This window comes from Typopeltis vanoorti, chromosome 17 (genome assembly GCF_054136105.1).
Source record: "Typopeltis vanoorti isolate ZY-2024b chromosome 17, IOZ_Tvanoo_1.0, whole genome shotgun sequence".
In the NCBI taxonomy this organism is placed as follows: Eukaryota; Metazoa; Arthropoda; class Arachnida; order Uropygi; family Thelyphonidae; genus Typopeltis; species Typopeltis vanoorti.
The window spans coordinates 42,948,076-43,524,791 of record NC_143565.1 but is presented as its reverse complement, the minus strand read 5'-3'; the positions used below and the strand labels follow the sequence as shown (position 1 = coordinate 43,524,791).

The window sequence follows — 576,716 nt, the reverse complement described above, 5'->3', positions numbered from 1 at the left end:
TACTGCAACTAGGTACATCATTGGGTGTGTGGGGGGGGACACGAATTAGGAAGGGCACATTTAAAAAAAAAAAAAAAAAAAAAAAAACAGGCGGAACATCAGAAATGAAACAGCAGAATAATAATAGAGGTGGGGGAGGGCACGGATCTCAATCGCAGGCTGCTGTCACCGGGTTTAACCCAGAGTGGTTTGTCACAATAAAGAGCCTTTAGCGTCCTCGTACGTAGCTCTTTATACCAAAGGGAAACAACCAAGCGAATGCTGCTTACTGCGGACTGCGCTATTCAACAGTTAAATCGATAGAAATGGATCGTTTGTGTCGAGCTCTGTCGTAAGCGCAGCGGGTTACAAACCGACCGTACTCGTCTTGAATGGTAATCGCATGCAGTGTAAGCTATCCCCGAAATTAGTTCTCGCGCTAGGAGAGAACTGAGTCTCGGAGATCGGAACAACTGTGGATCTCCGACGAAAGAAGATGGCCACCGGGTGATTCGTGAATGTTGTCACGTTTTTCCCCTTTTTTTCAGGGGGGGGTGTACTTTGAATTGCCTCTTTCTCTACTGTCACAAAGCTTCCCTATGTTCTATCGTAAATTTTATTTTTAACGTTTTCAGGTAAATCTATTTTTATTTTTTTAACTTCAACTACTACAGACTATAATATCCGAACTATTATATTATCAGATCAAAAGATAAATAGACAGATAAAATGATATTTTTTTCAAAAAAAAAGTGTAAATGATGACATTACTTTTTCCTACAATTATTTCATCGATGATTTCGGTAACACTACTACTCTTCTGCTAATTTGTTGACCACTTCAGGCCTCCAATAAACCAAAACGTTTTTTTACTGAAAGAAAAGTTTCCTGTTTGAACCCTAGAGCAGGATTGCTGTGTTATCAATCTTAGCCATGACAAGAAAGGTATTAGCTTATCCACATTTATGATCACCATAAAAATATCTTCCTCCTCCTACCATTCCAAACTCTCAATACTCATTGTCTCCTATGATTTTTTTTTCTTTAGAAAAGGATATTTACTCCTCTTCTTCCTTAGCTTTGTTGAACCTCTAAGGTTCTTTGGCACAAGTACCACTTCCTCCATTACTTTCTATCTTGAGCACTTTCAGGCATGCTATAATCCAGATTTCCATTTGAGTTGGATACTCACACTGGATTCCAGAAAGTCTTGTTGGCCTTTCTCTGATTGTTCTGAAGGTGCTCCAGAGATTAATTCATTTCTATATCACCTTTTTATTATTCTCCTGTTCTACTGATATTTATCTTGCAGTTGGAAAATTAGTTCATACTCAACCTGTTTCTAAAAAAAATTATGACAATTTTTACCATCCAATTAATGTCCACTTGCATTTTAGTTATTTCTAAAGTGGAGGAGCAATCCATTATCAGTTCAATTCTTACAGTAGTTGGAAAGTTCTCGACTAACAACTGATTTACAGGATTGATTCCATCACTCGATCAACGAGGAATCTTTTTATCCCTGTTACCTACCGTAGAACAAATACCGTTGAAAAAGTAGAGGATCTATCAAGCAGATGCCCTTATATCTCTATAAAGTTTTTGTCCCAGTCTTCTTCAACTGCCTTGCCCCACCATTATAGATTTCTTATAATGGTGGGGGATGGATCTTTATTCTCAGACTTTGCAAGTCGATGCTGGGGACCACATACTGTATTCCTTCATCCAGATACCACAACATTGCCTTATTTTTCTTACTTGGCAAACTGTGTAATACAAATTGAACCAGCCTTTCATAATACGTACGTCTATAGCATTAAATAATAATCAGTCCATTCTCTTTCATCATATCGTTTTCATCAGAAATGGCACTTATCAATGCCACTTCTGATGAAAACTGTCCTCTAAATCTGTTAAGCCACATGCAATGCTAGTCACTACCTTACAATTCTGCTGCAACCTAACAGAACAATTTTTCCCCTTCTTTTTCATTCATCCCCTCTCCTTTGAAACTGCCTCCCTTCGTATGTTTTTCAAATCAAACATTTTTGAATTCGATAACAAGTTTCTTCCTTTTCATCAGTTGTCTATCTACAAACTAATGCACTATATGGTGAGGAAACTGTTGTACTTTGGATCATCGTAAAAATAAACCTTAACAATAAAAAAAGCCTGATGCAAAAACTCAGCACAGGCTGAATTTGATCGAATATAGAAACTAGGAATATATGATTTTTCGCTAACACTTTGAAGTGTTTAGCTTCCTAGTAGTGAAAAATGATACAATTTACATTTATTATAAATAAGCCAAGAGTTCCCCCCCCCCCCGGACTCAGTCTAGAGCACGAAGAATCTTTATTGGACTTTTCAGTTGAAGGTGAGTTAGTCTCATACGGTGATGGCGGTAGGATTTTTCCTCCTGGAAACCCGGACTTGGAAAACAGGCAAACTGCCTACAAGAACACAGGCAAATGAGAGCCATAATACACTATGTAGTTGGATTAATTATTTTATCAGAGCATTAATTAGGTTTCAAAACAAGCCAAGTTTCTTGGCCTGGACATTGAGCGTAAACACGCAGGGGGAAAATAGAACAAATAAACCATACCTCACGAAAATTGGTATACCTACTTCTTATTTCTTATATTCATATTTTTGCTTTGGTTATCAGCAAAATATTAAGAAAAATTAAAACAAAATTTAAAAAATATCACTTAAGCCTTGTCACGAAGAACATCTTGGCGAATAGCAAGTGGTACACTGCGGCATACCACTGCAGGAGATGTTAGCACTACTTCAGTATAGCTTTTGCATCACTTAATGTTTTCCTTCAATGAACTTTTTTTACCTCCATAAGCATTAACGATGCCTTTTGGAGAACACCTGGGTTCGATTCTTGAATAGGGCGCGGAAAACTTTAAGGGTTATTCATCGGAAAATGAGTTAGCCAATCTCATGCATAAGGCGGTGGAGGGTGTTTTCCTGCCGCAACACAAAGCCAGAAAAACACACAGTTTACAGACAGAATACACTGGCTTCGTAGCTGCGTGGGCCGTAATCCCAAAACGACCACAAACATCACCATTAGAAAAAAGATGTTAACACTCGCTTCAATTGCAAATAATTTTAATTGATATCAGGATTAATTTCCCTTTACTCTATGTTACGCCATCGAAAATTTGATCCTTTAACAAATGAATAGAACGTCCAAATCCTATTTAGAAATTTTCCAAACAGTGCATAGCAGGGAAGGAGGAAATAGGAGAATAATTTCTCCCCCCCCCTACATCGCACTAGTTCATTCTTCCTATATTTGGGGTGTCGTCCTAGGAGAAATCATTTCTCAAGGTCTTCGATAAAAATGACCTTCCATATACCATAAAAAATTCCTGTCTGGGAGATATTTCACGAGTGACTAGCGTTCTGTTACTTTGTCTTAATTTTGCAACGCGGTTACTGAGTCTTCATTTCTAGAAAACTCATTTCTTTCCTGGAACCCCACGAAAATTCTGCTAGAGCTCGTTGTGTCGTCACGAAGCACTGTTTGCATTAATTCACGTGTTTCAACTGCCTTAATTTCTGATTAAGGAGTTTTACACACTTAAAATGCTTTGTTGTTTTTGAACGAACAACACGCTGACTTTCATCTAACAGCTGAAACAAATTTATGTGGCAACTTTTTGTACAGATTCCGCACGCACTAGTCATCTTTAGTGTTGATTTTACTAAACAAATAAAACAGTCTCGAAACTTTATGATTACATCCCGTATAATCCGTTCCTTTCGTCAATGAACTCATCTATAAATTAAATAAAGCTATTTTTAGTCTGTTTAGATCCGCACTCCACCATCCCTCTGTCAAATTTTATAATATTCCTCAAATGTTACATAACAAAGCAGCGATCCTCCCGTAAAGTTTCACAGAAAAGCAGAGTTTGCTATTTGATATCCTAGTTCAGATAAAATTCTAAATTTCAAAAAATAATAAACAATAAAATGTTTCATTTCCGAATGGTTGTAGACGGAGCTCCTTTAGTCCTAACTGTGTTTTGAAAATCGGAGGAAGCTGAACGTCACCCTTAGCCTTTATCAGTAACTGAGTTCGTGGCTGTTGATAATAGCATTGGGAAGAGAGGCTAATGAAGACATTTGCTGTCATCTCGCGATCCTAAATTTGTGCCAGAGATCGACTAACTTGGGAACCAGGTGGGATAAAAAAAGCCTAGAAAAAGGTACTCTAGTCGGCAACTACAATTGAATGGTAGTCTAGCATTGCGGTATATGAAGCATTGCACAAGACTACACAGGTACCCCTAATTAAATATGTATACATTTTTATTTAAATAATAAAAGTATTGTTATTAGTTATTAATACTATCATCATCATCATCATCATGTCAGCTTCCTAATCTATTATTATATAATACATTATTATATATATAATATAATAATATAATATTAATTTAATTTTATACTATTAAATTAATATTATATTATTATATTATATTATATATATAATAATGTATTATATAATAATAGATTATTAAATCAATTTTAAAATAACAATATATGCTAATAAACTATTAATAATTACTATATTGGTGTATTATAATTTATTAATCTCTGGTTAAATAGTCATTCACTGACTACCGTATGCTAGAAGTATCAGTCAGCTTATGCCTTGCAGTTCGTCACAGCTGCAAATACATCCTGATATGACGCATTCCACGTCTTTATTTTCCGCATGAACTATAATTACATAATTTATTTATTCTGTCTTGCAGCAACACGTCTGGGTTTCATTTTTCGGATTGCTTTTAGAAAAATGCATGTGACCTTGAAGCACATTACGGATAAAGCACAACGTGTCTCCAAGTTTACTATACAGTACTGAATGAATTTCTAAAAAAAAAAAAAGTCTTAATTGTATGCATCTTTATTGTAAATATAGTGCATAATCATCTTTCCTTTATCACTTTTATATTCCAATTTTTGTTCCGTTGATATCAGTGAACACTTTTAGAAAATTTTCAGTACTCATCTTTAATCTCTCATTCGGATTAGAAAGCCTTGACGTAAACGTTTGCGACAGCGTCCAATTCAGTTCAGTATTTTCACGATTCCAGTTAAATAATTAAAACTTAAACATACATAGTGTAATATTGGTTCGGTATACGAAGTACAAGGAAGCCTATACACTTCCTTTATTCCTTTTCATGGAATACACAGATGTCATACGTAAGCCTACTTGATATCCTACTTGACCAAATGGAGGGCGTATCCGTTCTTCAGACTGCGGGTTCGAATCCCAATGCGGCATGGATGTTTGCTTGTCTTTGTGTGAGATAAATTTCATCCATCAATATCAGACAACTGCCCTGCTTACTCGAGGTTTGAAGTGGCCTGAAAAGGTCCATGTTTGACCTGGAGAGTACAATTTCTAAATTATTAACCTTTGTCCCACCCATGGCACTAAAAATAAAATAAATTTACTTTCCATGGGATTCACATAAAATATATATAGTAATGGTATGGTAGTTGATTTTTTTTTTTTTTTTTGTTACATACTCTCCAATTTTCCCTCCCTCCGATTGCGAGTTTTCCTCACGCTAAGCCACTACTCAGGATCCATTAGATGACGAAATTGGTTATGCCCCCCCCCTCCCCAAGCATGCGAGAAATAGATTAAAAAAAAATAACAATAAATAACCCTTATCGTCATATATTGGACTCAAAACGATTTTTTGGTACATTAGATGTATTGCAACTGTGTTTATTAAACCTTCGCGATCTCTGTACGAAGAAAAAAGTTTTGAACTTTTGGTTTTGTATCTTCAACAGGCAAACAATGTATGACCGAGATCTGGCAACTGTTACGATTGTTTGGAGGGGGGGAAAAAGTTAGTCATGGAATAAATGGCTAGTTTAACATGGAAGTGTGTGCGTGTGATTCCTTAATGTAAATCTGAAGGTTATTTCGGTAATTACAGAATGACCTTGCAACAACCTTACGATTTACTGATAAGTAAAAAGATTTTCTTTCCTGCAATTTGGATTCAGTAAGAGTGCAATTATCTATAAGACAATTAATCCAGGATGTATTAAATGTAGATATACAGAGAATAGGCGCTGTTGGACATATCTGATATAAAACTTGTTTGTTCCCCGTGTAACGTTTTGTAAGTTTATTTCAAAATGCGTGAATTACTTAAAGGGACGAATCTATTGTGCAGCGGAAAAATGCATTCGCTCTTTGGTTAAAAACCTGGGTCGGAATCGTGTCAAGAATGGGACCAAGACTGAATGTTTTCAACTAATTCTGAGTTAGCCGTCGTCCCCAGATTGAACGGAATGTTCTCTCTGTTTTTTAGACAGAAGTAGAAGGATGAGTTCAGACAGCAACAAACAGAAATTTCAGTATAACTGGAACACCATCATGTTGACTCATTCATTTCTTCTTGTTCTTTTTCTTGGCAAGAAAGTGAAATGAACAGGAAATGTTTTACCTCGTTCTCGAACCCTTCCACCAAATATAAACAAATAACCCCCCGCAGGTGGGAGTAACATAATTGCAAAACAAGTCAAGGTCAAGGATTATCTGCTGTGAACAAGGATAGGAGACGAGCGGGACATTCTTTTGTCAAGAACCCATTATTTCCATATATGGGCAGTATTGAGGAATATCGTTTCATTCCAGGTGGAGGCATTTCACAATGTTTGTTTATTATAATAGTATTTACTAAAATCTGAAAGTGTAATAATGCAGAATTAAGATTACCAGCGCGTCATAATCTTCAAATTTCTTTTTAAATTTTCATATTTCGTATTTTGTCGGCAATTACATCCTACTTGGTCTATTCTTATTTCATCTTTGTATAGCACACATCCACACGCCTCCCCCCGCCCCCCCACACACAGAGAGAATGGTTGCAAAACCAGTAGCAAGTTAGCGTCGTGTGTATTGACAAGAGGTTAAAGGGAAAGTAGGAATCTTACTTAAATTAAGGGGATATTAAATCCCACATAGTTTTAAAACCGAATAAGAAACTCAAAGATTGGAATCAGAGAGTTTCTTGCCGAATATAATAAACTATATAAAGTATCGGCGACACTAGCGTTAGCAAATGCAAGTGATCCTAGTACGTAGTACAATACCGGGCAGCTCGTAGCAAAGGTGGTAAAGTTCTGATCGCTATTCTTAGGTATTTTCCATAATGTAAAAACACATTTCCTAGGAAATGTATGCTGTTATTACATTATGGAGGGAGGTCACTACCCAGACCGGTTTCAGCCTTTTTTGAGGCTTCATCAGTGAGTAGCTAGACCTAATACCAAAGTGTATAGCGAAAAGAACTTATGTACTCTGCGAACGAGTTTTCCAAACAGGTGCAACCATTAAGTTACTTAAGTATAAAGAGCTAATAAGCTTCATTTCGGCAATGAAAATTGCCGAAATGAAGTTTCCTACCGAAATGAATTTCGGTAGGAATCTTGATTTTTTTTTTGTTTTTTTTGTTTTGTTTGTTTCTTTGTTTTTGAACAGTTGGAAGTTGTGGTCCTTCAGAATATTCGGTAGGTGATGATCAGTGTTTGCGTATGCGATCCTTCAAATTATTTCGGGATTTTAGGCATTGACGAATAGTAAACCTCATCTTTCACAAACCCACGCAGAAAATTCCCGTGCAATTTGTAGCAACTGCAACACACACAAAACACTTTTTCTGGTTGAGTCAACATTTTACGAATGCATGGCATACTGCGATGGCATAAGTGAAATAATTTTCACTTTTGTTGTTGCAGTACTCCATGCATACGTAAACCATTGCACTTTTGGCCAAATTTAAGAAACTTGGATTTCCTTTTATTATTTCGTTTTAGGTTTACCATTTTTCTGATTATTCAGTTGGGAATATGACAGGGAACTCTCAGTTATGCATATAATAATAAAAATAATGTTTCCTTTTACGTAACTCAACTGTTCATAAAAGGTCGATTTCTCCACCCTCCCTGAAAGTCGGGTTTTCTCTCTTCCAAACAGATAAAACTGGTCAGAAGAACACACGTAATCAATGCACATGGTTTATTTATGTATGATCAGGGCTACCGGGAATTTGCAATTGGGCTGTCGTGCGATTGGACCAAAATATCTGTCATGGTATTTTTTTAAACATATCGAAGCGTAATTTTGGTTTCAGGGCATTTCGTCCAATGTAAATCTCGTCCAATCCTTAGATTTCGTCTATTACTTTTCTCGTCCGGTAGGACATTTTCTCCAATCCTATTTGTCCAATTCTTCATATTGGTCCAAGGACTAATTATTAACTAAATCATTAATAATAGTCAGTTGACACAAAAGAGAAGGGCGCAAGACAATATGCATGGTCCACCCTCACAGGTTAGGTTAGGTTAGTTAGTTGACACATTGGTTAGTCAGTTGGCACAGTAATAGTTTAGTCAGGACACAGCTGGCAATAATAGTCAGTTGACACAAAAGAGAAGGATGCAGGACAATATTCATGGTCCACCGTCACATTAGGTTAGGTTAGTCAGTTGGCATAGTAGTAGGTTAGTTAGTTGACACAGGTGACAATAATAGTCCGTTGACATCGATGGGACCAATTGAGATTGGACGAAATGTCCAACCGGACGAGTGTTCCGTTGGACAAACTTAGAAAAGGACAAAAAATCTTGGACCATCTGCCTTCAAATGGTAATTTTTATTCAGAAAATACGAAGTTAAATAAAAATGCTTCTGAAACGTGAGCAGCAAAATGCGGCAATGTTAAAAAAAAAAAAAAAAAGGTGTTATCTACTGATGGTAACACTCATTATGCAGGTGAACACAGTGGATTTGTTGCAGTGCTTAACATCGAGGCACCATGCCAAATGCATGTATGGTGTCAAGCGTATGTTTCGAAATTAATTATAAGTGAAATATTACGGACAATCTATGCATGAAATGTGCGTGGCGAATTCAGTAAACTGAAACATTTCGCTCTCAGAGAAGGCCGTTAGTGTGCAAAAGACACGGCTTTAACGACAATTTTTGGTAATTTCAATGTTATAGATGTATTTTATTGTAATATGCTACAAACATTTTATGAAATTTCAGAATCAATAAATTTTAAATATGCGTATGCGTGTCACCAAGTCTAGACTATATTTGGATTGTCTTTGGATTCTCTACATTCAAACTATTTGGATTCTGTCACTAGTTTTGAAACAATCGTAGTCGCTAAACTATTTTCGCAGACACTTTTGGGCACACATCTCCATTACGTAATATTTACAGTTGAATTCAGTCAACATTATAGAAGCCTATCCACAGACCAATCAAAATACATCCGAGAAATTATCTGAAATTTCAAGAAATTTTGAGAGTCTTCCAGCATCAAAATATACAACAATGAGAAACGAATCTTGGAAATTAGAAACGTCGATATGCTTGTTGAAGCATTTTAGAAATGGGTTCCGATAACATCCACCTAATTCCAAAAGAAACATAAAACGTGTACAATGTTACAATGGACAGAGTACGAACCTCATTTGTTTTAATGAAAAGTATTTAAAGCACCATAATTTTTACGAAGAATTGTCATATTTCGATCCCAAACATTCTGATAATATTCAAATTCGTCTCCAAACAAAATCCCCTTCTAAAATGGAGCGGTTTAACTTTTACTGATGATGCCGTCTTCGAAATACTGATAATGATGGCTGCGATGAAAGGCTATTAAAAATTGTCAGGCTTTAACTAAAATTAATTTGCACACATCGATATTCAGGAGCATTTTCAGCCTATAATTGTGCATTAACCATATCAACAACCCAAATATCCTGCGAGAGGTTTGTGTCTCAAAACTATAATACATTCTGAACAGTCGGTCATCAAGGATCACAACTTGAATTGTTCATATTAGTGGCACGCAAAAAATATTCAAGAAAATAAATAATGAGGGCATTCTTAATAAATTTATGTGAAAAGCATTTTTAAAATAAATACGAATTAATATTTATGTAGTAATGAAATAAAAATTTATTTCATACATTAATATTTATATTTATATAATAATATCGTGCGAAAAAGGCTTAGTAAAATAATAATAAGCATCCAAACCGATGTTTAGCAAATGGGAATAAGTTCACCTTTACTTAATTGGCTGGTAAGCACGTGCCAACGGAAATACACATTAGGCACGTCTATTCATCAGGAGGCTTTCCTGGTTGCCGAATTTCATCCTATCAAACGCTCACTCATTAGAGTACTGGAAATGAAGGAAGCAATCTTTGATGGTTCCATGAGTTCCATGCCACTAGACACAATATGTGTGGAAGATGTCTCCCAAGCAGTTATGTATTTATGAAAAATCCGCTTTATCCATGTCATTTCCAGCAGACAATCATCATCGGATGGTATTTCGTGAGTGATTTCTACATTACACGAGCGATTTCTCTCTTATTTGCTTTTCACAGACGAGGCGATGTTCGCTCGAGATGACATTTTCAATTATCACAACGACAACGATTATATGTGGGCCAATCAAAATCGTCAGGCAGTCATTCAGTCAGAACATCAGCATCAATTTTCCATCAACGTATGGGCAGGCATCTTTGGAAATAGATTAGTAGGACCATACGTTTTCTCAACTGGTTTTCTTTGTGTGACTGTGACTTCTTTCAAAACTTGCTGGAAGATATCTTCCATGATGTGCTCGATGACCTTTCCTTCGTGTCGATAAGAAACATGTCATTTAGCATAATGGAGCTGTTCCACACTTCGGTCTTGAGACCAGTTAGTACTCGATTCAAGGTTTCCTGAAATATGTATTGGTCGAGGTGGACCAATTACGTGGACCCATCCGTCACCAGATCTAAATCATTTTGGTTTTTATTTGTGAGACCATGTGAAATCACTGTTGCAATCTATCCTACGGCCATCAGACACTAGCCAGAAACTTTCGAAAACGTGAGATTGACAATGAAGAAACACTAAGTGATGCGTGATTGAACACTTACGGAGAGATGCATTCTTCATACAATGCTTCTTCCAGTTACCAAGGGATTTATGTTTATTTCTTGAAATGGCATCTTCTGTCTGCATCGCAGGTTGTCGGGATTTGCTCTGCAAAACACAGGGCTGGCTCTTTGAAATGCAAGACATGTTTATTGGGTTCAGAAACCTCTTTAATTTTGATTTGTGTGTAGAATACGCTTTTAAGCTGATGACAAAATATGGAATCACTCTGTATTCATAAAAAGGACTGGCTGGATTATGCCACCTCTTTTGATTTTTATCCATTCTCTAGTCATATTGTTGGTTTTTAAACTTATAATATAATTTGCATGCATAGGTGTATGTGTTTGCGAGTACCACCCACCCAAAGCTGTAAACTTGTATATTAGTACCGCTGAGCGAGCTAAAGCGAACTAAACATGAAACTTTTTTCAATCCATTTCGGGCTGCCATTAAACAGGGTCGCATACCGGCCAACGAAAGTTATCTCCCATCTAAAGACTTTCACAAACGTTTTAATTTTATTTTTAATATTCCTATATACAGTATATACTGCATTCACAGTCTAGTAGGTTTGGTATATATATTTCTGTGTAATTTGAACAAATCAATTTATCTCCTTTATTATTATTATTATTATTATTATTATTTTATTTTTGAAAATAGAAAATATAATACATTTCTTCGAATCGTCTGGCTGTTCCTGGTTTCCAAATTTTATTCAATGCGTTTAATAATCTCATATGTAAATCCAAATTATTATTTTAAATAATTTCCTAATTATACATTTATCGTTACAACTTCAGTTAATTCATCTTGTGTTATGATTTCTTGTTCGTTACTGTTATTTATTAAGTTAGAAGTTTTAAATCATCTTCCCACTTCCCATGAATTTTCATATTTTTTTTTTTTTTACTTATGATATTTACACTGCTTAGAAAGAAGTCAACGAACATCCCCATGGGCAAGGTGCATCGTGTAACGAGTCACATGTTTATAACCGGTATAAATTGGAGGAATATGATGCTCTGAAGTCAGAGCAACTGTGTCCTGGTGAAATCGCTGCGAGAAGAGAACGTATGGAGTTTGAAAGAGGCGTTGTTATAGGATGCCATGTTGTAGGCTTATCTGTTGGCAAAGTTTTGACAAATTGGGCCATCCCAAGTCAACAATCAGTGATACCATACTGAGATGGAAGTGCAGGGAGTCAGCTTCAAGTGCTACCCGCAGTGGACAACCCATCACACTCACCGAAGATTACCATAGGATGTTACGAAGGATAATATGTAAAACTGCCATTCTTCTGCCTCCATGCTGAATACGGAATTCCGCTCATTGACTGGAACACAAATCTGCACAAAAACATTCAACACCGAGACTCACAACGTGGGTTATCATAGTAGGGTAATGTTCCCACATTACCTAACCAACGTGCAGCCTCGTCTTCAGTGATGCGAAGAGTGTGGAAGCTTGGAAAGCTGTGTTATGGAGCGACGAATCACGCTACATCCTCTACCGAGCAGATGGACTGGTGTGGGTGTTGCGGATTCCCAATGAGCTGGCATCGTTCATCAGACATTCGCCAATCCGGGATTGGCCTCGGACCTCTGTTTGTGGTGCCACGAACACTAAACTTCGAGAGGTATCTGAATATTCTGGACAACGCAATGCATCTTACTTTGTGGCGTTTCTATGGGACTCACCATTGTCAGCAAAACAATGCACTGTGTCATAAAGGTGCTGCTGTAACTGCAGAGTTTGTGAACATGAACGTCGCCACACTTGACTGGCCTCCACAGAGCTCTGATCTCAACCCTATCGATGATCTGTGGGATGAAGTGGAGCGTCTGGTGAGGTCAAGGGACGTTCATCCCATTGATCACTATCTCACGCTTGTGGAAAATATGCCCGTGGGATTGCTGCCGTCATCGCTACGAAAGGAGGTCCTACATCTTATTAGGTTGGCTCCTCACATTGTGTGTTCGTTAATTCTTTCTAGACAGTGTATATGCAAGAATCTAATTACGTCTTTAACTTGGCAATTGATTTTCTTATAATTTAATTTGTTTCTTGTCGACTAAGAAGATAACCATTTTCTGTTTGCCTCATTTTTCTCATTTATTATTATTATTATTTTCTTTTTTTTCGTACCGATTTCTGATACCTCACTTCATCTGCAATGTCTCCTTCTCCCCAGGATGTTATCCGCTGCATTCTCTCTTGTGTTTTGCACCTGGATATTTTTATTTTCTTAATTTTTATTATTTGTTTGAATTCTAAAATTCTTCGGATTCTTGTTTATTTTTCTTTGGAGCGTATGCACGGAATATTGTTATGTTTCCTCTTCGTATTTTGTCCTGCCAGAACACCAACTAGCAGATGCGACTCGCTGGCCTCATCGTCTGAGTTACTTCGGCCATAACTTTTAGAGAATTTATTTATTTTTTACAAAGTCTCTACTGTTCTTTCGTTTCCATATTTATAGCCAATGATATTTTTTTTTACATTTTTTATATATCATCAGCATAGTTCCTGCTTTTGCTCTTTCGAGTTAGTTTGTTCCCCCCCCCCCCAGTTTTTAGCTGGTATTTTTATATCTCATTGCTTTAGTACTTTCTCTAATTCTTCATCTTTATGTGCTCTGATGTTAGTAGCTGACAAAATATTAGTTTTTTTTAACAATCCGTGTTGCATATTGAATGCTTTAGTCGTATGTTTTCCCGTTTTCCACTTGTGTGACACTTAAATGATACTTAAGAGTACTAAATAAGTTATTTTCACTTCGTTACCAGGTCCTGTCATCAGAGCAAATCTAATGACAGAAGTGCTCATTGTAGCCCACCTGGAATGTTGGACCAGCTATTCCGCTGAGAGACTGTCGTCATATCTTCGTTTGTTGAAGCAGGTGGGGTTGACATTTGGTTAGGAGACGCATTATGTTACACTCCACTAAACCTTAATAATTAACATGCGAATGGTACCCCCCGTATACAGTGAATAATTAGTTCCAAATTTTATAAACTTTGTCTGAAAATAAAGTATTTTTTTGTTTCCGACGTTTTGATAAATTGAATAGAAGTTACATTTATTAAGTACTGATAGCTAACAGCTATATCAACCATCGTATCCCTAATTTTTCTTCTACTTCCATATACACTGGTGTCCAAAAAGCTAAGGACCAACTACGTTTTTACCTGTATATGAAAACATTTTAATGATTACAGCCAAATGTGGACATAAATTTATTGCCAGCATACTAATAAATTATAGTACACAAAAATGTGTTATTAAATTCGTATAAATTAAATTGCAATACGTTTTTGGCAAAAGTTACCAATTTTCTAAGAACGTAGTTCAGGAATTCATGTACAGATACATGAATTCATAGATAACTATGCGGAGAGACATTTTAGTATGGAAAATGTCCGCCCCCGAACTGCGATGCAGCTTTCACAGCTGCATCGCAGTGTGGTACAGTTGTACAGTGCTTAGAACCAAGTGATTCAGGAGTTCTTGAGGCCAAACTGGCCCACTCCTCCTTCAAAACAAAGGATAAGGCCTTATTTGTTTTCTGGAGGGAAATTTCGAACAGCAGTGTGTTTCCCTATTGCGTCCCAAACGTGTTCTATGGGGATTGAGATCTGGGGAGCGTGCTGGCACTCGATTCGATTAATATCCTCGGTCTCCACTGCTCGTGTAGGATGTGGTGGGGCATTGTCATACAACGTCTTACCATGGTAAGACGTTGTGAGAGCTGCATCGCAGTTCGTGCTGGACATAATCCATACTTCTCCACATAGTTTTCTGTAAGCAATGCATTAATTCCTTAACTACGTCCTTAGGAAATGTGTAAGTTTTGCCAAAACGATACTGCAATTAAATTAGGCAATATAGGCCTACTTGTCGCAGACGTCTTTTCACAGTATCGTTTGTCGAGATAACCTCGTAGCTGTGCTTGAATACAGCCGACTTTCAAGCTGACATGCCGTGTTGCGTCGATTACGTTTTGCTGTTAAATACAAAAATCTGTTTTTATGCTCCGTGGTAGAGCGATGGTGACCACTTAGCAAACATCTGGAACACATTCCATTTGGTTGAAGCGCTGCCCAGAATCTGGATACAACGCTATGTGAGATTCCAAACTCTCTGCCACTATCAATAATTCTGAGGCCTTCTTCAAGGTTTCCGATAATTCTTCCTCTCATCTAGATGATGTCTTCGAGACATTACAAGACATCCAAGTTCATCTTTATTACTTCACGAAAAGAGTTTCTTTTAAACAAAATTCGCTTAGCGCAGCTTTTAGACTTCCAGTCTCTTGAGTGCTACGATGTGACCCCTTTGCGATTTGAAATTTTGAATCTGTACCCGCTTCAATAACGGGTACACATTTGTATAACAGTTATAAAAATTGCCACAAGCTGACTTGTCTGAATTTGCGAATTGTGGCAATTTGTATAACTAATAAATAGATAATATATATAATAAATTTATAACTAGTTTGTCCTTAGGTTTTAGACAGTAGTGTATTAGCAAAACTTAAAAAAGAAATAAGAAAATAACAAACATGCTTATCCAGAGATCTGAAATTATTCTTTCTTCATATGGAGGTTCAGGGGATTCCTATAGGAATAGGAATATAAATGAGGGTCTAAGGCAAGTCATTTTCAATTGAATATGATACTCTCTTCATATATCGAATACAGTTTATTGAACTTTTTTTCAGGTTATATTAATGCATGAAATGCTAGTGCGTAAAGGGTTTATGACAGTGCTAACTACTCCACTAAAGATTCCACAATTCTTCGTGTGTGAGATTGTTTGAAAAGAAAACCATAGAATATTTTTAGCTGTATATCTTCGTCTTTATATTATTTCTTATTTTTTAATGATTATTTTTTGTTCCGTTTTATTTGGTTATAGCTGTCAGCGTTCATCAGTGGGGTCATTTCGAAGGACATGAGAAAAATATGCCTAAATCATCTCTTTATTAATGTGAGAAGAAAAGGCGAGCTAGCAGTGTAACTAAAGAGCGCATCTTGGTGCTTCTTTCAGATATGACTCATAATTCTGGGAAAAACTCAAAAGTCACTAATGGGGTGAGCAAAAACCCGATGTATGTCGGTGAATCATTTAGCAGCGCTGACATGCCTATTGTGTTGCTAAATGTGACTCTGCGTGCGATTCACAAATTTAAATGTGTATCAGCTTTCCACTCGATATCTTCCGCTATACAAATTGCCACGAGCTGATTCATCTGAATTTGTGGTTGTAATCTTCAGAAATAGTGTTTGTCCTTAAGTTTTGGACACTAGCGTGTATACTAAGTAAAACCTTAAGATTATTCTTGTTTCAGTATCGTAGCAGTCTCATATCAGAAAGTTGTATTTTGCATAGGTAAACTCTTGGTCGGTATTGCCAGTCTGTCCTATAACCAACAGTTTCAAAACAGCTATCAGATCAGTTAAATCATAATCAAAAACACTAATAACAGGCGGGGTCGTGGGCAGAGTTCGTGTATTTTTAGTAGCGCAATCTTAAGAACGATTCGGATGGCGGGTTGGGTTCATATAAGCGCTTTGGTCAATTTCGAAGTTTTTAATTAAAGTTTTATTTGTGTTTGACTAACGTTGGCGCCATCTTTTCATTTAATAAATGCTTATGCTTAAATAAAAGATATTCACTCAGAAAATTGGTTAAACGAAGTTTAACACAAAAAAATTGAATTATATGCATTCCACTAACAGTTAAATAAATTCCCCTACTTTCATCAGTCGTCTCTACCACTTCAGAGCCAATGTTTGGTGTCCTGTATACAGGGGACACAAAAACATCGACAATGGCTACCTGAAAAGAGAAAATCTTTGCCTGTCCGACGAATAACGGCTCCAGTTGTTCCACGCTGACAGCAGGATCAACGTATAGCTACATCAACAAGAATCACCGGGCCCGCCAGGGCAACATTACAGGCTACCCATGGTTGTAGTGCGACAATGTGGAGACTGTTTTCTTAGTATATAACGTCTACCAACAAAAAAAAAAAAAAAAAAAACACTCTCCGCACGTCTGCAAGTTCTCCGATACTAGGCAAAGTCAGAATATCCTAGCCAACTCGCATGTTGTCGCCAAACGCACATCTTTCGAACATCTCCGTAGCGCAGCTGTGAGAAATACGCACAGAATTCCTGCGTTATGTAACTTTTAGCCTACCTACAGTTCTAGCAGTGATATTTTTTAAAAAACAACAACTGTGGGATGCGATTGAGTGTGTATATGAGTCAAAGCTCAGTGGCCTGTCTGTACGAAACGAGTAGAGAATTGTAAAAGTATTACAGTTTGCTTTTTTTTTTTATTTCAAGATATAATTATGTGGGTTCTTACACCGGAATTCTCACGAACTTATATATTTTGTTTAGATGGTTTAAACTACGAACATCAATAAAGAAAAAATAAATAAAGACCTCTAAAGTCTTCTCATTCTCGAGGGGGGGAGGGAGGAGAGTAGGCAATTCTCTTGGAATTTAGCTTTTGGAAATCGTTAGTCGGATGGTTGTCATCCTTAGTCATCACTGGTATTTATAAAATGCAGCAGACAATCGAGCCATCTTAATCCTAACTGGTATTATTGTCTTAAATAGTGAGTTTTGTGCTCAGATCTTCTGAGTTGGAGAGGAGATCATAATCATCATGCATATCAAGGATTTAGGCCTAGCATGGCCTGAACTCCGGCCTTAGAAGTCATCGTTGAATCGTTTAAGAGGACGTCCTGGTTTTCTTTTTCCTAATGGCTTGTACTTTAAGGCTTGTTTTGGTAATCTTTCTGTTTTCATTCTTTCAACGCGTTCCATCCATTTATGTTTATATTTTTTAATTTTTTCTATTACTGGTTCTTGGTTTAATTCTTTCATAATTTCTTCGTTTCTTTTGTGATTAAATAGGGTATACTTTGCAGTTTTTCTCATAAACTTCATTTCTGCTGTTGTTAATCTTCGTTTGTCTTTTTGTTTTATTGTCCAGCTTTCGCTTCCATACATTAAGACTGGTAGGGCTAATGTATTGTATACTTTTAGCCTGGTTTGTTTTTGAACTAGGTTTGGTTTAAATATAGAGTTAATTACACCTGTTATTTTTAAATATTTTGCAATTTTTACGTTTATATCTTTTTCATTTTCATATGTGATCGTATATCCTAGGTAGTTAAATCAATTTACCTGTTGTAAGATCTTGCTATCTAATTACTATTTTAGTTCTTGCTGGATCTTGTCCTTTAACACTTTCATTGCCAAGCTGAAAATTGGAATTTCGTGTGGTGGCCAAATATTTTTTATTTATTTTTTATTTAGTTAGCGACGTCCACGCGATAACGCGTGATCGGTCATTCGGTGAAAACTCGCATCGCGTGATCGCGCGATATCGTTCATTGCCAAGCTGAAAATTGGAATTTCGTGTGGTGGCCAAATTTTTTATATTTTTTTATTTAGTTAGCGACGTCCACGCGATAATACGTGATCGGCCGTTTGGTGAGAACTCGCATCGCGCGATATCGCGTGAATGGAAATGAACGTGTTAAAGGCCATAATTTTTGATTTTTCCGTCGATATTATCATACCATAATCTTTGACTATCTCATTTAGATCTAAAATGGCTTTCTGTAAGTTATCTTCAGAATTTATAATTATTATTTGGTCGTCGGCAAAGAGGAGAGTGTTTAAGTTTACTGTAGGAGAAAGTTTAATTCCTTGATGCAAATTTTTATTCCATTTTATTATTATTTCATTTAAGTAGATATTAAAAGGAGTTGCCGAGAGGGGACATCCCTGTCGGACCCCTTGGTTTATCTCTCTCGTATATGATAGCTCGTGATTTAATTTTATTTGTATTTGATTATTTTCATATATACTTGTGATAGCTTTTAGGATATTATTTGGTATTTGTCTTTCTTTTAATATGTTAAATAATATGTTTCTTTTAACTTTGTCAAATGTGTTTCTAAATTGTATTCTCTTCTTTTCTCTATTATTACTTTTAGGCCGGGTCTATATGTGATCGTCCTTTTCTAAATCCATTCTGTACTTCTAAAATAAAGTTTTCGGAATATTTCATTAGTTTGCTATTTAAGATTCTGCTATAAATTTTGTAACAGGAATTTAGTATACTTATACCTCTATAGTTTTTAGGGTCATCTCTATTACTACCCTTTTTAAAGATAGGAATCACAATTGCTTTTTTCCATTCTATTGGAGAGGAGATTAACAGTTTAAAGTTTTCGTAGGAAATATTATTGACAGACTCGTCAATAATGAACATCTTCAGTGTAATATTTTTTTAAAAATGTTTAATCGCCATACTCATGCTAGGCATCACAACCAGTAGCAACACTCTTTGATCCAAACGGTTTGATTTAAATTCTTGTGAGGGAACCTTAATTCTGAGGGCTTTTTAACTAATACGAATTAGTCAGTTTCATAAGCAAGTCGAAAAGGGTTTTTCTCGTGTCATCACACAATATGAAGGCTAGTAAAACCCATATATGCCTGTGGATGGATGAAAAATTCAGAAGACACTTGCCAACTTTGGATTTGAAAATTTGCGGATTGTGATTTTTAGGAACTGCGTAAGAAGAGATGTTGTTCCTAAGGATAGCAGTAGGAAGAATGAGGAAGAAATTTTTGAGTTCTGAGTAACTGTAGATGGATCGTGAACTGGTCGCTACAACGTCTTCAATTAAGAGGAGAATGAAGGAAGTTATCGATAACAATTCCGATGTATAGCAACCATGGAAACATCTACAGAAAATATCCACAGCTGAAACTAAGATGAGTGGAGTGGTGCTGAAAAGTAACAGATAGGAGGAAGTTTCGTCCCCTTAACTGGGGAGGGGATCATTGTAAGTTCCTGGTTCTCCTCCCCGTCCCTTTTAACACGTTACTCCGCTGATCAGAATCTTTATCAGTTTCCCAACTGTTGTTGATCGTTGTTTATCAGTCTCGCGCACTTTGAACCCACATTCTCTGCTGGTTGTAAATCCAATGATATTTTCCGAGGGCAGGAAATCTTATCAGCGTATGTTCATGTCCACGGATTCTTTAATTTACTTGTCTCAGCGGACAGTATTATCATTTTCGAACGTAAAATCTCGTCTGGTTGCCTGCAAGTTAACGGCAGCTGATATGCACCATCTTTTATTGAAGACTTGAATTTAGACAATAAGATGTGTACTTTTGACGTGGAAAATAAGGAATGAAAATGCACTGGGAGTTTTCCTGCAGCAGAAACTATGCAAAAGCATAACTAAATAACGCACGTTGCAAGGATCTGATTTCGAGGTAATAATACACCCGAGTACTAGACATGTGCATTAACTTTCTTCAACGGCTTCTTTGGTCAAAAGTTCCAACAACTGAACCTGCACCATCTTTAGAGTAACTCTTACCTCTCTAGCAGGTGTACACTATCGAAGCAATGCAAGTGATGTCAAGTTTCCTTTACCCGCAGTAAGATGATATTCGGGTCTTTGGGTTACAAAAGTCTTACCGCACCACCGAGTTGAATATTGCTGCAAACAGCAAGACTCCTCACATGTCGAAAATTATATTCTCTTAAGGTCTCTGCCACTTTCGAAGCGCAAGCGTTACTTTCATGTAGTAATGGATAGTTTAAAATGTTTAAAATATAAAGATAGTTTAAAATGAAAAAAGAGAAAAGATAATGAGACGTCTCTCTGGTCGAGTGGGAAGCTACTCCCTCTAGCCAGTAGGCAATGGGTTCGAATCACTATGTTTTTGAATGTCTTTTGGCGCAAGATGAATTTCATCGTTCAGTGAGGGTATGACCATCCACCACAACCATCATCCTGCTTTTTGCAGGCTGGAGTGATTTGGAAAAATTCCATTTTTGGTCTATAGAGTGGAGTTCCTGGGCTACCTGAGGCATAATGCTGGTCACTTGACTAATGTACTATAGTTTCTTAACTTTTCATCTGCGAGAGACACTGCGAAAATCAATAAAACAAAATAATGACAGCGTTATCTCCCAAAATTGAGAAAATTTTTCGTTTGAGAAAAGATTTCGTTTATGCAGAAGTTCTCCCAATTTTCTTGTGTTCCAAACAGAAAACAGTCTCATGAGTAACTTTGGTGTTTTTCCATCTGATCCTGTGACTGGAAGAGCATGCACCTGATCTTCCAGTTTGATCAAAATAACACAACCAAAGGAGCAAGGCACTCGCTTATATTAAGGGTTCACATTTATCCTCAAATCTGGAACGGAATCTAACCTTCAAATTGGACACAATGCTACTTGAAGGTTGCTTGAACGAAAGAACTTGACAATTCATCTGAGATGACTTGCCTGATAAAATATATGAATATAATAACACTTCGACCGAGCAGCAAAGTTTGTAGCCATGATGATGGGTTTTTTTTTACTCACTTCTAGTGCTAATATACGCCGTCAACCTTTTGTAGGCCATTCACGCTGTACCAAAATTATCTTTCTTTTGTTTACACAGTCTGTTAACAATGATTTCAGAACTTTTAATATTTTTTATCCTTATGAGTTTAAAAAATATTCTAGATGACAAATAACTATGGTAAAACTGTATTACAGAACTGATTTGCAGTCATATCATTAATCTAGTCTGTTTTTACTCAGAAACCTTACTGCATCTCTGTCAATAATTGCAAATGGTTTGTATTTTGAGTAAATAAACAGTGTTTTCATTTCGACTCCTTTAGAGCGATTTATTAAATAATTAGGATTTCTAGTTTCGTTTGAATTTCATACAACAATTAAACTCGAGTATGCAAAAATATTGTAAATGTTTCCAGTGGGAGGACGCGACACATGCAGGACGCATACAAAATGTGGATTATTAAATGTGGATCAAATCTCTCCAAAGACTTGGAGAGCACCCACTTATAAATATAATGGCATCATACTTTGTAATAATTCTCAAAATGTGGCAGTACTGCTTACAAAATTGGTGGTTTCAACATAGTGGACTGCATCAATTTAATGCATCTTCTACGAGACTTAAGAGACTATAAACTTCTTTGGGACAGCTGTCTGTATAAACAATGATTCTTGCAGCAGATGTAACGGTATTCAGACTTAACTAGTTAATTATTATCCCCACAATATTTAAATCTACTAATAAATAAAAAGGGCATTTTTTCAATATCTATCTGGATAATAGAGTTCTTATAAAGGATGTAGGAATATCGCCTGAAGTACCTCCTAAAGATGATTTACCATGGTCTGAAGCGACAGGTTATTCAAAGAAATTACAACGGTAATGGGCGATAATATTCCAGGATATCTATACGGACCCGAAGTGGTTTTTTTTTTTTCCTGTCTGCAGAATGCATTGCCCTTTACTGAAATAAGAAGTATCCAAAGATATTGTTTCGTGTCACAGTCTTAATAAAGGTATTTCCATGCGATATGAATGATATAAAAAACGAGTTCGATTCATATATGCTCCAGTATATTCCAGTGATTTCGGATGTCGAATTCCGGAAAAGCAAGAAACAAGGGCGACCAAAACTGGGTCACTTTTCTCCCAATGCCTTTCCAATTCCATTAATATCTTTTTTTTTTTTTTTTCCCCGTTTAGCATTCTTCTAGTTTATCTTTCAAAGTTTATGACAAAAGACGAACCCTCCTTTCTTATAAAAACCTAAGTGAGCTGAATGCGTTCCATTTGAACGAAGATTTAGCGATAATTAAGGTCAATTTAAACCAGGAGTTAATAGATTGTTATACATCGAGTGGTTTAGAAAGTTGATAAGTAAGTTGGTCATCATTTTTTCGCCATATTTCGATAGTGTGATCATGCACTTTTGTTATAATATGACAATTTTTTCTCGATATAATAATTACGCTACAGTATCAGATTTTATACTTGGTCATCCATGCATTGAATCAAATGGGGAAGAAATTAGATTTTCCAATATAAATGCTTAACTTCTTTTTCACGGTAAGTTAAATATAATGAAAGTAATATTTTAATCTTTCTTGTTATAGATATTCCTTGTTCCAAAAAATACCTGCTATATGCTTATGTGTGCTCTAACTTTTAACTTTTGAACAATCGCTGACATTGGTACTGTAGTGGGAGGTTAAATTTCAAGGAAAACTTAACGTCGAAGTCTACCAAGCATAGTTATAAGCAGTGTTGTTGACGTTCCTACCTGATTGGCCGAGTGTATCGCGTCAACGCTTTCCGGTCAATAGTCTGTGGGTTCTAATCCCACTTGAATGGATGTTTGTGCATGTTTTTAAATGGTAGACGATTTACACCAAGTGGCGTGAGGCCAACCACTCTCCTGTTTATTGGAGGTCAAGTGACTTGAAAAATTTCTACGTCTGTCTCTGGAGCAGGGTTTCCGCATCATCTAATCCTCTGGCTCAACCATGGCACTGATGTACTAGAGGTTTATAACTGTTCGTTGTTATTAACCAGGAGCCGAAAAGTTTGAAACGATATATGCAACAGAAAGAATTAGAAAATAGTCGACACGAATCAACGAGGATAAAGAAACAAACTTTGGATGAACTGCCCTTATTCTGCAGGAGTTTTTATATTCTTCTATTCAATCATTGCCTTATTATTGAATAGAAATTAATGATAACAGTACTTATTTCATCTTGCTTTAAAAATAGCGTATTTGGTTTCAAACACTGGATTTTTATGAAAACATAATGAAAATCCCTGAGATCCTTTATTTTATTTTATTCTTTACTTTATTTTATTTTAATTTTTTGTTTTTATTATCTCCACTTATGCCGTGGAATTATTTCGTGAGCTCTTCCTCAATGCATATCATACTCAAAGGAGTAAAAAGAAGAGTGGATGGGTCAAAATTATAAGCCAGTTACCGTAGATGTATTGAGATTGGCAGGGATTGCCCCTTAAAGTATAATGCAATTCCAGACTTTATTTGGGGGGGAGAAACTGATAACAATGCACAAATATTTAGAAAAGGACATATTCTTGGACTGAGGAAAAAAAAGTTTTATTAAAACATGTCAAGACATAACAGCATATTAACTATCATTTACTCTACAAAAATGCACACATCAATCGAATGTTTTGCATATTTCTAAAATCTTGGGAATATAACAAGGATTTGTATTTATGCTTCGTAGATCTGGAAAAGGCATTTGACAGGGTGCCAAGAGGAAAGCTCTTCAAAACGCTCCAGTTACATGGTGTCGACATTATATCGAGCAATACATAGTCTCTATTTAAGCTGTAAGTCAGCAGTCAGAATTGAAGGAGGTACAGGTAGGTTTGATGATGCAAGGTTTGATGTTTAATCAGGTGTGCGACAATGTTGCACATTATCTCCATTGTTATTCATTATCTGTATGGATCGCATTATAAGAAGGAAAGCAGTATTAAAACCTGATATCAAAATTGGAGAGTTAATCTCAGCTCTTTACTTTATGCGGACGATGTTATATTTCTAAATAAATCCGCTACAAGTCTGCAAGATTCCCTGACTAAATTGAATAACTATTGTAATAGATATGGTATGAAGGTCAGCAATAAAAAGACAAAGACAATGAAAATAGGCAGAATCGTTGAAAATGTCAACTGCGTTGTGAACGGAGAGCCTGTGGAACAAGTAAAACATTTCAGCTACTTAGGCATGATTTTTACTGAAGATGGTAAATTAAATATGGAAACAGACAACAGAATCAACAAAGCTGGTATGGTAGGAAGTGGTAGGAAGTCAACTGAATAAATTTATATGGAATAAGAGAGAAATTAGTCAAAACACTAAATTAGCTGTATACAAGGTTCAAACCAATTTTAACTTATTGATCTGAAAGCTGGGTTACAGGCTGCAGATATAAGAGTCCTCAAAAAGATTAGAGGCGTGAACAGATGGCATCAGTGGCAATATCACATTAAAAACGAGGATATTAGGAAAGAACTTGGCATTATTAGCATCCAGGAATGTATTAGCAGAGCTATTCTCAATTCCCCTCCTCCCTCCATTTCTCTCACTCTGTGAGAGAAAAACCACTTACCCCTTTCTTGACCAAGAACAAACTTAACTTCCATGGATGCCCCCTCCCCACCTTCCTTATAACAAAAATTGCACGACAATATCCTGTAACATCCATTCAAACGTTTATAGACCTCTATCATATCATCCCTCTTTCTCCTGTTAACCAGTCTGTAAACCGCATACTCGCAATCTGTCCTCATAATCTAAATCCCATAATCCGGATATAATATTATTAACTCTTCTTTGCACCCTTTCCACAGCTTTTTTTTTTATCCCCCTTGGAATCCTAGAGACCAAATTTGCGCATAGTAATCCAGGTGCGGTCTTATCAAAGCCTTATAAAGAGGCAAAATTACTTCCTTATCTTTACATGTCAAGGTTCGCTTCAACATCGCAATTTGCAACTTTTGCTATGCGCCCTTCTTCAAATTCCTCTTCACCATTTCGCCAAGCTCTCTAGCCTCATCAGTTTCTTGTAACACAATCCCGCTAATATAATATGCCGCTGGAAATCTCATTACACCAAAATGCGTTACTTTACCCTTACTAACTATTAAAGTGATAGCCACTTTCGTAAATTTCCAGCCTATTGAAATCATTTTGAATAGGCTGGACGAGGACAATGAAAATAGTCCGGATATGGACTATTTTCATTGTCTTAATGCTAGTCAACTATTTTCATTTTTATGTTTTTCTTCATTGGTTGAAACCTTTATTACTAGGTGTGATGGGCTAGGATTTTTTATTTATATTTTTTATATAATCTCGCACCCCTCCTCCGAAAACCAAACTTGGAACTATTTCAAGCCACTTAAGGACTTCAATAAGCAGGGAAGGTGGTCTTATGCTTGAGAATGACATTTTCATTTCCCACCTGAAGAAATATGTTTTTTGTATGTTTTTTACGTTTGCTTAAAAAGCGTTAAATGGTATATCAGTGTATTTTTCTTTAAATCTTTTGTAAATGTAATATGCCTCGTGTTCTTAATTAATTTTCCAATTCCAATTCTTACTTGGTTTCTGAGTGAACTGTTTTAAATTAAGAACATCAGGTTTACTAATAAAATCTTTAAACTGAAGATCGGGGGATCTTTTTAGATCCCAGACTTGAAAACTCCTGACAATTGTCGAGTCTTAATTACTCGTAAGCTTAGATCAAGAACAGTCAAATAACATTCATCTGGATTCTAGAATGATAATTCATTCTTACTAATTAGGCTAATTAGTGCTCCGCAGATTTGTCAAGCTGTATTAGAAACAAAATTAGGAAATGATTGCACATCTGAAAAGATTTATTTCATAATCGCATTCTTGTATAGTAACATCATTTCTTATCGCAATAATCTCACCTGCAGCTGTTTTTTATATCTTCCATGGGCGAAGTTTTGCCTAATTTTACTGCTGTTTGATGGTCCAGCTGAAAACCAATTTTGAAACTTTTTGAAAAATTTTAAATATCAGTCTTAAATACAAAATTCTTTAAATTCTATCCAGCCAAAGAGGAATTATTATTTTTATCATGGCGAATCATTTGGTCAAATTTCTCCAATATAAAGATCCCGATCGAAACGGGACACCCAAAACTGAATAACACATAATTTTAATCGACATCCTAATTCCTAAATTTTATTCAATGTCATCCAGACAAAGTGGAGTTATTGCTTTATATAATTGTAACCTCCTTTTACCTAATTTTACTTTTGCCAATGATACAGTTGAAAACAAAAAATTGGGGTGGCTCGATTTTTTTATGGGAATTCAAAACATCAAATTTCACGAAAAGTTATCTCGCTAGGAGTTTAATGTATAAACATCTAAATGATTATGAAATCTTGAGAAACGGTCCTAAAAAAGTAGATTATGAAAGACATTAATTGAAAATGATACAGAAAGTAAATAGAGAAGAAAAGGGGAAATTCCTTAACTTTGGAAAGATTATTATATCTTTTTGGTCTGAGGAGAAAGAATCCATAGCCCAGTCTGTAACGAAGATGCTCTTCGCTTCGAATCTTGTCTAGGATGTGAAGAACCTTAATAAGTTTTTTTTTTTCTCTTCTGCTTCTTTCATTGATGGTGAGTTAGCTATCGCATAGTAGTGGGAGGGTTTTTCCCCTCGGAAAGTCGGATTTTTTTTTTTGGTCCGCAGAACAGTAAAACTACCAAAACACACTCAACTCACAGATAAAAGTACATTGGCCACATAGCGTTACTTGCTTCGGCCTTAATCATAAATAACAACAGAAACAACTATAAACATAGTGTGTTTCGATATAGGCATCGTTTATTATGATGGAAACTGAACGTGCCAGCAGATTAGGTTGGGTTGGATTGTTTGGAATTTCGGCAGAAGCAACTAAGGCTGTGAGATCAGTTTAAATTGTGTGTATTCCCAGACCGGTTAACCTGTTTTGCGAAACCGAAACCCGAGTTTCAGAGGGGAAAACCCTTTCACTTCGTTATAAGACCGACTAACTCACTTTCAGTCAAAGTCCTGATAAAATTTCTCGCGTCCCTAGAGGAGATTCATAACCTTTCTAACTGAAGTGCATCATCATTGTCGACCTACCTACGAAGATTAGAACTTACAGTCGTTTTTGGCATAAGTACGGCAAACATTTATCATTTATATGAATGTAAGAAATTGGTATTTGTACAAGATCATTCGTATTCTTTTGCCTAATTATTTTACTACAAATTCCATGATTTAAATAATACTAGATGATTTCAAATCGACAGATTTCGGTAGGCATCAAGAATTTCAGTAATATGCAGCCTTGAACGAAGCCTTGAATGTCTTCTATCCCATCGAACCACATGGCCAGATTTCGCCACAGAAAATGGTCCGATGAAAATCAAAACTGAAATCCCTCGACGAATTTTAATGGAAATCCAATGTATACCAAATTCGAATTAAATCCGTCAAGCCAGAGCAGCGTTATTTATTATATGCATATAGACGAACAGAAAGTGAGAAAACGGACGAATAATTGCTATGCATTGGGAAAACGTACCAACTTGGAAGGTTTGTACATCCCCAAGACTAACAGAAAGGATCGCTCTTCCCAGTATATTATTTAATTTTGGAAATAAGTTTTGTAATGCTTCATGTAGTTAACATATTATTAAGCTTGGAAGAGATTGGATATGGCCATGTGTTCATTGCAAACTCATTAACATACGCACCATTTCTGGGACACAAAGAGACTTCTCTTTCGTCCTTCAGTACTCTCAGACCTGTACATCATTTCTCGTTTATATAATAACCTTCAGGCCTTCGGCATCTACTCCTGCAATTAATTAACACACCAAGAACGTGTTAGTTAAACTCTCAAATGTAAAGTACGCTACAATCACATGACCAACTGCTTAACCTTTAACGTGTTCGCTTCTCTTTTTCTCAGACTGGAGCAAAATCATTACACTGGACAAGTTTCAGTCTGACTCATGATGACTTCAACATCCTGCAATATCGGTTATACGAACAGCTCCCCCATGTACAATCGAATGTAGGGGTTGAAGATAGGCCGAAGATAATCGGGGGTTAGTAATTTGTCTCCTATTTCGATACTTCGCCAATGCAGATGATGTGGCGCATCAAATATCCCAGACAACGACTCCATTCCGTATTGATCATGGCTATGAGTGATTCACCGTAGAAGGTCGGACTTGAAACGACTTCTTTGATGCTTATCCCACGATAAACTCCCCAAGGTAAACACTCCATAAACAAGTACCCGTCAGACTAATTACTCTTCTGTCATTTGGCATTTCCTTTGGCATTGCAGAAGGGAGATTACTCGTCCTGCCCTCTGTTGTGATAAATTATGGTCACTGCTGTTGATTTAAAGCAGGGAAACCAGATAGCCAAAAGAAAGGATTGTCAGTGCGACCACTTTTTCTGGATTTGTCGTAGTAAATATGCCTTTGGAAACTGTATCTTGCCTAATTAGCATCTTTTGATTTTGCTTTTCATCTTCTCCAGTCTGCAGTACTCGCGCCGGTAAAACACACGCAAGAGAAAGAGAGAAAGAAAAAGAAAAACGAAAGCGTTGCCTGTAGAGACTGATACCGTATGGATTTACTGCGTCTGCAGTCAAATTCGTTGACAGCGCCCTCTGCGAAAGACCTTGATACTTAACTGTAATGTCAAGGTCAACCTCAGGCGAACGGCCTTCGTATAGAAAGATAAATCAATAGTTTTCCCTGCGTTGTCCGTTATTCAGGTGAGTTCTCGCTGGGATGTTTGTCGTAGTAATTGGACAAACACGTTCGGAGCGAGACTGCTATGGCAACATGCTTTTGAGAAGGGAGAATGCTGACTGGTTCCAGAACTACATGCTAATCAGATGTATGGTACGTTGTAACGGTCAGTACGAAAACACGTGACGTAAGAATGACGAATCATTTGTTTGCCCTTGGCAACGGTTTGTTTGAAACATTGAAAATTGTGTTTCTGTCGATGCTTTGGCAATGGAGAAGAATCGTGCATTATGTCGGCAGATTCTACCATGTCGCGATGGGCATCGTGTGAAACTGCATTTTCTGTTTGTAAATTTTTTTTTTCTCTCTCTCCCTCTCTCTCTCTCTCTCTCTCTCTCTCTCTCTGCTCCCTTCTCTCAGTTTCCAGTTTTTCCTTCTGTCTGTTTCCTCTTTTTTGATTGGAGATTTGCTTGTAATGAAAATCTCTCTTTCACGATTTAAAATAATCTGTGATCTTATCACCGAGTTGCTGACTGACTTGCCTACAAATAACGTACGAGCAATGAATAACTAGTGACTAATAGATCTAATACGGTTATAAGAAATAGCGCAATTTATATAACCATTTTCCGGTAAATACAGTATCTTCTTCTTATTATTTATTTATATTTTTTTTTTTGGCAAGGGCATCGTCGTCGGAAAGCCGTGGGTTTGAATCCCGTTTAGGAGGCAAAGAACTTTTATAAAAGTTTTAATTGAAGGTCAGTTTGCCTTTGCCTATACAGAAAGGGGAGTTTTTCATCCCACAAACCAGCCGAAGACACGTAATTACAGACAAAATTCATTGGTCTCATAGGCTTAGTTATTTTGGTTATAATCTCAATGGAAAAGGGTTGTTTTTCTATTTTAAATTATAGTCCGCGCGGTTAGCCGAATGGCTATGCGCTTCGCAACCATATGTCTGGGAAAGGAGTGTCCTGGGTTCGATTCCCGTTGCCGACGTGAGGATCTTTCTCAGACATAGCCAAGTTAGCCGATCTTGGGCGTGGGCAGCAGGGGGTTTTCCCTCAGCAGCTAAACCGGCCCCATGAACACACGCATCTACGGACATAGGGCTAGCCACCTTATTGTCGGGACGGGTACAGTTTAGAAGAGCCAAGGATAGCTCCGTAACAGGCCAGTAGGCCTAATACGTGAAGGGAAGAAGAAGAAATTAGGGTAACCACAAAATGATCCACATTGGGCCCCGCATTTACTAGGACCTGGACTGCCTGAGTGTATATAAACCTGATCATTTCTGAGTCTGTTTCTTCCTGAGGGAAATGCTCAGCATCCCCCCCCCTCGACTACATTTTTTTTTTTAATTTCCAGGCCTTTATTTTGGGATATCTTTCATTTACAAACAAAATGCTTTGTTTCATTTTTTTTTTTTTTTCTCTCCCACTCCTGGACTCCCCTCCACTCCACTTCTATTATTTCTACTCTGCCGACTGCTTTAATGGATCATCCGCTTAAAGCAAGGGCGGGGTGGCTCTGTTAACAGAACATACGGATGACCTGATTTAACATCTTGACGCTGATAAGATACTCATGACGAAAGTGAATGCATTACGATCTGCTAACTTGTTTCGCCTGGTTTGAAAGGTTCGTTCGGACTGTCAACTGTAGACACTGCTGCAATCAATAGCAAGCTCGATTTGCTCTCTGCATACGAAGGAAATAACCTAACCAGTTACCAGCAGATGGCAGCACATATGTTTAGTTTTCCATTCTCTCTCATTCTGCACAGTAGACGATATTCAAATCGAACGTATAGAAACAACAAACAGAAAAGTTTGCAGTACACTGGTATCCTATTATTTACGACGACTTCAAAAAAAAAATCCTATCGATTGACAGTATAATATACGGATAAAAAGGGCGCCGTGTTGTCGACCACCTTTATGGAGTACGCGTAGTTCGATGCGTCCATGTTGAGCGAAATGCGTCATAGTTGGATAGAAACCTCCGGGAAAACAAAAATGAATTTAATGGTGCGTGTTATCCGTTTCGATCTTCATTGTGCACTTCAGTAGTCACCTGCCAATACGGAGTTTGTTGCACACACACCTCGCAAGTGACCGACAGTAACCCTAACCATAACTCCGTACAAGGTGACTTTGTAAACCCACTCATGCTTAATCGGACTCTGGATCTACAGGTATTGCATCACGTGGAGACAGACGTGGAAGGATGATGTGGGAGGCCGGTGGTGTTTGTAATTAGTCACAAGACGGACGGTCACACTTCGATGGAGCGCTCGAAGGTGTTGTCATTATTAAAATGGGGTCATTTCGGTTATGAAATTGCAAGTTCGGCAATAAACGGGCGTGAGGGAAAGGTGGACACACACACACACGGTGACGGATGGGTGCTTTTTCTCTTGGGTTTCTTGGGTAAATGTTGTGAGAGCCTTGACATCCAGAGGCCAGTTGCACTGTAGATAGATAGATAGATAAAGATGAGGATGATAAAGAGGCATGGCAGATGAAGACGGTTGGTTGGGTGGTTCCTTTAGAATTACACCACAAGTCGGATAATGTGTTCTCCGATTAGTTTGCCTGGGATGAAGAATAAGGTTCTGGGACAAATAGCCCTGCTACCTTCGTACGAGATAGGCTATCGCATCTTAAGTTATAAAATTCGTATACAAATGTACCTTTTATTAAAAAATTCGATTTTACCGATTGACTGCGTTTGAGAAAGAACCAAGAGATTCAGTGGGGAAAAGATAACAAATGAAGAAAGGAATAGATAGGGAATGAGAGAGAAGGATAAGGCTCATTGAAATTACAAATAGTGTTCTTTTTTAAACTATAGTCGAAAGAACTAAGGCTGTGAAGTACGTGTGGAAAAAAAAATTCTCGGAGGAAAATCTACTGCCCCATATAAGATTCGCTAACTCACCTTTAAATTATAAAATAAAATAAAGATAAAATTTCTTTGTGTATTTTTTTAGAAGGGATACAAACTCAAATCATTCTAACCAACAAAAGGCATCATCGAGGCTTCTCGGTAACTTGTGCTCGGTTTGAAGAACCAGGGTTCGAGCCCCATTTATAAATGCTTTTCAACCGAGTCGAGTTAGTTTCGTAGGGAAGCGGTAGACTTCTCTTGCTATAAACAGAACTAGGTATTGGTTTTGTATGGATAAATATTTAAGTCCTTTCTTACTTTTTCAAGAAAAGGCCTTAAGTTTAAATACAGAGAGAGAGAAAAAAAAACAGGAAAGATTGTACATAGAGATTTGTGTGGTTTAGGATGGAAGAGAAACCAGGAAAAGCGATGAAGCGAAAGATTAATGTAGACACCCCATCCTCATTCAGTGATAAATTTATATCCTTGAAACTGATGATCTGAAGATAAAATAATGCCACCTCCAATTATTTCCTTGTAATTAGCCAGCACTCACCGTCTTTCTCGGTAATTCCCCTGCACAAAGGCTGATAAATGTTGAGGTAACTAAAATAAAAAATAAATAAAAGTACCAAGGGGATCGACATTCCTAAAAAAATACATTTGGTAATCTCTTTGATCTCTAACGATGTCATCATTATCCCCACAGTTGAACCAGAGCCACATTGGGCATGGGAACTGTAAATCATTTATCTTCTATCAAATTTTAGTTTAATGTAAATGCCACATTTCATCAAATACTATTCAATCAGAGCGAGTTCTGTGAGAATTTTAATCTTTCTTTGCTTAAAAAAAATACTTTAGAAACCATAATTGAAGCTGGAACAAATTATATTAAAAATCTCAGATATTAATTTCCAATTCAAATATACTGAATTTTATTAATATTTTACGAGAAATACACCCAAGTAGTCATTTTATTATCACCCATTTGCAATTTTTAATGTCTTCATTCTCAGCACGTTTTCACAAATATCAATGCTTTGATTGTGAAATCAAATTCCCATTTTTGTCACACCGAGTAGGAAACATACGAAAAGTAAAAATGAGTGGACATTTTTATAGAAGTGTGTGTGTGGGTACGTGCGTGCGTGATTGATATTGAGCGGCTGATGGTTTAGTCGATTTCCTCTTTCCGTGTTTTGTAGCGGTTCTCCCATCTCCTGTTGAGCTAATAGCAGAGGAACTACTCCATATTTCCGATTAGCCTTGCAGAAAATCTAACTATAATTGTGGGTTATTGGCCCCTACCTTCCAGCCGCCGATGGCGACACCTGGAAATGAACAGTTAATGCTTTCTCGTCACCATGGCCCTAAGCGGAAGTCGGGCCTTCTTCTAGTTGGCAATTCCTAGCAATTAGTTGCTTTCTGGCCACGAGAATAAGATGGGAGATTGATAAACGCGATAGCCAATGCATCGGACCCATCCAGCACGAAACTCGACAAACGCTACACGGCATCTATATCCATTAGGTGATGAGGGGGAACGTTGTTAATTAGCGAATACCATATTATCCACCGGGCAAGAGACTGTGATTGCTAAAAGGGGGGGGAGTGGGGGAGAGAGATGCTGTTGCAGCAGCCCGGTGGTCGTCTCAGTGATGCAATCAATCATAATGTGTCTTTTGTTGTACACGAATATACAGTTTATTTGTCGCAGTCGGCAAACAACAGAATAGAAAGTAGATTCTGCTAATGGATGGTGGTTCGCAGTATCTGCAGGGCTTGGGTGGTAGTCTGAGAATATGAGTTACCCCCCCCACCCTTATTTTATAATTTTGTCTTGATGTACAAGGAGATTAGTAACTAACTGCAAATCCTTTTCAAAAGTGTCATCTGTAAATCAAATACGTATGATAGAATAACAATATTTTAATGTGATTCTCGCCCACGAAAGTGTTGTATTACGGAAAAAAAAAAAAAAAAAAAAAAAAACCTCCTCTTCCCCTCAATGGTTGCGATAATATCAAATACGAACAATGAAAACTGACGGCATGTCTGACCTGTTGCAACCATTGATTTCATATCTCCACTCTTCTCGTCCCATTTCCTAATTCGCATAACATTAAATATTTGTTTTGCCTACTTTCTGGAAATCTCATCCCCACTAGAAGCACAGTAAACAAGCTGATAGCAAAAGGTTAAGCAATCACATACGTCATTGAAATCTGCTCACACCATCCTTTCCCAATATCATGTGTTCAATCAAAGCCTATTAAAATATTAACCAACTTGCATTTTGCAAGGTGCTCGGCGACTGTTCATAGCCTGTTATTACCGACAGGAAATGTGTTTGTAGAAATAACTCTCTTTCTCTCTCTCTCTCTCTATTTTTTTTTTTTTTTTAAATGGGCGTCACCAAGTCCGATTCAGAGGTAACTGTTGTGGCGTACTCCCTTATACGAGGCCCCTTGACCCCATTCCTAGTACCGTTGCGTGAGGAAATAGAGATAGTCAAGGGACGTGACGAGGGGGTGGATAAGGGGCGATATACGTACCTAAGAATCAATATATTAATGGTGACAGTGGAACATTATCGCAGCCATTTGCTGGCGGGGACAAGAATAATGGTTGTCGTGTTTTATTGCCTCTTTTTTTTTATTTCCTTCCCCCTAAGTCCCCTTCTATATACATGGCTGGGGGGAGGCGTTTCTGTTACCAATATTTTTAATGGGAAAAAGAACAGCTCTTAGTGGGGGGAAGGTATTAACGACTCACTCTAGAACATCCATACAAATATTTCTTTTTTGACGATTCTCAGAATGGGAGGGTGTACGCTGTATAAATTTTCACACAGCGACAGGTGAAATCTTCATTCGCATCCGCAGCGCCATCTGTCAAACAGCTCCTGAAATTCACACAGATTTATCAGAATTTGTATCCAGAGTAAAAAAAAAAAAAAAAAAAAAGTTATTGATACAGCTGTTTAATATGGGTTTGGCAACAGATTACTGAAAAAAAGAGGGAATTCAACTTGGAAAATTTTGATTCTTTTGTTTAGATATCGGTCACCCATTTCAACAACGAACCTCATTCCAAAATTCAGTTTAACGACCCTATTGAGCTAATATGAGTGGCAAACTGTAAAAATTTGGAAGTGAAAAATTGTCTTAATCGGGGTGATCATCTTCAAAGTGGAGTTCAGTCTTTGAAATAACAAGAAATCATTTTCCTACTATCTGCTTTAAACGAATTCATATTTTTAACATCACTACAAATTGAAAATCGAATTTTCTTGTCTAGAACGATTGCCTTGATATTTTCTTGTTTAGATCTCCGTCACCCATTTCTACATCGAACCTGTCAAACACTGCCTTATTAAAAGCAGACCATTTCCACAACCGTACCATTATCAATATGTCTTTGCTATTGCACAGAATTGAAGCACATAGAAATAAGTATATTAGAACCACTAGTTCCTAATAACAAATCAGTCTCCTTCATACTTCGAAGAATATGCAAACAAACTCATAAATATCAACCATGGTAGTGATCAGGAAAAAGATGACCTGGGAAGATTTGACTCCGCACCAATCTTAAAAATAAATGAATGGTAGTCTTGCCCAACATACGAGTAAGTTGCTAACCAACATGAAGGAGTTAAGCTTACAGGAAGTCAAGCAGCGTCCGAAGATCAAATCAAAATGCAAACTCAGTTTGAGTGTAAAGATAATACTGGGATTTAAATATTTTGAGACCTGGGTGACGTCACTACTGCGCTGAAGGCACAGTCAAAAGCATTCTTCTTAACTGACATCAAGAAGTGTTTTGGAAACGCAAGATTGAAAACAATACTAAAAGTGTACATATTATCTTTCTACATTATAATTGCCGAATGGTTAATTATCTTCACTGTTTGATTTACCTCGAAGTTTGATGGATTGCATAATTGGAGAATTCTTCACTGATTTTGCCCTTTCAGTCGTTTCCGACCGTAGGTGACTTTGTAGGCATTGTCCACATAATATTCCAGGTGAGATTTTTACAGGGTAGTTCACCATTGCTTTTCCCAACCCCCTAATTTTATCCGGGCTCAGGACCGGTATATGGCTGGGACGTATTCATGACTGTAATCCATTTACAGGCAAATCCGGGCTGGTTTGCCTGTTTTAGAGGACGAAAAACTCTAGTTTCCGGGTGAAAAAAAAAAAGAACCTTACCTCCGTATGAGACCGACTAACTCACCTTTCTTCGAAAGAGACCTCAGGGCAGGGCCGGTTCTACCGACGATGCAAGACGTGCATTTGCACGGGGCGACAAAGTTGGCATAAACTATACGAAAAATAAGGGAGAAGGGGTGGCAAAATATGCTACTGCATGGGGCGACAAAATTCCTAGGGACGGGCCTGAACCCAGGTCTTTTCGATCAAAGGGATTCGTCTATCCCAGGGGTCTTCAACCTTTCAGACAGTGCGGGCCGCATTAAAAATTTCAATGAAGCCCGCGGGCCACTAAGGTACACTGCAGTATTTAGAATTGTAAGACGCTTTCCAGATTCACAAGGAACGTTGTGCATTTGATACTTGGCATAAAATCCTATAAAAATAAACAAACTCAGCTTTAAGAACGTAGGTAGGAGTCGGGTTCATGATAAGTAAATACAATCAATACTTGAAAAAAGATAATTTAATGAAGAAAACATTAATTTTTTACAATGTCATTGGGCAACTTGGCAATGTTTTTCCTTGACCAGCTTGTTGATGTTGGCATCAATGTTGAAAGTCGCTATGCATGCGCAGAATATTCTCGAGATGTTGGTCCGTAATCTGAGTTCTTGTCTTGGACTTCACATGCTTCATTCTGGAGAAGAACTGCTCACATAAGTATGTACCTCTTAACAAAGTGCACGTCTTCAAAGCATGGCGGCGAAGATTAGGGAATGCGTCCTCAGAAATGCAGTCTTTGCATAAAATCCAATAAAATGTAAAATGTAAGTAAGGGCACGTTGAATAATTTTTCTCTCAAAGAAGAGTTTTTTGGAGTTCAAGCAGCTCCATTTGTACTGAGCCTGACATTTCGGCAGCATTGACACTGAATGCCATTGAAAATAAATCTAAAGAAGACTGTTGGTTACGAAAATCACTAAACGTCTCTTCGACCTCACTTCGCAACACGGCTAATTTTGTAGCGTATTCATCAAGAGACGAACAGTTAGACTCAGCGAGAAGCTGAAAATGAGTTAAGTCTTTTTTTTTGTGAGTTGTGCCTTCGAAACTTTGAGCTTAGTCACAAAAGCTTTGATGTGATCAGAGTGTGCACCAGTTGATCTTTGGATTGTAGCCGCGTATTTAGGTCATTCATATGCAACGAGATGTTGGTCACAAAGGCAAAATCTGTCATCCACTTCGGATCGTTAAATTCCGCAATCGGATACCCCTTGGTTTGCATGAACTGCTGCATTTCGCTCCTTAAGTCAAAGACTCTTTTAAGAACCTTCCCTCTGCTCAACCAACGCACATCACTATAATAAACTACATCGCCGTGATCCGCTTCGCACTCTTGGGTCAAAAACTCTTGGAATTGACGATGATTCAATCCCTAATAATGTTGACGACAGTCACAATAACTTTCATGACATTCTCAAATCCAATAGTTTTCGCACACAAATTCTCCTGTTGGATTAAACAGTGGTAATGGACGAAATCTTTTCCTTCTAATTCCGGTTCTTTCCGTAGCAGCGCAACAAACCCTTCATTCTCTCCCACTATAGCAGGGGCACCATCAGTTACCACACCCCTCGAGGTTGGTTAAGCTGAGGTCGAAACGCTGGTATCAGCTCATAGGAACCGCTAGCGCTAGCAGTTCTTCTATCACATTGAATTGTTGATCAATGCCACGGACAAAGATAGCTAATTGTGCTGTATCCTTCTCATCTGTGCTCTCATCTAAAGCAAGTGAATATGATGTAAATTCGGACGACCGCGTTTTTCAAGTTCCTTCAATGTCATTGGCAAATTCTTCGACACGTCGTGCTACAGTTACCCCAGACAAACTCGGTTTTTTAAACACTTCCTTATTATTTGGGCACAGAATATCACCAGCAGTGATGAGACACTCTTTCACAAAACTCGTCGTCCAAGACGGCTTTTGATTTTTTAGCAATTTTTTCAGCTATTACATAACTTACTTTGAAGCATGCCTCGCTCTCTTCCCTCTGCCTTTTAAACGTACCCTGTTGGCATTTTAAATCAATTTGGAGACGGTTCACTTTGTCCACACGAAGCCGCCCTTGAAGGTTATCGAAATTGGACGCATCCTTTGCCTCATAGTATCGTTTTATATTGTATTCTTTTAATACTGATACCGACTCACAACAAATTAAACACACTGGCTTATCGTCGATCGACAAAAGTACAAATTGGTCCACTTTTCATTAAAAACCCGACAAGAATCACTTGATTTACGCTTTTTACTCGTAGACGCCAGTGATGGAAGGTGAACCCAAAAAATGATCCGAAATAGCCGTGTAACGGTTATTATCCACTGAATATGGCTCACACTGATGAAAAAAGTATGGCAATACTTTTGGCATCACAATCACACTGTTCACGACTGACTGTGGATGAGATCCTCGTGTATTTATATGAAAATAACGAAGTATCGAGAACCTTCGAGATGTATCTGGAAGGCACTAGACAGCGCACGCGGACGAACTACTTCAGCCATCTACCTGCGACGTTCGTACTAGTACTTAAGCACCTCTTGACGCTGGTAGATGGCTGAAGAAACATGTCTATTTAATATTTATTTTTATAGGATTTTATGTAAAGTATCAAATGAACAGCGTTCCTTGTGAATCTGGAAAGCATCTTACAATTCTAAATACCGCAGTATAGCTTAGTGGCCCGCGGGCTTCATTGAAATTATTATTATTTTTTAATCGCGTTTTAATGTTCAGTAGTTATTTTTTCAAAATGGCCGGATGGCCATGGCGAAGAGCTCCGCGGGCCATGCGTTGAAGATCCTTGGTCTATACTGACTTAGCTACGGAGCTGTCTCGAGAATTCTTCTCCAGAGATAAAATAGTCTCCTTTCAAGCCACTTCAGGCCTCCAATAAGCAAGATGGAATTCTCACACAGTAGATAATGAAAATCATGTGGCATATGAAAAAATAGAAATATTGTTCACTATTCAGTCAGATTGTCTAAAGACTTGACGGTTTTAAGTGTGTGTGTGTGTGTGTGTGTGTGTGTGTGTGTGTGTGTGTGTGTGTGTGTGTGTGTGTGTGTGTGTGTGTGTGTGTGTGTGTGTGTGTGTGCAAAACAGACAGAGAAAAAAATCCATCTACCAATCATTGTCACTTCAATGAAGATAGACTGATGGTTTGCATGCAGGGCACAGAGGAATTCTCATTTTCCAGAAGGTGTCAAATATTTATTCTATCAAGAGAACCCTTTGCCAGATAGCTTTGGGATCTTTTCATCTACTGCAAGATTACAAACACTCATAGCATAGAGATTTTATCCCAAGGCCATAATCTAAGTGATATAACGCGTTCAAGGTAAGCAAGGATAATCTGAATAATGTTGTCTTCTTTGCGTGTTCCCCGCTGTTCTTATCTGTTATAGACAATGTTTAGCTCTGTGTAGACCATCGCCATTTCTAAACCAAACACGTATGACGAAGTGACGTCATGATGCGTTGTCAAGATGACGCAAGAGGCTGACAGTCTTTCTGCATGTGGTTACTACACATCTCCATTGCATAACAGGTTGCGTTGAACTGATGCAAGGGAAATTCGCAAGCGTGTACTCCATTGGTTGAGAAGAAGGGGAAATCATGTGTGAAGAATCTGAAGTGTATGATTTTATTTAATGTTAGCTAAACAATGTTATTCATTTATTATTATTATTATTATTATTTTGAGTGATATACTATAAACTAATGACAAACTCTGCTTTAATTAGAAATGATGTAACTCAGGCATCACAAATGTTAGTAATATGATGCAATAGTAATAGAAGGGAAGCACTCGGAAAAATTGATAAAGAAATAGCGCGATGTAAACTATCAGAAATTTCGGTTATCAAAACTGAAAATTTATTCAGAATTATAAAAGTCTAAAAAATATTAAAATAAAATGGAAACAGGGAATGAAATTGTTAATTTTGTACAAATAAAAGCAGATCCAAACGTGAAATGAATTCCATTGTATTGAAGCATCCAAAGCGGAACTGAATGTTGAAAGATCATATATTAAAATTCCAAAACTGACTTTTGCATTCATTGGACTAATTTCAAGTGGAGTGAGTCCATAATAAACACATGCAAAGTGGAGATATATTAAACATTCCAGGAGTTTCCTGCTAATGAAGTGGATTTTTTTGTTTTAAATTTAAAATCAAAGTTATTTAAAACTTTTCAGTTCGCGTTTGGAATTGTCCTAACTGTCTAAACCATCGAAGGGAGTGTCTGCATTTGAAATGGAGTTCCTTCCACTCTCTGGGATGAAAAATTCTCCACTACCGTATGAGACTGGCTAACTCACCTTATAAGGGATCTTTGTGTCATGGACACTATCCAGTTCTTTCCAACCAAAGGGCATCGTCGAAACCAAATGAGCCAAGAAGGCTGATATAAATATTACAGTTGAATTTGTTTAAAACTCCACTTCAGATATTTTGAAGTGGAATTTTTTATATATTTGAGATGGCCCTTTCTAAATAAATCGAAAATTACTAAACATCTGGATTGCAATCTTATGCTAAACAGTGAAGATTTCTTTAAAAATGTTTCTAAGCTAAACATCTGATTAAAGTCCGCTAAAACCTCCACTTAAGACTTCTTATTAAACAAACAGAATTTTTTGGAAGCATGAAGTGGATATTTTTATTTACACCTTGAAACAGAATCGATGCAAAACATTCAAAACGTTGCCATTGTATTCAAAAAGGTGAAACAGAGCGTGGAGTAGGGGGTTGTATCTAAATGACATAGAAATGGAAGAAAACAGAAGCTCATACAGATATATCTTCATAAGGGGACCCGTCTCAGAGACATAAACAGATGAGACGCATCATTACCTCGTGCAAGCAGAGTATTGTGGAAGCAGCTGACAGAGCTTGGATGTTAGCTCAAATTGTTCTTTATTAAAAAATGATCAAGGTTTGCCGACGATTGTTTCTGATTGAGCGGAAAATTGCCGTAGACTCGATAAGCCGTTTCGTGAACGCTGATTAATTATTCATAGTCCTCCCTCCCCCCACAACTCGCCTCTGCCTTCGCTGCTACCGATACAGTAGCTTGTACTGGGTGGTGATTCATCACATTATAATTGCTCGGCTCCCTGTCGTACCACACCTGCCGTACTCAATACCGGGGGAAGAGTTTGTTCAATACACGTATGTAGTAAATTGACTCCCCCCCCCTCAGACAAAGGGGCGTGACTGCAGAAGCCAATTTTTTTCCATCTCCGCACAAAGCTGGGTTAATATGAAAGTAGATGGTCCTTAGAATTTCATTAAGTACTTAAAGCCTTAGAAGTTGGCTGTCTCTGACTGCATCAGCTTCTGTTGTTAGCGATATCTGCCCGAAACCCAAAAACTTGTGTCTCACTAACAAATGTGGCTTCCTAGTGTTAAGCCAACTGTGTAGTCCATTGCCACCTTGCTTTTTTATAAGTATTATTACTGATGCGCGATTTCTTCCTATGCATCATTCACTTGAGACACTGTTGCCATGACTACGCAGTCATTTTCCACCTCGTTTGCAGAAACCTTTTAATAAGTAGTTGTTCATCTTGCAGGACATTTAGCCATTTTTTGGAGGTACAAAATAATTGGTTTGTGATGAGAATAGCACAAAGTGATTCCCTTGTTAATATTAAAGATGTCTATAAGATGTATAAAATAGACATCCCGATATATCTGTCTCTTTCATCTCATATAATTATTTTCACCTCTAAGCTTAACTAAATGAGCACAGAATAAAAGTAGACCAAATGCTATAATAGTATTAAATAGAACTTTTACTTATAGCTGCTAATCAAAACTTTTAGTACGAGTTCTTTAATGTTATGGTACCAAATTTTTGATTCGACACAACAACAGTAGACGATGCAAGCACAACAATAGAAGGCTACATACAAATATAATCCTGTGTGATCTCTTATTTTATAAGACCCGACTCAAAATTTAGAACTTGAGTTTGAAGTTACGGCCGAAGCAATTAAGGCTAAGAGGCTAGACAGTATTATGTGTGCTAATGTTATTGTGTTTTTCGGGTTGGTTTAGCTGTTTTGCGAAACCAGCAACTTATCGAAATTATATTATATTACAATAATTCCTTTCTTGTTGGATGGAATTTAAGGAAAAAAAAAAAGGGATTTAAGATGCACGCAAGATGCCATTGTGGTTCAGTTTTGATTTGGGAATCGAATAATTTTTATGAGCAAAATTTGGTAAAGGACAATAATAATCCAATAATTCCATATTGATTTTAATCAAATTTAGTATTAAAATTTTTTGTTATTTAAAGTTTCGTTTCAGTAGGACTGTTCTAATAGCAGAATGAAGCAAAACAAAATCATTTGTACAGTACATTTGTTCAATATCAGGAAAAAGTCAACTGTTGACATAACGAGCGTCAAAATACAAGATGCTACTACAACATAGCTTTTTTTTATAATTTATCTGTAGATAATTATTATAATTACCGTAAAGATAAGTGAGGACAGTAATTGTAATTATTACCTTCTCAATGTTTTTTTTTCAAAAAAAGTATTGAAAAAATTATTTAAATTTTTTTTTTTGTTACTGGCTTTTTACTTCGATATTTTTATTCTTGTAGTATTTTTTCCCACCGCTATCCACTCATCCGCTAAATAACATAATAATGTATATTGTGATTCTCTTATGATTTTACATTATATTTTACATTAACTCTAACCGTGATAACGTGTTAGAGTTAATGTAAAAATTGATAAATAAGACGTGGTCGCCAAATGGCGGGGATACATAGAGTTAGAGGAGGATCCCGTCTCCACTTGCCTTAAGACGATCCTGGTTGTGATTGATCACAAGTTCCCCAGCTCATAAAATTGACGATGCGTGTTTGTTTCAAATTGAATAGAGCCCAAGTCAACTTAAATGAAAGGGAAAAAAAATCAATGGTTTAAAAATAATTTCGAGAATTCACAGCAATAGAACCAAGAATCTGTGATGACTTATGTTTTGATCGAGCTACTTAGGAAACAAATTGACATATAGTGCTTCATATTAATAAATGCAAATAATTTTTTTTCCCAATTTTATAACCGAAAATAAGGCCAGAATCAAATATTCACAAATAAGCTTTCTAGAGAGTTTTTGGTGTGCAAAACGTAGAACTCCATGGAATGAGTGAAAAATTCTAGCAATAACGGAGTTTCTTTCTTTTTTTTTTTTTTAATTGAATAAATGGATATTTATTGAATGCTCTAACTTTGTTCGATCAATTTGCGAAAAAGCATCTTGCAAAATCAGCGATAATGACATGAACAGTCACCTGAAATACTTTGCAGTAATTCTAATCTGTACTCGAGGAGATAACAATAATCTGTGATCGGAGTAATGCTGACATGGTCAAACTAATTTTTTAGCACCGTATGTAGTTTCCTTCAATGATTTACCAGATAAGGATTTAGATCAGAACATAACCTCTGAAAGAAAAGTTTGCATTAAATGCCTGTTTGACAACCACTTCCAACATCTCTTACACCTCGAGATGTAATAAATTATATTTATAAATACAGAATCCCAAGCAACTTTCCGAATCTCGTCATTATCCTTCGAAAATTCTCAACTTTCTACTACTTGCGAACGGTGAATGTTTATGACTGCTTTTAAGTGGATGATTTTCACCACTTGGTGTGTGAGACGTCAGAGCATGAGACTCAATGCTTACGGCTCATGCTGGAGTTACACGCCATTCTATACATATATCTAGCTGTTACCTAGAATATAAGAGTGTAAAATAAATAAACAATACGAAATGGCCATTGCGAAGCATGGACAACCTTCAACATGAGTTGATTTGATATTGCATCCCTTAAAAGACACAACTCCGAAAAGTCTAGTCAACAGAATCCATAATGACAATTACCAGTGAAAGAAAAATATACGGATTCTTTCGAGATTGTTTCTTGAATGCTACGTCATTGCTGTTCAATTCTTATTTTAGTTTATTTTCCTACATTCCAAGACGTTTGATATCATATCATACCATCTTTGATAAATATATCCAGTTTTAAAAGTTGTATTTATTTATTGAACAATTGTAGGATCTCAAATGTATTACGTGAATCATATCAAAAGTTTTTTGCTCTCTTCGTTTACCTTTTATGGTCGATAAGAGGGTGTCGCGTCAGCAGACACCTCGTCAGTGGTAGTTAAGAGTTTCCCACGGAGTGGTTCTTTCAACCTAAGGAACAGATCGAAGTCTGAAAGACTAATGTGGGACTATATGTAGTGCAAGGAAGCACCTGTCCTCCATACTTTTCCTGAAGATCAGACGCTTCACGTAAATCATATGGTCTCGTGTTGTAATGCAAAACGAGGAACTAACCGACCTGAGTCAGATTTTTTCTCCATTCGAAGTCTTATTTTGCGGAACAAAAGCACAAGAAACAGAAATAGCACGTCGCTTTTATTCTGAGTCTGGCTTACAACTGACTTGAAACTTGGAAATTATGACAGTTTCCCATGGCCCAAACGTGCTCGGTATGAAGGCCTTTGGAAATAATCTTCATATTAAGAAATAGGACGATCACAGGATTAAATAGTGCATTTAACTTGTGCCAAATTAAAGTGGTATCGATTTATAAAATAAAATAACTAGGTGATAGAAAGCCTGGTTAGGATAGGAATTTAAATAATTCTCTCACCATCGTCGAGTGTTGAGCACATTCTTACCATCTGCTGGATAGAAAGCAATAAGTATGATTTGTATGGGCCCTTGTATATCGACGATATAAATTTTATTTATTTTTTTTTATTTATTTACAACTGCAAGGACTAGAAGTTGATAGTGCATGGGAGGTAGTTAAGAAGTGCTTGCATGAAGCAATGGCTGACTGTATACCTAGAGTCCGAATAATAAATCAAGTAGGGGTTAAATGGATGAATAACACCATTAAGCTTGAGCTGCAAAAAAAGAAACAACTATGGAGGGAATTTAAGGAGAAAGGTGACCGGCAGGCACATGAAAGGTATAAAGCGCAGGCCAGAAGGGTGACGAGTGTGGTAAGAAAAGCAAAAAAGGATTACGAAAGAACATTGGCCATGCAGGCTAAAGAGAATCCTAAACAGTTTTTTAGATATGTAGCAAGTAAAAGGGAAAATATACATGGCAGAATGATTTTAAAGAATGCCGATGGTAGGGAGGTAACTGAATCAGTTGAGATAGTTGAGTTACTGAGTGAGCACTTTGCAAGAATATATCATCCAGGTGGTGACATTGCAGAAACGAATAAACCAGTAGATTATACGGGAATTGTGGTGAATGAAGTGGAGGTGAGTAGTCTATTGCATAACCTCAATGTCAATACATCTGTGGGATTGGATGGTATACCAGCTCGTGTTGTACGAGAAGCAGCTAAAGAATTGTCTCATTTTGTTTAATTTGAGTCTCGGGTCTGGGTTAGTCCCGAGCGGGTGGAAAGAGGGGAAAATAGTTCCACTGCATAAAGGTGGTTCCAAGACTGCTGTTGTAAATTACCGACCGATTAACATATCAGGAATCATTGTCAAGGTCTTAGAGAAATTAGTCAAGAAAAGAATACAGGATTGGATAGATGAAAATGGGATATTGTATGGGGGACAACATGGTTTTGTGAAGGGTAGATCATGCCTCAGTAACTTGCTCACGTTTTATAACACAGTGACGGCTGAACTGGATAGGGGTAATGGGTTTACAGTGATACTACTGGACCTTGCCAAGACCTTTGATAGGATACCACATGGAACCCTAATCAGTAAACTGGAGCAGATGGGGATAGATATAGGGTTGGTGAGATGGATAGGAGGGTGGTTGAAGGAGAGATACCAGAGAGTGGTTTATTCAGGAGTGGAGTCTAAAAGACGTCTTGTGACTAGTGGAGTGCCGCAGGGTCCATGTTTTCTTGGACCACTGCTTTTCAATTTGTTCATCAATGATATTGGAAAGGATTTGACAGGAAGTGTTCACTTGTTTGTTGATGATGCAAAGTTGGGTAGAGCAATTGTGAGTGCACAGGATGTCAAAATTTTACAGGATGATTTGGACAGTTTGGAGGACTGGGCTAGGAAAAATGGATGTCAATTTAATGTGGCAAAGTGTAAGGTTATGCACTTTGGGGTGAAAAGAATAGCAGTAGTATATCGCATTGGTGGAACCGTACTCCAGGAGATTGATGAGGCCAGGGATTTGGGAGTGTTGGTGGATAGGGAGTTAAAGTTTAGGGGGCACATTGCAAAAGTGACTAAAACAGCTCACCAAATCATTTGGCTTCTGAAAAATACTTTAGCATGCAGAGACAAACAAGTTGTTGTTCCTCTGTATCGAGCCTTGATAAGACCCCATCTGGAATTCTGTGCCCAGTTATGGGCACCAGGGTTTCTTCGTGATGGGGAGGAAGTGGAGAGGGTCCAGAGACGAGTGACCGAGATGATAGCAGGTCTGTGGAATGAACCTTATGAGAATAGGTTGAAGATTTGTGGGTTGCAGAAATTGGACGATAGGCGAAGGAGGAGTGATATGATTGAGACATTCAAATTACTGAAGGGTTTTTATAAGATTGATCCAGAAGATATTTTTGAAAATACGACTGGTGGTGGGAGGACTAGGGGCCATGCATGGAAGCTGGGCAAGAGCGTGGTTGACAAGGGTGTTAGAGCTAGGTTTTTTACTTGGAGAGTGGTGAATGAGTGGAATAAGCTTCCAGAGTCTGTTGTGGGTGCTACGACCGTGAATGAGTTCAAGGCAAGGTATGATAGATACTGTGTGAATGTTGAATAGTTGTTCTTGACATGATGTTAGGGCCTCCCTCGATGAGTCTGTCGACTCCTTGGAGTTTCCCGGAACAATAATAATAATAATAATAATAATAAATCAAATAATCTTGTTTTAATATTTCGGATGTATAATTTACAATGAAATACAGTGTTTTATTTGACAATAAAATTATTATTAAATAATAGTATATCATAAATTTGATAACATACTTTATTTTAATATCTTTAGTTCATTATACCTTATTGATCCCGCCATAGCGCGCTTGAGTAGTCATCCAGTAAAAAAAACATCCCACTGGAAAGGAAGCATCTGATTCATCAGAGCTGTAAGTTCATCCTCCTGACGCCATTGCACATTTTTATTTCCTCACGAACAACAATAAAGCTCCTCTATAAAGAGATATGTTATGAGCTTTATTGGTGAAGTTCATTTTAGGAATTGCATGCGATCTTCAAGTAGTACAAATGCTGCTAAATATATTGGATATGTTTACTCAACTTCAAAAGTATTCATTGTTTGCCAATATATTTTTTTTTTATTTACTGTAAATATATTATATTTCTTTGTTAATCTCGTATTCCAGTTTTTATTTGATTTCAGCCTAGACTGGTTTAGATTTTGAATATCAAGATGTGCATCTTAGGAAGCCTTAAACATGTTTATCATAGCCAATTAATTCGCTCTCTATATTAACAAAACGAATGTTAATATAGGACGGTTAATCCGATGTTTTCAAATGCTTGTGTTCTCTGAACTTAGTGCTTGTGAGATGAAAAAAAAAATCCTAATTTCGGGGAGGAAAAATCCTGCCACCACCATCTTATGAGACTGGTCAGCATCCCTTCAATTGAAATCCTCTATAAAGGTTTTTTCACTTCCTAGATGGTCTTCGAACCAGGGCCTTTCTAATCATAGGGCTTTGTAGACATCGACTAAGCTACATACGTTGAACACACTATTCGCTAAAACTGTCAATGAGATTAAGATGTGAAATCCTAGGCCTTAAATTCATGCCAAATGAAACTCTGGTACGTTAAGTCAGATTAGACGAGGGGAGGGGGGAATAATTTTGAAAAAAATAACTATTTTTTTTTTTTTTTTTTTTTTTTTTTTTGTAATATGACATACGAGAGCAATAGGTATGAACTGTGTGCATTTTACTCTGAATTTCGCTTCGGAACTTCCCAGGGGATGTTGCATCCAGTTGCTCTATCATCTGCTCATCACTCTTCTCACTGCCTGTTTCCGGGTCATGTGGTGCAACCAACTAGGAAGTTTGGTTGCACCATTGGAAGTACAGTGCATGGTGTAACATGTGTAGGCACAAGAATTGAGTCAAAAGTAGCCGCAAGACCGCTATAAACCACCAGTGCTGATAATTTAAAACTACATATAGATGGTGATTATAATGCTTTATGACCATGAAATACAGAGTTTACGTTCTTGCTATTCAGTAGTCCAGAAACATGTGCGCAAAATTAGAAGAACAATGCTTGTCAGTCAGTATTGGGATTACATCTTAAATTCCACAAAGCAATGAAAGTTTACTTTATTTCGTGAGGGGCGGGAGGAGTTGAATAACCAATGCACTGTTTGACTATAGCTTTTCAGCACTTGCATTCACAAACGGAGACAGACGTATAGCAGACACCGAAATCTTTTTGTTTCATGATAGTGCACAAAGCTATAATAAGTCAAAACCTGTCAAATAATTTCTGAATGGTTAAACTGATAAGTTGGAACATTTTTCCGTCACTACACATATGATTCACTCCCCTAACGGAGATTAAATCCTATGTATAGTCTTATGTGCACGCTTCTGAGATGTATTTATGTGTCTCTTTGCATTTTACAAGTCATATCAAAATGCAAAACCATTCTCAAAATAACTGATCTGTATTTTACACCTACTGTAAGAAGAGAGCAAGACTGGTAATAATCTAAAGCCAGATCTTCGAAGATCACACCTAAGATTGTTTGCATGTGATCTAAACTAACGTTTGAATTTTTCAACAGAATTGTATGCACATGTATCTCCTTGTTGGACTGTTTGGTGAATACATTTGCGCTAGTTTACTACATGTTCAATAAATGTCTAAGTGCATATACGTATAATATAGGAGCGTATGAAAAGCACTTAATGCCCCTGCCATCTTGTAGCTGTTTACTATAATGTACATTATTCTTTAGTAAGTTAACGTACATAATATATGTACGTTAACTTACTGTCCTTAGCCTGACCCAACTAGGACAGACCAATAACGTTGAAGCTGTAGGGGAGGAAGGCCCACCAACTTCTAGCATAGAATTGACTCTCGACCCCATAAGAGTAAACTTTGTAAACTTCTCAGTTTACGAAACCAATTTCTGTGACGCAGATCAAAAAATGACTTCTTATATATACTAATGGTGTAAGGTTCTGCAAGCCAGAATTTCAAATAATAATAATAACTCTAACTTGTTTGCATTATTTCCTGAATAGCTCATGTGATAGAAAAGTAATGGGAAGCTTTCTCTTGGAATTGGGGATGTGTTGTGTCACTCCTCGAAGATTGTGACAAATCCCAGATGCGCCTATCGCTATCATTTGGGGGAGGCACATAATACTTCCTACTCTATGAGTGTAGTATAAAAAGACATGGTGGTGGAAAAAAAAAGCAAATATAACGGTGCATTAGAGTGACTATCTTGAGAACTGTGCTGTCCTATGATATCACTAATTCTTTCTTCGTTTTTTTTAAATTTTATTATTAATTAGATTAAAATTTAAGTGGTCATGTAAGCATTCACCAGCCTTCTCCGACTCTTCCGTTTTGGATGGAACCACTGGAAACGCAAAGGACATTTTTATTCAATACTTACGGTTAATTCTTGAGAACAGTTTATTGTTCGGAAATTTAAAAACTTACGATACAATTTCTCTTTTTATTGTCTAATGCGACTTAGACTAATTTGGCATTTTTCTTGGTTTAAATGTTCTAGAAATGTAGGAAGTCTTAAGACAGGGAATACGACTGTATAAAACCTCTATAAAAATAGTAATAACGACAAATTAATTCTAACTTTCGAGTATTACTAAAGTCACCATCAAACAAACAGTAGACATTTCATATGAAGGTGGAAGAGAGCTGATAATACACACGCGAGACTGCTATTCAGTTATGGTGATTAAAATTTAGAAATTTTTACCACCTTGCATTAATATAACTTTCGGCTACTGCAAATGAAGTGAACGAAGAGAGAATTTTGACTCTGGCATGATCTGCTCATCTCCCCCCCCCCCCCCCCCCCACACACACACGCACACCGAGACTGAAATCTGAATGCATAAGTTTTAGGACACGAACTAGTTAACTGCCAGAAAATGTTTTAAACATAAGAGCGACGTTATCATCAAGACTTTTTGACGACATATTGCATCTCTTTGTACAAGGAAGTGCTATTTCCAATGATAAATAACAAAGATGCACTACAAACATAAGCGATAACGATGTTTGTTTCCTCCCCTCTCATGCCCTCTTTTACTTCGTGTTTAAACAAAGTACGCTACATTTAGTGGGTTCAAACAGTTCCTACGATACCGCGTTCTACTTCCGTGTGCAGTCCGTAATCTCACACAGCAGTCAATGACCTCACAATAAGTGTAACAATAGTGGAAACTGAGATTGTTGTTGTATTCTTCACTTCTATTTATTAGTGGTTGCAATAGGTGACGTCATCATCACGTGCTCTTCCAGAATGGTCGAATGGGCTGTTTGCTGTTTATAAGAGAAATCACTGAAGTAAAGGATAAAAGAAGTTGTAATCATCTCTTTGCTTTTGTTTGATTTGTTTAACAACAAATATATTGCTGGGCAAGATTTTTTTTTTTTTGTATCTTTAAATTATCGTTCCATATTGACATAAGAGGATATTAAATCCAAATCATTAAATTTCTCTTTCCTTTCTTTAGATTCTCCAAAGATGTGCATTCAAATTCTTTATTTATTTATAAATTATTGATAAGCTGGTAGGCTCGACTAATCCCCTCATATAATAGCAACAATAGCAGAAATTATTGTGCCAGATGGCAGCACTGAAAAGGTACTGGTAGTGTGATGTGAAAAGTTTCTTGACAAAGGGCCTCTAATACTAGTGGAGTGATATCGGACTACTCGAACATTATTAACGATCAAGTATACCCTATCATGCTTACCGTTTATATATCTGATAAGAAATACAGCAGCATAACACATGTTACTAAGCACATAAAGTTTTTGGAATGGTTCCATGATCATGAGGTGATCTTACTATACCTCATCATCATCCTGCTGAGTCACTAGATCTAATTGAAATTGAACTGAAAATCTGTGTGATAAGGTGAAACGATCTATTCGCAATAGACTTTACCATGGTTCAATCACAGGCACCTCTAAATGCTAACGAGTTTATATGAGTTAATATATATACCCACGGAATCTTTTCGATACCTCCTAAAGTCCATATTTCGATGGATTGAGTGTTTTGGGGGGTTAAATTAGATGTATTTAATAAACTAGCCACTCAGTATATACTATATAAATAGAAAACAAGTATGTAATTAATATAAATTTATATTAATATGACATAAAATTATTTGAAATAAAAATAAAGTTTTATATTTATTTGTTTGATTTTTTTTTACTTGAAGAATTTTTAAAATACTTCATTAGATCTTGGATTCTTATGTTAGTTAATAGGAGCATTTAAGCTATCGATAGATTTCTTTCCTAGTCTATTAGATCCTTGTTTCCAGTCATGTCTTACCGTAGAGCATTTTTCTTTTTCTTTTGTAATTTCCTCCCATTAATACAAACCGGACCACTGTTAACATACAGCAGCACGTACCTTCAGGTCAAACACCCACAGAATTCCTTGTAAGTCTCAGTAAAAACAACGCCCAGTTCAAGAAGATTCCGTGGTCTTTGACAGCAAGCTCACTGCCAACACTCCAGAACCACCCACTATCACTTAAAGCTGATTGGATACTGGAAACTAGCAAATTACAAGAAATATTTGGGAATAGACTGAATTCGGATAAACTGATATTCGCACAAATAATTACCGTCAAAATTAGGCTTATAAATAAACTAGAAAACTTTAATGAATGTTGAAAAGGATGATGTAGTTAAAAACTAACAATAAGTACACTAACAGCGCACGCGAGTAAGCAAGTCGTGTCTCATTTCCATGCAATTGAAAATACAGTGTTCCAGAAATTACACAAACAGCCGTAGTTGGACTGTAAATTGGTGGAAAGAATCCATGTACACTTTTCATATTGGTTCGAAGTCTGTGGTTATGGCCGCTTATAACCAACAGTGTTTTCACATTTGTGAACGTAAAAAGGAATCACTGAGTGCCGGTATAATTTCTGTAATATAAAATAAATTCATTAATAAGAATTTTAACGCAGTTTATTCCCCAAAGGGAGTAGATGGAGCTCCTTTAGTCCTAACTTTTTGAAATTAGGGTGTGCAGACAGTCTTCACGAATAATGGACTCAAGAACTCAATGAACCAAGACTTTTCAGGAGAGGGAGAGAGACAGCGACAGACAACTGCCGTTATCTCGTATTAACTTCGCATTCGTATTACTGTCTGTAATAGAGTAAGTTATTTAACTATCTGTTGAGATAAGGGATTAAAAACCCGCGTTTCCTATTAAAAAAATTCCTGCAGTCGGAGACTAGAGTTGAACCTATAGCGGTCTAATTGAGTGTCATTGATAAAAAAAAAGTTTCTTTGCTTTACCACATGTTTTATGTATCAGATGATATATGCGATTTATATTTTATGATGTTATTTTGTATTTATGCAGCATTCAGTCACTATGTGAATGAAGACCTATTTACAAAAGTACGATTAACACGCTGAAAATAATTTTTTGATTGTACACCTTGGAGACCAACTGTCAGCCGACTCCGTAGCTGTTACTGATAGGACTGTCAACAATTTCATAGAACACACACACACACACACACACACACACACACACACACACACACACACACACACACACACACACACACACACACACACACACACACACACACACACACACACAGTGCGTCGTGGAAATTTTCTACTAATTTCTGGTAGAGAGTTGGTAGTATTAGCTCCATTCCTCTTTCAAACATTAGTATGCTTGTTCCACAAATGAAGAGATTCGTGTCCTAATCCAACCTTGTACTTCATTCCATAGGTGTTCAGATTGAGACTCCTTGTGGGCCACTGCAATGTTCCAATGGTACTTTCTTCAGACTGTGTAATTTTAATGATTGCCTTACTTTGTGACACGTTATCCCGAAAGCTTTAATGACGATTACCATAAGATGATTACAGCATACGATACATACACAATTCCCAGAACAGCAGTGTAGTAATTGATAGTCATGATTACAGTAAAAGTCATAGCCATGAAAAGCAACTCCCCACATCACTGCCACCTGTAAATACGTTCTGGAGACAACACAAACAGAACAATACTCAGGTACAAAGATTTCTCCTTACATCTTCCATATCTAAGTCCATCAGATGGAAGAATCTGCAACTTACTCGATGAGTACCGTAGTACTGACTTCCATTGTTTCACAGTCCAAATTCTAAACTCAATCCCAATCAATAGTATGCATCTTTTGTGGAATACTTAATTGTTTGCTACAGCACTAACATTTTCTACAAATGACATCTGACTGTCATTCTCCTTCCCCTCCCCGCCACTGATGTCGATTTTAATTCTTTCCATGTACTGATCGTTCGGCATACAAGACCAAAATGAGTGGCCATCTGCTATTAATCTCCTTTACAGGCCAAAGTTTATATGCATTTTCAGCTTTATATTTTCAACAAGCAATGTCATTTGAAAGCTCTGTATATTGTACGTATGGAGTACCCATTTCCTAATTTATTTATTTAGTCACAATACTAATTTCTCATACAGAGTGTAGTTAAGAAATAGTAGCTCTAAGCTATCTCGAGTAAAGTAGTCAGACAGTTGGTTATGTAAAATATATTATTTTCTCTCCGTGAGATAAAACGAAAAATACTTGGTCTGCCTTATAAACAGTCTTCAGAGTTTATGTGAGCCTTTTATTTTTGAATCTAGAACTTTAAATGGTAACATCACATTCCATAGTTACAACTGACCCTTTCATGTGTTAAATCCACTCTTCTGATGATGATTTAAGTTTCCATATAAATCATGATCTCTTTTGGCTACGTACTTGATTACAGATTGTTACTAGTTCTGTAACACATTCGTAGCATTAAGAATAATATTGCAGTCAGTTCAAGTGAAATATATAAAGTAACAATACTGCAATGATATAAAGCCGTGGTGATCGATGCGTTTCTGGAATTGGCGGCCTTGAGAACTTTTCTCCAAGAGATCTGTTGTTTTAAAACATTTCTGGTCTGACCATGAAGCGCCTGCTAAAAGGAAGAATTACGACAACAAACAGTAAGAGTAGTATGGCATGGGAAAAAAGGCAATAGCAACAGTAACAAAACATATTCTCAGTAGACATGAAAACAGTTGATCGTAGCATTGCTAATACCACAATCGATTTCTTTGATGTTCGGTGAATTATACTGTGTTATGATAACAACATAATTCGTTTGGGAATGCTTTAAGGTTTGGGCTGCAGCAGGGAAAGCAAAATAAGGACAGTCATCCTGAAAGAAACTATACGGAGTCGTAAAATGAACTACACCTTCCAAATAAATAAATAAATAAAATAAATAAATAAAAATAAGGGAAGGGTGAGTTCCAAATTAACTCTTTCCCCAGAACACTGCGATCCATGCTACGCTTAAAATGCTACGCCAATCCTCCCTTAAATGATTTCTACATCCTATAAACTAAAGGTCATACTAAATATGCGAAATCTTTTAATACAGAGAACCTTGAGTGATGATCAATACTATTGCTGTTTTGGCCTCATGAGCTAAGTTATTACAAGATTATTACAAGCTCATAATAAAACTAGAACTTGTTTCACTCAAAATACAAATTAACACGAATCCACATATTCATATTAATTCGGTAGGAAAAAACCAAATAAATTGAAAACAAAATATCATCACACAGCACACGAAAGAATGCAGTGTTAAAATGCATGCTAGAAAGATTGAAATTTTTTCGTTGTAGGATCCACTCAGTAATTGAACTATAGTTAAATTTATCAAGAAATAAGAAAAGGAAAGCTAGAAATTCAAATAAATTCATAAAAGTAACATTTAAAAATGAAACACTAAACTGGTCAAGTGGAATGGAGCTTGCGCTCTAACCGACAGGCAGTGTGGTCTCACTGCGTGTCGGTTAGAGCGCAAAGTTAGAATCTCACTGCGGGCGTGGATGTTTTTAAGCGGTAGATGAATTTCGTCTCCCACTGTACTACTTATTGTATCTGAAGTAATTTGAAAAAGTTCCATGTTGGGTCTTTAGAGGACAATTTCCGGATTATCTACCCCATTAGCGCACTTATAGTACTAATGCACGAGAGAATTGCGCCATTTTCGTGGAGAAATCACATTAAAAATATCTGTTTCATATGAATCAAATTACTCCATGGTTGTGCTTTCATTCATGACTCTTAATTCTTAGACTGTCGTCTCGATTTCATTTTCTATGTTCATATTTCAGTTTTCTACACAACCTTGTTTGTTCTTTTACATGTGTCTTGTAAATCCATTTACAAGACACATGCATTTCACCATTGTGGCCTTCTTTATCAACACCTGTATCCATCCTATTTAAGATCCTACAAAGGAACTGAAAAGTATATTGTGTACTGTAGATTTTGATCCTTTTATTTCGAGTTTATTTTATGTTTTGATTAAATTTCACTTACGGGAGATTTTGAATTTACTTTTTCATTTATAAATGTTACTTGATCTCAATATTATTATTTTTTAATGTGAGTAGAACAGAATAAATGCAACAAATGCAGTGTAATCGAGACGAATCGAACATTTTGCTAGTTTTAAAGGCATGTAAGAGAATACGGATGAAATTCTAGTAAAAAAAAAATGTTAAGCAGGGCGGATTTTTTTCACCCTATACGATAAAATGCAAGCAATGAAATAAATATTTTTTAAAGAAAATATATCAGCTCCTCCGGGAAGAATATTAAAACATTGGGGTCGCGCGTGTATTTCTTTCTCCTCAAAAATGTCCCTAAATTTAAATAAATTACGCAGTGACGTTAGTAACTCATTAAGGTTTCAGTCTACCAAGACTTCCGCACCAGTAAGCAATTCTAAAATACATGCAGCTGACACTTGAAGGAAGTATTTATTATTTTTGTTCTTATTTTCCTCCAGGCTTTTACAGTCTTCAAAAACATCTTAGTGTCGCTGCTATCATATATAGCACTAAACACAAAAAAGAAGACATTCGTAGTGTCGGGGTAGAATACTTTATAATCTACAGTATTTTTTAATTCATTACACTAATCCATAAACCTTACACTAATTCATAGATATCTGTGATATTACTATTATCAATGCCTGGCGTTTATTTTATTATTTTTTAGAGTTAAAAAAAAACAGTGGATTTTGTCGGCAATATTATTATTAATATTAGTTTTAATATAATAATATTAAATATTATTAATATTTAATATTAATATTATTTTAGCTACGCAGCATTCTACATTGACGGCGCTATCGCATTGACACAAATGCGGTGGTTGATAATAGCACAGTATTTGATTAGTAGAATGAATTTCCTTACTTCATCCATCGTAGTGACTAATGTAATTGTTACTGTTGTGTCATGCTTTTAATCATGCAGTACAAACGATTCTATCTTCAGTATAATAAACCTGTTGCTATTTGATAACCTATTTTGAATTTTCCAAAAGTGATACCTCTTAGAAAGACATTGCGTGAACAAATAATTCCGTTTAAATCAGACGTGAACAACGCCACTTTCCGTGTATATTATAAACTATATTCCAGACTTAATTAGTTTACGCCGAGCTGCACACTAACATCTAATTTCTGCACATTGTGTTAATAAAACAGTCAGCGAAAACCGTATATATGTTTGCGTATATCTGTAGAGATTTGGAAGGTGGCGTCGTGTCGTGATACAAACCATTACACACATTATTGCCTGGTTAGAGGATAATTCATTGTTTCCACTAGGAGTGAGTTTTGAGCATGCGCACAACTCGTCTCTCTTGGCGTATATAGTGAAATATGCCTGCGGTTAGCTGAATTCAACTGGGCATGAAATATTTTCCTATTTTGGTGCAATATATAATGAGCTAATAAGAAGTGGCAGTTACAATGGACATTTGTCTGATTTTATAAAAAATTACTTAGCTGAATATCTGTTTAAACACCCGTTAAATAATTTAATTTTACCAATAATAATAATAATAATAATAATAAAATAAATATAATCTGCATGAACTATATAATATATAATGATTATAAGGAAAATATTATACGACACGTTTTGTTAGCTTTGATTCCCCCCTTCCCACTGAGCAGTAATCAAAACTAATCATTTACCTTAAATCTATTAATTCAGGTAGAAATTACTGTTTTATATCTGGATGTTAAGTATTATGTAAACACTCAAACAGCATCATTGTAAATGTGCGTAGCTTAGGAAATAATGAAAATTACAGCCGTACAACAGTAGCGAGATCGATAGGCCATTTTGCACATGCAGCAAACACTGCAAAATGTAGAATGCGGAATTTACGGCCCATAAATTCGCACAAATAGAATGCGGAATTTATGGCCAATAAATTGGCCCATAGCTTAGGAATATATATATGTTAGTTGGCTATGTGCAGAATTTTTGATCGAAACGCTGTACTGTATGTGATGGTGTTTTGAAATAAGAATCTTTTTTTTTTTAAATCAATCTTAATCCAAACAGTGGCGCACCCAGATGGGGGGGGGGGGCTCCCCAAAGAAAAAGAAAAAAAAAAAACACTAGAAAATTTTCCTAATTAAAATTCATTTTTTTTTTTTAAATTTATGTTGTGTCGTGTCTTCTATTTCTATACTAGTTATGAATTAGCGATCATGGTAGATGCTCAGTCATAGGTCGTATGCGATGCGTATCGTGTATTCTCAAATCGCCTACTCAACTTCCCCCCTTCTCCTAAGATTAAATCCTGAGTACGCTACTGAATCCATATGAAGGTATAATGCGTTATGAAGATCCTTCTCATGTGCAAACTTTTTAATCCTCAAATAATCTTATTTCAAACTAATTTCCTTTTGTTGATATTTTTAACATTGAGCATAGGAAGGGATGTTTTAATTAAATTCAGGAAATTTAATTAAAAAACCTAATAGCTCCTTGATTTACAAAGTACAAAGGAAACCACTACTTCATGTTATTCCTTGTAACCTAGATTTGCTTCCTTTCTTGAAATATTAAGATGTGAAGCATTTAAATACAGTAATGGAAACGGATTGATACCACTGAGCCTTGTTGAAAGAGGGCCCTCTTTCCCCATGTATTGCGAGCTATGCGTGCCCTTTTACTAGGCCTCTAGGTTATATCTTTGAATATATCCCCCCCCCCCGGTAAAGTGTCAACTATATTGTACATTCCAAGTCAGAATATGAATAATACACGAAGTACTGCACAATACATTTCTTTAAAATAGCACCTTAGTGACAGTTTTATTACATATTTATTCCACCTTCAAAAATGAGAATCCTGAAATACGATATTTATACTGCATTTATGTAAATGAATACAATTTAAACTTACATACAGTAATACCCCGATTAACGCTCAGGATGCATTTAGAAGACAAAGCGCTAAACGAAACAGCGTTAAACGGGATCGTTTTAACACCATGTAAATAGGGATAGGGAAACACGCGACCAAGAATAAACAAGTTTTAGCTTAATTTTAAGTTATTTTTATATTAATTTGCAAAATATACATAACACATATACGCACACAGCAATGCGTACAGAAATACAAAGTTTATTTTTGTGCTGTCGAAGGTTCTGGCTTTTCTGAAATTCTTGATTTTTTTTACTGATGAAGCCGTCCAGTGTCATTTGTCGTTTTCTTTTTCTCTCATTCAGCAATTGTCGGAGGTTGCTTCTTTTATAAATCTATCCAACCAACCTCTGCTGGCTGCAAAGTTTTGGCTCGTATCCTCTCTTTGTTTTTGAATATGATTAAAAATACTTCTAGCTATTTCCATGATTATTGCCTGACTTAATGGCATGTTGTGTTAGGTTTCATCATCAATCCAAATAGAAAGACGTTTCTCCATTTCTTCGAAAACATTGCTTCTGGATCAGGTTACCTTTGTTACAGAAGACGTTGTGGTTGCTGAACACTTAATTTTCTCTTGTTTTTTAAAATCGTTCGTATAGTAGAAGTAGACAAATTTAAAGCGGCTTCAGTGTCAACTTCACGTTGACCTTTTTCTAATCGCTTCAGCACCTGCATTTATGTCGAGCAAAATGCTTTTTCATATCAATTTTGTTTTATCATCTTCACACCCACGCATTTTGAAATTGAAAAAATGACAGTAATGATTAATTTTAAATGAACAGAAAGAATTTTTGGTGATTATTTTAGTCAATAATATCGATGATTGCAGCGCACAAATAACGTTTTACGCAGCACTCCAAATCGTATTGATAGCGTGGACTGTTTCACTGCCAATGAACAATACACGATGTACGGGGAGTAGAAAATGCACGGGACAAACATACATGTAGGGTTCATCTGACAGTACAGATCTGGCACTATGCACTAGAGTTGAGATGATACCCACTTTCTGTGCTGGATAGTGATGTGAAAACGCATGCAGGTATCTATCCGTGTGTGTAGATTTTCTAAAGATGGAGATTTTTATGGAGTCAGATGTCTTGAAAAAATATTTTTCTAAAGATATCTTTGGAAAATCTACACACACACACGGATAGATACCTGCATGCGTCTTCACATCACTATCCAGCACAGAAAGTGGGTATCATCTCAACTCTAGCGCATCGTGCCAGATCTGTATCAGATGATGAAGAGCTAAAAAATGAACTACAACATCTAAAAAGAACCTTCACGAGTAATGGCTACTCTTCAGAAACTATCAACAAGCATCTATATCGCCACCATCAAAACAACTCAGAAACACAGGACAATCCCATAGGTTATATCTCCTTACCATACATCCGCTCGCTCTCCAAGAAACTACGAAGAATTTTAAGAAAGTTTAACATAAAAACGTACTTCTCTACTCTTGCCAAATTAAGATCAATTATAAGCAAACACAAACCAGCTCACAACTATCTACAGTTCCCAGGAGTGTACAAAATTATGTGCGACTGTGGTAAGTCATACTATGGCCCCGGCTGAGAAATCCATCCTCCTACGTCTCGAAGAACATCAGAGAGACATTGCCCACAAAAGAACTAGAGCAAGTGCTCTAGTTCTTTTGTGGGCAATGGGCAACTGGGCAACAACTTCAAAGCTTCATATATGCTACGACGAGGTAGAACGCCGCATAGTCGAGTCTAAGGAAATTGTTATGGACCCTCATCATATAAACCACATATGGGCAACCCCCTCCCCGCGGACCGGATCCGGTCCTCTACTTCTTTTGATCGGGCCCTAATCTATTTCAGCGAAGTTTGTCTAATTCATGGTGGGAGAAAACATGGTGTGTTCTACTAACTCGCATTAAGCTGACGTCATATGACTTGCGCAAAACACACTATGTTTTCTCCAACCAAGGTCTCTTTCTCACTTTGACTAGCGGCGTGTGTGAACGTGCTACAACGTGTCACTTCGGTACTTGCGTTGGTGTTGTGTTCTGTTCGGTGCCTGCGTTGATGTTGTGTTCTGTTCAGTGCCTGCGGTGTAGAAGACAGTTTTGTTTGACAGTTCTGAATATCGCTTTTAAATTTGGGACAATGTCAGGGGTTATTGCAAAAAAAAAGAAAAGTAGATGCAGAGAATCGTCAATTTCAAGACAACTGGAAGGAGGATTATTATTATTCTGTGTGCAAAATCGATTAAATTCACAAATGTTATGGAAGTTGTAGTAGGCAGTATTAACTTTATTAAGTCACGTGCACTTAATCACCGCCAATTTAAGGAGTATTTGGCAGACCTATTTTAGGATTATGAAGATGTGTCTTATTATTGTGAAGTGAGGTGGTTGAGTAAAGGTAAAATGTTACAACAATTTTATGATCTGAGACAAGACATTGCAGATTTTATGGACATAAAAGGAAACACAATTAGCCAAGTAAAAGATGATGAGTGGGTGTGTGATTTAGCATTCCTTGTAGATGTCACCGGATACCTAAACGAACTGAATCTTAAATTGCAAAAACAAGGACAATTGGTTCATGAACTGCATGGACATGTTAAAGCTTTTTGTAATAAACTAAGATTGTTGGAAAGTCAGATAAGAGCTAAAAATTGTTATCATTTTCCTACTCTAGCAAAGTATAAAAATATCCCTTATAATTGTTATGGAGATGAACTGAAGGCACTAATAGAGCAATTTGATACAAGGTTTGCCGACTTCAAAAACAAAGACTCCACATTCTCTATATTTGCTCGTCCGATGGATGCTGTTGTAAATAATGTGCTAGAAAACTTACGGATGAAACTTATTGAGCTTCAGGCGGATTTAGTGCTAAAATCATAATTTAATAATTGCTTTGACGGATTTTTATAAATTTTATTTGGTGGAAGAAAAATATACAAATTTACGGGCCTTTTCAAGAAAAATCATTTGTCTTTTCGGCAGCACATATATGTGTGAACAGTTTTTTTCGAGGATGAAATACAATAAATCAAGAATAACGTTATTCTTGATTTATTTCGACAAGAATAACGGACGAAAACCTCGAAAATTCTATGCGATTATCCTTAGTAATATTAACGTCAATATTGATAGTCTCGTAGTTGAAGTACAAGTCCAATCTTCACATTAAATTGTTATGTCGTTCATTATATTATAAAATTTATGTAGAACTTTATACCAAAGCATTATATTATAAATAAATTAAATATGAAGTAGCAACTTGTTTTAATTCATTTAATATTAATTTATTTTATTTAATGATTTGGTTCGGCCCTTGACTCGGAGACAGAATGATGATTTGGCCCCCGAACTAGGAAAGGTTTCATTTGCCTGATATAAACAGTAACCTTAGTTACAATATACCGGACTCATTCAACTCTGCTATCAGATTTTGGCGCACTCGTGAAGTCACACGCGCGCAGATGCCTAATAATAGAACGTTAACACGGACTGTAGCTCCAGTTCTAAGTTAACTGAAGTTTATAACAGTCGAATTTCAGCGACACAATGTTTCTTTATAGTGTTTTTTATTTGCTTTCTGTAGTTCTTAACGCCTGAAGAAGTCGGCCTTCCGACGAAACATGTTGCGTTGTGAATAAATTTAATTGTTTGTTCTAACTCTCCGAACTAAGTCAGTTTATAAAAATATGAACATATCCCAATTCCGAGTTAATATACCAGATAGTCATATTATATATATATATATATATATATTGTTGTAATTAGGATTGACTCGGGATGTATACATTTATAAAATTTTAATTTAACTGACTAGAACCCGAGAAAGTATAACAAAAACCTTTAATAAATCACGACTAATTTCATCGGTGTTCCGACTTCTTCAGGTGAGTAAGAAATAACATAAGACTTATAAAAATAACAAGGTAAAAAACATGGACTTTCCAGCTTAATAAAAAGAAGCAGAATAGTAGCAGTCATATTTGAATAGGTGACCGCGTGCTACTGTTGGCATGAGTTGAATGTGTGTGACAGCTAATTTTAGAGCGCCAGTACTGGATTACTGCACTATGAGAATCAGGCAAATTGTAGCTTAGATTCTTGTTCAAGTGTGAAGAGTCCAGAACTATTTCTTTGGATTCTATAATTCTTCTTTCAAATTCATTCTTTGCATATATATAAATTAGTAGTGCGTTCCCAATCAATTTGGTGTGGCCGTTCTTCAAGGTTAGAGTTTGCCGAGAAGAGGACATGACTGGAAACGGCGCTCGCTCGTGTTCTACTGTAGGAGATGTCACGTCTATGTTCCTTTAGACGAAGTGAAACAGATTTATCTGTCTGGCCAAAATAAGGTTGACCACAGTTGCACATTACTTTATAAACACCAGGAAACTGCAGTTGGTTGTGTTTTGGTTTTGGTCGACTCAGAAAAGAACGAAGTTTTGGCAGAGTAGTATAGTCGGTCTTTATGTTGAATTTTTTCAGAATCTTAGCTAGTTTTGGGGTAAGAGAGCTGATAAAAGGTAACTGTATATGAGTGATAGGGTTGGATTCATCTTCTTGTCGAGGTTGTTGGCGTGGTCTCAAATGTTTAGTGATGTTACGAGATGAATATCCATTATTTAAGAAGGTGTTTTTCAGGAAGTTAAGCTCTGTTTGAAGGTCTTCTTCTGTGGAAATGAGACATCTTGCTCGATGGGCGAGGGTGGAGATGATGCCCAGTTTCTGAGGAGGGAAGTGATGAGAAGAGCCATGCAAATATCTATAAGTATGGGTGGTTTTTCGAAAAATTGAAAATTTAAGACAGTCAGGTAATCTACTGATCTTTAGATCCAAGAACGCCGTTAATCTCTAATTCTGATGTGAATTTAATGTTCTGATGTTGATTATTTAAATGGTTTAGGAAGTTTGAAGTTCCTCTAAATCATAGCTATGGGCAGCCCTCTATCCCCAGTCTTAGCTAACATTTTTTTAGAAGAATTTTAAAAGAGAGCTATTTCTATAGCTACTTTAAAACCTAAACTGTGGTTACGCTACATTGATGACGTCTTCCTTATCTGGGAACATGGTTTAGAGGAACTTCAAAATTTCCTAAACCATTTAAATAATCAACATCAGAACATTAAATTCATCAGAACTAGAGATTAACCGCGTTCTCCCCTTCTTGGATCTAAAGATCAGTAGATTACCTGACTGTCTTAAATTTTCAATTTTCCGAAAAACCACCCACACTGATAGATGGCTCTTCTCATCACTTCCCTCCTCAGAAACTGGGCATCATCTCCACCTTTGCCCATCGAGCAAGATGTCTCACTTCCACAGACGAAGACCTTCTTCGTCTGTGGAAGTGAGAAACAGACAGAGCTTAACTTCCTGAAAAACACCTTCTTAAATAATGGATATTCATCTCGTAACATCACTTAACGTTTGAGACCACGCCAACAACCTCGACAAGAAGATGAATCCAACCCTATCACTCATATACAGTTACCATTTATCAGCTCTCTTACCCCAAACTATCTAGGATTATGAAGAAATTCAACATAAAGACCGACTATACTACTATGCCAAAACTTCGTTCTTTTCTGAGTCGACCAAAACCAAAACACAACCAACTACAGTTTCCTGGTGTTTATAAAGTTATGTGCGACTGTGGTCGACCTTATTTTGGCCAGACAGATAAATCTGTTTCACTTCGTCTAAAGGAACATAGACGTGACATCTCCTACAGTAGAACACGAGCGAGCGCCGTTTCCAGTCATGTCCTCTTCTTGGCAAACTCTAACCTTGAAGAACCGCCACACCAAATTGATTGGGAACGCACTACTAATTTATATATATGCAAAGAATGAATTTGAAAGAAGAATTATAGAATCCAAAGAAATAGTTCTGGACTCTTCACACTTGAACAAGAATCTAAGCTACATTTTGCCTGATTCTCATAGTGCAGTAATCCAGTACTGGCGCTCTAAAATTAGCTGTCACACACATTCAACTCATGCCAACAGTAGCACGCGGTCACCTATTCAAATATGACTGCTACTATTCTGCTTCTTTTTATTAAGCTGGAAAGTCCATGTTTTTTACCTTGTTATTTTTATAAGTCTTATGTTATTTCTTTCTTACCTGAAGAATTCGGATGTAACACTAATCAAACTAGTCGTGATTTATTAAAGGTTTTTGTTATACTTTCTCGGGTTCTAGTCAGTTAAATTTTAATTTTATATATATATATATATACTTATATATATATATACTTATATATGTGGATGGTCTTCAAAGTTCTCGGCCTAACAATGAAAAAACGAATTTATAATTTCAAAATTATTTTTGTTTTTCAACATTATCTCCCTTAAAACTAATACCTTTATTCCAGCGATGCTACAACGGCATTATCCCGTTCCTGTAATGGTTCTCAGTAAGATCCGCAAAATACCCCTGTACAGCTGCAATCACCTCTTGATTCGAAGGAAAACACTGACCAGCGAGGAAGAGTTTTAGTTTTGGGAAGAGACAGAAGTCTGAGGGAGCCAAATCTGGAGAACAGATTGGATGTTCCAACAATTCATAGTGCAGATCCCTCAATTTTCCCATTCCCAAAACACCTTTGTGGGCAGGTGCATTGTCCTGGTGAAAGATGATTTTTTTCTTCTGCAAACCAAGTCTCTTCTCACGAATTTTTTCGTCTAGTCTGGTTAAAAGATCGGAATAATATTCCTCGGTTATTTTGTTATCCTTTTCAAGATAATTAATAAACCAAATGCCTTTAACATCCCAAAACACCGATGCCATGACCTTTCCTGCTGATGGAACCGACTTTGTCTTCATTGGCGCTGAACAACCGGCTTCTGTCTACTGTTTTGACTGCTGTTTGGAATCTGGTGGGTAATGATGAATCCAAGTCTCATCCATAATAATAAATTGACGCACAAATCAGTTTTAGTCTTGTTAAAACGCTCCAAGCACTGTTCGGAGATTTCCATGCGAGTGCGTTTTTGAAGTGATCAAGTGCGGCACCCGTTTTGCGCCAAGCTTTTTCATTTGCAATTCTTCATGTAAAATACATCCTACACGTTCTTTTGAAATGCCTAGAGTCTCAGCAATTTCACTCACTTTGACTCACCGGTCATTCTAGTACCTTATCGTGCACTTGATCAATGATTACTGGTGTTGTTGCACTTTTTGGACGTCAGGCTGGTACGGTCACTTTAAAAGTCGGCAGCCCATTTCTTAATTGTCGAAAACGAAGGAGAAAAGTGCCCATAGACTTTTATGAACTTCGAATGAATTTCTTTTTCCTTTAAACCTTCTTTTACAAAGAATTTTATAATCGCACGATACTGAATTTTATCCATTTCAAGGGATAATACAGACAACACTTTTGCTCTAGATAGCAGTATAAAAGAAACTACTTAATGCAATGACTTGCAGTTTCACACGGATGCTTATGATAGATGTACAAACTTGGAAAAAATCTTGCCGATAGTGTTGCCATCTATGGTCGAGGCCGAGAACTTTTCAGTCCACCCTCGTATTGTACATCGATGTAGAAAAAAAAAAAATGAATAGGTATTATGAATTAGTCAAGTAAACAATGTTGAAGGTTTCTTATTATTTTGCACATAAGACACTAAAAATGTGGAATTCTTTAAGTATTAATATATTAGTTATTTTACAATTTATTATTATTATTATTATTATTATTATTATTATTATTTTACTCACATATTCGAAACCCAGCCAAAATAAGATATAATTCAAACAACAATTTGACTGGTAATACAGAACAATTTAAATTCTATCCAAAAATCTAAGAATAGTCCGCCAGGTAGCGTCGTAAAAGACTGTTCCAAGTAATGCTGTTTTTTGTAGGTCATATGGGGTCACTTCATTGATATTTAATTGCTGTAAATAGTTGGATAGCTTTTATGAAATTGCGCCAAGTGCACCGATAACTATTGGCATGACTTTGATGTGTTTACGCCACAACCGTCCAACTTCGATTGCCAGATCTCGATATTCAGTAATTTTTTCCAGTTTTTTTGTTGTTAGTGCTGTTATTACTGGGTGCAGCATTGTCAATAATCCAAACCTGTCGATGTTCGATAATTGTGATGTCAGGTCTATTGTGTTCCAAAGGCCGATCAGAGAATTTTTGCTGTTTCGTTTTCCACTACTGTCTCTATTTTACGTTGCCATCAGTTATCAGAAGTAGGAAAGCCATATTTTTGGCATACATGCCAATGAAATATTTTGACCACTTGATCATGGGGGTGTTCATAATCAGTTTGAGATATCTTTCTGTAGGCACTGATTGAATGTTCTACAGGCTCATCGTTTTGACCGCATAATCTTTATTTGCTGTTACTACTGTTATTCTCTATTTTTGCTTTGATTTCATTAGTTCGTAATGCCTGTTCTTGAGCGCCTAGAATAATTCCTTCTGTTTCACACACACACACACACACACACACACACACACACACACACACACACACACACACACACACACACACACACACACACACACACACATATATATACAGGGTGTTCGGGATAAATTTGACATATTTATAATTAATTATATTTTTCCGTAAGTTACATGTATTAACACACACTTCTTTTCATTTAAAAGTTTGGACCCTTCTTCATTCATATACAAGATGTCAGAAAGGATGGATAGCTGGAACCCACCTGAATCATGGAAGAGAATAACTTGTATCATGATGATTCGTGCCCGCCATCAAAATAAGGATATTACGACTGCTGCCCAATGCTCCCTGAATACAGTAAAAACAATCAGGCATGAACTAGAGACTTGCAATGGTGACTACGAGGATGTAGCAAGAAGAAAGATCCCTAGCAGACGATCTGATTGCGTTCGTACAGCAGAATTCCTCGCAAATCTGCAGGAACAGGTGTTGAAGAACCCTGGCATTGGAATTCGGGCTTTGTTCGTGGAGTTGCTAACTGTAGTCAAGCCCTGGATAACAAGGGTAGCCAATGGTAGGCCGTATGTATGGCAGCAGGATTCGGCCCCTTGCCACACCTCTGGGAAAAGTCAAAAATGGTTGTCTGAAAATTTCTACGACTTCACCAGTCCAAATGTTTGGCCTCCAAACTCCCCAGACCTTAACCCCATGGATTATTTTGTATGGGGCGCAGTTGAAAAAGACACCAATCGCACTTCCAGTAATACAAAAGCCCAGTTAATGGATAAAATTAAAACAGTTTTTGCGGCCCTTCCCAGGGAGACTGTAGCATCAGCTTGTTCGAGGTTCCGAAGCAGAATTGAAGCTGTGATCGATGCTAATGGTGGTTATTTTGAGTAAATCTTGTTGATAGTATTGTAATTAACTCTGCCTGTAATGTTTTTTTGTCAATTCATTAAATTTAATAGATACCAAGAAGATTTTCTTTTTCCTTACGAAACTGTCAAATTTATCCCGAACACCCTGTATATATATATATATATGTGTGTGTGAAATAGTTTGAAGCATTTACTCAGTGCTAGTGCTATTGTGTAACTTTTTAAACTAATTTCTTCTTCCACATTCTGTCTCACTTACATCAGACCCCATCCACTTATTCTCCTTGGTGGTACAACTGGTCAACATCACTTCGTGGATGTAATGCATGATGCATAAACATTCATTTTCTAGCTTTGCGTTCCAATTTGTCCAGTCTTATTTTGTCCTATCTGTTATGCCAGCTGTCGGATCACTGGTGTAAAATTTATGTAGCTCCAAAAAGTGAAATATTTTTACATAAATTTTACCAAGGTCAAGCCCAGTAAGAATTGTAACTTGTACTTATATGTTTGTTTAAATGTAAATAATCCCAATGGGAATTGTACTGTATATGCTCTCTGCCAAATAAGGGAATATGGTAGTATTAAGGCAATACCTTACCACTACTAAACAGTATATTTTTGGCTCTTTGTAAAGACCTCAAATTTTGTGTGTGTTCTACATGGAAACGCTCAAGGTCAGTGCTAGGTGGACGACAACTTCAAACTAATGTCCGCTGCCAGAACGAATACGATTTAGGGAGTGTTGGAGAAAATCAAAGGAAGGGTCAGTCTGAGAAAAGGATCAAGGGATTTCATCGACATGTTCGGGTGTCACATATCTTCGTGCAAAGATTCGCAAGTGACCGAATAAAAGTCGTTGGCGAAAAGATCACAAGATCGGTTCCAGAAAATTTTCATCAGTGATCCAGAGGTCGTCGGTCAGTCGGCAAGAAGTCGTTGGCAGTTATCCGTCAGATGTACGTCATCGGGAACGCGACTTCAGGAGAAATCGTGCCAGTGATCTAAAAGAAAGATGATGAGGAGCCGATCCACCAGGCAAAGCAGATATTTGATGACGAATTGACGAGTCTTCGCCGGGAGCTGTTAACCAGAGGGAAGAAATTGCTCCATTAGTCCAACGCACATGCAAGCATCCCACAAGCCGATAATCTAAGTGCGGCGAGTACAGCATCCCAGAAGCGTCAGTAAATCTATCGGCGGCATAAAGAGGGAGAGAAAAACATGACATGGAAGAAAAGGGAACAGAAGTCCAGTTCGAAGCCAAGCGCACAGTGGGTAGCAGCTAAAGTGAGTTGACCCGTTTGTTCAATTTTCTTAAGCTTTTAAGAGAACTTTTAACGGAAAAAACGCACGTAGAAAGATTATTTAATAGTATAATTTTCGCCTGTGTGTCACAGGCATCTTCAGTACATGAAGCTCAAATTAAACAATAACTGACAATTCCAAAAAGCGCCACCTAAGTAGCTGGTGTAAGATAACTAAAAAGGTCAATAACTTTCCTAAAAAAAAAAAAAAAAATTAATACAATAAAAAGTTAGGAAAGATTAGCTGATTTGTAAAGTACTATCTCCCATAAAGGGGATAGATGTAAGCTGTCGGATCTGTTTAAGTTAGGAGAATGAAGTAGAGTTTCACATGTTTCTTTATGAAGGCGTTCCATGAGAAACTGACTTTTGTGAAGAACTCTTGTCTTTCTCCATTGAACTCTGTGTCTAGTGAAGATGGCATGTTCAGAAAGTCCAGACTTTTCAGGTTTAACGTATTCAATATAAGATTGGTGTTCTTCTAGCCGAATAGAGGCAGATCTTCCCGTTTGTCCGAAATAAGATAATCCACAAGAGCATGGAATCTGGTAGACACCTGGATGATTAAGATGTGGAAGCTTGTCCTTAGGAGAAGTGAGAAAGGTGGAGATTTTTCTAAACGGTCGAAAGGCAACAAAAATATTCAGTGGTTTTAAAACTTTTGCTATACGTTCACTGATGCCTTGTACATAAGGGATAGTAATGCGCGTTATTTTCTCTGTGTTTGAAGAGGAAGACATATTAAAACTACTCAAAGTTCTTTTAATGAAGCAATTCTTATAGCCATTAGATAGAAAGGAAGAAATTATATATTGTAGTTCTTTCTGTAAAAGATCGTCTGAAGAACAAAAGGAGTGGGTCCGATGAACCAGTGTTTTAATAGTTCCTGCCTTTTGACTGGGATGGTGATGAGATTCCGCATGGATATAATGGCCTGTATGAGTCTTCTTTCTATAAACTGAGAAATGTAGGTTACCATCTGGTTGGCGAAGAATTAGAAGATCTAAAAAGGCTAACTGCTTATTTGATTCTACTTCTAGGGTAAACTTGATCCTAGGATGAAATGTTCTTACCTATAGAATATTCCCAGCATAGAAAGGAAGGAACAATTATGTGTAAAAGATATTGTCTATGTGTTCGAGGAATAAGAGTTAACAATTAAGTAATAAATACCATTACGCAGTATAAATGATTTATGTTATATTAAGAAAATTTGTTAAATATATGATATGATTTGTGTGAGGAAAATGCAGGAACTTAACTAATTTATTTATGCAGGTTTGAATTGAGATGTTTTTTTTTTTTCTATTACTGCAAATGCAGTGTAAATTTTTCTTATGTGAATTCAATTTTGTTTAAATATTAAATAAGTATCGCCCGATTCTTAATTATTTGATGCACTGTTCCGAAAAAATATTAGAGCCTATTAGCGGGAACCCAGGAGAAAGGATAGTAAAGGATAGATAGTAGACCACGGCTGCAGATACTAATTAAATTATGGATATTCCGAGAGTAAATGGGAAGCTACTGGACGCATTTTACACTTCTTGTTAATAGAAAGCGAACATCAGTGGCGCAGCTTTTAATCAAATAAATTTTCTGGTGTTCAAAGAATAAGAAGGCAGTTTAGCGTAAGGAGATATTAAAGATATACCAAAGAGTGATAAGGAAGAATAGAAGTACATAACAAAAGTTGCATTAAACATATAAATATATATGAGATTAAAGAGATATAAGGAAAGCGAATTAATTTATAAGAAAAAAGAGAGATATATACCGTAATAAGAACCATATATAACATAAAGAGATCCATAAAGAGAAATTAAAGAGTTATATAAATAATAAATATAATAGACCCCCCCCACTGTTTACACTGGTATAGACCAAGAATTCATTGCTCTAATTGTGTTTAATCCATTTAGTTTTGTTTTCGGAATAGTTCTAGCTCTTTTGGTCAGAGGCGTAGCACTTTGAACCTTTTGAACTTTTGCATTATTAGTTAATTCTTAAATACAGTCTGGAGAACTCATTTCCAAATATTGTAATACTACTGCGAATATTCCTCACGATTGCTGTAAGTGTTGCCAGTTGTGAGAGGAGTTTTTTTAAATAAAATTTATTAAGAATTACGTACATTACTATGAAATGGACTTCGCCAATGTCATCGACGATTTTGCTAACAGAAAAGCAAGAAAAATAACATTTTAGAATCTCCAAATTAAAGTTTCACTTTAAAAATAAACAGTGTTTCAATTTATTTTCCTATACGTCGTTTTGACGTTTTGTAGTATTTTTGGTGTGTATTGAGAGGGGGCGGCAAAAGCTTTAGCTACACCATTGGTTTTGGTGTATTCTGCTGCTACCTTTTTTTAAACTTTCGATTGGAGAATATCACTGGCTTCTAATATTCCTAGGTATTCATAGTGTTCGTTAGCTGAAATTGTTTTTATATATTTCTCGTGATCAAAATTAAAATTACTACTGTCATTAATTTTTCCTCGTTTAATAGATAAAATTGAGCATTTATCTAAACCAAATTCCATTTTGATATCCTGACTGAAAATACGAACTGTGTTCAGTAAAGAGTTTATTTGGTGGCCCAGTTTTCCATATAACTTCAAGTCATCCATATACAACAGATGGAAAATTTTAATATTATATTTAGGAATTTCATATCGAAGTTCTGATTTCTTCCAAATCGTAGACAAAGGTATCAAAGAAATGTCGAAGAGTAAATGACAAGGAATCAGCTTGGAAAATTCCACGTTTAATTGAAATACTCCAAATAGTTCGTTATTGACTATTAAAGTTGTTTTCCATTATTTCATAGCAGCAGCCAGAAACGAACGCATGTTTTTGCTAATTCCAAATATTTGTAGTCAGTTCAGGATCCAGGAATGCGGGAGGGAATCGAATGTTTTTTTGTAGTCTATCCATGCCATGTTTAAGTTCGTGTTTCGTCTTTTTGAATTTCTGAGATCATTTAGATTATTATTAAATAAATAAATTACTAATAGTTTTTGAGTTTAGCTATCACTGATGTGCGAACGGTGGGCACATCAGTGATAGTAACACACTCTTTATAAGTATGTTAGGGCTAAAGGAGCTCCACGTGTTCCCTTTAGGAATAAAAGGCATTACACAATTATTGCTATTTATTTATTTTTTATTTTGTTATATGACATCTCTGTGGATTTCGAGTAATCACGAAGGGAGGTCACTTTACACTTGGAGAAAAAAAAATTCATTTTTTTATTTATTAAATGTATATTAATATTATATGAATGCATATTTTCAGTAATAAACTATGAACTACAGAAAATTACATTAAGTTTTCTTTCTCTGAAGTAGACCCAAATAGACGAGATCCATGTTTCGAATGCTGTAACAAAGTAGCGCTATTTATCGGGAAAATTGTCAAAGCACATTAAGAATTCATTTTTCCTCAATGGTCACAAAAGTTTTCAGAAGTTTGATATTTTTATGTGTTGAGAGTTTATTTTTCACTTGGTTAGGCTATAATAAGTTTAGTTTAATCCTTTATCCAAGTGTGTGCAAACAAAGTTTGCGCCTGAAAGTATCTTCAGGACTGGGCTAAGATGGTGCAACACCAAGGCAACTCGTGGCAAAGGTGGAGAAAGCTATCATCACTCCTATCTCAGTATCTCCCATAATGCAAAGCACATCTCCTTGCGGATATGTGTAATGCTATGCATTAAGACAAGGGTCACTACCCAGACCGGTTTCGACCTTCATTGAGGTCGCGTCAGTGGGAGCCAAGTCCAGTAGTGGAAACACCAAGGCAGAAGCAATGAGAGGTCATCCCCAATAGGGGATGACCTCAATACGAGATCTCGATACGAGACCTCAATAAAGGTCGAAACCGGTCTGGGTAGTGGCCCTTGCCTTAATGCATAGCATTACACATATCCGCAAGGAGATGTGCTTTGCATTATGGGAGATACTGAGATAGGAGTGATGATAGCTTTCTCCACCTTTGCCACGAGTTTCCTTGGTGTTGCACCACCTTAGCCCAGTCCTGAAGATACTTCCAGGCGCAAACTTTGTTTGCTCACACTTGTATGAAGGATTAAACAAAACTTATTATATTTTTATGTTACAACTAAGACAACATGAGAAAAAAAATAAACTATTTTGCTCCATCTCTCCGCAAGCAACTCCATTCGCTTATCAAAGCAGAAGATCGAATTCCAGATCCAATCGAATCTCCAAAGTCGGTTAGCAGGCTACAGAACAGCGTGCACCCTCGCTAGTTGTCAACAATAAAGTGTGATCAAACTACTTGATGCTAGCAATCCTCAACCGATGTAAGATTCTTCTCGTCTTAGACGGGTTACCAACCTAGGCCATTCCATGTAATGGGCAAATATGCCATCCTCGGAACAACTTCTCATCAGTTATCGAGTTCGGTTTACAGTATAATGAGTGTGTGCTCAAATCGTCTTCCGAGACTTGGCAAAGTACCTCGGGATCGAATGGGAATGGTTATCCGGAACGGAATTGTCTTTTGAATGATGTTCCAGCCTTGAACTTTTTTCAACTAGTCAAATCCATTGCTCATCTTACAACATCCGGGTCTTTCGCTTTAGAGATGTTTCGGACTGCTTTGACAACCACACCCAAGTTCAAATTCGTAAAAGTATAAGTTCTGGAAAGTCATATTCTAAGGTACAATCCCCAGGACGAGACGTTTAGACTTGGAAAGATGTAGGTTTTTGAATTGTGTCTGGGACGCATCATCATCATCATGCCAATCAAGGATTTAGCCCTAGAGTGGCCTGCTCCAGCCTTAGAAATCATCGTTGAATCTCTTAAGAGGAAGTCCTGGTTTTCTTTTTCCTAATGGCTTGTACTTTAAGGCTTGTTTTGGTAATCTTTCTGTTTTCATTCTTTGAACATGCTCCATCCATTTGTGTTTATATTTTTTAATTTTTTTCTATTACTGATTCTTGGTTTAATTCTTTCATAATTTCTTCGTTTCTTTTGTGATCAAATAGGGTATACTTTGCAGTTTTTCTCATAAACTTCATTTCAGCTGTTATTAATCTTTGTTTGTCTTTTTATTCTCCACATTTCACTTCCATACATTAGGACTGGTAGGGCTAATGTATTGTATACTTTTAGTCTGGTTTGTTTTTGTAGTAGGTTTGGTTTAAATGAAGAGTTAATTGCGCCTGTTATATTTAAATATTTTGCAATTTTTACATTTATATCTTTTTCATTTTCATATGTGATCATAATCCTAGGTAGTTAAATGAATTCACCTGTTGTAAGATCTTGTTATCTATTACTATCTTAGTTCTTGCTGGATCCTGTCCTTTAACGCCATAGTTTTAGATTTTTCTGTTGATATTATCATACCGTAATCTTTGGCTATCTGATTTAGATTTAAAATAGCTTTCTGTAAGTTATCTTCAGAATTTGTAATTATTATTTGGTCGTCGGCAAAAAGAAGAGTGTTTAAGTTCACAGTAGGAGAAAGTTTAATACCTTGATAGAAAATTTTATTATTATTTCATTTAGGTAAATATTAAAAAGAGTTGCTGAGAGGCGACATCGCTGTCGGACCCCTTGGTTTATCTCTCTCGTATATGATAGCTCATGATTTAATCTAATTTGTATTTGATTATTTTCATATATACTTGTGATAGCTTTTAGGATATTATTTGGTATTTCTCTTTCTTTCAAAAAAAGTCTGGGACGCAATTAACCTTTATAAGAGTCTCAGCTGAAAGTGAATTAGGTGGATGTCATATGGAAGTGAAAGGGTTTTTTTACCTCCCCGAAACTCGAGTTTTTCATTCTGCAGAAACGGGAAATTAGCTAGAGAACAGTCGCCGCTAGCAGACAATCCAGTGACTGCATATTAGTTCGGCTGTAATTCAATCAGCGCAACCCAATTGATTCTGAACAGCAAGGAAATGATTGCTGATAAAATGGTGCATCTCATAATTGCATTCTTGTATGGCACAATTCATTATCACAACTGACCCAAGAGCCGTTTTTGGCCATATTATGTTCCGTACACATAATCCTCCCTCCTAATTTTGACATCAGAGCAGCGCAATTGAGACAAATTTTAATACTCAGCATAAGTAACGCAAGGAACTTTTCATCAAATAATCTCAAGTCAAAAATCGTAATGATACCTTCCTTTTTAATATGTGGCATTGTGTACGGGTCAGGTACACCAGATTTGAGATGCCTCCACATTTTTTTTTTTTTTTTACGAAAAAAAAAAACGATTCTAATAGATGATTATGATGCTTTTTGCGAGAGTACCTAAAATAAAGAAACAGAAATAAATATATCATTTTGCTTGCAAAACAGTCTCTTTAATAATTTATTACCACATAAAATAAAAATAAAGAAAACGTATATATATACACTTCTCTAATAGCTTCTTTTTTTTTATTTCCCGAAGGATGACGTAGGCCTAAGTTTTGTTTATCCCTAACATTTGGAAAAACTTACTTCGTTTCCACCCTTCACCATCGCAGACTCTGAGTTCGTTTTTTACCACTATGCTAAGCAATAAATAAAGTAACGAGAATACGGCAAACAACCACCGCTATCTCGTTTATAGCGATAGAGAAGTTTATAATCCGAACCATTTTTAATGTATGAATTTGGCGCTTCCGTTTTATCGTCGATTTTTATTTTTTATTTTTTTGAGTTGTCAAAGAAATCTAAGAAACCAGTTAAAAAGGCTTCTCTAGTGCTAGAGGAATTTTTCTGAGCGCTTATATCAGAACTTTCAATTGAAGGTAAGTTAGCCGATCTTATATGGAGTTAGCAGGACGTTTTCCTCATCCGGAAACTCGGGTTTTTCAGCCCGTAAACCCGGCAAAATCTTGAAAGAGGGTGGGATTAAGGAACTTATTATGTTTGCCCCCACTTCTCTTTTTCAGGGTTTCCCTAATAACAATTCAACATGTAGGAAAACAGTGCAATAAATGTTAGTTTTCAGATCTTAGACGGAGAAATTCTAGTTTCATAGTGTTGCCCAAAGCTGGTATTTTACAATTACTTGGGGAAGTCAAAATAATAGCGTATTTATTCACCTACTATTTAAGCGCGCCATTTCTCTTTCATTTTCCTCCCCATAGACCATTACCCGCAATGCTTGCTCCAGACATTCATACGCGATAATGTACTCTGTGTCAACACGAAGAATGAAGCCCATTGCGAAAGAGCAAAACCAGAACTGACGTATTCTCCCATTCTAAAATCCTTTGTTTAACAACTCATAAAATAGAACTCTACTGGATGGGTGAACGAGCCAGTCCTGTTTGGCTGCTAACCTTGTAGGTTCCGTGTCTGTGTCTTTCAAATGTCCTTGAAACAAGAAATGATTTTTTTTTCATGCATGAATTAACTCAGTTGGAAAGGTAAGGAATGGTTGAGGGGAAATAGTAAAATAATACTCGGGGCTACAAAAATAAACGGCATTTCAGAATTCTGTGAATGAATTTTTTTTTTTTTTTTTTTTTTTAAGCGGGCAAGAATTAAAACGATGCAGTAGGATAGCTTCGTTTTGGAGTTGTAATAAATATAATTACAGATTAACATAACAGTTAATATTAATCACTGGAGATGGAGTTGAAAACTAGATGGCGCTAACATGTGGTGGTATCTGATAGGTGCTTAAAAATAAGCAAACGACTGTGATGTATTTGGAATCACGTGGCTATTTTCAACAACAAAAAAAGTTACTGAATAGGAAATATCGCAGTGAGATTTTTAACGTAGCTGTTTATTTTATTTTTATTTCGATGAAATAATGAAACATGAATAAGGCTTTCACGGATATATAAACAGGATTTTTTTTTTTTTTTTAGAATATGTGAACTAAAGTATTGAAATATTCGACATGACAATATCAATCATCGGCAAACAACTCAATATATAGACACGGAATAATTTCCGCCATTGATAAAATATTATTTTTAGTTACATTATTTTTAAGTGCTGTTTAGAAAAAAAAAAAAACGATACAAATACAAACTGTATTTGACACACACACACACACACACACACACACAAAGTCTGAAATCAAGAGAATGAATTCTACAAATTACTATATTTATGGGAAGAAAACCGCAAACATAGGATGGTGTTAACTAGGGTTATTTTTGTCCTAGAGGAAACCAGCTGCTGTCCTAGTTACAATAGTTAATCATTAAAAGGTTGCGTCATATGCATATAGGTGGAGCACTGAATTAATTTTTTTTTTTTTTTTTGGTTAATAGTGTGCAACGGAATACACTGAATTGGAACAGGAAATGTGGAGTGAATTTATTTTAGGAAATTTGTGTTGCAAAGAAACGTAATTAAATTATAGGAAAGAGTGGATTTCTCTTAAGGCAAAAGGCCTTTTGAAGAGGCAGTAATATTTTAAAAAAGGAGTGACACATTTTATTTTGTTTATGTTAATTATTTTCAGATAAATGTAAACTTTTTTCTTCTTTAATGGTATTGTTTACATTGTATAATTTGGTGTATTCATATTATAGTTAATAAATAAAAATCCGTATCCTGTCTATAGTATTGGTGTACTATAGTTTTGCCGTTTATAGGTTTCATGAGTGGGAGACAAAAAAATATGAAAATTCGTCAAAGAAATTTAAATGAAAAGCAATGAAATAAAACCACTTTTATAGAATGAATTGACTCACTTTAAACTGTAATAATTTTTAAAATAATATAATGCTCAAAAAAGCTTGTGTATATTATATGAAATTACTGCTTATTTATTTTATTATTATTTTTTAACGACTGCAAAAATTGTCTTTATCTGTAAATGTGAAATCTGCTGCTATGCGTAGATGTCGAAGCTATTTATTAGACCATCTTCACGTATTAGACTGTTCATTTATAGGAGGTTACCATAGCAACAATTATTTCTTTGCTCAAGTCAGTTATTCGCATTAGTAATTAATAAAATATGAGAAAAACTAACACTCCTGTGAATTTCAATCTCCATCATAATCAAGATTATAAACCTTACACTAGCTGCACCGTCTCATCAAGCACGTACTTGTACTTAAAACACGTACATGCTTATCAATTTCCACGCACCGCTATCTGATGTTGACGTCATTTTTTGACGTCAATGGAATGATAGAGCTCGCGAAGTGACGCCTTAGGATTGTTTACTACAGAGGACCACTTTTGGGCACCCTTACACTAAAAGAATCAATATACCGTTCCACGAGTTGAATTTGTGTTTCGCGCGCCATCTTTTATTAAAATATAGAAAATAATTATTCAGAGCGACCATAATAACTCGTTCAAATAATTGTAGTTTGTGGAATAAAATAACTAATCAATAGAATTGACACCTAATTAAAAAAATTAAAAATTTGTGTTAGTTTAGAATTAATATTTATGTAGCCGAGAAATGAAAGAGAATTCAATTTTGATAAAAATCTAGCTATTATTATTTTAAAATAATATTAGTTATTTTTTATATAAATGCCAAATTTTGGGGTTTACATTTCCTTATAAAGTTTCTTTTTTTTTTTAATATCTTATTTAGTGACTATAAATAAATTATCAGCATTTTTAAAATTTTTGAATGCTTTAATTTTTTTTTAAATGTTTGATATGATATCATTGTAGAATATTCACTCTTTCTACCACAATCAGTCGTTCTCATCTCTTCCCGTCCCAAGAGCATGACATTATTCAACGATAAACTTTATAGCAACTGTATGCAATACACGTAACTCCCTTATCTTCACTTTTATGACATTCCCGGTTAAACAGTACCTGTTGGCTTGAAATTTTGTTATCTGAGGTTGAATATATAATAAGAAAATATTTTATGGGAATATGATTTCGATGTTTTTATGTAGAAAATCTATATGAAATCAAAGCTTCAAAGTAGTTAATTTAATTTGTACATTAAATCAAGAATTTAATAGTGGTAAATTCCGAGTTTTTTTATTTTTTTATTTTTTTTAAACAGCTTTGTTTACAAAAAAATTATTCATATTATCTTGGACACTTTCCATGATTAAAAAATGATTACATATTAATGAATTGATAACAAATTTCTTGAATGATGAGTCTAGTTATGATGTTCTGAGTGGACGTGTGTTTGCGACCCACAAGTAGTGGGTTCAGAGGATGGTTCATTATTTAGTGAGACTTCCATCCTGCTTATTGGAGCTATTAACTAAAAAAAGCATATCTGGTCGGGGTATAGAACAGGACTCCCCCGATTGTTTAATATTTAACCTTCACATATTCCGCTATAGGCTTTTTGAGTTTCTTGAACTGAATTATTAAAAAAAAAAAAAAAAAAAATTTTTCTGGTTACATTTGACAGAATTATTTTCCGAAATAGATTCCATTGGATTTAATTACAAATATCTTGAGAGATTTATAAAATACTTTATCGAAGACTGCTTAGTGAAGCGACTGCTATTATTGTGGACAGAATATGAGCGGATTGTATCTCGATAAACAACTTTCGCCCCTCCCCACTGGATTCAACGCTACAGCAAAGTGAAGATCTCTCGCTCTCCATCAGACCTATTCATCATCATCTCTTTCTTTCCACCACCGCATGGAGTCGAGTAGTTCTTTTATTTGTAAATCACAAAAGAATTTTCCCATAAACTTACCACCCTTCGCTCCTCAGAGGGCACGCACCCCTTTCTTTCCCCACACTAGCGGTCATTACCATGACCATTAAAAGGACACTGTACTTCAAAAGCTTTTTTTTCTTTTTTCTTTTCTTTTTTTTTTTTTTTTTTAAAGCGGGAAGTGCAACGTGGGAATGTTGAATGGACTGTTTGTTCCCTTAATCCTTTCCTTACTCACACCTGTCGGGTTTATCTACCAAGTAGAGAATAATCACCTTCTAGTCAGGCAAAGCACATCAACGTCAGCATTAAAAAATAATAATAATAAAAAAAAAACGTGTAGGCTATTCATTGTCAAGTGACCACATTTGAGTATGTCAACTCTAGACAGGAGTGCATCATTTTTAACAGTTATGCGCAATTTTAAAGTATTATCATGAGATTTGAATGTTTTTTTGTTTTTTTTAAATAAAAATAAAATCCAATTTTCCAATTTTTATGGTAATGCTGATATTCGAGTAAATTTATCCAGAACACATTTCGTATTGGTATAATACAGTTGGAAGCGTTGTTTTTAAATCTGTTAAGATAATGACCATGAAATACTTTCTAAATTACGACCTTGAAAAACAAAAGAAGGAAGCTAACAAAGGTGATTAGTAATTCCCTTTGCGATTTCATTTCGAAAATAAAGGATGACAGCAATTCATATGCGGACTTCCTCGTACAATTTTTACTGCCGTATTTTTTCATTGCTCCATCGCCTGACGGCTATAAGAATTAATTATATATATATATATATATATGTGTGTGTGTGTGTGTGTGTGTGTGTGTGTGTGTGTGTGAACTGTTTCTTGAAGTATAGCACATGAACAATTTTTCTTTCTGAGAGAAAGCGAATATTTTATTCAGTAGTAAATTCCGATTTTTATTTTATTTTATTACTAATAATTTTCATGGCTGAGACTTTTTTTTTTCTCGTTTGAATCCCTACATTTCGTACAATTTAAAAATACTCCGAAAGTGAAAATATTCATAATTAATTATTATGATTAATAATTCCATGTTTTTAGAGTAGAAAGAATGCCAAATAACATTTACCTCTAATCTTAGAAATGATTCTGTGAATACAAATACGTTTCTCAATTCCCTATTGGCTAGTGTCCCGCAGAATAGAATGAGTGCAGAATCTTGGGCATCCTACCCAAAATTCAGCACTATTTTCCTCTGTAAGGCCTTCTTGACGCCCAACACAGAGACAAGTTAGCCGTTGGATTAGATGTAACTCTCAAGGAATATATTTTAGGAAAAAATTTCTATCTCAATTCATCATTTGAGATAGAAAATGAAAAAGAAAGTCCCCTACTGCTTTCGGCTTTAGTTAATCGAATTCACCACTGATTCTACTTCTCTCTACCCATAGACAGTCGGTACTAACGACACTCTGTGGTTAAAAAAACGCAGGTTCATTCCCCATCGTAATGTGTCACAACACATTTAAAAGGACTTCTAACTGTAGGTGAATTCAACCAATCTCATGATTTTCTGTCCGAAATTGATTTTTTTTTTGTCTTTTTGAAAACAAACAACTTAACTGAAAAACAAACGCAGTTAACATACCAAAGATGGTGACATTATGGCCTATTTGCTTTCTGTAATTTGCTCCTTCTCTGTCAATTAGATGATCTTTCTATCTTATGTTTGTTTCTATAGATACCTGCATGGTATGTGTAGAAAAAAAAAGAACACCATAAAACCTTCATGGTGTAATCACTCCAGTTTCCGTTTAGTCTAGGCCAGTAGCGCACTCAGGGTTTAATCTTGGGGGGGGGGGGGGGGAGCGAGTTGAGTAGACGATTTAGATTAATAAGTAGTATAGAAATAGAAGACACGGCACAACATAAATAAAAGGAATTTTATTAATTAGGAAAAGATTTTTGTAAAATTTTGTAGTGTTTTTTTTTTTCCCTTTTTCTTTGGGGGCCAGGGCCCCTTGGTCCCCACACTGGGTGCGCCACTGGTCTAGGCTAATTCCAACCCACTCAATCGACTCCTTTTCCTCTTTCATCTCTTCTACCTGTATGAGCCTCCCACCTTCAGATTTCTTCAAGAATTAAAGACGGGTCTTCAAAAACCAATGCCCATAAGTTCCTTCTATATATTTCCATCCATACACTGTATGGGATTCATCTCGTGTATAGGATTCATATTAAAAATTATTACTACTATCCACATCTTAAAAAGAAACGTTAAACTGTCCTAAACTATTCTCCGTATACCTTTCTCTTGGTAATTTCTTTTCCGTAATAATCTCTGTGCCAGAATATTTGTTTCACCAATAGGCGCATTGCAAAGGAATTCGTTTTGCACTTCAGAAATACTTGGCAAAATTATCTTAGGTGAATAATGATTCATTTTTCACTGATGAATATTGTTTTGTGGAACAATTAAAACTATTTAGTTTGGTGTTCATAGATTTTGAAAAGCACCATTGATTCTCCATTTGTAACATTTAAAAGCCATCCCAAATGTCTATTCCTTTCGACCATTTCGTCCAAATTTAACTGCAAGATCATTCGAAAACCCTTGAAGCTCAGTCCTTAACAGATGCTACAGAAACAATAATGTGTCCTCATCCGTTGTTGCACCACAAAAGTGCGATTTGGTCAGAAATGTTTTTTTTAAATATATTAACAAAACAAAGTCAGTTTCGTCAGAACCGAATTGCAGTTTTTGGCTCCTGTTGGTTCTCTTTTGAAGGTTTCTACTTTAAAAATAAATAATTATGATACAGGAAATTAAGTCAATAAAATTGATTACTCTCGTTAATTATATATTAACAAATTAAAATTATATATCATTTAAAATAAGACAAGATGATTTTTGTTTAGCCGTATGGTAACATTTCTGAAAACACATAATGCTAACCAATCAACAGTTTCATCAAGTATCATTATGAGCTTTTCCGTTCAGAGCTAATCGATCTCTCATCCAAGCAAATTTCTTTTTCTTTCCTATTTCTGGAAACTTAATCTTTAACCCCACATACCTCACAAAAAATCTCCCATTGAATTCATACTCTTTCAGCTAACAAATGGGTTTTAAGATTTAGGATTACTGTATGGTAGCAGTCCCCCCCCCCCCCCGATGAGTTTGAAATCATCGGTAGTCATAAGCTAAGCTGTCGTTGATTTCTAAAGGTGAAACTGGCTGCCTGCCGATTTTCGAAAGTCATTTATGACTAAAAGACACATATATTGCCTTTGAAAATAATAATGCGTTAGATAATTTATTTTATTTTATTCTTTTAAACTTGCTAAACAAGTAGCTCAGTGCTTAAGTATGGTACTTAGTCTCAGACTTTGAAGCAGAAGGGGGAATTTTGAAAACAGTTGATATATCATGATCAGAGAGACGTTTTGATAGCAAGATTGTACATCTTTCTAGCGATGGATCGAAGGAGGAGGCATTCATTGCGATGTAGTTTATAAGGGGTTGAAGATAATTTCTCTTTATGGATCTTATGAAGGGAGAAAAGCACGATGATAAGTCAGGTTTGTCTTTGCAGGAGAACCATCTGGACGCAAGAGACATAAGTTTGGCGAGAAGTTGAGCAATGATTGTTATTATAGAGACAGAGCTCCAAATTAATGAATCCAGAGCTGTTATTTAGAGTCCTATCCAATGCCAAACAGTGTCGAAATATATGCCCTACATTGCCTTGAAGATCTATAAAGATTTAGCTGTCATTTAGTGATTGAGCAAGAAATAATAATGTGTGTATGTATATTTAGAGTTTTCTGAACACGAAGTTTATATCCGTTCTATTTGCTTCTATACTAGACAGCAAGCTTAATATTTTCGAGTAGCGATCTGAGGAAGATTACTTAGGGATACTCCAAAAAATATTAAGTTTGCTGTCTAGTCGTATGCAGTGGGTAAAGTGAAGATCATGCATTGTAGAAAAGTGTAACATGTTCGCAGTAGGCAACCATTCTAGACTTAACAAGAATAAAGACGATATAGAATGCTCAGACATTGCTAGAATTTGCCAATTTGAGCAATTTTCTTTGAGCATATCGTCTTTTTTAAAATCTTTCTTTCTGTGTGTGTGTGTATGAGAGAGAGAGAGAGAGAGAGAGAGAGAGAGGGTGCTATCTGATCATCTTCACAGCAATAACAGTGAAGATGATCAGATAGCAACTGATCATCTTCACTGTTATTGCTGATTCATGCATCGTGTATGGAACTCCGTTTATGAAAAGTTTGCAAATATGCAATCCCAAACATTCCAATATCTTATACGTTAGAACATATTTTTAGTAGCGTGAGGACTTCTTGTAAGTTTTTATTTTTTGCTTTGGAATTAATTGTAATTACAGCCAAAGCAACTATGATAACATAACAGTGCATTATGTCTGTTAAAAATGTATGATGTCCGGCCCGTTTGCTTTTTACGGGACGAAAAATCGGATATTCGGAAAGGAAAAAAATCTGCCACTAACGTACGTGACGGACTAATTCACCTTCAAATGAAAACTTGTAAAGGTTGGTTGTACCTTATACGAAAACATTAAGATCTATCCATCAACTGTTTCCTTATCCACATCACCAGCTTCATCACATGCATCCTGCTGCTCCAATTTATGTAACAGTTCCCTACGATATCTTGTCGGATGCCTTTGCAAAGTCTATCGGTATCGTCGTGTAGCCCTCCCACCCCTCCAATTCAGTCACTTCCCTGCCATCATAATTATTCTACAACAATCAATCTTCCTTTTACTTACCACATACCGAAATAACTCTTTGGGATCATCCTTGGCTTCTCTGCTTAATATTTATTCATATACAGGAACGCCTCAGACGTCGGTTTTTCTGGCCTCAGACAGAGGCCCCGCACTTTCAAATTTCTAAGAAAATTTGATAATAGAATTTCAGATATGTATTGATATGGGAAATAGTTTGGTATACAACTATACGTATTTAATGTTTTCAAATTATGTTTCATAAAATTATATGATTTTTCGATAAAAAAATTCTTTTTTTGCAAATATTTTGGCTTCTCAAGCCAAATAACTTCAAAAATAAATCACCCCCACGAATAACTTTTTCTCGAGGCCCCGCAAAACCTCCAGCCGGCCCTGCTCATATACAGGATGGTTCAAAATTCCACGTACAAATTTTGAGGGGAGGTGGAGGACATCCAAATCAACCATATTCACATAGAAAGCATGACCGGAAACGCCATCATAAGGTACTAACAAGGATACAAAGATACAGAAATAATACAAGGCAGTAAGTAGCGTAAATAACTTTATTAGGCGTAACTGAACAGTTCAACAGTAGTTGGATACATAATATGGTAAATGAGGTGCACGTCTGCCATCTCAGCGTTCGTAAAACGACATGTTCTTCGTACGACGTCGAAAGCTTGAATGAGGAAGCCCCAATTGCTCACCTGGAGCGCTGGAGAATAGCGCCACCTATCACTTTCTGGTGGCGTTTCCAGCCATGCTTTCCTATGTGAATATGGTTGATACTAAATAAGGAAACAAAAATATGTTAAATAAATCCTTGAGTTAATTTAATTTGAATAATGATTATTGGAGTATTTCCGAATTTTAGACGCTAGATTTTGAAATAAAATAAACTCAAATAAAGGAATATAAATGAATGAATTATAATATACATTTATATTTGAATAAGAATCCCAAATATAAATTCTGATTTGCATTTGTTACATCGAGATATAATCTCTGACATGTATGTGTAAACTGAACTGCGTATACATTAAAAGAACCAAACGCCATGCAGCCATTCACGTCTGTTACATGTCGCACGAGCTTCTTTCCTCTCGTCACCGTTGCACGTAAACAGGAAGGAGATTTCAACATCGTGTTCTCTCCATGCCACTAATTAGCGCCACTAGGAAATACGTCATCACGCGTACGTACTCTTGCGTGACTGCAACGCATATCATGTCAACTATCACAAAACCAAACGAACTGTGTTTGGTGAAAAGCAGAACTTTAATATTAGATTTGGATTTAAATGCTTTCTGGATTTTTAATTATTTCGATGATTACAATCATAATTTCTAATTCATGAATAAATGCATGCATATTTTTAAAGAATAAAATAAGATGTAACGAAGATAATAAAATAAATAATACGTAAAAATTCCAAGCGTAGACGGAAAAAAAAAAAAAAAAAAGCTGAGGTAGGTAGGTGTTCACGTTCCTATTAGTATAGAATGACCTTGAACGCACTTTTACCATCTGCCACACCATCTGTTGATGCCCTAGGCTAGACCGCCATCAAGCTGACGTGTTGCCCATGCACGCGTGTATTTAAGTGCGCGCATGGACTTACTGGAGGATCCTTGAAGGCGTGCCTCGTTTTTAATAGAAGAAACTCTTTCTAGAGGAGACGATTATGTAAGATTTTTTTTTTTAGCATTCAAAACACCTGGCTACAAGGAGTGAAAGAATAATAACGAAAGAGAATAGATTAGGACAGTTGATATAATAATAAGCATTCGGCGTTGGGGCGATCAAACGCTGGAGTCTGCAGATAAAGAAGGAAGAAGGAGGGGTAATTATAGGTGGCTCTGTTTATCCGCTGCTCATTAACAGGTACACTTCATCTACCGAACTGCCCAGAAACACGCAAAAAAATTAAAAAAGGAAGTACATATAAATATATGACTTCCGGCTTTTTTGAAAATTCCTATTTAGATGTAAAAAATGAAATTTTATGAAAGCAAAGGATATTTCTTATTAAATACTTCGATTTCCACCTTGACTGGAGAGTTGATTTTTATGACGTCCGGTTGGTTGTTAAAAGTTGATAATATGAAGTCCATTTTTCAAAAATTCTAAAGGAATGATATCAAATACCATTTGTATTACATGTACTATATAACATTGCTTTAAAAAAAAATTCAAGAATTAGTTTATCGATCTATCAGTTCCCAAGTTCGACAAAGCTACTAATAGTTAAGCTATCAGTAGCTAATTAAAAAACGCAGGTTTTTCGTTCCTAAAACTAGTAATATAGCTGGATGTTTTTTGCGCTCAAGGTTAATTAATCTTACCTTTCCAATTTGTGTCCGTGACAGAATACTAATTATGCCCCCCCCAATGGAAAAATATTCCTTAGTTTATTATTTTTATTTTCTTCGCCTGTTATTTTTTCAAAAAAAAAAAAAAAAAAATATATATATATATATATATATATATATATATATTAATACATAAAATACCAGAAAAGAAAATAATTTTTTTAACTTTATTTTTCTTTTAAACTACACTTCAGACTTTGCTACACCTTGGAGGACATGCAGTCCTAGTTATATTAAACGATTTATGTATTTTGTTTTTGAATTGGTTATCCAGCTTTTATTTTTATTTTTCTCGAGTTGTTCATTACGTGTAAGAGTGGATGTTTTTTTAATCCTTGGAGAGACCTAGAGTATCCCAAGAACCTGTTCTTTTATTCAGTGTCTTCCTACGGTATATATAACGAGTCACGACCTTCTTACGCTGTAAACCAGGGCTGTCCAAAACGCTGGCCGGATACGGCCCGGGGTGCGATTTTGTGCGGTGCGCCTGTGGGTTTTCATTTTCACGAGCAAAAAAAAATAAAATAACAATTTGAATTGAATGCGTCTTAGATATTTTAATTCTATCAATAATCTCGATGTTGGTAATTTTATTTGGTGCTTTTACATCACTATATACCCACGTGTTTTTCAAATATTAGACGTGTCAAAGAAGCGTTCTTACATTGTTTTGTTCTAACGCGCATGCTCTGGGCGCTCACGAGGAACGTGAGCGCGCAATTAGTGTTGTTCGTTTGTTCGGCTATCGAGTAATACAGTACTTTTCTTTCTTATGAAATTTTCGAAGTGCTTGCTAAACCTAACTAACGGTAGTACTCTCCAAGTAATTTAATATATGTACTGTATTTATTATTCTGGATTCGGATAAATCTTTTTTTTTTTTTTTTTTTTTTAATGCGGCCGTAAGATTACCTAACGTTGGACAGCCCTGCTGTAAACCAATTCCAACGCTTTTTTAGAATGCATCACCCTTCACTTCTCCATTTAGAAACCCCGCCATGTGCGAGCATTGTGGATCTTCCTAGCAATATTGATTTTCTTCTTTATTCAATAAGAGAAAGATAATTTACATGAATTCAATCACTTCCAAAATTCTAACTTCCCACACAAAACAACTCTTCAACTTTTATTTATTTTTATCGAAGGGTTCGTCAACCTATATTTTGTACTGTGGGTGGACTAAGGATTTTTTTTTTCATATTTTATCCTTTTTTGTATTTTTAATTTATTTTTTTACTTAGTCCGGGAAACCATGCTTTAGAAATCAAACATAGAAATTTTTAAAGCCATTTCAGGCCTCCAGGAAGCGGAGTAGTGCCAGCAGAAACAAACTGCAGCTTTTTCTCTCTTTTTTTTCTTTTTTATTTTATTTCCCCTGCGAATTCCAGTTACGAAAGGTTGTAAACACATCGTATTAGGTCATCCGTAAACGACCTAAGAATTAAAACTCCATAAACTGTTCTAGAAATCAAGTATGGTACTTTTTTTTTTTTTTTCCAATCAAGCAGGATTGAAACCATAACTTGTTGGTTAGTGAGAAGAACCGCTGTTTGCCGGCTTGGTTGGCCAAATGATCAACCAAACTGAAAATGTGTTTTAAATTTTCCATTAAAAAAAATGATTCCAGATATTTTTGATCAGCCATCGCCCATAGAATACTGAACAAACCATATTTTGTGAAAAATGAGCACTTTTTTTATTTATTTTTTAATGGTTCTCTCCATTTATTTCCATTCTTTTGTGCTGATACTAAAGTGTGCCCAAACACTGTCAGTTTCTCTATTCCTCATATAGATTTCCAAAAATATTACCCAACAGATCTCGTACGATTAATTCCCCTGCATTCTTCAAAACCTATGAAAAAACAGGAACAGCATTTAGTCACTAACCTATGCAGCACATACTTCAAACTTACTGAACCGGCTTTTCCTCTTCTTCAGTTGCTTCTTCTCCCTCTGCTCTACAGAGGGAGAAGTGTTTAGTTTCCCAGACTACAAGCACCTTCAGTTATTGGAGTTCAAATTCTGTAAGATTTACTCTCTTAATCTGTAAAACAAGCATATTAAAAAACCCACCACGTATTTACCTTCTTTTCAATTTCGGGTTGCTATCGTCAATCTTTATTAATTCTTAACAGGTCAATCAATTAATATTTATAACAGCAACATTATGTTTTATAAGTCACTTTGCCATAACTTGGTAGATTGTTAAGTTTCAGATTGACAGTTATATGCGATGGTGCTGCCATCACTCATATTCATTATTATTATTATTATAGAAAATTATAATTAAATGTTTAAAATAATATATAAATATGCTTAAATAAATAAACAAACTTAAAATTAAATATATAACTATATAAATTATATAAACATATATAATTAAAGTATATTTTGGATGAGAATCTATTTCACGTTTGTATTTTATAAATATTCTTCCTTAGCTGAAGATATGTTTCACTAATCATCATACAGGCAAAAGACAGAATAGCACATTCTCTCTGTAAATCAGCCCTAGCACATGCACAATTTATAATAGAATGTGCTGTAGATGGGGTTGAAGGATTATTGACGTTATGTGTAGGACTCAAACATTGCGTTCTCCTTGCCGGCACATGTAATAATAATAATAATAAATTTCAAGCAGGAGGTAAAAGTCCCAGTTTCCAATAGGGCCTAGCCCCCTTGGAAATTCAGGAGTCTATTACTCATTTTTTATTGCAGTGTAATGTGAAACGAATTAAAGAGTCATTTACCTTAGATTGAGCTATTACCAAAGATACAAGGATGACCATTCAGAGCGATAGAAACGGAACAGGGTAGCTCTACCTACGAATGTTTGCAGTCCTCTTCGAGTAATTCCTTAGGCCTGTATTCATAATATTGTGCAATCGTCCTGTTCTCTATGCTGCATCCAATCTCTTCATCTCCTAAAGTAAGAGGGCTTTCCAGATAGCTGCCCGTGACTTTCTTCCCATTTTCAAATGGGTTTAAAAAGTCGTACGCAGTCGTGGCTTCTGGAGATTACGGTGGGTGAAGAACACTTGTAGAGTGAGAGACCCTACACTGTTTAAACAGTTAGAAAACATATTTGCAGCAGGCAACATTTTTTAAACATAAAAGAACATTAACATGGCTTTCGAACGGACTCCTGTCTTTTTTTTTTTTTTTTTTTTTTTGAAGTTTAGAACTGGAATTTTTTTTTTCTTAAAGAAAAAAAAAACTGGTCAGAGGACACACACACGTTAACAAATGTTGCAGACTATGAAGGTAGGATTAATCACACGATCATTAAAGAAAACATTTCAAAAGACCAGTTTGATCATATTTCAGTAGTCGCGATGACATCCATCTGGGCATTTGATTTTCTGTTGAAAAAATTATCTAGGTTCGAATCCCGTGTAGGGTGTAAGGAATTTTATAGCCCGTCTCATACATAAGTATGAGAAACTCGGTTTATTTTTCCCAGAAAATATACAGAATGGCTGAAAAATTCAAGCAGTATTCTCATAATTTGAATTGCTTTCGTCATAATTACAGCAAGCCCACCTGATTTTCACGTAGAATTTAATGTGTGCAATTGTTCCTCTAAAGATAACGAACGCAATACTATCAAAAGTTAGCAGTAGAGGAGACCTCATCCATTATAACAGTCGCCTCAAAACGTTCAGTTGATAAGTCTGACAACGTCTGAGATATTCCATTAAGTATTTTCGAGATGAGTTCAAAAATATTGATAAACCTGGCAAAGACAAAGTTGTATATCAAATAATCGTTTGGAAACTGCCATTTGACTTTAAGGCAATAGTGTCAAACCAATGGATTACAAAGGATTTTTTTAATATTTTTTAAGTCAATCCCATCCAAAAAAAAGAATGTAAACCTCTGTCGCACCACAGGTTTATATTTTTTAAAAATCTACATAACTAATGTATATCGTATGCGAGTGTGTTAAAAGTTAAAAAATGTGTTAATGAGCAAGGTAAGATAATTTGGAAATTGTGTTGTAGGTATCTTTTGCGAGCCATTTGAGACCTTCGGTAAACAGGGTCTTACAGAGATGATATCGATCATTTGTACAAATCTCCTGTCTTCATCATAAAAGTGTGAGTTTTAGGAAAATTCATTTTTGATTAAAAACTATAGCGAACTTGATTTCTACTCATAGCAATAGATCCTAAGTGTTTAAGTTATTAGAAATAAATTAATACTTAGGATATATGATTACATGAAAATTCATCGAAAAGGCAATTCATCCAACGACAATTCGTCGAAAATGCAATTCATCGAAAAAACAATTCACCGAAAATTTTAAATTTTCGATAATGTTATGATAAAAGTGATCCATTTAGAACAAAAACGGAACCATGCATTCAGCTTCTTGTACTGGCAACTTCTACTAATTCCGCTAAGTCAGAGAGTTTTTGTAATACATAATTTGGACACGTGATTTCTTTGTCGCCCCGAATATAGCTGAACTGAAAACTGGAACGGTTCGACATTTTCTTGTAAAAGTTTGAAATAGCGAATCTGAGTAAAATTCATCCCACAATAATTGCGGTATTGAAGTCGCATATTACTACTAGCAACAATAATAATAATGAAGCCCGCATAGTTCAGTCGGTATAAACGAAGTCGTTTAGATAGAAAGTCCTGGGTAGTTGGAATCCAATTTACGACGCGCATAATTTTTATCACTCCTGTTCAGCTAAAGGTAAGTTAGCAAACATAATACGGAAATGGCAGAGCTTTTCCTCCCGGAAACAGGCAAATCAGTCCCTGGAACAACATGAAACAGTTATCGGACAAGAAAGACTATAAGAAACTATATTGTTCCATAATTTTGTCCTCTTAAAGTAGCATTGCTATCTTCCTATGCACGGTTCGGTTTTTGTTCTAAATCGATCAATTTTTCTCATAACATTTTCGAAAATTTAAACTTTTCAGTGAATTGTTTTTTCGATGAATTGCATTTTCGACGATCTGTCGTTCGTGCTATTTTCCTGAAGAAAGAAAATTTCAATGACCAAAGGAAGAGAAAAATCAAAAACATTAACGAGGTTAATAGGGAGGCCTGTTCTTGATTTAAATGAAATTGGATGCCCAAAACGTGAAAACATAACGTGTACTTTTAAATGCTTTTGGAAACATAACGAAAGATTCTGTGCTTTTAATAATTCTCAGAAGTATATATATTGGTTTCAAAAAAATAAATATGCAACCCTTAATTTTACTACAGTAATAAATTCCCAACGATCACCAAATGAAAAATTAACTTTCAGATGAGAGTCACATTGTTTTTTTTTTTAAAAAAAAATAAATGTAAGCATTAATTACTACAGAAATAATTTCCCACGGGAATCAAGAACTAAACACACGATTTCTGAACCTACTTCTCACCTACGTACAACAATTTGGCGACCAGATAAGAGAGATATCTTTAAGATAAGACTTAATGAGAAATCTACAGTGTTGGAAAATAAATTCGCATACATTTTATATATTTATTAATTTTGCTCAGTTATTCTGTTACAATATGAATTTTAAAAGTAAAATACAGAAAATAACCAATCAATTTGAAAAAAAAAATAATAATAATAATTTCACTTGTCAGAATTCCATAGTCTAACAGCAATCGGAATTCGAAACAGGAAATAACACTTACCCTAAACTAAATGGTGCATAGACTTTCCCACCAAGCTTGGGAAATCATAGCATGAGCAACAGTGGGAAAGAATTAATACAGAGAACCAATCGGATAGTAATCTAAATTAATTAGTCAACTAGCTTTTCTGGTTATTTACAGAAATATCTTTCAACTCCTATGTTTTGTGTGTTTTGTGGTGTGAATATATGTTAGCCACAGTAACCTATAATGAAAAAGTGAACTGCATTTTCAGACTTGTGTTTATGTTCTGTGAATATATGTTAATAATCAACAATTTGGAATATTCAGAAACCTAGATAGTACCAAGATGTTCCCATTCTGAAAAGAAATGTAAGTTAATTTTTTTTTTTTAACTTGAACATAACAATTGATAATTGTAATTTTAATAATCACTGCTGAATAGTTTTTTTTTTTCATAAGAATAATCATAGGGTATATATTAGAGTATCAATATGGATACATTAGCGACTTTTGATGTCTAATGTGTATGTGTGTGTGTGTTTGACAGTCACCAACATATAATTAAATTATTCAGAAAAGCTCGAAACACATCCGCCAATAGACTCTACTCTACTCTAAGAATTCCCACCCTTTAACAGGAAAGAAATACCCCAAAATGTATTGTAAAATTATTACAGCCATCTATAGAAGAAGAAAAAAAACGTATGTTTGAGTGCATTAGCATATATAATTAAATTATTCAAGAAACCTCGAAACACTGCCGCCATCACGACTCTACTCTACTTTTAGAATTTCCACCCTTTAACAGGAAAGAAATATCCCAAATGTATTGGAAAATTAGTACAGCCATCTATAGACAACCAAACATGACGACAATGACGGATGTGTGTCACCCTGGGAAAATTCCAAGATATCTTATCTCAAAAACATCGCCCACAATTCCATAGCCAAACCAAAACACCATGTGATATCACAGAGAGGCATATGTTCCCCAGAAATTTCCAAACACATAACGTCACGATTCTTATCTCTAAATATCACCAAACACACCTTGTGATGTCCCCGACAGACGAGGGCCCCACCGAAATTCCAAACTCTATAACAACAAACATTCACGTCACGATTCCTTATCTTATCTTGATCTTGATCTTGTCACCAGTGGCCGGTATACTACTTATGTTTTAATACTTTACATATTTTCTGAATTTAGGGGAGGCAAAGTAGTGCTTGCCTTGTGGCCACATATACTCTAACGATCCTGATCATGGTATGCAGTTATTGAAATTGCGAGGTGTCATAATTCACAAATAATTCGACCATCATCCTTCTTTTGCAGAGTTCTGGTAACATTAATATTTCAAAACTAATTTATAGAAAGAAAAAAACACACCAAAACGCACTGTTCTAATCGGAATGGAGAGCTGCAAACGAATACTCTCACACAAAACAAACCGTGAAATAATGCAAGGAAAATTCATAAAACCCATAAATAATTATTACGTGACACCTCCACGGAGTCCAAAGACTAATTGAGGGAAGCTCACAATCCACAGCTCTGTCTCCACTCAATCCACCAACTACAACAACGCCATCTACCACCCGCTACCGCCACTAATATTTTCACAGACAATCACAAACATCCATGCTCACGGCGGGATTCGAACGCGGCCTTTTGGCTGGAGAGCGGATACACTAGCCCAGAGCTTTCCAAACTGTGTGTCGGCTGCAGTGTGAAGGTGTGTCGCGCGAACGTAAAGCGTTAAACAGAATAATCGCTGAAAATTTCCACATCGGAAAAATCCATTTCGCAAAGTACCGGTACGACTTTTAGTTAGCGCCGTTAAAGAAGATATTTGGTCAACCGCTCGGAACCCCCCCCCCCCCCGAGTCTATATCGGCTTGCATGCAACCATCACCATCAGTTTAGTTTTCGTTGGGGTTTTCTACAGTTCATTCAAGTATGAGCGACAGCAAATGTAAACAGAAGCTAAATTGTGCTGAGCCGCACTAAGGAGTCCCAAAAATACTTTACTTTAAATAGAATGTAATTGCAAGATGTTTTACGTTCTAGAATTTAAATTTCACTTTCAAAATTATATATACAAACTATCTTTTAATTATTTTTAACCTTTAAGAATATTTCATATCAATATATTTCGATAGATAATGGACAATAAATGCAGCCGAATTTATCCCTGTGGTTTTATCACGTGGTAGTCGCTCGGTTTCATTATCGTTCGACCAATAAAAATAAAGCGCCCCACTTATTCATACAAATGTTATTATTGATGTTTATTCTAACTGAAACGTGAATAAACGAAGAGCTGGTGCTTTTATTTTATGTTTAGTTACTGTTAAAACTTTACAATAAATTCGCATAGTTTTATTGATCAAATTGGTGTTGAATTACCCGTAAAATAGATAAGTTTCTAATTAATAAAAGAAAAGCTGAAGGTGACGTTTGTGATAAACAAAATGTATCGACTATAGAGGAAAGCACGCAAGAATCAACTGTTGAACGGTCTGCATTAATACGGAAGAAGTGCAAAGGAAAATTTTCCATGCCTCGTTTATACAATAAAGATTATATGAAATTGGGGTTCACATTTTCTGGTAATGAAAACCATCCTTGTCCCCAGTGTTTAGTTTGTGGAGTGATACTTGCAAATGAAAGTATGGTACCAAACAAATTAAAGCGCCATTTTACATCAAAACAGAGTCGTCAGAAAAGCCAGTAGAATACTTTATTGAACTTTCAAAATCTATAAAGAAGCAGTCTACATCGTTCACCAAGAGAATGATGACATCAGAGAAAGCTCAAAAGGCCAGTTACTTGGTTGATCAAATAATTGCCAAAAGCAAGGAGCCACACACTATTGCCGAAATCCCTATAAAGGAATCTTGCTGTACTATTGTTCGAACAATGTTTGGGCCCGAATTTGAGATAGAAGTTAATAAAATCCCTTTGACAGATTACACGATTGGAAGACGTATTCAAAACATGTCTGCTGACATTAAGCTACAAATAAAAAATATTTTTCAAGACGATAATATGATTTTTACATTGCCGTTAGATGAATCAAGAGATGTCAGTGGGTTAACGCAATTACTCGATTTTATAAGTTTCATTCATACTAACGGAATTATTGAGCAATTCTTGTGTTGTCTAGAACTTCCAATGAAAACTAGAGGCGAAGATATATTTAAAACAGTAGATTGTTTCATGGAGAAAATTAATTTGCTATGGTTAAATTGTGTAGGAATATGCACAGATGGCGCTCCTTCAATGGTTGATTCAACAAAAGGTTTCACAGCTTTAGCAAAGAAAGAGAATGAAAATATTATAATTACTCATTGCTTTTCTCATCGCGAAGCACTAGTCGCGCAAACCATTGGTAAAGAATTAAAAAAGGTTATGGACAAAGCTGTTGAAATGGTCAATTACATTAAAAGTAGAACTCTTAAATCAAGATTATTTGCTAAAATTTGTGAAGATATGGGGGAAACATTTAAAAAACTTATACTACACTCAAGTTCGTTGGCTGTCAAGAGGTCGAGTGCTTTGTCGTGTATATGAATCGAGGGAAATGATGCTTAAACTTTTTTTGAGGAAAATCAACAAAATGAATTCTGCGATCTAATTCAAAACAAATTATGGTGCACAAAATTGGCATATCTTGCTGACATATTTGAACACTTGAATAAAATAAACACCAGTATGCAAGGAAAAGGAGAAAATATCTTAACAGCGGTGGATAAAATTTGTGCTATGAGAGACAAGATAGAAATTTGGAAAAGGAAAGTGAAAGAAGGAAATTTTGAAATGTTTTCCAAAACTGCTGACTGTGAACTAAAATGCGATATCAACTCGCTAATTGTCGACCATTTAACATTGCTCGGAGAGAAAATTTATCACTACTTCCCAAATATTGAAATACAAGACTATGATTGGATCAGAAATCCATTTTTTTCAACTGCAACGATTAACTTGTCACTTATTGAAGAAGAATTAGCTGAAATAAAAAATGATCGAAGTCTGTTAACGATGTATGAAGAGGATGATTTAGACAACTTTTGGATTGGTGTTTCAAAAATGTATCCAAAAATAGGTAAAAAAGCGTTAAAAATTATTTTGCAGTTTTCCACTACATACATGTGTAAAGTATCCTTTTTAACGATGGCAAACTCGAAGACATTGAAACGTGGAAGCTTAAGGATGCTTGATGACGAAATGCGAGTGTCTTTATCTACTATTCCACCAAATATTGAAAGGCTGTGTTCATCCCATGAAGCTCATATGTCTCATTAAAATTCTATTATTATATATTTCTTTCTTTTTATTCCTTATAACAATAACATTAATCTTGGAAATAAATATAAATATATTGTATATTTTTATTTTGTATATTTTATTATATATACAAATACAGTATGATCGAAAAAACTCAACAAGCGAGCTATGAAATCTGTTTTCCCTATATTAAATACATTGAAAAATTAAGAAGAGAGAATCATTTCAGCTCACTTGATGTGTTTTTTATTCGATCATACTGTATTATATATTTTTAATAAAAATGAAAGGTTTTCATGAGATAGGTTGTGTCGGGAAACAAGTTTAACCTCTGGTTTGCTAATAGACTGTGTCGTGCCCTCAAGACAAGAGTATAGTCTAACTATATCACGCAACCTTTAAAGGAGTTATATGATATTTGATCTTATCAAATATCAAAAGGAGTTGCTTGTTATAGTAATGATGGGATCAGTTTTAAAAGGAGTAAGTGATTAATCACTTACTATAAATAGTGAATTTTTATTAACCCGGTATCGGATGAACAGGAAGAGATTTTTAAATAAACTTTCTAAAAGTTATACAAAATATAATTGTAAAAGTATCTACTTAAACTACATCTGATATGGCCACGTGACCCATGAGAGGCACATCAGACTGAATTACTGTGCCGCGAAATTATGTTTGTGTAAAAAGTGTGTCACCAACATGAAAAGTTTGGAAAGCACTGCGCTAACCACTCAGCCAACCAGGGCGGCAAATTCAAACAAGTTTGAATTTGTTTTTACATTTTTATTTTGTTCTTTTCTAGGATTTATATCTTAGCAAGGTTTCTTTGTATCAAAAGTAGTTATGAGATTTAATTTCACTTATTTATTTGACATTAATTAATGAAGATACAAATCTTCGTTATGTGTGGCGGCCATCACGAAGTTCCGTGCACTGTCCGCTCTCCTGTAGTCGAACCAAACATTTTTATATACATATAAAGAAGACAGACGTTGAGTATTATCTCCATTTTGCTTTATTAACCCAATTCCCAGAGTTTGAGCAAGCCTTGCATTTTTCTCCAGATCAAATCTCTTTGTTGATAAATCGGATTACTTTAGTAGAAACCGTGTCAAAGCCTTTCCCTCAGAGTCATTCTTCCAACTTAATAAAGAGTTTGAGATCCGGGGCACTCATGCCAGACTGTACGAGTGGAGAGGTACTTGCCGCCCATACTTTTCCATAAGATTCAAAGACTTTACTCGAAGCACGTGACCTCGCATTTCCATGCAAAAGGCTCGAATATTTAGCTGGAGCCGGTAGCATATCCGAGTGGAGTCAGATTATCCCACCATTTTTAAAGTGTTACTTCGCGCAGCCAGAACAAACAACACACAAACAATTGAATGAACATTAAAACTATTAAAACTCCTAGCTTATCAAACATCTGTGGGATCGTGTGCAACGTAGCGTCCGCCAGTCGATGTCAGTGCAGAATACCTCTGAACACATTCCATGGTGTAGTGGAGTGCATGACAAGACGTGTACAAGAATAAATTAAAGATGCCAAGAAATTATATACTTGGTTTAATCCTTTATCCAAGTGTAAGCAAACAAAGTTTGCACCTGAAGTGTCTTCAGGACTGGAGCAACTTGTATATAGAGGCGAATGACTTCACATCATTTGCCTCAGTATCCCATAATGCAAAGCGCATCTCTTTGCAGACGTGTATAATACTACGTATTACACATGTGAAACTGGTCTGACAGTTTCACTGTAGTGAAGAGAAGTCTCCAAAAGCTCAGGCGATCCCCAGATCACCCTAAACTCAGCAGGTGCGAGCGATCCAAAGGATCAATTTGCTCAGCGGTGGTTCCACTCAGAGACCGGCAAAAACCAACACCCCAAGCAGAGCTCGCTTATATCTCAGGGAAATGGACAAAAATTGCCCATTTCCCTGAGATATAAGCCGCAAAACCGCATCAGTTAGACCCTGAAGTGATACCAAGGTTGAAGTAATGCAGAAGTCATATTTCCATATAAACAAATATACGAGTAGCCAAAAGGTGTCACACCTTATTATTAAAATACTCTGGATTAGAGAAAGATATTGGAAGTTTTCCCACTTGGTTATACTACAAACTAAAGATGCCAAGAAATTATATACTTGGTTTAATCCTTTATCCAAGTGTAAACTTGGATAAAGGCAAGTCGTATATAGCTTCTCTATACGAGTTGCCCAGTCCTGAAGTTGCAAACCCTGTTTGCTTATACTTGGGTAAAGGAAATAAACCAAGAATATATAATTTCTTGGCATCTTTAATTTATAGTATAACTAAGTGGAAAAACTTCCAACGTGTGCAAGCAGTTATCTCAGCCAATACGCTACTAGGTAAGTTGCCATGAAGTTTTGACTTACGAGCGTACGTTGGTTTAGGGGATTAAGGGATTAACATCTGAAACATGCAGTAACATATTCCTTCTAAACTCCACATGTTCGTTTAAGAAGTAGATTTTCACGCGTGTGTGTATGTTAGGAAGAAGCATTTCAGGATAAAAATTCTTACACAACTGTTGTAAATGTAGCAATTCAGAAATTCCGGTTTTTCACATTAAATGTATTAATGTGGCCATCTTAAAGAATGAAAATGCCATTGATAATCGGCATAATAAAAGCTGCAGGTGTTCTGTATTTTCCTTGACGAAATAAAAGCTTCTTTAATAGTGTAATTAATTACATACGAGGTAAAAGTTTAGAAGGAAATCTTAACATAAAAACGTGTGTCCTTGATTTTTATTTTCAGTTTGTCTTCAGATGTTACTTGTTTAATAAACTCAGCATGACGTATTTATCTCTGTGAACTTTGGCCTCCGACAATATCTCGGCATATTTCGTCATCTCTTGTGAGGGGAACCCCTTTCTCCTGATTTATTACAATATGTCATTTATTTTCTCTCATTTCTTTTTTTTTTCTCTCTCATAAAATCTATTTTACCCATCTTAATCGTATCATGTCTTTCGACAATTTTTTTTTTTTTTTTTTTTTTTTTTTTAATCCAGTCGATATCTGAGTCGTAAAATATCGGAATTAAAAGTTTTTAGGAAAATGGAGAACGTCTGCTTGGGTTTCATTTTATAAGGAAAATTATTTATCTAACTTTTATACAAATAAAGAATAGAGAAAATAAAGAAAAACATTTAGGGGAGAAAAAAATTACATCCAACGCGTTTATTATCTTTCCGCATATGCAATCCACTCGTTTACCAGATCACGCACGTGCTTTCTTGAAATTATGACGCAATCCGGTAGAAATCGACTGTTGTGGTCATTTCACTGGAACTTGTCAAAATACACGACCTCACAAGCATTCGCGTAACACGTGATCGTCTGTTGGATATTACTGTAAAAACGAGTGATTGTGCTAGTGTTGACTGCAATCCATAGAAGAAAAAAAAAATGGCGTCAGGAATCTCTTTAGTCGCTTACTATTTTCTACAAAAGTGTCTCATCTTGATTATTCTCTATAAGCTCTAAACATTTCATGTGTAGTCAATAACGTGCCAGACCTTTTTTTTGTTGTTGTTGTTTATTATACCCGGTGATTATATTATAATATATATATATCTTAATTTAAACCTTATTTGCTTACTAGGCCGTAATTCCAAAACAACTGAGACATTAAAGTCAACGAACAAGCATTTGCTTCTCTGATGAAGGCAATAATGGACGTGGATGTGCAAATGACAGATCCAGATTTTCAGTTGCTAGTTAAGCGAACTCAAGAAGATTGGATGATCTTGTAAGAGATTGTAATCTTACCAAAACACAAGCCGAAATCTTAAGGAGTAGACTGCAAGATTGGAACCTTCTCGAAAGACCGCGATGATCATCTCATTTCAAAAATCTCAACAAAACTTAGAATTCTTGTTATTTTTTATGAGCGATGAAGTATTTTCAACACTGAAATTAGAACAAAGTTCTAATTTAGTTTCCCTAGCTCTTCTATTAGAAGAGCTAGGGAAACATGATTCAGATGAATTGCATTCAAGGCCATGTTGCTACACACTGATAATAAACATCCCTCTGTTGCGAAGGAGTAATATGATAAATGTGGCTTTCTTTCATAAATACATTAACTGTGATTAATAGAGGTGGAATGTTTGCAAGGTCCTTCGAGTAACCGAGTTCTTTTAAGCCTGCGGAGGTCGCATCTGATCTGACAAATACATGCAAAATGTTTATTATAAATATTCTACACAATTCAGTGTATAGCTTGGAGGTCATGAGTAGCTGCGCATGCATATATTACGAGTGATATTCCACACTACTTATGCGGCCAGTCTTGGTTTAATACGTGTTATGTAAAGATTTGCGATATTTTATAGTAAATTGTATCTGAGAGATACCGCGACCTCCCATGTCAGTATAGTATTGGTTTAGTTTTTATCTTTTCTTTGTTTCTTTGTTCAATAATTTCTAGATTGTAACTGAAAATAAATAAACCATCATGTATTATATTTGCGGTGTTTTTTCTTTAAGTTTTATCGCATTTCAGCACATACTAGTAATGAAGGTATCTCTCAGATACACGCGACCTATGCTGCAATTTTTTCGACCGCGACTTCTGCTGGGTTAATGGGAATAAAGTTAGGCTTAGCCAAATATTGTTACTTTCTGTTTGAGGGATAATCCAGTTAAAGAGCATCATTAGGAGGTTTTAAAAAATGCCAATTCAACAGAGTTTAATGGTAGGGAAGATAGTGTTTTACATCTTCCCCATGGAGAAACTGAGGGGAAAAAAAATCTCACCGTCTTTCTTCATCAAAATCAGTTTGGTGCAAAAATTTCGATCAGGTTTTAAATATGATTGGTGATGGTTTCCGATATTTAAAAGGAAAAATTTCTGAAAAATAAGTGATGCACAAATCGCTGAATACATTCTTATTGGTCCATCAAATTTGCAAACTTGGGAATGACTGCGCTTCAGAAGACATCTGAGATGAAGCCATCCCTCACGCGAGAACGGTATTCGATGGCTGGACGGATTTGTGATGTGAGAATTAACAGCTAACCAGAGATAAAGTAACGCCTGGAGTGAAAAAACAAAACCTAATTTTTCGGATGCTGAGTAGGCGATATTTGTAACATGTTTATGCCAAGAGAAATTTGAGGTTACACTAATCTCAGTGAGAGAAATCATATCGTCTCCAGAGACGTGGGTGTTATCGAAAGTAAGAATGGGTGAGAGGGATTCATTTCTGCGAGAAATCAAATAAGATTGAGTTTTACTTATATCAAAATCAACAGGATCATCAGAACTCGATCTGTAGAATGGTTCAGATATTACAATTTAAGATTATGGCAGTAAATGTTCTAAATCGTTTGTTGATTTGTGTAGTGCAAGGTTTGTGAAATAAGGAAGAGAAAATACCTGATTCAGCTGGAGGGGGACGAAAGAAAAAAAAAAGAGAACGAGACAACAGTTTATTTCCCCTCCCCCTCAGTGCTTTAATAAGCGCTTCATTTTTTAGTATCAAGTTTTGTTACGTTTGTTTATTTACTTTTTCGACACTTTTAGCGACAGCTGGCTTTCAAATTCTTTTCAGTAATTTTGACCTAATCAAATTATGATAGGGATGTACAGGATACTATGACAGTACTAAGTATTAAGTTTACATCATTACTAACTTCCTATTGACGATTTTCCTCCAAATTAATGTGTTAATTATCGGAATTCCAGCGTCATATCTTGTATTTCGGTCTTCTATGGCACTTCTAATTACATTAATCACAATTCAGGATCTTTTTCCCATCGGGACTATACTTGCAAATTGCAAGAATGAAATTATTATTATTATTTGACACCTCCAGGGAGTCCAAAGACTCAGCGAGGGAGAGTGTGCCAACAGCATCGAACGATTGAACCCCTTCCAACTACTAACCGGGCTCAAACTTACTTAACTGAACCATTAGTAGCAGAGGCTCTACCAATCGACCAACCTTTGCCGGCAAATTAAAGTAGAGCTATTAAAAATATCAAGCCCACGTGACATCAAAACGTGGGATTATTATTAGGAAGAGTATGAAAATAAATACTGCGATTAACAGGTATTTAAACTGTTATAATTTGAATCTAATTATTAAAAGGCTGAAAATTAATCAAATCATTGAAATGCATACGTTTTTGTTGCCTATTTGAATATTACATAAACGAGATTTAATAATAAATCCATGCAAAATTATAGTATTTATTTTAACATTTATTTTATTTTGTTTTTACAGTTCGAGATTGAGCAATGCCAACATTTGCGAAATAAAAGTAATAAACAGCATACGAGCATAAACGTTTGTTAAATTAGCTTCGCGAGGCGAATACAACACGTGATTTCTAAACCGGAAGTAGGTTAACAAATATTTGTGCGTAAACTGGACCGAACCGGTTCTATCACATCTTTTTTATATTCTCAATATAGTGTTTAGAAATCATTTTAAATGAACATTAAAAGTCCTGAACACCAGATAGTAAAAAAATAATAATAAAATAAATAAATAAATACATGCTATTCATATACACGACAGGCGCTCGTCGTTATTTTGATCAGCTGAGCGATAACCAAATCAATCAGTAGTTTTTTTGTTTTTTTTAATTTTAATTTGCATTCTTTTTGTAATTGAATTCTTACGATTGCTTGCATGTGCGTAGTTACGCGGTGTGAGCCGTAGAAAAATTGGAAGCAAACCCAACCACATTATTAGCAACGTTTCGCTCAATGAGACAATTATTTGAAATTTCCGTACGTTTCTCATAATTCATTTTTTATTCAATATCATTGCATGTTACGACATCTGCTTTATATCAGGTCAATCAATTCACTGCATCGTCTGCTTGTAATCATTTATTTTTGCTGTGTTTTGTTTTCCGTTATATTTCTATTCCGGTTTGCGTCAATAAACTGAAATTTTCTCTTTTCTTATTCGTACGTAGTTCAGAAAAGTGACGAAACGTGTTGTTGTTTTCATTGGTTACATCAAAACACTGAATCCAATGAACTACTTAGGTAGAATTTTATTCCCAGCCTTATAGATAAAGCAACCAATCAAATTGCTGACTCATAATTTATTTATATTATGTGCACCACCCATTCGATAGATTTTTTCACCCTCTTGCAGGTTAAGTAATCGTGCTGCCATCTCTTGGGATGTAAGGAAAACATTTTATTATAAAATATTACTGTCGTAATTCAAAATTTGCTTTGCTGCAAGTCACTTAACTAAACATTGTATTGAACTACAATTTTCATAAAAAGTGAAATAATAATTTTTTTATTAAAATTATGATTACATATGATACATATATTACACTGTATACATTGATTACATATTTTTTAAATTTAACCTTTTTATTATTAAAATTATGATTACATATTGTAATTACATATTTACAACACATAGTTTTGTTTTTTTTTGTGTAACAATGAAATTCATACAAATTTTCCTTTTTTTTCGTATAATGTATTAATAATAGTTACTGGGGTTGGTAGTTTATAGTTGGGGTTGAATAACATTGCATTTTTATAGCATTTATACAATAACGATGAGTTATATATATTTAAAATTTTTGATTTTAATGTATTTAAATGCTGTAACTACAGCACTAAAATGTAATAAATGGATTTTTTTTATTCGTTTTTCCTTTTTGTTGATCTCGGTCGGGATGCAATTTTTCAGCATCCATCCTCCAAGATTTTTTATTAAGCTCATCTCAGGATGACACCGGTTAGTTATTATTGATTGGCTTGATTGCTGTGTTGGAAGTAGCCTGATGTTTGATAGGGGTGTGATATCCACTGCAGTAGGTTGAGAAATTCACACACACACGCACGCACGCACGCGATAATTTGGAATGTCATCATGCGTCGCTGAACTGGAAAGCCTGAACTATTATATTGTGTTTCATTAAGTTTATAAGGTGTTTAAGGTGAGTGTTTCTTGTTCATTCAACTATTTATCTTTTTTGTTGTTTGCAAGGTTTCTGTATTCAAAAGGTAGTTTATTTGGCATATCTGGGATGTAGAAGCTTCGAGTGTCTTTTCCGTAGTGATTATTGTATTTATATGTGATATAATTAGTTCTCTGAGGTCTTGTTATACGGTATGTATTTCTGACTGTCCTGTAGTTGGCATAGAAATAATGTTTTAGCAAGGCTGCATAGTGACATAAATGTTTAGCTGTCAGTGTTTTGTGTTCTACCATTGCAATGTTTATAAGGTCGTGATTTTCTCTTTGTTCCCAAAAGATCAGTTTTGTCATTTTGTACTGTAGCGACATTAATCTATTTAGTTTGTAGGGTGCACAGAAAGCATACGTTGTTATAGCGTATCTTAGTATATTTTGGCATAGTGCTTTGTATGTTAGTGTTTTAGGCGTATGGGAACTATGTCTTTTAACCTGTAGAGTTTGCCACTTATTGTTCTGAGTTTGTTGTGTAGATGGTTTATGTGGCTATTCTACACCCTCTGTCCAAAAAGAAACCGAACTTTTCGAAACTAGAAGAAACTAGTGGCGCTACCTGTTGTATCTTTTTGTTATCGAAAGCGGCAAACTTCATTAGTCTTGTGTCAACTGTTTATGACATTTGTTTCATTAGAAGTCGAGTTATAATGCCAAGAGTGACTGTGTTTTGACGAACGGTCGGGCGTCACGATATTCACGCCGTACGCGACGAATTCTCGCTATCAATCGCTTCAAAACTTCGAGATAAAACTCACCATTGACCGTTTGGCCAGGCGGAACAAATTCTTTGTGGATAATGCTCTTGGAATCGTAGAAACAAATCAGCATTGTCTTTACTTTTGACTTCTCCAAATGACTTTTTTTTTTGGATTCCCCTCTTCTGGTGGTCTCCATTCAGCACTCTGGCGCTTTGTTTAGGGCTCATACTTAAAACACTACGTTTCGTCACCAGTAACAATCTTTTCAAGGAAGTTTGAGTCCTTACGAGCGGTTTTAATGAAGTCTTTGCAATGTTCAAATCGATACATTTTTTGGTCGTCGGTCAACTTGTGGGAAAGAAATCGCGAATTCAATTTACGAAGGCCCACACTCTCGGTTAAAATGTTGTGCACAGTTGATTTTGGAATCCCCAATTCAGCTTCAATCATAACTCACCGACGATTCCGGTTTTTCTTTGATAAAATCACGCACTTTTTGGATGTTAACTTCGCTCATCCCAGTTTTTGGACGGGCCGGATTTTTCGTCCTCAAGCGTCTCACGACCACTTTGAAATCGCTTAAACCACTCTTAGACTTGAGTATAGGATGAGCATTCATCACCGTATACTTTTTGAAGCATTTGATGCGTTTCGGTAATACCAAGTTTAACAAAAAAGTCAATCGCAGCTCTCTTTGAAACTCATTTTCCGACCGTTCGTCAAAACACACTGTCACTCTTGGCACTACAACTCGGCTTCTAATGAAACAAATGTCATAGACAGTTGACACGACACTAATGAAGGTTGCCGCTTTCGACAACAAAAATATACAACAGATAGCGACAATAGTTTCTTCTATTTTCGAAAAGTTCGGTTTCTTTTTGGACAGAGGGTGTAGTTCACATCTGCTTCGAAGTAAATTCCAAGGTATCGTATTGTTCAGCATGAGTGATTGTAGTGGTTTTGCTGTTTTGTGTGTTTTTCATGTTGGAAAGTGGATGTTGGATGGTTATATATTTGTTATCAACGGTCGAGTCAGTGGATTTCTGAATATCATTAATTTTATCTTTTCTGAGTTTAGGTGTATGGAGGTTTTCGTGAACCAGTCTATGATCAGATTTATATCATGTTGCATATTTGTTTGGGCTATGCTTGCGTTATTATGGATGGATATTATTGCTGTATCGTCTGCGTACTGGAATATCTTACCTTTGAGTGGTAACTGATTAATATCGTGCGTGTAAATATTGAATAGAGTTGGGGAGAGTACAGCTCCCAAAATGTACTTTGCTGCAAATCACTTAACTAAAGATTTTATATTGAACACTACAATTTTTATAAAAAGTGAAATAATAATAATAATAATAATAATAATAATATCTTAGTTTCATAATATAAAATGAAATATATGAAAATGAAAATGAAAAATATTTTAACTATTGATTTACTATCTTAGTAAATCAATACTTAAAATATTTTTTTCGCTCAGTATATCGTAGGCATCCTCAGGATTAAAAATGGCATGAAAGTGCACCCATCAGTCATAGAAGGATTGTAATGCAGAAATGAATTCAAGGAGTTTAGTAGATCGGCACGATCTAATCATAACTGAAATTCTATCGAGAGATGTACTACTGCACGGTGTTTGGATTCCTAGAAAACGTGTTCCCATGAGCATGTAGACATTTATAACTTCTACTATATGTTAAAAAAAAAAAAAAAAAAACTTTAGTGAATGGCAAAAATACAAGGTGGCGAAACTGTGTAGGGGAGACTGTCTTTATCATTGCTAGGAAGCGTAAATATATTTGTGATTATTTTTTGCTAGTTTATTGATATGAATTACGCGCCGTGAATTAAGATTTTTCTTTTTAATCACAGAAGTCCCAATAGAAGAACTCTTTTTTTTTTTTTTTTTTGGGCGGGTTTTAAATCTGTTAAAATTGGCAAAACAAATGTTCTATTTACGGATGAAAATATGTTAACAGATCTTTCCTTAGACATAACGGTGAAAAATTCGATAATTTTTGGTTAAAAATTCATAGCGAATATGAGCCTTTAAGTGGATCCTACAAAGTTGCGATGACTGTTGAGAATCCACTTTGACTTAAGGGAGAACAGTCGTAGAATGTTGAGACGCGGCTTCGGAGTCAGCAATCAGTACAACCCTAAGAGAACATCGGAATAGAGTGAATTCGAAGCCTACCTTAAGACTGTCTCGAACATTGGTAATTTATATCGATGTGTGGTGTGATGTGGTTTTCGATTCAAGCTCATATTTTTCATTAACGTATGCTCATTTAGTGAGTCAATGTTTTTGACTGGCTTATTTCTAGAACAGTTACGCTGTTTCATCATTTGTAACATTACGTAATCATAGGCTTTCTTGATAAAAATATTCTGCACTTAACCGTCATTGTCACAGTTTGCTTTCCAAGTGATTTTTTTAATGAAAATTTTCATAAGGATTCTGTGAAGAAGAAATATTTTAATGTCGGGTTTTGCAGTTTTCAAAAATGTTACGAAACACTGATGGTATTAAAAATGATACCAGTAAAAAATACAGTGCGCGGCTCATGTTTAATAAAATTTTTAAATCTGTCGGTTTCTGAATTTTTATTATTATTATTAGTAGTAGTACTGCTACTACTACTATTATTACTACTATTATTACTACTACTACTGTCGTCTGTCTACTACTAGTATTAGTAGTAGACATTCGCTAAACAGTACTAAACTATGACCTAACAATCTACGCAAATGCCGTAAAACTGCCACTTATCAAAATTTCCAACGTTGCTCAAGAATCGTACGGAGTAACTGCGAAAGAGCCTCCATATCCCCGTCTAGGACGCGAACATCCTTTATCGGGACTTTTCAGCTGGAGGTGAGTTAGCCAGTCTCCTCATATACAGCTGGGAGGGGGGGGGGGGGAGTCGTCCAGAAATCAAACAAACCGACGAGTAGAACACACGTTTACGGACAAAAGACTACTTATGGGCATAGGGATAACTCTTTTGTTCGAATTACGGATATTAGATACTTGGAAGATTGGACGCTTAAGTGCAAACGACAACTCGAATTGCTTCGGCCATAACCGCAGCCAACTCTTTTATTAAAATTCGGAAATTGCCACACATCAATTTCATACACGCAAATACCATGCAAGATAATAATTTTCGTGACAAAAAATTATTACTGTGATTAATTGTAATACCAATCGTACGTTAATTATGCGAGTTATAATATGAATCAATCTTATCTGTACTGGATAATTAATAACGAAATATGGTATCGTTGCCTCAATTCCGTAGTATACGCGTGTAATTTATTTGAGCGAGAATAAAATGTTACGTTGATAAAATCATCATCATTATTATATCGCTTGATAACCAGCATTATTGTCAATTCCTAATACGTATCTTAAAGGGAGGTACAACATACTATGACAACACTACATCATAAAAAAATTACATTATTAAAAACTAGACACTTCTCCTTTGAATTATCTGTTATTTGCCAAGATTCCAACATCGTCAGATCTTATATTTTGGTCTTTTAAGTGCATCAGCTACATCAATTACTTTTCCTCTGGGCCTTTTATCTCCAATCCTTCCTGGAATTAAATCTGTTTTGCTAATATTTCCTCTCCCATTGTATTTAAGTGACCATACCACCTGAGATTAGTTCTGCTAATGCATTCCAGAATGCTAGCAATGTCAAGTTCTTTCCTAATATCCTCGTTTTTAATCTGATATTGCTATTGATGCCACCTGTTCATGCCCCCCCCCCCAATCTTTCTCAGGACTCATATCTGCGGTCTGTAGTCTCTGGTCAAGTGTTTTATTTCTAACTCAGCTCTCATCCTAGGTTAAAACTGGTTTGAACACTGTCTTGTATACAGCTAATTTAGTGTTACGGTTCTTATTCCATATAAATTTATTCCGTTGACTTCATACCACACCAGCTTTGTTGATTCTGTTGTCGTTTCCATATTTAATTTACTATTTTCACTAAAAATCGTGCCTAAGTAGCCAAAATGTTTTACATGAATGGAAAACGATAGGTTTTCCATTCATGATACAGTTGATGTTTTCTATGTTCCTGCCTATCTTCATAATTTTCGTTTTTTTATTGCTGATTTTCATACCAAATTTATTACAACAGTTATTCAATTTAGTCAGGGAATCTTACAGACTTGTACTTATTACATTCTTCTTATTATTATTATTTCATGATACCTTCAAGGAGTCCAAATACTTATCGAGGGAGAGCACCTACTCTACAACTCTTCGTCTCCACCATCTACAGCAACGCCATCTACTGCTCATCACCATCACTAGTATTTTTTTGTCTGCAAATTGATTGTCCTAAAGGCCGATTTGTCTTTATCTCCATGAAGAGCTGCATTTCCTTTATCAAGTGTGATCCATATAAATGATGAAAAGCAGTGGAGGTTACGTGCATCCTTGTCTCTCACCTCACTTGATCAAGCCATATTTCTGTACCTCCTTCAGTTTTACCTGCTGATTTACAACTCAGACTATATATCACTGCCATTCAAAATATATTGTTTCGTTTGTAAATATGAACTCCAGAAAATCTTCACGAAATCTTACAGGACAATCGGATGAAATTTTTAACCTCACATCTAACTCTCCGCGTGTTTTTAAATACTTTTAACAAAGACATGACATTTTATAATAAAAACATGAAAGATTAAGAACTGAGAATGAAATTACTCAATTCTGGTATCTAATTTGCGTATCCCAAGGGTTCACAGCTGATGGTAATAGAAAGAAGACCATATTAATAAAACAAAAACAATATAATGATGGTGATTGACATGATCACGCATCATGTTTTAAAGAGTTGACTGGAATAAAGAGAAACAAAGAAAAAAACAAAAATACCATTGAAAGGAATTAATTACACGAGCTTCAAAACAATTTAAATTTGATTTCATTGTTGATGACTATACTGCTTCCATCCAACAATACTGAGCATATACTGCTCAGTATTGTTGGATGGAAATGAGGATGTCTCGAATAATGACAATCCGTTTCATTCATCCTTATTATTATTATTATTATTATTATTATTATTATTATTATTATTATTATTACATTTCGTAACCGGATGGCTATCAAAAACACTGCACTATGAAACTTTTCCTGTTAAGTGAAGAAAACCGATGTTCTCTTGCATATTAATTAGTCGATGTATTCTCACTTCAGTTCTTCTTCTTCTTCTGCATCTTCTCCCACTTAAGTGGGGTCACTGTTGATGATGAGTCTCCTCCACATCCTCCTGTCTTGGACTGTCACCACATCCAAGTTCTTCATCCTCAAGTCCTCTTCTACCAGCTCCTTCCATCTCTTCTTTGGCCGCTCACGCTTCCGCCTTCCTTGCACATCCATTTGCATGACCCTTCTTCCCACATATTCGTCCTCCCTCCTCATCACATGACCAAACCATCTGAACCTTGCCTCTTGTATCTTCGCTCCTAAGTTTGTAACTTTCACCGTTCCCCTTACACAGTCATTTCTCAGACGATCCTTTCTGGTCACACCGCGCATCCACCTAAGCATTCTCATCTCTGCTATTTCCATCCTGCTGATGTTATTTTTCCTCAGGGCCACAGTTTCTATAGGATACGTCATAGCTGGCCTCACTACTGTCCTATAGATTTTGCCTTTCAGATTGATCGGCACCCTCTTATCGCATAACACTTCAGCCATCTCCCTCCAGTTCCTCCAACCCGCTTGTTTCCTGCATCCAACTTCCTTCTCAGCTCCTGTTGAACCTAAGTATCTAAAGACCCTCACCTTCCTAATGACATGTCCTTCCAGCTCCAGGTCTGTCTCCTGACTGCCGCCCACTGTGCAACACATATACCCTGTCTTACTTCTGCTCAGTCTCATACTTCTCTCTTCCAGTACTTTTCTCCATCTTTCCAGTTTAGTTCCCGCTTCTTCTCTTGAATCTGCACACAGCAAGATGCCATCTGCATATAACATTGTCCAAGGCGCATCTTCTCTCACCTCCTCCGTCACCACCTCCATCACAATGTTAAACAGAAACGGACTTAATGCTGACCCTTGATGCAAGCCAACTGTCACTGGAAAACTTTCTGTCTGTCCCACAGGTCCGAACACTTGTCTTCACATTTCTGTACATCTCCCGCACCAACCTGACATATTTCTCCGGCACCTTCTCCCTCAGACACCTCCAGACTTCTTGCCTTGGCACTCTATCGTATGCTTTCTCCAAATCAATAAATGCCAGATGTAGCTCCCGTTGTTTCTCTCGGAACTTTTCCATCATCTGCCGTAACCCAAAGATATCATCTGTTGTTGATCTACCAGGCATGAAGCCAAATTGTTCCTTTGCAATCTCCACCTCCTTCCTCAATCTTCCATCAAGAACCCTTTCTAGGATTTTCATTGTGTGGGACATCAACTTTATTCCTCTGTAATTTTTACAGTCTTGTGCATCCCCTTTACCCTTGTAGATGGGGACAAGAGTATTCTCACTTCAGTATTTAATTTAAATCATGAGCTTCAACGGTGTTTCAAATATACCATTTACAACTCCTTTGCTGAATGAAGTTTGGTCAAAATCGTACAGGAGAGGTGGGTGAAGAGCGATTCTTTATTGTTGGGTTTCGACACCTCTTCCGTTACTGACATCATCATCATCGTTCTAAGAGACAAGTCTTATCGTTATAAAAACGTTTTTTTTTTCCCAACTTTTCTCTTTAGAGGCTGATAGCTACTCTACTGGTTATTCTAGAGACCTCCAAGACTATATTTCGGTCCTCTTTTCCCGTATCTTACCTTCTAAAATGTTTACAATCCTTTTTTCCATCTCCCAAGCATTTCATCTTTCTTCCCCTGATTGTCTTCAATACTCGGTTTCTTTTATTTCACACAAGACCTCGTTGGTTTTCTTTCTCGCCAATTTACTCCTAGTAATACCCTCCAACAGCGCATTTCATATGCTTCTGCTCTTTTCCAATCTTCGCTCTATTACTTGGTTGTCTCACGATCAACTCTTACAACTACTACTACATGATTCTCCTGCACACGGTTAGCGAGTTCCTTGTTTCTGTTCGTGTAGAAAGTGCTGCCCTCTGTGAAATGAATTATACACTAATCCTTTAGTATTCTTCATTTTTCTTCATGATACGATGTTACTAATTATTTATTTTACTGTACCTTCTTCCTGATATTTTATTATATAGAATTCTGTCTGTTGATATTTTATATTAAATACTAAATGGTTATTTATTTCAAAAGTATATTACAGGAACAGAAAACTGGAGCGGCATTGTAAACTATAATTATTATAAAAGCAACAATTTTTCATTGTGTACACGTTAGATGAGATGAATATGATTATTTTTTTTTGTGGGTAAGAGGAGAATAACCTACTGACGTTTCGAAATTGTTAAATAAAAGAGTGCGTAGATGGATGACCCTCCAATCCATGCAGTTGTTTTCAGGTGGTTTAATCGCCCTCCCCCAACTACAAAGCAGATAAACAAACACAAAGAATGAAAACATAAAAGGAAATGTAAAAAAATTGGTTCCGAAATAAAAAGAAAATAATAATTTATTCATTTTACAATTCTTGGTTAATTTTATACTATTCCTAAGAATTTACGTTATTAAAAAAAATCTCACCAGAACGAAGTCTTCTCCCTTCTACGTGTTAGTCTTACTGGCCTGTTACAGAGCTATCTTAAGCCCTTCTAAGTCGTACCCGTCCCGAGGATAAGGTGACTTTGCCTCCCGGTATATTCAACGTCTGTAGCTGCCTGTGTCCACGGGGCCGGTTTGCCTGCTTGCGGGAGGAAAAACCTCAGATTAACTGGAGGATGGGGAACCCTGCTGTCCATACCCCAGACCGGCTAACTTGGCTATGTCTGAGAAAGATCCTTAAACTCCTCACGTCAGTGACGGGAATCGAACCCAGGACACTCCTACTAGGCTAACCGTGCGGACTAGAATGAAGTCATCGGCTAAAAATGGTTTAATGGGCACTTGATGGCATACATAATTACCAAAAATTTATCATATTTAACTAATCTGTTGAATTATCGCGATTATCTAATGTGCATTGTATCGAATATCTACATGTGCAGGATTTCTCATAAATGTGTCCATACTATGGCACATTTATGAGAAACTTCTGTTTTTTTTTTGTAATAGTACAAAAGATCTTCATTAGTCATATGATATGCTAATATAGACTCCATTTTCTCTTCTGTTCTTTTCCATATCATTAGCATCTTCCAACGTGCGCATTTCTCCGGATCGTCCTGGTTGTCCAACGTATATCGCATGAATAATGGATTTTATAAGAACTTTTCAAGTGAAGGTGAGTTCGCTTCCTCAAAAAAAGTTGATTTTTTTTTAAATAAAAAAAAAACCCTGCAAAACAGACAAAACCAGCCAGAGAAACACATGCTGTTGACAGACATACCAAACAGGAAGAACCGTTCTCTCAGAGCATTAAGATGAGATTTAATAATAATAACAAAAAACGTACTGTTCTTTTTATTATTATTTATTTATTCTCGTGCTTGGTTTTTATGGGTTCTTTTAGTAACTTTAAAGTAAGAATTACAAATTTACAGTTCCTAATATAGAGCAATTGCGACAAATAAACTCTGCCCTGTTTGTTGGATGACAAACAGGGCAGAGTGTTCACTAATTTCTTTAAATTAATCCGTACGATTAATACCTTTTAAGTTAACTGATTAATTTATTTTTGAATGATTCATATTGAACTCTGATATGACGCAAACATTTCATTGAACCACCATGTGCTAATGTGATTTAAGAAAAAAAAAAAAACGGAAATGAAAAGGTTCAACTTATTATTACTAAAATAGGAATATGTCGGTGCATTTCAACCAATGTGGAGGAACTCACACGGACTCCTCTTATGGCATTTTTTAAACTCTCTCTCTCTCTCTCTCTCTCTCACTCACACACAACATAAATTTGTAGAACGTAACTAGTGTCATGTATGGATTCATTTCAAGGCAACAGGTCCAAATGTTTATATGCCTGATCTGTGTCGATGTTGCCAGATCAACTGAGAGGCCACCTTCTGAAGTGAATCAACAGATGGCGCTGAAAATATTCTGATTCCACTAATGCTATTTTGATTTAGTTTAATATTTTTCCGTCTGGTCTCAAGGCTTTCGTTTTTTTAGGGCATATGAAAGTGTGAGACTCCGTAGCTCAGTCAGTATAGACAAAGCTGTTTGGTAGGAAAGACCCGGGTTTGATTCCTGCCAGTGACGTGAGGAGCCTTCTGGCCTCTTTCGACTAAAGGTGAGTTAATAGGTCTCGTACAGAGGTAGGGGTTTTTTCATCTAGAAACGCTGATTTTTCGTCCCTCAGAACAGGCAAACCGGCCCACAATCACTATAATTGTGGACGGACATAATCCGGTTCGGCTGTTTCAGAGACCAAACAACAAACTTTATTCAAGCCACTTCAGTCCTCCAAGTGGTGGTGGTCTCACACCGGGTGATAAAAATCATCTACCACCAAAATTTATTCATAGACATCCATGCTCACAGTGGGATTCAAACCTTACATCTTGGAGATCGCAGTTACAATGCAGCACCATCTGTTCATCCACCTAACTTTTTTTTGTCATCAAAAATCGATCAAATACGTGACAGAATTTCTTTTCCTTACACAAATGGTTACAATAAAAACAACAGAAGTTTGCCTATTTTTTTTTATCACTAAAGCTTTTAAAATAATCATTTATTCTGACTAGTTGAATAAGGTTGACCCGGTTGGCCGAGGTTAGCATATGCGCTCCCCAACTAACAGGCAGCGGTTCCGAATTCCGCTTGGGTAGTGATGCTTGTCTTTAATTGGGTGATGAATTTCATCGTCCGATGTGAGGCTACATCTGGCTTATTGGAGGCTTGAAGTAGCCCGAAACAGTTCAATGGTTGGTGTCTAGACCACGGTTTCCGGAATATGCAAAAATAAATGGGGATTTCTCAGGGACTCACATTGGTGAGTACGGGCATGACAAACCCAAGATACCCAAGCTAGACCTAATCTTACTTCATACAATATAATTTTGGTATATCATATTTGGAGACTAGTCTTCTACTCTTCTTTTCCTCTACTCTCTTACTTCTTACTCCTTCCCCCTCCCAGCGCTATTAGAGCAGTTCGAAGGCCGGGGAGGGGGGGGGGGGGGTGGAGCTCTTTTCTCTCAACCTATAGTTTCGTAGTTTCGACTATCTACTAAAAAAAGGCAAGTCTAGCTGCCTTAAGATGGCAGCCCCACCACTAAGACACCTATCGTCATGGTAGTAACTTCACATAGAGATACACACATCACTTTCAAGTCTCACCGAAATCTAAACCAAACAGAAAAGACTGGAAAATGTTAAGAAACTTTGGAAAAAGAAAAACGTGGTGAAATATGCAGTATGGAGCATTAGAAGCATAGCACATAAAGAAGAAGAATTAGATAAAATTTTAAATGACGAAAATATAGAAATTACAATTCTAACAGAAAAAAAAAAAGAAACTTAAAGGAACAAAAGAAGCAGCTAATTAAAATATCATATTTAGTGGAGTGGACAAACAAATACGTGCAAAAGCTGGTGTAATGATTTGGATCCATAAATCAATTAAAGCAAAAAACTCATTATGCATTCGGGAATGAAAGAATATAAGAAGTACGATTAAAATTAAATAAAGAAAATTTAACAGTTGTAGGAGTGTGTGCCCCTGAAGAAGGAAAGGAAAAAAAAAAAGAGAGAACTTTTACGAAGAGTTAAAAGGAATATATGAAAAATTAAATAAAACAGACCATATAATTATAGCGGAGATCTTAATGCCAGATGGAAATGAAAAAATTAATACTTTTTTTCGTTAATAACTTTAAAAATTTGGAGAACCAACAGTAAAGAAAAATGGAAAGCGACTCATTGATTATACAATATATAATAAGTTAAAAATAATGAATATATTCTACGAACATAAAAATAGGCATAAATGTACGTGGTGTGCAAGAGGAGAAAAATCAATAATAGACTACTTTATAGCAAATGAAAAAGCAGCAAACCTCTTCCTAGATGTTAGAGTTAGAAGAGGGCTAGAAATTGACACAGATCACTATTTATTACAGGCAAAACTAAGGTTTCCACCAAACTGTCTACAAAAAATACAAAAAAAATAAACAAACTAGAGAAAAAAAATCTAATTACAAAGTAAGACTACTAAATGATTCAAGTATAAGAAATTTATACCAACAGAGGATGAATAACTACTTGGAAAAAATACAAGAAAATCAAGACATTGAGAAAGAATGATGGAAGGTTTTTTCACTTGGTTGAACTATAAATTATATACTTGGTTTAATCCTTTATCCAAGTGTAAGCAAACAAAGTTTGCGCCTGAAGTATCTTCAGGGCTGGGGAACTCGTGGCAAAGGTGGACTGACTTCACATCACTTTCCTTAGTATCCCATAATGCAAAGCACATATCCTTATGGATAAGTATAATGCTATGAATTAAGGGAAGGGCCACTACCCAGACCGGTTTCGACCTTTATTGAGGTAGAATGGGAGTTCATGCCTTTCATCACTGGCCTCTTTAGATTTAAAAAAAAAAAAAAAAAAAAAAAAGTTGTGCTGAGAGTCAGCCTGATAGTGAGAGAGGAGAGGAAAGGTAGAGTGGATAGTAGTAGATAGTTAAAAGAGGCCTCAGTCGATCTACTTGGCCTGACTTAAATGCCAGCACCAAGCAGATCTCCGACATTATCTCCCTCCATCCGTTCTCCTCCGCGTTCTCCGGCCAGCCACCTCTTCAGATGTCTGGCCGATGAAAGAAGTGAAAAGACAAATGCAGGAAGACACACATAAATTGAAAATCAAAAGAACTAAGATTCACATAAACAGAAACGACAAAGGAGCTAGAATACACATAAACAGAACAACAAAAGTCGGTGAATTAACAGAAAAGTACTGCAAGAACGGGGGAAGAGCCTGGCCCTAGTGATGCAGCCCGCAAGGAGCTGCACCGCCTCGCTGTAAGCCTTCGCCGCTCGGGTTCTCAGGTCTGCCCCCTCCTATGTGGATTAAGCCTGAACATACAGAAACAGAACCAAGAAACTTAGAAGGGGCTTTTTTTTTTTATTATTTTTTTTTTTATGCCATATTTGCCCTGCTATCTCTTACCGCTTCCTCATAGTCTTTTACCACGTTTTCCATCACTGTGAGTACGTGTACTAACTCTTCATCATTAAGTTGCCATATTCTCTTCAAGCATTCATTCCATTCCGCTCGGTCGTAAGTGACTTTCCCAAACTTGAGCCATATTCTAAGACTCTCTAGCTCACCTTCACATTGCAAACCCACGTCTCCCTTTTCCTGTACTGCTGTGTGGACTTTGTTTTTTTACCTCGGGTTTATTCCTAAGATAGAATAGGATTCGTTTTGTTACATTCGAATATTCATATCGGGGGTCTTTTCTTTTTACCGGTTTTGTAATGGGGTGAGAAGAACCGGTGTTTGAATCTACTGGTAAAGTTCTTTTTTCAAATTCCTTCATTATCCCTGAGTATCTCTTTTCCAGATCTACTCGTGTCAGCGACTTCAATGTGTCGTTTTTCTTCCTCTGTTAAGTCCAGGTGACCGTCCAGTTGCTGGGGCTCGACCTTGGTTATATCTTTTACATAGAGTTCTCCCCATATGAGTCTATTGCTCCTCTTAAAGAACAAGAAAGTTGGCTCTCCTTTTGTGGTCATTATCTGAAATAGTTTTTCTGCCGTTTTAGGAGATCCCTTAAAGTTCTGCAGAATGACAGAGCCGTTTGGAGTCTTGCTTTTAACAGAGTCTGTTCCTTCCTTAATTTCTGGATTGTTTCCTTGCTCTCTGTCTTCTTCTTCTGATGAGGTTTCTTCCTCATTTTCTGAGTTGTTTCGCGATATTATCTCATTTCCTTCCTCATCCTCATCTGAACTTGAGGCTTCTATTTGGCTTTCAGTGTCCTGTTTATTTCGTTTCATTCCTCCTTCTTCTTCCGGCGTGATGGGTCGTTTAGTTGTACTGGTGTTGATTTCCATTTCCTCTGTTTCTGTGCTGTCTTTGTTGCCTTCCGATTTCTTAGTGTTCTGTTTCTTTTTCTTCCTAATTCTCCCTTCTGCGTTCCTCCCAGTTATTTCCCGATTTCCTAATGTAGTCGTTGCGGTAGCTGGCGGTTGGAGGGCTGGAAGCTCTTCTGGTTCAGTTGTTTGTGGTTCCTTTACTGTTTGGCTGGTAGCTCGAGTCCTGTGTTGTGAGCTTAGGAAGGGCTACTGCCGCAGGTGTTATGGCGCCTCCTGCTCTTTCTGCAAGGGTCCTATTAGGACAAATGTCTATTTTATGGGATATGTTCCCACATTTACGGCATGGTGACTCACATTGATTCAATGTGTGTTCTGTCGATAAGCAGTTGCGGCATGCGTTGTTTTTCGGGCAGTGAGCGCTAAGGTGACCCAAAGCGGTGCACCGAAAACATTGTTTTCTTACGCCTGGATAATTGACTATTACTCTTGCTGAGCCTAAAAAAATCAAGTTGGAGACCTCGGTTTTCATCTCGATTGAAATGCTCACTTCCCCTGATTTCCACTCTGGGATATCCGCGTCTTGTCCGATTGTTACGTTTCGGACAGTCCCCCACTTGGAGAAAATGGTTTTAATGATTTCCTCCCCTTTCTCTAGATATTCGAGTGGAAACCTGTCAATTTTTACGGATTTTAAAATACTTCCGACTAGGAAGGGTAGGTATTTTTTCCCTTCACATTCTACGCCTTTAAGGAGCGTTTCTCTTGTTTCTATGTTGTTTGTTACTATTTGGAATCTACCCCCCCCGTAAGGGGTAAGCCCGTAAATACTTTCTGCTTTGACTACTTTGAGAAGAGCTGTCACAAACGTCGCTTTGTCGATGTTTGGGTCAATTTCGATCCCGAGAGTACGAACTCTTGGCAAGAATTTCGACATTGTTTGAAAGCAAATACCTTATCAACGGAATAGCAAATTTTAGTCCCCGAAAGGAAATACCCTAAAACGGACCTGCACCGATTGGATCGAGGCCGCAAAAAATAAAAACCAACAAAAGAGAAACTAGAAGGGTTCTTACCAAACAATACTGGAATAGGAGCTCTCTCTCGGGATCTGGTAACTGGCAACTGGAATCCAAAAGAAGACTGGAACATGGAGCTTTCTCTCGGGGCCGTCTCTTCAGTGGGAGCCAGGCCCAGAGTTGATACCAAGGTTGAAGCAATGCAGAAGTCAAATCTCCATATATGAGTTGCCAAAAGGTGTCCAAGTGAAAAAACTTCCAACATCTTTCTCTAATCCAGACTAATTTAATAATAAGGTGAGACACCTTTTGGCAACTCGTATAGGTAAATATGACTTCTGCATTGCTTTAACCTTGGTATCACTTCTAGGTCTGGCTCCCACTGATGAGACCTCAATAAAGGTCGAAACCGGTCTGGGTAGTGGCTCTTCCCTTAATGCATAGCCTTATACATGTCCGCAAGGAGATGTGCTTTGCATTATGGGAGATACTAAGACAAGTGATGAGAGCTTGGTCCACCTTTGCCACGAGTTGCTCCAGTCCTGAAAATACTTAAGGCGCAAACTTTGTTTGCTTATACTTGGATAAAAGATTAAACCGAATATATAATTAATTGAGAAAGAATAGAATAATATAAAAGAAATTATCGCATCAGCAGTATATGAAAGTCTAGGAACACATCAAAAATATCATAAAAATAAACAAATTACCTATATGGGAGAATGAAATAAAAACAATAATTGAAAATAAAAAGCTGGCCTTTAAAAAATGTTAAGTAGTAAAAAACAAGAAGATATAATTGAATATAAAAAAAGACGAGCAATAGCCAAAAGAGAAACCAGAATGAGACACAGAGAATGCTGGGAAAACTTTGTATCATATCTAGAAAATGACATACACAAAATAAGACCCAATGCGTACAAAATACTAAAACACATGAATACAGATATAAAAGAAACTGCAAATATAAATTGTGAAAAAGATGTAAAAGAATTCTTGGATTACTTTACAGATCTTTGGACGGATAATACCGAAATCAAAATTAATTACACGAGAAACTTACAAAATACTTTAAACGATATAATAACAATGAAAGAATTAAAGGACAACCTAAATAAAATAAAAAATGGATAATCAGCTGGAGAAGATGGGATAAACTCCGAACTGCATAAATTTGATGGAAAAAGATTTCATCAAAGATTACTAAAATTTTAAAATAAAATATATACAAATGGACAAATATCAATAGAATGGAATACTCGTATGGTAATACCTGTATTTAAAACAGGGATAAAACAAAACCTGCTAACTACAGAGGTATTAGTTTATCGAATACATACTACAAAATATGTAGTAGAATACTTAATGAGAAACTAAAAATATGCAATGAAAAAATATTATTAGAATTTCAAAATGGATTTAGAAAAGGACGCTCTACATTGGATGCAAATTTCTGTTTAAAACTGCTTAAAGAAAAAAGAAGAGAATTTAATTTGGAAACTCGTCTTTTGTTTATAGATTACGAAAAAGCATTTGATAAAGTAAAAAGTTATATACTTTTTGATATATTACAAAGAATAAATATACCTAATATTTTACTACATGCAATATTGGATATCTCCAAAGATAATGAAATAAAAATAAAAATAAATGAAAAAATGTCTGAAAAACAATCTATGAACCAAGGAGTAAGACAGGGATGCCCTCTGTATCCAACACTCTTCAATATTTATATTAATTAAATATTATTAATACAGTGGAACTTTAAACAATCCAGGTACAGAAATTTCAGTAATAAGAAAATAAACACGCTATTATCTGCAGATGATCAGGTAATAATATCAGATAAGGAAGACAATTTACAAAGAGTAATATATTTAAACGTTATAGTGGAACAGTTTGGGAATGGAAATTTCCATAAATAATACTAAAACAATGGCATTTTGTGGACAAACTCCAGTTAGAAGCAAAATAGTTATTAATAATAAAATAATAGAACAGATAAATATTTTCAGTTCTCTTGGATGTGAAATATCACATGAAGGAGAAAAAGACATAAAATTAAAAACTTCAACATTTTTAGAGATTATAAGCCTGATAAATTGAACACTCAATCCAAATATAGTACAAAAAGAAACACGCTTGAAAATATACAATACTTTAGCAGTGCCCACATTATTATATGGCAGAGAAATTTGGGCAATAAACAAACAAGATAAACAAGTAAAATGAGATTTATGAGAAGAACTGCAAAATACACATTATTAAATCAAAAAAGGAACGAAGACATTTTAAAAGAACTAAAACAAAATCAAAAGAAGAAAAACTAAACAGTTATAAACAAAAATGGATTGAGCATGTAAACCGAATGGCCAACACACGACATCCTAAACAAATACTAAAATATAAGCCAGTTGGAAAGAGAAGGCAGGATAGACCTCAAAAAAGGATATTGGATGGATAATGATACCTGAACAGACTAATATAGTCAATACCTACCCGTAATTAGCGTTATGATGATGTAAACATAAGTTAAAAAATAATATAAAATTTATTGATAAATTAAAAAAAATCCTTAGCCGAACTGCATTACTAATTTACTATACGTTCAGAGCCTTCGGTGGATGAAAGTCACATAAAAAAAAAAGAAGTGATTATTATAGTTTCCTGATGGGTATTGTTTGCGCAGATTCCTGTAAAAGAATACTGTACTACTATGTCTTTATGTGAGAATTTTGAGGAGGAAATTCCCCCCGAAGCTAAGTCGGCAACAACGATACCTTTTTGGTTGGAAAAACCTGGGTTCAAATTCCGTCTAGGGCGCGAATTATAAGATCTTTTCGACTGAAGGCGAGTTAGCCGATTTCATATGGGGATGAAGGGTTTCCTCCGAAAAAAAAAAAAAAAAAAGATTAGGAAAGTCAAGAATACTTCGCGAGTGACGAGTCTTAAAGGGTGGTGAAAGATCAATGATAATGATGATGATGATATTTTGAAAAAAATAAAAATAAAATAGTAAAAAACATAAAATTGAACGGTGAAACAAAAACCTACGAAAAGAGGTCACTGTCAAGCAACACATACGGTTCTTTTGTTTTTCTCCGTTAATCTCTCCCATCTGTGCAGAAGAATAACGTCTTGTTTGACTGCAAGATCGCAGTCCTCAGTCCAGCTTCTGGATTTGCTTCGCAATTTTTTCCTTCATTTTGAAACCTGAGATGAAATGGATTGTGATTCTGCCTACTCCTTTCTTTGTATATTTTATTATAAGGTGTGAAAGCTGGTTGTGATATTAAGATTCAAATAACTCGGGTAGAAAGAAATTAGCCTTAACTCTAAAACATTCACATCCTCGCCAAGCTGCTACTGCGCATTAAAACGACGCTGTTATCATGTCGAACTTCTTTTCAAAATATCACCCACTGCTATGTACTCGATAAAATGGTTCGGACTATTTCCGATTGATCAGTTCGGTAAATTTAACACCAACTTCAAATAAAAATAGCTTGTGAAGAATGTCTTAACAACCGCATCGTTTAAACACGTGTCGCTTGTTTAGCTATTCAAAGACTATTCTTCCAGCCTCTAAAAGACGTCTTTGTAACAACAAATCACTGAATCCCCAGGTACTACTTTTTAACTTTGAAAAATGCAGTCCACTTTAAACTAATTAATAAATATTGTAATTTCTGGGAAGACAATATGACTTCAGAGTCTTCGCAAGCCTTTCTTTGCATACCATAAACTGCCTTATATTCTTTATTAAACGTACAGCTAACATATTCTTCTTAAACGGAACTAATTTGACTCAATTGCCTTACGATTTAACGACTTGTATTGTAATCCTTATCATTCAAGGGCTTTAGTGTCGTTAAGATACTCATTTCATGATATCCACGAGACATTCTTTGAAAATTTGCCATCAGAAAAAGTCTTTGAGCTCTTAAGATTCTTTTGTTAACAATAATGCTTGTTGAAGAATAGTATCAGCTTCATTATTCTGTCGGTAGAAAAGAGTGTAATGATCAGGCAGTCTTTCAAATTTCTGTCAACTAATCTTCAGATTAATTGCCATGGCGTGCATAAATTCTGCTACCGTTTTAGATTATGAGCATGGTTGGTTTACGAATGAAAATATGTACTCAGCAAATGAAATAGGTTTTGAGTTTATAGCTAAAAAGAAAGCTTTTTTTCTTTATAAAACGTCTTCTCAATTTTTCAGGTTTTTATTACACCTTATGTTAAACTTATTCATTTATTGAACACAAGATCCAAATACGATGCATGAAAGTATATTTAAAAGCCATGCTATTAATTAAAAACATGGTACAATAAATATTAGTTTCGCTATGTTAATATTGATCCAACAAACTGATATTTACTTACATAATATTTGAATACAACTGCTCAACTCCTAGATTCAGTACACAAAGTATGTAATGCATTAAGCAGACGACACGTTTTTCCCTTATTCCTCTTAACTGACCTTAGCGCATGCGCTAAGTTTGGTATATTTAGTTGTTGGCGTAATGCCAACATAAAAAATAAAAATAAATACAAATAAAACTAAAAAAATATAAAGATAGACATTAAAATTATGGAACGTTATGAATTCTTATTGCAAAATATATAGAAGGATATTCAATTAAAAAAAAAACATTAACAAATATTCTAAAGCGCAGAATTGTTATAGATCCGTATGTTGTCTCGTATAGATCCACATTTCAATTTAAAATTAATAACAGAAGAGTAGAAAAACATGCATAACATTTATTGATTTTGAAAAAAAAGCATTCGATAAGGTAAAAAGGAACATTTCATTAAACACGTTCTAAGGAAATAAATACTAAATGGCATTCCAAAAGCTATTATACGTATATAATGAAATACAAATGCGATTGAACTTTAAATATATATTTAAATGAAATAATAAGAAAATGAAATAGAAACGAATCCATCAGGGTATGTAATTTTAGACGCATTCCATTTTGCTGCTGATGACCAGATGATAATTACAGATTTTGAAAGTCACCTTCGAAAAGCTTGTCTCGACCTCAACACTATTTCAGACAATAATATATAATGTTCGAGTTAGAGACCGCGAGATGGCGGTAGTTGACTACCATACTTTCGATCATAAAACACATTAAGAAATAATGAAAGAATAAACCAGAGACCAGAATAGAGAAAATAAAGAAATATAAACCATATAAGTTCTTTAGACCAGGTCGTCCATTGAAGAGACTTGCCGATGCTTTCTGAGGTTACAACAGACCCAAATCTTTGAAATGCATGATGATGGTGATAATAATGAACATAGAATTATGACAAAACTGTGAATATATTAAATAAACCCCTAAGTGATAAATCGCACTGTTCTTCATTAAAATTGAAATACGGGAAAATATTTTAATAGGGAACCAGCATACTAGATTTAATCAAAATTCATGAACTGGTAGAGATAAAACTACGCTACTCGATTTGACGGGCACATGCGATGTATCCACGAGTTCGCCGTCTACTCACTTGTGTCAGAAAGACCCCATAAATATAGCAAAAGAAAAAAAATAAATAAAATAAATCACGCTGTGAAACAAGATAAGGAAACGTTTTAGCCAACATTTCGCGTGTGATAAACTCGTTAGTTACAACTTCCTGAAGTGGACTGACAATGATGCGCTGTTTGTATACATTTGCCGAAAGTTTCAGACCTTTCTGGAGACGAACGGGACAGCGAAGGCAACGCTAGCGTTTGCGATACTAAGCATGATTAACAGAGCAATTTAATAAAATTGAGCTTCAAGTTTGAAATTGGAATTCCGTGAACTGATAGACAGTGGTAGTTGCATTTAAAAAAGAGAGAAATATTATATTATTTCTCTCTTTAATTACAAGTTTATGAATTTGTAACTCAGCTGGAATTAAATGTTTTGAAAAATATCTCATTGGCAGACAAAATCAGGTCAAAGTGCTCTTTATATTATGCGAAATATATATATATATATATATGCCGGCCTGGTTGGCCGAGTGGTTAGCGTATCCGCTCTCCAGCCAATAGGCTGTTCATCATCATCATCATATATATATATATATATATATATATATATATATATATATTTCCTCTAATATAAACGAATACGATCAGCTGCTGATATTGACCATCATCGGTCGTATTCGTTTATGATTAGAGGAAAGATGGTAGCGGGCAGTTCAGTGGACACAGTGCCTATAGAAATACCTATAAAATAGACATAAGATAGTAACAGAGCGTTAGAGGTCATCGATCAATTAAGCGAATTGCACGCTTCTGAATACAATCAAGCGTTCTGTGAGAGGCCTCAAATGAGCCATCCCAAATGTAGTAACAGTATTCTAAGGTTGGGCGGATTTTAGCCTTATAAAGTATAAACAGTTGGGTAGGAAAGAAGTACTGCTTTGAACGAGAAAGTACACCAAGGTTTTTTTTTTAGGGGGGGGGGGGTTAATGTGCTTGTGCCAAGAAGAGAAAACTGATCCTGGTTGGCGAGAAGAATATTGTCAAAAGAAAAGAAGCATGTCTATGTTTTTCTTCCTGGAAATGAAACAGAATTACGTTTTGGTGACATTAAAATTCATCAGGTTATCCTCGCTGCACTCGAGAATGGAAAGGAGGACGGCGTGTAAGGCATTGGTTTTAAAAAAAATCTTGAAGCGTGAATCACCTGAGCACTAAAAGGTTTTTAAATGAAAAAGAAACATGGAGAATGTCATCAGCAAAGCTGTAATAGGATTGAATGTTAGAGGAAGAAAAAATAATGATGTATAGGAGAAAAAGTGGAGGTGGCAGTATTGAGGTATATCAGCATTAATTGAAAAATCTGATGCCACCAGATCCCGCAGAACCCAGAGAGGAAGTTGGCAATCCATTCACAAAGGGAAGAAGGAATATTATAAGAGTGGCTTAGTGAGTAGGCCATACCCAATCAAATGCTTCGGAAATATCCAGAACCATCACTTGAGTTTCTCAGAACTTTTTCATAGTTTGCATTCAAAGGTGTGTGAGCTTGACTAGGAGATCGACTGTAGAATAACAGTGGCGGAATTCACATTGGTGGTCACTAAGTAGTCGGTGAGTCTCCAAGTAGTGACTCACTTAGCTGTTGATGACCTTTCCCCCCCATTATTTTTGAACATTATTTTTGAAAATGTTGAGGTCAGAGCAGTAGAGCGATAGTTTTGATTGCCTTTTATCTCCCTTTTTGGGAATAGGACAGATATAACTCCAGGCAGTGGGATATTCTGCAGCACATGCTTTTAGTATACCTGGAGGAATATCATCAGGACCGAAAGACCTTTTGATATCAAGGATACTGATTATTTTTCTGATATCCTTCTGGTGAAACTTCAGATGAGGTATACAAATCAGATGTCAGCCAAGTAACTGCATTCGCATCTTTTTTTGTAATTTATTTTTAAGAAATTTCTTTTTTTTTTAAATAGATAAACCAGTTCAGATGAGGTATACTGTTGACAGTTTGTAGAATGGTGGGAGGAGGTCTTCCTTGGTTTTACGTGTATATGAGAGTTGGCAAAAATGATGCTAAGAGGTCTCCTTTATCTCTTTAGGAGATGTCACCATTGTACCATCAGAATGCTTTTTTGCAGTTGTTACCAACTGGAGCCATTGGACATTGCTGAATTTTTTGGCTTGGACTGCCTTGGTACGAATGACTCAGAACCAGTGGTTGGATAACAGTCGAAGATTTGGAGTGGAGCGGAGAAAAAAAACCATTCACTCGACCGAGAATAATGGCTGTTATTAAATCAAAGCAGGTGTTAGGGTTAAATATAGGGAAGCAATAATCATTTATGTTTTATTTATTTTTTTTATTTTATTGTATTTATTTTTTATCAGCGCGGTTAGCCTAGTGGCTTTGCGCTTCGCAACCATATGCCCGGGGAAGGAGTGCCCCAAGTTCGATTCCCGTTGTAGACGTGAGGAATTTGAGGCTCTTCCTCAGCCATAGCCAAGTTAGCTGGTCTTGGGCGCGGTCAGTAGGGTTTTTCCGCCAGTTTATCTGGCGTTTTTCATCCCGCAAAACAGGCAAACCGGCCCCATGAACATACGCCTCTACAGTCAAAAATATATCCCTCCCAGCGGCAGACCAGGCGACGGGTCGGTTGGGAGTAGTACTAACAAGAAGTCGCATCTTAAGTAACACGCGGACCCTGCATGGGAAGCGGGAATAACGCGTAGAAGATTTATTTTTTATCAGACATTGGAAACGAGGTCATCCTCATCGGCGCTGCTGTGGTATCACAGGATTAGGTTAAGCCGAAATCCTGTTGTGGCTGTTCACCAACTACCAGAATTCCAGATAATCCCCATAATTTTCTCCAAACACTTTGGACCTTATTGGTTTTAAATCAATATTCGGCTTAGCCTAATATTGATTTACAACCATCCGTGGGTGGACATCTCATAAAGAAAGCTTTTTTATCTGAATTGTTTGCTATAAGAAATTGAATCATTGGACCGACCATGCTAAAATTTGTATGCCATCCTATTCGACGAAATAAAGTACAGAAAATTTAACATTCTCCTATAGGTGGCGACACTTCACAGACCGTTATGACAGTTCAAACATGCCCTTCCCTTTCTTTCTCTCTCTCTCTATATATCTATGTCCAAACCAGAGAAACAACGTGTTGTTGTGATCCCAGAATGTTAATCAAAAGATAGTTGTAGTTAGATGGCGCTCTACAAACAAGGAAAAAAAATGGTGATCACACTAGGCGACAAAATGGTGGTGCTAGCAGTTCATGCATGAGTAGAGTCATGTAAACGATATTATGTTGTTGGTCGGATGTCAACTTCATATTGCAGATGATGTTTGCTCTGCTTTGGGGACAGTCAAAAATTCATTTTGCTTGATTTCCTGCTTGTAATTTATATATTCCTCCATTTCCTTTAGCGACGTTCCGTTATAATCCCTTAATTGTATGTTTAATTTCGTAAACAAATAGAGACAGCCAGAATAACTGGAAAACAAATTAATGCATCGTTGCTCTGAAAAACTACATTACAGATATATAAAAACTACAACAACAAAAAAAAGTTTTTTTTTCTGATATCTGCTGATGATGGCACATGTAAGAAAAAAAAACGTTTTTTTTTTTTCTTCTCTTACATGTGTCATTACAGATAGCTCGTTTAAGGGGGAAAAAAGCATTCGTAAAAGATAAAAACAACTTGTTTTTAAACAAGGTGTTGTTTTATCTTTTAAGGAATGCATATTTGTTTTTAAACAAACAACACTGTTTTTGAAAACAATGGATTATGTTTGATAATGAAAATACGATTCGTTTATTATTATTATTATTATTATTATTAAGAGAGACCTCCAGGGAGTCTGGAACCCATCGAGGGAAGACATACTATTCGCACTATCTGTCATACCTGTTCTTGAATTCATTCACACTGCTTGCACACACACAACATCCGACAGCCATCCCATCCGGTTTCACAAGTTAAACCGATCATATACAGAGATGCGAAAATTTTCCTCCTTGAAACTTGTGCTTTTATCCGCAAAGTAGGCAAAATGTCCAGAACAATATATTCAATTAACACGCATAATACACTGGCCTTAGCTGCTTATCCCGATTTTTAGGACTGCAATCTATGGCTCACAGCTAATCCAAAGTAAGGTCAATCCTTCCCCCTCACACTCTTAATTCAGCTTTAGGCGATCGTGTTTAAAGATATTGTTATTGATTAGCATATAATGTTAAGGAAGACAGCTAAGTACTGCAAAAGCAGGATTTGGAGTAAAATTCAGAAGCGGCTACTTAGCTGACATTATTGTTTTAATTATTGAGAATTGCAATTCACTCTGAAATTTCTCCAATAATAATAATAATAATAATAATAATAATAATAATAACGCTACTGTTGGTGACCTACAGCGTTTTTATAAAAGCTAATAAAAATAATCAGCTGATCCCGTGCGAAAAATTTCTCTCCAAGTCCAAAATCAAAACGTCCTATAGATGTCGCTGTATGCTTACATGAAGTAGAAATCAGTAGAGTAGTAGATAAGAAATGCAACGATGAAATTTGCTATTAACAGAGACCAACAACAAAAGTAGCAATGAACGAAATAACAATTGTAACAGGTAGAGGAAATAAATGCCATACTTTCAACATTGTATATGTCACAACAGAACTTTTTTCTTCTGCAAGGGCTGATCTATTTCTAAAAATTGCTACTCAAAAGTATGGGAACAGCATACTGAATTCTGTTACGCCAGCTATTAATTTTCTTCAATTGGTAGTGGTGAAGGCTCACAGAGCAGGCACCAGCTGCGGACACTAGCTACTCCCATTCTCCCTTGTAAATTAGAACTTTTCCCGTAATGCTCCGTTCAAAAATTCTGAAGAAAATATTGCGTATTTTGTTGCAAATTTATCCAGTTATTTCCATTATGACGTTTCTGAACGGGGCTGGATAATGTCGATAGGGTTGAAAGAAGAAATGGCTCTTGAAGTTTATACACAAATGTCAGCCAAGTAACCGCATTTGACGAGACTCTTTCACTTTCTCAGCACTTGACCCACATTATTCGCATCTTTTTTATTTATTTATTTTTAAAAAAAATCTATTTTTTTTTTAAATAGATAAACCAGTTCAGAATAGGGTGTTCTTAGATCTAGTGCTTCGGATTTGGCGAGCTCTTTTTTTTTTTTTTTTTGTATTTCTTGTCAAATAAAAGTGAAAGATTAGCAATATTAAGCTTGAGATTGAAGTAGATCGAATTAAGGTCCTGATGATTCATTATCCAGTATCTCCTACGTGAATATTATTCTTGAATTCCTGCTAACTGTTGCTCTTCGTATATCTTCGAATCATTGAGCACGAATAACTGTCCGAGTTTAATCAAGACTGACTCATTTTAATCAAGATCATAAAATGCCAAATTTCATCAAAATCTACATTAATAACAATCAGCAATATTAGGTGTACGATTTAAGCATATTGCTGTGTGTGTGTGTGTGTGTGTGTGTGTGTGTGTGTGTGTGTGTGTGTGTGTGTGTGTGTGTGTGTGTGTGTGTGTGTGTGTGTGTGTGTGTGTCAAAAGTATGAGTACCTACCCATACTTAAAATGAAACAACCCAGCCAAAAACGAAAAAAACAAATAATAGTAATAATAATAATAATAATATGTAAGAAAATAAAACAAGTAAAACAAATAAATATAATACGTAAAATAAATAAATTTAATTTAATTAAAAATTAACCAAGTTAAAAAAAATTACTCACATGTCGATGCCAATATTCCAATTATGTACTATAATAATTTTGATTTAGCATACTTTATTTATTTATTTGGTAATCACGCGAGATTTATTTCGACCAGAAACTTCTTTTTTTTTTTTTTTTTTTTTTTTTTTTTTTTTTTTTTTTTGTTTAGCCAAGTTACGTAGCATTCTAGACAGGATTTATAATTTTGGAAATGGGTTTTGAAAGGAAGGACAAACCAGTGGACTAAAACAAAACACGTGCATGTCATTCACATAAGAAGAGCATTGTTAAAAGAATACTTAAAAAAAAAATTAGATATTTATGCTGTATTATTTAAAGAAGTATTAGCTTCTCTAATAATACACAGCAAATATTTTGACGCCTTCCGACACAGAAGGAGACAGACTTCGCTTTATTCGTCGAGAGAACAAACAACTGCAAGCTAACTGTAATGAAAACAGATCTAGATCCACCGTAGCGACAGAATGGGAGGTCAAAGGAAACAACACATTTAAGGGGCGTCGTTGCAGAAAGTGATAATGGACCCTGCATTGATCTTCGGACCGACTAAGAGTCGTTCGGAGTCGTGAAATACGAGAGAAAGGAAAAGACGGGGTTCCTTATCGCCTGTTGGGCGGATGTATGGAAGAATGTGCCTAATGAAGATGGAGTCTGCAGTGGAAGAAATACTATTAGTGCACAAATCGTCAATATTATATTAAAGCAATTATAACGAATACTTTTCTAATTTCGAAATAGTTAATATTGTGTTAATATAAACAGAATAAAGAAATTTCCTCGTAGCGAAGTTCTTTGATAGCAAAATCTTTGACAAATGAAAAAGAAACATGCAGTATCGAAAAGTGTAAAAAAAAAAAAAAAAAAAAAAACTAACATCAAATTCATATTCCTTGCATTGGTACAGAAAAACCGGAAGTATACTAGTGGCTCTGATGCCTCCTGGAAGGAGTAAGTTTTCTGAAGATTCGACTGGTAATAAAATATTTACGAATTATTTTCGTATGTGCGTATATACATCCCAAATTTTTAATACATTCTTATCATCAGAGTTCGTTGAACTAATTTTCGGATAATCGGGATTTCGGATAATCGAAACTCTGTGATTTTTGATAAGGAACGAAACACGATTGCCAAGCCTAACTACTCAACTATCAGACAAGGAAAAAACTTGTACATTTCAGCTAATGAACGTCGTCTGCTAGAGAGAAAGAGAGACAGAAACTGCATTCCTAAACTTTGACTTTAAACACAGTTGCCTTTCTTGGATATCGTTGCGGTTCACAAAGCCTTCTCTTACTATTAGCCACAGTCGTCCTGAAGCACGTTACCATCGATTAAATCGATCGTATATACCATGAGAATGAAATGCGCATGCGCAAAAGTGTACCGATTTCTCTCGTTCCACGTTCTCTCTCCAACAATCGTCGGAGAGAGAGCCGCAGTACCGTAGAGTATTTTAACATTGTAATCCACAGCTGGTAGTAACCTGGAGTCGCGAGTTTTAGTTGAAATTGACATCCACAAGTGGAAGTATTGTTGTGTGACGTCATTAGTCTAGATTGATATTGTTTATTTCATCACGCGTAGTTTTCTGGTTGTGCACGCGTGTGTGTGATGATACCAAACGTACTGTGCCTTGAAATAGCTTAAATGTTATTCATTTCTCAGTGACAGAAACAAGGTTTTAGGCTTAGGATGTTATTTATGGAATTCTCTTTGCATTGAAAGTAACAATGGCAAATATTCTTTTGACGTCTGCTAGCCTACTCAATTACAATCATTTCAACCGACCGGCTTGTAGAATTTCTCAGGTATTTTCTCACATATAAATAGCTGTGATTTATCGTTGTTATACAAATGAAAGATTGATATTTTAATGTTCGACTACATCAGCTGTCTTTTAACGCCGTTATCGAAAATAGACGACAATTGAGGTCACCGGAAGAGACCGTAATTTCACTGAATAAATAAATAAAAGGAACACAGGAGTGTTGGAAGGAAATAATATGTACAGTGTAGCTATTCTTTCGGTGATATTTGACTTATCGCTGCTTGGGACTTACTAAGGAATCTTCTAGTAGCAGAATAAAGTGTTGATCGAAACAAAGATGGCCGATGAGAACAGCGGCGTGGAGAGAGAACAGTACGGACTTAGAGTTGCGTCGAACGGTAGGGACGGATCCCGTTCGCCCATCAAAGCGATGTCGAACTCGTACCTTAATGATGAACCTCAAGTCGAAGAGATCATCCACAAGGTAAGATTAGACCGAAATCAGGCCCGATTACTTTGCTGTTTAGAAGGAGGAGGTTGAAGGATGCGGGGGGGGCATGCATCAGTGATGTTTATTTCCGTATGTGTGGAACTTTATAAAATTTCTTTAGACGCAAAACTGTGTCCCAAACTCTCTCCCCCTCTTTTTTTTTTTTTTTTGTTTCTGGGCCAAATACGGCCCGCACGAAGTTTCTATAATTCCTTTTTTTTTTTTTTTTTTTTGTAAATATTTGATCGAGAATGCAATTATTTGCATCGGGTAGTTTGCAATCGGAATTGAATTCAAACCTACACATCTATTCAAGCCTACAAATGCAAATCTGACTCTACTATCTAAGAATATAATAATTAATTAAAATGTAATCATCCAAATTCGTCAAAAAAGCTTTATGGACTGTAGTAAGAATCTTAGTAATTGTAGAGATAGATATTAACGCAAATAATAATAATAATTTGAAATAAAACGTCTAAATGAAACTTAATTTGTATATTTGAAATTTATTTCATTGAAACTAGCAAATAGCAGATTTAAGTTGAAAATGGAAAATACAGTCGAATGTAAACAAATAAAATTATTGCAATGATATACAATGCCGCTATTTTTGTCCAGCTTGCAATAGCACCACTTGATGAAAATAATTGGTTTCCATATCTATATATATTTAGGATATGTCTTTAATATATTAGTATCCTCAATTTTTATTTGTTTATTTTATTTTTATTTTTTCTATAAGTGTACCGGATGATGTACTCCTTGTATTTTCCAATGATGCTAATACTGATGTATTAGTATAAGTCTGTTGACACTTGTTCCATTAGTTAAAGCACAAAATGAGTAGCCCAACATGTACTGAACTTCTTTTCACTTAAATAAGACTGGAAACTCCAGGGGTTAACCAAAATATACAGGAAATACTGCTGTAGTTTCCGCTGGCGGGCCAAATACGATCTGCACAGTGGCCCGGACATATCACCGCTTTCGTAGTCGGAATGCACATAGAAAGAAAGAACACACACACACACACACACACATACACACACTCTCTCTCTCTCTCTCTCTCTCTCTCTTTAGGGGTATAAAAATGCCGGTTTACCAAAATGGAAAACTTTGTTACGTTTGGATTAAGTCACCTTCGACTGTCTGTAAAAGCCCTTAGAAATATTTTTCTAAAAATCAGGGATTAGAACCCAGATCTTGTCAACCGAAATACAAAAGGAACTTCATCCTAACGAGTTAGAACAGAGACAAGGAAAAATGCTTTATAGGAAAAAAAAAAAAAGGACAAATTTAATATCGAGACTGACTTCTCTTTTCTGTTTTGTAAGTATAAATAGTTCTCCTTCCTTCTTTCTTTACTCTTTAATAATGCAAATAGACAATGGAAAGTAATTTGCATAAGTAATTTTTTTTTAAATCTTCCAAAAGGCATGAATAGGTGTCATCTTGTGAGCTCTTCATTAAAATGATCGATCCTTAAGGTGGAATGATGGAAAGGAGAAGATTGATAGAAAAGGGCTCAGCGTGCACATAAGACGATACAAACATGTAACAGTAACGTTTTTGCCGCACTTTTTTTTTTATCTCTAGTTATTTTGGTTTGTGTTTGAAGTGTTCATCAGTTATCATAGCTTGTGGATGTGTTCTTTGTGCACGTGTCAACTGTCTAAAAATTTTTTTCGTTAGCAATTTTTTCCCCCCCAAAACGTGGTAAGCTATCCTGTTGTCATTTTTCTGCTTACAATACATTAGTAGGTCCTTAAAGTGGGCGTGTTTTTGGTTCAGATTAGGAAACGGATTATAACAGTGTTTTGTACAATAGTGTCCCCCTACGCGGTTTCATCAGATGAATTTCGCAAAATGCGAATTCAACAGCTGTTTTTCGCATTTTGCGAAATGTATCTGATGTTGTGAGTCATGACTACCCGATATTTCAGTAAACTAACTAGGAGTTATTAAATTTTGCATATAGAATAACTTTGCTTTGGCTAAACTTGTCGAGTGGTCATGATTTTTTTTTTTGATTTTTTTAATCGGGACATTTTTAATGTAAAATTAAGCCAAAACAAATCGTACGTGAACTACCTATGCTCAAAACAGTCCAAATTTGATTGTTGTGATAATGGATGACCTCGCTGTGTTTGAAGAAGCAGAGGGAATGCTGTTCAATGTACGATCAAGTGGTGCTTAGGAAAAATCCGGTTTTTCGGAGTCTGTTTTTTTTATTGTGTCGTCTTGTATGTAGTGCCCGAATGCCATGTAAGTCTGCACTCTCCGTAACACATCAGCTTCACTTCGTACCATAGTTGAAGGTCCTCATCCCTTATACTAGATTTAATAATTCCAAGATTGTGAAGGATTGAAAAAAAAAAAAAAAAGCATTAGAAGTTTGAGATTATTCCTTCTTCTGGCTTCATCTCAAACTTGTCATGCTTTTCACACCAACGATGTAATTTCTCTGAATACTGCCGTCGAACAGGGGTTCAAAAACGAGACTTCGGCATCGCTTTGCTCTAATTCGCACTTTATTTTATCATTATTATTATTTTTTTTTTTATATATAGAAACTGGCTGAATCTTATACGGTGGGTAGACAGAAAGCGACCTCTAGTGTTAGTTGCAAAACTTGGAATACTTAAAAAAAAAAAAAAAACAGAACTAATCGAGAGAGATTACTCTCTGAGAGAAATGGAAGCGTAGGCGTCCGTAGATTTTGTTAACCACCAAGAGACACCATCGATCTATAAGTAAGCTGTTTATCCTCCCCGAAAATTACTTCGTCTCTCATCCCGTTGTCCTTAATTCCTTTGATTGCGGCGGATTCTCGGAAAGTAGAGTCGCTGATGTGTTTCTTCATTTTCTTTTCTCCTGCCGTGCACGTGTGTGTGTTAGGTATTTCCGCTTTCCGATGTTGACAGATACTCCCGTTGAAAACAGAATCAACATTTACGCCCCAGCCGGTTGCAATTCTGCAACATCCGCTCATTTCAAAAAACGTCCTAACCCTACGATTAATCCCATCTCCGGCGGTTAGCAAACTCAACGGGGAAACCAGCTCAACCTAAATAACTAAAAATCAACCTATAAAGGAACGGCGACGTTTCGAAAAGTATTTCATAACCTTCTTGATATTCGTAGAATCGGATGTCCCCGAAATCATGCTAAAAGAAGTATATTCTCAACAATTCTTTTTCATATCACTAACAACAGCGTATTGCAAATAGAGTTAATTAAGTCTACGCTTGGTTAGAACTGCAAAGGCGAAAATAAGATGGCGTCCGGTAGAACTACATTAGCTTTTGAACAAGCAGCCTCATTAAAAAGACGGCAATTCTTGTCATGCACACCTCACTGATTCTACTCATTAGTACCGAGACAATCATCTCCAGGGAGTTTTAAAATAGAAGGTTAACGTCCTAAGCCCTTTTCTTGAATAATATTGAAGTGCACAGAAAAAGACACTTCTCTTTTATTCCTTCGCTATTTTTTTCATTCTGGTAATTGTTATTTATTTGTTCACGTGGGAGCGGCGTGTTTGTATAAAAAGTAGGTGCTATCCTGTTTGCAAAACAGCACGCATTAGCTGTTACGTGTCAGCACATATCAAATCTAGCCACGAGGACGATCCAAGTGGCGTGTTATACGTAGCCTACATTGTCTTTTGTCTGTTACATCACATGTCAATAATGCAGTGTTTGCTGTTTGTTATGCAGAATGCGATCTGTGGTCTATTCGAGTCATACCGTACCATATGGTGTTTTCTTTCTCAACTTTGCCATTATTAAAAGAACTGTAATTATATTGATGTAAGAATTGTTGGGATAAGAAATGACGTCACAATAATAAAATTTTTCCAGTTGGCATATTTATTAATTGTTTGCATTTACGATCGCAATTTTATCAGTGAATGTGTTCGTTGTATAATATTAAAACTGGTTCTTTACTTGCTTAAAACTTGATTACTTTGTGCTTCCTTTCACCAGTAAGATCGTCAAATCTACGGGATTCTGTCGTTTTTTATCGATTACTTTATGGAGACGAAAACTTCCACTTTTCACTCTATGCACGATTTTACGCTAAGTCCTCTATTTTGCTGTTAGCAGTTGTGGATCTCGGCCAAGTTTTTTAATACACTGTAGTGTGCTGAAGGTTATCTGCCGGTCTCTTTATTTTTGATGTTCTAGTGAAAACTTAGAGTACATTTTGTCACAAAGCAGGAACTTTGCTGTCAAAATTTTTGAAGGTCTTATAAAATTAACTAGGTGATCATCTTTGTGTTTGAAATCTTTTGCTAGATCTCTCCCTTTGAAACTACTGTCTGAAATTATTTTTCGTCCCCTTTATCATAAAGAGTTGTTGATAAGGTCAAAGGTCATCGTTATTGTTCATCCATTGAGCATTAGTTGGCTTATACAGTCAGGTTATTTTCTGAAGCTTTATCAGGATAAAGGGATAACTACAAATCTTACCGAAGGAGTCCTAAAAGATGAAAAAAAGGTTAAAGGTCGAAGACTTAATATAGACCAACGAATCTGTTTTGATAGCATCAATCTGCGCTTTGCTTTCTCTTATATATATATTAGGATTACCAAGTAATTTTATAAACTTGGTTATTTTACTCCTAATCCCAAGTAAGCAAACAGTTAAGTCTGCGTCTGAACGTAGTTCAAGTCTATAGGTGGTGCAACACCAGGGAGACTCATTGTAAAGGTGGGTAAAGCTCTGTTCACTATTCTTGGTATTTTTCATTATTCCCAAGGTAAAAAAACTTATTTACACACACACACATATATATATATATATATATATATATACACACACACACACACACAAACAAACAAACAACACAAATGCTGTTTTGTTGGATTTTGCTTTTGTATATAAACTTATCAGCCAAGAAAACGTGAGCTCTAGAAGAGGTAGAGATTTGGACATCAAAAGCGTCAATCAGAGTAACAGGATTTGATATTAATTGAAAGAATTAACTCCCATATTTTAAAAATATGCAGAAACGATGATAACTTCATAGTACAATACAATAATTTTCATCTTTAGACCAGTGTTAAGGATAATATTTATTTATTTATTTTTAATTTAAATTTTATTTTATTTTCTCTTATGTTTTATTAGCAAATTACGCAAAACAAAATTATGCGCAGAATACACATCCCCAAAAAAGCTCTTCATTCGACTGTTGCGAAAGGAATGACGTCACAACACAACAATGCTATAAAGTGCGAAACGCACTTTACGACGTTCTAATAATAATTTCCTTCCAATTTCGCCCAGCGGAAATTTAATGAACTATTTTATGAATCCATGGACTGCAAAATGACAAAAAGATTATTATATTTGCGATGTACATACAAAGATCTTAGCACGTTCCTCAATTACATAGGATATAAAAGCCCATCTAAAGTGGTTACAAATAGTTGAAGTCTGCGAAGGTCGTCCGTACCTGTACTATCGATTAAATAAGATCGTCGAGTGTAGCGTTAGGTGAGAACTGCAGGAGGCGGGCATGAATACCCCGCATGCAGTTTGACGTCACCACACCTGGTTCCCGTTATTTACGCTTTCTGTTTTCCGATTGATGTCGAGGTGAAACAAGAAAATATTCTATTTCCGATGATCGCATCGTCTATTGCTCTTTCCGAACGAACTGCTGCGAGGAATGGATAATACTTGGGGATGTTTCCTTCTTCCTCCCACTGTGATATCTAAACACAGAATTGAATGCAAACCGAAAAAAAAAAAAAAAAAGAAGGAAGGTATCGCACTGCAACAGCCTGTGATGAAATGGCTGAAAAGTCACTAACGATACATACTGCAATTGACTGGTTGTCATGGTAACGAACAGACGACTTTGGAAATTTAAGGTTAATTAGGTTTTTAGCATATTTTGCTATAGCGAAAGTGGATGAATGATAAACTATTTTTAGAAAACATACTCGGGACCTTTTGACCTTTTCTAAACCCAGTTTCAGCCTTCATTTTTTTATTGGATACGTATTCTTAATATGCTTCATTTCCTTGGCATAGCACGACGAAAAGCAGCAAACGAAACAAGATGCTGGCTTGATTGCGATAGTAACTATGGCAACGCGGTATCACTCTAGTAACATATGCTTCGGTAAATATTTTTGGTGCTTCTGTAGAAGGCTTTTTCCCCCTTATCTGAAGCGTTAGTTTAAAGAGGGGGGGGGGAGTATATGGGAGGTGACAGGGAGAGACGGAAGTATATGTACGTCAAATGCATCGAATTCGGAGTGTCTCCCGAATGTGATGTATGTCGTAGACTACCGTCATTATCTGACGGATATAACGCAATATCCGTTTTATATTTTATTTTAGTTTTTTTTTTTTTTTTTTTAATAATCAATAGGAAGTACAGACATCTCACCAAATTCAGGAGATGAGACGTCCTGGAGGGACTACTCGATGTTAATATTTTGCCATGGGAGTAACTGCGTGGTGTGGAATTTAGAGACGACAAACATAATTTTAAGTAATCAATGTGTATATACTAATGCTACCCCCTCCCCACACACTGACTCGCTCGATAAAGATTCCATCTGTCTGTACAAATGGTATTCTACTAAATGTTTTGTTGTTTTTCTCAACTGCCAGCTGTTCACATTTGGTACTTATTCTTTGTTTGTTGCCATGGTGACCATCTTCGTCTGCATTCCACGTTGGAAACCTATTACTAACTTTACTAGACGGTCTTTTCTTTTGTCTTAAATAGTCTGAGTTGGTGGTAGCATGCTGCATGGGGGGGGGGGGGTTGCAATCGGTAGTATTCAGTAAGAAAAAAAAAAAGAATTCGAGTGTAGTTATAATGACCTACTGCTGTAAAGTCTAAAGAAAAAGTACGCGAACAGTAATGATCTTGAAGATTTTTGTAAAGAGAACGCAATCAATTTGTCTGTGTTGTGACGTCTTGGTGTTCTTTCTGTAACAGTCTGTGAAATGAAAGAGACGTTTGAAGTTTCTTTTGAGAACGAAGATGTCTGGGTTTACATTTTGATTTCCTTTTTTTTATTTTTGTCGTATCATTCAAGTGTTCTTTTAAAAATCCTCTTCCTTGTCTCCGGTGACGTCTTACTAAATCTATCCGAATGTAGCAACGCACTAGTCAGAGTGTGTTGACAGAAAATTTTGTAAAAATGTTACTGTGATAGATTTATTTCTATTACTGCGTTTGTACTTTTTACGTCTTCGAAATGTCAGAAAGAAAGAAAACGAATCTAGGTTATAGCTAAAAGAAAATACAGAAAATCTATACGTCTAAACATTTTCGGTCTCGTACATCGAACAACTATTAAGTTTCTTTTCGTTTATTTATTATTATTTTATTATTTATTATTTTATTATTATTTTCTTTTACCCTCACTGATGTGTCTTGTCATTACGATATTCTGTGTAACTTTATATTGTGTCGATATTATTTTATATAAATCTCGAGTGTGCCGCATCAAAAATTTGTTTGCCTTTTCTTAGCATAATGTTTCATGTCTTCATTACTGCACATGATTCTTAAAATCTCAAATTCCATTTACGTTCAGTAATCCTGAATGGTCTCGGTACGTTCTGCCTCTGGCTCTGGACTACATCTACACCATTCTCCACTTCCTGTTTACCGGAGTTATTAGCAGAGCATGCCAAAGAAGAGGCAAATGGATTATGAGCCTTAGGGACAATCCGAGTTAGGGAGAAATTTCCCATTTATGACATACTCAATATTCATCTCAAGACGGCGCAACTCATAATACTTATTGGTGAGCACACCACTGCTGACGGACTACGTAAATTACTTGTCAGCTTAAGTTAAATTCTCTGTCGCGGCTTCAAATTAACTAACGGTTCGATAAAGACAACAATAACATCTGACCCCCCCCTCGTTAGTGTAAACACTTGTTGAGTAATTATCTGGTTTATCATCGATGGATGGTACAGTAATAATATTTTTAAGACTTAATAATCTGAAGGAATAGCAAACAGAAGGTGGAGCAAGCTCTACTCACTTCGTAGAGTCAGATGTTAAGCTGATAATAAAAAGATTTTTTGTATAATCCAATAACTATTAGAGTTGGCTTAACCACAGGCAGGATCGACCAGGATCAAAGAGCAGCACAGTCCATAACGACGTACAATTATTGGGGTTTCCCTTCTGTTCTACCTTAGCAAGCGCAATGGGTCGGGGGACCTGTCAAATCAGACAAGTTTCGAACTTGTCTTCCTACCCTTCCGGTGGGATCGATTCGAGGAACTGTTTCAAGAGTCTTTGTTTTCTCTTTTTTTTCTTCAACTGAAGATGAGTTAACTGGTCTCATAAGAGGTGGTACGTCTCGAAAACAACCAATCTGGTCAGAAGAACACACGCATTTAAACACATATAATACTCTCGCCTCACTGCCTTAGTTGCTTCGGCTGTAATTCGAACGAAACGAAACCAAATCACCTGCGGACTCTATCTTAATTTATGATCGCCTTGTTTCTCGAGGATATCCATGTGGTTATTTGGATATCAAAATAATACACTGATGATGTCTGGGTTTTACAGATCTACAGTGGCGAATTCTCCATGTTTGCTGCGCAAGCTCATTAATTGAGAAAGAATTAATATTTATTTGTTAATAAATGCATGCATTTATAAGCATTCCATTTAGACTTTTATTTTTGTAGACAGAAGACGTCTTAGGCTTGCGCGGCAATAATTGAGCTTTGCGTTGTGTATCGAAGGCCGATGCTTGCTCGTCTAGTCAAAGCTACCTTGGCTTGCTCGGTTGTAGGAGCTTGCAGGTCCTCGCTACAGCACTGTGATTGCATAGCCATTTCCGCTCCCTTCACGTCGTCTTAAACACAAGGCCATACGCAGTCAAAGTAACTCTAGCCAGTGGGCTTCAGCCAGCCTTTACAAGCGTGCGTGTTGCTTGGGAAAATTAAGTTACAACCAACTTTTTATGACGATGTTATTGACCAGTTCATAAAGAAGAACCGTAGGGTAGAATTTGTATTCAAGTAGCTACATTGAAAAAGATAGAATATCATTTGTAAAATAAATGTCGTATTTGTATGATTAAATGTACATAAATTTCTAAAGATATAGTTTTAAATGGTCAGTAATTCATTATTCCGCTAATCAGACTTCAATCACACATCTCACTCCCTGAATGATAAAAAGAGCAAGCGTGAATTTCAAGACGAGCATTCGCCTCTGCAGATCTAGGACTATTTCTGAGGCAATTATAATCCTCTGTAGAACTGCGGCTTGAAGGAGAAATGGAGAGAGAGAGAGAGAGAGAGAGTTCATAAAAACGCCACAGAAATATCTTCAGTACTAAAACCAGTATTCAGAGAAACTGCTTTTGAGTCGATCCAACAAAATGTGAGGATCAGATGTTAGGCAGTGCTGGTTGCTTGGATTGACGCACAAGGGATCTGATGAGTGATAATTTTTTTCCCCTAAACTGGATCAGCTGTAAAGCCTTTTACCAATGCTTTCGAAGTATAGTTGATGGGAAGCCGACTCCAAAATGAATTTCCTGCATGTCGACAATGCTCCACATGCACACACGAAAATCCACTTTACTGCGTTAAACACAAGACACGTTAACCATTACTCTTGCTTAGAGTTTTATTAGTATTTCTTCTATTTTAGACTAAAAAAATTTTTTTTTGAACATTTCTAATGATATCATTTTTATCTTTTTTACTACCAGTGAATACATACGAGCAAACTGGATATTATTATTATTTAAGGATTTTGAAGTTGTGTCGGATATTTAAATTCCGTTATGTTACCCTAATATAATTAATCTTGTTATGCAATTTTTTCCATTGGCTAATCGTAGAAGGGATGGATCCTTGTCTCGCTTTGCCCTTCTGTGGGCAAAGATCGTGTTTTTCAAACTACGAATCGCGACCCGTTAGTGGACCGGAAATCGTTTGCCTTCCAGAGGGAATTCGCTTGAAGGTCCCTTCGGCGTTGAGCAGGCGAATTTTTTTACAAAGTGTTAAATAAATATAGACATGCTAATTTAAATGTTTTCCATTAAATTTTAATTGTAAACTTAGTATTATCTTAATGATAATGTATAGTGTCTGCGGGTTAGGTTGTTTTTTCATTCCAGGCCTCTCCAATTTACAGTAATTGTCGCTACATGGACTCGAATTATGTCTGTACTGTATTTAGTGGTACAATAAAGCTAACTTGTTTTCTTGTATTTACGATACGGCATCTGTTGGGAGTGAATGTTTATCAGGGACATTTTCGTTCATCTTCAAAAGAAAGAAGTTGCTCTGGTGTTGTACTAGAGGTATTGTCGTCTGTGCTGGATCGAGATGTAAAATACTTTTTATTGTTGGTCGCAGTCAGAAATTTTTTTTAAATTTTCTAGACACTGTTTATTTGTTTGGCTTCCATTTATTATTTTTTTTTCTCCTAAGTTGCATGACGTCATAATCCCGCTGAAGCGTGGAGATTTTTTTTTTTTTTTTTTGAGTTTTCCATTGTTCTTCCACAATCTGGTAGTCCGTTCTCCCTCCCTCCCTCCCCTCTCATTCTGGTCTACTGTATATTACTTCCTTTTTTGGTATATTTCATTTTTATCTATTCGTATTCCTCCAATTGTTTGCAATTCCTTTATAATGCTTACAGACCTTTTATCTTAATTCTCAGTTATTTTATGCAACTTACATCTGAGGAAGCATTTTAGAGTATCATACAATGGCTATTCTTTCTTCAAAAGCTGTTTACTTCTTTAATTAACCTGGTTTTTGTCGTTCATTCATTCACTATTTTTGATTCGCACTACCCTTCTATTTTCATTATTTTTCATCTACCTTTATCATTCCTTATCTTCTAACAGTGCACTCTGTAATAAATAACATTATCTATTTTGACATGCGGGCTTATCCTGCCGGTTATTCTTCATTTATCAACTTAAGCCGTGAGACCCAAGGAGGAGCGATCTCAATTAAATTTTCATCCTGATCCCACTTATTTCCTATTTAAATAAGAACGGTCGATTAAGGGCGTGCTTACTACCGCTCTCTAAGAAACCTCCTTCTCACGTGACTTTTAATACTCTTAGACACGTGATGCTCTCTCAATGTGAGAAGTACGCAGTTTTATGATATTGTGCTACTTCCGCTGCATATGAAGAGAGAGAGAGAGAGAGAGAGAGAGAGAGCTTCCTAATCTATTTCATAATGTTTTGTTTAGTTGTTTTTTTCCCAACTTATGTAAATCTTTTTATTGGTGTTTAGAGCCTTGGCGCCAGAAGCTTTCACTAGACAACATAAAAAAATAAAACATTTCTTCAGATATTGTGCCGCTGACTGCTCTGCCACCTAGTGGACGCTAATAGAACTGAACGCAAACCCTTATTGTAATAGAAATATTATGAATCCGTTTTAACGAACAAATCTATCATTATCATTATTATAGATGTGTGTTTTAATTTATATACTAATAAAATTTGTTTCAATTATCAAAATTAAGAAGTTTTAAACCTTATGTATTTTTTAAAATTTTCGAAACGAATTAGAAGCGTAAAATAAAGACAAAAATTATATTCACACTTTTTTTTTAGATTATTACAAATTATGTAATATATTATATTAATTATAAAAATATAATTTTGTCAATAATTACATGAATCACCTGGCAATCATCAAAACGAGTGTCTCTGCTGGGCTTCGTTGTTCTCTTTCACTGAACTCCGTTATGTTCCGCATCTTCTTCGTAATTTTCTCGTAAATCAGAATATCGAGTGATGATGGAAAGCGGCTTAGCATGGGCTTTCTTGCCAATTAAACTTCAAACTGCAGAAGAGAGAAAGATAAAGGAATTTTACACGTAGAGAAAGGTCTTTGCATTTGGACATGCGTTAATTATCTTACTTCAAAAGTTATTCAAGGAATTAAGTGCTGAGGGCAAGGATTAAATGTACTCAGTGGGGTGGTTATCTATTTGTAAGGACGATTGTGGATAATGTTCGGCACGAGTGCATTCACCAGACGTACAAGGAACAGATTAATATTAGTAGCGAGCCATTTAGTTACGAAAGGCAAACGCACGCTAAATTTCATTTAATAATTCAAGCGTCATTTATTTCATAAAATCATCTGTATTAAAACAGTATATCTATTCTATATATATATATATAAAGATAAGCCGAAATTTGAAACGTTTTTTAAGTCACGTTTTTTGTCTCTTCATTGTTTTGAAACGTCCAACAATGTGTTTGCCTTCATGAGCCGGTTCTCCTTCATGTCTCGAGTTATCAGAATTGAAGGAGAACCGGCTTACCAGCTCGGAACTCGGGGGTTTGGGCGCCAGTGGGCTCCCTAGTACATATTAAATAAATCAGCTTTATTTAAAAATGCAGCGAAAATGTATTTTTAAAAATTTAATTTAACTTTCGTTCTGAATACGTCAACAGACTTTGGTCAAACGGATGTATTTTGCTTTGAAATAGTATTTATTTTTTAGCTTAGTTATCTTTTAAAATTATTATCTAGTCCTGATTTTTTTAATTTCGAAAACTGTCTCCCCTCCTGAAATTTTTGGGATTAATCTCGTTTTTCTTTCTCCCTCCCAAATCTACAGTTTTTTTTTATAGTAAAATTTATAGTAAAACAAAATTATATGTCTAGAATACATAAAAAAAAGATCAAAGTTCAATAAAAAAAGCATTCTAACTTTTAACATACTCGCCCCCCCCCACTAAAGTGCTATGATTCAATAAAATCCTTTGAATAATATATGTAGCAGCAGATATCACGAGAACTCTGGCGAATACCCAGGAAATATATCAACAAGAAAAATTCTACTGCCAACGATGTCTGTTTATTGTATATAAACAGTCATAAGGGTGCGCTGCTATCGCGATATGTTTGGTTACACGCATACGTTGTTCAGTTTTTCACCTTCAGTCAATCAAAGATAGCTGGCTCAAACTATGAATGATATTAAGTGGTATGTGGTGAAGAGAGTATGGTAGACGCCTGTCGCCATCTCGTGGTACTTAACACATTATTTCTTCTAAAATTCGACCATTTTTCATTGGCCGAACTATTTGAAATAATAATGATTCCTTCTTGTCTTGATGAAATTTAATATTTAGTATCACCATTTGCCAAAATACAATTGTGTCTACAATAAATATCCAAAGATGACTGCAGATTCAATTATTGGGACACGAATGCTATTGCTTCACGTATTTTTATGATCGTCATCGGAATAATAAATGATCGAGTAGGAATTTGAAATATTCCTGGAATATTTCCAAAATAGAGAAACATTCAATTAATTATTAGTGTTTTCTTCTCAGCATGCATTTTTTTTAAAAAAAAAATTTCAAAGAATTACAAGCAGTCATAGTTATTTATATTTATCATCTATCAACGATTAATTTATATGGACCTGTGGAAATGACGTTTGCATTCATAGCGCTGGCCCGCTCAAAGAAAGCCCTTCTCAGCTTGAATCTAGTCGCCGAATAGAGAAACTCTTCTAACCCTTTCTTCGACTTGTTCCCCAGTTAGTCGGTATCAGGCACGAGCAAGCAGATGTTTTCCTTCTGGAAACTCGGGTTTTTCTTCCCATAAACTCAAAAAAATCGACCATTGGACTGACATTATGTCAACAATATATACTGCGTTAGGGTTAGGGACCATGAGATGGTGACACTTGTCTGTCTCTCCACCAGATATCATTTATAATTAGTGATAGTCTTGGACCAGCTATTTGATTGGCTACTGGTGAAGATTCAACTGTTGCCTTAGTGCCCAAAGTTGACTGAAACGGCCTTACCTACACTACTAAGCTTGTGCCTTTTTTATTCCTTTTAGGGAATTCCCTAAATGGAATAAAAAACGTAGACTTTTAGGCGTAGTGGATTTATTTTTATTTTATTCATTTATATTTATTAATTATATTTTTATATAACTTAAATTTATCATTACACTTTTAAATTAAACATGTGTATATCTAAATATTAAGCAATTAGCTAATGAAATTAGTTTATAAGTTAAAAAATCATAATAAAACGTTTTGGAAACTGACTTTTTTATTGAAATGCCTAATTACTTCATAAATAAACTTTGACTTGTAGGTTTGAGAAAAATATTAAATTAAAATTGGAGTCCTCGGATCGCTGTAGATTAGGAACCGCTGATATGCCTACAAAGCAATTTTTGGAGATTTTCCATTTCGTCTTTGAAATGAACGTTGAGTAATACTTTTTTTTTCCTAATCGGATCCTGTTTATTTAAGTTAAGGGAATTACATCCCATATTGTTTCTTAGCCGAATAAGAAACTCAAAGAGTTTCATGCCGAATATAGAAACTATATAAAGTTCGGCGATTCCAAGCGTAAGCAAATACCTGGATACTGCAGCACCTGATCCCTTAGGTCAGGGTGGCCAACCTTTTATAATTCATGCGTCATTTTTTTTCATTTTTTAGTTAAGATGCGCCATAGAAACTTATACCTCTTTTCAGACCTTTTAAAATATGGTAATATGGATATATTTAACAGTTACGCATAAAATGATTTATTTTATATATGGTAATATAGACACTTTTAGCAGTTTTAAATAAAAGGATTTCATATAAAGACAAGATAAACATTAATTATTTTATTGAGACTTTTGAAATTGCATTTCTTTTCCTAAGTTTGTAATGTTTGGAGTTAAATCAGTTACAGAAAGCATCAAACAGTTTTCACATTTGAATCAGTCAGTCGTGACCGTAGTTTTTTTTAATCATTTTCATTGATGAAAATGCTTGTTTGCATCTGTATGTAGTTCCAAAACGACAGATATAACTCTGAGCAAATTTTCTCAGTTCTGCTAAATGTTCACAGGACAACGATCGCCAGAAATTAATTATATCTGAAGCATCTGGGAGTGATGGAAGTTCATTAAGTTTCATTTTCAATAAAGAATTGCTTTTGAGATCAATAAGTTCCATTTGTATGTTACTAGGCATCGTCAAGATTTTTTGTTCAGTAAGTGAAAAGGGATTTATAAATGCAAGTATGCAGTCTTCTTCTTCGGCAAAATCGCTAAAACGACTGTTGAAGGACTCTTGCAATAATCTGAGTTTCTCAGTATATTCTGTAAAGTTGCCATTATCTTCAACAGATTCACTATGTTCTTTTAAATGTGAGAATTTACTTAAATCTCCGTTTTCTAACCGGGAGATGAACAGTTTTAATTTCATTTTGAATGCACTGATGTCATTTACTAAGCTAGGAAACAATTTGTTCTTGCCCTGCAGTTTCAAATATAGATCATTGAGGTGGCTGGTAAAATCAACTAAAAATGCTAAATCAAATAGCCATTTCTCATCACACAACAGGGCTTTTTTCTCATGCAAGCTCATCCTTCTCTTCCAGAAAATTACGAACACTTTCTTTCAGCTTCCAAAATCTACTGAGAACTTGTCCTTTAGAAAGCCAGCGCATCTCACAATGAAGGATGAGATCACCATATTCCACATCTAGCAGTTCACAATGTTATCTGAATTCTCTTCTGTCTTGCTCTAATTTTATTCACACACTTTACAACTGGTATCATAGCATGCTTCAAGTTTAGAGTTTTTCCACGCAGAGATTCTTCATGTATAATACAGTGATACTTTAGTAGAGAACGACCTAAAAACCTTTCAAGTAAAGGTACAGTCCCAGAAACTCTACCTACCATTGACGGTGCTCCATCAGTGCAAACAGTGATGAACTTACTAGAATCTGGTTGTTGATTTTCTAGACATGACTTTACTTTGTCAAATATGTCTGACCCTCTGGATTTTCTATGAAGTGACTCAAGACCGATAAGTTCTTCAAAGATGTTAAAATTACCATCAATCCTTATTATAAAAATGCTTCATTGGGCTACATCACATATGTCAGCGGATTCGCCCAAGGCTAAAGAAAAGAAAGAACAAGCATGAAAATGGTCTTTCAATTGCTCAGCAACATCATGGGAAAGTTCTTCGATGCGTCTTGTAATTGTTTGCTTGGACAGAGCAATTTGTTTTACTTTTCTTTCAACATTCGTATCACCAAGACATTTTGCAAATTTTTCGAGACAGGGCTTAACAACTTCTCTCCATCAGAGAAAGGCTTGTGTTTTTTTAGCCAACACAAAGACAATTTCATAAGACGCGTCCAGCATTGCCACACGTTCACAACTTCGTTTCACAAATATATTTTGTCTCTTTTTTATTTCTTCCTTTTTCTTAACCACATATTCTTTCCGAAACTCAGACCCAGGAACTAACTTCAGTTTTTCTTCTAATTCAGCTTGATGTTTTCTATAGTGTCTGTTAAGATCATGTCTTCTATTATCTGAGAGAGAGTGCTTTCACAAACAATGCACAACGGTTTTCCTGAAGGACCCGCAATAAATAAGAACTCATTTTCCCACAGTTCATTAAACTGGCGCTTGCTATCACTGTCTGCTTTTTTCTGCTCATTTTCTTTTCCAAGTAATGGGTAACTGACTTTAAAAAAATATTTCAAAAAGTACAGCTTATTATTAAATAATTTATTTAAATTATTTTATCGTTTTAAACATTATGAACATTCAAAAACACTTCTACAAGTTTAAGATAAGATTCCTGTTTTCATGAAGGCCTAATACAGTTCTATAAGTTTAAAAACCACATATATATTTTTTTTTCATAGAGTGTTTTCGTCTCTCTCTCTTATAATATATTGTGTCCAATGAAATACGAGATCGCTTCCTGCCATAAAACAGTCGATCAGCTGGCAATCACACACACAACCAACCCAAACATCCTCATTACGCGAAAGCTTTGCTGATGATCAGTTAAATTTTAGGAATAAACCCACTATACGTAAATAAAAAGGAATGATATTATATTAAAAAAACATAAAAACACACACATACAAATATACCGAATAATTGCTGGTTTCAGTAATCAGCAAATTAGGGGAGCGGGCAAGAACTTGACATATGCGTTCAAAATGAAAAAATTTTTTTTTAAATCTACAGAACTATATTAAGCCTTCATGAAAACAGAATTGTTCACTCACATCGAATCAGAAGTTCATCGAACGTTACGACACGCGAGTCAGCAGTAAACTGATTGAGTAACTGGTGACGCATGTCAGCATTTGCCAGTGCCTGTTGCTTCAAGATCAAACAAGTATAATAAGTGCGCATTCTAGAATTCAGTGGTAGGTTAATTGTGTGTTTATACATATATATAAATCGTATACAAAAATGTTTTTAATTTTTCTCTGGGGTTCAGTGCGCCACTTCTAATCATGCAATGCGCCATAGGTTGGCCACCCCTGCCTTAGGTAGTGCAAGCTGAGGCAACTCATAGAAAGGATGGAGCAAGCTCCGATCACTATTCTTGATATTTACCCATAATGTGAACTTAGCTCCTAGAAGCTGTATTATTGTTCAACATTATGAGAGAAGGTCACTACCCAGACCAATTTCAACCTTTATTGAGGTCTCATCAGTGAGTAGGTAGACCTAGTTAATACCAGGTTTGGCGAACAGAACTTACATCCCTTCTATGAGAATTGCCAAGAAGGTGTCCTAATAAATTACTAATTATATGAAGCCTTTGGCTCTTCATATAATTAGGATCCTGTTTATTTTCGTGCATCGTCACGAGCTACTTCAAATCAGCTCATATGCTATATTTAAGGCTTCTGCTTTTTTAGAAAGTTAAAAAATAAATAAATGTGAAAAGCAATGCTAACATACACTTGGACAAAATTTAAACGCCGGGATGTATAAAAGAAGATATCCCAAGTAAATGTTATGGAGACTTTTGATAACAGTAAGTGGAATATCAAGTAGCTGTTCTTATGTATATAAAACAGAAAAGGGGACGACTTATAGCACAATTACTTGTCCTTACAAACATCTAAATAACATGTAAAGGGGATCTTCGTAGTAATGGGATATGAGACTGCACTTAAATGAAAGAGGTTAGGGGTTGTTAAGGGAACAAGAATGTGGATCTTTCATAGGATTTGTTCATCTCCCAGAGCTTCGAGAAACGTAAACAATTTAATGTTTCCATGACAACATTTTGAATAGAGGGATTGCTTAACCCACTGTTACCACTTATGTGAACCTAAATAGAACTTCTTAACAGTCACGTTGTCATGACTACTATAGAACAAAAGATTTATCTGTTAGTTGGCATTTTACAGCCTCTGCGGGTACTTTGATCGCGTTTTTGTGTTTGGGATAGAAACCTGCAAGGAAAGCTAAGCTACTCGAAATTCTTGCAAATCTCCCATTTTTTTTTTTTTTTTCTCTAAAAATAGAGGAGTTGAAAAGACATTTTATCGTCGAAGGACGATTGAAGGTCATCGCTACTAATTGATAGAAGTTTCTGGTTTGGCAATCTTCATTTGTTTATTCCGAATTCACGTATCGAATGTCTCCGTAAGTGAATAAAGAACTTCACTTACGTCCCAAAAAGCGTCAACGAAAGATATAATGCACATGAATTCTGTAATAATAATAATAATAATAATAATAATAATAATAATAATAAATAAGGTTAAAGCAAATCTAACCAGTCTTCATGATCGAATGGCAGAACAGTTTAATTATTTGTTGCAGTCAGGCTCAGTGGAGGACTGGATGATATCTGGGCGCACGTTTATCTTCATGAAAGATAAGGATAAGTGTGCGGACCCAAGTAACTATCGTCCAATAACATGCCTACCATCTTGAGCTGTTCACTGCAATCATAGCAAATTCCATATACCACTACTTTTTTTTTTTTTTCCGATTAAACAAAAAGACAATTTTCAAAAATCTAGAGGAACAAAAGACCAGATCCTTATTAATAAAGTGATTCTCAGAAACTCAAAAAGACGAAAAACTAACTTAAACATGGCATGGATAGACTAGAAGAAAGCATTCGATTCCCTGCCACACTCCTGGATCCTAAAATCACTACAAATATTTGGAATTAGCAAAAGCATGCGTTCGTTTCTGGCTGCTGCTATGAAAGCATGGAAAACAACTTTAATAGCGAATAACGAACTATTTGGAGTATTTCATTAAATGGAATTTTCCAAGCTGATTCCTTGTCATCATTGCTCTTCAACATTTCTTTGATACCTTTGTCTACGATTTTACGATTTTGAAGAAAACAAAACTTCGATATGAAATTCCTAAATGTAATACTAAAATTTCCCATCTATTGTATATGGATGACTTGAAGTTATATGGAAAATCGGCACAGAAAATGGACTCTATACAGAACACAGTTCGTATTTTCAGTGATGACATCAAAATGAAATTTGGTTTAGATAAATGCGTTATATTATCTATTAAACGAAGAAAAATTAATGACACTAGCAATTTTAATTTTGATCAAGAGAAATATATAAAAGCAATTTCAGCTGACGAACACTATAAATACCTACGAATATTAGAAGCCAGTGATATTCCCCACTCTAAAGTCAAAAACAGGCAGCATCAGAATACACCAAAAGAGTTAGAAATATTCTGAAAACAAAACTAAATGGATTAAACACAATTAGATCAATTAATTCTTGGGCTATACCAGTGATCCGATACACAGCTGGCATAATAGATTGGACAAAACAAGACTTGGACAAACTGGACCGCAAAACTAGAAACTAATGATCATGCATTACATCCACGAAGTGATGTTGAAGTTGTACCTGCCAAGGAGAATAGGTGGATGGAGTCTGCCAAGTGAGACAGACTATGGAAGGAGAAGAAGAAGTTACATCGACAACATCCCTGAGCCAATGCTTCACGCATTTACACAAGAGAGCCTTCTAAAAGCAACAGGAAACAAATCCGATTACAAAAAGGAACAGCAAAACTGATATGTGCGCTGGAAAAATAAACCCTTTCATGGCCAATTTCTTCGAGATACTGAGGACGAAATTGACGTGAACAAGATGTGGCAATGGTTACAATATGGATATATTAATAAAGAAGCAGAAGGATCTATTCTAGCATCCACTCAAGAACAGGCATTACGAACTAATGCAATCAAAGCAAAAATTTTGAACATCAATAATAACAGCAAATGCAGATTACGCGATCAGAAAGATGAGACTGTAGAACATCTAATCAGTGCCTGCAGCAAGATAGCTCAAGCTGATTAGAAATACCGCCATGATCAAGTGGCCAAAATAGTTCATTGGCATGTATGCAAAAAATATGGCTTTCCTACTTTCGATAACTGGTGGCAGCATAAAATAGAGACAGTATTGTAAAAACGAAACAGTAAAAATTCTCTGGGACTTAAGAATACAAACTGATCGTCATTTGGAACACAATAGACCTGACATCACAATTATCGAACATCGACAGGTTGGGATTATCGATATTGCAGCACCCAGTGATAACAACATTAACAACAAAGAACTGGAAACAATTACTAAATATCGAGATCTGGCAATCGAAGTTGGCCGACTGTGGCTTAAACATACCAAAGTCATCCCAATAGTTATCGGTGCACTTCGTGCATCTTCAAAGAAGTTGTCCAACTATTCACAGCAATTAAAAATCAATGAAGTGACCCCATGAATGACTTAAAAAAAAAAAAACAGCATTACTTGGAACAGTCCATATTTTACGACTCTGTCTAACGGACTATTCTTAGATTCTTGGGTAGAATCTGAATTATTCTGAATCACCAGTCAAATTTTTATTTATTTGATATCTTGTTTTAACTGTGTATCAACTATGTGAATAAAGTAATAATAATAATAATAATAATAATATATAAACATTCTTTCATTTGTACCTCATGACATTTATTTTTTTAAAATTAATATTTCCAGACTATTCTTGTCGGAGATAGTGGGGTAGGCAAGACGTCTTTGCTCGTACAGTTTGACCAAGGGAAGTTCCAAAGCGGGTCGTTTTCCGCTACAGTAGGAATTGGTTTCACGGTAAGAGGAATTTATTTTATTCTTCTTTCTGTGCTCGTGCATTTCATTGTCTTCTTTTATGGATTGTGAAGGTGACAGAGCATCGGTAACCCGTATTTACTTGTACACGATGTGTCAGTGTGCCGAGGATGACAAACAATCCACAACACAACCGACCGTCTCACGATTTTTTCTGCTCTGTTTTGCAAGGAGGTTTGTGGAGTTAAACTAAGACAAGCTGAATCGCTCTTTCACCACCACATTAAGAAAAAAAAATGAAAGAAAGAAAGAAAGAAAAAGTACATGCTAATTCTCTAAATCATTATTTAGTTGAATAATTTAAAAAAGACGAAAGTATAACGATATATATATATATATTTAACTATAGCAATCGAATCATCTTATTTATAATCAACGTTTGATGAATTTTGAGACCAGAGGCTGTTGGTCTCCCCGTGATGTGTTATATTTTGCAGAAAACTTGTACTGATAACCGAACATCCCCCCCCACCCACCCATTTATTGCTAAGTATAATACTCCAAACAGCAACAGTCGAGCCCAGGCACAACTGGGCCGTCCTGAAATATAGAATTGCATTTGCATTCATAGCCAACAACGAGCAATATGCACTACAGTACCATAAAATTATAAAAGAAAAAAAAATAAGTAAGTACATTTTGAAATATATATATTATGGCTTCTTTTCGAGTTTTCGTTTTCACCGTTTCTTTTAATATTTATATTTTTTCTTTACTGCAATCTGATTTTAAGCACTCTTCCAGCAATATCTATGTAATCTTTATATATATATATATATATATATATATATTAGCAGTATAAGTGAAATCATACAAATGTAGCATACAAAAGAAAGTATTAAAACATTTGATCAACAAACAGTAAAAAATAATGCAACAAAAATAAGTTTGATGGAAGCAAAGCAAATCTTTTAAAATAATATACAACAAGCAGCTTATGTGAAGTCTTAAAAAAAAAAAAAAGAGACCAATCGGTGATAAAAGGAAGAGATGGACGCCTCGGTGTTGATCAGAATCCTTTTAGCATCTACAAGATAAATCTAGAGGAAAAAAATTATAACTGATATAAAATCTTTTAGAAATAAAGCCACAAAATATGGGAAATATCTGTAAGAATTCCGGAAAAACGATTCCAAAGAATTCGAACAGGATTTTTATGGTACACAGAAAACAACTAATAGAAATATCAAGATTATAATACTCCAGATTTTATGTGCTTTATAAAGCACATAAAATCTGGAGACTTAAGACTGAAGTCTCCAGGTTTCAATTATAAGACTGAAGTAAATCATTTGATAATATTAAATTAGAAAATATTCTAACAGAAAAAAAAAATGGTAACAGCGTATCAAAGATATTTCTTGCAAATAACTGTTTAATAAGGTATTGTAAAAACTGGAATTACATAAAGTAATTCGATAAATCTACCACGGTTCGATATGAAACAATAACAAAATTAAAATATAAGAAGTTAAAACGAATAAAAATTGAAAATAATAATATAATAAGTCTGATGACCCAGTGATAGTATATACAGAAGATATGGGGGGGGGGTATTAGAGGTTCGATTCTAGTTACCAAGTACAGGAACTTTTTCTAGGCTTTTTTTCAGTCGCTTTTTGAATTATCCCGTTATCAGCACAAGCAAGTAGGGTTTTTTCCCCCTTTCTGGTCGATATTTTTGAGTTGAAAGGGGGAAAAAACCCTACTATCCGTGTCTATAGTCTAGTGTATACTAGTGTCTATCCGTCTAGCTTCACTGAGCGCCTAAGTTATCGATGAATCAAAGCTTTTCAGGAGAAAATAGAGAGAGAGATGCAGACAACTTTCACTACACTTCAAGCAACATCAGTTGTCTGCATCTCTCTCTCTATTTTCTCCTGAAAATCTTTGATTCATCGATAACTTAGGCGCTCAGTGAAGCTAGATGGATAGACACTAGCTGCTAAGAAATCTTCATAAAATTAGTTAGGGACAAAGCAGCTCAATATACTCCTTCTTTGGAATTAAAGCCATTAAAAGAAAATTTGAATACTTGTGAGTATGAGGTAGCCAATCATATGTAATATGTAACTTTGAAATAAATAGACGTATAATGACATATATATGATTTTAAATACTTAGAAACTCAGTTTAACTCAAAAGAATAGAAACAATTATGCAAAATAGCAGCTGCTTAAGTGCAAACACGATTTTTGGATGCTTAAACAGAACAAATAAGGATAAATAAAAATTTAAATATTGTAACTAAACAAAGATACGCAGTATATAAACGCATAAAAAGACTAGTTTTATTTATATATCCGGAAAAAAAAATTCATTAATTGTACGCGATGAATCCAGGATAAGCTGGATTCATTAATTCATCTTCTAATGCAGATGAATAATGTGAGCCTGATGAAATGAGTTGGTATTAAGGTATGCAGGAAGCACCGGACGTAGACGTTGGGGTATCTCTGGAATTGAGACGTTAAATTGTTCTTGGGATATCGTATTTCATTGTATAAAGCGTTTTTGAAGTTTCCCCAAGTGGATAGTGGTCGATGTGGCGAAAATATAGAAGATCAGAGAGGTTATGACAATTAAAAAAATCTGGTGGCCAAGAAAATGAAAGGAATGATAGCATTCTTTACCGTCGGAGTTCCAAATGTCAGCAATCAGTATTATTCATAGGTACATAGAGATTTGCAAGGTTCACCTCATCCTAGCCAACAGTGAACATTAGAGCACGTTGTCCATCTTCGATTAGTTGCTACACAGAACCTCTTTCCAAAGCTTGCTTAATATTACTACGTCCGCATAATTTTTACGAACAATAATGTAAAAAAAAAAAAAAAAAAGTAAATCAGAGTAGAAGAATAGCAAATGTGCAAGCTTTAAAACCTCCTTCACGAAAGGTCAAAACGTATAGCACCTTAATACCATTAATACTAATCTTGATACTTATCTCTAGATAAATCGTACTTATTCAGTCCACCTCCAGTAAGGTCACACCTGTCGCGGAAATCGTCTACCAGTTAAAGGCATTCATAAACAGCCCTTCCCGTATCGCGATTCAAATACGAAGTCTATGGTTTTAAAGCAGAGACGCAATGTTCATCCAGGATAAGCTGGATAAACGGGTAGCTCGATGGATTAACAGGCAATCGATAGATATCGAATGATGTACAAGTTTGGAATTCAAACGGGGGGGGGCAACTGTTGAGTGACTATTTCAGTGTGTGAAGAGATTGATATGTCACTTGTGAAGCATACTGAAATAAGTTCGCTTTGAGTTTCTTGAACCATCCAACATCAAGTGCGTATTCCGAATACGCAGACAACGTCATGCCAAACAACAGTTATTCATTAGAAGCCCAATCATTCCGTAAAGAGAGAAGAAAAGAAAAAGACTCTCGAAGCTACAATTGCAACCACGAGAACCTTTCCTATAGTCCAGTCTTGTTATCGCGGTTCCAGAATCATTAATCTCAATCTTTGTTAGAGACATCATCTATGCACGTTGTCGTTATCTGTTCCCAATTCAGAAAATAAAATGCAATTATTTTTGAATTGCATCTTTGTAGGTTGCCCTTTTAGGCATCCATCGAATTCTTGATGCTTTATGAATGAGAAAATTTGGCCTGAAAGACGAATGAGGATATTTTTTTAACCCCCCCTTCAGTCAGGCACAAAACGTTATGGACCCCACGTGAATAGCGATATACAACATGGATCCGTAGATGCTAGACTGACATTAATCTTGGACATTTTATAGATCGTTACTTTTTTTTTTTTATGTATTACGGAAACTAAATATGGAACTTTTTAAGCCATTTCAGGCCTCCAATAAGTGGTCTCATATCGGGCAATGAAATTCATCTGACACCTAAAGACAATCAAAAACATTCCTACCAACTATGGGAAGCAGATACGCTAACTACTGGGCTAACGAGGCCGAAACTGTTAGGAAGTTGTGAAAAAGATCTGTGGTGATTTTAAATTATCCCTCTAACAAGCTATTGGCAGATTTCATTGCTTCTTTAGGAAGCCATCTTTTTTTTTCTTTTTCAAATCTCGACAACAGGAAGTCCGTTTCTTAGTAATTAACAACTAACGGATTTCCTCTGGTACGTGCCTTTTCAACTCTGTGTTTCATGTTATTTAGCGCTTCAACGGTCACTGCGACCATCTTAATTTCGGATCTCTTTCTCTAGTGTTAACTCTGGCTTTCATTTCCTATAATTGATTGATTAGCGTAGGAAGATTTAACGCTTTGAGTCCCACACGGGAATGTGCAGCGCCATCTATTATTACAGCCAACTCATTATTGAATAAAATGTAATTTTGATTTGTCAGTTTCGCGTGTTTTAGTTGAAAAAATCGAGTTTCCCAAGGTCTGGAAGACAAGCTTTACTATGACGGGAATCGAACCATCTTTCTAACCAAAGAGATCGTCGCTGTCCCTTTGCTACGCTACGGATGGGTTTATTCTCGTATGCTGAACAGTTTCGATGGAATTACAGAAATAATTTTTGCTGGAATGAAGGAAGGTCCCTCCCCCCTCTCTCCCAACTTAAATCTTTGTCTTCAATTCAAACCCTGGCTTCCTAGCGAGGGCACCCACATACAGAGTATCACAAACTGTCTTGAAAAGCAAAATCCTTGTTTTCTTCGTTGGCCACCTACGCACAAGTTCACAAAAACGTTTACAAAATCAAACAAGAAAAAAAAAGCTAAACTGATTATTACAGAAGGGTTCAGTTTCTTGTAATCCATGTCAAAATTTATTTCTAAGTCATATAATAAGAACAACATTTTTGCATCTTATATTTTGTGCTTCATTCGTTCGACAGCGCATGCGTTGATGGTCATCTATACTCCAACTGTTACTGAAGGCTGAGCATGCATGTACGATCTACTTAGGAAATGCAATAAACGCGCACACACACACAGACAGACACGCGCGCGCTGTGCGCATACTTGTAAAGTTTAATTCTCCACAACGCCGATGTCATGTCGCTCACCAGGCAAAGGGCAACAGGAAAGAATGGTTGGTCCTCCCACCGCACAAAAGTCATGAGACCTGTACATTGTTTGCTTGCTCTGCTGCCGTATTGCGAAGACATCAAGCAGTCCTTTTCTTCCTAAGCCAGATGAAGAGGTCGTTCGACGTGGAACACTACGATGTTCAGTTCAAGGTAAGTTGCTATTCATCTGTTGCATGCATTAATTAAAAAAGTTACAGTGTCATCTTTAAACTTTTATGTGTAAGGGGAAAGAATGTCATTGTTATAACAGCAGACTGTACAACGATCATTAGCCTTTTTTTTTTGTTTTTCGCTAAGAATAAGAACTAATTTTTATAGAAAAACGAATAGTAACAAAGATCGGCAACAGTGGTATTGATATTCATCATAATGATAAAGAAATAGTGAATATTATTATAAATAGAATAGCCAATATGGTAGGCTTAGTGATACTCGTAATAACAACGCAGTGATAATGGCAGTCACTGTAGTGATATCCAGCAGTGATGGCAATAACAGTGATCATATGGTTGTTACAGAGAGGAATTTATTATACCAGACCATCAGTCCGTTAATATACAACAATTACATCAAAGGGGGTGGGGTGAAAGGTCATTAAAAACTATCTCTCTCGCCTTCTTGTTCTTAACAACATAATTTTATGTATATTATGCATACTTATATATTTTCTTTACCTTTTTTTGACAATGGAAGCATAAGAAGTCATAGGCAACACCTAAGGCAATGTTGCATTTGCTTTCTCTCAAAGTATATTTATTTATTTATTTATATCGCTCTCACACACGCGAGGCCACGAAGCCTATAGCAAATCAATGCTGTGTGTGGGCAGAAGTCGAGTGGAAAGTAATTTGATTAGATTCTTTTTGAAGAGCTAGAAGCTGTAGTCTTTGGAGAATATTTCATAGGAAGGCTGTTCCAAAGAACCGACGTAGATGGAATGAAAGATGAATGGGAGTAGCAGGTGTAGTAAGTCTAGTGAGTTCTTTGTATTCATTTTTTTTAATAATAATCATACACAACAAATGTTGCGGATATATAGTACAAATGTGCCTGAGGGAGAAGGGTATAACGAAGAAACCTTTTGCTTTTTCATTCTTGTGATTCCGGTTTTTTACTCATTTCGTTCATCAAGCTCTTTTCCATTTTCATTTGAAACTAATTCAGTTTCCCTTTGGGGGGGGGGGGAATAAAACCTGTTGAAGAAGCTTGTTGGCCCATCTCCTTTCAAGGAAATTTGAAAGGAGATGGGCCAACAAGCTTCTTACATAGAAATTAAATGACTGGGAATCGTCGCTGATGCCATACAATCTAGATGTAAAATACATTGATATATGAATGTCGGTTGGGAGTTATTACAAACATCAATAATAATCTTCAGATTTTTAACCTAAATCTTCATCAGGTTCGTGATTTCCGTCAACCAGTTTATCTCCAGATGATCAAATGCAGTTTCCAGTCATCTCAAAGAGGTTTCTCCGCATCGTTCCAGATCTGTTTGTATTACTTTCCCGAGATGTCTTCGGCGTCTCCTGAAAGGCTTTCTAAGACGCCCGCAACACAGGGGAAACCGACTACCGACACTGCAGGTTGTAGTTTACGCTCCCCGCAACTACTGGAATAACCATTTTGACCGCGTAGTTATTTCCGTAAACTGGCGACGGAAATTTACAGCTTACGCACATAATAAGGGTGTCCCAGAATTGCTGGTCCGTTGCAGTATTCGGAGAAACATCATTCCATATCCCTTAAGTTTGCTATCAAGCGTTTATTTAATAAGACAAAGTAGTTTTTGGCGCACATAGAAAACAAAAAAAGGGTGATGACCTTTTGACGTCTCACATATAATGCTGACACCCGCGAAACCTACCATCCGAGCACAACTTAACTTACTTAATTTGGTAGCAATCAGTAAACTTCCTTTAGCAAACAACCAGCTAAAAAAAAAAAAAAAAAAGAAAGAACATTTATTGACTATCTATCGGTCAACAGCGAAAACATAATCCGACTAATCTGCCGGTCTTATAAGCGAGCACAATCTACTGTTACCATGGAAACATAACGTCACATCTGTCTTAATTATACGAAACCATCTTATTAATAAAAAGTATAATATGTAATAATAATTTCTATCTAATACAAAAAATAAAGCATGGAATGGCGATACCCCATCCCGTTCTCTACTTGTATTGCCAAAAAAAGGCAAACTATCGCGCATTGATGTATATGTGATACAGAAATGGGAAAAAATTATCAAAAATTATGTCCGAAGTAAGTGAAAAAAAATTAAAACTCATAAACAAAAACAACAACACAAAAATGAAATTTATATTTTTCGAACGTGTTTCCATAACAACGAATCTTATCAGCATTCTCGTTGTATCCTCATGTTATTGGTTGATTTTTGGGTTCACGGCTAATACGGCCTAACAGCAATAGAGATCATTCAACAGGATTGCCTCTGGGCCTTTAAAAATACTTCTACAAGTCGAGATGGGATCGTAGTTCAACCCAGAAAGATCACGCACTATTCTGCAAGACGTGTACTTCTTAAGGATAACCCACGTCTTTCAATGGGAGAGGATAAATGTTACAATCCCTCTTCGTGATTTCTCGATGGATAATGGAAGACAGCTTAAAATAGTGTTGCTGTTATCGACTGACTGTGGTCGAAGAGGAGGAGGTTGCAGTTATAGCACACTTTCCTCCTCCTAACAAAAGGCTTTCCAGAAATGACCTACATTCACTGGGGATTTGGCAAGAATACGAGTCCATCATCATCATTATCATTCTGCTTGTGTGGGGGGTAAAAAAGGTTATTTCCCATAGGCTCGTTTCAAATGATAGTTCAGACCAGTTCAACCTACAGATGTACGAGGGTGGTCTGAAGAGTTCTCGGCCTCGACCATAGATGGCAACACTATCTGCAAGATTTTTTTCTTTTCTAAATTGATACATCTGTCATAAGCATCCATGTGAAACTGCAAGTCATTCTATCAAGTAGTTTGTTTTATACAGCTGTCTGAAGCAAACGTGTTGTCTGTAACCCTTGAAATGGATAAAATTGAGTATCGTGCGGTTAACGCCAAACGAAATTCATTCGAAGTTCATAAAAGTTTATGCGCACTCTTCTCCTTCGTTTTCGACAATTAAGAAATGGACTGCCGAGTTTAAACGTGGCCGTACCAGCCTTGAAGATGATCCACGTGAAGGACATCCAAAAAGTGTAACATCACCAGAAATCATTCATCGAGTGCACGATATGGTATTGGATGACCGGCGAGTCAAAGTGCGTGAAATTGCTGAGACTATAGGTATTTCAAAAGAACGTGTAGGATACATTTTGCATTTAGAATTGCAAATGAAAAAGCTTTGCTCAAGATGGGTGCCGCGCTTGCTCACAGCAGATCAAAAACGCACTCTCATGAAAATCTCTGAACAGTGCTTGGAGTGTTTTAACAAGAATAAAACTGATTTTGTGCGTCGATTTATTACTTTGTATGAGACTTGGACACACCAGAATCCAAACAGTGGACAGAAGCCGGTTGTTCAGCGTCAAAGTCGGTTCCATCAGCAGGAAAGGTCATGCATCAGTGTTTTGGGATGCTAAAGGCATTTTGTTTATTAATTATCTCGAAAAGGGTAAAACAATAACCGGGGAATATTATTCCGATCTTTTAACCAGATCAGACGAAAAAATTCGTGAAAAACGACCTAGTTTGCAGAAGAAAAAAATCATCTTTCATCAGGACAATGGGAAAATTAAGGGATCTGCACTATGAATTGCTGGAACATCCACCCTATTCCCCAGATTTGTCTGCCTCCGATTTCTATCTGTACACAAAACTAAAACTCTTCCTCGCTGGTCAGCGGTTTTCTTCGAATCAAGACGTGATTGCAGCTGTAGAGGGGTATTTTGCAGATCTTCCTGAGAACGACTACAGGGACAGGATAATGGCGGTGGAGCATCGCAGAAATAAATGTATTAGTCTTAAGGGATAGTATGTTGAAAGATAAAAATAATTTTGAAATTATAAATTCGTTTTTTCATCGTTAGGCGGAGAACGTTTCAGCTCATCCTCGTATATGTAGTTCGTCTGGTCTCATATTATAGGGAGAGAAAAAAAAACATGCTGTTGGCTCAGTAAAGGCTCAATAAAGTTCCTGCTAACACAGGCGGACAGGCGGGGTATGACTCTATAGTCTCTCTCTCTCTCTCTCTATATATATATATATATATATATTTTTTTTTTTTTTTTTTTTGTGTTATTTCCACAAGTACGTGAAATGCGAGAAGTAGATAGGCATAAACCTTGTTGACGTTGCATCGTAATGGTTGTGGTCGTGTAATGTTTAGGAGTGCTTTGAGAATGAAATCAACATGAAATCAAACAGTGTCCTCTCTGACAATCCTGCATTTCAAGCACGTTTTTCTGAAGCTCGGTGCTATTAAACTCCTAACTTTAATTGCTGCAAGGACTTGACTATGATGATGTGCTTTGTACACATACTGGCCAATGAATTAGAAATTTTATGTCTCGAAAGTTTCTAAAAGTTCTTTGAGACACTCGATCCGATGCTGTTACTTTTATACCTTAGCTGAATCAAGTGAGTGGGTGGCTGTGTTTTTCTAGTTTCTTTTGTCGATGTGCGCATGAGTGCTGGTCATGATAAGAAGACAAACATAGACTCGAGAGAATCGTTCGGTTCGCCTTTCTTGCAGGTGTTTTCGCAATACCTATACACTTGGCCTTGGAACCATCACGCAGAAATCTACGACTTAGAAAAAATAAAGAAATAAAAGATTTAAAAATGCAGAGGTCAGTGAAAAGAGAGACAGAGACAGACAGGATAGAGAGTGAGAGAGAAGTAGATGTAAAATTCATTTAAAAACAACCGCGGAAATCACTTCTAGATTAGAGCAGCAGTCGCATTTGCCACAGGATGGGCTTGTATAATTCACAACCGTAGCGTCACGTATTCCACCAATCTCGTCTTCGCTTTTAATGTCTCATCTGTGTCATCGAATTGGATGGTGTTAAGCATCTAAACTTCACACTATTGCATTACTAATCTAAGTTTTTTTTTTTTTTTTGCTTTCGTTTTTTTTCCCTTTCTTCTCCCATAGTGGCTAATGTCAGACATTTATTTGTTGTAATAGTATATATGCACATGTTGTACAACCGAACCCGAATTGATATACAGCTGATTTGTTTTATTAACCCTCATCGCCAGACAGATATCACATCCTGAGTCAAATTGTAAATAGTTGATGAGAAGCCCGCTTTTCCATCGTCCATAGACCGCATTTATTATTTTTGCTAAATTTGATTTTCATTTAGGTTACCATTTTAACTTTTCAATAAGCCGAATTTATTTTGTCAACAGGGTTTGTAGGTACATACTGCTAAAATAACTTCGTCTTTTCTGTATAATTAAAATAAATTTTAAGAGAATATTTTTACACTCACTTACAGTTTATCGTCAAATTAAACTTTTTTTTTTTATACAGGGTGGCCATAAATTAACTTTCCTTCTTTGGAAGTATCTCTAGCTAAAACTAATACACGGAATGAGACCACATTTTATATTGAGACTTTCGACGGCATGGGGAGATGAATTTCGCGAAAAAAAAGATTTAGTACCAAAAGTCGCCGATAGGGGAAATTTTGGCGCTGGCCGAGCCGAAAGCAGTCAAATATTTGCAGTAAACGCAAGTACGTGATAGCAGCGCCACCAGTTCCACTTAAAAAGGGATTGGGAACGTTCAGGCAGTTATTAGAATGACTGACGAATTGTGCTCAATATGCATCCTACCCTGTCTCAACGGGCTTTACTTGTTAAGTTATTTTACCTTAAACAGTGCAATGCCGTAGCTGCCCTTCGGGAATTTAGAAGATTTCATAACCAGGGGACCCTGATTCTGATGAATAAAACATTACTTCCTGTGAGTTCAATCACTACATTAATTTCTGTGTCTCTTGCAAGTTGTTGTTTTAGTTTAATTATTCTTATTATCATTGTAATGCACCACATATCCAGCTGGAATGAGTGACACGGCTGTCGCTTACACCATCGAAATGTTATTGTTCCATTTTATCTGTCTTTAATGTAATTATCCGCTTGTTTTCGGCTCCGCCAGCGCCAAAATTTCTCCTATCGGCGACTTATGGTACTAAATATTTTTTTCGCGGAAATCATCTTCCCATGCCTTTAAAAGTCTCAATATAAAATTAATCTCATTCCGTTTATTGGTTTTAGCTACAGATGCCTCCAAAGAGGGAAAGTTATTTTATGGCCTGTATTTTACTTAGACAAGGTGACTGGAGTTGGTGTGTGCAGAGTGATTACACCTGTGTATATATATGTATATAAACTTTTTTTGCTATATATATGTTTAAAAATACCAAGCAATTTTAAACCTGGTTTTACTCCATTTCCCAAGTAAGCAAACAGACAAACAAGTCAAGTTTGCGCTTGCAAGTGATGCAAGTCTAGCTGATCCTACAGGTAGTGCAAGACCAAGACAACTCGTGGTAAAGGTGGCATAAGCTCTGATCACTAATCTTAATATTTACCCTTAATGCCAAAACACATCTCCAAGGAGGGGATGTATGCTGTTTTGTATTAAAGGCAAAGGGCCATTACCCAGACCGGTTTCGACCTTTGTTGAGGTAGAATGGGAGTTCATATCTCATTATCATTGGCCTCTTTAGAGTCAAAAAAGTTGTGCTGAGAGCCAGCTTTGATAGTAAGAGAGGAGTAGAAAAGATAGAGTAGATAGTAGTAGGTAGTTAAAGAGGCCTCAGTCGATCTACTTGGCCTTACTCGAAAGTCAGTGCCAAGCAGATCTCTGACATTTCCTCCTCCATCCGTTCTTTTCAGCTTTCTCCGGTCAGTCACCTCTTCAGGTGTCTGTCCGAGGAAAGTGGGGAAAAACAAATGCAGGAGGACACACATAAATTAAAAAGCAAAGGAACTAAGACACGCAGAAACAACAAAGGAGCTAGAACACGCATAAACAGAACAAAAAAAAAAGTCGGTGAATTAACAGAAAAGTACTGCAAGAACGGGGGAAGAGCCTGGCCCTAGTGATGCAGCCCGCAAGGAGCCGCACCGCCTCGCTGTAAGCCTTCGCCACTCGGGTTCTCAGGTCTGCCCCCTCCTATGTGGATTAAGCGTGAACATACAGAAACAGAACCAAGAAACTTAGAAGGGGCTTTTTTTTTTTTTTTTAGATCCTATTTTCCCTGTTATTTTTTATCGCTACCTCATAGTCTTTTACCACGTTTTCCATCACTGTGAGTACGTGTACTGACTCTTCATCATTTAGTTTCCATATTCTCTTCAAGCTTTCATTTCATTTCGCTCGGTGGTAACTGACGTTCCCAAACTTTAGCCATATTTTAAGACTCTCTAGCTCACCTTCACATTGCAAAGCATCGTCTCCTTTTTCCTGTAAAGCTGTGTGGACTTTGTTTCTTATCTCGGGTTTATCCCTAAGATAGAATAGGATTCGTTTTGTTACATTCGAGTTCTCATATAGGGGTTCTTTTCCTTTTACCGGTTTTGTAATGGGGTGAGAAGAACCGGTGTTTGTATCTACTGGTAAAGTTCTTTTTCAAATTCCTTCATTATCCATGGGTATCTCTTTTCCAAATCTACTCGTGTCAGCGACTTCAATGTGTCGCATAAGTGTTGTTTTTCTTCCTCTGTTAAGTCCAGGTGACCGTCCAGTTGCTGGGGCTCGACCTTGGTTATATCTTTTACATAGAGTTCTCCCCATATGAGTCTATTGCTCCTCTTAAAGAACAAGAAAGTAGTTGGCTCTCCTTTTGTGGTCATTATCTGAAATAGTTTTTCTGCCGTTTTAAGAGATCCCTTAAAGTTCTTCAAAATGACAGAGCCGTTTGGGGTATTGCTTTTAACAAAGTCTGTTTCTTCCTTAGTTTCTGGATTGTTTTCTTGCTCTCTATCTTCTTCTTCTGATGAGGTTTCTTCCTCATTTTCTGTGTTGTTTCGCGTTATTATCTCATTTCCTTCCTCATCCTCATCTGAACTTGAGGCTTCTATTTGGCTTTCAGTGTCTGTTTATTTCGTTTCATTTCTCCTTCTTCTTCCGGCGCGATGGGTCGTTTTGTTGTACTGGTATTGATTTCCATTTCCTCTGTTTCTGTGCTGTCATTGTTGCCTTCCGATTCAATGGTGTAAGATTTCTTAGTGTTCCGTTTCTTTTTCTTCCTAATTTTCCCTTCTGCGTTCCTCCCAGTTATTGCCTGATTTCCTAATGTAGTCGTTGCGATAGCTGGTGGTTGGAGGGCTGGAAAGTCTTCTGATTCCGTTGTTTGTGGTTCGTTTACTGTTTGGCCGGTAGTTCGCGAGTCCTGTGATGTGAGTTTAGGACTGATTACTGGAATGGCTACTGCCGCAGGTGTTATGGAGCCTCCTGCTCTTTCTGCAAGTGTCCTGTTAGGACAAACGTCTATTCTATGAGAAGTGTTCCCACATTTGCGGCACGGTGACTCACATTTATCCAATATGTGTTCTGTTTATAAGCAGTTGCGGCATGTGTTGTTTTTCGGGCAGTGAGCGCTAAGGTGGCCCAAAGCGGTGCACCGAAAACATTGTTTTCTTACGCCTGGGTAGTTAATTATTACTCTTGCTGAGCCTAAAAAAATCAAGTTGGGGATTTCTGTTTTCATTTCAATTGAAATGCTCACTTCCCCTGATTTCCACTCTGGGATATCCGTGTCTTGTCCGATTGATACGTTTCGGACAATCCCCCACTTTGAGAAAATGGTTTTAATGCTTTCCTCCCCTTTCTCTAGATATTCGAGTGGAAACCTGTCAACTTTTACGGATTTTAAAATACTCCCTAAAATAAATGTAAAAAGTATTTTACCTTGGGTATACCCAAGGTAAAATATTTTCTACATTTATATCTCCTATAGAGATTTTTATTTAATAAGGTTAAAACACCTTATGGTAACTTGTTCTGGTAAAATACTTATAAGCTCTGCATTACTAAATCTTGGTATTTCCTGCCTGGCTCCCACTGATGAGACCTCAACAAAGGTCGAAACCGGTCCGGGTAATGGCCCTTTGCCTTTAATACAAAACAGCATACATCCCCTCCTTGGAGATGTGTTTTGGCATTAAGGGTAAATATTAAGATTAGTGATCAGAGCTTATGCCACCTTTACCACGAGTTGCCTTGGTCTTGCACTACCTGTAGGATCAGCTAGACTTGCATTACTTGCAAGCGCAAACTTGACTTGTTTGTCTGTTTGCTTACTTGGGAAATGGAGTAAAACCAGGTTTAAAATTGCTTGGTATTTTTAAACATTTTATACCCAAGGTAAAATACTTTCTATATATATATATATATATATATAAAACAAATCATTACGTTACAGATTATTAAAAAAAATAGGGGCATTATGAATACTCATAATTGCATCTCATTACCAAAATATGTAGCTTAGTTAGAAGTCTTTCATGTTCTTTTTTTTTTTTACTACTCACCGTGGCCTGTCATGGCCAAGTAACTTGGCATGTTTGAAATCTCATCATACATCTTATGATACGTTGGTAATTCTACCTGCATTTTCTCGGGTCTTTTCAAAAAAAAGGGCATCGTCGATATCGACTGCGCTGTGGAGGCTCATAAAATCTGTTGATTTTTGAAAAACAAATCCACAGATACGATAGTTAAATAGTCTAGTTACATTGAAGATTTAAATCTCATTCCGACCAGAATTTTTTAAATGTAAATCCCACCCAAGAAACCTACGCTTCGTTACTATAATAATATATTAACGTTACGTTAATATATTAGTAACGTGGGTTGTCTATAACTCACCCCTAGACACCAAAGTGGAATTTTTTGGTGCCGCTCCGGGTTTCCCAGGAAGCAGAGTAAATGATTTCTGGTGAACAATGAAGGGTGTCTACCACCTGAAGACATTCGCAAACTTCTCTGTTACAAGTGGGACACTAAAACATTCTGCCGACTAGGCGACAAGTTGGACAAGAGCGATTAATCCCTTCCAGTATTCTGAGGCGGGGGGGGGGGAGAACTGAGTTCTCTGCAAAGCATAAAACCATTCGGCGCAAAATGATTTGCAGGGGCATTATGAATGTCCCTAATTGTATCACACTACCAGAATATGTAGCCTAGTTAGAAGTCTGTCGTTGAGTGAAAGGTATCTCCCCCCACACACACCTTGTTTCTTTCTTTCTGTCTGTCTGTCTTTCCAGGACTGTCATCTAGTACTGAATTACTTAGTATTTAAAGATCTGGTTGGCCGAGTGAATGGTATCGTCGTCCCACAACCAACAGGCTGTAGGTTCAAATTCCCTCGTGTGCGTACGTGTGTGTGAATGTTTTACGAAAGTTATTAGGTGGTTAATGAATTATACTTACCAGTGGGAGGTTTTCATCTTGCTTATTGGAGGCCTGAAGTGGCTTGATCAAGTACCATGTTTGGTCTCTAGACCAAGGTTCTCAAATTAAGCGATTAATGTCGCTTAATGCTACCCACTGCAGAGTGAAGGAGGTTTTGGGTCTACTACTCCCGTGGTGATCCATACTGGGAGAGGATAATCACAAACATCCATGCCTACGCGGACGAACCCGCAGCCTCTTGGCTAGAGAGTGAATGATGCTGGTCCTAGCTGAGATAAGACGTGGGAGTTTTTTTTTGAGTAGTTTGAACGAAAAATGGTGAAACAGGAGTTGGTTAAGAAGAAAATAATGCATGAGGTTCTCAGTATTTCTCTAAACGAAATCAAAAGAGTAATCAATGATCATAATAATAAACCACTAAACTGCGTTAATAAACAGTTTAAAAGTGTTAGTGTAAAAAAAAAAAACAGTAGGTGGACGATAGAAACGCTGATTAGATCAAGAGTAATGTCATTTATTGTTCAGTCAGCTGAATCTGTAAGGCTTCTGTATGTTTTACAGGGCGGCCCATAAGTCACAAGTTTTGAAGGGATTCAAACATTTAATAACTTTTTTATTTATTATTTTTATTCGTCTTTGTTATGATGAAATAACAGAACGTGGAGTTTTTTCTTATTAGTCACGAAAAATCACATCACGTAAACGCCTTCTGCTTCACGTGGGTCCTTTCTACAGCATGCTCCACAACAGCTGCTAATGTTTCTGACTGCAGCTCCCTAATTTCTGCACGAAAGTTTTCCTTCAGCTGTTGGGTTGTCTGGGGCTTGTTCACATACACCATTACCTTCAGGTACCCCATACGGAAATAAACGCCGCCAGATCTAGGGAACGTGATGGCCAGTTCATTGCGGATCTTCGCGAAATTTTTCGCTCTTTGCGTTAGAATAATTGAATGATGATTTTGGGCGTATCTACACCTGTGTACAATTGATTGTGTTTTCAGGTTTTTTTTTTTTTTTGAGTGGGAGGGGACCCAAAGCCACCACATACAGCCTAGTAAAGTAGCTTGCAATGAAAATGTTCAGTCCAGAAATTTCCTCTTTTAAATATGGGATTTGAACCGTTTCCCCCCCCCCCCCCAAGAAAAATGGCTTATAGTGAAATCGCCGAGTCACAGAGGCATCCGAAGACGAGCCAAGCGGTGCTTATTTTATTTAACAAATTATTTCTTTCTCTGCGTGTATTTCTTTATACTGAATTTGATGAGCTGAGGCGTCTTTGAAGTCTTTCAGTGCAGTTAGCTCTTCATGAGTTGGGACAAAGTTTAAGAATATGTAATTTAATGCTAATACTATAATTCAAATAGTTCAAACTATATAATTTAAGGAACGTACTACTACTACTAATGTAAAAATCACCCAAATATGATAATCGCTTTCGTTTATGTAAAAATTCGCTGTTTTTATGTTTGTGTCCACTAACTTCACTTTTCATCTTCCCACAGGTGATGTTGATTGGCGACTCTGGTGTCGGCAAGACGTGTCTCTTAGTACGGTTCCGAGATGGCGCTTTTCTCTGTGGAGCTTACATATCGACTGTAGGGATCGATTTCAGGGTGAGAAGTGCCACCGTGCATTTACAACGAGACGCTTTTTTTGCTGTCTTAGCGAAGGTTCTTTACGTCCAACGGCCTGCACATTCAACGGACGGAATGACACGCGTTTGCTATTATGTATCAGCCGAAGTTAAGATGAACTCAAGCTGAAGAAAACTATCGGATCAATTAAAAAACGGAATACAATCCATTGGCTGCGCTAAAGCATTTGTAATCGCAGAATTTGTGATTTGGAGAGAGAAAGAGAGAGAGAGAGAGAGAGAGTGAAACTTTTAGCTTTTAGCAATAACAGATATTTAGATGAAATATCGAAAAAGAAAAGAAGGAAAAGCGGAATATACCCAAGATAATTCAAAAAGTATCCACAATGTATTTATTTAGATTCACATAACAACCACAGCTGCGGCATGTACTAAACTATTGCTTATATAGAGAGAATAGGGCTGTATTGGTGCTTAATTTCTCAACTTAGTCTGACTAGTTTTGACTATATTTGTTTGATTACGTCTGGTGTTACTACAAGAGCTTTTACATAGCTTGTAGTAAAAAAAAAAAAATAATAATAAATAAAAATAAATAAATAAAAAATAAAAATAAATAAAAGAGGTTCATTTATTTGTTTTGCTTGTCGTTTCTAAATATTGTGGATACTTTCTGACCCTTCGTCACAGTTTCACATTCAAAGTTACACACCGAAACTTTCTTCTAATAGTTTCTTTTAAATTTGATTTTTATCAGTCAACTGAATAAAATTCAGTTGAAGTGTGTAGTTTTCTTTGTGATTGTTGTTCAACTGATATTCGTAAGTTACCTAAATGATAATATTTTATCCAAATAAGTGTTGCCCTCTAGTGACAAAGGTGGACATGAAAAACTTGATTGGTTAACTGATTTTTCTTGCTCTGCTAATAACTAACAAACATTGTCATTTAAATCCAAGTGAAGCGAAGAAGCGAGATCTATGGTCAAGATTATATTTATATCTAAAATAGTGTCTTGGTGAAGTAATTTAGTAGTAGGTGTTGACACTCTCGAAGTCAGTAGTTGGCAATACGCTGTGTGTGTGTGTGTGTGTGTGTGTGTGTGTGTGTGTGTGTGTGTGTGTGTGTGTGTGTGTGTGTGTGTGTGTGTGTGTGTGTGTGTGTGCATCGCCATATTCCTGCTGCAGAGGAAAAAGGCTACCCATGTACCCTCCAAACACACTTCGGAATATTTATTGACAATTAAAAAAGTATTAAAATCATCATAATTTTAATAATAACAAAATGTTTTTCTGTTGTTTACTTATTTTAATTAAATTGTTGTATCTAGAGGGAGTGCTCGCTCTCGTCGCCTTCATCTAGCCATACCAGGGCTAATGCTAAGCTTTTGGCCATCGCGAGCAAGAAGGAAAAACCCGTTTGTTATAAAGTTTTTTTTAAAATTAAGATGCACTGTTCCAGCCTTTTCCATCACCATTGAAGGGGGGGATGTTCCTAAAATTATTAATTCAGTTCAAAAAAGAGAAGAGGCAGTATTTTTCTATCATGCAGGAGTTGAAATTCGGTTTCGCGTTTTTTTTTTTTTTTTTAATAGATATTTGTTGATGTACCCATCGACGAGCGGATAGTACTTTTGTTCTGTGACTATCAGGCTGCTGATTGAGAAATATTACTGTGGATCGTGGATGTTTCTGATTGTCTTAAGGGGTACTAGATGAATTTCATCATCTAGCGTGAGACCACTACCATCCTTATTATTGGACACTGAAGTGGCTTGAAAAGGTGTACCGTGTTCGACATATGGAGTGGTGTGTCCAGAATATCTAATCCTTAATCTATTAGATATATAAAAAAAAAAAAAAAAAAAAAAATGCTAGCCTCGCCGAACATTTCCGATTCATCTGAACATTTAACTTTCTTTATAGAATGCACTCGTTGATAATTACAGTTTGTGGATACTGTAATCGTATCTACTGCAGGGAAAAAATGGTACGTCTGGAGAATACAACTTCTAGACTTTTTTCCGCAAGCAGAATCCAGAGAGTTATCCGATCCTTGACCAGATATGTAGGACGTTTCTCCTAGAAGAAGCTCTAATTTTTGGTCTTATAATTCGGAAAAATCGACCGTATAACACACAGGACTAGGCACAAATGAATACTACAACTACTGTAGTTAGGGTTAGTATATAGCACGTCGTGAGAGGTAGAGACCTATTGATTTTCAAAGAGTTAGGTCTAAACAAATGTCGCCTTCCTCTTACTGTTTTTCTCTTCCAAACCTTCAATTTAGCGACCTCTTTTTCATATAGAATTGAAATTGCGTTATCATATTGCAATTCATACATAATGTAATTTGTGTGATTGTATTTGACTCACGCAAAATTGTTTTTTTTTTTTTTTCGTTTCAGAACAAGGTGGTGACCGTAGATGAAAGCAAAGTCAAATTACAGGTAAGCACTGTCTGCAGCTGTTGCCCTTCCCATTTCATTTGCATCACGAAACCGTGCAAGGTTCTCATCTTCCAGTTCCAGTACATTCAATTATTTAATTGCATGACAGTTAAATACTGTCATGCAATTAAATCATAAACTGTATTGTCTGCTAACAATGCGTGATTTTTATTCCTAACTAGCTCATGGTAATTTCTCACTGACATGTCAAAATAATATGTACACGGTGATAATCACTGTCGATTAATTTTTTACAATCTAATATTGAAATATGATTGATTCTTACCATTAATTCTTAATTTAATTAATGCATCGCTAATTCATTGCCATAATTAATGTAATATTTCATTAGATTAATCAGTGTGCGATTAATTAAAAAAAGTACCAGAAAGATTAAGCGCACACCGCGGGAAGTGAAGGCATTAAAAGCAACAGCCATGAAGGGGCTGTTGCTTTTAATGGCATTTGCTGTAATTAATTAATTTAATTCTAGCATTTTCTGGAATCTGTTTATCTCTATGAGCTCATTTCTGACAGGAAAATCAGAATTCACACGTTCTTATTTCGATACGCCTTGCTAAAATACCGCATATTTGAATTATTTTCTCTTTTCAATATCATATCAATGGGAGATACTGAGACAAGGAGTGATGAGAGCTTGGTCCACCTTTACTACGAGTTGCCTCAGTCCTGAAGATACTTCAGGCGCAAACTTTGTTTGCTTACACCTGGATAAAGGATTAAACTAAATTTATTATAGTCTAACCAAGTGCAAAATAAACTTCCAATATCAAAAGAATATTTGAGATGCGAGTTGGAGTCGAACCCAGAACATATCCAAGTACTTGTTTATTTCTTGTTTGAATGTAAGAACTTATTATTGACATGGAACTATCGCTTCCCAACTAACTTAATAAACATTAATTTCGATACGCTATTTCGACTTATAATCGATCTGAACAAAGTATAAAAGATATAGGTCCGTGTCATTAATAAATTGATTATTGATTGTATGGTATGATTTGAAATCACAGTAATGTTGATATTATTATCTGTGCACTTGATTAAGTTTCTGTATATGAAATTGATGTATAAAACTTGATGTACATGATTTCTTTTTTTTTCAATTTGACCTTGGGGTGTTTCAGAAAGTTATGAAAAATTACTTCATTAAAATTGTCCTTCATTATTTTGAGTGATAAACGGAATAAAGAAATAAAAAAGACATTTAAGCTGAAACGTATGGGTTTGGATATTAAGTTGGTGGAGTGGACTGGCAATGGGTTGTGTATGGAAGGGCAATATCGGGGAAAAGGAAAGTTACCAGTGGGGTTCCACAAGACTCTGTGCTGGGACCATTACTTTCCCACTTATATTAACGATACTTTCACTGGAATTCAGGGAGATATTCAGTTGTTTGCGGATGACGTGAAGCTGAGGAAGGCTTTTAAGTGTGATGTGACTTCAGGAGGATCTGAATAAGCTGGAGATGTGGGCAGATGAATGGCGATCATAGTTTAATGTTGCTAAATGTAAGGTTTTTAATTTTGCAAACTGCAAATGGAATATACACATACAGAGTACGCGGAAGAATGCTGGAAGAAGCTGAGGAAGCACAAGATCTTGGAGTTATGTTGGATCGAAATTTGAAATTTAAAGAACATGCTGTAGAAGTAATAAAGACACCTCACAGGATTGCTGTAATTTTAAGACGAACATTAATCAGCAGAGATAAAGTGGTAGTGATTCCAATGTATAAGGCCCTAATCAGGCCACAATTGGATAACTGTCTCAAATCTGGTCATCGGGATTTGTAGGGGGGGGGAATGAAGACACTTTGGAAAAGGTGCAAAGACGGTTGACGAAAATAATTTCAGGACTGTGAAATTATAGTTATGAGGATAGACTGAAGTCATGTCTGCAGAGTTTGGCTGAATATGATTGAGAAGGTTAAGCTCTTGAGAGGTATTTACAGGATGGATACGAGAGAGATTTTTCAGATAGTGGAAAATAAGGAAGGGGCAAGAACTAGATGCCATCCGTGGAAATTGTGCAAGGGAGTGGTGAATAAGAGGATGAGAATTTTTTATTTTATTTTATTTTTTTGCGTGCAGACTGGTGGGTAAGTGGAATGCATTGCCTGAATATGTTAGGAATGCTAAGAGTGTGAATGAGCTTAAGCTTCAGTATGATAGATATGTTGCAGGCAGGAGAGCTTTTCCGTTAGTCCGTGGACTTTTGTAATGTATGCATACTTATTTCACATTGTAATGTAATACGATGTATACTGCTTATATAATGTACAGTATGTACATTATTAATGGTATAAATATAAACCGCTTTCTTTCTCTGTCGATGAGTTTTTGACTGCAGGAGATTAATGTACTACTACTACTACTACTAATAATAATAATAATAAATCTTCTAACTGAATAGATGAAGCTTCTTTAGTTTTAACCAACTTTGTGAAGATTATTGGGCTCACTCTCTCTCTCTCTCTCTCCACCATTCAGCCATCACTGATAGTGAGTTCCAGCTATCGATGAAGCATAGCTTTCAAGGGAGGGGAGAGTGAGAGAGAGAGAGAGAGATTATAGTATACATGCACCTCTAGCTAGCCCTACACCCTAATAGGTATATATTATGTCTGAAATACTGAGTTAGCCCACACGGTAATTTATTTATTTATTTATTATTTTTTTTTTTACCAGCGGGATTAAAATGAGAAACTTTTTTCTTTTCTTTTCTTTTCTTTTTTTTTTTATTTATTTAGGAAAAGCGACTAGAGAACAGACACAAGTACGTATGATAAATACAAATTAGGTCTAAGTAAGCTAAGGGAATGCGCTTAACCTCTAGCAACGGTGAAATGTGAAGATAGTTGCCTATCGACTTCCAAAATGTTAGAACTAAAAGAATATCGGTTGCTATATTTGAGAAATGAAACAAGGTGTTAGAAAGATTTATTTGTATTTGTTATTATGCTAAGTAAAGCCATGAGACGACTCCATTATGTTACTTTGTTCAGCATATAAGATTAACCTGTTTTGTAGGACCTAGTATGATTCATTATTTTTTTAAAAAAATATTTTTTTGAAAACATTCCTGACCTTCCTGATGAGATTTAACAATATGATAATTCGGACACAATAAAACAGGATACTTTCCGCAGATCCAATAATTACAACATTTTTGAGACTATTTTTTAGTGAGATCTAGTATAAATTTCAGTCTCCGCTCAACGCTTTCTAAATACAGTATAATTTTGCATTTGGTTATTTTCAGCGACGTCATTTCTACTCTGCTGTTTACTGATTGTTTTGCGTTGTTCGAGAGCAGAGTGGACATGCAATTCCCCACTCTAATTTCCGTAAGGAAATCGATACAACATTGACAGACAACCTCATTTCTCCCTTGGGAATACACATCTTTCTAGAATACAAAAATCCGAACGTATCGCAATGATTTCAATGGAAATCTAGCAAAGTACAGTACGTACAAACAAACAAAATACAGTCGTCAGAACATGTTTACGTCATCGTTTACGAACATGCATTTCTTCATAGCTTGTGTTGCAAGGCCTGAAATGTTGACAGACTTACGGTAGTGTAATTAATAATAATAATAATAATAAATTTCAAACATTTAAAATAAATTCCTACCTATTTAAAAAAAATAAATTTAGACCTGTTCTAAATTTATATAATAATAATAATAACAATAATAATAAACATAGAACACTACGTATAAAAATATGATATAAATACTTACCCCGTCTACATGTACTATTAAATTTTATTAAAGATACAATTAAAGATTAAATATTCTTTGATCAAATTATTATTATTATCATTATTATTATGTTTGAACTAATTTAATTTCTTATTGATAATGGTAGGTTATTGAACAATTCGGCTTTAAGTTTAGTGTTTAACTTAAAGCACTTTGGGTTCTACGTATTTCATGCCTTGTTGTCTACTAAAGAAAACCAAAACATCTTACTTAATGTTCATATATTCATCATCATTTGTTTTAGGATTACTAGCAGTATATAAACCTATAAATATCTAAATGATAATATGTTCACTAGGGCATATTTATTCCACGTTGCACTATCCTTATATTTATTTAATTATCAGTGGCGGCTCGTGGCTTAAAATCGTGGGGATGCTACAACTTTCGAAAATTTTTATCAAAATTATGATAAAAATTAAACATGAAAAAATATTGTTTATTATCGATAAAATTATACAGTTTGGTATAATTCAGAATTACTTAAAAATAAATCCATTATCATAACCCCAATAATGTTCTAAAATAAAAACTATAACAAATGTTATGTCTTTAATTGTAATGTCCAAATATTTAAAGAGACGAGTAAACACGACAAGCACTACGAACACTCTACTACAGGCGTAAACTGCACATAAACAACAGTTGAACCGCGCGATGGACAGTGCCGTATTACGCTAATAGCTCTCATCTCACTATGACGTGCATATGCTTGCGCGCGTGGCAATATGAGACTGTGATAAACACAGTGCTGCTAGCGTCCTTCGCCCTCCTAAGTGCTACAAGATGGATTTTTATTATTTTTTATACAAAATAAGAGAATTGTATAGGATTGTTGATGACAAAATTAAATATTACAAGGAAGTATAAATAAATTAATAAATATATTTATATATCGAGAAAAATTGGGGGTGCTGCAGTTCCGCAGTGCCTATGCACGAACCTCCCCTGTTAATTATTTTATTTATTTATATGTCTCCCACCGCGAAAGGTTGTAAACCTATAGTTTAGTATTACTAGTCTTCTTCTTAAAATCTAATGGGAATATGATAATCATCAGCAATAATTACAAATGTATGGTAAGGATTCCATTAAAGTACATGAACTTAAACCATATACTCATGTAGTTTAAATTATTAACTAGAGAAATTAGACTGTATACTGTGGGGATTTCTGAGTCTTGGCTTAACGATGACGTTCATGATATCGAAGTGCATTGTGGGAATTATAGCGTTAGCTTACCAGAAACTGATTTAAACTATGATACATTGAAATCATACTGGAAGCAGAAATTTGAGACTGCATTGCATCATAATGCATGGAGTTTGTACAGTTAAAGATTGGAGCATGTTACCACAGTAATAAATATGGAACATGTGAATAATCAAATCCTAAAGAAATACGCTGTATAAAGAAAAGCTACGGAAAGAATATTGATCTGTTAAATAGGACAGATATAAATAAGTAATAACGTTAACAAAAGTTCGGCTTTTTTTTATGGGAATGGCACCCACTAAAAGCTGCTAACCTCTGATAAGTTAGTATTAGTGATTGGGGTAAGAATTAGATAATTCAATAGCCCTGCTGCAGAGATGAAATGGAACTTTTCAAGACACTTCAAGCCTTCAGTAAATAGAGTGATGGTCTCTCACCGGGTCTTCTACCACATGAGGACATTCGCAAACATCAAGCTCTGCGAGATGCGAACGCATCTTGATTGAAGAGCGGCGACGCTGTCTCCACTCGGCTGCAGTTGTGTTTAGTAGTTTATTGTTTAATATTTCAATAAATTTAGAGTACGATATGCCAATTTTAGTTTCTGTGCCTATCACTCTCCAAGACGCGATGTTTAAATTGTGTTTCAATACTGCAGTCAGCATAAAGGATGTCCTCTATTTTGCTATCACTTGCAGGTTTAATTTAATATCTGTTGTAAAGTGATTCGCAAGAGGTTGATTTAGTACTGTTGCTTGAATTTTGTTTCCTTTATATTCTAGACATGTTATTCCATCATCGAATCTCTTATCTGAATATTAACACGTTCTTTTAGGTCATGCTAATAAGCCGTATAATATATAGAAGTGCCGTTCCTCAAAATATCAATATTCATATCACCAATCATCGGTTGTTTGTTTTGAAATACGAATGAACAAATTAAGTTTACGAGGTTATTGTAATATGCCTGTTAATTACGTGTTCTTCTCCAGATTTGCATGTTTTAAGGGGTGGATAAACCACCAACGACAACTCATGCTCCTATCACCATCTCTTGATTCTAAATGCCAACTCTTATTAATATCTGAAACAGTATTAAATTTGTTGTTCATTTTATCTGAGTTGCTAGGTTAAAAACGTAATTTTTTCACAGAAAAACAGGTTACCCGCTTTGGTCAAACATCGACTAACCCACGAATCAGCTGAAATCAAAGAAAGGTCTAAAAATTTCCTCAAGGTGGCTATTAGAACGAAAGGTATTGCAGTCGTTCTTCTACATGTCAGCAGCCTAGTATTGTAGATCCAGAAACATTTCAATAAGATAACACAGGCACTTTTTATTTTTATGGATCGATATTTTAAACATGCCTGTGTAGCTAGTAGTAACTGCAACAAAAGATTGTTATAGGCTCGATTCTGCCTCTGACACTACAGGAAACTCTGTAGGTCTTTTGCCAGCTAGTTTTTGCATCATTCATTATTTGGTGCACCCAGGTAGGATTCCCACTCTTGGTTACTCGGGTTTAACTCTATGAAAACAATGCCAATTAAGCTTTAGGAACACAAGATAGTGGCAATTGTCTATCATATACTCTCACCCTGAGGTCTTCAAAATCATCTGTAGACACTAAGGTGACGAGTAGTGAGTCAGCTGGCTCCCTTTGGATTTCCAGAAGTCAATGCTAAAAAGCATTGCCTATTTCCTTTAGAGAATAAAAAAAAAGTGTTGGATAATTTTAAAAAATTAGCATGTGTAGAATTTCGAATAAGTGTGATTACTCCTGAAAATTTATTATATGCTTGACGTTGATAATATATTTTTAAAAAGCCTGTATGGTAAAAAGAATTTCATTCGTAACTTGTATTTCTGTTAAAATTAAGATATCCAGTTGATAGTTTGAGTTATCTTGAAGTAATTCTCTGTGTTCCATCTTATCTCCAATCCTCTTATATTAGTACAGAAGTTTTTCAGAATACACAAAGCGTCTGAAAATAAAGAGCTCTTTAAATCTACTAGATCATATATATAACGCCAGATAACCCTGGCGAGGTGGAACAGTTGCAGTAGCATCCTTGGCCTTGAGAAATCCCCAAATTAGAAAGATGAACAAAAGTAATTAAGCAGGACCCTCCTGATTATATCTTAATCCATTATTAAATGCATACTGCATATTTATGAGTAGGGATTCACCGCCATTATTTATGTCAGTTTTATCTCTTGCTGTTTTCCTCTGTACACTTGATTTGCCATATTTTCGAGGTCTTGTCTCATATGAAACTTGCTGAATATGTAAGTCTTACATTTCTTGGCTATATACATTAATTGTCCGTGCGGTTAGCCCAGTGGCTTTGCGCTTCGCAACCATATGCCTGGGGAAGGAGTGTCCTAGGTTCGATTTCTGTCGACGACGTGAGGAGCTTAAGGATCTTTCTCAGCCATAGCCAAGTTAGCCGGTCTTGGGCATGGACATCAGGGTTTTTTCTGCCAGTTTATCTTGGGTTTTTCATCCTTAAAGCAGGCAAACCGGGCCCGTGAATACACAGGCTACAGTCATACGGGAAGGAAGGCAATGGGAAACCACCTTGCATCATTATCTCCCTAGTAATGCAACCCTCTCAAAGAGAGGAAGCTACAGGATCAGAATACATTAATTGTTTCAGATTTTCATTACGCACTCATTTAAATATATTTTCCTGTTTTTAAAATGCTCATAGATATAATTAGTATTTGATGCTCTTGTATTCTGCCAGCTTTGCCTCTAATTGCCTTTCATTTGAATTGTATAATACTTATGGACTTTAAAGATACCAAGAAATTATATACTTGGTTTAATCCTTTATCCAAGTGTAAGCAAACAAATTTTGCGCCTGAAATATAATCAGGACTGGGACAGCTCGTATATAGATGCTAATGACTTCACATCACTTGCCTTAGTATTCCATAATGCAAAGCACATCTCCTTGTGAACATGTATAATGCTATGCATTATGGGAAAGGTGAAGTCATCAGTTTCTATATACTATTTTCAGAACTGGGCAACGCGTGTAAAGAAGCTAATGACTTGACATCGCTTGCCTTAGTATCCCATAATGCAAAGCAGATATCCTTATGGATATGTATAATGCTATGCATTATGGGAAGGGTCGCTACCCAGACCAGTTTCGACATTTATTGAGATCTCATCAGTGGAAGCCAGACTCAGAGGTGACTTATGGACTTTATTGATGATTATTATAAAATAATTATGGAAAATTTATTATATTCTTGATCTCCATAAAGTTAGTCTTTATTTTACATGAACTTTATTTTATATATATTTTCATGTGGTTCATGGAATACAAATAAATGTATTATTATTATTATTATTATTATTATTATCCAAGGACTCATTGTGGGAGAGCTCACTACCCCCACTGTCTCCCTTAATTAATCCTCCAACTACACGATACTACTACCATCAACAACACCATCTACCATCCTCCATCACCACTAGTATATATTTGTAAGGTGCATGTGTCCTCGTGGCTGATTTGCTGTATAATAAATTTAGTTTAATCCTTTATCCAAGTGTAAGCAAACAAAGTTTGTGCCTGAAGTATCTTCAGGACTGAGGCAACTTGTGGTAAAGGTGGACCAAGCTCTCATCACTCCTTGTCTTAGTATCTCCCATAATGCAAAGCACATCTCCTTGCAGAATAATGCTAAGCATTAAGGGAAGGGCCACTACCCAGCCATTTTCGACCTTTATTGAGGTCTTGTTAGTGGGAGCCAGTCCCATAATTGGTGATATTAAGGTGGAAGCAATGCAGAAGTCATATTTACCTATACGAGTTGCCAAAATGTGTTTCACCTTATTGTTAAATTACTCTGGATTTAGAGAAAATTGTTGGAAGTTTTTTTCCACTTAGTTAGACTATGCGGGATGAAAAATTCGAGTTTCTGTGAGCCCTGCTACCTTCATATGAGATCGGCTAACTCACCTTTAATTGAAAAAGTCCATATAAAGATTCCTCTCATCATGACGAGAATCAAACTCAATTCGTTTCCAATTGAAGGGTTCAATGTACTGTTGTTCTTCCATCTGCACTACTATCAAGGCAGAAATGGTTTGGTAAATTTGCTAGTCTTTTATTCCTCAAATGAAGTAGGTGAGTGATTTAGCTCTAACATTTTGAAAAATGGAGAATGCCACCCTCCATCTAGATGATAGTTGGCCTATCAATGATTTTAACTGGTATCCAGAATAGAATATATGAAAGACAACTGGTGCCACCACCACTTTGTGATTTCTAATATTATATACTACTTTCTGAAATACTACGAATTCTATGGTCGCTTTTCTTGTTTTGCGGGATTAAAAACCTGAGTTTCCCACGTTAACTTCCTGTCTACAAATCTGAGCTCTACAAAGATTTGGAGTTTCTGAATATGGCAATTCTAATACTCTCATAAGGTATCAGTTGCGATTATTTTCACATTTTCTCCTTAGCATGCAAAACCTGAATTACTTTTTTTTTATTTTAACAAGGTAGTACCTACCTACTGATTATTATTTATCACATTTAAAAATTGTTAACCCTTACTGGTCAGCTGTATATATCTTTTCTCCAAGCAAGATTATTATTAATATTACTACTATATTAATCATTTACTTAATTATTACTATAAAATTTATTATTAATACTACTACTCTACCTGTAGCTACTTGCAGTAGTGCCATCTACTGGATTAGTCTAGAAATCTTTTTGATCACATTTCATAGTCAGATTAAGCTCTTCAAGATTGAAGTTAAGCATGGTATGCTATCATTTTTGATAAGTGTCTATGACAATGAAAAAAGTAAACGAAAAGCAACTTGTTGAATATGGTATTCTTTAATATCACATTTTCTTTGATGTTGCTATTTGAATCTGTAAATTTTCGTTTATGGGTTCTAATCACAACACTTTGGTAATGTTAATTCTCCTTGTTCAGGCTTTTGAAGAAGTAACTGCTGTTCCTAAATTTGCCTTACTTTTTTTTTTTTTTAAATCAGATTTCAAGTAAATATTGCAATATAATACATTAGAAATAGCATTTCATTGCTTATGTAGTTTCATCACTGTAATATCTTTATTATAGATCTGGGACACAGCAGGCCAAGAAAGGTTCAGAAGTGTAACGCATGCATACTACAGGGATGCTCATGGTAAGATCACTTGAATGAATTATGAATAAACTTGCATTTTTTCCCCATGAATATTTCAGTGCATTTTTTTTACTTTATTTTAATGAGAGTTTATGTATATGGATATATATATATGCTGTGCAACAATTAGTCACCTCACCAGTGTAACTTAGTCATTTTTAAATTATTAAAAGCCATGTAGTAATGTCTTAGTAAGAGAGAGAACTCTATGCTGTTTAATTGTACCCACTATGCTCATTTCAATCCCAAATAATAGCTAAAAAAAAATTGATTAAGCAGTTTCAATCTGTCCTCACTATGGAATTTACTAAAAAACGAAAAAACCCATTCTCTTTTTCTTGATATCTCCAAAATTTCAAACTGACATAGAAGTCTTAGGAATAAGCTGCCATACTGTGACTTACATTTTGCAATTGGCTTCCAACATTTTATTATTATTATTATTATTATTCAGGCCTCCAAGGAGTCAAAAGACTCATCGAGGGAGGTCCTTCCTAAGACATAAATTCTGTAAAGACTCATCGAGGGGAGGTCCCCCCCTCAGAAACATAAAGTTTATCATACCACTCTTTAAACTCACTGACCGTTCTCGCATCCACCACTCCATCAGGCAATGCATTCCACGGCTCAACCACCCTCCACACAAAGAAACCACTCCTCACCCTCTTGCTCACAGTTTCCTTTCGTAACTTCCAGGGATGGCCTCTTGTCATCACTCCTTCCCGCTGATCAACCAAGCGAAAGAACTCCCCAGTGTCAACCCTGTAACCACCTCTCAACAGTTTAAAAGTCTCAACCATATCACCTCTCCTTCTTCTATCCACCAAACTCTGCAGTCCACATTCTCTCAGCCGATCCTCATAACTATCCTTGTACAGTCCTGAAACCATCTTTGTCATCCGTCTTTGTATCCTTTCCACAGTTAATTTATCCCCTTCAAATCCTGGGGACCAAATCTGAGAACAATAATCCAAGTGTGGTCTGATCAGAGACTTATACAATGGAATGATAACCCTCTTATCTCTGCAGGTCAGTGTCCTTCTCATAATAGCAGCAATCCTCTGTGTTACCTTCACCACCTTTGCAATATGTCCCCTAAACTTCAGGTTTCTATCAATCATCAACCCCAGATCTCTTGTCTCCCCTACTTCCTCCAGTATAACTCCTCCCATAGAGTATGCAGCATCCCATCGATGTTTCCCAAACCTCAAGACCTTACATTTTGCTGCATTAAACTGACACCCCCATTCATTTGCCCATCTATCTAGCTTATTTAAATCCTCTTGCAGGGCTACCACATCTGCGCTATTACTAATAATCCTTCCCAGCTTCGCATCATCCGCAAACAACTGAATATCCCCCTGCAATCCACTGGCTATGTCATTGATATAAAGGTTAAACAATATAGGTCCTAGTACTGAGCCCTGTGGGACCCCACTTGTAACCCTCTGCCTCCTGGAAACTGCTCCACCATACACAACTCTCTGATACCTATCAGACAGCCAATCCTGAATCCAGTTGACCAATCTGACATCCAGACCCATGTGCTGCAACTTAAATATCAGCTTATCATGTGGCACCCTGTCAAATGCCTTCGCCAAGTCTAAGAAAATTGCAGTATATGCCTTTCCCTCATCTAATGCTCTTGTAACTTTATTATAAAAGGCTAGCATATTGCTAAAACAAGAGCGTCCTTTCACAAATCCATGTTGATTCTCACAGATAACATTACCCTCATCTGCCCAATGCTGTACACGGTCCCTCACTACTTTCTCCAAGATCTTAACAACTACTGATGACACACAGACTGGCCTATAATTAGACACTTCCAGTCTGTTACCACCCTTATGCAATGGCACTATCTTACCTTCCTTCCATTCCCTGGGCACCTTTGCCAAAGCCAGACTTTCATTGAAAAGCCATGTTAAGGGTATTGTCAATTCCCTAGCACATTCTCTCAAAACTCGTGGCGAAATACCATCCAGTCCCACAGCTTTACTGACATCCAGAGTACTCAGTATCTGAAACACACTCTCCTCCTGTACCTCCGGACCTCGTACCAGTCCTATCCCTCTAGCATTAAAACTGACTCCTCTAGGATGAAATACTCCAATAAAGTGTTCATTGAACAATTCCACTATGTCCTCTGCATCAGTCACTCTATTCCCATTTTTATCCCACAATATCATTCTTCCACAGTCATTTCTCCTCCTACTGGCCACATAGCTAAAAAATTCCCTAGGATTTTCTTTGGATCTTAGGGCCAATCTCCTCTCATATTCCAGTTTCGCTTTCCTTACCACACGAGTCACTCTTCTGGCCTGTGTCTTATATTCCTCATGCATCTCTTCACCTATCTCCTTATATCTCTTCCATAGCCTCTTTTTCGCATGCAATTCCTGTTTAATATTGTTGGTCATCCACTTTACTCCAAATTGCGCCCTCTTCTTCACTCGTGGTATACAACTTACCATTGCTGATAACAAATATTCTTTCACAATTTCCCACGCACTGGTGATATCCCGGCCTTCCAATTCCTCCCTCCATGAAACTTCCAAAAGTTGACGTCTAAGACTATTATAATCACCTGCCTTATAATTCCACATAAGTTCCCGTCTCTTTGATACTCCTGCATGTCTATTCATTTTCCAAGTCAACACCATATGGTCACTCTCTCCAACTGGTGGGAGAGATGTCAACTCAGTTATTATCAACTCTTCTGATGCTATAACCAAATCCAAAATTTTTGAACCTCTTGTTCCCTCTGTTACATGTTGCCTAAGACATTTGTCCCTCAAAAATTCTAGAAATTCCATTCCCCTATTGTTACATGCATCTTCCTCTCTCCAATTTATACTACTGAAGTTAAAATCTCCCATAACAATCATTCTTCTTGCACTTGCCAAACTTAGCTGTCTAAACATCTCCTGGTCCCCATCCTCTGTGCTCCTGGGTCTGTAGCAACACCCCACTAAATATCCTGTCTTGCCTACCTCTACCTCACACCATACGCTCTCAAAATCATTTGTCTCACTTCCTTCCAAATTCTCCACTCTTAGAGGACATAGGTCATCACTTATCATGAGCAGCACCCCACCACCTCGCTTTCCCCTCCTATCCTGACGAAAAATGCTATACCCAGCGACTTCTATTCCTGTTTTTATATCCTCTTCTGTCAACCACGTCTCAGTGATCGCAATAATTTTTGGCCAGGCTGATGCTATCTGTGCCACCAATTCCTCTCCCTTATTCCGGATACTCCTGGCATTAGTATACAGCATATAAATGCCATTGTTTCTATACCCAGCATTATCCCTTCTAGACTCCACTGGGCTCAGTGTTACCTGACATTGTCTCCCTTCTCCCAAGTATCCATTCCCACAAGAGGCCACCCCTGCTATCATCCTCCCTGGGACACACTGACTCGTTCAGAACAGCAATCTCTCCAGATGCCTACGTCCTTCCTCATTCAAATGTAAACGGTCTCTCGCATACAACTCCTCTCTTTCCTCAAACGCACTCCAAGCATCCACATATACCAGTCCTCTCTTGTCACACATTCTCGCTATTATGCCATTCAATATCACCGCTCTTCTGCTCAGCTCATCATTATCATACCTAGGCAACACGCACACTATTTTTCCTCTCTCTGTCTTCTTCCGTACAGTCTCAAGCAAAAATCTCATATCTCTCGCTGCCCGACTTACATTACCACTCAAGTCATTCGTTCCTACCATCACAATCATCTCATCCACCCTTTCACCTCTCTTAATTGCCATAGCCACCCTTTCTATTGTTCCTCCTGGCAAACACTCCTCACGCATCCTATCTTGAACACCACGGATCATTGAGTCACCATACATTATACCTCTTACCATTCCCTCGCTCCTATTGTTTCCATTCTCTCCTCTTCTTTCATTCCCATACCTCTCTCTTCTACTGTTTCCATTCTCTCCTCTTCTAGCACTCCCATACATCTCTCTCATTCCCTCTCTCCTACTGTTTCCATTTTCTCCACTTCTAGCACTTCCATATCCCTCTCTCATTCTGTCTCTCCTACTACTGTTTCCATCCGCTCATCTTCTAGCATTCCCATACCTCTCTCTCATTCCATCTCTCCTACCGTTTCCATTCTCTCCTCTTCTAGCACTTCCATATCTCTCTCTCTCATTCCGTCTCTCCTACTGTTTCCATCCTCTCGTCTGCTAGCATTCCCATACCTTTCTCTCATTCCCTCTCTTCTACTGTTTCCATTCTCTCCTCTTCTAGCACCCCCATACCTCTCATTCATACTCCTTAAATTCTCTCTCTCTCCTACTCTGATTCGCCTTGCATTTATCTCTTCTATTCTCCTAATCTTATCTTTCATACTTCTGCTCTCATTCACTAGACATTCCACCTCCTCTTTCAACTCATCTATCTCCCTCTGCAGGTCAGTCACTCTTAATCTAAATTCACTCTCCCAAACAAAACCATCTCCTAAACTTCCACAGTCACTCACACCTTCCACACTATCAACTATTATTTTCTCATTCTCTCCTATCATACTACTTGTCTTCCTACATTCATTCTCCGTTCCTGGAGCAACAAAGTCGGATATCGATATATCTAATGTACTTATTTCCTCCAACTGCCTGCATTTTGCGCAAATACGCTCTCCACTCTCTTTAACAAGCCACATATGTAATTCCCGAGAAGCATACATGCCGCAAGTACCGCATGCCACAAAGTCCCTTATGATATTGCTAATAATAGAGTTCTTAAACGGCGGAGGACTTGGCGTTACGCCACTTGCGACTGCTGCTGAATCCACCATCATTCCTTACTGCCGAGTAGCGTAATCTTTAATAATTATTCAATTAATAAATAAGAGGGGAAAAAAGTACAAACATCAGAACATTTAAGTACTAAATATAAAATCTATAAAATATTATATATAAAATTTGGATTTATATATAAAATATAAATCCAAAAAACAACCACTGAAGTACACTCGTATTCAGAGAAACAATTTAGCACTCAAAAACGTAGAAAAACGGGGAAAAAAGCGGACTATTCACCGATTAAAAATCACTTTCTTCTGCACAGCTCAAATTCACCGCCACGTGCTACGGCGACGCTAGCGCCACTCCGCCATTTCTTTTGAAGATGGGTGGAATTTGATATTCTAATTTCATCTTTTTGGAGTATCAATGTAGGGAAAAAAGCCTTTTTTGTCTACTCATTTTCTGTATATCAGTGATCACTTTCATGATTAGAAATACCATGCAGGACTTTTTTTTTTGTGATATTTCTCCAGTGTTCTGTAAGTTCCTCAAGGATATGCAGAAATATAAACAAGTTTAAAGCTAGTCCTATAGAGTTTTCTATTAAAGAAGGAATGACAGCTTAAAATGAGAACCATTATTGATGGTGTTGCATTTTTAACAATCTTGGATCCTAGACCATCTTTTGATGGTGTTACAGTCCGTTATAAACTTAAATACAGCAGGAAATAAATTCCAGTGTTTTCATATTTTAGATCTTTTCTTCTGCATATGAATTTATGTTCCTCTCAAGTCAAGCATAGTGTTAGTAATCACAAATCACTGTCCAAAACAGAAATTCAACATGATTGGTAGCAATGAAGTTATTTCTGCTCTTTTCTTTCTTGAAATGTTCAAAATATTTTCATTCAGTCTGGGATTTATTTCCTTCTGTATTTAAGCTTATAACAAGAAAGAACAAGTTTCTTTCTTCAACTACCAGTTAACGATTCAAAATATTTCTACTCTTCCTTCCATAGAACATTAGGCCCAAATGTCACTTTGTCCCATTTTCCAAATTTACCCTATTCTCCTCTGGAAATTATCTCCATAAATTTATGTTTAGTATAAAATATTATAACTGTGATCACATTTCCTTGTATTGTTTTGCCTGAATGAATCATTTAAGAGTTATTATTGAAATGAATCTCACCCGAGTTAGTCTTCAGTGTGATATATGTAATTTTTGTGAAAGCTGACATTCTTTTCCAGATGATGCCTAATCTTGAATCTCCTCTTTTTGACCCTTTTTGACTTGCTGTGGGTTAAGATTTTCTTTCCTAATGTCTATTCATCTACTGTCTCTACTATTCTTCCAATTCGGAAAATTATTTGGAACTCTTTAACTGCCAGCCTTGTTGGCCTAGTGGTTAGCATATTCACTCTCCAGATTGTGCAGTTTGAATCCCATCGTGGGCATGGATGTTTGTGATTGTCTGTGAAAATACTAGTGGCAGTGGTGATGGTGGTGGCCAGTAGATGGTGTTGGTATAGATGATGATGATAGTTGCAGTTTGCTGTAGTTGGTGGATTGAGTGGTGGAGATGGAGAGTAGTAGAGTAGATGTCCTCCCTTGATAAGTCTTTGGACTCCTTGGAGGTGTCACGTAATAATAATAATAACAATAACTTCTTATCTGTGAAGCTTGATTTCATGCACTCTAAATTCCCTAATAGTAACGTCATATTCCTTGGCAAACTTCAATGTCTACAATTCTAACTGGCTCCACTGTTTCAAATTCCACTTATCAAGCTGGAAGAGAAGCAGAGATATTTACTTAAGTAAAAATTTGAAACAAATCATTCATCTCACAACCGGGATCTCTGAACATTCATTTCACACACTCTGGATCTTTTCTTAACCAGTTCTAGGTACATTGTTGAGGTGACTACTCATCTTGGTAATTCAGATGACAATCTCAACCAAGTGTCATCTCTTGCAGAATGTTTTCCCTTTCAGCTGTTTACAACCTTGTATGGTTTGCATCACAACAATTCCAAGTGAGAAGATCTTCATGACTTTTACTTCTCCTTTCCATGGTCAGACTATTGTTTCCATTCTTCAGATCCAGATACTTGTTGTGATCATGTTACAGACATTATCTATGCTGTAACGGTGGTTCTCATATCTCACTCTGTTCAGAATTTTTACCCTATATCCAAGCCATGCTTTCCAAAAACTGTGGTAGGGCAGTCCAAAGGAAAAAAAAAACAGCTTGTTGAGAGTGGTTGCATTTAAGCTCACAATACTTGCAAAACCATTATTAAAAAAAAGCTAAAAGCTAAGTCTGACTTGAATAAGATTAAATGTACAAAACTTGTCACCTGTGCAAATGGAAGTCGTACCTTCTGATTCCTTGCAAAAGCTGTAGGACATAATTTTTGCCCATCTGTGCTTTCATTTCATGCCATCTGAATGGTAGCATTGCAACATCACATTCTTCTCATTCTTCTCATCCAACTCCTACAATGATAAAAGCAAATCTCCTTCTTTACCTACAGCAGGCATACAATGCTTCCTATAGCTTTCTACCGTAAAGACATCAGAAAATATTGAAATCTGGATACCAAAAAAAAAAAAAAAAATAGTTTCTAGTCTTGATAGAATCCTACTAGTTATGCTCAAGAATGTGCAGCCAATTTCAAAAAAAAGGTGATTAGTATTTGCCATCCAACTATTGTCTTGTTTCTTTCACCTCAGTGTTGTCCAGCATAATGGAGAAGGTCATCAACAATCAACTTCTTCAATATCTGGAAAACTGTCAACTAATCAGTGACTACCAATATGGAATTCACCAATCAAGATCCACAGCAGATTTCGTGACCTACATCTCCCACCTCTGGACGCATGCCATGGAAAAGTTTGGAGGAACCTGTGCTATTGCACTTGACATTTCCAAGGCATTTGATAGAGTATCAAGGGCTTTTCATCAAATTCTCATCTTATAGCCTGCCTTCTTCCCTTTGTAACTGGATTGCTAGTTTTTTCTATCGAGTCATTCATTACATGTAACGATGGAAGGAATTCTCTCTTCAGATTTTCCTGAAGAGAGAATTCCTTCCATCATTAAGGTAGATGTTTCTCAAGGCTCTGTTATTAATATGAACAACCTTCTTCCTTTTATATATATAAATGATCTGCTCTCACTGACCTGAAACCCTATTCACAGTTTTGCTGATGATAGCACTCTCCACTCATCTGATTAATACAATAAACCTTGCAGTTCTTTGAGATGTTTATCTCAATCTTCAAAATCATCTACAATAAGTACTCAACACTGATATTCACAATATCCTGCAATGGGACAACAGCAATCTATTTATCTTCAGTGCTTCCAGAACACAAGTTATGCCTGTTTTCTTGCAAAAAAAAAACTTGCTTCTTCTCCATTTACTTTTGATTATGCTCAACAGTCAAGACTAGATCTCTCTTCTTGGACTGAGTCTTACTCCTATTCTTTCCTGGCATCTTCAGCTTCCAGAAAATTTGCCATACTTGGCCAGTTTCTTATTCTGTACAATTCTGAAATCTGCCCAGTTTTGGAATACTAATCTCACATTTGGGATAGTGCCCCCAAGCTTCTCTAAATAATTCTTGATGCTGTCCAGAAGAGAATGGTTTGGTTGATTGATGACCCTCTTCTTACAGATTCTCTTCAGTCATTGTCTCATAGACATTCAGTTTTTGCATTGTCTCTCTTCTACAGATATTTCCATGGTCACTGATCGGCAGAAGCAGCATCCATTATGCAACCACTCCATTTTTGCAAAACCTACACGAACATGAGCAGTAGCTGCCCAACATCCTTTTACAGTTGAATTACAGACTCACAAACCTGTTACTCCAAGTGATTTAGTATTTTAGTAATTTAGTGGATTGCAGGAGGATATTCAGTTATTTGTGGATAATATGAAGCTGGAAAGGGTTATTAGTAATAGTGCAGATGTGGTAGTCCTGCAAGAGGATTTGAATAAGCTAGACAGATGGGCAAATGAATGGGGGTGTCGGTTTAATGCAGCAAAATGTAAGGTCTTGAGGTTTGGGTCACTTCATACTCTGTTGGAGTATGAAGGAGTTGTACTGGAGGAAGTAGGGGAGACGAGAGATCTGGGGTTGATGATTGATAGAAACCTGAAATTCAGAGAACCTATTGTGAAGGTGGTGAAGGTAACAGAGAAGATTTCTGAAATACTGAGAAGGACGTTGACCTGCAGAGATAAAAGAGTTATCATTCCGTTGTATAAAACCCTGATCAGACCACACTTAGACTATTGTTCTCAGATTTGGTCCCCAGGATTTGAAGAGGATAAATTAACTGTGGAAAGGGTACAGAGGAGGATAACAAAGATGGTTTCAGGATTGTACAATGTTTGTTATGAGGATTGGCTGAGGGAGTGCGGACTGCAGAGTTTGGTAGAGAAGAAGGAGGAGGAGAGGTGATATGATTGAGACTTTTAAACTGTTGAGAGGTGGTTACAGGGTTGACACTGGGGAGTTCTTTTGCTTGGTTAAACAGTGGGAAGGAGTGATGACAAGGGGCTATCCCTGGAAGTTATAAAAGGAAGCTGTGATCAAGAGGGTGAGGAGTGGTTTTGTTTCTTTGCATGGAGGATGGTGGAACCGTGAAATGCATTGCCTGATAGAGTGGTGAGAGCGAAAACGGTCAATGAGTTTAAGGAGTGGTATGATAGACTTTGTGTTTCCTAGGAGAGACCTCTCGCGATGAGGCTTTTGACTCCACAGAGGCCTGAATAATAATAATACTAATTTTTAATTTTAACTGTTAATATTTGGTCCTTTTATACTAAGTAAGAGCCATTTTCTTTGGATTTTATACCAATAAAATCCAAATAAAATGGATTTTATTGGACCATTAATTGGACCATGATTCTTTATAAATATATGTATACAATCGTCTGCAAGTTTTGCCAGCTTAAATGTCACGCGTCATTTCAATTTTAATTAATTTTACTGTCGTTACTGCATTCCTTTTTAGCATTTAATGTTAATGTACCCATTTCTTGTCCTGAAGAAGCCAGACAGACTTAAGCTGGTGAAACTTGTAGATGATTGTATACATATATTTATAAAAAATCATGCTCCAATAAAATCCAAAGAAAATGTCTCTTACTTAATAATAATTTTTTTATTCTATCTACTTCAGTTCATTGGAACAGTCTTCCCCATGAAATATTTCCTGAGGACTACAATCTCCATCTTTTCAAGAATATGTGGAGATCTTTTCTTTAATTAAGAAAAGACTCCACTAGATTACTATATCTAGTAAACACTACATATAGTAATCTACCTTGGTAAATTACAAGGTAAATATAGTAATTACCTTGTCAATTCTCTAAATGAATTCCTAAAACAAAATTTAATATGTCATTTTTGATTTTTTAGAACACCAGTTATTATAGATCCTAATAATATCTGTTACTCTTTCAGCACTTCTGTTATTGTATGACGTTACAAACAAAACAAGCTTTGACAACACGAGGGTAAGTAGAAGTAATTGTTATTTTGCAGTATGGTGTCTTGTATTTCAAAATTTGCAGCTTGTCTCAAGCTATAAACTAATCATGCAGTTACTACTTCAGAGTGCTCATGTTATAGATATGTTCAGCAGTGGCTGAAAATATGTTTACTACCAGTGGCTGAAATACTGGTAGTAAAATTCCATGCTAAACAAAATGGAATCTATTAGTAACACACTACTAACAACACGTGGCAGGCTATAGGTAGGTATATAGTAAGATTTCTTGTGGAGATATTATCTGCATTCCAGTTTTGTCTGTTATCCTACAAATCCTGTGATATCGGCGAAGGTTGGAAGCTGAGTGACTTTGAACTGGAAATGATAGTAAGAGGCAGAGGAGCTAATTAAGAGTATCTTGTAAATTATTTTTCTGCTATGCTTGCCATGCATAACATTATCTTAGTTATATTAACAGTGGTATACAGAAAACAACTTATGATATGTATGTGATCAGAAATAGCCAGCTGATATCAGAGGCCAACAAAGTATCGACAGGTTCATAAAGTCCACTAGACATAAAACATTTGATCAAATTGCTGTTGTGTAGTACAACCAAGAAATGTGAGGAAATGTATCTGAATTCTTCTTTCATCTTTCATTAGATTATTGTTTTCCAAATGATTATAACAATGGATGGCAGTTAAGCATACCATTGCTGTCTAACAAAAACCATCATTGAATTGAGGAAGGCTGGAAAAAGTTGTTTGTATGGAATAATGAATCCTAGTTCCAATTATTTCATTCAGATACAAGAAGAAGGACATGGTAACAACACAAAGTCATGGATCAGCCCATTATGCTTTGCCATAGCAATATAAGATCATTGTGGTTGAGATTTGAGATGACTTGAGACCAGTCTATTATGTCTGCACATTCCTCTGACTGGTTTGTCTGTTTGCAAGATGAAAAATCTAGGTTTCAGGGGGGAAAAATCATTTCATACACATATGAGACTGGCTAACTCACCTTCAGTTGAAAAGCCATTATAAAGGTTCTCTGCATCCTGGAGATTGAACTGGTTATGATGGTAGAGAATTCTTCCCTGGTGCTATTTAAATCCTTTGATTTGTCTTAAAAATGAACACCTGCTTGAACATTGATACTCACTATGAGTATTGTTTACTCAGCATGCATGTGATGATGCTTCCAAACAGGATCATATACCATGTCACAAGGCTCTTATTTCATGAAGAAGTGTCTTCCAGGAATGTAATACTGACTTTACCTTAATGGAATGTACGACATTGTTGGATCTCATTTACTAATGAGCATCTTCTGGATGTGGTGAAATGAGTTGCTTTTGACAGGGACTCATTATCAGCAAATTTGAGGGAACTGCAGGAATTCATTATGTCTTCTTATGGTAGAATACTTATGTAATTGTATAATGTGTAATTATACTTCCAAGAACCTTGAGTCAATATTGAGACTGTTTGAAAGTTCCTGCAACATGGTATCAGTTGGATATCTGATAAACTACTCAATGTATGTCCACACTGATAACGTGTTTGTTCAACTGAAGGTGAGTTAACCAGTCCGAATTATAGTGGCAGAGTTTTTTCATCCCATAAAACAGACAAGCTACTCTGAAAAATTAGCAGACAGAAATATATTTAATGGATGGAGTGGGTCAAGCTCACCTTCTGAGATGAGCCTTCAGATTCCGGGGGGGGGCAAGTAAAACAATAATTTCTAGAATTTCTTGAAACATTTGTGTTTTTGAACTGGTTTTCAGTATCCAGGATTTTGAACTACAGTTTTCAATGACAGTATTCAAATTATTTTTGAGAAAAGAATGAATGATACTTATTTGATTGACCATTGGAGTTGCATTCATTATTTACATGAAACCAGAACTGGTAACATGTACGATAGTCACTTTAACAGTTATGCTAGCATTACTTATTCAATTTTAGCCACATGTGAAATAATGGTTATTTTTTACACTGGAGAAGCATCCCTGAGAATTTCAGTGATAATTCTGCAATGTCAATATCAGTGCAATATCAGCATTGATATTGCAATTGCTGATATGAAAGGAAGCAACATGAGAACAGAGATAGATGAACTGATGCTTAGGATATTATGAAATATTGGTGTACATGACACAAAATGAATTGGCAGTGACTAATCTGTTTAAGTTTCAGCCCTAGCATGATCTCAAGGCAATGGAAAGAGTGTAAAATAGTTTCGTTACATAAAGTAAGCTCCAAATTGAATTAGGGACTAGCACATCTGAGTTAAAGTTATGGAATTTGTTAAAAGCACAGTTCAAGAATGAGCCAATAGGAATATGATGTTCTCTTGTGGGGGAAGACCACGAAGAGTCTTTCTTGATTTAGTATTTTACTTGTACTCTATAATACAGTGACAGTTAAGTTGGATAAAGACTATACAGAGGGGATAATATTGCAAATGGGGATTGATAAAAAGAAGACTGATTGATGGATGGACAGATATTATTATGTGGTATCTACAAGGAGTACAAAGGCTGATTGAGGGATGGCACCTAATCTACAACTCTGTCTCCACTCAATCCACCAACTACATCAATGCCATCTACTGCCCACTACCACCACTAATATTTTTACAGACAATCACAAACATCCATGCCCATGGCGGGATTCGAACCTGCAGCCTTTTGGCTGAGTGGTCCGCATAGCTGCTCTCCAGCCAAAAGGCTGCAGGTTCGAATAGCAGAGTAAAATGTAGGTAATCAGCATCTTGCCATAGGACTATGTAGTTGGGCTGCTGTTTAATTTATAAATAAATTAAACAGTGAACAGGTTAATGAATTTCTAAATTAAATAATTACAAGCTGTGTATTACATTGATGGAATTGGGCTGTAGGAAATTAGTGGCTGTGGATTTGGGATTGTCATAAAACTGGAGGTTGAAGATCAGTGGGCATGTTAGAAAATATCTCAAAGGATCACATAAATGTCGAAGAACACTTTGACAAGTATGGCAAAAATAATAGCAAATGTGGAAAAACATTTTACATAAACTTTTTTTTTATTACAGACACTGAATTTTTGTTAATATCTCATGACCATTCTCAATATAGCTGAATATTTTAAAAAACAAAATAACAATAAAAACAAAAAAGCATGTGTTGCAAACATGAGTTTTTTACCAGCATAAGGTAAGCTAGAAAAGCTAATTGAAAAACTGATTGAATCAATGTGAAAAACTAATTAAGTTTAAACAAATAATTATAAAGATGAGGGTTATGTAGTAAAGTCAATTTCCAAAACTGGGAAGTGATTTTTACTAAATACGTGATTTTACTTTGAGGCAGTAATTCTGATTTAATTTGGGCTGATGAATCAGAACATAACACAAGTATTTTTATCTTTCTATTAAATCTTTCAATTAAAAATGCTTTTATACAATATGCAGTTGGTCAAAAAGAGAATTCAGGAATGGGTGGATAAGAAGATGATGCTCTATAAGAGACAGCATGGCTTTGTGAAGGTGTGAGTTGGATAAAGAAATGGCTACATGATGACACTGCTGGATTTTGCAAAGGCATTTGACAGGATAACCACATGGAACTCTTACACAAACTGCAACAAATGGGGGATGGATATGAAACTGGTGATATGGATAAAAGAGTGGCTGATGGAAAGATACCAAAAAGTAGTATATGGAATAGCAGAATCCAGGAGAAGGCAGGTGACTAGTGTGTTCCACAGCTCTGTGCTTGGACCACTGCTGTTTAATTTATTAAATAATATTGGAAATAATTTGAAGGGAGATATTCAGTTGTTTGCTGATGCTGCAAAGTTGTTTAATAGTTAATCAAGGTGATTTAGAGAGCTTGCGGATGATTTGAATAGGCTGACAGTAGGGACAAAACATAATGGATGTCAATTTAATGTGAAAAAGTGTAAAGTTATGCATTTTGGAATACAAAGATTACAAGTTGTGTATCACATTGAGGAAACTGTACTCCAGGAATTTGATGAAGCCAGGGATTTGGGGGTAATAGTAGATAGAGAGTTGAAGTTTAGAGGGCATATTGCTAAAGTAGCCAGGGATAGCCCACGGGATTACTTGGTTATTGAAGAACACACTAAGAGATAAGGGTTTTCATTCCTATTTATAAAGCCTTAATATGACCACATCTGGATTATTATGCTCAGGTCTGGTCACCTGGATTTCTTGGAATGAGGAAGTAGTGAAGAGGATCCTGAGGCAAGTGACCAAGATGGTGAGATGTCTATGGAATTCTCCTTATGAAGACTTGTGAATTGCAACAGTTGGTTGATAGGCAAAAGAGGAGGGGATATGATAGAAGCATTTAAGTTGCTTAAAAAGATTTTATAGGATTAATAGAAGGGAAATGTTTCAGCACTTGGCTGGAGAGTTTAGAACAAGATGTCATTTCTGGAAGTTGAGTAAGAGTGTGGTTAATGAGGGTGTGGGGACTAGATTTTTCACTTGGAGAGTGGTGAATGAGTTGAATTGGTTGCCTGAGTTAGTTGTAAGTATATGTTTTCAAGGAGAGGTATGACAGATATTGTGTTCATAATTTAGATTTCCCATGATGAAATTTAGGACTCCATGGAGGTGCCTGTTCTGTGGAATAATAATAATATCTTCCAAACACAGATTCACAAAGGACTCCGTGTCTGGAAGATATCACATGATCTACAAAACCTGATGTTTGATGCATTGAAAACAAGGGTAATCCTGGTGTTTCACTAATCATACCAGTCTGCCTATAATGGGAAAGATTACATGAGCAAAGAGCATAACATACTCTTGGATGGGATAGAGAACAGCTAATTGAAAAACTGATTGAATAAAAGTAAAAACTAATTAATTCATTAAAAAAAGTTAATATTTTTTGGAGAACATAAGAATACCACTAATTTGTAAACAGAAGTGAAGGAGATTTTAAAGTTTACATTATGCAGTAGCATGGATAGCTTTTCTGATAAACCTTTGATATAAGAAATATAAATTATAATATCCCTCCTCTGTTGAATGTGGATGGGATCATGATTAGATAGAAATGTCAGTTTAATGTGATGCATTTCTTGATGTAAGAAAGCTTGAGTGGAAAACATCAGGTGTGTGGATAATGAACCAATTTTGTTAATGCAGACTTCTGAGAAGGATATTTTGGTAATATTCATTACATTTTGGTAATGCATTCCATTCACTGACAGTTTTACATATAAAAAATCTACTCCTCACACCCCTCTTATTCTTATATAACTTCCAGGGATGGCCTCTTTTTTTCCCCTCTTGCCTTCTTCTCTTTTTTATAATCTCATCTCGATTAATCCAATAAAATTCTCTCACTAACTTAAACATCTTTATCATATCACCTATCCACAAAACTCTGCAATCCAAATTTCTTCAGCCTCTCTCCATATCCAACATTCCTGATATTGTCGTAGTCACTCATCTCTGGATTCTCTCCAATGTTTCCACATTATACTGAACACCAGGTGACCAAATTTGAGCACAGTAGTCCAATTGTAGTCTGATCAGTGCTTTATACAGTGATACACCACTTCCTTATCCCTACATGTTAGAATCACTAAGATGCGCAGTCTTTGCAACACTTGCAATATGCCCTCTAAACTTCAGTCTACTGTCAACCATCACTCCCAAATTTCAAATCTCATCCATTTCCTGCAGTACAGTACTGTCAATATAGTACAGAGTCTTATATTTCTGCACTTCAAAATGCAACACCTTGCACTTATTAATATTAAAACTACAATCCCACTCCTTTGTCCAAGTCAAAAGTCTATTCATATCTTCCTGAAGGTAATTAACTTTCAGGAAGAGAATTATAAGTAGCTACTGATGTAGTGCTACTTATAATTCTCTCCAGTTAGTCCACATGATATATCTACAAGCAAGATTAACAGCAGGGGCCCAAGAACAGAACCCCATATATTTCTTTATTATCTGTGAGCTGATATGGAAGGGGGGGAAGAGAGGGGGTTGTTTGACATTATGTGATGAGGGATCCCAAAAATATTACATTATTCATTATTATTCATTGACTTTCCTAAAACTTTGACTAAAAGAGATTACAGTTTGTTTTTCTTGATGTTTTTAAACATTCTTCCTATACTAATCAGTATTTACACACTTGGCTACTTCTTAATGCAAAACTGTTGATTAGATCTGTACAAAAACTTTTTTATGACATGTGATGCCTCTCCCTCCTTTTTGTAATATTTCAAGGATATGGAATTATGCAAGCATACCAAACTTAGAGATTTGACAAACGTTATGTCACGTACACAGCCTATCTAACTTTTCAAGTTGTCTGTCTGTATAATAAACAAATGTATAAAATATCAAATTAAGTATATAACATGTCATTGATGGATCCCTAAAATCTTTCTCTTTGGTAGGCCTGGCTTGGAGAAATTAATGAGTATGCTCAAGATGATGTAGCCATTATGCTTATAGGAAACAAAGCAGATTCAAGTGACAGACAGGTGGGATATGAAGATGGTGAACGATTAGCAAAGGTAAGTCTTGAAAATGAAATGTGAAATGATGATATGTGTACAAAATAAAATTATCTCATCATCAGGATATTACTTTTCAAAACAGAAGAAAATTCATCACACTGTACGATAGCTGAAAAGTATGAAAGACTGAAAGATTAGATCTGTGTAAAATAGGGTACTTGCATCTCTTGCATTATTTTTAGTATAAGTATTTGCTAATATGTACAACGTACATGATATCTTCTTTTATCATGTACATTTACTGGTATTTGCAAAGGTAATGTATTTATTATTTATTATTATTATTAGACTCCGTGGCTCATCCACAGAGTCTAAGGACTCATAAAGGAAGGATCTCTTCTGTGTTACTCAATCCTATATATATATCATATCTCTCTCTTTGAACACATTCGGTGTTGATGCACAGCATACAGCAGTAGCCAATTCCACCAATTTACTGTATACATCACCTGTTGTGAGACCATGTTGCTTACTGGAAGGCCAAAATAGCTTAAAAAAAATAATAATAAAAAATCATGTTTTATCTCTAGGGCAGAATTTCTAACCTATCCACAGTACAAGCTGGCTGTTAATTACAAATGGCAGAAGAAAGACCATAGAATGGGGATTAAATTATACTTGATGAGAAATTATATTCTTGTTTCTATTTTACCTAAATATGAAGAAACAAAAGATTGTGTATGAAATATAATATTATATCTTCATGACCAGATTCATAAAGCTGGCTTAGCATTAGGTTGCTCTAGTATCTTATTAATGCATGCTGTATTCCATTTTTCAGCATAAAGAAGTGGGAAGAGCACTACCAAGACCAGTATTGATCTTTTTGAGATTTCATCAGTAGAAGGATCCATGAATATACTGAGAGATAAGCCAATGACAGAAGTCATATTTCATTATATAAGTAGCAAAATAGTGTATCACTTCATTATTACAATATTCCAGATTAGAGAGAGAGAGAGTTGTAGTCAGTTTTTCATCAAATATTAACTTTTTATTTTTATAATAGAGTGACAACTGAGTTGGATAAAGGGAATTGAATAATATAAGCACGTAAACATAAGAAAGATATTTAATTAGCCAAATATTTTGGTCTGAAAATTGCAGATGACCATTTTCAGTGGCACTACAAGAACAGTTTTAAAAAATACAAGGTGGAATACTAACAATAGATCATTTAAAAATAGAACAAGCCGTGTGATGTTATATCACTAAGTATTAAAGGGAATATTTTTAAGCAGAGACATGACTGAAATAAAGATATTAATTACTAATATTAAATAACATAAAATTAATATCAATTAATGAGTTATCTGATAAGACTTTCCCAGATTTTTGATACAGATATACAGTCATTCCGATTCAGATTAGGACAATGGAGTAAGGCCTCTACGCTTTCCTTGAATAAACGTTCAAATTTATAGCGGGATCTATGTAAGAGGCGAGTTTTTGACCAAAGGATGTTGTGGTTAGTTTCTATCCCATGCTGAGCCAATCCAGATTTTTCAGGTTTGTTGTGATGAATGGAGGATTGATGCTCTTCGATTCTTTTATTCTTTTTTCAAGAGAGCGTCCAGTTTATCCAAAATAGGAGAGATCACAGTTGCAGGGAATTTGATAAACTCCAGGAAGAGACATAGTTGAGTGTTTGTCTTTAGGAGAAGGAAAATGGGAAGATAATTTGTTAATAGGTGAATGCGTAACTGTTAACTCATATTTCTTCAGAATTCTTGAGATAGGTTCTGAAATCCCGGAGATGTATGGAATTGGAACTCAACATATTGAATCTTTGTTGTTTAGTGGTGGATTATAAGGATTGAGAAAATGTTGTGTACTCTTTTCGGAAAAACCATTGAGTTTCATGTGTTGTTGGATAGTAGAAAGTTCTTTCTGTAGAAAATTAGAAGTAGAACAATTAGTTTTGGCTCTTCTGATTAGATATTTTATGATTCCTGTTTTTTGACAAGGATGATGGGCTGATTCTTTAAGAATAAATTGTTCTGCTTCTAATTTCTACAGAAAGAACTTTCTACTATTCAACAACACATGAAACTCAATGGTTTTTCTGAAAAGAGTACACAACATCTTCTTGATTCTTATAATCTACCACTAAACAACAAGGATTCAATATGTTGAGTTCCGATTCCATACATCTCCGGGATTTCAGAACCTATCTCAAGAATTCTGAAGAAATATGAGTTAACAGCTACGTATTCACCTATTAACAAATTATCTTCCCATTTTCCTTCTCCTAAAGACAAATGCTCAACTATGTCTCTTCCTGGAGTTTATCAAATTCCCTGCAACTGTGATCTCTCCTATTTTGGATAAACTGGACGCTCTCTTGAAAAAAGAATAAAAGAATTGAAGAGCATCAATCCTCCATTCATCTCAACAAACCTGAAAAATCTGGATTGGCTCAGCATGGGATAGAAACTAACCACAACATCCTTTGTTGTGGTTAGTTTCAAAAACTCGCCTCTTACATAGATCCCACTATAAATTTGGACGTTTATTCAAGGAAAGCGTAGAGGCCTTACTCCATTGTCCTAATCTGAATCGGAATGACTGTATATCTGTATCAAAAATCTGGGAAAGTCTTATCAGATAACTCATTAATTGATATTAATTTTATGTTATTTAATATTAGTAATTAATATCTTTATTTCAGTCATGTCTCTGCTTAAAAATATTCCCTTTAATACTTAGTGATATAACATCGCACGGCTTGTTCTATTTTTAAATGATCTATTGTTAGTATTCCACCTTGTATTTTTTAAAACTGTTCTTGTAGTGCCACTGAAAATGGTCATCTGCAATTTTCAGACCGAAATATTTGGCTAATTAAATATCTTTCTTATGTTTACATGCTTATATTATTCAATATTTATGTCACAAGTATCCTTAAAATATCGGATAAAGGGAATGATGATACTACACAATGAATTGCTAGATTTTACAGAGACATTTGACAGGATACTGTATGGAACTCTGTTAATGCAAATTGGAACAAATGAGGATGGATATGAAGGTGGCTGATGGGCAGAATACCAGAGTAGTGTATAGAGGAGCAGAATCTGGGAGAAAGCAGATCACTAGTAGTGTGCTGCAAAGCACACTACTAGTGATTGGACTACTGCTGTACATAAATGATACAGAAAATGATTTGAAGGGAAATATTCAGTTGTTGGCTGATGATGCTAAATTGGGTATTGTAATAGTTAATCAAGGGAAAAGAAGAATAATAATAATGAAAAGATTACAAGATGTGTATAACATTGAGGGAACTGTACTCCAGGATATTGATGAATCTAGGGATTTGACTAAACATACACATGTAACCACAGTAATAAGATTTTTTAATAAGTAAATATTTCGTCCTAAGTATCATAGGATATCGTCAGTACAGTTATGACGAAACTTAGGATGATACTTAGGATGAAATATTTACTTATTAAAATATCTTAATATCGTCAGTACAGTTAGGACGAAACTTAGGATGATACTTAGGATGAAATATTTACTTATTAAAAAATCTTATTACTGTGGTTATGTGTGTATGTTTAGTCATGAATGTTCCACAGGTTTCATTATACAACAAAATCTAGGGATTTGATGGATCAATGGACATATTGCTAAGGTGGCGAAGGTAGCTCATAGGATTGCTTGGTTATTGAAGAACACACTAACAAGTAGAGATAAGGAAGTTATTATTCCTCTATGTGAAGCCTTGATTTAACCATGTCTGTGGGTTTTTTGGAATGAAGAATAGTGGAGAGGATTCAGAGATTAGTAACCAGCATAATAAAACTTGTCTGTGGAATGCTTTCAATTAGTTTGAAGATTCATGGGTTGCTAAAGGTGGTTGATAGGCATTAAAGTGGAAAACTATTTGCAAAGGAAATATTTCAACACTAGGCTAGAGATGCCAAAACAAGGGGTCATCCTGGAAATCGAGTAAGGGTGTGGTTAGCAAGGATGTGAGAACTAGATTTTTTGCTTGGAGAGTGATGAAGGAATGGAATGAGTTGCCAGAATATGTTGTGAATACTTTTTTAGTCAGTGAGTTTTCATGCTTCTCCAAGATTAATAATCTCAGAGAAGCATGATGGATACTGTGTGGATAATGCGGGTCTCATGCAATGAGTTTTCAGACTTCATGGAGATTTCCATGCAATAACAATAATAATAATAAATGATGATTTACTTTACTTTCTAACAGGAAAAAAAAAAACTTGCTACAACATAAGATGGTAGACTTACCAGGAAAACTAAATTTTTGATTCTTTGGAAATATCAAAAGCACTAGTTTAAGTTTCCCTTAATCTTTCCATGATATGTATTTAGAGAAAGGAGTGAGTGACATATGCAAAATGATCCTCCATATGGATGAGAATATAATCAATGGTAGAGAAGGTCTACAGAGAATAGTGGGAGATCAGGGGGAGAACCAGAGGTCATCCCTGGAAACTGTATAAAGAGGGTATGAGTAGGGGAGTGAGAGGCAGGTTTTTTTCGTGCAGAGTTGTGAATGATTGGAATGCCTTGCCTGAGAGTGTGGTGTCTGCAAGGAGTTTGAGTGTGTTTAAGACACGGTATAATGAGATGTGTGTGATAAAAGGACCTCCCAGATGAGTCTTTGACTCCATGAGGTCTTGGGGTAATAATAACAATAATAATAATAATAATCTATACTGGTGATTGTCATTGAGATTGTCGACTTCACCCTTCCCCCCAATATTCTTATGTACACCAAGTACTATGCTTGCTCTGTATCATGAAACAGCTTTCAATAATAAAGATAGATTTTTCTTTTCCTTTTTGGAATAGGCTGGATATGAAATAACTTCCATGTTGCACAAGTAGATTGCTAGTGGAGATTTGATTTGAATCCTCTTTTAGTTCAAAGGATGATCCAAAACAGCAGTATTGAACTATTATCCAGTTTGTGTTTCAGGGATAGTGGTTAAGGTACAGTATGTTAGAGTTGAATACAAGACATTCCAACGTTTCCTACTTTTTGAACTTATCACAGATATGAAAACATGTATACACAAGAACAGGTTTATCGATAAATATGAAACTTGTAAAATACAACAGATATCAGATTGAGATCATCATCATCAGGGATAAAATAGCCAGATTCAAAAGGTAGAACCTACAATGGATTTTCCATCTTGGCAAGAGCTGTGAGCTAGATACAGCATCTGGCTAGTTAAAACTTGAATGGAGACATAATGCTGTTTAAAAAAAATTATAAAAAAAAACTCTTTAAAAAACTTTTTTACAGTTACTAAGAATTAGATTATTCCATACTTTTGATAATGTAGGATTGTTCTGATTTAGACTGGTTGCTGCAATAAAGCTTTAGAGCTTTCTCTAAATAAGTGTTTATATTTAACTTCTGTGGATTACTCAGACTTCTTGGTTTTCTTTTCTGTGCATCTGTTTGTCTAAAACACAAAAGATGGTATTCTGGATTGTAGCAATTGGTTCAATAGATATTAAAGATGTAGGGAGTTATATGAGAGATCAATTTTAGGATTCTCTGATACATTGAATCTTCTGGGGGGGGATTAAATCCCTTTAATTGCATGTTTGATTTAATACTGCCTAGTTTTTGTTCAAAGAGAAAAGTGGAGGAACAGACAAAGCAAACTATGGTGAGCAGAATATTGATTATACCTCTGTTTTTGGCTGGACAAAGGGGCAAGTTATGTTAACTATATCTGTTAGTTAAGGTTAGTTTTGGACTCCATGGAGATGCTGTAAAATAATAATAATAATAATAATAATAATATTCTTCTTGAGTCATTCGTCCTCCATCGTTGTTTAGGTCTACTCCTTACTTCTCCTGCCTAATGATTTCATCTCCACACTCTTCTTTCCACATAGCTTTTGTCTCGCTTTATAACATGACCAAAATGAATGGAGCAAAAAGAATGGAGCTTTGCCTTCCTAGATATGCTTCTCTTCTACCTCAGCAAAATACCTGAGGTAGGAGAGAAGGATATCTAGGAAGGCAAAGCTCAATTCTTTTCTTTTTTCATGTTGAAATTGATCTGGGAATGAATATTATGAATCTGTTTTAGAAAGGGAATCAGTGCATTTTATAGATGTAGCTAGATATTGCAAAAATATTGTCCCCCATAGTGGATCCAAAAAAAAGATGGCTGAGGATAAATGGACAAGAGCAGAGTATTCTTCTTATTGAGCTTCATTCCTGCTCAAGTGGGGTTACTGCAGCAGATCAACCTCCTCCATTCAGTTCTGCCTAAGGCCATAGTATATGGTGGAGTGGAGTTTAGGAGAATGATGGTGACTAGTGGAGTACCTCAGGATCTGGTACTAGGGCCACTACTGTTTAATTTGTATATCAATGACATAGGAAAAGATTTAAGAGGGGATATTCAGTTGTTTGCTGATGATGCAAAAATGAGGAAAGCAATAGTTGATAAAGGAGATGTAGATATCCTGCAGGATAATTTAAATAAATTGGCATTGTGGGAAGTGGATAATGATTGTCAATTTAATGTCACAAAATGTAAGGTTATGCACTTTAGGTTGAAAAGATTGCATATCGTGAATCATATACTGATGAGTATTGGTTTGCAGGAAATTGATGAAGCTAGGAACTTGGGGATAATGGTGGACAAAGAGTTAAAGTTCAGAGAGGATATTGAAAAAGTTGGTAAAATAGCACAATGAATTACTTGGATGTTGAAAAACACACTAGTAAGTAAAGATAAGGAAGTTATTATCCCTCTTTATAAGGCTATGATTTTGCGACACATCTTTACCACTGTGCATAGATTTGATCACCTGGGTTTCTTGAGGGAGAAGGAGGTGGTCGAAAGGATTCAGAGATGAGTGATGAAGATGGTGACAGGTTTGTGGAATACTCCCTGTAATGATAGGTTGAAGTTTGTGGGTTATAAAGTTTAGTTGATAGGCAGAAAAGAGGGGACATGATAGAAACTTTTAAGATATTAAAGGGATTTTATAAAATTGATGTAAGTGAAATTTTTCAATATATGCCAAATGGTCAGAGAACTAGGGCCATCCATAGAAGTTGTGTAAGAGTACACTTAGGGTTATGTGGAGAGTGGTGAGTGAGGGGAATGGATTACCAGAATTGGTTGTGAGTTCCCATTGGTGAATGGATTCAAGGAGAGGTATGCTAGGATTTTGTATGTATAATGGTTGATTTGGGTCTCTTGTGATGAGTTTTCGGACTCCATGGAGATGCTGTAAAATAATAATGATAATAATAATATTTTCCTTGAGTCATTCCTCCTCCATTGTTGTTTAGGTCTACCCCTTCTGCCAATGATTTCATCTCAACACTCTTCTTCTCACATAGCTTTTGTCTCGCTTTATAACATGGCTAAACCACCTCAGCCTTGATTCCTTAATCTTCCTAGATACTTGGGTTACCTTTATTGTGCCCTGGATCAGTGAGTTTTTGATCTTATCCAATCTTATTATACTGCTTGCAAGTCTCGGCATTCTCATTTCAACTATGTCTATTTTGTTCTCCCATCTTCTAACAGTCTCACTTCTATAAATCAGTTCTGGTCTTACTACCATTTTCTAGATCTTTCCTTTTAACTTGCTAGGCATTTTGTATCACACAAGATACCTGAAAGCTTCTTAAAGTTTATCCACCCTGATTGGATCCTCATATTGAGTTCTTAGATCATGTGTTCAGAGTGATGGATACCTGGAATCTAGACACTTGTGGCATGTTTATACCCTGTGACGTTATACTCCCTGCTGCTTCACTAGGAGATGCACCCTGTCTTATCTCTACTGATCCTCAAACCAGTATCTTCCAAAGCTTTCCTTTATTGTTCAAGTCTTTCTTCTGCTTCCTGCTCACACTTTATACAAATCACCTCATCATCAGCAAACATCGATTCAGTTCTTAGCTTCTCTTTCAACATATCCCAGAGCATGACAGATAAGAAGGGGCTCAAAGCTGACCCTTGATGAACTCCACTTTTACTAGGAATGCCTCAGTGGCTCCTGCTCCACATCTCACCCTTGATGTGCTACTGTCATACATTCTTGTACAAAATGTACATACTTTTCTGGGATCAGTTTCTCATGCCTCTCCATATCTCTTTTCTTGAAACTCTATCAAACGCCTTTTCCAAATCAGGAAAAGACCTTTGATAGTTCCATATTGCTCTTCCAGTACCTTGCTATGAGCTGCCTTAGAGCAAAGATGGTGCCAGTTGTTTCCCAGCCAGTCATAAACCCAAATTACTGTTCACTAATTGACACCAAGTCTTGCAGGCTCTTCTCAATTATCCTTTCCCATATCTTCATAGTGTGACTTGTGAGTTTAATTCCTTTGTAGTTACTACAGAACTGGATATCACCTTTGTTCTTATATGTTGGAACCAGCATACTCGCTCTCTGTCTCTCTCTCTTCCTCTGACATTTTCTCAGTTTCAATGATTCTATTAAAGGCATCCATTAATAGAGTTACATTCAGTTCACTTAGACATTTCCATACTTTTATGGAAATGCTACCAGGTCCAACTGCCTTCCCATTTTTCACCTTTCTATGCTATGTGCATTCGGTTCTTCCTAAGTATAGTACTGTCCTTTCTCTTGATCATTTCTGGCTTGGTATATATCTTTACTTTTCCATTCTTTATGTTTGGCTATCCTGAGGGCTTTTTTGACCCCTTCCTTGTTATTCAGACTTTCATACAGGTTAGAAAATAGGCTTCAGCTTTAGATCTTGCTACTGCTCTCTTTGCCTTTTTCTTTGCTTCTCTATATTCTGTTCTGCTATTCTCGTCACCTACTCTATTTCTCTTCTGCTTTGCCATTTTAATTTTTCTAAATACACTTTTGTACCTTATCATTCCACCACCATGTTTCCTTCTATCTTCCTGTTGTCTGGCCCAACACCTCTTTTCAAATATTACGGATGTTTTCTATTTTCTTTTCTCATTTTCCATTAGTTCATTTTCAGCAATTGTTGCTTGTACCTTTTTGACAAACTCTTCTCTAAAGTCATTTTCTCCTAGCTTTCACCATCTTGTTTTGATGATCCCTTTCACCTGCTTCTGTTTTACCCCTTTTATTTCCACTTGTCAGAGTCGGAGCCTGTGTTGTTCTGCCACTGCCTCTCCTGGTATTACCTTACAATTATTGATATTCTTCATATGTTCTCTTCCGCAGAGTATATAGTCCACCTGGGAGTGCACATCTCCCAACTGTAGATCTACCTGTGGTGTGGTGATGTTCTACAGAAGGTGTTCAGTATAGCAAGATTCCCTTTCCTTTCAAAATCAGTGATCTTATCACCCTCACTGTTCCTTGTGCTAACTGCATATCTCCTTTGTATTGTCTCTCTACATTGTTACTTTCTATGCTCTTTTTTCTTTTCTGTGCTTGTGGTGACCATTAAGGTCACCACAAGCACAGAAAATCTTTCCTACTTTGTAATTTAGTTATTATACATCAAGGTCTCTCCAAAAAGTTTCTTTTTCATCTTTCTTCCTCACCACTAAGGTGTATATGCACTGTAGATATTCTATCTGATATTCTATTCACTTCTAACACATTTTCTTTAAGTTTCTGATTGGTACAATTCCCACTCTATTCCACTGTCTGTTCATGCCATAATAAAATAACTTATATCCTCCTCCAGTCTCTCATGCTATTTGTCCTTTCTGTTTTTTTTCTTGCATACACATAGTATCATGAACCTTCTCTGCTGCATCAAATCTCCATCCTGTCGGCTTCTTCTTCCAGTTAGGGAACCCACATTCAGAGTTCCTATTCTAATTATGAATGTTACTATGTATACAGAGGCTTCATATCAATTACCTTATTATAACCAAAGTCAAAAAGAGTTTGGTTTCTTTCTTTCTCTCTCTCTCTCTCTCTCTCTCTCTCTCTCTCCCAAAATTCAATCCCAAATATCAGTTGTATTTTATTATCATATACCTCTTGTGTATACATGTTCTTGTTATTCATCTCTGTCAAAACTACTTATGAGAATTCAGTTTAATTTACTCAGGTTTGTTTGCCATTCAAATTTTACATTTTTAAATTTGAAAGGAAAAAATGAATTAAAAATTTTAAATTTATTATTATTATAATTATTATTAGTACTACTTTTATTAACTTACCTCCATGAAGCCAATAGGAAATTATAATCTTATTTAATCCTTTATCCAAGATACTTGCATAGGAAGTATCTTTACCATAATATCACTTGGCTACTACTAGATAGGCTACTTGTATATAAGGGACTTCACATCAATTGCCTCAGTATACCATAATGCAAAACACACTTCCTTTTGGATGCATATACTGTTATGCATTATGGGAGGGTCACTATCTGGACTGTAGCTCCCACTGATGAGATCTCAATAAAGATCAAAATGAATCTGGGTAGTGACCCTTGTCACAATGCATAGCAACATGTCTGAAAGGAAGTGTGTTTTGCATTATGAGATATAAGGTAATTGATATGAAGCCTCTGTATACAAGTAACCTGTGTGAAGATACTTCATGTGCAAACCTTGTTTGCTTATTGAATAAAGGATTAAACAAGAATATAATTTCTTGTCAAGTATAATTTGCTTTGTAATCAAGTGAAAAAAAACTTACAACTCTTTCTCTCATACAGAGTATTTTAATAATAAGTTGATATACCTATTATGCTGCTTGTATATAAAATATAGGACTTCTGCATTAATTCAACTTTGATATTTTTTTGGATCTGGATGAGACCTCAATAAAGGTTGAAACCATCCTTGGATAGTTATTCTTCATATAATACATAACAGTATACATGTGTAAAGGAAGTATGTATGCCTAGCATTATGGGATGCTACGGCAATTGATGTGAAATCAACAGTTTCTATATACAAATTGGCTAGTTGGGAAGATACTTCACATGCAAACTTTACTTACACTTGGATAAAGGATTATACAAGAATATACGAGTAATTTCTTGTCAAGTATAATTCACTTTGTAACCAAGGGAAACAACTGGTAAGAAGCCAACAGTTTCAATTTCACAAAGCATTATGACAGTGCATTATATTCTTCTGCCACTCCCCCCCCACACACACACACACTACAACAACAACAAAAACAAAAAAATGTACTCTTCACTTCCTTTCTCACTACGTTGTAATACAACTTTCAGGAATATTACAAAAAAAAAACCCAGATAACTACATATTCAGTATATGTACTGAACGGAGGTGTCGAAGTTCAGTACTTTTTTTTTTGCACCATACCGTATTATTCTTATCGTAAAAATGTATGTACATGAATAAATTTATGATTCTAGGGTTTTAATAATTTCAGGAATATGGAGTTGCTTTCATGGAAACCAGTGCAAAGACAGGCGTGAATGTAGAACTTGCATTCATGGCAGTGGCTAGGTAAGGCTGTCCTTTTTATGAGTGTCATATTTTAATTTTAATACATACGTGTTTCTATGAAATATCAGAATTTCTGAATAATGATAACCTAAATTGTATATTATCTGTTTCATGATGGAGGTAGGATGGATAATTATAACAAAACCAAACTGTGGGAAGGATTCTCTATCTTAGTTGGTATTGGCAGTGACCTTTATTATTTATATGGGCACTTCATAGAGTCAAAAAAACTCATCACAGGAGACCCACTCTATTCATTAACACAATACCTATCATACAACTCCTTAAACCTATTCATTGTTGGGGTGCTCACAACCACCTCTGGTAACCCATTCCACTCATTCACCACTCTCAAGAAAAGAACCTAGTCTGCATACACACTCTTAGACAGCTTCCAAGTGACCCTTGTTTTCCTCCTATTCCCCTTTGATTGGGAAAATCTGTGGTATGAATCTCTTGAATTCTAAGATTTAATTCAAAGAATGTTAGATGGGATTCATACATGTGGATCAGAAAACAAATTGTTTTCCTATCAATAAACTACACAAAGAATGCAGACTTTAACACAACATAGGGGATTATATATATAGGTTAAATGCCTTATTGTGACATAAGATTTCTATCATCATCATCAAGGACTCATTGAGGGAGGCTATACATTGCCCACACTCATTATCCTACTTTCTTTTCTTAAACTTGTTCACACTAGATGTACACACCACTTCAACAGGCAAGCTGTTCCACTTGCGGCTCTTATCATCCAATTCCTGAAAATTAGCCCCCAGGGATGGACAGGATATTATGATAGTACTGCATGAAAAAGTTACATCATTACTAACTTCCTGTCAACAATTTTCCTCCAAATTAATTTGTTATCTGTCAACATTCCTCACTCATCTAGCTTTCAACAAAACCTAGCTCTCATCCCTTTATTAATCACACACAAATTTAACTTCTACAGATATTCCTTTGTACACTCCCTACCTTCTGTATAATGAAAAATTTTTCAACTGATATCCTTACAGAATTTAATAGGGCTCCATCATATCACTTCTTTCTCCTATTTACCAGCATCTGCTATGCGTAGTTTCATTCAGCCCTCATAATCTATTCATAATCCCAATATTATCTTTGTAACTCTTCTTTTCTACAGTTTCTTCATCTCCTTGGAATCCATGACACCAAATTTGCACATAATAGTTCAGTTTGGCAATCATATGAAGGCCTTGTAAACAGGCAAAAAAACTTCCTTATCCCTAAATGTTCATTTCGACACTGCAATTGTCCTCTGACTTGTATTTGTAATTTTTACTATATCTGCCCTTTGAACTTCACTATCCTATCCACCATAACTCCAAGATTCCTAGTCTCATGAGTTTCTTCCAGCATAATCCTACTAATATAATATCCATTGGAAATCTCATTATGCCAAAGTGTATTACTATACATTTACTAACATTCAACTGATAGCCGTTATTATTTGCCCAAAGTTCCACCTTATTTAAATCATTCAGTATTTGCTATACATGTATCCCTGCTGGTTGGAGAGTGGACATTCTATCTTCTCTGCTAACCCAGGCTGATAGTCTTGTATTCCAATCCAATGTCCTCCAATTTATGCAACATCCTTTCATGTGGTATCCTATAAAATGCTTTATCCAAGTCTAACAGTATAATAGTATATCCATTCCCTTGGCTATAATATTATAAAATGTGAGTAAATTGGTCAGACATGATTTTCCTTTAGTAAACCCATGCTGTTCCTTGCAAAGTATATTTTGTTAACCCATTTCTGTATGCAAGTTTTCCAATTGCTCTAAAGTCTTCACCACCACTCCAGAGATATTGATTATTATTATTAACATCAGACCTCTATGGAATCAGAAATTCATTTCGGGAACTACACATTATCACACACTCTTCATCAAACCATGATACAAACACATTCAGTGTGACTGCATTCACAACACACTCACGCAATGCATTTTGTTTTCCAACCACTCTCAATGTAAAGTGCAAAGATAGATTGATCCATGAAAAGATAGGTCAGTAGTTAGACACATCAGTTTTTATTATTATCTCCAGACCTTCGTGGGTCAAAGATTCATTGTGTATCAAACACACAGCTCATCATGCCACGCCTTAAATACATTCACATTTTTCAGACACCACATTCCAATCGTTGACTACTCTCCATGCAAAAAACCTGCTTCTCACTCCTTTGCTCACAATCTCCTTATAAAGCTTTCAGGGATGACCTCTTCATACCATGTATGATCTCTTCTCCCACCATTCTATGAAAATCCTCTTCAACATTAATTGGATAAGAAGAATCCCTTGCCAGCTTATGTCTATCATATCATCCCTCCTCCACTTATCCACGACTCTGTAAATTGCATCTTCTTGAACTTCCTTCATACTCAACATTCCAGAGACCAGAAACTACCTTAGTCAATCGCCTCTGGACCCCCTCCTCCAATATCTCTTCATCCTTTTTTGAAAGCCAGGTGATCAAATTTGACCTAACAATTTTAGTAACGTGTCCACTAAATTTTGGATCCCTATCTACCATCACACTCAAATTTCTTATTCCTCCAACATATCCCCATCAAGTGTATAACTCTACACCCCATCTTTGTTTTCCAAATTTTAAATCCTCACACTTTGAACAGGCATAGGTTAAACAGCAATAGCCCTAAAACAGATCCACCCTAGTGACTTTCCTCTTCTGGGATATTGTTCCCCCCATATACATCTTGCTAATTCCAATTAGAGAGCCAGTCTCAGATCCAATGCACTACTCTAATATCCAATTCCATCTCATCTATTCTAATTTAACTATCGACTTATCATATGGCAATCTGTCAAAATCCTTTGTAAAATCTAAGCACACTACTGTGTATCCATCTCTCTCTTGTCTAATGCACCTGTCACTTTATTTTACTAAGTAAGCAGATTACTAAAACATGACCTTCCTTTAGAAAATCTGTACTGTCTATCAACGAGGATACAGAACTAGACTGATAACAGTGGTTATCAGCCCAGTTCTGGATCCTCATTCTCACTCTTTGCAACACCTGACACATAGATTGGCCTATAATTTAAAGCTTGAGTTCTCTCACCTCCGTTATGAAGCAGTACAGTCTTGCCTTGCTGCCACTTCTTTGGAACTTGATCCAATGTAAGGCTCATATTAAACAAATATGTCAAGGCAGATGTCAACTCCTTATCACATTCCCTCAAAATACATAATGATATATCAAGTCCCAGAATCTTATTAACATCAAGTTTGCTCAATTCCCCATGTACCTCTTGTTCACACACAGTCTGTCAATTCTCCCCCCCCCCCTCCATTGCTTTCAAACTCTGCATGGTCACATTCATAAGGATGAAATGTCTGTATGAAATGCTCATTTAATATCTCAACTATATCCTCTGCAGCAGTTATCTTTTTGCCATTTTCTTCAACTATTGTCATTCCATAATCATTCTTTTTTCTGCTGGCTATCTATCGAAAAAACTCCTTTTTTTTTTGGTTTTATTAGCTAACAACTGCTCATACTGCACCTTTGCTAACCTTACACACTGAGTCACTCTCCTTGTACTTCTTGCTCTTTGTACTCCTAGTGGAACTGATTTTTACCACTCATCTTTTGTTTCCTCCATAATGCCCTCTTGATCCATCTCTATACTCATCCATTTCACACACTTCATTTAACCTTCTGATCCTTGGAATACATTTAGACATTGCCTCTACTAGATAATTCTTGAATATCACCCAAGCTGCATTTCTGTCCTTTCCACCACCCAACTCCACATTCTATGCAATAGCTACAAGCTGTCTCATGAGCTTTTCATAATCACCAGCCTTGTAGTTCCACATATATACTTTCCTCACAGAAGTCCTCACATGGATGGCAACCACCACCCAGGTAATCACTTCATTGTCACTCTCATCAACCAGAGGAAGATTTGATGCCTCATTTATAATAATATCCTCTAATGAGATGATCAAATCCAAGACCCTCAATCCTTGTGTGCCCTCTGTTGCATACTACCTATGCAACAGAGGGCACACAAGGATTGAGGATTTACTGCAGACAGGACTATCATACATTCTTTCCATTTCTATGAGAACTTATCTGAGCTAAGACTCAAATTACACAAACATGTCAAGAGCCCAGCTAGTTTAGCTGAACATTCCTTTAGCATACATGCTGATATCCCATTTGTCCCTATTTCCCAATTCTTATCCAGGTTATGCAACAGCTCTAGAACCACTTTTCATGCAACTCTCACTCTCTTCATCAAATGTAGTGGTAGTACTGTGCACCATGTTACATACACCAGTTGTAACAAGTTTAATAGAGTTTAAGTGAGCATTCATTATTTGAACAATCACATCTGCTTCTGACACAATGGTACCATCTGCATTCAAAAAAGTTATTCTACCACATTCATTGCAGCATAATATATTTCATAACTCATCTCATCCTTATTCTCACAGTATTCCTTCCTGACCACACTTAGACTATTGTTCTCAGATCTGGTCCCCAGGATTTGAAGGGGATAAATTAACTGTGGAAAGGGTACAAAGGCGGATAACAAAGATGGTGTCGGGACTGTACAATGTTAGTTATGAGGATTGGCTGAGGGAGTGTGGACTGCAGAGTTTGGTGGATAGAAGGAGGAGGGGTGATATGATTGAGACTTTTAAACTGTTGAGAGGTGGTTACAGGGTTGACACTGGGGAGTTCTTTCGCTTGGTTGAACAGCGGGAAGAAGTCATGACAAGGGGCCATCCCTGGAAATTGCGAAAAGAAACTGTGAGAAAGAGGGTGAGGAGTGGTTTCTTTACATGAAGGGTGGTTGAACCATGGAATGCATTGCCTGATGGAGTGGTGAGAGTGAGAACGGTCAATGCATTTAAGGAGTGGTATGATAGACTTTGTGTTTCCTAGGAGGAACCTCCCTCGATGAGTCTTGATAGACTTGTGTTTATAGAAAGGTCCTCCCGTGATGAGTCTTTTGACTCCATGGAGGCCTGAATAATAATAATCATAATAACATTCAACTATTTAGGTTTACATGCTGGTTGGAATTCATTATAAGGTGTAATGGAATAAAAACAGCACAGATAAATAAATAAGCACATTTTTAATCAAGTCTATATTTTGTCTCAGTTACTGAAACAATAATTTTCAGTTAGGGAAACAATATTAATATTGTAAAAACACACAAAAATGCACAAAACAATAAGTCTAAAAGATTAGACTGAAAGCGTAAAATCCTATGAGGGATGCTCTCTGTGGGTATTGTTGTTTAACCTTAGCTGTTGGGTGGAAGAAACTCTTCTATCCATATCAAAAGTTTGTTCTCTAGGACCAATATCAAGTCTTGGAATACACTTTGGGAATGCTGGTATAAGGTATTATTGCAATATATTTGAAACAAAAATATTTAAATTGGGGAATGTTTTAAATCCTAAATGACCTTCCAAAATGTCATTCCAAGTAAAGGAACACAATTTTGTCACAGTTTCAGTGTTCGTTAAATATATCAATGAAGATATTAACCATGATTCAACACAAAGGTGGTAACCACAAAATATTTGGTATCCTCTTTCTATCCAATTTTTATGAGGGCACCAATTAATTTTGTTATGGTAGTGTATGTGACTAGGCATATTAAAATGTTTATAAATATTTCATTACAGTATTACATTTCAGTTGTTTTATTTGTACTGTTATATTTACAGAGATCTTCTGTACCGACAAAACAAGGAACCAGATGATACTAGCTTTAATGTTTCTGACTTTGTGAGGCAAGAGAGTCAGAAAAGTGACAGCAGCGGTGGAGGTTGTTGTAACAGTTAAGATAACATCTAATTTTAGTTTTCTGAGATTGACTGTATAAATCCTGGAAACAAGTGCACCTCTCTCTCTCTCTGTTGTCTGCCACTGGTAACAAAACATTTGGGATCATGGTGACCAAATCAAGGAAAAAATCAAGTACAAAACATTGACTAACAAATCCAGAGTTACCCTATCTTCAAGGGCAAAATAAAGTGGCTTCTGAAGAAGTAACGTGGTACAAAAATACTGTGAGGTTTGCAATATTGTTGTCAAAAGATTAATGTTTGATATAATAGTTGTTTCGAAAATATAATATATATATATATATATACTATATATAAATATATATAGTGTTGCCTGCTTATCTCAGCCTCCTTGTGCCGTTTATAGGTGGCGCTGTGGTGCTTCACATAAAAAAATTATTTCAAAGATAGGATCTTTTATTTTTGCATATTAAAAAAAAAATTGGTTTTCACATGTTTAAAAATTTTAGATTTGATTAATTGATTTAATGCCTTAATTTTTGTGGCCTTTCCCCTGAATGTCCAAGTTTTTCTCTGAAGAGATTTCACATTTAATTTGAAATGTCACTTATCTTTATTACAAATAGTGTATCGAGGGCTCCTATACATCAATTTGTCATTAAGTGAAAAATTCTATTGTAAAAAATATCTAATGCATCTATTCTTAAATAAGACGTGTGTTTGTGGTTGGAAGACAGTAAAATATCATTATAAAAATCCGTTAAATTATTTAAATAAATAATTCTATGAACAAAGAAAGGTGTACTGTTATTTTTTAATAACTATTTCCCATATGCATATGTCAGGATATTAATTTTTATTTATGAATCATAAATTTATAGCTACTGTTTTTTTTTTTTGTTAACATTGCTAACATCCCAATTTTTTCCTTAAATGTAATTCAGGACAGTAAACTACATATTCCAAGTGGACACACATGCACACAAACTGACTGCTGAACCTTCCCAACATAGAAACTTAAATTTTCAAACAGCCAACTAACAGGAAAATTATATTATACAGAGATAAGTTCAAATATACCTTTACTAATTAGATGAAACAGGTAGTGGTGTATATCTCATCCGAAAAACATAATGTGCATATTTGTGTTATATCAATGAATAAAGTTTGAATTTAGAAAAGTAATATTTGTTTCATAGTCTGCATTAATATTTAACATAGTAAATCTGAACTTGAGATGCAGGATTAATAAAATAATCTGAATTCAAACTGGATTTTCTTCTTGGGTCCCTACTGTTTAACTTATTTGTACTGAAATTTCATGTGGTTTGAGAGGAGATTTTCAGTTGTTGGCTGATGATGCAAAGTTGTGGAGAGTTATAATGAGTGATACTGAGCTCTCTTTCAGGAAGGTTTATACACTTTCATCTTGGATGAATGAGTGTGTTTGCAATTTTTATGTTAGTAAGCGTAAGATGATATTTGAGATCTTGAGGTGGTGATCAATAAAAATCTGAAGTTCAGAGCACATATTGCAAGTGTTGCAAAGACTACACAGCACATAGCTGCTATGAAGTAGCGATGTACTGTGTAGTCTTTGACATTGTATAAAGCATTGGTGAGACTACACAGGCTGTTGTACTCACATTTGGTCACCTAGTTTCTATTGTGATGTGAAAGCTTAGAGGATTCAGAGATGAGTAGCTAAGGCAATATCAGGACTCTATGTTAATTACAGGAGGGAGGTAGAAGGAATGTAAATTGCACAATTTAGTAGATAGGCAAAAAGAGTTCTGTTTAAAAGAGAGAGAGAGAGATGTCTAAGTTAGTGAGGAGATTTTACCAGACTAATAATTAGGTAATTATACATAGAGAAGATGAGAAAAGAGAATGAGAGCCCATTCCCATGGAGGGTGGTTGAACCATGGAATGCATTGCTTGATGGAGTGGTGACAGCAAGAACGGTCAATGAGTTTAAGGAGTAGTATGATAGACTTTGTGTTTCTCAGGGGGGGGGGACCCCTCGATGAGTCTTGATAGACTTTGTATTTCTTAGGAAGGACCTCCCAAGATGAGTCTTTTGACTCCATGGAGGCCTGACTAGTAATAATAATGATAATGTGGTGAAGAGTGGAGTGAGGAGAAGATTTTTACATGGAGAGTTTTGGATGAGTGGAATGCATTGCTTCAATGGACTGTGGATGCTAGGATCACAAATGAGTTTAAGGTTATCTGTATGACAGGTGTTCATCCTGTTGCTCAATGAGTGAGATCTCCCATAATGAGTGTTAACTCAAGGAGGGTTGTTATAGTATGAGCAAATAAAGCAATCTTAAATCAATGGTTTATTTTATATAATGGATTCAGTGTTCATGAATCCATTGTCATGAAAATTATATACTATTATCTTTTATTTTTATGCACATCTACTTTTCTTGAAACATTTGGACCATTATTTGACATGCTAACCAGATGGAAAACAAAGTAAACAGCATGCTCTTATTGTAGTTTGCTTATCTTGAAGAAGGAATAATAGTTTGGAGTCGGGAGAGGAGGAAATCACTTTCCTAAGACTAGCTAACTTAGTCAAACAAAAGGTAAACAAATTTCTCAAAGTAAGGAACAAGATTTAATAGGTCTGCATTGAGAATAACCCACTGGCAAATCAAGTTATTATTATTCTTAATTTTAAGTTACATATCTCCCTTTCCTTTGCTCTATTGAAAAGCCATTTCATCATGTTAAGTAATGCCATTTTTCTGAAATGTTAACTGAAAAATTTAAACAAATATATAAAACTGATGTCAGAATGGAAATGATTTTGTAAATATTTTCTAACTATGGATAAAATCACAATTTTTGTACACTGTGTAATTATGTTAAACACGACTGACATCATTTTTAAAATATGACATTATTGGTATCATTGTTTTCAGCCTCCATGTTTCTAAAAAGTTAAACAGCAGATTGCAAAAGTCATCCAGTTAAATACTCGGAAATCAATGAGTATGGGAAATGATATGCATATTATGCATTGCATAATATGCATATCAGGATTGCACAGTAGCATTAATAAATTTGCTGTCCACTTTTTTTTCTATGTTAATGACTAGGAGTATAATCAATGCATAATAATAATAATAAAATGTGCAAAGTGGGAGGTCAAACAAGAAAATATGGTATCTAAATTGTTATTTCTGCAAATGATTTTCAGTAATGTTACGAAGATGTATTATCGTTTATGAAAAACTAGGCGTGGTCAGGATGTGAAATTGGTGAAATCTACTTACATACTAACTCTTCAGTAAAGCTGCAAAAAAAAGTTCAAAATATGAATGAGATAAAATATCAGAGATATTTGTTTTAAAAGACTAAAGCAGGCAGATATGCAGCTGTCTTGTAAAGTTTTTCAGGAGTACAGTAAAGTCTCCCAGTATTGCATTAAAGGTATGCAAGCAAAACTGAAAAAAAAAAGCTGATGGCATCAAAGAGATTATTATTATTATTATGTGACACCTCCAGGGAGTCCAAAGACTCATCGAGGGAGAGCGTGGCAACAGCATCGAACGATTGAGTCCCGTCCAACTACTAACCGCGCTCAAACTTGCTTAAGCCATTAGTAGCAGAGGCTCTACCAATCGACCAACCTTTGCTGGCATGGTTGAGAGAGATAAAAGGAATGTGGTGTTGAAATCTGAAAGTGTAGTAGCTCTTTTAATATTGACAGGAGATCATAGTAAGGCAGAAAAAGTTTAAATCCTGTTTAAACTTTTTTTTTTTTTTTGAACAGAATGAAAAGAAACATGTTAAGCAATGCACTAAATGTGCATAACATTGTCTTTTTGTTTCCAGATTGAAATGAACTTATAACAGGCAAGCACACCATAAAGGCAAAATAAGAAATTCAAAAACAAAAATTTCTGTTTTAGTATTGCTTATTTTAAGATTTTTTTTGTATGTTGTATTTAGATGTTAACAAAATCATATTTGATATTAACTTTGCTACATTTTTGTTTTTACTTTATTATATGTAGTAAGGGCACGTATTGTTTTATGAAACTTTTGTTTCAGTTTAGTAAATATATTATTATTATTATTATTCAGAACCTGCATGGAGTCACAAGATTCATTGTGAGAGGCCCTTACTAGAAAACACAATCGAGCCTACCATTCTTCAAACTCATTCATTATTCGTGCTCTCACCACTTTATCAGGCAATGCATTCCATGATTCAGCACCCTCCATGCAAAGAAACCACTCCTCCCCCAACCTTTTGCAACTTTCAAGGATGGTCCTTTGTCCTCGCTCCACCTCCTAGTTCTGCCACATGAAAGAACTCCCCAATGTCAACCTTGAACTAACTCCCAACAGTTTAAATATCTCGATCATATTACTTCTCCTTCTATCTACCAAGTGTTCTTTCTACCACATGTTGTTGAAGACATTTGTCCCTCAAGAATTCCAAAAATTCCATTCTCTTACCACATGCTGTTCCTTAATCCCAATTAATACTGCTGTAGTTAAAATATCCTGTAACAATCATTCTTTTCACATTCACCAAGCGCAACTGCCTGAACATCTCCTGCTCCCCATTGTCTGTTCTTCTTGGCTTATAGCAACATCCCACTAAATATCCTGTCCTGCTCACCTTCACCTCAACTATATATTCTCATTCCATTCTCTTACCACATGCTGTTCCTTAATCCCAATTAATACTGCTGTAGTTAAAATATCCTCTAACAATCATTCTTTTCACATTCACCAAGCGCAACTGCCTGAACATCTCCTGCTCCCCATTGTCTGTTCTTCTTGGCTTATAGCAACATCCCACTAAATATCCTGTCCTGCTCACCTTCACCTCAACTATATATTCTCAAAACCATTATTATTATTATTATTACCCAAGACCCCATGGAGTCTAAGACTCATCTAGGAGGTCCTTTTAGCATACACACAGCTCATCATACTGTGCTTTAAACACACTCAAATTCTCTGCAGCCACCACACTCTCGGGCAAGGCATTCCAATTATTCAAAACTCTGCATGAAAAAACCTGCTTCTCACACCCTCTTTATACAGTTTCCAGGGATGACCTCTGGTTCTCCCCTGATATCCCACTATTTTCTGTAGAACCTCTCCAGCATTGATCCTATAACAACTCCTTAATAACTTGTAGGTCTCTATCATATTTCCCCTCTTCCTCCTGTCCACCAGACTCTGCAAGTTGCATCTTCTCAATCTTTTCTCATACTCGACATTCCAGAGGTTAGAAACTACCTTAGTCAGTACCTCTGAACCCTTTCCAACATCTCTTCATCCTTCTGAAAACCAGGTGACCAAATCTGTGCACAAAAGTCCATGTGGCCTAATCAAAGCCTTATACAATAGAACAAGAATCTCCCTACTTCTATAAGTCAGTGTCCTCTGCATCATTCCCAGAAGCCTTTGTGTTGTCTTCACAACTTTGGCTATGTGTCCTCTAAATTTCAGATCCTTATCCACTATCACCCCCAGATCTCTTAATTCCTCCACCTCCAACAATATATCCACACCGAGCATAAATTCTGCATCCCATTTTTGTTTTCCAAATTTTAAAACCTTAAATTTTGCAACATTGAACTCACATCCCCATTCCCCATCACTTAATTTATTCAAGTCTTCTTGTAAGGTCTCAACATCTTCTCCACTCTTCATGGTTCATCCCAACTTTGCATCATCTGCAAACAACTGAATATCTCCATCCAAATCTTCACCAATATCATTAATATACAAGTTAAACAGCAATGGCCCTAATACTGTGCTTTAAACACACTCAACTTGAGTGTGTTTAAATATAAATAATATTTATATTTAAATAATATAAATAATAACAATGAGTTGCGTTTCCATCCCTGAGGCACACCACTAGTGACTTTCCTTTTCCTGGATATTGCTCCCCCATACACCACTTGTCGATACCTATCAGATAGCCAGTCTCCAATCCAGTGCACCAATCTAATTCTCTCAGAGGGTGGTGCATGATTGGAATGGATTACCATTGGATGTTATGAGTGCAAGAAGTGTGAATGAATTCAAGAATAAGTATGATAGCTGCTGTATGTAGTATGTGGCTTCCCTCGATGAGTCTCTGACTCCCTGGAGGGTCTCTCTTAATAATAATAATAATAATATCCAACCCCATTCACTCCACTCTAGTTTGACTATCAACTTATCATGCGATAATCTATCAAAAGCCTTTCCGAAATCTAAGTATATTACTGTGTATCCTTCTCCTTTGTTCAAGGAAGCAGTCACCTTATTGTAATAAATAAGTAGATTACTAAAACATGACCTCCCTTTAGTAAATCCATGCTGTCCATGAAAGATAATACCATTGTTGTCAACCCAATTCCGGATCCTGGTTCTCACAAGCTTCTCCAACAACTTGACTACAACACCTGACACACAGATAGGCTTATAGTTTGATGCTTGAGTTCTATCACCTCCTTTATGAAGTGGCACAATATTGCCCTCCTTTCACTCCGTAAGAACTTGACCCTGTGCAAGACTCGTATTAAAAAAATATGTCAAGGCCGGCATCAACTCCCTGGCACATTCCTTCAGAATACATGGTGATTATCAAGTCCCACAGCCTTATTTACATCTAGTTTGCTCAACTCCCCATACACCTCTTGCTCATTTATAGTCAGTCTCTCTTCCCCATCATCAACTGCTTTCAATCTCTCCATGAAGTCACATTCACAAGATTGAAAGACTTTTACAAACTGCTCATTAAGTATCTCCACCACACCTGCAACAGCTGTCTTTATACCATTTTCTCCAATCAATGTCATCCTTCCATAATCATTCTTTCTTTTGCTGGCTACATATTGAAAGAACTCCTTAGGATTCTTTTTGGCTTCATTAGCTAACTGCTGTTTGTATCTCTCTTTAGCTACCCTCACCAACCAAGTCACCCTTGATTGCCCTCCAAATCCTCCACTCTGAGAGGACATCTCATCACTTATCAATACTCCACCATAGTGTTTGACCTTCCTATCCTGCTGAAAAATGCTATACCCTACTTCTATTCCTGTCAGTATATCATCTTCCATTAACCATGTCTCACTGATCCAAAATAATTTTTAAACACGTGTGTAGAGGCTTAAGTGCTGTGAGGACATCATGTTGGAGGCTTAATGGATTTTTTATATTCTTAATAATATTCTTGATAATTTTTAAACAGGCTGAGGCTATCAGTGCCACCAATTCATCTTCCTTTATTCTGGATACTCTTGGCATTATTATTATTCATTATAATTATTATTATCTATATTTATTATTATTCTCATAAGAGGCCACCCTGATAATTCTAGTTTCTCTGAACTAACACCAAGTGAGTGTGTTGACTCCATATGGACTTATGGAGAGAATAACATTCTCTCCAAAAGTCTCTATCCGTCCTCATCCAAATGCAGGCCATCTTTCACATATAGTTCTTTTCTGTCCTCAGCTGCACTCCAAGCATTCACATAATCCAAGCCTCTTTTTTGTCACATTCTGGCTATCAAATCATTGTTATGGATGATTTTCTCCTCAGCTCTGCATTAATCATATCTGAGTAATACAGTCGCTATCTTCTGCTGCACAACCGAGTGTTGTATGGTGACTCGTTATTAAGAAGAGTGATAGATGGGAGTTTAACTAAATCGTACTTACCGGGTGTGAAGTTTAAGGTTGTAAGTGAGAGTATTAGAGCGCAAAAACAGAGGGTGAAAGAATTGATAGTTGTGGCGTATACGAATGAATTGAAAGGAGATAAATTTTTTATGAGAGAGGACTTGAAAGTATTGTTAAAGGTAGCGAAAGAAAAGAATGACAGAGTTAGGATGGTGAGTCTGTTGCCACGGTATGACAGAGAGGAGTTTAGAAGGAGGGCCATAATTGAAAATGACTTTATGCACAGGTTATGCAGATGGTGTGGTGTGGAATGAGTTTGATGGGCGAAAGGATTTATATACAAGATGGATGGCCTGCATTTGAATGGATTTGGTGTGGAGGAAGACTGGAAAAAGTGATGCTGAATGAAGTGAAAATGGATGTGCAGAACCAGGGAAACTAGAACTACCAAGGAGGGGTGGGTGGATATGTGGACATCAGTGAGACAGTTGAGTGTAAGAATGTATATAATGTACCCGAGCCAGTAATAAGGACAAGAAATCGGAAAGGGATAGTTAGAATAACGCATCAAGATAGAGGGGGTGGGACAAAGGGACCTCTGCATTTCATGTATACTAATGCCAGGAGTATTAGGAACAAGAAGGAAGAATATTTGGCCTTGATTGGCTCTTCCTGGCCACAGGTTATTGGCATTAGTGAAACATGGCTAACAGAAGATGATATAGTTAGTGGGATAGAATGTGTAGGTTATAGTGTGTTTAGGAGGGACAGAGAATAAAATGGGGGGGGAGTGTTATTGATGATAGCTGATGAACTGCAGCCAAGGAGAATTGAAGTTGTATCGCAGGATAGTGAAAAGAGCTCGTTTGAGGGTATTTGGTGTGCGAGATTGAGACTGGTAGAACAAAATATACAGATAGGTGTTGCTATAGACCAGGTGATGGAATAGATGGTGGAGATAGTATGCATAAACAAATTGATGAAATGAGTGGAAGGAGGGTAATTATTTATGGGGGATTTCAACTATGGTAACATTAATTGGAAGGAGGAAAGGACACATGTGAGGAAGGAAATGGATTTTATTCAGTTATTAAGGGATAACTATCAGAGACAGCATGTAATTGAAAATACTAAGGGGTGTGAGAGTGCTTGAGACGGTAATAGCATCTGAGAATTTGACTGTAATGAATATGACCATGTTGCCACCTATTGGTGAGAGTGATCATAAGGTCTTGACCTGGGAGGGGTGGCTAAAGGTGTGGAATTTTCGATTAAGACAGGGTATATGTGGAATTACAGTGCTGGCAAGTATGACAAGCTTAGGAGATTGCTTGGATCAGTGCCATGGCATGTACAACTGCAAGGGCTGGATGTCGATAGGGCATGGGAAGTGGTCAAGGAGCATTTACAGGCGGTTATGGCTAATTGTATACCTAGGGTCTGAATAGTAAAACAAGTAGGGGTTAAATGGATGAATAACACCATTAAGCTTGAGCTGCAAAAAAAAAGAAACAACTGTGGAAGGAATTTAAAGAAAGAGGTGACCTGCAGGCACATGAACGATATAAAGTGCAGGCCAGAAGGGTAATGAGTGTGGTAAAAAAAGCAAAAGCGGATTATGAAAGGAAACTAGCTATGCAAACTAAAAAGAATCCCAAACAGTTCTTTCAATATGCTGCAAGCAACAAAAAAAAACAACTGTACACGGCAAAATGATTTTAAGGAATGACGATGGTAAGGTGGTCACTGAATCAGTTCGTATAGTGGAATTACTGAGCGAGCACTTTGCAAGAGTATATCATCCAGGTGGTGACACTGAAAAAAATGAAGGAACCATTAGTTTATACAGGAATTGTGATGATGAAGTGGAGGTGAATAGTCTATTACAGAACCTTAATGTGAATACATCTGTGGGATTGGATGGTATACCAGCACGGGTCTTACGTGAAGCAGCTAAAGAATTATCAGCGCCCTTGACCATGTTGTTTAATCTGAGTCTCGGGTCTGGTTTAGTCCTGAAGGTGTGGAAAGAGGGGAAAATAGTTCCACTGCATAAAGGAGGATCCAAGACTACTGTTGCAAATTACCGACTGATCAGCATATTAGGAGTCGTTGTCAAGGTCTTGGAGAAAGTAGTCAAGGGAAAAATACAGGAATGGATTGATGAAAATGAGATACCGTATATTGGGGGGGTGGGGACAGCATGGCTTTGTGAAGGGTAGATCATACCTCAGTAACTTGCTCAAGTTTTATAACACAGTGACAGCTGAATTGGATAAGGGTAATGGGCATACAATGCCCATTAATCCAATCCATAAACTACAACATATGGGAATGGATATAGGGTTGGTGAGATGGATAGGTGGGTGGTTGATGGAGAGATATCAGAGAGTAGTTTATTCAGGAATAGAGTCCAAAAGACGGCCTGTGACTAGTGGTGTGCCACAGGGTTCTGTTCTTGGACCACTGCTATTTAATTTGTTCATTAACGATATAAGGAAGGATCTAAGAGGAACAGTTCATTTGTTCACTGATGATGCAAAGTTGGGTGGGGCAATAGTGAATGCAAATGATGTCAAAATCTTTCAGGATGACTTGGATAGATTGGAGTTCTGGGCTAAGGAGAATGGATGTCAATTTAATGTGACAAAATATAAGGTTATGCATTTTGGTGTGAAAATATTAGCAGCAGTATACCACATTGGTGGAACTGTACTCCAGGAGATTGATGAGGCCAGGGACTTGACAGTGTTGGTGGATAGGGAGATGAAGTTTAGGGGGCACATTGCAAAAGTGGCTAAATCAGCTCATCGACTCACTTGGTTGTTGAAAAATACTTTGACAAGCAAGCTATCATACCTCTGTACCGAGCCTTGATAAGACCTCATCTCGACTAGTGTGCCCAGGTTTGGTCACCTAGGTTTCTTCTTGATGGGGAGGAGGTGGAGAGGATCCAGAGGCACGTGACCAAGATGATAGCAGGTCTATGGAATGAACCTTATGAGAACAGGTTGAAGATTTGTGGGTTGCAGAAATTAGTTGATAGGCGGAAAAGGGGAGATATGATTGAGATATACAAATTGCTAAAGGGTTTCTATAGGATTAATTCAGAGGATATTTTTGAGATCAGGACTGGTGGTGGGAGAACTAAGGGACACCTATGGGCACAGTAGTCTCTGGAAGCTGGGAAAGAGTGTGGTTAGCAAGGGTGTTAGAGCTGGGTTCTTTACTTTTAGAGTGGTAAATGAGTGGAATAAGCTGCCAGAGTCTGTTATGGGTGCTATGGCGGTGAGTGAGTTCAAGGCAAGGTGTGATAGATACTGTGAGAATGTCATATAGTTATGTGGACATGATGTTTAGGGCCTCCCTCGATGAGTCTAAGGACTCCCTGGAGTCGCCCGTAATAATAAACCTCAGATCTCTCGCCCTTGATTCACAATGCCTCTCATTTGTATCCACGACTACAATTATCTTATCCACTTCATCTCACTTACTTGCCATAGTCACACTGTCTATCATTCCTCTAAGCAAACACTCCTCTGGCAGCATTCTATTTTGCACTCCACAAATCATTGAATCTCCATATATCATAATTCTTACCACTCTGTTCATTCCTTGCTCACCTGCATCCCCCACTCTCTCCTCCCTTTGACACTTTTTTCCCTTACTGTCATCTTTCCATCCCTAGCTCTTGCACTATTTCACCTTCCTCATTCTCTCTCCCTTCCCCTGGTTCTTCTAATCTTTCCCTTTCTATTATTCCCATTACTCTCTCTCCTACTTTCATTCACTTCACATTCATTCTTTCCAGTCTCCTAATATCTTTTTTCATGCTTTTTAACCTCATTCCTCAAATGAACTGAGAGAAGTGGAACATATTACTCTCCCTCCCAATCAACAACATTTACAAAGCTATCTTCTAAACCTACTACACTCCCTAATTTTGTCATTTTTGCATGTTGCTCATCTTCCTCACCCTCAATCATTTTACTTGTTTGTTGGCACTCACTTGTTTCTGACATAACACTACCAAAATCTGTTATGCTAATTTTGAGATCACTAAGCTCTCCCCCATTTTTTACATTTTAAGCAGACATACATTCCCTTGGTCTCTTATCTGCCTGGATGTGAATATGCTGCAAATACCACATACCACAAAATTCCATAGTAAGCTGTGTAAAATGTGTGTACTGGGTTGCAATGTAAAAGGTATTTCTTATTTTGGGTCATGGTCAAAAAAATTAAAATAGCAAGTTCAATAATAATGGTCCCTAATCAGATATGTGGCACATGACTAGGGACCTTCCTCTTTTGGGATACGAGTCTCTCCCATACACAGTCTGTTGATAATACTGTATTTGCACAATGATGTAAAAAGCTATCTGACAACTGGATGCTTTCAGCTATGATCAGTTAATTTCAGCCAATTATGTAAAATTTGATCAATTTAAACCAAAATTGAGAGCCATATTAAATTTTAGCATGAATTCCAAATTTCTTAAAATCTATTCAACATTCAAAGTGACTGTTATAGTATTCATTTGGATGGACAAAGCCCATGCTATCGATGCAGATGTAGTGTTATGATGACACGTCAATTAATGAAGTGCTTTCTCAGTTAATGGTTTCAAGGAGAGGCATGATAAATATCGTGTTGATAGTTTGGGTGCCCTGCAGTGAGTCTTAGGACTCCATGGAAGTGCCTGTGCAATAATAATAATAATATAAAGATCATGATCTATAAGCACCACATTCAGTTGTAACTAAAATGTCACACAGAGAAGATCTTATAACGAGTTCATATTCAGTGTTAGTTGCAGTTATACCAAAACCAGACTGATGGTGATGATAACTGAAAATGAGCATTTGGGAACATGTCTGTTTTCTTCAGATAGGAGAACCTTGATTTGCCAGTAGTCCAGTGGGCACTATTATTATTATTCTGATTCAGGCCTCCATGGAGTCAAAACACTCATCGTGGGAGGTCCTTCCTAGAAAACACAAAGTCTATTATACCACTCCTTGACCATTCATGCTCTCACCACTCTATCAGGCAATGCATTCCACAGTTCAACCACTCTCCACGCAAAGAAATCACTCTTCACCCACTTGTTCACAGCTTCCTTTCATAACTTCCAGGGATGACTCCCTTGTCCTCACTCCTTGACTCTGTTCGACCAAGTGAAAGAACTCCCCCATGTCAACCCTGTAACTACCTCTCAACAGTTTAAAAGTCTCAATCATATCACCTCTCCTATCTACCAAACTCTGCAATCCATATTCCCTCAGTCGATCCTCATAACCAACACTGTATAGTTCTGAAACTATCTTTGTTATCTGCCTCTGCACCTTTTCCACGGTTAATTTATCCCTTTCAAATCCTGGGGACCAAATTTGAGAACAATATTCTAAGTGTGGTCTGATCAGGGTCTTTTACAATGGAATGATAACTCTTTTATCTCTGCAGGTCAGCGTTCCTTCTCAGTACTGCAGCAATCCTCTGGGTATCACCACCTTTGCAATATGTTCCCTGAATTTCAGGTTTCTCTCAATCATCACTCCCCCAGATCTCGTATCCTCTACTTTTTCCAGTATAGCTCCTCCAACAGCGTATGCTGCCTTCCATCGACGTATCCCAAACGTCAAGACTTTACATTTTATTTTGCTGCATTAAACTGACACCCCCATTCATTTGTCCATATGTCCAGTTTATTCAAATCCCTTTGCAGGGCTGCCACATCTGCACTATTACTAATAACCCTTCCTAGCTTCACATCATCTGCAAACAACTGAATATCCTCCCCTGAAATCCAGTGACAATACACGTCCCAGTACTGAGCCCCGTGGGACCCCACTTGTAACCTTCTGCCTCCTTGATATTGCACCACCATACACCACTCTCTAATACCTATCAGACAGCCAATCCTGAATCCAGTTGACTAACCTGACATCTAAACCCATGTGCTGTAACTTAAATATCAGCTTATCATGTGGTACCTTTCCCATAGCAAGACTCATTGAAAAGCTAGGTCAAGGGAGCTGTCAGTTCTTTAGCACATTTTCTCAAAACCTGTGGCAAAATTCCATTGAGTACCACAGCTTTATTGACATCCAAAGTACTCAGTATTTGAAACCTCTGAACCAATGTAAATATCTCCACCTCTGAGCTTCAAACCTGCTCTATCCCTCTAGCATTAAAACTTACTTCTCCAGGATGAAATAATGAAGAACTCCAATGAAGTGCTCATTGAACAACTCCACTATGTCCTCTGCATCAATCACTCTATTCCCATTTTTATCCCACAATGTCATTCTTCCACAATCATTTCTCCTCCAACTGGCCATATAGCTAAAAAATTCCCTAGCATTTTCTTTGGATCTTAGGGCCAATCTCTTCTCATATTCCAGTTTTGCCTTCTTTACCATACTAAGATAAGATGTCACTCTCCTGGCCTGAGACTTATATTCTTCATGCATCTGCTCTCCATCACTCTTCTTATATCTCTTCCATAACCTCTTTTTCACAGTTCCTGTTTGTCATCCACTTTACACCAAATTGTGTTCTCTTCTAACTCATGGAATACAGCTTACTATTGTCGCTAACAAATATTCCTTCACAATTTCCCAAGCACTAATGATATCTCACCCTTCCAATGTCTCCCTCCATGGAACTGCCCCAAGTTGATATCTAAGACTATTATAATCCCCTGCCTTATAATTCCACATATATTCCCTTCTATTTGATACTGCTGCATGTCTATTCATCTTCCAAGTCAAAATCACATGGTCACTCTCTCCAATTGGGGGAAGAGATGCTATCTCAGTTATAATCAGCTCTTCTGATGCTATGATCAAATCCAAAACTCTTTAACCTCATGTTCCTTCTAATACATGTTGCCTAAGACATTTGTCCCTCAAGAATTCCAGAAATTCCATTCCCTTATTACCACATGCATTTTCCTCTTTGCAGCTTATACTGCTGTAGTGAAAATCTCCCATAACAATCATTCTTCTTGCACTTACCAAGTGCAACTGCCTAAACATCTCCTACTCCCCACCCTCTGTGCTCCTTGGCTTGTAGCAACACCCCACTAAATATCATATCTTGCCCACCATATGCTTTCAAAACCATTAATGTCACTGCCCTCCAAAGCCTCCACTCTGAGAGGACATAGGTCATCAGTTATCATAAGCAGTACTCTACCATCGCGTTTCCCCTTCCTATCCTTTCGAAAAATGCTGTACCCTGCTACTTCTATTCCTGTTATTATATCATCTTTTGTCAACCACGTCTCAGATATCCCAATAATCTTCGGACAGGCTGATTCTATCAACGCCACCAATTCATCTCCTTTATTCTGGATATGCCTGGTATTAGTATAAAGCATAAAAATTCTTCTCCCAAGCACCTATTCCCACAAGAGACCACCTCTGCTACCATCCACCCTGGTAATACTATATGCAGGATTGAGTAGCATTTTTCCAACTGTAAAGCACAATGGTCAAAGTATGATGATGAGAGGATGTTTCTTATTGGAAACATCCTCTCATCATCATCATCTTATTCATCCACTAATTTTTACCAATACCATATTACCATGAAAAGAAAAGGGCCACACACACATATGCATTCTGAATATTGCTGTATTTATAGAATTTTATAGTAAAAGGTCATATCTAGTTCAGCAACACAGCATCCATGTAATGCCACAATGTGCTATATTTGGTTTGAGAATAACAACATGCTTCTAATGGGCAAGCCAGCATGGAGCTTTAACTCTAAACCTGGTTGAACACTTATGGAATGAAGTGTAAGGAACAGTCTCTGTAAGCAAATATCTGGCAAAACTCAAAACAGTCTTCATGAAGATTGCAAGTTAATTTCCCATGAAACTGGTCAGAAATACATGGAAGGTTTGTCATACAGACTAAATGCTGCAATCTAGTACAAACTAATAATAATATTACAAGAATAAATAAGCTTATTATTTCATATGTAAATATGCATTTGTAATAACCATTACTATGTCACAAGTGCCATTAAAAACTCATAATATATTATTACTTGACACCTCCAGGGAGTCCAAAGACTCATCGAGAGAGGGCATCTACTTTACAACTTTCTATCTCCACCACCCACAATCCAACTACAATGAATCACATCTACACCATCTACCACTGGTATTTTCACAGACAATCGCAAACATCCAAGCCCACGGCGGGATTCGAACCCGCAGCCTTTTGGCTGGAGAGTGGATACGCTAACCACTCGGCGAACCAGGTCAGCTATTGTACTTTGAATAGTATTTCTTGGGTATCCAGTATTTTTTTTTTTGACAATATAGTACAATTGTTTATGGATTGCTAAGAAAGATGCCTAAAACAAGTAAATTTACAATGAATCGAATGGGATCAGTATCACAACATGCTTCTTCAGTATTGTACTTCTTTTCACATAGCATTTTTCTTATTGCAATTAACAGTTCTTCTATTATCACTTCCAATTTTTTTTTTTTTTTTTTTTTTTTTACATTTGAAGACAACATAGAAAGTTAGTTGGAGTCCTTTTAGGATAATTTTGATAATTAGGATTTTGCTATGTGTTGTTCAAGGTGTTTGACAAGCCAGTATCAATCAGATATACAGTTGAAGGAATTCCATCAACAGGCTCCAAGGCTAGTAATATCACGTCTGTAACTGCAGGCATTTATTCAAAAGGTTTACCTGTTTGGAAGAGGTAAAACCTTGCTACCTCTATATGAAACTAAGATTATTTCTTAGTTGATAAGCCTCATAAAGTTGCCTCACATTTTACATGGATTTTTGAATTCAGGTCTTTCAATGAAGGAGATTTTGTATTGCGCTTGTGAGTGCACTATGGAGGTGCTTGGTTTGATATCAAGGATCTCTGTCTAAGATGGGTTGTCTGACTACATGTAGGACTGATAATAATAATAGTGTTTAAAATAAATAAATTTTTGTGATCCTTGACTGCTTATATAAACTTTGAGTGACTTTCATTTTGGCACTAATTCTGATTCTAACCAGTATATCTGCCAACACCCCTTGCACTTGTTTCATTTTTCACTGCTCCGCATATCTTGACCTACATTTCTCGAATACATTCAGTAGGATGTTTTCCTGAAGATGAAATTTCTCATGAGAAGTAGAGGTTGTAGTAATATAGCATTTCAAAACTTTGTATAAATGCCAAAGCAGAAAAGTACATTATGCTATGCTCATTCTTCAATGTTATAGACATAGGAATAAGTGAAATGTATAAAGGACCAATAAAAATCTATTCAGGAATCATGTGAAATTAAAAAACATTATGATGTAATTATCAATGAATAAATAATCCTACTAAAACTGCCAACTTTTTTGCCATCACAATAAATCACAGGATGCATATCGAGACAATAAATACAGAGCCAGTAAATTATACTTGTGTTATCATATGATGAAGTACTGATAAGACATAAGCTTATTATTGTTATCATTATTAACACCAGACCTCCATAGAGTCAAAAACTCATTGTAGGAGGTAAATACTATCACACATAAACATGTCTGCATTCACCACTCTCTCAGGATGCAGTAGTGAATGTCTGCTCACCAACCACTATCCATGTAAAGAATCTTCATCTCACTCATGCTTTCCTTATACAGTTTCCAGAAATGATCTCGTTTTATCCCTGTCTTAACAGTGGTCAGGCCAAGTCTACATTATTATGCACAGATTTGATACAATCATTATCTGGGAGATAAGGTAATACTATCAAAAGTCAGACAAGTGACTCAAATGCTCTGGAACTAGATATGGATAGATGAACAGAGAATGTGATTTTTAGAACTTGGAAGATAGGAAAGGAGAGAAAGAGAGACACTATGACTAAGCATTATAATTTGGCGAGAGGGCCTACCAGATGGATATAGGATAAATTTTGCACAAGAGAGTAGAAAAATAAGAAGTCATCCCTGAAAACTGTAGGTGGAGCAGCAAGTGAACAGAATGTATTGTTAGTATGGGTAATGACTGCACTAATGGTGGATGTGTTTAAAGCAAAGCCCAAGTACTGTAGTCTGTAAGGTATATATTGTAAGGACTTCCTACAAATGAGTCTTCTGACTGTATGGAGCCCCAAATAATACTATGCTTAGATTTACTTTTTTTCTGCTGATAAGATTAAGAACCTAATGACTGTTATTACTGTATAAAAGTAATGGATTACATTTAAATGGAATCTTTTCAGGTGTAAGTCCATCAACAGTCTCTCAAAATGTAAGTCACTTGGAGAGAGAGACTGTTGCTAGAAGAGAGTGTAATGATTTGAACAAGAATACAAAGGAAATAGGAGGTGATGGGAACAAGAGATCAGAGAAAGTAATGAGTGATGTGAAAAGCACATCACTCATTTTTAGTTGAAACTAAAATGCTCCTGAATGAATAGAGTAGTCTGAGAGAACAGGGAAACATGGAGATGGTCAGCACAGGAATGGGATGCAAGGACAAGGGAAGTAACTGAATCTGAGGAGATATATAAGGGAGATGAAATTTCTGCACTGACTGAGTTTATTAACCAAAAAAATTGTTAGAAAAAGTGAAACATGGATGAGGATAATACTTGATAATAAAATGGAATTACATAAGTACAGAATGGGCAAGAAGGGGGAGAGAGAGAGAGAGAGAGGGGGGGTGCTGCTAATAATTAATAATAGGAGAATTATGTCTATATAAGATGGAGATGCAAGTTAAAAAAAGTAGTTTTTGAGTATCGTTTCACAAGGGAGAAAGTATTATTTTTGAAATAATGGCGGTAGTTTTTGGGGCAGTGTGGTGTAAGTGGAGTGATAAATGCTCATTAAAACAACCTGTCTTATACAAACTTATACTGACGTCGCCACATCTACTCCAACACTTGATACTTCACTCATTCTTTTACTTCTAATCCCTCTATCTCCTGTCTAGGTGTTTCACAGCATCATTTACACTAGTTTACTAGTTATGATATACAGTACTAAAATGCTCATTAAATACTTCCAGTACTCACTCTACTACCATAACTAACCAATATCACCCTGCCATAATTATTTTTTCTCCTGCTTGCCACATAGAGGAAGAATATCCTTCTTTGATTTGGCTGCTCTGCTCTCATACTACACTTTCTTTCTTTACCATGTTTGTCATCTCTCTAGCCTGTCGTTTATATTCCTCATGCATCTGATCACTACTGGCAGTTCTCTACCTCCTTCATAATATCTTCTTCCATACTGCTTGTCTGGTTTCACTGTTCATTTGTCTCATTCCTACTCTATTTATTTCCATAACACTGTATATTGTTTCATTTAGTGTCTTAATTGAATGTTTCTTAATGCATGATACAGTACTATAAAATATTAGCATGTTAATATTTATTGACACTCATCATTTGAGGGTAATATACACTACATTAGTTAATCTACCATCTGTACAATGCTACCAATTAATAATATTCTTGTTTGCTAACTGTGTATTCTCTGGCTGATTTGCCTGTATGTGAGTTAAAAAGCCTATATTCCCAGGATAGTCAATCTCTTATAAGGATTATTTCACTTTCATATAACAATCCTCACATCATAACAAGAGTCAAACGTAGGTCTTTTCTAAGTGAAGGGTGCACTGTTTCATCATTATTCTAAATATGCTACAAAGATGCTATTTATTAAACAGTGGCTCTGTAGCATAAACTAAATGCAATAAGTATTTCAACCCTGGTTCTACATAGTATTTTTTTCTTCAGGAAAATTGACATGAAAATATCATATTCATATTGGAGGATGGATGAATATATGTATTTAAATGATATTTTTGTAAACTGGTTTAGTATGTATTAATTTAACAAAAAAAAGGGAGAGGGGGAAAGCAGTATGCATATTAATCAAAAAGGCACAAAGCAATCAAATGATTTTTATTCAGCATATGAAAAAAAAAAAATGCTCATTCTGCAATCAAAAAAAAAATCATTAAAAAATATATTATATCCAGCTTTATAGAAAGCAAAACATTAAAATACTGGCAAGCTTTTCTTTTTATTTAATATCTTTTGCATGCAAGATAAAACTTAAATTTTACTACAATCATGCAAATCTTTGAAACAAAGTTTTCTGGTCACACACAAAATTTTTTTCACTCAAGTTTCACTGTATAAAATGAGTAGAAAGCAAACAATCAAGAAAGTAAACAAAACAAGGAACAACACAATTACATTTACTATACATACAGCAAACAATTATTTACTTACACCTAAATAAATATGTATATACTTCTCAGTTGAGTCTTCTCTAACTTCAAATGTTATTCACATTTTAGGAAACTTTAAAAATAATAAAATGCTTAAAAAATAATAAAATGACCTTCGTGACTGACCTATACTATAATATTAGCAGATACAAATTACACTCATTAGCAAACTGACAGTACAGAATGCAGTCTGAAGATTTTCATTATACAAAAAATGAAAATGTCAAGCTAGGAAGCAAATACATCTATCTTACAGTAATTAAATGCATGCATAAATAGATAAGAGTTAATGTTATTTGATAATTGCAATCATGGTCATTATTTTCTGAAGATGGCTATGAATCCTTCATATGGCTGGAGGCATTCTTAGATTTTTAATCGATTCAGTATTATGACTGAATACATAACAACATTAATAAAGAGCTCATCCTACAGCTTAACAATTTATATCACAGACTGGAATAAATAAGGTTACCCTGACTGATCAGTGAAACAAATTATATCTAACAAAGAATTGTATAAACACTAGGAAAGAAAAGGAAACTTGGTGTAACACATCCTTTGAAGAGGGAATCAAGGGGGCAGATAGGTTTGAGTGCAACTTTAACCCTAAATAAAAGCACTTACTAGCCTTCATTTGAACCCATCCAGTCCTTGAAGGATGTGCTTCGCCAAATTTCCACTCCTGGTGTTACAAAATTCCTTGTCAATATAAGTCAGTTGTTAGCTAATTAAGGATATCTGCAGCTATGAGAAGAGAAGAACACAAAGATTCAACAAATATGAAATGAGTGGTTTGGATGGCTATGCATTAGAAGAGAAGAAAAAAGTATTAATGTTTAAGTAATCAGTTTCAACCATCCAAACCATGCCCAATTTTAATAAATAGGGATGCTCCAAGTCAGTTTGTCTTGAGATATGTCTGAACAGAAATATGTAATTGTGAAAGCTTCTTTAAACTTCATCTAAAGAGTGAGCATAGATCACTTTTTTGTTTTTGCTGTATTAAATGTAACTGTAATGTCCCAAAGATCACAGCAACATAATGAATAATGGTACTAAATTTAAATCATTCCAATTAGTGCGGATGTTAATATTATTAAGCTTTGGGACAAAAGACCTGACATGAGAGTCAATTTGTGTATAGTTAGTGAGTAGCACTAATGATAAAAAATGATAAATGATGTGGCAAAGTAATGTCTTGCCCTTTATTATCTTCCAGTTCAAATGCCTTACTTTTTAAATGATCCCCCTTAAATCATACAAACATGACCTGATAATTTCTGATATTTTAACTAACAATTAAAAATTAAAGCTCCTCAATAAGAAACAAAAACTTAATCCAGTTATTTTTTTCCCTCTCTTGTCTAGTGAATTATACCAGACAAGAAATTACATTCTTGTTTTAATCTTTGACCTAAGCATGAACAAATAAAAGTTTACACAAAGTATTTTGCAATTAGGCTACTTGTGTATAGAGGCTGTTGACTTCCCAATTGTCTCACATAATGCACAGCAGCAACTCTTTTTCAGATACGTATACTGATATGCATTATGGGATACTGAGGCTACTGATGTGAAGTCAATAAGTAGCCTAGTTGTGAAGAATTGTATAAACCTCATGCACAAATTTTTGTTTGTTCATGCTTTACTAAAGAATTAAAACAAGAATAAAATTTATTTATTAAAATATCTTTGTTTCTGTAATTGTTAAACTATTTTTTGCACAAGCATTTTCTACATGGATCAAATATATATATATTTTTTTTTTATACCAAATATTGCAATCTATTAGCATTTAAGTACATCTACATACAGAATGGATGCATTGAAAGGCATACAATCTGGAATTTACTATCTTCTGTTTCTATTTGAACTGTACATGAGAATAATTTCTTAATTTAAATATTCCATCACCCAAACTTTTACAATACAATATGAAGTAAACTGCTTTTGGAAATTTGCATTCTTAGTGCTCCTCTCAATCTACAAATTTTAAATTTCAAACAATGACAATGTGGATATACATTCTCTGTATATACACATTTTATTCTTGTATTCCAATCAAAAACAAGCACTCTTATTACTATCATGATCAGAAGTTCCTCTTTTCTTCAAACTAATACTTTAAAAGTTCAATTTTACAAAAGTAGCAAAGCTTATAAATGAAATATTTCATTTTTGTAAAAATTGAAAAATTTCTACTTTTAATTTGATAATTTAAAAGTAAATTTGATTTTACTTTTGCAAAATTAAATTTCACTTCTTTGCTGCACATTTTTAAAATATTTAAATATGGAATATTTTAAATTAAATATACACCCTATATATCAACTGCTGAAGTGATCTTTAATCATAATGATGAGTCTTGTGACTCCATGGGGGTCAGGAAAATAATAATCAACTGGCAAATTTTCTGTTACTTATCAAGTAAATACAGTGATTTATATATCAATATTGTCCCCACGAATTACAATTAAATATACCAAAATTTTTCAGAGAAACAAGTAACAGAAGGTCACACAAGAAGACTACAAACTGGAGCTTATAGTCTAATATGCCATCTGAGCACATTTGATGGTGGCCTTGGTTACTGGACAAATTCGGTTGTCCTGCAATATGAGTCTCGCATCTTGGAGGGTTTGATGCAGCCATACTTGTTTAACGTGGGAGTTAGTACAACTACTACTATAAAATGCACAGATGATTTGGATTCACAAATCTGAGCATCTTCTCAAGCAGCAGCAACAATAACTTCCCATTTCTGAGCATCCCTCATCTTGCAGAACATTAGTGCTTCAGTTAGATACCAAGATTAATGTCCAGAGGGCATCCTAGAATTCTAGTCGCTGCAATTCAGTTTTTATCATAACACTTGTAATCGCTCTTCTAAACAGATATTTTTAAACTTATTTTCTTAACAATGTTCACATGCTGTACATGACATACTGGAAGACTTAAAATTATTTATTTTCCTTAATCAAGTGCATGCTTGCTCATGAAACAAAACAAAAAAAAAAAAACAACCATGAATACTAATCAGCACTTTATACTCAGAGTACATAAATGTACTAAAATAAAATTCCTACAGAGAACTAGAACACATTATAAAAATTACATTTTTGCTTTATTCAAGATTCACATCTGAAAGTATTGAAATCTATTTGCATTTGCTATTTTGAAGCTGGGCAATTAACAATCAACAAAAATTATGAGAGGAAGAAATCCTCAGTTTATGTAAAATATCAATCTGGCCTAACTATGCCAAGAAGGGCATTTTACTAAGAAAATCAGATGGGATAAGAAAATCAGAAACCTATAATTACTAATGAACTAAAAATTTGAAAATGCCCAAATTTTAGCCAGAAGTTTTTTTTAATTTTCCTAATTTTTTTTTTTTTTTTTATATCTATGGTATTCACTTAAATCAACATATGATGATAAGATATTCTAACAAGCTATATCTGTTTTGGGATTAATAAATACATTTTCCCAGAAAAAACAATTGATATAAATTATGCTATTTATGAACTATTCAGTTCTGCATAATATGTCCTCTCCCCCCCCCCTCCAAAAAAACACCTTTAACAATTACATTCATCTTTAATAAGTGTAATGATCAAAGCATATCTTCTAGCCAATATAAATAGCCAGAATTTACAAATAAGAACAGTGACCTTCAAGTCTAACAAATATTAATATTACTGTCACACCTAAACTTTGTTAGCACATTTTTAATTTTTAGGGAGTAATGTGATATTTATATTTATTATTATTTTTTTTAACCTTGACATCAAAAATGCTTAATATCCCAAATTTCTTTTATATAAAAAATTGTTTACAGTCAAAACAACAAAACATAAAATAACATTTTTTTTGGCCAAACTCCTTGAAAAACCATGCTTTTTTGTTGTTGTCTAATTAATCAGTGTTTTTTTCTTATTAGTAAGTATTACAAGAATTATGATTTACATCGCAATGTGTAATCTTGTACTATAGGAGAAATGCACTATTTAGGAACATACAATAGTTCCAAATTGGAACCAGGTAAAATGAACTACCATAAGAGGAAAATAATGAAATGTACTAACAAAGTTCTGCTGCATTTACTAAAATTCTACAGCAATATTACACATAGTAAAAACCAAAGATAAAATAATTGAAATCAACTAAACTCATGACTAAACATAAGGTATCACAGCTTCAACTTCAAAAAAAGCAACAAAAAACCAAACTGTAGTACTACAAAATGACAATACTTTGTATCAAAGTTTAAGACTAGAAAAATTAATGAAATGTTAGCACAGAAACCTTATATACAAAACAATATCTCAACTAACAGTCTTTTGTCAATGTTTTCTAAGCTGATAACATTAAGTCTAACACAACCAATGAAATAAATTAACAGCACACGTGCTCAGTCATGGACTGTACTAAAAAAACTAGCCCTGTCTCCATTATAGAGCATACTGTAAATGGAAAGCATAGGCTGAAGACAACATGGCACAGTCTCAGTTTTCCAACTTGAAATATTTTTGATCTAGAAGTAACAAAAAAATACAATTTTGTGAAAATACTGACTGAGAAATATGATTCTTATTTAACATTAATAGAAAAAGTTTTTAATATGACTTGAGTTTTAAGGCACATAGTCTGAGCACCGTTTTCACATCTCATGTGGATACTGGAACTGTTTGTCCTGAACACCAAGCAAGAACCATAATAAAGGCACTTAATAGTTTTGTACACAGTTACATTTCTAACACACTATAATCCAACATTCTCAAAATCTCTTTCTGTGGAAGCACTTAACAACTATACCTGAGAAATGTGCAATTTAAGTTAAATGCAATTGGTCTTGCATTGTTCTTTTCATGTAATTAAAAAAGTAGATCACTTTTTTATTTTTATCTATTCAAGAATTCATCCAGAATAGAATAAAAAAACAATGTGCATCCCAGCGACTTCACCAGAGATACATCATTTTCTGTCCACACTAGTATAAGGAAAATAATACATGGATTGTGGCAGGTCCAGCTGCCACTGGCTGGCATGAAGTTCCACCAATTCTAAAAGAGTTTTTCGAATCTGAGAAGTTATGGATGGGCTCACAAAGGCATCTCGCATCAAAGCTACTAACTGATACATACGTTGAGGTGCATCCATTTCCAGCTGTTTCCCAATGGTTGTCAGCACAGAACTAAGGCATTGAATCTAAAAATAAGCCAAGAATAGTTAATAATAATCTAGAATTTGAATAATCAGGTAATAACCATTATATTATAATTTAGTCATAATTGCAAAATAATCAACACATTAGTGACAAAAAAAGAAACAAATTCTTTATAAGTTCATATCAATCAATAATAATCAATAACAGTTAAGTAGACTGAATTGCAATTATTTTTTATTAATCCTAGAATATTCTCATTAGTCTTCAATTTAAAAGTATATACAGAGGAAAGATAGCCATATATATATCCTATTTTACCAATTAGTTAAAGAATGAATAATGTTTAAAACGATTTAACATCTTCAGTTTTCAAAGTTTAACATAAGCTTTTATATTTATTTCATGTGAAAAATACAGAAACGTAAAAGCTTCTATGATCTTGTGATTTTTTTTAAAATAGATACTGCCAATTTTCTAAACGAATTATAAAATTTAATCCTCTAACTTAAACAGCAGTTATTATTATTATTGTTATCTGACTTCCATGGAGTCAAAGGACTCATCGTGAGAGGTCTAAAACTCTTTCATGCCAAATGATTGAACCATGCCTTGAACCCATTCACAGTTTCAGGCAATGCATTCCACTCACCAATCACTCTCCATGCAAAAAACCTGCTTCTCATGCCCTCTGCTCACACCCTCCTTATACATGGATGGCTTCTAGTTCTATGCACTCCATGAAATATCTTCTTCACATTAATCTGGGAACAATCCCTTACCAACTTACATGTCTCAATCATATCGCCTCTTCTTCTATTCACAAGGCTCTGTAAGTTGAATTCCCTTAATCTCTCCTTGTATCTAACATTCACTTAGCAAAGCAGGTACCCTCCTTCAATGAGTCTTTGAACTCCCTGGAGGTGTTACGTAATAATAATAATTTTATGGACTTTCTCCAATACATCATCACTCTGAAAAGCAGGCAACAAAGTAGTCCATATGTGGCCTGATCAAAGCCTTATCAGGAGAACCATAACCTCTTTGCTTTTGCATGCCAATGTTCTCTTCATTATTCCCATAATCCATTGGGATGATCTCATAATTTTAGTAAATATGACCTCTTAAATTTCAAGTGTCCACCTCGCAGATCTCTCATCTCCTCCACCTCCTTCAAATTTTTCCATTATTTGTATACTCTATATCCCCCAACCTTGCCTACCAAATTTCAAGTTATTATTCTTTATACAGGGGATGCATAAATGACCTGAACAGGCTCAACAATTGATTTATTATCACTAACAACAGACCTCCATGGATTCAAAAGATTCATCATGAAAGGTACTCCCCTGTTACACATAAACCTATCAAACTATGCTTTAAACTCATTCAATGTACGTGCATTCACCATAATGTCAGGCAATGCATTCCACTCACCAACAACTCTCCATGCAAAGTCTGCTCCTTATATCCCTGCTCACACTCTCCTTATACATGTTCCATGGATGTCCTCTTGTTTTACTTCTCCCCCCCCCTTCTCCCATTCTATAAAAAGTTTCTTCTACATTAACCTGATTATAATCCTTTACCAACTTAAAATGTCTCAATCATATCCTCTCTTTTCCTTATATCCACAAGGCTTTGCAAACTGCATTCCCTCAATCTCTCTCTCTCTCTTCATATTTCACATCCCAAAGATCAGTTACAATCTTACTCTGGTCCCCTTTTCGATATATCCTCCATAAAACCAAAGAGACAAAATCTGCACAATAATCCATAAGAGTCCTGATTAAGGTCTTATACAATGAAACTAGAACTTCTTTATTTGTGCACATTACGGTCCTCTCATCATAAATCTGAGCAAGTAAGAAACAATTGAAAAGTGGGAGAGTAAGGAAGGGGAGATTGAAATGGTGCTTATGAAGAAGTGGGCAGCATGAGTGTAGAAAATGAGAGAACAAGTGTGCAAGACAAACAGGGAAATAGGAAGACTCACGGTGAACAGAGGAACACAGCATGAAAAAGGGTAATGCTCCAAGAGGATATGAATGCATGAGTATACAAAAAAGGAAGGAGATGACCTAGGGAAAACAGTTGGATTTGAAGAAGGTTCGAATGGCTTGAGGAAAGTATGAAGTCACATCTAATAAGTGGTATCAGTGAAACTTGTTATAGATCCAGGAATGAACTGCTATGTTTGTATACGAATACTAGAAGTATCAGATCCATATATCTCCTCAGTCTCAACTAACCCCACACATCCTGATCCATTCCATTTCTATGCTGATTCACTACTACTAATACCATCTGCTCTCCCTATGCCATGTCTCCCTGTTCATCCCAAACTTTCCTCCTTTCTCTGTTGCATCCCCATTCCCTCTTTATCTCTCACTTCATTTCTCGCTCTCATTTATAAAGAAAATAAACTACCCATAGAAATTAAACTTATCTAATAGAAGGTAAAGAACAAGAAATTTTTGTTATTCTAGGAATTCAATGTATGTATGTATATATCATTTGTGGTTCTTACACATATCCAAGTGCTATTTTGTTTCTTGCCAGATCCTCTCTCTCATTACTAAAAATGCTTCCAACAGTATTTCCTATTCTCTCCATTAAATTTTCTAATATGCTGCCAATGGCAAAACTTCCACTTATTACTTAATACACATAGGTATGTAGTCCCTAAAGAAGAATCCACAGGTGTGTGTGTGTGTGTGGTGGGGATTCCATTAGGAGAAAGTAAGAAGCAGTAAATAGTTCCTCAATAAATGCACTTCGTTTAATCTAGTGATTGGGCCACAACAATTTGAAGGTACCCCATTCTGTTGATAAACAATATCCAGTTTCTCTTCAAGAAGTTGGGACTTTCTCTCTCTTAACATAGATTTGGTAATTTCATTAATTTTTTACATAGATAATAGGTCACAAGACCTATAGCACATTAGTGCAAAGTGTGGGTATAAAGGCATGACAAAAAAGAAATTTGCTGAAAGGTTTTTGAATAGCTGAAGGTGCTAGTCTTTGGGAAGTCAGAAGCGGTAGACAGAATGAAAGAAAGAAGAAGTTAGTTTGATAGTTTGAAGGCAGATGGTAAATGGATGTTGACCAGCAGCTGCTCTTGTTCTTAGTTTTGGAAGAAATGGAGGAACGATAGTAGCCAATTCAGCAGAGTAATGACCATGAAAGTACCTCTAGAAGAGGTACTTTCATGGTCATTACATTTCATGGTACATTATAACAAACTGAATGTCTATGAGAGTAGGACTCAAGTAATTCTGTGAGAGAAAGGTCATCAGTTGCTGACTGTCCTCTTCTGAAAGCATCAAATTATGCTGGTGAGGTTTTGAGTGCAACTACTATCCACATAACCCCAAATGTGTGAAATAACTTCATGATGGGCAGCTCGTATATAGAGGCTAATGACTTTGCATCACTTGCCTTAGTATCCCATAATGCAAAGAATATATCCTTACAGACATGTATAATACTATGCATTATGGGAAGGGTCACTGCCCAGACTGGTTTTGATCTCTATTGAAGTCTCATCAGTGGGATGATATCAGAAGATACCAAGGTTGAAGTAATGCAGAAATCATATTTCCATATACAAATAGCCAAAAGGTATCAATACTATAAATTAAAAATTCCAAGAAATTATATTCTTGGTTTAATCCTTTATCCAAGTGTAAACAAACAAAGCTTGCACATGAAGTAACTTCATAACTGGGTAATTTGTATATAGAAGCTAATGACTTCAATCACGTGCGAACTCCGTTTGCTTACACTTGGATAAAGGATTAAACCAAGAATATAATTTCTTAGCATCTATAATTTATATCAGAAATTTGATGATGATGTGTGTTATTGAAAGCAAGGGGAAAGTGAGATGATATTTCTTGTGGGATATTACACAGGTTGTGTTTTGCTAATTGGTAGTTTTTTGGTAAGAATAAACGACCACAAAATGTGATACACGAAACTAATTTGCTTTTTTGGACTATTTCTAATATGTTCAATTCATGTCATAAAAATTTTCACCTACTCAGCAGGGTGATAAAATGACATAACATTGCTTCATCACCATTGTAGTGCAGATTTTGGTCTACATTAAAATGGTCCATCTCACAATAACATTTATAACTTACCACTCTGTCCTTGAGCATAATGTTCTATATGAGTTTATGTTGATATGTTCTATAAGTTCTTATGGTTTATAGAGATGGGTAGAAAGATGTTTTCCTAGAATTAATTTTTGAGCTGCTCATGCAGACTATGAGCAGCTCAAACCATTCCATACCATTCTCAGAATGAATTCACACAGATTTTTATAAACTTTTTCCAAAAAAACTTTTGAACAGTGGTTATGAATTTAAAAAAAAAAAAAAAAAAATCAAACTCAAGCACACAGCATGATTTCTTGGGTTAAATCATCATCATTTTATAGCTTTGTAAAGGGTTGAGCTTCAAGTGATCATGATAGTGGTCATTTGAGGTTGAAATTGCCTTCTTTAAATATAACAATGGCAGTAGTTATGAGGTCAATCACATGGGCATCAACGGGTGTGACTAGGCGAGTGCCACAAAAATCAAGTGGCATTAACAATAGACTTTTCAAAAATGATTTCATGTTGTGAATGTAATATGTATGCATGGCAGAGTGTAAGAGATGTGGTTGTGGAGAGAGAGAGAGAATGAATGAGAGATAGCATGGATTTGTAGGAAAGCTAGTGAAACTGAGGGAGTGAGAGAATGCAAGAGTGTGGAAGCGAAAATTAGTGATAAGGGAGTGAAAGAAAGTATGAATGAAGAAACAGAAGTAAGGTGTGACAGAACGACAGGTAGTGAGACTGCAGGAGTGACAGAAAGTGAAATTGTCAGAATGTAGGATTTGGTGAAACAGTTATTGAAAATGAAAAATGAAATGACAAATATGATCTAATTCCATCTGGCAATGATCTAAGATCATTACTGGATGGAAGCACAGTGTGTTATGTGTGCAAGATATTAGAAGCAAGAGATGAAGTGAAAATTCAGGAGAGTGGTACTGAAGAGACAGAAGCGCTTGGCAGTGAAAACAGCAGTAATGTGAGAGATGACGAGAGAGAGAGAGCAGAATGCAAGAGGTAACAGGGAAATGAGGGGGACATGGCATAGGGCAGTGTTTCTCAAACTTCAGATATCTGCATACTGCTTCTTAAATTTTCATTATTACCAAGTACCCCTAATTAATTAATTTAAAAAAATAAACAAATTAATTTTAAAAAATTAATTAAAATTAATAAATTACATAATTTAAATTAATAATTAAAATTAAATATCTATTTTATTTGAATTTATATGTTCATGTAAACAAAAAATATGATTTATTTTTAAATTTTGGTTCTCTAGCTATGTCAGACGACACACTCATCAATTTCATTTGATCCAGATGTAATATCAACGTTTTCTTGTTGCTTACAGCTACTTGTATTTGCTATATTGCTCTTTTGGGGGTTTTATAAATCCAATCTTTAACCAATGATCCATACGTAAGAATTTGAAAGCTAAAAAAAAAATATTGTATTTACTCGAATATAACTCTAACTTTTTTCCCAAAATTAAAGCTAAAAAATCGTGTTGCACGATATGTGTGGGAATTTTCGGAAACTAAAGTTTTCAGAAAAAAACTGAAAATGGTGCGACTTACCAAGAAGCTCATATTCGCTATCACTACTTTTGGCATCGAGAACAGTTTCTTTGTGTGCATCGTCAAAGTCATCTACCCAAATAGCATCATCTTCATTCCCATTATTTCAAGCAAAAATTACCAGTAATTTACAAGGCTTGAGATACATAGAGCAGAGAAGAACTGCATATGATTGGTGCAGTATTAACAAAAGATCGCGCGAACCAAAGACAAATTAGCATTTCAACAGTTGAGTTGAAATGCTAATTCTCTTCAACCGAATTCCATAATATCTGAAACACATTCACTATACAGTATATTTCTTAGTTTTAACACGTTAATGACGGGTGGTATCAGCAAAACCATATGTTCCATATGGTTTTGGTTTTTCTTGGTCTATATAGCAGTTTCTGTTGGAGAGGGGATGTGATTCATTAGTTAGTGCTGTTTTATCCCGGTTGTCTCTAATTGCACTGTTTGTTGAAAAATATAATGATTCTTTTAATTATGCATAGCCGAAAATTGCCATGTACCCCTGGGGGTACGCGTACCACACTTTGAGAAACACTGGCATAGGGAGAGTGAATGTTGAAAATGGCAGTGAATGTGTGTATGAAGATGGAGTATATTACGACATGGGTGAGGAATTTGAGACTGGGCAGATATATGTGGTAAGCAGTGATTGGGTAGGTGTGGTGAAGAAATCACAACCAACAAGCAGATTGGATAGGACTGGTTATAGATCCAAAATGAATTACTGTGTTTGTTTACAAATGCAGAAGTATCAGAAATAAGGGCGATGGAATGGTTTCACTGATTGAGTTTATTCATCCCAAAATCATTGGAATAAGTGAAACATGGTTGAATGACGATGATATCGTAACAGGAATAGAAATGGAAGGATACAGTATTTTTTGTGAGGATAGAAAGGACATAAAGGGACAGAGAGTGCTGCTGCTGATGATAGCAGGGGAATTAAGTTCACATGAAAGGGGGAAAATAGTGGCAATGGCTATGAGGCAGTGTGGTGTAACGTGGAGGTTGAGAGGAAGACATATTTAGTTGGATGTTACTATAGGCCTGGGAATGTGGTGATGAAGACATGTATAATAACAACTTGGATTAATGAACAAAGGGAAATTATGATGGGTGATTTTAATTATGGCAGTATAGATTGAAATGAAGAGATAGCATTTGGGAATAAGGAAAATAAATTTCTTGAGTTCTTGACAGATAACTATTTCAGGCAACATGTAAAGGAGGGCACACGAGGACTGAGAGTTTTGGATCTGATCATATTGTCAGAGAATGTAATTGTAAGGTTTCACACTTTCTTTCAGTTGGTGAGAGTGATCATGAAGTGATCACCTGGGTTGTGGCTAGCCATATGCAGACGTTTGTGAGGAAAGGATATATGTGGAATTATAAGGTTGGTGATTATGACAAGCTTAGGAGACAGCTTGGAACTATAGAATGGAACAAGGAGTTGAGCAGTGTGGAAATAAACGCTGCTTGGGAACTGACAAAGAAATACATAACAGCATCAATGTGCGAATGAAGACCAAAGTGCTGAATAAGGTAGATGTAAAATGGATGAATGAGGAGCTGAAGCATGAAATCTGGAAGAAGGTACTTTGGAGGCAGTACAAGATGAATAATGGTAATAATCAGTTACATAAAGAGTATAAAAAACAAGCAGAAGAGTGATTCAGTTAGTAAGGAAAACAAAAGTGCAGTAAGAGCAGAAATTGGCAAATCAGGTGAAGAAAAATCCTAGAGAGTTTTTTTAGATATGTGGCAAAGTAGAAGGAAGAATGAGCATGGTAAGATGATGTTAATGGATGAAAATGGTAGAATGGTAACTGCTGCAGAAGACATTATTAAGGTATTCAGTGATCGATTTATAAAGGTGTTTCATCTGGATCAGGGTGGAATCATGAGGAATTTTAGTGTAAAGGACACAGGAGAAGATAGCTTAATTGTAGGTGAGCAGGAGGTATTTGAGAAAATAAATAACCCCTTGATATTAATAAATGGTAGGATTTGATGACATATCACCATGCCTCTTAAGGGAATTGGCAGTAGCACTGGCATGCCTGTTTAATAATAATCTTACAACAGCACAGGTTCCAAGGGAGTGGAAGGAGGGTAAAATTGTTCCACTGCATAAAGTGGTGATAAAGCTGTAGCTTCAAATTATAGGCCGATCTGTTATATCTGCAGTTGTGGTGAAGGTACTGGAGAAATAGGTGAGAAGTAGGACACAGAAATGAGCTGATAACAGCAGTATTCTCTGTGGTTATCAGCATGGATTTGTTAAAGGGAGGTCATGTTTTATTAACTTATGTATTATAACAAGGTGACAAATATCTTGCATAATACAGTGGTGTACTTGAATTTTGCAAAAGCTTCTGGCAGACTGCCATACAACAAACTGTTAAATAAATTGAAACAGATGGGAATGGATAACAGACTTCTGAGTTGGATCAGTGACTGGTTGTCAGATAGGTATCAGAAAGATGTATATGGGGTGCAGAATTCTCCTTTCAGAAGTTAAGTTTCACTGCTGTATCCCATTTAGATTTTAAATAATTGTGTCCTTGGTATATTCTTAGTGGTGCACTGGTTAGTATCCCTGCCTATCATGCAAGGGGAGGTCGATTCCCTGCAACGAATTTTTTTTTTTTTTTTAATGTTTGTGTGCAGTTAAGAAAAGGGTGGAGCTAAATTTTTCTCTCACAGAGCAGTGAGTGAGGGGAAACAATTTGCCTGTTGAAGTGGTGAGTACATCCAGTGTAAGTAAGTTTAAGAGAAATATCTATGTCCTTCCTTTGAATTCTCGACTCTCTGGAGATTGCTCATGATAATTATAATAATGTTGAAAATCTGTTCCAGAGAATTTTTTATAGCAAATAATTTAAACTGAAACACAGACTGTATTTATAAAACATTTTTTATTACCAAACACAAGAAAACGGCTTAAATAGTAAGGTTACAGGTTTTGTCTCCAGAGAGTCATGAAACTTCATGAATGTGAGCAAATATACTTTAAAGAAAAAGAGAATGAAAAAAACTACAATGTATGCATAAGACCAATACATCAAAACATATGAGATGCTTTTCTTTCATTTTTTTTAATAGGGAAAAAGAGCACCTCCTAGCGCAATTGGAAGAACGACGGTACGTTGCACCCTTCGATTAGAAAAGGCCTAAGTTTGATTCTCGTCATGACAGGAGGAATCTTTATATGGACATTTTTCAATCAAAGGTGAGTTAGCCGATCTCATATGGAGGTAGCAGAGTTTTTCTCCCAGAAACTCAGGTTTTTCATCCTGCACATACAGACAAATTGGCCCATCAGAACACACGCAATTTACAGACAAAAATTACTAGCTATGATGGTGGTAGTGGCAATGTACATAACACTGGTATGTATATTTGATCTTCAATGAGAGATGCTGAGCATATCTTCAGAAATGCTTTAGAAAATACTTCAGATGGAAACTTTGTTTGCTTACACTTGGATAACGGATTAAACCAAGTATATAATTTCTTGGTATCTTTAATTTACAGTATAACCAAGTGGGAAAACTTTCAACAACTAACTATCTCTAATCCAGAGTATTATAATAATAAGGTGTCACACCTTTTGGCAACTCTTATATATGAAAATATGACTTCTACATTACTTCAACGTGATTTACTAAATCCACCATATGGTTCACATTCACTGTCATAACACTGTAGGACGTGGCATCAAACACATCTTCATTCACAGATAATGAAATGAACAGTTATATTTGACTCTTAAGCCTCTGGAATTGGCACAAACAATGATCAGTATCATCTTTGTGTTCTGTTCTTAGCAGTTTTCTTGATTGCTGAAATCCTCGATCTCTTATTCTTAATGTTGGAATGAGCATACACTTCATCTATAGCAGTGATGCGATGCAAAAATCTCTCTAGCACTACAAAAACAGCTTTTGACAGTAGCTATAGATTTCTCACTAATATTAATAAACAGCTTTGAAAAAGTTATTATTATTTTTGTTGCATGAATGGTTGTTTGCCACACAAGAAAAATAAAAAGTTGATCCCACTTTTCTGGGTAGTGATCCCAGGAGATGAGTTTTGCATTATGGGATACTAAGGCAAGTGAAGTGAAGTCATACCACCTTTACCATGAGTTGCCCCAGTCCTGAAAATACTTCAGACAGAAACAAAGTTTCCATCTGAAGTATTTTCTAAAGCATTTCTGAAGATATGCTCAGCATCTCTTGTTGAAGATCAAATATATATACCAGTGTTATGTACATTTATTTCATTACAATTTTAAAATGAAGTTAACTATACCATTCCATGCATGGTGCATGCATCCAATGCACCATTCCATAGCTATCCTCTAATAAGAAGCAGAAATAAAAAAAAAAACTAGTGTTATTATGAGATGGAGCAGGTGGCAGATAGGGGAATGGCCATTAGAAATGGTGGTTAGTTGCGACCCAATAAGCAGTTCCGGACCAAAGCGGGCATGTCTGGAGGCCCTAAGATGGCAGCCTCATCACCAGACTAGGCTGCAGATGGTTGGTAACAAGCCCAGCTCACAAATTCTTATACTCACAAATTTCAAGAGAATAAAAACTGGACAGTCCAAACAGATAATGAAATAGAATTGGAAAAAAGAACTATTAACTGGATACAGATCAGAACAGTAAACATAAGAGGCATCAATCACAAGATCGAAGAAATACAAAAAGCCCTAACAGAAATGAAAATAGAAATAGCAGTAATTTCAGAAACAAAGAAAAAATCAAAAGGCTCTACAGAACTTACTACAGTTTAATACACAGTGGAGTACCCAACGAAAAATGAGCAGCTACAGGTATAGCCATGATCAGGAATAAATGTAAATACAAAACTGAATCATATAACTGGATCTCATATAAAAGGATTAATAATGGCTAGACTTAAATTAAATAAAAAATTTATAACAATCATAAGAATATATGAACCCGAAGAAGGAAAAAAAAAATCTGAAACAGAAGATTTCTATAAAAATTTCCAAAATATAATTCCAATAAACCAAATAAACAAAATTACTTAATCATTGCAGGTGATTTCAATGCTAGAATTGGATCAAATACATTTAAAGATTTAATAGGTAATCAAGGAGAAAACACCATAAATAATAATGGAAGAGAACTTAGGGAATTTGTGGCCTATAATATTTTGAAAATCACCAACAGCTTCTTTAAACATAAAGATATACACAAATATACATGGGAAGCCAGAGGATATAAAAGCATCACTGACTATATAATAGTGGGTGAAAAATTAAAGAAGATGGTAAGAAATTGCAGAGTATACAGAGGATGCAATATTGACTCAGACCATTATTTATTAATCAGTACTATTAAGATCCTGAACAAGAGAAACAGAAACAATAAACTACAATTCCTCTCTTTCCTCAAACGCACTCCAAGCATCCACATATACCAGTCCTCTCTTGTCACATATTCTCGCTATTATGCCATTCAATATCACCGCTCTTCTTCTCAGCTCATCATTATCATACCTAGGCAACACGCACACTATTTTTCCTCTCTCTGTCTTCTTCTGTACAGCCTCAAGCAAAATCTCATATCTCTCGCTGCCTGACTTACATTACCACTCAAGTCATTCGTTCCTACCATCACAATCATCTTTCTGTTGTTCCTCCTGGCAAACACTCCTCACGCATCCTATCTTGAATACCACGGATCATTGAGTCGCCATACATTATACCTCTTACCATTCCCTCTCTCCTATTGTTTCCATTCTCTCCTCTTCTTTCATTCCCATAGGTCTCTCTCATTCCCTCTCCTCTACTGCTATTCTCTCTTCTAGCATTCCCATACCTCTCTCTCCTACTGTTTCCATTCTCTCCTCTTCTAGCACTCCCATACATCTCTCTCATCCCCTCTCTCCTACTGTTTACATTTTCTCCACTTCTAGCACTTCCATATCCCTCTCTCATTCTGTCTCTCCTACAGTTTCCATCCTCTCGTCTTCTAGCATTCCCATAACTCTCTCTCATTCCATCTCTCCTCTTCTAGCACTTCCATATCTCTCTCTCATTCCGTCTCTCCTACTGTTTCCATCCTCTCATCTGCTAGCATTCCCATACCTCTCTCTCTCATTCCCTCTCTTCTACTGTTTCCATTCTCCTCTTCTAGCACCTCCATACCTCTCACTCATACTCCCTAAATTCTCTCTCTCCCCTACTCTGATTCGCCTTGCATTTATCTCTTCCATTCTCCTAATCTCATCTTTCATACTTCTGCTCTCATTCACAAGACATTCCACCTCCTCTTTCAGCTCATCTATCTCCCTCTGCAGGTCAGTCACTCTTAATCTAAATTCACTCTCCCAAACAAAACCATCTCCTAAACTTTCACACAGTCACTCACACCTTCCACACTATCAACTATTATTTTCTCATTCATATATATATTTTTTTCATTCTCTCCTATCACACTACTTGTCTTCCTACATGCATTCCCCGTTCCTGGAGCAACAAGGTCGGATATCGATATTTCTAATGCACTTATTTCCTCCAACTGCCTGCATTTTGCACATGTACGCTCTCTGTTGTATTATTTAATTATTGCAATCCAATGTGATTAAGGCACCAAATTTTTTTTGCCCATGGACTCAAACTTGTTAAGATGGCCCTGTATACATATGGAAAAAATTTCAAGAGAGTGGAGGAAAAACAAAATCATAGGAATTAAAAGAGGAAATAAAGAATTAACCAGCCTTTTGTATGCTGATTATCAAGTTATTTTTGCTAAAAGTGAAGACCAATTACAAAAAAAATCTACATGTATCAAACAAAACAATAGAACAGTATGACATGAAAATCTCAATAAATAAAACGAAATCAGTAGTATTTCAAGGTAAAGAAATTAAAAAATGCAAACTAGTCATCCGCAACAAAGTAATAGAACAAGTGAACAAATTTAAATATGTAGAAAATTACACAAGTCCCAATAAAGAAATTGACTTTGCATATAAAAAGCAAAAATTCCTAGAAGTCACTGGAACTTTGAACAGACACTTCAGTAAACAGATGTCTAGAACAACCCAAATAAAATTATATAAAACAATAACCAAACCAATTCTGAAATATGGCAGTGAAACATGGATGTGGAGGGGGGGGGGGGCAAACAAGATAAAAGACAAGTGGAAGCTGCAGAAATTAAGTGCCTAAGACCATTTGCAGGATATTAAAAAATATACAAGAAATGACAAAATAAAAAAGCAATTATCCATAATTAACATAACAGAAGACATCACAAACTATAGAGGGACACTGTCAAGAGGAAAACACAGGAGGAGATAGGCAGAAGACTTTAAACCCTTGCAAACATTATAGGCAAACAATTGCCTAATATGGGAAGCCAAGAAGATTATGAGATGGATAGTCCTTATTACAAGGGGAACCTTATTCCCCCACTCTTCCTAACAAATTATTATGATCATTAGAATACTTCATGGAGCCCAAGGACTCATCAACAGATGCCTCTTTTTAATCACTCATGCCTAAATACCTATCATATATTTCTCTTTGACTCTCGAGGGGGGGCCTGTAACCCCTAGAGAGCACGTCTCCTGGGTGGCAGATAGGGGAGCCCACATAATTTTAGAAGGAGACTTAAATGCAAGAACTGGAAACACGAAAATTAATAATAATACAGGAATACATGGAGAACATACTCTAAACAGGAATGGTAAAAAATTGATTGACTTTGTAGTTTATAATAAGCTAAAAATAATGAATTCCTTCTATAAACATAAAGACATACATAAATATACTTGGGCAGCAAGAGGATGGAAATCAATATTAGATCAATATTAGATCATTAAATGAAAAGACATTAAAATTTCACTAGATGTTAGAGTTCACAGAGGATATGAAATAAGCAGTGAACCACACTTCCTTGTTAAAATAAAATTAAGATTACCACCTCAATGGCTACAAGTAACAAGAACAGAAAGAAAATTTGAAACATTTGTTTATAAAAACTTGACTATTGAATGATACAAATGTACAATGGCTATATGAACAAAGAATTAAACAATATCTAGATAAAATAAAACAAAATGAAGAAAGAGAAATAGAATGGCTTAATATAAAAACGATACTAAATGCAATAGCAAATGCAAGCTTAGGAAAGACCAAAAATTTCAATAAAAGGAAAAAATCTGAAGATCTGGGATGATACAATCAAAGAAATAATCAAAATGAAAAAAGAAGCCTATCACAAATGGTTAAGCAGTAAAAGATTGGAAGATGAAATAGAATATAAAAGAATAAGAGCCATAGCTAAAAGAGAAGTCAGAAAAAGACAGAGAATCATGGAACAAATTTGTTTCTAATTTAGAACATGATTTATATAAAATAAGACCCAATGTATATAAGATTTTGAAACACTTAAATGCACCAAAGAAAACATAAAATTAAAACACCGAATTGAAATTAGAAGAATTTCTAAATTACTACACAGAATTGTAGACAGACAAATATTTTAAAAAAGACAACTGGGAAACAATTAACGAAAATGAAAAGGAAATAACTAAAGAAGAATTAGAAATCAGTCTGAAAGAAAAAAGAAACAGAAAATCACCTGGAGAAGATAAGCTAGGTTCAGAACTATATAAATATGCAGGAACAAGATTAAAAGAAAGACTTATTAGTTTTAAATAAAATTTATTCAACTGGTATCCCCCCAATAGAATGGAAAAAAGCAATTGTGATTCCTATCTTTAAAAAACGTAATAGAGATGACCCTAAAAACTATAGAGGTATCAGTATACTAAATTCCTGTTACAAAATATATAGCAGAATCTTAAATAGCAAACTAATGAAATATTCCTAAAACTTTATTTTAGAAGTACAGAATGGATTCAGAAAGGAAGATCATGTATAGACTCGGCCTTTTGCCTAAAATTAATAATAGAGAAAAGAAGAGAATACAATTTAGAAACACGTATTGCATTTATTGACTTTGAAAAAGCATTTGACAAATTTAAAAGAAACATTATTTAACATATTAAAAGAAAGACAAATACCAAATAATATCCTAAAAGCTATCACAAGTATATATGAAAATAATGAAATACAAATAAGATTAAATCACGAGCTATCATATACGAGAGAGATAAACCAAGGGGTCGGACAGGGATGTCCCCTCTCAGCAACTCTTTTTAATATCTACTTAAAAGAAATAATAACAAAATGGAGTAAAAATTTACATCAAGGAATTAAACTTTCACCTACAGTTAACTTAAACACTCTCCTCTTTGCAGCGACCAAATAATAATTACAAATTCTGAAGATAATAACTTACAGAAAGCTATTTTAAATCTAAATGAGATATCCAAAGATTATGGTATGATAATATCAACGAAAAAATCAAAAACTATGGCCTTTAAAGGACAAGATCCATCAAGAACTAAAATAGTAATAGATAACAAGATCTTAGAACAGGTGAATTCATTTAACTACCTAGGATGTATGATCACATATGAAAATAAAAAAGATATAAACATAATAATTGCAAAATATTTAAAAATAACAGGTGTAATTAACTGTATATTTAAATCTAACCTAGTTCAAAAACAAACCAGACTAAAAGTATACAATGCATTAGCCCTACCTCTCTTAATGTATGGAAGCAAAATCTGGGCAATAAAACAAAAAGATAAGCAAAGATTAACAACAGCAGAAATGAAGTTTATGAGAAAAACTGCAAAGTATACCCTATTTGATCACAAAAGAAACGAAGAAATTATGAGAGAATTAAACCAAGAACCAGTAATAGAAGAAATTAAAAAATATAAACATAAATGGAAGGAACATGTTCAAAGAATGAAAACAGAAAGATTACCAAAACAAGCCTTAAAGTACAAGTCATTAGGAAAAAGAAAACCAGGACGTCCTCTTAAACGATTCAACGATGACTTCTAAGATCGGAACAGGCCATGCTAGGCCTAAATCCTTGATACGCATGGTGATGATGATGATATTTCTCTTTGAATACATCACACACCCCATGAGAAGGATATGCCTAAATATCACATGCTTCCTTACCACACACTTGGTCAGATTCCAGGGATGACCCCAAGTTCCACCTCCACTCCATAAGTACGAAATCCTACTTGTATATCAAATATTTATCGAGGACAGCTATAAAACTGTCCTCATTTCAGCAAGCAAAAATTGTTTCAGTTTAGTGCACTGTCATAATGAAGAGCAGATCAACACAGTATAATATATACTGTGTTATATATTATATATATGTAATATATACTTTCAAGGAAGGTATTGTTCTTCTCTTTCTGAAATATATGTAAAATTGATCAAAAATATGAAAATAACATGAGGTACAGAAAATATTATTATAATATCAACATATACACACAGTATATACAGTACACAATATTATGATTCTAACAGAAGTAAATTAATAAGTGAATATTTTGGGGGTATTTTACCTCAGAAGCACTACTCAGTGATGGAGGCCTCAATAAAATTTGGCAGCATTCATACAGTAACATTAAAAGGGTAAGGGTCTGATCAGCAACAGGAGGCGATAAGTTTGCATTACCTGCACCTGATGATTTTACAGCAGATAAAAGTGTATTATGATGTTGACTTTTTAGTCTTAAATATAATTCTGTTAAGAAAAATACGTATGCAGTCCACCGTCTTGATCCTCCTCCTACCATGATTCCAACAGAACTGGAGGATGCTCCCAACGGTGCTCTCAATAACTTATCTCGTTCATTATACCATTCACGACAGGCATTCAGAAGACTTTCAAGGAAGGTATTGTTCTTCTCTTTCTGAAATATATGTAAAATTGATCAAAAATATGAAAATAACATGAGGTACAGAAAATATTATTATAATATCAAATTACCATACATTGTATCATACTAAGTATCAGTCATGTTATTTTTATCATCAAAGTATCATAATGGAAAAGAAAGCTACTGTGTAGCTTCAAAATGACTGTTGAAGTATTCTCATGCCTTATGGTTTTTAGTTTAGCTGGAATTACAGCCATGAGACAGAGTACTGTGTGTGTGTGTGCGCACGCGCGCACACATGTAGATGCATGTGTTCTACTCTGTTTTGTGGGTAGCTGATACGAACAGATTAATTATATGGGCAAATAACAATGAATGTTGACAAGCATAAGGTTATGTATTCTGGCGAGAAGGTAAAATAGACAAAGTATTATATTAATGGAAATTTATTGCAAATAGTCAATGAAGCTAGAGATATAGGGTTATTGTGGCCATTGAGTTAGTTTATAGGTCACACTGCTAAGGTGGTAAAGTAAATGCATCAGATAACTGTGCTTAAAGAAAACACTAACTTGTAAGAAAATAAGGAAGCCATCTTTCACTTTACAAGGCTTTGATAAAGACTACATGTGGACTAATGTGCATATATATGTGGAGAAAAAGTGTTTTTTAAAGAGCAAGATGGGATATTTAGTGGGATGTTGCTACAAACCAAGGAGCACAGAGGATGGGGGGACCAGGAGATGTTCAGACAGTTGAGCTTGGCAAGTGCAAGAAGAATGATTGTTATGGGAGATTTTAACTACAGCAGTATAAATTGCAGAGAGGAAAATGCATGTAGCAATAAGAGAATGGAATTTCTAGAATTCTTGAGGGACAAATGTCTTAGGTGACAAGTAATAGAGGGAACAATAGGTTCAAGAGTTTTGGATTTGGTCATAGCATCAGAAGAGTTGATAATAACTGAGATGACATCTCTCCCACCAGTTGGAGAGAGTGACAATGTGGTTTTGACTTGGAAGATGAATACACATGCAGGAGTATCAAAGAGACGGGAATGTATGTGGAATTATAAGGTAGGTGATTATAATAGTCTTAGACATTGACTTGGGGAAGTTTCATGGAGGGAGGAATTGGAAGGCTGGGATATCATTAGTGCTTGGGAAATTGTGAAGGAATATTTGTTAGCAGCAATAGTAAGCTGTATTCCACAAGTTAAGAAGAGGACACAATTTGGTGTAAAGTGGATGACAAACAATATTAAACAGGAACTACATGTGAAAAAGAGGCTATGGAAGAGAGATAAGGAGACAGGTGAAGAGCAGATGCATGAAGAATATAAGACTCAGGCCAGGAGAGTGACTAATATGATAAGGAAGGTGAAACTGGAATATGAGAAGAGATTGGCCCTAAGACCTAAAGAAAATCCTAGGGAATTTTTTAGCTATTATTATTATTTGTGACACCTCCAAGGAGTCCAAAGACTCATTGTGGCCAGTAGGAGAAGAAATGATTGTGGAAGAATGACATTGTGGGATAAAAATGGGAATAGAGTGACTGATCCAGAGCACATAGTGGAATTGTTCAATGAACATTTTATTGGTTTATTTCATCCTGGAAGAGTAAATTTTAATGCTAGAGGGATAGGGCAGGTTCGAGTTTTAGAGGTGCAGGAGGAGAGCGTGTTCCAAATATTGAGTAGTCTGGATGTCAGTAAAGCTGTGGGACTGGATGGTATTTCACCACGAGTTTTGAGAGAATGTGCTAAGGAACTGAAAGCTCCTTTGACCTGGCTTTTCAATGAAAGTCTGGCTATGGGAAAGGTAAGATAGTGCCATTGCATAAGGGCAGTAGCAGACTGGAAGTGTCTAATTATAGGCCAGTTTGTGTGTCATCAGTAGTTAAGATCTTGAAAAAATTAGTTAGTTACTGCATACAACATTGGGCAGATGAGGGGGCACTCTTGTTTTAATAATATGCTAGCTTTTATAATAAAGTTACAAGAGCAGTAGATGAGGAAAAGGCATATACTGCCATTTTCTTGGATTTAGGAAAAGCATTTGATAGGGTGCCACATGGTAAACTGATATTTAAGTTGCAGTACATGGGTTTGGATGTCAGGTTGGTCAACTAGATTCAGGATTGGCTGTCCAATAGGTATCAGAGAGTTGTGTATGGTGGGGCAGTTTCAAGGAAGCAGAGGGTTACAAGTGGGGTCCTAGAGGGCTCAGTACTAGGACCTATATTGTTTAACCTTTATATCAATGACATTGTCAGTGGACTGCATGGGGATATTCAGTTCTTTGCAGATAATGTGAAGCTGGAAAGGGTAATTAGTAATAGTGCAGATGTGGTAGTCCTGCAAGAAGATTTGAATAAGCTACACAGATGGGCAAATGAATGGGATGTTAGTTTAATGCAGCAAAATGTAAGGGTCTTGAGGTTTGGGACACATCGATAGGACGTTGCATACTCTATTGGAGGAGTTACACTGGAGGAAGTAGGGGAGATAATAGATCTGAGGTTGATGATTGATAGAAACCTGAAATTCAAGGGACATATTGCAAAGGTGGTGAAGGTAACACAGAGGATTGCTGCAATAATGAGAAGGACGCTGACCTGCAGAGATAAAAGAGTTATCATTCCGTTATATAAGACCCTGATCAGACCACACTTGAACTATTGTTCTCAGATTTGGTCCCCAGGATTTGAAGGGGATAAATTAACTGTTGAAAGGTTACAAAAGGTGGATAACAAAGACAGGACTGTACAACAGTTATTATCAGTTATGAGGATCGGCTGAGGGAATGTGGACTGCAGAGTTTGGCGGATAGAAGGAGAGGTGATATGATTGAGACTTTTAAACTGTTGAGAGGTGGTTACAGGGTTGACTTGGGGAATTCTTTCGTTTGGTTGAACAGCAGGAAGGAGTGATGACAAGGGGCCATCCCTGGAAGTTACAAAAGGAAACTGTGAGCAAGAGGGTGAGGAGTGGTTTCTTTGCATGGAGGGTGGCTAAACCGTGGAATGCATTGCCTGATAGAGTGGTGAGAGTGAAAACGGTCAATGAGTTTAAGGAGTGGTATGATAGACCTTGTGTTTCCTAGGAAGGACTTCTCTCGATGAGTCTTTTGACTCCTTGGAGGCCTGAATAATAATAATAAAGAAATTCATAGTCAATGCATAATCACCTGCATCTTCCTAATTTTCACAATACATCCTATGAAATGGAAGTTCATGTCTGCTGTACAGCAAGGTCCTTTATCTCCTTTACTTCTTGCAGTATGTAAGAAGTAGACAAAATAAAGTATCTTGCAATTAGCATATGGTCTTGTCAGTACAGGATCTTTTATCCTATACTGACAGAGCTATTGCTGCAAAAGACAGTTTCTGTATACTAAATAGAGGAAAAACACCAAATGTATAGTAAATAAATGATGCACACAGGATATAGCAAAAGGAAGTGGAAAAGAAGAGAAGACTAGCTGGTGTACTCAGAGAAGTATTGTAGATACAGCTTGATTATGACAGAAACAATACACAGTGACAGCATAAAATATTCTAAAATCTATTATATATCAAAAACAACTATAATTTTACCTCTATAATTGAGAAGCACAGTTGAGCTGCAGCCTCAGCATTCTGAACACCTTCCACAGCTTTACTGCATATAATTCTTACTAATTCCATTAACTGCCGAGATGTTAAGGAATTAGGATCTAGATATTAAAAAAAAAACTAAATAAAAACACTAATTAATTCCATAATAGCTAAAATAATAATTAGCAAAGTACTTCGACACATGTTCACAGATATTTAAAAATTTGTGAATGTTCGTATCTGACACTGTTCCCCTCTTTCCTGTTCTCCATGCAGTGCAAGTGATACCCTTCAAGGCCACGAGAAACATACTTAGAGACCCATAACCTCCTACATTTTGAGGGTATATCAGTTAAAACAGTGGTGTTGCAGGCTAGCAACTAGTTAGTGCACAAGCCTAAAACCTGTCTGAAGGCTTTATGGATGTCTGCAAAAAATTTTCCAAGGGGTGGGGGAGAAGCTTGGAGACAAATAATTACATCAACAAATTTATTTAATTATTTAAATAATACAATTAATTATTAATTAAAATAAAGTAATACATTCAAATTAATTATTAATTAAAATAAAGTAATACATTCAAATTAATTATTAATTAAAATAAAGTAATACATTCAAATTAATTATTAATTAAAATAAATTAATAAATTCAAAATTAATTAAAAAAATAAAAACTCCATATCATAGTTTTGTAAATCCTAAAAATTCTTCTCTTATATTTTTATTTTCATCAACAAATCTGATGTTAAGTGAAAGCAACTCTATCCCAGCAATATCTGCGGCTTTGTCAGCTAACATGCTTTCTCGTATTTCCATTTCACAAAGTTCTATTAGTTGATGTTCAGTTCTTACAGAAGTGTACCTGGCATTTGCAGGAGCTTTCATCAAACGATCTTTTAAAATTAAGTCTCCCGCTTCGATCCGAAATTGAAATAAATCACATAAATTTCCAGAATCACTCCTTCCCCCACCCCCGTAATGGCAAATCATGTGTGGTAGGAAATACAATGGCTGATAAAATAAAACCTAATTTAATTCTTTTGGACTCTATAGTTTTTTATATTGATTTATCAATTTGACAAATTATATCTTTTTCTGATGTTTGTGGATTGTTATAAAATTCTTTGCATCAATAGCAGCTTCTTTGTGCCATCGAGATGATGTGATTTCTGGCAGCTTGGTTAAAATCTTTAACCAAGGTGCATTTATAAAAATTCCATTTTCTATAAATGGAATTTTTATAAATGCACCTTGACAGCCCCGATGTACTTTTGGTACAAACAAAATGCACTTTTTGTAGTTTTGAATAACACAAGCATGGTGAGTATTACTCTAACCAAGCAAATCTAAACTGTCTCTTTCCAGAAGAATCTTTTTTGAAATCCTTGCTGGGAACGTAAGTATTAGAAAGGATTTCAATATCACATTCTAATAAATTATTTGATGAAACTGACTCGACAGAGTCATTTTGAATCGATTTTCAAGAAATCGGATCAACTTGTTTATCTGAAGGCCACTGGGATCTGCAGAAAATTTTCCAGAGGGGGAAGCAAAGGTTGGAGATAAATAATTGCATCAATAAATTTTTATTTAATTATTGCATTTTTTTTGTTATTTTTTTTACAAGTAGATTATAGAATTACATACACTTACCTTTTAAAAATGTATTTTTCTTTTTAAATTTGTTTCATTATAAATTTACAATTCACACTTCACTCTGTAACTCACTAGCAGTGGTGTAGTTAGAGCTTTTGCCATCCGAGGCAATCCCTGAGTTTGCTGCCCCTATCAACACACACCAAAAATACTTAAACAGTCAAAATGATGTATAGGGAAATAAATTAATTTGTCGATGACATTGGCAAAGTCCATTTCATAGCAATGTAGGTAATTCTTAATCAGTTTTATTTAGAAAAACTCCTATCACAACTAGCAACACTTACAACAGTTGTGAGGAAAATTCGCAGTAGTATTACAATATTTGGAAATGAGTTCTCGAGACTGTATTTTAGAATTAACTGCAAAAGTTCAAAAAGGTTCAAAGTGCCACCTGGTGTGGACCGCTCCCTCCGCCATCTATGCCTCTGCTCACTAGACACAGAGGGCAAACGGACTGGTTGCTGTTCCCAACAGTAATGAACTTTTTTTTCACAAATCAGAAAAAGATAGGGCTGTGGGGGCAGACCAGATACCTGGGGAAGTGTGGAAAAGTTTGGGCAGTGAGGGCGTGGATATGTTATGGGATCTGATGAGGAAAATAGCCCAACAGGAAAAGATACCAGAGGAATGGAGGAAAAGTATTCTCGTCCCAATCTACAAAGGAAGAGGAGATGTTCAAGACTGTGGCAACTATAGAGGGATCAAGCTGACGTCACATATTGAAGATATGGGAAATAGTAATTGAAGGGAGGATACGGCAGGAAACGAAAACTGGTGAGGAGTAGTTTAGATTTATGCCAGGAAGAGGGACAATGGATGCGATATTTGCGCTAAGGCGATTGATGGAGAAATATAGAGAGATGCAAGAGGAACTGCACATGATGTTTATAGACCTGGAAAAGGCATACGACAGAGTGGCCAGGCAGGAGGTATGGAGGTGTATGAGGAAGAAGGGGATGTTGGAGAAGTACGTGAGGTTGGTGAAGGAGATGTATGAGGGAACAGAAACTCGGGTCAGGTCTAGTGTCGGCAGAAGGGTTCCCCATTGTCGTAAGGCTATACCAAGGGTCAGTTTTGAGCCCCTACCTCTTTGACCTGGTCATGGATGTACTAGTGGAGGATGTCAAGAAGGAGACACCATGGAGCACGCTGTTTGCAGACGACACTGTTCTATGTGAATCATCCCGAGAGAAGCTTGAAAATACCCTGGAAGAGTGGAGAAAGGTATTGGAGGAGAGAGGCATGAAAATTAACCGGGGAAAGACTGAATATATGTCAACGGGGAGTGACGAGGATATGATCATACGACTTCAGGGTGAAAGGCTAATTTTAGGGAAGAAATTCAAGTACCTTGGGTCAGTCGTCGAGAGGAATGGTGACCTGGATGAGGAAATACAGCACTGAATAACATGCGGCTGGATGAACTGGAGGAAGATGAGCGGGGTCCTGTGCGACAAGAGAGAGTGAGTTGTAAGAGGAAAGGAAAGCTGTATAAGATGGTTGTGAGGCCGGTGATGCTTCATGGCGTGGAGACGTGGCCTATAACAAAGGCACAGGAGAGGAAGATGGAAGTAGTGGAGATGCAGATGTTGAGATGGATGAGTGGTGTGACAAAGGAGGACAGGATAAGGAATGACTACATCAGAGGGACGGTTAAGGTGTGACCAATTGGCAAGAAGATACAAGAAAGTAAGCTGAGGTGGTTTGGACATGTAGAGAGGAAAGGTGAGGAGTATGTTGATAAACGAGTGGAGTATATGGAGTGGGAGGGAAGGAGGAAAAAAGGCAGGCCCAAGCTCAGGTGTAGGGAGATAAGGTAACAGAGGATCTTAGGGAGAAAGGATGGAGAACTTGGAAGAGGAAGGTTAAAGATCAGTGCGCCGACCCCGTTTAACATGGGATAAAGCATAGTGAAAGAAGAAGAAGAAAAAGATAAACCCAAAACAGGAACATGTGTTTCATTGCTGCAATAGATGAAACACGTGTTCTATGATTATCCTGCCGAAGGCCACAACCGGCCAACACGTAATAAAATTTTAAGATGAACAAAGTGTCCCATGGTCAAGGGTGTAAGGTTACATATCTCAATAATCACTTTTCTCTCTCTTCTTCTCTTCCATTCATGGTGGGTTGAGTCCCTCAAAGATGAATTTTTGCCATTTCTTTCTGTCTGCTGTCTTTTTATGAAGTTCTATTATGGAGTTTAAGTGGGTGCTTGATTTTTAATGTTGTCAATCCATTTCTTTCTTGGTCTTCCTCTGCTGGGTTGTCCTTCAATTCTACCATTTAATAACATGTTTGGTAGTCTTTCTGGGTTCGTTCTTGAAACATGATCCAAACCAGCTTAGTTGACTCTTTTTTAGTGCTGTAATTATTGTTTCTTTAAAGTTAAGTTCTTCTCTGACTTTTTCATATGTTTTTCTTTCTGTCCAGTTGGTTCTATTGATTTTTCTTAGGCATTTCTTTTCAAAAGCATTGAGCTTATCCATTTCGTTTTTTCTTAAGATTCAGCATTCTGTGTCATAGAGTACTGTGGGAATTATCAGTGTTTTATATATCTTCAATTTGAATTCTTTGTTTAATCTTTTATTTTTCTACATTTTTTGTAGTCTGCCCATTGTTATCCATACATTATTGATTCTGTGTTTGATGGTTACGAAATAGTCTAGATCTTCAGGGTTCATTGATCCTAGGTAATTGAACTGCTTTACTTGTTCTATATTATTGTTTCCTATTTTTGTTTGGATTGCTTCCCTTTTTCTTCCTATTACCATTAGTTTTGTTTTACTAAAATTGATTTTCATATCATATTTGTTACTTGTTTGATGCAGCTTGGTCAGGATATTTTAAATTTTTCTTGGCTGTCTGTAGTGATAACTATGTCATCAGCATACTTTAAATGTGTTATATTTCATCCATTTACAGTTATGCCTTCACACATCCATAGTCCTTCGTCTACTACTACTTTTAGGTACAGGTTGAAATATGACAATGTGACAATGGACAGCCTTGCATGACTCCTTTTTTAATTGCTATTTGATCTGTTTCTATGATTTTGTAATTCACTATTGCCTGTGTTTCTGAGTGAATGGGGATGCGAGTTCAATGTTGCAAAATGTAAGGTTTTAAAATTTGGGAAACAAAGATGGGATGTAGAATCAGAGGCATAGCTAGAGGGGAGTGGAGGGGGTGGTCCGTCCCAGACGGCACTTTGAACATTTTTGAACTTTTGCAGTTTATTCTAAAATACAGTCTTGAGAACTCAGTTCCAAGTATTGTAACACTACTGCGAATTTTCCTCACAATTGCTGTAAGTGTTGCTAGTTGTGAGAGGAGTTTTTCTAAATAAAATTGATTAAGAATACCTACATTACTATGAAATAGACTTCGACAATGTCATCGACGATTTTGCACACAGAAAAGCAAGAAAAAATAACATTTAGAATGTTGAAATTAATTTTACTTCAATAATAAACATAGTGTTTTAATTTATTTCCCTATACGTCATTTTGACTTTTTGTAGTATTTTTGGTCTGTATTGAGAGGGGCGGCAAAAGCTCTAGCTACACCACTGTGTAGAATTTATGCATGGTGGGGATATATTGTTGGAGGTGGAGAAAACAAGAGATCTTGAGTTGATAGTGAATAAGGATCTGAAATTTAGGGGGAACATTGCCAAAATTATGAGGACAACACAAAGAATTCTGGGAATGATGTGAAGGACAGTGACTCGTAGAAGTACGGAGATTCTTGCTCCATTGTACAGGACTCTGAATAGGACACACATTAACTACTGTGCACAGATTTGGTCACCTGGTTTTCAAAAGGATGAAGAGAGATGTTGGAAAGGTTCCAGAGACGACTGACTAAAGTAGTTCCTGATCTCTGGAATGTCGAATATGAGGAAAGGTTGAGAAGATGCAATTTACAGAGTCAAGTGGATAGGAGGAATAAGGGTGATATGATAGAGACCTACAAGTTAGTAAGTGGTTGTTATAGGATCAATGTCGGAGAGGTTTTACAGAAAATGGTGGGAGATCAGGGGAGAACCAGAGGTCATCCCTGGAAGCTGTATAAGGAGGGTGTGAGAAGCAGGTTTTTTTTGAATGCAGAGTTGTGAATGATTGGAATGCCTTGCCTGAGAGTGTAGTGTCTGCAGAGAATTTGAGTGTGTTTAAGGCACGGTATGGTGAGCTGTGTGTATGACAAAAAGACCTAAATGAGTTTTTGACTCCACGGGGTCTTGTGATGATGATAATAATAATAATAATATGGCAGAATGATTTTAATGAATGCTGATGGTAGGAGAGGTAAATGAATCAGTCAAAATAGTAGAATTACTAAGCGAACACTTTGCAAGAGTATATCATCCGGGTGGTGATATTGCAGGAATGAGAGAGGCCAAGGCTTATATGGGAACTGAGGCAAATGAAATGAAGTGCATAGCATATTACAGAACCTTAATGTGAATACAGCTGTGGGATTGAATGGTATACCAGCTCGAGTTTTACGTGGAGCTGCAAGGGAATTGTCAGTGCCCTTGACCATATCGTTTAATCTAAGTCTCAGCTCTGGGTTAGTCCCAAGAGAGAGGAAAGAGGAGAAAATAGTTCCATTGCATAAAGGAGGCTCCAAGACTGATGTAATAAATTACAAACCGATCAGCATATCCTGGTTTTCCGAGTGGTTAGGGTGTATGCTCTCCAGCCAAAAGGCTGTGGGTTTGAATCTCACTGTAGGCATGGATGTTTGTGATTGTCTGTGAAAATATTAGTGGTGATGTTCAGCAGTAGATGGCGTTGATGTAGATGATGAAGATAGTTGCGGTTGGCGGATTGGTGGAGATGGAGAGTTGTAGAGTAGGTGCCCTCCCTCGATGAGTCTTTTGACTCCCTAGAAGTGTAACATAATAATATCAGGAGTTGTTGTCAAAACTTTGGAGAAGTTGGTTATGAACTAAATACAGGAATGGATAGATGAAAATGGGATACTGTATGGGGGAGCAATGTGGTTCGGTGAAAGATAGGTCATGCCTCAGTAACTAGCTCACATTTTATAATACAGTGACAGCCGAAGTGGATGAAGGTAATGGGTTTACAGTGATACTGCTAGACTTTGCAAAAGCCTTTGACAGGGTACCACATGGAATTCTAATGAGTAAACTGCAGCACATGAGGATGGATATATACCTCGGGGATGTATATATATATAAGCAGTAGCAGTCCAATAACAAAAGAACCCTGCAGCAACTGCTTAACTTGCACATTAATGATATAGTAAAGGATCTGAGAGGAACTGTTCAGTTGTTTGCCAATGATGCAAAATTGGGTAGAGCAGATGCTAATACAGATGATGTGAAATTTTTGCAGGATGATTTGGATAGATTGGCAGACTGGGCAAAGGACAATGGATGTTAGTTTAATGTGGCAAAGTGTAAGGTTATGCATTTTGGGTTGAAAAGATTACCACCTGTATACCATATTGGTGGATCTGTACTCCAGGAAACTGACGAAGCCAGAGACTTGGGAGTGTTAGTTGATAGGAAGTTAAAGTTTAGGGGGCACATAGTAAAAGTGGCTAAAGCAGCTCAGATTACTTGGTTACTGAAGAATACTTTGATGAGCAGAGATAAACAGGTTATTGCTCCTCTTTATCGAGCCTTGATAAGACTATCTTGACTACTGCACGCAGATCTGGGTGCCAGGGTTTCTTGGTGATGATGAGATGGAGAGGATCCAGAGGTGAGTGACCAAGATGGTAGCAGGGCTATGAAAAATATTACAAGAACAGGCTGAAGATTTGTAAGTTACAGAAACTGGTTGAGAGGCAGAAAAGGCTTGATGTGATTGATATACAAATTGATATGCTGATGATTGATACACAAAGGGGCCATATACAAATTACTGAGGGGGTTTTTACAAGATTTTAATTCAGAGGAAATTTTTCAGAACAGGTCTGGCGATGGAAGAACTAGGGGCCATCCATGGAAACTGAGTAAGAGTGTAGGCAGCAAGCGTGTTAGAACTACTAGGCTTTTTGCTTGGAGAGTAGTCAAGGAGTAGAATAGGTTGCCAGAGTCTGTGCATGCCATGACTATGAATGAGTTCAAAGCAAAAGTATGATAGATACTGTGCAAATGTTAGATAGTTCTTGACATGATGTTTACTCCCTCGATGAGTCTAAGGACACCTTGAAGTAGCTAATAATGATAATAATAATAATAGTGAGGTCATCTTCCTGGGGGACCTCAAAGTCCACAATTCCAACACCAATGACCAAGCTGAATGCGAGAAGCAGAAGTCTTTGCCATAAGTAATGACATCTACATCTACTGTAGATCTACTAACTTGAATTCCTGATAACCTGCTTCACTCTCTCCAGATATTCTGGACAGCTTTTTGACCAGTTCTCCTTCCAGATACACTGTAGAGATCACCCTTCCGCTCAGCAACTCTGACTACAATCATGTGTATGTCTCCTCTCATATAGAACATAGAATGCTCCTCTCCCCAACCATTCCCAACTTTGCATCTGGCACTACAAAGGAGCCAAATGGGATGACCTCTGGAATTTCTCCACCTCCTTTTCTTGGTCTGAATATTGTTTCTGCTCATGTGATCCTAAAACTTGCTGTGAACAAGTTACAGAAATTATTTTCATTGGCATGAAGACCATCTCCAATTCAAGACATAATCTTCATCTGCTTTCCAAGGCCTGGTTCAACCAAAAGTGTGTTAAAGCAGTCAAAGAAAAAAATTAAGATTACTGCAAGTGGCTCGCGTCAAGAACTCTAGTTTCATACTCTGACTACACCAAAGCATGCAACATATGCAAATCAGTCATCGGTAGATCCAATTCTGATTTCATAAAAGCCAGCAGCAAAAAAAAACTTGCCTCCTGTCCAAATAGAAGCCATGACTTCTGGTCTGTCACTTCTGCTCTCCTGTGCTTCCATCTCTCTCTTTCTCTCTTCCTGATGACGCCACTGTTACTTCACCCAAAGATAAAGCTGAACTCCTGGTATTACTATTTTCCTCAAACTCCTGCTTTGATGACCAAGGGAAATCATCTCCTACCATAGCAGAATACATGCACTGTATGCCTCCTTTAATCTACTATACATATCTGGTACTTATCCAAATGCATCAAAGCAATCTCATATTCATTCTATTCCTAAAAAGGAAGATGGAAGTCAACAATACAATAGAACTATCAGCCAAATGCCATCACTTCAGCCCTCTCCAAAATAACTGCCGATTCCACCATTCAAGATCCATAGCTGACCTCATAGCTTACGTCATCATCCACCACTGGAGACATGCTGTGGAAAGGTATGGAGAAACCTGTGCTGCTGCCTTTGAAAGTGTGTGGCATCATCACCTGCTTAACAAATTGGCAGGCAATGATGCCACACACATTCAAAGGCTTCGGAAGTCTGTGAGCCATGATAGATGGCTCCCTCTCTTCAAGTTTCACCATCAATGTTAGAGTGCCTCAAGGCTCTGTCCTATTACCTAATCTCTTTCTCTTGTTCATAAATGACCTGCTTGCAACAATCCCCACTAATCCTATCCAGAGCTTTGCTGATGACAGTACTCTACACCTGCTCATTTGACAAACCATGCAGTACTCTGACATCCCAGGCTACATACCATATACATCTAATGCCTTAAACATTGATCTACATACTATCCTTCAATGGGGAGAGGACAACCTTATCATGTTCAATGCCACCAAAATAGTATTGCCTTTTCTCTCATAAAAGAGATCTCAGCTCGCCTATCTTTATCCCTCATTAACACACAAATCACCAGACAATATCAGATCTCTCTGTTTGGACTAATGTTTACCTCCAGTCTCTCCTGGCATAAACACATCACATCAACAGCTTCCTCAGCATCCAAGAAACGGTATTCAATTTTGTTCAAAAGGCTATTTTATACCCCAAAACTATATACAAATCCTAAATCTGCCTATGCTTAGAATACTGCTCACGTTTGGGGTGGTGCACCTAAAATTTCCCTTTAAATCTTTGATGCTATCCAGAAGTAAGCAATTAGGCTTATTGATGATCCCTCTCTTAATTCACTTCAACCTCTATCTTACACATGCAGTGTTTCAGCACTGTGTTTATTCTACACAGTGCTGAAACACTGCATGGTTTGTCAACAATCACTGCTTCAGTGAATGCACTATCATTCCTTCACTTTCAGTTGCACCTGTTAATACAAGAGCAGCAGCTGCTCAGCATTCCTTTACTGTGCAACTGCAAACACACTGAGCCTGCTTCTCCTCTTCCTCTTTTATTCTGTCCACCTCTGTCCTCTGTAACAGCATTTCCTCATGAAATATTCCCAATTCCCAAACAATTACAACTCTTAAAAAAAAAAAAAAAAACTTCTCAGTCCTCATCTGCACTCCATATAAGGCATTTATATGCTTATAAGGTCTCTTGACCTCTCTTGTATGAGATTGATATATTATTATTATTATTAAGACAGACCTCTAGGGAGTCAGGAACTCATCAAGGGAGGTCACACTATTTGCACTATCAAATCTCCTTCTTGACAACATTCATTCTCAACTTCCATGGATGCCCTCACGTTCTTTCCCCCACCCTCCATAAAATGAAAAATTCCACCTACTGAAATTCTGTATAATCCTTTCAAAAGTTTGTAAGTCTCAATCATATCAGCCTCTTTCTCCTGTTTGCTAGTGTCTGCAACCTACAAATTCTCAATCTGTCTTCATAATCTATATTCCACAATCCTGATATCATTTTTGACACTATTCTTTACGCTTTCTCCACTGTATTAGAATCACCATGGAAACCAGCCCTACATGCAATAATCAAAGTGAGGTCTTATCAAGGCCTTGTAAAGAGCAAAAATGACTTCCTTATCTTTACATGTCAAGGTTCATTTCAGCATTGCCATTATTCCCTGAGTTGTATTTATAATTTCTGCAATATGATCCGTGAACTTCAACTTCCTGTCTAGTAAAACTCCAAGATCCCTAGCCTCATCAATTTCTTCAAGCATAATCCCACCAATATAATACGAACTGCATATCTAATCACACCAAAGCGCATGATTTTACATTTATTAACATTGAAATGACAGTCATTTTCACATGCTTACAATTCGAGCCTCTTCAAATCATTCTTCAAGTGGTGTATATCAGTAGCACTCCTAATTACCCTATCTCTCTTTGCATCATCAGCAAATAGCTGTATGTCAGATGTCAAATCCTTCCCAATGTCATTAATGTACAGATTGAATAACAATGGACCAAGGACTGATCCTCAAGGCACACCACTGGTTACCTTGAATCTTGTAGATCCCCCCCCCTACATATACCACTTTTGATATCTGCCAGTCAGCCATCCTCTTATCTATGCCAATAGTTTATAATCCAATTCCATATTCTGCAATTTATGCAACAGTCTTCCATGCTGTATTCTGTCAAAAGCCTTGGCAAAATCCAAAAGTATCAAGGTGTATTCATTCCCCTTGTCTAACTCAATAGTAACATTATTATAGAATGTGAGCAAGTTGCTAAAACATGACTTTGCCTTAGTAAACCCATGCTGTTCACTGCAAAGTAGAGATTCACATTTCTGAATTTCAACCCATTTCTGAATGCGAGCCCTGACCAACTTTTCCAAAATCTTCACCACCACTCCTGAGGTACTGATTGGTCGACAGTTGGATACATCGGTCTTTGCACCACCCTTATGCAATGGGATTACCTTACATTCTTTCCATTCCTGTGGATTCTTCCCTGTTCTGAGACTCAAATTATATAGCCTGCTCAAAGAATAGCCAGTTCAGCTGAACACTCTTTTAGCATCCATGCTGATATCTCATCAGTTCCTATTGCAGAATTCTTAATCAGTTTGTGCAACAGCTCTAGTATTTCCTCTATATCCACATAAGTTTCCTCATATGGTGAAGAGGTAGCAGTGAGTTCAATGCTGCATATACAGGTTGACAGCTTTTAGCAAAATGGCTGCTCACTGTTGAACAATAAATTTTGCATCAGTCACCCAAATACCTCCTACATTAAGCAGAGTTATTCTTTCAAATTCATTCTTTCTTTTACTTGCAGCATAATGATAGAATTCTTTGGGTTGTCTTTAACTTACAGATCCAATTTCTTTTCATACTCGGGTCTTAGCTTTCCGCACAACACTTGCGACTCTTCTGGCCAGCTGCTTATAATTATCATAATCCTTATGTCCACAATATTCTTTACACATCATCTTTTTCTTACGAATCTGTTGCCTAATTAGATTTGTTGCCTAATTACACACAAACAAACTCATTATTATGAATTCTCCTCCAGGGAGGCCAAGGACTATTGAGGGGTGCTCCTTGAACACCTTCATGATAGTAGCACTCATCATGTGCCATGGAAAGAACCTGGACCTCACCTGCTTTCTAACAATATTCCTTAGCCAGCTTGTGTCTATATTGCAAGATACTCTTATTAAGTTGTATGTTTCTTTCATATCCCTTCTCTGTCTATTCCTCAGACTCTGAAGACACATTCTTTTGCACAATTCTACAGGCCAATTATCATCTTAGTTTATTTGCCAATGGATCCTTTTGAACTGTTTTCCCCATCTCCACGGAACCTAGGTGACCATATCTCTAGGTGACCCACAAAAGATTGAGACGAACGCTAGCATTGCTAAATGCAGAGAAAGGCCTTATCGGATGAACAACATGACCTCCCCATGGATGCAACCTGATGGAAGTGCAGAGTCTTATCCAACAAAAGAAGATGGACCAGGCGGAGATGGTAATCAGACACAGTGATGGTAACGTAGAGAACTTCCTTACTTATTTTCCAATAGCATTAGAAGGAAAGGTGAATCAGTTTCTAGTGGAAGAGAAATTATGGACAAATACTTAGGGAACTTTGAATAACTAATATGCTTAGCAATTTATTGGTGTTTTCATTGGACTGGTTGTCTGAAAACTTATGCTCATGTGTGTGACCAAATTAATGTGAGGAGCTAGAATTGTAGATAGAATCTAATTTAAAATTTCGTATTGTGTTATGTGTATCATTGATTAACTTAGAGGCTAGAGTTGTTGATTGTTTATTAGAATGTTCACTTCTATTCGCCAGTTTGATTTAGTGTTTAATTGATTAAATTATTGTATGTATTTGAATCTAATTGAAAGTACTCTAAGATCCTAATAAACAGTTTTGTTATGTAAACCTGAGTGTTGCCTGAGCATGAGACCAACTTACCACTCATAAAATCTGAACCTATGCGAATGGGAATAAAAAAGGGGAATTTTTAGAACGTTAGAGTCACGACTGCAAGCTAAGAATTCTACAAACGCTCTAGAACTTTAATAAGATAAAACAGGCGTTAAGATTCTGGGAAGATCTCTCTGAACAAGGATTCTTCTGTCCTAGGACTCTGACTGGCGCAGCTTTAAAAAACAAATTTGTCAGTGTCTGAAAAGGAGACGGCCCCAGAAAGAAGGTCTAGTGAATTCACTCTTAGTTGGTGGCTAATTTTCTTTCATAGGGAAATTACAAAAGTATTCGGAGTTTAAGGAAATTCTGGAAGGGATAGATCACAGTATAAGGAAGGAAGTTACACTAAAAAAGGCATCAAATTTTAGAGAAAACAACGTTGTAACAGTATACTCTCTCTCTCTCTATCTTTTTGATATTTATAGTGAATGGCTAACTTAGACAAAGATCCAGCTGGAATTAAGATTGGTGAAGAAAAATAACTTCAGATTTGCAGATGATACCCTCATAGCAGAAACTAAGGAAGATCTGGAGCAGTTGATTCAATTGGTTAAGAGAGAAAATAACAAAGCCAGGATTAATTTAAACATCAGCAAAACAAAGGCGATGGCTTCTCGCAATTTAAATGAATTTATAATAGAGGGAAGAAATCATATGATTTAACTTTCAATAATTTTTCAAAAATAACCTAACAACTTGAACTTGCAGTTGCTTAAAGAAAGGACAAGAGGCAGAGCTAGGTAGAGAGCCTTTGTTTATAAGATCACCAAGAGTCGAAAACGACTGGATGGCATATAACAGCATTGTTATTATTATTATTGCATGACACATCCTTGGGGTACTAAGTCTCATATTGGGAGACTCAAACTATCAACACAATATCTATTGTACCTCTCAATGAAACCATTACTAGACAAAACACTCACTACTGATTCAGGTAACCCATTCAATTCATTCACAACTCTCAAAGCAAAAATTCTGGTCCTTACACCCATGCTAAGCAGACTCTTACTGAACTTCCAGCAATAGCCTCTTGTTCTATCCCCTATAGAAAAGTGGTGAAACCTTTCCCACAAATCCTATAAAATCCTTCAATTAACTTAAAAGTTTCTATCACATCCCTCCCTTTTTCTCCTATCAACCATATTTTGCAATCTACAAAAACTCAATCTATTCTCATAGTAAGCATTCCATAGACTACTCAACATTTTGGTCACTCACCTCTAGTTCTTCTCCACTACTTCTTCATCTACAAGAAAGCCAAGTGACCGCTTGACTTTATTACTTCACACACACAAACTTTGTTTGCTTACACTTGAATAAAGGATTAAACCAAGAATATAATTTCTTGGCATCTTTAATTTCTATTATAATCAAGTGGAAAAACTCTCAACAGCTCAGAAGATAACTTGTAGCTGTAGCTTGGAAGGAAGAGTTGGGGAAAAGAAGATTGTTATTAACATCTGACCTGACTTCAATGGAGTCAGAGACTCATCATGGGAGGGACACACAATGCTCAAAGCCATATGCATAAATAAATAAATAAACAAACAACCCCTGAATAGCTTATATGTCTCAATCATATCCCCTCCCCATCTTCCTTCTATTCACAAGGCTTTGCAATTTACATTTTCTCAATCTGTCCTTGATGAGATCAATGCTGCTTGGGTACTATTTAAGAACTAACTAGTAGAAGCAATATCTAAATGTATACCATAGATCAAAAGGTTAAATAAGGTAGGTGTATAATGTTGCCTCCATATTGTCTTCTGCAATGCAGAAGATGATGACATTATGGAGGCAGATGGGGGGGGGGGGGTGGGGGGGGGGGGGGGTGGGGGGGGGGGGGGGTGGGGGGGGGGGGGGGTGGGGGGGGGGGGGGGTGGGGGGGGGGGGGGGTGGGGGGGGGGGGGGGTGGGGGGGGGGGGGGGTGGGGGGGGGGGGGGGTGGGGGGGGGGGGGGGTGGGGGGGGGGGGGGGTGGGGGGGGGGGGGGGTGGGGGGGGGGGGGGGTGGGGGGGGGGGGGGGTGGGGGGGGGGGGGGGTGGGGGGGGGGGGGGGTGGGGGGGGGGGGGGGTGGGGGGGGGGGGGGGTGGGGGGGGGGGGGGGTGGGGGGGGGGGGGGGTGGGGGGGGGGGGGGGTGGGGGGGGGGGGGGGTGGGGGGGGGGGGGGGTGGGGGGGGGGGGGGGTGGGGGGGGGGGGGGGTGGGGGGGGGGGGGGGTGGGGGGGGGGGGGGGTGGGGGGGGGGGGGGGTGGGGGGGGGGGGGGGTGGGGGGGGGGGGGGGTGGGGGGGGGGGGGGGTGGGATAAAATGAATGGTAATACTCAATTCCAGAGTAGTCTGAAGAACAGGCAAGGAAGGTTATTTGGTTGGTAAGGGTAGCATAAGTGAGCAAGTGGTATATGGGGAATTGAGCAAACTTGATTTTACTAACGCTATGGGACTGGATGATATATCACCACATATTTGGAAGGAATTCATCACATAACTGACATCTGCCTTGGTATATTTGTTTAATTGTCAAGTTCCAAAGGAGTGGAAAGAAGTCAAGCATATATCGCTTCATAAGGGAGATGACAATCAAATTATAAGCCAGTTTGTGAGTCAGATGTTGATGTTAAAGAGTGTTTCAGAGGCTAGTGAGAACAAAGCTACAGAATTGGGTTGACAATCCAATTCTGGGTTGACATCATGTTGTCATTATGTCAACATAACCACCCAATTCTGGGAAGTTATGTTTGCTTACTATTACAATAAGGTGACAGCTGCATTGGACAAGGGAGATGGATACACAGTGAAATACTTGGATTTTGCAAAAAGGCTTTTGATAGATTGCCACATAAATTGATAGTCAAACTAGAGTGGGTGAGGCTGGATATTAGGCTAGTGCACTGGATTTGAGATTGACTATCTGATAGGTATCAGCAAATTGTGTATGGAGAGAGCAATATCGAAACAGAGGAAAGTCTCTAATGGTATGCCTCAGGGATCTGCTTTAGAACCATTGCTATTTAACAAAAAAAAAAAAAAAAATCAACTAAACGCCTTTTTATTCCCGAATACGGGAGTAGGCGAGGCCATTTAGCCCTATCTGACTTTTGGAGACTGAGTGGGCAGTTCAATTGCTATTTAACCTGTATGTTAATGATGTTAGGGAAGATTTGAACGGGAATATATGGTTGTTTGCAGATTTTGGAAAGAGGGGAACAAGCTATGAGGAGCAGAGCAGATGTTGTGGCCTTACAAGAAGACATGAACAAAATAAGCGAATGAATAAGTGAATGGGCATGAATGCCAGTTCAAAGTGGCAAAATTTAAGGTTTTAAAATTTGAAAAACAAAGATGGGATGCAGAATTTACTCTTGATGGGATATATTATTGGAGGCATTGAGATCTTGAAGTGATGAGATGGATAAGGATCTAAAATTTAGTGGATATGTTGTCAAAACAGTGAGGACCAACAACAAATTCTGGGAATAATGCAGAGACTGACTTGTAGAAGTAAGAAATTCTGGTTCCATTGTATAAGGCCTTGATTAGGCCACATATGGAATGCTGGGTAGTACAGATTTGGTCACCCTGTTTTCAAAGGATGATGGGATATTAAAAAGGGTCCAGAGGCAATTGACTAAGGCAGTTTCTGGTCTCAGTTGAGTATGAAGAAAAGTTGAGATGATGCAATTCGCAGAGTCTAGGAGATAGAAGGATGATATGATAGAGACATACAAGTTGGTAAGGGGGTTGTTATAGGATTAACACTGAAGAGGCTTTTCACAAAATAGTGGGAGATGGAAGAACAGGAAGTCATCCCTGGAAGTTATATAAGGAGGGTGTGAGAATGGTAGTAAGCATTATTTCTTGCATGGAGAGTTGTGAATAATTGAATTGCACTGCCTGAGAGTGTGGTGACTGCAGAGAATTTGAATGTATTCAAGGCACGGTATGATGAACTGTAAGCCTCTGTAGCTCAGTCGGTATAGACGAAGCCTTTTGGTCAGAAAGACCTGGGTTCTATTCCCATACAAGATGTGAGGAATCTTTATCTGGTCTCTTTCGACTAAAGGTTAGTTAGCCAGTTGCATATGGAGGTAGGGGGCTTATTCACCCAGAAACTTGTTTTTTTTGTCCCCCCCCCCCCCAAGAACAGGCAAACTGGCTTTGCGAACACACATGGATCAACAGTCATGAATACTTGCCCCCAGGGGATGCAGCAGAGGAGTAATGAGCTGGCTGCATTAATTCATAGTAAGCCCCCTCATCCGGTGGAACTCAGCCTGTCCTTATGGACGGATGAGAAGGATAGGATAAGATGATGAACCATGTGTATGACAAAGGTATCACCAGCAATAAGAGGAGGAACTTGGAATAATAATGGGATTTTTCTTCCTGGAAACTTTAGCTCATAACCTTGTAACTCAGAAAACAAGCCTATAACTTACAATGTTTCAAACAACAATACAAGTTAAAGTTCAGGAACATGCAATAGTGGCAGATATGGCAGATTCCATAGCATAATTTGCTTTACTCTTACTTCAGTGCCTTTAAAATCACTGTTAGTGATGAGTGAGCTATTGGTGAGGCTAATGGAGATCCACTGCCTACTACATTGGTGTCCAAAAGTTAAGGACAAACTGCATCCTTACTCGTAAATGAAAAAATTTTCATGACAAGAGCCAAATATGGATATAAATTTATTGTCAGCATACTTATAAATTATATTACACAAAAAATGTGTTATAAATTTCATCCAAATGAAATTGCAATACATTTTTGGGAAAATGTTACAAATTTCCTAAGGATGTAGTTAAGGAATTAATATAGAGTGCTTACAGAAAACTATGATGAGAAACATTTCAGTATGGAATATGTCCAGTCCCAACTGTGATGCAGTTCTAACAACGTCATACCATGCTTAGCACCAAGTGATTCATGAGTTCTTGAGGCAAACTGGCCCACTGCTCCTTCAGAGCAAAGATAAGTCCTTGTTTGTTTTCTGGAAGGGAATTTGGAGCAGCAATGTGTCTTCCTATTACATCCCAAATGTGTTCTATGCAGTTGAGATCTGGGGAACGTGACAGACATGCGATTTGTTTAGTATGCTCAGTCTCTAGAAGTATCTCCATTGCTCATGCTATGTGGTGTGACATTGTCATTCATAAAAATGAATTCTTTGCCTACAGCACCATGGAACAACTGAACATATATTGAAGAACTTCGTTGCAATATTGTTCACTAGTCATAGTCCCTCTTTTTCCAGCACTTATGCATCCATGAAGCATAATGACTTCCCCACATGACCTCAGCACCACAATATCTATCCCTTTCAAGGACATTCCTGTGATTGTAAGCAGAACAACTTTCATGCCAGATGTTGTCCAAGTACTTCAGTCCATTGCTGTGTTGTCCAATTTTTATGGATACAACACCCCTGAAACTGTGAATAAAGAGACATAAATTTTCAGAATACAGGCATCTTGTCACAGTTGTGCTTCAATGGAGCCGACTTGTAATCTGATCTGCCATGGTGCATCAATTACGCTTTGCTGTTATAACTGAAAATCTGTCTTCATGCTCTGTGGTAGAGTGACCTTTTAGCAACATCACATCTGGAACACATTCCATTGGTTTGAAACACTGCTCAGAGCCTGGATACAACACTATGTGAGAATTTCAAACTCTCTGGCAATATCAGTAATTCGATGGCTTTCTTCAAACTTTCCAATAATTCTTCCCCCACGTGAAATTATCTAGATGATGTCTTTGAAACATTACAAGACTCCAAGTTTGCAACTTTATTCCTTCACAAAAAGAGCTCTTTCAAACAAATTCACTTAGAGCAATCTTTTATATGGTTGTGTGCTACCATGTGACCCCCTTTGTGTATGATTCAAAAATTTGAATGTGCCTGCTTTTGATTCAAAATTATCAGTTATATAAATTGCCACAAGCTGATTTATTTGATTTTGTGGATGTAATCTTCAGAAATAGTGTTTGTCCTTAAGTTTTTGGACATCAGTATATTTCCAAAAGTTAGTCAGGGCTAAATGAGTGTTCTGCCTACTCACTCTGGAAAATAAGATTTTTTTTCATTTGATTTGTTTACATGCTGAAAGTAAGACAACTTCAGAAAGAGTTAATTTTTATTCAGACATTTCAATTAAATTAATTTAACCTTTATAAAAATACGACACTTACCATGCAAAGCTCTTCTCAGGATGCCTTGGTACTCTGGTGGAAAGCTATTTCGATCAAATCCTGATACAGCTACTTCCATAACATCAGCTCCGCCAAAACTTTTGGAACGTTTCAAGGCACTCTTCAAATCGACAGCTGATTTACTGGATGCAATCTGGAAGTGCACCTTGCTGCCATTTTTGTATCCGGTTTCTGAAGAGGTGGAGATAAGGTTCAGAGAGTGACAGTCATTGTTAGCATTCAATCCATTCTCTTCTGCTACTGATGAGAAGTGCTTCATATTGTAGTTTGCAAAATCACCAGACATCCGAACACCTGATGGATAAGCATGGATCACAGACTACAAAGACAATGCAACTAGGTTGTCACCCATATAAAAAAGGGTAATTTGCAAAAGCAAGACAACCTGTCGCTATATTCTTCATATTATGGAATATAACTGAGATAATAATAGGTCAGAATGCATAAGAAAATTTGAAATTCCTCTTTCATTATCAATTTTTTGCTATGATATAAAAAAAGAAAAATATGTCCCAATAAATATAAAAGGTATAAAAATATCCATGCTATCTTGAACTCTGTCGCCACACAAAAAACAGAGCTTGCAAAAAAATTTTTATCCAATGAAAACTTATTTAATGAATTTTCAAAAAAAAAAAAAAATGTAGATATAGAAAGATAAAGCAAATGCAACCATCCTGTGGAAAAAATTATAAAAATTTAGAAACAATTTAGGTTTGAGCATTTGCCGCTTAGCCTTAAATTGTTTGCACAAAGAAGAAAGGGAAAAAAAATCTATACTATCATAACTTAATGACACGTGCGATTCTATACAATTTTATCTTTCCAGGTCTATGTTATTTTAATCTGAATAATATATGCAAATTATCATGAGATGCTACTTAAATCTATTTTTGTTACATAAAAGAAAATTAAGTTGTCTTTAAAATAAGGCAGTTTAGTATATCTTTAATATCTAGCATTAAGCATTAGCTGCTAAGTAAAAACAGATATATTTGAATCAATGCCAAAATTCGTTTATAATACAACATAAGTATATACAAAAATTACAACAATAAATTTATTCATTTTAATTTAACCAAATAACATAAAGTAATGAAACAGGTTTACAAGAAATTATTATATAAATAGTAATAGATTATCTATAGTATTGTGATAAATTACAGTAAATAATACAAATTCATTTCATATAATCATTAAATAAGTCATCTATACAGAATGCTAATGCCATTACATGTATAGTATGTATAAAGACTGTACATGAATGATAGTTAATGAGAGAGCAAGCAAGAGAGAGAGAGAATTTTTATTTGGCAAATAACATGACAAAATATTAGTATATATAGCATAATAAGGAATAATTTAAATTCAACTGATTTGTTATATATGCCTCACAGAATTGCTACCAATTCCGAAATTATATATTTCATAAACTAACACTGATAGAATTACAGGCTTAGTGGTTCAAAGAATAAGGGATTCTACCAGCTACATTTCCAGTGGTGGAAAGTGCAGTGTCATAACTGACTTACTGATTTCAAGTTTTCAGTTACTGTGAAATTCCTCTGCACAGGAAACTCTGAACAGAAATAGACAGGATCTGTGTTACTCACATGCTGAGTTGAGGAAGAAAGGATGTGATAATTAGACAATGGTCTGAAGTTTCATGTTGAAAAGCAAAATTAGTATTATTTTCAAGTCTCCATGGAGTCCGAAGACTCATCAAGACTCTCTCGAGGCCACAATATAGTAATACCCCACCTTACAATGTTTCACAATGTGACAATCTTATTGCTAAAATGGAAAAACTTTTCGTGATGTAGATGGATGACAAAACTGGTTGGCATGTTCCCTTAAGCCAAGCTATTTAAAATAACTTTTTTGTTTGTAAAAATTATTCTAAATTTTTCATTTGTGTATCAGACATAAATAAATACTATATTTACTTCAGTTACACACAATTATGACTGCTTATGAACATTATTAAGCCATTACATGCATCTACAAATGAAAGGTGGAAAAAGGGCAGTGATTTGCTATATGTTGCCTAATGTGTTATATGACCTGGTTATACCTATATAGATCTGTTCTTCCACTCACCATGAATATCTTTAATAGAATGGGAGGGAGGGGGTAGAACAAGAGGCCATTGCTAGAAACTGTATAAGTGAGCAGAGAGGAGTGAGGGGAAGGTTCTTTGCATGGAGAGTGGAATGCATTGCCTGGGTGTGTTGTGAATGTAGACACATTGAATCAGTTTATTGGATGCAATAGTGTGTACATCCCATGATGAGTCTCTGACTTCATGGAGGTCAGATGGTAATAATAATGATAATAATAATGAAACATCCACTTACCATGAAGAAATTTTACTTTTTTTTTCTTTACTTACATGACCTTTAGTTTCCAGGGATAACCCTTCATTCACCCATCACCTATTATTATCCCATTCAACAAACCAGCCAGAAGAACACATGCAGTTAACAGATATGACATACTAGCTTCATAGCCTTAGTTTCTTTTTCCATAATTTCAAACAACAACAACATACCCAATGCAATATTTCCTCTATCTGTCTGAAAGGAGATTCTTTCACCAACTTATACAGTATCATCATTATCTCTATTCCTATCTTCCGAGCTCTCCACAGAGCGCATTTCCTTAATCCCTTCTCACTCAACAATCCAGAGGCAGTTTCAAAATATACATTTGATAGTTGTCAACTGCCTGCTGAAATGACTTAGAGCTTATAAGATTTTGTGGTGCAGAAGTTACAATCAGATGTATATAATCAAATATATATACAATCAATATACCACCAGAACATATTAATACTTGGAAAGGTTATTGTGGATATATGATGACACCCTTCTCTAGAAAAAGTTACTTTTCACATTTCTAATGAGATACACCAACACAATTGTTGATGTTGGATGTGAAAATCTACATGTTATAAAAGAAAACCAGATCCAATAGGTTAAGATTGCAAGTATGGTGTGCCCTGACTTTGAATTCCATGATGGGTATCATTCTTTTTCATGACAGCCACAATTACAAGGACAATCTACTTGAATTCAACATGCTAAAAAATTATGCAATCCTTCAGGTACATCTTCCATTATGACAAAGTCTTGATACATTAAGCCAACTCAGTGAAAATCTTCGGAATGAACTTCTCAACCAGATGGATTGGAAAAGTAGGTCACACTGCCTTCTAGATTAACTTGTACCAAATGCATGTAAATGATATGGCTACGAGTGAGAGAGAGAGAGAAGAAGAAGATCAAGGATATTTATTGGGTTGCTGGTGGTGGTAGGGGAATATTTTGTAGCTTATCAGGGAGCTTCCGTACCTGTTAGTGACCTTGTGATGCTGGCTATTTATGAAAACTTATCATTTTGTTATTTGGTACTAATTCTGCTAAATGCACTGTATATTAGTTATTGTTAAAGAAGCTGTAGCAATCATCTTCATATTCAAATGATGATTGAAAAAATTTATGAGCTATCCCTTCTTAAATAAAAATTAATTAAAATTAAATTCATTTTAATTAATTTTTTATTCATTCATCATATTGGTCATACCAAATGTCAGAGTGGACCATTTTTGTGCCAGGACTTAAGGTGATTTACATTAAATAAACTTTGGTGTTATTAAAGCAACAGAGCTGATAAGATATTAGGATTATGTTTTAAGAAAAAATGCAAATAATTAATAGTAAAGTATATTCTCAATTATCCAGGATAATGAAAGAGAATACCTGGATAATAGTTAACTGAAAAACACAGATAATCCAAACTTCATATTTCTTCTGTTTTATAAATATAAAAACTTATTCTAACTACAGTAGCTATAACTGTATATACATTATTAATCAGATAATCTGTAATTTCTGCTTTTTTTATGAGACATTTGCTTGAGGTGTATATTCTGAAAAATTACATATAATAAGAAATTACACACCTAAATTACTGTGCTAAAAAATACACCAACCACACCTTTAAATTAAACACAGAATAAGAAACATGCTCTTCTCATAAACCTCCCACTGTTTGTATGTACTTGGGCATATGCCAGGATGTGCAAGATGTGTCATTTAGGGGTATATATGCTTTTAGGAATCAACTATTCAGTAAATTAATGCAAGGTAATCCACACCTGGAATTGCAAGTACACTGTGTACTACTGACCTAATTATTTAACAGCAAATTACACGATTACCACAGGAATTAACTTTAATGAAATGAAAGCACAGATATTTTCTACTGAAAATAACAGTACATCATAAACGTGTAGAAACAAGCTAATCAAAGAAACAGGAATACAAGGTACATACAACAGTAGGTGGTTTACCAATTAAAAACTATTGCTGCATGCTAGAAATTAATATTAATAAATAAAAATAAAAATTAAATAAAGAAATTAATATAAATAAATAAATGAAAGGCATTCATATTTAAAACTGCTTCTATGGAGAAGATGAGCTTCATCCCACTGATATGAAACAATACAATACATGAAACCTCAAATGTCTGGTCGGGCACAACATAGTATTTATGGACCAGACTTTTGAGGTTTCATGTATTCAATATAATATTGATGTTCATTAATTATTTTTTCCACAGAATGGACTGTTTGCCCAAAGTATGTCAGATTACATTCATAAAGTATCTGGTAAACGCCAGCTAATGATAGAGGTGACAGTTTGTCTTTTGTAGATGGCAACAGATGAGAAATTTTGTAGAAATTCTGTTGATAGGAAATATGTGGGAATGAGGCGATACTTCTTCAACATTCTACCAATCAGTTCAGAGATACCAGAAATATAAGGGATTGGAACCCTGAAGTCTGTTGAAGAATCCTGAGGTGTTGGAACATAGGAGTCAATTATCTGCTGGATTCGATTAGGGTTGTAACTACTAAATTTCATTAAAGTTTTGATAGTGAAAGCTTGAGGGAGAGGAGCACACAGTATGTGCTCTATTAATTAAAGATCTGATAACACCAATTTTTTGAGAGGTGTGATGAGCAAATTTTTGATGAGTGTATTATCTGCCAGTAAATGTAGTCTTTCGATAAAAACACTGGTTGATAAATTACTGGAAGATGTGTGCATAAGAAGGATAAAAGAATTAATGAATATCAATATTATACATTATACTGAACACATGAAACCTCAAAAGTCTGGTCTGGCACAACATAGTATTGACATTAAGCACAGTATCCTGTGGGATGAAGCTCATCTTCTCCACATAAGAAATTTTAAATATCAATGCCTTTTCAAAGAAAGTTGCAAAGCCCTCTTACATCACCCAAATCTGAATCGGAAGAATTCTCTCTCTCTCTCTCTCTCTCTCCCCCCCCCCCCAAAGTCTAGGAGATTCTTATTTTATGTAATCATCAAAAATAGTTTTTAATAATATTATTTATTAATATCTGGCATGCAGCAACAGTTTTAAATTGTTAAACCACCAACTGTTGTATGCATCTTGCATTCCTGTTTCTTTGATTACTGTTATTTTCAGTACGAAATTTCTGTATTTTCATTTAATTAAAGTTAATTACTGTGGTTATCATGTAATTGTTGTTTATGGTCATGTCACAGGTACCTTTAAAGATTTTACTTAATGAAAGGATCCTTGAATTAGAGGCTAGGCAATATAGCAACAATGTATCAAAATAAGAATGTCAGATTAAATATCATATCACATTTATGGAGTGGCAGTTAAAACACTTTGTCTAATAATTTAATCATCTTATAACGTGATGACAATACTGTTCACAAATGAGATGCACACAGAAACATTTATCAATTTTGCTAAATCATTTGACAGAATATTACAGTGGAAGTTATTATGTTAAGAAGATGAGCAAAGATAGTGGTAGTTTGGATCTAAAATTTAGAGGACATATTGCCAAAATTGTGATGATAACACAACGAATTCTAGCAATGATGCTGACTTGAAGAAGTAAGGAGATTCTGATTCCATTGTATAAGACTCTGATTAGTCCACATTTGGACTACTGTGCACAGATTTGGTCACCTGATTTTCAAAATAATGAAGAGATATTGGAGGATGTCCAGAAGCAAATGACTAAAATAGTTTCTGATCTCTGGAATGTTGAATATGAAGAAAGGTTGAGATGATGCAATTTGTAGTCTAGTGGATAGAAATAACAGCAGGGATATAATAGAGATGTAGAAGTTATTAAGGGGTTGTTATAGGATTAATGTTGAAGAGGTTTTTCGTAAAATGGTGGGAGACTGGGGGAGAACAAGAGGTTATCCCTGGAAGCTGCATAAGGAGGGTGTGAGCAAGGGAATGTGAAGCAGATTTTTTGCATGGAGAGTTGTGAATGATTGGAATGCACTGACTGAGAGTGTGGTGCCTGCAGAAAGTTCGAATGTGTTTAAGGCATGGTATGATGAGCTGTGTATATGACAAATGGGACCTCCTAGATGAGTCTGTGACTCTCCATGGGGTCTTAGGATAATAATAAGAGAAGACATGAATAGCCTAATTATGAAGATACCTCAAGTGCAAACATTCTTTGCTTACACTTGGATAAAGGACTAAACAAGAATATAATTTCTTGGCAAGTTTAATTTAAATTATAACTAAGTAAAATCTTTTCCATAACTATCTCTAATCCAGAGCATTTTAATTATAAAGATATACATCTTTTCATTACTTGTAAATGGGAAATAAATAATTTCTGCATTACTTCAACCTTGGTGTTTCTTGGCAAGTTTTGAAAGGTTTGAAACTGGCATTACATCTGACCAAGTTATTTATTTGAAGTTTCAGCATGGATAAGGTCCCAAGAGAGTGGAAAGAGGGCAAGATAGTTCCCATAACATAAAGGCTAGAGATCTGAGAGTGATGAGACAGTTTCCAGCAGTAACAAATTATAAACTGCTCACTATTTCAGGAGTGGTTTTTAATGTGTTGGAAAGTTGGTTAAGGGTAGAATTCAGGATTGGGTGGATAGATATGATAATGTATTGAGTATACTACTGCTTGTGAAGGATAGATATTAAGTGTTAGTGTTTTAGTATTCCAGCCTCTTAGGAGTCCAAAAACTCATTGCAGGAGATCAAATGCTCACAGACCACAATAACTATCATTCCTGGGCTTGAAAACATACAGCATATTAAAGCATTCACCTATTCTACTAATGTATTCAACCATTGACCATACAAAAAATTTCCTTTTCACTTCCTTACTCATGTGGCTTTTGTACAGTTTCCAGGAATGACTTCTCGTTCTCCCACTACACATTACCATGTGTAATACTTACTCTGTATCTATCTGATTAGCTCCTCTCACAAATGCAAAGCCCAGATTTGAATCCAGTGTAGACTGAAAAGACTTTTATCAGGCTTTTCAACTGAAGGTGAATTAGCCAGACTCAAGTGGAGGTGGAAGGGTTTTTTTCTCCATCAAACTCGAGTATTTCATCCTACAAAGCTGAGAAACCAGCCAGAACACAGACACAATTAACAGATATACTGTTCTCATAGTCTGAGTTTCTGCCATAAATCCAAAACAACTGAACTTCTTACCAACACACATATGTCTCAATCATATCACTTCTTTTCCTGCTATCTACAAGCTCTGCAAAATCACATTCCCTTAATCTATCCTCATATTCCACATCCCAGGGTATTGAGGTAGTCTTAGTTACCTTCTCTCTCTGTTTTCTTCTCACCTATATAACTAGTAACCAGGTCTGTACATAGAAATCCCAGTGTACCTGATTAATGCCTTATACAGTGGAACTATCACTACTTATCCATACTTGTCAAGGTTCTTTGCATTATAGCAGTAATTTTGCAAGTATAACTTTTCCAATATGTCACATGAACTTCGGGTCCCTATATACCAAGATTCTCAGATCCTTATCTTCTCTACCTTTTGAAGCGAAGTTCCTCCAATATGATAAATCTCATTCCGTCTTCTCTGGCCAAAGTACATGACGTTACACTTAGCTACACATGACATCCCAAAGTACCAACCTATTCAAATCCTCATGCAACAAAATCACGTCAGAACTTCCTAACATTGCGCTTCCTAATTTAGCATCACTGACAAACAACCGAATATCTCCTTTCAAATCCTGAACTATATTAAATATATATAAATTAAGCAAGGGTGGTTCTAGACCAGAACTCAGTGACACCTCACTTGTCATCTTCCTTTTTTCAGCATAATGCACTCCAATACACGGTTTAATAGCTCCTTTTAGGCCACTCTGAAACATTAGCCAGCCTATTATAAAATGTAATTAAGGTAATAAAGCAAAACCTTCCCATAACAAGTTCATGCTGGTCTCTTGAAAAATTTCCATTCTCATCAATCCAGGTTGATATTCACTCTTTAACCAGCTTCAGGTGTTAGAGGTTGGATAAAGTCATATATTTTCCATACATACAAGTAATTAAAAGGTGTATCACCTTATTATTAAAATACTCGGGATTAGAGAAAGTTGTAGAAAATTTTAACTTGGTTATAATGAAAAGGAGAAAAAGAGCTGCTTGGATGGCCTTCAACAAAATAAAATCAACAATTACCAACCAAAACATAGATACAGAAATAAGAGCCCATCTTTACAATAGTCACATCCTACCAGCATTAATTTATGGTAGTGAAACATGGAACACAACTTTAAAAGAAGAACAAAGTTTAATAACAACTCAGTGTGCAATAGAAAGAAGAATGTGCAATATAAATAAAACAGACTGTGTAAGACACACAGAAATCAGGAAGAAGTCTGGACTCAAAGATGTAATAAAAGCAATCTACAGCAGCAAAAGTAGATGGGCAGGATATCTCACCAGGATGAGAGACAACAAATGGACAGTCAGAATAACAAATTATTATCTGAGAGATACCAAAAGGAAACCTGGAAGACTGGCCTTAAGGCAGAAAGACCCAATGATCAAGAAAGTTGGAAGAAAATGATGAAGAAAGGCTCAAGACAGGAATAGCTGGACTCTTTAACGACCTGTAGTCATGGAGAAATTCTGACTGAAATCATAGGTCCATCAAGCTAATCAAGGTAAGGCAAGTGATGTGAAGTCATTAGCCTCTATATATGAGTTGCCCTATCATGAAAATACTACAGGCACAAACTTTGCTTGCTTATATTTGGATAATTAAACCAAGAATATAATTTCTTGGCATCTTTAATTTATAGTATAACCAAGTGAAAAACTTTCCAACAACTATCTCTAATCCAAAGTAATTTAATAATAAGGTGTGACAGCTTTTGGCTACTTGTATATGGATATATATGACTTCTGCATTACTTCAACAATCACTTCTCGGTTTGGCTTCCACTGATGAGATCTCAATAAAGGTTGAAACTGGTCTGGGTAGTGACCCTTCCCATAATGCATAGCATTATACATGTCCGTAAGGATATGCGCTTTGCATTATGGGATACTAAAGCAACTGATGTGAAGTCATTAGCCTCTATATACAAGTTGCACTGTCCTGAAAATACTTCAGGCACAAACTTTGTTTGCATATACTTGGATAAAGAATTAAATCAAGAATATAATTTCTTGGCATCTTTAATTTATAACTTTGTATACGTGTATCATCTAGGTAAAGATAATGCATGACTGATATGATAGGGATTGAGATAAGAACAGAGATAGATGAACTCAAGGGGTTTTGGATATTAAGAAAGCTAAGTGTAAATAGAGCCATGGGTTGCATGAATATCAGTTTTTTTTTAATATAAAAAATAAAATTACAGACCAATTAATACTATGGGTTGCAGCATGGGCTTTGTAAAGGGGAGCTCTTGTCTTTATTCACTTTACTTCACTCACTGTCCTTTACTCACTTTCTACAAAAAAGTGACAATTGAGTTGAGTTGAATAAGGAAAATGGCTACCCATGATACAGCTGGACTTTGCATTAGCCATATTATATAAATTGGAGCAAAATGAGGTTGGACACAAAGCTTGTGACATGGATGAGGGTGGGTGATGGACAGACAGAGAATAGTATATGGTATAGTTGAGTGTGGTGACTAGTAGAGTGCCACAGGAGTCTGTACATCGATGATACTGAGAAGGATCTGAGGAGAAATATCCAGTTGTTTGCCAATGATGCTCAACTCTGAGCAAAATTTAATAAAGATGATGCAGAGATCCTGCAGGATGATCTAAATAGACTGGTAGTTTGGGGAACAGATAAAATAATGGCTGCCAACTCAAAATGTCAAAGTCGTGCACTTTAGGATGCAAAAAACTACATGTGGCATAATAATGCATAGATGAAACTCTATCATAAGAAACTGATGAGAGCTACAGATTTGGAGGTAATGGTGATTACTTGGATGTTAAGAAACACTGATAAGCAGGGATGAGGAAATTGTTATCTTTTTGTATAAAGCTTTGATATGATTTTCATCTGGACTATTGTGCACAGATTTAGTTGACTGGTTTTTTGCAGGGTGGGAGGGATGCAGAGGTGAATGATCAAAATGGTAATTGGTTTGCAAGATGATTCATATGAAGAGAGACTGAGGTTTGAGAGTTATAAAGCTAAGAAAATGGGCAGAAAGGAGGAATATGATAGAAACATATAAATTACTAAAGGGGGGCTTTGTGGAGATGATAAAGAAATTTTCCAATATATTACTAGATGGGAGACAATGGAGAAGGGTCTCCTCGAAGTTGTGTAAGAGTGTGGTTACCAAAGTGTTAGGACTAGAATTTTTGCATGGTCAAGAGATAGCCAGAGTGCTTTGTGCGTGATAAATTACTTTAAGGAGATATATAATATTCATTATGTCAATAATGGTTAGTGAGTCACTGGACTCACTAACCATTATTGACATAATGAATGAGTCACTCCCACAATGAGTCACTGGACTCAATGGAGATGCATATGTAATAATAGTAATAAAAACGATAATTGCTTAAGTATTCATAACATGTCTGAATCAAGCTAAATTAGTATAATCTGGAATTTTTAAGTGAATTAAAATAGGAGGCTATGTATGAAATATGCAAAAAAAAAAAAAAAGTTAAAATGCAATAGCTAAGAAAATAAAAATAAAATAAAATAGGTTATGTAGACAGATGCAAATAATATTACATAAGGAGTTGCACAGCCTGTGCAACATAAAAACTACTTTTATATTAAATAAAAATTAACATAAGTTGAACAATACAAGTTGCTAATTGAAATTAATGTCCTAAGGACTTAAATTATAATGTGCAATGAAGATTTAAAATATTAAATAAAAATTATTAACTATGGAACAGAGCAATTTACTTAAAATAAACTGATTGCTGACAATATTTAAGCCTAGTTTCATAAAAACCAACATTTTTACAAAATTTATGGAAATAATATAATTATTATTCCTGGACTTCAATGGGCTTTCTGCAATAAGTCTACTGACTCGTCATAAGAGGTCCTTCCATTCTACATGCAATATTTATCATAACATTCCTTACCTACCACTACCTGTGCAAAGTATCTACTTCTCATTCCCTTATACATGCTCATACTGTTCAGAGATGACATATTCTCCCATCTCGCCTGTCCTGTACGACAGTTCTGCTACATCAAGCTGATAAACTTTCACTAACTTATCACATAAAAGTTTAATAATACCTCTTCATATTTGCCAAGCTTCAAATCACGCTTAATCTATCCTTATGCACATCCCAGTCCTGATACAATCTTAATTATTTAGTTACAGCTCTTCTCGAACATTTCCTCATCAAGATATTCAGGCAGTTAGATCAGCAGATCAGGTGTGTCCTGATCAATGCTTTTATACAAACGGTCCTTGAATAAACCCAATAATAAACCCACAATGGATAAGCACGTCTGAAGATTATTATAACAGATCTCAGTTTCGACCACTTCTGGGTCTCGTCAGTGGGAGCCAGACCCAGAAGTGGTGATACTAAGGCAGAAGCAATGGAGAGGTCATATTTAGCTATATGAGTTGCTAGAAGTGTACCACCTTATTATTAAATTACTCTATATTTAGAGAAAGACGTTGGACGTTTATTTTCCTCAATAAAGGTCAAAACCGGTCTGGGTAGTGGCCCTTCCCTTAATGCATAGCATTATACATGTCTGCAAGGAGATGTGCGTTGCATTATGGGAGATACTAAGACAAGGAGTGATGAGAGCTTGGTCCACCTTTACTACGAGTTGCCTCAGTCCTGAAGATACTTCAGGCATAAACTTTGTTTGCTTACACTTGAATAAAGGATTGAAAACTAAATTTATTATAGTCTAACCAAGTGGAAAATAAACTTTGTTGAGGTCTCGTCAGTGGGAGCCAGACCCAGAAGTGGTGATACTAAGGCAGAAGCAATGGAGAGGTCATATTTACCTATACGAGTTACTACGACTTGCGTCAGTCCTGAAGATACTTCAGGCGCAAACTTTGTTTCCTTAAATAAAGGATTAAACTAAATCCTTGGATAAAGGATTAAACTAAATTTATTATAGTCTAACCAAGTGGAAAATAAACTTCCAATATCTCACTATGACAATGTTCTGAGATAATAATCCTCAGAACATTGTCATAGATGGATCTGTTTTCTTCCTTTCTGTTCAGCTACTGTCACATAACTAGTTTACATTCAGCCTTTTATCCACAAGTGTTCTTGGATTCATCATGCAGTTTATATGATTAACACATAAACAACAGTGACCCTAAAACAGAATCCATGGCACATGCACAAACATATCAACTGCCAGTTCTTTTAAGATGCTGCTGCTTCCTATGCAACTCATTAAGCATCAATGAACTATCTCCATAAGCCACAATTTACCATCTATTCCTGCAATTTGTTATTTAATATAAATCAAATGACTGCAAATTTCAGAAAAATGATTGTATATTCATACCGTTATTCAATGCAGGTGTCCATATTATAAAATGAAACTCATACTGCCCTCTGTAGATTTGCTATTTTCATCAATCCATATGGAGTGTAGCATGGGTTTATTTTAACTATCTTATCATTTGACTTCAGTGATTTTTCAATTTTATAATATTTATTATAAGGCCTATCAATTAACCAATTTTAAAACACTTTCACCACCACCATGATTAATGAAACCAAAAATGGCTGGCCTGGTTGGCCAAGTAGTTAGTGTATTTGCTCTCCAGCCAAAAGGCTGCAGGTTCGAATCCCGTCGTAGGCATGGATGTTTGCAAGTGCCCGTGGAAGTACTAGTGGTAGTGGTGGGCAGTAGATGGCATTGGTGTAGTTGGTGAATTGAGTGGTGGAGACAGAGAGTTAGTAGTCTTTGGACTCCCTGGAGGTGTCATGTAATAATAATAAAAATTCATATGATAATTTGATGCCACTGTTTTGAATATTAGATTATTTGAATTCAAAATTCAGCAGCACTATTTTTTCTCGCTCCTTCTTCCATGTTTCAAAAACTCTTCCTATTGCAAGGCTCTTTAAACAATCAAGTTGAGAATACTGTAATTCCTTTAAATATTCCCTTAATACATATATTAATTATTTATTACGAATGTAGAGATTATGAATCAAGAGAGAACCATTTTAGTCAGTCAAACTTACATGCCTATCATACCTCTCATTGAACACATTCTGCAAAGATACATTACAGTATCTAATGGTAACTCATTCCACATACTCATTAAGAAAATAATCTGGATCTTACATGCTTCCTACTCATAACCAGTTTCTAGAGGTGACATGACTTCTGCCTGCAATATCTCACTTATATAAAATATATTAAGTATCCTTTACTAATGTGTATGCTTCTATCATATCTCCCCTCATTTGTCTATTCCTCAGGTGCACTGTGCAAAGTAGTCTAGATGTGGTCTTATCAAAGCCTTCTTAAGTTCTCTTCAACAGTGCAATTATCTAATGCAATGACTTAAAGAACTAGAGGCCATCCATGGAAGCTGTATAAGGATGGTGAGCAGGGAAGTGAAAGCAGGTTCTTTGCATGGAGAGAGAATGAAAAGCAGCCTGAAAATGTGGTGAATGAGGAAACATAATACATATTATGAATGAAATTATAAACATGGTTCAATTATAAGGAGGATGTGAGCAAGGGAATAGACAGTATAGTGTTAGATGGATCAGAGATTCGCACTGAACAAACCAGCAAGTTGTGTATGATGGAGCAGTGTCTCAAAAAAAAAGGAGGGTAACTAGCAGCATGCCCCATGCTGTTTAACTTGGTTGTAAATGACATACACTGGTGTTTAAAAGTTAAGGAGAAACTACATTTTTAGATGTGCATATGAAAAATTTTCATGACTATAGCCAAATGTGGACATAAATTTATTGCCAGCATACTAATAAGTTATATTATACAAAAATGTGTTATAAATTTCATACAAATTAAACTGCAATACCTTTTTGGCAAAAATTATAAATTTCCTAAGGACATAGTTAAGGAATTAATGTACAGTGCTCACAGAACACTATGCAGAGAGACAATTCAGGGAATATGTCCAGCCCAAACTGCAATGCAGCTCTCACAATGTCATACCATGCTAAACACCAATTGATTCAGGAGTTCTTGAGACGGCCCACTCCTCCTTCAGAGCAAGGATAAAGCCTTGTCTGTTTTCTAGAGGAGAATTTGGAGAAGCAATGCATCTCCCTATTGCATCCCAAACATGTTCAATGGGGGATAAGATATGGGGAGCGTGCAGGCACTTGATTCTGTTATCCTCAGTCTCCAGAAGTATCTCCACTGCTTGTGTACGATGTGGTGTGGCATAAAAATAAATTCTTTGCCTACAGCACCATGGAACAATCAAATGTGATGGTGAAGAACTTCATTGTAATATCAGTCATAGTCCCTTTTTACAGCACTTGTAGCTCGGTGCATCTATTAAACATAATGCCTCCCCGCACCATGATTCCAGCACCTCCATATCTATCTCTTTCAAGTACATTCTCACGAAGGCAAGCAGTACCACTTTTACACCAGATCACGTGTCATCTAAAATCGGAAGAAAAACCAAAATGATTCTCATCTTTAAAGAGTACATTAGCCATGTCATTTTTATGGAAACACCACCACCACCACTGAAACCATCTATGATGAGCTATGGATAAGGGACACAGACTACAGGTCTATTTGTCACAAACGTGTTATGACAGTTTGTCGAGATATGTGCATAACTGTGCTTGAATGGAGCAAACTTGCAAACTGACCTGCTGTGTTGGTCCATTATATTTTGCTGCTGTAACCAAAAACCTGTCTTCATGTAACCTCGGAGCAACGTCTCAAACACATCCCATTGGTTTGAAACATTGTCCAGAGCCTGGATACAATGCTATGTGAGATTCCAAACTCTCTGGCAATATCAATAATTCTGCGGCCTTCTTCAAGCTTTCCAATAATTCTTCCCCACGTGAAATCATCTAGATCAGCGTTCTTCAACCTTTTTACACCTGCAGACCGGAGAGAATAAGTGAAAAATTTCTCGGACTGGCTGACGTCTAAGACAGAAACATAAACCAATGTAGATAGTATTTTATTTATTAAATCCAATGTTATAAAATTACAAACTTTAGCTGGTGCGACATCTTCTGCTACTTAGAGTTTAGAAAATTTGATATACATGGCTGGAATGTTGTTTCTGAGAGAGAAAGAAATTTTTGGCGGACCGCCAGGAAATTTCCGCAGACTGGCACCGGTCCACAGGTTGAAGAACAAGGATCTAGATGATGTCTTTGAGACATTACAAGGTATCCAAGTTTGCAACTTTATTCCTTTATGAAAAGAGCTTCCTTGAAACTTAATTTGCTTAGTGTAGCCTTTTATCCTGTTCAGGACTACCACATGACTGCTTTGCACGTGACTTGAAAATTTGAATGTGTACCTGCTTTCGACTCGAAATTGTCAGCTATACAAACTGCCACAAGCTAATTCATCTGAATTTTTGGCTGGAATCTTCAGAGATAGTGTTTGCCCTAAGGTTTTAAACACAAGTGTATCATGTGGACTGACTACGGCAATCAGTTGTTTGCTGTGATGTAAACAATTGAAGATTGTTTGGGGAGAATTATAAGTAGCACCACTGATATTAAATCCCTTTAGAACAATTTAAACAGACTTTTGAGTTGGACAAAGGAGTCAGAATTGCAGTTTTAATATTAATAAGTGCAAGGTGTGTTGCATTTTGGATTGTAGAAATATAAGGCTGTGTACTACATTGATGGTGCTGTACTGCAGGAAGTGGATGAAATTCAAAATTTGGGAGTGATGGTTGACAGCAGACTGAAGTTTGGAGGGCAAATGGCAAGTGCTGCAAAGACTGCACATCATAATGCTGCTATGTACAAAGTACTCTAAAATGTAGGGATAAGGAGGTGGTTATGGCATGGGAGAGATTACACTTGGACTACTGTGGTCAGATTTGGTCACTGGGTTTTCAATGTGATGTGGAAACATTGGAGAGGCTCCAGAGAGGAGTGACTAAGACAATATCACGACTATGGAATGCTGGCTATCGAGAGAGAGAGAGAGAGGTTGAAGAAATGTGGATTGCAGAATTTGGTGGATAGGAGGAAAAGAAGTGATATGATAGAGATGTTTAAGTTAGTGAGAGGATTTTATCAGATTAATCCAGAGGAGATTATAAAAAGAGCATAGAAGGTAGGAGAAGAAGCCAGAGGCCATCCCTGGAAGTTATGTAAGAGTGTTGTGAAGAGTAGAATTTTTGCACGAAGAACTGTCAATGAATGGAACACATTACCAGAATATGTTGTTAATGGAAGTAGCGTAAAGGATTTTAAGATTTGGTATTATAACTATGTTGTCAGTTGAATGAACCTCCTGCAATGAGTTCGTCGACTTCATGGAGGGTGTAATACTACTACTACTACTAATAATAATAATAAGAAGAAGAAACATTTAAATTGACACTCATTAACATTTGCCCATAAAATTAGCCTGTTTAAGTCAGCCTTGAAGGGTTCTCTGTCAGATATGTCACTTGTCATTCACATCAATTTAGCATCATAGGTAAACAAATGGATATCTCCCTCTAATTCATCCCCAATATCATTAAATATATAAGTTAAATAACAATGTGCCAAGTATAGAACCTCGTGGAACACCACCAGTCTCTTTCATTCTCTTGAGTGCAAACTATATTTTGCACTCAAGTTTGTATAATAATCTCCAGTAGGAATTCTGTCAAGTCCTGTTTAATTTTCATTATTGCTTTACACCTGCTCTGATTATCCACCAATCTCTTTCCCACCTATTTTTTCATGCCAATGTCTTCAAACTGTTTCCCTAACCTATCATAATCATTTTCTTTATAATCTTATATATTTCATCTTCTCCCTAGTACATGCATGTGCGTTTGCCATGATCACTTCAGCATACCACATGCAGCATGGATACTATTTATTACTGCATCCTGAGACACCAGGTTGAATGTTTGTGCCATTTTTGTTCCCTATATCACATGCTGCATTAGTTAATGGTCCCTGAGCAAGTTGAGAAATTCCCTATTTCCATGTGCTCTTTTCACTCAATATCACCATAATTAAAAAAAAAAACCCTGATATGATGATCATCTACCAGCTAATCATATCGACAAGCCACTTCACTATTAACTTCCCTCCTCAACATTCTTGGGTCTGTGGGAATAGCACACCAAATACTATCCTGTTTATTTCTTCTCAACACCATACAGTCCTAAAAGCCATTGTAGGTGTTATGATTTTGATTACCAGTCTGCTAGAACAAAACTGTGTTCTAGCAAACTGGTTAAAAGCAGACTTGTTAAAATCATCCTCCTGTCAGCCGTGTCTCACTTACCTACATTTGAGTTCTATTAGCTCTCTCTAGTAATAACAGCTAGCTTAAACTGAACAGATGACACAGGAGCACATGCACAAATAGAAAAACAGAATGTTAATACTGAAAAAAAATCAGTTATTAACTTTTGTATGACAAATGAGTTATTAATAAGTAAACAGACATTGGAATTCAATGTCATTTAAGCTATTACTTAAGTTGCTCTGTTTCATAGTTACAGTTAATTTTGTTTTAAGCTTATGGTTGAAAGAATTCTTAACATGATAAGAATGAAATAAAATTTGAATAGTTAAAAAAGAATTTCCAGAATTCGATGCAAAATTTTTCTCTTTTTAAAATTCAAAATTTTGAAATTGCTATACCTGTTCTACAAGAAATTATGATGAAATTATTCATATTCAGCAAAGGAAAAAACAAAAAACATAAGCCATACAAAAATAAAATATACGAAAGAATTTGAGAGATACTTCCAGTTATGACTTTCAAAAATAGGATTCACATAAGCAAAAAATGAAGCAAAAATAATTAAATACAAGAACCAATTATAAGAAAGAAAAATAAATGAAACCTCACTATTGATTTCAAATTGAAAATATATTTTTCTCACACAGCAATCACTTTTCTGATACATTTAATAACTGATGCATATAGTTACATAAAGTTATATCTAGCTTCACAACATATATCTCATGGATAGTTATATAAAATTATAACATCTGTGAAATATAGGCTATGTCTATTGGAATTTGAATATCAAAAATCATATCATGATAAAACAAATTATAAAGTTATTATAGATATTATTTCTGGGAAAATTACCATGTTATTCCTCTAAGTAAATATTATTTTTATGGTTATTTTAGCCTATTTTTTTGTTTAGGTGCACCCCTTTTTTATAATATCATTGGCTTTTTACTCAAATTTTAGGGTATTACTGATGTTTTATATAGGAAGAAAAAAAAAAAAAAAATATATATATATATATATAAGAATTAAAAACCAGACATACCTTTGTGGGATGTTTCTGGCTGTCTTCTTTTTCGGTAGCATCCCGGTGTATGGCAATATACATTCATTGTTGAAGGAAGGAAGTACGACTGAAGGGAGGATCGTGGGGGAAGTTCCCCACGAGCTCCGAAGACGACACACTGTCGAAACAGTTTACACCCCATTCTCCCACCCCTGATCTTATCCCTTAATATCCTTCTCCTTTCACAAAGTAACCCCTGTCCGTCCTTAATAATTTAAAAAATATTTAAAAAAAAAAAACAGGTTTTTCAAAAAGTTCAAAAAAAGTTCACATACCTTTTTGCCTCAATCTCTCACATCTCTCAAACCCCACTTTCCCGACCCCCCCCCCCCCCCCCCACTTCCTTTCATTCAGTCATACTTCCTTCCTTCAACAATGAATGTATATCGCCATATGCCGGGATGCCACTGAAAAAGAAGACAGCCAGCAACATCCCACAAAAGGTATGTCCAGTTTTTTCATCATATATATATATATATATATATATATTTTTTTCTTCCTGTATAAAACATTAGTAATGCCCTAAATATGAGTAAAAAACCAATAACATTATAAAAAAGGGGTATTCCTAAACAAAAATAGGCTAAAATAGCCTATAAAAATAATAATTATAAAGTTACTTTATTTATGTGAACTGAATAAACATGCAAATTTCAATCACCTCTCAAGTAATATGGCATTCAGAATTTTAGAAATATAATTTTATTCCTTTCATGGCAATATTCTACAAGATCTTAGATTTTTTTCCCCCTAAACATCTTACAAAAAGAAACAATTTTTAAGAATTTTAAGCTGATTCAGAATAAAAATTAGTTAGAAATAAATGTTTATGTTTCCTCAATAAGAGAAACAAAGCAGTTGAAGCAAATGAATGATGTAATGTTGTCTAAACAATTTAATATTATGTGATATTAAACACATTAAATAGTTATTACTTCCACTTCTGTGAACTTGTTATAATTCATGATTTGTGCTTAATTATTCTTGATTTGTTTCTAATATACACTATCTACCAATAATTGTCCAGACATAGCATCAATTTACAATTGATACCAGCATGCAAACCCTAATATTGGGTATTCCTCCATCAAAGCAGTACTGAGTTCAGCGACAGATCAAGGATATGCTGCTCCAGTTCATCCCACAGGTGTTCGATAGGGTTGAGGTCAGGATTCTGTGCAGGCAAGGGTAATCGTTCAACACTCATCTCTTCATATCATTCCATAAGAGTTAAACTTTATGGCATGGGACATTGTTGTCTTGATAGTATCACGTCCATTCCATAAAAACTCCACAGTGGAGTTTTTATGGAATGGACTTGATTAGGAAGCACCTGATTATTCAGAATATCAAGGTACTGAGCTGCCTTCATGGGCCTATGGGCAACTAGTGGTCCCCATTCCAAACCGCTGAATGCACCCCACACCATTATTTCTCCACCACCAATTTGGGTACAACACACTGTAGTAACAAGTGTTCACCAGGCTGTCACTGCACCCTGCTATCAAACTGGAAACAGGTGAACCTTGATTCATTGCTCCAGAATACTGTTTTCCACTGGTCAATTGTCCAGTTCACATGCTCTTTGTACCAGGCCAGATGAGTCGCACTGATCATTGTTGCGATGTTCAGCTTATGTGCTGCTGCTCTTCCATGGAAACCCAGTAAATGGAGTTCTTTTTATACAGTATTAGTGCTCATCACGGTGTTACTGGTGCTCTGGAACTCATCAGAGATGATCTGTGCCAATTGTAGCCAGTTTTTGCATGCCACCTGTTTTAACACCTTCCTGTCCCTGTCAGTCATTTTTGGTGGCTGCCCTGGGTGTTTTCCTGCACTAGTGATTCCAGAGCATCTCCATTTGTTGAGTACATCACCAACCATTGATTTTGGATGCTCCAGTTGAGCAGCAATGGCACGTATGGACATGCCACAAATGTGACAGCCCACAACAACAATACCTCTCTCAAAGTCACTGATTTTACATCATGTTGCCATACAACCTGTATTCAACTGCTGTGATGAAATACTGCTTTCTACTATCTGTACACTGGTTTTTATGTTATTAACAAACCTGGAATGTTCCATAACTTCAAATAACAGGTGTGTCTACAGAATTATTGGTAGATAGTGTATATCTTATCCTCTTAAGAAGGCAAAAAAGTAAGTCATCATCATAAAATGCATGATGTACCCCCAAGGAGGTATACAGGATAATTGTGACAGCTGCATGAAAAGTTAATTTCATTACTAACTTACAATCCTCAATTTTCCTCGAAATCAATCTGTCAGATCTTATATTCTGGTCCTTTAAGGCACTTCTTACTGCATCAATCTACCTAGATCTTGATCTTCCTCCAGGTGCCAGATCTCCTGGCAAAAAAAATAACTTCTTTTGCTAACTTTTCCTTTGTCATTCTGTTTACGTGATCATACCACTTGAAACCAGCTCCGCTTACATATTCTGCTCACATTAAATTCACCCTTAAACCATTCGAATATGAGAACATCCACAATCATATACTGCTAATATGTAATGCACTTAATGCTGATGATTGGGAAGTGACAGAAGGAATAGTTCAATACTAAGTGATTACATTTTGAGGGTTTATCACCCAAATGTTCATATTCCAGTGATAGAGATGCTTAGGATACACCATGATACTACTGGACTTTTCAAAGGCATTTGATAGGATATGACACAGAACTTTATTACATAAACAGGAGCAAATGGTGATGAATATGAAACTGTTGACACGGGACATTGTCAACAATACTGTCAATACTGCAGAGCAGAATTCAGGAGAAGACATGTAAACAAACCTGGTGTCGTAGGACTATGTTTGAGTTGCTGCTATTTAATTTGTACATTATTATTATTATTATTATTATCCTAAGATCTAATGGAGTCAGAGACTCATCTAGAAGGTCCCTTTTGTCTTACACACAGCTTATCTACCATGCCTTAAACATTCAATTTTTCTGCAGACACCATGCTCTCAGGCAATGCAATCCAATCATTCACAACTCTCCATACAAAAACCTGCTTTGCACTTCTTGCTCACTCTCCTTATAAAGCTTCCAGGGATGACCTCTTGTTCTCTCCACCCCCCCCCAATCTACCACAATTTTATGAAAAAAACTCTTTAATGTTAATCCTATAACAACCCATTACTAACTTCTACATCTCTATCATATCACCATTCCTTGTCCTATCCACTAAACTCTGCAAATTGCATCATCTCAACCTTTCTTCATATTCAACATTCCAGAGATCAAAAATTACTTTAGTCAATTGCCTCTGGACTTTTTTCAACATCTCTTCGTCCTTTCATAAACTAAGTGACCAAATCTGTGCCATATGTGGCCTAATCAGAGCCTTATACAATGGAACCAGAATCTCTTTAGTGTCCTCCATATCATTGCCAGAATTTGTTGTGTTGTGCTCACAATTCTGGCAATATATCCTCTAAATTTTAGATCTTTATCCACTATCATCCCAAGATTCTTATTTCTCCTCCACCTCCAATAATATATCCTCACTAAGAGGATATATTGTTGGGATATATATAAATTCTATATCCCGTCTTTTGTTTTCTAAATTTTAAAACCTTACATTTCACAACCCCATTACTGTGCCCATTCATGTCTTCTGGGGCCACATCTGCTCTATTCCTCATAGTTTGTCCCAACTTTGCATTATCTGCAAACAGTTGTATATGCCCATTAAAATCTTCCCTAATACCATTAACATACAGATTAAATAGCAGTAGCCTTAAAAGCAGATCCCTGAGGCACCCCACTAGTGACTTTCCTCTTCTGGGATATTGTTCCACCAAACACAAGTTGTTGATACCTATCAGACAGCCAATCTCCAATCCAATGCACTAGTCTAATATCAAACCCTATCCACTTTACTTTTTCTATCAACTTATGCAGTATTCTACAAAAGCCTTTTCAAAGTCTAAGTATACTACTCTGTATCTATCTCCGAAATGCAATTCTGTTGTAATAAGTAAGTAGGTTACTAAAACAACCTCCCTTTAACAAATCTTTGCTTCCTTCAAAGATAATGCCACTGTTGTCAACCCCATTCTGGATCCTGATTCTCACTACCTTTTCCAACACTTTAACCACAACACCTGACACACAGATTGGCTTATAATGTGATGCTTGAATTCACCTTGTTTATGAAGCAGTAAAATCTTGCCTTTCTGTCACTCCTTTGGAACTTGATCCAATGTAAGACTCATATTAAACAAATATGTCAAAGTAGATGTCAACTCCCTCGCATATTCCTTCGAAATACGTGGCGATTTATCATCAGGTCCCACAGCCTTATTAATATCAAATTTTCTTAATTCCCAATATACCTCTTGCTCATTCATAGTCAGTCTCTCCTCCTTTAAGGCACTTTAAGACAAATACAGTAGAACAATAATTATCTAGGCCACTGTCTCCCCCCCCTCACAAAAATTACAGTATTGCGAGTGGTTAGTGTGTCCGCTCTCCAGTCAAGAGGCTGCGGGCTCAAATCCCACCGTGGGCATGGATGTTTGTGATTGTCTGTGGAAATACCAGTGGTGGTGGTCGGCGGTAGATGGCGTTGGTGTAGTTGTGGTCAGTTGGTGGATTGTGAGTGGTGGAAGCAGAGTTGTAGAGTAGATGCCCTCCCTTGATGAGCCTTTGGACTCCCTGGAGGTGACTAATAATAATAATAATAATAATTTACTTTTAGTGTACTGGTTGTTATGCTAAAATATTACCCCTGCTGTTTAATACATTTGCTTATGATTATTTATTCAAAGATATATGCAGTATATACATCATTATGATTAATGTGTCATTGTCTGTTGTACCATTGTCCATTATGAGTGTGGAGTATGACATGTGGGTGGGTGCAGTTAGCTTTCACTCAATTTGCTACAAGCCACTGGTGTGAAGTTATCACAGGCATTTTGTTTCTAATCATTTAATGTTTGTGGCTATTTCAAAGTGAAATACTGTGTCATTTTGCTTTTTAAAGATCAGGCAAAATAGACTGTAATATGATGTCAATAGAAGAAAAGATAAAGTTATTATTGTGAGCAGGCCTACTGATGTGGAGGCCTTCACTGTGCTAGAAATTGCAATAGAATAGTGTGAGCAACAGTCTGAATGCAGTTAAACAGAATATATAGAATATGTTGTATATTATATAGAAAAAGATTATACAGTATATAGAATATGAGAAAAATTAATAAAAGCACTAAAGTAGTTATGGCAAACGTAGTGTTGAAACAGATTTTAACTAATGGATTTGAGAACTAAGTTAGAAACAAAACATTTGACTAAAGACTGAAGAATAGAGATGTGAGAGCTCTGAGAAAAATAAAGAGAGTAAACAGTAGGCATAAATGGCAGAATTGTATTAAAAATGAAGATAATAGAAAGGAATTGAATATTGCTAGCATTTAGCAATGCTAGCAAAACTTAAGCAACCATACCACCTAATCCCAGGTGGTATGATTGCTTAAGCAGAAGGGGAGAGGGAGGAAAAGAAAGGTTAGCAAAAAGATATTTCATGCCAGGAAAAATGTGGACTGATGCAGTCAGAAGTTAGAAGACAAATATTATTATGATGTAGTGCAATATATAGAAGGGAGGCAAGTATTAGGAGAATTGGAAGTGAAAGAATCAAATGTGTATCAGGTGTTGATTGGGTTAGATGTTAATAAGGGAATAGATGACATATCACCATAATTTAGTGATAACATAATCTTCTCACATAGTACTATCATAGTATAATGATAGTATCCCTTGAAGGAAATTATTTTTCTCAAGGATACAGATTTAAAACAGATATTATTCCTGTACACTATCTCCTCCTTCCAGTCTATGTTCCTTTAATTAGAGGAATATAGAATGGAAGGAGGAGATAGCGTATGGGAACAAGGAGAGTGAGTTTGTTGACTTTCAGAGAGATAAATATCATAAGCAGCATGTGATTGAAGCAACTAGAGGCTTTGGTGTTTTGGATTTGGTGATAACTTATATATGTAGAAATATAATGTAGGTAATTAATGGAAACTCTGTAGTCAATTAGCATCAGTATGTTGAGTAGATGAAATGTGCAGGAAAGATGTTGACATTGCATGGAAATTCGTAAGGTAGTATCTGACACAAGTAACGTGTAACTGCATGCAAAGGGCTAAGCAAGTAAACAGAGTAGGAGAGTAATGGATGGACAGTGAAATTATTATTATTCGACACCTCCAGGTAGTCCAAAGACTCATCGAGGGAGAGTGTGCTAACAGCATCAAACGATTGGTCCCCTTCCAACTACTAATCGCACTCAAGCAAGCTGTGGTAGAAAAGAAAATGCTATGGAGGAGGTACACGACAGATAATGGTGATTTGATTCATGAAGAGTTTAAAGTGCAGGACAGGAAGGTGATGAGCATGGTAAAGAAAGAAAGGTGCAGTATGAGAGGAGATTGGCTGGTCAGGCCAAGGTTAACTCAAGGGAATTATTTTGCTTTATACAGTGGCGGCCAGTGAAAATTTTAAGTGGGGGTGCTGTATATACAAAAAAATAAATAAATAAAATTAAAAAAAAAAAATTTTTTTTTCCCCTACAAATTTATTAATAAATAAATTTACATATTAAAAATTACTTCATTAAAAATATTTCATCCTCACCACGAACAAACACCAATCATACGTCTCGTATTAATAGCAATGAATATTGGCATTAGATCGCAATGCATTTGTTTCATGTAACAATAAGTGAAAAAATATAATTCTTTCCATATTTTCAACAGTGACACTCATCATAATATGTTATTTTGACAAAATAAAATAAGATTTACAAAAAAAATAGTTCACCACAAATATGCGCCAATAATAAACGTTTCATATCTCACAGAAATAATGACCGCAGGCATAAGATACGCTGCCCAAGCGGCAGTGTAGCTAATGACGTAATGTGCAACGACAAGCAAAAACGAATATCGGCATAGATCGCAGTGCATTTGTTTTGTGTAACGATAATTGAAAAAATATTATTGTTTTCATATTTTCAACAGTGACACTCATCATAATTCAGCCTTGTATCTATAATAAATAAATAATTATATGTTATTTTAGCAAAATAAAATAAGATTTACAAAAAATAGTTCACCACGCACACACACCAATAATAAATGTTTCATATCTCACAGAAATAAGGCGCGTAAGCATACTAAAAATACACTGCTGCATGAGCAGTTACAGTTGGGAATGACGTAACATGCAATGATAAGGGCAAACTAATATCAGCATTAGATCGCGGTGCATTTGTTTCGTAATCTAAAGCGCTAATTGAACAATTCCAATTATTAACTATTCAATCAATGTCAAAACATAAGCTGTAGACTTTAACATGTTGTATTGCATTTATATAATGTTGTAAGCATTGCTATTATTTATAAACACAAACAAAATTTAATTTTTTCATTTTTTCCTTGGGGGGGGGGTGCTGCAGTGTCACAGTGCTTATGTACGGGCCGCCACTGGCATTATAGCAAAGAAGAGAAAGAATAATTATGGCACTGGTGGATAGTCATGGCAGCAGAGTGACTATTGATGAGTCTTCAGACTCCTTGGAGGTGTCAGGAATAATAATAATAAAGGATATAGTAGTGGAATTATTGAAAGAGCACTTTACCAGTGTACGTGTAAATGATGCAGTGCAATATATAGAAGGAAGGCAAGTATTAGGAGAATTGGAAGTGAAAGAATCAAATGTGTATCAGGTGTTGATTGGGTTAGATGTTAATAAGGGAATGGATGACATATCACCATGTATTCTTAAGGAAGGTGCACTACAGTTGGTTATGCTCTTGACCTGGTTGTTAATGAAAGTCTTGAAGTGGATAGGGTTCCTAAGGAGTGCAAAGAAGGCAAAATAATATCACTCCACAAGCATGGTTCTAGGACAGAAATTTCCAATTATAGACTAGTCTGTATAACTGGAGTTGTAATCAAGGTGTTGGAGAGATTGTCTAGGAATAGAATACAGGATTGGGTTGCTGGACATAGAATTCTTTATGATGGTCAGCACGGATTTGAAAAAGGTAGGTCTTGTTTTAGCAATTTACTTCATTTTATAAGATAAAAATATGCCTTATTGCAGTATTGCAAAAACATATTGTAGAAATATAAGGCTATGCACTATATGGATAAGGTGTTAGATAAGGGAGAATCATATATGGTGAGATTCTTGAACTTTGCAAGAGTGTTTGTTTGATTGATTACCACATCATAATTTGGTGTACGAAAACTGCAAATAATGGGAATAGGTAATATCTTGGTTAAATGGATGTGATATTGGCTCTCTGAACAATACCAGCAAGTTGTGTATGATGGAGAAGAGTCTCAAAAAAGGAGGATAAGTAACCAGTGGCATGCGCCATGGTTCTGTTCTTGGGTCCTTCCAGTTTAACTTTTTTTATAAATGATATATCATGTGGATCTTCAGTTGTTCGGGAATCATCAGTTGTTTGCTGATGATGCAAAGTTGGGGAGAATTATAAGTAGCACTACTGATGTTAATTCCCTTCAAGAAGATTTGAATAGACTTTTGAACTTGGATAAAGGAGTGGGGGTTGTAGTTTTAATATTAATAAATGCAAGGTGCTGCATTTTGGATTGAAATATAAAGCTGTGTACTATAAATGTCATATTGCATATAAATGTCATACTATAAATGTGTACTCAAATTTGAGATTTCGGAGTGATGGTTGACAGTAGACTGAAGTTTAGAGAACATATTGCAAATGTTGCAAAGACTGACATCAAAGTGTCGGTGTTGCGTGAATGTGCAAAGGAATTGTCAACCCCTCTTATTTGGATATTTAACTTAAGTTTGAACTCTGGTATGGTCCCTAGGGAGTGGAAGTTACACAAAGCGGTGGCTCTAAAACTGCAGTAGTTAATTACAGACCAATCACCATCTCAGGAGTAGTGGTAAGAGTATTGGAAAAGTTGGTTAAAGACAAAATTCAAGAATGGGTGGATTAGGATATGATACTCTATAGAGGCCAACATGGTTTTGTTAAAGGTAGATCTTGCCTTAGCAATCTATTAACTTTTCATAATACAATGACATCTGAGTTGGACAAAGGAACTGGCTACACGGTGGTACTTCTGGATTTTGCTAAGGCTTTTGACAGGATACCCCATGGAACACTGTTATGCAAATTGGAGCAGATGGGAATGGATACTAAATTGGTGATATGGATAGGAGAATGGCTCAGGGAGATATACCAGAAGATGGTGTATGGAGGAGCCGAGTACAGGATGAGGCAGGTGACCAGTGGTGTGCCTCAAGGCTCTGTGCTTGGGCCATTGTTGTTTAATTTGTATATAAATGATATAGGAAATGGCTTAAAGGGAGATATTCAGTTGTATGCTGATGATGCAAAGTTGGGTAGTGCAATAAAAAATCAAGCTGATGTTGAAAGTTTGCAGGATGATTTAAATAAGCTGGTAGAATGGGTAAAGGGTAATGGATGTCAGTTCAATGTGGAAAAGTATAAAGTTATGCATTTTGGGATTAAAAGATTACCAGCTGTGTACTACACTGATGGAACAGTACTCCAAGAGATTGATGAGGCTAGGGACTTAGGGGTGTTGGTAGACAGGGAGATGAATTTCAGGGGACACATTGCTAAGGTGTCCAAGATTGCACATAGGATTACTTGGTTGTTGAGGAACACACTGACATCCAGAGATAAATAGGTTATTATTCCCCTTTATAAAGCGCTGATACTTCCACATTTCGATTACTGTGCTCAGGTCTGGTCACCTGGATTCCTTGGAGATGAGGAGGCTGTGGAGAGGGTTCAGAGAAGAGTGACTAAGTTGGTGAGTGATGTAAAAAATGCTCCCTACATTGATAAATTGAGAGCTTGTGGATTGCAGAGGTTGGTTGATAGGCAGAGAAGAGGAGATATGATAGAAACATTTAAATTACTAAGAGGTTTTTATAGGATTGATGCAGGGGAAATGTTTCAGCTGTGTGATAGTGATGTTAGAACAAGAGGTCATCCCTGGAAGTTAAAGAAGAGGGTGGTTAACAAGGGTGTGAGAACAAGGTTTTTTGCCTGGAGGGTGGTGAATGAGTGGAATTCATTGCCTGACTTAGTTGTGAGCTCTTCGTCTGTAAATGAATTCAATAAGAGATATGACAGATATTGTTTTGTTAGTTTGGGTCTCCCGCAATGAATCTACTGACTCCATGGAGATACCCGTAATAATAATAACAAGAAGTACTCTAACATGTAGGGATAAGGAAGTGGTTGTGGCACTACATAAAGCACTGGTACAGACCACACTTAGACTATTGTGCTCTGACTTGGTCACTTGGTTTTCAATGTGATATGAAAACAGTGAAAATATTGAAAAGGGCCTAGAGATGAGTGACTAAGACAATTCAGGACTTTGGAATGCTATGAGAAGAGGTTGAAGAAATGTAGATTGCAGAGTTTGGAGGATAGGAGGAAAAGAGGTGATATGATAAAGATGTTTACATTAGCGAGAGAATTTTATAAGATTATAGAATTACAGAGGCGATTATAAAAAGAGTAGTAGGTGAGAAAGACTTAACACTCTTACTTAACTTCCAGAGGACATCCCTGGAAGTTAAGTAAGAGTATGGTGAAGAGGGGTGTGAGGAGTAGATTTTTTACATGGAGAACTGTCAGTGAATGGAACACATTACCAGAATATGTTGTTAATGCAAGGAGTGTTAAGGATTGTAAGATTTGGTATTATAAATATGTTGTCAGGCGAATGAATCTTCCACAATGAGTCTGCAAACTCCATGGAGGGTGTAATAATAATAGTAATAATAATAATAAAAATTCAGTTTGGCCACTAGTCCTATCCTAGTGGAGCTGGAGCAAGTCCAAGTAGCATGTTGGTATTACTTGGACTTGCCAGAGTTTGTAGAGGAGTTGGGTGAAATTATCTCTATATGTACAGTAAAGAATCCATTACAATATATTTCTGTCACTTCCAATTAACTAAAAACAACAACCATGAAAAGTCATGCAAAGAGAAAACGATTAAATATGGGTAAAAGCAAACCATTTCAAAGTCTTCCAGATTGATTTCACAAATATACATGGTCATAGCTCTAACCTTAATGTTCATTTCTACCTCACACTCTGTAAAACATACTTTACTAACAGAAACTCAAATTTCAGCTTCTACACACACTACTTACTTTAATTTTCCCAATTATACTACTCTTTTCATCTCAAACATGACATTTACCATGTTTGTTTAGTATATAGTTTTTAACTTAGAACTTTCTCTTTCTGATCAGGACTTTGGAATGCTATGAGAAGAGGTTGAAGAAATGTATTTTTGGTCAAATTTATTTGTTGTTTCTATTGCTCTCTCTTAGGTGACAATAACCATTCTGAAGTTTTTGATTTCCTCTCTTTAAATGTTGATTTTCTTCAGTCCAACTTTCTTAACAGCAAAGTAGTCTTCTGTTGAGATTTCAATGTTCATAACTCCAAATGGCTTTCCTTTTTCAACTGATTAGATCAGAGAAGTAGAGAGATGCTGAGACATATGCTGTAATCTATGATGTTATAATTATTCACATGCTTACAATAGATTATTAGATAATGCTAACCACTATCCAAACACACCAGATCTCTTTCTCACAAATGATCCTTCTAAGCATATGTTCAGTGGATAACCTAAGTGGATGTTCTCTAGGTAATTCAGACCACAATTTAGTACTGACTTCTTCCATGGAGAAACATTCATACATACAGCCATTCATCTGTGTGATGTCTTGGCATAATAAGAATGCCATGGATGATCTTTGTGACTCCTATGCCTAAATTCTTTTGTTTGGATTATTGTTTTCACTCTTATGATTCAAATGTTTGCATTGAATGCATCAATGAATGATTCTTATTACTATAGAAACATTTATTATTATTATTATTCAGGCCTCGATAGAGTCAAGAGACTCATTGTGAGAAGTCCTTCCTAAGAAACACAGTCTATCATACCACTCCTTGAACTCAATGACCTTTCTTGCTCTCACCACTCTATCAGGCAATGCATTCCACAGTTCCACCATCCTCCTCGCAAAGAAATCATTCCTTACCCTCTTGCTCACAGCTTCATTTCGTACTTTCCAGGGATGGCCCCTTGTTATCGCTTCGTCCCACTGCTCCACCAAGTGAAAGAACTCCCCAGTGTTCACCCTGTAACTGCCTCTCAACAGTTTAAAAGTCTCGATCATATCACCTCCCCTTCTATTCACCAAACTCGGTAGTCCACATTCCCTCAGTGAATCCTCATAATTAACATTGTACAGTCCTGAAACCATCTTTGTTATCTGCCTCTGCACCCTTTCCACAGTTAATTTATCCCCTTCAAATCCTCAGAACCAAATTTGAGAACAATAGTCTAAGTGTGGTCTGATCAGGGTGTTATACAAGGGAACAATAACCTTCTATCTCTGCAGATCAGCGTCCTTCTCAGTATTACAGCGATCCTCTGGGTTACCTTCACCACTTTTGCAATATGCCCTCTGAATTTCAGTTTTCTATTGATCATCACCCCCAGATCTCCCCTACTTCCTCCAGTGCATGTCTCCCTTACTTCCTCCAGTACTTCTCCTCCAATCGACGTATCCCAAACTTCAAGACTTTACATATTGCTGCATTAAATTGACACCCCAATTCATTTGTCCATCTGTCTAGCTTATTCAAATCCTCTTACAGGACTACCACATCTGCACTATTACTAATAATCCTTCCAAGCTTCACATCATTGCAAACAACTGAATATCCCCTTGCAATCCATTGACAATGTTATTGATATAAAGGTTAAACAATACAGGTCCATTACTGAGCCCTTTGGAACCCCACTTTAACCTTCTGCTTCCTTGATATTGCCCCACTGTACTCTCTGCATTCTGCTTTAAACTCTTATCCCTTATCTAAGCCTTGGTTCTCTAAGAAGTGTCTGAAGGATCTACAAGAGAAATTATTATTTATTATTACCCTAAGACCTCATGGAGTCAAAGACTCATCTGGGAGGTCTTTTTATCACACACACAGCTCATCATACCTTGTCTTGAACACATTCAAACTCCTTGCAGATACCACACTCTCAGGCAAGGCATTCCAATCATTTACAACTCGGCACGGAAAAACCTGCCTCTCACTCCCCTACTCACACCCTCTTTATACAGTTTCCAGGGATGACCTCTGGTTCTCCCCCGATCTCCCACTATTTTCTGTAGAACTTCTCCAGCATTGATCCTATAACAACCTCTTACCAACTTGTAGGTCTCTATCATATCTCCCCTCTTCCTCCTGTCCCCCAGACTCTGCAAATTACATCTTCTCAATCTTTCCTCATACTCAACATTCCAGAGGTCAGAAACTACCTTAGTCAGTCGCCTTTGGACCCTTTCCAACATCTCTTCATCCTTCTGAAAACCAGGTGACCAAATCTGGGCACAATAGTCCATGTGTGGCCTAACCAAAGCTTTATACGACAGAACAAGAATCTCCCTACTTCTACACGTCAGTGTCCTCTGCATCATTCCCAGAAGCCTTTGTGTTGACTTCACAATTTTGGCTATGTGTCCCCTAAATTTCAGATCCTTATCCACTATCACCCCCAGATCTCTTATTTCTTCCACCTATCACCGTTTTTTTTTCTTTTAATCTTTATACTAAAGCCTGAAAATCACTACCAGCAAACATATCAGCACATACATCATTGATTTTGGCTAAAAAAAATTTTGGCCAAAGAGCTAAAAGCAAAACTCACATTATATTCAAAAGGCAGTCATGCTTTCTGGTATCTTGCCAAAGCTGCTGGCTCTAGCATGTTCAACCATGCTACTTTCACCTTTTTTTTTTGCATTTAGTTAGTTTCATTGCATTATAACCCATATAAAAAGCCAATCACCTAGCTTCTTATTTTATCTTTCTTGTATAGATGATCTTGGTAAATATCCTCCTGCTATTCCTAAAATATTCAATGTATATTTTAGTTTTTTGCCAGAAAGAAACCAAAAGAATGTTTTCCAAAGTAAATACCAAACAGTCTTCTGATGGCATTTCTCCTAATTGTACCAATACTGAGAATTTTTTTTGTTCCAGAGCAGTGGTGTAGAACTGTGTTAACATCAGGGCAATTAGCTAAGGGTGCTCGTGTCAGTATATTTTACCAATTATTGAAAGTGTCACACTATAAAAGGTGTTTTAACTATGAATTTGCCAAGGGAACTAAAAACCTAACTATGTGTTTTCTCCAGAGTGACTTCTGTTCTCTGTTACCTTTTTATTCTCTCTTATTTCACTAGTATCTGTCCTGAAAACTGAAAATTAATGCATATTCAAACTATCACTAAAAAGCATGACAAAATCTTTGCCATCTAATTGCCACCCAATTTCAGTCACTTCATTTCTTTCTGGAGTAATGTAGAAAACCATTAACACTCAACTTCTATGTCCTAAAGCTTCCTAATTAAGAAATGATCATCAATATGGATTTTGCCACTGTCAATCAACAGGGGATCTTTGTATTTTACTTACTTTGCACAAATTACACAAAGAAATCTAGGTTGCTCTTGATTCTTATCAAAATATTAGGGATCTCACCTCCTCAATATTCAGAAAATTAAATTCTTTTTTTCTCAAGGTGCTACTTTATCTCTCAACAGCTACTAACTCTGTGAATTTGCCAAGGGCACTAAAAACCTGGCTGTGCTTCTCCTCCAGAGTTGACTCCTGTTCTCTGTTGCCTTTTTATTCTCTCTTATTTCACTGGTATTTCACAACATACAAATTACAAATTATTGCATACTGTTCTCATTTGAGACAGTGCCTCTAAGAGCTCTCTAAAAATACTTCACTTTCTTTCACACAGATGTTCAGTTTCAGCATTTTCAGTGCTCACTGTTCATCAGAATTGGCATCTGTTAAAACATATGCAAAAGCTATTCAAATCCCTTCACAGTATAACTCCATACCCATAGAACATTTTTCATTTTTATTTATTACTTCTATTACTGTTTTTGGAACAGCATTCTCTGTAATATTTCCTAAGTACAATCTAAAGGACTTTGACATTAATAAAGTTTTCTTTCTCTTAATCTTTCTGTGCATCGATGGTACTATATAGGTTGAATAACCTCTTGTGGATGGGATCACCATAAAAAAAGTCAGCATTCAACAAGAACTGAATCCCAATTTTTTATATCTGGAATGGTGTCATACAGTGACATTCTTCCAAACATGCAATGCTAGTGTTCGGCATAATGCAATTTGAGCTTACAGAAGTAAAACTTCTGTAAAATATTCTTATAAAAAATTAATCTGAAAAAGAGTAAGAAAATTATGCTAATAGGAGGGCAAGAAACATGTCAAAATTGGGATAGTTGGCAGGTATGCTGATATGGTGGATTTGGGAATGGGGGCAAAGGATTTAAAATAAGTTCATAAGGAACAGATAAATGCAGGTTTGCCAAGATGAAGTGCAAGAGTTTGTATGTACTTTGGAGTTCAAAACAATAAGATTAAACTAGGTATAAAAAATATTACTATGACAGAAGAGAGAGAGAGAGGAGAGTTGAAATTTAGGGCAAATATGGCAAAAATAACAAACATGAAGCAAAAAACTTCAGCAATGGTGCAAAAGACATTATTGATAATTATAACTAAAAAAATAGTTGTTACATTGCTTTACTGGCCTACTCAAATTTGATCACCTGGATTATTTTTTAATAAATCAACACCACACACACAAATGACTAAAACCTTTAGCACAAGCAGTGTGTGTGTGTGAGCAAAAGATTTAAAGGAAAGTCTGTCTATGTGTTTCTTGAGGATGGTAGAAGTACGAAGGGAGGAATGATCTAAATAAGATTCATGAATCTTAAATGTTTTTAGCTGTACTCACAGAAAAAAAGTTCATCAGTTTTTAACCAATCTACAGAGCCTTACAGATATCAAGAAAATAGGTATGGCAGAGAGTGAAGTTGTTAGGAGGGACATACTTACTAGATTAATTATTGGGAAGATTTTTCACAGGTGTAGAAGTAGAGAAGCAAACAAGAAGCCAATTCTCTTTTTCTATAAATTATATGAAGGTATGGTGAGTAAGCAAACCAGAAATAAGTCTATTCATATGGCTATGAGCGAATTTTATTATTCTCAATTTCTAGAATAATTAAAATGCAATCTACACAATGTTAACAAAAATTGGAGAAATTACTGGTCATTAAGTACAATTTGCAAAGCAAGTCTGCCGAAAATAAAGGTACATGCTCACTTCATAAGAGGCTGAGTCATTATTTCTCAAGGGAAGAAGATCTGATTTAGTTTTATTTTTTATTTTCTACTTTTTTTCTGTCAATATGCTATTAACTAGTAATGAAAAGTGAATACAATTACTTGTTTGGAAGCAATGATCTTTCAGCATGCAGAGAGAGAGATTCTTAAGGAGGATGTCTATAAACAAATCTCTCCTCCTCTTCTCATACCAATAACTCCAAACCTATATAAAGTGCTGCACAAGAAGTAACATTAGTGTATTAATGAGAGGAAGAACATGAAAGTAGTGATTTCATCAGAGGCATTATTGTTAGTGTCAAGAATTAGTGTATCACTAAAAGTGACAGGAAAGATTTGCTGGTGTATTAAGACTTACAGCAAACAGATGGCATTAGGACAAGCACTTTGTGAATCTATTTAGAATAGATGACTTTTATCACCGAGAACAAGGTAAGTCTTTAACTGACTTGATAAAATACCATGTTTGGTCTCTAGAACAGGACTCTCGAATTAGATAACCCTTAGTCCATCCATGGTAATATACAACTTTTCAATTAGAATATGAATGGAAAGCACATATGATGTATGAAAGCCAAAAAACATCTGCTTACCTTGGAGATATGACCAAATAAGCAGCAGCTAAAATTTGAGTGTATGGATGGCTGACTAATATTAATTCATTTTATAATTTTTTGTGGAAATGTGCAACTACTAAAACTGGAAGTAATAGCACACTAGATTAAACAGCATCTATCTAGCATAAGAAAGAAAATATTCCCAATGCCAACTCTATGTATGAAAATATGAGATAAATTATGAAAATTTCAAGTTATGCATAAGTTTTCAATAAAAACTTACTTGGAGGACGGTATATTTCCATGGTTGGCTTTGAAGATTTATGGGACATTCCTACTCGCCTGGCAAGCTTGGCAGTTTCTTGGCGACGAACCACATCATCTTTAAGCTATAAACCAAATATTATTTCATCATTATAGAGAAAAAAATTAAATATTTCTATTATAAACTAATAGATGATTTAGTTGCAAATCATATCTAAAGTATGAGATGATCAACATCCAACTTAAAAATAAACAGGATGCAAGCCTATGGTACATTGGTAGCAGTATTGCTGGGGGGTTAAGAGTTAGATAATCCAAATACTCTGTCCTGGACCAAACATGGAACGTTTTTCTGAAGCCACTTAACCCTGTGGAATTTGTGGTAAAAAAATTGCAGCTTAGGTGGCGTGTATCCGAGATATACATTCATTACTAGTATGTGCTGAAATGTGATAAAACTTAAAAAAATACATTGCAAATATAATACATGATGGTTTATTTATTTTCAGTTACAATCTAGAAATTATTCAACAAAGAAATATAAAGAATAAAAATTTTGCCAATTGCTGCAATGTAAACCAGCTAGATATAAGAGGTCTAAAAATGATTTCAATTCTGTTTTGTCTATTCATTTAGCACATCTTTCTCTTGAATATCGGTTCGAAACAGAATTGATGTATTTATTTGTATATAATAAGATCAGATCTAAAATATCATCTGTGATAAAGCAATTCCAAGTTTCAAGTTCTGTCTTGGCATTTTTTGCATTTGGCTGAACTAACTGAAGTTGACACAAAATATTCTGCAGCTGTCTTTTAATTTGTCATCTTAGTGGATTTTTCCTCCATTTTAATTCTTTTATCCTTTCCAAGAAAATACTCTTCATTCATGTCTAATTCATCTTCCACTTTCTTCACTAGAAATATCTTGTTCGGCATCTGAATCTTCTGAACGAACTTTCACATAATCATCATCTTCTAAATCACTTTCATCTTTGCATTCTATCATTCTCATCATCAGACTCGAGTAACATTCGCTGAATCTCTTCGACATATGATGGATTATCCAATCGATATATTTTTCCAGTCATTTTCAACGGTAAATAAAAATAAATAAATAAAATAAACCAATACTATACTGACATAGGAGTTTGTGTCATCTCTCAGATACAATTTACTATCAAATATCACACACCTTTACATAACACGTGTTAAACTAAACTAACAGCATAAACAGTGCGGAATATCACTCATAATATACACATGCACAGCTAGTCATGACCTCCAAGCTATATACTGGATATGTGTAAGAATATTTATATTAAACAATTTGTTTGTATCTGTCAGATCAGTCATGACCTCTACAGGGTCAAGGCATGGTTAAATTTTGATGATGAAATTCATTAACTATCTGAAGATATTAGTGGCTAGATGCGTGGAAGTTTCTGTTAAGGGGGGAGGGATATATGTGGAATTACAGGGCTGGTAAGTATGACAAACTAAGGAGATTGCTTGGAGTAGTGCCAACTGCTCCAAGCAATCTCCTTAGTTTGAGTAGAACTGCAAGGCCTGGATGTTTAAAGTGCATGGGAGGCAGTAAAGGAGTGTTCGAGGGAAGTAATAGCAGACTGTATACCTAGAGTCAGAAGGATAAATCAAGTGGGAGTTAAATGGATGAATGTCATCATTAAGCAGAAGCTACAAAAAAAGAAAATTTATGGAGGGAGTTCAGAGAGAAAGGTGACCAGCAGGTGCATGAGGAGTACAAAGTACAGGCCAGAAGGGTGACCAATATGGTAAGAAAGGCAAAATCAGAGTATGAGAGGAAATTAGCAGTACATGCCAAAGATAATCTTAAAAAATTCTTTCAATATGTTGCAAGAAAAAGGAAGAGTGTTTATGGCAGAATAATTTCAATGAATACCAATGGTAGGGAGGTCAATGAATCAGATGAAACAGTTGAATTACTAAGTGAACTCTTTGCAAGAGTATATTATCCATGCAGATGATGTTGTAGTAACAAGAGAGACAAGGAATTATATGGAGACAGAGGTAAATGAACTGAAGGTGCATTGGATATTATAGAACCTTGATTTGAATACAGCTATGGGATTAGATAGTATACCAGCTCGAAATTTATGAGATGGTGCCATGGAATTGGTCTTTGCCCACATATTGTTTAATTTAAGTCTCAGTTCTGGATTGGTTCCAAGGGGGCAAAAAGAGGAGAAAATAGTTCCACTGCATAAAGAAGGTACCAAGACTGGGGTAGAAAATTACTGACCAATCAGAATCTCGGGAATTGTGCTAAAGATATTTGAGAAAAAATTGGTTACGTGCAAATCCAGGGGATGGACAGACAGACAGGACAGGATACTATATGTGGGGGGGGGGGAGGCAACATCCTTAGGTGACTATTATTTCATTTTTACATGAACGATATAGGAAATGATCTGAGAGGAGCAATTCAGTTGTTTGCTGATGATGTGCAAAATTGAGTAGAGCAGACTGCAGTATGGGCAAAGGAGAACAGATATCAGTTCAGTGTGACAAAGTGTAGCGTTATGCATTTTGGGGTGAAAAGGTTGCCAGCTGTGTACTATATTGATGGAACCATACTCCAGGATATTGCTGATGCTAGGGATTTGAGGATGCTAGTGGATAAGGAGTTGAAGTTTAGAGGCATATTGCAAAAGTAGCTAAAACGACTCATTGGATTAGTTGGTTGATGAGAGAGAGAGAGAGACAGAAATAAGATCTGTGCACAATCTTATCACCTGGGTTTTTTGGGTATGAGGAGGAGAGGATCCAGAAGTGAGTGACCAAGATGGTGGCTGGTCTATGGAATGCACCTTATGAGGATAGGTTGAAGATTTATGGCTTACAGAAATTGGTCGACAGGCAGAAAAGGGGTGATATGATTGAGACATACAAATTACTGAGGGGTTTAAATAAAATTAATACAGAGGAAAATTTTCAGAACAGGTCTAGTAGTAGCGTGAGAACTAGGGGCTATCCTTGGAAAATGAGCACGAGTGCAGTTAGCAGAGGTGAGGACTAGATTTTTTTTTTCCCTTGGAGAATGGTGAATGGGTGGAATGGATGTGCCAGAATCTGTTGTGGGTATCTTGACTGTGAAGGAGTCAAAGCAAAGCGTGATAGATATTGTGCAAATGTTGGATAGTGCCTGCAATAATGTTTGGGCTACCTTCAGTCTAAGAACTCCATAGAGTTGCCCATGTAATAACAATATTCATAAACATACATGGCTGCAATGAAATTTGAATCAACCTACTGGTTGGAGAAGAGAGGGGATTATTTTGCTTTTTTTTTTTTTTTCAAGTATCAACCCAAAATACAAGAAGTCTCAATACCTGTAAGGTAAAGTAGCATGTATGGACAAATGATTAGAGAGAAGTTGGAAGTTTATTTTCCACTTGATTAGACTATAATGAATTTAGTTTAATCCTTTATCCAAGTGTAAGCAAACAAAGTTTGCGCCTAAAGTATCTTCAGGACTGAGGCAACTCGTAGTAAAGGTGGACCAAGCTCTCATCACTCCTTGTCTCAGTATCTCCCATAATGCAAAGCACATTTCCTTGCAGACATGTATAATGCTATGCATTAACGGAAGGGCCACTACCCAGACTGGTTTCGACCTTTATTGAGGTCTCATCAGTGGGAGCCAGACACAGAAGTGGTGAAACTAAGGCAGAAGCAATGGAGAGGTCATATTTACTTATACGAGTTGCCAAAAGGTGTACCACCTTATTATTAAATTACTCTGGATTTAGAGAAAGATTGGAAGTTTATTTTCCACTTGGTTAGACTATAATAAATTTAGTTTAATCCTTTATCCAAGTGTAAGCAAACAAACTCGTTACTATGAGTTGCCTCAGTCCTGAAGATACTTCAGGTGCAAACTTTGTTTATTTACACTTGGATAAGTTATACTGGGAGGAGTTATACTGGAGGAAGTAGGGAGACAAGAGATCTGGGGTTGATGATTCATAGAAACTTGAAATTTAGGGGACATATTGCAAAGGTGGTAAAGGTAACACAGAGGATTGCTGCAATAATGAGAAGGACACTGACCTACAGAGATAAAACAGTTATCATTCCGTTGTATAAGACTCTGATCAGACCACACTTGGACTATTGTTCTCAGATTTGGTCCTCAGGATTTGAAGGGGATAAATTAACTGTGGAAAGGATACAAAGGCGGATAACAAAGATGGTTTCAGGACTGTACAATGATAGTTATGAGGATCGGCTGAGGGAATGTGGACTGTAGAGTTCGGTAGATAGAAGAAGGAGAGGTGATATGATTGAGACTTTTATACTGTTGAGAGGTTGTTACAGGGTTGACACTGGAGAGTTCTTTCGCTTGGTTGAAGCGGGAAGGAGTGATGACAAGAGGCCATCCCTGAAAGTTACGAAAGGAAACTGTGAGCAAGAGGGTGAGGAGTGGTTTCTTTGCATGGGGGTGGTTGAACCATGGAATGCATTGCTGATGGAGTGGTGAGAGCGAGAAAGGTCAATGAGTGGTATGATAGACTTTGTGTTTCTTAGGGGGGGGCTCCCCTCGATGAGTCTTGATAGACTTTGTTTCTCTTAGGAAGGACCTCCCACGATGAGTCTTTTGACTCCATGGAGGCCTGAATAATAATAATAATAATAATAATAATAATAAAGGATTATTATTATTTGTCACACCTCCAAGGAATCCGAAGATTCATTGCAGGAGGACACCTATTGTACAATTCTCCATCTCCACCACTACACCAATCCTCTACTACTAATCATCTACATCAGTGCCATTTACTACTCACCACCACCACAGCTAGTATTTTTTTGTCTGTAAATTGCGTGTGTTCTGAAGGGCTGATTTGTCTGTATGCCGGATGAAAAACCCGAGTTTCCGGGAGGAAAAACCTTGCTACCTCCGTATGAGAATGGCTAACTCACCTTCGATCGAAAAAGTCCATATAAAAATTCCTCCCATCATGATGAGAATCGAACTTAGGCCTTTTCCAATCGAATGGCGATTAAACTAAATTTATCATATGATTAGAGAGACGAAAGGAATCTCGTGTTTCTTAAAGAGTTGGGGATGTATGCAAAGGGGAAAATAGTATGAGCAAGAATGCTGTTCCAAAAAAGCTGTTCATATATAGTAAATCTGAATAATTCAAATATGTTGGGAGGAGATTTTATTATTGTTATTTATTATTATCAGTGGCGGCTCATGGCTTGAAATTGTAGGGATGCTGCAACTTTCGAATATTCGAATATACATACACACTGTAAGTACAGTGTGTACGTGTTTGGATAAAATATCAAAATTATGGTAAAAAGTTTTAAAAAAATTAAACAGAAAAAATATTGTTTATTATCGATAAAATTATACAGTTTAGTATAATTCAAAATTTATTAAAAATAAAATATATTCTTCTTGTTTTGCTTCATGAAAAAATATTGTTTATTATTGATAAAATTATACAGTTTAGTATAATTCAAAATTACTTAAAAATTACTATAACAAATGTTATGTCTTTAATTGTAATGTCCAAATATTTAAAGAGATGGAGTAAGCACTATGAACACTCTACTACTGGCGCAAACTGCATATAAACAACAGTAAAACTGCACGATGGACAGTGACGCATTACGCTAATAGCTCGCATCTCACTATGACGTGCATATGCTTGTGCACGTAGCAATATGACACTGTAGAAAACACAGTGCCACTAATGTCCTTCGCCCTCCTAAGTGCTACAAGATGGATTTTTATTATTTTCTGTACAAAATAAGAGAATTGTATAGGATTGTTGATGATAAAATTAAATATTACAGGCAAATTATTAAATATAATTTATAAATATATTTATATATCGAGAAAAATTGGGGGTGCTGCAGTTGCACAGTGCCTATGTATGGGTCACCCCTGATTATTATTATTACATAGCACCTCCAGGGAGTCCAAAGACTCATCGAGGGAGGCAAACTACTCCACAACTCTCCATCAACTATAACTATGTTCATCATTTACACCAATAGCATCTACTGCCAACCACCACCAGTATTTTCACAGACAATCACAACCATCCATGCCCACGGCAGGATTCGAGCCCGCAACCTTTTGGCTGGAGAGCAGATACGCTAACCACTCGGCCAACCAGGCCAGCCATTTGATTTTATTAAATCAACTATTAATAGTACATTATAGTGTGTGTGTGTGTGTGTGTGTGTGTGTGTGTGTGTGTGTGTGTGTGTGTGTGTGTGTGTGTGTGTATGTATGTATGTATGTATATTATATATATATATATATATATATATATATGTGTGTGTGTGTGTGTGTGTGTGTGTGTGTGTGTGTGTGTGTGTGTGTGTGTGTATGTATGTATATATATATATATATATATATATATATATATATTAGGATAACCAAGCAATTTTATATATATATATTAGGATAACCAAGCAATTTTATATGCTTGGTTATTTTAGCTCCTAATCCCAAGTGTGCAAACAATTAAGTTTGCGCCTGAAACAAAGTTCAAGTCTAAAGATGGTACAACACCAGGGCAGCTCATTGTAAAAGTGGTTAAAGCTTTGATCACTATTCTTAGTATTTTCCCATAATGTAAAGCACATCTCACTAGAAGATGTATACTGCAATGCATTATGGGTGGGGTCACTACCCAGACCGGTTTCGACCTTTTTTGAGGTCTCCTCAGTGAGTAGCTAGACCCTAAATACCAAGGTTTTAGTAATACAAAGCCTTATCAACTTTAATTATATAAGTTGCAACAAGGTGTATTAAGTTTTAATAAAAATCTCTGGAGGAGATATTGATGGGAATAAATTTTTAACTTGGGTATATTGTATATTAGGATAACCAAGCAATTTTATATGCTTGGTTATTTTAGCTCCTAATCCCAAGTGTGCAAATTATTCCCATCAATATCTCCTCCAGAGATTTTTATTAAAACTTAATACACCTTGTTGCAACTTATATAATTAAAGTTGATAAGGCTTTGTATTACTAAAACCTTGGTATTTAGGGTCTAGCTACTCACTGAGGAGACCTCAAAAAAGGTCGAAACCGGTCTGGGTAGTGACCCCACCCATAATGCATTGCAGTATACATCTTCTAGTGAGATGTGCTTTACATTATGGGAAAATACTAAGAATAGTGATCAAAGCTTTAACCACCTTTACAATGAGCTGCCCTGGTGTTGTACCATCTTTAGACTTGAACTTTGTTTCAGGTGCAAACTTAATTGTTTGCACACTTGGGATTAGGAGCTAAAATAACCAAGCATATAAAATTGCTTGGTTATCCTAATATACAATATACCCAAGTTAAAAATTTATTCCCATATATATATATATATATATATATATATATATATATATATATATATATATATATATATATATATGTGTGTGTGTGTGTGTGTGTGTGTGTTGTGTGTGTGTGTGTGTGTGTGTGTGTGTATGTATGTATGTATGTATGTATATATATATATATATATATATATATATATATGTGTGTGTGTTAAAGATACCAAGCTATTTTAAACCTGGTTTTACTCCATTTCCCAAGTAAGCAAACAGACAAATTTGCTTAGACTGACTTGTCTGTTTGCTTACTTGGGAAATGGAGTAAAACCAGGTTTAAAATAGCTTGGTATCTTTAACATTTATTATACCCAAGGTAAAATACTTTCTACATATATATATATATATATATATATATGCACAAACACACACACATATATTATATGTTATTTATTATTATTATTATGCGACACCTCCAGGGAGTCCAAAGACTTATCGAGGGAGGGTACCTACTCTACAACTCTCTGTCTGCACCACTCAATCCACCAACTACCACAAACCGCAACTACCAACACCATCTATACCACCAACCAGCAGCACTAGTATTTTCATATCAGTACTAGTACAATCACAAAAATCCACGGTCACAGCGGAATTCAAACCCACAGCATTTTGGCTGGAAAGCAGATATGTTAACCACTTGGCCAACCAGGCCGGCTGCTTCTATATATATATATATATATATATATATATATATATATAGAGAGAGAGAGAGAGAGAGAGAGAGAGAGAGAAATTTTTATTAGCAGCAAGGATGAAAGTGGCAGTGTAATGGTATGGTGCTGTTTTTACTGCTTTGGCCTCAGACCTCCGTGATGTCATGAAGACTGAACTCTGAGAGGTATCTGAACATTCTGGACAATGCAGTGCATCTTACTTTGTGGCATTTCTATCGGACTCACCATTGTCTTTGTCAGCAAGCCAATGTACCACATAAGACTGCTGCTTTAACTGCATAGTTTGTGGACATGAACATCATCACACTTGACTGGCCTCTACAAAGCACTGATCTCAACCCTATTGAGCATCTGTGAGATGAACTTGACCTCATCAGATGAGGTCAAGGAATGTCTGCCCCACAACAGCCCAGGACCTTATTACATGCGTACAGGAAGAATGGTCCAAAATTCCCATTGATGTCTATTGTATGCTTGTGGAAAGTATGCCCTGTAGGATTTCTGCAGTCACTGCAGTGAAAGGAGGTCCTGCATCTTATTAAGATGGGCACCATGGATGTTTGTTCCTCACACTATGTTGTCCATTGACTTCTTTCCAAGCAGTGTATATACCAGTTTGTATTTCTTTAGCAGTTAAGACTGTGAAGAAATCAGTCAGATCGCATATATGAATTGGTCAGATGCATGTAATATTATTTCTGAAGGTCAGCATGGATTTGTTAATAGGAAACTTCGTTTCAATAATTTGGTTGCATTTTATAATAAAGCAATAAGAGTAATTGATGAAGGAAAGGACTAATTTTTCTGGAATTTGCAAAGGCATCTTTGCAAATTCCAGAAAAATTACAGGATGCCACATAGCAAATTAGTATTTAAGTTGCAATGTATGGGTTTAGATATAAAGCAATCCAAATGAATCAGAAATTGGCTGTCTGATAGATATCAAAGAGATATACAGAAATAAAAAAAAATAAAATAAAATAAAAAAATTCCAAAAAGATATACAGGTAATGGACGAAAAAAATGGAAACAGTGACATGTTTCAATTAATATGGTGCTAGTTTGCTGTGCACATCTAGTACAGTCTGTATTCTTCAAGAGAGAGAGAGAGAGAGAGAGAGAGATGCTATCAGTGCTTGGAACTCAACAGGAGGAATTTTACACCATCGCTGACAGAAACTGGTTCAATTCACCTTTGTTTTTTGGAAGTGGAGAACGTTGCCTGAGAGCTCATTCCAAAATGTCCCAAAAAATATTCTATAGGATTTAAGTCTGGTGACTGGGATGGTCATGGTAGACAGGACACCTCACTGTCATGCTCTACAAACCAATGAGTGATCACGTCTGCTCAATGAATGGGAGCATTATCCTGTTGAAATGTGGCTGGATGCATAGGAGAAAAATGTGTCAACATAGGATGAAGATAATCACTTATGAGTGAAAAATAACATGCAGCATCCTTTGCCTTCTACTTGTTGTATTGGAAGGCAAAGGATGCTGCATGTTATCTATGCAGCATCCTTTGCCAGCATCCAAACTATGCCATGAGAATGCACCCCAGATCATTACAGAACCAGAGCCTTTCATAGTTCGCAACAAGCACTTTGCCTGGTAAGCTTCCTTTGGCTAATGCCACACATATATATTCATCCATTTGCAGCAAAAAGTGTGAGTGTGGATTCATCGAACCATATCACATCCCTCCACTGTTGTGTAGTCCACTGCCTGTGATCTTTGCACCATTGGAGAAGACGACGTGTGTTGAGTGATCAAAGGCTTGTAAAAGACAACGTGACCATAACATTCAACTCTGTGTAGTTCCTGGCACAGAGTTTTTCTTGAAATGGATTTGTAACGACTGGTGTTGATTTTTCACACAACTGCTCAGTAGTAGCCTGCCTATTTTTCATGGTACAGCACACAAATGCTCGAATGTCTCTCTCTCTTGCAGTAAGCACTTTCGTCCACTATTGCATATCATTGATGATGTTTGTCCTGTTGACTGCTATGCTGATATAACCTTAGAGACTGTTCCTCGACTAACACATGCAATCTCAGCTGTTCTGGTAACAGATGCATCTACCAGCCTGGCTCCAACAATCACGTCCCTTTCAAGGTCACTGAAGTCCTCTCTGGATTCTTTCTAACATGCAATAAGTGGTGGCAGGCCTCTGTTTGCCTTTATACATATGTCCCTAGGAATGTTGGGAGTACAATTGCATATGAACTGCATCTCTGTTTGGTGCATTGTAGATGCTGCATTGCAACTATCGATAATGCGACCCGATAGCTCAGTGTTTCCATTTTTTTTGTCCATTACCTGTATATGGTTAAGCAATATGAGGGAAAAAAGTTACTTGCAAGGTTCCACAGGACTCTGTACTGGGATCAGTAATATTCAACTTTTATGTCATTGGATTGCAGGAAAATATTCAGTTGTTTGCTTATCATGTAAAGTTGGGAGAAAGCTATTAGTAATCATGCTAATACTGTGGTTCTTCAGGAAATGTGGAAATGAACAGAGTTATTGGTCAAACACAGCTTAATGCAAGGTTTCAAAATTGGGAGGCTGCATACTCTCTAGGCAGAACTATAATAAAGGAAGCAGAGTGAGCAATTGGGATGATGGTAGAGAAAAATTCTGAAGTTCGTGGAACATATTGTAAAGGTTTGTCATACTTGACATGAAATTATACTGTTGTTTTAATCCTTTCCCAGTGATGAAACGTTCTACATTGCAAAGGTTATGAGGACAAACAACATGTCTACTGCAATATTGAGGATACTGACCAGCAGAGGTGAGGGACAGCAGTTCAACAGCATAAGTACTTGTTCAGACTACATCTGGATTATTGTACTCAGATCTGGTTCTGAATGGGATAAAATAACTTTGGAGAGTTTAAAGAAGAGAATAAAAATGATACTGGGACTGCTGAATGCTGATTATGAGAATGGAATGAGGACATAATCTGCAGAGTCTGGTGGATAGAAGACTGAAGACTGATATGATTCGAGGATATGCGGATTCTGAATCTTGAGATCCACAGATGAGAGGCTGCATAATCTACTGGCAGAACTATATTGGAGGAAACAGTAATGAAGGAAAGAAATTTGAATTTCAGAAGCCATGTTGCAAAGTTGGTGAGGGTAACTTACAGGACTGCTCCAATACTAAAGACATTAATCAGCAGAGATAAGAGGGCAGTGGTTTCATTGCACAAGGCTTAGATCATACAGCATCTGTATTATTGTGATGAAATTTCATTGCTGCGATTTGAAGAAACTTTAGAATGGATGCAAAAGCTGGTAACAAAAATCCTATCACAACTGAATGTTGGTTATGAGGCTAGCCTAAAGGCATATAATCAGCAGAGTTTGGTGAACATAAGACAAGGAGGGTGACATGATTGAAATATTTAAGCTGTTGAGAGGATATTTACCAGATGAATACTTAGAGATTTTTCCATATGGTAGAACTGGGGAAATGAACAAGGCTAAAGGGCCATCTCTGGAAGTTGCACAAGGAAGTAGTGAGTAATGGAGTGAGAAGTAGTTTTTTTTTTTTGCAGAGGTGCAAGAACATGGAATATATTACCTAACTGGGTGGTCCAGACAGTAAATAAGTTGTCTGGACCACCCAGTTAAATAAATAGTAAATAATTTGTCTCTGCTTGAGACAATACACCTCTCACAATGAATCTCATAACTCCATGGAGTCCTGAATAACAACAACAATAATCCAGTCTTTAGTAAGACATTTGTTGGTCTGATTTGCTGAGTGGATAATATATCCACTTTCCAACCAACAGGCTGCAGATTTGCACCCTGCCCTAGACATGGATGTTTGTGAAAGTCTCTTTAGGCAAAAGATAAATTTTATCCACTGCTGTGAGACCATCACCACCACACTGCTTACTAGAGGATTTAGCAGTTTCAAAAAGTCCCATATTTGGCCTCTAGAGAAGAGTAATACATTCATGCTATAAATAATATATAATATATATATCACGAATATATATATCACGAATATATAACTAATTAATGCTCCTAGAGTCGTTATTTAGGATCATCAAATTCATAAACGGAATCTCACTATATACATTTCCTACTTATAAATCTTCTATTAAATTAGTTTGTCCAAGGATCCACTACCTCCTCCTATAGATTTATTAGAATTAATTGGACATGCAACCAGCCACATGTTGGAGAAACAGACCACAACCTTTTAATCAGAAAAAAATACAGGTGTCAATATGAGTATTAATCATTAAAAGTAAAAATCATTAATCATCAAGGGGGGGAAAGTTTTTACAATATTTTTTTCTGCAAGGAACATGGAGCATTTTTTTAAATATAAACATTACACAAACACTCCATAGCCAGTCATATTGATAACACGCTTCGGTTGTAATGACCTAGATTCGAATCCCATTTAGGACATGAAGAACCTTTATCAGGACATTTTTTAACTGAAGGTGAGTTAGTCTCATATGGCCATGAATTTTTTCCTCTTGGAAACAAGGCTTTTTCATCCTGCAAACCAGCCATATTTACAACATAGCATATACAAATTAAACGGGATTAACTTCCTTGTCATGAACAGAAACACAAAAAAGAAAGATTAAAGGAGGCAACATTATAATGAATAGAAAACCTGAATGGTATTCTAGCTATCAATCCTCTTTTTCCCCACACCAGCCCTTATTTATGCATCAGTGAGGAAAATCTATATTCAATATTGTAGCTTTGTATGTTTAAATTAACACCCAACCAGCCACAATACATCGGTGAGTGAGAGTCAAGTTTGCGCGTTAAGTAACTTTATGACTATGTTATACATATCCAAAACAAAGCGTGCTGTGCATTATGGGATACTAGGACAATTTGTTATGAAACTGGGTTTCCATACACAAGTAACATAGCAATAGCAAACTTACACCAGGTGTTCATGAATGGTGCATGGGTAAAGGATTAAAAACAAGAATTTCTTGGCAAGTAAAAAATTAGTTTGTTGTATCTGTAAATTATTGTGCCCCCTCGACAGTGCAGTTTAATCTACAATTTAAATGACTGGCTAACCAACCTTGAGTTGAAACTTCTTTATAAAAAAATCTCCCTCTCATAGACAGAAATCGGTCTTTAATCCAGCTCTCAATATTGTAGTTTTTATGTATACGTAACAAATTTCTACCCTATGAATACCTCATAACATTACAACTGTTACTTATCAACAGTACGCCATCGGTGAGTGAGAGTCATATTTCTGCAACTACTGCATCCAGGTTGTAATTATCTGTAACATTTGTTATTATGTTATAAACATGTTTGCTTGTACTTTCACGATTTTAAATATCATAAAACGCCTGTAAACATTTTTATAACAAGGGGATTCGCACAAAAAAAAAAAGTGAAAATGTTATGAAATAATAAACTCTGAAATCTGTAATGCAGACTGATTTGCTTAAAAATCAACAATTATTCATTGCTTTGCCACTCAATTCGAATAAACACTTATTTTCTCAATATCGTTGAGCGGGGAGGGGGGGGGAGGTAAGAGAGAACTTACTAAGAAGAGTGCCCAGCATAAGAACAAGGGACTAAAAATAACTGCAAAACATAACCTAATATTTCGTAAACTAATTATAATGGAAGATGATAATCGAAAACATCACGTGATCTTTCTGAACTGCACTATGGAAATGCTAAACCAGTATGTGAAAACAAACACACACTAATTTTTCGTGAAACGTTTTTCTTTTTCCTTTTTAGAAACGCTCCTGATGGATTTTAATTGTATTAAACGCTATCAGTTCAAGCTCCTTTTAATACAATTTAGTGACGTTGTGCAGAAGAGGAAAGCGTGCTCGAGCCATGGAAACAGGTGCGCACGGCAAAGAATGTTCAAACACTGCATGATACAATTGCGAGAAGCCAGGACAAAATAAAAATAAAAAAAAAGCAAATCAGTAACTGCAAATTTCAAGGACATCAATCTGACGAATGCAAAAGATGGATCTCCATTTGTTCCGCTCCATAATTCAGAGTCCAGTCTTACCAAATAGAGCTATACATCGTTGTCTTGGGTTTGCACAAGCCGGACGACTAACACGAAATCCTGAAATTTTTTGAGTGCCCCATTACAGGAATTCATGGCAATCTAACAGCAGGAATGAAATAAATCAGTTTAAACCAGAATCCTGGTTCACAGTGATCATTTTTAAGGGGATTCCTTAAGAACGAAGTCTTCGCCTATCGGCCACAAGACATATTGAAATTGACACTGACCCGGGATACATTTTTTGCAAGCAGTAGGAACGAAATGCGGACAAATTGAACATGTTTTTCGTGCTTAACTTTTTATCGACAGGTCCGGATGACGGAAAATGTCATTATTCAAGCCTATTTAATAAATTTCTAATTCTCAAATATTAACAAAATGTACCATCAGTTGATGGCTCGTTCAATACTTCGGTTAGGAAAAAAAAATGAGAGCACTGTAAATCCCCAATATTGACAATTTAGGACTGTGGATATGGCTGAGGATAGTCAAAAATTTGCAGTCATACTGCACACTATCACTGAGACCTTAACAAATTAAGCATTTGCGTGAAGGATTGTCGTTACCTTAATTTGGGTCGCAAACACCGAAAATAATCAAATGAACTTTGTGGCTATGAAACATAGTCTGACAAAGAATGAGTTTTAAGTTTTAACTTCGAGTAAATCAGTATTTGCAACCTTCCTTGTTCAACAATTGAATGCATCAAGAAAAGATAAAATGAAAGAAATTGGTCATTCCCCTCCCACACCCCCCTCAGATGTTTTGTTTAATATTATGTTAAAAATCTATAGATAGTATATTGAGTAGGTAACGGAACCATTTAGATCGGAAAACGAGTGTGATCCGATTTCGGTTGCGAACAAAATTCCTAACTTTTTTTGTGTGTGTGGAGAATGGGAGAAGGCTATCCAGATGGTCAGACATCTGGTAAGAATACAAAAACAGACTTAAAAAAAAAAAAAATAATCAATATCCAGAGCATTAACTACATCATTCAAAAGGTAAATACTAATTAATGCTCTGAATAGATCATCGTTTAATTTATAAACAAGGTCTTTTTTGTAAACTTAACAGAAACAGTCCAAAGACTCTGCAAAACCAGTTGGCTAATAAATTCTACTAATTATATTTCTTATCAGAATATATAATATATTCCGCTAAGAATATATTACATATTCTTGTAATATAAGAGAACCCTGGCATATGACAATATGGAATAACGGGAGAATATTTATCAAGAGTCAGCTTCCCATCTTTCAAATGTTAATCAATTACATGAATATGATCACATACTCCTCAAGTGATATGAGCGCCATGAAGAGACTAGGTTGCTGTCGCAAACAAGTACAAGGTTTCAAGTCATACATCATTTTCTGGAAGAAATCCAGGAAATGATGGATCACTTGACACAACTGGATTTCTTCCAAGAAACGAACCGCACTATCTGCAACTATTCTGGTAGTTATCAAAAAGGTTAAAATATGGGCACGAAATATTTTTCATAAGGTATTTCAGAAATTTTTTAGCTGCTGAAATGTAATTACTATCTCTGCAATTTAACGAAGTTCCTGCAATTAAATGAATCTGATTAGAATAAAAATAGGTATATCCATTCAATCATGCATTTTCCGTTGCCAACAATGGAGAATCAACATATTACCATTAAAAAATTACAGAAACAGCTAAGAATTTTAATCAGCACAGAAAATCAACAAAACTTAAACTCCTACTAGTTTTGCATGCACAATAGAGATACTCTCTGCTGGACAGATTTTAATGAAAGCTGAGTTTAGATATTTACTAAAATTTTGACATATTTGACGTTAGGCGTTAGCCGTCGGCAACCTTGCACAAAAAGCAATAACTTGACTAAATCTGGTATTCTACACTCTCGTGAATTTACGGCATATTCGGGCTATAGGTTCAGGACCAAAGCAAGTTTTTTTTGGGGGGGGCGGGGGGGGGATATTCTTTTAGGTTCAGCAAAGAGCACTGAGAGAGAGAGATAGAAATAGGAAAGCATCTCGAAAAACTAAGCCACAGGCATATATGTTAATTATACAAGTATAATTAACATATTTGCATATGTATATCAGAGAAGATAAAATAATGTGAGCGCTTTGGATCAACATAAGGATAAATATGACATAATACTTCCATTACTTCCATTATTACAATTACTAATATCAGGATGACTTTCAAGGCAGGCGTTGAATGTGGAACAAATACGGTTTGAAATGGATTCATGAACAGCCAGAACATAAATCTGCATTACTACAGTACTGATTAAACTGTATGACTAACGGCAATTGCTAACCGGACATAGCAGTTTTCATCAAATTAGCTGCTCTCATCTGTCACATCATTTGAAATGTTGAAATGAAATATTCTTCATTTCGAATAGGTTCATTTGGACCACATGACCCCCAACCATTTTAGGACATTTCGAGATTTTGAGCATTCAACAGCCAGGATGATCAAACGATTCAAAAATCTAACAAATTGTTTTGAAATCTGCGAATAACTTAGGTCGATAAATCTCCAATTCAGTTAACTTAGAATCTACGAAACCAACTTAACTTAGAAAAGGTCCTCATTACCACAGCATGTGGTATAGATGAAAGGGGGGGGGGAACTATAAATCTATTTGCATGACAGTACATTCGAGATTAGAGAGTTCTCCCTAGTCTTCACTTGATGGCACAAAGATTATATACATTCACAGTACATGGTCCATGAGGTGAGTAGCATTAGTATTGAGATACCTGGCGTCGAAAACACCAACTTCTTTCGAAAAGTCACTAACAAATCCAAGGATACAACACATTAGGAAACAGTTTTGTATATCAAAGTTAGGGAAAAACAACAACAACGACAACAAAAAAAGGTGGAAATTACATACAAACATCTTAAAATGCACGAACATGTTGCAGAATACTGCAACGTGTATTTTGTGTACTTTATTATCCTAGAGATTGAGTTTTAAACGTGATTTGATTAAAAAAAAAATAAGATATATAAAAAGACATAATTCTCACTGTATGAAAAATAAAACCAAACGCTGTTTACAGCAATCATGAAATATATAATTTTCTTGGTGTTAATATCCAATAAGCGAAATAAAAGTCCATTTGACAAACCTTATTCTATGAAAATACTTGAGCTTTATTTCTAACCGAAAACCAGCTAGGAACCCATTGATATCATTAAATAACCAACCAAAAATTATCTCAAAATATTTGGTTGGTTATTTAATGATATTAATGGGTTCCAGCTAGTTTTCGGTTAGAAATAAAGCTTAAAAATGGTTTGGACAATTATCAAAACCTTCCAATACACACAGCACTATTCTTGACAACAGAAACGATACCATTTAAGTATATTTCAATAACATTTTAAAAGTTAAAGTGGCTATGGTGGGAGAATGGATATACGGTATAAGCGTCTATCCTTGTCTTTCTTTATTATGTGTGTTAATAGGCATTTTTATACAATTTTGTTAGCGGCTCAAGACAGTGGCGCAGCTAGAGGGGGGCGGAGGGAACGGTCCGCCCCGGGTGGCACTTTGAACCTTTTTGAACTTTTACAGTTAATTCTAAAATACAGTCTCGAGAACTCAGTTCCAAATATTGTAATACTGCTGTGAATTTTCCTCACAATTGCTGTAAGTGTTGCTAGTTGTGAGAGGAGTTTTTTTAAATAAAATTGATTAAGAATTACCTACATTACTATGAAATAGACTTCGCCAATGTCATCGATGATTTTGCTAACAGAAAAGTAAGAAATATAACATTGCAGAATGTTGAAATTAAAGTTTCACTTCAAAAATAAACATAGCGTTTTAATTTATTTCCCTGTACATCGTGTTGACTTTTTGTAGTATTTTTGGTGTGTATTGAGAGGGGCGGCAAAAGATGATATTTGATAGCCTAGTTTCAAATGGAAGACCTCTATTTATATTAATGAAAGGAAAGATTAAAATAACTAAATAAAGAAATGAATAATAATATAGCAGAATCTCATTACCACAAACTCGACGTATAGGAAATGAACGGGCGTCCTCTCCTAAAAAAAATACGTTAAGTTTTGGCTAAAATGTATAATAAATAAGAATTCTCTTGCTTCTTTTCATCAGTTGTTGGTCGATTGGTAGAGCCTCTGCTACTAATGGCTCAACAAAAAAAGTTAAGCAAGTTTGAGCGCGGTTAGTAGTTGGAAGGGATTCAATCGTTCGATGCTGTTGGTACACTTTCCCTTGATGAGTTTTTGGACTCCCAGGAGGTGTCACATAATAATAATAATAATAGTGAAAATAGATACAAAAATTCAGAAGTCAGTGACGATTTTATATAACATAACACACAACGGCATACCATAGCGTAATTGGAAGAACAGCAGAACATCGCGCACTTCAATTGGAAAAGACCTGGGTTCGATTCTCTTCCTGACGAGGGGAATCCTTATATGAAATTTTTCAGTTGAAGGTGAGTTAGCCGACCTCATACGGAGGTAACATGGTTTTTTTCTCCCGGAAACTCTGGGTTTTCCATCCCGCGTACAGACAAATCGGCCTTCAGAACACACGCAATTTACAGACAAAAAAAAAAAAAAACTGTTGTTGGTGATGATGGGCGGTAGATGGCATTGATGGTAGTAATATCACAGTAGGAGAATTACGTAGTATTAGAGAAGGTGATGTGTATTTACCGAGGTAGAGCAGAATGCCCTCACGCGATGAGTGCTTGAACTCCTTGGAGGTGTCACGTAATAATAATAATGCAATAGTTATAATGCGCTTATATTTGACTGATGTCATATCATTAATTACAGAGATATATAACGTGCATAACGAAAGAAACATGTCAATAGATTATTCCTTCTTTCTTCTTATCCTATTACTACATTTTCTCAAAATAATAATAAAAATGCATTTGTTGCAGTTCTGTTTATTGCTGGAATTAGCAGCCAAAGCAACTACGCCTAAGAGGCCAGTGTTCTTGTCTGTCAACTACCTGTGTTCTTTTATCTGGTTTGCCTGTTAGGCGTGAAGGAAATCAGGAGTTTCCAGAAGAAAATCATGCCATCTCTGTATGATTAAGTAATCAGCTTTTGCCTGGAGGATATTCCCTCTGCTGACAGAAAAAAATTTAATGTTGTACCATGGATGTGCAATGTAACGGGACTAGGTATTCTGTTATCTCCTACTCTTTTTTTGCAGGAACTATTAAGCACTATAATCATAAACATCACTTCTTTTGAGATTTTCTTTTAGGAGAAGCTAATAATAATAATAATTTTTAACACTTTATTATGTCTCAAATAAATTACATAGATATAATATCAAATTTAAGCAGTAGTACTACATTTTTTTATGTGATTAAAGAACAGATTCTAATTAATATCATTATAACATGCATAATGTGAAATCGATATAACACCATAATGCATATTATTAGTAATAATAATACTAAATTAATAATTTACTATTGTAGTTCTCAGTTACACAAGGAAATACGATTGCATTTTTACGATGTTTGACAAAATACGATCATACAGAGTATGTACAATATGTACAATTAATACATCTTATATCTGTTTAGTACAAACATAGTATATAATAATTTTTTGCATACATTGTTTTATATACGACGAAGATAAGTTAGCATTATTTCGTCTCTACAGGAATTAAGTGTACAATTCCGAATGTATTTTTTTTTTAAATAAAAATATTTTTCACAGAGAGAGACTATTATCATTCAGGCTATTTAACAGTTATAAGGTTAACACACTGCAGTCTGATTCGAAGAGTCCAGTGTTCGGTGCTAAGTAAATAATAGCAATATTAATTAACAACTATGATAATAGTAATTATGAGGATTAGTTGATTGAGGCGGGCAGTGGCGGATTAAGGATAGTTGGGGCCCCAAAAAGTACCAAACATCAATAGTGTAATTAGTATACACTATTGATCTTTGGTACTTTTTATGGATTGAATATAGTCGTTGGTGGCTGGTGATTTGTGAAGTGTAAATAAGTGTAAGTGCTATATTAACTGTGTTTGTATAGCTTCCATGGTTCGTGTTTTAATGTTCTGTAATTGTCTATGGGTTTTAAATTTTGTGGTAGGTTGTTGAGTACCGTAGGTATGAGATATGATTTCACAGCAGAACTGCATGAGTTTTTGAAGGGTCTAGGGGTATTAAAGAGTTGTAGTAGGTCATGTCAATGTTGTTACAATAGGTATTGTTGAAGTAATTCCTTAGTAACATTAAGCAGTGTTTCAGATTTTTAATGCTCAGGATTCTGTGTATTTGGCTGTTTTATATGAGGCATCCAAATCACTGTTGAAACAATTTTCATATATAGTGTTTCTAATTTCTATGCAAACACATCTAATTGATGTGTTTGCATAGACACTCATACTGTAACTGAGTAGATTCGCAAATACCTTCATGTTTTTTATTTATTTATTTATTTATTTATTTTATTTTTTTACGTTAGATAGAATCATGTCTTTTAGTTGGAAGAGTTTTGTTGCCAGAATGCGGAGTTTAGTATGTCGTTATTCTATATGTTTTGTCCATTTATGGTGGCAATCTATGTAAAGTCCAGGGTGTGATTTCGGGACGTTGGCAGCTATTTTTATTGTTAATGCAGTAAAAATAGCTGCCATTGTCCCGAAATCACACTCGAAATGTGTGACAGTGTAGAGATAGTGGTGCGGGGAGCATTATTTTCGGATTATGTATAATTAACATTTACATTTCGATGCTGTTGAATTTTGGTATAAGTTGTGATTTCGTTTAGGTCTTGTACTTTGGAGAGAGTGGTGTTGATGTTTGTGTGGACTGCTAGTAGTGCGGTGTCGTCTGCGTACTGAAATATTTGACAGCGTGTGACCAGGTTATGAACATCGTTAATGTGTATGTTGAACAGAGTAGTTGATAATAAGGTGCTTTGTGGGACTCCATGTTTTTATTTATAATAATATTTATTTATTTATTAATTATTATTATTATATGAGAGAGAGAGAGAGAGAGAGAGAGTAGTGTACAGTAGACACTACCAAACTATTTCGTGGTCGTAAACTCTATGTGAGTTCTATGGCGATTTTTTGAGGTGGTGGAATTAAAAAATCCAGGTGTTCCAGGATAATAATAATAATAAACACTGTGTGTGTGTGTGTGTGTGTGTGTGTGTGTGTGTGTGTGTGTGTGTGTGTGTGTGTGTGTGTGTGTGTGTGTGTGTGTGTGTGTGTGTGTGTGTGTGTGTGCGTGCGCCAGAGATCGACTAACTCGGGAACTGGTCGAAGAAAGGCTAAAAATCGGCGACTAGAATCAAGGTATAAAAGTATAACGGTCTTTCTTTAGGAGGTCTAGTGCCGAAGTTCATGGCTAGCGATGAACTGATAGCCATGAACTTCTTGCCTATTTGGGGGGGGGGAGTACGGTAGACCACTGCCGCTATCTCGAGTTGTCATCCTAATTGACATTATTGTCTGAAATCGTGTGAGTTCTCGGTCGAATTTTTTTGAATTGCTCAGTTATAAACAGAGTTCCAGGAAAAAAACCTACTTGCCTATGCCAAAATGAAAAACTTACTCGGAAACAGCGAAAAGAAATTTGTTAAAAAAAAGAAGTTCCTCTAGTTAACCACAATGAATCTATGATCTGTAATTAATTAATTAATTCTTTAGTCCTTTTCGTTCCACGAAGGGTTTAGGCGGCACTGTTAAACTCTAACTTTTTTGGAAATTGGTTAGCAGTCATTCTCCAACTTTGTCATTGCCAAATCAGTGCGATCTCTAGTCTATGTGGATAAACAAAAGCGGTACAGTATTAACAGATAAATCTGCTAGCATCTTGTGTTCTTGTTCATAAATATTATAATCGTGTATCTAAATAACGCGCGTGTGGATATATGGTCGATTTTTTAGAATTACAGAATTAAAAATCTGCGTTTTTGATTCTGGGTGAAAATCCCTACTTTCTCCAGAGAGTGAATAACTGAACCAATGGAAAACCAGGTCTTGAAAAAGTTCCTCTAATACACTGTCCGACAAAATTAACAGGACAAAATGTTAAATATTTTATTTTTAACAATATGTCCGATGGCGAATATTTGATATAATAAGTATTCTAGCATGCGAATTCCAAGTATCCAATAGAAATTGATCTAACACCTAACATGGCAACACACAGTGCAAATTACTCATTCCTATAAAAACACCGAGTGCGACTACATCAATTGCTATGCTAATTAATAGGTATGCTAAAGGTTTCTAACTATTTGCATGGGTAGCCTTACCATTAAAAGTAATAAAAGATAAATATATGAAACAATATTTAATAATAAATTCATAAAATATTTTCGAAAAGCAAATGTTACAGACGTTACACAATTGCTACGAAGATGTGGACATGCTATTCTAACCTCACTCTCCGGTCTAGAAGCGAATGATCAATAGTTTATTTTTCTTGTTGTTTTTTGGGTCATTCCTACTCACAGAGGGTTGTAAGTGTATAGTACATTTAGTACCGTGGATGGGCTAAGGCTTTTTTTTTTTCTTCTATTTTTGCCAATTTGATATATTTTTGTGTTTTTATTTACTTATTTTTTTACACAGTCCGGAAACCCTACACTAGAGACCAAATATGAAACGTTCAGCTACTTCAGCCCTCCAAATAAGTGGGGAGGTGGTCTCATATTACAACAAACATTTCATGCTCACAGCGGGACTCAAACCGGCAGACTGGTGATTGGACAGCGGATACGCTATCCACTCAGCCAACCAGGCCTGCAACTTATCTATCTTTTACTTATATGAATAATGATACATTTTTCCTGCTCAGGTTGATGTTGGAATTGTGGCTGATGGAACTAAGGCTATGAGGCCAATGCATTATGTCTGCAAACTGCACGTATTCTTCTGGCCGGTATTTAGGAATGAAAAGCCCAGAGTTCCTGGGAGGAAAAATCACTTCTGTATGAGGAGGTGGCAGGGTTCTTCTCCATATGAGACCAGTAAACTCCTCTTCGGTTGAAAAAAAAAAATCCTTTTAAAAGTTTTTCGCCTCCTAGATTCGAATAAAGATCTTTCCAACCGAAAGGGCATTGTTGATATAAATTAAGCTACGGAAGATCACCTACTCCGGAAAATGAGTAATTTATATGTTACAGTACCAATACTAATATTTCTATACCGTTCTATTCCATTTGTTCGCAAGAATGAAATTTAATAATATCTCTAACACCAAGCATTTAATAAAATGAAACTAACCTCTGGAATATTAGGTAGCTCCACAATAAGTAAAGTTTGGTCTGTGATAAATAAGAATCCTTTTACTTACAGCACAATCTAATAATAAAAAAAAAGGTTTGAAATTCTAAAGTTTCAGTCTTAGCTTTTAGAATCATGAAATTTTGCCAAGTGACTTGGCTTGCGATTCACTAGGTATATCTATGACGAGATGGTAATGACCATCAAACAGCTGTTGGATAAAATCTTCTAATGAAAAAAATAAAGATATTTTATCTTGAGAATGTCTTATCTGCACAATACTTCAAAGTAAAAGAAAAAAAAACATGAAGACAGAATTTCTTTTAAATATGGTAAAGGATTATTAACTAATCACATCAATTTTTAATTCTCACCGAAATAGTTTCTCGTTTAAGAGACCATTTATATATCTCTTCTAGTAAAAATCTGAGAACCTCTTTGGTCGGACCTGGGTTCGATTCCCGTCAGTGACGTGAGGAACCTTTATCTGGTCTCTTTCGACTAAAGGTGAGTTATCCGGTCTCGAACGGTGGTGGAGAGTTTTCTCCCGGAAACTCTGGTTTTCATCCCTCAGAACAGGCAAACCGGCTCCGTGAACACACACACGGATCTACAGTCAAAAATACATACTTAAAAGTCCATTATTGGAGAGCACAACCTCAACCGGTCCTAAGGGAACGGATGGAGAAAATTTGTGGGGAACCTCACGACAAACAACAACAAGTAAAAATCTGAAAGCTGAAAAGTTTGCAAACTTTTCAGCTTTTAACAAGCCAGAAGCGTAGTGATTATCCAGCTATCCCCAAAGTTCGGTAATTGTTTAAAATGAATAAAACCCAGAAAAGAGAGATTTTTGACAGTTCTGCGACTTCACAAGGTTCAGAACTGTCGGTACTTGCTATGATTATGGCATTAGTCGGGAAAGGATGTCTGGAATTTACAGCCGAGGCAGCTAAGGCTATGAGACAAGTTGTATTATGTCAGTTAAATGCGTCTGATTCTCGGACAAGTTTGGCTGTTTTATTTGATGAAAAACTAAAGTTTCCGGAAAGGACAAAACAACTCTTTATTTTCATATGAGATTGGCCAGCTCAGATAATCCATCTTCAAGAAGCCAACTAAAAAAGCTCTTGTTGTAAGATAAAAAAAAGAGAAAAAAAACGGTGTTGATAGCATTTGAAAGCTAACATACTAATGTTTTTAGTGTAGCTTTATTTCTTTCAACACACACGCACACACAGTTGATTACTACTTTTATTTTCGTGGTAAAAGGGTTACAAAAAAAAACAGAGCTATTAATGGCGTATCCAAAACATTTTTTACAGTAGCAGACAGATCATAAAACTTGACAAATTCTAACGGGTGACCAAATTAAGTATTTCGTACTTCATATTTCTTTGAACTAAAAGTTCATGTTGTTCATTTGTAATCTTTGATATAAAGAGATAAGCAAAGCTTTTATGTTATGTTTTTATCTTACTATTTTATCTAGCACTAATATCATACTCGTTCATCACCATCTGCAATCTCCACTTCAAATTTCGAAGATGGTTATTACCAAAAAGTACAACAAAGGTAGACAATATACAGTATATGATCACTTCAATAAACATTTATTTTATTTTTAATAAAAAATAGAATTGCAGTTAAAAGAAACGTTCTGATCTAGGGTGCTCCACAACATAAAAGCTTTGCTTATCTCTTTATATCTAACGATTGCGTTATTGACAACGCGTCAAACTATACACGACATGAAAAGAGCAGTCACCAGCAGTTACCAGCACCCCATGCAGAAGCCCACTATGGAAGTTACTGATATCCAGAAAAGAATGCCAAAGAATTTTCAGTATTCCTTTCCGAACTTTAAGTAAATAACCATTTATAAGTGTCAGCTTGCCTACTGTTATTAAGTCATATACCCTTATTAATTTATAACTGTATAGTAAAGATTTTGCTTCTAATTTAATATAAATCAGATTTTTTTAAATCAAAACCAAAAGTATTCTTGCTATTCTCGGTCTCCCTTATTCTATATTATAAAAAAAATGAAAAAAGATAAGTTCAATTTTCACATAACTGGAAACTTTTATTCATCTCTTAGTCGATTAGATGTGCAGTCTACTGGTTTCTAAGCGTATTTTATATTTCTAGCAAAACTAACTGTCTGACTCCACATGACTTAAATGATCAAGGATTGATAAGACTTTCTGAAAGTTATTGCAAGTGCTACGCGAATAGCTCTCGTAATAATGAGAATGTCAATTAACTGCAGCTTTATTTATCATTGCGTTACATTACATGATATAACTCAATGTGAAATACCCTCGGTGTAATATCTGATTTCATTTGTGGTAGATGATTTTTTATTACTTATTTTATTTAGGAGTGAATTAACGAAGTTCCTGGAGTTTCGGAATGCTAAGTGGTTATATTTAACGAACATGAAATATTTCCGTTAATAGACATTTAAGCAATGTGGTATCCCCTTCGGAAAGGTTACAAATTATCTTCTGTTCGTTTTCGAAACTGCAGTAGATAAGACTTTACACACTCCTTGTTGCTAAAGGAGATTAAGTTGCTGTACTATACGAGTACAGTACGTGATTAAATTAGGACGATAGTGGGACTGTTTCGTGTGGTCTTCGGATAATGCTTGAAGCTATGCCAAAATTAAGTATCCTGACCAGCACTAACAGATACGAATAAGAATGGAATAAAATCACTTCCATAATTGTTCGTATCACTTCCATTCTGTCACCACTGATAGCATTATAAAAAAATGCATGTTTCTGACCAAATTTTGATTCTATTTCTGATTTCTCTCCACAGAGATGTCTAAGGACATCAGTATTTAAGCGCTTAATGTTAAATCCATATCAGCCAATGACGTAACTCACTTATATCCCAGCAATTTCATGTTTTCAGTTGTACCCTAAACATCTAAAAGGACTAAAGCCATGCCATTCGATATTGCACATACCATTCTTATCATTTTGTATAATTTATGTCAAAAATAAATCCAAACTGAAATGGATGGTTGCATTTTAAAAATCCTAAATATCAACTTTTATTAAAATCCATTCAGCTAGAAGAGCACTAAGAATGTGTGTATATGTGCATGAGACAGAGAGAAATCAGTGCATCTTTAACATATGGAAACACGGAATTCACGTTATTTCTGCTGATACTCCACCAACGAGAGAAAAATCGCTGTAATCATAAATCATAAATGAAATTTTCTGCGTTCTACTTATCGGGTTCTGAATTTAAGTCACAGAACATATGGGGAAAAAAAAAAAAAAATATATATATATATATATATATCCTGAGCAAAATCCTAGACAATACCACTCGAAAGAAGCTTCTACATTTATTGCGAAAATGCAAATAACACTGAGAATATACACTCATAAGTCAAAACATTATTACCAATCGGCTAATTTCTAGCCAACTAGACTGCGCGGTTGGCAGGAAACAAGACTCAGTGATGTCCAAGAGAACAATCCTCATACCAAGCTACTGTCGCTCCACCGGCGGGTATCCAAGTACAGGGATTGTTCTCGTGGACAAATGGGTCCTCTCATCGCCACTGAACAGACATTGACGGCGATTGTTTCAGACCAGTATTGCCCTACATGGTGATGATGTGGCCCGATCGATTTTGGACTCTCCCAGCAAGATAATGTCCAGCGTCACAAAGTTCGCATTCTACAAAGTATGCGCTCTCCAGGCCGTCTGATTCTTCTGATGTGAATCCCATCGAACACCTGTGGGATCATGTGGAACGCAGCACGCCGGTCGATGCCAGTGCCTCGTTGGTAGCTGACCTCCGAGAAGTTATTCTGTCTAGTTTGTCCAGAATATCTGAGGACACGTTACGTGGTCTAGTGGAGTCAATTCCAATAAGGGCGAAAGCGATTATCTCCAAAGGAGGCCCAACAAACTACTAGACGGGTAGTCATAATGTTTTGCCTATATATATATATATATATATATATATATATATATATATATATATATATATATATATATATATATATATATATATATATATATATATATATATATATATATATATATATATATATATATATATATATATATATATATATATATATATAGGTGGTACTGCATATATATATATATATATATGGTTCGAAACATAGTTCAAGTCTAAAGCTGATACAACACCTGGGCAACTCACTTAAAGGTGGATAAAGCGCTGATCACTATTCTTAGTATTTTCCCATAATGTAAAGCACATCTCACTAAAAGATGTATACTGCAATACATTATGGGTGGGATCACTACCCAGACCGGTTTCAACCTTTTTTTGAGGTCTCCTCAGTGAGTAGCTAGACCCTAAATACCAAGATTTTAGTAATACAGAGCTTTATCAACTTTACCTATAGAAGTTGCTGCAAGGTGTTTTTTTATTTTTAATAAGAATCTCTGGAGGAGATATAGATGTAATAATTTTTTTAACTTGGGGATACTGTATATTAATATACAGTATCCTAATATACATTAGGATACTGTATATTGATATATACGTATATTAGTATAATGTATATTGATACATTATACTAATATACAGTATCCCCAAGTTAAAAAATTTATTACATATATATATATATATATATATTATTATTATTATTATTTTATTAACAAATATGCAGTGCCGCCTGTTTAACAAACAGTGAACTACAATAACCAAATAGAAAATTGTAAATGGCCATGAATCAGTCGATGATATTTTTTTCTTGCCTGGATAACTATAATATAATGTAGACAACTGGAAAAAAAATTAAAAAAATCTCATAAATAGTGATATGGGGGAAAGTTGGGAAGCGAGCCGAAAATACAAATCTCGAGTTATATCACGATTCAAATTATTCTCTTTCATTGCTGAATTTTTGCCAATGTATATATATATAATTTTCAATTTATTTAACCAAATACATTTTTTTCAATTTATTAACTTTCGCACGCTTATCACAAACCGAATTACAAATATCTTTACGATATGCAGTATGACACAAAAGCTTTCAAGGAGACATTGTAGAACTACACATGTATTTGAATCTTCATCGAGGATGCTATAAGCCGATTTCAAATGGCAAGTGCGTTGACAGGCGACAATTACTTAAAATAGTGACTGAAAACTGCATTAGGAGGCAGTCGAAACGGTATACAAAATATTAAATGGGTTACTCAAAATAAGGATGTGAGCAGGATTCCTACAGTTTATTTTCGTACAGTGTATTTAATATACCAGATCTCGACTGAGTTCTTTTTGTTGCATATTAACATTTTCTAAACATGAAACACAAGTGCACATTACATACCTGATTTTGTCGCATATGTTGATTCTGCTCTATCTTTCGAACAAAACCATGCTCCATGTTCAAGCCAGGAGATTTCACCTCGTCTTGACTCATAACCAATTATCGCTAAATATCGTAAAAAAGACGGAAGAACTCGTGTCGAATGAAGGCGTTAACGAGACCCTTTTGTTTCTGGAAAATACAGCAACAAATTACAAAATAAAACATGAGCGCTATATTGCATGTCTCTTACTAGTATTGGAAATATCAGGTCATTTTATTAGTAATGCGTTTCCTTCCTTATTTTTTTAAAAATATTTTAATCCGCTCACTATGATCGTCTGCCACCTTCTTAAGAACTTCAGTTACATTTTTATAAAGTTCTTTCGATGTTGAATCAAGAAATGAAGACAGGAGCACTTTCTACTACTCCCTTTAAACTTTAAAGTGCTTTTCCACTAAGATGCTGTTGTAATAAAAAAAAAAAAGGAAAGAAAAAAGAAAGAAAGAAAGAACCAGCTAACGCCTTTTATTCCCGTATAGGCAAAGCCGTTTTAGCCCTATCTAACTTTTGGAGACTGAGTGGGGGAGTTCAATCTCCACTGGTAGCCAATCAGAGATAGCTGACCCAAGGCTATCACGAATGTAATCGGCACGCAGTGAAGAGACGGCTAACAAGTGCCATCATCTCGTGGTCCCTAATCCAAACGCAATATTTTTAATGTCTGAAAATGGTGTGGGTTCGACGGTCGATTTTCATGAGTTTACAGGACGAAAAACCCGAGTTTCCTGGAGAAAAAAACCGCTTACTCGTGCCAGCGATCGACTAACTCGGGAACCGGTCGAAAAAAAAATGTTAGAAAAAAAGACTAAGAAAGTCTCTAGTTGTAACCTTCCGAACAAACAATAAAACGCGAATAAGGATTTCTTCCCCCCCCATGTTTTGGTACGGATCTCAGTATCTTTGTAAATGCAGCGCTCAAAGGTTGGAGTTGCTTGCAGAAGACGTTGGCTGTAATGGTTATTGAGCTGCAGCAGTTCAAAATAAACCAAATTTTGAATATCCCATCACATATAAAGCAACGTTTAAGTTTGAGGAAGACATAGTTCTCTGCAGTGGTATGGCAGAATTTCCGTCATCGACCATTCAACAACGATTAACTGATAAAACATCAACTCCTCATCTACAGAAATAATTCAAAACTAATGTTTGATTTAAAAGATTACAGTGAACTGTATATGTCACTAGATTTCTAAGACTGACTAGCGAAAAAATATATAGATATATAAGGACCCTATTTTCGGACCGATATACGGCACAAGTGGCCATAGGGATCGAACAATTTAAATTGGTCTACTGGGTAAGTTTTAACAGTTGCAGCAGGTCGCTTCAAATGACTACTAGCAGGTTATCATTGAACTGAACATTTTGACCTAAATCTCTATTGACATTTCCACTAATTTTCATTTTAAGCTTCTAGATCATAAACATCTTAAATGTTTTTCATAGTTGAAGTAACATAATCCTTCACATGAAAAATCCATTAAGCATATACGTAATGTGTTTTTCTGGCATTCTTCCATTCCATTCCATTCCTTTTATTTATTTTTTTTGATATTCATGGGGGGTGGGGGAAGGTTCTTGATAAAAACCTCTACACAGACTAAGAACTATTTGGCTACATACATCAACACAGAAGCCATGTAATCTCGGCAGATACCCAAGAGAGACATGTCTGGCGATGCGGAAAAACGGCATTACTTATAGGATGACCTGAAATTTCTGATATCTACATTAACGACCGTAAGACTTAGGAAGATAAAATTTCTAAAAAAAAAAAAAAATGCATATCTCTGCTGTCGGCCTCCCCTCGGCAATATCAGAGAAAATAACCGTACAATACATCAATGAATTCAGAAACAACAACATTAGTGGCGGCGGCCTCAGCTATTATAAGTTCTCTGGACTTGAAAGCATTGCTGGATAACAGCGAGAGACCACAAGCAGACAGACAAACACATTGCCAGAGCTCTCTAAGTTACTAAGTTACTAGTATACTACACATAACAAATGGATTTAAAATTTTAAAAGAAATGAATATTTACGAATGAAAGAGGTGAATAAATATACTTTGCTGTATTTCTAAAGACAAACTAACGTTTGCAAAAGATCTTGCATCCTCTTAACTTTCTTGAACTTTCGATTTTTTGCAGTTTATTTATGTATTTATAGCCTGGATAACAGATAAATCTGTTATGTAATTTTTACGACAGAAAACTGAATAAACAAACCTACATATTTCTTTTCAAATCAAGGAATGAAATTTTATTTTTAGGGAAGAAGAAGAACTTCTATGATTATTTCCTATTTGGAATATATTCCAATAAATAATTAGAGGTGCATCTTTTGCCTTTTTTTTTCTTGGTTGCATAGCATACTCCCCGATTTCACTGATCAGGGTCACTGATGTGTTAAAAAATAAGACAAAGCAATTTTCATTAGATTTATGTCAATTTTAAAATTATCTGAGAATCAAAAATACCTGGAAAATATTTACAGAAATGCAAAATCAAATAGAATAAAACGAACTGAGGCTCAACACCATACTACTAGTAATAAGACACCGTGTGTGGGATATAAATGCACAGGTGCTGTTCTACTATGTGGGAACCCTTATCTACAACAACGCTCATGCACATGAAGTTGAGCAGATCGTACCGCTGCTGTATCACTTTTCAGGCTAATTTCCATATTAAAAAAAAAAAAAAAAGAAGAATCCAGATGACCATTTATTATTTATTATCTCTTGTATTCCTTTTTATCTCAAGTAAATAAGCAGTTTGAACTGGAATTTAAAAAATATAATGGAGTTGAGATTTTCTTTAATATTTTTATTATTTTTGTCAAGGATCTCCTATATGTTGTATGCATTTGTTTACAAACATTTTTTCCACACACACACATACACACAGATTATTAACAAATGTGGCACTGAAATGAAATTATAAATGTTGAAAAAAATTTGAATTGCAAAAAGACGATATGGAAGAAATGTATTTTTCATTTCATTTCATTTTTACGTTAATCATTTTATCATGTTGATTCATTTCTAAATTATAAATAAAGATAATTACAGATTAAATGACAATGACATACTTTTTTTTTATTTTAACAATCATGTTTTCTGATACTCGGAGGTTTCTCGTTTTTTTTTTTGTTTTTTTTTTAAATATAACTCACAAGTGCGTTTTCGAGTCTAATCAAGCGGCGAAAAATTATTTCTTTTATACAATGACATATCTGAACTACTCTTTTTTTCGTATTAAGAAATCTATCCACAGCGCCTCATCTCAGTCTAATTTTCTAGAAGTAAAAACTACATTTGTCAACTGAAAAGAATCCACAAAATTAAAAAAAAAAAAAAATTTTTAAAGGAGAAAAAAATGCTTGTTTATTTATTTATTTTTTCCGAGTTACCGGATACAAGCATGGTTACCTACTGGATGGTTTGATTTTTCAAGAACTACTGTGCTATTCGTATCTTGCTTATTAGCGGTCTGAAGCGACTTGAAAAAGTATATAACCGTATCATATAATTCTCAGCCATTTTCTCAACCATTAAACGAATTATAGATTTCCAATCTATCGCGTGTTGGATTTTCCTAAAAAAATATATATAGGACCAGGCAAAATTTGGTGACTGTAGATCCAATCGTAGGTTATAATAGCCTGCAAAATGGCATAAATTTTGTATAGCAAACAGACGTTTGTCTTTACATGGATAAATTTATCTATTTGACAAATAGATAGACAAACAAATAGACTTTTATCCTCATACATACTGTACTATATTTTTCGCATTCTGTTGTTGCGAAATCGCCAATTACAGCATTTCAAAAACTACCGTATATAGCACTGGACAGAAAAATATAAATAACTTGTCAAGAGGATAGTGCGAAGTGACCTACGAAAACACATACCTGGCGCGAACATTTTAGCAGTGTTCTTACTACATAAAAGTTCTCAAGTGCAATACGAAGATCTAGCATCACTGCAAGAAATCTCAGTGAGTTTGAATAAGTATAAAATTATAAATCTATTTCGTACGTATTTAAGCAGAAAATTTATCCAATTTGATTTTAAAAAAAGTTCAAAAGCTACGTTTAGAATTAATATTACGTTTTACTAGACTTACCAAAGAAATCCCAAGAACTGTCAGTTCATTTTAATATAGTAGAATAACCAGACGAACATTCCTGAACTACATTAACAAATTTGAAAGAAGAAATAACAAAGCACGTAAGGATGCGTGCTTTAACCTGAATAGATACCAAGTAATCTTATCCCATAGTAATGTTTATCCAACTTTATTTTTAGTTAGTTAATGGATACCTATATCAAAGTATACAGTGGACGTATATTGTCGTTCTTTTGGGTTAAACTAGGACAAGGTAGTTCTAGCTGTAAATTGGTTTTAAAAAACGGCAAGACATTTCCAGACCAGATATCACATAATTAAGGGAGTGAAAGAGAACATGTAGAATATCAGTATCAAAATGCATGCTCATATAAGAAAATGGATAAACTACTTGCTTGTCTAGAAATAAGCTGATATGAAAGTCTATTTTTTTTTTATTAAGCATGAATGTAAAAAAAAAGTTACCACATCTAATGACTAATCAGCAAAAAAAGTGTAAAGGCTACATAATCACCATTATACAGCAAACATTTCTCGTGACGCACTACCAAAGAATTTTAGGTATCATGATTACTTTGCTATGTCTGGAGTTAGATCTCGACCTCAAAATGAAGTAAGAAATAAATAACACGAGTTTCTCCTGTTTACTCAAAATTAGCTTCAATAATGCAGTAGGTTTGATTCTCGTCATGCTTAAGATGAGTTAATGGGGTAGCAGGGTTTCTCTCCAGGAAACATATTTCTTCCTGTAAAAGAGACAAACCTACTAGAAAACACACGCAATTAACAGGAGTGGTGTGGTGTGGAATACATTGTGTATGTTGTAATATAGGGAAGGAGTGGTGTGGAATACATTGTGTATGTTGTAATATAGAGTAATTTATCCACCTTTTTCTTATTATATATATATATATATATAAACGACCTTTTCTTACTGACCACAATTTTGCTATGATAACACTCTCTTGCAGTGCTTAATCATCTCAAGCTTCAAGATCATTTCCAATTAAGTCTCATGAACACTGATCTTCACATCATCCTTCAACGAGGCGATAACAACCTAATTAACTTCAATACTTCTAATAGTTTTGTCTTTTTTTGTTTCGAAAAAAAGACCATAGTTCTTTTTCTTTCCTTTGTTAATGTTCAACTTAACAGTCCAGACCAGATCCCTCTTCTCTCGAAGTGAGTTTTACTTCTTACTCTAGCCTTTCCCGGTATAACTACACCACTTCTTTGCATCCTCTTAAAAAATAAGAGAGAGAAAAAGCTTTGTATCCTTTTCCGCTCAAGTCGTTACTTTTCATCAGTCCAGTTCAAATCAACATGTTTCGAAAACTTTTGCATACCTCTCAAAAAAGAATGACCCAGTTGATTGACAACCCTTCTCTCAGAGACTCTTCAGCCACCGTGTCATAGACAGTTCCATATTGTGCTTTTCCTACAGATATTTTCATTGGTATTGTTCATCTGGACTGAGATCCATCTACCCCCTATTTCTTCTAAACCTACATAAATGGCAGAAACAGCTGCACAACATTTTACAGTTGAACTGCTGACTCACCAAACCTACTACTTCTAGTCATTTTTCAATCCATTATCTCAATTCTGTGGAACAGCCTTTCCCAAGAACTACAACTTCCAGCTCTTTAAGAGGAACATTAACAGATTACTTTGCTATTGATCTCAACCCACACACGGCGTGTGTGGTTTCCAGAATGTTGGAGTGATATTGGAGGAATACTGGAGGAATATGGTGCTTCCAAGCCAGTACAACCGTGTCTGGGTGAAATGGCAGCGAGAAGGGAACTGACGGAGTTTGAAAGAGGCGTTGTGCCATGTTGCAGGTCTATCTGTTCGGAAAATTGTTGACAAATTGGGCCATCTCACGTCAACAATCAGTGATACCATACCATACTGAGATCAAAGTGCAGGGAGTAAACTGCAAGTGCTATCCGCAGTGGATGAACCACCACACCCACAGAACATGACCTCACGGTGCTGCGAAGGTTAATATGTGTAAACCGCCATTCTTCGACCGACACATTGAATGCGGAATTCCAGACATCGACTGGAACACAAATATGCACAAAAACATTCAAAACCGAAGCTAACAACATGAATTTAGATGGTAAGACAGCAATGTGCAAGCCCACATTATCCGAACCAACATGCAGCACTTCAGTGGTGCAAAGAGCATGTACAGTGGGAAGTGGAAGCTTGGAAAGCTGTGTTGTGGAGAGAAGAACCACGTTACACCCTTCACCGAGCAGATGGATGGGTGTGGCAGATGCCCGGTGAACGCTTCTAACCAGCGTGCACAATCCTAACTATGAAATTCGAATGTCACGGTGTGATGGTATGGTCCTGTTTTTCCTGGTTTGGCCTTGGACCGCTGTTCGTGGTGTCACGAAAACTGAACTCCAAGAAGTATCTACACATTCTTGACAATGCAGTGCTTCCTACTTTGCGGCGTTTCTACGGAACTGACCACTGTCTCTTTCAGCAAGACAATACACCGCGTCATAAGGCTGCTGCTGTAACTGTGTGGTTTGTATACATGTTAAGTGTGGCCTCCACTGATCTCAACCCTATTGAACATGTGTCGGATGAACCGGATCGTTGGATGAGGTCAAGGGACGCCTCAATCCATAATAGTCCGGGACCGCATTACATGACTACAGGAATGGTCCAAAATTTCAAATTGATCGTTATAGTACGTTTGCGTAAAGTGTACGCTGTAGGATTATTGCAGTCATCGCAAAGGACACCATGATTAGTAAGGCATGCGCCATGGCTGTTTGTTTCTCACATCATGGTGTCCGTTGTCCTCTTTCGAAGCAGTGGGTGTGTATGTGTGTGTAAAGGCATATATATATATGAAAGGCACTCGTCTTATTCAGGAGTTTCTGATATGCAAAAAACGTAAATTGAATAAACTGGGAAAAGGACGGTAAAGTCTTACGTTGAACAGTAAGTTAAATCCTACAAAAAAGGTATTAGTATTTAACTTTTTCTTTTTAAATTTTATTAAGTTCTGATGTTTTAAAAATGTAACCTTCTAAAATGTTTAACTAAAGAATGACATTCTTGTTTTGCCCAACATAACTTTTACATTTTATCGAACAGAATAAAGACGTTTGTTCACAAACGTCTGTGAACAAGAATATCATAATAAATTATGAAAAGGTGGCTGATGCAGATTTAATGGCTATATACAAAAGCATTCTTCTGCTAATATATATGCCATGAATAAGCACATTTCCCACTTCTCCTTATAAAACCTCCTGGTAATAACTTTGCATTTTTTAATTTTTTATAAAATGAAAAGTTTTCTGCAAAAACAAAATGCTGCTTGCAAATGCTTTTTTTTTTTATTTCTATTTAAATATTTTGCGGCTAATGGAAAGTTACATAAACTTACAACTTGATCTCAACATTTTCCTCTTAAATTCGAATAAGAACATAAACGTTAGGGCGGTCCCCCTCTTTTAGGTCAATGCACGGCTGAATATTGTCTCGTGATTCATCATCTGTTCGTTTTTCCGGGGTAAAAGAAACAAGTAATCTTATTTCAAGCTGACTCACAGACTAAATATAAACTTCCATGACATTGAGAACAGCGAAGCAGTGGAGTGAATATCGTAAAAACGAAAAATAAAAGAAAGCACAAATGATAAATCAGCGTCCTCTTTTTGAAGGTACAACCTTATGAACATCTAACAGAAAAAGGGCCGTGAAAAATTCCTATAGAAATATATAGCGAAATCAAGTATGAAGTTCGAGTACCTTAAAATACAACCGATGCTGAAATCTTGTTACTTATTAAACTACGAACAAGAAACATTGTAATGCAAAGTTACAAAAAACTAATAATCATAATGAGGTACATTATAAAAAATATATTATTATATAGATATGGTAGAATTAAACATCTAACATTATTTCAATGCCGAATATATGTAGAAAGTTCACAAATTTCTGAATTTTGACCAAAGAGGTATGAGAATATAATCCTCAGCATCGGAGTTGTCTTAACTTGCACTACTTAAAAGATACGACTACTGCCCATGCGTCCGTATATTAGCCTTTTATTACTGCATTTGATTAAGGTTATAATGGCCTGACAACCGTTTAGAACTGGTTGGTTCTCGTCAGAAACCTTAAAAGAGCAAGAACTCCTAATCAATACCAAAGCAATCCTATGCCAGAGAGTTGTATTTTATAAAATATATATTATTATATAGAAATAGTGGATATTAAAGATCCAACATTATTTCAAAGCCGAATATATGTAGACACGTCAGGGGTTTTGAAATTTGTAGTCCTGAAATCTGAATTAATCTACATAATTACTGTATATTGAATTAGAATGCGATTCTAATATACACAAAAATCGTCCTGAAAGGTTAATATCGTCTACTTTGGAAGAAAAACTGTGGGTTCTGGAAGGGAGATGGGGAATGCCTTCAAGAACTGAATGAGCATATAGTAAAGGTTCAGAAAGATTTCCTCGCTTTCTAACCAAAACAATTCCGATGGTCAGTGGAGACATCTCATCTAAGATGTTAAGAATTTGATTAATTTTATGGGAATAACTTTAGATTCAGTTTAGCACTATAAACGTTCAGTTATTCAGTTTTATCGAAATGTTTCTATTCAAGTATGTATGGGTTCCTATGTTTCAAGGTGATGAGAAGATGGCTGAGAAGTTTCAGGGGCGTGTCACGAAACGCAATCGGATTGTTGGACGTCTCTTTATGAGCAGAGGCTGAACTTTCAGTTACTAGTATTTAGTGTTGATTTCATTGAGGTATATTAAATACTCAAAGGAAGGCAGGCTTCTAACAGTAGTCGGGGGAGGGAAAACGTACAACTCACTTGAAAAGGAATCAATCAGTAAGGAGGAAGGTTTATGGATGAGCGAAGATTTAGATAATCCGGCGCCCCTACTTTAGAGATCAAACATGTAACTTTCCAAGATAAGTCAGGTCTCCAGTAGGACAGGGTAGTGGTCTGAAATCGAGCAATGAAAATCAGTTACCACTTAACTTTTACAAACATCCCGCCCATAGTAGATTCTAACCCACAGGCTGGAAGGCTGGAAAGCAACCACTATCCATTAAGCTAACTAGACTGGCAACCAGATTTAGGTCTTCTCTGATAAGCCCTAAATTATCAGAGAAGTGGCTCCATGGAATAATAATAATAATAATAATAATAATAATAATAATAATAATAATAATAATAATAATAATGATGATGATGATGATGATGATGATGATGATGATGATGATGAATTTTACAGCCATTTTATTTTAGTTTCCAATATGTTTACATAAATACCATTTCAGTTTTTCTCTTCTAAAACTTGAGAATAAAATTAAATATAGAGAATACTTATTATATAACTTCTTGAACAACAATTTAAACAAATGACATTTTTCCATTTTCATTTCTTAAACGTTACTTAACATGCTTAAAATGCCCTGAACTTATAAAAACGGACGTTGACAGGAGTGACGAGCGGTTTGTATGCAGTGCAATAGGCTAATAATATCCTGTTCTGTGCAGTTAGTTGCCTTCGGACTATTTTGTATGTTATGTTCACACGATGGTAACACCGAACCTTCTCATAGTTCGTTTGTCGACGCTTACTGTGCATCTAAAAAAAGAAGACATCTCTAGTCGAAAAGCCTAGATTCGAACCCCGTGAAAGATGAGAGCAATCTTTTCGTGATTCGTTCACTACCGGAATGGGTTTGTTTCTTTTTCTTTCTTTTTTTCTTAACTAGGAAATTCGGCTATCTATTCCGCAAAATATACAAAAATAAATACACATACGCGACAGACATAATACAGTCGCCGCTTGGTTATTAGCTGGCTTTAATTCTAAACAAGCCAACTCAACCTAGGCCAATGTTGCTTTTCGATGGTGACGTCTTTCTTTCTTTTTTAAAGGATGACATCACTTTCAAAACAGTTCCTATGTTAGCAATTTCCGCGGTCTTCGTCGCTGAAGCGCTGCCAAACATGTACCAACAATTATACCTGTTCTAACTCATGAAGCTTTCCTATTGCACTCAGGTGGATCAATGTACCGTATTTAAAACAGCCTGTTTATATGCATGCAAAGAAAAGACTTCGTTAGTGATATGCATATTTGTTATTCTTATACAAGTCGTATGTACTGTATTTACAAACGCTTTACTTCTTCCGACTTCTTCTGTGTGTGTGCACGTTACCGAAAACAACCTCATATGTAAAATAAAAATGTAAAAATAGTGAGCCAAGTACTGAGAAAGCAAGAAGCAGACAGCAATTTAAAAGTGACTACTTATTTTATTTATGATTTTTTTTAAAAAAAAATTTAATCCCACATCCAAGAGGTTGCAAACCTATATCAGTGCGTAACACATCAGTGCTGTCTGGGTACAAACTTGGCTGGCATTCTTTTTAGTGACGATACTGTTATTCTGTAGCTGGAATTCCAAAGGAGAATTTATATTCTCAATAATAATATCAGCCAAGTAGCCGCTTCTAAACTGCAGTCAGTTTCCTGCTTTCTCAGCACTTGGCACAGTGTTTCTGGATGCGTATTGCAAAATGCTTACGCAACTATAACAGTTTACTGTTGGTCCGTACGCAAGTTATGAAAGATGAAATTATATATATTTCTTCTTTCGGTATAGTCAGACTGTTTTTATTGGCGAAACGATTCGAAATAATAAGTAATTCGTTCGTTCGTGGTTTGACGGAATTTGCCATTAATTTGAGGAGTAATAAAATATGATTTGGATCATTCTAACGTAAAATTAAGAAGAAAAAAATTCTGTCAGCACACACATATGACAAAAACGGCTCTAGGTTTACTTTATTGGAATAATGAATGGTTTGACTGTACAAGAATTTTTTTAAAAATGATTGTTTACGATCATTTACTTGTTCTATGCGAGATATATTTTCTTATTTAAATGAGATATCGCTTATTTTTAGAGGAAATTAGTAAACCAGTCAACAAATATGCGGTCGAAATCGGTAAACAATTCGATTTGTTGAGTGCCTATGGTGGAGGATCATGATTCGTACAAACGATTTGATATTAGTAATGCAACAGGTTTTTACCGCATTACTAATATTTTATTCAATATCATACTTGATTACAGCAAGAGTGCTAACCAGTTTACCCATTTATAATTCAGTTCCTCCCCAACCCCAGTCTAAATACACTTCATAGGAATTTTTCTTTCGTTCGTCATACTAATTTTGAATTTCATATTTCATCTGCTAGTTGAAGAGATTCTCTATAAGCATAATTGGAAAATCACATTCTTAGGTGATGTCGCGTGGAGAGTTTTTTGCTTTCGGAAACTGAATTTTTTTCTCCTGCAAAACAGATAGAACGGCGAGAACAGACGCAATTAACATACATACTACACTCGCCTCATTGCCTTAGATGCTCTTCATAATTATTAAATGCTCAAAATTCACCCTTTCCTCCTTTTTTTTTTTTTAATTGCTCTCTGGCCTCAGGTATGCTGTAGTCTCAAACATAGCAAATCCAAATGATGCGTTCCTCATAATTTGTATATTTTTAGAGGGTATTCAACCTAGATTTACAACAGATGAGCAGATGCATCTTTTTCAGCTTTCTGTGGATTTGAAGATCTTCAGATTGTACTGTAAAATACAGCAGTGGAAGGAAACTTACGAAAAGGAAGAAATATTTTTTCATTAAGTTTGGGGGACTATATTCACAAGAACAGCAATTACGACTTAGATATAAAAATAAGAATAGACATTAATTATTAGCTATCATAAGTTAGTTATCTAACTTATGATAGCTAATAAGTTAGTGGTTAACATAAGCAGATATGTTAACCACGCAGCCTAGTTGGCCAAGTGGTTAACATATCTCCTCTCCAACCAACAGGCTGCGATTCGAATCCTACCATGGGCATGAATGTTTGTGATTGTTTTTAGGTGGGGGACATCAAGCGGTGAAAGATCACCAAACTGCTTACTGGAGGCCTGAAGTGGCTTGAAAAAAAGTTCTTTGTCTCTAAAGGGGGATCGCCGTATTATGTAAAAATCCTTAGTCCACTCATGATGATACCAATGCAGTATAGGATTGTAACCTTTTGTGGGTGGAAGTTACATACAAAATAATAATAATAATAATAATAATAATAATAATAATAATGATAATAATAGCAAAATTATATTAAGACTCGAATTCTTAGCAGTATAAGCATTTAATATTCTAACAATCTAATTTCTATGTAAGATTATTGGAATAATATGAAAAATAAATATAAAATGAAATAATGGCTACATTAAAATATGATGCAAAAGTGTCCAGTTACAACACTTGTAATTATGTTTCTTTTCATTCAAAATTTATCACTTTCAGTTTGATGCAAGGAACCGCTAGAAGAATTTTCAACAGTACAGAAAAAAAAAAAAAAGAGTTATCGACCAAAGAAATGGGTTACCTAAATTAATGAGCGAAATCAAAAGAACGACTGAATTAAATGAACAAATTAATTAAATGAACTACTTCAGAGTTTTTTTTTTTTCACATCCAACCGCAAGAAATCCAAAAGCGAACGGATTCCCGAACCCACACCAGCGCAGACAATAATAGAGCTAATCCTTTCCAGATATTGCGAACTCTTTCCGCTACATGGTAAGAGATAAATATTAGATTTTACTGATGATTTTTTAATATCTTTTACAGCATTTTTCACTATATATACTGGTGAGTGGTGCGTGACATACGTATGAGGTGTGGTTTTATGTCACACATGGTTATTAGATAGGGAAGAGAATGAGACATGAACTAGTGAAGTATATAAACTTAACAATGATTCTTTTCAGTGAACTATAATGGAAAAAAAAAATCAATCTTTAATAATGCATACTTTTGAAACACTATTATATACTGATAAAGGAGAACTTAAAATTCAATTCGATACCCCTCATATATATGAATATATATGCGTCGAAACGACTGAGAGTCGCATTTTTCCTGAGCTAAAACTTTTATAATTAATATATTTGCATAAAAAAAAGGTTAAAGTATACTTCTTTAATCTTTCTCTCTCCCAATCTTCGCCCCTTTTAGATATATACGTCCTCATTTCAATTCATTTCATTTATTTTATTTTCCTTTCCTTTCTTTTTTTTTTTTTTTTTTTTGAAACAACGAAGTAAAAGTATATGGCACCTTTCTAATATGGGAGAACTTCAGTCAATTTCCTTAAATCCGGAACCCAGATCATTGTCATCTTTTTAAAAAAAATCGGAATAAAAAAATGAAGCTGCCCGATGAAAGATGGTTTAAAACACAAACGTAACCGAAAACTGGATTATAATTTTTTTTGAAAATTTTGCTCAACAAAAATTTGTTTATTTCCTCTTTTGTTTATTTAAATTTTGAGAGCACTTTCCTACTTGTTTAATTTAATTTGTTTACTCAGTAATTTTTAATGATAAAAAAAAACGAAGAAAATGCTAAAACACACATACATACACATTTTGTATCATCACACACATTCGGAAACGAACGCAACTGGAGAGTGGGTGTTCCGAGTATTTGGAACACTTGATCCTTAATGCATTCAAACTACTGCAACTGAAATTCCATCCGAAGTGCAGCAGCAGTTTGGGTAGCATCAATACATTAAATTAAAGATTTGTGGGCGGACGCGTTTTTCTTCATGAAAGAGCGCACCTTCCCATCTTCCCACGTTCCTCGTTCTTGATAGCTTAACGCTGTTTTCCAATTAGCTATGCGTAGTTGACTATAATGGGAGATCCTCTCTGAAGGTAATTAACATGCACCTCCCCCCTTCAAACGTCCCAGAAAAGAGAAACAATAACACTCTGCACCGAAGCAACAATAACAAAATATCTCGGGAACGGAAATGACGAAAATTTTGCCATCCTGCTTTGCGATCTGATCCCATAACAGAAATAATGAATATATTTCATTTGTGAGAATTAAACCAGGATAAAATAATCCAACTGTTTAGATGGAAGAGTACTAAATATGCTTTAATCTCTATAGTCGGGTCGTTTTTGTTCCTCTAACATTAGCGCCTTTAATGGGAAATTACCCATTCCTGTCTCAGCACGCAAAGGAATCTTTATGAGGGATTTTCAATTGAAGATGAGTTAGCCAGCATCGTGCATGGCAGCGGGATTTTTCCTGCTGAAGCAAGGATTCCCCCCCCCCCCCCTTACACAAAGTTGACAAGCTGGACAGAGAACACGCAAAATTCACAGTCTTTCGAGGCTGGGCGTGATCAAAAACAAGAAAGCAATTAAATTTACAGTCAATTAACATTTCGTAGTATCCATCGTGTACACGCCCATCCTTCTCAAATGCAAATTGCAATCAGGGATCTCTCTCTCTCTCTCACGCGCGCGCGCGCGCGCGCACGCACGCACGCACACACACACACACACACACACACACACACACACACACACACACACACACACACACACACACACACACACACACACACACACACACACACACACACACACACAGTTTCCCTAGTGTAATTGTAAAAAGACAAGGTGATTTTTACGACTTTTCAAGCAAGGATGCGTGATTGATCAGTCTGAGACAGTGATGAAGGTTTTTTTTTTTTTTTTTTTTTTTTTTTCCACCATTTCAAAATTTGACAACGAAGACGCAGAATGAAAACCCAGGTTGCAACAATTAAAAACTGCTCGATTTAAATAATATTACCGGTTATCTATTATATAATGGAAGTTTTATGTATGACACTGGGTGTGTTAAAAAAAGTTACTATGTGAAATGGCAGTTAAGATACTTAAGAAAGCTTTGAGCAAGAATGATTTTTGGGTCCTTAAAACTAGCTTTCGTTAGGTCCCTTCCCCTTGAGAGATTTCTTTTGAGCCCTGATAGCATTCACTAGTTATTCCTGTCCGCACTTCTAGGAACTCCCCATTTACACTATGCTGAGTACTGCAGCTGCGACATTCGCCCTACAGTTTGAATGACATAAGTTCGAATCCCTTCCTCCCGCAAAAGAGGGGGGAGTCCAAATGAGGATGTAAAAGCTAGAAGAAGCTATGGATCAAGAATATCAAAATCCATATTGTTGGTCACCAGCGTCGAGAGAGTGGAGCTCACTAGAGGGAGAATTATTATCAGTGCACGAACGGATGGATGGACAAAACGAATCCAACATTGATTATACATTTAAAACCGAGACTGGAAGAAGAGCCTTTTGGGCTGTTTTATTGTAGTGTGAGTCTTCGGTAGAAATGCAACCTTAATTATATAATGAAACTGAGCGAAATTATGATTGAAATTTATGACTTATCATGTTAGAAGGGGTGCTTTATCTTATATATTTATGCGAATTCCACCAACGATAGGTAATCCAACCTGCACTACATTAGTATTAGTACCATGGGTAACATAGGGTGAAATAATTAGGAATCCTACTGTAGAGTAGCCATGAAAGTTTTCAAGCCACTTCAGGCGTACAGTAACCAGAATGGTAGTCTTATATTAGGCGATGAAATTCATATACTTCCTAAAAGCATCTACAAACATGCATGTGCAAAATGGAATTCCAACCCGACCTAGTGGCTGGAGAACGAATACAATATTTACTCGGCCAGCTAGGGTTTGATCTGGGTGTTTGTATATTGAATTTGCAACTAAATTCATCAGCCTTTACAAAAAGTTGATGATGTGTGTATCCATGCACAACTTGTGTTATCAACCACGCGGGTTTTGTCTGCTTTGAGAACAGTTCCGCTTGGAAAGTAGAAAAAGTTCTTCTCATTCCTCAGAATTCGAATCTGTACAGAGTGAGACCTTACACACACAAATACACATTCAAGACTAAAAATCAGAACATAGCTGGGGTTTTATTCCTCCAGTGGCTATTGAAGGAAATCCAAAAAATGTCGAAGATCAAGAAATACATTAATGATCTCGAGGAGGAACATTTATTTATTTATTTTTAACCCTAAAAAAATATTAACTACTGAAATGGGTGGGCTAATAAGATTACTTGGAGTATCTCTGCTGGATAGACTAAGAAACGAAGACATAAGGAAAGGACTGAAACAAGAAAAAACAATAATAGATAAAATCCAAGAAAAAAGACTGCGATGGTTTGGCCATGTGATCAGAATGGGAACAGAAAGATTATTAACTAAAGCCTTGTATACAACAATGGAAGATAAAAGATCAAAAGGGCGGCCCATAATTAGAGGATAGACAAAAGAAAAGAGGACCTGAAAACCAAATCACTACAAGCAACACCAAACTGGACAGAACTGTTTGGACTCTCCAGGGACAGAGAGAATAGGAAAGAATTCATTAGGCCTCATCATCATCATCCACACAGATAATGGAAGAAAGAACCCTAAACAACAGGAAAGGGTCCTATCCCGATATCCTGGCCTGTTTTCAGGTGGAAGATTAGAGGGGGAAAAAAACATGTTGGAAAACTTGGAATTTTTGAGGTACTTTTTACTTCAAAACCTTCGTGTTTTTGTGTGTTTTTTTCCGTCGGTTGAAGGCTGAAAGCGATCTATGTGTACACAACTTCAGATTTATAGCCCCCCCCCCACACACATGGAAGTGAGTAAATATTTAGACCTATAGGAAGGGAGGGAGGAGAAGAAAAAAGTCCCGTGGAAGATGGGCGAGAGTGTAGTCCGCAAAGACGTGAGGCTCGATTTTTTTGCTTGGAGAGTACGAATATAAATGAAATGGGTTGCTAAGTGTGGCACTGAGCGCTTTGTTAATTAATCAATTTATGGAAAGATACGATAGGGATTGTTTGAATAATAGCTAGTGTGGGTCCCTTGCAATGAGTCTTCGTCCTCCGTGATGTACGTGTAATAATCATAATAATATACAACTACGGTTTGAATGCAGAAGTTGACTTTACATCATGTAGTCAGGACGTGCATAATACCATGCATGACAGCCAGACTCACAATCAGACCAGTTTCAATCTTTACTAAGGATGATAATTTGTTTCAAAAAAAAAAAAAAATATTGCCACCAAGATTTCAAAAACTAATAGAATTGAAAAAAACTTTATCTGTGCTAACTTTATTGGTGATCTGAAAAAAATTATCATACTCACTCGATTACTCTAGGAAATGGGTCTCTTTGGTTCTTCTACTACCAGACAGCACTTTATAGAGCCTTGCTTCTTAAAAGTATTATTTATTTTGTGAGGGTACATTTGAGCATTGTCAGTCATTGCTAAGTGTGACACACACACACACACACACACACACACACACACACACACACACACACACACACACACACACACACACACACACACACACACACACACACACACACACACACACACACACACACACACACACACACACACACACACACACACACACACACACACACACACACACACACACACACACACACACACACACACACACACACACACACACACACACACACACACACACACACACACACACACACACACACACACACACACACACACACACACACACACACACACACACACACACACACACACACACACACACACACACACACACACACACACACACACACACACACACACACACACACACACACACACACACACACACACACACACACACACACACACACACACACACACACACACACACACACACACACACACACACACACACACACACACACACACACACACACACACACACACACACACACACACACACACACACACACACACACACACACACACACACACACACACACACACACACACACACACACACACACACACACACACACACACACACACACACACACACACACACACACACACACACACACACACACACACACACACACACACACACACACACACACACACACACACACACACACACACACACACACACACACACACACACACACACACACACACACACACACACACACACACACACACACACACACACACACACACACACACACACACACACACACACACACACACACACACACACACACACACACACACACACACACACACACACACACACACACACACACACACACACACACACACACACACACACACACACACACACACACACACACACACACACACACACACACACACACACACACACACACACACACACACACACACACACACACACACACACACACACACACACACACACACACACACACACACACACACACACACACACACACACACACACACACACACACACACACACACACACACACACACACACACACACACACACACACACACACACACACACACACACACACACACACACACACACACACACACACACACACACACACACACACACACACACACACACACACACACACACACACACACACACACACACACACACACACACACACACACACACACACACACACACACACACACACACACACACACACACACACACACACACACACACACACACACACACACACACACACACACACACACACACACACACACACACACACACACACACACACACACACACACACACACACACACACACACACACACACACACACACACACACACACACACACACACACACACACACACACACACACACACACACACACACACACACACACACACACACACACACACACACACACACACACACACACACACACACACACACACACACACACACACACACACACACACACACACACACACACACACACACACACACACACACACACACACACACACACACACACACACACACACACACACACACACACACACACACACACACACACACACACACACACACACACACACACACACACACACACACACACACACACACACACACACACACACACACACACACACACACACACACACACACACACACACACACACACACACACACACACACACACACACACACACACACACACACACACACACACACACACACACACACACACACACACACACACACACACACACACACACACACACACACACACACACACACACACACACACACACACACACACACACACACACACACACACACACACACACACACACACACACACACACACACACACACACACACACACACACACACACACACACACACACACACACACACACACACACACACACACACACACACACACACACACACACACACACACACACACACACACACACACACACACACACACACACACACACACACACACACACACACACACACACACACACACACACACACACACACACACACACACACACACACACACACACACACACACACACACACACACACACACACACACACACACACACACACACACACACACACACACACACACACACACACACACACACACACACACACACACACACACACACACACACACACACACACACACACACACACACACACACACACACACACACACACACACACACACACACACACACACACACACACACACACACACACACACACACACACACACACACACACACACACACACACACACACACACACACACACACACACACACACACACACACACACACACACACACACACACACACACACACACACACACACACACACACACACACACACACACACACACACACACACACACACACACACACACACACACACACACACACACACACACACACACACACACACACACACACACACACACACACACACACACACACACACACACACACACACACACACACGCGCGCGCGCGCGCGCGCACCAGTAAATATGTACAGTATATTTAATTTCAAATCATATATACAAAGCTCTCATTCAGTAACAATCATATTGATATGATATAATATAATAATATATGAAGATATATGAGATTATATATACAGGGTGTTCGGGATAAATTTGACATATTTATAATTAATTATATTTTTCCGTAAGTTACATGTATTAACACACACTTCTCTTCATTTAAAAGTTTGGACCCTTCTTCATTCATATACAAGATGTCAGAAAGGATGGATAGCTGGAACCCACCTGAATCATGGAAGAGAATAACTTGTATCATGATGATTCGTGCCCGCCATCAAAATAAGGATATTACGACTGCTGCCCAATGCTCCCTGAATACAGTAAAAACAATCAGGCATGAACTAGAGACTTGCAATGGTGACTACGAGGATGTAGCAAGAAGAAAGATCCCTAGCAGACGATCTGATTGCGTTCGTACAGCAGAATTCCTCGCAAATCTGCAGGAACAGGTGTTGAAGAACCCTGGCATTGGAATTCGGGCTTTGTTCGTGGAGTTGCTAACTGTAGTCAAGCCCTGGATAACAAGGGTAGCCAATGGTAGGCCGTATGTATGGCAGCAGGATTCGGCCCCTTGCCACACCTCTGGGAAAAGTCAAAAATGGTTGTCTGAAAATTTCTACGACTTCACCAGTCCAAATGTTTGGCCTCCAAACTCCCCGGACCTTAACCCCATGGATTATTTTGTATGGGGCGCAGTTGAAAAAGACACCAATCGCACTTCCAGTAATACAAAAGCCCAGTTAATGGATAAAATTAAAACAGTTTTTGCGGCCCTTCCCAGGGAGACTGTAGCATCAGCTTGTTCGAGGTTCCGAAGCAGAATTGAAGCTGTGATCGATGCTAATGGTGGTTATTTTGAGTAAATCTTGTTGATAGTATTGTAATTAACTCTGCCTGTAATGTTTTTTTGTCAATTCATTAAATTTAATAGATACAAAGAAGATTTTCTTTTTCCTTACGAAACTGTCAAATTTATCCCGAACACCCTGTATATATATATAATCCTCAAGGGCTCACTTTAGTGAGTACGGGCAAGGAGAACCCGAGGCACCTGAAGCTGTACCACGCCTTACTTCATCATGTAATATACACCTGTTATATTATCTGTAGACTGGTCCCTACTTTTCTTTCCCTCTGTATTTCTTTTCACCTTGCTCCTTCCTCCCAATGCTATTAGAGTATTCGAGGGATAGGGGTGATTCTGTCCTATTTACCTATATTTTCATCTCATGCACCTGCCCACCCCTAGTTAAAAATGGTGAAGACAAATCAGAACTCTATACCGCACCGGTCATCGCGCGGGTTACCAAGGACCGCACTGGATGTTGGGCTTCCTGGACAGCCAGTGACAAATGGGCTACAGGAGCAAGATCCACAGAACTCGAAAGTATTTACTAGGAAAAAGTGGAGCATGGCTGAAAATCGACAAGTCATGCAGTGCTTCTACAGTTCAAACCCATCAGTTAGGGGATTTCAGAAACGAATGTTCCAACTTTGGCTTGAACGACACCCAAATTCTGAAATTTCATGCGAAAGGCTGATGCAGCAACGCAGCTTCATTATCAAACGCAAGGTATTTAGTGAACTTCAGTTGGAAGCACTGAAACCTCAAGCTGTAAAAGGAAACCGTACTGACCCTGAAGTGACCAAGAATATGAATGGAGCAGAACCAGATTCCAACGTGCAGAATGCTGAAAATTTTGAAAATATATAAATAGTTGAAAGGAAGCTATCCGATAAGGAACAAGAACTCGCAAGAAAAATTATCGAGCAAATGAACAGCAACCAGGAACGAGTTAGGCTCCGAGTATTGAAACAAGTACCTCAACAAAAACTGAAGGAACTCCTACAAGAGGCCAATAAAGCTACAAGGGATATTCCTACTGAAACTATTGGGCAAACGAATCAACTTATGGAACTCAAATAACCTACGTCGTAACATCTGAATTAGGATATAAGATTAGTCAACCCAAAAGCAGTAAGGCTCGGGAACCAAAATGTAAGCATCGACTGGAGAATAAAATTCTTAAACTCAGAGCAGACGTGAACAATTTGGAAAACCTTAAGGAAAAGAAGCTGAAAAACACAAAAATCCGAAATAACCTCATAAAGAGATATAATACTGGAACACGACCTATTGATGAAGTATTAGAGGAAGTGAAGCAAAAAATAGTTGCAGTTGCAACTAAAATAAGAAGATACAGTGCACGCATTGAACAGTACAAGCAAAATTCGATGTTTCGCGAAAATCAGCACCAGTTTTACAAGAAAATTGATTGCTGCAGGAATGATAACCTTAAAGAAAATATAAATATAAATACCAGAGACAAAGGAAATACACTAAAGTTTTGGAAAAACCTATGGGATAACCCTAAGAGGCACAATAACAAGGCAAAGTGGATTGAACAAATTACGAACGAATCTCAAGAACGAAAAATGGACCAACTGAAAATAACAAATGAAATGGTTCAAAAGCAAGCTAAAAAAAATTAAAAATTGGTCAACACCTGGGAAGGATGAATTATATGGCTACTGATTGAAATATCTAACAAACTTACGCGAAAGACTTGCTAACCAATTTTATGATGTTTTAGAAGGAAAAAGCAAAGAAGAGTGGCTCACAGCATGGAAAACGTTTTTGATCATAAAGGATAAAGAAAAAGGTCCAAACCCAGAAAACTTCCGACCAATAACCTGCCTGCCTGCCAACAACTTTTAAGCAACTCACAGGCATACTAGCTGATAAAATATACAGTTATCTTAAAGCAAATTCTCTTTTCCCAATTGAACAAAAAGGTAACAGCAAAAATTCAAGAGGCACAAAAGACCAATTGCTGATTGATAAAATGATTCTTAAAAATTACAAACGTAGAAAAACCAACCTTCATATGGCTTGGATAGACTATAAAAAAGCGTTTGATTCGGTGCCTCATAGTTGGATTTTAAAATGCACAGAACTATTCGGTATTAGCGAAAACGTACAAAACTTTTTGCAATTCAGCATGAAAAACTGGAAAACAGCGTTGGTTCTAAATAGAGAAGAAATTGGAGAGGTAAACATAAAAAGGGGCATCTTTCAAGGAGACTCATTATCTCCTCTATTGTTTATATTGTCATTGATCCCCTTAACTAGAATTTTAAATAAACTGCTCATGGTTATCAAACTGCGCAAAAGAATGCAAAGATGTCTCATCTTTTATACATGGGCGATCTGAAGTTGTATGCAAAATCAGAGAATGAACTCGGATCATTGCTTAACACTGTGCACATATTCAGTCAAGATATATCAATGGATTTTGGATTAGAGAAATGTGCAATTGCTGGAATAACAAGAGGAAAGTTTGAAGATCTGAACGAAATCGAGCTGCTCAATGGTGAAATAATCAAGGCAATAAAATTCGAAGAGAGCTACAAATATTTGGGAATTTTAGAAGCATCACAAATTCTGCACAATAAGATCAAAGAAAGAACTAGAGCAGAATACATAAGATGATTAAGAAAACTTCTTAAGTCAATGCTTAATGCTGGAAATTTGATAAAAGCAACTAATACCTGGACCATACCTGTTCTGAGATATTCAGCAGGCATTGTTGAATGGACCCAGCTAGAGATGGAAGATTTAGACCGAAAAACTCGAAAATTAATGACAATGCACCATGCGCTCAATCCTCGCAGTGACATTGATAGGCTATATCTATCACGCAAACAAAAAAAGGTGGTAGAGGATTATTACAAGCAAAGCAAGTTATTGAAGAAGAAAAACGAAATTTAAATGATTATCTGCAGCAAACAACGGAAAAATTTCTAATTGAGGTAAGGAAAGAGGGTTTATTTAAAACCATGTTTACAAAATTGGAATACAAAACCAACCAAGTAAAAGTGAGAACTAAAAGATGGCAAAATAAGGCATTGCATGGAAAATACCTTCACAGCATAGAGGACAGCGCTGACAGCAACTTGACCTGGCAATTGTTGAGAAATGGAGCACTAAAGAAAGAAACAGAATCGGTAATTTTTGCAGCACAAGAACAACCCATTAAAACCAACGTTATGAAGCCAAAAATACAAAAAAATTCAAGAAGACAGTAAATGTAGATTGTGCAAAGAAAAGGAAGAAACGGTAGACCACATTATAAGAGGATATAGCAAAATCGCACAAATTGAGTACCGTAAAAGGCATGATAACGTAGCTAAGATCCACTGGCATTTATGTAAAAAGTATGGGTTTAAAGTATCTAAAGACTATTGGAAGCATAAAGTTCACCAGAAAGTGGTTGAGAATGAAAAAGCTAAAATACTCTGGGATTTCAAAATACAGATTAACAAAAACGTAGAATGTAATACACCCAACATCACAGTGGTTGAAAAAAGTGAAAACAAGGGTGCTAAGTTTATCGAAATATCAGTACTAGGAGATAGTCGGATTGACGACAAAGAAAATGAAAAAATTACAAAGTATCGCGATTTGCAAATCGAAGTTGAACGAATCTGGCAAAAGAAAACGAAAGTTGTTCCCATAATAATAGGTGCTTTAGGCGACATCCCTAAAACAATGAAAAAACATCTAGAAGCACTCGAGTTACATGGATTAAAAATTGGGCAGCTGCAAAAGGCCGCTTTGTTCGGCACGGCTTTCATTTTCAGAAAGTATTTCCACAACTCATAGGCCCTTGGGTAGGGCTCGAATTAGTGGAATATAACCAGTCTTTTCTTAAGACTGAGGAAGCAAATTAAGCTTTGATGAATATTATATATATATATATATATATATATATATATATATATATATATAGTTTTATGAAGAATTAAATGACTAGAACGGAGATTTAAGTAAAAAGGTTTTAATATAAATACACTACTAGTTTCGGCCTGTAACTAGTAGTGTGTTTATATTTTTTCTTCTTTTATAATTTCAGGTGACATTATAAAAGAAGAAAAAACCACTAAACATTGAGGGTTAAAAGACTATGAACAACATAGGCAGTCTTTATACATAATTAGCATGAATATCTATATATATCCATATATATATATATGGATGAATATCCATATATATATATGGATATATATAGCATGAATTAGCATGAATAATTAGCATGAATATTCATATATATATATATGAATATATATATATATATGGATACATTTCATGAAAGTGTAACATCGCATTAATCAAATAAAAAGAGGTATCATAAAGTGTGATATTTTTATGTCATTTTATTGGAATACAGAATATACAATCGATAAATACTACTTGTACCTTTTAATAGCTTGAAATTATTAAGCGTGTAGAAATATTTTCGATTTAAAAATCAACAGTCAAGTTAGACATATTACATCGAACAATATACAGTTCGATGTTCAAATATGTCGTTAATCTACAACACAAATATACATTGTAAAAATTTAAGATATTAAATCATAAAAATGTCATACTTTGTAAATTATATATATCGTATGGAAGTACATATTAAATTCTTGATATGTCTAATAAGCTGGTATTTTGTACTTACTTTATTTTCTCGGGATATGCATATTCGACATTTCTTCGAAATCGTATTAAAACTGCGATACACCAAACAACCTAATTTGTTAATTGTAATTATAGCACGAATTGCATATTAAGACAAAGCCCTCTGGCGGTAAATGAAGATATTGTTTAATAAATAAAATAAAATCGAAACCAAAAAAAATTGTAGTTTAATAAGATATTTACTAAGGAATATGTATATGAAGAGAGAAATGCCAGATGAACAGGCATTTCTCTAGGCATTTCAAAAGGGATTTCAGAAAGGCAGAGGAATAAGAGATCAAATCGCCAATGTGAGATGGATAATAGAAAGAGCACAGGAATATCAAAAGAATGTCTACCTTGGGTAATATTTTGGACAATAGATCAAGTGTTAACTAATAAATATTTATTAAACCTACTGGTTTCATCAAACTTGAGCTGTTGGCATCTTCAGGGTACAAGCACGTAGGTTAAAAAAACATTACACAAATATGAATAACTGTAAAATTCTAACGGTTATAGTTACAAACTGAAATAGCATTGAACGTGAGTGATACACGTATCGCGTGTACATGATTAACTAGTTGTTGCTAAAGAAAGTTCCTTAATTTGCATTGAAGTTCATTTCTTGTGTGTTAAGAGATCTAATTAGGGTTTTCAATATCTCTGGGAGTATTAAACCCTGGTTCCTGATAAGATTATCAACAGAGCGAGCGACTGTAGCTGCTCCTTTAAACATTCGGAAGTGGTAATCTTCTTCTATGTAAGGGGAACAGCTTTTATCCCACTCAATGACATGGTTAGTTATAGAAAAATGAGATGACATGCCTGATATGTCTTGTCTGTTGTTTTTGACGTAACCAATGTGCTCCTTCTGTCTAATTTCGAGCCTTCTTGATGTCTGCCCGATGTAAATTGAACCACATGCGCATGGAATATTGTAAACTCCAGAATATTTATAGAGACGATGGTTATCTTTTGGAGATCTTAGTAGTTTACGAATTGTTTCTATAGTTTTGAATGCCACTCTTATTTTGTGTGGTTTGAGGAGACTAGCGAGCTTGTTGGAGATGCCACTCACATACGGAATTGCGATAATTTTGATATATCGAGTATCCTCTCGTTCTCTTTGTGTGGCTCAGAGAAAAGAATTTTGTTGACGAGTCTTCGTGGGTAGCCGTTCAAGTACAGATTATTAGATATCAATGTTAACTCGTCTTGAAGGTCCTTGTTATCTGTTGTGATGCGGACAGCTCTTTTCTTTAACATGTGTACTACGCTGAGTTTGTGAGAAATATGGTGAGAGGAGCTGAAATGTAGATAGCGACCTGTATTCTTAGGTTTTCTGTAAACTGATAGGTTTATATGGTCATTAATTTTCTTCTTAATTAAGATATCTAAGAACGGCAGTTTGTCTCTTTCAAGTTCCAGAGTGAATTTAATAGAATGATGAAAGGAATTGGTCTTATTGAGGAAGTCAAATAGGTCATCCTCGTTGTGTTTCCATACAATGAAGATGTCATCCACATATCTCTACCAAATTGTTGGTTTGGGAATTATTTGAGATAGGATTTTATTTTCGAGGTGTTTCCATAAATAGGTCAGCACAAGAAGGTGAAAGTGGACTGCCCATTGCCAAGCCAGTTAATTGTTGGTAAATCGTATTCTTCCAAGAAATAGTTTGAATTAAGGCAATGATCGTACAGTGACGTTATATATTGTGGAAACAAGGTAGCTAGGATGCTGATGACCTCCACCACGGGAACGTTTGTAAAAAGAGACGTGACATCTAGGCTAGCTAGATCATTTTCTGATATGGTAATGTTTTTTAATTTTTCCACAAAATGTTTCGAGTTTCTGATGTAACTCTCTGAGTTATGGATATGCTGTTGTAGGAGTTTGGAGAGATGTTTGGACAATAAGTAGGTAGGTGAGTTGATTCCATCTACAATAGGGCGTAAAGGAATACCACCTTTGTGTAACTTATTGTCCAAACATGTCGCCTTTCTTTTATCAAACATTCCCGTGGTGGAGGTCATCAGCATCCTAGCTACCTTGTTCCCACAAGATATAACCTCACTGTACGATCATTGCCTAAATTCAAACTATTTTTCTTGGAGGAATACGATTTACCAACAATTAACTGACTTGGCAATGGACAGTCCTCTTTCACCTTCTTGTGCTGATCTATTTATGGAACACCTCGAAACTAAAATCCTATCTCAAATAATTCCTAAACCAACAATTTGGTGGAGATCTGTAGATGACATCTTCATTGTATGGAACCACAGCGAGGATGACCTACTTGACTTCCTCAATAAGATCAACTCCTTTCATCATTCTATTAAATTCACTCTGGAACTTGAAAGAGACAAACTGCTGTTCTTACATATCTTAATTAAGAAGCAAATTAATGACCATATAAACCTATCATTTTACAGGAAACCTACGAATACAGGTCGCTATCTACATTTCAGCTCCTCTCACCATATTTCTCACAAACTCAGCGTAGTACACATGTTAAAGAAAAGAGCTGTCCGCATCACAACAGATAACAAGGACCTTCAAGACGAGTTAACATTGATATCTAATAATCTGTACTTGAACGGCTACCCACGAAGACTCGTCAACAAAATTCTTTTCTCTGAGCCACACAAAGAGAAAGAGAGGATACTCGATATATCAAAACTATCGCAATTCCTACGTGAGTGGCATCTCCAACAAGCTCGCTGGTCTCCTCAAACCACACAAAGTAAGAGTGACATTCAAACCTATAGAAACAATTCGTAAACTACTAAGATCTCCAAAAGATAACAATCCTTTCTATAAATATGCTGGAGTTTACAATATTTCATGCTTGTGTGGTTCAAGTTACATCGGGCAGACATCAAGAAGCCTCGAAATTAGACAGAAGGAGCACATTGGTTACATCAAAAACAACAGATAAGACATATGAGGCCTGTCATCTGATTTTTCTATAACTAACCATGTCATTGAGTGGGATAAAAGCTGTTCCCCTTACATGGAAGAAGACTACCACTCCCGAATGTTTAAAGCAGCAGCTGCAGTCACTCGCTCTGTTGATAATCTTATCAGAAACCAGGGTTTAATACTCCCAGAGATATGGAAAACCCTAATCAATTCTCTTAACACACAGGAAATGAACTTCAATGCAAACTACAGAACGTTCCTTAGCAACAACTAGTTGTACACGCGATACGTGTATCACTCACGTTCAATGCTATTTCAGTTTGTAACTATAATCGTTAGAATTTTACAGTTATTCATATTTGTGTAATGTTTTTTAACCTAAGTGCGTGTACCCTGAAAATGCCAACAGCTCAAGTTTGATGAAACTAGTAGGTTTAATAAATATTTATTAGTTAACACTTGATCTATTGTCCAAATAATTACTCTAGTTAGATGATCAAGAAAATAACCATTCATTATGAATGTCTAGCTTTGTTTCCGTGTCTATAGCAAGGCTTTTGATTCTGTAGATCATGTGAAACTGTGGAATGTGTTAAGAAATGGGAGTACCAGAGCATTTCATTATACTTCTGAGGTATCTTAATTATGAAAAAGAAGCTACTGTCTGAACAGATCTTGGAGAAACTGAGTATTTCATAATAGGTAAAGGGGTGCGACAAGGATGTATATTATCTCCGTACCTGTTTAACTTGTACAGCGAATACATTTTAAGAATGGCAAAGCTGGAGGAGTCTTCAGTTGGAATTAAAATTGGTGGAAGAAATATTAATAATTTGAGGTATGCAGATGATACCACCTTGCTAGTAGAATACAAAGAAGATTTGGAGGAATTTATTATGAAAGTTAAAGAAGAAAGTGCTAAATATGGTCTTAAACTGAACATCAAAAAGACAAAAGTTATGGCAACATGTGAACTTAATGATTTTGAAGTAGATGGGGAGAAAGTGGAAACAGTTAATAATTTTGTGTTCCTATGATCCCGAATTGATCAAGATGGATATTGTACTTAAGAAATTAGAAGAAGATTATTACTCAGAAAGAAAGCAATTACAAATTATTTAAGCAAGATCTTTAAAGATAAAGATATTAGCCTCGCAACAAAAATCAGAATCGTGAAAGCAATTGTATTCCCTGTGGTACTGTATGGATGTGAAAGTTGGACCCTGAGAAAGAGTGAAAGAAGGAAGATAGATGCATTTGAATTATGGGTTTGGAGACGCTTACTAAGAATACCATGGACTGCAAAGCAAACCAATAAATCAGTGATGGATAGAATAAAGCCAGATTGCTCCTTCGAAGCTATGATCATCAAGCAAAAATTGTCATACTTCGGACATATTATGCGAGCAAATGACAATCTGGAGAAGATGATGATGCTTGCTAAAGTTGATAGAAGCAGGAGAAGAGGAAGACCTAGAATTAGATGGGTGGATGGAGTTAAAGAAGCAACTGGAATGCGCTTGGAAATTCTGAAAGAAATGGCCAGGGACAGATCTGAATGGAGAATGTATGTTCATAGAATGCCAGGAGTCGAAAACGACTCGATGGAACATAACAACAACAACAACAACGTGTTCAATATACATCGTGCTATTATTATTATTAAACAAGACAACTCGAACAGATTAAATATTTACATTGATTATAATATATCACACGATAAAGTAATATCAACATACTAGTTTTTAAGAGTTATGAAGCAATAAAAAATCACTTCAGTCAGTCGTACAAAATATGTTGTTTGTAATATCGAATAGCTGAAATGGCTGAAAAAAAAAAAGAAAAACCTACAAAAAAGGAAATGTAACAATCGACATGATATTTATTCAACAAATTTTTGACGTTGGCAGTAAATGTAATCTTCGCAATTTTTGGTATATAAATTATACCATATTCTGTATAAGAAATTTTATGTAAATGTAGTACTCTATTATTATTATTATTATTACATAACACCTCCAGGGAGTCCAAAGACTCATCGATGGAGGGCACCCACTCCACAACTCTCCGTCTCCACCACTCCACTAGCCGCAACTACCTTCATCATCAACACCAGCGCCGACCACCACCACCACTATTTTCACAGACAATCACCAACATTTATGCCCATGGCGGGATTCGAACCCGCAGCCTGGAGAGCGGATACGCTAACCACTCGACCAGCCAGGTTGGCAGAGCCTGGCTATGCAGCTAATATAATGTAAAATCTAAAAATATAATATGTAAAAAAATTATATTTCAAAGAATAGAAATTAAATAAGCGTACGTTATCATTTATTTATTTATTAAACCTTGTTGACACAGTGTGACTAAGGTTAGGCTGGCTGCATATCTCAAATGCACACCAATGTTAACAGCTGTTGTCATTATTTCAGACTAAAATTTATAATTTTTTCCAAAAGGGCAAGGCTGTTTATTGAAAAGATTATGAGGATTATTCAGCATTCTACTGGATGGACGGAAAATTTACGTTAGATCACTGCTAACAGTAAATGTTTAAGCATCTCCCTTCCGGCGCCTAATCAGTAGAATTCGGAAAGGGAAGCCAGTTTAGGTTGTGAAGATTAATTTTCTCAAGGAAAATGATCGCTCTCTCTCTCTCTCTCTCTCTCTCTGTTTAGTAGTTGGAGTGCACAAAATCAATCCATTTCTGGAAACTACGTTTCTAAAAGTTATTAATGGAGTTTCTAATTAATCTGTTTTCAGCGTTGCCATTAATGCTTACGTATTTTTATGTAAACGTGATTTAATACTTGAATACTAAGTTATGAGCCCTAACCGAATGTATGGAAATTATTCCAGAAATCTCAGAAATCTATGTAAACGTAATTTAATACTTGAATACTCCGTCCTTTATTGAGTTATGAGCCCTAACCGAATGTATGGAAATTATTCCAGAAATCTCAGAACCTTAAAAAAAAAAAAAACCTTTTTATATGTTAAAAAATAAACCAGGTACTGCATAACTAGAATTAATCAGTTGGTTAATATACTGATGGGGTTCATTGACTAGCATCATTTTTATAAATCTATATTATGGTTAGTTCTTATTAGTGGAAATAGGGATGCAATTTCAATGACTTATTTGCAATGCGCCACACTTAAAAGAACCAATCTGTTTGACAAAATCATGGAAACACTAAGATATTTAGGAATAGAATTTGTTTGTGTTTGGCTACATTGAATAAACTTGTGGCGGCAGCACTAAATGTTCTTGATTTGTTTTGTTTACACTTTGTAGTTCTCATTCATGTGCAATAGTGATTGTAGTGAGCGATATTCGTGTTAAAGAATCGAAAATGAGAGACTTTGAAAGAGGACAAATTTTTGGTGCGCGTTTAGCTGGATCATCAGTGACAAAACCGCCACATTATTAAGTGTAACTAAGGTTATGTCGGCATACATAGATCATGGCATGACATCACGAAGAGAAACGGTGTTCGAAAATCAAAAATGACGGAAAGAGATCGACGGAAAGTGAGAAGCATTGTTTTGAAAAATCACAGGACTACTGCAGCACAGGTAACAGCAGTACTATTCATCTCTCAGAAACTGTTTCCACGAAAACTGTTCAATGTGAGCTTCAAAAATCCAATATTCACAGTAGAGCTGCAATTGCTAAACCTCTGAAAAGATGCGTAAATGATGGTGTCAGGATCGTTAAACCCGGACATTAGGAAACTGGAAACGTGTGATATGGTCAAATGAGTTGACCTCCACGTTGTTTCCTGCATCAGGGCGAGTTTATGTTTAGAGAACACCCAAGGAAGCCTACAATACGGAATGTGTGGTACCAACAGTAAGGCACGAGAGCGGCTCTGTGATGATCTAGGCAGCAGTATAGTGGTATTTTGTTGGTCCCATTATTATTCTTCATGGCAGAATTACTGCGAATGATTATTTGAACATTTTGAGTAATCAAGTGCATCCTATGATCCAAACATTATTTCCAAACAACAATGCAGCATTCCAAGAAGACAATGCCTTCATTCACACAGCTCGGACTATACAGTTATGGTTTGAAGAGAATGAAGATGAACTTTACCATCTTCTCTGGCCAGCATAATCATTAGATCTGAACATTGTTTAACCACTCTGGTAAGTTTTGAAGACTAGAATAAGGAACAGATCTTCACCTCCAACGTATTTAAAACAACTTGAAGGTGTTCTTCAAGAAGAATTGTACAAAATTCCACCAGAAGCTATTCAAAACTTGTTTGAGTCGATTCCAAGAAGATTGGTACAAAATTCCACAAGAAACTATTCAAAATTTGTTTGAGTCCATTCCAAGAAGAATTCAGACAATAATGAAGCCAAAAGGTGGTCGTCCAACACTATATTCATAAAGAAATATGTATGTATAACAAGTGTTTCCATTATTCTGTCCAACCCCTGTACCTCATCATTTTTACATATAGGATTTTTTTAGGATTTAAGGGGACCAGTGTACCAAAGGGATCAATAACGACATTGAGAAGGATCTGACAGGTGACATATGACATGGCTATTTCCTGATAGTGCAGAGTAATTTGGAATGCAGTAGTTGTAAAATGATTTCAATGAATTGGAATTATGGGCATGTGAAAGTGGCTAGTAGTTCAATGTTAGTAAATGTGAAGTTATGCAATTGTGTACTGAGATATCCAATAGTGTATTATATTGATGGGATTAAGCTAGAAGAAACTGATCAGGCTAAGGATCTTGGAGTTTTAGTAGATATAAAGTTAAAATTTAAGGACCATATGGCAAACACTGCATAACAACTAAGAGATAATTGCAAAGCTGAAATGAACACTGCCATAAGGAAGGAATGTTGCCTCTTTACAAAGCTTTGATACAATTTCATCTGGACTACTGCGCTGAGATCTGGTTTCCTGGTTTCCAAAGTGATATGGCGGAGAGGATACAAAGAAAAGTGTTAAAGGTATACTGGGACTGTATGTATGTAGATTATGTGAAGATATTGAGAATCTGTGGACTGCAGACACTAGTTAACAGTAGAAGGAGAGGTGATATGATAGAGACTTTTGATCATATAATATACCGATGGAATTTTTAATTTTATGACTGCACTCAAGAAAGAAGTAAGAGCTAGAATTTTCTCTCATAGAGAGGCATGTGACTGGAATGGACTGCCTTTGGAAGTTGTGAGTGAAGGCAGTGTGAACGAATTCAAGAAGCGCTGGTGCAATGATATAGGCCTCTCCAGACGATTTCATGATTCCTTGAAGGTCTCTGGTAATAATAATAATAATATTGAAACGTTGAAGTATTAAAAATGAGGTGATGGTGTATTTAGAATACTAAGTACTCTGAATGTCAACAAGCAGTTGCACTGAATGAAATTTCGTCATGTTCAATGGGCGTGTGTGCTAAGGAAATAACAGCGCCACTGACCTAGCTGTTTAATAAATGCCTTGCAACTGTGATTTTTCTGAATTTTGATAAGGCGTCAAATGACAAGCGGATACGTACGTTGCAAAGTATGGGTTAGATAGCAGGTTAGTGGAATGGAATGACAAACTGGTTCTCTGATTAGATACCATAGAGGTGTGTATCAGAGAGTAATGTCAGAAAGAAGGAAAGCTACCAATTGAATTCCACAAGATACAGTATCGTAACCATTAGTGTTCAGCCGTTATGTCAGCGATATTATCACTGGACTACAGGAAGCTATTCAATTGTTTGCGGATGATGTGAAGACGAGGACGTAGAATATTAGATATAGTCCCGATGTAGTGGCTCTTTAGAATTATTTGAATAAAATGAAAATTGAGTAAATGAATGGGAATGTCCAATTTAATGTCACTAAGTGTGAGATTTTGAACTATGAAATCCACAGATGGGAGGGTGCATAATCTATCTGTGGAACTATAATGAAGGCCCTGATCACATCGTATCTGGACTACTCAGCACAGATCTGGTCTTGGAGAGGAAGAAAAAAATGCTGGCTGTTCAGAATTGACAAAAGTGATTTCAGGACTTTGGCAGCTATGAGGAAAGACTAAAGGAATGAAATCTGAAGAATTTGACAGACAAAAGACGAAGGGAGAAGATGCATTTAAACATTTAAGCTGGTGAGCGGTATTTACCAGATGGACATAGGAATAATTTTTCAAATGGCAACAGAATCCAGCTTTGGAAGGAAGTTGCACAAGAGTGGTGAATAATAAGAAACAGTGGAACATTTTTTTTTTGGGGGGGGGGGATGGTGAGTTAGTAAAATTCTTTGCCTGAATATATCGTAAATGCTAAGATTGCGATTGAATTTAAGATTCAGTAAGATAGATGTTGCTAATAGAGTAGGTCTTCCATGATAAGTCGGCGAGCTCTACAGAAGTTTGTTGTAATAATCAGTATTATAATCAACATCTCCTTTTTTCCTTCCAGCGCTAGAAAGCGCTGCTGCACGCATTTGGATTCCATTGTATTCATGTGCCCTATCTGTATGTTATTCCTAGTATTGTTCCCAACTGTACCGACGATGTCCTAAGACACTTAGGTCGAAATATTTACGTATTAAAAAAAACCTATTACTGTGGTTTTACGTGTGTTTATTTAGTCATCTCCTTTCTTGTAGGACTATTGACTTAGAGAGAGGTCAATGGTCCTACAAACTGTATAATAATAATAATAATAATAATAATAATAATAATAATAATAATAATAATAATAATAATAATAATAATAATAATAATAATATCTCTTTTGTTGATAAAGTAGTAAACCTATCGACGAATGACTCAGTTATACCAGCATAAATACTATCATGGCTGTATAGGAGAGATTGGAGTTTTATTTGTATAATGAATAAACACGCTAACACACAAGGACCAAAAGTATGTATTTACATGTATATATGTATTTCTAAAACAGACTATGAGAAATAGATTTGCCACACAAAACATAAAAAAATATCTAATGCGATACACTTTATCACGTTTACATAATACATTCAAAGTCATACGTGACATGCAGTGTGATAGGCATAATAAAATCGTTTAGAAAATCGGTTTTTTTATTTATATTTTGTTTCATATTCGTTTTCACAAACAGTAGACAGCTGACTGCACTCTGTAATTGGCCTGCTTAATATAGATGAAACTAGACAGGTGTTCAGTCTGGCCTCTGCGAGTTAAAACTACTCAACTATATCTCTGTTCAAGTCCTGCGTAGCGGACTATATGGCTTTAGATAAAATGTTCAGACTGTTCGCATTACTGCTCTAAATTCTCTGTAGTCTACTTTTTCAGCATCGCGAAAATCATACTTTCCTATTGAATAATGATACAATAGGTTTTATTACTGAGTCTTTTTTGAGAGGAGGGGAAGCTGACAATAATTAACTAACGTTGAGATTTAGACCATCGATAAACGCAACCATAAAAACAATAAAATGAATAATTTTTTTTTTTTTTACATTTTTACCTATACTGATGAGTTGAAATGAGTGAAGAACAAAATTAACCCATTTGTGAAAAAAAAAAAAGCAATTAAAACCTACCTGCAAAAGGACGTAGGAGATATTCTGCATTGTAACAGGTTATTCCGCAAAAGAACCCCACTATGCAATGAAAGAAAAACAAGCTTATAAGGCATGTAACCGACAAAATATCAAGAGCCAAAATACAATTCAGTTGTAAAACATATTGCATATGATGAGACCTTATTGCATGTAGCTATTAATTAACAAAGGTGAATTACTAAGTATATCAACGCTCATCTAGTAAGAAAATCTGTCTCAATTATCTTTAGACTCTTTTTTTTAAGAATTTGCATCAGTTATCAGGTTTATCAGCTTTACTCATCAAAATAGGCAGACCACAAGTGTTTAAAAATAAATAAATAAAATAAAAAACGCTATCCCGCTGCTCAAATTCTGTATACAACAATAGTGCAATTTGTGGAAATCATTTTTCAAAAAAAAATTCAAGAAATTACACATTACATTAAAATTACACATGAAAACATACCCTGCCGAACAAGCGTGGAACTCTTTATTTAAAAAAATAAAAATAAAATGGGGATTGCTTTATCTCAAAGTAGGTGAATCTACTTTGAGAGATTAATGTATTCCTATCAAGACCAAGTAACTTGGCTTCATATAAACCTAATTAATGCTCTGTTAGAGAGCTTAATCTTCTCATTTAACTACTATTTCTGTCAACTGTGTGCGTTCTCTTCCATGTCTGTTTCGCAGGATGAAAAAAAAAAAAAAAAAAAACGTGCGTGTGTGGGGGGGGGGGAACTTATTCAATCGAAGGAGAGTTAGCCGATATCATATGGAGGCAGCAAAAGTTTTTCATTCCACATACGGGCAAATCGGCCAAGAGAACACACACACACACACACACACACACACAATTTACAGACAATATATACACTAGTGGCAGACGGCAGATGACGCTGGGTGTTGATGGTAGTATTGTGTAGTTGGAGGAAAAGTGAGAGAAAAAGTGAGTCGTAGTGGAGTAGTGTGCCCTCCCACGATGAGTCCTTGGAGGTGTCACGCAATAACATATATAAATTAAATATGTTGAACTTACGGACTTTTATTTTGAAACATTTTTATTTGTACAACTAATTCCTGAAAAAGGGTGCCTCTACCTCCATCTTTGCAAATCACGAAGTGATAATCATTAATCGTGATTTGTTATGAAATTATCACATTTCCAAGTGTAGGTAAGCTTGTCTTACCTAGACAAACTCATTTGGAAATACTTATCTTTATCCTTTATTTGATAGAGGTGGAATAAGAATTGTCCTGTTTCCTAGCTCTGGAAGATTATTACGAAGTATTTTATAGGTTTAATAGTAGTTTATTATGACTAATATAATGAAACCAGAATTCATTCGTTATTCGTTAACTATTATTCTTTGATTAAATACTCTTCATTTAATAGATTTTTAGTATTATATACAATCAGATTATGCACCTACTAGTTTCACGCACGAATAACCAGTGGCTTTTCTTTTCAGAGCAATGGTTTCTTCTTCTTCTTCTTCTTCTTCTTCTTCATTAGTGCACAAAAATAGTATATCATCTGATTATGTATAATACTACCCGATTTTTAAACCTGGTATTTCAGCAAACCTGTTGATATAAAGTCCCGTTACAAGCTATTATTCTTTTATAATACTATAATTCATCAGTGGAACAACCCTAACCTCGACAGAAGAAACATAGGCTTTTTACAGACAATACGAGTGTTGGGGTTTAGGACCACGAGATGGCCAATAATTTGTCGTACTTCCTTTCTCCGGAAAGCATTGATTCATTAATAGCTTGTGCTCACTATTAGTAAAGGTTGAAGGAGAGAACTTGACTTCCTACCTCTCTTCAAAAAGTTAGTTTGAGCTAAAGAAGCTCCGTCTACTTCCACTGAGCATAAAAGTATTGGAAAAGTTATTTCTATTTTATTTATATTTCAAAAAGAATCCAAGTTGAGAAAAATGTTCAGTTATTCAGGGAATAAGAGTGAAAGATTTTCTGAGTTTCAGACTGAACAGTAAAATCTGAAACATTAATAGAATCATACTATAAAATGTGTAGTGAACTCTGTAAGAAATTTGGTGAGCAACACTAGAAATTATTTTTAAAAAATGTACAGAAATCTGTTTGTGAGGAAATCACACGAGTCCTGAGAAAAGCGACAGAAAATACCAAGCAAAAATCATGAATATGAGCAGTGATCCAGTTTTCCTTTCAATTTTATTATATTTTTTTTTACACTTTTCATAAGTCTTTACTACTACAATTCCGTTCTGTACCCTTCAGAGTACAGAACGGAATTGTAGTAGTAAAGATATTTGATATTTGATAGAGCGATCCCAGATTCGCACCATTGCTCAAAATATTTACAGAAGCCCGATTGTACTCATTTGGTACTTAAATAAAGTGCAGCCTGGGATTTTTTTAAAATCGTAATGTCATTATGTTTTGTTCACTGCATAATTTGAGTTTTCATAAAAGTTGTACGGTGATAGATATGAAGAAAGTAAGAAGGGTACAAAAAGTTGTGCTGTTTTGGGCCAGAAATTCTTACCCAGACAAAGCAGAGTATAACTGTAATCCGGTTAATGTTCAGTGTGGTGTAAAAATGCTCTGGCACTGCCCAAATAAGATTCCTAACTGATTACCTAACGCTGATAGTGATGCGTCTATTTTTGGGAACAAGTTCCTTGATATCTGATGCATTTTTTGTTCTGTTCTTCAACAAACAACAACAACAACAACAACAACAAAAAGTTCTATCGTCATGAACAACAAATCAGTTCCTTTTCTGAACTTAGAAAACTACTGAAATGTTTGAGTTTTGCTTTTGGTTCTTTCTCAAAACAAGTTTTTCATTTCAACGGTTTCTACGGAGTTTTTTTTTTGTTTGTTTGTTTGAAGTAGAAGCGCGCATGCGCTGTTCTTTAAAGCTGGTCATTTTTTGATGCAGAGGAAGTTGCACAGGACACAATGCACTTTACGATATATCACACGCAATAAAGCAATGTACGTACAAATATGAAGTAAATCGTGAATGACCTAGCAGATTCAACACTGTACACGCCTAGTGCAGGAGACTGTACTAACTATAGTAATATCATGCAACAGTCTAAACTTTTTCTGATCATACCTCGCACGAAAGCAGACAGGTTCACTTTCAACTAGAATGAAAATAATAAATTTCAAAATATAAAGAGCCATGGTATATGTCATTATATTTAGTCACAATGGAATAAAATTCAGTATTTCTGAAGAAAAAAAAAAGTCTTAAAGCCTTCTGCGTCCCAATTTTTACGACATTATGCCAACGCACTGCATAGTTTAAATACCACTAGTCTACGCACTGTCGATACCAAGTTTCTTAAAGAGTTCTTGAGTGACCTCACAACAGTTTCTTCTTTCGCTAACCGTCACGAATATTTCGCATACTTGCAAAATCCTTGAAATGGCGAGTCTCTTTACTTGTATGAAGTCGTGATCTGAACTCCTAGTCCATTTGGTCAACTTCTCACGTATGAATATCTTAAACGGCTTGTTAATGGAAACATCCAGTAACTATAATTGGATAATAAGGCTGCACGAAATCGCAGTCAGCTGCTGAGTTTTCATTACGCAATCCTCCTGTTTTTCGTTGCCTTTGTATGCGTGACCTTTGGACCATACGAAGTTTCTACAGTAGAGTCGATAGAATGCACACCTTGTGCTGGGAGAATCCAATGTTCGAATCAGGTAAGAAACTTTTCGGAATCAATTCTAATTACTCCAGGCTGAAGAACAGCGAGTTTTTTCTTTTTTTCTTCTCCTTTCGAGATTTGCTAGATCCCTAGGGGAAATGTCGCTGTTTTCAAACCAAATGTCAACACAGGAACACAGTTGACGCACACAACAGATAAATACCCTTTGGCCTAAGCTACCTAACCCAAATAGTTTAGATTTTTCAAAGTGAAGAATCTAAAGCGAACTATGTGCAGTTATCACGCAAAGTATTAACAACACATAGTTCTGAAGCCTTTTTTAAAAGAAAATTTACATAATTCTAAAAACTATTTAGATCATTTTTAATCCAAATTACAAACAGTAATTCGATATTTTCGGTCTTGATAAAATATTATGGGGGGGGGTAACTTTGAACTTCGTCTTTGAACCTACAACGGTTGTCCACAGCAGTTGGCAGCCAGACAAAAGACCATTATAGCTTCAAATCTTGTACGACTGGAAGAAATTTTTTAGCCCTTTTTTTCGGGTCCTATTTGCCAGATGAAATCTCGCAAATGGGATCCGTCTTCTCGTCCCAAGAAATTCGTTCTTTTAATCCCACATTCATAAAACATGATCGTATGCCTCACGCTCTTTCTGACAATAATAGGGAATGAAAATATGGAGAACCATTTAGGAAGTGTAAAAAGTAGAATCTTGAATACGAAAATTAAATGAATCTAGAACTGGAAGATCGACCTGACGGCTTTAAAAGTACCTTCCTCCACAACAATCAGGGGGGGAAATTTTATGATCTAGACAAGGATGTCAAATGCATGATGTATGAAAAAGTCCTTAAAAAATCAATTTCTTGCACTGGCATTCTGTTGATATCTTGGATCTATTGACTTAAAACGAACTTCATTTTTTGACATCATTAGGATAAACAAAAAACATCCACTGATTACTCTAACTCAGTACATAAACACGCAAAAAAGTGTTGCTATGGAAACAGGTGAACATGACGTCCATTTTTCTTCGTCAAATAAAGAGCATAACTTTATTTTATACCACACAACACACACACACACACACATATCATATTAGCACCGTGGGTAGGTTAAAGATCACATAATCCGGAATCTCGCTTTAGGGGCCAAAATGTGTGTGCGTGTGTGTGTATATATATATATATATATATATATATATATATATATATATATATATATATATATATTTTTTTTTTTTTTTTTTTGTTTGTTTGTTTGTTTGTTTGTAGTCACTTCAGGTCTCTAAGAAGCAAAATATTTCGCTAATATGGCTTCATTGAAACGATTACTCTTCCATAGCTATATGAATCCGCATCCACAGAACGCAATAAACATCATATTAACAGAGTTCTGTGATTTAGAAATGAGATGTGGAAGAGTGAAAAGTTAAATCAAGTTTTGTCTTAATAAAGCTGCTTTTGGAAAGAAAGCCAAGCAAGTCTGGTCGAACGTTAAAGCATGATGATTGATGTCTTGGATTGTTAGCATGCATCAGGGATTCGTTCTTGCAGAAGTCTCAACCAATAGTAATTCTCGGATATCCTTCGATGTTTAAAGGAAGATATTCGCGAAAACGACCAAAAATGGTGAACGCAGGAATGGTTATTTTATCGCAACAGTAATAGAGAACACAACGTGTTGGTTGTAAATAGTTCTTGGCACAACAGGAATGTGATCGTTCAAGTTTAAACTCTAAGACGAAGATCTAAAGATATTTCATAGTACATCGAATTGTAAAAAAAGAATGGTAGCAGTATTTGGTAATTCTCAAGGAGACCACTTCGAAGGAAACAATAGTAATCTGTAGTTAAAGTTAAACTAAACCTACACTTCGTTTTTCCATCAGGCTAGGGAACTATTTAGGTGGCACCTTATACACGTTTGAAAGACTTGCGCTGTGGACAAAAGCATTCATTGTCATTCCTCTTCACATGTGTAGCTTCAACAATGCTGCCAACTTCCGTACAACCGCATGTATCATGGATCCTTGTTTGGAGTACGACAACTTAGGCGGACGTTCTGTTCACTGTAACAGCAGGTGCCATGTAAATATACTTTCAAGATTAAAAATATGGCTTCACTGAAACGATTGCTCATTCATCATAGTAGTGGGTATTCTTGAGAGAGAGAGAGAGGGAGAGAGAGAGAGAGAGAGAGAGAGAGAGAGAGAGAGAGAGAGAGAGAGAGAGAGAGAGAGAGAGAGAGAGAGAGAGAGAGAGAGAGAGAGCTTTTAAACAGAGATAAACTGTCGCCAACGAAAATTTGGCATGATATTCCCCTTTCCACTCAATTTAAAAATTGTTATCATTTTTAAAACTTATTCGTTATAATCGTACTAGATGAAGAATGCCTAACATGTTTTCATTTTATTTTATTCGGTGTTTATATTCTGTTAAACAAATAACTATGTTAGTTAAACATAGCTACTCTACTTCCAAGTCTTTCCTATCACAAGCCATCATCAGAGTAAGTTAGAAATATTCCCTAGGACTGCCAACTTCCGTGTATACATCCAAAAAAAAAAAGAAAAAAAAAAGGGGGGGTTGTGGTAGTCAACATTGGTTTCCAGATTTAGCTTTCTGTAAGTTTATAAAGAATCCGTGGTTCGAGTTGTGAGATTTGTGTGACCCGGTTACGGAAGATTGATTTTAAATCCTTAACAACATCTGCTTAAATCGAGTTTTAATTCTATAATCACTAAACATAATAATATCCCCTTTAATAACATGAGCTTATGATGAAATAAAAAAGATTCTTTCCAGAAATAAAGTCTAAATACACAAACATAGAAAATATAATTTCTCTTTCTGTCATTACCACTTATTTGGGTCACTGTTAAGGTTAAGAGTTGGTGAGTCAGAAGTGTAGATATGGCACAAAGCCATTACAGCACGCAAGAGATTGCACGTTCTGAATTAGACTTTCAACCTAAACACGCAAAGAATATACTCATCAAGAAGCAATTATAAAAATCTAAGGGAAAAAAATTAAAGAATTCTTTGGCAAACAGTCGTCTAAAAGTCTCTGAAATAACAACAAAAAGAACTAAACGCAATAGATGACATTTAGCATGAGACGAATGAATAATAATTGTATCAGATATGTTTTTTTTTTTCCCCGTTACATGTTATCTGATACCACTCAACGCAAACATGAACATGAATCTATTTATAAGCTCGTAGTTAAATACTTGAATCAATGCTAAGAAGGCAAAAGGAGCAATTATTAGGCCATTCAGCTCTAGGGAAAATAACGAAATATAGTTGAAAATTATGAAATATAAATTAAGTGATAAAAGTCATGCGGATAGCTGAGTATTTTGTTCCATTTCTCCACCAAAATGGTCGTTAGTTCTTGTAATGACACCTGTATAATGTTCAAATCAAGTTGTTTGTGAAGTCAGTATAACATTTCCTCAAACTATGTCCCTACAAGCGTTATAATTTATGAAGGTGCATTCGTTGCATAGAATTAAACCAACGTAGGCAACAAAGAATTGTCCATGGCAAGTATAACATGCAGTGTTAATTTTTAAAACACTACCAAAACAGGTTTTCTAGACTAGAACCTGCTGTCCTATGAAAACAATTTCTGATATTAACATCGATCTCCACGCCATAATACCACGAGTGCACTTAACACACGAAATTGAACGGTAGTCTTCAACAGCACTGAAGATTGCTATTCGATTTCGCTGTCATCTGATTGACTGTGACCCATCTGTTACACTCAGGATTCTTGAAATTCTCCTGGGGCCTCTTATATCGCTACCATCGTTGTGCGTGAACATTCTAACAAGACGGCATTAGATAGTTGGTGTAGGCAGGTGTAGCACAGATTATCCATGTCAAAAGTGCAATCAGTGTCATTTTCCTTTCGGTTCATTATCGCGGTGAATTGCGAGAGAGCGCACGCACGCACGCACACACATATGAAACCAATATCTGTGTCAGTTTCTCAACTAGTCATTTAACGTTATCTCCGATAACCATTTCCTCTTATTATTATTTTTATTATGATTCATATTGTTATGTTAATTTAACAGCAGTTCCATGGAGCCCCAGGACTCATCTAGTGAGGGCAATTACACCACCACACACTATCCTAATCTACTTCGTGCGAATGCACTCCACTAATCTACGTCGTAACTACTCCAATACTTTACCTTGGAAATGTACTTCTGTTTGTTAATTACATGTAACTCTGGCCGGTTTACCTGTTTTCAAGGGGGAACTCCCAATACCTCCGCATGAGATCGGTTAACTTGCCTGAAACTTAGAGCTGAAAAGCTCTAAAAGATTATTCACGTCTTAGAAGGTGTTCGAACCCAGGTCTTTCCACCCAAAGGGTGTCAGTTTACCGGCTGAACTACAAAATAATAATAAATAAATAAATACAATTTTTTAAATACATTAATGAACATACCACCTATTTAAAATATTAAAAATCACACTAAATATTTTTAATGGTTCAACATTTTCACTGCAAATTCAGTCTTTGCAACGTTTTTTTTTAACCCTCTCATTGTTCATTTAATATTTCCAAAATATCAGGAACCATAACTGAAAAAAAAAAAATGTCCAAGCTTTTATTTATATGTTTTGTTTTTAATAGAAGAAATGTCATGCTCGCCTGTGCCAACAACCAAGGTTATACTGGTCACTAAAACAGCACCGTGGTAACTGACGGAGTCGGAAGCGAGTATTAAAACATAGTGTAATATAAAGCATACAATTAAACATATATTTCATTTTCTAAAAAATTAATCAGAAATAAAAATAAAATAAGATTTATCCTGGCTTCCTTTATTTCGAAATTCACTTCGAACTATTTATATATATTTCTTCGAACCAATTTGAAGTGAATATATATATTCACTTCGAACTACATGTATATATATATATATATATGGTTTGGAAGGAAGTCAACAAATACCATAGTACGAGTGTATGAGGAACAAATGGCGATGGCGCATACCTTAATGATCTCTTCGCTGCGATGACTGCAGCAATCCTACGGGGCATACCTTACACAAGCATACGATAGCCATCAATGGGAAATTTGGACCATATGTCCTGTAGGCATGTAATGAGGTCCTGGGCTGTTGTGGTCGGAAGTCTCTTGACCTCATCCGACGCTCCAGTTCATTTCATAGATGTTTAATAGGGTTGAGATCACGGCTCTGTGGAGGCCAGTCAAGTGTGGTGACGTTCATGTCCACAAACTACGCACTTACAGTAAGCAGCCTTACGATACAGTGCATTGTTCTGCTGAAAGAGACAATGGACAGTTCTTCCGTAGAAACGCCACAAAGTAGGAAGCATTGCATTGTCCAGACTGTTCAAATACTTCTTGGAGTTCAGTGTTCGTGGAAACACAAACAGAGGTCCGAGGACAAACCAAGAAAAACAGAACCATACCATCACACCGTCACCTCCGAATTTCATAGCTGGGTTGCGCACACTGGTAAGAGACGTTCACCGGCCATCCACACTCGTCTATCTGCTCCGTAGAGGGTGTAGCGTGATTCGTCGCTCCATAACACAGTTTTCCAAGCTTCTACATCTCACCATGCGTGTTCTTTATGCCACTTAAGACGACGGTGCATGTTGATTCGGGCAATGTGAAGCTTGCATATTGCAGTCCTATCATGGAAACCATGTTGTTTTTCCCGGTTAGAATGTTTTTTGTGCAGATTCGTGTTTCAGTCGATGCCCAGAGCTCCCCATTCGATGTATTGGCCGACGAATGACGGGTTTTACATATAATCCTTTGTAGCACTCTACGGGCATGTTCTGTGATGGATGATGGATGCATCTGTGATGGATGCCCACTGCAGGTAGCATTTACAGCTGACTCCCTGCACTTCCATCTCAATGTGGTATCGCTGATTGTTGACCCGGGTTGGCCTAATTTCTCAACAATTTGCCGAACAGATAGGCCTGCAACATGGCATCCTATCACAACGCCTCTTTCAAACTTCGGAAGTTCCCTTCTCACAGCCATTGAACCCGAACACAGTTACTGACTTCGAAGCATCTTCCTCCAATTTATACCGGCTACAAATACATGACTCGTTACATGGCGCGACGCCCCTTATTCATGGGGTGTCCGTTGATCTCTTTCCAAGCAGTGTGTGTGTGTGTGTGTGTGTGTGTGTGTGTGTGTGTGTGTGTGTGTGTGTGTGTGTGTGTGTGTGTGTGTGTGTGTGTGTGTGTGTGTAAGAACAGAAAGAAAAAGCAGGAAGAGAGAGAGAGAGAGAGAGAGAGAGAGAGAGAGGGATTTCACCTTCCCTTACCATTGCTATTGAATTGAAATTTTGAATTCCAGGATCAAGCATTGGAAAAATGCTACTAAAGATAAAAGAAAATATTTATGATACTAACTTAGTTTAATATATTTTCTAGCTGTAAATATAAACGTGTAACCAATGCTGTCACTTATGCTATATTACTTTCAGTAGATCACTCTCTAGATGGCAGTAAATGATTAAATTTCCACCCAACAATTTCATCCATTAATTTCAATGCTCGAAAGAGCAGTACCCCTACCGCCAGACTATGACCTTACATCACAAAAGAAACGAAACCACGCCTAGTCTATATAAGTAATATGTTCTGTATTAGGGAGAAATGACATCCGGCTCGGGTTCTATTACAAGAGGTACTTTGTTCAGAGTAGCACAACTAAAATAGTTATATAGGTGTGGAGGGAAAAAATGGGGAAAAACACATCAAAACCATTAGGAAAACAGTTTAAAATACACTAAAATGTTATGTTATTTTTTTATTTATATATCAGAGCATATTACTAGATATTATCACCTATTTTTTTGTTTAATAAATGATTGAAATCAAAAGCAAACAAAATTTATTACCGGTTCCATAAATATAAAATAGAGTAAAGAACAACAGCTGTTAATCGACTAACCAATTTATTTGGCATCTGTCCAGACCACAAGGCTATATATCATCAAATGCAGCAAGCTACACTGTTGCTTCAAGCAATATTAACTGAACAAAACGATGGTTCGCTAACCAGCCAAGAAATAATGTCACGTGACTGAATAGTTAAGCAGCAACTGACTAAAATAATACCACTCCGCAGCTAAAAGTGTACGTACTAGTAACTTCCCAAATGCAGTTTATTATATAATTAATTATTTCTGCTGTGGCAATATGGGTCACTTTCTGAACAAGGCGTAATTGTATAAAATGACTAGGAAATGACCAACAGTTGAATTTTCTCACCACATGTCATTTTGTCTACAGTATAATATAATATCTGTGAAATTTACCGAATATCTAGATAAAAAATACACAATTTATTAAAAATAGAAAAGAAATAAAATGTGAGAAGAATTGCTTATTTTTTTCCCAGTTTGTAACTTCATATGTAGCTTATATTATAAATTAATATATCATTTATATATGTATAAATAAATATATAAATTATAAATTGAAAAATTATATAAATAATTTTTCAATTAATTACTTACATGCATATTAAGTCACTTGATTAAAAAAAAACCGGTACAAAATTGGATCAAAAGAAATTGATGAACTAGCAGACGATAAATACGGAAATAAATCACGATATGTGAAGGAGAAAAAAAGCTTAAATATTTTCTATAAACCTGCATTCTTCTCTTTCATAATTAATTTCATAACTTAAATGTAGTTAGCGATAATGATGATGAGGTCCTAACACAAGAAACGGCGTAAATTTAAACATCATAAAAATATCTTATTTCAAAACCTTATGTAATTGATTTTGCAGTTTCCACGCCTCCATTAAAGTATATTACATTTCTGTTATCTTTTTAAGCTTGATATTTTCTAAAGAGGACAGTTCAAATGCATGGTTAAATCGATATATTCTTCATAAACATGTGCAATAAAGATACAACTTATCTTTTCTATCTTCAAATTTTATTAAAGAAATGCGGGTCCATGTAATAAGTTAATCCTCTTTTTATTCTCCCAGCCTTTATTTATTTATTTTATATATTTTTTTAAGTTAAAGTAATGACATTATTCAAATCCTTGAGTTATATTTTACGTTTATCGCAGCAGCAACATTTGTTTGCGAAAGCACGAAAGGCCAGATGATTTGCTCCAGTTCTGAAAAAGACAATTTCTCTGTAAATTGAGAGGTTTCTTAGAAACTGTACATTCACAAACTCTTCATGTCTTGAATAAATGATTCAGACGGGCGAGTCGAATGTTGTAAAGGATGCTTGATAGAGGCAGCAGGAGTCATTATGGACTGTCCTGCTGCCTCTGTCGTTAAATGATACAAACACTTGAAATTGATGGTTATATAAGTAGGCAGAATTATGTAGTTGGACTTTGCTAATCTTTATCATTTAATGAATAACCTGCTCTATATTACAGGCTCCACCTTGCCAAATTATTACAAATACAATTTAGAGAGGAAGAAAATGCTTTGACTTTAAAAGAATAATTAATGAACCTCCTAATTTTTCATTAACACTAAAGCGTGACAAAATCCGGCTCCATCTGGTGGTCACAGGGAGAAATATCACATTTTGCAAATTATATATAATACAAAAAACGTTTTGATAGACAAAAACTTTCGGGACCAGTTCTTCCTGGACAATCAGTGAATACGCCTCATGACTTCCGGTTTACTGTGCAAGTATACAAGGAAACAAAAGTGGAAGAAGGACAACAATTTAAAACCATACCAAATATGACCAGGAAATCGCGATCGTCAAGAACATAGTTTCCTAGTTAACAATATTGGAAATTTATATCTCATAAAATACATAAAAAAAGGGACAAGTATTAAGGAAGCCATTTTTGAAGCTATTTCGAAGGACAATTTAAATTGATGTTGTTTTTTAGTAACTAGTGATTCGTGGATTTATTTTTTGTGATATTCTTGTTGCTAGTGTATGGTACTGCTCAAATTGCAGAGAAGAACTTACATTCTCCACAATTAATACAATAATGTCGGCTAAGTAGGCGCTTCAAAATTACAGCTGGCATTGCTGCCTCAGTATTTTTTCACTTTAATTTTACATGAGATGCTTTTTTTGAGATATCACTTATTTTTTTTAATAAAATGGATGAACAGCAGAAGAATAAATTACCAACATGTTATCTCATTTACAATCCATTCTCCGTTTTGTTCCAAGTGTGCCGAAACTGCAGGACCATCAAGCATAAAACAAACATTTTCCAGATTAGTCGAAAACTGTTGGATAATGCAACCTGTAGAGGTGTCTGTAAGAAAGAGAAGATTTCGCCTTCAATCCTATCTTTATTTCAGTCCGATTAGGCTGAATTTCTCAAGAGACTTTTAGCAACGTAAAAAATAACTATATTTCAAAGTTGTCGAAATAGCCTGGTCGATGTGACTTACAATGTAACGCTTTATTTCATTCGACTTGGGTTTATTCTTTTAGAGAGCAAACATCAAACCACATACGTTCCAGATTTGTTCAAACAACGTTGTCCTGCAGAGGTGTCTGCGTTCGGAGTGAAAGAAAAAATAAAAATAAATAAGTAAAACGCTTTGGAGTTGTTTTTATCGCTATTTAAAATAAAAAAAGTTTGCAGTTTTTACCTTTATTAACTGGACTTAATTCTTCAAGTGGCAGGCTGCATCCTGTTCAATGCTTCTGCTGAATAAAACTGGCAGTTCAATAATTGTCGAAAGTTACAGCAGTTCCTGACCAGTGGCGGCCCGTACATAAGCACTGCGACACTGCAGCACCCGCAAGGAAAAAAACGAATTATTTAAATTTTGTTTGTGTTTATAAATAATAGCAATGCTTACAACATTATATAAATGCAATGCAACAGGTTAAAGGTTACAGCTTATGTTTCGACAGTGATTGAATAGTTAATAATTGGAATTGTTCGATTAACGCTTTAGATTACGAAACAAACACACTGCGATCTAACGCAGTGTCGATATTATCACGTTCGACCAATTGCAGCCAGACTCGCCGATATTCGTTTGCGCTTGTGATTGCACGTTACAAGTGATTCCGACACTGCTCGTTTGGGAAGTGTATCGTATGCTTGCGCGCGTTATTTCTGTGAGATACGAAACTTTTATTACTGGTGTTTGTTCGTGGTGAGGGTGAAATATTTTGAATAAAGCAATTTTTTAATATGTAAATTTATTTATTAATAAATTGGTTACTGATTAGGAAAAACAGAATTTTTTTATTTTTTTTATTTTGTATATGCAGCATAAAATTTTTACCGGCCGCCACTGTTCGTGACGCTACAATACATGCTTTGAATTCACTATTATGACTTTTCATTAAGTGTTGTAAAATTCACTACACCTACCTCTTTTTTATTATTTTTTTTTAATGTTCAAGTGCTCTTTGATAATAATGTCAGATGATAATACATATCAAGAAATGCAAGAATTATTAGTAAAACCAACCTCTCTCTCTTTTTTATCTGTCTGTCTGTCTGTCTCCTAATGAGCTGGGAGGGAGGAGGGGGTCTCATTACTTTGTGCTGGACAGACTTCGGATCAACACTTTCTTTTTACATCCTACTCATAACTTCTGAGTAATAACGTTTCAAGCAGCTTTAATATGTATTCCAAATTTCATGGTTGAGAACAGCATTGTAATTGTAGTAATTGTACTATTAATGGTGATCTTGGAGATCAGGAGAACGAAAAATAACCCCCTCCCCCCCCCAAAAAAACCTTGCCATAGTTATCATATAAGTATGGAAACTTTGGCGGCATGGCTGTGGTTCCCTCTCTTTCCACATACATGTCTGACGATGTGTATTTTAAGTAACAAATGCTGCAACATCGGATTTTATTCCTTTCCTGGTCGCTTTTCTCATAACAATATCTTTTGCAAATACTGTACTGCACAAACTACAGAGTTTTTCTCTTCGAATATTCTGAATAATAAATAAAGAATGACTAATAAGGTGGAAGAACAGGTCCTCGGCTGGTGTTGAAGTAGAACCTAACATTATTTTATGGTACCCAAGGCAGTAGCTGCTCATCTATCGATAATCATTAGTTATTTAACATGCTCGAAATGAAAAATATTAGGAACGCTAATATATTTTTTCTCTTCATTATTTTAACTCTTCTACGTGCTACTTCTCCGTGGCACGTAAAAGGGTTAAAATAATGAAGAGGAAAAAAAAATAATTTTTTAGCGACAATGGAGAAGGTTTCAACACACACACACACATATATATAAAATAGTAAAAAAAAAAAAAAAAAACAGTTCTTTTAGTGCTAAATTGAATGGTTTATTGGTCAGTATTCTTTGGCTAGCACTGTGTGTAAATTTGTGTGTATTTTAAAGATCGCTTTGCCAGTTACGTGAGTTGAAAAATCGAGCCTCTCTTCGTGGGGCGAACATGCGAGAAGGATTCTGACAGAACAGATGGTTAGATCATTTCCAAGTTAACTGTGCATTATGCGAAAATACAGGATGGCCATAAAATAACTTTCCCTCTTTGGAGGCATCTGTAGCTAAAACCAATAAACGGAACAAGACCAAATTTTATATTGAGACTTTTGAAGGCATGGGGGAGATGATTTCCGAGAAAAAAAGATATAGTACCAAAAGTCGCCGACAGGAGAAATTTTGGCACTGGCGGAGACGAAAACAAGCGGATAATTACATTAAAGGCTGATAAAATGGAATAATAACATTTCGAAGGTGTAAACGACAGCCGCGTCACTCATTCCAGATGGATATGTGGCGCGTTACAATAATAATAATAATAATAATAATAATAATAATAATAATAATAATAATTAAACTAAAACAACAACTTGCGAGAGATACAGAAATTAATGTAGTGATTGAACTCACAGGAAATAATGTCTTATTCATCAGAATCAGGGTCCCCCGGGACCACATACACGATTTTCAATGTGCTAACCTTTCTTGTGTACAATAAATTGCATCTGGTGTGCGACATGCTCTACAGCTGAGGGTAAGGAGTCGGATTGGATGTTCATAACAGCCCGTTTTATGTTCTCTTTCAAGACATGCAAGTTGGGAACGCCACCAACATACACAACGGATTTCAAATACCCCCCCACAGCAAAAAGTCACATGGAGTGATGCCCGGGGATCGAGGCGGCCATCCCGTCGAAAAGAACTGACTGATAACCCTCTCATTACTGAAATGCTGGCGTAAAAGGCGCTGTACTGAACGTTCAATGTGTGGCCATGCTCCATCCTGCATAAAAATTATGGAGTCTCCAAACATTGTCTTTGCTGCAATGCAGGAATGACAACATTTTCCAGCATTCGTCGATAAATCTCTCCAGTAATGGAGCCGGTTACAGGACCTGCAGGGGTAATACGCACAGTAAAATTTGCATAATCCTTTTTACCTGCATTTACTGCAAATATTTGACTGCTTTCGGCTCCTCCAGCGCCAAAATTTCTAATGTCGGCGACTTTTGGTACTAAATCCTTTTTCGAGGAATTCTCCCCATGCCTTCAAAAGTCTCAATATAAAATTTGGTCTCATTCCGTTTATTCGTTTTAGATACAGATTTCTCCAAAGAGGGAAAGTTATTTTATGGCCACCCTGCATAGAAGACGGGGAGAGAGATACGGATCAACGAGAGCTAACTACGCCATTTTTAAAAAGTAAAAGTTCCAAAAAACAATAAAATTTCTTTAAATGTGTCTAATATCTATAGGTTGGCCTTTGTTTCCATAACAGTCAATGAAAACAAGGAGTAATGAATTTTACTCAAAGTCCAAGTGTGACAACTGATTCGTAGAACTTTACTAAACCATGTATATCGTCGCAACAATAGAGTTTAGTGTCATGAGACTAGGCTCAATGGTCATAGTGTCTCATATTCCCTTAGTACCATGTTCTAATCGATATTTTAGAGAACGTTATGGCCTTTTGGTACGAACACAATGTAATAGTCATGTCAAATACCCAGTCGTTCAAATAAAGTTATTCTTGTTGTGATTTGGGAAGGATTCTGACCAATAATTTTACTGATCTGAATCCCAAAATCACCTTTGGAAAGAAAAGTGAATTATTAAGTATCTTCTTATAAAATTAATACTTACGAGGGTGATCTGAAAAGTTCTCGGCTTCGACCATAGATGGTAACACTATCGGCAAAGATTTTTTTCCCAAGTTGGTACATCTGTCATAAGCATCCATGTGAAATTGCAAGTCATCCTATCAAGTAGTTTGTTTTATACTACTGTCCGAAGCAACAGTGTTGTCTGTATCCCTTGAAATGGATAAAATTCAGTATCGTGCGGTTATAAAATTCTTTGTAAAAGAAGGTTTAACACCAAAAGAAATTAATTCGAAGTTCATAAAAGTTTATGTGCACTCTCCTCCTTCGTTTTCGACAATTAAGAAATGAGCTGCCGAGTTTAAACGTGGCCGTGCCAGCCTTGAAGATGATCCACGTGAAGGACGTCCAAAAAGTGTAACATCACCAGAAATAAAGTGCACGATATGGTATTGGATGACCGGCGAGTCAAAGTGCGTGAAATTGCTAAGACTATAGGTATTTCAAAAGAACGTGTAGGATATATTTTGCATGTAGAATTGCAAATGAAAAAGCTTTACGCAAGATGGGTGCCATGCTTGCTCACAGCAGATCAAAAACGCACTAGCATAAAAATCTCTGAACAGTGCTTGGAGAGTTTTAGCAAGAATAAAACTGATTTTGTGCGTCGATTTATTACTATGCATGAGACTTGGATTCACCATTACACACCAGAATCCAAACAGCAGTCAAAACAGTGGACAGAAGCCGGTTGTTCAGCGCCAAAGAAGACAAAGTTGGTTCCATCAGCAGGAAAAGTCATGGCATCGGTGTTTTGGGATGCTAAAGGCATTTTGTTTATTACTTATCTTGAAAAAGGTAAAACAATAACTGGGGAATATTATTCTGATCTTTTAACCAGACTAGACGAAAAATCTCGTGAGAAAAGACACGGTTTGCAGAAGAAAAAAATCATCTTTCATCAGGACAATGCACCTGCCCACAAAGGTGTTTTGGCAATGGGAAAATTAAGGGATCTGCACTATGAATTGTTGGAACATCCACCCTATTCCCCAGATTTGGCTCCCTCTGACTTCTATCTCTTCCTCGCTGGTCAGCGTTTTTCTTCGAATCAAGAAGTGATTGCAGCTGTAGAGGGGTATTTTGCGGATTTTACTGAGAACCACTACAGGGACGGGATAATGGCGCTGGATTATGTTGAAAAATAAAAATAATTTTGAAATTATAAATTCGTTTTTTCACTGTTAGGCCGAGAACTTTTCAGACCACCCTCGTAACTTGATTAATTTTCTTATAAAATTGTGTGGAATATATTAATTAGCTTTCGAACTGAACTTTGAATATTTTCTGCCACAATAATTAATCTAATGTTTTATTCACCAGAGCTCCGCTTCTGCGACATCGAATTCTGATCTGCTCATAAAGAATTAATCACTGATCTATTGCATATCATTAATTCATCCCATATATGGTAACGAAGTCTTTTACAATATTCAGAAGATATAGCTTAATCAGAGCAGTGGAAGTAGCACATTCAGATAACGGGAAATGATTTATATCACGCTTTTCTAGTTCAGCTCATTGCAGTAACACAATCAGTTCTCTCATGGTGCATCTTCAGAGTAAGATGAAAAAAAAAAAAGGAGAAATTTCTAGGTATAAGCTAAATATAGATATGACCGACAGTGTAGGGCACGGTCGCGAGAGGATGAAAATCTGGCAAGCTATCATATGTTCTGTTTGTATACACAAGAACAGTTAATAATCTCGGTGCGTGAGGTACAATTGAAAAGAAAGAAATTATGTAATCTGTAAAAGGAAAAGCAATGAAAAAGTTCTATTTTAGGTTATACTAAACTCAAACAGGTAACAGATTAAATCCTAGAAGCATTTACTTGCGAAGATTTCCTAGAGAAACGTCTGGAAATGGCCATAACATACTGACCGTAAGTGCACTGTGTGCTCTTACATAAAACTAAATACCCATTATTTGTCTCTCGTTCAAAAAAATAAAAATAAAAATGGTTGTGAATTTAAATCTAGGCAACAGCGAGATAAACGAGGGCGAGTGATAGTTTATTTGAAGAAATCTCTTTCAACTTTATTATTTACAAAGAAAAAAGTGATCATTTATGTTTCAACTTTATTTGTTTTATTCATAAAGAAAACCTTTTAGTAATTTTTTATTCAGGTATAATGACAATTACCTGTTTTTGCCTAGATTATTATTTTTTTGTTCTGTGGAGATCATATTTCTCTAGTAGAAGCTTAATTAGCCTATTTGCTATTCTAATTTGAAAAGTTCTCATTTAAGTGAATGCAACATGATTCTTTGAGAATCAGAAATATAATCATATAAAAGGCGATTTTCATTCTGTGAACGACCCTTCATTACTTCACTACCTCTATAAAATACCACGATACACATCGTTTTCCTTTAAATACATTCAAATACAAACAACAAAGTGGCTATCCATAATCCAACTTTTAATTCGCCAAACTTTCTCTCAGCTTTATTCATCTTTACTAACTTGTGATGCAGTCTTCCTACATCAATCGGTATGTTCTTTAAATCGGATTTCTCCTTTCTACATAACTATTAGACGACTTGACGCGCTAATCTACAGGTGCATATTCTATTTTTTTCTAATTCAATCACCACTCTCCATGTAAAAAATCTCCTCACTTCTTGACCTACCAGCTCTTCTAGATTTCTTCCAGAAATCTAGAAAACCTGATCACAGGGTTTGGATTTCTTCAAACCCTTACCTATATGGCTTTCAAGGCATTGTCGTAATTGAAGCAATTATCTATGCACTTATCTTTTTATTTTATTTTATTTTTTGTAATGTGTCTCTCTCAATGTCAACTGTCTATCAAAACTACACGATCTTGAAGAACCACCTCCGCTACAGGCTTAAAGTTCTGAATTGCACAAATATTCCTATTAGGATAAAAACTCTATTCTGGAAGAATTACAAAACCTTACATTCAGCTATGTCGAGCTTAGTATCTTCATTCTTTGACGTTTCTTTTTCGACTGATAGCGAGTTAGCTGATCTCATACAAGGCTTCGTTTCTTAAAATAGGAAAATGGGTCAAAGAACTCACGCAATTAGCAGAATATATACCGACCTCATAGCATTAGTCGCTTTGGCTATATTTAAAACCAGATTGTTTTTTTTTGTTTTTTTTTTGACAGTGTAGTCTATTCGAATTCAGATTTTTTAAAGTGATTTTATGGGAAGATAACTGACTATTATGGGAAGCGATTAACATATTAGGACCTAATATCTTAATCGGTTCCCTTTATAATTGAACTAATATTATTAATTTTAATTCAAATTTTCACCGCGCACATTGTCCAAGGTATCCTCGAAGGACCTAATGATTCTCCCCAATTTTGCTTAATCCGTAAACAACTAAACACGTACCTCCAAATCATGCACTATAGTATTAAGAAGCTAAACAGTAGCTGCTCAACGATAGCGCTATACTGCTAGATCTCTCTAATCACTTTCATCAGATTAATAAGAAAGTTATACAAAAAAACTGTGACAGCTTTCTGTACATAAAAGTTCCTAGTAAAATAGTTACCGCTTTGGTATGAGTTATACAAACAAAAATAAAACTTAAATAAAACACGCATCTATTCACATGATGAACTGAGCAATGGTGTCCAGCCCCCCCCCCCCCAGCTCAGATATGACCCTGTTAACGATTCTGTGTTAAAACATCAAAGCCACAGGGTGCACGTTCATGTACTCAGGAAATTGTTTTCCTTTGTGTTTCAGCTATTTTCTGATGGCTCATCATAATTTGCAGATGTGTTCTTACTGAGTTATTCTCTAAGAAAAGGTTGTTAGAGAATTCATTTACAACTGTTATAGATAAAAAGTGTCGAACTTCAAACATGAATATCAGAAAACTAAATTCAACGAATTCAGGAATATTTGCGGTTTTGTGAGCACAAAGGTTCGTAATAGTATTTTGTATTGATATCACTCTTTAAACGGAACTATTCAACTTAAACTCATTTTTAGTTGCGTTTCGCAAATGTGTAAAGTCCATCAGAATCGTTTTGTACGTTCGTCCATAGGCATGAACTCTAAGCCGAACAGATTTTAGTGAAATTTCTTATATGGAATTCTTAGCATTTCAATACGGTTTATTCCTTGGAGAAAACTTATTGAAATTACGTATTGCATTAATCCGTCTACGGAAGGATGGAATTTGATAAAATTTGGATTCTGGATGCACACAAAAAAATACCCATGTGGCTGAATTTTGTTTTAACTCAAACAAATCATTTGTTTGATAAAATATAGTAAAAATTTAATGATTTTTGCTGGATGGAATTTTGTGCCATTTGTATTTAGAATTTCTATTAAAATTTGACAAATGATTTCAATGATGGTTTCAATCGGACTATTTCTAGTGGTAAAATTAGTCAAAACAAAATCATATGTCTATAGTGTATAAGACAAACAGTACTTTCCTTAGATCAATAGATAGAACGTCCTCCGAACATTGCCCTTCGGTTACAATCTTAATGAGGAACCTTGACAAGTTCTTTTTAACTGAATGTGTTTTTAACTGTATGGAGACATTGGAAGAATTTTCTCTCGTGCGGCCTCATCTTAGGTGCTTCGATTGTAATTCCAGGTAAACCAAACCAAATCAAGCATAAGTCAAAAAAATTGATCGAGGTCTAGCGTGTCATTAGTCGATAAGAGTTTTTAAATAACGGCAAGGTGTCACCGATATCCTATAGTTCTCGCGAAAACAACAGAAATGTCGATAATCAAAAATTCAATTTACAAACTCTGTGTGAACCCTTCAAATACACTGCAACACATTACGTTGTGTAAAGCTCAGATTTGCGTTGTTAAACCGGTCTTAGGTTTAAGAGTACTTGATGAAAGATTTTTTTCGTAATAATTCTGTTCGTATTAGAAAACCGAAATGAAATGATAAATATAGTCATCTTCTGTATCCCTGTGGAAATGACATTTGCGCATCCAAAGCCTCCCAAAGAAAGACCGTTCTTAGTTCGATTCTAATCGCCGACTAGAACTTTCTATAAGCCTTTTTTTTTTAACCAGTTTCCGAGTAAGTCGATCTCTGGTATTAGGTTATTTTTTTTTAATTCCCGAAACTCGAGTTTTTCCATCTTGCAAACTCCAGAAAATCGACCACAGAACTCACACTATTTCAGATACAACATATAGTGTTAAGATTACGGATCAAGCGATGATGACAGTTGTCTGCCATACTCTCCTCCCAGGATGCCAATTAAATAATTCATTGCCGGCCTGGTTGGCAGACAATGCATGATTTCATTTAACGTTAATGATCTAACGTGCCCGATCTCAAACTAACAGGCTGTGGGTTCGAATCCCGCCGTGGAAATGAGTATATCTTATTGTCTTTAAGTGGGAGATGAATTTTATCGCTCGTCGCTCCGATAATTGGAGGCCTGAAGTGGCTTCAAAAGTTCCATGTTTGGTCTCGAGATCACGGTTTCCGGATTATGTAAAAAATAAATAAAAAAAAATAAATACTGTACATATATATATATATATATATATATATATATATATAAAATTGATAAAAATGGAAAAAATCTTCAACCCATTCATGATACAAAACGTACTATAGGTTTGCGGATAATCTTTCGTGGGCGAATAACACACACACACACACACACACACACACACACACACACACACACACACACACACACACACACACACACACACACACACACACACACACACACACACACACACACACAAATTCTTGGGCCAACTTAGAGATTTGGCTCCCTCATTATACTCCATTTGACCGCGCGGTTAGCCGAGTGGCTGTGCGTTTCGCAACCATATGCCTGGGACTGCAGGTTTTTTCTCCCCAGTTTATCTGGGGTTTTTCCTCCCGCAAAGCGGGCAAACCGGTCTTAAGAACACAACACTTCACAGACAATTACACATGGTTGAGCGTGGGGGTAAACGGATAAATGTTTGGGTTTCATAACCCACCTCGTGGTGAGTTATGAAACCCAAAAATGGGAGGTCAAGGCCTTACATGGGGCTGTAGTGCCGAAGAAGAAGAAGAAGACGTATACTCCCTTTGGGAAATAAGGAATTAGTAGATTCATTTATTTATTTATATTCTCTCTCCAATATAATTGGAAAAAAAATCGAAAGCTTAATAATCATTTTCCCCCTCCCCCTAACTTCATGAAATTCAATGAAATCTTTTATTCAGGATCACTATCTATTCTGTTTTTTTTTTTTTTTTTTTTGACTGGACATAGTAAAGACCAAATTAGACACAAAAGAGACTTGTCTTGGAGTACATATACTAAAAACAGATGTAGGTTCACGTGTTGCATTACTATATCAGAATGCTCTTACGAAATATGTTACCTTTTAAAGACTTCATAGTTTCTTCTGATCTAACTTTATCATTCAGATAGCGTGAACATTTCAGTGACCATATCCATTCTAATATCACCTAACAGTATAAAGATTCAAATATGCCACTTTAGTTTTGCTTTTAATATTTTTTGAGTTAATTGGGATTAAATTAGCGATTACTAGATACGAGAAGATTCAAACGAGAAATAATACAGTTGACTTCGTTATGATTTTCATCTTCTACACCGATTCATTTTTCCTACTTTATTTGTTCAAAATGTTTTGTCCTCTTTGGTTGCACTGTTTTGAAGGACGAAGTTAACGAAGTATGCCATTCGTGTTTTTAAAATAATGGCGAAGAGCGACGTATCCTTCGTTGCGCTTAAAAATTTTACCATTCAATCGTATTAAATGTCTTTTCACAGAAACCTGGTTTTATAGAAGTAGTCCATGTAACCTACATTTTTCGAACAATAATAAAACAATAAAACCATAAACAACAACAATAAAAGGAAAATAAAAAGAAAAATCTTTTTTTTAAATTTTTTTTATCAAATAAAAAAGGGGAAAAATTATACATTTTAACATGTTGGCATCGTACAGAATAGGTTTGAGTACTGTAGGCATGGATGTTTGTGATCGTCCTTAGGGAGAAAATGGATTTTATCGCCGATGTGAGACGCCACCGCCTCGCTTATAGGAGGCTCGAGTGACGAAAAAAATTCATGTTTGGCCTGTAGAGAAGGGTTTCCACATTATGTAAAAAAAACAAAGAAAAATATAAAAAATATTAGATTGATAAAAAAAATAGAAACAATCCTTAGTCCACTCAGGTACTAATGTGCTACAAGGTTTACAACCTTTCGTAGGTGGGTGGTCGGAGTTACATAAAAAAATTAACAGTAGTATATCCTATTTTTGACAAACGGACTGAAACATTCAATTCAAAACTTTCAATTCTTACTGAAAACGTATTCAGAACACCAATCTTATACTCAGCTGTTTAATTGTCACAATTATGGCCTTGCATAATATAAGATTAACAAGATTAGCACAAAAATCTTTTCAAATAATGCAAAGAAACCTCTACAAATTCGAACACCTCTTTAAAGACAATGCTAACGTTCTTTTTCGTTGTCCAACTTAAATCTCAACGATGAACTATGTCCAAAATTCGGAAAACTGTTATTAGCAAATTTTTTCATACATTTTATCTATTTTTAAGGATCCTAATAGCGCAATAGGTTGCAAATACACATTAGAAGATAATTATAACATTTTAATTTATTTGTATTTGAATTTTCTATGGTTTATTCTCCTACATTAAAGATGGTTTGCGATATGCAAACCAAGATATCTGTATCCAACAGTATAATCTTATTAAAATATGCGCTGTGGTTACATATATTTGAGCTGTACTATACTATGTTTACAAGGCTTAATATATATAATAAAGTATATATGATTAAACGTATGCAAATCTTAACATAGATCGGGTCTGTGAGTATGCATACCAAGAATTTCAAAACAGAATTCTTAAAATTCGCGATGCATGCTTTGTTGCTCTCTCTCTCTCTCTCTCTCTCTCTCTCTCTCTCTCTCTCTCTCTCTCTCTCTCACACACACACACACACAAAATACGGCTGCTTTTCTGCAACGATATGTCAGAGTATAACCGCCCCCTTCTGTTTCTTTCTGTTAAATTCCTGAAAATTATATCACCTCTCTAATAAAGGATAGAAAAAGCGGTTATTGACACTGTTACGGGAGACTTCCTGCCTCGTCGGATGATCTATATCTATATACACAAATAATAAAAAAAAAAAGGTCACCGCTCTTTTTAAGCCCACTAGAATAGATTACTAGACATAATTGCTCGTACGAAACTGCACTCTTATGTGAATGAATAATTCGTTTGTACTGCAGCACGCCTTCTTTGTGTTTGTCACTTATGGCTCATAATTAACTAATCGAATGTCCAACAAACCATGAGGAATGGCATGTTTTACTTAAGAAAAAAAAAATCAGCTCCATAGTCATCAAGAAACTCCATTTGTGTAATAAGTCTACACCAAAACGATATACGGTACTTGATTATTTATGTTAGGGCTAATATAAAGTGTGTAAAACTGTTATATATCTAACATTTACATTATTTATACATCTAACAGTTGAAATGTAGCAGTTAACTGTAGGAAGATATATAAAAATTGATAAAACAGACCAATTTGGTTCTTAACGTTTTGGATATTGTATCTAAATGTTTATCCTAAAGGTGAGAAAATTTATTTTTCTAATTAAAATAAAAAGAATACATTTTTTTTTTTTGAGTTTTTGCTGGTCTGGCTGACTGAGTGGTTAATTGCATTCGTTCTTCACCCATCAAGCCGTAGGTTTCAATCCTACTACTGTAGGATTCAAACCTGGCACGGTAGGATGTTTGTTATTGTCTTTAGGTTGGGGATCAATTCATTATCCGTTGTAAAATCATTGCCTTGAAGTAATAAACAAACATCGTGTTCATATCACGATTCACTTTATTTAGTAAAAGTTCCCCGAATTCTCTTTTAGGACAAAAATGTGATATCCATTTCTTGTTATGTTTATAAATTTTTTTGCGATGCTGAAACATTGTTCTCCTCTTACTTACATAACCAAATTTTAAACGGATGATCTTTATGATAATTAAAACATTCTGCATGTATTATCATTACAAACGTGATTTCTATGGAATCCATAGCACGGCTGGAGATGAGCATTTTAATTATCATCCCAACCAAGAAAGCGTGGAAATCTATATAAAATAACTTTGGAGAAAAATGGTTAGGAATTCAGAAACCTACCTTAGATGATCTAGGAAAAATATAGAATATTTCAGCCTACTTCAGACTTCCAATCTGATCTGATTTTTTTTTTTTAAATCATCGCGTTGCAATACCCTAACACTAGAGCAATACTAGCATACATCAATGGCGCACGCACACACGCACACACACACACACACACACACACACACACACACACACACACACACACACACACACACACACACACACACACACACACACACACACACACACACACAGATGCACACTTTATAATTACATGTTGAGGCCTAACCAGCACCTTCCCTAGTTATCCTGTTTGATATTCACTGATGCATGCCATTCGACCAATATTCCTTGAAGGGCTCGAAGGAAAGTATTTAGATGTCTTGGGTACTAAGATCTAACACCAGTGCATCATTATAGGACTTTACACACACCACACGCCTTGAGATGGTTATAGCAAAAAAAAAAAAAAAAAAAAGCTGCAGTGAGCTATATTTTTCTAAACAAAGTCTTTTAATAACCGGATTACAGGCATAATGTCCGCGCGGTTAGCCTAGTGGCTTTGCGCTGCGACCATATGGCTGCGGAAGGAGTGTCGTAGGTTCGATTCCCGTCGACGACGTGAGGAGCTCAAGGATCTTTCTCAGCCATAGCCAAGTTAGCCGGTCTTAGGCGTGGGCACCAGGGTTTTCCCCCCAGTTTATCTAGGGGTTTTCATCCCGCAAGCAGGCAAAGCAGCCCCGTGAACACACAGGCGACAATCATAGGATATAGTATCTCTCATTAGGAGAGCTAAACCAGTCCTAAGGGGCGGTTGAGGAACGGGGGGAACCCCACACGAATAAAATAAAAACAGGCTTAATAATTCGTCATTCGCTCGATGTGGGTGTCGGTTCAATCCACAGACTTGGATATTCAGGACGACGAAGCTACCATCTCTTGATGCCAAAAGATCAGGCTTTGGTATGTCTACCTCAGTCCTGATATTTGGCTCCTTTCTACCGCCCATCCTTTCTGTTCTAGTCGATTCTTCATAATGGTGCATATTGCATCGTGTGAAGACTATCGCAAACATTAATATCAATTTCCCAATAATCTACCGCCAGTACACCATGCCATCACGTACGTAGGTTAAATAAGAACGCACCCACAGTTCATCTTGGAAGGACGTACTCTGTCCCAATAATAACTTTCATTCTACCCGAGATCGATTCACCATATCATCGCATTTTGCTAGCTGACAGGTTAACCAATCCACTATCATTAGCTGCCTATTCACCTGCAAACTCAGTAAGTCTAAGCACCTTTTATCATACCCAATGAAATGATTTTACAAAATCTAGATAAACGATATCGTAAACAAGGCGTTTGTACCTTCGCATAAAAGAAGATTCACTTTAAACACAATCACACTTTGTACAATTCATAATTTAGAACACGTGAGTTCTATATTCTGCTCCTCACTGATTTCTTCATCAAATTAGCTACCAAACCAGAAAAAACAGCCTAGTCTGTAACTGGCGAGTATGGTGCTACTCCCATCTTTGTGCAACTCGCCTCCTTTACAACTTGAAAGGATCCTCCCAACCTTGAGAATTTCATTAGGCAGTCAGGTCAGAAGTAGTACAGTGTTTTTCTTTATTTATGTTAACAGACATCCGTAAAGTTTTTCTTAGAAAAGAGAAGACATGAGTGAATATAAACATCACAAGTAGCTTGTTAAATTATTAAAACCATCATTTTGTTTTATTTTACAGAAAAATGGCCATATGTTTATCACTGCATATCGAGAGACAAAAATATACAAGCTTTCATGAACCCCGATATTATAAAATCCATCCATGAAAGGTTGTTAACCTATATGTTCAAACAGATAACGCGAGAATTTTGACATAGAGCCCAAACGTGTTTAAGTTACTTCAGGCCTTCAATAAAAACAGTGGTGGTGTCACACCAAGTGATGAAAATCATCTACTACTTTAAAATTACTACACGCCTCAGAAAATTTTCATAGGAAAAAGTAAAATAGATCACTTCTCAAATACAAACAATGAATTCAAAACCATTCTTTCATATTTCAAAGGAATCTTCGCTGCCAAAGATTTCAAGGTTGTCTTCTGAGAATTGCTGCTGTTGCTATTATTGTTGTTTAGGTTGGAATTACGGCTGAGTTAACTAAGGCTATCGAGGTATATGATCGGTTCATTGCGTTTTCTCTGGCCGGTTTGTTTTTAGAACCTGACAAATACGAGTTTTCGGGACGAAAATCCTTTCACCTCCGTATAAGACTCACTCTTCACCAGATAAATAAACTTATGAGGGTTCTTCGCTTCGTGGACAGGATTCAAACTCAGGTTTTTGAACCAAAGACATCGTCGATACTGACTGCGCTAGATGCTCCCTTCTGAGAACTCAACAAGCCCATTTGCAACTTGTTAAGTTCAGCTGAAAATTAAACTACATCACTTTTTCTTTGAAGCTTATCGTATTCCAATCAGAGTCAAAGACACCTGTGCATTCCCTTGATATCCAAATTTCGTAACTGGTCATCGGTATTCTGGTCATCAATTACTTCCAGTTCATAAAAATATTGGGTGTTGTTTCACTCAAATGTAAGCCTATATTCACTGTTTTATCAAAATATTATCATCCTAGTTAATACTGGTTCAGAAGAGAATCCCAAGCCCGCAGGTTCTATACCCATGAACTAAGCTGGCAATCATTCAGTAAATAACTACATGCGTACTTAATTATGCAAACCTGCATTGTCAACTTTGTTTTCTATATATTAAAAAGCGAGAATGATTTTTTTCTTACTGCCATTCTGATCACCAAAGTGGTTTCCTTTCGAGTTTTGCGAAGGTGTCAAATTGAGAGCTCTGGCTGCACGTTGGCAGAAAAACGGATACTTTCAAAATGTTTGGAGGGCCTTACAGGAAAACTTTTCATACACAAGGGGAGGAGCGTGGGTGAGTAACTACCATCCACAGCAGATACCAAACATGTTCGATCAAACAGAAAGGGAGGAGGGGAGAGGAACTGACATTAGAACAGAAACTTAAAAAAAAAAAAAAAGTATAGACATTTCAATCATCTGTGATATTGTCCTGTCGAGCTCGAAAAGATTCCAAACGAACTAGCCATCACGTAGTACATGTGTTTTATGCATTACATTCCAAATGCGCGACAAATGTAATTGTTTCTATTTCGTTACATATTTCTATTTCTTCATCTGTGACAATTATTTTATTTTGTATTTTTCTACATGCAACTTAAAGTTGCCTATAGAAACTTATCAACTACTTCATATGAAGTGACATGCAGTAAAATCTACAGGGTTTCAGATTTATATGATGATCATCATTATTATTATTTATTACTTGGCATTCTCATGGTGTCTCGAGACTTACGTGCCAGGTTACTCCACATTATTCTACTAGAACACACAATTCATTCACTATTAAATGTATGAGATGACCTATGCGACTTCTACTTCTCTTTTTTCATGCGCTGAATCGACTGCTTTCCACTCTCCGGATCGAAACACATGCTCTGATTGAGTTAGAAAAGTTATACTTGTATAAATGAAGGTCATCATTCCGTGCACTTCATTCAAAATACCAACCCGATATTCAAGTTTAGTTTTCCAACGAGTGTGCCAAGAAAGAGTTAAAATAATAATAAAAAAATAAACAAATAAACCCTCCAACTGTTACAGGCAGAAACTTGTAACAAAAAGAGAAACAACCGTCGATAAATTCAAATCTAACTTAGAAATGCAGAAAACTCTCGGCTCTTGTACAAACTGCAGTCGTACCTTCTGGTCCCTTGCGAATACTAGTAGGATGTAACTTCTGATTGTCTGTGATCCCATCTCTCTCTCTCTCTCAACCAGATGGCGCTACTGTAGCACACCTAAGCACAACTCTGACCTCCTGACACGATTCTCCTCCAATTCATGTATAGATGACCAAAGCAAATCACCTCATACCACAGCTGAAACAGTGCAGCATGCTTCCTGTGGCCTTTCGTTAGAAAGGCATCATAAGAATGTTCAATAAACTAGGTACAACGGTCATGCCTTTTTTGTGATTTGTAAAAAAAGATAATTCACATTCCATTGATAATAGCTCATCCACAAGATCACTCTCTCTTTTCTTTGAGACATTTAGTCTTTCCTATGCCAAACGCATCACATCACTTTTGCCAATTCCTCTGTCTCCAAAAAACTTGGAGAACGAGGAAGTGACAGACATGATGTGATATCGACTATTACGCTTAGATTTGAAGAGTGCACTCAAAGCTTCTGTAAAAATTCTTGATATTGTCTAGAAGAGAGTAGTTCAACTAATCGATGATCCCTCTCTAATGGAATGACTTCAAATACGGTCTCACAAACGATTTGTTTCGCTTTATGCCTTTAGTGCAGTTACTTCCTGCAGAAAAGTCTGTTCCACTGAACTGGTACCACCCTACACTCTGCTAGGTGTACAATAACACCGGCAGCTAAGAAGTGCGCGCACGCACGCACGCACGCACACACACACACACACACACACACACACACACACACACACACACACACACACACACACACTAGACTTGAGTTCGAATCTGAGTAGCACGCGAAAAACATTTATCAGGACTTTTAATGTAAAAGTGGAGTCAGTAGGTCTTATACGACGGTAAATAGATTTTTTTCCTCCCGGAAACTCTTTGACGGAAATAACGAGATTTCTGAATTTACACATAAAAATCTTCCTGGGAGTATATCCCACAAACTTGCTTCACTTATATTGAGGCTAACAGTAGCACAGACCTGGTATTAAATTTTACTTTTTTTTTTCAAATGTTTGTTTACCAATTAAGTTTGTAATTAGTCTTTTAAAAAAAATTGGCGCATGATAGAAAACAGTCCCATATAGTCACTTAGAAAGAGAGAGAGAGAGAGAGAGAGAGAGAGCATTTAAATAAACATTGAATTAAAGAACATTTAAACACTTATGGAGAAAAACAACAACCAAACGAACTTGTCGCAAAATACGTCACTAAACATGCATAACCTTCAATTAACATTCGCAATTAGTATATGGAATTTCGATAGAGATTATTTTATTTTATTTTCCTCTTCTGTTTTTTTTTATAACATGTGAATTTAAGTGCTTCTTGTATGAGTCACTGTGTGGGTGACTCACGAGAGACTTTTTTTTTCTGGTTTAAGTGAGTTTTTGAAAGTTATATAAACATCAATTGCTGCTATCACGAAACTATAGCACAAACGTATACATCCATACGGTTACAGAGGATACGCCACTGGATAATTATAGCATGACAAATTCAATTAACTCACTCAAGTCAGAAAAGAAATCAAGTAGTGCACTTGTTATACTGTAAAGTGAGATATTCGCTTCAAATTATGACGTCGACGTTCAAGTTATATGAATACATGGTAGGTATCAAATAATCTTAAATTATATTCAATTTATATTCGGAAATTAAACTAATGAAAGTTATGAACTGTAAAGTTCCATTTAAAATTGATTGACGTTATTTCACGTATATCGTTTTAAAAATTTCTTTAATTACAAATAATTTAGAATCTCTGAAACTGACTGTTGATATCAAGTGATAGGATAATCACCTCTTGTCGTCTGTATCTCATTACAACCATGAGTTGACAAAAATATAATTTTAGTTACATAATCTCGAAACCAAACATACCAGTTTTCTAATATTAAAAATACAAAAGTTTTCCGATATTAAAAATAGGCGAATGCTAAAAATAAGTATTCGCGGCTTCTGATGTATTCTAATAATAAGCAATTTATCTAAATATATGTACTTTATTATGTCCTATAAACTCATATTATATATACCGTAACGCTTTAAAGAGAAAAAGTTCACGTCATATGACCTTCCACTTACATCAACTCCCTGTTTGTACACTCTGCTGCCAGAAAGAATTCCTCTTTAGGAGAAATCTTCAGCTGTGTTAGCATCCTTGGATCTTGTCAAAAATAGCATCCCGCAACGACTTTTCCCAGTATCGAATTTTACACTGGCGCGATAGTTAACCTCATTACGCGTTGCTAACAACAGAACAGACATAACTCGTTGCTCAAAAAATATTATAAACATAATAGTTTCGACTTACCGCTCCTTCGATTTAAGTTGAACTTTGTAAAACACTATAAAGAATATCGTTACACTGCCTTCGGAGTTTCGAAGCGTACCACCATCTTTGATCGTACTGTCGCTATCGTTTCAGTGAGACCGCGCTCTGCTGTCGATATTGCGGCGAGCAACGGCGTTCGCAAACTCTCGTCGTCAACATAGCTTCACCCCTAATTGAAAAGTAGAGCATCCCACACAAGAACGCCTAGCACGTGTAACTCGTTGGTTCCGACAAGTGAGACAAGATAGTGATGAAATTCTATACCGCATCTATTAAAAATTGTAAACTTTAAACATTTTATTGTATTATATAGAAAAATAGGTATTTTATTTTATATATATATATATATATATATATATATATATATATATATATATATATATATAAAAGGTTATTTATTAATCAAACATTGTACGACATATGCATTCAAATATTGCTGCACTATAATTTTTATAGTGCAGCAATATCGAAAAAATAATTAAGGGCGAATATATATCCTAGTCACCGTGTTTATTACTTATCATCATAAAATTATTATTATTATTGTGCTGTTATTATTTTTATTGTTGCTGTTATTACGTGACATTTCCGAGAAGTCCAAGAACTCATCGCGGGAGGGCACTCTACTCAACTATACATTTCATCAAAATATTTTTGAAAACTCAAAAGATAAACAGATGTGTTATATAACAAAAAGTCAGAATATTTTCTTATAAATAAAGTGAATTTTTAGATTAGCCATATCACAGATTTTTAAATCTTAAAAATCATATAAAGATTATTGACTAGAACAGAATCTAATTATAGATTTCTTCTATGTACCTTCAATAGCAGTGTAGACGAAGATATTGAAGTTACAACGAGGCCATATACACAGCATACTATATGATGTGTATATAGGCTTCGTACATACAAGTAGCCCAGTCGTCAAATTACTTCACGTTCAAACTTCCAGTTGCTTACACTTGGATTAAACCAAGAATTGCATCATAACTTCTTAACACAATTAATTTATAGTATAACCAAGGGAAAATTTTTCTATATTTAGGTAAATAATTAAAGATAAAAGTTCACGTATTTATATACAAATTATCTTCTGTTATGATTAAAAATGAATTATGCCACGACTGATGACAAGAATTATGGATGTGCACACTTTAGTGACAAGAAGAGATCCACAAGTTTTCAAAATGGCATCATTTAGGGGAAAAGATAAAAGTAAAATAAAGTAAAGTAAATAAATTAACAGATCAATTAAGAATAATATAAAATTATTTTCATCGCTGGGATTAAACAACTTATCACTAGAAAGTCCGCCCTAAGTGTTACAATATTTGTCCTACCCCATTGTAAATTCCTTCACTGTCTTTGCACTCACCATCCCCCTTTGGGAATAGATTGTTCTATTGTGCTCTCTTCACTTTTCACTATGAATAATTCACTTGTCATAAAGCTGACAATCTCACACATTCGAAAGGTCCCTTCAGTTAATTGCTTCTAACTTTCTTTTTCGAAGTTTTATCTCTTCTTAAAATCCAAGTAATCAAATTTGTGCACAGCAGTAATAGATGCAGTTTGATCAATTAAACCATAATGCTATCACTTCCTTCTATCTATTCGCCAATATCTTCATAATTCCAGGGCTCTCTATTTTTACAACCTTTACAATACCTCTCTTATCCACCATCACTTACGATTCGCTGCATTTCCTCGACTGTCCACAGTCTTCACTATCTTCGTATAAGCGTAAGCAATCTCAACCCAACAAACTTCAGGTTCGAATTCCATCATGGGCATTTGCAACGTTTCGCGTGGGTAGGAGTCAAGTTCACATAAAAATGTAAAGGAAATCTTTCGTCCTTTATTCCAAAATGCAATATTGAACTGACAACCATATCCATTTACTCGTAATCAATTCTATTTAAGTTCCTCTGCTGAGACATTATATTTGCATTATTCTCTGTAATTTCTTCCACTTTTACATTGGCAACATGCAACTGAATATTTATCTTCAAGTCTTCATGTTATTTGTGAATGCCATTGCTTGTTATCATATACCAACACCTGCTTTAGGTGCCGGTAAATAATTTTTCGTGGGCACGATGCTACCATCCCGATAGTTCCTGGGGAATCTGCAGTACCATCGGCAGGGTGTAGCGTAGAGGCAGCCTGCCTCACGGCGAGGCTTAATAAGGGCGCTCTTTCAGCCATATTGCGGTAGGCGCCGTCGCTACATTAACAATTCCTGTTGCCGTAGCAAGTGCGGAAAGAAGTTTTTCCAAGCTTAAACTGATTAAATATTATTTGCGAACAGCAATGACCCAAGAAAGATTGGTGGGGCTAGCAACTCTATCGATAGAGGCGGACATAGCTTGTAATTTAAATTTAGAAGCGCTTGTAAAGTTTTATTGTACTATATCCCCCATAGAGCAAACATTTAATTAATATTATTATGTACTCGTTTTGTATTAATGTTTCTCTTGTAATAAAAATAAAATAGCAATTGGAGATTCTTATATTTTTGTCTTATAATTTATCAGGGGCGATATTTAATTGTTTGTCTCAGGGCGCGATCTAATCTGGCGACGGCCCTGGGGATCTGAGACATAAAATCATGTTTGAACACAAAAAAGTGTGTGTGTGTGTGTGTGTGTGTGTGTGTGTGTGTGTGTGTGTGTGTGTGTGTGTGTGTGTGTGTGTGTGTGTGTGTGTGTGTGTGTGTGTGTGTGTGTGTGTGTGTGTGTGTGTGTGTGTCAGAACATGATATTCCAATCGCTCTGTAACCTGATGCACGAAGAAGTTTGTGCGACCACATGCTGGTATCTCTTTGTCGGAAATGAACTCTGCACCTTTCATAGCATTCTTCAATGATAAGTATGAAACTGTAAACGTCACATAGAAGAAGAGAACAGAATTATAAATAAGTCGTCCCCTGTACCCATAACTAATTAAATTAATTAGTTATGGGTACAGGGGACAATAATTACTTTAATTTCATTTTGCAATACTGATGAGTTGATTAAGGCAGTGTGGTCGAGTACTTTGATAACAGCGGATAATAATACGCAATGGAAAACGTTAGCATAACCTTTTCTGAGCTGAATACTGACGACGCGTTTTTTGTTTGTTTGTTTGTATTTATCGAGTGCTTCCATGTACCACACAAGTACAGCCTTCTTTGTTGGTGTCCTGTCTTTGTAATTGCTTCCTCATATCGTTTTACTCCAAAATGCAACTACGAACTCGTGAAAACACAGTAACAAATTTCTTCTTTTTCACTACTTTCCCACACGACACTTACGTATATATATCTTTATCCAAGGCATCATTTTTCCAAATATAAATTGAACAAAGCCTTTGTATTAAATTAGCGGCTGAGGTGGATGAAATAGTGAGACCAACTTGCACTTCGTGTCCATGTTATTCAATAGGTTTTACAGAGTCATATCCAGATTTATTTGGACGTATATATATATATATATGCCCTGGCAGGTTGGGATGTTAAAAGAAATATTCCGAGCTATCTTTCAACTTGGCATATATTCATAAGTCGTCATTGAATTTACACATTAATCACGTTTACACCTATACTTGAGACTGATACCGGTATTCGCGAATTCTTTTTATATAATAAATAAATCTTCTAACACCTTCTCATTCCCCACATGGAGTAGGTGGAACTCATTTGTCTAAACTTGTTAGAAATGTTGGTAACCGACTTCGCCCTCAGTCATCACAGGTGGTTGAATTCATAACTATTTGCATACTTAGGGTAACAGGTATGCTGCACTTGTGATCTAACGTTTTTATTTTTTATTTATGTCAATTTCATCAACTAATGGTTGGAAAAGTATAGCACAGTTATTACGGTGGGTGGGCTAAATATTAGATGATTCAGAAATCCTACACTAGAGATCAAACAATGAATTTTTTAAGCCAATTCAGGTCTCAAATAAGTAGGGTGAAATGAAATTCATATACTTATAGAATTCGCACAGTGGGATTTCAACGAAAACATTAGTTCTTGCGTGTAAGTAGTGTAATTATACGCAATTACACTACTTATATCTGAAAACATTTATTAAATAATTCAGGTACTCATTTATTGTAATAATTCTAGAGAATACGGCTTTTCGTATATAAATCCTGTTGCAGGACATTTCTATAATTTGAAAAGTATTTATTAAAAAAAGTTAATATAACATTACTAATATTCGTCTATTTCGTATAAGGAAACAAAAGGCGTTATCTGTTTTGTTTTTATAAATATTTTATTCAATTTACATTTTTAGTATACAAATGCCAGCCTGGTTGCAGTGGATAACTTTACCTCTTTCTAACCAATGGGTCATGGATTCGATCTTAAGGAATCATCGCTAAATGATGTTCGCGATTTTCCATCACAAAAGTGTTATCACAGAAGTTGGACCAATGCCTCGAGCCTCTAGTCGATAATGAAGATGTCCTTCAAATGGAAAGACCTGAGTTTGAATCTCGTCTAAGACAAGAAGAACCTTTCTAAGAGCTTTTTCAGTTGAAGGTGAAGTCTGGAAACTTCGAGTTTTTCATTCCACTGTTCTCGTAGTTCTAATTAGTATCATGGGCCACGATTCAAAATAACGTAACGTAACCTAAACACGTAAAACCCGTGCCAGAAATGCAGTTGTCTTTACGTTTTCTAGTTAAATCGTCCTATGCATCATAAACAAAAAAGGTATAAGATAAACAAACAAACAAAAGGTACGTTTCGTAATAACATTTTCGTGTGCGTTTTACCTAGTGGTGGGGTAGCAATGCTATACGGATGTAAAATATCCAGACATCCTTTCGTAGGTGGATATGGCTATGTACATCGCAACCATGGCTCATACAGGTATAAAAGGAACCACACAGTCTTGCAATTTTCATAGGCAATCTTAACAGCAAGATGGATATTGAAGAGCTCAGTGACTTTCGATGTGGTACTATCGTACCTTTCTAACAACTCAATTTGGTAAATTTCTGCTCTGCTGAAATCTTCTCAGATTAACTGTAAGTGATGTTGTTGTGAAGTGGAAACGTTTAGGAGTAACAGCAGCACAATCACGACCTGATAATTTACATAAAATCATAAAGTTACCATTTGTGAATGCGCAAATGATAATAGCTCTGCTCTGACTGGATGAAATTAAATGAAAGTTGGAATTTAGGATACAGGAGGAAATATGTTCGTTCAATTTAATTTTGGTTATAGTGGGATCTTTTTTATTGGCAAAGCAATTTGCCAATAAAAATTATTTATTACTTATAAAATTTATAAGTAATGATTCCTCTCTAGTCGAATGGAACTGACTGAAATTTCTACATCTTAATTTTTGGTTTCAATCAAATTATGTTCACTAGCAAAATTAATCAAAACAAAATCAAATATACTTAAGCTAACGAGTAAAGTCTTACGACCGAGGACAAATACGAGTAAGGTATCGTTCATTATCACTACAAATGAAACTAGAAGTTTTTTTTGGGAGGGGGAGCCAGGAAGGATATATAATTCAAAATTTGTCTGTAAAATGGGCTGATTAAAAAAAATTAAAACGACTCGACCAAAATTTACCTGAGAACAAAAAACTAAGTTTCATTAAATTCTGTCCGTCATAGCTAAGTTGGGTTGTTTAGAATTGGGAGTGAGGAAACCAAAGCGATGAGGTGAGTGTATTATGTCTGTTAATGATGTGTTCTTCTGGGCAGTTTTTTTTTTTTCTTTGATTTGGTGCGAAGAAAAGCCTTCCACCTCCGTATGAGGTAGGTTAACATCCGGCCAAAACAGAGCTTTTGCTTTGTATTATTTATTAAAGTTCTTCCCCCCGAAGGATTAGATTAAAAGGAAAATTCAGACTATGGCTTCTGCAAAAATTCCCGATACCATATTTCAATAATGGCCTTCTAAGATTCTTTAGAAGACAGCTTAGCTGGGGGACTGCTGTTTTCTCAACTGTAGCTAGAGGGGATACATAAAAAAAAATCTAAGGAGCTTATGCATTTCGCAAGATAGAAATCCCCCTCCTCCTGTGATCCCGAAACACTGTCTCGAGCATCTATCTTGGCTAATCCTTGGGAATTCGGTTGGTTGTTTGGAGTGACTCAACCAACAAAGGCTATGAAGCCAATGTGTTATGTCTGCAAATTTCATATATTTCTGTGTTCGGTTTACCCGATTTTCCGGGAAGAAAATTTTCTGAGGAGGAGGGAGGCATTACAGAACGAAGAAGATGAGGCATGTATATTCATTTCTCACTGATTAGCTGGTTAATCTGGAATATATGAAAGTTTGAAATGGGCAGGCTGAGTATAGAAGTTACGTTCTTCTCACTTGCTCAGTTAAGATAAGAAATTACGTCATGGGTCAACTGGTGGCAGCGTAGTGTTAAAGACAGTTGAGTAAAAAGTATTAATGCTGTAGGAAGGAAAAAAAAACGAAGAAGGATGAACAAGCGCAGTAAGGAACATAGCTGACTAGTTTATTTCCATTTCTGCATTATTATATCCAGTATATATTTTTGCATATGGTAATAAGACATTGATAACAACAGCCTTGTACTTTGTGCACAGGCGAAACGTTTCGTTAGGAATTAAAATTAAAAAGAAAAAACAGATGAATTGCGATCAGTTGACTGGAAACTATGAGAACGTTGAACAGTGTGATAACCTAATGGTCTCTTGTGCTTGCTTTCTAGTTCGTGTAATTTTCTCTTTTTTCTTTGCCTAAAAAACGATGTCATGGTTGACTTGGATTATTTAGACACATCAGCCTTGTTTCTTGTGCTGACATGATCAACTATATCGCCTTCCTTGGTAATTAGTTCTAAACACTCCATGCCATAAGCATTAAGCCTTAACCACAAAATAATATAAACTTGTTTTTTCTTTATGTGGGAGAAAATTGAAATTCAAACATACGGGCAGAAAATCTTTGTAAACTAAAACAGTACAGTGTTGTCAGATGGAGAACATCAAAATATAATTCCAGTCTTTGAAAATAGTGGTACTTGGCTAAACACCGGGACATTTGGTGTTCCGAACCAAAGATGATGACGCACCAGGGCAAAGGTCTGCAAAAACATCTATTAAAATATGGGGTGCTTCTTTCAACTCTCTCCAATAAGCAAGAGGATAGTCTTACACAGGCGATGAAAATTATCCACTGTATTCATCATGAATCCATACCATAGTAGAATTAGCCCACAGTCGGAAGTTTGGAGAGCACTACTCACTCGGCCATCAGTTGTATGTTAGAATTTTAAATTTTTATCCGAGATACTGTTGTTATCCCTTACAATAAAACGTGTAGCTATATAATTATTATTACTTGACATCTCCAGGGAGTCCAAAGATTCATCAAGGGAGGGCATCTACTCTACAACTTTCTATCTCCACTTCCCACAATCCACCAACTACAATGAACCACAACTACACCAACGCCATCTACCGCCCACCACCACCATCACTAGTATTTTCACAGACAATCACAAACATCCAAGCCCATGGTGGGATTCGAACCTGCAGCCTTTTGGCTGGAGAGCGGATACCCTAACCACTCGGCCAACCAAGCCGGCAATGCAGCACTTTTTTCTTTTTTTTTTCTTATGTAAGTACCACACACACGAAAGGTTAGAAACTTAATATATATTAGTACTGTAAGTAGGGATAAAAATTATATACTCCAGTAAACTCTCCTGTAAAGACCAAACATGAACTTTTTAAGCCACTTCAGGCTTCCAATAAGCAGGATGGCAGAGTGAGTGGCCTAACACTGGGCAATGAAATTCATTTGACATCCTATTCACAAACATCAACGTCAGCAGTTGGATTCGAATCCACGAGCTACTGGTTGGAGAGCAGCGGAAGTGATTAGCCACTCTGGCAGCCAGACAGATGATTTCTATAGTTATATAAATCGCTAAAGCGAGGGGGGAATGAAAGTTAATGTTTATAAAAATACAAAAAAGAAGAGGGAAAGCGATAAGTCAATGCTTAGAGAGAGAGAGAGAAAATTGCACAAGTTGCAGGTATAATATATTAACAAATTGTGTCCATTTGCCTCAATTTTTAGTTATTGCAAGGCAAACAAGTGCTGCCATCTCGTGGTCTCTAACCTGACATGATATGTTAGTCTGAAATAGTCTGAATTCTACGGTCGATTTTCTTGAGTTTACTGGACGAAAAACTCGAATTTCCGGAGAAAAACCCACTTGCCCGTGCCAGAGATCGCTAACTCGGGAACCGGTCGAAGATAGGCTTAGAAAAAGTACCTCTAGTCGGCAAATAGACTTGGACCTAAGTCTATTTTAAGTGGCTATTATTAGTAGTAGTAGTAGTAGTCGATCTCTGGCACGGACAAGAGGGTTTTTTCTCCCGTAAACTCAAAAAAAAAAAAAAAAAAAAACCATAGAACCCACATTATTTCAGACAGTAACATATCCTATTAGGGTTATGTACCAAGAGACGTCAGCACTTGTTTGCCCATCTTTTCATTGGTTGCCACTTATAATTGGTGATAGTCATAGGGCCAGCTATCTCTGATTGGCTACCAGTGGAGACTAACTGTCCACTCAGTCTCCAAAAACTAGATATGGTTAAAAGGCTTCGCCTACTCCCTATTTATTTATTTATTTATTATTAACGGGTATCTCCATACCTATCCTTAAACTGATTCACCGACGAAGAATTGACAACTACCTAAGGCAACCCATTCACTATCCAAGTAGAAAAAATCTAGTTCTCACATTCTTGCTAATGGAAACTCTACTCAACTTCCAGTGATGACCTCTTGTTCTGTCACCACCTGCCATATACTGAAATAGTTCCCCTGCCTCCATTCTATAAAACCCTTTTGGCAACTTGAATGTTCACCTGTCACCTCTCTTCCTTCTATCTGCCAATTTTTATAACCTACAAATCTTAATCTATCCTCGTATAGAACCACAGGCCCGAAACCATCGTGGTTACTCGTCTGTGAATCCTCTCAAGCATTTAATTTCATTTCATCTTGTTGAGATGAAATGAAAAGATGGATCTGTGTTTCTGTACGGATCCATCTTAAATTGAGAGGATTCACAGCCGAGTTTAGAACTATTTTTCGACGTAACTGAAAAGTTCGTAGAGAAAAATACTTTAAATTTTCGTTCAAAATTAGAGAGACAGAGAGAGAAATTGGCGGATATTTTTAACAACAACAACAAACAAACAAAAAAAGTTAGGTTTGGATATGCTGTCTGGAATTCGGGAAATGAAGTATGAAAAGCATTAATCCTTCAAGAACCATCAGACTGGAAAACTGTGTCTCTAATAAATCAATAATCGGATTCTGTTTGAATTCAGCAGTTATGCTAATTTTTTAAAATTCATTAGAGTGCTATGATTTTAATGTGAAAAATCAAAATTTAATATGAGAATGTCTCCATTTCTTTGTAATGACATTATTACAGTCACCCCCCCCCCCTTTCACTGCGAAAACAATTTTTTTTAATAATGATCTCTAGTCTGGGCGAAGTTTGTGAAACGTAAGGCGACACACACACACACACACACGCGCGCACACAGTAAGAGAAACATTTCCTATCGCATTTCGTCTGCCAATGGGATACTACTATGATTATTTCAGTGTTATTATTAATTTGTGATAATGGAGCAGCTTAGATTTAGCGATTCCCAAATGAGCATAAAACGATGAAGTCAGATAATATCATGCTTTTAGAAATTCATGAAAAACACTTCACACTTCAGAAGAGTTTGTACATTATATTGCTCTATACATCGAAATCAACTTCTGTCATATTTGTTAGTGCTTGGAAGATAAAGCTTTTGCTTTGGACACTCGGTTGTTCATAATGCGTTTTATGCCTATCACCCAGTATTCTATTGTTTGTAATGTTTGGAAAGCGAACATCTTTTTGCAAGCGTCATAAACCTAAATGTTTGTAACAAATGGAAAAAGACTGTAAATGTCTAAAACAAATAAAAAAAAAATTATAATATTTTTTTTTCTAAATAATCTTATAGAATATTCTATAATAATAATAAAAAAAAAACAGTAAATGTTCAATGTATAATTAGTGTTGTAAAGATATTCTAATCCGTTCATATGCGCAATTGGTATTTAGACAATACTTTTTTCAAAAATGTTTAAAGACAAGCATTAAATAAAACTTAATAAAAACTAAAAAAAAAAAAATGCTAGTTTGTCTAAATGGATATGAATTTTAGCGAAATGCAGAATTATAACTGTAGTTTTTGAGCCTTCGAGGCAGTGAACAAATGGCGATCTAAATAGTAAATGGAAACCAGTTGTCTATCTGTTCGATATACATGATGTGTTCATAAACATCATCGCAAAGTTAAAATATCTTGTGTGGAATGGATCTTTTTTTTTTTTTTAATGGAACATCAGTATTACTATTATTATTAAAAGCGGAAGTATTCTCTTGCCGCTTTTAATATAGATGAGTGTCGACTCTGATCGTAAAGAAAAAATACGATTGTTATCTGATGCCTATGCCTAATACGATTAACAGTTAAAACATGTCGGCTCGAACGTTGCCCGGATGAACAAAGTCTGCGATACCAATCGAGCGTTCGGAGTTGGATCGAAAAGTGTGGGATACCGAAAGGAAACGGAAACCTACAGAACTATTATCAACAGGGACATGGAATGTACCGACACTTTGGATGTCAGGAAAAATAGAATTACTTCGCGAGGAAATGAAGAGATATTGGTGTGATATACTAGGACTGGCGGAGATGCGATGGACATCATCAGGAGAGATAAATGGATGCGAAGTCGTAAGATCAGGTCATGACACCAAGCACGAAGCAGGAGTTGGCTTCCTTCTTAACAAAAAAAGCTAGAAAGACACTGTTATGCTGCAAGCCAGTCAATAAACGAATCCTGGTAACTCAAGCAAAACCATTTAATATATCAATAGTCTATATATATGCACCAACATCTGAGAGCACAGACGAGGATATCGATTTATTTTACAAAGATTTCACAGAGACGGCAGAAACAATACCAAAGCAAGATGTACTAATTATTGAAGGAGACGGGAATGCCAAAGTTGGAATAGAAAATGAGTTGGGAAAGCGTCATGGGAAAATGTTAGAATTTGCTGTGGATCACGAGATGATGGTCTGTAACACAAGATTCCAGCAAAAGGAGTGTAGAAAATGAAAGTGGCGATCAAATGATAGGAAAACTAAGAACATGATTAATATGATTACAATTAAAAGAATAACATCGGTACAGTAGTGTCGAACTTTTCAAGGAGCGGATATAGATTTGGATCATAGCTTATTAATTGCAAACATCAAGTTGAAATTAAAAAGAAAATATAAACCCCATCATCAGAGACGAAGAGTACAACTAGAATAAGTGAAGCAGAAATAGGAATATTGCATAGAACAATGTTTGAGGAGAACTAAAAAGTGTGGATAAAGAAAAAAAATTCAAATCTAAGAGGAGTAATGCAAGAGATAGAAGACTCTGTTGAAGAAACAGTACCAGAATAAGAGAAGATCAAGAAGAAATGGATTAGACAGGAAACACTGAATGTCCTCTGTTAGAAGACATTCTGTCTTCTAACAGAGGAGCAATATAGAAGAGAGTGTAATGAGGTGGAAAAAATAGTCAGAATGGATAAAATCAAATGGCTAGAAGCTCAGTGCAATAATATAAAACAGCACTATGGAGAGCATAAAACTGGAGAAGTGTACAAAATGAGTAGAACCATTAATAAAATGTGGCAACCCAAACACATCACAATTAAAGATGAAAAAGGCAAAGTATTGATGAGTAAAGATAAATTGCACAGCGGTGGACAAGATACTATATTGAGCTATACGAAGTAAAATTACGAGTGTTGCCTGAAAAGTTCTCGGCCTAACAGTGAAAAAACGAATTTATAATTTCAAAATTATATTTATTTTTCAACATAATCTCCCTTAAGACTAATACATTTATTCCAGCAATGCTCCAGCGTCATTATCCCGTCCCTGTAATGGTTCTCAGTAAGATCTGCAAAATACCTCTCTATACAGCTTCAATCACCTCTTGATTCGAAGAAAAACGCTGACCAGCGAGGAAGAGTTTTAGTTTTGGGAAGAGATAGAAGTCAGAGGGAGCTAAATCTGGGAAATAGGATGGTTCCAACAATTCATAATGTAGATCCCTTAATTTTCTCATTGCCAAAACACCTTTGTGGGCAGGTGCATTATCTTGATGAAAGATATTTTTTCTTCTGCAAACCAGGTCTTTTCTCACGAATTTCTTCGTCTAGTCTAGTTAAAAGATCAGAATTTCCTCGGTTATTGTTTTAGCCTTTTCAAGATAATAAATAAAATGTCGTTAGCATCCCAAAACACCGATGCTATGACCTTTCCTGCTGTTGGAACCGACTTTGTCTTCTTTTGCGTTGAAAAACGCTTTTGTCCACTATTTTGGATTCTAGAGTGTAATGGTGAATCCAAGTCTCACCCATAGTAATAAATCGATGCACAAAATCAGTTTTATTCTTGTTAAAACGCTCCAAGCACTGTTCAGAGATTTTCATGCAAGTGCGTTTTTGATCTGCTGTGAGCAAGCGCAGCACCCATCTTGTGCAAAGCTTTTTCATATGCAATACTTCATGCAAAATATATCCTACACGTTCTTCTGAAATGCCTATAATCTAAGCAATTTCACGCAGTTTGACTCTCTGGTCATCCAATACCGTATCATGCACTTTATCAATGATTTCTGATGTTGTTACACTTTTTGGAAGTTCTTCACATGGATCATCTTCAACGCTGGTGCGGCCACGTTTGAACTCTGCAGCCCGTTTCTTATTTGTCGAAAACGAAGGAGAAGAGCCCATAAACTTTTATGAATTTCTTTCGGTGTTAAATCTTCTTTTACAAAGAATTTTATAACCGAACGATGCGAATTTTATCCATTTCAAGGGATACAGACGACAATTTTGCTTCACACAATTGTATAAAACAAACTACTTGAGAGAATGACTTGCGATTTCACATGATTCTCATGACAGATATACCAACTTAGAAAAAAAATCCTGCCGACAGTGTTGTCATCTATAGTCGATGCCGGGAACTTTGCAGACCACCCTCGTAGATTTAGATGGAGTTTTGAAACTAACTGAAGAACTGAAGCAGATATCACCACCAGGTAATGAGTATGATATTTTAAGAGGAGAGGTAGAAAAAACAATAGGACGGTTAAAACATAACAAAAGTCCTGGTAATGATAACATCACTGGAGAAATGATTAAATATGCTGGTGAAAGTATGGTTACATAAATGCACCATCTATGTAATATGGTACGGAAGGATGGGGTAATACCAGAGGAGTGGGTGAAATCGATATTAGTGACATTATACAAGAAAGGAAATAAGCTTGGATGTAAAAATTATAGAAAAATTACCTTGATTAGTCACCTTGGTAAGGTGATCATCACCTTATGATGAGATTGATAGAAACATTGGAACACAATTGGAAACATTCCTAACTCCTGCTTGCAGACGAGCAAGCAGGAGTTAGGAAAGATAGAAATACAATTGAATAGATTTTGACAATGAGGTTAATAGCAGAGAAAAAACAAAAACATATATACTTGCTTTGTTGATTTTCAGAAGGAATTTGATAGTATCGACCAGAAAGTGACATTAGCAATGCTAGAATCCTATGAATTGACATAAAACTAATAGCTATATTAAATGCGGTTAATAGCAGAGAAAAATAGAAGAAAAAACAAAAACATATATACTGTACTTACTTTGCTGATTTTCAGAAGGCATTTGACAGTATCGACCAGAAAAGTGACATTAGCAGTGCTAGAACTATGGAATTGACAGAAAATGAATTGTTAAAAAGATGTTTATAAGAATGCATTGGCAGCAGTTAGAATAGGTGAGGATTTGGGAAAATGGTTTAGAATAAGTAGAGGTACTAGACAGGGGGACCCAATATCACCAAGCATTTTCATCTCACATTCAGAAAGAGTAATGGACAAAATGAAGGCGGATGCAAAAGGAATATCAGTACACGGGATAAAAATTAACAATCTCAGATTCGCAGATGGCATTGTTAGTATTGAAGAAGACGAAAGAAAACTACAAAAAAAGTTGAAACTGTTAAACGAGGAAAGGAAGAGATTTGGACTTGTTATGAACTTGGAAAAAACAAAAACAATGGTACTTGGTGAGAAGAACATGAAACAAAAGATATACAGTAAGTAGATGGAATTGATAGAAAATGTAGAACAATTCACGTATTTGAGAAGTAAAATGGCGTATGATTTCGACTGTGAAAAAGAAATGAAGATCAGGATTGCAAATGAAAGAACAAATCTGAAGGCCATGGATAACATCTGGAAAAGTAAAGTCAGCCTGCAAACAAAACTAGAGTGGAAACATACATCTTTAACGGTGTACTGTATGGATTTGAAACGTGGGTAATAAATAAGGAATCAAGAAAAATATTTTGATATCCGAAAAACTTGTTACAATTAGATTCTAAGAATATGACGGGTACTGAATATTACAAATGAAGAGCTCTATTGGAATACAGCCAAAGGATAATTTAATGCAGAAGATTATACAATGGAAGCTGCAATTATTTGAATACATCTACAGAATGAGCAAGGACCGAAAGATAAAGACATTCATGTTTGGTATTATGGATGGCGTAAACAGAAGAGGTAGACCATACAGAGAATGGATAGATGACATAAAGGACTGGTATGAATGGGTTTACAGAAAATGCGACATTGTGCACTGGACAAAGAAAAATGGACAAAGACAGTGAAGGAGACATCGGGCACCAAACGGGCAGTGTGCCCGTGGTTCATGATGATGATGAACTGTGTGTAACAGTGGACCTTCCGCGATGAGTCTTGACTCCATGGAGGTTTTAATAATAATAATAATAATAATAATAATAATAATAATAATAATAATAATAATAATAATAATAATAATAATAATAATAATAATAATAATATATTATTATTATTATTATTATTATTATTATTATTATTATTATTATTATTATTATTATTATTATTATTATTACCGCTCCAAAAGCTCCAAACAAATTTGAGTTCCGGAAATAATCCTTTTATTTTTTTTCGAACTCGAGTTTTAGTCATCCAAGACTGTTTCTAAAAATTTATGCACAAATCAAAAATTACATATTCCCGAGATCAAATTACAAAAGATAAAGGTGGTCAGTACAGATAATATTCGAACACTATTGGCATTAGATTAACTTTATTGGCCAACGAAATATGCACAAATTGGCAAGAACTATATGAAAAATGATAACAGTTAAAAAAAAAAAAAAAGAAACACATTGTTAAGTGTATCTACTGAAACGTCAGATTTTTTGCTAGAATTTGTTGATGTGCAAAATACCAACCGCAACCTACAAGCCAATGTTTAGGCTTGCAAAAATAAAATAAAATTTTAAATTTAAATAAATAAATAAAATAAAAATAAAAAAGAAGAGAAACGAGGCCGAGGACGTCCTAAAAGAAGGTGGAATGATTAATTGTCAAATTTTATTGGAGAAAATTGATCAACCATTGCCAAGAACAGAAAAAGGTGGAAAGAACTAGAAGAGGCCTTTGTCCATCAGTGGACAGAAAATGGCTGAAAAGAAGAAGAAGAAGAAGAAGAAGAGGAATAGCAAGAAAAATCTAGGATTTATTTTCACGAGTAACTCTATAGATGTACTTCTATAGATATACATGTATATGGAATTATGGAATGAGAATTTTATTGGTCTTCTTCAGGCATGGCTGAGTTAGCTAGTGGAGATGGTAATATTTTGTATTCTTTCAGTTCGGGTTTTGTCTCTCGCCAACGGGTAAAGTGGTTGAAACATTTGAAACACGGAAAAGATTACAGACGATTATCCCATATATCCTAAGTAGTTATTCTTTAACTTTATAAGGAGAGGAAAATGATATATCTTCTAGATTTTACAAACCTTCATGACACAGTGGAATTCGAGCCCTCTGACAACTGTTGCTTAATAGTAAATATGAGAATTATGTTGTTTTCGCTTTTGAAACCAGGCCCGACAGAATAGGATGGTTTAACTTTATTTCCTTTGTCTCCAATGGCAGGTTTGCTTGTTCTGTGATATGAAAATGTTGAATTTCTTTGAGATAAACTTTGCTATCTCCGTATGAGACCTAGTCAACTCACCTTCAGTTGAAAAGCTCCGATAAAGGTTCTTCATGTCCTAGGTTGATTAAAACCTAGGTCTTTCCAACCACAGAGTGTCGATAAAACGACTGAGCTACAGAAGCTCAAACATGACAATATAAATTTCAAACTCACATCATCAACAACAGCGACGTATTTGAATCTAGTCAAATTATGGAGTTAAAAATGTGGTATCTGTTTTTTTTCTTTTTTAAATAATATGAGAAATATTGTCCGCGCTGTTAGCCTAGTGCCTTTGCGCTTTGCAACCATATGCCTGGGGAAGGAATGTCCTAGGTTCGATTTTTGTCGATGACGTGAGGAGCTCAAGGATCTTCCTTAGCCATAGCCAAGTTAGCCGGTCTTGGGCATGGACAGCAGGGTTATTCCCCCAGTTTATCTGGGGTTTTTCATCCTGCCAGAAGGCAAACCTGCCCTGTGAACACACACACACACACACCGCTGCAGTCATAAATACTTATGTCACCGAAGGCAACGGGAAACCACCTTTCGTTATCTCCCTAGTAATCAGCTGCAACCCTCTCAAAGAGAGGAAGCCACAGGATTAGGATGAGAAATATTACTGGTTCCTTTAGAGATATCTAACTCTAGAACAGTACAAATATTAACGGATAAAACAAAATAGGAAAAAATGGTAAAAATGCTATGGTAATTCGTTCTGTGTTTAGAAATAATTCGTTTCAGGGTAGGGTTGGTAAAATTTTAATTAAAAAATTCTTGATTGGAGGCATTAAATAATCACAATTTCATCTAACTGTAGAAATCTTTATCACAAGAAAGCAACCTAAATGGACTATTATACCGACCAAACACTAATCTTCTATTCGATAACAATGATAATTCTGTGGTTGAAGAGGTCAGAAGGGATTCAAATCATATGACCACGGCCCAAGGTATAACAACTAACGCACTGATGGTAATTTAGCCAGTCTCATATGAAGCATGCAGAGTTTTTGCTCACCTGAAGGACCCAGATTTTTTTTCCGCACTGCAAAACAGACACACTGACCGAATAAATTATGCATCCACAGTCGAAGCAACCCCGAAGATAAAATTAACTTCCTTAACTTGATCGAAATGAAGTTTGGTACGAATCCAAGTAATTTGGGTGAAACAGGTAACTCGAATTGATGTGTAAAATGAAGATAAGATGGAATATTATATATAACAACAAAAAAAAAAAGATTTTGCATAACAATGAAAAAAATGAAATAACGAATAATGAACATCATTGTGTGTGTGTGTGTGTGTGTGTGTGTGTGTGTGTGTGTGTGTGTGTGTGTGTGTGTGTGTGTGTGTGTGTGTGTGTGTGTGCAATAAAATTTCTGATTTGTACCTTCAAGGTGACGGAGGGGGTGGAAGGATACTATGCTTCCAGAATAATATGTTGTGAGAACGCCAATATTATCAGATCTTATATTTCGGTCTTTTAACTCACCTCTCATTACATCGATCAACCTAGTACTTGATGTTCTTTTGGTCTTTTTTCTCCTGTTTTGGAATCAAACACTGGTATCACTGATCTTTCGTCTCCAGTTCTGTTTAAGTGATTCTACTACTTCAGATTGCATCTGCTCATTAGTTCAATCTTCCGAGGCACTTCGAAATGCATCAAGCCACGCAGATCTTGGTTTTTCTCTGGGTCTTTTTCTGTCATCCTAACATCAAACACCAGCTTGACTAATCTTTAATCTTCCATTCTCTTTAAATGACCATATTACCTAAGATTAAACTCTGTACACACTTTCTTGACTTGAACGCTAAAAATCTCGAGTTCCTTTCTAATAGGTCCATTTTTGATATGATCCCATTTATTCATTCCCCAAATTTTACTCAAAGTTCTTCATATCCGTAGTCTCTGGCCTTGATCAACTATTTTATTTCTAACCCATCCTCTGGGATCGATAATTAAACTTGATGTGAATCAGTTATCTGGTAGACCATTAGTTTATTACTTTGGCAAATTTCTTTTATTCCTCTGCAGCATAATTGGAAGAATGATGAAACATTGCGCCCTGGAAAAGACACAAATTCTTGGAATGATGAAAGGAATCTTTATATGGGCTTCTTCAGTTGAAGGTGAGTTAGTCGATCTTATGCGGAGGTAGCAATTTTTTTTTTTTTTCCTTCCCGTTAGCTCGGATTTTTCACCCCGCATGCAAGAAAATCGGCCCAAGCACAATCGGAATTTACAGACAAAATATACTATTTACTGAGGGTAGATGACATAGTATGTAGTAGTGGCTTTGTGTTTAGATGGATGATAATTAATGCAAAAGAGTCTTTGGACCGATCGCAGGATGGAGGTTTAACAACAATAATGATAATCTCATGTTACTTCATTCAGTTGATTCCCCACCATACCAGCTTTGGTTATTCTATTCTCTATTTCTGTAAAATGTTTGTCTTATCCAATAAATTGTTTGCCGAAATAGGTAAAATAAAATTGTCCTGTAGCTTCACCACCGAGAATGAAATAAAATGAAAATAGATCGTATAATGGAGTAGGCGAGGTTGTTTTAGCCCTTTGTTTGGAGACTGAGGAGGACAGTTCAATCTCTGCCGATAGCTAGTCACAGATAGCTGGCTCGAGACTATCACCAATTATACATGGCGTTAAACAGAAGCGACTGACAAGTGCCGTTATCTCGTGGTCGCTAATCATAACACTGTTTACTGTCTGAAATAGTGTGTATTCTACGGTCAAGTTTCTTGAGTTTACGGGATGAAAAATCCGAGTTTCTAGAGAAAAAAAAATCCTCTTGCCAGTGCGAGAGATTGACTAATTCGGGAAAACCTGTTGAAGAAAGGTTTTAGTAAAAGTTCCTCAAGTGGCCGACTAGAGTTGAATTTAAGGACGCTCTCTCTTCGAGAGTTCTAGCCCGGTAGGCAGCACATGCCACTTCCACTGAGCTATATAATCCTTTTTTTTTTCATATTAAATTTGTTAAAGCAATTATTCAGTTCAGTTAAAGAATTCAGATTTATTATTATTATTATTATTATTACATGACACCTCCAGGGAGTCCAAAGACTCATCGCAAGAGGGCACCTACTCTACAACTCTTTGTCTCCACCACTCACTTAATCCACGAACTACAACGAACCGCAACCACACCAACGCCATCTACCGCCCACCACCACTTTCACAGGCAATCATAAATATCCATTCCCACGGCGGGATTCGATCCCACAGTCTTTTGGCTTTACAGAGAATACGCTATCCACTCGGCCAACCAGGCCGGCCATTTGTACTAGACTTAGGAATTACCATTCGAATTTTACATTTTCATAAATATCGACTATGTCTTGTTATGTATAATATTCGTTTACCTCATATAATTAGTATTTTGAAAAGGCTTTTCTCTTGGCACAATGCTGTAGGCCATTTAAAGATATCCAAAACCAAAATGTTTGTTATATTCCATTGGTTTCCCAACTATCTGTTTTAAAGTGTGAAAATCTGATTTTGATCACCACTTATATCATGAAGTTAACTTGGTTTATCCTCAAAAATCCTTGCATGAATCTTACCTAGAACACCCAGTACGGAAATTCGTCTGTAATTCTCAAATTTTCAGTTTTGTCACACACACACACCATGAATGACCATGCGAGCATCCAAATCAAAGCAACTGCAGGGAAACGATGCCGGGTGTGCAGGGCATGAAACGGTATAAATAATACCTGATACTGAGCTCTGTTAATCAGTGGTATTCTTGTTCTTCAGATGGAAAAGAGTGGACTTAAGTGAGTTTGACAATGGCCAAACGATTTGGTCAGAGCATTTCTGCGACGGCAAGGCTTGTGGGGTGCTCAGTCAGCCATGGTGAGTACCTTCAAAAAGTGGTCGGAGGAGAGAAAATCCACTAACCCCCGGCAAGGTGTGGGCCGACCACGATTCATCGATGCTTAACGTGAGCGAAGGTTATCCCGAATGGTACCAAACAAAAGTGCTACTGTGCCGCAACTAGCCATATTTTGAATGTTGAAAATGTAGGCAGTTCTGAGTACCCATGCTAACCCGATTCACTGTCAAAAGCTCCTCAAATGGGTACGCGAGCATCAACCTAGACTTTGCATGAGTGGAAGAAGGTCGACTAATCTGATGAATCTCATTTCTGTTGCTATGTAGACGATCGGACACGCGTGTGTCATTTACCTGAGGAAGTGCACCAGGAAGTACTGTGGGGAAAAAACAAGCCAATGTAATGCTTTGGGTATTATTCTACTCGGAAACCCTGTGTCCACTGATTCATGTGCAGGAAACTATGGCTTCTTCCATCTAAAACATCCGTTTATGGCAATGGTGTTCCCCTGTGGTTGTGCCTTCTTTCAGCAAGATAATGTGCAATGCCACACTACCTGGATTGTGGGAGAATGGTTTGCAGAACATGAGGAAGACTTCCAGGTATTGTCCTGGCCTCCAAATTATCGAGACATTAATCCAGTCGAGCATCTGTTGTCTGTATTGGAACAGCACATCCACTCTGTGGCGGCTCAACCACTAAAAGGATTTGCTGGTTATCTGTTGGTACCAAATACCACAAGAAACCTTTAGAAATCTTTGAGCGTTGATGCCTCACCAGATGAGCTGTTTTGGTGGACCGACATCATAAATACTTATTGGGTACTATGAGAGCTCAATTCGATTCATTTGAAATTCTATCAGCTGATCAACTTTCTGAATTACAGGCAAACCATCATAAAGCACTTGGTCGAACACCACCTGCTGCTTTTCCACCTTTCGTGTCTAATGTTTTTTTTTTCTAAATAAATTATTATTACAAGAGACTTCCAGGGAGTCAGGGACTGATCGAGAGAGGTTACATATTGCTAACACCACCTGTCATACCTCCTCTTGAATTCATTCATACTATATGCCCTCATCACCTCCAAAGGCAATCCATTCCATTCACACACACCACTCTATGAGAGAAAAATACAGCTCTCTCTTTCTTGACTGCATTCATTCTCAACTTTTACAGATGCCCACTCTCTCTCTCTCTCTCTCTCTCTCTCCATAAAATTGAAAATTCCATCTCTTTTCCTTTCAGAAGTTTGTAGGTTCCATCATATTACCTCTTTCTTCTATTTGTTAGTGTCTGTAATCCACAAATTCTCAATGTCTTCTCATAATCTACATATCCCAGTTCAAGTATAATTTTAACCCCTCTGCACCCTGTCCACTGCATCATCTTGGAAACCAGTAGACCAGATCTAAGTACAGTGGTCGAGATGAGGTCGTATTAAAGCTTTATAAAGTCAAAATGACTTCCTTATATTTAGACGGGAATGTTTGTTTCAGCATTGCAATTATCCTCTAAGCTGTATTCACAATCTCTGCTATATGTCCCCTGAAATTCGAGTTCATATCTACTGAAAACTGAAACTCTAGGATCTCTATCTTGGTCAACTTCTAACATTATCCTACCAACATAATTAGCCATTGGATATCTCATTACACCAAAGTGCATAACTTTATTAACATTGAACTGACAGTCAATCACAAAGCTGATTATTCTGACTCTCTTTGCATCATCAGGAAATAGCTGCATGTTATATGTCACCTGCTAAATCTTTTGCAATGCCATTAATGTAAAGATTGAATAACAATGGACTAAGGACTGATCGCCTTAAATCTTCCACTCACCTCCACTTTTTGATACCTTAGTCACCCATCCTTTTCATCCAAGCTAATAGCTTATAATCCAATCCCATATCCTCCAATTTATGTCATTCTTATGAAAATGTGAGCAAGTTACTCAAACATGACCTTCCCTTAGTAAACCCATGCTGTTCATTGCACAGTATAGATTCTGTCAATCCATTTCTGTATGTGATCTCTTACCACCACTGCTGCAGAGATATTCATCGGTTGATAGTTGGATGCATCAGTCTCCATGTGCAATGGGATTATCATTCATTCTTTCCACTCCTGTGGAACCTTCCCTGTGCTGAGACTCAAATCATACACCCATGTCAATGGCTGAATACTCTTTTAGCATGCATGGAAATATCCCAATCACCCCATATTGCCAAATTCTTACTCATTTTATGCAACAGCTTTGGTACTGCCACTATACTTTATGCACTAGGACAGGCTATTTTTTAGGAAAATCGGCACTCATTAGCTGAACGATCTCTTCGGCATGTCACCCACATACCATCTACATTCAGGAGTTATTGTCACATTCATCCTTTCTTTATCTTGCAACATGAGAGAATCCTTATCGTTCTTCTTATATATATATATACACTACTGACTGTATTGCTTTTGAATATTTTCTAACACTGCTTACTTTGTTTAATAATCTCTGATAGTAATTACTCCAGAACGACCTATCCTTAATTCCCCATTTTTGTCGTTATCTCATTCCTCCTAATAGTTCATCATTTCGAAGCTTTTTTTAATAGCTTCAAGTTCATTTTGCTGCCTTTATCGTCTTCCCAGGACTTTCGTTTAGCTACTTTTGCACATTTGCTTTCTTATGTTTTTCTTCACGAGTACCTCTTTGGCTTTTTTAAGTATAACATGAAGTTCGGATTTTTCTATCTTCGCAAACAACCACATGGTTTAACTGGGTGAAATGGGCAACTAGCTAGACCAGTTTCAACCTTTATTGAGGTCTCATCAATAGGAGTCAGGTCGAAAAGAGATACCAAGGTTGAAGTAATGCAAAGGTCATATAATTCTCACATTTTTGCTACCTATACATGAGAAATATTTGACTTATGCATTACTTCAACCTTGGTATCCTGGGTCTAGCTCCCACTGATGACACCTCAATAAAGATCAAAAACCTGTCTGGCTAGTGGCTCTTCTCATAAATAAGAATTTATGAGAAGAGCCATGGGGGGTTGGGTGCCATAGGCGCAGGGGGGGGGGAAGAAACCCCTGTTTGAGCCATCAGAATTCAAGGAGAACCGGCCTACCGGTCCAGAACTCGGGGGGGGGGGGTAGGCGGGAAGACCCACTTTTGAGTCTTTGAAATTCGAGTCATCAGAATTCAAGGAGAACTGGCCTACCAGTCCGGAACACGATGGAGTTGGGCACCAAGGGCAGAGCCCCCTAGTTGGGTATATACATATATAACTAGAACTAAACAGCTGCAGGTAAAGTGAAGATGGAGTAAGTGAATTCCAAAGCTGACACAGTGAAGGGCTGTATGATGGGGTGCAAATCTCCCTAGAAGAAGACTATTGTGTTCCATGCAGGTAACAATGTTTACATTTGTGTCAAGAGCTTGATGATAATCATCATCATCAAATTCCTACCATGTACCCTCAAGGGGTGTACAGGATATGATAGTACATGAAAAAAATTACATCATTATTAATTTCCTATCTACAATTTTCCTCCAAATCAGTCTGTTACTTGTCAACACTCCAATATTATCAGCTCTTATATTTCTATCGTCTAAAGCACTTTGTACCGTATCAATCTACCTATATCTTGGTCTTCCTCTGGGTCGTTTTCCTGCCAACCTGGTAGAGAACACTTGTTTTGCTAATCTTTCCTCACCCATTCTGTTTAAGTGACCATACCACCTGAGATTAGCTCTGCTAACACATTCCTGGATGCTGACAATGTCAAGTTCTTTCCTAATATCCTCATTTTTAATATGATACTGCCATTGATGCCACCTGTTCATGCCTATAATCTTTCTCACGACTCTCATATCTGAAATCTCTAGTCTTTGGTCAAGTTTTTACTTCTGACCCAGCTCTCAGATCCATAAGTTAAAACTGGTATGAACACTGTCTTGTATACAGCTAATTTAGTGTTGCGACTAATTTATCTCTTATTCCATATGAATTTATTCAATTCACTTCCCACCATACCAGCTTTGCTGATTCTGTTGTCTATTTCTATATTTAATTTACCATCTTCAGCAAAAATCGTGCCTAAATAGCTAAAATGTTTTACTTGTTCCACAGGTTCTCCATTCACAACACAGTTGACATTTTCAATGATTCTGCCTATTTTCATTGTCTTTGTCTTTTTATTGCTGACCTTCATACCATATCTATTACAAGAGCTATTCAATTTAGTCAGAGAATCTTGCATACTTGTAGCGGATTTATTTAGAAGTATAACATCATCCGCATAGAGCAAAGAGCTGACATCAACATCTCCAATTTCGATATCATGTTTAATACCACTTCCCTTCATAATGCGATCCATATAGATAATGAATAACAGAGGGGATAATGTACATCCTTGTCTCACACCATATTTAACATTAAACCATCTTCCTGTACTTCCTTCAATTCTAACTGCTGACTTACAACTCAAATAAGGACTAAGTATTGTTTGATATAATGTCCCATTGACAGCATATAACTTAACTGCAGCGTATTGAATAGCTTCTCTCTTGGCACCTTGTCATATGCCTTTTCCAGATCGACAAAACTTAAATACAGATCTTTGTTATATTCCCATGCTTTCTCGACTATTTGTCGTAAAGTGAAGATCTGATCCAGACAGCCTCTATCTAGCCTGAATCCAGCTTGTTCTTCACCAAGCTGTTCTTCCACAATTCTTCTCAACCGTTTCTCAAGTATACTTGCATAGATCTTGCCAGGAACACTCAGTAGGGAAATACCTCTGTAATTCTCACATGCAGTTTTATTTCCCTTTTTATATATGGGTACTATGAGAGCTCTACTCCAATCGTCTGGAATTCGTCCCTCTGTCCAGGCTTTCTGAACTACGCAGTGCAGCCACTTAAGACTCTTATACCACCATACTTCAGCATTTCTGGTCGAATATCATCTACTCCTGCTACCTTTCCACATTTCAAGCCTTTGATGGCTTTTTCTACTTCAAGTATGGATATGTATTCCTGATTGCATGCCTGGGCAGTGTTTTTTTACCACTGTGCTGTCATCACTGCTTGTTTCATTTAGCAGTTTTTCAAAGTAATTACTCCATACTTCAAGGATATCTTTTTCTCCCGTTTTCATGTCACCTTTATCATCTCTAATTCCTTTTATACCACTCTTTCCTCCATTCTTAAGCTTCTTCAACAACCTCCAGAATATTTTGCCACCTTCTTGATATTTATTTTCTATATTCTTGCCAAAGTCCTCCCATGACTTTTGTTTAGCTAGTTTTACACAGTGTTTAGCATTCTTGCATTTGTCTCTATATTCTCAAAGAGCACAAGCTGACTTATTTGCCAGGAACTTTTGATATGCTTTCTTCTTTTCCTTCACTGCCTCTTTAACTTTCTGTGTCCATCAGGGAGTTCTGATTTTTTTATCTTTGCACACAACCTCACCACATGCCTCTCTGGCAGAATCAATCAATGTTTTCTTCAGAGTTTGCCACTGAATATCCAAGGTTTGATTCCTGTTCTCAAACTCTTTCATTTTTCCTTCAATAATCTTTGTCTATTTTAGTCTACAGCTCACATCTGAGAGCTGCTCAACTTTTATTTGCTTTAAAACTTTCTTACATGTTATTCTTTTCAATATGAAATTCAATTTTATCCTGCTCAAGACTAAATAGTGATCACTTCCAATTTCAAATCCTCTGTACTCTCTGGTGTCCTGCACCAGGGAGAAAACATTACCATCAACAATAACATAGTCAATGAGACTTTTCTTATTCCTTGCCTCTTCTCTCCATGTGAATTTGTGCACATTTTTATGTTGGAACATGGTGTTAATAATAACCAGTCCATGTCCTGAGCAGAAATCCAACAGATATTTGCCATTATTATTAGCTTTGCTCTTTTCTCCAAATTTTCCCAAAATATTTTTGTATGTCTCACAATCATTTCCTACTCTGCTATTTAGATCCCCAACAAGGACCAACTTTTCCTTTTTTATTGTGTCAGTTGCTTTTTCTAAAGCGTCAAAAAATTCATCCACTTCTACCTTAGTAGAACCTTCTGTGGGACCATAGGCACAAATAAGTCTCATTGTCCAGTTCCCCATTCTCATATTTGCCCACATTACTCTACTTGAGACTGACTGCCATTCAAGAAGATTAGCCTCGTATTTTGTGTTGAATACTATGGCTACTCCTTCTTTTCCTTGATTGTCATTGCCTGAATATAACATTTTGTATTTATTGCTCAGAAAGATCTCACCAGTTTTGGTCTTTTTTGTTTCAGTCACCCCTATTATGTCGATCTGGTACTTATCTAATTCCTCAGCTAGCTCCATTTCTTTGCCATTCAGGCTTCTTACATTGATAGTACCGATCTTTAACTCTGGTGATGTTGAGTTGGGGTTTATTTTCAGATTTGTTCCAGTAGCTGACTTTTCGCTGTTCACCCTGGTTCTCTGGCGAAAACAACGGGGACCTTGTTTAACCGGGCGACGCCCCAGCCGGCAGGAAATTTTGTCATGTTGTACCATCATTCTATATTTTGGTTTAACCAATAAGAATACAATTTGGTCGGCTAAATCCCAAATTGCCAGCCCATCCTCGTCCGTTCAGTATCCAAGTAGATACCCAACAGGGTGCACCACGAGAAGGTGAGGATTGGACATTAGGTCAGAAGCCCTGGTCGGTTCTCCGCATTCCTTTAAAGGCTATGTGAAGGTCTCCTCTCAGTTGTACAGCTTTGACCCTTAAGCACCCCCCACAAAATATTTTTAAGGATTTTAAATATTAAATTTCCATAAAATCCATCATCTGAGTTAAGGAATAACTTGCAAGGGTTAGCTTACACTAAGTCAGCATTTCATTAATAAGTGAAAATCCTTAAATATCATGTACAATCAGTTCATAGGTACATTAGACCTCAGATTTTGTTTGTGGTGCTATGAACACTGAACTCCAAGAGGTATTTGAACATTCTGGACAATGCAATGCTTTCTACTTTGTGGTGTTTCTATGGAACTGATCACTGTCTCTTTCAGCAAGACAATACACCGTATCGTAAAACTGCTACTGTAACTGAGTGGTTTGTAGACATGAATGTCACCACATTTGACTGGCCTCCACAGAACCCTGATCTCAAGGGATGTCCACCCCACAACAGCCCAGGACTACTTCATTACACACCTGCAAGAAGAATGGTCCAAAATTTCCATTGATCACTATCATATGCTTGCGGAAAGTATGCCTGTAGGATTGCTGTAATCATTGCAGCAAAAGGAGGTCCTATACATTTATTAAGGTGGATGCCAGGGCTGGTTGTTCCTCAACACTATGGTGTCCATTGACGTCTTTCCATGCAGTTTGTGTATGTACTTTCATAGGTGCTGCTTCACTGAACTGGCCAATATTGTTCCTCTGCTTTTTGCTAATCATGTAAGAACACAAATAGCTGCAGTCAACATTTATACACAGTTCAAACATACTCCCAGCTTTTCAACTTGTTAATATATTCCTTCTTTCTGATGATGATGATGATGCTGGAAATGATTTGAAGGGGATATCAAGTTGTTTGCTCATGCCAAAGATGAATAGTTGATAAAACTGATGTAGAGATTTAAGTACTGTCAGAGTGGACAAGTATAACGACTGTCAGATCAAAGTACATTGAAATGAAAAGGCTATGGTGTGCATATTATACTGAGGCTAGGAATTTAGGGGTTATGGTGTATAGGGGTTGATCAGATGATATATTGCAAAAGTGGGCAAAACAGCACAAAAGTTCATTTGTGTGTGTATATATATGTGTGTGTGCTGAACACACTGACAAGTAGAAATAAGGAAGTTATTATCCCACTTGATAAAGCTTGTTACAACAACGCTTTCATAAAGTTGGATAATAGATTACTTTGTCCAGATTAGATTGCCTGGGTATGATTGGCGATGAGGTAGTAAAGAGGATCAGATGTGGATGACCAAAATAGTAACAGTTCTGTGGCTTACAAAATTTGGTTAAAAGGGACACAAAAGAAAGATTAAGAAGCTTTTATATTAGAGATGCAGAAGATTAATTACATGACAGGAGAAGCGAGAACAAGGCGTTATCCCTAAAAACTGTGGTTAGAGTATTGTGATTAGTTTTATTTAGAGATTGGTAAATGAGAGGAATGAATTGCTTGAAGTGACTGTGAAAAGAGTGTTTTTGGACTTCATGCTTTGATGATATTATTGTAATCATCATCTAAGCAGATGATTACAATGACATTAAATAACTGATGTGTATCCTTAAGTAGCATATAGATTATTTATGATGGCATTACATGAAAAGTTTAATTATTACTAACTTCTTATCAAACAAATTTTTCTGTTATTTGTAAAGACTCCAAGTATTTTCAAAGATTATACTAATTATATAAAAATTTTCAAGATTTTTATTACACAGCATCTGAATTTGGAAACAGTATAATACACATATCAACAGTCTGTATATTGCTAATTAAATTTCAGGGTACTGGTTGACTGCTGGTCCTTGGTTCTGAAAAATAAAAATAAAATAAATAAATAATTTAAAGAATCTAATATACAGACATTACATGTGCAAAAGTTTTGCATAATTGCCTATTATAGTGACCCCTCAATTACTTGACCTTCAAATAACCAACCTCATAAAATTACAGACTAAAAAACACAAATTACAAATAAGGAAAAAATAAAGAATTTAATAAATAAATTAAAAAACTTATTTCATGAGTATCTTATCACATCGACAGAGTGAGCATACAGCAAATGGATAGTTACATGAAGCAATGCTGGAATAAAAATAAACATTGCAAAAGTGCATGCTTTTTGCAATTCTGAAACCAGCAGTATAATACTATTAGTCACAATTTGAACACGACCAATGGATCATGGAGTTCACAGGTTACAAGTTATGTTCAAGAAACTTTGTTATATATATATATATATATACATATATATATATATATATATATATATTATTTTAATCAGTATTTATTTGTTTTTTATGCATAAGAAATACACACATACACTAAATGAGAAAGAAAGAAAAAATGCAATAAAAAATAACATTTACTAATTAATAAGAGAACAACAGTCAGTGCAGTTAGCCTAGTGGCTGTGCGCTTCGCAACCATATGACTGGGCAAGGAGTGTCCCAGGTTCGATTCCCGTCGAAGACGTGAGGAATTTGAAGATCTTCCTCAGCCATAGTCAAGTTAGCTGGTCTCGAGCGCGGGCAGTAGGGTTTTTTCCGCCAGTTTATCTAGCATATTTCATCCCGCAAGCAGGCAAACCGGCTCCGTGAACACACATGGATCTACAGCCATAAATACTTAACCCCCCCATGAGGGATGGGGGAGAAAAAGGGAGGAAACTCCATAAAATAAATAAATAAAAGAGAACAAAAACCACCAATTTTAGTCCAAAATCACGACGTGAACCATAAAAATACATTAGCAATTAACAAGCCCTAAATGTTAAAATATGCAGGTCAATTTTGGTTATATTTTTACCTAATTTTATTCTTTGCTTATTTAATTTTTTTTTTTTATGTTGCTGTCATCCACAGAAGATTAACAGCAAACCTATAGTACATTTTGTACCATGGGTGGGCTACAGATATTTTTTCCCCAATATTACGTATATATTTTTTGTATTTCTAATTTTTTTTTTACACAGTCCAGATACCCTGCTCTAGAGAATAAACATGGAAATTTTTCAAGCCACTTCACGCCTTCAATAAATGGGGTGGTGGTCTCACACTGAGTGATGCAAGATATTATAGTGAAATAATACAATTTACAAATTATAACAAAATTATGGTATACATGAAAACATGAAGATACAAATGCTTCTCTACCCTTATCAGTAAAACAATCAGCTTGAAACACATGGAGCAAGAGTGGTTCTTTAAAGCTGTTGCTTTATTAATTGAATAATTCATTGGAGGAAGCAGGGAAGGCTAGTTCATCAACAACAAATTCTTCAAAATTCAGGAAATGTTACAAAATGTTCTGATCGGTTACCATATGCATAACTTATGGAAAGTTTATGCTTGTCTTCTGTATAAATTTCTCTGTAGCAAGCAATTGCAACTTGTATCATACTCAAAGTGCATTGCTAAATCTCTATGTTAGGGTTTATTTCTGCAAACTGAGCTGCTTTATTAACATATTTCATGCTTCAGTCAATTATTTCTCTCTCTCTCTCTCTCCTTTTCTTTGGCAACTTTCTGTATTTATAGCTCTATAAGATCTTCACCGTTAACCTCCAACTCTTCAACTAGCAGCACTATCCAGTCACCAATCGCTTTGGTTTTGTCTTTGTTGAATCCTGTGAATGTATGAACATGTACTTTCAGCAGCTTCACCCAAACACTGTTCATACATTATGCTGTCACCTCACCCCATAATGCATGTATATTCCTTGTACAATATGAGATAATATAATCCTTCCAAAAGTCCCTGAAGGTTTCCTCAACCTCAGCAGCATCCAATAACACCTTGGTCCATGGGTTTTAGTAATGAGGTGGTATTCAGTGAATGTGTTAATGGGATAACCATCATAAGCGTGAGTGATCATAAATCACATACATTGTAAGTCAAGGACTGACTAATATATATTATTATATAAAAACATGATAAAAAATTTGGCATTTGAGTTTTCTAAGATTCTTAGAATAGATTCTTTAACTGAAAGAAGCGATGTGTTTCCCACCCCTCCCTCATTTTATTGTTCCAAAGAATCCTGGCTAGTAAGAAAACTATGTTCTTCAAGACCAGAGTTCACAGGATGAAAAACAATGATAATTCCACATGGACAGGAAAATATCCCAAGTTTATTTTTACATATAATTTATATGAGATCCCCATGCTCCACTGACTGTGAAATATAGTTTCACAGCCAACAGTTTCCTAATAGTCTCCTAATAGTACCCTGGTAGTCTCCAGAGATTAAAAAAAGAAAAAAAAAAGCACTTCTCATTCCATCCTTGCTGTCTCTAATAACTATACATTTCTATATGTTCACCATGATGAGACTCATGAAATATAAACTTTTGTATTAAATACTTTATTTTTTCATATGTAATTTAAGCATTAGTCAGTATTAATAAACAAACCAAACCAACAGTTTAGCAAGACTCAACAAATATGTGAAATCCTACTCATTATACAAAAAAAAAAAAAAAAAAAAAAAAAAAAAAAAAAAAAAAAAAAAAAAAACCTGCTTGCCCAAGACTTTTTTTTTTTTTTTAAGATATGTCTCACTAAGTCAAGAAATTTATAAATTGATTACTAGTGTTACATTTGTTTTATTTAAAAAAAAAAACAAAAACATTTTGTTTAAAAAATTTTTTATAAAACAAAAATATCATTTCATCCAGCCTGCAACTACTCACTGGCTGGCAAAATTTACTTGCTATGTGTAAGATCATAATTTTCAAGATAGTTTAGCATATAATCTAACTCCTAGAGCAGAAACATAAGTGCACAGTCAGTTAACCAGACCTCCGTTAAATGAGCAAGTCAATTTTTCCAACTTGATTGGATAATTGAAAGATCACTGTATGATGAACAGTATATTCCAAGCTTAACAGCTTCAAACCCATTTTATTTTAAGATTCAATTTGCTAAAATACAAAATTGAAATTTACTATCATATAATAAGATGAGTAAGACAAAATTATATAGTAACATGGGGTGGCAAGTTGAAAAATTAGTGGATTAGAGAGATCCATATTAGAAACAATAAATAAGAATTGGGATGGATTTTTCAATCTCCTATTTGTAAATATTGATTTTGTGAAAAAATTATCTATGGTTAACTGCTGTGGTTTCTTCTTTTTATTTATAATTTCTACAAATAGCATCAAGTATTTCTTTCATTTTTTTTTTCCTGCTAACTAAGAAGAGAATCAATTTCAGAGAACTGTTTTAGGACAATATCAACTGAAACAAATTTTTTCATGTCATATATTTCTGTTTCTTTGGTTTCTTCAGAATTTTTATTTCTTTAACTCCATGTCAATTAGAAACATTGTGCAATTCTAATAATTTCCAAATCACCATTCTTTATACCTGCAGAATTAATTTTAATTTCAGGTACTAACATTTATATCATGCTCTTTTTTTGCCATCAATGTGATCTCTGATCAAGATTCAGCAATTCTTAATATAAAAATACATGATTATATTATTTCTGAAATTCTTTGATTTTTATTGATGTTTGTTTCCTTGGTACAATTAATAGCAAAATCATATGAAGATAATAATAATCTCATCCACTGGTTGCGGTGTTGATATTACATTTTTTAGAATGTTTCCTATTCTTATTTTAAAATGAAAGGTACTGCAGCAAATGCCTTACAAGGTGCATTATCCAAAATAATGGGAGAAAAATCTTTTTATAATTTTTTCCACAAAGCAATATGCAAACCAATCTTAAAATGAGCTAAAAATTGAGTAAGCAGGAAAATGAGCTACTTTAATGACTAAATGTTCCACAAAAGCTATAAAAAACATCTACAAATGAAAATCAAGACTTTGAAAGGATCAAATGCAGAAGGCTTGGCTCCTGCTCAAAATGTAGTAAGTTTACTGGTCAAGGAGCAACTTCTACACTTCCATACTTCTTTCATCTCCTAATAGTACCTGCCACCATCACCCAAAAATAAGGCTAAACCTTTGACACCAATCTTTTCTTTCCCTTCCAATCTGAAAGGGATGAGTGCAAAAAACTTGTCTTCTGCTTAAATGCCAGTTGAACTTTCTGGACCTAGCAAAAGCCACTTGAAACAACTTCTGGCCATTCATGTTGCCATCTTCCTCACATCTAAATGATACTCTTGTAACATCATCCAAAGACAAGGCTAAAATCATCCTTGTGGTATCATCCTTCTCCTCCAACACCTATATTGATGATTGAGGGAAAGTCTTCCCAACATTACCAAAAACTGCACATTGTAAGCCTTGTCTAGTCTTTTATCAGAAACAACCTGTCAGATCCTGGTGGTCTCCCCCCAGTTGTGTTTAAAACTTGAGTTCCTGAACTAACATCTATTCTGTATTGTCTTTACAATGTCTGGCATCTAACCTTCAGCATGGAAACTATATCCACATAATCCCAAAGAAGGATAAAAGCCAGCCATCAAATTACCATCCCATTGCATTCACCTCAATTCTGTTGAAAATAATGGAGAAAGTCGTCAATAATCAATTTTTTCACTATCTAGAATCCAACAATCAATCAGCTCCTACCAATATGAATTCTGCAACATTCAGTCCATAGCAGATCTTCTTGTACACATCACCCACCTATGGACAGGTTCCATGAAACCCATGAGGCCACCCTAGATATTTCAAAGCTTTTGATCAGGTGCCTGGCATAAAGGCCAAATTACCATTATATGGTCTACTATCAACCCTTTGCTACAAATGCACTGCCAATTTCTTGTCTGGTCATCCACTGCATGTGATGCAGATTTCCCCACTAACAATGAAGTACCTTAGGGATCTATATTTTTGCCATGCTCGTTCTCCTATCCACAGTTTTGCTGATGACAGTACACTTTATCATTCGACAAACTTTGTAAAGCGTGCGCGCGCACACACGCATGCACACACACACACACCGTAGCCCTGCCACCCCCTGCAGTCAAACCTGGTCTGAAAATATTAAATGGAAAATTCCAGAAATAAACAATTTATAAGTTTTAAATTGTGTGCCATTCTGAGTAATAGGATGAAACATCACCCATTTGTCCAATACCATGCTGTATCGTACATGCTACCTGCCCGTTAGTCACTTAGTAGCTGTCCGAAAATATTAAATGGGAAATTTCAGAAATCGACATTTCATAAGTTCTAAATTATGCACTGTTCCGAGTAGTTTTCACTTATCAAATAGACCAGTGGTTCTTAACCAGTGTTCCCTGGAACGCTTGTGTTGCACCATAGGGGCAGAGTCCCCCTAGTGTGTATATATATATATATATATATAAACAGCACATATACAAAGAGAAAAACAAAACAAAACAAAACAAACTTGACTGTTATGTTTCTACTAGGGAAGTGTAACTATGGAAACTTATAATGGACATTTCCCACAGGACTTTCCTATATGAGGAAAGTTACGATAGTTTTTGAATTGGACATAATATTCAATAACCACACATAAATGAATGTGTGGTTACACAAAATTCTAAATGAATGTAAAAAGTACCAGTAAGTTGAAGTAGAAAAGAAACATACCAGCTTTTTCTTCTTCTCTTTCACCATCCTCCTCTTCCTCTGTTTCAAATGTGTTATCAGGGATATCATAAAGACGAATCACAGGCTATAGTTAAAGAAAAAAATAGTTCTGTTAACTATTAATTCTAAATTATTCGCATAACCCAATCCACACACAACCTTTGCAAGAGTCATCAATAAAAAGTATATTTAAAATAAATTTTCAACATTGCTGTAAGTGAGGTGAGAATGATGATGATGAACATTATTTGGTTAGAAAGTACTTGGGTCGAAATTCCATCTAAGATGCAAGGCATGTTTTTAATGATTTTTTTTCACTGTAGTTTGTTGGTCTCTTACAGAGATGATATGTATTAGAGAACATGGAAGACTTGGAGATAGGATTAACTGGCTTATCTGAGTAAAATTAAGTTTAAGAAAACCTAGCCCATTCAGCCCAAAATATGAATAGAAGATCAGATAAGATAAAAAATTTCACATTCAATTATGCATGTGAATTTTTTTTTTTTTTTTTTTTTTCATTCGTTGATGACTGCCATGTCTCTTTCAGTATTGGTTATCTTTCAAATACTATGGGATGATATTTTATAAGACATGAAAGTATTTCAGAAAGTTGGCAGATTTTGAAAGACTCTGTAGCAAAGTTGGAAAATCAATAGGAAGGGCTACTATTATTGATATCAATTTGAAGAAAACGGAAATCTGTTCTTGTCGGAATCAATTGATGTAAGAATGTCATCAGGCTTTAGATACTTGATAATACCTTAGCTTCACACATTCATTTAAAATGGCTTCTGCAACAACATGCACAAGTGAACTGTCAAACAATATTAAATGAACATTTAAAATGGCCAGTGAGTAGAAATCACCATTTCTTCAGTCAAAGTCAGACAGCCAAGAAATAGTATCAAATATAGAGCAAGCATCAGATGCTTCACTATTATCAAAAATATTCTATTCTGTCCAGTCTGAAGCTACTTGCCACATGCAAGTGAGTGAGCATATTTTTCGAACCGAGTGTAATATGTAGTTTGAGAGGAATAACATCAAAAGATTGTGGCATCCAGTACATAAAGCCCCAAATCAAATCTGACAGAATACCTGTGACATAACTGAAACAAAGAATTAGGCCACAGTCAGAGGCCAAATTCTACAATGAGTGGAACTTACTAATGAGCTTAGAATGGAACTTGATACCATCAACTTCTATTCCAGATATTAGGAGAGAGCTTTTATAAAACACAAGCAATTTTTATGACATGCGAAGCAGTGTATTGTTAAATATTGTTAATAAAGATAAGTTTTGCTTATGTCAGCATGTGCCTGATATCTGGTACACCCTCATGTATACCAGATGACAGTAATGTGAAGTATGTTTTTCAAGTAGCATCTTTTGAACATTTAGTACGAGTGTGACTAACTTACTAATGCCTGATTTGTTACTGACAAATTTTGTCACATGTCCACATTACAAAAGGATTTAAATTATTATATCAGATGCATCATTGTAATTTATTCAGGTATGAATAGGGATACATATGTAAGTGTGTGTGTGTGTGTGTGTGTGTGTGTATATAGCAACAACTCATAAAGATAAAGTCTATTAAACTGGTGTGTTACGTCCATTATATGATGTGTGTCAACTGACATGTGTCAGATGGTGTGAGAGTCTCATCTTCAAAAATAATTTTACTTATTTATTGCTAGAATTGTTTTTTGGCCTTTCTCTTCCTCTCTCTTTTAGGGAACAAGAGCACTGAATACACGTGAAGGTGGATGTCTAAGTTTTTTTTTTCTTTAATATCTAAATGAAAAGCAGTGTGCATTATTTTCACTATTGCATCAATGCAGGAACCAAAAAATACTAAAAATCTTTTGCTCTTTCAAGAGTGATGTGGTCATTTAGCTTATTGTTTCTTTCTATTTTTTAGAACTTTAAATTTTACTGTTGTTGACTATCAACCCAATCAATGCTGCATTTTGACACAGATTATTTAACTGGTTTTAGACAGTTTGAATGTTAGAGTTAATTAGCACATCATTATTTGCAAAGCAGAAACTGCTTATGTAGGCTTGGTATATACCAAATCTTTTAAGAGTTATTCTGTACCCATTCCCTATAAGGCTGAAAACATAGTCAGGGGTAATAATAAAAAAATCACCTATTTGGTAAATTTGATTTATATCTGACATAACATCAAACTAACTTGTTATATATCCTTCACTTTTAATTGCAAATTGAGAACGTTAGCACAATCCTGCTTAACACAAGGAATGGTTACTTCTTTTTTGCAAATCTGGATGTATCACCATTAACAATACCATAATCAATAAGCCTCTGCCTGTTTTTGGTATGCTTATTTTTTTGGGAGAATTTTTGAATAATTTTATATTGGGACATGGTATTAGTAGATAGTCTTCAAGTGGTTGATATCATGGTCTCAGGAGCAGGAGACCTTTTTACATTTAACTAGTATCACTTTATATATAGAAGCATTTATTTTCCATTCCACTTTAAATTTTTGTCCCTTATTTTAAAACTTGGTTCTCCAAGAAACTGTACCAAAGCAGTACAAGAAAAGAACCAGGCATATTGCAATTGCTTTCCATTGAAATTTCCTTCCTTTTCTATTTATAACAAAGTCCAAAATGGCTGCAATCCAACTACCAACACATCCAAAACCAATTTTGAAAGTGCTATAAGCAGGAAACATGCATCATGTCCAAATGGCAGTCATGCTTTCTAGTCTCTTGCCAAACCTGCTGGCTGTAACTTTTGTCTCTGACCATGCTTCTTCCTGTTTTGCACTTTATACTTCAATTACATCATTATCCACACAGAAAACGTGAATCTACTAGCTTCTTACTTTTCCACCAGTGGCAGCTGGTGAAATTTTTAAGCAGGGGTGCTGCATATACAAAATAAAATAAAAAAAATCTTTTTTTCCTAATCAGTAACCAATTTATTAATAATTACCTCTACATGTTAAAAATTGCTTTATTAAAAATATCACCCTCACCACGAACAAACACCAATAATAAAAGTTTCGCCCTGACAGAAATAACGACCGCAAGCATACTATAGACTGCCCAAAGAGCGGTGTCAAGCATAAACGAATATCGGTGATCTCTCACACTGCATTAGATCGCGGTGCATTTGTTTTGTGTAACCATAATTGAAAAAAATATAATTCTTTTCATATTTTCAACAGTGACACTCGTCATAATTCAGCCTTGTATCTATCATCATCATCAAATTCCTGCCATGTACCCTCAAGGGGTGTACAGGATATGATAGTACTACATGAAAAAAATTACATCATTATTAATTTCCTATCTACAATTTTCCTCCAAATCAGTCTGTTACTTGTCAACACTCCAATATTATCAGCTCTTATATTTCTATCGTCTAAAGCACTTTGTACCGTATCAATCCATCTATATCTTGGTTTTCCTCTCGGTCGTTTTCCTGCCAACCTGGCAGAGAACACTTGTTTTGCTAATCTTTCCTCGCCCATTCTGTTTAAGTGACCATCTTTTTTGTTTCAGTCACCTATATTATTATGTCGATCTGGTACTTATCTAATTCCTCAGCTAGCTCCATTTCTTTGCCATTCAGGCTTCTTACGTTGATAGTACCAATCTTTAACTCTGGTGATGTTGAGTTGGGGTTTATTTTCAGATTTGTTCCAGTAGCTGACTTTTCGCTGTTCGCCCTGGTTCCCTGGCGAAAACAATGGGGGCCTTGTTTAACCGGGCGACGCCCCAGCCGGCATGAAATTTTGTCATGTTGTACCATCATTCTATATTTTGGTTTAACCAATAAGAATACAATTTGGTCGGCTAAATCCGAAATTGCCAGCCCATCCTCATCCGTTCAGTATCCAAGTAGATACCCAACAGGGTGCACCACAAGAAGGTGAGGATTGGACATTAGGTCAGAAGCCCTGGTCGGTTCTCCGCATTCCTTTAAAGGCTATGTGGAGGTCTCCTCTCAGTTATACAGCTTTGACCCTTAAGCACCCCTTGTATCTATAATAAATAAATAATTACATGTTATTTTAACAAAATAAAATAAGATTTGCAAAAAATAGTTCACCCTTTCGTATCTCACAGAAATAACTGTGCAAGCATACTATACACTGCCCAAAGAGCAGTGTGAAGCGTAAACGAATATCGGCAAATCTACGTCCAATTGCCGCGATTTCTCACACTGTATTAGATCGCAGTGTATTTGTTTTGTGTAGCCATAATTGAAAAAATATAAGCTGTAACCTTTAACATATTGTATTGCATTTATATAATGTTGTAAGCATTGTTATTATTTATAAACACAATGAAAAATTTTCATTTTTTTCCTTGTGGGTGCTGCAGTGCTTATGTATGGGCCGCCACTGTTTTCCACTAATTTTTGTAGAGATGATCTTCGCAAATGATCACCTATTATTCCATACACACAACATTTACTGGCCCCCTTTGATTTTTTACTAGAAAGAGATCAGAATTATCCAAACTAGATAAGGCTCTTTTGATCTCTTTCTGGTGAAAGGACTGTGCTACAGGGCTAACTCCTGGTTTGCGTTGCATTTTATTCTCTTTTATTCCAGCAGTCTTAAAATTAGCCTATTCAACCCATTTCCATGACAAAAGCTTTGCATTTAACTTAACTACCATCCAATTTCATTCACCTTAGTCCTGTCTAAAGTAATGAAAAACCCTTTAATACCAAATTCTAAGCTATTTTGAATCCTCTCTCCACTAATAAACAACTGCCAATATAGATTCCACTGCTGACAATCAACAGGTGATCTTCTTGCTTATGTTACTCACTTTTGCCACAAAGGCCTATTAATTAACTTTCCATCACATGCTCTGTCATCTGACTTCTGCAAATGAGTTGTCAGCTTTCTCTTTATATGTGTGTGTGTGTGTGTATCAATGATCATGTCCATTTCACTGCAAATCCAATATACAGCTTTGCTGATGATGCTCCTGACAATGTACTCTTCTCTCATTTCGCAAGTCTTGTAGTATAATAAAAAAGGGCAAAACTTCAAGAATATCAACTTCTATCATTTTAAATTCTTATCTACAAACTGTTCTTCAATGATTCTGACAATGTTAATTTTATTATTAGTAAAACTCAATTGTGTTTTATTTCTTGCAAAAAAGAACGGTTTTCTTCTAATCTTCCAATAAAAAAAATTCTAGATAAACAAGGTGAGATTTATTTTCTTTGATTACTCTCTTGGCATTAGCACATTACAAATGCCCTCCCTCTGCATCCAAAAAATTAGGCTTTCTCTTTTGCTTGAAGCATTACTTTTCTCTGAACAATTATTAACTCTAAACAAATCACAGATTTGTCCAATCATTGTATACTATCACATGTGGGGGATTAAGCCTCTAAGAGTACCCTAAAAATACTTCACATCATAGAAAGAGCAATTAGGTTGATTAATGATAAAATTCTCACTCACTCACTACAATTTCTTTCACACAGATGTTCAGTTTTTACTGTCTGCATTTTTGGCAACACTCCCTCAGTGTCTTCTCATGTAGAAACATGTTCAGAAGGTATTCAACAAGTCTTCAAATCCAATGTTGATAAGTTTCTTCTTTCTTTTCAACTTTCTGCACATCCACAGTATATAGGTGAAATTATCATAAAAAATTCAACATCACAGAGGTAGGTATATATTTTAGCCCTTCCAAATACAAAAGTTTGCTATCAGCTTATGGGCCTACTGCCCTTAGTTCTTTCTAAAATAATGGAGAAAATCATTAAGGATTGCTTCCTTTAGTACAGGCCTACTATATAAAGATGCTGCTCTCGATTCAGAGCTGATTTCCCTACCTTCCATCACCCACCTCTTGATGTGCACTACATAATGGTTTGGAGAAACCTGTGCTGTTGCACTTAGTGACATTTATAAGACATCTGACTGAGCCTGGCAGAGACAGCTGCTCAGTAAAGTGCCATCCCATGGTCTGTCTACCTTCCTTTGTAACTGGACAGTCACTTCTCTTTACAAAGAGAAGTCTCTCTCTCTCTCCAGATTTCTCTTTCAATGTAAGAGTGCCTCACCACTGCTACTGGCACTGAGTCCGTGATTACGGTGCAGCATGCATTACGGAATTGATCCACCACTGGACAAAAACATTCGTTGTTGTATTGACAATTTCAAGAAACAGGGGGCTTATGTAAGGGAAAGAGTCCTGGATGACCACGCACCTCATAGGGAAATGTGCAACGAATTCAAGAGGCTTTTCAGCGAAGCCCCGCGCAAGTCCATGCGTCGTGCTAGCTGAGAACTTACCAATCCCTCATGTGACTGTTTGGCGTGTATTACGACGCCGTTTGCTCATGAAGCCATACAGATTGCAACTGGTGCAAGCTCTTCGTGTAGGTAAAAAAAAAAAAAAAAAAAATGGGCTAATCTGTTGGAGGATGACACCTTCCGACAAAGGTTGATTTTTAGTGATGAAGCAACCATTCATCTAAGCGGTAAAGTTTCGCGTTCGCATATGGGGACTTGAGAATCCACATGAAATTGTACATGAACGTGATTCACCAAAACTTAATGTTTTTGCGCAGTTTCTGTTAGAAAGGTTTATGGCCTTTTCTTTTTTGAGGAAAACACTGTTATGGGAAACTCCTATCTTGAAATGCTGCAGGACTGGCTACTTCCACAGCTGAATGAAGAATCTGAAGATTACATTTTTTAGCAAGATGGAGCACCGCCACATTGGAACCTCTAAGTTCGTCGGGTTCTAAAAGAAACACTGCCTCAGCACTGGATTGGATGCATGGGACTCAATGACCTAGCACTACACTCTTGGCCTCCAAGATCTCCAGATATCACACCTTGTGACTTCTTTTTATAGGGATATGTAAAAGACTGTGTTTATGTTCCTCCATTACCCGCTGACTTGAATGAGCTCAGAACCAGAATCACAGTTTCAGTAAATTCTGTGACAGAAGAAGACACTCTCAGACGCATTTGGGATGAATTCAGCTATCGGCTTGATGTTGTCTGTGCAGCAGGTGGAGGGCACATTGAGCATTTCTAATTGTGGTGAGTGAAACTTTAGGCCTTACTTCATACTTGGTAATTTATTTTGTAACTGTACCACAATTTCATTATTAAATATAATTATTTGAAATCGGGTCATTCTTTTTGAAACACTCTGTATATATTCAAATATACGGACTACAAAGCAGTTTTTATTAGCCACCTTAAGTTATTAAATCATCTTAGATCTGTAGAAAAACAAACACACCAAACAATACTCTAATGTTATGGTGTTGTCTATAGTTTCTCGTGTCAATCAAATTGTGATTCAGTTACATTGATTTTATTATCAGCTGTTTAGGTTCTCATCTGTATGAACACTTTCTAGAGTGTCACATTCATATTCCAGAAAATCTTTATAAAATTATGAATAAGAATAAGAAACAAACCAACAAAAAACTGCACCACTGAAATTGCCACTCATGTCACTGAACATAACCATATTCTACAAACTGAAAAGGTTAGTATCCTCGACTTCCAAAACAATGAAATCAAAGTATGTATATCTGAATCAGTAGCTATCAAGACAAATTGTGACAGCATTAATATTCAATGCCCTTACAAAATTTCAGAAGTCAGGCAGCTCCATCATATAAAAATGAATGCAAAACTTGCAACCAATCAAAATACCCCATGTCCATCAATGCCATCTATGTAGAGAGTGTTTCTATAATTTTTATTCCACACTTTTGAGTACAGCTGTATTCAAAATGTTTTTCATCCTATCAAGTGTACCTTGTTATGATGACTAATTTTATATCAGTCATTCAATTTCTTGTTCAAATTATACATGCTCTTATTCCATTATTTTCACATCATGTATTCTTCTTAACCTTCTAATACCCATACTTCATATCTTGGTTTTCATTTAATTTATTACCTTTTTTATATCTTGGGTTTTACTTATTACTTTCATATTTTGCATTTTTTTAAACCATTACTTTTTAATTTCAATTGGTAATTTATATTACACTGTTAGTCCAGTTTCATACTACTTCTGTAAGCTTAGAAGAAAGTTATACTACCAAGGTAGGTTTCTGATATTGCCTCTTCTTCATTAATGATTAAAACAGATGCCTTCACACTCTTTTTCTTCTTCTTCTTTTTTTTTTTTTTTTTTTGCAAATATTGTTTCAATCACATTTCATGTCACATTGCAAACCAACTATAGCCAAAAACAGTAGGGTGCTCCATAGAATTAGCTTGCTTATATAAGAGGGTGGTCTGAAAATTTCTCGCCCTCGACCATAGATGGCAACACTATCGGCAAGATTTTGATGGATAAAATTGAGTATCATGTGGTTATAAAATTTTTTGTAAAAGAAGGTTTAACATCAAAAGAAATTCATAAAAGTTTATGGGCACTCTTCTCTTTCTTTTTCAACAATTAACAAATGGGCTGCCAAGTTTAAATGTGGCTGTACCAACCTTGAAGATGATCCATGTGAAGGACGTCCAAAACGTGTACCAACACCAGAAATCATTGATCAAGTGCATGATATGGTATTGGATGACTGGCGAGTCAAAGTGCGTAAAATTGCTGAGACTCTAGGCATTTCAAACGAATGTGTAGGATATATTTTGCATGAAGAATTGCATATGAAAAAGCTTTGAGCAAGATGGGTGCTGCACTTGCTCACACTCGCATAAAAATCTCTGAACAGTGCTTGGAGCATTTTAACAAGAATAAAACTGATTTTGTGTGTCAATTTATTACTAATGGATGAGGCTTGGATTCACCATTACACACCAGAAACCAAACAGCAGTCAAAACAGTGGACAGAAGCCAGTTGTTCAGCAACAAAGACAAAGTCGGTTGCATCAGCAGGAAAGGTCATGGCATCGGTGGGATGCTAAATGCATTTTGTTTATTAATTATCTTGAAAAGGGTAAAACAACAACCAGGGAATATTATTCTGATCTTTTAACAAAACTAAATGAAAAAATTCGTGAGAAAAGACCTTTGCAGAAGAAAAAAATCATCTTTCATTAGGACAATGCACCTGCCCACAAAGGTGTTTTTGGCAATGGGAAAATTAAGGGATCTGCACCATAAATTGTTGGAACATCCATCCTATTCCCCAGATTTGGCTCCCTCTGACTTCCATCTCTTCCCAAAACTAAAACTCTTCCTTGCTGGCCAGAGTTTTTCTTCAAATCAAGAGGTGATTGCAACTGTAGAGAGATATTTTGCAGATCTTACTGAGAACCACTACAGGGACGGGATAATGGCGTGGAGCATCGCTGGAATAATGTATTAGTCTCAAGGGAGATTATGCTGAAAAATAAAAATAATTTCGAAATTATAAATTTGTTTTTTCATGAGAACTTTTCAGACCACCTACGTATCTTATATTACAAGAAAAATTCAGTGCATGTATTACACTGTCCAACTTCAACTTACTGAATCAACTATCTTCCTCTCCCAACCCCTCTACCCATTCTTTTGGAATGGCATTCCTCATGCTTCTTCCCCCAAGGAATACAATCTCCAACTATTCAAGAATTTTTTTTAAACCACTTGACAACATATGGCAAATCCGCATAACTGGAAGGAGACTTTCAAGTAGCCTTTTAAGGAATGTGGAGAACCAACTGGCACTTCTAACCTAATGTCTAGTCCTTACCTTTTCGTGGTGCGCCTTGGTAGGTATCTATCTGGATACTGAATGAACAAGGATGGGCTGACAATTTGGGATTTAGCCAACCAAATTGTTTTCTTATTGGCTTAAACCACAATGTAAAATGATGGTACATGACAGAATTTAATGTCAGCTGGGGCAGTGCCTGGTTAAAAAAGGGGCCCCTGTTGTTTTTCCCAGGGAACCAGGGTGCACAGTGCAAAGGAACAAATCCCACAATATATCCCAACTGAACATCAGCAGAGCTCAAGATTGGTACTACCAGTGTAAGAAGCATAAATGGAAAAAAAAAAGTAGAACTGCCAGAAGAATTGGATGAGCAACAGATTGACATAACAGGCATGACAGAAACAAAGAGGACAAAAATTGGTGAGTTCTTTCTAAGCAACAAATACAAAATTAACATTATATTCATTCAATAACAATCAGGAAAAAGGAGTAGCTATAGTATTCAACACTAAATATGAGGATAATCTTCTTGAATGACAGGCAATATCAAGTAGTGGGCAAATATCAGAATGGGGAACTGGATAATGAGACTTATTTGTGCCTATGGTCCCACAGAAGGTTCTATTAAGGAAGAAATTTTTCAAAACATTAGAGAAGGCAGCTGACACAATGAAAGAGGAAAAGATGATTCTTGTTGAAGATTTAAACAGCAGACTAGGAAATGATTACCAGACATGTAACGTTCTGGGAAAATTTGGAGACAAGAGCAAAGCTAATAATAATGGTGAGTAATTACCAGATTTCTGCCAGGACATGGAGAGAAGATGCAAGAAATAAAAAAAAAAAAGGCTCATTGACTATATTGCTGATAGTGATGTTTTCCCACTGGTTCAGGACACAAGAGTAAACAGAATTTGAAATTGAAAGTGACCAATATTTAGTTTTGAGCAGGATAAAATTGAACTGCATATTGAGCAGTTCAATTTTATTGAACTGCATAATGAGCAGTTCAATTTTATTGAACTGCATAATGAGCAGTTCAATTTTATTGAACTGCATAATGAGCAGTTCAATCAGTTGAGCAGCTTTCAGAGGTGAACTGCAAACTCATATACACCAACATTATTCAAGAAAAAATGAAAGAGGTTGAACACAAGAACCAAATTTGGAAATTCAGTAGCATACCCTGAAGAGAATATTGACTAATTCAGCAATAGAAAAATCAGAACTCCATGGTGTGAACTCAGGAAGTTAAAGGGGCAATCAAGGAAAAGAAGAAAGCACATCAAAAGTTCTTGGCACGTAAGTCAGCTTGTGCTCTTAGAGAATACAGAGAAAAATGTAAGAAAGCGAAGCATTGTGTAAAACTAGCTAAACAAAAACCATGGAAAGACTTTGGTATGAACATAGAAAATAAACATCAAGAAAGTTGCAAGATATTCTAGAGGCTACTGAAAAAGCTTAAAAATGGAAAGAGTACTGTAAAAGCAATCTGGAGTAATTAAGTAACTTACTCTGAAAATTGCTAAATGAAACAAGCAGCATCAGCAAAGCAGTAGAAAACACCCAACAGGAATGCAATCATGAACACATATCAATATTGAAGGTAGGAAAAGCCATCCAAAATCTAAAATGTGGAAAAGTAGCTGGAGTTAATATTTCCCCAGAAATGCTCAAATATGGTGGTATAAAAGTTTTACAATGGCTGCACTGCATAATTTAGAAGGCCTAGTCAGAGTTTCAAATTCAGGATGATTGGAGAAAAATGTAAGAAAGCGAAGTTTTAATAGTACCTATCTATAAAAAGGGAAATAAAACTGAGTGTGAGAATTACAGAGGTATTTACACTGCAAACTCATATACACCAACATTATTCAAGAAAAAATGAAAGAGGTTGAACACAAGAACCAAATTTGGAAATTCAGTAGCATACCCTGAAGAGAATATTGACTAATTCAGCAATAGAAAAATCAGAACTCCCTTAACTAACTAGATAAGGCTAATTTCCCTTACCAGGTGTTCCTGATAAGATTTATACAAGTATACTTATGAAATGTCTACTTACTGTGTACTTAGAAAAACTGTGGAAGGAAAGTTTGGTGAAGAGCAAGCTGGATTCAGACCAAATAGAGGTTATCAGAATCAGATTTTCACTTTAAGACAAACAGTTGAGAAATCTTGGGAATATAACAAAGATCTGTATTTAAGTTTTGTAGATCTGGAAAAGGCATATGACAGGATTGCAAGAGGAAAAAGGTAAGTCAGCTGTTAGAGCTGAAGGAATTACAAGATATTTTGCTGTGAAATCAGGTGTGTGACAGGGATGCACATTATCTCCACTGTTATTCATTATCTATATGGATCTGGATCACATGAAGGAAAGTGATATTATATCTGATATGAAAATTGGTAATGTTAATCTTAGCTCTTTACTTCATGCAGATGATGTTATACTTTCTATATAAATCCAGTACAAATCAGGAAAGTTCCCTTACTAAATTGAATAACTGTTGTAATAGATTTGGTATGACAATCAGCAATAAAAGGACAAAGACATTGAAAACATCAACTGCATCCTGAATGAGAACCAACAGAACAAGTAAACCATTTCAGCTATCATGTTAAAAATTAGGATATTAGGAAAGAAGTTGCCATTATTAGCATTCAGGAATATGTTGGCAGAGCTAATCTCAGATGGTATGATCACTTGAACAGAATGTGAGAGGAAAGATTAGCAAAACAAGTGATGTTGGCAGGAAAAAGACCCAGACATACAGGTGAAATGATACAGCAAAAAAGTGCCTTAGAAGAGAGAAATGTAAGATCTGATAATGATGGAGTCTTGACAAATAAAAGATTAATCTGAAGAAAAATTGTTGATCGGAAGTTAGTAATGGTGTAACTCTTTCATGTACTATCATCATATCCTGTAAACCCTTGAGGGGCGCGTGCACACACACACACACACACGTCAGGAATTTGATGATGACCATATGTAAAATCTCTTGGGGTAAATTTTTATAAAAAATTTTTGCAATCACTTTTAGATAGGTTTTAAAATATGTAGAATTCAGAAATTGTAGAGTTTTAAAACTAATGTAATAATTCTACTATTGAGTATATATAAGGATGTATATCGAAAGTCTATGTGTAATGGAAAATAAGGGATTAGCCCAGATTATGTTTAACCCAGTAAGAACAAAAGTCCAAAATGTAGAAATTTGCCACCCAAAATGAAGGTAGCCCAAGTGACATCATCATGTACACAGAAGATTCGGGGGAGTTATAGCCAAAGAACAAAGAATGAACGGGCTATAAAAGGGCCTCTTGGAACTCTCTCTCTCTCTCTCTCTCTCACAAGTTTGTTCGTGTTGAGACATGACCCCAGGTGAGGCCGTTACTGTCCGATGTTTTTCTGGTAGCTGTCGAACGTGCTATATGCGTGTGGAATTCAAGGCGTCAACAGTGGTTTGAGTTTACCGACGGAGATTCAATCTACATTGTCCCGGAAAACTGCCACCGAAAGACCGCCAAGGGCCGTCCAAATTATAGCCAGCACCCAGGAAGAAACGCAAAGTGTAGTAGAACTTACAGAAGTATTGTCCAAGTTGTTAGGACTGTATGTGAAATGCAATTGTGAGTAGGCTTTGATCTGTTAATGTTATAGTAGTTGTACTTGAGATTGTATGTTTGCTTACTGAGGTAAAATTGTGATTAGCTAATTATTAAGTAACGGGAATAGAGAGAGAAGCTGAATGCTAACTTATGTATGCCTAAATAGGATGTTTAACTAAGTATAACGTACGAGGCAGCTCAAGATTGCTAAGTGTTATAATCGTATGTGTTATGTCTAATTATAAATGTTGCATGCTGAGTAAGTGATAGACCTTTAAGAGCTTTGGTTAGGTATTTGTCTGATGAATTGTACAATTGACTAAGTTTAAAATAAACATGTTTTGTTTGTGTAAATCTTTTTCCTGATCTATTAGTCAATGCACTGTTTCCACATAAATATCGAACCTGCGAGCCTAATTAAAGTAAGAATTGCCACAACTAGCTTTTAAGGAATCAAGTAAATTAAGATTCAGATCTTATATATGTTCAAACTTAAATTCTCATGCTGTATATATAATTTAGAGTAGTGCAGTTGAAAAACAAATAAATTTCTCTAAATTACAGTGTGGAGTTGGCAACCTGTTATAGTGAATAGACTAAAACCAAGGGTCTTTCACTAACAGTACGGACATAAGTAAGATTAGAAAGGATTAATTACAGGCCTAAGATAAGCAGAATATTAAGTATTAAATGCATGCGTATATGAGAAATGAGTAGAGCTTAAGGAAAATGTTAGTGGACAAAAGAAATAAAGCAAATTTAGGACAGATAGAATATAAATTACAGTAGACAATATTTTACAATACTGCAGCCGACCTTATTCTACACATATATCACATCATGCTATAATTTTAGAACCGCTCATATATGGAGTTGATGTAAAAAAAAAAATAAAAAAAAATTTCAACTCTATACATGGACCACTGACTGAAAATGTTTACTACTTTTATCACTGAAAGATTCAAAGGCAGCTTTTTTCAACATGCTTATATTTTGATATACATATTTTAACCAAAATATGAGGTATGATAAAAAAATTCTAAACTGATTGCCAAGTAACACTAATGATTAGGAAATCAGCAGTATTTCAGAACGTTTATACCAGATAGGTGAGGTATAATCTTCTGGGTTACTTGCCATTAATTGCAAAGTTATATCTTGTTAAGTGTGTGTGTGTGTTGTACATTTGGCTATTTCTTCTTCATCACCAAATAGCAGACTCAACAAAAGAAAAAAAAAAAAAAAACTGCTTATTGTTCATGATTATTATTACAGGCGACTCCAGGGTGTCCTTAGACTCATTGAGGGAGGCCCTAAACATCATGTCCACACAACTATATGACATTCTTACAGTATCTATCATACCTTGCCTTGAACTCACTCAACGTCATAGCCCCCACAACAGACTGGCAGCTTATTCCACTCATTTACCACTGTAAAAGTAAAAAACCAGCTCTAGCACCCTTGCTAACCACACTCTTTCCCAGCTTCCATAGGTGTGCCCTAGTTCTCCCACCACCAGTCCTGATCTCAAAAATATCCTCTGAATTAATCCTATAGAAACCTTTTAGCAATTCGTATGTCTCAATCATATCTCCCCTTTTCTGCCTATCAACTAATTTCTGCAACCCACAAATTTTCAACCTGTTCTCATAAGGTTCATTCCATAGACCTGCTATCATCTTGGTCACTCGCCTCTGGATCCTCTCCTCCTCCTTCCCATCAAGAAGAAACCTAGGTGACCAAATCTGGGCACAGTAGTCGAGATGAAGTCTTATCAAGGCTCGATACAGAGGTACAATAACTTGCTTGTCTCTGCTTGTCAGAGTATTTTTCAACAACCAAGTGAGTCGATGAGCTGATTTAGCCACTTTTGCAATGTGCCCCTTAAACTTCCTCTCCCTATCCACAAACACTCCCAAGTCCCTGGCCTCATCAATCTCCTGGAGTACAGTTCCACCAATGTGGTATACTGCTGCTAATCTTTTCACCCCAAAATGCATAACCTTACATTTTGTCACATTAAATTGACATTCTCCTTAGCCCAGAACACCAATCTATCCAAGTCATCTTGCAAGATTTTGACATCTTCTGCATTCACTATTGCCCTACCCAACTTTGCATCATCAGCGTACAAATGAACTGTTCCTCTTAGATCTTTCCCTATATTGTTAATGAACAAATTAAACAGCAGTGGTCCAAGAACAGAACCCTGCAGCACACCACTAGTCACAGGCCGTCTTTTGGACTTTACTCCTGAATAAACTACCCATATGTTGTAGTTTATGGATTAGAATTCCATGTGGTATCCTGTCAAATGCCTTAGCCAGGTCCAGCAGTATCACTGTAAACCCATTACCCTTATCCAGTTCAGCTGTCACTGTGTTATAAAACTTGAGCAAGTTACTGAGGCATGATCTACCCTTCACAAAGCCATGCTGTCCGCCGTACAGTATCTCATTTTCATCAATCCATTCCTGTATTTTTCCCTTGACTACTTTCTCCAAAACCTTGACAACAACTCCTGATATGCTGATCGGTCGGTAATTTGCAACAGTAGTCTTGGATCCTACTTTATACAGTGGAACTATTTTCCCCTCTTTCCACACCTTTCGGACTAAACCGGACCCAAGACTCAGATTAAACAACATGGTCAAGGGCACTGATAATTATTTAGCCCCTTTACGTAAGCCCCATGCTGGTATACCATCCAATCCTTCAGACGTATTCACATTTAGGTTCTGTAATAAACTATTCACCTCCACTTCATTCGTCACAATTCCCGTATAAACTAATGGTTCCTTCATTTTTATGTCACCACCTGGATGATATACTCTTGCAAAGTGCTCGTTCAGTAATTCCACTATATTGGCTGATTCAGTGACCTCCTTACCATCGTCATTTCTTAAAATCATTTTGCCGTGTACAGTTTTTTTTTGCTTGCAGTATATTGAAAGAACTGTTTGGGATTCTCTTTAGCTTGCATAGCTAGTTTCCTTTCATAATCCGCTTTTGCTTTTTTTACCACACTCATTATCCTTCTGGCCTGCACTTTATACCGTTCGTGTGCCTGCAGGTCACCTCTTTCTTTAAATTCCCTCCACAGTTGTTCCTTTTTTTGCAGCTCAAGCTTAATTCATTCATTTAACCCCTACTTGTTTTACTATTCGGACTCTAGGTATACAATCAGTCATAACCTCCTGTAAATGTTCCTTGACCACTTCCCATGCTCTATCGACATCCGGCCCTTGCAGTTGTACATGCCATGGCACTGATCCAAGCAATCTCCTAAGCTTGTCATACTTGCCAGCACGGTAATTCCACACCTTTAGCCACCTCCCAGGTCAAGACCTTATGATCACTCTCACCAATAGGTGGCAACATGGTCATATTCATTACAGTCAAATTCTGAGATGCTATTATCAGGTCAAGCACTCTCACACCCCTAGTATTTTCAATTACATGCTGTCTCAGATAGTTATCCCTTAATAATTGAATAAAATCCATTTCCTTCCTCACATGTGTCCTCTCCTCCTTCCAATCAATGTTACCATAGTTGAAATCCCCCATAATAATTACTCTCCTCCCACTCATTTCATCAATTTGTTTATGCATACTATCTCCATCATCTATTCCATCACCTGGTCTATAGCAACACCCAACTGTATATTTTGTTCTGCCAGTCTCAATCTCACAGCAAATACCCTCAAATGAGCTCTTTTCACTATCCTGTGATACAACTTCAATTCTCCTTGGCTGCAGTTCATCAGCTATCATCAATAACACTCCTCCTCCCATTTTATTCTCTCTGTCCCTCCTAAATACACTATAACCTACACATTCTATCTCACTAACTATATCATCTTCTGTCAGCCATGTTTCACTAATGCCAATAACCTGTGGCCAGAAAGAGCCAATCAAGGCCAAAAATTCTTCCTTCTTGTTCCTAATACTCCTGGCATTAGTATACATGAAATGCAGAGGTCCCTTTGTCCCACCCCTATCTTAATGCGTTATTCTAACTATACCTTTCCGATTTCTTGTCCTTAGTACTGGCTCGGGTACATTATATACATTCTTACACTCAACTGTCTCACTGATGTCCGCATATCCACTCCCCCCCCCTCCTTGGTAGTTCTAGTTTCCCTGGTTCTGCACATCCATTTTCACTTCATTTAGCAACACTTTTTTCAGTCTCCGCACACTAAAACCATTCAAATATAGGCCATCCATCTTGTATAAATCTTTTTGCCCATCAAACTGATTCCACACGTTCACGAATTCCACACTGTCTGCAGAACCTGTGCATAAAGTCATTTGCAATTATGGCCCCCCCTCCTAAACTTCTCTCTGTCTTACCGCGGCAACAGACTCACCATCCTAACTCTGTCACTATTTTCTTTTGCTACCTTTAACAATACTTTTAAGTCCTCTCTCATAACAAATTTATCTCCTTTCAATTCATTTGTACCCGCCACAACTATCAATTCTTTCACCCTCTGTTTTTGCACTCTAATACTCTCACTTACATCCTTAAACTTCGCACCCGGTAAGTACGATTTAGTTAAAATCCCATCTATCACTCCTCTTAATAATGAGTCACCATACAACATTATTTCCTTCATTTCAGAAATTCTCCCACTCTTACGCTTATTTTTCCTTTCAAACATTTGTTTATTTCCGTTAGCCGAGGCACTCTGGAAAGAGCTTTGCAGGTGCTCTAATTGCCACTGCGCATTTTGTATCACTGCACGCAACCTAGCGATCTCACTTCCTACATATAATTACTCATTTTTTTCATCATTTAAACCATTTTCTCTCTCTGTATAATTGCTTTCACTCTCTCTTTGATCACCGCTCTCATTCCCATCTTGTACAACATCGCAATTCCCTATCAAGCACTCAAATTCTGGCTTTCTTCAACCATAACTATCTCACGACCTGACACATGCTCCAATTCCTCACCTTGCTTACACTTTTTGCACATTCTCCAACCACTATCCATCCAAACTCCAGCCTCATTCGGGAATGCGTACATCCCACACACACATCACATTGGACAAACTCCCTCACATTAAGTTTTTGAACAAAGCCGTCGTATTTTTGAACGCCATTATCTTACATCGCATTGCGATGTAAGATAATGGTGTTATTTAGTATTTTAATGTATCGTTAAAATACTAAATTAAATAAAACAGGATTCACACCAAAATCACACAGACACAACAAGCTACCAAAATTAGACAATATTAAGTTATGATTTAAACCAATATTCCAATTTTCAATCAAAATTATACTTAGCTTTCGGGAGCTCTCTGAAAACACTACACACCGTGTAGCTCTCTAGTGGCAAACAAAGGCAAAATAAACCTGCTTATTGTTTCTTTTCCAAGAAACAATAAGCAGGTTTTTTTTTTTTTTTTTTGATATCACAGACTTGTGATATCAAAAATGTGCATCATGAATTCATTTTCAAGAGTCCAACTTTTCTATTTAGATATTTTGTGGCATCTGAGGGTGCAGTAAGAGTCCTGTGAGAAAAATGGTATGCTGCTAATTTATTTCCGGTGTGCTACTTCTTGCATGGAAATACATTGATCGCTTCACTTTGTCTCTGCAGAATAATTTCTGATCAAAAACAGCATGGCAATCATTCTGAACCCATCTCCCAGTGACTTGCTCTTTATAAAACTTACGTAGGTAACTGAAGGAAAAGAAGATTTAATATCATTCCAAATACTCTGAAGATAAAATGAAATAGCATATAGATCATGAAACGAAGCAGGATTTTTTTGCTATCATATGTCATAGACATATTTGCAATCTAAGAAATGTCCAAAGTTCTGAAAATATTATAAATTAGCTATTACATTTCTAATACTTAATATGAAGCTGTAACCCCAAAATAAACTAGAATAATTACAGATGTCAATTCCGAGTCAACATTTACCATATTTTTAAAATTACTGATCTTTAACAATACTAAAAATGAGGAATAATAAGTCCATTACAAATACCTTGTTTGGATCTTTTAATATCAAGTACTTTCCTTCCTTTAATTTCATACAAGTGTCAATAATACAGCGAAGAATTCCCCATGCATTATCCATGTTTAGATTTATCTGATCAGCAAATTCTTTTGGCTTGAATTGTTGTGTTCCAAGGATTGCATGTTTAGCAGAGTCACGGACATGAATTCGGGATACATATCTATAACAGATGGTAAAAATCTGTGATTTTTATGCATATTTGAATTTAAACAATATAAATTATATTCAACTATCACTATAACAAAGAACTGGAAAGTCCCTACAAAGCCCATACAGATATTCTATTCTAAAGGAAATTCATTATTCCTAAATATTCCCTATAACAAACTATTTCTGCTACCCCAATGAGTCCACCATAGTAAGAATCGAATGTATTCATTCATTTATTTACTATAGTAAGAATCGAATGCATTCATTTATTTTATATCAGATGGTGTTTCTCAGGATGCATTAAAAAAGGATCAAAAAATAATAAAATACCACTTGAAATACAAAGCTCTTAGCATTCATTACATGCAGCATTTATCTTATAAAATATAACAGGTGTAAACAAACAAGAAATTATTTTTTTTAAGAAAAATGCATTTTGTAATCATATTCTTGTATGACAACAGTATTCATTAATAATCACATTAATGACAAAACCTAGAGCTGTTTTCACTATATGTATCATAGACTAATTTTGTTTTTTCTAATTTTACCATTAAAATGGTCCAACCAAAACAATTCAAATTTTAATCCAATTCTAAACATGATATTTTATGAAATTTCATCAAACAAGGGAGAAATTCCCCAATGAAATGTGAGTGATGAGCCTTGCCAAAGCTCAACACCATTATTAATGAATTAGGAAGCCACCATCTCTTCCGTTTGAGGGTAGAGCAATAGAGCAGTTTCCACAAGGCTGACCACTAGATAGTGCACATGACCAAATCTGATGGTAGTGCTTGTGTGAAAGGCTTCCCAATATCACCTCACGAATAATACTACTATTGCTTATTCTGCCAGGTCATTCCTGGAGGGAGTCTGAATATAGCAGCATGCAGGGATCTGCTGAAAATGCTGAGGCCACACAAATTAGAGGCCAAGCACTCCCTGTGTGGAAGATATGAAAAGTCCTTCCCTTGGTTGCATGCTCCCTACTTTTTAAGTATCCTTCACCAATTGTACCATTAAAAAAACAAATCAATAGTCATGATCACACCCAATAAAAAACTTCCACAACTACTTCACCAACATTCAAGGATATTTCACCAATATCCAATCTGCTACTTAACTGAGCCCCCAACTAGAATCTTCTGTGACTACATTCCACCTCAGCTATCCCAACTGAGTTTGGCAAAAAGAGGGGAGAAGGGCACTTTTGTCTGATGTTTGATCTGCTCTGGCTCAAGATGTCTCCTTACATTACTTTATAGCTTTTATTTGCTGCCTTTACTGCTCTCCTAATTCAGATAATCATGCTTTCCTTTCTGGATACTTATTTTTAAAAGTTGATTTCATACACATAGTCCAATTATCAAAACTGTGAGATTATCTTCCGAGACTAATATCTATAAACACGAACTATCTCCTCTCCTCTTCTCTAACTTCACAGATCAAACTAGAAGGGAAGTTAAATCATTTGCTAATAGTTATTATCTAATAGCTGACCCTAATGACCAGAAAAACCAGACATTTCTCAATCTTCCAACATTTTAAACCTTTTTCTTAACCAGCTCACCCTCCAAATACACTGTAGATGTCTGCTTTCCTCTTGGCAACTGACCATAATCTTATCCGTGTCTTCTTTTTCGGAGATCAATCTTCACTTAGCCAATCTCAGTTTTGTACCCAATGGCACTACAACAATGTGAACTGGGATGACTTCCAGCATTTCTACACCTCATTTCCGCGGTCAGATTATTGTGGCTGCTCTCCTAATTGAAACACCTGCTCTGAACTAATAATTATAATTCTTACTGGAAGGAGGGTCTTCATTCCTACTCCACTGCAAATCCCTGCAAAACATATATCCAAACGCTGGTTATCTAAAACACTACCTCTGCAGTTCATGATAAAAATACAGCATACCAAAAAAATGTAACAAAATTATCAAATCCAAAGAAGACTATAAGGGCAAAATGCAATAAGCTTGCCTCCTGCTTAACTGCAAGTTGTTAATGCTGTTGTAACTTTTGCCCTTCCTTGTTTCCACCTTTCATATCTTAATAGTACCATGTTTACATTACCCAAAGATAAGGTAGGCCTCTTGGCATCAGATTTTTCCTCCAACTTTGTTTAGAAGACCAAAGCAAAACACTTTCTGCAAACCGCCTCTGATCTTTTGACAGAAGAACATCAGAAAAATTTCATTATTCTTGATACTAATAATAAGTTTTCCAGTCCAGATGGTTCCCCTCCAGTTGTGCTCAAAACTTGTGCCCTAGAATTAACACCCATCCTGTATCATCTATATAAGCTGTCATAATCGCCTGTAATCTACTCAAAAGAATGGCAGCAAGTCTTTATCCAGTGTGTATCTAAAAAGGAAGATAAAAGTCAGCCATCAAACTATCAATCCATTGTTCTAATCTTAATGCATTAAAAGTGATGAAGGTCATCAATAACCAGTTTCTTCACAATCTGCAGATTGTGAAGAAACATATCAGCTGATTAGTGATTATGAATATGGTTCTGCCATTCTCATTCTAGAGCAGATCTCCTCACTAATCCTTGGAACACAGACTACGGAAAGATTTTATGTGATTACTCGTGATATCTCAAAGGCATCTGATTATCTGGAATCATGCTTGTCTCCTTCTCAACAAGCTACCATCTGATGGTCTTTGTCTTGCTCTTTGTGAGTAAACTGTCGGCTTCTTCTTATTAGATTTCTTTATGTATGCTGGAGTAACCCAAAGTTCTGTATAAGGGCAAAATGCAATAAGCTTGCCTCCTGCTTAACTGCAATTGTTAATGCTGTTGTAACTTTTGCCCTTCCTTGTTTCCACCTTTCATGTCTTGATAGTACCATATTTACATTACCCAAAGATAAGGCAGGTCTCTTGGCAGTGGTACTCTTACCACTGCTCTTCCCCCTTTATATCAATGACTTCCTCTCTCTGTTTTTGAATTCTATTCATAACAAAACAAAAGTAGTAGTTTCAACCTACTATGAGGAACAACATTCGAGAACACCAAAACTAGCAGATTGGTCAATGATACCATGGTAAGGTTTAATAATAAGATTAATTACAGAATAATAATGCTTACATAAGGATAATATTTGTTTAATATATACAGAATTTTTGGCTTAGTCCCAAAGCCAGTAATTATCAATGCATACAAATAAAAAGAGATAGAGTAACACTTGAAATAATAGCATGTGTGACAATATATGATTAATTGCAGGAGTATGACTATCTGTAACTATTAGAATTCAAGGAAATAAATTTTTCAAAAATAATACTCCTCACTCTCAGCAGTCACAAGGCTGCTGTGAGTGAGTGGTTTGTCGATATGAATGTCACCACACTTGAATGGCCTCCACAGAGCCCTGATCTCATCCCTATTGAACGTTTGTGGGATGATCTGGAGTGTTGGGTGAGGTCAAGGGACGTCTGCTCCACACATTCCAGGAGCTCATTACATACCTAATTCCTAATGGGGGCAAAATTCTGATTGATTGCTATCATATGCTCATGGAAAGTATGCCCCATGGGATTGCTGCAGTCGTCGCAGCAAAAGAAGGTCCTGCATCTTATTAAGGTGAATGCTATGGCTGTTTGTTCCTCACAGTATGGTGTCTGTTGACATCTTTCTAAGCAGTGTAGATGGATTTATACTACTGCAGGTAATACCATATATTGTCATACATGCTTTGATTGATAATGTATTAACAGATATTATCCTTATATAAATGTTATTCTTATCATTATGTGTTCTACTTACTTCTCTATTTTTCACTCTCTTCGATGGTAAGGTGGAATTACATGACAATGCAAATGAATGTTTTGTGCTTGCTGTACACTTTGTTTTGTAGGTGAACTTTTCTATTAGATGGCAATCCTTCACCATTACCCAACAGAGTTATTCTCATGCCATAGTTCATGATAAGAATAAATATATGTTAACAAATTGCCCAGGAGAAGTGAAGTTACTAATACAGTAGAACCATTTGAGATAACTACAACTTGAGGGTAGCCTCATCTGAAACAGCACTATTAATACATAGAGCATAAGTTCAACCAATTAATATATTAATGAAAACACTCAGAGTCCACACTGTGAACTTTTCTGCTAAAACACAAAAATACAGTATTTCAGATCCCTATGATTTCAGCATAGGAGCAATACCTGGTTCTGCTCTCTTCCAGTAGAATCCAACATAGCGGTGGTTCTTAGGTATAGCTGTCACTCTGTGCCTCCAGATGAAGATTCACAAAACAGCTTGGGAACAGAAGCACCTGAGAATGCAAAATTCACAAGATATGATTCTCTGTCCCACCCCACACTCATGTAGAACAAAATGATCCAGCTCTCAGCAGTAAAGCAAAAAAGCAACATACATAATGACATGTGGTTGAATGATATAAGAACTGGCTAGAAATCCACTCTGACTCATGATATCAATCCTTAGCACACCATTTTTGCTAAAGCAAAAGATTACTAACTGCATCTTATACTTGAGAGATCATGCATCCTTAGCTTCAACTGTTACTCTGCTGTATTCCTAGACAGTCAAGTTCAACTTTTATGCTAATTCCTATGTGCTTTTTGTGTGCTGCATCATACTTGAAAAACATTGCCTTTTAACTTCTACTGAACAGTTACTAGCTTATACCATAATCCTGTATTTTTCTCTGCCTAAAATTTCCATACTACTACTGCCTCTAATAATAGTGTAAGCAAAAGAAAGCAAAGATTAGCAGAAAGCACTACAATACCCCAGGAAAAAAGCTTAAGAATTCTAACAACTGCAATGTTATAAATATTGAGGTCATGATATTTCTAAGGGAAAAAAAAAAAAAAAAAAAAAAAAAAAAAAGGAAAAGTACCTGCACACAGTTTTAATTATTTCTTCATAATTACAAAGAAACTTATTTAGCATATTAATTCTTTCTATAAAGTATTACTCACCCAAATTTAAGTTGGTCAGAACCTGCAAGCAATGCCTGAACAGTCCACTTAGCTAACTTGCAGGAATTATTCTTTAACTCATTTGCAAGTACTGCCCCTCGCTGAGTATCAAGTTTTTGTCGCCAATCAATACCTCCTGAACACTGAAAAAATAAAAATAAATAAATAAAGGAAATTGCTTATCTTCTTTTAGTACCTTCCTTTAAAACTGATTATAAACAAATATGTCTATTACCTTCAAATTTTATGGAACATTATCTCTTACTAATATAATTAATCAGCATGCAAAATATTACTGAAGGAAGTGAAAACATACCCTAGGATCCCATTCAGTCAAGGCTCTGATATTAATGAACTGTAATTCTCCATTAGGCCCATGCATTACTGCATCATGTTCGCAGCGAACAATTAATTCTACACTATCACCCAGGTCCCACTTGCGATATCTAAAAAAAAATATAAATAAATAAAAATAAATACACATGTGTGGAATGCCAAGTATATATCTGTCAGTTTCACAAAATGTCTTTTTTATTTATTTTATACACCTCATTTAATGGTTATCTGGATAAATAAATATTATAAATTAGTAATGGGTATTTCCATTTGAAATTGATTTACACTTAGAACAAAACGACGAGCAACAATTTCATATTATTGAACTGAACTGAACAGGTCAAGTTTTTATTTTTGCACAAAACCAAACTGTATTCTTTAAGTTTTTCTTCCTCTATAATATGAATATGTATGCCTATCAAGTGCTTGCACAAACAATGAAATAGATGTTGAATAACATTACAGAACAAATATCACTGAAAATATACTATGGGATCCAAGTTCATTTCCCTATTATGAAAATGAGCTGGATTTTTGGAGAATAAAATAAATAGACAAGTTGATGGAAACTAAAAGACATCATGTTTCAAAGGGCATATATATTTATACCATACAGATTATGTCATAATATATACTGCACCAGACAGAGTCAACATTTGAAAGACTATCATCGTTTATGGGTACATAACCTCAAGGATTATACAGGACACTATGATAGTCTAGCAAAATTAAGATTTCATTACTAATTTCTAAATCAATAGTTTTCTTTTAAAATGGTTTTCGGTTAGGTTTTTAACTGATCACCTCTTATTATGTATCTTCTAACTACAGTCCTAACCATATGGCTGTCTTGTTTTCCTCATCACCCTCCCTGCCATTTCTGCTTCAAACATGTTATCTCCCATTGTGCTATTTATAAAAAAGAAAGAAAGTTAATGTTTGAATTGCAAAGTTTCTAATGGGTGTTCCTAAAATCTTTTAGAAAGATTTTATGCAAGTACACTTGAGACAAAGTTTAAAAAGAGAGAGAGAGACGCAGATGTAGAGTATGCATTGGCAAATTAGCTCAGTTAATGCAGGGAAAGTAATTATGAAGACAGAATGGAAGAGGGAAAAGACAAATGGAGTCTCAACTACTAAGAGTTAATTACTTGAAACAGCATGTGATGGAAAAGACCCATGATTGAAAGTGCTGGAGCTCCATAGCCAAGGTAGTCATTTTGCATCTGAACAGGAAGAATGATCATGCAGTCATGGCCTGGAAGGACTTTAGTCTCACATGTATGTCCTCAGTTAAGATAGCATACATGTGTAACTAAAGAGCTTGTGATTATGATAACCTGATGAGATAGCTTAGAGTAATGCCATGGCATAAGATGCAAGGGAAGGATGTCAGAAGTATGGGAAATGATCAAAGAGTGTTTGATGAAAATAGTATTAGACTGCATACTGGATGAGCTAGCAACATCATTAAGCAGGAGCTGTAAAAAATGCTGTCAAAGAAATAAAAACAGAAAGGTGATCAGCAAGCACATGAACAGTACAAAACATACTGTGCAAGAAGAGTTACCAGCACAATAACAAAAAGAAAAAGCTGATTTTGAGAGGAAATCAGATGAGCAGACCAAAGGAAATCCCAAAGGGTGTTCTTTCACTATGTAATGAGTAAACAGTAGAAATATTATGGCTGGATACTTGTAACAAATACTGATAATAAGGAGGCAAGAGGAGCAGTAAGAATAGTTCAATTACTGAGTGATTGCTTCATAACATACACCATTCAAGAGATAATAATGAAGTGATATGGACAGAGACAGGAACAGAGTGTGATGGAAGTGTGTGTAATATTACAAAATCTCAATGTGAATACTGTAAGGAACTGAAAAGCATATAATCAACTTACACATTAAGAAAAGATGCAAAAGAAATAGCAGAGCCCCAGCCTGAGTAGGCTAATTTATTATAGCACTGGCTAGATCTCAAGGGAGGATATAGAGGACAAAATGGAGACTACATAATGGAGACTAAAAGACAGAAATAGCAAATTACAGACTCATTATCTCTTAAGTGATAGTTTAGGTATTAGAAAAGTTGGTCAAGAGCAAAATTTAGGACCTAAATGATGGGTTAGAAATATGATACTCAATGGGAACTATCACAACTGAAGGATAGGTCTTGCATTGGTAATTTAATTTCTATATAAAGTGAGCTGGATAAAGGAAATGGCTATATCATGATACTGCAGAGTTTCGTAGAGGCATTTGATGAGATATTATGTAAACTAGAACAAATGAGGATGGACATGAAATTAATAACACGGAGGATAGGAGAGAGAGGCTGATGGATAAACATCCAGGAACAGTATATGGTAGAAAAAAAAATCTTAACAGAAGATAGTTGACCAGTGGTGTGCCACTACAGAGCTCTATATCTAGGTTATTACTTAATTTATATATTAATGATAGAGGCATGATCTGAGGGGAAGTATCCAGTTGTTTACTGATGATGGAGGCAGAGGAAGCTAATGAGTAGTCAAGCTGATAGAGTTCCTTGAAAGATGATTTAAATATTGATAATGTGAACAATGATAAGAGTTGGAAAGTGGAATGAAAAGATTACAAGCTGGATATTACAGTGCTGGAAATGGATAGTGGAGGAAATTAATGAGGCTAGAGATCTGGATATAACGGTGATCTTAACAGATTTTGAAGTTCTGAGAGATTACTGCAAAAGTGGACAAAACAGCTCAAAGGTCACTTGGTGCTTAAGAACCAAGTAACAAGCTGAGATAAGGAGGTTATTATTCCTCTTTATAAGGCTTTCATATTGGCACACCTAGACCATTGAACACAGATTTGTTTGCTAGAAGTTTATTTTTTTTGAAGTGCTGGTGTTAGATGTTGCTGTTTGAAATTACAACTGAAGCAACTAAGGACGTGAGGTCAACGTTTCATCTTTTTAGATCTTGTTCACAGAATGAAGGTTTGGTTACAAAGTATAGCTGACAAGCAGAAAAGAAGTTATATGTTATAAGTTACTAAAGGGATTTTATCAAGTAGATGCCAAAGAATTTTTCAAAACCTGACAGGATGGGAGAGAATGTGCTTTGATCCTGTAAGTTGTGTAAAATGATTAGCAAGAACATGAGGAATAGATTTTTTGCCTAAGGGATGGTGAATGAGTGAAATGGATTTGTGAGAGGCATTTGTGAAAGCTCTGTCAGTGAATAAGTTTGTGGAGGAGTAAGATAGGTATTGTACAAATAACAGTTAGTATAGGCTTTTTGCAATGAGCTGACTCTATGGAGGTTCCCATGTAACATTTCATAAACTAGTTTCAATCAACTTTTTTCTGAACTGATCTCTTATTAGTCAGGTCCCTAAATTTGTTCAGTTCCTCCATACTAATGTTCTAAAGCACTCCTAATTGCATCAAGCAATTAGGAGTGTTTTAGCCATTTTTGCCTCAGACTGTTTTACTAATTTTTGATCTTCTGCTTGTCTAGCCTGGCCTGGATGGCTAAGTGGCTGGTGTACCCACTCTCCAATTAACAGTCTGTGGGTTCAAGTCCCACTGTGGCATGAATGTTTGTGAACGTCTTTAGGTGATAGGTGATTTTTCAGTGCTTATAAGACCTGAACACTATATTTATTCATTTGAAAATGAATAAATATAGTGTTCCTCTAGAACAGGGTTTGATAATTCAGTTGAAAGATTTTCTGTGCATGATTCTTTCTTTAATTTACAGAGTATTTCATTAATAAAAGTAGATACATCCCTGTATAATTTAGATGGTGCACATGTGTGCAAGAACACAGGAAGAGTACATTTCTTGTACTCTTCCTGTGTATAGCTAAGGAGGGGTTAGTATATTTCTTAGAATGGTAATTTAGTGACAATTTCCTGTTATACATAATGTCTTATATCTGAAAAACAGAAGATGGTTGTGTCACTACAACACAAAAGATTCAGTTAATTAAAAAATTGCAAACGAGAGAGAGAATCTGCAACATAGCGTTACAACAAATGTGGTACTCAGACTCAAACCGTTTTTGCAACAAATAAAAACAAAAGAAAGTTGAGGAATTCACAAGCGACTGCGATAATGCAATTGTAGACCATGAAAAGGTCATCTTATGAAGGGCTTAGATTTAGCCCTACATCTGTGCTTCAATGAAAAACAAGTGAAAGGAATGCCATCTCTGGCAGGTATAACTTAAGAAAATATTTCTAAGAAACTTTCCAATGAGGTTTCCATGCTAATAAAGAACTTGCTCACATAACAAGTCATGATCTTACTTTAGTTTTTGAAACCATGTTAACTGTCATGCCAGGCAGTAGTGAGCTTGAACAAAGAAGTTCATATGGTGAGAGAAAAAAACAGAACAGCTTTTGTGTTGATTTCTCCCTTTCAGAATACATTCTGAAAGGGATGAATATAGGATGGATATTTTTTAAGCCAAAGAAGGTGGAAAAGAGCACTGAGGGGAAAAAATAGTTCTTCCAAAATTAACACATGAATTTCTTTTAAAGGAAGCTGAGTTGCAGTGCAAATAAAAGTGATAAGAAGAATTATATAATTTCTCTTGAAGCAACATAAGTTTCTTTTGAAAAGTAACAAACTTATTCTACTTAATTTTTACCATCACAAAAGAAATGAACTTTTCTGCACTTCCAGAAGAAAAAAAGGAAAGTTTAAAATTATCTTTGAATTCCAAAGAATCAGAAAAAGGAACCGATATGTTAAAGAAGACATGAAAGAAGAAACATTATTTTACTCAAGGATGCACTCAAATTATTATTATTATTATTGTTTTCAAATCAGAGTTTTCACCAGGGAAAACTCTGATTTGGAACCTCTTCCACTTAGGCACGAAGTTGAAAGAGCAGTTAAGCACCCCAGATGCAGATGGAATCCCAGCAGAGTTAATTAAGGCCACAGGGGATGGAGGGATAAGAATGTTTCATAGATTGATTACGAGGAAAGGATCATGGCCTAGAGACTGGAAGAAGTTGGTTTTCATACTACTACATAAGAAGGGAGATATGAAGACTTGCAAGACCTATAGAACTATTAGTTTAATATCTCATGCAAGCAAAATTTTATTGAAGATCATGCTAAATAGGATTGAGGCCCAAGTTGAGGCAGAGATGCTCGAGGAACAAGCAGGTTTTAGGAAGGGTAAGAGCACCAGAGATCAGATCCTTTGCCTTAGACAGATCACAGAAAAATATAAAGAATTTAGACTCCCTCTGGTAATGTGTTTCTTAGACTACTTTAAAGCTTTTGACTGTGTTTTCAGCATGTGAAACTGTGGGAAGTAATAGAAAGAATGGGTTTTCCTCAACACATTATCAGGTCAAAGGCTAACTTGTATAGGGAACAAGAAGCCATGGTAAGAACAGGTGTTGGATTAACTGATTGGAAAGGGAGTTAGGCAAGGATGTTTACTTTCTTCTCACTTGTTTAGTATATATGCTGAGGACATCATGTGTGAAGCACTGGATGAGCTCAAGACAGGAATTAGGATAGGTGGTTGATTGATCAGTAATCTGAGGTATTCTGATGATAGTGTACTCCTCTGTAATGACAAGGAAGAACTAGGACAAATTCTTGATAATTTTAACAAGATCAAACAGAGTACTTCAACTCAATCCTAGCAAGACAATGGTTCTCAAAGGAAATACAAACAGGAAAGCTCTTGGGAAACAAGTGTACCTAAATGGAGAAAGAATTGAGGAAGTCGACAAGTTTGAGTACCTAGAACAACAGTCAGAGACTTGTCTAAAATCTGGAAGGATGGATCTATTTCCATGAGAACAAAGTTTAGGATTTTGGATGCAGTTGTTTTTCCAACAGCTACTTATTGATGTGAGACTTGGAACCTAAAGAAGTCAGATAGGAAAAGGATAGCTGCTTTTGAGATGTGGTGTTACAGAAAACTGTTGAAGATATCATATACTGAAAGGCGTACAAATGAATGAGCGTTAGAAAAGTTCAATGGAACTTTAAGGCTCCTTAAGGATATTGACAGAGAAAGTTAAAATATTTTGGACACATTGAAAGGACGAAAGGAGGACTTCACAGAACAGTAATAGAAGGTAAAGTTCCTGGAAAAAGAGGAAAGGTGGATGGTGGGTGTGTGCAGTGACTGATCTTCAGAGAGTTGAAGCCTCCAGAAAGCATATAACATGACCACATGACGAGGTCCGGTGTGGCACATCACCGAGAATTGGAGGGACCATGCGACATCTGTGGGTGCCCAGTGAACATATGATGATGAAGAAAAGGTATGAGCTAATTAAATAAGTCTGTATGGCCACTGTTGAGAGCAGAAGACTGTGTGCTTTATAAGTTTAAAGTTAACTGCTTTTGTTTGTGTATTCTCATCAATCCTGTGATCTCGAAGAGAAGAAATAAGAAATCTTGTTTGATGTTTATGTTCTTTATGTCTGATGTTAGGTTTGTGGGCCCTATTCGCTTTAAATTATAAGTTTTATTAATAATGCAGATTTGTACATAGCGCTTGCAACAAACAATTTATACACATTATTACACCAATCTACATATTAACTGAGAAGGATAGAAGTTAATGAGTTCATAAAAAATATGTTATGTGCAAGTTTCCAGTCTAAGACTCAATGTGTGTGGTAGGTAGTCTGTGCACATTATTCTTTGATGCTGGCATTGCTGTTTCAACCCAGGATTTAAATTTATTTAAATTTAAGTGCCTGGACTTTTAAATTTAAATTTTTAATTTAAGTCCAGGCACTTAAATTTAAATAAATGTGCAGTTCTTTTGTTTTAATTTCAACAGTGACATTTTGAGGGTTTAATGCAGTACAAATGGTAATGTAATATTTCTCATATTAATGTTGCCCAAAATCTGTAAAATAGTGAGCACTAAATTAATTTGCTTAAATCCACATAGCTGGAAAATTTCATGATCGTTTCAAGCGATTGCACTGTCCTGACAGTAGAAACTAAACAAATATAGCCTTGCAACTTGCTGACGTCAGCATCAGTTCGTCTACACAGTGCAGGCTAAAAGGTAACTAATTAGTATTAAGTTGGAATGGGTCAGAGTAATATTTGGAGAAATTAATAAATAAAATAAGTAACATATATAATGTATCATATAGTTTTTATAGTACACACATTTAATTTATATTCAAAAATTATTGAATGTAAATTAAAAATTTTAAAAGCAAAAATTCTGCATATGCAGTTAATAGGCATGCACAAGCACAGATTAGAGGAAACATTCTCTAATGAAACCATGATGCAACCATTGATTATGACTAGAGTCATAATATCTATAATATAGGATCACTCAATTTTTCTTCAAAATAAGAACATTAACCATTTCAACAATAAAACAACATTACTTGCTGAAGTCGAAGTGGGCACAGCCAACTCTATCACTATAATAAACAATGAAAAGTCTTGACTAAACTTCCATAGCATTTATTCATTACGAGTGTAGTTAACTGAGTTTAGTAATCATCATCATCATTAAATTCCTGCCATGTACCCTCAAGGGGTGTACAGGATATGATAATACTACATGAAAAAATTACATCATTACTAACTTCCTATTTACAATTTTCCTCCAAATCAGTCTGTTACTTGTTAAGACTCCAACATTATCAGATCTTATATTTCTATCGTCTAAGGCACCTTGTACCGTATAAATCCACCTATATCTTAGTCTTCCTCTGAGTCGTTTTCCTGCCAACCTGGCAGAGAACACTTGTTTTGCTAATCTTTTCTCTCCCATTCTATTTAAGTGACCATACCACCTGAGATTAGCTCTGCTAACGCATTCCTGAATGCTGACAATGCCAAGTTCTTTCCTAATATCCTAATTTTTAATATGATATTGCCATTGATGCCATCTGTTCATACCTCAATCTTTCTCAGGACTCTCATATCTGTGGTCTCTAGTCTTTCGTCAAGTGTTTTACTTCTGACCCAGCTCTCAGATCCATAAATTAAAACTGGTTTGAACACTGTCTTCTATACAGCTAATTTAGTGTTCCGTTTTTTATTTTATTTTTTATTTCTCTCTTATTCCATATGAATTTATTCAATTGACTTCCCACCATACCAGCTTTGCTGATTCTGTTGTCTATTTCTATATTTAATTTACCAACTTCAGTAAAAATTGTGCCTGAGTAGCTGAAATGTTTTACTTCTTCCACAGGTTCTCCATTCACAACACAGTTGACATTTTCAATGATTCTGCCTATTTTCATTGTCTTTGTCTTTTTATTGCTGACCTTCATACCATATCTATTACAACAGTTATTCAATTTAGTCAGAGAATCTTACAGACTTGTAGCGGATTTATTTAGAAGTACAACATCATCCGCATAAAGCAAAGAGCTGACATTAACATCTCCAATTTTGATATCATGTTTAATACCACTTTCTTTCATAATGTGATCCATATAGATAATGAATAACAGAGGGGATAATGTACAACCTTGTCTCACACCAGATTTAACATTAAACCATCTTCCTGTACTTCCTTCAATTCTAACTGCTGACTTACAACTCAAATAAAGACTAAGTATTGCTTGATATAATGCCCCACTGACACCATATAGCTGCAGCATATTGAATAGATTCTCTCTTGGCACCTTGTCATATGCCTTTTCCAAATCGACAAAACTTAAATACAGATCTTTGTTATATTCCCATGTTTTCTCGACTATTTGTCGTAAAGTGAAGATCTGATCCTGACAGCCTCTATTTGGCCTGAATCCAGCTTGTTCTTCACCAAGCTTTTCTTCCACAATTCTTCTCAACCGTTTCTCAAGTATACTTGCATAGATCTTGCCAGGAACACTCAGTAGGGAAATACCTCTGTAATTCTCACATTCAGTGTTATTTCCCTTTTCATATATGGGTACTATGAGAGCTCTACTCCAATCATCGGGAATTCGTCCCTCTGTCCAGGCTTTCTGAACTATGCAGTGCAGCCACTGTAAGACTTTTATACCATCATACTTCAGCATTTCTGGTCGAATATCATCTACTCATGCTGCCTTTCCACATTTCAAGCCCTTGATGGCTTTTTCTACTTCAACTATGAATATGTATTCCTGACTGCATGCCTGGTCAGTGTTTTTTACCACTGTGCTGTCATCATTGCTTGTTTCATTTAGCAGTTTTTCAAAGTAATTACTCCATACTTCAAGTATATCTTTTTCTCCCGTTTTCATGTCACCTTTATCATCTCTAACTCCTTTTACAGCACTCTTTTCTCCATTCCTAAGCTTCTTCAACAACCTCCAGAATATTTTACCACCTTCTTGATATTTAATTTCTATATTCTTGCCAAAGTCCTCCCATGACTTTTGTTTAGCTAGTTTTACACAGTGTTTAGCATTCTTGCATTTGTCTCTATATTCTCTAAGAACACAAGCTGACTTATTTGACAGGAACTTTTGATATGCTTTCTTCTTTTCCTTCACTGCCTCTTTAACTTCCTGTGTCCACCAGGGAGTTCTGATTTTTTTTATCCTTGCAGACAACCTCACCACATGCCTCTCTGGCAGAATCAATCAATGTTTTCTTCAGAGTTTGCCACTGCATCTCCAAGGTTTGATTCCTGTTCTCAAACTCTTTCATTTTTTTTTCAATAATCTTTCTGTATTTTAGTCTACAGTTCACATCTGAGAGCTGCTCAACTTTTATTTGCTTTAAAACTTTCTTACATGTTATTCTTTTCAATATGAAATTCAATTTTATCCTGCTCAAGACTAAATAGTGATCACTTCCAATTTCAAATCCTCTGTACTCTCTGGTGTCCTGCACCAGGGAGAAAACATTACCATCAACAATAACATAGTCAATGAGACTTTTCTTATTCCTTGCCTCTTCTCTCCATGTGAATTTGTGCACATTTTTATGTTGGAACATGGTGTTAATAATAACCAGTCCATGTCCTGAGCAGAAATCCAACAGATATTTGCCATTATTATTAGCTTTGCTCTTTTCTCCAAATTTTCCCAAAATATTTTTGTATGTCTCACAATCATTTCCTACTCTGCTATTTAGATCCCCAACAAGGACCAACTTTTCCTTTTTCATTGTGTCAGTTGCTTTTTCTAAAGCCTCAAAAAATTCCTCAACTTCTACCTTAGTAGAACCTTCTGTGAGACCATAGGCACAAATAAGTCTCATTGTCCAGTTCCCCATTCTCATATTTGCCCATATTATTCTACTTGAGACTGACTGCCATTCAAGAAGATTAGCCTCGTATTTTGTGTTGAATACAATGGCTACTCCTTCTTTTCCTTGATTGTCATTTCCTGAGTATAACATTTTGTATTTATTGCTCGGAAAGATCTCACTAGTTTTGGTCTTTTTTGTTTCAGTCACCCATATTATGTCGATCTGGTACTTATCTAATTCCTCAGCTAGCTCCATTTCTTTGCCATTCAGGCTTCTTACGTTGATAGTACCGATCTTTAACTCTGGTGATGTTGAGTTGGGGTTTATTTTCAGATTTGTTCCAGTAGCTGACTTTTCGCTGTTCGCCCTTGTTCCCTGGCAAAAACAACGGGGGCCTTGTTTAACTGGGCGACACCCCAGCCGGCATGAAATTTGTCATGTTTTACCATCATTTTTTATTTTGGTTTAACCTATAAGAATACAATTTGGTCGGCTAAATCCCAAATTGCCAGCCCATCCTCGTTCGTTCAGTATCAAAGTAGATACCAACAGGGTGCACCACGAGAAGGTGAGGATTGGACATTAGGTCAGAAGCCCTGGTCGGTTCTCTGCATTCCTTTAAAGGCTATGTGGAGGTCTTCTCTCAGTTATACAGCTTTGACCCTTAAGCACCCCCTGAGTTTAGTGAGATGCATAAATCTCACTAAACTCAGCAAATATATTAAAATAAAGAAATAAAATAAAACCCCTATAATTTCACATTAACAGTAGCACATCATGGTATAAAGACTTGAGGAACAAAATAAATGCATTAAAGCTACACCACCCTTGGTTTAAGAACCTTGTCAGAGCACAAGAGATTGTGTAATAATTCACTAACACACTTCTGTCAATTAATCATACCTCTTCCATGTCTCTTAACACTACCATGGCCCACTAGAAAGTTGAATATTAAATGTGAATTAAGTGATAAAAAGAAATAAATTAGTACAAATGATACAAGTTTATTAGTATCACAATGACACAGGAATTAAATGTGAATTAAATGATTAAATGAAATATACATATTAGTACAGGTAGAAATGATGCAGGTTTATCAGTTGCTGTATTTACAAAGAATGTTACAATAGTACTGTTCCCAAAGTGTCAAAATTTGGAATTTTACTGGAATTTTTTGCAGAGCTAATCACAGGAGTCTGGAAGTTGAGGGTTGCTGATTACCATCTTGAAGCAGAGTAATTTGTTCTACTTTCATCTTTCCCTGTGTAATTTTTCATACATCAAATGAAAACTCAGAATGAGAAGAATTTTACAATCATTCATCCAGTAAGCTCACAGTGTGCTTGGGCCTCAAGAAGCTTTTCAAACCATTCTATCATAACATTGGTGGTAATCTGGTCATTTTTATTTGCACATATTATGAGTAAATTTTGACAGCTTTCAGGGCCTTAGGGCATTTAATTTTTCCTGTCATCAGCAGCTTACATCTGTACATGTGTGTTGCACTTAAGTATCCAAGACAGTAATTCCCACTGTCTTAATAAATCCAATAACCTTGGATTATCTGAATCCTTCTTTGTCCTCTGCTGTTAATGTTAATAGCAGCATGCATTGGCAATATAAACACAGTTTCATCAACATTAAGAATTTCCTTAGGACTGAAGAGTCCCAATACTTCTTTGTGGTTTGTGGACTGTTTTTCATCATATGCACACTTTACTGACAGAAATTCCATGACACTCCTTAAATCTTTGAAGCCATTCTTCACTATAGCCGCACTCATGTTCTTATTTAAGTTCTTCTTCATGGAATAAATGTTCCATTAATATGCATATGTCAAGTCTACCAATCATTTCAACTCCAACAGAATCTAAATGATTGGTGGAATTGGATGTTCTATCATAACTCGATCATGCTCAGTTTCTTACAACTTTTCATAGTTTTCCTAACATTCATTTGCTTTTTCAAATCACTGTCTGCAAAGAATTTCAATATTTCTTCTCTTTGTAGCTGATGCACCAACTATACTGATAACAATTTCTGCACCAAACTAACATAGTCGAGTTGTTTCAACACTCCTACCTTATCTTGTATCAATAAGGACTTGCACAGAAACCCTAGCTAGGGTTAAACTTAAACAAAATAAACTAAGAATCACCACAAGTGCAGCAAATAAATGTAAATAATTAAGCGAGAGTGTGCCAGGTGGAAGTAAGTTCCTGTTATTCGGTGAGCAAAGAAAATTTACTGTAACATTACTACAGATGTCACTATAGTATTAATATAAATGCCATACATAAAGATTATTTACACAATCTTAATACACTGAGAAAATTCTAGAAATATTATTTGAGATCCTATTAAAAATTTATTCACATGCTTCCCATTAGCATTCCAAATATAGAGACCATTGCATAATTTAACTTTTGAATAGTCAAAATAACTTTTAGGAACAAAAAAAAATTTAAAGCAACTTTTATAACACATTTGCTTTTTTTTTTTTTTTCATTCAAATTTTAAGAATACCTACTTCACTGAATTTAGCAACCAAGTAACAATGAAAACACTACAGAAAAAAAGTAGGAGGCATGTGATTCTACATTCTCATTTACTAACTTTGGCTGAAGATTTTTTTAATTTTATACCCTCCTATATTGTGCTTAGGATGTGCACAAAATTTTTTTATCATAGTATTAGGTTAAAAAAAGTGACTTTTTTTTTTTTTTTTTTTCAAAATGAAAGTCTAACTTAAAAGATCTGATTATTTACCTGTATGATACTGATGCAACTTCTCCTTCCTCTTTTTCCTGAAGGAATGGGTTGGGATTTTGGAAAGCATGCTTGTCTTCACCCTGTTAGGAATTAAACACCAATTAAAATAACACTTTGAAATATTGAATTCCTAGCACCTCACTATAGAATGAGGTGAAGTTAATAACCAACTCTATTATACTATAGTTTTCATAAAGGTGTAACTCCCAATTAAACTTTATATGGACTCTATATCCTCTAGCTTTTTATTTTTGGCCTCTTTCAAAACGTATCTGCTGTACTTTTCTGACCTAGAATTCTGAGTGAGTTTAGGTCTAAATAAATTGGAAATGTCTTAACTTAGCTTGTTAGGATAGTATTTCAATAAACTTAAGTTTGATAAGATTCAAAAACCTGAAATTTTTATTTTACACACACACACATACGTCCATGTCTTCATGATGCCCTTCAGGATGCAAGGAACCTTCACAAGGGCTTTTCAACTGAAGGTGAATTAGCCAATCTCATATGAAGGTGGCAGGGTTTTTTCCTCCCCAAAAACTACTGAAGATTTTTATCTTACAAAAACAGCCAAACTATCCAGAAATTTACAGACATAATGCACTGCTTCACAGCCTTCGTTGCATCAGCTGTAAATCCAAACCAACCATCCATGTCTTCTTGAAGTGGATTTCAGCAGTTCTAGTTTCAAAAAAAGTACAAACACAGCATGTATTCCAGGAAAGAGCAAATGAAATTCAAGTGGAATAGAGAAAGGAAACAATCTTTCTAACTGGTATGAAGTGGTAAGAATAAATTTCTCAAATAATGCTGTTAGCTATGTATCCTAAAACATCTTTGCTGTAAAATTGGTCTTTTACAGCAAAGAGGAAATACAAGATGAGGAGAAAAATTTGTTTGTTGCTTTTTCTAAAGTCTGTTGCTTTTTCTAAAGCCTCAAAAAATTCCTCCACTTCTACCTTAGTAGAACCTTCTGTGGGACCATAGGCACAAATAAGTCTCATTGTTCAGTTCCCCATTCTCATATTTGCCCACATTACTCTACTTGAGACTGACTGCCATTCAAGAAGATTAGCCTCGTATTTTGTGTTGAATACTATGGCTACTCCTTCTTTTCCTTGATTGTCATTGCCTGAATATAACATTTTGTATTTATTACTCAGAAAGATCTCACCAGTTTTGGTCTTTTTTGTTTCAGTCACCCCTATTATGTCGATTTGGTACTTATCTAATTCCTCAGCTAGCTACATTTCTTTGCCATTCAGGCTTCTTATGTTGATAGTACCGATCTTTAACTCTGGTGATGTTGAGTTGGGGTTTGTTTTCAGATTTGTTCCAGTAGCTGACTTTTCACTGTTCACCCTGCTTCCCTGGCGAAAACAACGGGGGCCTTGTTTAACCGGGCGACGCCCCAGCCGGCATGAAATTTTGTCATTTGTACCATCATTTATTTTAACCAATAAGAATACAATTTGGTCGGCTAATTCTCAAATTGCCAGCCCATCCTCATTCGTTCAGTATCAAAGTAGATACCCAACAGGATGCACCAGGAGAAGGTGAGGATTGGACATTAGGTCAGAAGCCCTGGTCAGTTCTCCGCATTCCTTTAAAGGCTATGTGGAGGTCTCCTCTCAGTTATACAGCTTTGACCCTTAAGCACCCCTAAACATGATGCTAATATAATAAAATTTCATATCAGGTGTCATTTCGTTATTTGGACTAATTACATTATTTGGATTAATTTTTAGTAATTTATTTAAAATAAAACAAATGACACTGAATTACTTTACCATTTTAAGAACTTGTTGAGAAAAGTTGTGATTAATAAAGGTAGCTTCTAATGCTAAATTTCTTGGAGAGTTTAAACTGTTAGCTTCTTCATGTGGTGGTTCAGCAGCAGTTTCATTTACAGTCAGTAGATCTATTTAGAAGAAAAAAGTTCAGTCAAAGTGTGAAATAAAACTTTTGGCATAGTATATTAAAAGAAAGTTAAGAGATTATTTAAATAAGGAATGATTACAGTGTTGTTAAGGTATTGGGAATCTTGTACAAACTGTATATCAAGAAAATTCAACGTACAATAAGATAATTTGCATATCACTCCATATAAAATCATCTATAGACGTCAAAGTTATCATGGATGCGAAGTGCATATTAAAATTATAATACCATTGATATTACATTGAAATATATGATGGATACGAAGCATATGAAGATGTGTATTTGATCCATAACAGCCGGTGAGCTGGTTAAAGAACTTGCATTGCAATAACAGGGAAAAGCCTGCAACTGCAAAAATAATTTTGGTTGAAGCATAAGATGCTAGAAGGGACTGAGTATCTTATGCAAAAATTGCCTCTTTAAACAGTGATTAAATTGGCAAAGAATTTGAAGTATGGAAGTCTGTTTCAGTGAAAAATAGTCCACCATTTTATTCTAATACACCGAGAAGTTTATTAAGAATATTCATAACTGTGCTGCCTGCTTCAAAATATCTTACAGTAACAAGATTTCAATTAATTCTGCAGCGATGTCAAGAGGACATCGCTGCAGAACATTAGCAGAACATTCAATTCTGATGAATTGAATGTTCTGCTAATCGGAGACATGCAAGAACAATGAATGCTGAAAAGAAACTGCAATAGTACACTTATATATGGTATACACATTCATAATATGTAAACTGCTTGCATTGGTTTTTTTACAGTTACATATGCTTTTTTATTTATGTACTTGAAATTTTTTTATTTTTTTTTACATACACAGAACTTATTTAGCTTTAGTTGTACTTTGAAGCAAACATATGTCAAAAAATGCATCATATTTAAGCATCATTTGACTTATAAGGGTTTTTTCAACTAGCAATTGAACTGAATTTCACTGATTTGATGTTTTGTCTATCCTGTTAATCATAGATGATACATATATAACTTGCTTCCTGGCTTCTCTATATTATTATTACATGACACCTCCAAGGAGTCCTTAGGCTCATCATGGGAGGAAATACTGTAACCTAATCCACCATCCACAAGTATGTGATCTACCAGCAACTAATAAAGCATAATCCACCCACACATACACACAATGCTACCTATTGCCTACTGATAGTATTTCTTATCTATTAACTACAGGTGTTATCTGGCCAATTTGTCTGCATACAGGAAGAAAAACCTTTGTTTCTGGGAGTTAATGCCACATTCATATCAGATTGGCTAACTCGGGTTATTCTGTGAAGGACATATGGTCCCATCATTTTTCCAACTACACTAAAGAGATATACACATGCCATACATAATTCAATCGAACAAGTTTAATTTCTATATATAATAACGCTGCAGAAATGTTATGGCCAGTTCTGATAATTAGCAACTTTCAAAGGAGTGTAAATGGGACAATATACAGAGTATGATATATTTAGAGTTGCAAAGTGGCAGTTAGATTCGAGGACTATAAAGGAAGTTAGTACATATGTTTTAAGCAGAATGCACACTATGCTGTAAATTATGTCTTATGAAAAATAACTACTGAATAAATAAGTTGTCAACATTCATTAATTGTTTATCTTTTCAAAAATACGACTACTTGCAAATTGGCTACACCTCCACAATGCAAACACATCAAATTTGTTCTATCAATGATTTTTTATAAGTCTGTATAACAATAAAATCACAAGCATTAAGTGTCAACATGGATAGTGCACATTTTGCTATACAGTAGTCACTTTGACTACTGTAACAATTTGAACAATTTTCATAATAAAGCTTGACACTCATCCTCTCATGAAGCATATATGCAATATTTAATATATGCTATGAAGCATATAGATGTGAACATTTTGGTTTTGAATATAGAGGTATAAATATAAAATTAGGTTCATAAATTCCAAGTTGCTTGACCATAACAAGCCATTGAACCTAATACATAAATGAAAAATGAAATAAAAGTTAACAAGAAAAACTGATGAAGGCATAAGTTAATAATCAGACATTTCTTGTATCTTCTACAAGAAATGTCTGATTATTAACTTTTCAGGTCTATAGAAATATGACTGTTTCAGATAGCTAGCCATGAAGGAAAAAGTCTTAGTGATGAGAGGAATTTAAATATGGAAACATAATAGAATTAATAAGGCCGATATGATGCTGTCCTCTGACTGTAAAGACGGGAGGTCTGAAATTTTATAAGAGCTTTAACTGAAGGCAAATTAGTTGGTCTCATAACAGGTGGAAGGGATTTTCCTTCCTGAAAACTAAGGTTTTTAGCACTGTAAAAACAAACCAATTGACCAGAGAATGCTCTCAACTGATAGAAGTAGCAGACAGCATTACCTGCCCTATCAGAACATTAATCAGGTTTCTTTGAAGTTATTTGGAAGTGACAGGCCACTGAGCATAACATGTTATGAAAAGATGAAGTAAAGATATGATGGGATACTCCCTTTTTTAAAATGCAAATTCCACCCATAAAGGGCTCTAGACATACTGGATATTAGTATCATGTGGATAAACTAAAGGTAAGATAATCTGGAAATAATGCTCTAGAGACCAAACTCTAGAGCATTATTAGAAAGAATGTAGCAGAAGTTCCCCACCAGAAATTCATATTTCTTCTGCCCATAAAGAAGACATACTCACAGAAAAACATATGCAACTAACAGATGAGTTAGACCAGTGGTGTCATAATGTCGACTGCATCAAGGTTTTTAGTCAGTCAAGCAAGCAATGAAAATTTTGAGACTCCAGGAAGCTCAAAATAATACTGCTTTTATTTCTTTATTTTTATTTTTTATTTTTTTACAATACTATCATAAAAGCATTGTTGCCATCTAGGTTATTAAAGAGTCTGACCTACTCTAGATGTCCAAATATTGTGAAAAAAAAAAAGTTTATTTAAAAGGTTTTTCAGTCGATGGTGAACGAATATTTATTGGAGAAGTAGATCTTGTATAAAAAAATTAGTGGACACCACTGAATATACCATAGAGAGAGAGAGAGAGAATGAAATGCTTTATCTTAATAAAATCAAGTAATGCAGTTAAATGCTAAAAGAGAACAGGAAGAGGCTGGAGCAGCATCAGAATAATGAAAAAAAAAAAAAAAAAAACTAAGTTACAGGGAAAGCATAGTTGAAAACAGATAAAAACTTGTGGTTTAATAGCATGGTAGAGAAAGAAGAGAATGCACCTTGAGAGAATAATCAAATTATATGAAGTTATAAGTTATATAGGAAGAGAGAATGAAGTTCATTAAAAGATAAAAATAAGAAAACAATTGAAAGGCATGAGGCCATCATGGCAAAGAGGGCAGGGCTTTTTTTTTTTTTTTTGATAATCTTTTAAATAACATTCAGTCATTTGATCTAGCTGATTTGTGCAGACTAGTTTCACTTCCTCCTAATTTGATATATCTCATTACATCATCAGAAGTTAGATGAGAACTGTAGAAATGATAAAAAGGAGGAGAGTATAGTGATCCGACTAATTGAGATCCTGAAAATTTTCTATCAAATTGATAAAGCTCCCAGAGTTTTACCAGAAGTCTAATAGTGCCCATATTTAAGAAAGGAAATTGCATGGTATGTTAGAATTTGTTAGAATTATAGGGGAATTAACTTATTGTCTGTTCCAGGTAAGGTGCTATTATACTTAAAGGATAAAGGACTTGGTTGAAAAGCAACTTAGAAATAAGCATAGCAGATTCAAAGGACTGGATGGACCAAATATTTTTATTGAAGCAGCTCTTTAAGAAATATTTAGAATTTTAGAAACTGTGATTCCATTTTCTTGACTTCAAAAAAGCTTTTGATTTGGCTGATAGGCAAAATTTTTGGAAGATTGTAAAAGCCTAAGGAATACCATCTCAAACTTATTAGCAGAAGTGTGTCCTATAAGCTAAGGATTTGGTCATGCTCACAAATAATGTGGCAGAAACAAACTTTTTCTGCTGTAGTTGATCCTGAGAGTTAACTAAGTTTGATTATCAATTATGAGAAAACAAAGATAATGAAAACATGTGATAAAGATGAGTCTTCTCTCTTTCTGAAAGGATGTGCTATAGAGTGTCTTCACTTCAAAATATCTTGGTAGCCGAGTAACTGATATTGGTAAGGTGGTAGAAAATTATGAATGGCTTCTGGAGTGTTCAAAAAGTTCAAGTTTTGGAAAGACAGTTGAATAGCAGTGGAACAAAACTCAAATCAACAGTGTTTAAGAGAGTATCTTGTGAGAGATGGTTTGACTTTGTGAATACTGATAAGATAGGTAAGCTGCTTGTTAGTTCTATCCTATGTAAGGAAAAGCCACGATGGTTCAGCCATGTTGTCAGAATGCAGGACACTTGCTTAATCAATAAGTTTATGTTGATATTAGGAAAAAAGGTAAGCACCAAACAAGATGGATTAACAATATCAAACAAAATCTTAGAACTATAACTATCTTACAATGGCATGAAACAGTAATGGATGCTCAGGATAGACATATTTTTGGTGTAGGAATAGTAGGTTCAATTCTGGTTGGACCTCCAGAACTAACTGCTGGTTGCTCGAACAAGTTGGTTGCTCTCATACATATAAATGCATATATATGTATGAGATGAGATAATTAGCAACAAAAACACTGTAAGATCTTAATAGTGCTGAAAATTCACAAATAAACATATACCTTCTGTATATAGTCTAAGAAATGATTATCATTGAATCTTTATTCGTACTGTGGCTTCTCTAGAATTCCTTCTATCTTGATAAAATTATCTGAAGCAATATTTTTCAAACTGAAGAAGAAGAAAAAGGTGTTTGTGATCATGTTGTACATCATATTTGTTTGTAGTTTAAGTCAAATTTGGCTGTTTATTCGGTATCTAAGGAATACATAATCACAGGGTGCACCAAGAGATAGGCAGGACTGAATATTACATCACAAATACTAATCAGTTTCTATATTCCTTATAGGTTATTTATAGCATTAACTCTTAAGCGATCTAGTCTAAAATTTCATAAATGTAATACAAAATGAATAGTATAATCCCCCCCCCCCCTCAGCATATATTAATTCCTAATGTAAGCAGAACACTTTGACAGCACTACATAATTAAGTTAACATGCTTTGTATCAGCGATTTTCTTATAATCAGGACTCGAATATTTTCAGATCTTGCATATTTGGTCTTCAAGGGTACAATTAACCATCACATCAATCCATTTAAATCTTTGTCTTCCTGTATCATCAACTATCTATTTGCTAAACTTTCTTTCCCCCACTCTATTTATGACCAGGGTAACTTAGATTAGCTCTGCTCACACATTATTGAATGTTAGCAAGCTCTTCTTTAATACTGCCATTTTTAATAAGAGTTTACCACAGATGAAATCTGTTCACCTTCCCTACATTTTCTTAGAACCATCTGTTCCGGAGGACAAAGATAGATGGAATAAATGAGGAGGAAGAGAAGCAGGATCGATGTATTTCCAGTTATACTGAAAACATGTTGCACAGCTGTTGCTCTTATTTTTAACAGGTCCAACAGTAAGTGGAGGAATGATGTTTGCGAATACACAGAAGCAGTGACCCCCATAGAAGTACCTGTACAAGAGAGACAGAGCTGAAAAATTGCATTTTTCAGCTCTACAGGAACTTCTGATATAGAGGTTGAAGTGAGCCTATAAGGGGTCATCTAAGAGTTGAAATGCTCGCCTCTAGACAGGATCATTTTCAGGGAAGTTTTAGGTGCATGCACCACTCCAAATGTGTGAACAGTATTCTAAGGATGGGCAGATTTGGGATTTATATAGGGTGGGCAAAAAATAGCTTCTTGAGCAGGAAATATTCTTAGTTCTTTAGAGACTGAGGAAGCTAGTGATGTGTTTATACCAGGAGAGGCTGGAAGTAAATGTCAGTCGAAGAATAGAGATCTGATCTTGCATGGTGATGTGTACCAATATGTCTCATTAGGATCCCCTTCTGTTTAAATGGTTAACAATTTTGTCTAAACATTTCAAAATTACATTACTTGCCATATAATAGCATCCTATTTTGTTAATTTCAACTTCACACCAAACAGCAGCAAAATTTTCAGATATATTTCCCTATTTAACACTTCCTCTATTATCGGACACAATTTCTCTAGCAATAATAATAATGCATGGTACAAGCAACAACTAACCTATCCAGATAGGCTTTTGTAACCTTTTCTTTAGGTAGCTATTCTTATTTATAGATATATTTACTAAATATATCTGATTTTATACCTACGAGGGTGGTCTGAAAAATTCTCGGCCTCGACCACAGATGGCAACACTATCTACAAGATTTTTTTTTCTAAGTTGGTACATCTGTCATAAGAATCCATGTGAAATTGCAAGTCATTCCATCAAGTAGTTTGTTTTATACAGCTGCCTGAAGCAAAAGCATTGTCCATATCCCTTGAAATGGATAAAATTGAGCATTGTACGGTTATAAAATTCTTTGTAAAAGAAGTTTGGTACCAAAAGAAATTCATTCGAAGTTCATAAAGTTTATGGGTACTCTTCTTCTTCATTTTTCAACAATTAAAAAATGGGCTGCCGAGTTTAAACATGGCCATACCAGCTTTGAAGATGATCCACATGAAGGAAGTCCAAAAAGTGTAACAATATCAGAAATCATTGATCAAGTGCACTAATGGTACTGGATGATCGGCGAGTCAAAGTGCGCGAAATTGCTGAGACTATAGGCATTTCAAAAGGACATGTAGGATATATTTTGCATGAAGAATTGCAAATTAAAAAGCTATGCGCCAGATGGGTGCTGCGCTTGCTCACAGCAGATCAAAAACGTACTCGCATGAAAATCTCTGAACAGTGCTTGGAGTGTTTTAACAAGAATAAAACTTATTTTGTGCATTGATTTATTACTATGGATGAGACTTGGATTCACCATTACACACCAGAATCCAAACAGCAATCAAAACAGTGGGCAGAAACTGGTTGTTCAGTGTCAAAGTAGACAAAGTACGGTGTTTTGGGATGCTAAAGGCATTTTGTTTATTAATTATCTTGAAAAGGGTAAAACAATAACTGGGGAATATTATTCTGATCTTTTAACCAGACTAGACGAAAAATTCATGAGAAAAGACCTGGTTTGCAGAAGAAAATAATCGTCTTTCATCAGGACAATGCACCTGCCCACAAAGGTGCTTTGGAAATGGGAAAATTAAGGGATCTAAACTATGAATTGTTGGAACATCCACCCTATTCCCCAGATTTGGCTTCCTCTGACTTCTATCTCTTCCCAAAACTAAAATTCTTCTTTGTTGGTCAGCATTTTTCTTCGAATCAAGAGGCAATTGCAGTTGTAGAGGGGTATTTTGCAAATCTTACTGAGAACCACTACTGGGACAGGATAATGGCGCTGGAGCATCGCTGGAATAAATGTATTATTCTTAAGGGAGATTATGTTGAAAAATAAAAATAAGTTTTTAATTATAAATTCGTTTTTTCATTGTTTGACCGAGAACTTTTCAGACCACCTTCATAAATATATATTATTTTGTGTAACTTGCATATATACTCAGGCAGATAACACTGCCATCTTGTGGTCCTAAACCCTAAAACTTGTATTACTATATGTAATAATAGTGTGGGTTTTACTAATTTTTGAGATGTGGGATTAACAACCCAATTTCTGGGAGGAAAAACTCTACTTGCCCATGCCAATCATTAACTCAGGAAAGTGGGTTAGCGCTATGGATGCAAATACGATTTTCTCAGAGCTACACATGCATAATCTCTGGGTACACTAACTGAATCAGTGTCATCAACTTGCCTCTTTTCTTTATTTTTGATATTCCTTAGATAACAACACTGGGGCTAACTTCAAATAGTGTCTTATATGCTGAAAAATAAGGTGATTATATAAATAATACACATTAAAATAGGTTACTTTAATAAAAAAAATTTTATATAGAATTTTTATTTCATTTATGTATTTTACTGAGCATGTTTTCTTATAGTATATGCTTTATAAATGACTTAACTTACTTGCCCAGCTCAGATTACGAGTTTTATGACAATTAAAAGTTTACTTAATAAATTAAAGAACCACAATACAATGTAGATTCAATCAATAAAGATTACATGCATTTAAAAAAATGTTTGGAGCATTATGTGCATTTATAAATGTCACATGATTCTGCCTGGCAGTGCAAAGAAAGTAAGTCTTATTGAAAAATACATAAAAGGAGTCAGGCCAACTTCAGTCTTTCAGTTCAGCTAGGTATATACAGAATCCTTTGTGCAGAAAATGTTGGGTAGAGTACTTCCCTAAAATTAAAATCTCATAAAACAAGTACCTACAAGAGTGTCAGAACATACATGTAAAATGGGATGCTTTCTAAAGTATTTATAAATTATCAGCTTGTTTCAAAAATATTACTCCATAAATAAATTTAATAGAATAACGTAAATAATAAATACATACCAAATTCTGAGTTGTCTCTTTTGTCAAAGAAAAGTTTATTACCAACTCGCTATAAATAAATAAAGATATATAATGTAATAATGTAAATACTAATTATAAATCTCATCTTCAAATCAAAACTGAATTATAAATTAAAAATGTAAAACTATGTGCATTCTACAATTTAGTAATAATAATGAAATAGAAGTTCAACTTCTATCTCAAATTATAACTGCAAATTCAAATACACTGAAACTGCACCATTTTGTCATACTTATAGTTTAATTGAAAGAAAAACTCAACTGTCTGGAATATCTTCAACATAAACAACAGTATTTTATAAATTTAATAGACATATAATATATTTTAAGTTATAATTTACCAGTACCCTGTTTATTTAACATCAATGAAGCACAACACAGAGGAATGATATTAGTTTAATACATATTTCCAACGTTTCATCTGTTATAAAAAGTACATTATCAGGAGCATAAAAAAGTTGCAGCTTGCACAGGAATGAAATAACTTAATAACAACAGTGGTATTTACAGGCCCTTAAGGCAAATCTGCTATGTATCCCTGGCTTTTGGAACCAAAATTTGTGTTCTCCTGACCAGTTTGCTGGCTGCAGAAGAAGAAAAAAAAAACATGCCACCTCTGTATATGAGAGGCTAACTCTTCTTCAACTGGAAAGTGCTAACAAAAGTTTCTTTGCATCTTAGATGAGATTTGAAGCCAATTTTCTGAGCAAAGGGCTTTATCAAACTCCACTAAGCTACAGAGGCTCTGAAATGAGTTTAATACTAACATATTTCATAGCTGTCAAAAAATACTTCATCAGGAACACAAAAAGAAAACTGACTTGCACAGGTAACAAGGTCTTGGTTGTTGAGCAGACCTTAAAATTAGTTTCTCATATCTTGTGGAGTTTCACACGTTCATGTATATTTCAGTTTTTTAAAAAGCAGCTAGAAAATCTATAAAAAGTCTCTCATGTTTAAGCTTGATGAAATGGTATAGTTGTTTATCTCTGATTGATTCAATAATGTCATGTCATGGTTCACCATGCCTAACCTATCCATACTCTTTGCCTTCTATCTGATAAGATATATTGATGATGTGTTCTTTATTTGGATATAAAACCCAAACACATTAGGCACATTCCCCTTTCACCACAACAACCAACATTTCAGAATCCAATTATAACAAAATAAAAAGAAAACAGTACTTTGCCCTTTCTAGACACTTTAACACTTCCCTCACAGCTAAACTCAACCACAATATCACTTTCTCAGCCTATCACTACAATTTTAACATAATCCCCCTCCCCAAAACATATCAACTGTAGTAAATTATTGCTCAGCATAATCTTCCCAGATACAGGGAATAGTACTGCTTTTACTAATCTTAATATCTGGGTTACCTAAATTGCCAGGACTTCAATTTCAAATCACATGTCAAGAGTTAACTGCTCTTATCTTCTCCTCTGATGATAAATTTTTCCACTGTCATTTCTTAGTCTACAGAGTATTCCTTAGACCTGCCAGCTGGCCAATGATATTGGAAGATTATCAATAGCTGTGTGGACAGTCAGGCCTAACAGTCTGTGCCATGGACACAATCTATGGAATCAAATAGGGAGAGAAAAAATCATTACACTTCACTGCAGCAAGTTAAAAAATGAACCTTTTTTCCCTTCTGGAATTTGCAGAATATGTTCTTAAAAACCAACCTAGTCTACAAAAATATGGATGTGCGAATAGTGATTTTAACACTTAAGCCAATCAATCAAGCTAATGACTAGTATCTTTAGCAAGAATCCTCTGTAGGATTTTAGGCTCTACAATCAAATTAATTCTATCATCTCAGTGTTGCTCCTGGGCATATTACGCTTTTATACTATAACATTGATAATGTCTCTATGACAAAGATGAAATATTGGAAGCATTAAACTATTTAACAAATTTATTCTTCTGTTCTGTCTTTCATTTCTGATAAACCAAACAACATGAAAGGTTAGCAATTAGATCTATATGCACACTAAATCACAATGTAATAGTGGACAACCAAGACTGAGACCAAGAATGTGCATGTTCTGGAGTGCAAGCCAGTTAACTTGTAACTTTGACACCTGAATGCAGTTCATTTTATGTTTTTGACATAAATGTAAAAAAATAAACAAAAATCATTCATAAAGTATTATAAACACTTTTATTAAGATAAAGAAAATTTCTAATTATCAGTATAACTACCCATAAAAATAATAAAAACCAGATCATGAGCTCAATTCAGCCTATACTCTGACCTGCTTGATTAATAACCATTTCACTGAATAAATTATATAATCCTCTGATTATTATTATTATTTTGTGAAAGGCATTTTGTAAAATATCTTACCTCAACAACAATGTCCCAAGAGTAGACTGAGCGAGTAGCACACATTAATGTAGCTATGATTGCATCAGTTGCAAATACATTTCCTTCAGTTTTAGTGAGCTAAATTGAGATCAGAGGGAAAAATGAATAAATAAACACACTATATTTTCAATAGTAGATTTCTGAATGTTGAAAAGCTTATCTGAATAAATTTATTTGCTTAAATTCTTATCATGACATTCAACAATACCAGAAAATTTATCTGCAGCGGAAAAATATATATTTTCTACTTAATCTTAATGCAACAGTTTTCATAAATAATCATAATACACTTTTAACTAAATGATACCATGCTTAGATAACACTTACCAGGCCAAAGCAATTGGTCCAGTAAGTAACACATGAAATACCAATGCGACAAAAATGGACATCTGTTCCACTTGATAGCAAATTTTCCAACATTTTCTCTTCAGTTTAGAATTAGTAACAAGTAGTAACTAATTTTACTTCTAGTTATCGTACGTATTCCCTGACATTCATGGTCTACATTTGGGACAATATCAGATACCAACAACCAATTCTATAGTAACGGTCTTCATAAGCACCAGAATGATAATATACCATAAAGAATAGCTTTTAAATAATAACGATAAGTTACCAACATTCAACCATCTGAGGGGTGCTTAGTTCTGTCTTAGATTTGTAGTTGTAATTTTCGTCATCATCATCAAATTCCTGGCAAATACCCTCGGGGGGGGGGGGGGGGGTGTACAGGACAGGATCTTATGATAGTACTATGCAAAAAAGTTACATCATTACTAATTTCCTGTCAACAATTTTCCTCAAGATTAGCCTGTTATCTGTCAATGCTCCAATATTATCAGATTTTATATTTCTGTCTTCTGAGGCACTTTTTTTTTCTTTACTGTATCAATCCACCTGCCATCCTGACAAAGAACACTTGTTTAGCTAATCTTTCCTCTCCCATTCTGTTTAAGTGACCACATCACCTGAGATTAGCTCTGCTAACACATTCCTGGATGCTAACAATGTCAAGTTCTTTCCTAATATCCTCGTTTTTAATGATACCGTAACTGATGCCATCTGTTCAGTCCCTTAATCTTTCTCAGGACTCTCATATCTGTGGTCTCCAGTCTTTGATCAAGAGTTTGAGTTTTATTTCTAACACACATACACAGGTAAACTTTGCTTAACACGAATTGGATATGAACGATAACACTGGCCAACAAAAAAAATTTTTTTTCCTGCTGATTATGATCTGACACTTGTTTTTTACTAATTTGGGTGCACTGATTTCAAATATCAAACCCATTTTTCTCTATCACATCAGGTTTTTCCTCTGTGGCATTTTCTTTTTGCTAATTTGTAAGTTTTTGATAGTTTTAAGGAGGCAGTACTATTTAGAGGATCAAAAAAATCGATTTTTTAATATTATTTTCTGAAAGTATGTACTTTTAAAAATCTGTTCCTAACTTTTTATCAAGAAATTCGAAAAATTCCTGAAGATATAGCCTATTATTCAAAGCGGTGCGCAGATCAGAATCGGAGCGCTCACCGCTCTCGCATGTTAGTAAACAAATAAATGCATATGAACCTGCAGCGGCACATACTGGTGCTTTAAATGCGAGAGAGGCCGATAACCGACCTAATACATTTAGGTGATGAAAAGTAGGCGATGACAACTGCCTAAAACAAATGAATGCTATATGCGTCATAGCGGACAAAGAACGATCGAAATCAGTCAATCGTTAATCGATCGTGAAAGTATGATGAGTGCTTATAACGTTTCAATAAAGTCTCTGGTTTTTTTTGTCTTGTTAATTGCATTCAAAGTGCCAGTACATGCCGTTGCAGGTTCTTACGCATTTATTCGTTTACTAACAAGCGAGAGCGGTGAGCGCTCCGATTCTGATCTGCACACCGCTTTGAATAATAGGCTATATCTTCGGGAATTTTTCGAATTTCTTGATAAAAAGTTAGGAACGGATTTTTAAAAGTACATACTTTCAGAAAATAATATTAAAAAATCGATTTTTTTGATCCTCTAAAGAGTACTGCCTCCTTAAAACTATCAAAAACTTACAAATTAGCAAAAAGAAAATGCCATAGAGGAAAAACATGACGTGATAGAGAAAAATGGGTTTGATATTTGAAATCAGCACACCCAAATTAGTAAAAAAACAAGTCTCATATAAAAGTTAGCAAAAATTGTGTTGGACTGTATAATTAGTTAGTGCGATTGAGCGAAATAATACCATTTTCCGCTTGAAGCATGTGATTAATCAGTTAACGCAATTTTCTTACATTATGCGAAAATTTTTGTTGCCAATCTGCAGCAAGCGGTGGCCAGTGACACTCGGCAGCTGACCCAAAGCTATCATCGCAAGCGCACGTGCAAACTCTGTTCTCTTGCTCAATCACTTTTCCTTCATTTTACTTTAATTTAGATACCTATAAGGCTTTATTATATTCAACCCCTAATATGGAAAAGGGAAAGACTGATAGAGAAAGCAGCAGTAATAAAAAGAGAAGAAAAGTAATCATGTTAGAAGAAAAGCTGGAAGTCATTAAGAGACATGAAAGTGGTGCTAGTAATACAATGATTGTGCAAGACCTGGGATACAGCGAGTCTACAGTTTGGACTATATGAAATAAGAGCAAAGAATACAAAGAACAAGGAAAAGTTGCTACTGCTTCTTTAAACATGCAGATCACCCGAAATACAAGCCATTTAATGATCGAGATGGAGCGTCTTCTATTCACTCTAAATTGAGGATTGTAACCAAAAAAGAATACCTCGTAGTATAAGGAATATTTAATTGCTTGTACTATGTAATAATTCCCATTGTTTATTGTACTTACTTAATTTAGGCAAAATTATTTTGCCTAAATATTTTTACATCATTGAAAGAGACCAAATTCCAAGAAGAATGTGAAAGCTTTACTGCTAGTTTAGGTTGGTTTGACTGTTTCAAAAATAGAGCTGGACTGAAGAAGATGAAAAAGTTGGGCACTATTCAAACATCTTTACTTAATTTTTTTGTAAAAAAGTAGCTCAATCAAATGATTAGACATTAAATAAAAATTTAAGCAACTGATTTTCATTAATTTTGATGATTTTATCCTCTAATATAGCTTATAATTTTTTTCTTTTCAAATTTACACTAACTGATGGATGAATTATAATTATTCCTATTGCTTATTGTACTTGCTTAATGCAATTTTGCTTAGCACACATTAATTGATAGATTAATTAATTGCATTAAGCGAGGTTTTCCTGTGTGTGCATGTGATTAAAAAATTTAATGACTAGAAGCAAGAGATACCAAAATAGAAAAAATACTATTTATCATTTGAACACACAACTAGTTTCATCTTCTTAGAACTTCATCGGGTGCATAAAATGAAAAGAGAAATACAAAAAAATATACGTTACAAGAAGCAGCTATAAATTAACTTGCAAATGCATTGTTGACAATTGAAGTTGTTCTGGATGCCATAGTATTGTTGAGTGTTCACCAAGGCATAACTTCATGTACGCCAAACTTGGATAGCTGAAGAGTGACAATCAGAGAGTTTATAGATAAGGTTAATATTAAGATGGACTGGATTGAGGACAATTTCTGTGGATTCCACAATTCTCTCTCTTCCGGTTCATTGTAGCATTTAAAAATGTTTTCTGATTTGTTCCAGATCACTGGATAAATGATAGAATCTTCCTCATTAGGACAAGCAGAATTAAGAACATGGTTAGATAGCACACTGGCTGCAATTCTGCCATATATAATGTCTCTCACATGTTCTTCCATATGCAACTCAATGGATTTCTCTGTTCTGACCAAAATAGGGCACATTGCACTTACACCAAAGACGATAAATTCCTAGATACTTTAGGCTGTCATGTTTTGGTTTAAGTCTGCCAAGTAAGGAATGGAATTTGAAAAGAGGAGTTAAAGAAGTGTAAATTTAAAATTTTTTGATAATTTTAGCTAACTTTGGTGAGATGAAACTGATATACGAAAGAGATATAAAGCCTTTTACATCAATACTATGTCCACCAGTACGGCAAGCAGGTGGATTAAAAAGTACATTACAAAATGTCTGCTTAGGATAGCTGTTTTTTTCTGAAAGGTTGGTTGTAAGAAGAAACCGTAGTTTTTTGGTGATGTCTTCTTTTTCAATGAGGAGGGAGCAAGAACATTTATCCAAAGTAGAAATGATGACATGTTTCTGAAGCAGATAATGATGTGATTGTGAATGAAGGTATCTGTTGGTATGCGTTTATAGGTTTTCTATAAATAAAGAGCTTCAGTTTTTCTGACACATGAAAGAGTTTTATACCCATGAACGGGAGAGAGAACCATTAACTTCCAAATCTGAAGTAAATTGTATTCTTGGGTGCTGATTGTTTAGATGGTTCAGAAACTGTTTTGAAGAATCTGGTCCATGACTCCAAATTAAGAAAACATCATCAATATATCTTTTCCGTATGTGTGTATATATATATATATATATATATATATATATATATATATATTCAGTTTTTAACATAATTCATTTTTATTTATTTTGCCTTGTGAAAGCCCAATTCTTGCATTAATAAATAAATAAAAAATTATGGCAGCCAGAGAAATTATACCATTCAGGAGAAAGCAGTCTCTTCCCCCAACTCACACACCAAAACACCATATCTGTGTAAAATGATTTGTCAACAATCACTTGCTTGATTTTATTGAAAAAAAAAAAAAAAAAAAAAAAAATCAGTTTGCAGATCTCATCTTATTGTTATGGGTTAACATTGGTACAAATGTAATTTTGTGCTAATGTGCAAAATCAAAATATAATGGCAAAATATTCTGGGAGACTACTGAACAAGTTCAGAAATGGAGACAACAGTACTGTAAAAGGAATCAGAGAATATATAGGCAAAGCCAAAGATCTTCTGAATATCTAAAGTAATTACATGAAAGACTGTTAAATGAAACAAGTGACATAACAGTCATAGGATACCGTTTTTTTTGAAAGGTTGTAAGAAGAAACTGTAGTTCTTTGGTGATCTCTTCTTCTTCACTGGGGAGTGAGCAAGCACAGAAAATATTCAAGAGGAATGCAATCAGGTGTGTGTGTGTGTGTGTGTGTGTGTGAGTGAGTGAGTATATCAATATTTGAGGTAGAAAAATCCATCAAAAACATGAAATGTGAAGAGGCAGGTGAAGTAGATGATAATCAAATGTTTATATGTGGAGGTATAAAGGTTTTACAGTGGCTACACTGCATAATCATCATCATCAAATTCCTGACATGTACCCTCAAGGGGTGTACAGGATATGATAGCACTACATGAAAAAATTACATCATTACTAACTTCCTATCTACAATTTTTCTCCAAATCAGCCTGTTACTTGTCAAGACTCCAATATTATCATTATCAGATCTTATATTTCTATCATCTGAGGCACATTGTACCATATCATTTCACCTATATCCTGGTCTTCCTCTGGGTCGTTTTCCTGCCAACATGGCAGAGAACACTTGTTTTACTAATCTTTCCTTGTCCATTCCGTTTAAGTGACAATACCACCTGAGATTAGCTCTGCTAATGCATTCCTGGATGCCGACAATGTCAAGTTCTTTCCTAATATCCTCGTTTTTAATATGATATTGCCATTGATGCTATCTGTTCATGCCTCTAATCTTTCTCAGGACGCTCATATCTGGGGTCTCTAGTCTTTGGTCAAGTGTTTTACTTCTGACCCAGCTCTCAGATCCATAAGTTAAAACTGGTTTGAACACTGTCTTGTATACAGCTAATTTAGTGTTAAAACTAATTTCTCTCTTATTCCATATGAATTTATTCAATTGACTTCCTACCATACCAGTTTTGTTGATTCTATTGTCTACTTCGTTATTTAATTTACCATCCTCAATAAAAATTGTGCCTAAGTAGCTGAAATATTTTACTTGTTCCACAGGTTCCCCCGTTCACAACACAATTGACATTTTCAACAATTCTACTTATTTTCATTGTCATTGGCTTTTTAATGCTGACCTTCATACCATATCTATCACAACAGTTATTCAATTTAGTCAGAGAATCTTGCAGACTTGTAGCGGATTTATTTAGAAGTACAACATTATCCGCATAAAGCAAAGATCTGACATTAACATCTCCAATTTTGATATCATGATTAATAACACTTTCCTTCATAATGTGATCCATATAGATAATGAATAACAAAGGGGATAATGTACATCCTTGTCTCACACCAGATTTAACATTAAATCATCTTCCTGTACTTCCTTCAATTCTAACTGCTGACTTACAACTCAAACTAAGTATTGCTCGATATAATGCCCCATTGACACCATATAACTGTAGCGTATTGAATAGCTTTTCTCTTGGCACCTTGTCATATACCTTTTCCAGATCGACAAAACTTAAATACAGATCTTTGTTATGTTCCCATGCTTTCTCAACTATTTGTCGTAAAGTGAAGATCTGATTCTGACAGCCTCTATTTGGCCTGAATCCAGCTTTTCTTCACCAAACTTTTCTTCCACAATTCTTCTTTTTTCTCAAATATGCTTGCATAGATCTTGCCAGGAACACTCAGTAGGGAAGTACCTCTGTAATTCTCACATTCAGTTTTATTTCCCTTTTTATATATGGGTACTATTAGAGCTCTACTCCAATCATCAGGAATTCGTCCCTCTGTCCAGGCTTTCTGAACTATGCAATGCAGTCACTTTAAGACTTTTATACCACCATATTTCAGCATTTCTGGTCGAATATCAGCTGCTCCTGCTGCCTTTCCACATTTCAAACCTTTGATGGCTTTTTCTACTTCAAGTATGGATATGTATTCCTGACTGCATGCCTGGTCAGTGTTTTTTACCACTGTGCTGTCATCACTGCTAGTTTCATTTAGCAGTTTTTCAAAGTAATTACTCCATACTTCAAGCATATCTTTTTCTCCTGTTTTCATGTAACCTTTATCATCTCTAACTCCTTTTACAGCAAGGAGTTAGAGTCCTCCCATGACTTTTGTTTAGCTAGTTTTACACAGTGTTTAACTTTCTTACATTTGTCTCTGTGTTCTCTAAGAGCACAAGCTGACTTATTTGCCAGGAACTTGATGTGCTTTCTTCTTTTCCTTCACTGCCTCTTTAACTTCCTGTGTCCACCATGGAGTTCTGATTTTTCTATCCTTGCAGACAACCTCACCAGATGCCTCTCTGGCTGAATCAATCAGGGTTTTCTTCAAGGCTTGCCACTGAATCTCCCAGGTTTGGTTCCTGTTCTCAAACACTGCATAATCTAAAACACATAGTAAGAAGGTCAAAAAGGCCCATCTTTAAAAAGAAATATAAAACTGAATATAAGAGTTATATAGGAATTTCTTTACTGATTTCCAGGTTAAGATTCATACAAGCATAACTTGAAAAGATACAAAGAAAAACTGTGGAATTAAGATAATTTATTGAAATTAAAAGTTTAATTTCAACAAATGATGAATTTTTCAATTCAAAGTTTTAGAGAAATTCATTTTAAATTAAAAAAAATTAAGACATTTCCAGACTTCAGAAATAAAATCTTTACTGTCTGATCACACCACTAGATATGTATTTTATATGTGACATCAGCAAGGTTGTTAATTCTATCATTAACTGTTAATTTTTTTTTCTATCCTGATTCCCTACTTTAATTTAATATATAATGAAAGGCAAAAATGCATCTTAACATCACAGCTAACAGTTTCTTATCTGTGCATACTTAATTTGCACCCGTGGTTGGTAATCTACTAGGGGTCTACTCACACTATCAGAAGACAGTGATTATATCACTAACATACGACTTAATTACCAAAACAAAATTCAAGGGTAAGAAACAGATATCTTAAATCTGTAGCTTAAAGTGATAATTATCTTTAAATTGCAAGCAGTAGACTATCTTAAAAATAGTGACATTTCTCTAAAATGTAATAAAATATTATAACTATCATTAACTACAAATTTTATGTAAATATTTCAGATTGAAACATTCTCTGTAAAAGAATTTCTAAATAATTAATAAATAAAAAATAGTTACTATATCACGAATATTACCTGACGTATTATGGGATCATCTGTGGTGGTCACCTTATGAAATATACGATTAATACGTTGGAGTGGTTTCTCCAGTTTGCACGTTACTCTATCATATGTTTTATCATAATATTCCACAGCACCACAAGTATAGCTGCAAATATAAATAATTTAAAATTTCATCTGAAAAATATCTAAATAATCATCTATGAATGATAATTTCGGAAACATTACACAATATCAAACTATATATATATATATATATATATAAAATAACTAAGTTTATAAAATTACTTAGTAACCCTAATATATATAGCATTTTGGCTACTGGACTTCAAATCCATAACGATATATCACATGCACTTGTTTCCTGAAATGACTAAAATCTGTGAAAGTCATGTGAATGGAAATACAGATTTATTTTACAAATGATATTTAACTGCAATATGGGAACAACAACAAAAAACTTGTTAAATGCATTATTTAAACAATTATGCTCTTTAATTCTGATGATTAAACAAGCAGTTAATGCTGCTATTACACCTTCAAGTTAAGTTCCTTTAACTGAAGTAATTAAAAATTGCTGAGCAATGGTTATGCAATTCTATATAAAGTAACTAAAAAAAAAAAATTTGAAGGAGTTGGGACCTGAAGTTGAACCTTAAGAAGAAAATCTTCTTTAGTTACAATTTCATTACTAGTCAAGCACCTGATTTCTTAGATCTATATGGTCAGAAATCACTGCTGAACTATATCCCAATTTTCAAGAGCATGCAAGTAGAGCTCTCATGTTAAAATTACTATACAACATCCACAGGGATTACTCTAATGCTGTTCACTGAGACTGCAATCAATAAAGCTGAATTTAAATAAATTCAGTGTAATGTTGTCCTGGAATATCTAAGAATAGTTTCTAAGGCTGAGAGGCAAGAGTGTTATGTCAGTCAACTGCATACTTTCTTGGAAAAAAAAAAAACTCAAAATTCTGGAAAGAAAAAATACCATTCTGCTCCACTGTATGAGTGAGCCATTGGAAAGTCTGAGAACAAGGAAACCATTCCAGTCTTGGCATTTACAAACACTGCATATGACCAAGACACGAAAATCAAATTTGGGGTCAGAAATAGGTTTTCGAAGAGTTGTAGTCATCATTACTCATGAAAACAATAGAAAAGGACTTCTCTCAAGAACTATAAATCTAGAAGTTCTAAAATAAAACCTAAAGCCCACAGGTCGTTTATGAAATTATTTTAAAAAGGCCAAAAGTAAAAGAATCCATTAATGCTGAGCATTCTATAATTCTCAGCATTAATGAATAGTTCTTTAATAATAATAAAAAAAAAAAAGAACTTATAAATTTTGTGGATTGTTTCAGTAAACTTTTCCTTTTTTATTTTTATTTTTTGGCCAAAAAATACTCTACAAGATTTATCATCACTGTTTCTTCATTAATACTCATGGGATATACAGAATAGTATGATATATCACCACACTTTCAACATCTTTCTCTAAATCCAGAGTAATTTAATAAAAAGGTGGCACACTGTTTCGCAGCTCCTATAGGAGGAGATGACCTTGCTAATGCTTCTGCCTTGGTATCTCCACTTGGGCATGGCTCCCACTGAAGAGACCTCAATAAAGGTCGAAACTAGCCTGGGTAGTGGCCCTTCCCTTAATGCATAACATTATACATATTTGCAAGGAGATGTGTTTTGCATTATGGGAGATACTGAGATAGGAGTGTTGGTAGCTTGCTCCACCTTTACAAGGAGTCGCCCGGTGTTGTACCACTTTACCCCAGTCCTGAAGATACTTTCAGGCGCAAACTTTGTTTGCACACACTTGGATAAAGGATTAAACTAAATTTATTATACCACAATTAAGATTTTATTACTACACTGATGTCCAATAGCTAAGGACAAACTATATTTTTACCTGTATATGAAAAAATTTTCATGACTACAGACAAATATGAACATAAATTTATTGCCAGCATACTAATAAATTATATTACACAAAAAATGTGTTATAAAATTTCGAACAAATTAAATTGCAATATGTTTTTTGGCAAAAGTCACAAATTTCCTAAGGACGTAGTTAAGGAATTAATGTACGGTGTTTACAGAAAAATATTCAAGATATAAACTATTCGGAGATACATTTCAGTAAGGAACATGTCTACTCTGAACTATGATGCAGCTCACACAACGTCGTACCATGCTTAACACCAAGTGACTCAGGAGTTCTTGAGGCAAACTGGCACACTCCTCCTTCAGAGCAAGAATAAGCCCTTTTTGTTTTCTGGAGAGGAATTTCAAACAGCAATGCATCTCTCTATTGCATCCCACACATATTCTATTAGGTTGAGATCTTGGGAAAGGTGCTGGCCACTACATTCAATTAATATCCTTGGTTTACAGAAGTATCTCCACTGCTCCTGTACAATGTAGTATAGCACTGTCTTCGCCTACAGTGCCTTGAAACAATTGAACATGACACTGAAGAACTTTGTTGTAATATCATTCACCAGTCATAGACCCTTTTTCCAGCACTTGTAGCTCAGTGCATCCATTAAGCATAATGCCTTCCCCAAACATGATCACTACCATATCCATCCCTTTTAAGAACGTTCTCACAATGGTAAGCAGTACTGCTTTCACGCCAGATCAAGTGTTGTCTAGAATTGGAAGAGACTAAAATGACTCATCTGTAAAGAGTACATTAGCATGTGCTCTATGATGAGCTGTGAATAAAGGATGCAGACTACAGGCCCTCAGGTATATAGGCCTACTTGTCACAGTTTCTTTGAATATCCGCATAGCTGTACGTCAATGGAGCTGACCTTCTATGGTGCGTCAATTATGTTTTGCTGTCATAACCAAAAATCTGACTTCATGGTCCATGGTAGAGAGAGGGCAACCTCTTAGCAAATGTCTGGAACACATTCTACTGGGTTGAAATGCTGCCCAGAGACTGGACACAATGCTATGTGAGATTCCAAACTCTGGCAATATCAGTAATTCTACAGCTTTCTTCAAGCTTTCCAATAACTCTTCTCTGCATGAAATCATTTAGATGATGTCTCTGAGATATTACAAAACATCCAAGTTTGCAACCTCATTCGTTCACAAAAAAGAGCTACCTTCAAACACAATTCATTTAGCACAGCCTTTTTATCCTGCCGAGTGCTATCACATGATCCCTTTGGATGTGATTTGAAAATTTAAATGTGTGCCTACTTTCTACTCAAAATCATCAGTTATACAAATTGTCACAAGGTGATTCATCTGAATTTGCAGTTGTAATCTTCAGAAATAGCGTTCATCCTTATGTTTTGGATGCCAGTGTAGGTTGACCATCAACAATCTTTCAAATGAATCTATTACTGTTAGGACTTTATAATATTTAATTAAATCATCTATTTAATTAGCCTTTACAAATGCCTAAGGCAATACTAAAAGCATTAACCTGGTCTTCCTCAAGATCTTTTCTGGCCATTTTGCTATCACACATATATTTAACTAATCTCTGATCCCATTCTGTTTAAGTGACCATACCTTCTTAAATCAGCTTTGTACATACATAGTTTAATATTAATAATATGGTTCTGACATTCGAGTCACCTCTTTATTCCCTGAATTTTTGATTCAGGGAATTTTGATTACTTCATTTAACTATTTTATTTCTAATCCTATCACAAATTCATATGTTAAGGCTGGTTTGAAAATTGTACACGATGCTAGTTTACAGTTTTGGCTGATTTCTCGTTATTCTATATAAATTTAGTCAGCTAACTTCTCACTATGGAAACTTCCTTATCATCCTCAATTTCAATCAATCATAATCATCCTCAATTTCCTGATATGTACCCTTAAGGACTGTACAAGCTGCTATGAGATAACTACATTAAGTTTACATTATTACTAAAGTTAGAGAACCCTGGAGACTTACACTGGATGTGTTTAGGACTAAAACATCATCTGCATAAAGTAAAGAGCTTAGTTTGATATCTCTGATTCTAATATCTGATTTAATGCCACTTTCTGTTATAATGTGATCCCTAGATGATGAATAAGAGTGGAAATAATGTGCATCCTTGTCTTATCCCTGATTTTATATCAAACCATCTTCCTAAATATCCTCCAATTCTAACTGCCGACTTACAACTTCAATGTAGACTATGTATTGCTCAGTATAATGTTCCAATTACCCCATATAACTTTGTATTTAGTTCTTCATTTTCACTAAAATCTGTGCCTAACTACTGAAATGTGTTAGACTTACCATTGAGAATGTAGATGATTGATGTATTCTGTTTCCTTTAGTATTTTCTGTTATCTTTGGATTTTACCTTTTTATCCAAACCTGATATTTAAATAGATGATGTTAAGCTTAGTTCTTTACTCTATGGTGTTGTCATCCTCTTAAATAAACCTACTACAAATCTTCAGAATATGCAAACTAAATTAAATCATTTCTGTAGCAAATCTTGTAAGAAAATGCAATAAAAAAAAACAAGTACAAAGCCATGAAAATAGACAAGAACATGGAAAACATCAATTGCATTCTCCATGGAGAACCTACAGAACAACTAAAATATTTCAACTTTTCAGCCACTATCTTAGTGACAATGGCAAATTAATTACAAAAGTATAATAGGTAAGAATGGTGAGATCAGTAAAACTTGTGAGATCTTTCTGAGCAATAAATACATAATGTTATATTCCAGAAATGACAATCAAGGAAAAGAAGAAGTAGCCACAGTATTCAACACAAAATATGCAGCTAATCTTCTTGAATGGCAGGCAGTCATTAGTGATGTGGGCAAATATCAGAATGGGGAATTGGACAAAGAGACTTATTTGTGCCTATGGTCCCACAGAAGGTTCTACTAAAGTAGAAGTGGAGGAATTTTTTGATCCTTTAGAAAAAGCAACTGACACAATGAAAAAGGAAAAGTTGGTCCTTGTTGGGGATCTAAATAGCAGAGTAGGAAATGATTGTCAGACATACAAAAATATTTTGGGAAAATTTGGAGAAAACAGCAAAGCTAATAATAATGGCAAATACCTGTGGGATTTCTACTCAGGACATGGACTGGTTATTACTAACACCATGTTCCAAAATAAAAATGTGCACAAATTCACATGGAGAGAAGAGGCAAGGAATAAGAAAAGTCTCATTGACTATGTTATTGTTGATAGTGATGTTTTCTCCCTTGTGCAGAACACCAGAGTGTACAGAGGATTTGAAATTGGAAGTGATCACTATTTGGTATTGAGCAGGATAAAATTGAATTTCATATTGAAAAGAATGACATGTAAGACAGTTTTAAAGTGAATGAAAGTTGAGCAGCTCTCAGATGTGAACTGTAGACTAAAATATACAAAGATTATTGAAGAAAAAATGAAAGAGTTTGAGAACGGGAACCAAACTTTAGAGATTCAGTGGCAAGCCTTGAAGAAAACTCTGACTGATTCAGCCAGAGAGGCATGTGGTGAGGTTGTCTGCAAGGATAGAAAAATCAGAACTCCATGGTGGACACAGAAAGTTAAAGAGGCAGTGAAGGAAAAGAAGAAAGCATATCAAAAGTTCCTGGCAAATAAGTCAGTTTGTGCTTTTAGAGAATACAGAGACAAATGTAAGAAAGCTAAACACTGTGTAAAACTAGCTAAACAAAAGTCATGGGAGGACTTCGGAAAGATCATAGAAAATAAATATCAAGAAGGTGGTAAGATATTCTGAAGGTTGTTGAAGAAGCTTAGAAATGGAGGTAAGAGTGCTGTAAAAGGAGCTAGAGATGATAAAGGTAACATGAAAACAGGAGAAAAAGATATGCTTGAAGTATGGAGTAATTACTTTGAAAAACTGCTAAAAGAAACAAGCAGTGATGATAGCAACAGTGGTAAAAAACACTGACCATGCATGCAGTCAGAAATACATATCCATACTTGAAGTAGAAAAAGCCATCAAAGGCTTGAAATGTGGAAAGGCAGTAGGAGAAGATGATATTCGACCAGATATGCTTACGTAAGGTGGTATAAAAGTCTCAGTGGCTGCACTGCATAGTTCAGAAAGCATGTAAGACAGATGATTGGAGTAGAGCTCTAATAGTACCCATATATAAAAAGGGAAATAAAACTGAATGTGAGAATTACAGAGGTATTTCCCTATTGAGTGTTCCTGGCAAGATCTATGCAAGCATACTTGAGAAACGGTTGAGAAGAATTATGGAAGAAAAGCTTGGTGAAGAACAAGCTGGATTCAGGCCAAATAGAGGCTGTCAGGATTAGATCTTCACTTTACGACAAATAGTTGAGAAAGCATGGGAATATAACAAAGATCTGTATTTAAGTTTTGTCGATCTGGAAAAGGTATATGACAAGATGCCAAGAGAGAAGCTATTCAATACGCTGCAGTTATATGGTGTCAATGGGGCATTATATCAAGCAATACTTAGTCTTTATTTGAGTTGTAAGTCAGCAGTTAGAATTGAAGTACAGGAAGATGGTTTAATGTTAAATCTGGTGTGAGACAAGGTTGTACATTATCACCTCTGTTATTCATGATCTATATGGACCACATTATGAAGGAAAGTGGTATTAAACATGATATCAGAATTGGAGATGTTAATGTCAGCTCTTTGCTTTATGCGGACAATGTTATACTTCTAAATAAATCCGCTACAAGTTTACAAGATTCCCTGACTAAATTGAATAACTGTTGTAATAGATATGGTATAAAGGTCAGCATTAAAAAGACAAAGACAATGAAAATAGGTAGAATTGTTGAAAATGTCAACTGTGTTGTGAACGGGGCCTGTGGAACAAGTAAAACATTTCAGCTACTTAGGCACGATTTCTACTGAAGATGGTAAATTAAATATGGATATGGAAATAGACAACAGAATCAACAAAGCTGGTATGGTAGGCAGTTCAATTGAATAAATTCATATGGAATAAAAGAGAAATTAGTCAGAACACTAAATTAGCTGTATACAAGACAGTGTTCAAACCAGTTTTAACTTATGGATCTGAGAGCTAGGTCAGAAGTAAAACACTTGACCAAAGACTAGAGACCGCAGATATGAGACCTGAGAAAGATTAGAGGCGTGAACAGATGGCATTAATGGCAATATCATATTAAAAACGAGGATATTAGGAAAGAACTTGACATTGTCAGCATCCAGGAATGTGTTAGCAGAGCTAATCTCAGGTGGTATGGTCACTTAAACAGAATGGGCGAGGAAAGATTAGCAAAACAAGTGTTCTCTGCCAGGTTGGCAGGAAAACGACCCAGTGGAAGACCAAGATATAGGTGGATTTATTCGGTACAAAGTGCCTTAGACGATAGAAATATAAGATCTGATAATGTTGGAGTCTTGACAAGTAACAGACTGATTTGGAGAAAAATTGTAGATAGGAAGTTAAATTATGTAAATTTTTCATGTAGTACTATCATATCCTGTACAACCCTTGAGGGTACATGTCAGGAATTTGATGATGAATAAGTAAGACTGGAAGTCCAAGAAATAAATGAAAAAATAAATAAAATAAATAAATAAGACTAAGTTAATAATTGATATTAACTGAATTCCTACTGGTTCAAAAAACTTGTAATGTTTTCCATGTTTGTATGTATATTTTGCAATTTGTCTCTTTCAGTTTTATATACGTATCCTGAGGCTTCTTTCAGAACAGCAGAATGTCAGTTATCAGTAAGTATTTTCTGATATGCAAGAACTCCTGGTATTATGTTAGTTATCCTTATAAAAATATCCCACATCAAGATTTTTTTTTTTCAAGTAGTTTAGATCTTCAGTTTAGATTCAACAGTGCAAACTGAAAAAATGAACTTAGTCTGAAAATTTATAAATGGCATAAATTAAGAATTTTGTGTATGTGTCTTATTATCTTTTTTCTAAAGTTTATATAAATGTTGGACTATCCAATACTGCAAAAATGCCAAAAAAATACTTACACATCCTTGCCTTCTCCAACATTTGGAAGAGAAAGTTTTCCAAGCCTTGGAAAATCCATCTCTTCAATTACTTGCCAAGCTGATCTTACTCTCACAGAAGCATCACGATTTTTAATAGGAACTTGACCTTTTTGGTCAAACTTTTGTCGTAATTGTTTTTGCCACTTGCGAACTTGCTGCATACGATCTCTGAAAATAGTCAAGACATAAACAGCATAGAGATGAATCCATCCTGAAACTTCACAAAGGTATGAAATTAAGTAATTATAATAATATATAACAATCACAGTCAAAAAATATACAGCCTATAATTATTAAAATATTTAATTATTAATCATTTATAAATTAACAAAAGTAACAAAAAAAGTTCCCTATAATTATATATTTTACTATTATGTACATTTTGATTGCTGGATGGTTATCTGAATTTCTAGTTATATGAAGGTGAGATAACTGAGAGTTCAATGTGTCTGCATATCTTCCTCTCAATGTGTCAGGTTCAATGGCTTATCACAGCTAAATAACTTGTGTATGTTATTTAGACTAGTCAATTTTTAGCTTCCTAAAAATTGACAGAATAATTAATCTTATATAGCTGTTATGTTATTCGAATGTGTTTTCTGACTGGTTCATCTGTGCTGCATAATTTTTTTTTCTTTTCAATATGATGTTCGATTTAATCCTGTTCAAAACTAACATGTACAAAAGTTTTACAAAAGAATCGAAGGTGAGCCACTTTTGAAGGTGAACAGACTGAAATATACAAATATTTTTCAAGAAAAAGTTAAAAAGTTTGAAAACAATAATCATACTTTGGAGAGAATGACAGATTGAAGAAAACCCTGATTGATTTAGCCAGAGAGAGAGAGAGAAAGGTGAAGTTGTCTGCAAGGACAGACAAATTAGAACTTCATGGTGTACTCAAGTTACAGAAGCAATTATGGGAAGAAGACAGTAAATTGACAGTTCACAGAATATAGAGAAAACTAAGAAATCGTATAAGTGGAAAAATTATGGAAACATTTTCTTCTGCAAAGAAGAATGCAGAAGAAAATATCAAAAAGGTAGCAAAATGTCTGGAGGCTATTGAAAAAGCTGAGGATTTTTTTAAGCACTGTTTTTCTTCCATTCATGTGCCGTCTCCTATCTAGGAGGTTGACTACTGTGATGTGACTCATGGTTAATTATGGGCATAACGACATGTGGTGAGGACCCTATCTTTTCCACATATTGTCGTAAGTATTCATGACTGTAATCCGTTTGTGTTCATGGGGCCGGTTTGCCTGTTCTGAGGGACGAAAAACAGGGTGAAAAAAACCCTGTACCTCCGTATGAGACTGGCTAACTCACCTTTAGTCGAAAGAGATCAGATAAAGGTTCCTCACATCATAGATGGGAATTGAACCTAGGTCTTTCCAACCAAAGGGCTTCGGCTAAACCGACACTGAGCTATGGAAGCAATGTTAGAGACAGTTTATTCCAAGTTTAGTTAAAATTGGTTGAATGCAACAACTTATTGAAGTATCTGCAGAAGTGGCGAAAATTCTTTTTAGGTGTTTTTAGTATAGTGCTTTTTTACTGATTTAAAATACTAAAAATTTCAGAGGCTAGTTACTCTTGAATGACTGAATAAACATACCATTTTTCTACCTCAAAATTTTTTTAAATAATTTTTTGCTTCTCAAAACATAACTGACAAACTTGGGTTATAGAACTATAACATAACATTAGTTTCAATAAACAAGGCATAATCACTATATTAGGAAAGGAATACAAGAAAAGGAATAAATAAGGAATCAAGAAAAATAATTTTGGCATTTGAAAGAACTTGTTACAGGAAGATTCTAAGAACAGGATGGGTACAGAAAATCACAAATGAAGAGCTCTATTGGAAGATACAACCAAAGGAGAATCTAATGCAGAAGATTATAAAACAGAAGCTGCAATTCTTTGGACACATCTGCAAAATGAGTGAGGACCGGAAGATAAAGACATTATTGTTTGGTATTATGGATGGTGTAAACAGAAAAGGTAGACTACACAGAGAATGGATGGACGACATAAAGGACTGGTGTGGAATGGATGTACAGAAACTGCAACACTGTGCACTGGACAAAAAAAGGTGGAAGAAGATAGTGAAGGAGGCATCAGACAACGGGCAGTGAGCCCATGGTTCGTGATGATGATGAATACAATCCCAAATGTGTTAAACACACACATAAAAAAAACTCTCTAAGACACTAATTTGTGAAATATGTGTATTACCTATAATTTAGTAGATCAGCTTCAAATGGATTACTACTACAAGGACTATTAATATGAAGTATTTTGCTTAACATTTGTAATCTGATCCACAAGAGATAGTTCAACTTGCATCACATCAATAACAGAGGTGGACAAAAATCGAGGAGAAAGAAGCGCAGTAATATTGAATTTCAAGACCTGTAGACTATACTCTTTAAGAATACATAAAACAGAAGGAATGTTCTAAAAGAATAGCACAAAATGGAATGAAAAGGAAAAATTTGTTCTGTGATTATGTAGCTGAATTGTGAAGAAGTGAGGAACAAGATCTGCAAAATACCACTCTACTGCAATCACCTCTTGATTTGAAGAAAAACGCTGATCAGCGAGGAAGAGTTTTAGTTTTGGGAAGAGACAGAAGTCAGAGGGAGCCAAATCTGGGGAATAGGGTGGATGTTCCAACAATTCATAGTGCAGATCCCTTAATTTTCTATTGCCAAAACACCTTTGTGGGCAGGTGCATTGTCCTGATGAAAGATCATTTTTTCTTCTGCAAACCGGGTTTGCAGAAGAAAAAAATCACAAATTTTTTCATCTAGTCTGGCTAAAGGATCGAAATAATATTTCCCGATTATTGTTTTACCCTTTTCAAGGTAATTAATAACAAAATGCCTTTAGCATCCCAAAACACCAATGCCATGACCTTTCCTGCTGATGGAATTGACTTTGTTTTCTTTGGCACTGAACAACTGGCTTCTATCCACTGTTTTGACTGCTGTTTGGATTCTGGTATATAATGGTGAATCCATGTCTCATCCATAGTAATAAATCTATGCACAAAATCAGTTTAATTCTTGTTAAAATACTCCAAGCACTGTTCAGATTTTCATGCAAGTGCATTTTTGATCTGCTGTGAGCAAGTGTGGCACCCATTTTGCACATAGCTTTTTCATTTGCAATTCTTCATGCAAAGTATATCCTAAACGTTCTTTTGAAATGCCTATAGTCATAGCAATTTCACGCGCTTTGACTCGCGGGTCATTCAATACAATATCGTGTACTTGATCAATGACATCTGGTGTTGTTACACTTTCTGGACATCTTTCATGTGGATCGTCTTCATGGCCAAGTTTAAACTCGACAGCCCATTTCTTAATTGTCGAAAACGGAGAAAAGTGCCCATAAACTTTTATGAACTTCGAATGAATTTCTTTTGGCATTAAATCTTCTTTTACAAGTAATTTACAACTGCACAATACTCAATTTTATCCATTTCAAGGGATACAGACAACACTTTTGCTTCAGACAGCTGTATAAAACAAACTACTTGATAGAATGACTTGCAATTTCACATGGATGCTTATAACAGATGTACCAACTTAGAAAAAAAAAATCTTGCTGACAGTGTTGCTATTTATGGTCGAGGCTGAGAACTTTTCAGATCACTCTAGTATAACTGGTAAAAATAACATAGCCTTGTCATGAAAAGTTTAAGATTAAGAATATATCCACCATCACACAATTAAGAATAAATCCACCATCAAAAACGACATTGACTAGAAGAACTGGATTATTTTCAACAACCTGCTTTGCTCGTTATTTCTACTACTGCTAGAATCACACGGAAATCTGGTTTCAGAAGACTAAAAAAAGGGTCCTTGTTGAATATAGAGGCTGAATTACGTATGTTCTATATTTGACACAAAAAGCCTGAATGAGTTGAAATGAAAATATTCAGTGGTATGAACTATGAGACCTGAATTTCTTATGCTATTTCATGCACAGTTTAGTTTTAAAATTGGTGGTTATTTCAAACTAAATCACACACTTTTCAGTTTCTTGATGTTGAATAGTTGTTTAATGTCAATCACTTACAATTATGATCTTTTGACTTTAAATTAACAGAACTATTTAGATCTGTGCATTGCATAGTAGCTTCTCTATATACTATTGCCAGCCTGATTGGCCGAGTGGTTAGCGTATCTGCTCTCCAGCCAAAAGGCTGCGGGTTTAAATCCTGCCATGGATATGGCGGGATTCAAACCCGTGATTTGTAATTGTCTGTGGAAATACTAGTGGTGGTGGGGGGGGGGGGCAGATGGCATTGGTGTGGTTTTGGTTAGTTGTAGTAGGTACCCTCCCTCGATGAGTCTTTGGACTCCCTGGAGGTGTCATTTAATTTAATTTTATTTTATTTTCAATAAATGATATATTTCACTGCAAATTTTAAAATACAATTTAATACAACACATTGTGCACATACATTCATTCAGCAAAAAAATAAAAATGAAATAAAACATGTTTATCACAGTAGATGATATCATACAGTGCTATGATGTCATCTACTGAATATACATTTTAACATACATCCAATCTCAAACTTTCTCAACAGATTTCATATTAAAGCTGCTTACCTTTCTCTTCCTTTGGCTGTTTTTGAAAGCACCTGAAGTTGCTGTTGCTGAACTAATTTTTGCCTATCCCTATTGCGAAGGTTACGTTGCTACAAAATAAAAAAATAATGAAAAGAAGACAATTTCATAAAGTGTAGTGAAAGTTTCTCTTTCATTGTTATTAAAAGTATCTTAAATATTTAAAAACTGTAATTTTAACAGAGGATTTTAAAATTAAATGTAATGATGCTCTCAATGCAGGAAATGAATAAAAAAAGGACATGTTCAAAATTAAAAACAAAACAAAAACTGTACAATTGCTTGATTAATTAAGCTGCTCAATCATAAATTTTTTATTTCATTTAGCAATGCACTGAAGCAAGATTTGACCATATAAATGAATATTCAGTTTCCAATTTTTGACCAAAGCATACTGAATTAAATTTTAAATATTTTGAATTTTACAAAAACATGTTTGGAACAAAAATTCTTATTAAAAACTGATTTATAAAAAACTAACAAAAGATTAAAAAAATGCAATGCTACTTCATCTAATAATGTAACAAGAAAAGGCAGAAATAAATTTTACTTTCCCTTAATTTAATAAAACAGTAATTTAATTTTACAATATACATTTATTAACAATTAAATACAGAATAAAAATTATAAAAATCAAGGAAGACCACAGCACTTACATGGGTGATCTGAAAAGTTCTCAGCCTAACAATGAAAAAACAAATCATAATTTCAAAATTATTTTTATTTTTCAACCTAATCTCCCTTAAGACTAATACATTTATAGCAATGCTCCGGCACCATTATCCCGTCCCATTAGTGGTTCTCGGTAAGATCTGCAAAATACCCCTCTACAGCTGCAATCACCTCTTGATTTGAAGAAAAATGCTGACCAGCGAGGAAGAGTTTTAGTTTTGGGAAGAGATAGAAGTCAGAGGGAGCCAAATCTGGGGAACAGGGTGGAAGTTCCAACATTTCATAGTGCAGATCCCTTAATTTTCCCATTGCCAAAACAACTTTGTGGGCAGGTGCATTGTCCTGATGAAAGATGATTTTTTTCCTCTGCAAACTGGGTCTTTTCTAATGAATTTTTTTCATTTAGTCTGGTTAAAAGATCAGAATAATATTCCATGGTTATTGTTTTATCGTTTTCAAGATAATTAATAAATAAAATGCCTTTAGCATCCCAAAACACTGATGCCATGAAATTGTCTTCTTTAGTGCTGAAACTGGCTTCTGTCCACTGTTTTCATGCACAAAATTAGTTTTATTCTAGCTAAAACACTCCAAGCACTGTTCAGAGATTTTCATGCAGAGTGCGTTTTTGATCTGCGCATGCAAAATGTATCCTAAATGTATCCTACATTTTGAAATGCCTATAGTCTCAGCAATTTCACGCACTTTAACTCGCCAGTCATCCAATACCATATAGTGCACTGATCAATGATTTCTGGTGTTGTTACATTTTTTGGATGTCCTTCGCATGGATATCTTCAAGGCTGGTACGGCCATGTTTAAAACTCAGCAGCTCATTTCTTAATTGTCAAAAACGAAGGAAGAGTGCTAATAAACGTTTATGATGAATAAACATTTAACTGCAAAATGAATTTCTTTTGCCGTTAAACCTTTCACAAAGAATTTTATAACTGCATAATACTCAATTTTATCAATTTCAAAGGATACAGACAAGACTTTTGCTTCAGAGCTGTATAAAAAAAACTACTTGACAGAATGACTTGCAATTTCACATTGATGCTTATGACAGATGTATCAACTTAGGAAAAAAAAAAAAAAAACCTTGCCAATAGAGTGTTGCCATTTATGGTTGAGGCCGAGAGAACATTTCAGACCACCAATGTATATCCTTAAATAACAAAAATATTAATGGGACTGTTTTTAAACTGTTAAATATAGAGAAACTGTGATGTCTACATCAGAAAGATGTCTTAATTAGAAAGCTTCTAAAAATAAAAAAATACTCTTTCACTAAACTCTGGCAGCTGGTGCTGGAAATTTTCTTATTTCACTCAAAATGTGCAGTGCAATTTTTCCATTCTTTCCAAAACAGTAACGGAATATTAGTCTTCTTAAGAGCATTTCACTGACACATGTAATCTCATCGCTAATGCTTTTTCCATGGTTGATTCTATTTTGACTTAATGGCATAGCAATAGAAGAAAGAACTTTTTTGCATTTTTTGTTAGCAAAGGTTGGTCGATGTAGAGCCTCTGCCTAATGGCTCACACAAAAAGCTATGCAAGTTTGAGCGCAGTTAGAAGTAGATCAATCCTTCGATGCTGTTGGCACACTCCCTTGATGAGTCTTTGTACTCCCTGGAGGCATCACATAATAATAATAATTAGATGAAGTTTCATCATGTTTATTAATCTTTTTTTTTGTCTTTTATAAAATCAGTTTTTAATGAGCATTTTTGTTCAAAACATTTGTTTTTTGTAAATACAAAATATTTAAAATTTAATTCAGTACGTTTCGGTCAAATTTTCATCATGATTTTCATACAATCTCATCTTCTTTGATAAAGGATGTTATCAACTTCTTCATCTTGATATTTCTGAATAAGATTCAAAATTCTTGTTAATTATACTCTTTTTCAGGTTATCTTGGAAGTAGTGGAATAAGCTACACTTTCGGCTTTTCTTACCATTCGTACTATAGGCTTAAGCTGCATAAAATAGTTCCTTAAATTTTTTTACGTTTTACGTCACACTGTGTGGTACTTTGTATATAATTATTTTACTACTTCCTTACTTGCCGATGCTAGAATTATATGTTTCATACCATTAAACTGTTACAGGGAACTTATTTTTGGAAAATGTAATTATCTATCATGCGGTATCCAACAACCGCCACCATACTAACAGCGAACTAATATCCTGCTACCTTCAGAAGCAGTATGGCCTAGTATATTTCTTTACTTCCAAGAAAACCTGAAAAAGAGTATTGAATATTTTTAACATAATTTTGTTTTATTTGAAACATGCTAGCTTAGATCTACACTGCAGGAATAATATAATATTTAGTTTTGAATAAAGTATCAAATCAGTTAATTTCTTCTTGGATATGGCAAGACATCTTTTAACTGATGAATTCAGCTGTCAAGCCATTGTAAGACTAGAGGCTGGCCAAAGTCAGACAGAGGTAGATGAATGGTCACATGTGAGTATACATATATATACATTTTCTTTTTTTTTTTTCTTCACTTCTCTCAATGTATATTTATAGTTTGTCCATCAGCTGTTCTACTCATATCACAATATCATAATCTGGATTTTCAATTGATGTAACTGTGCCACTGACATCAAGACAGCCAGCAAACAGTCAAGAACAGTTTAATCAAGTCAGTATGTTGGAGTGAGAGGGTTTTCTATACTGGCTTTGAAGTGGGCTGAGTTTTTTATGTGTGATGGTGTGTTGCCAGTATAGTTTGTGAGTGCTTTGGCTAATTTGTATGTGGGGGGAATCAATGCCATCCACCAAAACTAACCTACTTTGGCCAAACAGGCAGGACAGCAAATGTCAGGATTTCAGAACACAAAGACTACATCCGGTTTCACCAGTACAGCCACCACTCTGGTCTGGCAGACCATGCTCTGGATAGCCACCACAGAATACGTTGGAAGAAAGCCACATTAATACACTGCAGCAAATTTAAATATGAAAGACTATTCATGGAATCAGCCTCAGCTCTAAAAAACTTTCCAAACCTCAACAAATTTGGGAAGCCTGCATCGAGAACTTCAGCCCAACAGCCAAGACAACCCAATATAGTCTGCTAGGGTAACCTTTAGGACTCTAGGAACGACATTAGTTTTCTCTCTTCTGCCTCATTTGCTCTTCGTAGTGCCTGCATGCACATGTCATAGTTATGTTTCCATGAAGATGTGACATTGCCACATCTTCATGTTCCCATGAAGATGTGTCAATGTGATATTACTGAAATATAGGAAGTATTCATTAAAGTTTCTTTTAATAATATTCCAGTATACATTCCTTAAATAATTTACTAGTCATGTGTTACCAACGTATAAGCCTGTCTACAAGAATTACAAGAACTACTACTGCTGGAATATTGTACAAACAACAGGCTAATATCTTATCAATACAACAATATCCACATGTACCTCTTTCTCTAATAATGAAAATAACAAAAATTTGTCCATAGACAAATTACGTAAAGATGTTTAAATTAATTTAAATGTCTTTACAATACTGTGCCTACTTACTGTATGTGTTCTTCAATCATTTTTTGTTTTTAAAGGGTAGACTTTCCCAGAATAAAACACTGTCACTTACATATGAGATAATTCACTTGCAGATGGAAAGCCCTTATAAAGATTAATCACATTTTTGATGGAATTTGATGCCAGGTACACAATACAGAAAGTAGATGTCTTTCTTAATGATATAATAGGTAAAGACTAAAGTTATTCACAAGTGAAAATTCAAGTCTGAGAGACTTCTAATTACACAACTGAAGTTTGATTCAGTATAACAAGTTCTGGTCAACTGGTCATTTTTTGCAAATGTTAGTATTTTCCGTTTTTTGATCTAATGAGTAAATATTCTGATGTTAAACTACTTTTTATCAATCAGGTTTGTATTTCTTTAAATATAAATTTTTGTTTTTAAAATGATTAGGTGACTACAAATTCCTACCTGGTTCATGCGAAATCTACCTCTCTGATGCAGTGGCTTATGAACCCTAGCAGTGTCAACAAGCTGGAAAGTAGTTTCATCATCTTCATGATAATAGGCATACTGATTTCCTGTTCCAAACTGAGAAGTATACTTATCTAAAAATAATAAAAAGTTTAGATATCTTTCAGTGCTCTCTTCCTCTATAGACAAATATCTCAAATATTATAAACTTGAATAAAGATTTTCAGCAGGTAATAAGCATGCGTGCACGCGCGCACACACACGCACCACATGCCATCACTTTGCTTATTGGCAGCCAAATAGCTGTTGCACCCATGATTGGTTCCCAGAGCAGGGACTGTGGTTTTTGTCCCTCCCAATCTTCAAAAAATTCTCTTCTAACATGCAATGAGAGTGATATCCTTCCTGGGGATGCCAAACATACTGTGGTGATCCAAAACTTCTCAATCTTCAAGGATATAGCAACAAAGCAGTTCTGTAGGCTGGCTACTAGTAAGTGTACTACTGAACAGACCTGATAATAACAAATTTAGAAGGCTTCCTTATTAGCTGGCACACTATCTCACTGCCAGATTGTGACTATAGGGAGGTCACATAGTGATATGCAAGGATTACTGTCAAGGCAATATTATGGAAAGCATCTCCTCCCACAGTATGCTCCCTGCTCTTTTCACATGTGAAATACTAACATGATGGTAAATCGAAGTTGATATGTCACTGTGATTAAATTAAGGAACTAACCTACACATGGAATTTATTTGCAATAGGCCCTGCTGCCTCTCATGTGGGACTGATACTAAAATCTCCATAAAAATATCACCCCCCCCTCCCCTCACAAAAAAAAGCTATAAAAAATCTCCTTTCAACTGTGGCTTTCCAAGAAAGACACCAGAAGAATCTTGAACAATCTGGATACCAAAAAAGCTTCTGGTTCTCATGATATCTTACCAGTTGTGCTACTAACTAATACCTCTTCTTTATTAATAAAAAATCTGGCTTGGAACAACCAGCAACAGAATCTTCTGGTCAAGAACACCCACCTACTCTACTGACATCATTTCAAATTTGAATTTTTGTAAGAAGAGTGCTGAAGTTCTGCTGCATCATCCTAATTCGAACAGTAATGACTACCTTTCCTTGCCAAAAATCTGGGAACATCTTATTCTTACCAGACGTGAATAGTTCCCCCCCCCCCCCCATCACCACCTATGTATCAATTATAACATCTCATCCATATTGCACTGTTTCTTATACCATCATGCGGCCCATACTGTTTTTTTTTTAAATAATCCACCTTGCTTCCCTGTTGTGGAGAAGCAAGGCATCTATCCACAGCAGGGAAGCAAGCCTATATATAGTCAATTCCAGAAAAATGTGATGTGTCTAATCAAATAGTCAATCTATTGCTCACATCTTAGTGCTGTTCGAAATAATGGAGATCATCAATTGCCAACTTCTTTGACATTTGGAGAACTATCAGCTAATCAGTGACCACCAATACGTATTTCATTAATTAAGATCCACAGAAAATTTCACCAACATTACTCACCTATGGACATGTGCCATATTTGGAGAAACCCATGCTATCACACTCAACATTTTCAATGCATCAAGGTATTCTCAGCAAACTGACATCTTATTGTAGGCCTTCCTCCCTCCCTGTAATTGAATTGCCTGTTTCTTAGAACTGTTATTTCACCCACCCTTATCCCCATGTATATAAGAACCTTCTCTCACTGACCTTAAACCATATTCACAGGTTTGCAGATTAAAGCACTTTCCATTCCTCCTACTCATAAGGAAACCCTTCAGTGCTCATACATCACGACCTTCAAGATCTATGCCTTGAACATTACCTCCATACTATCCTTCAGTTTGTGATAATGATCTAGTCACCTTTAACGTTTCTAAAACACGGTTTTGTCTTTTTTCTCAAAAATGACCTTAGTTCTTCTCCCACCCTCTTACCTTTGATAATGCTCCACTTAACGGTCGACCCAATCTCTCTTTTCACTCTTACTCTTAGCTTTTTCTGGAACAAACACATCACTTTTACAACATCTATGGCTTCAACAAAACTTGGCATCCTTTTTTTATGTGTCCAGCTCCTTACTGTGTATAAATCACAAATAAGCCCAACTTTGGAATACTGCTGTAATAGATTTCACGGTATGATATGAACACAGATGGATAAGAAAATAACTATTTATTAACTTAGAAGCTAATATTTCGCTGGTATTATATCCAGCATCTTCAGAGCACACAACACAAAGTTTGTTACAAAAGCAAGACAACCACAAGTTCAAAGTTTTGAAATAGTAGTCCAAATGATAGTCTTAGAAAGTTTACAAATAAAATAAAATAAAATAAAAGTAATAAATATTAATTTGGTCTTAGGATGACTGTCTCCCAAATCTTTGGTAGATTTATATAGCCATACTTGTTAAGGTTTAGAGTATGTTTTAAGGCTTTTGTTGATTCCAGGAACAACCTCTCTGACTTGTAGAAGCTTCTGTGCATTACTTTTGTTTCTTTCCAATTGATCCTGTGTGCAGGAGTATCCAAAGTATGGTCTGCTAGACCCGACTTGCCATAGTGAAAGTCGGATATATTTTTTGTGTTCACTGAGGCGGATGTCCACAGTTCTTCTGGTCTGTCCATAGTAGGCTTGATGGCAAGAACAGGGCACTTCATAGACTCCTGGATGTGATAAAGGAGTGCATTTGTCCTTAGGTGAACGGATGAGAGTTGCTAATTTTACATAAGGTTTGAATACATAAGGTTCAAATGTGCCTTTAATGTATGGGATGGTGATAGTTTTGTTGTAGTCTTCTGTGGTAGATAGAGGGGATTTCTGGGTAGAATTTAGTATATTTTATATCTTATGGGGGATTATAACCATTGGTTAAGAAGGTGTGACGTAGGTGAGAAAGTTCAGCAGTGAGAGCAATGTTATTGGAACAGACAGATTGCTCTAGCTCTATGGGTTAGTGTTTTTAAGATACCATATTGTTGAGAAGGGTGATGGTGTGATTGCTTGTGTAGGTATCTCCCTGTATGTGGGGTTTTCTATAAACTGAAAATGATAAGGAACCTGGAAGACGTGATCAGCGTGTCCAGGAAGGGCAGGTAGTTATTGGCTTCTAGTTCCATTGTAAAGTGGATTTTAGGGTGCTGGCAATTTAGATGCACTAAAAATGTATTTAATGTGTCTGGGCCATGTGGCCAAGTAGCAAACCTCATCAACATAGCGTAGCCAGAGATTAGGTTTGAGAGTGGCTGTGTTGATAGCTAATTTTTCCAGATGTTCTATGTAGAAGTTGGCTAAGGGGGGAACCCATAGCTGTCCCATCTAATTGTTTGTATATTTTCCCTTTCCATGTAAAATAACCTGCCTGTACTGTGAATTTAAATAGCTGAAATATACCTGGGGGAAATTGTGAATTTAGTAAGTTAAGTGTTTCAATCAGTGGTACATTAGTGAATAATGAGGTGATATCAAAATTCACCATTAGGTCTGAACTATTTAAGGTGTGGTTTTCTAAAATACTTTTTAGGTGGGTAGAATTTTTAACAAAAGAGGGAGAATTGTTTGTGTAAGTGGTTAGTAATTTGGCTAAATGTTTAGCTAGTTTATATGTAGGACTGTTTATACTATCTACAATAGGATGCAAAGGTGCACCTTGTTTGTGTATTTTAGGAGCACCATATATTCTGGGTGTTTTAACATGCAAGGGTTTGAGTTTTTTGACAATTTCTTTTGGCCAGGAAGTGACTTTGTTCAGTAACTTGCACACCTTATTCTTTTGAGTTGGTGGGATCTCGATCTATGATTTGATATGTAGACCAGTCTTGGAGCAGTGCATGCATTTTGCTTTCATATTCTGTTGTATCCATTACTACAGTGGCATTTCCTTTGTCTGATTTGGTTATTGTAATGTGGTTATTATTGCGCAGTTCTTTTAAAGCTATAATTTCTTTATGTGGGATATTATTTTTGGGAGGCTTAGAACAGATAAGGATATTGGCCACGTCTAACCTAATATTATTGGCTATAGCTGGAGGCAAGTGGTAAATCCTGCGTTCAACGGAAGCCATTATTTTTGTTTTAGGCACATCTTTAGGAGTAACAGCAAAATTGTGGTCCAAGACTTAATGCACTCGTGGCCTCTTTGGATAAGATTGTCGATGATAGGTTTACAATGACGCCATCTTGATGAAATTGTGGCCGCTGCGTAACATGGCGTTGCTGGAGGATTTCAAATTTTTCCGGTGTTGGTTTTTAACTTTAGCAAATTCTTTATTGGCTGTCGAGTCGGAGATTTTATCCAAGATATATCATAGCTCCGGGTTCAAAATGTCAGATAATATATCACGTAGTACACTGATGGAGGAATTTATTTTTGAAAGTTCTCGGCAAGTGGCATATACCTGTTCTCATAATAGTGCTAAACTCGCTCTTTTATAAATACGTTGGGCTTTGGCCGAGTGAAACTCGTTCCTAATTTTTATACAGTTTGATATCAAATTGGTATCTCGGCACCTTTTTAAGAAGGCTAACCTGTTCAGTTGCTGCACCAATTTTACTTTCCACTTACCGTATTGTTGTGCCTTATGTACGATGTTATCTCCGTGAAGAATATTTATACACGTGGATAGGCTTGTGTTCATCAGACATGTTGTAATAGATTTCACGGTATGATATGAACACAGTCATTATGAACATTAGTCACCTTTAATGTTTCTAAAACACGGTTTTGTCTTTTTTCTCACAAAAATGACCTTAGTTCTTCTCTTGCCCTCTTACCTTTGATAATGCTCCACTTAACGGTCGACCCAATCTCTCTTTTCACTCTTACTCTTAGCTTTTTCTGGAACAAACACATCACTTCTACAACATCTATGGCTTCAACAAAACACTTGGTATCCTTTTTTTTACTGCTCTCATATTTGGGCTGGTGCACCCAATACTTAAAAATGCTTGATGCAATTTAGAAGAGGATAGTTTAGCTGACTGGTGACACACACTCTCTCTCTCCCCCCCCCCCTCTCTCACTCTCACACACACACACAGACACACACACACACACTTTCTTCAGCCGCTATCTAATAGACAGTGTCACTGCACTGTATCTCTTCTACAGATATTTCCATGGGTGCTGTTCAGCAAAAATAGCATCCATTATGTCCCTATTTCTGTTAAACTTACCATAATATCAGCATAAGCTACCCAACATCCTTTTACAGTTGAAATGATGACTCACTGAACCTGCTTCACCCATTCATACTTCATGGGAAAGGCTGTTCTACAGAAATGAGATAGACAGAATAACGTATTCCCTAGAGATTACAAGTTCCAGCTCTTCGAAAAGAATATCAACAGATTACTTTGCTCTTAAAAATCTATTAAGCTGTCCTGTCAAGCTGAATTAAATTCAAAGAAAATTAATGGTTACCCCAATCTTTTTCTTTTGTTTTATTTTTGTAGATCTCTGCTGTTTGTGCTGATAGGATACACACAGCTGTAGAAATATTTCGACATCATGACAAGTTTTGATCATACTATCTTGGCTAGTATGTCTAAAATATGTGTTTAATGACTGAAGGAATCTATGGTTGTACTTCATGATTTAAGTAATGATAATATCATTGGTATATTCACATAAAATTTTTATCAATAATCTATTTGTTTCTCTGGCACCATACTCTATAAAACACACTAATGCAACAACAGAGAGAAAGTGTCCATAAATATATTATTATTATTTTTATTTATTTACAATCAAGACAAGCCTTATAAATTCAAAGAGCAACCATGCTCACCTAGAGCAGGCTTTTGCAAACATGCATGCCTAAGGTGGGATTCCAGCCCACAACCTGTTGGTTGAAGAGCAGGTATGCTATCCAATCAGCCAACCAGGTCAGCATAAACGCATGTAATGATGTGAGATATTCATTATTATTCATAATAATCAAACTACTATGTAATATCAAGAAGTGTATACTACATCATCAAGTTTATATTATCACTGGCTTTTCCATTGACAATTTTCCTTCAAAATTGGTTTGAAAACTGTCTTGCATACAGCTAGTTTAGTGTTCTGACTAATTTCTTTCTTATTCCATAGAAATTTATTCAAATGACTTCCCACTGTATCGGCTTCATTTATTCTGTTTTCTATTTCTATATTTAGTGAAGAATAACAAATTAATTTGCAATCTTCACTAAAAACTAAATAGCTGCATTTTACTTTACAGGTTCTCTATTCAGAATGCAGTTGGTATTTTCATAGTTTTACTTTTATTGTTGATTTTCTCTCACATACACAACAGTTATTTAATTTAGTAAAAGAATTCTGAACCAGATTTATTTAAGAGTATAGCATCATATGCATAAAATACATATGATGCATTAAGAACTACATTAAGCCTGATATTACAACTGGAGATATTCAACCAGGTTGATTATCTCCAATTCTGATATAAGTTTAATATCACTTTCCTTCATAATATAGATTTTTCATAAATTACTATATGTTATTATTATTATATGGCCAACTCCATGGAGTCCGAAGACTCATCACGGGAGACCCGATCTATCATATCTCTCTTTGAACCCATTAACAGACAAATCACTCACAACTGACTCTGGTAACCCATTCCACTCATTCACAATTCTCCAAGGAAAAAATCTAGTCCTCACACCTCTACTAACCACACCTTTATTGAACTTCCAAGGTAGTCAAATGCTGAAACATTTCCCCTGCATCAATATATGATGAATAGCAGTGGGGATACTATGCACCTTTGTCTTACATCCAATTTTACATCAAACCATCTTCTGTGCTTCTTTCAATTCTAATTTTTGACTTACAACTTAAATAGAGACCAAACATTGTTTTGTTCACACCATATAACTAATGTTTTGAGTAGCCTTACCTGACACACTCATTAGGGAAATTCAGCTGTACATTCAGTTATATTTCCCTTTTCATAGATGAGTACTATGACTGCTCTACTCTCATCTGGAATTTGACCTCCTAACCAGACTTCTTAATTTTATACCTTCCTAATTTTATTTCTTAACTTTCCAATCTTATCTAATTTTATACCTTCATATTTAAGCATTTCTGATCAAACATCATCTACTCCAGCTGCCTTTTCACATTTCAAGTTTGGTGGTTTTTTTCTACCTTAAGTACTGATATGTACTTTTGATTGCATTTATCTTGAATATTTTCTGTCACTGTTCTGTTACTACTTTCACTTAATAATCTTTCAAAATAAATACTCCAGACATCTAGAATATCTCCAGTTTTCATTTTACCTTTACCAGAGTGCTCTTTCTTCTATTTCTAAGTTTTCTCAATAGCCTCCGAATGTTTTGCCACCTTGGTGATATTTATCTTCTATATTCTACCTAGTCTTTCCATGACTTTTTCTTTAGCTAGTTTTACAAATGGCTCAGAGTTTTTTTTTTTTTTCCTCCATATTTTGAACACAATTTGACTTACTTAACAGTAACTTCAATGTGTCTTCTTTGTTTACAGAACCTACTCTAACTTCTTGGGTCCATCATGAAGCTCAGATTTTTCTATTCTTTCAAACAACCTCCCTGGCTGAATCAATGTTTTCTTCAGTCCCTGAGTCTTCAGGATTTGATTCTTGAAGTTCACCTCAGAAATATGCATGACTTTCTTTCTTTTTAAAAATCTTGCACTGTTTTTCTTTTCCGTATGATATTCGTTTTTATATCTCAAAAAAACTAAAAATTAAATAACAAAAATTAAAAACTAAAAATCTAAATAACAAAAAACTAAACTAAGACAAAAAACTAAAAAGCTAATACAAAAAGTTCACAGTTAGCTGAAAATTAATATTTTGATGATGCTTCAAGGAACTGTAAATCCCACCCATGAATGGTAGTAAATCTACAAGAACATACTGTGCAATGAAAATTGACTACGACTTTCACAGTGGAATTTAAAACTAAAGCATGTTGGATAGAGAGTGCACACACTGTTCATTTGGCTAATGAGACTAATGAAAGGCTTTATAAATATTCTGCATGTCCTAGACTGGATTGTAAGTCTTCCTAACCAAAGGCCATCAATATTGGACTATAGATGGTTGCATTTTTTTAAAATAAGTAAATGAAACACTGGCAAAAAAAAAAAAAAAAAAAAAAAAAAAAAAAAAAAAAAGATTAAAGCATATAATGTAAAATTCTAACAAAAAATAGTATTTGAAATGCTATTTTATTTTTTAATAGGTGATTTTTGCATAATACTAGAACTAAATCTTAAGAGTTGAAAATGGATACCTAAGGTACCCACAATTAAAGGGTATTTAAATGCTTACTTGCATATCTCCTGTCTTGATATGTAGCGCCAGTCCAGTCAGCTACCTTAAAGAAAAATTAAATTTAAAAAAAAAAAGTGTTAAAAAAAAATGTGTATGCGTTTTTTTTTTAAAAAAAAACACGCACACGCACACACACACAAATACATCTTTAGAGGATTTATATGCATATAAGATGGAGTCAGGCCAAACAGAGGGTGCCACAAGCCCAAATTTTTACTTAACAACATATAGTTGTAAAATCATGGAAAACTAATAATGATCACTATTTAAGCTCTGTTTATCTTGAAAAACTCATATTTTGTACTTCTGTAAGGCAAAATTAAATCTTTTGCTTTATTTCTATTATCAGATGATGTCTCTGTCTAATCTGCACTTCAGCATGGCATATTGGAAGCCCCTAAAAAATTTGAGGGTGCATTTATGCTCAAAGAGATTTTGATTCTGCACCAGAGATCCGTAACCACCAAGGAGCTACACATGAAAGCCTTCTATCTGGAAAGCAATAATGAACTCAGAAATGAAACTCCAGGGTTATTCCAAAGCTATAGCAGCACTGCATCAAGCCTTGTGCCCCGTCGCCTAACCACAGGAAAGAAGATTTACTGTAACACCAGTGATCCTTTCAGGCAAGCCTACTAGTTGACTGATCCTGGCTGGACCAACTAAGACTGCTCATCTTGCTGAAGCAAGGGCAAGTAATGCATGACTATGAGGTTAATGCAAGATCTCATTTTCCACAAGTCCATGGGTTGTACTACATGGCAAACACAGAAGAATGTCCGATCTCAGTGATGCAGGCCTGGAAGACTAGAGAATAAAAAGGGACTGTGGAGAAGTAGAGTGAAAGATATAAGTAAAGAAAAAAGAGAAAGAATGAAAAAGATCAGTACAGTCATTAGGAGATCCCCTCCATCCCACATGAAGGAAATTTCAGCTATATAAAAACAAAGTTGAAGTGAAGCTTTAAGGTGCATGTGCAGTCCTAAAAACGCATAGTTTCAGCCACTGAATATGTGTATTTCTAGAATGAACTTAGACTATAGAGAATAAAATATTCTAAAAATTGATACGTGAAACAAAGTCAGGAAGTTCATTATAACAAATGTTATCATAATTACATAATGTGAAAATGAATACCATCTTTTTCAGACCACAAGACGCCTTTTTACATAGAGAAATCGACATGGAATTAGAGCGCGTCTCATGGTCCAAAGGTAGGTGATAGCGGGTAAGTCTTGGATTCCCACGTTTTCGATGCGAGCCGAACATGTGTCTCACTGCATATGTGGGAATCCCCGATTTACATACGAAAACTGTACTGGTGTCAATAGTAGTTAGTGGGCAAGCATATGCAGTTTGGAATGGACTAAACGATTATTAAGTCTTTTAAAAAATGCAGCATAAGTAATGCGATAGATGGTACTGAAGATAACTTAGCTTTTGAAGAGAGTGATAACAATAGTTCAGACAATAATATGAAAAGTGACAGTAACGAGATGAATGAAGACAAACTGAATGCTGCTGGTACAAGTTATGGTAATAATAAATGAAATTTAAGGTTTGTGAATATTTTTATATAATAATATATTTTTTCTAAAAATTGTTTCATAAATTTGGGGTGCATCTTATAGTCTGGTGCATCTTATAATCTGAAAAATAGAGTAATAAAAAAGACATAACTGCATAATCATATTTTAGTTATTTATGCATAATTTAGTAATGATGACAAACTAATTACAGAAATGTATAAAATTTGAAAGTAACAGCAAAAAAAAAGGCTGGTATCGTGAGAACCAGCTGAATCGATTTCTATGAAACAAGTGAAACAGCCAAAAGACTAGCTTATATACAAAACCCTACTCGAATCAATTTGAACTAATGGATTTAGAGAGTTGAGCTAGAAATCAGCTCATCCAATGAGCAGAGTTCTGAAAAAAAAATTAGGATTGAAGAGATAATATCAATGATAGAATCATATTAAAAATTTCAAATTAGAAAAGAACGTTACATTATTAAGTTAAAGAGCATGTGTCAAGAGCTAATCAGAGATGGGTGGATGTATTTGGATGGGTGTGGGCATGGCAGATGCCTAGTGTACATCTACTAAAGTGTATAACCCAAATTATGAAATTTGAAGGTAGTGGTGGTGTGATGGTATGGTCCTGTTTTTAATGGTTTGGTTTCGAACTTCTGTTTATGGAACCACAAACACTGAACATTTTGGACAATGCATTGCTTCCCAATTGGTGGCATTTCTACAGAATTGACAGTTATCTCTTTCAGCAAGACAATGCACCATGTTATACGGTTGCTACTATAACTGCGTGCTTTGTGGTCATGAACATAGTTGACTAGCTTCCACAGCATCCTGATCAACCCTACTGAACATCTGTGGAATGAAATAGAGCATTGGGTGAGGTCCAAGGATATCCATCCCCCACCCCCACTTCACAACAGTCCAGGAACTCATTACATGCCTACAGGAAGAATGGTTCAAATTCCCACTGATCACTATTGTATGCTTGTGGAAAGTATACCCATAGGATTGCTGCAGTCATCGCAGTAAAGGACTACCCAACATCTTATTAAGATGGGTGCTGTGGCTGTTTGTATCTCACGTTATGGTGTCTGTAGACTTCTTACCAAGCAGTGTATATGATCTGGAAGCGTGACATACTGTTCATTCAAAGTTGCTAATATGTGGGAAAGGGATTTCATTAGAAAAACGGTATGACTAAGTTACCAGCTGAAAGTGACAGTAAAGTATCTAGGAGACTGCCAATACTGTACAGTGTGATTTTGATATGTAAATGAATGCTGCATGTGCTGAGGCTTAAGAGAGGACAACATGTTGGAGGTTTAATGAAATATTTACAGCACTAGGAAAGGATTAAAAACTAATTTTAATGCTTTCAATATTTTATCTCAGTCACTGAGACATCTTTAGGGATTGCAAATAATTCTTGTAACACACTCAAATACAACACAGCACTAAATGAAACACGTGGGTGACTTGAAAGTCCTATCTAAGTGGTGCGCACTCTATGGGCATTTGCAGGTAGCCTAGGATATAAAGTGGGACCTCTGATAATTAATGTTTCCCAAATTTTGGGAAGTTTTATACAACCATATTTATTTTATTTCTGAGTCTTTCTTTTTTTGAACTTACTATGGACTTACTAATTATCAATCTAATAGCTGACAGAAGACTTTATGCAAGTTCAGCAGGTTCCAAACACATGAAGAACAGCTGATGCATTGAATTCATTCATGTAAAATTACTGTTATATTACCTTAATGGCCATCAAGTAATGCATGATAAGGTAAAGTGAGGAGCATGTTGAACATGACTATCAACAGGAATGCATTTGTAAAGTTTTCCCTTTATATTTGTAAAGTTTTCTCTTATACCGCCAGCAAAACAGGCATTCAACTTCATTTTTATGCAATTTTTTGACTTCCTAGGCAACAACAATGCCATATTTCCCCTGTGAGCGAATTTTCAAAATTTTCATAATTTTTTTGTAGCACATAATCCTTCTTCCCATGTCTTGATTAATTTCCCCCACCAAATTTGGTGATATTTCAGTTGTTAGACTGAGCTACATAAGGCTCTGAATAGAAGTAATTATGGCCACCCTGTACATATATAGTGAGTCTGTTTATGTGATATATGAGCTCCAGAGGATCGTCCTCCCCACCTACACACACACAATTGAAAATTGCATAAATACAACATGAAAACATTTACAGTAGGGTATGGATACAACCTACCATAGTGTAAAATCTCCAAATGACTTAACATGTTAACAGGTTAATTATCTTACACATACAGTAAACATAAAAAATTTAATTACTATTACTTAGTACAGGAAACAATATACTGCATAAACTTTTCGACATGAAAAATTTATACAAACACTTGCTGAATGCTTAGAGGCTATTATTAATTCATTAATTTCATGCTATATATATTAATAAAACATATTACAATATTATCAATTTAATTAAGCTGATGTTCAAAAATCTTATAAACAATGCTTCGATCAGCACAGCACAAATTTAACACTAATAATTTATTAAATTTCACCAAAAAGAAATTCACAATTAAATGTACTAAATTAAAAACCTCTATTAATAAAAGTCATATGAAATACAATACTTTACTAACAAACTAAAGTCACTGTAAATGATAAACGAGTGCGCTTAGTTTGATCAGCTCTCAACAGCCTAACAACAAAGAGGAAGAAATGAATAGGGCAGATCATACAATTATTATGTGATGGATGAGTCATCAGCTTGATTAGCACTTACTCAAGTCATTTAAGTTTTTTTAAAATGTTTTTTAATGTATAACTTCAAGTTGGGCAATCAAATAAAATGAAAATAGTTAAAAAATTGAATCTGTGTAAACTGGACAAGTGTAAACAAATTATTTACTGCATATTAAACGAACTAGCCTAGCACATGTAGTTTGCTGTGGTTGAAATATTGTGAACCAAAGTAAGATGCCAAGAGATGCTGAGCTGAGAATGTTTTGAGACTAAAAAAATATCTACTCACTGTCAGGTAGATAAATATCTAATAAACTGGCTGCTCTATGTATTATGCATTTAGTTTATTACTATTATAAAGACATCTCTATGAAGTCATCATGGTAGCCCCATGCTAACCCTGATTTACATAACATTTATCACACTTCTTAAACTAATCACTAACAAAAGTATTCATGAATGCCTCTTGAAAGCTATTCTATTCACCAATCAACAGCCTAACAAAAAATCTACTTCTCGTGTTCTAGCTAGCCAAACTCTTACATAACTTCTGAGGATGAGCCCTTGTTCTCTTCCTCCACTTCCTCTCTTGTCTGCCTATAAATTAAATTTTGTAACCTACAAACTCTCAATGTATCCTCAATAGGATACATTTCAAAGCCCTATTAGCATCTTGGTCGCCTTGCCTCTGGATCCTCTACACCACTTCCCAAAGAAACCCTGGCAAATCTTAGCACAGTAATCCAATGTGGTTGTAACAGCACTTTATATAAAGGGATAATATCCTCCTTATCTACTTGTCACTAGGTTTTTCAATATTTAAGTGATCAACAACATTATTATTATCAACATTTGACCTCCATGGAGTCAGAGACTCATCGTGGGAGGAACTCACGATTGCATACAATGCTCATCCAATTGCGTCTTAAACTGATTCAATGTGTCCACATCCACAATACACTCAGGCAATGCATTCCAGTCATCAACAACCCTCCATGCAAAGAACCTGCTTCTCATTCCTTTGCTCACACCCTCCTTATACAGTTTCCAGCAATGGCCTCTTGTTCTACTCCCCTCTCCCATTCTATGAAAAATCTCTTCCATGTCTACCTGATAACAACCACTGACCAGCTTATATGTCTCAATCATATTCCCCCCCCCCACACACACACACCTCTTCCTCCTATTCACGAGGCTCTGCGAGTGATTTATTGAACTATTCTGTCTACTTTGCAAATATGCTCTCAAAGCACTGTATACTATCACTCCAGACTTCTTAGCCTCATTAATTTCCTGCAGTTTAATTTCATTACTGTAATGTACAGCTTTTAATTCTTTTATCAAAATTTTTTTAATGAAGTTCATTTACAATAAAAGTGATTAGCTGATTTACTTAAACCCAACCAAACTTTTTCAATGTCATACGTCAAAATGAAGATACTGTAAACTAAAAAAAAACTTTATAATGACAAAAATGTCTTTATAAACCAATTACTAAATTAGAGACTGAAATAGCCTGGTCCATGCAAAATCTTTTGCAGGATTCAAACCACACCCTACCTTTTGAAGCTTCTGGTCTAGAGTGCCGGTGCAGTGTAAGAACGATGTGAACCATCAGTTCCCAACCGGTGGTATGTATACCTCCAGGGGTACGTGCTGGCAGTTCAGGGGTAAAAATAACCAGTAATGGTGGAAAAACAAGTAAAGTAAACAAAATGCAAAACGTTAGTTATGGAACAATGAATGTCAGTATTTAAAAACAGCTATTTTACAAATAAGGGGTACAATTTATAGAAATGGGTTTAAAAGGGGTCAAGCATGAAGTAGTTAAGATCCATAAAAAAAAAAAAAAAACAAGGAAAGAATGAAAGGCAGATGACAAGCAAGAAACATGCAGTAAAAACGATCTAAAAACCAAGGGAGAACTTGATCAGGAAAAATGAAGGGGAAATAGATATATATCGGAAAAAGTTGAAGACATCAAATATAGCAGGATAAGCAGATATGGAAAGAAAAATGAACTTATACAACGATCTACAGGAGGAGTAAATAGATATTAAAAAAATATTTTCATCATCATGGCTAGAACTAGATATCTCAGTGAGCCATTTGACCTCTTAGAATTTTCATTAACACTATCAACTACGGAGTTTTACATACATACATATATATTCATATTCAAAAATGGATAGACGAACTAAAACGAACGGACAATAGCAGACTAAGAAAATTACTTGACAGATATAAAATAAATGAAAAGAGAGAGAGAGAATTCAAAGACCAAGCAAACGATGACGTGAGATCAGAACTGACCTCGTGGGTTTAATACCATGATACAAAGACTGTCACTGAAGTTGACAATTAATATAGGATAATTAATTCTAATGTATGTCTCGTATCAGTTGATTAAAAATTCAACGACTATGAGGATATACAACCATATCCGGGTAAATCAAAACAAACATATGGAAAATGTTTATCTTCAGCAAATAATCGAAAACTGTACCTTTCCTAAACGATCGCTTTTGCAAAATGGTTGATACGGAATATCTTTATATTGATCTGGTATAGTACAAGGACCCCATCCACTTTCATTATCTTGGATTACAGGAGGTACAAAATGGGCATACATTCTCCTCGAAATGTAATTATAATTTCAATTATCAATTAATGGAATTCGATACAATGCAGCACACGCTAGCAAAGCCAAAGAGACTTTATCACTACGCCACCACTGTGCAAATCATGATGTCACGACAAGTATAATATTAGCCCAAAATAAAACAGTCTAAGGTTTTTTTAGGACTTATTCTGCTAACTCGTCGTTTTATACATTATCATATTCACATTTATTTCAAAATTTAATGTTTAATTGGTTTATAGCATACTTTTATTGCTTTGATCATTTTTTTGCTTTCAGTACATATTATGTTTTCATTGTTATAAAAGACCAATTGTAATTTGGATACCAAAAAATCTTTTAGTATTTTAGAAGTTACTAAAAATTAAATAACATCGTTTCCATTAAAGATATTCAGATATGTTTTATAATTTATTTATTTTATGTTTATTTATTTACATAAACCCCTGTTCTAATATATTTAATGTTTACACAAACTGTTTTTCAAATTTTTCAGATTGCTATCTTTATAGAAAAGATAGCAATTTGCTATCTTTTCTATAAAGAAAATTCAAGTGTCTCCACATTAATATATTTAAATGCATGCATAAAATAAATAATCCAACTCCTTCCATTCCATCCCCCCAATAATCGGAGTAAGAATAATCCTAACTCACTTGATCTCTATAAAGTTAGTTAAGAAGCACACTATCACTGACTGATAGTGTGCTTCACGGAATCAAAGCTTTCAGGGGAAAGCGATTCCTTCAGACAAATGTCGCCATTTATTGTCACTAAATACAAACAATTATATATTATGTTTGCCATATTGTGCGTTCTATGGTAGATTTTTTCAAATGCTCGGTTAAAAATCTGAGATTTTCAAAGTGACATCTCTAACTGCGTGTATAAAGCGTCATTTTTAGTTTTCTCGGGCAACAACTTGTAAACTTACTTTATAGTTTAAATTTAGTTTAGACTTTTTCCATTATATATTCAAGCAATTTCCTATGTTTCTTCAACACACACAGTCCTTCCTTACATCCATTCTAAAATAACGTCACCTTATCACAGGAATATGAAAGTCTGATCTTATAAATAGGTTATGTCACAGATCAGAACAATTCTCTCTCTCTCTCTCTCTCTCTCTCTCTCTCTCTCTCTCTCTCTCTCTCTCTCTCTAACTAACTAACTAACTAACTAACACAAGCTATGAACATTTACGCAAGTAATTAATTTTCTTCAAGATGTTAAAAATATCTTCCACAATTCAGAATTGTCATTTTAGAACCACCGTAGTTTGTCTTTTTTATTGCAGATTTTATATATATAAATTACTGAAGTTTTTTATAACCCAAAAATGGGGTAGGCAGGGCCATTTTTATCTCTGTCTAACTTTTGAACACTGATGAGGCAGAAAAATCTGCCCTGGTTGCCAATTAGAAATAGCTGGCCTAAGACTTACACAAATTATAAAGGACATCCGGTGACCCCCAACACAACACATTTATGGTCTGAAATAGTATCGATTCTACGTTCGATTTTGATGAATTTACGGAACAAAAAAGTTGAGATCATATATATATTACACCATTTATTCCTCTAAAAGGATGTAGCCAAGGCCGTTTTAGACTTACCTAACTTTTAGAGACTTGAGAGGCAGTTATATAACATAATGCTACATTATTATTATTATTATTATTATTATTATTATTCCTGATACCTCCAAGGAGTCCGAAGACTCATCGTGGGAGGACATCTACAATTCTCTCTACACCTAACCTCTACTACGAATCATCTCCATCAACGCCATCTACCGCCCACTTCCAACACCACCACAACTAGTAATTTTTGTCTGTAAATTGCGTGTGTTCTGATGGGCCGATTTGTATGTATGCGGGATGAAAAACCCGAGTTTCCGGGAGAAAAAACCCTGCTACCTCCATATGAGATCGGCTAACTCACAATTATGGCTATATGATATCATAATAAAAATATTTATTATTTCTACAATGTATATATTATTATTATTATTAAGAGAGGCCTCATCGAGAGAGGCTACATACTACACGCACCTGCTATCATGTTTTTTTTAATTAATTCGCCTGCTTGCACTCACAACATTTAATGGCAATAATTCCAATCACGCACCACAACATGAGAGAAATATCTAGCCTTCACCCTCTTCTTAGCAGCAATCTTTCTCATCTTCCAAGGATGCCCTCCTGTCCTTTCTCCACCTTCCTTTAATCGAAAAATTCTTTCCACTGAAATCCTGTATTACACTATCAGAAATTTGGTAGTCTGAATCATATCACCTCCCTTATTCCTCTTTGCTAGTGTCTGCAGTCTACAATTTCTCAGTGTTTTCATAATCAGATTTTTATAATTGAAATATACACATATATATATAATAATATATATATATATATATATATATTATTATATATATATATGTATATTTCATGTATATGTATACTTGGTATCCTTAATATATATATTAAGGATACCAAGTAATTTTATAAACTTGGTTTTTTTACTCCTTCTCCCAAGTAAGCAAAACAGTTAAGTTTATGCCTGAACGTGGTTCAAGTCTAAAGGTAGTGCAACACTAGGGCAACTCGTTGTAAAGATGGGTAAGGCTCTGATCACAATTCTTAGTATTTCCCATAATGTAAAACACATCTCACTACGAGATGTATACTGTTATACATTATGGGTGGGGGGGGAGTCACTACCCAGACCGGTTTCAACCTTTTTTGTGGTCTCCTCAGTGAGTAACTAGACCCTGAAATACCAAGGTTTTATCCTTATAAGGGCTGGCTTGAAGGGGAGAAACAAGAATGCTTTTCATCTTCCCCGTTGTCTGTAGAGGACAATGTAGGGATAAGGTGATAAGGTGTTGTTGAGCTATAAGGCTCTGATCATGGCAGAAGGTAACAGCAATAGCCAAGCCTCAGTTAGAACTTCATTGGCTACAGCATTGCCTTCCATTATCCTCCAAAGGTATTAATCACCGCATCTCACGGTCGATTCTTTGTTTATGTCTACCAAGGTTTTTAGTAACACAGAGCCTTATCAACTTTACCTATACAAGTTGGTACAAGGTGCTTTTACTTTGAATAAGAAACTATGGATGAGATAAAGATGTGAAAAGTTTTTTACCTTGGGGATAATATATATTAAGGATACCAAGTAATTTTATATACTTGGTTTTTTTACTCCTTCTCCCAAGTAAGCAAAACTGTTAAGTTTGCACCTGAACGTAGTTCAAGTCTAAAGGTAGTGCAACAGCAGGGCAACTCGTTGTAAAGGTGGTAAAGCTCTGATCACTATTCTTTGGTTATATATATATATATATATATATATATATATATACAGTATATATATAATCGTCATCAGCAGCAGCCATTGTCGATCCAATGCTGGATGAAGGCCTTTCCAAGATTACTCCAAAACTGTCTGTCCATGGCTCTCCTTTTCCATGTCACTCCTACAAATCTGGTGATATCTTCAATCCACCGTGATTTAGGTTGGCGTCGTGGGCATTTTTCCTCTCATGGAATCCAATCCAGAACTTCTTTTGCCCATCGTTGATTTTGTCTTCGATGTACATAAATGCAGAAACACTCACAACTTTCTCGACAATTCAACATATAATTAGAAATCTCATTTTAAAATCATCAGATAATTTAACTACATAGCGGTTGAAACTGGTAAGTATGACAAGCTTAGGAGTTTGATTGATTCAGTGCCATGGCATGTAAAACTGCAGGGGCTAGATGTTGATAGTGCATGGGAGGCGGTTAGGAAGTATTTGCATGAAGCAATGGCTGACTGCATTGGTGCAACCAGGGAGGGAGCCAAGGAGCCCTGGCCCCCAAAAGAAAATGACAAAAAACAATAGAAAAATTTCCAAATTTCTTTTACTAATTAAAATTCATTTTTTTATTTATGTTGCGTCGTGTCTTCTATTTCAATACTACTTATGAATTAGCGATCATTGCAGATGTTCAGTTATAGATCGTATGCGATGCGCAGTGTGTATTCTCAAATTATCTATTCAACTCGGGCCCCCCCCCCAAGATTAAATCCTGAGTGTGCCACTGGCTGACTGTATATCTACAGTCCAAATTATAAACTAAGTAGGGGTTAAATGGATGAATAACACCATTAAGCTTGAGCTGCAAAAAAAAGAAACAACTATGGAGGGATTTTAAGGAGAAAGGTGACCGGTATGAAGCACAGGCCAGAAGGATAACGAGTGCCATAGGAAGAGCAAAAACGGAATAAAAGAAAAAAATCGGATTGAAAGAACATTAGCCATACAGGCCAAAGAGAATCCCAAACAGTTTTTTCGATATGTTGCAAGTAAAAGAAAAAATGTATATGGCAGAATGATTTTAAACAATGCCGATGGTAGCGAGGTAACCAAATCAGTTGATTTAGTTACCTCGCTACCAGTGGAGGTGAGTAGTCTATAACAAAACCTCAATGTCAATACATCTATGGGATTGTTTGGTATTCCAGCTCGTGTCGTACGTGAAGCGGATAAAGAATTGTCAGTGCCCTTGACAATTTTGTTTAATTTGAGTCTCGGGTCTGGGTTAGTCCCGATGGGGTGGAAACAGGGGAAAATATTTCCACTGCATGAAGGAGGTTCCAAAACTGTTGTTGTAAATTACCGACCGATTAGCATATCACGAATCGTTGTCAAGGTCTTGGAGAAATTAGTCAAGAAAAAACTACAGGATTGGATAGATGAAAATGGGATACTGTATGGAAGACAACATGGTTTTGTGAACGGCAGATCATGCCTCAGTAACTTGCTCACGTTTTATTACACAGTGACGGCTGAACTGGATAAGGGTAATGGGTTTACAGTGATTTTACTGGACCTTGCTAAGGCCTTTGACAAATACCACATGAAATTCTAATCAGTAAATTGCAACATATGTGGATGGATATAGGGTTCGTTAGATGGATAGGAGGGTGGTTGATGGAGAGATATCAGAGAGTAGTTTATTCAGAGGTAGATTCCAAAGGACGACCTGTGACTAGTGGTGTGCTGCAGAGTTCTTGGACCACTACTATTTAATTTGTTCATTAACAATATAGGAAAGGATTAAGAGGAACTGTTCATTTGTTTGCTGATGATGCAAAGTTGGGTAGGGCAATTGTGAATGCACATGACATCAAAATTTTGCAGGATGATTTGGATAGATTGGAGGACTGAGCTAAGGAGAATGGATGTCCATTTAATGTGGCAAAGTGTAAGGTTATGCATTTTGTGGTGAAAAGATTAGCAGCAGTACACCACATTCGTAGAAATGTACTCCAGGAGATTGACGAGGCCAGGGATTTGGGAGTTTTGGTGGATAGGGAGTTGAAGTTTAGGGAGCGCATTGCAAAAGTGGCTAAATCAGCTCATCGACTCACTTGGTTGTTCAAAAATACTCTGACAAGCAGAGACAAGCAAGTTATTGTTCCTCTGTATCGAGCCTTGATAAGAACCCCATCTTGACTACTGTGCCCAGATCTGGGCGCCAGGGTTTCTTCTTGATGGGGAGGAGGTAGAGAGGATCCAGAGGCAGGTGACCAATATCATAGCAGGTCTATGGAATGAACCTTATGAGAACAGGTTGAAGATTTGTGGGTTGCAGAAATTGGTTGAGAGGCGGAAAAGGGTGATATGATTGAGACATTCAAATTACTGAATGGTTTCTATAAGATTAATTCAGAAGATATTTTTTAGAATAGGACTGGTGGGTTGGAGGACTAGGAGCCATACATGGAAGGTGGGCAAGAATGTGGCTAGCAAGAGTGTTAAAGCTAGGTTTTTTAATTGGAGAGTGGTGAATGAGTGGAATAAGCTGCCAGAGTTTGTTATGGGTGCCATGACTGTGAATGAGTTCAAGGCGAAGTATGATAGATAGTGTGAATGTCGAATAGTTGTTATTGACATGATGTTAGGGCCTCCCTCGACGAGTCTCTGACTCCTTGGAGTTGCCCGGAATAATAATAATAATAATAATAATAATAATAATAATAATAATAATAATAATAATAATAATAATAATAATGGCAGTTGAAACATTCGTTAATCTTTAATGATTGTCTACTGGTTTTCAGTTTTACACCTGAAGTAATCCTATGTATTTAGAATGGAGTATTCTGTTTTTTTTTCTTTCGCTAATGTGATTATTAATATAAAGAGCAATCTAGCCATCTTTAGACCTACCTAACATTTGGAGATTGAAGGCGCACTTTGTCCTCCACCGATAGCAAATCAGAGATTGATTGCCCTAGGTTATCCCTAATTATTCACGGCATCAAGTGGAGAACGTAAGACAAGGATAACCATTCCGCATCCATTCACCCTAACAAATTATATTATTTATCTGATAGTATACTTTCTATCAATGATATTCTTGAATTTACGACGAAATCCTGAGACAGTGGAAGGGAAAAAATCTTGTCTGTGCCCAAGATCGACTAAGTCGAGAAGCGATTTGGTGTATGCACACACACACACACACACACACACACACACACACACACACACACACACACACACACACACACACACACACACACACACACACACACACACACACACACACACACACACACACACACACACACACACACACACACACACACACACACACACACACACACAATGTGTAGCTCAGTAGAAGTGGCGTTTGCACACTACAGCAATTGACCGCACGACGAAAGGCGTTCGAAACTAGTCGCCGACTAGAGGAACATTTTCTAAGCCTTTTCTCGACAGGTTCCAGAGTTAGTCGATCTCTGGCACGGGCTAGAGGGTTTTCTCTTCCGGAAACTCGGGTTTGTCGTCCCGTAAACTCAAGAAAATCGGCCATCGAATCCACACTATTTTCAGATATTAATTATATTGTGTTAGGGTTAGGGACCAAAACATGGCAGCACTTACATGCCGCCTGCACTGCGTGCTAATTAATTAGTGATAGCCTTGGCCCAGCTATCACTGATTGGCTACCAGTGGAGATTGAACTGCCCACTCAGTCTCCAAAAGTTAGATTTGGCTTCAAAACGCTTCGCCTACTCCCTATACGGGAACAAAAAGCCGTTTGACTGTCTGTTTGACTTCATGGAAAGAAATCAAACAGACACCATAGTGTGAGGAATAAACATGGCGCCTACCTTAGTATGAAGTAGAACCTCCATTTGCTGGGATGACTGTAGCAATTCTGTTTACACAAGCGTATGATAGCAATCAATGGGAATTTTGGAACATGCTTCCTGCAGGCATTTAATTAGGTTTTGGACTATTGTGGGACAGACGTTCCTTCATCTCACCCCTCTCTCCGGTTCATCCAACAGATGCTCACTCAGGTTGAGATCAGGGCTTTGTGGAGACCAGTGAAGTGTGGTACGCACATGTGTACAAACCACGAGACACAACAGCAGATATATGACACTGTACATTATTGTGTTGCTGAAATAGACAAACGTTAGTCCTGTAGATATGCCAGAAAGTGGAAAGTATTGCATTTCCACAAGAGTGACACATCTCTCGGAGTTCAAAGTTCGTGGCACAAACAGAGGTTCAAGGCCAAACCAGTACTCCATGGAGGGTGTAATAATAATAATAATAATAATAATAATAATAATAATAATAATAATAATAATAATAATAATAATAATAATACCATTACACAGGCAACTTGGAATTTAAGAGTTCGGATTATGCACTCTAGTAAGAAAAGTTTACTGGCATCCATCATATCTATTTATCTGCTTGACAGAGGGGTGGGGGGGTATAGTGATTCGTCGATCCATAACACAGCTTTCTAAGCTCCCACTTTCCACTCTACACTCATGTTGCACCACTGAAGACGACGTTACATGTTGATTCACATAATGTGGAGGTTACATATGGCGGTGCTACCATTGAAACGCATGTTGTAAGCATTGGTTCTGAAGGTCTTTATGCAAATTCGTGTTCCAGCAATACCGGAATTCCACATTCACTGTGTCAGTCGACAAATTGTGTTCACGTATTATTCTTAGTATCACCCTTCGGAACGTTCGGTGAATGTGGCTGGTTGTCCTCAACAGGTAGTACTTGTAGTTGAATCCTTGCTTTGAATAAATGTTATCACTGAATGTAGACCTGGGATGGCCCAACAATTTGTCAACACTTTTCCGAACAGATAATCCTGCAAGATGGCATCCAATCACAACGTCCCTTTTAAACTCTGTTAGTTCTCTTTCTCGCAGCCATTTTCTCGCAAACATTGCACATACTTGGGTACACTGTCTGAAGAAAGATCGTAGTCAGTTGGATTCTAGTCGCTAACTAGAGGAACTTATTTTAAGTATTTTTCGACAGGTTCCCGAGTTAGTCGATCTGTGTCACGGATAAGCAAGATTTTTCTCATGGAAACTGGAGTATTTCGTCCCGTAAACTTAAGAAACTCGACGGTAGAACCTATACTATTTTAGACATTAAAAATGATGTGTTAGGGACCACGATATGGCGTCTCTTATTAGCCATCTGTTCACTGCATGCCGCTGTTCACTGATTAGCTATCAATGGAGATGAACTGGACAGTCTTGTTTACTTCCTATAAGGGAAGAAAAGGCGTTAGCTGATATATATATATATATATAAAAAATCAGCTAACGCCTTTTTATTCCCGTATACGAGGAGTAGGCGGGGCCATTTAGCCCTATCTAACTTTTGGAGACTGAGTGGGCAGTTCAATCTCCACTGGTACCAATCAGAGATAGATGGCCGAAGGCTATCACTAATTAAGCGGTACACAGTTAAGAGAGACGGCTCAGATGTGCAGCCATCTCGTGGTCCTAACCCTAACACAATATATTTAATGTCTGAAATAATGTGAGTTCTACGGTCGATTTTCAGTAGAGGCAATTTTTCATTTATTTCATTATATATATATATATATATATATATAATGAAATAAATGAAAAATTACCTCTACTGAAATTCTCTGTAGACCTTTCAAACTCTGGTGAGTCTTAATCATATCACCCCTCTTTCTGCTTGTTCCTGGTGTCTGCAGCATAAAAATTCTCGCTCTGTCTTGATAATCTGAATTCTACAATGCTGATATAATTTGGGCACTCTCCTTTGCAGTCTCTCGACTTTATCAGAATCATCACGAAAACCAGGAGACCAGACCTGCATGCAATAGTCCAAGCGAGGTATTATAAAAGCCTTAAAGAGTCAAAATTACTTCCTTATCTTTACATGTTCAGATTCGTTTTAGTATTGCCATTATTCTCTGAGTTGTATTCGCAATTTTTGCTATATGACACTTGAACTTCAACTTCTTATCTACTAAAACACCAAGATCGATTACTTCAGAAGTTTCTGAAGTTATCAATCATATTCCCATAAGTATAATACGACGTTGGATATCTAATCAATTAAAGTACATGACTTGACATTTATTAATTGAAATGACAACCTTGTTCACAACATGTCCACAATTCCAGCCTATTCAAATCGATCTGTAAGTACTGCATATCAGCAACACTCCTGGTTACCCTACCTATCTTTTCTTCATCACCAAGTAGCTTATATCGCTTGTTAAAATCCTTCGCAATATCATTAATGTACAGATTGAATGACAGCGGCCAAGCACTGATCCATGTGGTACACCACTGGGTTCCTTAAATCTCGCAGACTCATGTCCCGCGTACATCACTTTTTGATATCTGTTAGCCAGACATCCTCTTATCCACGCTAATATTTTATAATCCAAACCCATATTCTCCATTTTATGCTAAGGCGTTTGCTAAGACTTTTGTCAAAAGCCTTAGCAAAATTCAAAAGTATCATGGTGTAGACATTGCCCTTGTCTAGTTCAATGGTAACATTATTATAGAATGTGAACAAGTTGCTAAAACATGATCTTCCCTTAGTAAACCCATGCTGTTCATAGCAAAGTAGAGATTCACTGTCAATTTATCTGATAATGCAAGCCCTGACCAACTTTTCCAAAATCTTCGCCACCACTCCTGAGATACTAAATGGCCAATACTTGGATATGTCAGTCTTTGCATAACCCTTGTGCAATGGGATTACCATACATTCTTTCCACTGCTCTGGAATTTTCCCTGTTCTGATACAAATTATATAACCAGATTTAAATAATAGGCAGTTCAACTGAACACTCTTTTAGCATCTGTGCTGACACCTCATCAGTTTCTATTGCATCTCTTATTTAGTGTGAGCAACAGCTCTAGTATTTCCTGCTTAGTAACATGAGTTTCCTCATAGTGAAGAAATAGCAGAGAATTCAGTGTTGCATTTTGATAGCTTTTAGGAAAATGACTGCTCATTAGTTGAACAATAAATTCTGCGTCAGTCGCCTCAATACCATCTGCATTCAGAAGAGTCATTCTTTCAAATTCTTTATTTCGTTTACTTGCAGCATATCGATAGAATTAATTTGAGATTTTTTTGACTTGCAGAGCTAGTTTCTCTTTATACTCGGACTTATTTTTTCGTACAACACTTGTGATTCTTCTGACCTGCAGCTTAGAATTATCCTGACTGACATCATTATTACGCACACGATAATCCTTGCACATCATCTTTTTGTGACGAATCTCTTGCTTAATTAGATGACAAATCCGTTTCATTCCTATTCTGTTTATTCTTCGATCTTTAGGGACACAGTCTGATATCAAATCATTCAAGTATTTTTAAACACTTCCTACACACTGTCGAATCCTTCCCATTCAATAACTGATACCATGGCACTGAACCCAGCATACCTCTCAGGTGGTCATAATTTCTTTCTGAAGTTCAGCATGTAACCTTTTCTGAATGGAACATTCATAAACTTAGTCACTTCCCAAGTGAGTACTGCGTGATTACTGTCATCAAACAGAGGCAGAATAGTTACTGTTTTAACTGAAACACCATTTCATACTATAATAAGATCTAGCACTCTTTGACCACAATTTCCTTCTCTCATATGCAGCTTGAGGAAGTTTGATTGGTTGCAGCTCAATAAATTCAGTTTCATTCTTCTCATGCGATTTCATAGCTATCCGATCAAGATCAATGTTCGGATAATTAAAGTCCCCCATTATGACTTCTCTTTTTTCACCCAAACTATTTATTTGTTGAGGCAATTCTTCTTCTCTAGAAACCGATCCACTACGTCTTTAACAACACCCTTTGAGTATTTCATCTTGTTAGACTCCACCTCCCAAGAGATGGCTTTATATTCACTGCTGCAGTCATAGGTCTGAACGTTTTCTGGTTTCAAGACATTTGATATAATCAGCAGCACATTCCCACCTCTTCTATCCTTCCTATCTTTCCTAAAATTACCGTGCTCTTTGCACTCGATACAGAATAGTATCGAGTCAGTGCGTTAGATTCTGATAGCAAAGTTTCACTAATGCTTTCAACATAATCGACTCTTTTGTTTATTATACTCCTAGCATTCCTGTACAGACATAATAAATTACCTAAATGCTCTTCTGCATACATTTGTCTGTGGTCCGCATAATAATTCAACAACTTGGAGATTTCTGTATATATGTACTTTCTTACTTATGCAGACATCGATACATATGCCTGATAAGTCCGAACCGGACGAACACAAATTTGTTTCTCTTCATAATCATTTCCATAATAATCACCAATGCCATTATTAACAGTTACCTAACATTGCCGCTCTCAGGCACAGATTCGTTCTATTCCTCATATCAGATTTTAGTTTACCTGACTCTCTTTGTTAGGTCTCATATCAATTAATAATTTTTCAAGATCCCTGATGCCAATCGCTTTCAAGTGTATGCTGTCCCTGTTATAGTAATCCAATCTTTCCTCAGACTCACTGCACACATTCAAAAACTCGCATCCATTCCTTCTAAATCATCTACACATCGAATCATTTACATAATTGTCCTTCTTAATTCACTTTTATCCTATCGAGGTAATATACTAACTATTTTTACTTTCTTACTTTTCACTCTCGCCTCATCCAAAAAACCTGTCATGTCGACTCTGATAGTGAACTTATTGCTAGTTCGTAAGTCTTTAGTACTTGCTACAATTATTCCGTATATTCTCATTATTTCTGGAGTATTCTTCTTAATGGAAAAATCTTAAGCTGAAGTTCAAGTATAGTCGCACTACAGGAACTTTTTCTAAGCCTATCTTCGACCGGTTCCCTAGTTGGTTGACCTCGGGCATGGGTAAGGGGGGTTTTGTCCACCAGAAAATCGGGTTTGTCGTGCTGTAAAATAAAAAATATATATTGTAATATTTTTATAGAATTTAGTAAGGTCTGTGGAGCTCAATGGAAATGGGGTTAGCATTCTCTGCGCTAGGCTACCCAAAGTCAGACTTAAGTTCAAGTCTGGTCGCCAACTGGAAGAACTTTTAATAAGCCTATCTTTGACTGGATGCCGAGTTAGTCGATCTCTGGAATGAGCAAGCGGGTTTTTCATCACGTAAACTCAAGAAAATCGACTGTGGAACCCACATTATTTGAGACAGTAACATATCCTGTTAGAGTTAGGTACCAAGAGATGGCAACACTTGCTTGCCTGTCTCTTCATTGGTGGTCGCTTACAGTTAGTGATAGGTCAGCTCTCTGATTGGTTACTGCTGGAGATCGAACTGACCACTCAGTCTCCAAAAGCTAGATATGTTTACGAGCCCTTGCCTACTCCTATAATGAAAAAAAAAGGCATTTGGTGATTTATTTATTTATATGGTATTTAGTGTGTTTATAACAACTTTTTATTGCGATATCGTAATTTTTAATACAACTGGAAAATGGCGCCAAGAAACGGAAAGAAAACTATAATAGCAATGAACAAGTTTTTTTCCCACTAAAGACGATAATATCATTCTTATGTGGCACCTCCAGGGAGTCCAAGAACTCATGAAGGGAGGACAATCCTCCTAAATACATCTCACCCTGTCCATCAGTACTTAACTCTCCTTTTGAAGAGGATATTGAAATTAATTTAATCACTGAAATCGCTAGGTTAAAGCAGGTTATTAGACAGACGACGAGGGAATTACAGAAAGTCGAGCGGCGTTTAGAGGAAAATAGAAAGAATAATAAAAAAAGTTCAGCAGCAAAATGGAAAAGAACAAAGCATGGAATCTGGTAAGTTAGAGCATAAGAGCAAAAATCTGGTATGTAAAGTTGATTGCAAAAAGGATGTTATTTGTTATGGTGACTCTATAATAAAACACGGCATTCATAAGTTGGTTACAATGTGAAGTTTTTTTGTTTTTTTTCCAGAGCAAAAATTAAAAATATAACACAAGAAAAACCTAAAAGAAAAACAAAAGAGGTCGTAATTCTAGTGGGCACTATTGACTTACCTAGCGATAAATTCATTATGAAAAAGGATATGAAAAGGTTGTTGGAAGACTGAAGAATCAAAAGTAAAAATCGTTAGTATATCACCTGGGCATGATGAAACTGAATTACCAAGGGCTATGATGTCAAACAATTCGATACGAAGGCTGTGCAGAAGAAACAGATGTGAGATTTTTTGATGTGTGGAGTGAGTGTGAGGGAAGATTAGATTTGTATAAGAAGGACAGCTTATATTTTAATATGTTTGGCAACAGGAGTGCTGAAAAATTATTGATATGAGATCTATCCAGGAAAATGAATTTTGATGAGAGGAATTGTGGGAATTTGTGTGCAACAGCGACAATGTTGGGTATCTGTGTGCAAGAGCGACAATGTTAGGTATCTGTGTTAATGATGGGAATAGTTATTATGGATAGAACGATTCTGTATTCGTCTGGTTCAAGCACGTGTAAAGATGTCCACATAAGTAAGGAAACAGATAAGAACACAGATCTACAAGTTGTTGAACTGCGTCATACAGACAACGGAATACAAAAGAGCATGGAGTTAATTTACGATTGTACACGAATGCTAGGAATTTCAGAAACAAAGCAGTAGAGTTCGTTGCCTTGGTTAATATATTAGGATCTCGTATTTAGTTATTGGTGACACCTAGCTATCAGAATCAGATATACTAACTGGTATCGAGTGCAAAGGGTACAGTATTTTTAAGAAGGATAGACAGAATTGGAAAAGAGGAGGTGTGCTGCTAATGACATCGGATGGCTTGAGTCCATACTTGCTTCGAATTGCACATACATGCTCAACCTGACTTAACTTTCAAAGAGAACAAGGACATCATCTTCAAAACGCCAAAATTGAGACATTTGGATCATTGTCTCAATTCTAATTTGCACTAATTTAAACAAGTTAAATTACCGCAAAAACCAAGTGACACCACTAGTAGCCACCATGAAAAACAGTATGCAGGCACTGCATAGGGAATGTGCAAGACCCTTTCAGTCAAATATATGCCCCACAGAAAACCTTGCAGATCCACTTCACAAACGAAACATTTGCAATCACCAACGAAACGGTTGTCATTTGAACGATTTACAAAAATCGTTCAAATGACAACCAGAATATCAGATAACCTGAACCACTCCCCAAACACTCTAGATCTTCCTCACTAATGACCCTTCCAAATGCACAATGAATGTAGACGGTCCTCTACGCAACTCCTCCCTTATATGCACCAAACGTATCACCAACCACCAACGTAATCATAACTGGCATGGAAAAATACAATCCCCACGTTATTCCAAACTACCATCCCCTAACTAAACTCTGATTCTACAAATGATGTGCCAAAGCTGCATAAATGAAAAATCAAGCATTCCACGATTAGCTTACATCAAAAACTCCATCCTCTTTTAGTGCTTATACTCAAGCCAAATTTGATGCAAAAAACATCAACACTTCCAAAACAGAGTTTAAAAGAGAAAAAAACTTGCAGCTTGACCAAATGGCAGCCAAGTCTTTTGGACTCTTGCCAAAGCAATTGGTTGTAACTTTTGCCAAACATTGTTCCCACTCCTATCATACCCAAATGGCTCTAATGCATCATCATCACCCACAGAAAAAGCTAATCTCCTGCCTTCACACTTTGTCTCAAATGCATGCATAACTGACAATGGTAAATGTCCCCCACCCATTCCAGCTGCCCAATTTACAATTTCACCTATATCTTTTTTCTAGAAAGAGATCCAAAAAATATTGGCTATATACGAGGATCATCTGAAAAGTTCTTGGCCTAACAATGAAAAACGAATTTATTTCAAAATAATTTTTATTTTTCAACATAATCTCCCATAAGACTAATACATTTATTCCAGCGCCATTATCACGTTCCTGTAGTGGTATTCAGTAAGATCACAAAATACCCCTCTACAGCTGCAATCACCTCTTGATTCAAAGAAAAACACTGACCAGCGAGGAAGCGTTTTAGTTTTGGGAAGAGATAGAAATCAGAGGGAGCCAAATCTGGGGAATGCACCTGCCCACAAAGGCCAAAAACCTTTGTGGGCAGGTGCATTTTTTTGATGAAAGATTTTTTTTCTTCTGCAAACTGGGTCATTTCTCAAGAATATTTTCCTCTAGTTTGGTTAGATCGGAATAATATTCCCCAGTTATTGTTTTACCTTTTTCAAGGTAATTAATTAACAAAACGCCTTTAGCATCCCAAAACACCAATGCGATGACCTTTCCTGCTGATGGAACCGACTTTGTCTTCTTTGGTGCTGAACAACTGGCTTCTGTTCACTGTTTCGACTATTGCATATTAGATTAGAGACAAGTTTCCGCTGCCAGGCAAAATACGATCAAAAGAATGCATGGAGGAGAACAAAGAGCGGGTCGAACTTAAAAGATGAAAGAGTCATGCATATTTTTTTCGGGGTTTATAACCCTTAGTGCAAAGTCAGGAGAATGGGAAACCAAAAGGAGACTGAGTCGAGCATAAGGGGCTTCCAGTCGTCGGAACCAGAGCAATGGCCACAGAGAGGCAAAGCCCCCAGTTACGAGAGAGGTGTCCAGGTCCAGTTGCCAATAGAGGAGAGCTAAGATCCAGTTGCTAACAGAGCAAAGTGAAGCACTGTTAGCGAACAGCCAGAGCCAGTCAGCAGCAGTTATAGTCATCGGGTCGGTAGTCAGAGACACAGTCATCGGCAATTAGTAGCAGAAATGGCGGCAGTTAGAAACAGAAGTTTCCAAAGTAGGATCCAGAGGAGAATTTGCCCATATGCTGAAACATCTTGCATGTGCTATTCGAGTACCGCAGATTGGACTGAAATCTGCGGTACTCGATGATACGGTCTTGCTTCTGCGGTATCACCACAGAAGCAAGACACTCCTGAAGGAAGCTCAAGATCTGAGATGAAAATAAATGCCATAAAGACCTTAGGGCAAGACTCTTGACTGAATGTTCAATACAGAGCCTCTGTAAGTTCCATCCTTTTGTACATTTTCTCATATAATCTAGGAGATATGTTGTAGATGGACTGTTAAGAATTAGTTTAATAGTAATAAGTGTCCATATGAGAGTCAACTGGCATGTTAGAAGTTGACATAAAATTTGTAAAAATAACTTAGCAGAGAATTAGCTAACCTCTTTGAGAGTAAACTAGAAGTTTAATAAGTTGAATTTGTAAGCAGAGTAAATAAGTTTTTGAGTTAAAGAGATTATTTAGTGTTGAAGTAAAAGGTTTCTAATTTTATGCTCAAGATTTTATAGATGGGTAGAGAAAGCAATCTCCCAGTGGTTTGATTCATGTATATCGTGCCCCCCCCCCCTCCAGTACAATTGGAAGAATGACGGTACATTGCACCCTTTGATTGGAAAAGGTCTGAGTTCGATTCTCGTCATGACGGGAGGAATCTTTATATGGACTTTTTCAATTGAAGATGAGTTAGCCGATCTCATACAGAGGTAGCAGGGTTTTTCATCCCGCATAGACAAATCGGCCCTTAAGAACACATGCAATTTAGAGACAAAAAATACTTGTGGGCAGTAGATGGCGCTGATTGATTAGAGTGGTGGAGATGGAGAGTTGTATAATAGGTGTCCTCCCGCAATGAGTCTTTGGACTCCTTGGAGGTGTCACGAATAATAATATTTCATATTAATGTAAATAAATGTTTTAATTATTTCTTAAAAGAGTGCTGCCTGATTCTTTATTTTACAATGCACTGTTTCTAAAAATAATCGGACTTGTGAGCAGGACACAACAAGGCATTAAAAGTGCAGTTTGATTACTTAAGAACCACAACTGTTTATGTAAACTTTGTTGAAGGAATTTATGCTAGAAAGAGAGATCTACTGGACGTTTTATTGAGTCTTATGCCGAATATTGATATATTGGATGGCGCAGCCTTACAAATAAATTTTCCAGTGTTCATAGGCATACGACTAGTAAATACAGAAGGTGGAAAAACATATACAGTAGAGAAAGTGAGAAAAGTTACGAGAGAGAAAGCACACACTGCTAATTAGTATAGTAAATATGGAAGGTGGAAAAACACAGAGTAAGTGAGAAAAGTTACAAGCGAGAAAGCGCGCACTGCTAATTAGTATAAAAAATAGAATAAAGATATTACAATAATGCATTAGACAGCATATGTTACAGTACCACACGGATCATTCCTTGGTCCATTGTTATCTAATCTGTACATTACTGACACTGGGAAGGATTGCAACATACAGCTCTTTACTGATGATGCAAAAACAAGTAAGTTAATCAGGAGTGCTGGTGATATGCTGTACTTGCAGAATGTTTTGAATAGGCTGGAATTGTGAAATATGGTTGTCATTTCACTGTTAATAAATGTAATGTCATGCACCCTGGTGTGATTAGATATCCAATGACATTATATTGGTGGAATTATGCTAGAATAAACTGACAAGGTTAGGGATCTTAGAATTTTGATACAGAAGAAGTTCAAGTGTCGTATAGCAAAATTAGCAAATACTCCAAGAATAATTGCAGTACTGAAACAAACCTTGACATGTAATAATCATCATCAAATTCCTGACATTTACCCTCAAAGGGTGTACAGGATATGATAGTATTACATGAAAAATTTACATCATTACTAACTTCCTACCTACAATTTTCTGCCAATCTGTTACCTGTCAAAGCTACATTGTCAGATCTAATATTTATATATCTATCTTCTAAGGCACTTTTTACCGTATCAATCCACCTATATCTTGGTCTTCCTCTGGGTCTTTTTCTTGCCAACCTGGAAGAGAACACTTGTTTTGCTAATATTTCCTCACCCATTCTGTTTAAGTGACCATACTACCTGAGATTAGCTCTGCTAACGCATTCCTGGATGCTGACAATGTCAAGTTCTTTCCTAATATTCTCGTTTTTAATATATTGCCATTGATCCCATCTGTTCACGCCTCTAATCTTTCTCAGGACTCTCATATCTGCGGTCTCTAGTCTTTGGTCAAGTATTTTACTTCTGACACAGCTCTCAGATCCATAAGTTAAAATTGGTTTGAATACTGTCTTGTATACAGCTAATTTAGTGTTTTGACTAATTTCTCTCTTATTCCATATAAATTTATTCAGTTGACTTCCTACCATACTAGCTTTGTTGATTGTCTATTTCCATATTTAATTTACCATCTTCACTAAAAATCATGCCTAAGTAGATAAAACGTTTTACTTGTTCTATAGATTCTCTATTCACAATGCAGCTGATATATCTTCACTGCTTCTGCCTATTTTCATTATCTTTGTCTTGTTATTGCTGACCTTCATACCATATCTATCACAACAGTCATTCAATTTAGTCAGGGAATCTTGCAGACTTGTAGCAGATTTATTTAGAAGTATAACATAATTTTACCATTTTACAAGGGCTTGACTATTGTGCACAGGTCTAGTCTCCTGGTGATTGTGATGCAGTGAAGACAGACTGAGAATTTGTGTGCTGCAGACATTAGCAAACAGGAGTGATATGATTGAGACTTACAAACTTTTGAAAGGGTTATGAAGAATTTTAGTAGATAAAAATTTTCATTTTATTGAGGGTGGGGAAAGGATGCAAGGGCATCCTTGGAAGTTGAGAATGAATGCTGTCACGTTGATTTTTCTCTTGTAGAGTGGTGCATGATTGGAATGGATTGCCATTGGATGTTGTGTGTGCAAGCTGTGAATGAATTCAAGAACAGGTATAACAGCAGGTGCTCGAGTCGTCGTATCCAGACGCCATACTTTTGAAGATAGAATGGCCTTTTTCGATGAGTTCCTGATTCCCCTCTTAATAATTTTATAAGCATGTGAAGTGTAAGATTTATTTTGTTAACAAGCATGTTTTTAGAAAGCATGATAATCTATACAAAATGACAAATATTTTTAACCTGAAAATGGTAAGCTGAATTACAAGAGGTGAAATTAATTTTTTTTTTTTAATGGCAATTCCACAAGACATAAAGCTGGAGATAACCATTGCACACTTAGTCTTCATGATTAAGGAAAAGAAAAATGATCTTTTTTTTTTATTTCACATCATTTTTCAAAAATAAATCTTCTGATGGTATCAAAAAAAAAAAAAAAAAAAAAAAAAAAAAAAAAATCAAAAATCAGAAGCTGCCCAAATCTTTGCTAATCCCAATTATCCTTAATCTTAAATATTAATTTTCCAAGTGATTAGGCAGACATGTCATGCATATATATGACTTCCACAACAATATGTTTACAACCTGCAGTGCATTAGCAGTGGTGGTTGGCTAAGGATTTTATTATTATTATTAATGCTGTATCTCTTTGTTCATTTTTTACCTGTCTGGAAACCCTGCTCTAGATATCAAATGTGGAATTTCTGAAGCCCCCTTCAGGCTCTAATAAGCAGGGCAGTTATCTCAACACTGGACAATGAAACTGATCTTCCACTTGAAGACCATAATGCCTATGTTGGGATTCGAATCATCAGCTGTTGATTGGAGAGTGGATACATTAACCACTCAGCCAATCAGCAATATGGCTTGCTATTATAGGATCAATCAATGTAGATCAAACCAGCTTGAAATGCAGAGATCCTCTAAAAAGTAAGACATCTGACCCTTCTATTTTTTTTGATAGTGAAAAAGTTAGTGACTTGGATAGCTAACAAATATACATAATAAAAATATAAAATAAATCAAGCTAACATATTTTATTCCCTTTTAGGGAGTAGGTGAGGCCTTTAAACTCTATCTAGCTTTTCGAGACTGAGTGGGCAGTTCAATCTCCACTGGTAGCCAATCAGAGATTGGCTGGCCCATGTCTATTACTAATTATAGCAGCCACTGATGAAGGCTGGCAAGCAAGTGCTGACATCTCTTGGTACCTAACAAGATATGTTACCGTCTGAAATAGTGTGGGTACTATGGTCGATTTTCTCGAGTTTCCGAGAGGAAAAAACTCGCTTGCCCGTGCAAGAGATCAACTAACTCGGGAACTAGTCAAAGAAAGGCTTAAAAAAAATTCTCCAGTCGGTGACTAGACTTGAACTTAAGTCTAACTTTGAGAAACCAAGTGCCACTTCCACTAAGCCACACAGGCATTTATGATATATTTGATTACAAAATATTGCAAACATTATTCACATGTGATATAGTTGACATTTTATTAGGAATGCAACCATTCATGCCTATAATAAATACATATTTACAAATATTTACACAAAATATTCTAGGAATGGAATGCTATAGCAAAAGCTGCAAATTCTTTAAAATACGTCAGGGATTTGCTATAAAAATTTAAAAGGATGGAATTTTAAAAATGATACGGTATTCTAGATTTATAGTTTCAACTCAACATAATTTCTTTGCAAGCCTTATTCTTTTTCCCTACTGAAGAGCCATTTTATTTTAATTATAGTTTAATAAAATCCAGTAAAACTATTACTGATCTCTGTTCTGACATTTTACATTAACAAATAAGACTGATCCAATCTACAATAGCTCAGATTTGCCAATAACATGAGAAATCTTGTCTCACGCCATTAAGTTGGGTTGGTATTTCACTAAAGATAGTCAATTTGCATATTTCACAGAATTATTCTCATATAGTAGACATATTTAGTCATTAACAATATTGTTTATTACCAAAGCAACTGAGCTTTCATAAACAGATGCATTTTTGATAGAATAGGATGGTTAATCCTATCTACATAATCTGTCAATTGTCATTCATAAGCCAATTTGGCATATAAGACCACATAACTTAGCTCTCATCGCAAAAGACCTAATAACAATCTTCTCCACCACAGATCAGGATCTTAAGTTATCCTAAAGACTTAAGTCTTTAGGATAACCTAAGATCTTTACGAAGCCTTAGCAAGGACATTAAGATGTGACAAAGCATTCAGCCATAGAGACGTTCCTTGTATGGGAATTTTCACATTTTAAATTTATTAATTTTGAATTTTTTGCTTTAATTTTGAAATTTAGTCTTCATTTTGAGTTACTTGATAATGTCATTCATTTAAAGGTAATAACTACAGATTCTCCATAAATCACTTGGTAAGAACGATGCTCTCTGGTTGGGTTGAATCCCCCCATCTAGGACACGGAACTTTTATAAAGTATTTTCAGACTGAAGCCAAGTTACAAAGATGACAGTGATTTGATTAGTTATCCTCAAAAGAAATCAAACTCGAAAACGAATGCAACTGACAAACATAGCCATGCTATACAGCATGATTAACCATCCAATTAGAGCATTAGAGATGACAATAATTATCAACTGTATAGACAGTTTGCACTTGAACAGAATGATTGAAACTGAATACCTCCACAGGGATTTAGGCAATATATTAAAGAGTTGAAGAGATGTCCTTTTGTAATATAACATAACAGAAGGAACAAAAGATGAAGATTATATTTAGTAATATGTACTCTGATGATAACCTCCAACATGATCAAAACACAATAAAAATTAACTTTATTTTAAAGTTAAATTAATAGCACATTTTAATTATCATAAATATGTGTTGGATATGGGGGATATATTGTTGGAAGTGGTGGAAATAAAAGATATTGGGGTATTGGTGGATAAGGATTGATTAGAAGACATACTGCCAAAATTGCAAGGACAACACAACAAATTTTGGGAATGATGTGGAGTAAAAAGACTGACTTTTAGAAGTAAGGAGATTCTGGTTCCACTGTCACCTGCCCGCCTGATTGGCCGAGTGGTTAGTGTATCCGCTCCCCAGCCAAAAGGCTGCAGGTTCGAATCCCGCTGTGGGCATGGATATTTGTGATTGTCTTTGAAAATACTAGTGATGGTGGTGGGCAGTAGATGGCAATGGTGTAGTTGTGGTTCATTGTAGTAGGTGGGTTGAGTGGTAAAGACAGAGTTATAGAGTAGGTGCCCTCCCTCGATGAGTCTTTGGACTCCCTGGAGGTGTTACGTAATAATAATGAAGAGATGTTGGAGAGGGCGGCACTTTGTTATTGTAAAATACAGTCTCGAGAACTTAGTTTCAAGTAAGTGTTGCTAGTTATTAGAGAAGTTTTTCTAAATTACAATTGATTAAGAATTACCTACATTACTATGAAATACATTTTGCCAATGTCATCGATGATTTTGCTAACAGAAAAGCAAGAAAAATAACATTTTAGAATGTTGGAAAGTTTTACTTCAAAAATAAACATAGTGTTAATAAATTAAAGACTTGATTCTGTATGTTAGTCAAGTAAATAATAGTTTAATATCCAGCATGTTTCACTGACTAATATCTGTCAGCATTTTCAAGGATACACTGGTCAGCAATGGAAAGTAACAAAAACTAGGAAACTAATCGACAATTCTAAAAATTATATAAAGTTATCACTGTGCTTGATACAATATGCGTGTCGCAAGTACGTCTTATTTGTTGAGATATTTATTGTAATTTTCATGAAAGTTCATTTCTTTTTGGTTAAATGATCTGATTAGTTTTCCATATATCTGGTAGGATTAGGCCTTGATTCTTATTTAAGTTACCTGTTGAACGGGCGACTGTAGCAGCTACTTTGAATGTTCTGGAATGGTAGTTCTCTTCTATGTAGGGCATATGACTCATATCCCATTCAATATTATGGTTGGTAGAGGCAAAGTGGGAAGAACGGCCTGGTATATCTTGTCTGTTATTCCTTACATAGCCTATGTGTTCTTTCTTTCTTGTTTCAAAACTTCTAGATGTCTGTCCGATGTAATTGATACTGCACGAACAGGGCATGCTCTAAACTCCAGAGTATTTGTAGAAAGGATGGCTATCTTTCTACAAATATAGAAAGATATTTGTAGGGCAACAACACCATCATCTTAAATACTAAGGAATATGAAGAAAAGATCAATAATCTATTATCAGACACATCTGTCTATGATGTTCTTAACACAGTTCCTACTCACAAAAACTATCTTGATACCAATGAATTATTACGTGATAAGACCAATTGGCCTGTGGACTTGATCAAAAAATTAAAATCTATGCATCCATTAACTCCAAGACTATATGGTGTTCCTAAAATCCATAAAGAAGGTACACCATTACATCCAATAGTAGATGGTATCCATTCTCCTACTTACAAACTATCAAAATATCTAGCCAAAATGTTACAATTCACAACACTGATTCTTATATCAAGAACTCTCAACATTTCTTGGCGAAATTAAAAATCACCCATATCTCTGAAGATAATATTATGGCTAGCCTGGATGTCACATCTCTATTCACAAATATCCCAGTTTCAGAAGTCATTGACATCTTAGAAAACTCGTTCCCACAAAAAATCACGAAGTTGTTCAAGCATTGTTTAACTTCGAATTATTTTACATGGCAAAAAACCTACTACAAACAACGTACTGGATTAGCCATAGGTAGCCCTCTCTCTCCTTCTTATGCCAACCTATTCTTAGAAAATTTGGAAACTCAAATTTTATCCCAAATTATCCCTAAACCAACCATATGGTTTAGGTATGTTGACAACATCTTCATCATTTGGAATCACAAAAAAAAAAACTAATAGATTATCTAAACAAAATTAATTGCTTCCACAACACTATCAAGTTCACATTGGAACTAGAAAAAAGATAATAAACTTCCATTCCTAGACGTACTTATTAAGAAACAAACCGACAATAGCATCAACCTGTCGGTATATAGAAAACCCACTAACACTGGACGCTACCTCCATTTCGACTCGTCTCACCACATATCCCTGAAACTCAGCATTATCTATATGCTCAAAAAAAAAAAAAAAAAAAAAAAGAAAGCTATACAGTGTACCACAGACCCTGGCGACTTACAAGAATAATTAACGAAAATATCCAGAGATCTATCCCTAAATGGCTACCCTACAAGAATCATCAACGAGATTCTCTTTAATGACATACTGCAAAGACAACGAGATGAAACCCAATACATCAGCTCTATAACAATTCCATTTGTTAGTACCATATCCAAAAAATTAGTTCTTCTTCTAAAACCATATATAATATCGGAGTAACCTTCAAACCTATTGAGACCATTCAAAAGTCTATAACATCCCCGAAAGATAGCCATCCTTTCTACAAATACTCTGGAGTTTCCAGCATACCCTGTTCATGCAGTATCAATTACATCGGACAGACATCTAGAAGTTTTGAAACAAGAAAGAAAGAACACATAGGCTATGTAAGGAATAACAGACAAGATATATCAGGCCTTTTTTCCCACTTCGCCTCTACCAACCATAATATCGAATGGGATGAGTCATATGCCCTACATAGAAGAGAACTACCATTCCAGAACAGTCAAAGAAGCTGCTACAGTTGCCCGTTCAACAGGTAACTTAAATAAGAATCAAGGCCTCCTACCAGATATATGGAAAACTCTAATCAGATCATTTAACCAAAAAGAAATGAACTTTCATGACAATTAATAAATATCTCAACAAATGAAACGTTGTACTTGCAACGCAATTATTGTATGACGCACAGTGATAACTTTATATAATTTTTAGAATTGTCAGTTAGTTTCCTAGTTTTTGTTACTTTCCATTGCTTACCAGTGCATCCTTGAAAATGCTGACAGATATTGGACAGTGAAACATGTCAGATAGTAAACTATTATTTACTTGACTAACATACAGAATTAAGTCTTTAATTTATTAATACTAGTGGTCAAGAAAAAGGTCATAATAGTTTTAATTTATTTTCCTATACGTTATTTTGACTTTTTGTAGTATTTTTGGTGTGTATTGAGAGGGGTGGCAAACTCGGGGACCACCCCAGGCAGCAAAAGCTCTAGCTCTGCCACTGATCCAGAGGTAACCGACCAAAATAGTTTCTGATCTCTGAAATGTTGAATATGATGGAAAGGTGGAGTTGATGCAATTTGTAGTCTAGTGGATAAGAAGAAGAGGGATGATATGATAGAAATATACTAGTAAGGGGTTGTTGTTATTATTAACGTTGAAGAAGTTCTTCATAAAATTGTGGGAGGACAAGTGGTCATTGTCCTTCCACAATTTTATATCACGCTCTTGCTCACCCTTGGAAATTATATAAGGAGGGTGTGAGCAAGAGCGTGAGAAGCAAGTTTTTTTGCACGTAGAGTTGTGACTGATTGGAATGTATTGCCTGAGTGTGGTGTGTGCAGACAATTTGAATGTGTTTAAAGTGTGGAATGATGAGACAAAAGAGACCTAGATGAGTCTGACTCCATGGGAGGTCTTAGGATGATAATTATTATCCTAAGACCTCATGGATAATATTTAATTTTTAAGACCCCCATTAATAATGTTATTTTTTGAAACAAAGAATTTAAAGCAGGTATCCACTAAAATGACAGACAACAATCTATGCATGAATGCCTAGAGGTTTTTGCATAGACTACAAGTAATTATTTTGATATTAACATGTAAAAGAGGTCAGTCATATATTTAAGCCTATCAAGTGAACAGGCCTTTCTTCATATCAGAGATGAAATTAGTGCATTTGTCAAGAAGATAAAGCAATTACTTGAACTAATTAGTCAATAGGACTCAATTTTAAAAATTTACTTCATAAAACAAATTTTCATTCAACTGACTAAAACATATTTGAAAAATGTTATAAACATCCAGTATAAAACTCATTTTGGAAAAAATATTGCATTAATTACTGCTTACATTTCAATATACTGTAATTTAAATACTGTTTATAATTATTCAGTGTTAACCAATAATAAGGAATAAAAATATTTCCTGAAGTATGATAGTGATTTGTTGTTTCGTTAATTTTTAACTTCTTCACAATCTAAGCTATAAGTTACTTTTGCCATAATGGAAAATAAAGAAAGCCAATCGATGACCTTTGATTTACTTTATAAATTCACTCACAATTAAAATTTGGACAAGAAGCCATGTTTGGAAATAATTTGAATAATTTATGCCAAATCATTTAAATAATTAAGTGTGATAAGCTGTAAGATAAAATGGCTCTGCAACAAAATTAACTGTTTTAAGATATAAAAGAAGACATCACAATCTAAAATGGAATAAGCAGAGTTCTAATCAATGAATTATTATGTTTGGATAAATGTGATTATTGTATTCCAAGATAGAAAATTTGAGCTTGATGTGAATTTTGCTTCTGGGGAGAGAAAACATCCGTAGTCACAAAAAACCTCATGGTATTTAATATATTAACCAGGAAAGTTAATTACACACAACTTCTATACTGAACTTTTCACACAGCAAATTCATGTCAGCATTAATGAGCAAACAATCATCAGTGAGATGGTATTTACAGAACTTGATTTTCATTATACAATACATAAAACTGTTATTCCAACTTTGAACATAGCACCTTTGAAGATGACTGATTGATATTTGTTTCTTGATGATCTAGGAAAAACAAACAGTTGCAAAACTCGGAACTAATATATATATATATATATATATATATTTTTTTTTTTTAACACAATCCTATTATTATCAATTATTTAAATATATTAAATACACTGGTTAACAAATTGTATATAAAAGTTTTTCAGATGCATTTTGAAATACGATATTGCACTTGTGACAAAGATGGATTTGCCCAAAGCAATTTCATTACAGTGCTACTGCAATTCATATTTTTAGATAGGAACAAAAATACAAACTTAACTAAAATAAATACAAGAAACATTTAAGAAATTTACCATACTATAGCAGAGTATGGATAAATCTGTTATAGTAATCCAGAAATTCACAGAATTTCAACATGGGATTCTATTATGAAAAAAGCTAAATATATAACAATACTGAAATGTACTAATTTTGAGTAAATATACCCTGTGACCTTTACAGAACTGAGCAGCTAAAGCAATATCTGCGAAATACTTCAAGTACACTGAGAAATACTTGAAATAAACAGAAGACATGGCATGCTTAAAAGTACTAACAGAGATTATCCATAAATTATATTAACATTTTGAATATTTCTAGATGCTTTCCCCCCACTACATATTATAAATCACCTCAAAAATTACATAACAAACAAATCCCTCCCAACCGAATAAAATGCAAATATTTTATTTAATACCTTATTATGATCTCCCACCACACAAGAGAGGCTTGAAAGCCCATAACAAATAAATGGTGTGTGTGACTGGGGATAAGAGCAAAATGATCTGAAAATATTCTTTTTGAAGCACTGCAGAGTCTTCAGGGAATACTTCCTAAAAAGGGCTGTTCCACAGAACTCAGGTAGATGGAATGAAAGATCAATGAGAGTAACATGTTCAGCGCGTCAAGTTCAACTATAAAAAGAATGTTGAACAGCTGTTGCTTGTGTTATTGTTTAGCAGAAATGAGGGATATAGATTCCAATACTACTGAACAGCACCCATGGCAACATCTGGTCATTAATCAACTGTTCTCTTTTGAGGCTTTGAGAACTTTTAGATAGGTATTAGGTACAATACTCCAAATGTGAGAGCATTATTCCAAGGTTGGGCTAATTTGGGATTTGTATATAGTAAGTAAACCAAACAGATGAAAAGTAGTCTTCAGCAAAAAAAAAAAAAATGCCAAGTTTTTTGAAACTGAGATTACTACAGAAGTAGTTATGGCAAGGAAAATTAGCAGTAAGTCAGCCTGAGAAGAGAGATTTGGTCTTGATTGTTAAGTGGTGCATTATCAAAAGCGAGAGGGATGAGGAGAGAACTAAGACCTTTTTATGAGGTAAAAAAAAAAAAAAAAAAAAAGAGCCAAAATTGTGTCTTGGATGCACTGAAGTGATCACAGTGTTATTACCCCATTGAAGGATGGTGTGGAAATCAGTGTTTAGGGAACTTCTTGTAGGTAAATCTTGAAACTAGAAACTTTTAACCACTATAAGATTTGTCATATAAGTAAGATGAGTGGAAAGTGATACCACCAGCAAACTGTGGATGGAATTGGAAGTAAACGAGAAGTCATTTATGTATATAAGGAAGGTGGTAGAGAAAATAAGGAATCTCTAATTAGTCAACAATTATGAAGAGAGAACATTCTCCACTACTACATGCAATGAACAATCCTACAGAAAAATGGCAATCCAATTACAAATGGAGGAAAGTGGACAATAAGATGCAATTGGCTGGGAAGACCTTGATACCAAACCCTATCAAATGCCTTGGAAATGTTAAGTACAACAGCACAGGGGTATCCAAACCTTTCCATTTCATAAATCTAGAGGTGGGTATTATAGGAGAGGAGAGGGATATGCTGTGGATCTTAATTGGCAGAATCTATACTGATGGCCAAAGAAGTTGAACGTTGATGACTTTCTTTTCCATTACTTCAAACAGCAGTGAGGTGAGGACAATAAGTCAACATCACCTTTATTCTGGAAGTGGCTATATATGGGCTTTCCATGATGTGAGGTGGATGCCAGTTGAGTTATGGTGTAGAGATGATAAAGAACAGGTGTTAGTTTAGGAGCAACAGTGAGCAAAAGGGGGTGAGAACCACAGGCATTTTTTAGGCCACAGGATATATGAGATGCTGAGTTCCAGGTAAAGGAGGTGATGAATGAGAAGAATGATATGTCATCTAATTTTTATATGATACTGTAAATATTATAAATACTATCATCTGGATGAGATAGACATGGGAGGCACAGATGGACTGAAATTGTAGCCAACAGCTTTTGTAAGGGACTGCACTGGCAGTGGTGGAGGTTGACATTTAGTCCTTTCTGAATGATGTTTTGCAAGCACTGCAGGTTCCAGTGTACACCATGAATGAAGCTGAAGTTTTCTGTTTTTGGGAGAAGCCTGACATTCTTTGTGGAAAAAAAAACCCTTGGATATTGGATTGAAATTTTGAATAGAGCGGGGAATGAAGATCCTCATTCTAATGTGAACACTTTCAGTAACAATATCACAAAACAATTATCTGGAACTGGAGAATGGAAACAGTACCCTGACCATCGTGGATATCTTAACACTTGGCATGGTTGTGGTGCCTAAAGACATGAGGCTGTGAACAGATGGTTGGACATTCCACTAGATGTGAAACCTGAATGAGAGTACAATGCAAATTATCAAGAGGAATGATCACCATCCAAGCAGTGTACCCAGGAAGAGAAATGGTTAAGAAATGATCCTGAATGGAGGATTGCATAGTATTCTGGTTGGAAAGTGAACAATTTGCTTTAGGTCACTGCTTAGAGCAAATACCTCAGCTTGGTCCATGGAATTGGAAAAAGGAGGCCAGCTGGAGTTGTAGACATTAAAGTTATTACCAAGGAAGATGTCTTCACTGTTTGGATACTGCAGGAAATCAAGCTTCAAGGATAAGAAGTCAATAGAGGCCAGAATGATTTTCAGAAGTGAGGAATTGCAGAGATATCAGATGAATATACATAATGAGGCAAAGAAATCTTACCACAAAGGTCAAAAAGAGAAGCTTCAAGATTAGGCCTCTTCTGGCAAGGAACATCAGATTGCACAAAACAAGCACAGGTCTTGTGATGGAAGGAATCACTAAGGAAGCATACACACCTAATAACTGCACACACAAAATTTTGCTTTCAGAATTTCTAATTTACAGTCAATAATTTTGTTAAATGTACCATAAGGACAAATTATATGATAAATCATACTTGACATTTATTTTATTTAGTAATTTCTTCAATATCCAAGACTGTGAAAATATTTATATTTATATTTTACCTGGGTAAAAAGGCAAACCTTTTTACCCAGGTGTGTCAAACGTCTTTTTTTTTTTAAATATTGACGTTGCTGATGTGCCACTTGCATATATGCATTATAAATTTAACTACATAATCATAGATGGTGACTTATACATATCATATTAGGCTATTTATTTAATAGGACATTGGTATAAAATCTATGAATTCATATTATACAATTAATTTAATAAAGTGAAATTACAAACTTACATTACATTTAATGACTTTTCTGTTGCTGAGTACTGAAAGAAAGTTGCTTTATAGAAGGGCTATATTGTGTACATTTTAATGCTACACAGGCAACATTCATATCATTGCTCAATCTATTTCTCCCTTCCGATTTGATATTATTTAAGGCAGAAAATAGAGTTTCACAAGAGTATGTAGAAGAAAAAATTGTTAGAAGAGCTTTATCTCTAACTACAAAATAAAATAGAAATAAGCCAACTATAAAACATACTTCTTTCAATGAACCAAAACCTACCTTCGCCTTAACTGAGAGCAATTTTTTCATCAGAATACCAATATTTTTCAACATCCAAGGTGTGTCACCTGAAACTCTCAAGTGTGTCAGTGCTGACATGCGTGTCATAGGTTTGCCATCACTGGCATACAATATATAAGATCTTTCAACAAAGCTGTTATCATCAAGTTTAGGTGTATCAAGAGTTTGTGACTTTCACTATTGTGAGCACAGGCTACTGCACATATTGATCCTGAAATTGGAAATTTGTGCACAAAACGTTTTTCATGTACACATTGGCCAGCAAAAATTAAAGGGCATATTAGTTTGGAAAATTAAGATGGGCTATGACTGTTGAATTATTAAAGTAATGATATATAGTCATAATGTGTGATTATACTAGATTAATATAATAATGCAAATTTATAATAATTCTTTAATATATTTAATAAATTACATAATTATTTGTCTGGGTACTTGCGAAGTTGTCAAGAAAATGTGACATACTGGAAATGCAGTATCAGGTTCATTGAAGCTGCAAGTTCATATTGGTGGTACCTATTCTACACCTTCAGTTTCCTTGTGACAATAATTGCCAACATTTCTTTATTTATTGTAAATGTGTATTTATTTTATTATTTGACACCTCCAGGGAATCAAAGACTCATCGAGGGAGGGCACCTTCTCTACAACTCTGTCTCAACCACTCAATCCATCAACAGACTGCAACTAAACCAACGCCATCTACCGCTGACACCACTACTAGTACTTCCAGAGACAATCACAAACATCCATGCCCACAGCGGGATTCGAACCCGCAGCCTTTTGGCTGGAAAGCGGATATGCTAACCACTCGGCCAGCCAGGCCGGCAACATATGTTTTGCAATACTTTGTTCAAATGATATTCCTGTTTTATTTTTGATAAGATATACTACTACAGATGAAGGACATCTATAGAATGTTGAGAAGAACTATCACTTTAAATAGATATGGACCAAAGCCTAATAATAATAAGCTATCTACTTATCCACTCATAGAATATGCCAGTTTTCTGCTCCCATGCAGGTTCAAGTGTGATGGATTCTATCTGAAAAATAAATGTGATAAACTAGTTTTGAATTTTGAAAAAACAAGACGTTTGATGCATATTTTTAAACTCTCAGTCAAACAGATTAGTAGAAGAGATATTAGCAAAAACGGGCTTGATGTTTGAAAAAAAAGACATCAAGGATGACCATGATTTAAATGGATATATAGTAATTAGGGCTTTAGAAGATTAAAATTTAAGATCTGACAACATGGAGTTCTGATAAATAACAGATTAATGGAAGAAAAACTGGATAGGAAGCTAGTAATAATGTAAACTTAATCATATAGTACTATCATAGTATCCAGTATACTATTTGAGAATAGATATCAGGAATTTGACAAGGATGAATTTTACATCCCGCTCTCACTACTGTATTATCATGCGCTCTTATGAACCCCCATCCCACAAGAAAATATGGCCTATCCATATATTTTACATAATATATGGACAGGCCATTTGTATGTAAAGTAGAGACATCAGATATACATATATGAATGAATTATTTACTACTTTGTTCAATATCTTGCTTCTGAATGAAAGAATACTAAAATTTTGGCAAGAATATTTGCTGGCTTAGTTGGCTGAGTGAGAAGTGTTTCTGCTCTCTAACCAACTGTGGGTTTGAATTCTAGTGTGGCATGATTTTTTTTTTATTATTTAATTTTTATGCCACAAAGACATCAAAGGTCATACTGCACCATGACACAGGTTACAGAAGTACATATGGTAAACAGTTAGTAGGACAATCGCAAACTGTCTAAGCCTTTGGCAGGATTTGAACCTGCAGCCTCTTGGCTAGAGAGCGGATATGCTAACCATTAAGCCAACTAGGCTGGCCATGATGTTTGTGATGTCTTTATGATTTATGCATGATGTCTTTAGTTTCTAGATGATTTTCAAAAGCTACTTCAGGCCCCTGCTTAGCAAGGGTCTGAAGTAGCTTGCAAAAGCTTCCTAAGTAAGATTCTGGATGATCTTATCTTTATCCCACCAAATATACTAATGTAGCATAGGTTTATAATTTTCTGTGAATGGGATTTACATTAAAAATTTTTTAATTTGTTACCATATCTAATTTAGTTAGTTCATCCAAAATACATGAACGTACTTTCCCCCATCCCAATTAATCTGAAGTTGGTAATTGAAGTATATCGTCAGAGTACTTTGCCCAGTTCTGCTTATGAACAATAAGAATTCTGTATAACTTAAATAAATTAGCTTGATACAAGAATTATACTAGACAAATAATGTACACAGGTGAAGCGTGTCTGCTAACACACTAGTTACATATGTTTCAATCTCCTAGTAGCAATTCTGAATTAAATATTTTACATAAAGAATTTAAGTTCAACATCTTTCTCTAAATCCAGAGTAATTTATTAATAACAAAGTGGCACACCATTTGGCTACTCCTATAGATAAAGATGACCTCTCCATTGCTTCTGCCTTGGTATCTCCACTTCTGGGCCTGGTCCCCACTGACGAGACTTCAATAAAGGTCGAAACCGGTCTGGGTAGGGGCCCTTCCCTTAATGCATAGCAGTATACATGTCTGCAAGGAGATGTGCTTTGCATTATGGGAGATACCGAGACAAGGAGTGATGAGAGCTTCATCCACCTTTGCTTGGCGTTGCCTGGTGTTGCTACCTTACCTCAGTCCTGAAGATAATTTCAGGCACAAACTTTGTTTGCTCACACTTGGATAAAGGATTAAACTAAATTTATTATTTCCATAAGTTTAACAGTATTCTTCAATAAATGGCATTTGATTATGAATAAATATTGCAATAGGATTTATGACATCATGATTTAATAATTATTTCAAATAACTACATTGACAGTTCAGTACCATACATGCATCAAACGTTAACATAATATTAACAAATAACAATTACAAGAAAATGCTAAATTATAAGTTACTTCAAAATATTTTTGGCTATTAATTATGCATGGACAAACCATTTACTATCAAGATAAAAGATTACAGAATACAACACACTGAACTGGATGAAGTGAAATGTAAATATATAATTGAAATTCAAATTGTTACTTAAACAGAAAAGATTACCTTCATGAAGTCATAATGTTTGGAAGGTTATAACACAAAGTTTAATTTTGTTTCCTAATAGAATAAAATTTACTGGTACAATTTTGATTTTTTAGTCTAATCACTTGTGGTTTTAAATGAAACAACAGGAGGATTATTGCAGGTAGCCAAATGCATTGAAATGTTTATTGCAATGATTTTAAAATAGTCTTGTATTAATTTCAAGATTTTAAATGTCTTGAGGAAATATTGTTTTACTACATTTTTCCAGAAATATTAATTACTAGTATATCTAAATGCATACTAGGTGATATGCATTTTCATGAAGAAATTTTTGTTTTATCCCCCCCCGCCTCCCATTTATCAAAGGTGAAATCAATGTACATCATGAAAAGTAAAATTACTTAATTATTCAACAGTTTAAAAACTGAGTTTTCAACAGCAATTCAACTAGCAATTCAACAATTTAAAAACTGAGTTTTTAAATTGTTGAATTGCTTAATCCAGTATGCTGTTTTATTAAGTATTTTTAATACTTTCTAATTCATGGATAAGCATATGGTTTAAAAGTAAAGAGAAATATTCAGTCCATTATACAGTACAACTTATTTTAAAACAAAATGACACACACACACTTTTTTTTTTTTTTCAAGTTATAAATAAAAAGAATAAAGATTATGAATTCAGGAGAGAGAAATAACATATTTCCAACATATATGAATAAATGGCATGCTAGCATGGTTGCAGTGTTAGGTTATTTCAAGTAAATGTGATCTCATGGAATGCCAGTTGTATATGCTTACTGAATAAGTGTTACAGTAATATCACTACTATATCAAAAGCATATATAAAAGAGAAAAGAAGCAAGATTCTTCCACTCCCACTCACATTAATATAAGGCATCGGATTACATACTATCAAAAAATGCAAGCTACAGATAATCTATGCTGATTTGGGAACATTTCTTCATCTCCAACTGCACCAAATTGTGTTCCAGTTGACATTTGGATACCCAATACCAAAGAGTACAGGACAGAATGGTGTAGAGAAGCAGAGCAAGTTCTGTGTTTCTTTGAACCTAGCAGCATCCAATTTCTGGTTCCATCCTGCTAACACTGGCCATGATCTCAGTGAAGGCAGGCCCAAAGGTGACTCTCCTGAGACCCATGCTGTAAGGTTATGTAAGATGATTAGGTGCAGGGCAGAGATACAGAAATGTTCACAGATAATCTAGTATAAAAAAAAGGAAGGGCATCTCTGGAACAGTTCATTACATTGTGCAGTTAGCATTGACCCAGTTATGTGTGTTTGTGTTTTGGACTTAGCTGTTGCAGTATATGTAATGTTATATTCTGGTGGGAGTAATATTAATGTACATATATGGGAGGGATAGTATATTTTATTATTACGGGTGACTCAAAGGAGTCCTTAGACTCATCGAGGGAGGCCCTAAACATCATGTCCATCACAACTATTCGACAATCACACAGTATCTATCATACTTTGCCTTGAATTCATTCACTGTGATA

At 35.8% G+C, this 576,716-nt stretch overlaps 5 protein-coding genes and 1 long non-coding RNA gene across 18 annotated transcripts; 4 read left to right on the top strand and 2 right to left on the bottom strand.

The window, feature by feature from the left end:
• The first annotated feature begins 95,724 nt into the window (after positions 1 to 95,724).
• On the top strand, positions 95,725 to 96,501 carry LOC150097331 (zinc finger BED domain-containing protein 5-like). The gene has a single exon (XM_090407648.1). It carries the CDS (start codon positions 95,725 to 95,727, stop codon positions 96,499 to 96,501), a length of 777 nt encoding a protein of 258 aa, XP_090263774.1.
• Positions 96,502 to 96,642: 141 nt separating this feature from the next.
• Positions 96,643 to 97,233, top strand: LOC150097330 (zinc finger BED domain-containing protein 5-like). Its single transcript, XM_090407647.1, has one exon. It carries the CDS (start codon positions 96,643 to 96,645, stop codon positions 97,231 to 97,233), a length of 591 nt encoding a protein of 196 aa, XP_090263773.1.
• Positions 97,234 to 132,702: 35,469 nt separating this feature from the next.
• LOC150097329 (ras-related protein Rab-26-like) lies at positions 132,703 to 219,180 on the top strand. 4 transcript variants are annotated; one of them, XM_090407685.1, is made up of 9 exons: positions 132,703 to 133,151; positions 154,460 to 154,570; positions 171,528 to 171,638; positions 174,030 to 174,071; positions 184,201 to 184,267; positions 194,521 to 194,573; positions 201,001 to 201,120; positions 212,473 to 212,549; positions 218,308 to 219,180. In XM_090407685.1, exons 1-9 carry the CDS (start codon positions 133,074 to 133,076, stop codon positions 218,423 to 218,425), a joined length of 777 nt encoding a protein of 258 aa, XP_090263811.1. In that variant the 5' UTR covers positions 132,703 to 133,073; the 3' UTR covers positions 218,426 to 219,180. The 4 variants fall into 4 exon arrangements, with proteins under 4 accessions (XP_090263811.1, XP_090263810.1, XP_090263812.1 ...); XM_090407684.1 differs by having other exon boundaries at positions 132,703 to 133,595; XM_090407686.1 differs by lacking the exon at positions 171,528 to 171,638 and having other exon boundaries at positions 132,725 to 133,595.
• An 18,924-nt stretch (positions 219,181 to 238,104) lies between these two features.
• Positions 238,105 to 416,027, bottom strand: LOC150097328 (MIF4G domain-containing protein). Of its 10 annotated transcripts, XM_090406817.1 has the most exons (9): positions 415,874 to 416,015; positions 397,026 to 397,166; positions 383,695 to 383,754; positions 347,604 to 347,774; positions 318,851 to 318,956; positions 282,755 to 283,069; positions 263,623 to 263,741; positions 259,705 to 260,055; positions 238,105 to 243,541 (listed from the first exon to the last, which is right to left on the bottom strand). In XM_090406817.1, exons 4-9 carry the CDS (start codon positions 347,694 to 347,696, stop codon positions 243,308 to 243,310), a joined length of 1,218 nt encoding a protein of 405 aa, XP_090262943.1. In that variant the 5' UTR covers positions 347,697 to 347,774; positions 383,695 to 383,754; positions 397,026 to 397,166; positions 415,874 to 416,015; the 3' UTR covers positions 238,105 to 243,307. The 10 variants fall into 10 exon arrangements, with proteins under 10 accessions (XP_090262943.1, XP_090262946.1, XP_090262944.1 ...); XM_090406820.1 differs by lacking the exon at positions 347,604 to 347,774 and having other exon boundaries at positions 415,874 to 416,017; XM_090406818.1 differs by lacking the exon at positions 383,695 to 383,754.
• LOC150097327 (uncharacterized) lies at positions 414,979 to 526,337 on the top strand. The gene is made up of 3 exons (XR_016549646.1): positions 414,979 to 415,168; positions 516,587 to 516,639; positions 526,214 to 526,337. It is a non-coding gene; the product is annotated as an uncharacterized LOC150097327 (long non-coding RNA).
• Positions 444,411 to 541,592, bottom strand: LOC150097326 (eukaryotic translation initiation factor 3 subunit D-like). The gene is made up of 15 exons (XM_090406813.1): positions 541,379 to 541,592; positions 534,596 to 534,641; positions 526,232 to 526,368; positions 521,561 to 521,649; positions 516,903 to 517,091; positions 508,944 to 509,076; positions 500,838 to 500,936; positions 498,462 to 498,510; positions 489,803 to 489,933; positions 488,010 to 488,092; positions 475,035 to 475,164; positions 474,719 to 474,861; positions 469,565 to 469,757; positions 450,266 to 450,350; positions 444,411 to 444,531 (listed from the first exon to the last, which is right to left on the bottom strand). Exons 1-15 carry the CDS (start codon positions 541,502 to 541,504, stop codon positions 444,500 to 444,502), a joined length of 1,665 nt encoding a protein of 554 aa, XP_090262939.1. The 5' UTR covers positions 541,505 to 541,592; the 3' UTR covers positions 444,411 to 444,499.
• Between the last annotated feature and the right edge of the window lie 35,124 nt (positions 541,593 to 576,716).

Bases quoted from the DNA above. Each gene is read 5' to 3' on its own strand.
- LOC150097331 (XM_090407648.1), top strand. From the start codon at position 95,725: ATGACATCAGAGAAAGCTCAAAAGGCCAGTTACTTGGTTGATCAAATA.
- LOC150097330 (XM_090407647.1), top strand. From the start codon at position 96,643: ATGCAAGGAAAAGGAGAAAATATCTTAACAGCGGTGGATAAAATTTGT.
- LOC150097329 (XM_090407684.1), top strand. From the start codon at position 133,449: ATGGCCGATGAGAACAGCGGCGTGGAGAGAGAACAGTACGGACTTAGA. The intron at 133,596-154,459 runs GTAAGATTAGAC...TAATATTTCCAG, and splicing joins TCGAAGAGATCATCCACAAG to ACTATTCTTGTCGGAGATAG. The intron at 212,550-218,307 runs GTAAGGCTGTCC...TTATATTTACAG, and splicing joins GCATTCATGGCAGTGGCTAG to AGATCTTCTGTACCGACAAA.
- LOC150097328 (XM_090406815.1), bottom strand. From the start codon at position 347,696: ATGAGTCAAGACGAGGTGAAATCTCCTGGCTTGAACATGGAGCATGGT. The intron at 283,070-318,850 runs GTAAGTTTTTAT...CTTATCCATCAG, and splicing joins GGAAATATACCGTCCTCCAA to GTGTTCGGATGTCTGGTGAT. The intron at 263,742-282,754 runs GTAAGTGTCGTA...TTTAATATCTAG, and splicing joins CCTGAGAAGAGCTTTGCATG to ATCCTAATTCCTTAACATCT.
- LOC150097326 (XM_090406813.1), bottom strand. From the start codon at position 541,504: ATGTATGCCCATTTTGTACCTCCTGTAATCCAAGATAATGAAAGTGGA. The intron at 500,937-508,943 runs GTAATATTCGTG...ATCTCAATTTAG, and splicing joins ATGATCCCATAATACGTCAG to CTCACTAAAACTGAAGGAAA. The intron at 489,934-498,461 runs GTATGTATTTAT...TCTTCTAAATAG, and splicing joins AAGAGACAACTCAGAATTTG to ATCTACTGACTGTAAATGAA.